This window comes from Centropristis striata, chromosome 13 (assembly GCF_030273125.1).
Source record: "Centropristis striata isolate RG_2023a ecotype Rhode Island chromosome 13, C.striata_1.0, whole genome shotgun sequence".
NCBI lineage: Eukaryota > Metazoa > Chordata > Actinopteri > Perciformes > Serranidae > Centropristis > Centropristis striata.
In genome coordinates, this window is record NC_081529.1 from 26559182 (window position 1) to 27041847 (window position 482666).

Genomic DNA, 482666 nt, shown 5'->3' on the forward strand with positions numbered 1-482666 from the left:
GTCTCTGAAGCAGACTTAGACACAATGTGCTTCCTCTCTGGTTCTTTCCATGCTTTTGTATTGGCTGCGAATATTTCATAAAATGTATGTGAGTGCTGTATCGAGTCGGTGCCAACTATTCAGCTTCCTTGAGAGATTTCCACTTGACTGCCACCTTTTATTCCATGCTTTAATTTGATGTGAGGTGTTGTACAAAGGATGTGAATATGAGTACTTTTTTTTGCGGCGGTTCATTAAATGCCTCCACAGTCAAAGTTCACCGGGTGGGAGGTACAGCTGTATGTAGCACTCTCTGCCTCTCTCCTAGCTAGACCCTCACATGGAGGCTGTGGGAAAGAACAGAAAAAATCCTCCCCAAAGGGAATAATGGTGAGAAACACAAATCTAAAGAGAGCCTCTGTGGTCACGGGGCCTGTGGGTACAGTATGTGATTCTGAGGAACAGTGTATAATGTCTGCCTCGCTCTCATGCCCCAGACCTTCACATAAGTCACATCAGCTCTCCCTGACAAAGCCTCTGTCCGGCCAAAACTCCCCCCCTCCAGCAGTATATCAGCAGTGCTGTGCGCAGTGCACACTGGGGGTCAGTGATGGGGTGTTGGCACTTTCAAGTTGTGTTTTTTCAGGACAGGAGCAGCTGTTAAAATGTTATCTCACCATTCTGTCCAAGCACACAATGTTTCACAACTGGCTCAGCTGTCCCATGTTTTGTTTCACTGTCACCTGTGATCCTGACTTTAACTTTGAGAGCCTATTTACACTTTTAGAAATGAACATGACACATTATTAGAGCAGGTGACGACTGAGTCTCTCCATGCAAACTGGCAACCTATTTAGATGTTGCTGAGAGGCTGATACAGACTATTCTATATGGACCAAACCCACCAACTCTTCTTTCATTTTCCTTTATTTTCCTCTTTTTGCACACACACATAAGACTGCATGAAAAACAGATAATAAAGAGCAAGAATTGTGACAGGCACGGCTCATCAAACGGACCTCCCCACAACTAAGGGAGAAAAACAAAACAATAATAAATAAATAAATAAAATAATTAAAACACCAACAAAAACTAGGATTGCATTTTTTAGAATAAGACAAAAAAATGGAAACAAACCAATCACCTGTAACCAATCTATAACCCCAATTTCCAAACATCCTGTCTAGTTTCATATAAAGAGTTGGGAATTGAATTTGAACAATGATGGTAAAGAAAAAGGCAAGATATCTTCTATATAACAACACATATCTGTTGAATATTAATGTAATGAATTGAAAGAGTTTCCTGAACGGAAACTCATCCGAGTTTGAGAAGTTGCCGTTCTTACAAATTGTTTTTGTATCGAATAAGGTTCATGCATATTGAACGCGGTAGGTATCTTCCAAAACAATATTACCATAAATAATATAATAGATTGAAATAAACAAGAGACGTTTGTAGTTTGCTGATGATTCCCAGTGAATAAAATTAAAGTTTTTTTCTAGATTGACTCAATAATCTAAATGCCAAAGAAAAGAGTGTGACAGACTTTCTAACTTGTTTTGAAATATACTATGATTCCACATTCCAAAGGCAAATTGAGGGCCATCAAAAGCAGTTCTTTAAATAGTCCTGTTGTTACCAGCACATTCTTTCTTCCTAAATTCACATTCTTGACCAAACATATACGACCACTTAGCCACTTGAAATATAGTAGCAACTTATAAATAAAAAAGTAAACTCCCTTCTCAGTATTGTGGATGTCCCTGTAGTGGTGGATCTTGCCTTTTACACTGTTGTGTGTCAGAAGAACAAAGATGCCACTGCAGGGAGTGGCAAACAAATTGAAGGTGACAGTTTACTGCAAGGCAAACCATATGGCCCTCAACATGCAAAAATCCTTTACACGTAGTCAGGATTTAGCCAAAATCCCACATTCAGCCTCTCTAGGCTGCTCAAAGCCTGATGGATGTTGCCGTTGAGTTGCTGGGACCACCATGGCAGCTGCCAACACCCACAGTCTGCTCTCATCAGCTCCCACAAAGCTAGTAAACTCTGTGGCCATTGTGGGTTAGCGCTGCAGTGCGTTTTTGTATCATGTGGACATCATGTGGTGAGCTTTTCAAAAGAACCTGCCATCCTGTATTCCAGCAGAACAGTAGCTCAGCGCGCACCCACCCTCCCTTTGCAAAGGATCCAGGAGCTAATGCTTGGCAATTCGAGGGTACACTCAGTCTGGATGAAAAGGAGAGAATATTGTGAGTGTGTGTGCCAGCTTGCAGCGAGGTGACATCTCACTCTTATGTCGCCTTGTACTTGTTTGTTCTCGCTGGCAAGCTTAATGAAGATGTTTTACTGCAAAGGTTCAATTGAAGTGTTTACACAACACCATCTGTCCCAAATTCCTTTTGTTAGCATGCAAACAAATTGGTTACCTCTGTTCTGAGCTAAAAAGCTCCCCACAATGAAAAGAATTAAAACCTAAATTACATATTCGAACTAAGCACTTGAAGGCTGTCCTTGAAGTTAACAGAAACAGAAAGAAACACATGTTGATCAATCAGCGCTCACTTTTACAGTAAATGAAGCTTTCCCTGCTCCTACCACAAAATAGAGTGGTAGCACTCTTCTCTCTGAGGTACATGCTATTAAAACTGGCTTTCTGACAAGCATGCATGAAAATGAGTGCACATAATTGCAAGAACTGCCCCTCTGGTTCTAATCAGAGTTGTGTTGCTTGTTTGGCGAGCACCATCTGCACCCCCAACAGGGTGAAACTCAATCCAGATGCATGCTATTGGCAACACCAGCCCTGTCTCATCCTATACTCTTCACTGGCTTCTACCAACAACATGTTTGACTCAATCAAAGCAAAGCAATCTATCCAGTATACTGTATGTCTTAACCACGGTGGAAGTTAATTGAAATGATCTGGCAGTTGATCCAAAATTTGAGAAATCTAACAAAAACAGCAGGATGGATTCAGAAAGCAAGAGAGCAGTGAGAAAACTTATTGTCCAAAAGAGAATCTCACTTATGTGTAAATGCTTGTTTCTTAAAACATAAAAGTCTGATACAAAAAGCCTGAATATGCTCTTGTGTGCTGAGAGTAGGCCTTTCCATGTTGAAGATTGTATATTTCAAAGACTCTTAATATGTTATTCCCATGGCTGAGGAAAATTCAATCAATATTTGCGAACATGATCTCCTCTCTAACAGAACCAGAAACCAGAGAAAAAAATCTCATCAAGTATAAAGTCTGGAACTGCTCCGCAGACAATGAATGGAAAACTGATTGTGTGGACTCCAATAATATTTTATTATATTAAATTATAAATCATTAATAATTATTAAATTCTATTTTATTTATTTTTTTCAATATATTCTCATAACCAGGTTTGCATGACTTCTCATGAAAACGTATGCTGTGGTGTGCATATTGTATCCTACAATATAAAGGTTGCTATTTTAAATGTGTTGGTAACATTGTGATAACAAACTACATCGTTGGGTTTGGGCACTAAAACTACTTAGTAAAGGTTAGGAAAAAAGATCAGGCTCAAAGAAATAGTTTAGCATGATTTTATCAAAGGAATAACTAATAACTGTTTATGAAAACAACCTGCTCATTTGTGTGCTCTTAGTGTCATGTATAACATATTTCCCATTTCATTTTCTATGGAGTAGCTCCAAACTTTTTGAATCACAAATTTGAGTTTTAGCACTCCAGTTCTTAGATTTTGGAGCGAACTGTTCATGTTTGCTCTAGTTTTGGGGCTGTGTTAGACCAATGGAATTACAATGCATTTTTTTAAAAGTTGTAGTGTCCCTTTAACAGTAAACTTTCACTTTTTAAACTTAAGACAAAGTTAAGACAAATCCCTTCTGTTGCTCCACAATATGTGTAGCTAGGATAAACAATCACAGTTCACATGCATATCAAACCTTTTATGGAAAATACCACACAGATAATCAGTGCATGAGCAGACAGACTGTACTTTATCAGATCAAGTGCGTTCACTCAGCCCACACACACACACACACACACACACCAGCTCAGACACACACACACACATACAGCCTCCCTTTTGCACAAATCCTAGAAACACCCCTCGGTTGTTACACAACAGCAAAATCCTGCAGTTTGCCCCAGAATGCACTGCTCTCTTTGAAGTGAGGAATGATTGGTTCATCCCGAGAAGAACCCCTGCTGTAAACCCTGCTGTCTGGTTGTCTGCTCATCCATCCATCTGTATCTATCTATCCCAAACCCCTCTCATCCATTATTTATGTGTGTTCTAAGCATCTGCAGACGTCAGCAGGCAGATAACTAATGTATCACTTACTCTTAGTTACACTATAGAAAGATATCCATTTGAAAAGGACACCAGCTTTTTTGCTTCACAGACTATTTATAAAATAATCGGTGCCATAAATCTCTGCCCATGTGGTGCAGTGGCTGAATTACAGCGTAGTGTACACAGTTTAAAGAGCCATACATCAAACTCTGCACCTAGCCAACACCAGTAAACAAGCCATTAGATATAATGAGGTATTATTTATGGTAGGTCTAATTCTGGAAAGGAGAAATGCCAAAATAATGACATCAGATATTAATGGGATGGAAACACTTTTTATGACAATTTAATCCGTCAGCCAAACCTCAGAAGTGCAACTTCATGAACAGAAAAAGTTTTGAGCAATTTGTGATACCAGCAGGTTGACAACGAACTTGTGACTTTCAGTTTTGAGAGCACATCAGAGATTTGCAAATGTGGTTTAAACATATGGAAATCAGCAGCAGAGTCAAATTAAGAAGCTGAGTAAATTTTGTTTCTGCAGGCAGTTTCATGCAGACATCACTTGAGAATAAAGCAATGGATTATTGTAATTATTTTCAGGTCATGTATATAGATTGTTAATTGGTTGGTGAATTCTGAAAGGCAGGAAGAAGATGTTTACTTCCCTGTGTAGAAGGGAGAAAGGAGGATAATTTATTAGTCTCCAAACGTTCAAAGAACAATAACTTTAAGATTGAATCATATTCGACACATTATGGAGAAGGTCGTCTTTATAAATGTGGAAGTTTTAAAACACTTCCACAGAGAAATGCACACAGCCCATATTGAGGACTTCCGTAAGCTTGTGATGTCACAACTATGCTATGTTTAGGTAGAAAGTGCCGGTACTTTCTCCAACTGCAACAAGCTCCCAGGAGGAAATTGGCAGAGTGGACAAACTGTTGAATAACAAGGTCCAGGTCGTAATGTGAGAGCACAGGGCATAAACATACTGACATTGTGAAAGACACGACAATAAATCTTCTATAAGTTTATATTGATCTTTTTTTTAGCATCACCACCTGGATGAAATTAGTCATTTTACTATTAGAAGTTGATCTGTTCTGTCCAACATTTATATGTATTCAGTTTAGCAGACCATTAAACTGGAAGTTAGCCAGCTCAGCCACTGGAAGTCTCTGGAACCACTGTTCAGAAGATCCAGAGAAAACCTACTAATAACTAATAATAACTAATAACTAATAACTTTAAACAAAGTTAAACTTCATTGGCTTTATAAACCACTAAACAACTTTCATAGGAATGGTCACTGACCTGCCCTGAAAGAGTGCAGATGTGGATAACCTAGATACACTGACACACAAAACAGAGCAAACTGGGCTCTTTTGGAGGGGGGGCTTGAAGAGACAGGTTGTAACAGGGAATCAAATACAGTGATGTAACCCAGATCATATTTCTCCCTGTTGTATTTGCTTGAGAGAAATATACTGTGCATGAGCTGAAAGATTCTAATGTGTACCACAGTCATAAATAGTTGTTTGAAGGCAGTAGAGATGAGACTATCGACCACCACAATGTAAATCATCTTTTCTGTCAGTGCTTTTACTTATGCGGCATACTTGCTTTGAATTTAATGTATCAAGGTGTAGGACGTCAGAAAAGCCCCAGAGCATTCCAAATATAATGATACCTTTTTCTTCCTGTTTGTCCCAGTAGAGACTATTAACCTCATATACCTTCAGTTGAATGATACGTTGTGATATATCAGCAGATACGATTTACTGCGACTCAACATACTGACTGATGGATTTTCCCAGTGGTACTGCAAGCACTAGCATGATAAACACTGAAAACTTAATAAATGCAGCGGTGTAAACAAAGCATACATAGTGATAACATAATATGCAGAGGCAGTGATTGACTCGCTCCATGCCATTTAATGCCACATACTACGGCTGGCTGGCCCATTATGTACAGTCCATGTCAGCTCTAATCACATCATCTTTCTGTGTGATCCAGTTAGGTGCAAGTGACTTAAAGCTTCTACGTATAATAAGCAGCATACATCCTGCAATGCTACTGGAATAGCCGCAGATATGGAAGGCAGACAAAAGCTGCCTTGTGTGCAGCAGCAGAGGAATGCTCCATGCCTGCTCCCTGGACTTACTCTTATCTGATTGAAAGCACAGGGAGGCCCATGCATTTATTCAGGCTTTCTTATACAAGCTGGTTAAGCCCGAGGTCTAGCTCTCTTGCACAGCTGCAGCAGAGTGGCTCAAGTTCAAGATGTCACCCGGACAAACCCAGGGGAACTTTTGTGGTGACGGTTTACTTGCAGTCAATCTGTCTTTGTGTTCCTGGACGGAGCAGAGGCACATTCTTTGTTTTCGCTGCAGTCATGTGTTTTTGGGTGCGAAGGAAATGTGGCTGATGTAAGAAAAACTGTGTAATGACACCCTTGTGGTTCACTGATCCTACCCAAGGTCCTCCATGTGTTGGCTATAAACATAAAGTCCCACCTCTACATGACCTCACTATACTCACACAACTCATCCCTCTACCACCTTAAATACATAAATAATGTGCACATGAGGAACATAAGGACAATGGATTATGCTCTAACAATGTCTTGATTCCAGCTCTGTGTGGGAGAGGGAGGTCGTCTGCTTAAGTCTGCATGTCTCTAGAAAATCCTGTGTGGTGAACGTAGACCTCCCATAAAACAAGGCTTCCAGACAAGGGCGGCCACCTCAGCTCTACCTCCACACAAACCTCCCACAATGCATTAAAAAGGCCAATAAACAAGGCTGCTGGCAGGCAAAGAGTAGGGAATGTCCAGGGAGTAGAGAGAGGATGGATATGTGATGGAAGCAGACAGACACAGGTCGTGCATTTGTCAGACGATTAGCTCCGTTTAATGTTCTATTCGATATTGCTTTTTTTTTTTTTTTTTTAAGGAACAGGGCAGAGAAAGTCAGAGGGGGAGATATTTGAGATGTTTATAAATAGGAAAGCTGGAGCCTGTACATCTGATAAGGGAAGGCTTCAAACAAAAGCACCAAACACAAGAACAATGGAGAGTAGGAGGGCTTTGGAAGGGGATGGGGGCCCAGAGAGGGGCGACTGAAAGGCCCACAGTGTGACAGGACAGAGAGAGAGAGGGAGGCAACTAGCGCCGTGCTGACAGTTCCACTCTGAAAACAGCACAGCAAATGTGTTTTGCCATCATCTTTCACCAGTTCACAGATCAACTGCTCCATTTTGTTACATATTTTAACAACATAATCTAGAAAATTTAAACAGGAAAATAGGATAGAAAGTGCTTTTTTTGAGGGGGGCAATACTTCTGGAAGAGTGAATGAAATCAGCTTTAAAAATATGTGCGCTTGTTCAGACATAAAGGAAATACATTTAATACAGTACAATAATACTAGGTTCCTGCATTGGGACCATTTACTGTTAGAAGAAGTGAGCGTAGCCTCCGGGTCTAAAAAGTGAAGCTTCTAATATCTTCTAATGGTAGACGTCAGAAGTCTGAGGAAATTAACCTTTATCTCACTTGTACTGTACTGTCAGTTGGTGGGGCTAGATTGTCTCATCTGTCGAGTGTTCTGGTTCAGCCAGTCCCTCAGGTCCTGTTCTGTACCCACCTTCATTGCCTGCAACCTTATAAGGATCCAGTCCCTGAATTAGGACACAGCTTACGTCTTTAAAATTTCATGTGACCCATTAAAACAAACACACAATTAATCCAGTATTCCCCATGGCTGATCTGTGTAACAAGGTGATGAAGTGCATGATTCCCTTAAGTTGTATCACAAGTCCGCAGCAGGATCTGAAAGCTGCATAGAGGGAGGAACAAACAAAAACTGGTCTCACTCTGTTCCAAATTAACAAGGACACACAACATCAAGACAAAAGGAAGGATTCTGACATTTGCACCAAAAACAACAGTGATGCTGCTGATTGAGCTATTTGTCACCTAGTATTGTTCACACGGCGACACAAGCTTTGTTTGACGCTAACAAACTGTTTGTTACTACACAATAGAGCAATGAGACAGATTCGAATAATGACAAAAGCCGGCAGCGTCAGCGCCCTTTTCTTATGGTGTTTCCTCCGTAATTGTGGCTTAAGGCGTGTTCCTGTGGCCAATATGATGATTTAATAGCACATCTAGATATGCCAGAGAGGCTGATATTGCTTTTTCTTCTTTTTTTGTCCTCATGTGACTCAGAGGAGCATTGTGTACTTTTTAAAGAAGCTAATGATTAATCTTTTTGGAACCATTTAGGCAGAAACCCACCTAGTCTCTAAGGAATACAGTGTGAATGCTATTATTCATATTTTCACATTGGTCTTCCTACTTAAAGTGCTATATTGCTTTCTTTAAAGAGCAATGCCAAAACATAAGTTAGGCTTGAAAGTGAACCCCAGACTTTACACAAGCTGCTTCAGCTGGTACGACTATTGAGACGTCATGCAAACAACAGATGTTTTAATTTGAGGGTGTTTTTTTGTGTACAGTTCTTCAGTTTCCCACTGTACTGAGAGATTTCAGGTGGCCAGTCAAGCATATAATTTGAATCAGAGCGAGATCAATGGACTTCATGCGCGTGTAGTTTCATATTCTCTGAGCTCTGCAGTACTACATAGCATAAGCCCAGAGGGAGAATAGTACTCTTTGAACTTTAGAGGAACATTAGTGTGGGAATGTGGATTATTAGCGTTTGAAGCCGGTTATAAAAAATAAAAAAACAGGCCCACTGTATGTTTTCTGGCTTGGGAAAGCTTGGTATCATTTGGAAGGGAGTTAAAGGAAATTCATTCAGAATTAAAAGCGTCTCTGTCCTTACACGCTAACAGGTGTATTGTGTTATCATGAAGCATTTAATGGCCTGTATTCTCTTCAAACAAAGTGTTTTGATATAGGAACAGAACTCTTATAGTTTTGCTGAAAAAAGGTAATCAATTTTTCTAATTTTATCCATTTCAAACTGTTGCAAAAGTACTTATTGGACACCTTTCAGCAGATTAGAAACAAATGTTTTCCATGGCTTTAGTACAATATAATACATATGAGTGTTTTTTTTATCTGACATGTTTTATGCCTCCCAGTGCTGACAGGGGTTGATGAGGGGAAAGAGGTGACATAAATATGTAATTTCAGGCCACACTGGCATACATCTGCGAACACAGTTGAGGTCTTTTTGATGTATTTTATATTATGCTGTATATTTTGACCATGTAGAAATCACAACTTGAGCTGTTACTGTATAAACACGTTGAAGCCTACATATACCTTATGTAGATAGAAACATGTGGTCCCATTTTGCGGCTTTGTTTTCTACAAATGGCTGTTAGATCCCCCGCTGGCTGCCATTTGGTACACCACAAGGGTGTAGAAAGATAAATCTCTTCGAAATTGTGGTTTTTTGCCTGATCTGGTGGTGAAGCTACAACATGAGACATAACCACAACAAGAAGGTATAGAGCCTTTTGATTAGAATACATATGGAGGTCATGTGTGGTATAACAATGTGAAATTGTTGCAGAAAACGACAATGTGTGATTAAGTGGAAGGAAACCAGAATTCTATTAGAAACTGGAATCAGCAGGTGTCAGAAACATTTCGGTTGCAGCCGTTGAAAAGAACAACAACGCTTGGCTCTCTTAGCTGGAGTTGACATATTATATATTCTCTAAAATCAAAAACACATGTTAGGACAATTTTTTTTCTGGCAAATTTGTGAAACACAACCCTGATTCCAAAAAAGTTGGGACACTGTGGAAAAACATAATTAACAATATTGCAATGATTTTCAAATATTTTGCCACCTACGTTCAGTTGAATAGGTTACAGTTATTTTTTAAAGTTATATACCCTATTTCTGAATTTGATGTATTCTTTTTTTTTAATCTATGTTTTACACAGCATCCCAACTGTTCTGTAAAAGTAAAAATTTTAAAAGAAGAGTCAGATGAAGCTAGCATCAGCAGCAGTTTAGACTGGAAAGTGGGGAAACAGCTCGCCTGGCCCTGACCAGCAAAGTTCACAATTGTACATGTTATATCACTTTGTTTAATCTTTACAAAAAAGGAAATTGTTTCTCTTGTCATCCAGCAAAGTTGCAGCTATCATGTTTATTTCATAATAACTTGTGCATAAAACCCCTGTGCCCCCCATATACAATGCAATTCTAATCAACCACCAGTTGTCTAACCAGAAGTGAATCACGACACATAACCCCTCATGAGACCACAATGCATCACCTTTACACTTTGTGCATTGGCTTAAACAAACAGGTTATAATGCTTTAGCGGTGCTGGAAGGCAGGATTTCATTACCTTTGGACGGAGCCAGGTTATATGTTTCAGCTTTTTCCAGTCTCTGTGCTATTTGCAGCTCTAGCTGCTGGTGGTAGAATCATATTGACTATACAAAGGAAGAAATCAGTCTTCTTATGTAAGTCTCAGCAGGAAAGCCTACAAATGTACTTCTCAAAATGCTCAACTATTTACTCAAGCAAAATCTTTTAAAATATATTTTCTACACTTTTAGCTTTTTTGTATTATTTCTAGATGAATACTTGTTGGTAAGGCCCCTCTCAGAGTAGTCTCGGCAGCAGATGAGCATTATCAGTCCCAGTGTTATCTGATAAAGGGGCCCCAAAGCCATCTCATCAGGTCTGGTAGTGGCAGACGAGGCTCATGGGAGGGGAAGGAGAAAAACGAGAATGGTTAGTCTGTTCTGCTCCATTAAGAGCTGCAGAGGGAGGTATACGTATATTATTCACCTTGAAGGCTGCAGTCAACTGTCCCTAACCTTTAAAACGCCTCAGCTTTGATCACAAAGTGTAACGGCAGCGGCTCTAAATGGTTAAACACACATAAATACACACAGGCCATTGACTGGGAGATACCGGAAAGATCGATAAAGTAACAAATGACACAGAAACCTGGATTATGAAGGGGATTTTTAAGGTTACTGAGAGTCAAAAGGTGGAAGTTAGGACACTCTTTTGTGCCAAGAGCTTTTGGACTGAGGTGAGGCAGAAACATTCTTGTTCCTGGAAGAAAAGAGGAGATAAAGACTAGATAGTTTATTCTTAGCGAGGCCTTCTCAACTTCTGTGTTTTCTCATCTTTGCTTCACTACAAACCTTCCCTAGACACTCACTCAGATTCCTAAGTGTAACTAAATCACCCTAAAGGTCATGTGCATCTATCAGTTTGAAGATATATGTCCTGTTTATTGCCCATAAAGATCATTAGCATTTCCTCCCCTGCTGTCTTCCGTTCCCTTGTACAAACATCCACACCAATTCAATTCTCCACACTCAGAGAGCCTGGCCTGATTCACAGAGAGTCGCTCAAACAGCCATGCAGCAGAGTCATGAACGCAGAGGTCCATGGGCTCTTTGTTCTCGATTCAAAGAGTTCCTGTCACTTCCCTTTTTTCTCTTCCAGTCGCTCTCCGTACAGTTCCTGTCAGTCTCTGATTCAGTTATTCTAAAAATGTTTTCAGAGGCAATAGGCCTGAACTTCCTCCAGGCATCACACATGCACAAGAAAAAGGCACTGTTGTTTGGTTGATTTTTTCAAAATGTGTGCCTCTGTCAAAGCGGATTCCAGACAGGAAAAGAAAACAGAAAAAGTGTGCATTTTCAATAACCACAATGGCCCTCATTTATCAAACGAACGAAGAAGCGAGCGCTGATCTAAGTGTATACTTCCTCTTATGACAGGGTTCACGTGTGATTCATCAAACGTCCATAACCTGCTTATCACAGGATATAGGATCACAATGTCACGCCCTAAAGATTAAGACACAATGTGGCTAAAAGGGGGATTTTTTCCCCTTTTCTTTTTTTAAACTTACCTTTATTAGCAAAGCGCACCGTGACAAATAACAACAGGAGCAAAATAGACATTTTACAGAAATACACAGCGACAGGGATTTATGAAATAAAACTTATATATCCTACTCAAACAAGGTCAGTGATTTTTTTAAATTAGGAGCAGACTTAAATTTTCCACCGCTTTTTCATTGCAGCCAGGAGGTAAACAATGTTTTAAAATAAGTTTCTCAGAGGCAAAAAGTGAAACGCTGATGTCCAACAGCTGCAACACAAGAAAACTGGTTTTGTTTGGCAGCATAAAAAGTGAAAAGGAAGGAAATCAATGCTGCTGTCAGCAGAGTAGCAGTGGACCATTCAACTCCTGGTGAGGTTGGAATATTTCATTTATACATCGTATTATACATTTATACATGTCGCCATTAAAAAAAGATCAATTCCCAGACTCAGACGCGTGGACGTCAAGCTGACTCAGATTTGCGTACACGACCTGAGACTTGACGTGAGATCTGATCGTACCCTCCGCTCACATCCAAATTGATAAATGCCGAGCCTTGCGTAGAAATGATCGTACGCCCACTTTGCGCTCACTTTCTGTCGTACTGAATATTATTTGAGACATGAAATATAGGGCAGATCTGACTAATTTTGAGTGATTTATGTCCATTACTGTGGAAAGAGAGCAAAAAAGAACACAGACGGTGAAAAATGCATTTGAGTAGTATGTGGAGTATAGCTAACCAGTAGGACTCACTTGATTTAACACATGATACTGTAAAAATGGAATTTCCCAGGAAATGTAGTAGCCAGCTAGACAGAGATAACGGTAATGGGTCGCCATCTGCCTTATGTTGGATTAGAACGATTAGATTATTATACGGTTTTGTTGAATACTCGAATTCTTATTGGTCTATTATGGAATTCTACAGTCTGTTATTTCTAAAGAGCAGATGGTTACTAACAGACGTGTAACAGACAACTGTTATGTACAACCCTAATTTTAAAAAAGCTGGGACGTTGTCTAAAATGTAAATAAACAGAATTCAATCATTTGCTTACACCTTGTGGCAGACAGTATATTCTACATTCAATAGACTGTTTTGACTCTGGTAGTCTGGTAACTTAAAGGTCAATGTTAGCTTTCTGTTTCTCCATCAGAAAACACCATGGAATATTTTTTTAATTAATTTAAATTTTATGTCTATAGACATTGAAGATTAGCGTTAAGGGGCAGAAAACATGAATCAGGTCCTGTTGTAATATTTTTTGCATCTATTCAAAATAAGAAGTCTACAGAGTTTACTTTTCTATGGACACAGTTCCAAGAAACTATCTATTTTCTTTTTTAAGCTAAAGCAATAAAATATTTTAAAAATCAATAGTTTGGGTCAAATGTTTGATTTATCTAGTAAATAGCCTATGTAATACTATTACATATATTTATTTTTTTGTATGATACATGGTTTGAACCTTTTTAGTTACCCAAATCTTCAATGCTTCTCTTCTTAAAGCTAATTTTTGAAGGATAAAGACTGGATTTGATGAGGATTTAATAATAATGTAGATTTAGGATCGTCTGTCTCTCTGCTCCAACCTCCAAACAGGGTTCAGATGGTAGATATCATATTATGTACAATAGATGATGCATCAAACAAGTCATATTATAACTTGTCTATGATTAGCTCCACAGCTACCAACACCTACAGGCTGTTCAGAACAACAAGGCCTCTCTAGTCATTATATCTCATACAACAAGGTCTTCCTGTTGCACAATGACCTGGCTTATCTGTTCCTGGAAGGCACTGGAGGAAGTGCAGCAGAAGTTACTTTATCTGACAAAGTGAACAGAGAAGACCTTTAACTAGATAAGCTCTGCACTTATATGAGCAGTCAGCACAGAGTGCCGCTCTGACTGTGATTAAAGATGATGGATTTCATTAAAAAGTAATGAGCATGTTCTATGAATGCTCCTCATCCTTCCATTAATAGGCTTATGAGCTGACAGCAATATACTGTATGCTCCTGCATGATGAGTGGAGCTGAAAAACATCAGCTGACTGGAGGTTGGTTGTGCACTGGCTGACAGCCAGGGGCTCTTCTTTATGTTTCACCTCCATTTCTAGACTAAACAAGCCTATAGATAGATAGACAGAACAACATACAGTACAGTGTATCGCAGACACAGTTTATTGTGGAATGTAGAGCACTTGTGCACAAAAAGAAATACTGTACATACACACACACACACACACACACACACGGACACACACAGACACACACTCACATAGAGGCTGTTGCTGTAGTGGATGGTAGACCACAGGGTGTAGGCAGACAGCCAGTGAGTCAAAATGAGGCCCAAAGTAACCACTCTGAAATGAACGCTTTAGAGGACAGCCAAACCACGACATCAAACACACAGACACACACGGAGAGTGAGAGGAAAAGAGACACTGAATCCAAACAGTTGTTAGCGATGTTGTGTGCGGACTGGGGCCTTCAAGAAAAAAAGTTTGGAAGGACAGCAATTTCTCCTGACCGCTCCACTTTCCGATTCGTTGGGAAAGTCTTTGAGGAAAAGTGTTTTGAGAAAAAGAGCAGAGCAAACAATGCTGCCCGCGCCAAAAACAAAACTCTGGGTCAACAAAGAAATGAGATCAGACAGCTTTGAACCCATGTTGCGGCTGGATCTGTATCTGTGCCCCTGTCTTAGTGGGAGTCTCATGATAAGATGTATTTTAGTGAAATTAAGCACAATAAAAGCAGGAGGGGATCAGTTTAATGTAGTATTCTGATTAGAAGCAGAAGTTCTGACCTGAAAAGATAAATTTGCCACCTCTGATGTCCAACCAGTGTTGATGGTAAATGCAGTTAATTGAAGAAACACACTCCTTAATGCATGCTATGTTATTGATCGGGAAAGCTTGCAGCTGCAAAATTTGTTGTTCTTTCTGCTTCCAGCCTATATAGAGGCAAGGAAGAACAGCTTTGGTAACTCTCGACTAATATGTTTTTTGGCTATATGTTTTGGCTGGGCATCCAACCCTCATACACAATGCATCCTGGTACATGTAGGCAGTGCCTGCATGGCTACGCTAGCAAAAGAACTCCGTTTCCTTTGTCAATATAGTAAGCACAAAGGATTTTATTGCTTGAGTGGACTAAATTTACCAACAAACACTGACTAAAAAGGTGTTACATGTTACCTTTAATTAATACTCACATTTCATGAGGTAACCTTGTTTGGTCTTGTTTAAAAGTCTTTAATAGAACTGGATAGATCAGGTTAAGCTCCATAAAATCCACAGAAATATTTTCATTTCACATACCACTAATGTGAGAACACTGTATAAAAAGGAGAAAAAAAAGTTCCAGTGTAGTGAAGACATGACTTATTCGGATTATGCTTGTTTCCAACACTTACAAAGCCTGTGATAAACGTAGCAGAGTATTTATATATTTTTCCCACTCGCTTTTAAAAAAAATGTTGGTATGTTGAGACATTTCTGTCCATGAGACATTTATCATCTGACATTTTCCACCAACTCTTTGTCCACAGGGATTGTTTTCTGTAAATAGAAACTGTCACCAGCTAACAGTGGCTGCTATGGGGAGTTGAAATATGATCACAGTCACTGAGAGGACATAAACACATCTTGGCAGCTTCACCTGCACAGAAGCGACTGTCTGTGCCAGCAGAGGTACCACGCACATCGAGGAGCAGCTTCTCAGGCCCAAACAAGGATTACTTTCCCTATGAGAGGATTATATATTCACACCCAAGAAGTACACAGACTCATTGTTCAGCAAAAATAGCTTTCACAATACAAAAATGGCTTATATATTTCCCTTCTGAAAATATTCTCTGATGAATGGTTGAAATGTTTGTGAAGCTGTTTAAATCCATTAAAAAAACTGGAGCCATTGAGAACAACACTTTCAGATGATACATTGTGTCTGTCTGAGCACTTCTCTCCCACAATCCTTCAGGGAGAGTCGTGTTTCTCTGAATGCTTTCATGCCGTTCCAGAAAGTTTGGAGTTCCTGCTGTCTGCAGTCCGAGAGCTCCCTGAACTGTGAGGTCAGTGGGAGGGAAAGGTGGTTCAGGGTTGGAGCCAAAGCCAGAGACAGAGACCAGAGGCCAGAGCATTATGAAACACACAAACACACAGCTGTGTGTGGACAGCCTCCCACTGTTCTTGCCGATCCACCACAACAGCCCGCTAATCCCTCTTAGATCTGCTCATCAGGGCCAGACAGTGCCCATCCAGTGGCACTGCCGCATCTGGTGGAACCAAACAGCGGAATAATCTTAGCTTACGGCCACAGCAGAATGGAGCAGGGGGCCCATGAAGTGGGAGTCCTGGGGGCCCTCACCGGATCTCCTGCTGCCCTGCCACTCCTCTCTGTCACACTGGGAGGAAAAAAAGGGAGAGAAAAAGTATGTAAAAAAAATGTATGAGCTTTTCTTTGTATGAGCTTTTCTTTCTTCAAATATATGTAAGGATAATGTTGAAAATATCAGCCAAGGTCAACTGTTACACAGAATGTGTCCAAATATATCTATTGTCCCATTATAAAAAATAAAACAATAATAATAAAGAGCAACAAAAGGCAACCAGACTCTTAAAGTGTTTAAAACCAATAAATTCTTCACTAGATTAGGTGTAAGAGGATTTGCATGGCCTCCCCAGACTCAGCAGCTCTAATAAAAACAAATAGCTAAATAGTTTTATGTGTCTTAACCCACATGTTCTGGCGTTGTTAGTGTGATTAAGTTTACCTGCACACATAAATTCAATCATTTTATTTTCTCACTATATTAAAAATGCTTTCACTTATAAAATCACATGTTTTGGGTAGGTGCATTATTATGATAATAATATAATGTTCTCTGGGCTTGCCAAAGCATTTAAATTTTCAGAATCAGTCAAAACATGCAGCTGAAAAGCGAGTGGGCAGAATGGTCTACTGTATTTTGTAATTGTTTCATTATATTGTAGTCTCTTGTGCCCAAAGACTAAATGTACTATGATCAGAAAGACAGACAAATACAGGAAGACATTTAACAAACATAAATCCCTTTTTTTTTTCTTCAAAAAACTGACTTTTGATTAAAGTATACTTTTTCATGTGACATTTCAAAGTTATACAGTTAGATAGTCTTGATAGGTTGTCTGTAGCAGATTTCAAGACTTTGGACCAATCAGATCACATATTGTGGCATTTCACCAAATATTGTTTTTGGGCACAAATAACTTTTAGCAATACAGTTCCTTAAACGCTATGTTTTGTATCCACTGGCCAATAACTTAAAAGAAACCCAAAAACATGGCTGTGATGTGAACAACACTTCAATAATGATGATGACAAAGCTGGATGAGTGCACCTAGATGATCAAAAAATCACGGTGATGATCAATTTGCCAGTGAGAGACAGAGCACATGATCGGTAGGCTATTTAATCACTCACATTCCTAATGGAGGTCACCCCAATCTTCTGGATTGTATTTAAACTAAAAGCTTCATTCGAGCTGACCTGATTTGGACTTCTATTCTGTGACAAAAGGCAACAAATAAATTTCCCTTGAGAGACAGAGAAAATCCAAGGAGCGTGCCATAAAACTACTGTTTAAGCATACGGCTGAAGTGGATGTTATTGAAAAGGATACATTACGAGGTTGACCTGAGGTCAGTACTCATTCCTTCGCTGGGGACAAGCTAACAGCAGAGCAGTGGGGGAAACAGCTGTCTGCATGTTTTTTGAGCACCACCTCAGTTACCCTGCATCCTCTTCTTAAACACACCCATTACCAAAACATGAAAAGTCCTCTTCACTTACTCCAGGAATGTTACGAAGCTATGCAGGCCTCTCTGCAGCTACGCACTGCAGGAGATCATATCTACATGCTGATGTGTGCTGGCTCAGGGTCGCTCAGGATTTACGCAATGACAAAACTTGGGTTTCAGGGATAGCCTACCATATAATAGGACATTAATTAGGAGGTAACATAGTAAAAGTTAGAAATGACATATTACAGGTTGGAAAAACAATGACATTTGGTTACAGGTGTTAGGGAACAAGGACAACCAACACACCTTCATGACCTAAAGTACAGTACATGTGGCTCAGGAGGGAGAGTGGGTTGTCCACTTATCACTTATCACTTCTGATCAAGGCCTGTGGTCAAAAGTGACACCTACATACATTTTTGCCTTATAAACTTAGCTTCTCCCCTGATTTAACAAGTCATGCAAGTTTGCTGATAGAGAACAGTTAGTATAATACCTTACGTAAAACCTTACGAAATATATGTCTTACGAAATGCTGATTATTCTATTTAACGTTGTGAAATGGGAAATGAGTTGTATAAACTGTGCCTCCTGGCTCACGTTTACATGGGTTGTCTATGTTTTGTAGTGCAGTACTTATAAACCGTGTATAGAAACAGGCTGAAATCTGTTTAAAATGTGCTAATGGATAAACTGAAGGGGGGCCACAGGGAACCCCTGAGGCACACCACTGGGAAGGGCTGTAGTATTAAGTTTCTTCTGCTGTTTGCTTTTTAGTTGACATTGATTTACATGCACACAGAACAGGCATTTAGGAGCGAGTTCTGCAAGTTTCCCATGATAATCCTTTGTTGCAATAATTGTGATTTTAGACGAGAAGAAGTAGCTAACAGATGTGCTATTTGCCGTCATAATGTTAACTTTGGCATAAACAAAAAGGCAGGCTTCTATGGGACAATTCAAAAGACTAAATTAAAGAAATTACTCATTATACTACATTATTTGGCTTACAAGGCCTAAATTTGAATTAACCTTTGTGAAGAAGTGTTAGGAGGGAGACAGATAGGAGGAGAATATCAAACTAGATTATCAAAAATAATAATAATAAATAATAAATAATATTTTTTCCCAGCAGGGAAACAAACACAGACAAAGACTGAGAAGGCTCCACAGCATCATCATTTATATATTCATCTACCAGTCAAACAATTTAATACTTTTATCTATGTCCAAAAAAGTAAAATGGAATGATACACACACATGCACTGCCTCCACAAGCAGTCCTCCTGACACTAACACATCTTGCTACATGGGAAACCTTTTTCCAGGAAGCTGTCTGACAGGATGACAGACCCCAGTGTGGTGCCAAATGAGTCGTGATGGAAAAACAAAAACAAGCTGCAGGCTTCATTCTGATGTTTATGATATGAACTTGTGTTGGATTACCATGGGAGCAAGCTGTATCACAGCTCTGCTCCCATTATGTATACATCAACTTTTTACACTGCATGGATGTGTCCAGTGACTTTATGCATAGTAATTTAGTTGTTTTTCATAATTAAAATGTGTGTTTTAGATTTGTTATTTCGAATAAATGTTAAATGTTGTATGAGTCTATATATAATTGGTGTATGCCGGATCTCGTGCCAGCTATCTGTGTGAACTGTTAATGTTGACTTGATAGTGACTAGGAGGAGCACTTCCCCCCCTCATTTATCCACTTCCTCACCGCCATCTGAAAATGAGGAGGCGTCCCAGCCACTGGACGCTGGTGCCTGGTCTGCAGCACATAATCCACCACAGACCTAATGAGCTTAATGTGCACTCCCAGGCCTCTAAGCTTAAAGGCATGTGCACTGCATGCACTGTGTTGTTTGTGTGCATTCTCCACATCAGACACACATGCATGAGGTGTGATGCTGTGATTGATCATAACTTTCTGAAAACATCATATTTTAGTACAGCAACGGCTATTGTAGCAGATCTCTGTGAGAGAATACATCACTTTAACAGCCACAATCTTGTGCAATATTGCAGAATTTCAGTGTGCCCACAGACACTGTGGTTTAATCATTATCATTAGACTCACATTACGTGTCTGTGACCATCTGGTACCAAAGTGACTGTGCAAACAGCTGACATAGATCCGGGAATGACTGAGGCCGAGCATAGACTTTCATTTGTAAACAAGCCATATGTCGTCATGCAGCCTAAAGTCTTTAGGGGAAAGTAAATGCAGACCAGAGCCTTGCAGTGGTGCTGAGGCTTCCAAGAATAGGAACAGATTTCAAGGCTTGATTGGGGATAAACCATGATTTAGTCCTCAGACCCGCAGTCCACTCTACCCCTGACTCTAAAACACTCACTTTCTCATCTGCAGCAGTAGATGACCAGCTGTAAATGGCAGGCACAGCCACGCAAACCAGCATTAATCAAACATGTGTTTTTTTATTTAAACTTATGATTATTTTAGAATTAAAAAGAACTTATGTCACACAAATATCTACTAAACAGGAATTGTGAAAATATACTAAAGCATGAATGAAAAGTACAACAACTAAAATGAGGGTTTCATTAAGTGAAGCCTCATAATTTAAGATAAATAAGATTAATGGCAATAGTGTAGTATATATTATGTGTGAGCATGAGATATCTGCATGGTCAGAATTTTAAAAAACAAGCATGAAATTGTTTATTTTATTATAGCTCCGTGAGAAAAAAAAAACACCAGATTGCTGTACATGCTATACAAGCTCAAGAAAACCCTAAACTGTGCATTAGCATATACAGTAGAGATAATCTGACTAATGTTGTGGAACTGTGAAGATTGTATGTGAGGGATTATTGCATTAACACCCAACCTTCGCACACAAGTGACTCAGACTGTGATGGAGTAAATTCAGGCACAGTGCTTATTTCATATCATTGGTATACATTTAGGTAAGTCTATGACTCATAAAAGGACAGAACCTTTGAGATGCATCTGATGGGAATTGATTAAAATGTCTTATCTAATAAGCAGGGTTGGGGAGGAACAGAACTACATATTTACGTAAATGCAGAAATATGAGTAGCTGTATTCTGTTACAGTTTTGGTAATACTCTAAATGTTAGTGCCTTTAAAAATAGGTTACTTGAAGGGATTACTTCATTAACTCTGCTGAGGAGGTTAAGTTTTCAGTTTGTCAGCAGGATTGTGGACAAACCATTAGGCTGATTTTAATGAAACTTGGTGGAAGGATGTAGCAATGCTCAAGAAAAAGAGAGATTACATTTTGGGATAGATCCAAATCATGGGGCGGATACACACATTTTATTAATATTGCGAAATAGGGCATGGTCTTGGTGTTGATCTGCTTTCTCCAAGTGCCATTATTTTTTCTTTTGTTTTATTTCCTGTAAATTCCTTCGAGACACACATTTCCCATAAACAGATTTTTTTTTTTTTTGTGGCACACAGAGCACCTGCCACCCAACAATGCCAAAGATGACGCAGAGCTAGGACACCAATATGCTTTGGTGTGGACATATAAGACACAAACAAATGAGCATTACCAGATGATTTTTGAAATATTCCAAAAGTAATCAAAATTGTTAAACATGACATTTTTGGACACATATTCAGTAATATGTTGCTGATTATGTTTTAAAAGAAACCATTCCAACACTGCTGATAAGTGAACCCAGTCAACAGTTTAATTGCTGGAACAAGTCTAATCTCTGTCTCCAGGGTGATGCTTTGGCAGGAATGAGAAACCTGTGTCCTATACTGCTGTGTCTCAGTTAGACGGAAATCAAGGCTAACTGACCAAGAACAAGAAGGAACTCCCTTTTGTGTAGACTTAAAATCATATGTCATTTGTGTGTCAAACAGTTTCATAGTTTGCTGTTTTGTCTGACTTGCCCATACTGTACTGCATTTTGGCTTTTTTCTTGCAGCGGCCATAATGGATGTGTCCTTCTGCACAGTCAAAGACTTGCAGGCTCATAGATCTGATGCAGCCTACATAAGTCGTACTTGACCATTAAACATTTTGTCCAAAGTATTTGTTGGTATGTGTTATTATAATCATCAATGTCACATTATATCTTGCAGAGATTTACTATCATCAACATACTTGAGTGAATTGGTGAATATCTCCCTACTTCTCTGCTGGAAACACTCTTCTTTAACCATGCTTGCTTCTGATTTGGCTCCATCGTCGCTGCAGCTGTGGAAAGTGTAGCTCCTGACATTTAAGACTCACTCCTGAGATGCAGGACTACTTCTTGCAGAAGTGATCACTATAGCACATGCAAAAGGAAAGACTGTATGTTTCCACTGCACTAATCTCCGATTACTGCCATATAGTGACAAATTATTTTTTTTTTCTCCTGGAATGTGAACTTATACTTTTTGAAGATTATGACAAAGTGAATAGTCTTTTCCAATTTTAAATTTGAGTTCTCTGCTCATATGTGGCTGATTAGAATCAGTGATAACTACAACCGGGGAACTCTGAGTTACAGTTTTCTGCAGGGTTAGTTATTAAATTGGATATACGTATACTCAAACTTTACTGTTCACAAACATCTCTGACTGGAGAAGAGACTAACCACTGAATCTATTAAACTGAACAGGACCCTGTAACACCAACTCTTGGATATAAGATCAGTGAAAATATGCTGCTCTTGAATTATTCCATTCCAATATCTCTGCTTCAGTTCTCTCAAAGTGGCACAAGAGACTTATGTTCAGCACTCCTACGCACTCTCTATAAAGCTCGAGAGCACTCACTGAGCCGTGGCAAGGCATTTTGTTTTGAAACTGTACATTCCAAAAATCTTTCACTACTGTTTTTCATTTTTATTGCTGGCCTAGAACTAATCCATTACTTGCAAGAAGTGCGGAAAGGGGCACAGAAACATTTAAAGTTTAATTAAATATCTACTTCCAGGTTCCTTTACACTGAGGTCCTACAGGGTTTAACTTTAGGGCTTTGTTGCTGTATCCCTCCTTCCCCTCAGGTGCTGGGCAGGAAATTGAGGGATGGATCTGTACACAGCAGAGCACTGATTAAGACCTGATGTTAGCATGCTGCATGTGCCATGTTATCTCAGACCCATGGACAGAGCTTATGCAATGATCAAATAAGGTTTTATAGGTGACCAGTGACAATAAAACTGAGCATGACATTTACTTGCCATCTATGACTCATCAGCACCCATTAAAGTTTCAGCAATACTGTACTGTAATGATTATACATTGCTATGGGACCTTGAAATCATTGTGATTTATTTGGGTTATTAAAATACAATATGGTCCCCGGCTTTTCAAAGCAACATGAAGAAATGTGTAACCAGCAAAGCAAGAAACCAGAAAATTAAATTTGGTTGTAAAACACAGCAGCCTTTTGGCATTGTATTAAAACAAATAAGTCATTAATTAATTTAGCTTATTATCTGTATGGACGATCAGAGCTCTTTATAGTGACATTTAGAGCTGTTTATCCAAGATACATTTAATACTTAATTAAATCATACGCACTGCAACATTGTTCTCCATGTCAGGATTATGATATGTGCTGTAAACTGTGGAGAATGTACACGGTAATCCTTAATCTTCTTAGCCAACTTCAGTCACTTAATTAGAGACTGCATTTACCCCACAAAGCCATTTGTATTATTACAGTACTTCCCAAAGTGATAATCAGCTCTTTCTTATTATAAATGTTGCTTCATGTGTATATTAGAAGAAAAAGCTACAATTTTCTTCCTCTGAGCATATTTTTTCATCTAGAGGGACAGGACAGCTGGTAACCTTTTGGACATCAAGAGAGATTTGTTTGAAACGGGGATCTGTTCTAAGAGATGACATTCAGTTTTAATGCAAGACTGATGCAATAATTGTTTTGTTTTTTACTTAAACTGGTCCCTTGTGGACCATATTTCATGTCTTCCAAGAAACTAAAACTACCCAACACAAACGATTCCTGATGTTGTTTAATGCAGGACTGCTTTCAGCCTGAACAGCTCTTTATAGTTAGCCATTAAAGAGATAAGCAGTTAGGTTGGGGTTAAAGGATAGGTTCCCATTTTTTTAAGTCTGTCTGAAGAACATTGCAGCAGTATTTGCCTGCTGTAAGCATCCCTCCTGTTCATATCTCCCCCTAATGTACTTCCAATGCTAGTGACAAAATCCTCATCCTCCTGTGCAAGAATACATTCTACAATTTCTCTGAACTTAATATGAGGCTCCAGCAGGCTTTCCTTACTAAGCTGTGGTGGCAGGATATAACACGGAGGATGCAGCATGCATAGCAATGAGGTAATGTATGCATCTGTGACTATGCAAGAATATAACTGTAACATAATGATGGTGAAAGAAAAACAGCACAACTTGTGATGTATTTTAATAAAAAGTGTTATTTTAAAGTTGCTTGCTATATAGACTGCTTTTTGCATGTCTATATATTGTTGATGTAGAGATAATCATATATCATAATGTTAATTTAAACATAATGTGCAAACTCGTAGACTTAGAATTAGTAGTTGAATTAGATGGTGAAAGAAAAAGAAAGCAATCTTTGTTTTTGCCACCAACAAAAATTCATATATTGATGCAAAACCACAACATGAAATGGAAATATTACCTGTCTGAGAAAAAAAAAAACAACACCAAACAAACTAGATGTCTGCCATGCACCATTCAACTTGTAGGTTTGTGTGTGTGTTAAAATGATGGTAAAATAAATAAATATTTGCTTTTGCCACCAAAGTAAATCCATATGTTTATGTAAAAGAAATGCATTTTACAAATAAAGTAGACATATTATCTCTCTAGGTATAAACCAAACAAAAACTAGATGTCTGCAATGCACCATTCAAATTTGCTGAAAATGACACTTGTATTTACCTCCTATCGTTCTTATAAAATACTACAAAATGATGAACTTGTAGTGTGTTTGGAGGGTAGTGTTTGTGTGTGTGTGTGTGTGTGTGTGTGTGTGTGTGTGTGTGTGTGTGTGTGTGTGTGCGCGTGTGTTCTTGTACTTCCTACATAGTGAGGACCGGAACACCGGAACCGTTTTTAACCAACAGAGTGAGGACATTTTTGCAAAGTGAGGACATTTCGGCCGGTCCTCACTTCTTTAAAGGCTTTTTTGAGATTTCACACTTTATTTTAGGGTTAAAGGTTACAGTTAGGTTCATGTTAGGGTTAACGTATGGGGCTAGGGAACAAGGTATTATAGTTAACGAAAAGGAAAGGTAATAATGAAAACTAGAATTGAAAAAACATTATTGATAACTGAAATAGTTTTTTAAACAAATGATAACTAACTGAAACTGTATTTTATGGTTACAAAACTAACTAAAACTAACTAAAATTATAGTAAAAAATGTCCTTTGTTTTCGTCTTTGTCAACTTTTTTCATACATAATGAAGATGGATCAGACAAAGGAAATAAAGGCAACATTTACTGTGACCTCTTTTAATCTCCCACCCAACAATAACCCCATTACAAAAAATTTAAACTAATAAAAACTAAAACTAGCAAACTCAGTCTAAAAACTAATTAAAACTAACTGAAACTGAAAACAAAAATTCACAACGAAATTAAAACTAAAACTAATGAAAAGTTCACTATTCCAATGAGGGCCCCCACAAAGATAGAAGTAAAAGAATACAAGAATATGTGTGTGCGTGCGTGCGTGTGTGTGTGTGTGTGTGTTTGTGTGTGTTCCACTCGGTCTCCCTCGCGCCCCGCCTCCCTGCCCACTGTCCAATCACAGCAGAGAATGGCCATTCGGGCCTCGCGACCGTCAGAGCAGCAGCAGCAGAGAGCGGAGCGAAGAGACAGTGGGGGAGGGTCACGTGTGTACACACTGTAGGGCTCAGCAGCACTCCAGCAGTAGTAAAGTCTGCAACGGACGGCCCCTTTTCAGAACAAGCCTCGTCCGAAAAGTTGATACATGGAGTGAGTCTCCGCAGTAACAAAACGGTTCTTTTTCGCTCTTTTATAGGCTTTTTTAGAACGCGTGGGGAGCCGAAGCGAGTGTTTTAGGACCTGTGTTTGTGAAATGAAACGACTGAGAAATGCCAGTGGAAATGCTACATCCAAATTCAATGCCTCCGTAGGTTTGTCACCGAGCCAGATATATACGTTACTGGTGAGTTATCCTCTCTTTTTATTATTTCGACCCACTATTAAGATGATGTTGGCTTGTATGTTCACCTTACAGTGACAGAAAAGTGATTTTGCCCCCATTAAAGATGGCTAGATGCGAGTTGAGTAGCTGTGCCAACAATAGCCGCAGAAATGGCAGAATAATAGCCGTGACAGCTATCCACGCTTTGATCTGTGCAGTCAAGTGTGATGGAGACGCACAATGTCCGCAATAATAAATAGACACCACGATAGGCTCTTCCTTCTTCTTTTTTTTCTTCTTTCTTGTTCAGCTGTAGTAGCTCCACTGTATTAACGACGCGTTTATATTTGGATAAGAACACCTGAAGATGTTTCTCACGGGATCAGCTTTCTCAAGTGCTGGGAAAAAGTTATCAGTTTAATCAGAGGTCAAGTTTAAAAGGTATTTCAATAAAAGGTAGTTTAAAAGTTGTAGTAGACTGCTCTTTTCATGAATTATAGCCTATATTTTTCATGTTGCCATGATGACATCTGGCATTGGGACCTATAGATCAGATCAGATCAGATTATAATGTTAATTTACCCACCTGCAAACTGGAAGTTTAATCATTAATAAGATTTGAGATCATAAACTGCTTAAAGAATTATACTAATCCACACAGGCACATGTATATATTCACGAGCAAGTTTTTAAACTTGTTTTTAAATTTTCCATTGGTGTCAATCTTGACTTTGTTTTGATAATAATATCAAGACTTTTGATCAGCTTTTAAAGTCAGAATTTAATAATAGTATGTTAACCGATGTTTCTCTTGGTTACTAATAATGTACCACTAATTATGGCCAGCAACTAGGAGGCTGAGTAAATGCTATTTTGTGACAGAGTAGTTCTGCTCAGACAAGTCTTACCAAATTAAATACTTCTTGAGATTTAGGCTTCACACTTGTTGTCGTCAACTTCATCCATGTGACTGAAGGGGACGTGGGCATGTGTGCCATGGCTTAATGGCAGTAAGCCTGCTTTGTGCTAACCATTGAACTCTGACTTTGTTGATGCCTGTCACAGTTCAATATGTTACCTAAAAGAGGCTGAGGGAGCTGTCTGTCTTGACTGGCCGTGACCCGAGCTTGACCAGAGTCTCTTACACTAGAACTTGATATGAGGCAATACTGTTTCTCCAAAAACAAAGTTGACATTGTTAAACACCATCTGTGCAGAATGGAGTCATTTAAATCAGCATTTGTATTTTCTTCTGTGATTAACCTGTCAAGACTTGTGGATTAACATTGAAGCATGAAGGCCTGTAGGCAGGTAGATAATTGACCTGTTTGTATGTACAGCATACCAAAAATATTTTGTTTCAAAAACAAGTTGTCTTCCTCATAACAAAATTCAAGCGCTGTGACTCAACTCTATGGGGACTGATGATGATGATTTTGGGAAATGAGTTATATAAAACCCTCCACAGCAATGGAGTTGATGTGAAGTATTTAAATCACCCCTGAGAGCTTAGTAGTTTTAATTTGCAAAATGTTATGCAGCATTATTATGCACCTGAAGTCAGATCCCTCATTTGTACTCCCAGTTAATGGGCTGCTTTCCAAGAATAAAAGGCAGCTGAGAAATATACTAGAGTCAGAAAAGTTTCTTTAGTGACCATTTACATCTTAATGACCTCATATTGTAATTAATTTGGTTCTGTGGGCAGATAGCTAGAATTATACACAACTAAATGCAAGAGAATGTTGTGCATCAAATGTCATTGTGTTACACTTAACCTCTGAAATTCTTGCAGTGTTATCAGTTTTTGTGTGCTGAGAACTGTGAGTCACGTTATTTTAGTTCTGTAGTATTTCTGTTGCTGCTCCACCGCACGCTGCTGCAGACGCAAGAAGTCAATCATGTGACATCACTCAGTACTTTCTGAGAAGAGCCTATAAATTCCAGTAAGGATATATGAGGGGTGTGGGCCCACTATGTCACACTACTCCCATCAGCCTGCGAGATCTGGCTTCAAAACGCTGAGACGTCAAGCACGTGGGCGTCACTCTTACTAGATCATGTTTGGTGGGGCTGAAGCATGCTGAAGCACGGCCTCCCCCTCTGGGAATATTTAACTTAACTGCTCTTGACATAGAGTAGGGCAAAAAAGTTCAGACAGGGCTTAACCAAGTCTACGACTGCAGTCAAAGTCGTGCAAGAAGAAGTCTGACAAGAGCTAAGGCTATTCATAATTAACCTTCATTTTACCTATGGCATGTTTATAGTAACAGGAAGCAGAAATTTGCTTCTTGTTTATCCTCGCATACTTCAATAACAAACTTGCATACTTAGATAAATGCTTTGATATTGCCTGAAAAAGAGAGACGACTACCACACCTTTATATACCTCAGGTAGTACACATGCTGTAATAACAACAGAATCTAGTGCCTGTTGTTTTACTTTTATAAACAGCGTGTCTCTGACCTTAATTCAACCCCAACAACTTCCATCTGCAGTTTTGGCACAATCTTCAGATTGAAATGGTCCTCATTACTGTGAATTGAGACAGACATAGCTCATATGGTATGAGTAGGAGTAGACATTTTTCTTTCACCTCGCCTGTTTGTCCCCTCAGCGGAGTGGAAAACTAGAGTTTTCATTATCATGAGCTGCTGGCAAAATGTGCAGCGCTAAAGTGCAATGACAACACCAAAGTAGAAGTTGTCCAGAGTGAATTGATGCAGACAGTGCAAAGCTAGCAGTGGTTGTTCCATAGTTTAATATGAAAACCATGATTTCAAATATTGTTTAGTATGAGCTATAGCAACTGAATGTGTTTTCCATCTTTGAAGTGACTTGGAGGAAATGCAGAGGACACTAACTGCTCCCTAATATTGGAGTAACTTTTCTTCTCTATTCATGAGTCAAAAACTAAATAGTGTGGAAACTATGACCTGACTGATTTTAAAATGAGGGGCCTGATGGTTCAGTGTGAAACAAAATACGTGTTAATACTATCAAATTTCAGTCACTTCCAGTAGGTAAACATAGGGAATTCCAAGGTTTCAGTTTCCACTGTTTACCTTCAGTCTAGTACGTAACATAAATGCCATGGTGTCAGTTTTCATATCTACTTCGTCAGAGTTTTGTCACTCTCAAGGTCTTGTGTCAAATACTATAGGCCAATATTGTCCAAATTGTATCTTGAAACCCAATCCCACTTTCTACCTGAAATGTTCAGACCCATTTCCTGCCTGGGGTCATGTGTGAATGGGAGCAGGGATCAATATTCAGGAAAATCTGCACCAACAATTTCCGTCTAATACTGTAATCCAAACAAATGTAGGGGGAAAAAATCAGCTGTGTTGTGAAGGAAAAGCATATAAAGGGTTATGTCCATCTGATGAAAGATCAGAAATGTCTTTCAGATGGACATGCCAATGCTTTTTCAGGTAATTGAAAACTTATTGAATATTAAATATACCAGACAAAAACACCATGTTCCTCAAAATAGTTGGAGAATTCTTCCTCTGCATACACGTACATCTGTTGTTGCCCCATCCTCTTCTGTTGAGATTTTTTGCAGTTGGACTCCATAAGTCTTGCATTAACGGCATCTGCTGGACTGTCCTTTGCCCTATCTGCGATGTTGTGTGAAACGACGCAAGACAGAAATGTTCACATGATGCTTCTGCAGTGATGACCAACATTTTTATGATGTAAATCTCCTGTTATTCCAGTGCGTAATGTGTTTGTATTCAGAGCTTTCACACACATGCCCAGGATTGCAGCCTCTTATTGGTAGACAAGTCAGAAACCCAGCTTCTGATTGGTGGACAGGTTAAACCCAACAAGTTGCTCAGTTGACATGTCTGCTCGTTCACATTTACAGGCTCTCTTGTCCCAGGCGCTGTGCCCAAGTCTTATAATGGTCTGGAAAGACCTGCTGTTTTTGTGGCATTATGTCGGCTAAAATGTTGGTAACACTGTTATGTAAACAAACCTGCATGTAACCAGAAGAGGCAATATTGTACCACATATGGACATGACCTTGATCATTTTTTGCTGAGCTTGGTAAGTGGATAAAGTTATTATCATGACAGGCCTGGCACCACAAAACCACAAAGGCATTTATGCAGAATTTTAGAAACCCTGCAGCTCTCGGAAGCTATAGTGTGAGCCAACGTGGTAATGAAAGGGTGCCTAAAATGTCAGTACACAGCAGGTGCTAATGAATAGGAACAGGCAGCCACAATGCACCGTGCTCTCTTTAATAATCACCAACTTCTCTTCATTTTCTCCTTAAGCGATCAGAGGTTATTGAAGTAGTGAAGGGTAAACAAACTTCTTCCAGTCTACAACACTTTCAGAGAAAAGTACATAATCTGTGGGAGAGGACCATAGCTAATTATGTACTTGTGTCACAGTCTGTTTTAGTAAATGAGTCACCTAGTTGCTTATGTTAGAGAGCCTTGTTTACAAGAGGTCTGACCATTGCTCCCGTCTAGGTGAAGACAGGTTGTTTTGTCAAGAGTAACTCAACACTTTCTTCCACCTATTCCTGGTCCAGTCCCGCTCTGAGCTCCAGCCTCCACTGTAGTCTCATTACAGCCAATTGGAGTAATCCAGAGGAGGGACTGAGCCCTTGTGTGCGTATATGCGTCTGTGTCTGAGGCTTAAGGCCAAAACAGCCCCTCTGTAGTGGTGTTACGTAAGTAAAACGGAAGAATGTTTCCCCTTTACTGGCATCGTTACTCATCCTCCTCAAAACAAAACTGCCTTCCTGCACTTTGTTCCACTGTACTTTTAAAGAAGAGGTTCCCTGAAAACTCTGTAGAGATTATCGCATTCACTTTTTTTTTTTTTTTTACTTTATTTGCTCTTCAGAGAGCAAGCAGTTTTGGGAATGAGGCCAGACATGAGGAAACATAACTTCCAAATTATCACTGAGAAAATAAAATACAGCCAACTTATCCCAGCAATCCTGCGATAGTTTAATGATTTTCCATTTCCATGACCAAAAACTGTGAATAATTTATTTCAAATAACCTGAGTTAATTATGCAAGGCAGCATTACACAAGCTTTTCAAAACTGGCAGCCCTGTCAAGCTTGATCCCGAACACTCCCGACATGAGCATGGTCATTTTCTTTGACCTTGCCCTGAACTCCAACCCCCGCGACTCGATCCTTGCTGACCCTTCGTCAGAGCCTGCTTCACATTTCACTCTTTATAAATCTACCCATCACCACATGCCCAACCCCCAGTCGACCTGAACAGAAGGTGCATCAGAGCAGTCACACCAAAGCAGTCTGTAAAGTGTCAGGCAAGAAAAGTGCTTTTCTTTTATCTTGCTGCTTGACCATGTGAAAAGCACAAAGGCAGCATTGCACAGCGAGCAATACCCCTGCATGTGACTGTGATAGAGAGAAAAGGCAGGACACAAAAAGCTTGCAGAGGCGTCAAACACTTGCTCTGGCTAGTGTGGCTCTCAAAGAGTGGAAATAGTGGGTTTTGAGGCTGAGCTAGCAAACGAAACATATTGTGAGGCATTTGTATTCAGCCAGTCAGATGCAGTGAAGTGAAATTAACAGTGTTCCCCGGGGCACAATAGCTGTGCCGTGGCTGACGTGTTTTTATGTCAAGGCCTTGTTTGCTCCTCTAGCCAGCACAGAAACCAATAACAGAGAGTGCTGAATTTTGCTCGTGGAGGAAAAAACAACTGACTGTGTTTTTTTGGCTGCTTTGCATTTGTGACTTCCTCCAAAGTTAATACTTTACCTCAGTCCCCTTTCCCAGCAACAAACAGAACTTGTTTGCTCTAGTGTGATCACCTACTTTAATAATATAATTCAACATAATAAGGATTCTCAACTCTCCGCTTAAACTTGTTAAATCTGTATTGCAGCCAGGCAAAACACAGAACACCCACACAGACTTGCTTGTAAAACACACACGATACATAAAACCTAAGTCCAGATAAGCTCACAAAAATACAATGTCGAGACACTCAAGGTACTGGACAATGTTCTGAACTTATTTTGTTGTTCTATGAAATGAGCATTAAAAAGCATTGTGTGATTCTCACATACACATAAAAGATTTCTTCAACTTTAAATTAAATACATGAAAGTACTAGTTGTTATATATGCTCAATTGTTGATAATACATACGTAGCTCTAAATATTACTGGTAATTAATATCAACTATGACATTCATTATTTGTTCTGTTCCTAACTTTTGTCTTCCTGTTTCTCTGCCTGCAGTCGACCTGTTGAGAGACTCGACCTGTCAGAGCCCAGCGATGTGGCTCTGCCTGGTTTACAATGAGACGGACACTAGCGTGGACTTCCGGCTCTGCCAGGACTTCGGCCTCATTCTGTCAGTCTTCTCCCTCATCTACCTCCTCGTGTGCTTCCCATTGGGGCTGTGCTACAATGTGCTGCTGGTCGTGGTCAACCTCTCTAACAAGGTGTCCATGACCATGCCGGATGTTTATTTCGTCAACATGGCCATCGCGGGCCTTGTGCTCAACCTGGTGGCGCCCGTGGAGCTGCTGAGCTCCACCTTCACACGCTGGCATGCGTGGGAGTACAACAACGAGGTCTACATCACTCTGATCATCCTCTTCAACATCTCCTCTCTGGTTATCATGTATTCCACCACGCTGCTCAGTCTGGACTACTATATAGAGCGGGCGCTGCCTCGTACATACATGTCCAGTGTGTATAACACCAAACATGTGTGCGGGTTCATCTGGGGTGGCGCGGTGCTCACTAGCTTCTCTTCGCTGCTCTTCTATGTGTGCAACCACATCTCCACCAAGATGGTTGAGTGCTCCAAAATGCAGAACAAGGAGGCAGCAGACGCCATCATGATGTTCATCGGCTACGTGGTTCCAGCTCTGGCTGTTCTTTATGCCTTTGTGCTCATTTTGCGCATTCGGAAGGAGTCTACACCTCTAGACCAGGACTCTGCTCGCTTGGACCCTTCTATCCACAGACTGTTGCTAGCCTCAGTCTGTGTACAGTTCATATTGTGGACCCCATACTACATGACCCTGTTGGTACACACTGTAGCTGGTGCACCAGGGTACATTAGCAATGCACATTACTTACCTACTTATTATTTCTTGAGATGTGTGTCTAAACTGCTGGCTTTCTCTAGCAGCTTTGCGATGCCTCTCATGTATAGGCAGATGAACAAAAACTTCTCCAACAAGCTTCAGCGGCTGCTCAGGAGGCTGAACTGCAGAGACCAGTCCTGCCCTCATGAACGCTCAACAGTGCAGCAAGTGGTGACGTGAGAGCTCCCTCCTTGGAGATTACCCACGCCCCTCCCACTCCCCCCTTTTCAACCTCTTGGCGTAACCGGCACTTATCTCCCCCCTATGGAGCCAGTGTCTGACTGGGCTCTCTCGCTGCTCTGGACTGTGTTAAGAGCGACGTAGCTAACTGTGGAATTTCCTGTCACCTTCCAGAACTTGATCTGATCTATCCAGTTCTGCAGTGAAAGGACAAACCAAGCAAAAACCACTAAGTGCTGTTATTGTTTTTTTTCACTGAGTGAAGCTCTCCACTAAGACACTTGACCTTCTAGTTTGAGGGTGGTAAATTGGCACAATCAGCTGATAACTCCCCAGTGCAGTGTTTTCTCAGTTTCACAGAAACATTAATGAAATATGCTGAGGGATCTTAAGCACTATACTGTTGCAGTGGGCGCAGCTTCCCTGATATTGGGTCTGTTATGCGTATTCTGCTGACAGTGTTCACGATTGACCTATGCATGGCTGCCTAAATTTCACTGTAGAGTTGCAATATGCTACGTAGTCACAAGAAAAATAAATAATGCATGATGCCATCTCCTAACACACAAGCAGAACCAGTAAGCTTTAAACTGAAATTATAAAATTAAACCAAGGTATTTGGATTCTTAAGGAAAAACGTATGAATTTGCATTAGGGCTGGGTGATATGGGCGTCTATTCTGATAAAGGTAATTTCATCTCTCGTTAATGATAGTGAGTGTTTTCTGGTGATTCAAAAATAGTCTGTGACATACCCAAATGGTGAAGGTTAAAGTTTAGGTTACATACTCCTGTGTTAATTAAATACTTGATGAATGTATTGAGTATTTTCTCATTTCACTGAGAACTTAAGTACAAAAGTAATTAAGTAAAAATAAAAAATATATTAGAAAATTGACTGATTGAAATCAATATACACAATGACTGTGTATCATGATAGCACGATATATGATTTCATCACAATGCAATTCCATTGAAACAATAAACATATTGAATTATCACCTAGCCCTAATTTGCATTGTGTCAACATTGCAAAACAAACATTTTGCCTGCAGTAAACATCAATGTGTACTGCCCTCAAACTAGAGGCCTTGATCACTTGAATGAGAAGAAGAAGCTTTCCAGAGCTGAATTTTCCTTTAATTTTAATGTGTTGAACATAATTCTTCATAATCAGAGTAATTATCTTCACATTTTAAAGGTAGAGTACAATATTAATGGCTCCGAAAGTCCCGCTATTTTTTGTCAACACCAGTACTACCCTATAGCTAGATCTAAGTGCTGGTATGAAGAGATGTTCTCATTTATAAATTCAGTTCTGAGGTTTTGACAGGCTCACAGGCATAAAGAGATTGTTTTTGCATGTGTCAAGCTCCACAACAAATGTCATAGAATATATTAATATACATCCACACCACTCTGAAGTCACACAGAACTACATGACATCCTCATATGAAGCTTGTATTCAGGGTTCAGACATAACCAGTATACCTCTTGTGATCTCTGCTGAAATCACATCACCTGTTAATTAACCAGAAGCAGTTCAAATCAACTCATTAAAAAACTAAATATGAGCAGAGAGCCTCAGCCCAGTATGTGATTAGTTATTGAATTTTGTATGGAGAACCTCGCATAGGGTCTGTAGAGTCCCCACGGGGTCATATAGAGGACCCTGAGTAGGTGGCATGTACATTCCCTGATTGCATTAGTTAGAAGGTTTTGTTTGAGGAAATATAAAGCCTGCCCAGGTCACTAGAGGCACATCAGAACCTTCACAAATTATAAATGACTCGCCTGCCAAGCACCTGCAAACAGTGTGTTTGATGTAGATTTTGAACTGTATTGCTGCTCAGATCCAGTAAGGTAATCTGCACATTATTGGTAAAGTTGCTTTGCTTTCTTGCCTGCCACTGAAAAAAAAAGGAACAGACTATTATAGTGATGAACTCAGTTGTAAAATGAAAATTATATTTTAAAATCTTGTTATTGCATGAGGTCTGTTGCATCACTGCATTAGTTTATTTTTTTATTTACTTTCTGAATAAGAGGGCCAGTTTATCAATAATCATGTGAACAGATACATCATCAGGGTGGGGCATTCACTTGAAGAGAGATGTAAAGTGTGCACACTGTAATCTCCCACACACAGATCATAATCGCTTATAAACAGTTTTAATTTACCTCAAAATAAATGATACAATTTTCGGGCTATTTCCACAAGTGTGCTTGGCTTTTAGCGTAAAAGTTAAAGGATGAGCAGTTGTAGTAACTCAGATTTTATCCTTTTCATACACATATAATTCATATTAAGATTATAATAGTATATCACATATACTGTATTTTTTAAACATCTTGTGACTAGGGGTATTTTTGAATTTCTGAAACAATGTCCAGCATTTTAATTATCACTGCATAGCCCCACCCTTGTTATGTGTATCTACAATCAATCAATGAGACGTACTGTTTACTTTCAACTGAGGCTGTGTGTTTACATTATCTGCTACAGTATGTGCTGTGCGCCCCCATAAAAAACATATAAGTATCGTGACATGGTTAATCATTATTTTAACTCAGTTCAAAGTCAAACAGGAAGGCAAACAGTAGTACATGGTCAGATGATAAGTGGTTTGAATCCAAGCTTGTGACGGTCTGATTGAAGAAATGTAAGCAGCTTTTGTTGAGGTAGTGTTTGTTTTCAGCCCCAAATTGGTGCACTGTGTACTGTTAGAGACAGCAGTTACAAAAACTATTATTTAATCAAAAGGTTCTACAAAGACAATTGGATTGAAGTGAAACTGAATGTTTCCCAGTCTAATGATTGTCAATGAGTTAAACATCCCATTTGTATTTTTATGGAGTTGATCTGGATACGACTGATGTCAAAGCTGGAGTGCGGAACTTTTGTCTCCCCCTGCTGGCAGTGAGAGTAATTACACAAACAGTAGATTTGTCCTTATTACACGGTCGCCAATAAAGTTGGAATCATTTTGCTTTCAGACACAATCCTCTGTTAATTGTGGTTCCATTTTCATTGTGATTTGTTTGGAAGAGATTGATTAATAAAGTTTTTTCAAGATATACAAGATATACACTCTATCTGTCAAGAATAATCCACATTGTCACATTCATTTCATGGAAAGAGGTAATAATATCTTAATCCAACTCTATCAGCGACCGTGTACATACATCTACAGATGAGCATCTCCACTGCCCTCAGGAGCACTTATTTTTACTGTAATCCTTCTGAACGCAGAGTTTCTTTTTTTAACTGGAGCATTCATTGCCGAAACTTAATGCATCTTCTCCAGTGCACAAGCGAGAGAATGGTGCCACAGACACCAGACACCACAACTCCAGTTTACTGAGAAATACAGAGAGCTTTCTCTGGTAGAGATAGGCTTAATCAGCATTGTGTGAGCTTGCTTGGCAAGGGCTTGAATGTAACAGACATTGATTTAAATGTAACAGAAAGTCCCACACTCCAGCTTCGATTTTATTTTCATTTTGTGAAGAGGCATTTACCTAGATGGCTCTCAACTTATTTTAATCATAAATAATGTTTAAAAGATTCAAATATCAGTCTTAATCTGACTTTGCATCATACCACAAAAAAGTGATAATTGTTTAGATTTTTTGAGAATAGTTAAATTACTTTAACATAAGTAATAGATAAATCAAATCACCATGTTACTGCAGAGCCATCTGTAGGAAAAATGCCATCACATTTTGCAAGATTGCTGGTGTTGAAATTTACATTTTCTATTTAAATTTGGTTGCAATCACACAAAGAAGGCCTCATCTTTAATACCAAAATCCATTAAGTTTTCCTCAAAAGTTTCACCAAATTTCTGAAATCCATGTTGTTATTCTCTAAATATCTTGCTAACATACTCCTTGGCAGAGGAAATAATTAGCAGTTGCCACAAATTGACTGACTGCACGATCCACATAACTGGCAAATAAAGATCCAATTGAGCTCAAATCACACCCAACTCGGATAACTGCTCAGGTCTGAGTTTGGTTTATTATTTCAGAGGGGCCATAATCTCCCATCAGTGCGTAGACATTTGAGAAATAATCACTGAGTTCAGTTAAATTGCTGAAACAGACCAAGTGTAAAAACAACCCTCAGTTCTCTCGTGTGTCGAATGTATGCAGATGCATCTTAGCTATTTGAACAGCAAAACCTCAAAAGTCCAGATGAATCCACTTCCAGATGTGATGCTTTTGTGACTGTGTATGCAAGTGTATGTGTATAATACAAAATAATGTGTATATATTGTATGTGAGAGATTTACAGGAAAATACCATGCTCTTTCAAAAACACAGTATTATTTCCTGAGAGATATATTTAGATTCTGTAAGTAATCTACTCTATTGTCAAGTGAGTCAAAGACTGATTAAACAATAAACTAACATGGATATTAGCATTGCTTCTCAACTCATTGAAATGTGACAATACTTAAGATAAAAATATGTTGAAACATCTGCTATGCAGTCTGTTGTTGAAAGACTGTTATGCATGATTAATGTCAAACCTCTTTGTTCTTCGTGCTTTGGTTCCAAAATGTCCCTTTAAATGGAAAAATACTTCTTGCTTCACATTTTTATTTGTAAAAGACTAACTGCACTGCAAAAAAGCCAACTTGTATTTTTTGGCCTATAACAGTGATTTAATTTGGTAAAACTTGGAAATATAAATTACTGACATTTAGGGCAATAATGTAAGTTAGCACAACAAAGGAAGCCAGTTGTCTGCTCAAAGACAAGTTGGTGAGTTGTTGTTACTTATATCTTTAAGTTGGGGTTCACAACAAGGGACAATAGTTCTGCTAGCTCTCATTTCTTTGTTGTGAAATTTGGTCATTAGCGAAAGCTAGCGGCTATCTGATGCTAGCGGCTAACTGATGCTAGCGGCGCTGCTTGTTACAGCTACAAGAGTAGCCATTAGCGTATCAATGCTAACTCAAAATTGTGGTCACAACATTAGCTGACATTCATAGCGGCGTTACAATCGTGCCAGAGAAATTCAGAGTTGAGCAAACTCAAAAACAAAACTTAAAATATTTAGTTTAATTGTCAAATTAAACTAAATTAATTAATTATCAAAGTTTGTTGCCTTGAAATTTTGAGTTCACCCAACTTTTCTTTTTTTGCAGTGTGCTTGACTCAAGTTTTGCTTTTATCGACACTCACAAGTGAACATGAAAACAAAATACTCGCTCTTCGACCCTGTGACCAAGTCCGGATGATGGGCAGGTTGTGGAGGTTCTTCCCTGCCGCTGAGCTGCAGTGACAGTGGGAGTGAGGAAGGATGCCACAGCTTTCCTGCTGCCCGCCGCACCGCTAACAGCAGATTGCTTGTGGAGACCCTCCAACCACGCCAGTCCAACTGGAGAAAAATAGCAGCGTTCCAGACATTCTGGAAATTATTTTGTCTTCCGTGGGTCTGACAGTCCAATACTGCTACCATTCTCAATGAAAACAATGTTGTATAGGCTACATCTGATAACAATGCTGCACATTGAGAGCAGTGTTACTGCCTGCAAGAAGGGGCTGAAAAAACATGCTGCAACAGGAAGCTGGGTTGAGATGATAGCGATAGAGTACTCTAGAAAAATCTATTTTTATAATAATTAGATGGAAGCTGAGATCAAGATAAAGTTCCATATTGCAGGGAGGAGTCATTCTGACAGACTCAGCAACAGTAACATCTGATTGCACAATAATAGTTTATATATTTTCAACATCTTGAAAACCGAACATAAGTGGTCCAGCAGGAGGGGGGATGTCTTGAATTATATGTACTACATCTGGAAATGATATGATAATGGAGTGAATGGTTGTCATGGTTGCCATTTCCCTTTCCTCTGAGGACTGGAGATTCACTTGATTGTGTTGGCCAAACAACACTTAAAAATAAAAACAAAACATTAGTCATTCCGTGTAGTTAGAATGTGTATTTAAGTGCTACTTTTTATTTCTAAAGAGCAGGAAGCTAAAGATGCAACACGGTTTGATTTTTCCCAGAATTTTGTAATACAGCTAAAAAAATATGACATCGTTAGTAAATTAAATACACTGGTCACAAGAGGCAGGTGGTATAAATCTTTTCAAGTAAATAACAGATTAATAGTTTTTTCCAAAGGTTGTGTGAGATTGTGTCTTTCTTTTTTATTAAAAAGTTGGTCGAGGTGCTACATAGAGCTCCGGAAGTCATGTTACTTGCCTTTATTACACCATCATTTTGGCAGGAAACATGTGAGTAGTTTCTTGTGAAAGGACATTGAAAGCCAGCATATATTGCAAAACTTGTTGGATTAAACTAACTGACCCTCATAATGGCTTATTCTTGCAACAGCTGATACAGACAACATTGCAGACCTGCAGTATTTATACATCTACCATTACCTGAACAACTTTCGCGTTACTTCAGTGAACCTTAGCATTAGCAACAGCCAGTGTAATGATAATGTAGCCAGTGTGCTAACTTGTATGTAGTATATAGCTTCAATAGAGTTACATACAGTACAGGCCAAAAGTTTGGACACACCTTCTCATTCAATGCGTTTCCTTTATTTTCATGACTATTTACATTGTAGATTCATCAAAACTATTAATGAACACATGTGGAATTATGTACTTAACAAAAAAGTGTGAAATGACTGAAAACATGTCTTATATTCTACTAAGCAAAGGGTGGTTACTTTGAGGAATCTAAAATACAAGACATGTTTTCAGTTATTTCACACTTTTTTGTTAAGTACATAATTCCATATGTGTTTATTCATAGTTTTGATGCCTTCAGTGAAAATCTACAATGTAAATAGTCATGAAAATAAAGAAAACGCATTGAATGAAAAGGTGTGTGTCCAAACTTTTGGCCTGTACTGTACATCATTACTGTCTGAATACATTTCGAGAGGCACCTCCTCATGCAGGATATTATATCATTGTCCTGAGAATGCCATGAAATTTGTGTTACAGGAGAATTATTCCTAAAATAAAATCATCGACAGTTGAAACCGTGGGTCATCACTACGAGATTGTGTTCATTCGGCCCCAAATAAGATATTAACGTTAGTAAGCTATGTATTCTGTACCTGATCACCACACAATCCAAATCTGGTGCCTGTGAGGTCACGTCGCTCAGTTCTCTTTAATCCATTTTGTCGTATTTCAGGGTACTTGGGAATCAGATAAAATGTTTTCCATTTCACTTGTCCCTGAGCTATATAAATACAGCACAGGGACATCCTTTCAGGAGGGAAGCTAAAAGAGACAGGTTTTAAAATAATAAGGAATTTGAATTGAGAATCATTTGATTCTGAAAAATTGAGAAAAAGTGTGTGTCTGATTTGAAATTGAGAAAATGTGAATTCAGGTATTTCAGACCGACAGAAATAATAATGTGGTTTTTGAACATTAAAGCATATTAACACATCTTGAAGAAAATACAGATAGTATGAACCTTAAAACAAGCATAATAATGTCCCCTTTAAAAATAGACAAGGCTGTTTCAAACTTAAATTTAAACAAAATGTAGCTGTATGCGCTGTAAATTAACACTTGTACTTAAAAAAGTACAGGTTTTATGTTGTTTTCCTCAGGTTGCGCAGAGTCAAAGTGTACCAGGAAAAGCTCTTAACTGTACAAGCATCTGTCTAGAAATGGTGTTACGCTGACAAAGCACAGTTTTTAATGTGCTACATTAGTCTTAATGTTGTTTTTCTCCTTCAGAGGTTCAGCCAGACCAAAAGTATTAGGGTCAACGTAAGTCGAGCACACAGCATCGAACATCAGACCACCTATGAAGCCAGAACATTTGGCTTGTGGCTTCAAATGTTTTATCTGGCTGTCAACCAGATTTCACACACACACTTAGGCCACCATTGTTTTTCTTCATGTGAGTCAAATTGGGCTGCAGAATATAAAGACGAGAACGAGGCGGGACAGGTTACAGTTAGTATTTAAGAAATCTATCTCACACTGTGAGCCAGGGTGTTAAAAACAGGGAAGTAGTGGAATAAAATCCTGAGTTCTTGAAACAGGAAGAGTAAGGGTGCCCCTTGAGACTGAATAATAATATCAATGTAACAAAACTGATACTGTAAAAGAAAGAAATACAAAGGGTCAAAAAATTGGAAAGTAGACACTTGAAAGAGGGGGTGATTCAATGCAAATCAAATGGAAAAGACCACATGATTTGAAGCCAAGTTGGTTTGATTTGAAATTGGATTTAACCAAAAGAAGTAACACAGATAAAACAAGTACAAAGCGCTAAATCTGGGTATTGCTCTGCATTAAAAACATACTCCTATGATGGCTGTGCAGAACAAAACAGCTCTTGTACAGTTCTTGTCAGAATGTTGCCCTTGACATATTTACACACTCCCACCATACGAATCCTACAGGACAGAGCCGAGCCTTCAGGATGGAGACTTCATCTTTGACCCACCACATCACTTCAGCTCTAGGGAGACAAGTGGACCACGGCAGATGCTTTATAAAACAACCCACCCTTCCTGCCATGCCACTCTTCAGAAATGGGAGCAGAGAATTACAAAAAAATGCACTAACAATAAAATTCCAGCATCAGCTAAATATCAAACATGGCCCTTGAAGCAGTGCAGAGGAGCTGGACTGTGCAGGATGTTCCATTCAGAGGTTGTGGTTGTGGCTGTGGGAGATGTTGGATGGAGCCAGAAGCACATCAGACTGGTAAGTGGAGGCAGATGAGGGTGTTGCACCCTCCCTCCTCAAGACCTCCCACTTTCACTCTCCCAACCACAAGCAGTTAAACCCCACAACTTCCCATTAACAGCACTGGTAATGTTGTCTTGCTGATTAGATGTCACTGAGTGGGAAGTATAGTTTTTTTTTTTCATATTTCATGGCTAGCCTATTTTTCATTCAAGAAAAAAATATTATTATAATAATGTGTTTTCAAAGTTATGGTATGATTTTATAGTTATCATGAGAGAAAAAAAATGAAACCAAAGTAAATGTTGAACTCTCCTTGTAATTTACCATATAATTCATTTTTTTTATCTTTCAGCCTCTTCGAAGGCCACTCACCTCATCGTCCTTGTAACCACAGACATCCTTTTTAGGATTCATTCTGAGCTTGTGCAGCAGTGTTCATTCACTCTTTATACCAGTGGGCCACCCAGTGGACATAAACAGGGAGTGCGTCCTCTCTCACAACCCTCAGCAATAATCCAGTAGGAAAGGTCTCATAGGGGAAGCACAATATGTAAATTGAGTCATAGAGATCACAAAGAGGCAAAAACTGAGGTTAGTCTAGAAGATAGATGTGGAAACCCTGAGCAAAACATTTCACAAAACCTTGTGATCCATTTTCAAAGTCTGATCTAAATTGTTTTCTCAACTGTGCTTATGATTTATGAATAGGTCAAAAAAAGTCTTTGCCAGGATAATCTGTCTGTGTCCCTTATTTTCTTTTTCAGATGTGAAACTGGATACTTTTTGTTGTAATACTAATTTCAGCCACAAGAGGCTGAAGTGCTCCACTACTTAACAAGTCTTCCAGTATGACCACAGAGGTTGTTTGTTTGGTCCTACCTACTAATATGACCAACAGGTAGGGCTGGGAGATGGCCAAAATCTTCTATCCTGATATAGATAATTTCTTGCCTCAATAACAATATATCATGTTAATATGAAAAACTACAGCCATATATACATATATATGTATATATATATATATATATATATATATATATATATATATATATATATATATATATATATATATATATATATATATATTAGGAAAACACTCCTTTCAGTAGGGCTGGGCAATAATTCAATACAATAATTTATCATCTTTCATTAACAAATATTTATGTGTGTGTGTATATATATATATATATATATATATATATATATATATACATAAATATATATATATATATATATATACATAAATATATATATATATATATATATATACATAAATATATATATATATATTATATATATATATATATATATATACATAAATATTTGTTAATGAAAGATGATAAATTATTGTATTGAATTATTGCCCAGCCCTACCGAAAGGAGTGTTTTCCTAAATTACCGCTCTTAACTGTAGCAGGACATCAGCACATCCTTATACCTAAATGTAATGGTTGCTGTTTTAAATACATTGTCAATGTTGTGAACATTTTTAAGGTGTAGCAAACAAAACTACATGGTTAGGCTTAGAGAAAGATAGTTTGCATAAAATAACTACTTCCGGATATGAGCTTATTACAGTAGTTACTGTAGTTATGTACGCAATGCTGAATGTGACGTAGCTATGCACAGAAGTTACATTGCAAACATAATTTGAAGTAACAACCTTGACTTTTGGTTTCACTGGGAACCATGGATGTATAAAGAGAACTAGAAAAAAACATAAAACAGAACAACCTGTCACTATGAATAATTTTTGCTGCAACACACCTCGTTATGTCTTCAAGTTGTTTACATCAGCCTTTCCCATCACACATTGTTTGATCCATTGTTAGTATATGCAAGATCTTTTTTCTGGAATTACATTCTCCAGATGAGGTTCACTGTTTAGTTAACCTTACTTTACCTTCAGTTCCTTGGAAATGATTTAGTCTGGAGTAATCTTAGAATCAGTCAATGTCACAGTTCCTCTTTTTAGCCCTTAGGCAGCATTAAGACATATGCACCAAGACTGTTCTCTATTGTGCCTCGAACTGTGATATCGCATATATTTCTTTTGAGTGTAACATGTATGTCTGAAATATATTTCTACAAAAAGTAAATCACTTTTAACTGCACTGCTTGATTGCTGCGTTTGACTAATACTAACTGTATGAACTTGGACTCATTTAACATCATCACTATTTAAGAAAATATGCACATTCTACTTCCTTTCTTTTTCTCCTCTTCTCTCTTCTCTCTTCTCTTTGACAGTCTCCAAAACCTTTCCACTAGACTGACCTCCACATCCCCACTTTCCCCTTATCTGTGTGAAGTCATGCGCACCAAATAACTGAGATTTCAGGTAGCTGAGAGAAAATCACACAAGTCTGGCTTGCTGTATAACCTCTCAGACTTTCTGCTCTCTTCTTTCTACTACATCTAAAACCCTCTTCTCCTAACCCACAGATTCAGTTCTCTACCTTCACCTCCCTGTCAAAAACCCAAACTTGTTTGTGCCATCAGGGCCACCAGCTGCCGTATTGACCTGGTCCAAACCATCACTGCTGCTCTGCTGTGCCATTTCAGTGATTAGCGAAATCAGTTTCTCCAAGACACGAGTCTGTATGCCATCTGCACTCAAATCAGCAAGAGGTACTTTACTTCTCCAAGATGAGGCTAGCACTTGACCCATCTTTCAGATGCTGCCTTTATTCTTTCACCCATGCTAAACATACTGGGCCTCATTCATGAAACGTGAGCAGAACGAATTTGTGTGTAAACCGTTCGCAGACGGAAATTTACGTGCATCTCCGCATTCATCAATATTTTAGTAGCTCCGATCTTTTCGTAGCTACTAACAAAATCTACACATGCTGCTGACCACACGTAGTGCTTGTGTAAATTTAAGAACGCATATAAATAATGCTCGTCACTGTTGGAAATTACAATTTTAATTCATAATGCGTTCTGTTATGTACACAATACGCAGATGCCTTTGAAACATGTGATATAAACATGGCAAACGATTAAAAATATAACATATTTAGTTAAATTAGTTGGCAATTGGCGGGATTAAGATTCAGATTAAACTCATAATTGTGAATTATCTATGTAAATTGACGCATCCTGCCTGCAGTTCTCAGGGGTATCATTAAATTAATGCCAGAGTATATCCAATTTCCATACGGCGCACAACGGCAGACAGAAGTAATGCAGGGGTTCAGTGCAGTTGCAAACATGCCAGGTGTTATCGGTGCCATAGACTGCACACACGTACGCATCAAGGCTCCATCCGGTGATGCATTTGCTTACATTAACCGGAAAAACTTTCATTCCGTGAATGTGCAACTGATCTGTGACGCAAAGTGTGTGTTGTTAAACGTTGTGGCACGGTGGCCCGGTGGGACGCATGACGCATTCATCCTGCGTAATTGCGCAGTTGGCACGCGTTTGGAGGATGGAGCTGTGAGAGACGGCTGGCTCATTGGTAAGAATATAGCCTGCATAATCACATGTGTGTGTTATATATGGACTTACCTTTCTATATCCATAGGGGATAGGGGTTACCCACTGACGCCGTGGCTTATGACCCCACTGGCCAGCCCGCAGACACCACAGGAGCATACAATGAGGCGCACGCGGCTACTCGGGCCGTTGTAGAGCGCACCAACGGGGTATTTGGACTCTGAGCGTCCTCCTCCTGTGGCAGATGTACTTTTTTTGTGTGCGCTAATGCGTTTCTTTGCGTCAAGTTTAATGTCAAACCATTTACGTTTAACCTCGGACGTAGTTCTTTGCACTACAGAAACCACATTTACTGCGTCCGTCACCTCCCTCCACGCTTTCGCTTTGCCTGTCCCTGTCACACCACTACTAACAGATGAAAATATATTTTTTTTTTGGACTCCACTTCTCCCAAAATAACTTCAATCTCCGCTTCGGAAAAATTCTTTTTTCTTTCTCGTTCTTTTTTTCTTTGTGCCATGACTGACAGGTTGACAGGATGCCTCTACACACCTCCTTATATGGTGGTCATTAGCAATTCATGGGCGGGGTTCATGCTAATTGCTGATTACCGGGAGCGCGCTGCCACCTTACGATGGATTGGCATTCATGATCATACACACGTGTTTACGATCAGATCTGAGTTTCCCGCAGCGTTCATGAATCCGGAGTAGGTTTTTAGTAGCGTAGGCTTTTATGTGCAAATCTACGCACAAATCTACTAACGTTTCATGAATGAGGCCCACTGATTCTAATGAGCCCCAGACTATTCTGCTGTCAAGACAAAGACTGTGATCCTTTATGTCACTGAACTCACTACTTCCTCAGTCCTCCTTGCTTTTCTTTTCCCAGTCTTCAGCATGAGTCCCTAGATGTTTCTTGTCCTTGCAAGTACATTTACATTTACATTTAGCAGACACTTTTATCCAAAGCAACTTACAGGAAATAAAGGGAACAATCAAGGTATAGTCCAATAAGAGCCATTAGTGCAGCAATAAGTGCTAGTGGCAATTCTTTAAGGAGTAGAATTGTGGTGTGGTGCTAGGAGAGAAGGTGCTCTCTGAAGAGCTGGGCCGAATTTTTTAAAGGTAGAGAGGGACGCCCCTGCTCTGGTAGGTGTTCTACCAACTGGGAACAAGAAATGCAAAGAGTTTGGATTGCCTTGGACGAACTGGTGGCAGAGCCAGGCGCCGTTCATTGGAAGAGTGCAACGCTTGTGAGGTAGCATATGCCTGTATCAGGGCGTTCTAGCAGCTGGGTGCAGTAGCGGAGACAACTTTGTAGGCCAGCATTAGAGATTTGAATTTGATGTGGGCTGCAACAGGTAGCCAGTCGAGCTCGATGAGCAGCGGTGTGACTTGTGACCTTTTTGGTTGGTTGTAGACCAGACGCGCCACCACGTTCTGGATCATCTGAGGGGGTTTTACTGTGAAGTCTGGCAGGCCTGTCAGGAGGGCATTATAGTAGTCAAGTTTTGAGATGACAACAGCTTGTGTCAAGAGTTGAGTGGCATTTTGAGTTAGGTAAGGTCTGATTTTTCTGATGTTGTTCCTAAGTTTCTCACCACCCTGGAGGGAGCAAGACAAAGGGAGTCAATTTTGATGTTGATGTCGTGGTGTACTGTAGGTTTAGCAGGGAGGAACAGCAGTTCAGTTTTTGAAAGGTTCTGCTGGAGGTGATGTGCATTCATCCAAGTGGCTATGTCTGAGAGGCAGTCAGAGACCCGTGCAAAGACCGATGGTTCATCAGGAGGAAATGACAGATAGAGCTGAGTATCATCTGCATAGCGGCTAAAGTACATACAAGTGGCTCAGTTGGTAGAGCGTGTCGCCTTCTGATCAGAGGGTTGGTAGTTCGATCCCCGACCATGGCAGCTACATGTGAAGTATCCTTGAGAAAATTGCTCCCGATGCTGCGTTCATCGGTGTGTGAATAAATTCCCAATGGTGGCAGGTGGCACCAGTGTGCCCTGGTAGCCTCAGCCACCTGTATGAATGTGTGTGTGAATGGGTGAATGAGCGTATTGTGTAGTGTAAAGTGCTTTGGATAAAAGCGATATATAAGTGCACCCCATTTACCGTTTCTTGTGTTACCTATGGGAGCATTTAGCATGTGGAAGTAAGTCATTGACAGTCGGCATCTCTGTTAGTAATTCTAGTGACTTAAAGTTAGCAATTTCAGACAACAACTTGCACAACTCTGCCATTAAATCATTGAGCACCCCTACTTTATCATGCTTTTTTACAGAAGCAAGCAGTATTTGTCGTGTGTAGTAATGCTTTGCAGTTGTCTGTCTGAAACAAGCAGCAACCTCCAGGGCTGAAATGTGAAGCCAAGGTAAAAGTGCCAAAAAACTGCAGGTCCTGGACTGGCCACTTGAGGCTGGCTCTAAGACTCCCATATTAAAAATGCAATTTTACAGCACAAATAAACATGTTTACAGCCTGGTATAAACAAGACCCGCAACTGTGAGGGGGATGCATTTTTCTTTTGTTTATTTTACATTAAATCTTAATATTATGCATAATTAAAGGCATGGCTGCTTTGGCTGTCAGACTGCTGCCCTCAAAGGTTACTCACCATTGAATTCTGACCTAAAGAAAAAATATCTTTAAGGTGTGGGTGTTGAGAGTGCCCTGTCTTTAGTCTCCTCAGACTCTCTGTTGTTGTTAGTATCACATTCAATGCCCTGAGGCTGGTGCACAGCACTGCCAAAGGAGCTGCAATCCCAAATCTCCAGGCAATGAGCCAACTTTGGCCTTCACTTCTCTCTCCCCTTTGGCTGTCTATGTGACCTTCCCACCATGTAAAGACCCCAGAGTCACATTCTGTCTTTTGGAGTCTAACTGCAAATTCTTGTTGTCATGAATCTGCTCCTCCTCTGCTTTCCTTTAACCCTTATTCAAGAGAGGACTTGTTTCTCAGTGTTTTCATCAATTTTTTTATATCCTACCTTGCTCTACTCTTTTTGCAACTGCACACCAATAATTTTGGAATAAATCTATTTTGCCTTAAGCATAATAGACCGGTGACATCAATGGATTATGTAGGGGTCAATTAACAGTACTACTGAGATATGATTTAGTTTGACAAGCATGCTTTGATATGATGCAGTCTGCTCAATACCAATACAATATAGCTCTGTTGCAGCACATGGTTATTGTATGTCTGCAATTATTGCAGTTATCGGCAGTTAATGCCTCCTGGCTGTCAAATAGGCACCACATTAGCCAACACCACATCAAATAGGTCTCCACAGCCACAGTTAGGACACATAGATTAGTTCAAATTATGTTCATGTTACTTCTTGCCCAGGAGCAAAGGGTCTGTTCTGTGTCCCCTTATTGAGAGCGAAGGCTCACAGTTTTTTAAGCCTCATCTGAATGTAATTGTAGAATTGAGAATGAACAGTAAATAAACAAGGTGTCTATTGTTGTGTGTGGGAATCAATAATCAATACAGAGTCATAGCTAAACTGTTTTCCAACATGTTGATGGAAAACTAAAGAAGGTCATGTGCGGTTTGTTTACCTGGCTCTTCTGACTAAGAGCTGTACAACCCAGGTGAACAAATACTGCAAAAAAATATAAGTGGTTTCCATAACAACACAACCTGGTCGAGGCAATCTCCGCGTTACTTATTTCCTGACCAAACTTTCCCTTGTGTCAAAATCATCTCTCTCCGGATCTTTTTAGATGCTCAGCTGGCACCTGCAATCACAAACTGGGCAAAGAAGAAAATAAAATCTGATGAAGCATGGTGACAAATCATGAGCGACAGATCATCTCTTGCCTTTCTTTCTGTCTCTCCCGCCCTCCACTCCTCTCCAGACAGGGTTGGGCCAAACAGCAGGTGGTGCAGAAGAGAAGCCCGGACATGGGATTTACAAATCTCTGGCTCTCAGACTTCTGCACCAGGCAAGCATGGACGAGCAACAAATCCCACATTTAAAAAAGTAAGTGTGGCTTTTGACATCTTTGCTTCTATTTGTGATTCTGGAATAGTTATTTTTGTCTTTAACACCAGTTTGAAATCTTAAAAACAAGGATAGTTTGCAGTAAATTGACAGTAAAATATAGTGTTTGTATGTTGTCATTTAAAAATAATTTGGTGTGTGTTCATTTTTTAAGGATGGGGCGTACCCCAATGTCTTGGGATTCCTGCTGCACAATGAGTTGTATATATTATGTCATCAACTAGCTCTTTATCTTGCTCCATTACATGTGTGGAGTGGCTGATTGCAGTTTCTTGGAGAGCACTTTTACATAATCCAGCTCTCACTGATTTTGGTAGAAAACATAACGGAGATTATAACAAAAGAACTGTTTAAAAAAAGTATGTCAATCTGTTTTGAAATATTCTATGCTGATAGTACAGGAGGATAATTTAGGATTCAGATACCAGATTGAACTACATTTTGGTAAACAGTTAATTTCTCTGAATAATTTGTTTAATTACAGTACTATTTGGCTTTAAATGTAATAATAGAATTAAACATATGACAGCTTTTTAATGTATTTTGAACTCTATCTGAAAATGAAATGCCAAAGGTTCAGTATTACCTATGCCGTGGTCATGATTGATTATTTATTGGTGGATTTAAAAACTAAAGGAGACATTTCCAGTCTTTACATGAATGTATTCTGTTTTGCTGTCATGTGCATGCATGTACTGAATTACTGCTGTGAAGTCTACTGTTAATAAGAATGCATTAATATTGCAGAACATTTCCTCTGGAGGAAATCAAACCCTAAGGGCTATGAATGTCTGCTAAAGGTCATGTTTGGCCAAACAAAACACAGTCAGAGAAAGTCAGAGATTTGAGGCCTTTTGGTCGACCAAGATAGAAGAGAATAGTTAGTACTGCAAAAGCTTGCAGTGATTATACAACATAGATTTTGAGTTAAATACATTCAAAACGGATGTGTGTGATGTGTGTCAACTGGAGCCATAAAACACAGAGATTGGTTAAATGTTAATGAAAAATATGTTTTCATCTGACCAATTAATAGTCATCATGTCTGGACAAGCCGTTTCGGGTGAGCTGGGATTTCTTAGGAGGATTTCAATGCATCTGTTTAAGTCTGAAGCTTGAATGTTAATGTGCTTACTTACATTGTGTGCCATCCAGTGTAGATCATATTAAACTTTTCTCTGCAATTGAAATTTTTTGTAATTAATCATAAGATTTTGATTTTGTCAAACAGTTGCATTCCTCATTCTGATGCTCATTTAAATGCACAGAAGATTGCTGCTTTGTCAAGTCTGTGCACCTAATTTAATTTTTTTTCTTCACTCCACAGCTCAGGTGTCACAGCAATAGCGTCAGCATGCTGAATAAAGATGCACGAGGGCTGACAAATCAGATGACTCAAAATAGGAGAAAGAAGTCCAGCCTCGGATCTCAGGACCACAGTTTGTGATCATGTGAGTCATCCAAAGAAGATATTAAGACATGGAGGTGCTTCTGTTTTATGTCTGGAATCTATCGATGGATGAACCTTGATGTCAACATGAGGTCAAAGAAACCGTAACCGTTTTGTTCCAGTCACCTGACTTCTGTCAGCATGCCAACACTGCATAGATGATTCACTCTTTAAATAGACAGTGGGAACTAACAGGGTCTAATGATGTAGCAGCTACAGGTGACTTACATGTAGCCTATGATTCAAGACAGTCCAACTACAGTCAGTATGGAAGTGCAGACAACCTCTCTGGTCTGGATATACGTTAACAGTACAGAACAACTGAACACTTCATATGAGTACAACACAACCGATTTGATCGAAGACTCAGACAAATACCAATCTTACATTATTGGTCTCTTCCTGTCCTGCCTGTACACCATCCTCCTCTTTCCTATTGGATTTATTGGTAACATCTTAATCCTGGTGGTGAACCTGAACCACAGAGAGAAGATGACCATTCCCGACCTTTACTTTGTCAACCTGGCTGTAGCTGACCTCATCCTGGTGGCAGATTCCCTCATCGAGGTCTTCAATCTGAACGAGAAGTATTATGACTACGCTGTCCTCTGCACCTTCATGTCCCTGTTCCTGCAGGTCAACATGTACAGCAGCATCTTCTTCCTCACATGGATGAGCTTTGACCGATACATTGCCTTGGCTAGCTCCATTAGCAGCAGCCCGCTGAGGACTATGCAGCACGCCAAGCTCAGCTGTGGCCTCATCTGGATGGCTTCCATCCTGGCCACCCTTCTCCCCTTCACCATTGTGCAGACCCAGCACAGAGGTGAAGTGCACTTCTGCTTTGCCAACGTCTTTGAGATTCAGTGGCTGGAGGTCACCATTGGCTTTTTGGTGCCCTTCTCCATTATTGGTCTATGCTACTCTTTGATTGGACGAATCCTCATGAGGGCCCAGAAGCACCGTGGATTGTGGCCACGGCGGCAGAAGGCGCTGCGCATGATTGTGGTGGTGGTTCTGGTGTTCTTCATCTGCTGGCTGCCAGAGAACGTCTTCATCAGCATCCAGCTGCTGCAGGGCACAGCTGACCCATCGCAGAGGACTGATACCACCCTGTGGCATGACTACCCGCTCACAGGCCACATTGTTAACCTGGCAGCTTTCTCCAACAGCTGCCTCAACCCCATTATCTACAGCTTTCTAGGAGAAACCTTCAGGGACAAGCTGCGTCTCTTCATTAAGCAGAAGGCCAGCTGGTCAGTAGTGAACCGCTTCTGCCACCACGGCCTCGATTTACGCCTCCCTGTCAGGAGCGAAGTGTCCGAGGTGTGACTGTTTAGAAGAGGGACATTTGTTATGAAACACAGAATATGCTAAAAACTCTTCATATCATAGTGATATATCACCCAGAGTGAAATATTACCTCAGCTTTCTTTGTCCGTTGTTTATCTTTGCCTCATAGTAAATGTCTCAGTTAACCTGCTCACTTTCTGAACAAAAACACAAAAGCACCAAGAATGTACACTCAAAGAAGGATGAAAATGACTCAATGAGTGCATCCCTTTATGTAGATAACAATGCACATACAGTACTTAAAGCTATTTTCATGTTTATCTACATGTTGGATTGTCTTTAAGTGCATGTGGTGTGTTTTTTCTTCAAAAAGTTAGCTGGGCAGAAAGGCAGTAAATGAAACGCAGTAAAATATCAGTTGCTACACTTTTTAAGTACAGCTAGGTGGCAAAGACAATGAAAAATTTATTGTGTGATCTATATTGCAAATCTTCCAGAACATTTTCTGAGTATGTGGGGAAACCTGTAGAAATAGAAATGGCTGCATTGCAGAATGGACATAGGACATACTGCATCACATCAAATGTAATCAGGCTGTCTTTTCCAGCTGCAAGAGAAGGTTCATTTTAGTTAAAACCCCACCTGTAATTACACTACATACAGTACCCACCATCCACATCAACATCTTATATGTAAAAAAAAAAAAAAAAACACAACCTAAAACCATGCAGGTAATAATAATCCAGGTCGTCACAATAAGGAATCTCAATCAATCAAGACACAACAAGTAGCAGTGATATGTTTCTCACTGTCTTGTCTAATATATTACTGTACCCCTTACTTTGTGCATTTCAGCTAACTGTGTTTGTCCTTCTGTTGAAAGAAAGGGGCCTGATGGTGATTTATTTTTAGAAATAAAGAAAAAGTCTCACTTTTCCAGGAGTATGAAGTGGAAGTTGTTAAGAAATGTGTTTTCAGATTTCAAAAAGGCCAAACAACCTTCAACTGTGCCTTCACATAGAATAAAGAAAGGGTAATATTGCTACACCCTTTATTTCTTATTTATTATAGAGGACATTTTGGTCACCATTCAGCTAGGAGGTGAATTAAGAACATATAAAATGTTGTTTACGTGGGATTCATCTTAAGCTTATGTCAGAGCTCATATATGTGGTGGTTAATGCAGTAGGCAGTGAGCGTTCATTTCAAAGATGGCTGAGTTATTACCCCACTTGTCAGCTCCTGTTAGCATGATGGTAAAGCAAAGAGGCAGGTGTTGTTTTGCCAGGAGGGGATGAGACTGGGTAAACACATCATTCAATGACGACAACATGAGGCCGCTTCTTTAACATATATTACACTGATAAACAGCAATGGCCCACCGTAGATGTGTGAAATAAAAAATATTCCGGTAACACTTTACAATAACCGTCTAAGTGATGTTTATAGATGGTTTATAAACCAGTTATTATTAACCATTTACAAAATTCTATACATATTTAATCTTTAAATGTTTTCAATTTCTTAAAGGTATATGAATAATTTTGAAATCATTTACATACTTAATATGGTGTTAAAAATGTTATAATGAGTGTAAAGCTATTAATAAACTAATAATTATGTTTGTTTATGGTAAATTAATCTATTTGGCATTTATAAATTATAGTTCAACATTATTACATTTTCTATTCACCATTCTAAATGGCCTATATACGGTTTATAAATGATGATTAAACATTAATAAACTATCTGTTTACCATTTATAAATGGTCTATTTACCATCTATAAATGATGGTTATTGTAAAGAGTTACCAATATTCCATGCAATACCAACTACAACTGCACATTTGTGGCTTTTACATCTGTGCACTGATTTAGCTATATGACATCACACATATTTTAATAAATAAATAGACGAGTGGACTCTATAGTACATCCTGCCTTACAATTATTTTAAATGCTTTTGACAGAACAAAGAAACTCATTGGCACGTCGATCACAGGTTAATGTAGTGCAGATTACCAGGCTACACAGGTGCAGTTTAAACATTTAAAATTGTTTCCCGTGAGAGGCCCGAAAGCAGAGGTTTTAATGGAGCCTGTCATAAAGTTTTACAGCCTCAAATTGTCAGTGCCAACATTATAAATTCTTGTTTTGTAATATTACAATGCTTTCATAAATCCAATAGAGCGCAGTTATCTGATTCAAATTAATCAGAGTTTACAGAATAATCTTAATTACATTAAAGAAAAAACAAAAATAAACAAAGCATGTGCAGCAGGTTCTGTTCATTGAGCTTAAGAAGTGGATATATTATGTAGCAATGACAAAAAGCATGCAGAAAACTCTAACGTCTAGATGAGGAATGTGCAGCAGTATATAAGCTCTGTGTATTGCCAGCCTGCGGTGGGCCTGAGCTGTGTTTGTGCATGAGGCAGCCGGAGATAATGGCGTGACTGGGAAAAACAGGAGTCCAAACCACAAACTGTTATTCCAGCTGTAACAGTCCCAGCAGCCTGGGAAAGAAGCGCTGCCGAGTGTTTGACTGATTGTTTATTAGAGGTCTGCAAAAATGCAAAACTTGTTGTGGTGCATGATACTAAAGATTATTTTGCATCATGTTTCCATCACACAATTATATGTGCTATATCATGCTGTGATAAAGTCTATATTGTTCTGTGAACAGCACAAGGCCTTATCAGAGCCACACAGGGCACAAAGACAGGAAGAAAAGAGAGTAATAATCCAATGAGAGCTGTCAAATTCACTGAGATAAACAAGCAACACCTGGACATCAGAAAAATACCCCCCTCCCAAGTTTAACACGGTGGAAGAGACAAGGTATCATCTTTACATCACACATACACACACATACAAACACACACATTGGAGATGCTGTGAGAAGAGGTTGACAGTGGACTGTGTGTACAGCTGAGACTACTGAGTGAGGTTAAAGGTTCATGGTGACTGACGTCACAGAAAGGAAAAAGGGTGTGACTTTTCCCCTTGCTTACATTCAATACTTCCTCTGGATTAAACAATGAGTTTGCGAGCAACAAATCCATCTGCTAAAGGAACATCATGCAATATCTTAACGTTATTCATGTATAATATTGGGATAACTGAAATGTTCAGGCAGCTTTTAATGGACTAAAATTGGATTTTTAAAAAAAGCCGTTGGTAAAATCCTTAACAACACAATAATTTTACACACTCAGGGTGACCACTTTATTAAGTGCAAAACAATGCAATAGTAGACTTAAGTAAAGTAAAAAATATATATTATCATATTAATATTTCCTAAAGTTCAGCTTCCATTTTTTTTAATCAATTAAATAAATCCAGGTTTTTAACCTGTCATGACTTCACAGATGAAAAGTCAAGAAAAAACAATGTAGCTTATGAAACAGACAATCTTAATTTTCCTAGAGCTGCATGGAAAAACAAAAAAATAAGGAAAATACAACTCTGCATTAAGGTAAGCATCCTTAAAATGTGTCTGACGTAAGAAAGGTAAGGGCCATTGTCCAAGTGTAAGCTGAGTGGGGGTGGAGCAAGTCAAAGTAATTACAACAGGATTGTCCAGGGTTTATGCATAATTACAAGGTGGTGCACTCGGTGGACCTCAGCAGCTGAATGATGGATAAGACATATAATTGCATTTGTAAATTAAAATCCCTTACAGGAAAAAAAGAGCTGAATAGAACAGATTAGCTCCCAAGATACAGAGGGGAAGAAAAGGGTTGGGAGTTTGACATGCTGCAGGTAGACCCCCTCAAATTGCTTATTACCAATATTAAAACAATCAAAAAGTGTTCAGAATAAATCAAACAGAATGCGTCCTGTAGTTAAGATTTGATTATTTAAAAAAAAAAAACAAACGACTCCAATCCATGCTTTCCCAAAACAGACCACTCACTTATTATAGAATAATATGAAATCAAAATAGAACCGATGGAAATAGGCTATAGAACTGATGGAAAATCATCACGTCATATTAAGCCTGTGTACCGGTATAATCCATGCAGTATCTAGTTTATTGGCATAATGGATGTAGATCACAGAGATAGAATCAAAATTAGACAAGCAAAAAGGAGCAGTAGCTTATCACAAAACTTTGAGGTACACAAGCCTCAAATAGAGAAAATGTGATGCTTTTCACATCTCTCCTACCACGCACACCTTCACCTATGTTAGAGCTGTGATTTGAGGCGTGAGGTATTCAAATCTAAATGCAAATGTGAAAACTGTTAATTTTTTGATGGAGAAACATTCTTTTTCATTCAGTCGACACATCTAAGTTGTTTTTTGTAAACCACTATTTAATTGTTTTTAATTGTTAATTGTTTTTAAGATAAGATATTCTTTTATTGATCCCCATGGGAGAAATCTAGGTGTTGCAGCAGCACAAGTACATAATAAAACAGATTAAGATATTAAAAAAAGAATAGAATAATAGAATAAAAAAGATCAGATAAAAACAAATAGTATAAAATAGAAGTATAAAAGTAATAATTTTCTTCTTATTATTATTATTATTATTAATAATAATAATAATAATATTAATATTAATATTAAACACATGAAATAAAAAACAGTATATTCAGGCAAAATATATAATAATACGAGAGATAAATGCATCGGTTATTAAAAATAGAATAGAATAATAGAATAAAAATATCAGACAAAAATAAATAGTATAAAATAGAAGTATATATATATTCTTGTCCTGTAATATTACACTGCTTTCTTAAATCCAATAGTGCACAGTTATCTGCTTCAAATTAATCAGAGTTTACAGAATAATCTTAATTACAATAAAGAAAAAACAAAAATAAACAAAGCATGTACAACAGGTTCTGTTCATTGAGCTTAAGAAGTGGATATATTATGTAGCAATGACAAAAGGCATGCAGAAAACTCTATAACGTCTAGATTGAGGAATGTGCATCAGTATATAAGATATTTGTATTGCCATATTACATAAAATAAAAAACAGTATATTCAGGCAAAATATATAATAATACTAGAGATAAACGCATGGGTTATGACCAGAAGACATAAAACTGTAAAGTGTGTCACTGTCTCGTGTCTGCAGCGCCCCCTGCATCACTGTTTGCACTGTGCGATGGCGTGCAGGCGGACGTGCATGCACGCGAGCAACAGATCTGAGCGCATGCGCAATTCATTGTTTTGACTGAAAATGCCGTCGGTTTCGAAAACGGCGGCCAATGCGTCTCCTCAAACCGAGAAACCTACCCACTATACGTGAGTAAAGCTGATGCAGAAGAAACAACAAAATCGCTCGCTGTAGAAAACGTTACTTGCACGTGCAGCTGTGCGCGCTTGCATTTCTCGCATTCCTCAACTCTTGTGTGTGCGTTCAAAACATGGTGCTTTTCCAGGCTTTGTGACTGCCTAACGTCACATAGCAAACAGCGACTGCAGCCCCAATGCAGGAAACACGGACATCTTAAATAACTAAACTGACGAGCCAGGCGTTAACGGAATCGTTTACAATTGTTTTACCGACTTGGGGAATTGTTTTGAATAATCCGTTGTATGTTAGACCGTCAACTTGGTCTGCTAAATGATTAGCCAGGAACTCGCTAACCAGTCTGCTTGTAAATAGCTCGGCCTTATTTTGAGTTCCCCCTTGCTACGCACATTTATAAACGTACGCTTAGGGACTTTCATCCAGCGTTACGTCGAAATAGTTACGTAGTTTTCTCTGTGAATAGCGAGCTAACGTTAGTGACCCAAAATATATAGTAGGCTACACTAGCAGCAAAACACGACACTTCATTGCCTCTTAACTTTTCCTTGCTTTCCACTTATTTCTTCTCTAATATTCATTTAAAAACGCATTTCCTGGTACTACCTTGTTTGTTTCTTGTTTCAGATACTTGAAGGAGTTTAGGACAGAGCAGTGTCCGTTGTTCCTCCAGCACAAGTGTACGCAGCACAGACCCTTTACGTGCTTTCATTGGCATTTTCTCAACCAACGGCGGAGAAGACCCATCCGAAGAAGAGACGGAACTTTTAACTACAGCCCCGACGTGTACTGCACGAAATACGACGAGACCACAGGCATCTGCCCAGATGGAGATGAGTAAGTCCCTGTTTTTACTCATGCTTAACTTTGACGTACTTGATAAAAATTTTGAACCCAAAAGAAACTAAGAAAAACATAGAATCTGATCTTCAAAATTATGTTTCACGCACAGAAATGTACATGTTACAAAAAAGGACACAGGTTGCAAATATGACATATAACAGGTAAAATAAGGATAATCTCTAGTTGTACTTTTTTATACTTAATATAGTTGGCATTATCTCCGGTTTTACTTGGACGAATATCATCAAAAAAAATCTGATATGGAATCTCAAGCCAGAACTTTAGAGGGCAGCTGATGGCAAGGCTCGAAGTTGCTTCATTTTTATGTCTTCACGTCATGAAGAAGTAATTTGCAGGTGGTTTCATTGTCTCTATAGGGTTAATGAAAGTGTCAGTGTGTCATGATGCAGCTGCAGACTGATGTTATGTTGACATGTTTAGGGTGAGGACTACTAGAGCTTTATGAACCAAATCAAAGCTTGGATGAAACTAGTACTGCAGAAACATTGTCATCAGGAAAAGGTGTTCATGTGTCTCTTAAATAGTTTTGGGCTGTTGTGTCTTATTTCTGAAGAAGTACGTGGATATGCTTCTGGATTCTTTGTTAAAGTAGTACTTTATTGCTTCATATAGTGAGTTTTACATTTACTTTGTGAAACTATAGCATTTTTTATTGTGCTTTGTGTTATGCAAAACCAAGGAGGAACTGATATGTAGCATTATGTTTTTATTATGTTTTCATATTTTGAAATTCTTAAAGCTAAAACTTCTTAATCTTACCAGCTTGCTGTGGCTGTAGTACAAGTGTGTGCACATCAACTCTGCTGGGCCTGAGCAGTCTGGTTATAAAAGTTAATTTGATGCAGGGGCGGTTTCTTTTAAAATGATTGCCAGGAAAGAGCTGGGTGCTTTTGTAATCAAACATTTCTCGCACTGACAAGAGTGGTCTAAAGATTAGATCTGTGTATTCTTTACGCAAGAGAGGAGTGCAATATGAAGAATATGATTGTGTTGATATTAGGCTGCATGATTTGCAATATGATTCATGATACTGAAGGAAATGTATCGTGAATTTCTGTGTCATTATTCGTATTTCCATTGAGACCCATATTAAATGGTCATGGTATAATCTTTTACATTTATTTATTCATTGTCTATGAGGATAAATACCAAACAAAGATTTTTTTCTGAAGCCTGTTCAATGCATGTAGAATGGTCATTTGACACATTTTTCTCATAAGAAATATTTAAAATATTGATTAAATCAATTTAAGGCCTCATTGGTATACAATTCATTGGTATTTGGTAGTTGCTTGGTAAGCAGTATCATTTAGTGTTCCCTTTCTGAAAGTTGTGATGTTGCAAATGTTGGCATCATGTTGCAAGGGCCACTTTTTTGCCCTTTGTGTTGTTGCTGCATGCATGTGGAGTATGTTCCACATTGAACATTCCTGATTGAACTCATCCTGACAGTTCAATGGTGCTTCTTATAATTTGTATAATTTATTACGCCGCATAGTGTCCAGTTACTACTTTATTTGGTGTTTTTCTCATATGTGACCATATTGTATCTGTTGTTTTGCACAGAGCATCATCTCCAAAGATTGTGTCTTTAGAGTTGTCCAGCATCAAGTATTGACTAAACCGTCTAGTAGCGCCATGCAGAAACTAGACACGTGAATTCTTAGAAGGGGAGGCAGCCTCTTTGTGTGACTGAGATTTTAAAATGGCACAGCCCTTTAATTGAGCCATGCATGGGAAAAAAATATATATAAAAGAAATGATTATTGAACTAATGGAAAAAGAACGACTGCGATCCTTACAATTCCTCCTCCTGCCAATGGCAGCTATTTTTGTATGACCTTATGTGTTGCCATAGCAACTGTTGCTACTCAAGAAAGGAAAAATTGGTTTATTCAAGAGGCTTATTGACCATACATTTCTTCAGGCATTGCTGGCATGTCAGACCCGTGCTCACAGCAGAATCATATTCCTCATTAAAATTGTGTGCACAATTCGAATTCCCTTCTTTGTGTTTGTAAATGTATAATCCTTTGTATTATGTTGTATGAAACATGCTGCCTGCAAAGGCCTTTTGAAGTTGTACAACTGATATGGTGGCTAATATAGTAATTATTTGAGCTGGAATGAAAAAATACCTTTTTTATGTGGATATTGCACAGATTTTCACCACTCAGGTACCCAGGGAGCCACTTTCTCAAACAAATCGTTATTAAATAATTTTTAAAATTGTTTTATATTTTTTTACATTATACAAACAATGAATTACATTGTCATCCAATTATATAAATGATAAGTGAGAAAATAAAGAATAAATAGGAATAAAATCAATAGCTAAATAAACATCATTAATGTTCAGTTTCAGTAAATAGCTGACTATTAAAAAAAATAATGAAAATAATTAAGAGCTAACACCATTTCTAAACACTCCAAGCCATATTTTCTACATTACACATGTGTAAAAAATATCAGCCGATATTATCTGTCTAGATATATCTGTCATCTAATGTGTTATGTTTATTTTTGACTGATGTGAGGTTTGGGCCTTTTCTGCATTATTTTATGTCATGCAGATTTATTTCACTTTTATTTACATCTATTGATGAAATTTATTGAAAAGTTGTATCCTTTCCTTCTCAGCTGTCCTTATTTACACCGGACCACTGGTGACACAGAGCGCAAGTACCATCTACGCTATTACAAGACTGGCACTTGTATCCATGAGACAGATGCTCGAGGGCATTGTGTGAAGAATGGCCTTCACTGTGCTTTTGCTCACGGGCCACATGATCTCCGACCTCCAGTCTATGATATCAGGTGACATACAAAGCAAATAGTGGCCTCTCTTTTCCCTGCCAAACTTCACTCAGAAGCCTCACAATGGAACAGACAAATCAGCTAATTTAGATATAATGTAAACAGAATAGCTGCGTTGTAAGGGTTTAATGGTTTGCCAGACTCACTTTTTGGTTTGTAGCAGTTTTCAAGGCTCAGCTCAGTGAAATAAAAGAAAATGATAACACCTGACACTAGGTAAACATTTTTTATTGAGCTCTGTGCTGCTAAAAGTGTTGGAGGTTAGCTGATACTAAGACTGTAAACAAAGTTCCATGAGCAAAATGTGGTTTAATTTTTTTTTTTAATGCTGTCACACCTGCCTATAATGTTCACACCTTAAAGGTCAGATGGTTTAGTATAAGGTGTCAATTGTCTTTGTCTCTACAATATTTTTAGATCCAGCAGATATAATTTCCTAAAACATTGCTGTGTATTGAAACATTTTGATGGTAGTTAGTTATGTGAGAGCGGTCAGTGATGTGGTAATTTAACTTTATGTTTAACTCTTTTAGATTACAAGCGAATTTAAAGGTGTTAGAAAGCTTTTTCAGGAATTTGTATGAAAAATAACTTTGATTTTTTTTATGTGCACAGAGAGATTCAAGCACAAGAGGCCCTTCAGAATGGACAGTTGGGATCTGGAGAAGGTATTCCTGATCTGCAGCCAGGTGTATTAGCCAGCCAAGCTATGATTGAGAAAACTCTGACAGAAGACCCCCGGTGGCAAGGTGAGTAAGCCCCATTTTGATTAAAAATATGGGCTTGTGCAATACCAAGTATCACACTTTAATTTCCTGCAAAATAAAAGGAAAAATTACATGAATACTTTGTTCCTTTTTTGCAGATACCAACTTTGTTTTAGCCAACTATAAAACAGATCAGTGTACAAAGCCCCCAAGACTATGCAGACAGGGCTACGCTTGCCCCCACTACCACAACAGTAGAGATCGAAGAAGAAATCCTAGAAAGTTCAAATATAGGTACGGTATGACATAAGTTAGAATAACAACTGGTGTTAAGTTGTGTAACTGTTTTGGGTTAAGGGTTCTGTTCTATGACTGCAGGTCAACTCCTTGCCCTAATGTGAAACATGGTGATGAATGGGGCGAACCATCAAAGTGTGACAGTGGAGACAGTTGCCAGTATTGTCACTCTCGCACTGAACAGCAGTTCCACCCAGAAGTAAGTGAAGTTTGTTTTCCTGAAAATAAAGTGGTGGATATGTCACAGCTGACTTCATCAACATTACATTTTAGTTATGGTAAAATACCCATGAATCTGAATAGTTAACCAGCACAGCCATAGTGAAAATACTATGTAGTATGAGAAATGTGTGTTTGACTGTGTAACCCTGCTGCAAGTTCAAGATAGTGTATTCATGAAGGTTTTATTTTTTTGTCAATATTGTAGTTTCACTGATTGTGTCTTTCATCTTTCTCAGAGATCTTAATGTTGTATTTTTTTGCCGTGTGATTTGTTTGTCTTTCTCCAAGATCTACAAATCTACCAAATGCAATGATATGCGACAAACTGGATACTGTCCCAGAGGACCGTTTTGTGCTTTTGCACATGTAGAAAGTAAGTGAAAGTTTGTGCAACTACTGTCTCAGTACTTAGGTAGTGAATAAGAAGTCAATGGGATTTGTTCTTTCTATTTTTATTTACTTGTCAGGGACAATGCAACAACATATTAACAGGTTATACATTCCCTTTACCATAATGTCAACGTGCTGACTTGAGGGGGCATTCATTTTAATTTTTCAAGTGGTGAATTCGTTTTTTTTTATATTCTGGCACCACTTGGATGCATCTTGCATTGTTAAAAAATGTGAAAAAATAATTTGTGTACTAATTAGATTACATTCGTTAAGTGTGTGTGTGTGTGTGCATGTGTGTATGTTCCCTAATTCATGACAGTATAATGTACACTACCGGTCAAAAGTTTTAGAACACCCCAATTTTTCCAGTTTTTTATTGAAATTCAAGCAGTTCAAGTCAAATGAACAGGTAAACTGGAAAGGGTACAAAGGTAAGTGGTGAACTGCCGTTCACCACTTACTGCAGTTTAACTGCAGTTTAACAAAAACTGGAAAATAATGTACATTTCAGAATTATACAAGTAGGCCTTTTTCAGAGAACAAGAAATGGGTTAACAACTTAACTCTATGGAGTCTTGGGCTATTTTGTCCACTTTTTATTTATTTTCATGTCTTTGTAAGTCATTTTGTGTCTTTTTTTGGTCATTTTGTGTCTTTTTTTAGTCCTTTAGTCCAACATAAAATGTGATTTTGAATCTTTTTTTTTACTTTCAAAACACTATCATGCTCAATAAAGAATTTTAAATGTTGCAAATGTGCATTCATTTCAGAGTACACTGAGACATTAAACTGCATAATTTTCAATTCAATTCTGGAAAAGTTGGAGTGTTCTAAAACTTTTGACCAGTAGTGTACATGCAGTCTTTATGAGTGTCTGTATGTTTATCTGTTCCACCATCTGTGTGAACATGATCAGAGATCAGCATTTACCTTCTAATTTGATTGAAGTAGATGTTCTTGGATGTTTGTTGCCATCATGGTTGTTTACACATGAATACTAATGGATATTTATTCATTTTCTTTCAGGAATTCCCTCTACAGAGGAGACCATGAGCTCATTGCTTACAGTGATTCAGTCAAGTTCACAGTCCCAGCTGGGCTCGCAGCAGTATTCAGAGTGTCCAGTCAGTGAGTGGAACAGTGGAGGCAACTCCACCAACAGCGCAACCAGTAGCAACGGACAAGTAGGAAGTGTATGTTTTCTAACATGCTTTGTGAGTCGTTCAGTGGGAAATTTATCAGTAACTCAGCTGTTGGATTTCAAGAGTAGACGAATATATAAATCACAATTCAACCATTTACGTATTAACATGTTTTTACCATGCTGTCATTTTTCTGTTGGCATGTTTTTTTAATACATTTATTTGTCATTATTATTTATTTTACTGTTTTACATTTCATTACATTGTCATTGAAAACAAAATAATTTACGAACATAAAGTGGTATCAACTGAAGATATATTCTTATGTGTAGCAGCCATAGCCTTCATAATCCATTCAGAATAATGGTTTTATTTTATTTTATTTATCTTTTGATCATCATTTTATTAAGATCATGTGCACTTCTCTTTCTCAGGTTTCATGTTCTAATAGCTCAACTGTAACTCCAAACTCAGGAAGCGACAGTTTGATATCCCCAGTGGGATCCATCAGCAGGCCCAAATCCTTAACTAATAGTAGCTTATGTTCAGAGTCCACCACATCCAGTGTCTCATCTCTGACGTCTAACTATCCTAAAGCTCCGGGCTTTGAACGTGTGGATCAGGTATACAGACTGCTCTCTACAGTTTTAGGAAGAACATAACACACATAGACACTACGTAGGGCTTTACACCTAATGTATCACTGTCATTCATTTTGAATTACTCCTTTATTTATTTCTCATTCATGTCATTTTTTTATTATCATTTTGAGATATTTTCCATCAGTTGCTTTGTTTTTAGATCATTTCATGTCTTGGGTGTTCTGAACAAAAAACTCAATCGTATCTTGATGAAAGTATTGAGTAGTTTTATAACTGGTTGGTTTGGCAACAGACGTCTCATTGATGAGCCTTTCTGATTGATCTTCATAAGCAATGTTGCATTTTGTATCAGTTTTAAGAAGCTTAATCTTTCAACCAGACTGCCTAAAATGTTTTCTCAGTGCTAACACCGCAATAAGTATTTGTAAGCCTACTCTAAGAATTCCCCTTAGGTTGATTTAACTGCTTTCTGATGTGTAATTATAGAAGAATGTCGCCCACTCACAGTAAAAATGTCTGTCATTTGGGACATACTGTAATCAAATGCAATATGTTTGATTCTCTGCTAGAGCTACAAGTGATTAGTAAAAAGTCAACTTACACGATCAGTTTACACACCTGATGTAATACAGTAAACAGATGCCACATAAATCCTGACAACAACTGAACTATTGCAAATCAGCAGTGTTTAACGCTGATTCAGAGCATGTCATCAAGTGACAGCTAGCTAGCTCTGTTGTAGAGTAAAGTAAATAATAGTTAAGGGTGAAGTCTGTGTTTAACTTTTTTTGAGGCTAATTGCAGTGCAAACATGCCTTTAGCTGTCTGGATGTGAATATAGAACTCTGTTGCTGAAATGCTGTTTCTGTGTTATTTGATCACATTTAGATTAAGAACAAGGGGCAGCTGGATCAGAAATTGATGGACCAAGAAAAACAGGTTTGTGTTTAAATGGGTTACTTTGTGGTGAAAGCGAAGATATTATATCATTTAATTAAGGAAATTAAACAAATACCTTCTGTGCTTTCGTTTTAGACACAAAACACTGTATTCTCTGCGGTGAACCCTTTGGCATCAAGCTTTACCTCCAGTATAACATCCAGCTTGGCCTCCAGTATTGGCTCAGATAGTTCTTCACCCACCACCTTATCAACAATGAATGCAAAAGCCACTCCTTTCTATCCAGGGAGCACCACAGTGGAGTCTGTCATAGGTATGTGAATGTAAAGTCAACTGTAAACCAACTGAGCTGACGACTGCTGCTCTGTATTTTGTTGTCAAATGTCAGCCAGGTGTATTTTGTTTTCCCTCAGGATCCGCTCTGGACCTCAACTTTAGTGACATTAACGTTGCATCTCTTGATAAGGAGTTAGAAGAGCAAGACAACAACGTAGGATTGGCAAGTAAGGGCACCTAGATTGTTAACCCATAAGAACCCAGAGCCAGTAATCCTTAAAAAGGAAAATTATGGGGGATATACCATAGACCAAGTGGACATTATGATATATCTTATTTTTAAATGAATAAACTAGACACCTTTTCTGCTTACAGAAACACAAATTTGCCTTTTTCTTTGCATCTCCACCACATATTCAAAGTTGTGACTTTAATAGTGCTGTTAGACAACAAGTTCCATTTTTTTCTCCGTTTTTAAGTAACAAAATAATAAATCGAGAATAAATAAATATAAATAACACTGCCTTATTGGACGGCTTCTCAACAAGCTACGGTAGCTGTAGAACACTAAAAAACACACTTATGTACTTGAGAAAACATACATGAACATTACTAGAACATTTAAAATGTTTGTGACACCCATGTCACCGTGGGTTCTTATGGGTTAAAGTACTTTCACTTGTTTGGACAGTTAATCACAATTGGCCTCATCATACATTGCTTGTGGATCATTTTAACAGTATTAACCGGGTCTCCACAGGTCAAAGGGTGTTATGTGGATCTGCTCCGGTTAACATTCCTGGCTCCCTGGCTCGATCGTCTTCTTTTAATTCCTCGTCATCGCTCTCCACCTCCCCGCTAAGCTCCCTGTCACAGTCTCTGTCTCAGTCCCTGCTGTCTGGGACGGTATCGCAGCAAAATCAACCTTCAAACATGTTAGCCAAGCAAGAGCACGGCCTCCTGGGAACACCCACCTCCTCTTCCCAGAACTCTCTGGGTAAGCTGATAGCATCAGACATTTTGCTCCAAGTGAGCTGAGAAGCATTCGACTTGAGATTTTAATCTCGGGGTCTTTTATGTCAATGAATGTAGTTTAAGCTTCTTCTAGACTTAATACATCACTTCTCTTTTAGTTGTTTTACTTAAATGTTGAATCTAGTCCAAAGGAAGCCCTTAGAGGCAAGTGGGGAAACAAATCCACCTATAAAACAGTTGAGAAAAAGATGTTTGCCAGGTGATTTACAGGTTAATTTTTTAAAAGTATTTTGTCAGGAACATGTTTCACAGATTATTTTCTGTTTCACTGATGAAATAAAAACCAAAGGACCATTATACTGGCAAGACACTTTTTTTTTCTTTCTTTTTTGCTTACATCTCAAATGCAAAAGTTAAGCTGAATCTAAGCTAAATCACTTTAAAAAAAACATACATTTATAGTTTATATAAATTGTTGTTGTTTTTTATCAAACAGCTCTACGTTAATAATTTGTGACTTTCCAGCCCCCACTAACTTCACTTTTATGCTTGGTCTTGTCATTTTGAAACCTCACTCCGTAGGCTTGAATGGAGGGGCGAGCAGCATTTGGGACTTTGTAAGTGGCAGCTTTTCACCGAGTCCATCTCCAGTTTTCAGCAGCCTAACCTCTGCAGCCAGCAGTGCTGATCTAGCTCGCCTTTTTAGAGATCTGGACGAGGCCAAGAGGAAGATCAAACAATGGGAGGAGGCGTGGCATCAGGTCAAACAAGTATGTTTGAGAAATTAACTCTTGTTTCAATACATGACTGTTGACCTCCGAACAGATTTTCTTTTTAATCACAATAATCCTTGGCTTTCTTTTTTACTTTTTTACCCTTTTATTTGTCTTTTTATCTCTAACACTGTTTTGGATTGAGTTTTTATTACTATTTTATTCTATTTTATTTTATTGTTTTTACTGTTTTTAGTGTTTTATTGTTTTTATTTATACCTATTTGTGTATGATTTATTCTATTTTAATAACTGTACAGCACTTTGGTCAACTGAGGTTGTTTTTAAATGTGCTCTATAAATAAACTTTGAATTGACTTGACTTGACTTGACTTAACTTTGTTTTTAGGCTTGCGAAGCTTGCCAGAAAGACGCTCACGAAGCAAAGGAACAAGCAAAGACGGCTGAGTCAGAGCGGCAGCTGGCGGAACAGAAATGGGAGGAAACTGAGCGCAAGCTGAAAGAGCTCCAAGGGGACTTTGATGTGCTTTGTCGCACCCCTGGAACACCTCTTCTACGTAGCTATGGAGAGCTGGACGAGCTCCCCTTGTCAAAGCTTCACTCCATCCAGAGTCAGCTACGTAATGACCTAGACCTTATAGACGGGGTAAGAAAGACGAGATCACACACAGAATTTCGTTTGTAGCATCTAGTTTTAAAGCGGTTTATCAGACCATCATTCAGATCTGCGTTTTGTCATCAAGCATGCTTATTAAGTCTGCATGAACTGTATTTTTCTAAGTTGCAGCTGATATTCATTCTTTTCTTTCCCAACAGGTAATATATCAGCTTCAGTCAAAGAAATGTATAGTTTGCCAAAAGCATGATCGTTGCATTGTTCTGCAGCCTTGCCAACATTATGTACTATGTGAGAACTGTGCACCTAGTAAAACAGAATGTCCCTACTGTAGAACAAAAATATTGAAGTGGTGATGTAAAAATACTCGAGGTACTATTTAAAGATTTAGCCCTTTGAAAAACTACTAATAGATATTACATTTTCTAAATAGCAATGTCTCTTTCATACAGTGATTGAATTCATTTATAATACGATGATGTTTGACTGAGAAAACAAATTGTATTATGAATCAGATTGTGTACAGGGGATTCAAACATTGACAAAACATAGATTTTGCTCATTTTATGTGCACATTACCTTGCTCAACCTTTCTGTGTGAAAAGTCACACAATCAAATTAGAATATTTAAGTACCTTGTGATTGCCTTTTTCAAATGTTCTGTCATTTGGACACTGTGAAGGACATAAATCTTGTGTCCAGATATCTGCATTTTGTGTACGCTTTATCAAGAATACATTTTGGCTAAACACTAAATGCAGGCGTGCTTTCCCCAAAGATGCAAATATGCATTGACAACCTGTAAAAATAGCTCTTACAGTAAAGACAATGAAAAAATTCAAACCGAACCAATAAACTATAAATAAATAAAGACATTAATGTTTCTTCATCTTTACTCTTATGTTTGCTGTTTTTGGATTGGAAGTACTTCACTGCACTTTGGAATTATTGTGGATAAATCTGATCTCTCTACTTAATGCACTTAAAAGTCCACCCAGAGCAAATCTGAAGACATTTCAACTCCAAATTTTCTGAAAATTCTGTGGAAATGTGTGTTAAGTCAAACGGTTTGAGTAAATCTGTTGCAACACAGATTCTTGTATTTGAAGAAAGCGATAAAGGGAAGAAAACTTACTTACTGTAACTTTAATATTATATCTTAACTAACTAAAATAACTAAAATGTTGTAGTTTTATTACAATTCAATTACATGTACTTCTCATACTTTTTTTTAGTCATTACGATGGTAGAAAAAGTGTGATAATGTCAGAGGGGGAGTTTCCCTGTAGCCCACCAACCTTCATAACAATTGGAAAATTAAAATGTCCTGATTGTGGATCAAAACAATCCCACACATGAGTACAGAAATACAGCTAGTGCCAATGGCATTCCAGGTTCTGAAATGCAAAGAAATCACTGTGTAAATGTTTGAAACATACTGCCAGGAAATGTTGAGTTCACTCTCACACTGTAAATCCAGTGATGTTACACATAAAATGGGCAAAACTCAAAGCTGATTTTTCTTTAATTAAAGAGGAATACGCATAAATAAACAAATTGAATCGGGAGCTTATGGAAGCAGACCTTACATTCAAGAACATGAATGTAACCAATGCTAAATCAGGAAATCATATTTATGTTTTTTACATAATTAGTCTGAAAAACTCATGTGGTCATACCATTTATAGAGCTTAGGGCTGCCAAAACAGACATGTGTGAAATGAGTCGCTGTTCAACTTCATCGTACCAGAAGGTGCTTAATCGTTAAGGAGCTCCATGCTCTTCATTAATCATTAATGCACACTTGAGTTCAACACTATGGGGAATGATTGATGAAATTGATTGATTGGCCCAAGTATTGTCCCACAATAGACTGAATATGCAGCCTTGTAAAGTATTTCACATTCAATGAGGTATTAGTGTTAAACCTATATGTGTAAATCAGACAAACCAAGAGAGCAAGAAAACACATGGATGCTAATGTTGCAGTGTTCCTCTTTAAGTAAAGCCACCTTTTTCTTTTTTAAATGCAACCAGTCAAACATCATTATTTTGACCAACTCTCTGAAGAAGTTTGATTTCTTATTAAAGCACTTTGTTGACCTGGGACTTTATTCAAGGGTATATAGAATTTTGCTTTAAGCTGCTTTGTAGGTATTCTTTTGTGTCTTTTTTTAGAATTATATATTTTTTTTCTATATAAGCTAATGTCTGAAGCTTTTGTGTGTACTGTGAAACATAATTTGGATATTTCATGTTTCCTATTGTTAAATCATGGCATGGTTCAACATATTAAGATTTCATAGAAAAGTACTTAATAGTTTCTACTTTCATAGTTAGATTTATAAAATTTCAATCAAATAAGTGCAGATTTAAAATGCATTTTAGGCATAACCAGCAGCTGTAATATCAGTAAGGCACATGCTACATGTTAAGGCTGTTATTCAATCAGTTAGTTTTGTTTTGTAGAGATTTATATAGCATAGCCTATTAGAGAAGCATGTATTGTATTTGCTAAAAGCCTGAGATGGTGATTTTTGTAGGAATCTAGCCTCTTGACCTTGTCTAGAACATATCGGCCTCTAACTCTAAAGTGCCTTGCCTTAGTTAAAAACGTTAAGTGTAGAATTGTCAGAGCAAACACAAGTAGTTGGAGCTTGTGCACAGGTTTCTGCATAACGTGTCTTGTTTTTAACTTTGCAGAATTATTGACGTGTATGACTATATGTGTTTATATAAATATATGCCAGTGTATTAGGCCCAATCCCATTAAGTATTTCTGCAGAAGATAATTGAAAACAAACATTGTCAGTGCCTGTGTCCTGACTTCAAACATGGAAACGAACCTTCCCTCCAGCTAACCCACCCACTCATTCCTTGGTCATGGTGCTCTTTTGGTGCAGCTTCAGTCTTTAAAATTAGGTTTTATGTTTGGGAGTATGCAAACAGGAAAGACGAATTTGTAAAGCAACATATAAAATATGCTTTTTAAACATTTCAGTAATTTGTTTTGTTGTAATAACTCTGCAGTGAATGAAGAATTCCGTAGTTGACTTGTAAGTTGGATAGGACTTGTGCTTACTGTAGGTTCCTCTAATTGAAATGACCTTCTACTGTGTTTAAAAAAACAACTTTTTATTCTTGCGTTAAATTCAATAGAAAATCATGTATCTCCAGGTACACTTTTTGCTACTTCTAAATATGGGAAAATGCATTGTTTACATTCACATAAATGACAATTAAGCAACTCAGAGGAAAATTATTAAGAAAGGTTATGGTATTTTAGCATTTTCATGATTATATTACATTGCATAAAAGGCAGGCTAAATACTTCTGGTATTGCATGTTATGCGATATATTAACCAGCTACAAAAAAATAAAGAAAAAACATTTAAAAAAAAAAAAGTTTGCACTGTGTCACACTGCCAGAATATTTGTAATGATTTATTTTTAGTGTAGTAAAGGCTAAATAACTTCTGCAAGCTTCGCTGCTACTGGAAAAGGTATTAATGTAGTTTATTGTTATACATTTAGATGTTTGAATGTTGTTGTGCATCCACAGCTCAGATTTCAAGACTGACATAATCTGTTTTATGCATCTCAAAACTAAATCTTATTTGGTTGAATTATTGATTTGTAGATCCATTTGAGTCAACGTTTCAGTACTTTTGTATATTACTAAGAATGATGTCACAGACCTGTACTGCTGTAGATTGTCCCTTTTTTGAATTGATGGAAGGTAAATGTATTTTTTTCCGATTTATTTTCCCCTATACACTGAATAGAAGTGTACGGTGCAGCTAATTTCACAGGGTCCTTTGGTCTATTTGGTTTTGCCTGTGAAGCCGACTAAATTAATGATGTCTAGTGTGAAAATCTAAAAATCAACCAAAGTGGTGTTTTAGTAGCTGTCTAAATGCGGAACCAAGACAAAGAGAGTGAACTATTTGATTGACCTACATTTATGCATAATTCATCCTTAAAATGTGGTCGGATCTTGATCAGAGTCACTATAATACACAAATGCATTCTGTGCAAACTTTCATGTATTTTTTTTTTTGGTTTGTCATGTTAAAATCGTATGTAAATCATTTCACAAATGACTTTTTTTAAAAGCTACTACAAGTCAGACTTTCCGATCAGTGAGTTGAAATTGGAGTTAGTAATTAGCTGTGCCTTGTTGTTGAGTAGTCGTTTTCCTGCCCCTGGGCCTGAACAACTATAACTAACTGAGAAAACAATGCTCTCAAACGTATGGAAAAGTTTCAGGGTAGCACTTAGTTGTCTGATGCCTTTTTATAAAATGCCCCTAAACGCAGTGAAAAATGAACTAAAACGGCTTGGACATTAGAAAAGTAAAATTAAAGTCAGTTTTGCCCTAAAAGCAATTAAGATTCTTTGATATGAACTGAAGAGAGCCATTCATCATAAGACATTCCTGAAATATCAATAAAATTACACATTTCGTTATGGGAAAATGGGGAATAGAATTCCTTCTGGTCAATGTGAAGATTAAATGAACGCACGAGGAAACTTTTAGTTAAGTTCACTGCTGTAAAGTAAGATTTAACAAAGTTAAACTCTCAGAGCTGAGTTTGAATGTTCAAGCAAGTTAAGAATACACCAAAAAATGTAATTGTTTTATATTGTACTATTTCAAGCAGATGTAACTTGTCCATTATTGTGACTTTGAATGCTACCACATTATATGACTAAATTATGCATAAATGCAGGGATATCCAAGGAGTCCATTTACTATTTCTTGGTACTGTATGTGTTCTAAAGGGAAAACTTACCCCTAAACAGAATTCTAATACTGTCTAAGTTATTAGACAGATCAGCCTGTGTTTGTGAACAGGTCTGAAGTTGTAAATGGCAGCATTGTGATTGGCAGAAATTCTGTTTCTTGGTGGATTTTTGCTTTAATATTTAATTCTGTAGGACATACAGTATATCCTCGTAGTGAGTTAACAACAGGACTATGCCAATGGCTTTTGCTTACAACATTAATGGACTTGAGCCCATTTTTTGCAGTTTTACCAAAGACCAGAACTGTTGTTATTTCTTTTGTACTACATTTCATCATTTGTTTTATTTCAGTAAGAAACCTAATTGATTTAAAAGAGTAATCACCTAGTACCTTAAATAGATAATGTTCATTAACAGTAATTAATGGCATCTTTTTCTATCTAAAGTTAGCTATAGTGAGGTGATACAGAAATGATCAAAAATGCATGGGTCAGATCCTTACAAAATGTGTATTTGTATATTTGATTTTGTGTTAAGTATACATTGACGTTTCTGGCAGGTTTGTGCAATACTGGCTCGCACATGCCGACCTTAAGTAAGGATTCAATGTCAGTTTAATTGTTGTCTACAGTGAAGGAATGTCAAAGTTGAATGACATTTGTGCTTCTGAAGTGGCCATATATAAACTTTTGTTTGTTGATTTTGCTTAACTACGTAATCTCAATCACTTTGGAAATTGATGGTTATGCATTATATGCTGTTATGATTGGCCTGCAGTGACTGTAAGGTGCTTTCTTTCTATCTGACTCTTTGTTTTCTATTTCTGAAAGCCGTGGTCCAATTTTTTTTTTTGTTATGTTAAATGACGGGGACAGATGATGATTGTGAGAAACATTAATGGCAGATACAGACATAATTAAAAACTGAGTTGTTGTATCAGTAATTTGTTGTTGGTCTTTCTAGTGGTCTACTTGCCCAAATCAAGTTTTCTAAAAAAAATAAATGACACAAACTTGATAAGCACAGCTAATGTCTCTTTAGATTTGTTAAATCTAATGGACCCATTACACTTTCAAGTACATCTGTGCCTTTTAATAATTACATAATGTTGATTGGTATCAAGACAATATGAGACAGTATTTGCTCTCAGTCAGATTAAAAAATATGACAAGCTTAATTGGAATCTAAATTCCAGTGCCTTACAATATTTTTGTAGACCATAATGTGATTTGCTAAATGATCCAACGGATTCAGGCCACTTGAGCTGAGAGGAAAAAGTTTGAACTAATGTGCTTCACCTGTTTCACAGAAGTGAGCAGGTTAAAATTAACTGGTAATCAGCTATCTCAGTCTGTATTTGCCATACCATTAAAAACAGCAATATTTAATCATTGAATACACAATTTTAGTCTCAATTAGTCATTTGGCACCAAAAAGTCAATTATTTGTAAGGAAAAGCACCAAATAGAAAGAATCTTGTAAATGAACTGTAATAGATGTATCATTATGCTCTGCATTGGAATAGTTTCATCTATTTTGCATTATTGTTAGTTGTTGTGTTGTCTTTTTGTTTTTAATATTATAAAAATGGAGCCTGAAGATTTATGCAATCTTGTACATGTATATGATGTATGGAGCTGTTCAAATTAAGTAAAATACTAGTACAACAAGTGTTGTCAAAAGTAAATCATCTGAATGTGGAACCAGTTGTTCCATATACTTTAGAAACTTTCAGTAGAAATGTTATTTTAACATTGAAGCCCTGAAATATTGAATGTATTGTTCTAAATTAGATATTCAATGAATAGGTCACTGGATATTATGGAGCGCAGTTAATTCATTATGATGTAGCATCTAGTTGTGAACTGCTATTCAATAAAAAAATATTAGAACTAAAACAAATGCAAGTTTTCAAGTTTCTATTTGTCAGCATAATGAGGAAATGTAAGGAAAGAAATGTATTTTTCTCAGGGTAATACAGCGATTTAATATCTGAGGAAACTGCATTTCATGGATTTATTTACTTAATGTCAGTGGGTTTAGACATTATTTATAGATTAAACAATATGTCCCTAATTTTGTGACGAGGTTTGTGGATATGTAGGAAATTCTCTACTGATAATCGTAGAAATTATTCTGTTGGTATATTGATATTTTTTGTGTTGTGAACACAAAAATAGGTGCAAGTCTTAGAAAACTAGAGTTTTCTTTTCTACATTGAGGATTGTGTACAGCATATTTTCTGTAGTGTATTAATAGTTTGTTAACACTTGTTAAATTGTTACACTACAGTTATGCAATGGTTTACAGAGTTCACAAAATTATTTTTATCATCTTGAGAATTAAAATAATTTTTCATCTGAAATGTGTCAATACTTTTTGTCTCAAATACAACTTACATAGAACCTTCTGAAAATAAGGCTTGTGTCTAAAAGTCAAGTGTACACACGTGAAAAGGTTTTTTTTTTTTTTTTTTTAAGGGAAAAACATTTATTACATTACAATGACCTGGAAAATAGTTATATTATCAAAAACAACATTCCTGAATAATCAAAATTATAACATAGAACATATGTATGAAAATGCTAACTGATGTAGCATTGCCTTTGGCATGCTAGCACTTATGCACCTATGTGAACTTTATGGCGCAATGGCTTGATAGCTCTCAGGAGACAAGGCATCAAATAGGTAGCAGATCAGCTGACTGGCCTGGAGGACAGAACACAACAAAAAAAATCATGATAATAACAAACTTGTACACATCATTTCACCTGACAAATCAGCTAAATACACATTTGAAGAAAAAGATAATTATATTCATAATTTACCTCTTTCTGGCTCTCTGGGTAGATGATCATTTTCCCCACTTTTTCTAGGTCTGGCCTCTTCTTGTAAATGCTAGTGTAACGATGAAAGCCACAGGGAAAAGGAGAAATTTACATTTAGTCATTTAGCAGACGCTTTTATCCAAAGCGACTTACAGGAAGAATAAAAACAAACAAGGTATAGTGCAATAAGAGCTATTAGTGCATCAATAAGTGCTAGTGACAATTCTTTGAGGAGTAGAATTATAGCGTGGTGCTTATATATAAATGAATTTATATATAAGCATTCAACATGTATGCACAATAGCTTTGAGTTCTATACCTTTCAAGGATCATGTTAAAGCAGGTCACAATCTCTTTCCCTTGCAGAGCCATGATGAGACAGGATGTTGAGTAAAGATGAGTCATCTTTTAAGGAAATAAGAGACCAGGGGAAAACAACAGCTGATAACTCTGTTTATAATAAAGTAAGCTCAATAGCAATTTACTTCAAATATTCAAAGCTTCTCACCCTTTCATCTCCTCCTTTCAGTGTTGCAGCAATGTCTTTCCTCTGCTCATTATCCAGTATGCTCATCCTCCCTGCCACCAGATGGCACCCTGACCTCAGCAGCTGCTCCAGCATGTCCAGCTGTGATGGCACTTGGCTGAGAGGTGGAGCATTTAAGGGTATCAGCAAACAGGTTGTCTGCCAGAGAGCACTGTGTATCCCTGGTACCAGTAAATGAGCAAAACAGAACATTTGTTTTCTTTACAAAGGTCACCTGGAACAGAGTCATATTTCAACATCCATCCAAAACAAGTACCTGCCAAAGTCACAATAAATGATTAAATAATTAAAGGGACCCATTTTGCTTTAATAAATGATTGAACCAAGCAATGTTAAATGCGTTGACTATGAAGTGAGGAGTACTTTCAAAGTAAAGACAATAATCAGGAAAATGTTACCACTGATGTAACCTAAATATAGGGTATAGCCTAGTTCTGCAGCGTTGCTTAAAAAAGTATCAATACATATCATTTTCTGTTTAGCAAAATAAAACCAGACAAATAGTTCAAACCTCCATTTTGTCCTGATACCGCTGAAGGTGATGGACTTTCCCGGGCCACAGGTGTCAGTGTGCAGCTCTGTTGGCGCTCCGCAGAGGCAAAAGGGTCTGAGTGCATGCTGGGTATCTAAACCAGAAGCCAAACACAGGATGTCTGTCTTTAATCAGTCGAAAAAATGCAACCCAGGTACGGAGTCTTGTGTGTAACATGCATACCTGTTCCTGTCTCATTGTGCTGGTGTCAGTACAGCAGAGACCCTCTGGAAAAAGCCTCTTTACATCCTGAATTGCTTTTTTGTATGATCCTGAGCCTATAGCATTGATAAAAGGCATGATCAACAAACATTAAGGCAAGGCAAGTTTGTGTGTATTGCACATTTCATTCACAAAGGCATTTCAAAGTCCTTTACATAATACATTAGTGTTTCTTGAATGTGTGCCATATTGCAGCACAGGGCACTGACCATAGATGCCTTTGTATAAATGAGCCATGTCATCAAAGGCCCACAGGGATAATTCCTCTTGGCCCAGCACATCCAGCAGCCTCCTCACAGCGTTCTCCCCCTGGAGGCAGAGAGCCAGTGACGAGCCAGAACACAAGTACTCCACATGGGCTTCCAAGTCTGTGCTGTCCTGCAAACAACACTGTATAAATGATCAAAGCTTTCATTTTGCATGATAGGAAAAGTATTTTTAAGACATAATTATTCTGAGTTACACTTTCTGCAGGCAGTAGTGAGATGGCATTGCTTTTGTCCAGGGTCACTACATGCAGGCCCACCAGTGCGAGGCCACTCAGCTGGAGTTTGCGGACGATTTTAACCCAGGCCTGATTGCAGATTTTTGGTTTCAGCAGGCACACAGTGAGCAGCATCTCTGGATCTGAACAGGAAGTTGAATGCTTAATATAATGTTCATGACTTACAGCAACTTAGATCATGGTGACACATTAATGTAATACATTAATGGAGGTTGATCTAGAGGGCGTACCTAAGTCAAATCATATAGAGCTACTGGGTTTGCAGGATATACATTAACAAACATGGCAACGCTCCAGGAAGTTACTACAGTCAAAGATACTAGAGAGAAGCTTCCAATCTGTCTCTGCTACATTGTTAAATCAGATCTAGGATCCTTTTGTACTGCAGTTTTCTGAAGGAAACTTTATAATGGCACACACTGTGGTTTGTAGAGTAAAAAAGCGGGGTGATGAGCCTATTTCCAGCTTACACACACAACACTATATGCTTATTTCTCCTAATATGTAGTGATAGGCTCGAAAAAAGTTAAACTGGAGCATCCCTGAAGAGATTTGATTTTAGACTTTGTATCTGGAGTTTGATTCAATGTCATGTTTTATACAACACTCTTAACTTACCAGATATCATCTCATGCTTAAAGAAGAAGGTGGCTGCTTGTCTGAAGGCCACTTCGGATGTGGGTGACATCAGGACACTGAGGTTACCGGGGTAATGGAGTGGTAGAAGCTTCCTCAGTGAAGCAAAGGCATCCACTCGTCTGAGAGCACACACTAGGGCCGGGGAGGACATCAGATTGTCCAGGCTGTGCTGATGGAGCTGCTCCCCCACCTCGTATGGACTCAATTCGTGAGCCTGCATTCGAGTCAATGCAGGCAACCACTTCAAGCCAAGCAGCTTGAATCCTGCATCACCTTTAGTATAAATTTAAAAAAAAAACCACCACAATCACTAAAAATGAAGGAGTGGGTAGGGTAAAAGAATTCTGATGAAATCATATGAGTCACATACTCACAAACCTGTTCATTTATTAAAAAGTGTAGGCTGCTATGTGTATTTGACTGAATTTTATTTGTTTACTGCCACCTCCAGTCCCAAAACGAAGGTCAGACTGTGCTCTCGTAAATACAGTTGGACTTCACCCACCTTCTGGCCTTTCTGTGAGCACTCTGTGTACGTGGCTCAGGCCTTGGCTCATGTTCTTCCCACACAAGGTCAGAATCACCACCTGCTCAACGTCGGAGTTGGATGAATATTTCTGACGGGATAGGATCACACTGGAAGGATTTGGTACTGCCCACATATGCTTAACTAAAAAGAAAAATATACATAAGAAACATAGCAGAGTAGCATCTACCAGAATCATTACTGACACTGAATACACAGTACTTACCAAAGATATTGAACAGGTTTCTGCTGTAAGGCACAGTGTGGAAACAGAAGTTTGGCACTACTCTGTGAACGCCATCAAGTCTGGATGTAGTGGGGCTGATGTAACCCAGAAGCTTTTGCGCCTTAAATTCTCTCATCAGGGCTGAAACAATATAGCAACTGCAAGGTTTATTTTATTTACTTTATGATCAATTATGCTATAAATGTAGAGTTTGAGATGAAAATCAGACCTGCTGGCAGACTACCACTGTGGTGCACTGCATTTTCTTTCCTCAGTAATAACACCAGACAGTGAGAGGGCCGCTCCAGCTGACCCTGATCCAGGGTCACTGTATGTGGACTGCAGAACACAAGTGCCTAGAGAAAACATACACAGACTTCAGGACTGTAAGTAAAATGAGTAATATGTTTCCTTAAACCCAAACAGCTGGAAAATTGACCCAAAGATAACAGTGCATTTTCTGCAGAGATCACAATTACAGCTAAATTCTCCATTATGATAGAAATGTCTCAGATATCTGGATTTCAATACCAGCTCCAAGGTGTGATAAACCAAAACCCATTCTCCTTTCTACCTCCATAAGTGTCTTCAGTAAATAGTGAAATTCCCCTCAAAGAAAATACTGTAAAATATTAAATATGATCAATTATTGATCTGTGTCATGGGGATCCTTCTACAATGTATTTCTGAAGGTCTGAAATGAGTAGTCTGTGTAGTATAGTGTCTGTGTAGTTCTACCTGCTGGTTGGTGAGTCCAAGGACTGCAACTCTGTTGCTCTGAAGCTGCAGCCTCTGCAGCCCCAGCAGATTGAAGCCCCTGCGTTCACAGACAGCCAGCACTTGGCTGTAGCAACATGGAGGCACGGCAGGCGACACCACAAGGAGTAAGTCAGCTATGTGGGGGAAGAGAAGGATTAGCGGCTCCACTCAAGTAAAAATCTTTGATCCTTGCTGCAAACTAAATTTCCCTCAGGACAGTAAAAATTAAAGTTGAAAATGGAATTTGGACAGAAGCCATTTTACCCCCTTGCTGCAGTTTTGGCTCGTTGTTGAGTTACAGTACCTTTTGTTGTAGCACACAAAAAGGAAGGTGGTCTGCACAGGCTGCCTTTGACTCTGTCATCCAAAGGTTCAACTCTACAAAAAACAGTGAGGGTGACAGATTGCAACTCTATAACAATTGAAATAGAAAAAACGTAAATACTATACTACTAAAACCCTTTTGGCTTGAAGGGATTTCAGTAATACAATGTCTGCTGAAAATATATCTGACTGCAAAGATCTCTTAGCAAGTGAACAATTAAAATTCAAACAAGTCAAAAGTAAATTAGGGCATTCCCCTTTATTGTTTTTACTTGAATAATGAAAAATATCACACTTTGACATTTTGAAAACAAACCTTTTCAGAGGCTGGGTGTGATATTGTGCACTTTCTCTTTGAAGTCTTCCTGAAAACCAAAAGCACAGCTCCCTGTGGACCTGACTGGCCAGTTGAGGACAGTAGAGTGGAGGCTTAAGAGGGTTGAAATCTATATTCCTTGGCATCAGAGGATCTAAGGAGCGAGTTAAATCTTTCAACACTGAGTGGGCATGAAGGCCCCGAACAGCAAGTGCAAGAATGGGCTGGCAAGCGCCATCACTTCTCTGGATAACTGGTACAGCACCTATGAATCAGAAGGAGAGTTTTTAAAGTATTTATATTCACTGAGGACCTGAGGAATGCCCAAGGCAACAGTTGGCTCAAGGACGCACACCAGACCAATGAAGTAGAGTGAGAGTTATTGAGTATTTCATGACCAGACAGCTTAAGTTATTTTCCTACTAGCACTTTCACTGAGGAACCCCTGTGGTGGATAAAGGAGCCGCAGACCACCCACATCGAGTCCTGAGTCGAGAACAAGCTGGAGGGTGTAGTGTGTTATGAGTGGTTGCAGGAAGTAAGCTTTGCACCCCAGAGCCACTGATACCTGCAATAACATATATTCAATTATTACACCTCTATTCCTATGCCTGTGATTCAGTGACACACACTTCTGAAGGACAACTTGGTCACCTCTGTGTGCAGCTCTTGTGTGGTCTCTCTCCCCTTACAAACACGCTCCTGAGTTTCCACAGTCTGCCAGTAAAACCCTGGATTGGGACCAAATGTCCTATCTATAACCTGAAATACAAAGCCGAGGAAACTCAATACAGTCAACAGAATGTAGAATCTTCTGAATGCCTGAAAATATATTAAATCATACTTTCTGAGGAAAAACACCTTTTTGTTGGAGGTTGTGGAGATGAAACAAGATAAACAGGAAGAGGGCAGATGGATGGGTGAGGCATAGGCTTGTTGATCCAGCAAGTTCATGAGCTGAGGTAGCCAGCAGGCAATCAGACTGAGTGGGGTCTCAGAGAGGAACCTGCAGACGTGGTTATAGAAAGGTGCATGGATGTCTATGTCCCTTTTCTGAAAAACAAACAAAAAGAAGAACAGCATCAGGACAGAGATTGTAAAGCCTGAAGAGTGAGTTATTTTTTATGCCATTTACCCTTGGTGTGTAAGAGTGACAGGCCACAGCTAAAACATGCAAAGCCAGTCCATCCTCTGTCCACAGCTGCTGAAGTCCTGCAACCCAGAATGGGACCTTTGCACCAACCTGGTCATGATGGCGTGGCTCCGGGCCAACCTAACACACATAAACAAGTGACCATTATATGGTGAAGTATGCTTTATGGATAACAAATGGAGAGAGACGCCACTGCCCACTAACCAAAGACAAAAACCAAGCCACTAAAGTGTTGTAGATGTCTGATTTGGTTGCAGATGGAGTCAGATGTTTTTTCCTCCCATGAGCTCCGGCTCCAACCACACCCGGACTGGAGAGGTCCACAATCAGTAGCATACACCCCTTACTTTCAATATCTGCTGGTAGTGTACTGATTGACTGTAGATGGGACACTTCCTGAAAACGAAGCCATACATATTTCAGACATAGAATTGTTTAGATACTAAAAATCTTGTTTTTTGGCACTACTTACAAAATCATAAAGAACATCAGTCCTTTCAGCAGCTGCCTGCTTCTGATTGACAGATTCAGTTGGACATTGTATTTCCAGTTGCTTAAGAATCTGCTGGTGTTGTTCGTGCTGTAATGTCTTCTTAACCTGCTGTCTCTGTTGGTCACTAACAAAATAATTGTTATGGTTAAAATATGTCTTTATTCTTTATACTGTGCAAAATGAATAATGAAGAAATACCTTTGCTGCTTTGTTTTTTTGGTTGCACTTTGCTGAGTTGTTGGTGGGCTTTCCATTTTAGGGTTTCTGTACTCTAGCTGTACATGTGAGTAATGTTTGTCTTTTAACAGATGGTCTGACTCATTGCTACATGTAGACTCTACAGGCTGGGCTAGCTTCTCTTTCAGCACGACTGCTTCATTCACTGAAACTGAATATGGAGGATCTGTATGTTTGTTAGGATATTTATTTCCATTTCTATTCATCTCTCTGATTTTCTGAAGCAGCACGCTCTTTCCCGTCACTTCCCTGGAAGCAGATAAATGACACAAAATGAAACAAAATGTCCCAGACTGAAGCATGAAAAATGTTTCTAATGCAGGATATACTTACCTGTCCCCCATCTGTGATCCAGCATGCACTTTAAAATTGTGTTTCTTTGCAGGTGGTGTTTCCTGGTGAGTATTGTGTTTGGCTGGTGACTTGGAATCTGATAAAAAGTTTGTGGGTGTTCTTAGTGGTTTTATTGAAGGATCGGGGCATCGCAGGTCAATATAGACAGTGGGGCATTCCTGGTGGCTCAGCTGCAGCTCTGCTTCCATCCTCTCGGATGATTTGTTGCACACATTATTCTGTCTGCGTAAGAAAGCATTATATTGAGATTATTATAATTATCTGACAAAGTTGTCCATAAAGCCTAAGCAGTGATATGACTTACCTGATTTGGTTTGGACTTTTTACAGGTTCTGATACAGACTTAGATGACTGTCTCTCACAGAACGCAACTATTCTCTCCATTTTACTTCCCTCTGACCTGTCCTTGTCACCATCTAAGAACACAAATAGTGTTTAACCTATGACACAAGATAATAAATTCATAATGTAAATTAAATACCCCCTTCATTGTTTGCTAAATTAATGCAAGATTCTGTGTTATAATTACTAACCTGGAAGTTTTTTCGAGGGTTTAACTGACACAATTTGTTGCAGGGACAGCCCATCCTCTTTAAGATTTATGAGGACATCATCTAAGTCCCACTGGTCAAGCTTCTGAATGTTGGAGTGTAACAAAATTTGTATTATTTTAAAAATGTTTAATAGTATATTCATCTGCAATAACCATAACTAGTCTAGATTATCCCTGACGTGTTTACTTGCCCAAACTCACCGCAAATGAAAGAAAAGGAAAACGCTCATCAGATTTTGTGATGTCCACCTTTGATTTAGCAGAGGCATCCTGCTTAGCGCTATTCAACTGCAAAACACCTCTCTCACTCGCAGTGGCCTAATGGTGAAACAGGAGAGCCGATGGGGTTATATTTAGTATATATCATGACAAAGTGGTGTGAAGAGTGGGTGTACATTAATATAACCCACCTCAACATTAGCACCAGAGTGTTGTGTACCCCACTGAGTTGCAGTAGTGCCTCCTACAGTTTCATCATCATCCAACTTCACACTCTCCTCTGACCAGCATGTCTGAGTTGCAGGTTTTAGCAGTTCCTGATTTTGGAAAAACATGCAAACAAATACAAAAATACACAAATAACAAGGATTACCAGTCATGTTGGTTTAGGGGGTCTTTACATTATGAGGATTAACACTCATGCCATGGTTAAATAAATATTCAGTTCCCTTACTTAAGTAAAACTACTAATACAACAGTGTGAAATTACTCCACTTCAAGTGCTGCATTCAAAACTTACTTAAGTTAAAGTATAAAAGTATCAGCTTCAAAATGTACTTAAAGTATCAAAAGTAAAAGTGCTTATGCAGGAAGGGCTCACTCACTTGTTATTTATATTATGGGATTATTATTTTTGATTATTTATGTAGGCAGCATTTTACTGTTGTCAAGGCAGGGCTCATTTTAACTACTTAATATACTGTTATGTGGTTTGATTATCATAATAATCATTTAAAATTGATCACGTTTTTCATGCTAAATCTTCAACTGAAAAGTAATGGTAGTAACTAAATCTGGCAGCTAAAAGTAGTGGAGTACAAAGTAAAACATTTGCCTCTAAAATGTAGTGTAGTAAAAGTAAAAAGTTACATAAATGGAAATACACAAATACAGTAAAAGCAGTGCAGTACTGGAGTGAATGTACTTAGTTATATTCCACGACTGCACTCATGAAACAAATGTTTAAGTAACTCACCTCTAGTTCATCGTCATCCATTGAAAAAATGTCAAAGTCGTTAGGGATCGTTGGGGAAAGACCTGCTGGCCTTTGATACACGGTAACAATCTCTTCATTCTCGGACTGTAACGTTAAGAGGAACCATTATTTGGGTGTTTCTTTTTACAAAGTCAGTAAAGCTAATGTTATGTCATTGAACTTAGCTAGCAGGCGTTAACACAGTTTAAAGAAGAAACAAACATACTGATGTGGCATCGAAGTCAATAGACGGTATGTGTGATTTCACTCTTTCCAGAATTGAATCCCAACACGACGAATTATTCAGGGCCATTATTAGCGTTAAAATAATAACGTTTCCATTTATGCAAAGCTGTTGCAGAGTTGAGGATCCTCTGTCACCATGGCAACATAAAACTTTATGCGGCACGTGTGCTTCGGCGCTTCGTCAACAATGTGGCCTTCAAGTGCTGTCAGAAATATCGCAACTCTAACCGAGCCGCATAAAAACAGAAAAGTGTTTCCACCTGAACATGCCAATTTACTTACAGACTTCTGCTGTTACTATTCAGGAAATAGAGAGATACCTGTTGACTGTAGGCTAGGATAAGTAGCCTGCATAAATATAGTGTATAGACATCAGTAAATCCACTGTGTGTATGGTTACATGTAGCTATAGTAGGGATGGGCAACTTAAATGCTGGAGGGGGCCCATAGACTGTATAAAATACAATTTTTCATTGACACTACCACGGGGCCACATATAGGACCGTGTACTTAACCAGATATAATGGAACTGCTATTTTAAATATGTTTACAGTGCAGTAACTTAACATATTTCATGCTCAAATGCATGTATAGGCCTAACAGTATAAATAGGAATATAAAAGGTTTGAAGCAAAAATAACCACTTACTGTGATTTTTTTTCCAGTGCAAGAACAGCAGACCAACATTAATTGCAAGAAGTAATTTTGTGCATTTTACACTGCACTTTTAAGATTTCATGCTCAAATGCATGTAGTTGTACTGAGGGCCACTTCAAGTGAGGGTGCGGGCCGTATGCGGCCCTCGGGCCTCGAGTTGCCCATCCCTGAACTATAGCGTTCCTGTTTAAAATGCAAATTGAATTATGTGAACGCACTCAGCAAGCTAGCTGGCTAGCTTGTGATATCTTTTGCAGGTGCTGCTGCATCGATGAACCAACTGTTTGACTAAAAGGTAGTTATACACACAAACTTTGCCGTTTTACTGATAAATGACAGACATTTTGCTGTGTGTAAATCAATGGTGTAACAGCCATGGTAGAGGTCGGTACTGTGGTTCAGCTAATCCATCACCTGATGGGGTAAACTAGCTAATTTCTTGGGAACTTTAACGAGTAGAAAGGCGCACAAGTTTAAAACATTTTAATAGGCTGTCGAGGCATTTCCAGTGTATTTTTTTTGAGCTGCACAGATATTTCCTATTACGTTTTTGTCCCCCTAGTCCAGTCATGTAAATGATAAACTACATTGTGATTTATGCTCTGGTTTAATGGGTTTAACCATGTAGTGAAGATGCCATTTTAGTTGTATTTTTCTCCTTTGTATGTGGCATAGTCTTTCAATAGTTAGTGGCCTGGCATCTTCTTCTCATCATCTTTGTATTGTCCCAAAATGCTCATGACCAAGGCATGTTCAGTGGAACCCCCTATATATATTTTAAACATATTAAAATACTTTAAAAAAAAAACATGCCTCACATTTAAAGCTTTCTATTTTATTATCAAAGCATTTGAAGTGTTTGAGGAAAATTACATACATTTTCTCCCTTTTCTGCAGAAAGGTGATAGTTTACCAAATCTAAAATTAGACATTCACTTTATACTTTTTATTTAATATATAGCACAATAAAGTTGAAGCATTATACATTGTTGGTTCGGCTTTTAATTTAAAGAAATTCATAGCATTTCCTTAAATATTTTTGAACCAGTTTATCTAAAGACTACAGATTACCACCCATTATCTGTAAATGTGATATAAAACCCTGAATCATGCATTACAATACAATACAATACAATTAGGTTCTTGAAATCAGAAACTGAATGAATGTATAGTTTTAAAAATATTACAGATAATTCCAACAGTGTTATCCTAAACAAGTCTGCGATTATTTGTTTAGCAGCTTTGGAAGAGTTCACTGTCAATATCCCGCAGGTCCTGACCAGCTAGGCGTGGTGGATTGGTGCATGTAATGTTGTTGTATATGGTGATGGTTGTGTCAGGCTCTTCACCCTCTGCATGGGTCTCCACTTGCCGAGGTATCACCAATGGATTTCTCAAGCTGTAGTTTCTGAGCGGGAGGGCACTGCAATCACATTTCCACCGGTTCCCTGACAGCAAAAGTTTTTCCATACTCTCTGGAAAATCAGGGACCATGCTTGTCAAGGCATTAGCTCTCAGGTCCAGATAGCGCAGCCTTGGGAGCAGCAGCTTTGTGCCATTCTGCAAAAACTGTCGACATTCATTGCTTGACAACAGCAAGTACTCCAAATTCTTTAGACCGGAGAATGTATGGGTTGTGAGAACCTCCAGCCTGTTGAAACTCAAATCCAGTCCCAGTAGGCCCACCAGGTCCACAAAGCTCTGACGTTCCACCACAGAGATGTTGTTGTGCTGCAAGAAAAGCCGCCGTAAACCAGAGAGTCCAGCGAAAGCTTGAGTAGTGACCCTTGTTAGGCAGCCTCTGTCCAGATGAAGGCTGTGAAGCTTCGACAGACCTTTGAACATTTGGTCTGGCAGGCTGTGAAAGCAGCTTCCAGAGAGGTTGATGACAGCCACATGAGAGAGCCCAGTGAAACTACCCACTTGTGCCTCCTGCACTTGGTTGTGCTCTAGCTCTAGGACCTCCAGATGACCAAGCCCCTCAAAGATCCTCTCCCCCAGGGCTCGGATCTTGTTGTAGCTAAGCCGCAGTTCTTCTAAGTACTGCAGATCACGGAAAGTCCTGGGCCTAATTGCAGTGATAGAGTTGTTGGAAAGACGCAGGACATGAAGACTGTGCAGGGTCACGAAAGTGTCGTCATGAAGAGAAGTCAGTCTGTTGTTTGTGAGATCCAACCATCTTAATGACTTCATGCCTACAAAAGCTCTGGGTACAACTGTAACAATCTGATTCTGGGCCAGGTAAAGCTTTTGCAGTTTAGTGAGTTTAACAAACACATTAGCTTTGATGACTTTGAGGTGATTCCCAGTCAGATCCAACTCTTTAAGCTCCGCAAGATTTTGGAAAAGCTGAGGCTGCAAGTAAGCAAGTCTGTTGCCTGAAAGAACAAGCTCCCTTAGACCCTGCAACTCATGGAAAGCTGTCTCAGGTAGAACCGCTAATGAGTTCCACCCTAGGTTGAGAAGCCACATGTGCGAGAGTCCTGCAAACAGTCTTTCCTCAATACGTGTTAGTTGGTTGTTATGCAGACTAAGTGAAGCAAGGTTTGGTGTATTCTGGAAGACTGTACCTGGTAACACCCGAAGGTTATTTCGCTCGAGGTGAATATGTGCTAGTGACCTAAGTCCTTTCAAGGCCTGGGGGTCAATCGTCACCAGCTCGCCACTCTGCAGATTTAAAAAGTCCAGGTTTGAAAGATCCTTAAAAGACGCTGCTGGGAGGGAGGTGAACAGGTTGCTGTCCAGCCAGAGGGAATGAGTGGAGGGGGGCATGTCAGACGGGAGTAGTGTGAGGTTCCGAGCACTGCAGTACATGTTGAGCTCCAAGCTGTAGTCATCATGTAGACAGGTGCATCCCTTAGAACATGGAATAGGCTCTTCGGCCACTTTCTCCCCAGCTGTGTCGGGGTCTGGCAACACCAGTGATGTTCCCAGTACCCACAACACCAACAGCACAATGGTTTGCATACCAGCTGTGGATCAAAATATAAATACTCAGTAAATTCACAACAGAATACAGAATGTTTTGACACTGTTAGACCTACGGTTTATTGCTTACCTTAAATATGAGAGGGCTTGATAAGGTGGACAGACTGTGAAACACTGAATGAGTGAACCTTGTGCAATTGTTTGTATGCTGAATGGAAAGTCTGCCAAGCCCCCAAAGCTTTTTTTCTAAACTTTGCTTCACTGAATATGTACAGTTAACCCATGAATAGCCATTCGACTTGGGCTGAATGTTGCCAGGAATTTTTCATGTATAGATCTTTTTTCCCCTCGGAGTATCCTATCTTGTTTTCCACCCATCAACTTTGATGATCTCAATTTAATAGCATTATATCCTTCATAATTATACAGTTTTAAGTCTGTAAAATGGAAATATACTTGCCATTGCCTCCATAAGGTGCTTATAATTCTTAATTAAGATTCTAAGAATTATCTGTACCTCAGTTATTCTTAACATATCTCTTTAAATTTAATGTATTGTCAGCCTAATAAGGGATTTAGTGTTAGTGGCCTTTGGTGTTTACTAAAGTCAGGGCCCTGTCACAGGGTGCATTTGCTGTAGATTTTAACTGATACACAGTTATGTCAAAGAGATAAGATGAACCTATTGCACTAGACCTTTGGCTGAATTAATGACTTTTTCATTTTTACGTCTGCCAAGGAGGTTATGTTTTCGGTTTGGTTTGTTGGTATATTTGTTGATTTCTTTGTCAGCAGAGTAACAGAAAAACTGCTGGCTCAACTTTTATCAAAACTTGATTTTCATGCTTTACCAAACAGCTGCATTTGACAAGGGGCAATATGAGGAAAATTTGTCTTTAATTTTTTCCTCAAACTTGGAGGTGTGCATCATATTAAATATTATTGCAGATTTAATCGCCCCTTGCCTTACCATCTAGTTATATGGCACAATGACAATAGCTGTATGGTAAAGGACTTTATAAAAACTTTAATGCCAGTTCCATTTCAACTTCATTCACTTTTTGAAAGTGCAGGATGAGGTCAGTTCCAGAAGTCCATTTCCTAATCACATCTATGATTGTAATGACTAACTTTCTGTTTACTCCTCTTCTTGGTATCTGAGTTCTTTTTGACAACCATGAACTGGTCATGTTCTAAAGGACAACCAAATCCAGATAACACTGTGTGTGTGCATATGAATTTTATTGATTAGCTTGCTTGATTGCACTTGATTTTAACACTTTGAAAAAAAGATTGTTATATCGAAAATATCTTCTAAGTTTGTAATGTCTTTCACTCAAATCGGATCCTCTTCTGCAGTCAGTGAGTAGGCAAAATGTTATCAGGGAGGCAAATGTGATGCAACCTTATATATTCCATAAAATCTTTCCAAATCATACCTAGAAGATTTACTGGCGAATTAATGATCTTTATAATTACTTTGATTTGGTAATTGGAATGAAGAGCATTTTTTATTTAAGCAATCCTACATGTATGGCTAGATGTATGTGAATTTTTTTAATGGTGTTTAAATCTAAAATCAATATTTTATAATGTACAAAGCAGAACTGATTTTATATCGAACTTAAAAAGAGAGCGTAGACCGTCGCCAAGGTCAATGGTGCATTTTCTGAATTGGAAATGTATAACTTCATTATGTTCATGACCTTTAAGTCATAACTTTAAGAGTTGGGGGTCTGACTTGAAGGTCCTTCACATGAAATTTTCCCAGTCCGGGTCAAATCTTTCCGAATATTACGACAACATGATGTAGCACAAATGCTATCTCGCAATGCTAAGGAAAGTGGAAAAATAATTTATGTATCCGCCCAGTGATTTCGATCCACTCCAAAATGTAACTTGTAACTTCTTTCTTGTCCTATGTGACAACCTTCCACCAAGTTTCATAAAAATGAGGCCAGTAGTTTTTCTGTAGTACTGCTGACAGAAAGACAAACCAACAAACCAAAATACAATACCTTCTAGGCTGAGGTAACAATATTGATTTTCAAGTATCCTCTGTATTCCACTAGCATTAATTTGAATATGTTTGTGATAAACTACAAAACATGTATTATTCATTTATTTTTAATGGCACGTAAAATGTGTCATGTGGAGATAACCAATGTGTCCTCACTGAAACCTTTTTAGAAAGCACACGTCCTACCAACCAGCCAACCCCCATTTCACTGATCTTGAAGAAAGTTGTGATGTAGTCTAAGGAAATGGAGACTAATGAATTCCAGTTCCCTTGCCAGTAGAGAGCACTGCTGCTCTGTTGTCACATCTAGACCCAACAGCTTTGTATCCACTTTGTCTGTAAAGATTTCCAAAGGAATCTGTTTTTTTAATGCTAAACAGAGTATGACTAGAAGTGAAGCAGGTGATTTTAAACATAATATGTCATGTCCAATATCATCTCAGTCCAATATTGTTGAGCTGTTGCTCTCTTGACATCTCTTTCTTGATGTCTATGATTCAGGTACAAACTAGGTTGCAATTTATCAAAACATTTAAATGAAGTTTAGCTGTTCTTTGCTTCATTGAATGAATAAAATGTGATTTTACAAGCAGGGAAATAAAACACCGCAGTTTTTAATGCTGTTTCAACAATTCCCATACTGAATCGCTGCCACGGTGAATTTGTCTTGTGATTGTTTCCCTCCTGACAAACACCTCTAATTGGCTCAGTCCCCAGCCCTCAATCAGACACAAAGGACTCCAGGTTTCACAGTTGGTGTGGGCTTCCTGAGTGAAGGAGAAGATTCTTAATAGTGAGAAGCAGAGCCTGCCGCTGTGCCTGTAAGTGTTTGACTCGGCTGCTGCTTGCTTCTGGAAGGATTTCCTCAAATCATTCTGGATAAATTTTATGCTCCCTCAGCAGTGGAGAACAGGCCTGAAAGGCATGATGTCAATCTAAATTGGATGGATGCATGCTGATCAGTGTAGAAACCCATCATGACGTCCACTGCACTCTACTGCTGTGCAAATAAATGTCAGAGAACTCTTGACATGAAATACCAAGAACGTCCAGTGCAAACTTTTAGGAAATAAACAAACAAACAGACTTTCATTTAAACACGAACTGTACACAACAGCTCTCCAGATCAATTAAAGGGCTGCTGTTAGGTCTATTTAAGTCACTAAGTGCATCTCTTGTACATTTAAAGATGTTTAATTATTGTCTGTCAACCCCACTCACAGAAATCAAGGACATGTGGTACTATTTGTGGGTTTTTAGTAGTTGTTTAAAGTACTAAAGTCTTTCTCCACTGGTAGGGAATTATGTATCACTTTACTTTATTGTCCTGGAAATTGTCTCACAGCTAGGTAAAACACACAACATAGACTTGAATATAAAAAATGTAAAATGCTTAAAACATTATACAAATAATAATAATAATAATAATTGAGATATCATGCTAAAAAAACAACAGGTGGAGGTTAAAACATGTCAGTTGACCCATTAAAAATGGGCTTTTTTGTTTGTATTGAGTTGTTGTCTAGGCTGCAATCCAAGTACACGATTTACAGCCAGAGCTGATTTTACCTTGAAACCATACGTCATTTCTAGTTAGCCTTGTCAGACATAAAACACTGTGAGATAAACCAGTACAGAATTAAGTTTTGAAAAATAAATTATTGCCTAATGTATTTCTGTGAAGCACAGGTGGCCAAACACCACAATGAAAAACCAAGAACCTCAGATAAAAGCAAAAAGATAAAGCCAGCAGGTGAATGTATTAAACTGAAGCTTGGGAAAAACTAATCCACGAAACCATAAAGCAACAGATTACTCCTCCTGGGCAGTGGGACTCTATATGCATAATGTTGGACCCTCCTGTTGGTCTCATCTGTTGCACATAACATGCTGCATACATAGTGATGCATGCGGCCACGGGGGACAGCCAAAGGGATTACTTTCTTTTCCCTGCTCTGTTGCTTTAACCATAACCCGTTCTTAGGGACATGTGTGGGCCCTACTAAAGGATGAAGCTCCTTTCTTATTCTCTGCTATTAACTATGTAGGGAGGCTTAATTGAACTAAAGTGTTTTCTTTGTCCCTACACAGGCTAAATGTGAGAACAATCCAGCTTCCCCAGCCACATGGAGTAAGGTAAGCGGAACAGGTTAAATGTGAATATATACTTTACTTTGTAGTGAATGACAGCAGGCTCAGTCAACACTGCCATCCACTGGCAGATCATTGGACTGTTTCACCTACACAGTAATTTAAACCCGAAACAAAAAGAAACATGTCTTGGTTGAGAAAGGCTGCTTTAAAACAGGGCTGTTCAGTGGCCTTTCACCCATCGAGGTGATGGTGGCTCAGTGCTGCTGTGAACCATGCTGGTACCTCAGCCCTTTGACAGCCAAAGACCTTCGACACCCCTGCAGTGGCTATTAATAACACTCGGAGCTCACAGTCAAGTCGCTGCTTTCGAGGAGGAGAGAGAATCCGTTGGCTTTGTCTCGACTGGAAAGTGCCGGAACTCACCCACTGTTTCCTAATTGATTGTGATCATTGTGACCAGAGCAGATCATTGCGGCTGATGACCCAAATACGCCTTTTGAATGTCAGATAGTTGCCAAATCCTGTTTGGTCCTTTACATTAACACATTAAAAATATTTGGTTTACAATTTATGATGCCAACCTGTAAAAAGGCTCAGTATGTGATGATGCTTTGTATTAAATTCCATTTACATCAAGAATTATGTCTCTAAGAAATAAAGGATTTTTACAAATTCACAATTTTAAAAATTACTAAAAAAATGACATCCTAGAGAGATGAAATAGGACATTAGCATTTTTATGGTTATTTCATAAAACAGGATTTTCTAGTTTTTTGCACTTTATATAAAACGTTTTTTTTTTTTTTATCTTTTCTTATATCTAACGCACTGTCCTTATTTCTAAGATTTTATTTTGTGGCTGCTCATTTGTTAGTTTTTATTGTTTATATAACATTTTGGTTGTGTACTTTTACTCTGAAATGTATACAGTATTCATAATATATAATAATAGAGGATGTTTGCAGTTTTGCATCGTTAGAGACTTACCTTTTATGGTCATTTTGTAGGACATATACATAGACTGTTTTCATCCCTCTGATGAAGGCTTTGTGAGACGCAGATACAACATTTTGTTGACTGTCAAAGGAAAATCTTTATTTAACTTTATTCAATCCCCGTTGAATCACTTTCATTCTTTTCTTCTGCACTTCTCTCCTGTGAAGCTGCGCCCAGCGAATTCACTAACATGGATGAAACTTTTGACTTTGCTGAATACCCTTGAGCACAACCAGACAATATTAGCTTCTAAGGCCTGGGAGAGGACAGGTGAGAGCCACTTTATGCACTCAAACAAACACCAAAGTCTGTCTGTATTTGCTGCCAGGTTTTGAATCAAGGAGGAGACCTGGATTCCGTTCAGAGGAAAAAAGAAAAGCAGTTGATGAATCCCAGGAGAAACTGTGAAAATTCATAGCCTCTTTTAGGTTTGTCATTCATTTATTCACGTCACATGGCCTTAGCATGACAAGCAACCATTTCAATTGAAGGACACAATTAGGATTTTATTAATTATGCTCTTGAGCTTAACTTTTCGGTTCCTTTTTTTTTTTTTTTAATCATGATGTGAGAAAATTCCGACCCACATAGGTAGATTGGCCCAAAAAAGAGTTGATGAGTACAAGGCTGCAATCTTATGCTGAGATGCTTTTTTTAATAGTACTGTGGATAGAAGTCACCGTCCCATTCAGATGCCTTGCACTTCATCTGACTGTCATTTTGAAAGGTGAGTATTTAATTTTCCTGCGCAGCTGTGTCCAGCTGAAAGAGTGATCCAATTTAGGAGGAAGTGTCATCCCCATGCTTAATATATCAGTTCCAAACAGGAAATGCATATACATAGCAACAGGCTCAGCTGAGGCAAAGTCAGTAAAACTGTCAAAGACTGACGATACATTATGAATTTGCATTGCGTAGTGTGAGGTGTCAGGATCCTCTGCTTCTTTGCCGTGATGCAGAAGTTTTGAATACATGGTTTAAAAGTAGAACAAATCCTGGTGTTGCAGCTTCGTTGACAGCAGTTGCAGCTTGAGATGCACTTAAAAAGTAGCCACCAACCTGATCTTCTCTATTTTTTTCCCCATATAAGCTATGACTTAGTCTGTAATGGACACTAAATCCTGGATCCACTGCTTGCCTTGTGGCTATGCATATTTTGTATCTTTAGAAATCCTGAGACAGTCTTGATAGCAGGAAATGGCTCCTTAAATCACATCAAAACTTTACCTTTACTTGGCTACAGCTCATAAGCATGGACCAGCATATAGTATGGGCACTCCACATCAGTTCTCCAAATAAGAGCAAAAAAAAGCTGCCTTCCAAGAGTTCTCGTCAGAATTGAGCTTAATCTTTGTGACAACCTTAAAACAAATCCTTCATATGTATCTCTTTCCCTTTTGTGGCTTTTCAATAGAGGAAAAAGCTGCGTCTCTTTTGCACTGATGTCCTCATACATACTGATAAAAACGCATAACCAATGGAAAAACATCACTACACTGACATTACTTTGCATTTCTGTGTCACATATTTTTCTGGATCAATGATTATTCTTGACAGTGGCCATGCTTTCTGTCTATGTTTTTCTTTTTACCCATCTGCTACAAAAATTGACTGCTTCTGCAACTAGCTGAGATCTTTGTTTTTATAGTTCACTCTGGGCTGGAAAATCCCTCTAGTGGGATTTAAGCGTGGTGTTGAAAAGATGTATCAAGTAGCCTCACTTTGGCATTACTTGCTACCACAAAGACTTTGAAAATGAAACCATTCTTTTCCCCATTCCTTTCAGACATTCCTTATGTTTTTTTGTTTTTTTCTGTTAATTAGTTTCTGTCTCACTGCTCATTTTTGCTTTATTATCAAAAGCAAGCAGCAAATGGCTGGGCTATAATAGACATGTTAGCCAATGTATTCTCATTGTTGCAATGTGCACTTTGCCACATGCCATGTCATAAAGTTTTGATTGCAAGATCGCATATGCAAATAGGCAAATGACTTCTGACTTTATGCTTTATGTCTTAAATAATGTTGTTGGGCCATTTTCAAAAGTATTGTTATTACTTGACTCATTACTCCCTGCCAACAGAAATTTGTTAAAGTTTTTTTCAGTTGTTGGAGAGTTAAAACCATGATTCTCAGCCACACAGAGCTCAAGCTGTAATGAAATTTTTGGGGTGTAACTGTAATATTATTACTAAACCGTTAGCAGTAACTATTACACTACTCGATAACAGGGAAAGTGATATTATAACTGTTAATATCACATTTCTTTGGTGAAGTAAGTTCACCACACAATTGCAAACTCTCAAAAATCAGTGTTCACTTTCCCGCCTAACTTTATTCAGGTCAATTCTGCCCCCTAACCATTTCATCCACAATGAACACTGAACTGTTTCTGTGATATAGAAGGACACTGACTATTGAGGGCTAGCACAAAGCCCCTTTCAATAATTGTTCATCCTTTATTACTTTTAAAGGAATCATTTTAGGCAACTACATCCTAAACCTAAAGCAAATATAGTCTCTAGATAAATTTCTTGCAAATTATTTAGCTCTAGTTGCAGGTCATGTCACATATTAAAAGTCAGATTTCTCAAAACGCTTTATTCTAAAATGACCCATTTGTTTCCAGTTCATCATACATAAGCAGGTAAAATGTGTGTCAGTGCAAGGTGATGATAATGGTTATGTGTCATCAACCTGTAGCCCAGGGCTCCTGTTCCACATTAAGATTCGTAGAGTGAACAAATGTGGATAGAACTGTAGGTCAATAATAGAAAATAACTTTATGCCTTTGGGATGAGGGGAATATTTTGATAGTTCCTTTTCTTAGACATGAATTGTAGCACCCAGATATCACTTTGACAAGGTTTTATCCTTGTTTGGTGATGAACTTTTCTCCTAACTCATGAAGAGACTTTACAAACCACAACACAGGCCATTGTATTCAGTTAGAATGGCCTCCCTTCAGCGATGTTTGAATCTTTCATAACTGAGCATCAGCCGTAGATTTTTCTACTACAGCTCCTCAAACAAAGACAGTTTTAGGATTTGTAGTGAGTGAGCAAAAGCTTTAAATGCTTCTGAAAGCTGAAGGAGGATGTTCACATTGTTAGAAGACCTTAACAACACACTCTTTTCTCTTATCGTCAGATTTACTTCTCTTCAGATCAGGTATATCCCCAATCAGAATTCGCTATAGATCGTAATGAATTATTAACTAGTCCAACAGTAGTTTCACTGCAGACGAGCTCATTTTGGCTGACAACATAGCTACTGTTTCTGTCATTTGAATACCGCCAATTGTGATGTTATTCCTCTGGAGAGATATAAAACGATTTCATCCCATCTAATCTTATTTGGGCTGTAATCTTCACAGTTATGTTACCCTCCTGACTGAGAATGTTTTTCTGCGATATTGTTTTATTTTGTACATATTTCAGTAACACGCAGTAACACACTTTTATCATTTTACACTTAGGTGGAAATAGATTTAACATTTCCATTTCGGTTGAGGCCAGAAATGTTGTAGTTTCAGTAAAAAGATTCATGGTTCCTCTTTTTACTAGAATATATGACGCATTATTGACTTAATGATGCAGACTTTTTCTGAATGCATTTACTGAACAGCAATGATTAATTTTTTTTTTTTTAAATCCGACCGTAAGAAAAGGAAGTAGACTTAGCCTCAGGATATGAAAGGTGAAACCAATGTGCAAGTGTCTTTAACCTAGATCTGTCTCATTGCCAGCAGGAGGTGACTTCACTGGTTGCAAAAGGAGGCTAGTGCGCCGTTGTATCAATACTGGACCGCCTCTGGGGCAAAAAAACATGCATTTTTTTCTTGTACAGTACAAAAGTGTAATTTTCTCCTATTCTACAAATACAAAATATTTGGTAATTTTAAACAAACACATCACTTATTTGGCAATTTAAACAAACACATTTCCACTTCAACAACAGTAAGTAGTCATTTTGCCACCGTGTCTGGGACTGGCAAAGCCTCTTTGCCATAAAAAAAGCATACAAGCAGTGTATCTATATAATCAGTGGGCAAAGTATAATCTTCATTTTGAAATAACTTACCAGCCATAGAAGTTAAGGTGTCGGGCCACACGTCAATCAATAGGAGGCTGAATAGATTTGTGAATTTGAATTGTGCAACAAAGCCACGTTGACTTAAAAAAAAAAAAAAAAAGGTTTACATCTTTATACTGGGCAGTGTCTGGTTCACTTTGTGACTAAACCTGGTCTCCAGAGGCCTTTTGAGAGACTGGCAAAGCAAAGGTGAGAGGCCACTTTTATGGAATTCATGTGAAAGAAAGAAATGAGATAAAGAGGTGCAGGCAGTCTGAAAGGACAAAGAGACCAAAAAATTACAAGCCATGTCTGTGACTTGAATGACTGTCATCATCCAGTGAATAGGAAGAAGAGACTGGCAAGAGAATGGAGGTAGAATTAAATTAATCTGTTATATAACCACATTTTTCAGTCCATCCAGGAATCTGTCTCTTTCAGTTTGCTTGTTTCTAATGATAATGATAAAACCAAAAGTATTTAGTAGTAGTTTTGAAGTAAAAGATGAACAATTTGAACAACAAGAAAACAGGCCATGCAGCTCTTTTTCAAATGATTGAGTTTCAGAATAAGTTTGAATCAACTCAAATTTTCTTGTGACCCAAAAGGTACACATATTTAAAAAGCGCTGTGCTTTATTAAAATAAACCTGATTTTACATTTTATCACTCACCCTTTCCATGATATCTCTTGATTAACTGTGTTCAAACTAAGAGCGCTGCTCTGCAGTGTCTGTCACCAGTATCTTTTTCAGTTTCAAGCTCCACCTGCTGAGCATCCTTTACTGATGCTCCCCTTGCAGCATTTTTCTGGAATTATTTCACATTTTCATTTTCATTTACTGCCTTCTTCCATATTTGGAAGATCTACTTGCTGTGTGTTCCAGCAGTTTTCCTCTGAGTAGCTAACTAATGGAGACTTGTGAAACAATGTTAGCAATAAGATGTGCTGACAATTTAATTGAAAACTTAATCCCATCTGCGGACCTCTGATGGAGGGACACAAAGCCGCATTGGAGATGTGGAAACGAAATGGTTGCTGTAGACTCTTGACCAACCAACCAAGCAATTACAACACTTAATAGGATAGTGGCATTACCAGTTCTGCCTGTATATTGCTTTTAGGCCTGACTGACATTACTCTTTGATAAAATATAATTCTCACAAACAGTAAGATTGTTCTGTGACTCTGAAAAAATGTTACCAAGCTTCATACAAATGAATTAAGTCCCTCAAACATAATATCCCATGTGAAAATTTTGCAAATAATTTAGTCCATTGTGCCACATTATCTTTCTTAAACATAAATTAACTTTATTACATTCATTTAAGTCATTAGAACAAACGTTCTAAAGAAGCAACTGCACCGTAGAGCAAGTCAGCAGCCTCTGTTGACCACCCTGAATTTCGTTTTACATGTTTTTCTTTATCAATCTGAGAAATCAACTGTTTAAATTTTATTCAAGCAAAGCAAATGGGAGGGGCAGGAGGACATAGGTGCATAATGTGCTTTGATGTCATACATCATTTGTACATAAAACTTTACAATGATATTTGTGTCTCTTCTTTCCATAACAAAAACATGCACACATACAAACAAGTAGAAACAGAGACGCTCTCTGTGAAGGATTCCTTCCTGCTAGGCAGCGCTTTTTTTATTTTCTAAACCATCCTTGAAGTTGGAGCAGAGAATTCCCTGCGGACCTCTAATATTTCTTTCTGTTTATGTGATCTCTGTTGGAGACGCATCAGTGTTAACTCGCAAATGGAACGGTTGTGTTAAACCAAAACTTGGATTTGAAGGAAAGGAGTGACCAAATATTGATATATATGTGAATATTGCAAACATCTCAGACCAAGTTGTCACAAACTAAAAGTTTGCAGTGATTATTATGTGAAGGTATAGAGTATCATAAACTTTTAACCCAGGAAAACAGCCCCTATCCTAAAATAACCTGACCTTTCTTGGTGCCCAAAGCATGAGGAAAGACTTCCTTGTGTCTTTGTCTGCTGTGGAGGCATCTCTCTGAGGAGCTGCACATTCCTAATCTCTCTGTGCCTCCTTTCAAAAACTCTCAGATTTTGCTCCAAGCTGCCTCGCTTGCTTTTGTAGCAGCACACTGATTAGGGCTATGTGACTCTGCGATGGCTTGGAGAATGGATTAATTTGGAGCATTGACAGCCTACTCTGGCCCTGCTGGTGTCTATTTATGTGGAGGGAATTGCTCCCATATTAACAATACATCTCAGCTGTAGTAGAGTGCAAATTATGACCAGTGATTTCTGCTCTCCTTTCAAAATGAACACGGTTCCCTGTAGATTTTAGAGTTTTTATTAATTATTTTTTCTTTTTTATTAGAAAGATACAACAGCATAGCAATGTGTGTAGATAATTTGTTCATTATAATGCTAGTGAGAAGTGGTAGGGTCAATGAAAAGCAAGACAGGCATTATATCTAGCCTACATTCCTCTCAGACAGCAACAAAGAAATATTCAGTTCCAAATAAATGAACATTGAACTTTAGCTCACACAAACACAGAATTTAAATTGAACATATCTTATCATTTATAGGTACACCCGGTACATGTAACAGAAGAACATGATGGCAACACTCACAGCTGTTCCAGAACAACCTGTTTCATGTAACTACACAACAGCAGATTTCCTGTAAGAGGCTGAAATCCCTCATTAATTCAGATGATAACGCAAATTTAGTGGGGAACTTATGACTTGTGTTTTTTAATAAGCAGCAGTTTATGAGGGAATAAAAGTTTGTCATTGTCCAGTTTGTCATGTCAGACATTTAGACAGCTCGCCATTCGAAGCTTCTCACTGGGCTCAGTGAGAAGCTTCACTGCAGTCATGGAAAACACTTGACATAGTCTTTTGTTTGAGTGTATGCATGACAAAGATGCACAACTGCTTGTAAATTCTGGAGTGAGGACTTCAATTGAAGTAATTAAATTGCGTAATATTACACATTTAATACACCTTTAAAATTGTAGCCTTGTTGGTAGCCATGGTAGCTGAGATGACTTTTCATAGACAATCCATATTTCATGGTTTAATTGTGTATAATTAAGTCTTTTGGTTGCTAATAAATCCCCCTGAGCCTGTTTCAAACCAGCAGAGTCAGCTGTTTTATTAGCCGGTTGTTGGTGAGAGCGATGTTTGCTGTGTTTGTGTGTGGTGTGTTGTGTGTGTGTGTGCGTGTGTGTGTGGTGTAAATGAGTGTTGGTGTGATAATGCTTAAAAATGAGAGTGGTTCTAAGATGGCAGAATTCACTGCTTACCGTAATAGCTGCCTTTCCACTATCTAGGGGCTATCTACCAGCCAGCTGGTGTGAATGGCCTCGGGTCTCAAGTCGCAAGTTCAAATACCATTCTTGTTACTATCACTTCTATAGCGCTGCAGTATTGCTTATAACTTAAAATAGCTGTACTGGAAGCAGTAAGTATTTTAAGATTGTTTAGGTGAATAATTTTACCTGTTGACCTGCAAAATAAATGAATACCAAACTCACTGACCGAATCAGCCTCCAGCGACTTGACCATGGTGTCCCGGGCGGTCTCTTCGACAGTCAATACCCCAATAGTCTGAATAATGTCCCATTGGATCAAAAGCCCATTAGTTCGACATCCATTTTTCTACCCAAAGAAAAAGCCCACTGCTCAAAGATGCACAGTTGGAGTCCAGTGACTGCCAGCCTTACTACCAGCCCCAATGAGGCGGCAACCTCCGGGTCTGAGCAGGGAGGCAAACCAGGAAGTGCCTTAAACCTCTGGAGTCCATCTATTTATTGAAAATACAAATGTTTAATTTACAGTAATGACTTTATTTATATATGATATGTAGACAAGCTGAGAAAGCCAGTTATAAGTGCAATCATAGGAGCTTTCACAGTGCGACATTGATGTTTCTAGACCATTTTTAAAATGTGAATTTTCTTTCTACAATGAAAACTATTACTATTTTTAATTAACATGCAAATAGACTGTTTTGTATTTTTATTAATTATTCTTTTTTTCTGTTGTTTTGTGTGTATAAATGGTAAAAAAAAAAAAATTTTAAATGGTACATTTCCATAGACACCTGTGTCTTTTGTTTGTATTTTGGGTTCCTGGCAGTTTTATACTTTAATTAAAATAAAATGAAAAATCTGACTGATAACCAAGTTTGTGTGGAGTAAAAGGAGCCATGCATGTGATGTAAGGACAGACTGAAAGATGATAAACAGAGACAGAAATGAATGCAGAGGAAGTTGACATATTTGAACCAAAATCTCCTGGACTTCAGAGGTTTAAGCTGCATTCTACCGAAAATTCCAGCAGGGGTTGCGAAGTGTGGCTGCACAAAAATTCTGTCCATTCATTTGAATGCAATATATATATATATATATATATATATAAATGAAATGGAGCTGGGCTTAATGGTAAACATCTATTTCTTCTAAAAGTTCAATTATGATTTCTTACGACTAGTACATTAAAATATACTTATATATTAAGGGCATAAAACTCCATGGTGAGTGTGAATTTTTTTTTAGCAACTAGCAGAGCAGTGGTCTTAGTTTTTTATTTGGCAGATAAATAATTGCTGAAAAGTAGAAATCAAGACCAAAACATTTTAGAAACTTTTATGTCAGGACAATGACAAATGCATGTAGTGGTAATAAACATGAGTTGCCATGAAGTCTTCCACTCCCAGAAGACTTCTGAATGTAGGCCTGTGGCACATTTAATTTTTTACTCTGCTGCATTTGGTTTACCCGCGTGGATTGGCTGTTTTTCATGTGGTGAGTGCAGTCTTGCATTATTTCATGTTTGAAAAATCACACCGATTTGTTTTTGTTTCTTTGCTGCAGGATCAAGATTTTTCACACACTAGGACTATGGCTGTGCCCCTCTGTCTGACTGAATTAGGTTATTGTGCTGATTTAATTTCCAGAGGGAACCACCCTGGTGGTAGGAAACGTCATTTGCTAATTAACAAGAATGTCTCCTGGCATTTTCAAGAAAATGACAGTGCTCCCAGAGGCTTGTTAAAAGTGAAGTTCTGATAGAAAGCACTGCTGTAAACAGGAGGAACTTGCAGTAACAGGTCCATCATGGATTGAATTCTCCAACAAGTGAGTGAAAAGCAAGGTGATCAAAAGCTGGATTGTTCAACTGAGCTGCCTGCCTTTCATGGTCCTGGGGCTTTAGTTCCTTTTGGTCAGTTGATACATTCCTGATTATTGGATTATAATTCAATTGCAAGAGAGGTGTTGTTTTGTAAAACACAATTTCCTGTGCTTGAAGCGAAGGAAAGTTTCCAATTTTCTCCAAAATGAGTATTCTAGTGAATTAAGGTCTGTACTGCCAAACATATAAACAGAGCAAAGCTTTTGTTTGGATAGCAAGAACTTAATCTGCATTGTTCTCTTTTGTTATTGTGCTATTCTCCTGCTATTGTACTTTTATTTAATTACTTATCCACAGCAGAGACAAACCTCAGACTCTCCATGGAGTTTGATTAGCTCCTCGAGGCATTAGCACTTGGCTGAATCAATTTAGCTCCTATATTTATCCAAGCCTTCACAGATAAGAAAGTATTGAACGAGTGGCAGAGACGTCAAGAAAAGTCTCTCAGTGGTGCATCTGTAGTAAGGCTACAATGAAGAAATCAATGTGTTTAACTCCCATTGCTTGGACTGAATGAGTGTGTGAATGTGGGTTGTAGCCTCCTGTTGTTATTGTATTATTGCAGTCAAACAACCTGTACAACATGAGCTGTTGAAGTTTTTTTCTCTTTACTGATCCAGAGCACTGGAATATGTTTTTCCAGCTTGAAGCTTCTTTAATATGAAATATAAATAGATACATGAATTTGAGAAAATCTTCATAATAATATTACACAGTGCAAAAAATATGCAGAATGCATCCTGCAAAAGGTTTTAAACACGTTATAAGAACATTTTCTTATTGTGAAGTTTAAACACAAACATATAGTTACATGTTTCTGTTTAGCTGCATTTTACTGCTAAAAAGTACATCTTAATTATCAGCTACGTTTCATGTTAATAAATTACCACTGAGAGATGATTTCACAGGAATTAAAAGCAACAAAAAAACCAAATCAACCAGGTCAAGTTATATAATTACAAGTATCAAGGACAAAAAAGCGGCTTCAATAAAGTCTGGAGAGGACACAGTTATTAAAAATAATTTTAATGTAGACAGTATAATGACACTTCACTTTTTACAGCTGGGGCACACTAAAACAGAAAGTCCCATAAACAGTAGTATATTATACAGAAGAGGACCTTTGGCTGAACTCAAGTGCTCTTCCATGTTGCTATGATACCATCGGGCGTGGTGTTGAGGGGGCAGCCAATAGAGAAGACGAGACTCAGAATTTAAAAAGCAAGAGAAAAAGTTTTATTAAGCACCAAAATGCTAGAGACAACTTACCTCTGAAGGAATGTGTTTCTCTGTTTTTGTGCTTTCATGCATCAACTTTCATATTTTTTATTTTTTTGCCGCTGGCACACTAGATTCTACCATCAGCCAAATGTTTGTTTTCCTTTTAGTTAAAAAGAAAGAGGTAAGTCAGTTGAATAAACCAATTACAAAATGCTAAAAGCTACAGTAGCTTTACTGATATTGTTTACGTGCAAGCTGCACAGGTAAACGGAGTCTACTGACATTGTGCTACAGTTGTTCATTGCCTATGACTATTTCCTTTGTACAAGGTATGCTACACTTGGGTGGTATCTAATACATAAAAAGAAGTTGACATCGTTGGCGTGCACTGTCTTGTAGAAACCTTGTATCAGTGTAAAATGCAGTCATAGAGGTTTTCCACATTCAGAAAATGTTTCATGAACCTTGGACCTTTCCAAACTGTTTAAAAAAACACCACAACATAATTGAATCACTGGTTTGATGATTCAGTTGTATTGTGGTATTTTTTGAACGGTTTTAAACTTTATGAAATTCAATACAACAAAAGTGACATTTTAGAGATTCAAGGTTTTTGCAGGAAACTTGCAACACAGGGATTATATAATACTGCACAAACAATGTATAGAAAACATTTAAATGCTCAGTAATTTCCTGTAATAAATGCATGGCGGCTGTGAACTGTGAAATACAGAGGTTGTGAATATATTTAAAAGGTCACCTTTAACCAAAACAACTTTGCATTGTACATAATGTCGCATAACATTCATTAGAACAGTCATTTAATCAGATGCCTATTCTGATAATAAGCTAACAGTGATATAAGAAATAGATAGCCATCATAGTGAACTGTAATAGACCTGTAATCATAGGGGCTTTCCTTTAAATTTCAATATAACATTGCTGCTGTGTTGCCACATCTAGATGTTGTAAAGCAAACATATTATACACATTATGTCTTTAACTGGCAGTATTACAGTAGATCTTCATGTGTAAATATGGTGTGGTGCAGCTTAGTAACAGTGATTTCAGTATCTTTGAGGAAAAGGTAAAACAATTTCCACTATACAATATAATTCGCATGAATAAAAATCCAGCTGAACATGAGTTTAAATAGCGTGAAATAACGATGTTCATTAACTGTGTGACAGCACAGTTTGCACTGGATCTACATATTATGCAAAATAGTGCATACAGTGTGGTTGGACATCTGTGAGAATATTAACAACTATGATTTGGGCTTGAGAATACATAAATACACTTCCCACTTGTGTATCAGCTATGAGTGCTGCCTTGTCCTCAGCTGCTTGAAATAGTCGACCGCGTGAGTAAGACTAGCAGGCAGGCGTGAACGTGATCTTTTTACAGTTTATTTTCTTGGCTGGAAAATCAGTGAAACAAATGATCAATTGCACCAGAGAACCTTATTTAAAACTTTTTGCCAAGTGTGGCATGGATGTCCTTTTAAACTTAGTTCTTGATATGGTGATTTAGCTGAGATAGGAAGTGGTGACCAATATTTAAACATACTTTTTAATAGTTGACTCAAATACCACAAAAGCGGGTCCAGTTTATCATGTAGTATGTTGTTGTGAGTCAAACAAAGGACAGTTTAATTTTGAGTAGTAACAGAGAAAAACCCAACATTTTGACATTTATCCTAACAGAAGTTCAGAGGGGACCTATTACGCTCTTCCTAATTTTCTATCACCTCTATAATGTTGCAATTTTTTTTTTTTATCCCGTGCTGTCCAGAAGGTGTCGTCTGTTTGCCGTCTACTGTCTCCCTTATTCCATGTGAATGTAACATAAAGGATGTAAACATATCCAAGTAAAAACATATAATACTAGTATGAACCTGAAAATGAGTATAATGTGTCCTCTTCAACTACAACTGTACCACAAGCTTCAGACTGTCCGCTACAGATACATTTAACAAAAGTGATATTTGGAATTAAATCAAATACATTTCTTAGGAAGCTGAAAGTTTAAACTGTAATGTGAACACTGCGCCTCCATCTTCACACTGAACTTCACACGACTTTTGTTGGGGGCGTAATGGGTGACTAAGACCAATCACTGTTCTAATACTGGGGCTTCACCTACATTATGTTATAGGATCACCACACACATGCTGGTACTGATGAGAGGCACTACAGTATTACACCAACACAACACTGGTTCAACACTGATACTACTTCTCCTACATGTACAGTAGTAATCACGGAAATATATGCATCAGTGGGATGGCTGTGACTTGGAAGGTTTCATTCAAAATTAGACGTTTTGAAAAGTGGCATTACATTCTTATTCACTTTTTTTTTAATGGATTTTGAGTAATTTTGGTCAAAACTAAGACTTTCACATTCTGTTTCTTATATATATATATATATTCTATAACTTAGCTTATGAATCACTCCAAATGAATGCAGCACAGATAACTTTTGGAAACAAACTTAAATTCTTACTGAAGTCACTGATCATGAAGTCATGGCCACTGGAACTGTGTGTGACCAACTGATATCGCTCATGTTTTTAAGTTTGACTTTAGACATTTAAAATGACAATACTAATGTATGTAATATTTTGGAGTGAGATGATTATTGAGATCTTAGGGTCTAATTAGTTTGTAGCTGATAATGAAGTATAACAAAGTATGATTTAAACATCAGTTATCCTCATTTGTCCTGCAAATATGTTCTTCCTGATTAACTTGTGCCATATACTGAGAACTACTTTCATTTCAAATAACTAAATGCACAACCTGGATACTGCACTTGATCCACGAACTAGCAGTACCAGGCATTTTCAGTATCTAAAATGTCTATGTAAGCATTTTATCAGTATCCAATAACCACAGGCAACTTAACCTTGAAAAAAAAAAGATAAAGTATTCTTAAACGTTATGGTCCATTGATATACTGACAACAGCACTGTATGTGTCACATGTCATATATGCGTTATGTAACCTTTGTGTTTTGTTTTAGTTGGATTATATAAATATAGAAGACAACCTCTTCATCACTGTGTCTTCCTGCAGAACAGTGATTGATACCGAGTCCTGTCACCGAGCAATTTCGCCTTAATGTGGCGTCTTAAATGCTGCCCATCACATGCACAACTGCACATATTACAGTCCATGCTGATTTCTTACAGCAGTCAGCAGCTACGGCCTTCCTTTAACTTAGACTACTTGTAAGCCTGATGCTTAGACAGTCCTTCATACTGTCACTTCTGTCTTGCTGTTGGTGACAAAGTATGGTTGTGGAGGCATGTAGCGGGTGGTGTGCAGCTCCTTCTCTATGATGCAGAGCTTCTTTGGCCCGTAGCTCTGCCGGAGTCCCATGTCATTGCTCTCCCAGGGTCTTAGCACCCCCGGGCTCGCAACAGTGCAGGAGCTGTAGTGCAGTGACTGGGAGCTGTGGCTCTTGGGGTTTTTGTACTTGTGTCCATTCTGCTTTGCAGACATCTGTCTGGGTGGGCTGTAAGGATTGCTCGGCTCCGGCTCCATGTCCACAGCTTCCATGGGAAGGCTGCCCTTGGTTGTCATCTCGATCAACTGCCGGCGGTTGCTGTAGAAGCTGTCATTTGCTTTCTCCGCTAACAAATACAGAAACAAACAACATGATAGTTCTTTGTCATTTTTCCCTTCATTAGCCATTGCATTGTGTCCTGAGTGCAGAACCAGACAGGCAGATAAAAACAGAACTAAAATTACAGAGAGAAGAGAGACAAACCCGTACAACCTTAAATCATCAGGCATCACAATATGTTGTGATGTATTCAAATCAACCCAATGCCGGTTTGATTTATATAGCGCATAAAATAAATTAAAAATGATATGTGGGAGTAAATTAAAATAAAAATTAACTCTTTATATATACTTGTACGGCATATGTGTGTGTATACATAAATTCACAGATACATATTAAACCTGTATTAAATATGTTGAAAGTTTTGTTACAGCTACACTGAAATTGCAATAAAAGCAATAAATCAGTTATTGGTTATTGTGTTTTCCATATTAAAATAGTATAGTAGTAGTAATACTATATTGGTATAACATAAACTGGAATTCTATGTTAACATGTTGCATTGTTGACGCAGCAAACCGACTTAAAATGATATTTAACGTAAAATCGTCTTTAAAGTTCCCCTGATAGAAACGTTGTATTTGTATCTTTACAACAAGACACTGTCCACTATTGGCCTTGATTTGTTGTTCAACCATCTTGTTAGGATAATATAAACTGTATATAATGTTTTATTTCTTTTGAAAAATATGGAGGAGAAGTGTAAGTACTTTTTGAGACCTGGGTAATATCTGCAGGTATTAATTTCAGGCTGCATACAGCTCTAACCACCTCCACTAACAAGTTAGGGCAGCCTGAGAGACGACACCCAGGGCATATAAAGTCTACCAAGCACTGGCTGCACTACTTATTACCATGTCATGATGACATGACATGTCCCCTATCCCCAGTGGAAATTACTGTGTTGATCACTGCACAGTATATCTTTGTCTTTTGGCATTTGTCTTGCCATAATCAGCTGCAGTAATTTTCGCATAAAAACACTGCAGTATGATTTTATGTCTCCAATCAGGTGCAGACAATGAATGAAAACAGGAATTCACTTGAGCTCTAATTGAGCCTGAGCACACCAAGCTCCAGCATTAGCCTTTTCTAACATTTCAGACGTTTTTTTTAATGAAATGTCTCCCAGATAACCTTTAACGTGGTCTCTTCATGCTGTGGCTGTGTGTCACTTCATGGTACAGGAAAGAGATGTAGTATTCTTTACAGCAGCTACCTCACTAAGCCCACATAAGTGCTGTTAGATGAAAACATATATTACTGTTGGAGCACAGGGGCTCACATGTACAGTATCGTTGCATCTCATCACCCCTTCCCAACTCATTTGTGTTTTGATTGCTCCTGATTGTCTCCTGTCCCCAGTCTCATTAGCTAAGATTTGCTCTATTTTTATTTTCCCTAATGATCAGTTTGTTTGACGGCACTTCAGTGTATTAGCAGCAGAGAGGCTTCAGCTGCTCCTGTAAATCACAAAGAGAATGAGCTGTTTTATGTGATTGGACCTACTACAGGCATGCTGATAGCTGTCATCCCTTCCATGGCCAGGTCTGTCAAATGCAGCAAATTGATTCATCTATAAAAAGACTCCTGCTTCACTGTGCTAAATAGTATCAAATACAGATCCACAAATACCTTCAGTCCGCACTTTGATTCTGCATTATTTCTTTTGTTTATTTTTGCTCTGTTAAATTGTAAAAGTGGGGCACACAGGCAAAGATGTCTGTTGGCCAAAATAGAGGTCAGTGAGATTTAATTAAGTTATTTTAAATGAGACTGCAATGATTATTTCTGCAATCGAAATAAAAAAAATCAATATTAATTACATTAAATTATTACATTAATTAATTAATTACATATTTTTCACTTTATTAGACAAGTCAAAATGCAAACACTGGTAATAAATTCTTTAAGATTTAATATTACAAATGGACTTCTAAATTTTGGAAGTCTGGTTTGAAGTGTATATATATATATGGGTTGACATATATATAACAAGTTTTTTACACCAAGTGTGCCTGACTATACTGTTAGTGTTCCACTCCATTGTAACAGGTCAACATCACGATCATTATTTTAATCACCTCAAACACAATTTTATGCAAAACAACAACAACAAAAAACACATTTACTAGTATTTTCATAATGTATATAAAAGGGTAACTTTCTTAATTTGCACTTTATGATTGGAAGAAATTTATTTTTACTCACCTACTTTGAAACTTTCTTAAAAAGATTACTTTCACATCATCATCTGAGTGATACTATTTTGGTATTTTCTATTATTTCTTTTTGTCCAGACCCTGCTGCAGACTCTCCAAAATTAGCACATGAGAAAAACAACAAACTTTTATAAATAAACTTTTAGTCCCCATCCTTGTTGGCACTGATGGACCATAGATTAACTGACAAGGATTTCTGTCAGACAGAGATTTGATAGAAATAGAGCCCGACCGATGTATCACTTGGCAGATTTTATCATTCAATATATCCGATACATATACATTTCTTTATCGCAGTATTTGTTGTCCGTTATGCATTGAGACAGAACATATAATGCAGAAACAATACTTGGAGTGATTTAGAAATGGTGTAAGCTATTTATTTTATTTGTATTTTTCTTTATTCGAACTGTCATCAGTTGACCAGTACTGAACTAACAATACTGTAATTTTAGTTTCAAAATAGTCAAATTTTCCGCCTCATGAATTTATAAAACTTTTCCCATGATGACTCAGATAAATCGTGTTAATTCCAGTTCACTCAATTAAAACGTGACACTCCTTATATGATGATGGGAAACCCTGATTAATTATGTTAGTTTCATTTGTAGAGGTTAACCTTACCCACAGCCTTGAGAGTGGCGTACTTGTTGAGATCCTTGACAGGTTTCTGTTGTTCATAGGGGCTGGTGATTGGTCCCATGTCCGGGTAAGGCTGTGTTATCAAAGTTGATGCCTGAGCCGCGTTGTTCATCTGGTTGCTATCTGAAGGAGGGAAAGCACCAGTTGTCAATGCAAAAAAAAAGTGTGTTTTTGTTTTGTGTAGCAACAAAATCCCTTTTAATTGCTAAGGTAATATTTTCAAATATGTATATATAATTTGCATTAGCTAATAAAAGATGTGGTTAAAACATGTTTATAATTGGTATAAATGGTTAAAATACCAATACTAATTTAAACTGGCCTGGTTGAGTGACTGTTATGTAATCCCAGAATATAAATTGGCTTGATGGATGGACGTGAATATAGAGTAATTGTTTCTCGAACTTGATAGTGTCACTTTCCCTTAAGTAGGCTTTTCTGGGGACCCAGCTGGAGAGTCATGACTGCTCTTTGTGAAACTGTACTAATCCTACAGTAGACATCTGGTAAATTAAAGGGTGCACTGCAAAGAGACTGGCCCCCTGCCTACTGGCATGACAGAGCAAACAGATGTTCACAGTGTCTTCTCTGGAGGGGATTAGTGGAACGTACCAATTCACAGGCGGCAGTTTTAACACTGTGCCGTATGTTATATATATATATTTGAGTAGAGATATCAACATGTTTATGGACAATTAGTTGACATGGATAGCTGTGGTCATTCATTAATTGCTCACTCTGTTAAAGTTTGATGATGGTTATTTTACATGTCATGAGGTTGTGAATCAACGCTTATTCTGATGACGTAAAGGGTTTCCTTTAAATGCACAATATGTAATGTTTGATGCTAAGGATCTCTCAATAGAAACAATAACAAAACATGGACATGGTGAAGTTGTGAGGGATCATGGGAGTTGTTGTCTGCAGTGTTAAACAACCACCATTGCTGATAAAAAAAATCTATTTGACATGAGTCTGGCAGAAATATTTACTAACAAGTTAATGTAATGTGCCCTAGCTAGCTTACTTGCTAACATTAGATGAGTTGATTACCCATACAGCTACTGTATCTAACATTATGTGGTGAATTAAATGTTTGGGGCAGTCCAGCACTGATATTCACACTAAAAAATACTTTATAACCATGTTGAAAATTGTTCCAAGGTTAAACATTAACGTATGCATTAGCTTGGTGGTTGGAATGAGTCACTTGGCATATAATATATATTGTAGCACATCATAAACTGGTTTGATTTTGAAACATCATATGAATATACAGTATCAGGTCTTTACTAAATGCTGCATTACCGTCACTGAGTATAATTATGTGACGTATGATTTACAGTTGTTCAAACAGGAAACATCAGATAATACATCTGAGAGTAACGAGAGGGGTAAAATGGTTATGATCTCAAAACCAGGCAAGCACATGTCTCCAGTAAAACTTCAGATTTCTCTGGGTTTGAAGTTTGTTGGAAATATTTGGGATAATATAAGTATGCAACTCAACAAAATATATAACATAGGTCAAGTCTTAGACATTTTAGAAATGTTACATATGATATCTTTAAAGGTAACCTGAGGAGTAGCAGTGTTAATCCACCGTGAATCTGGCACCAATTTTCTGGATATGAACATAAAAAGATGTCCATCAAGTCATCACTGCCATTTGTTCATGGTAAAAGTTTACAAACTTTAAATTGTGGGGAGTCCACTAGTCCTTGATCTAGAATGTGTCTGATAAAAACAGATCATTAATACAGAAAATAGGTTAATTGGGCTCTTATTCCCCACTGGTCAGCAAGAAACTTTATTACTGTGCTAATTAATTAGGAAAGTCTCAAATTATCAATGCTGTCTCATGAAATGATGCAGAGGACAGCTTCAACAATTCTCTCACTCCTCCACATCTCAACGAGGGGGTGGTGCAATGAGTACGATCAGTTTTTGAGGTCGTTTAAGATGCCACTGTGTTCTCCTTATGATAAGGCTGTCTTTATAACAGACTTCTGTATTATTCAGTTTATTAAAAACCTTATTAAAAACTGTTGTCATTGAGAAAGACCGCACTTGACGTGCACAGATAACTTATTAAACCCTGTGATGGATTTCTCTTTAATAACCCTCTTTTAAAAATGCTGTACCAAGTAATGATCTTCTCCAAAAATTAAACCGGAAGTCTGTGCATCAAATCTATCTGTGATTCCTTGTCACATTCCTTTCTGGGCTTGTTGACCTGTTTCAGTTTCATGCATTTCATTGTAAGTGGGCCACTCACACAGGCTCTCTTTCAATGTGATCTTCTTTTAGATAAAAGCCACATTAGGTCTGCTTCCAGAGAAGACATAAAATGCACTTTACTTGTAATTTATTTACCAAGATGAAACATGATTAATACTGCTTTTTAGGAAATCCTATGTTGTTGTTAAAAAATGCACAATTAAAGAAATCAGCATATGCCTGATTCCCAAAAAGTTGGGTTGCTGTGTAAAACCTAGATAAAACCGAATTTGATCATTTTCTATCCTTTTTTACATATATTCACGCAATATATCGACAACATGCAGAAATGCTGTCGACATTTCTGAGATGGACTGATGCAAAGTATGCTGTGGTCTGACAAGGCCACATTTCAAATTGTTTTTGTGAATCACTGACGTCATGTACCCCGGGCTAAAGACTTTGAAAGGCAGCATCCAGATTGTTACCAGCGCAAAGTTCAAAAGCAGCAGCATCTGTGATGGTATGGGGCTGTTTCAGGGCCCATGGCATCATGGGTAACTTGCACATCTGTTCATGCACCATTAAAACTGAAAGGTGCACACAGGTTTTGGAGCAACAGATACTGACGTCCAGGGACGTCCCTGCTTATTTCAGCAAGACAAAAACTGTATGTGTTACAGCAGCATGGCTTCCAAGGAAAGGAGTTATAAAGAAAAATACGACAACAGGGACCCTGGACTGTTGACCAACTGTTGTGATATAGTAATATAAATAAATTCATAATGAGGGTACAATAAACTGTACCAGTTTGACCATTAAAGTCATTGCATTTGTAAAGTTTTCTAATAAATCTAATGTCAAAATCAGTCCCAACTTTTTTGGAATCAGGGTTGTAGAACAAATTTAGTTTTCTTTCAGATGAGCTCATTGAACCATGGAAAACTATTTTTGTATTCTCATTAGAGAGGCCATCTGCTCTGGAACAAGTGTGCAAGCTATAGTGTTTGAGTGGTCACCTGATCACTGCACTTATCTGATACTGCAGTCAAGGTCAAAGTCAGGGTATCCCCTTAACGTTAGAAAGCCATCAAAGGTAAATAGTTTAAATAATTAACGATGTACACTGAATGCTTTGGCCAAACTGTTTTGTATCCCAATATTGTCAAAATCATTAACTTTTTGAGCCTGTCTGATATCTCATATTTTCTATATTTATAGTCCAAGATGAGAATAGATTTCACTGCAGATAATAAATGAGGACAGTGCATTTGTGAACATCTGGTGCAACACTTCTATTTTCAGGATGCCAGACTTAATTTATACTGAAGTGCTGATGTGTGTACTTGTTTATCTCCCTCTTTAATGTTTATCAGACTTTGTGTTGACTGAGTGTCAGTTGTGCGTGTACTGTTGTCAAAGTCACTGCTTTTATGTCTAGCTGCTGGAAGAAAGTAGGCCACTTCTGGAGACTTGTAAGGTTAAAGACTCCATGGTTGTTGCGGGAAATAAGCGAGTTAACACTCCAGACACAGACACCACCCTGGCACTCATAAAAGATTTAAGAGAGTATTTTGGGAGCTGTGTGCCCCGAAATAAATGGTACAAGGAGAAGGGCGCTCTTATTTACAGGCAGCCTACTTTCAAGTTAGAGATAAAAAAAATATTCTTTTATCTACGAGTCAATAACTTATCATGTCTGTCAGGTTTCTGAAATTCAAACACTATTTCTATTGTATGTGTACAATGTTCATAATAATTAGTTGATCTCATTTATGCTTACACTTGTGTGTACATTGATCGATAAAACATTTTTGTTATAATATTTTTTTGTATTTTAGAAGACATTCATAACGAAGAACAGTTCTGAGAAAACTTTGAGTTTAAAAAGCGAAATCAAAAGCTAATTTCAACCTATGATTTGAAGTAGAATTGAAGTCGTGACAGCCCTATTCAGATCTATTTTTTTAATATATTGCATTCTATATAACTCCTGTTTAACATATGTATCTTACAATACATCACAATTCTTTCAGCACAGTGTCTTCAAACCATCACTTGTCCTTTCTTTCAATGCAGTTCAGGTTAGATCAGCTTGACTGATGGAGCTTCCATTATTTAGTTTTGGGTTTTTTTGTTGTTTTTTCCTCCAATTTTCAATCATAATACCTGGCACTGGCAGGTGAAATAGCCTTTGTTGCTCTGGAACAAACTCATTTTGTAGATTATGCATATTGCAGCTGAAGCTTCAGGATATGACAGTCAGGGAGGTGTAGAAAGTTATTTTTTCACACTATTAAAATAAATTCAAGGTGAGACAGCAATTGCATCAGTCAAATTTAAGAGTAAACCCAAGAAGTGCGACACTTTAGAATGTAGACAAAGCCAGAAATTGCAATTTATTCAAGTTGGTAGTGATTTTCTATTCAAACCTTTTTTTTCTCTTTTCTTCAAATTATATTTGCACACTTGGGGAATTATTGAAAAACTATTAAAAGTTAGTTTAATTCAATAATGGTTTCACTATATCAGTGCTGTCAGTGGTCAATATGGTGAAAAATGAAGCTAACTATATTTACACTTTCTCATTTCACAAACTATAAAGAGCGAAACAACCAGTGTGTCTCCATCCAAAGTTTTTCAGGCTCTCTGTATTGTCAGTTTGTAATTATCTCGTTAAAGATTTGAGGCTTCAGTATACAGTTCAGAGTACAGTATATAGCAGGTGGAAAATATAACCATATGTAGGCTCTACATTTGATGGCAATTTTCCAGCTGCTGTCAGAGGTAATGCTGCTGAAATACATTTCTATCTGGCAGTGAGGAAATGGACTGTCATGCACCAGTGGAGTGTTGGCAGTGAGCGGAGACTTTGTTCTCCCTGGCTGCCTGCCTGGAGTAAAAAGAGGCCACATTTCACAATTGCCCCATGTGCGCACATGGCCAGCAGGACATGAACATGATCTACTGGTCGCCAAAGAAGCCCAGCTCACAAAATCTGTATTACTGGTGTCTTGAGAAAATGAGTGCTCATAGTCCAGTCAAACAGATTTTTGCTATCTTTGACAGGCAATAGATGAGGAACAGGGGCTCTCTTCGGAGCATTTCAATCACTGCTCCGCATCACTATCCGTAATATACAACACTATTATAGTCGGGGCATGATCACACCTGCCACCTGAGAGCACAGCTAGTAAGGACAAGTACAGGATGGATCCATGTGGCGAAATGTATCCCCTCACCTTTTGTAACCTTGTAAGGATTGCTGTCAAGAAAACAACAATTATCCTAGTTCTGTTACCAACTCTATTACACTGAATCCCTCCCATACATCCACCACCAAGGTCACTGAACAAAGAGAGAGCTACTCAACTCCAATAATACATGTATTCAGCTTGAATAAAACATATATCTTTTTAACATTTATACAGCAAAATGTGCTTTTTCTAAGGTCTTCCATAGCAACTAATGCAGCCTTCATACAAAAGTAATCTTCTGACTTGTGGCTGACCCCAGTTATATGCATTAAGTAGAATTGGAATGCAATTACTGCCTTAACAGTTATCTCAAAAGAAGTAAAACTGAATATATAATGATTGCCAGGTACAGAGTTATTTTCTGACTTGACAAGGAGGCACGTGGGGTGAGAAAACTGAAAAAAAAGAAAAAAATTCAAAGCAATTCAGTTTTCACCTCTTTACTCAAGTAGCTCAACCTTTCAATAGGTGAAGTGACTGCACTTGTTTTACAGTACAACAGTGTGCTATCTCACATCATTAATCATTTTCTTTTATTTACACCAGGGACTGGCAGGAAAAATTGGGTTTTAAATCAGGACAGTTTCTTGTGCGATTGCCTACAGATTGTATGACGTAAGAGTGCTCTGTGCAACATGTTAGCACATACTGATTTTAAAAAATGTGAATAAAAACAAGAGCTTTTTTATTCTTAATGGCTTGTTTTTTTGTTGGCAAACCAAAGTATTGAACTTAATGCTATACGGGCAAAATATCAGTAAAAAAACAATTTCCTAATGTGCATTTACAGTAGCAAGTGAGCGAATCCAAGCATTGTTGTATTGAATTTTGGTGAATGTTATACTTTAATTGTTGATGAAAAAATATATATATATATGCTGTACATAATATTCTAAAGAAACCATTAATTATCTCATTCAGAAGATTGGTTCTAACATGCTGGCTGGTTTTTAATGAACTGATGATTATTTCGTGGGGAGGCAAGGTGAGAGAGAAACTGCTCTGATTTTAGAATGATTTATTACTGTCATGTCAATGCTGGCACCTCACCTCATCTGATTTTAGTGATTGAAAAAAAAAAGCTTAGTTGAAAAAAAGAAGACTTCACCCTCTTAAAATAGAATGCTGTCTAATGTCTGAGGTTATGTTTCAGGTTAAATTGCATTTCACCCTTCAGTAATAGTTATAATAAATGTGATGGGATGGTAAAATGCAAATACAAAGTTTTAAGGTTACATGAAATACAGTGGCCTTGTAAATAAAATTAAAATAAGATTAAAGATAATTATCAAATTTTGGTTTAAGTTGAACCACCCATTTCAAATGTTATCAGCCCATTAAAGGGCCATTATGAGTTGTTGTTGTTATCAGCATTATATGTATGGGTTAGAACCATAGACTGTATATAAATAATGGACGTAGTCACCGTGTCGTCGCCATCTTGCGTCGCCATCATGTTTCCGATACGCGGAGCAGACCATAATTGGACTGTGGCGGAGCGCGGGGGATCTGACGACACTGACTACAGCCTCTCTACACCTCAACCTGACTGAGAGAAGTCGCTGCTAATTCATGTTAGCATTAACTGGAGCATTAACTGGGATGTTAGTTTTGGCTAGCAAAAAAACAAAAACAAAATGTATCTTTCTTACCTCAGAAAACTGAGCAGGGACTCCTTGGAGTGTCTGTTAGTCCAACCAAACGCTGAACAAGACATTTTTACTGAACAAAATGTTCAAATAAACTGTCATTAAGTGAAAATATAGTGTGAAAGGGTCAAAGTTATGAGACCAAAGTAAACGTCCTCTTTTCTATGTATATAATGTTTTATATATAACTTTATTGACACGTTGCCGTGGATACGCTCTGCTTCTCTCCTGGTGACGGCTCGCCTTGTCAGTGACCTGTCAATCAAAGCTAGAAACGCCCCAAATCATACGATTCTTTATCTTCTATTTTCATCTAAATGGGGCCATTATTAGAACTATTGACATCAAATTGTCTTGATGAAGATTTTTTACTAGCGATTGAGACCATAATGTTGTCCCTGAAAATTTTTTCTGAGGTAATAAATCAAGTGAGAAGTTTTCAAATTTAGCACTGAAATGAATGGGCAGATTTCTTTTGCAGCCAAACTTAGCACTCCCTACTGGAATTTTCGGAGATTTGCAGGCTTTATGCACTTCCTGGTGGCTTCCATGCTCAGGCACAGAGATTGCCGCCTGGTTAGAACAGGGATAGGCAACTTGAGTCTCCGGAGCCACATGTGGCTCTTTAGGCTGCCTCAGTGGCTCCCTGTGGCAGTGAAAAAATAACTATGAGAAATTAATTACTGATTCCTTTACATTTTTATTTGTATTTATCATTGGCGTCAACCGATTGGAATTTGTATTCTTCAATTGTAAAAATGTGCAGCTAATATATGGCATTAAAAAGTCAACTAAAATTTACGGCCCGGTGCCTTACCTCTAAATTTTGTCAACTTCAAGTCTAGTTTTGAGTTTTTCTAGCTAGGTGAGCTTTCGATTCCAAATCTCCTGAGATATTTCTTCGGTATCCAGTCTCTAATTTGAACTTTGGGCCCTCGCTGCATTCTTACCAAATCATATTAATAAATGCTGATTATGGCCTATTAGTAATGTTGATAAGCTGATTTAGACTGAGTGGGCTGTTTTATCTTGATTGTAAGGCTCAAAATAAGGTCTGCGGCTCCATTCTGACATTTTTTCTCTTTTTTGGCCAAAAATGTTAGTAAAGGTTGCAGACCCCTGGATTAGAAGGTGTCTGTTCCACCTACTTGATTGTGCAGAAGGCTGTTTTCAGCCAATAAATATTAAATCACTGTTTTGTCATGTTTCACTTTTAGTTTTGTTAGGTTTGAGTGCAGAATTAATGTGGTTATGTTAAGGGGGAAAAAAAACTGCCTGGGTAAATTTAGGGGGAAGTGTATAATATAATTAGGGCCGGGACTTGATTAAAAAAAAATAATCTTATTAATTAGAGGCTTTGTAATTAATTAATTGAAATTAATCGCATTTTAATCGCATATAAATATTTGACCTGAGAACAGTGAGAAGTAATTTTTTTTCACATGGATTTTTAGTATACCATTGAATAATGACTGAATACATAAGCTTAAACAACAAAAATATTGTTTATTTTTGTTCAAGTCCAACAGACCAGTGGAATTTTTGCCATTAAGTGTAGCAATAGCATATTTAGAAATATAGTACATTTCATAAATCCAGGTAGCCTATAGGTAGGTAGACCTAAAAAAAACTAGAAATACTTAAACTAGAATACTTTGGTTTTTGAAGTAAAACGTAAACTAGAATACTTTGGTTTTTGAAGTAAAACACAATCCATGCTAGCTAGCACATTAGCCGCTAGCTGCTATATGTTTAGCATTGAGGTGATACTTGAGGCTCGATGTGCTGCGGTGATATGTGAATTCCTTGTTGCATAGCAACACAACCATGCTCTTATCGACGCTTCCATCTATTCGTTTTTTGTAACAAAATTTCCCATCCACGGGGCCAACCAAAGGTCTCATCAGCTTCTTCCTTCATGCTCACTGTGGTTTGTTGTTGTCTCAACTCATGAACAACCTGGTCTCACAGAAATCCGTGAAATAGCCACGGATTCCGCTTAACTCAAAATCCGTGGAATTTGAGCCACGGAATCGCTCAAATTTCCGTGAAACTGACACGGATTTCGCTACAATGCAAGTTAATGACAGTCATATCCCGTGGCTATTGGTTTGTTCCAAGTCACGTGACTTTCAAGGTCCCAGCGGTCAGAACAAAAAACATGGCGGACAGTTCTCTCATTTTTAGTGAAAAATCAATATTTTGACTTAGTTTCTGCATAAAAATGGATTTTGATCACATTTGTAGCGAGAAATATATGTTTTATTTTCTAAATATTCACTCAGTGAATGTACATAATCACTTTGTATGTTGGAATAGCCACGGGATATGACTATGTCATTAACTTGCATTGTAGCGAAATCCGTGTCAGTTTCACGGAAATTTGAGCGAATCCGTGGCTATTCCACGGATTTTGAGTTAAGCGAAATCCGTGGCTATTTCACGGATTTCTGTGAGATCATGTTGCTCATGAACGCTAGTTGGTGCTCCAGTATAATCGGTCCGCCTGAAACTCATCCAGTGAGAAACGTTCCGAGGTGCAAAAATAAGTGTGATTAACATGCGTCAATTTTTTTAACGTGTTAATTTTTGTGTAATTAATTAATCTTAATCCCAGCCCTAAATATAATTATAACTTAATAAGTATTTTTTATTTCTTTCAGCCTCTTGGGATGCAAACCCCAGTCTGCTGAGCCAAATGCCTCCTTGTGCAGACACTAATGCTCCTTATAATTTGTAACTTCCTTTTTGGCTCCCATCATAATTACTTTAGCCACTCAAGTTTGGCACCTAACAATAAACGTCAATATAGCAGCCCATTTACTGACCTATAATGGCCTTCTGAATGTATTACAAACTGTAACAGACCCCAAATGACCCATATCTATAAGGCTGATAGCCACTGATAATGCCCATTCAATCACGTAATAACATTCAAACTGGGTGGCAAAACTGCACGTGTGGGAAACTATTAATGCCTGTGTCCTTAAATTAACTGAGTTGACAAAGTAATCTTTCTACAATCAAGTAATGTACATTCATTATATCACTACTTTGTTTGGGATCACTCATCAAGAGTTTTTGTTTTAGGGCAATTTAAGGTTTTTGATCATGCGTTCTTGTAATTTGACAAAATCTGTTAAAATCTCAAGGAATTTTTCTTCTAAACTTTCTAGAGTTTATTTTCTTGTTCTTTAATAGCGTTGTGCATTCAAGTTGGAAGAATTTAAATTAATTACAGGCACAGTCTGCTCATTGAAGATGCTTAAATATTTGTGCAACCAAAGCCTGGCGGTGTATGATGAGGTAATTGAGATAGGCAGTCATCTGCCATGTGTGCAGAGAACAGGAAGGATTTCATTCCAACCACAGATTACACCAGGTGTTTTCACTAATTAGCAAACCTTCAAAACTAATCAGTGGAATCACCTGCTGTACTCCTCAGTTGTAATGAGAACATGCAAACTTCTGGCCTTCTATAGCACATGAATGATCCCTGATATTGATTTCCATCTGCCTCAAATGAAGTGTCTTGAGAAGCATCTAGATCAGAGGAAATCAGTACATCACTTAATGTTATTTATTTATCTTGTCAATATTTTTATACCATAACTGAAGCCCTTAGTCATACTCTGGCTGGATTAATTATTGTATTGATTCCCTAGCTTCCCTGGCACAATAGTGTAATTATTTTTACTTTATACGGCATTGGACCTACTCAGTATCACAAGAGTTTGTCCTCGCTTCAGACAATATTTTCCTTTTTAAAAGTTAGTTATTCAGCCAAACCAGGTATTTATAAATGAAGAATGCAATCATGAAATGCTGCTGTGTCTGTAAAACGTTTTTTCATGTGAGATGCCATTTGCCATAATTATCCAGCTCGCTAAGGGAGAGAGAGGGAGGGAGGCAGAAAGACCTTTTATTGACTGGAGCTGTCAAGGCAGTAAGCAGGTTAGCAATAATAAGAACTTCTTTCTGTCGGTGCAGATCTGTGTGGGTGTGTGTAGGCGTTGGTGCTGATGAACTAAAGAATGGGAGTGTCATATAACGTGTAAGGCAGTTTGGTACAATAAGTACTGGCTAAGAAGCAGAGCTCTAGGTTGTCTCTGGTAATTAGTGTATATGTTAAGTGATTGCTGAGGGCATGACTAATTGCTTCACCAGCCTGCAGGATTGAGGAGGGACCTTTTTTTTCCCCTTCCATCACTTCAGCTAATTCAAGATAGGTGAGCAAATAAACACACCATTTTAGGTTTATATTTGTTTAAAATAAAATCTGTGAGTTTCTGAATATTGAAATTGGTTGTGTGACTCTGTTAAGCAAAACCAGATGGCAGCAGCATTAGTGAACATATGCAACCCAGTGTTTAAACGAACTGCTCTGTCACATGAATGTATAAGTAGGCGTAGAGCGACCAGGTGCTTTGTGGTGCTGATGTCACAGTACTTACGGAGACTGTTAACAGTGACTCTGGTTTGTATGTTCTCATAGTGCTGGCCAAGTCCAATGTCGTCGTTATGTTCTGAGGCTGGATGGCGGATAACATGTGCAAGAGCTCTGGAAAGATAAAGAACAATCTCAGAGAGCACATCTTTCAGTTAATAACAAGTACAGGTTGCTTTCACAAACATGTCCTCCTAAATGACAAAGTAAAATGTTTGTCTGTGTCCTCTTTGATAACACATGTGACAGTTCAACAAACAAATGATAGGAGCATTTAATAACTGCCACTTCTACGTTTACAAAGGTTATGCACTTGGTTAAGGTTGAGGAAAGGTTTCCTTCATGGTAAACAGAAAACAGGAGGTGTCAAAAGCACATGCTTCGTAAAGCGGCCAATAGTTTAAGTCAGTTAAAGTTGAAGCAGGAGAGGTTGAGATGGCCAGACCTTTAGTCCTTAATATTGGTTCAACATCAATGGATCATACATTTTATAGTACTTTAGTACAATTCCAAGATACTTTACTTAAGTATTTCATATGGTACTTATACTCCATTACATTTTGGATGTACAAATTGTACTTTTTACTCCACTACATTTATGTGACAACTGTAGTTACAAGTTACTTTGTAATTATCAATAAAATAATTAGAAATCAACTCAAAAACTAGGACATATTTGGTTAAGCTACACAGCAGTACACTAGTAAAATTAGCCCCATCTTTACCGGCTGCTACATTAAAGAAACACTGACACAAACACTGTGTGATTGTGTGATTTTAAAAGCAGGACTTTTACTTGTAACAGAGTATTTTTACATTGCAACATTGCTACTTTTGCTTAAAGAAGCAGTGTGTAGGGTTTAGGGGGAAGTACATTCTTCGACCTCTCCCCATAATGCAACTTTAGACAGTCTCCTCAATTTCTATTTTCAAGCCCTACACCTCAAGTTTGTTGCGCAGGTTTCTGTTTAAAAAAAACAACACCAATTTGACATGGCGTCACCATGACATCATCAGACCTTTCCCGGGCTTGATGCTGCTCCCTCCAAAACAATATTATACAGCTGTTGTCACAGGGTAGGTGGCACTTCTTGTGAATGACCCCTTAAAGTTTGACTCTATTGACCTGCCTTCACTCTTATGCACTCATACACAAATTTATATTTAAATCAAGTAATTTTCTTTGATAAAAGAGATTAAGGGGAATAGAAAAGTTTTGCATACTGGAGGGGTGTCTAACTAGTGGTTATTGGTACAAAATGTAACAGTGATGGTGGTAGGACAACTGAGTTAACTATGGTGTTCAGACGAGTAGAGGTTGTCATCGAGTCAGTGTGCCAGCCAATGTAGTTTAACCCATTGACGCCTAAAACTTCCTGTAAAACCTCTGGGCGATTTTAAAATAACCCCTAAAACCTGAAGTTTCTCTGGAAATTCAACAGAAGTGTCAACGCTTCTACTAAATAATAGATTTTTCAGCCTCTGTAGCAGATAGAAATGAAATTCAAAAAGTATTTGAGAGCTTATACAAATACCACAAAACGACGTAAACGCTTTCCAGGCTTCAATGGGTTAAACTGGGCAAATACAATGTTGATATAAAGCTGGTTCATGCTGCATCTTCAGCTTCATTCGCCCAACAGTAATGTCAAACCTTGTTTACATTACTAGTGCACTGCAGAAAGACTTTACTGGTATTAAACCTGTAATGCACAACTTTTGTCTCAACCATCTGGCTGTGAGAGTAATTACACATTACCACATCTCTCTCACCCATAATCACACTGTCTTCAAGTCTCCCTGTGCTGTCAATGAATCTGTTTTTGTTTATTTATGTATGTATTTATTTTTTACCTTAAATTTTCCTCTGAATTACGAGTTTCTTCTTCTATCTGGAGCATCTACTCCAGAAACTTTTCTTAGTAATTTCTTAGGATTTTCCAGCATGGCTTACCACCATACACCTAGCTGCTGCTGTGTTGCTATGGTCTCTCCCTGCTTACAGGCCCCTTTTAGCTCCGGTTGGTTGACGTAAAATGCATCAATGCCGGTGCACCAGTGCAGGAATGCCACCACAGACACCATAACTCAGGTATACTGTGAAATATAGAGAGCTTTCCCTCCTAACATTGTGTAAACAGGTTTGGCTTGAATGGCACAGATGTTTATTTATATGTAATAGTCCCGCAAATTTTTCTTTCTAGTCACAGAGAAACAGCTGTGATAAGTCATGTTTTCCTGATATTACTTCCTCAAACTCTAAGTGCTGACGTTGTCTTGGTACAACACAGCAATAGAGTGAGACAAATCATCTGGAGTGTAATTTTGTAAAATAATAAAAAAAAATATGGAAACTCTTTGCAGATAAAAGTAATGTTCATGTCAAGCAGTAATTGAACTGCCAAATCCACAGTGGGTTGTTTTTTTAATTTTAAAGCACAAACAGCTCTGCTCAGATCAAGTAACATCGTCGATATTAAAAACTCTACGCACTCATTATGGTGCAGTGTCTTCAACAACATGCAAAGAAATATCAATAATATAATAATTTTAATTTTCATACTTTTGTGTCATTTAAGCCTGTTTATTTTAATGGATTGAAACTAGCCTGCACTGCTACAGGCTAATAGTCATTCACAGAATGACAATGTCAACACAGAGTCTCCCCAGTGCAGACATTGTTCAGCCCAACGTCATTCTTTTGAAGAGGCAGCGAGAGAGTAATAACCCTCTTTGGGTGCATAATGTGAAGTGTGTTTGAGGAAAGATTGAGTGTTTGTGTACTAACTACCTGCAAATGTTTGATGCTCACAAGCACGTCTGCAATGAATTATTGGGCATAATTTTTTACATTTTTACATAAACTCTAAAACAAAAGCACACGCTGCCTTTTTAATCAACAAACTGTATTGTATATCTTGCAGATAGCCAATGAAACATCACAGAATTTGACTGGCAGAAATTTTTATTTTTTATTTTTTTACCAAAACGGTGCAACATCACAGCTGACCTTGTGCTTTGTTTTATTGTGGCGTGTTAAAAATAACTATATTTATTCCAAATTAGACCCAAAAAACCCAAATTAGAATGCATCCAGTTTTGGTGTTAGTGATCTTCACTTTCTGAACTATACTTGACCAAATAACAGCTTTAACCTGAACAGACACACATGTCACAACATCACAGTGTGACAATCCAGAGTTTTAAAGCTGCAGACCAGGGGCAATGCAATAAACACCAAAACACACTTTGTCTTTAACACTGACAAAAGTGTGCATATGGCTGTTGTGCATACTGGGTATGCAGTGAGGAAATTAATGTTAATTGAGCAGTGTACAACAGCATCCCTTTCCCATTCTAAACATGTTTATATCCCTTTGAGTGCAGCTTAACTTATTTTATAGTTTTACAATTTTATTGTCAAAACAACGTGTTGCCTTTTGACCTGGTTTCCATAAAATTGAAGGGTTTTGCAAGCAGAGATGAGTTTATACTTAAAGGATCCGTCTTGAGATGTTTAAACGGATAACTGACAGGACAAAGGCAACTCTAAATTAAATAAATAAACATCTGGTAACATGATGACCTACCTTGACATATTTTCTCGGTGCGGACGGTGCGTCTTTTCCAAACCTAGCTTGGTGAAAATTCCTATGAGTGCCATTATGGCCACGACCCCGCAGATGACATACACAATGAGGTTGGTTTTATCCTTCGCATTTTCCAGCGCCACGTCCACTTTTGGCGGGGGTCTTCCTGTCATCATCCACGGCGGGGTGTCGTAGTTCTTACAGGTGGTCTGGTCCAGCCGGGAGCTTTTAAACGCGCAGCAGAACCTGAAGCCACAGGTGCCGCAGCAGTACAGGTAGCTGCCAGTCCTGCACACGAACGGTGGATCCCACTGGCCCATCACGTCGTAGTAGCCGCGGCACTTGTCCTCCATGTGCGGGCTCTCCGTGACCCCGATCTCCCCTTCCTTTGAGTCGTTAAACCCGGTCACCATTATGAAGTCGTCGACCGTCTGACCCGGCTCTCCCTCCGCGTCGCACACCATAACTTTCACCAGAAAGTAACCGAGCAGCAGCTCAGTGCCCCGCATCGTTGCTCACTTATTACCCCGCTCTTGACGCCCTGAGAAGCTCCTACAAGTCCGGACACATCTTCCGAAGACACGAGACACAGCCATGCGTAAATGTAATTAGGCTGATTCCAACTTCCATGCGTAAAAGCACAGTGCGCCCCTGTACTTTTATCTCCTTGAAAAACAAGCTTTATTGTGTAAAGGTATAGTTCAAGCTCTTTCCAAAGACCAGTCTACTTAAGTAGATAGTTAGAGTATCACTGAAGCGGTGCACCTGTCTGTGCTGGAGTGTGTCAGACGCCTATGAGGCTGCTTCACTCCACAGAGCTGGTCACAGATACAGAGAGAGAGAGAGAGAGTGTGTATGAGAAAGACAACGCAAAGTAGAAGAGACCCCGTTGAGTGAGTAAATCATGTGGGGAGAGAGAGAGCGCGCCAATGGCAGAGAGAGATGTGTGCAAAAGCTCTGATTACATCCTTTTAAGCCAGTTAGCCTATTATTGCGGTGAGTCTTAAAATTGTCTGTAAAGGTGCAATCAGTGATTTTTGCCACCAAACGTAAACAAGCTGCAGTCACTCTCAAATTGATTGACAGGCCTTGAATACAGACAATACCAATAAAACACTTAAACGTATTAATGACACGTTAATTAATTTACAAAACACAAAATGGACATTTAAAAGTAAAACTTTGGATACATCGGTCATTTTTTGTACCAAAGCGTTACTGAGTTTTAAAAAAACAAGTAGATTTTTTTTGGGTGAATTTTATTTAATGCACAGTGGCACACATGGGTAACAAGAAACTGATGTGTTCTGTTTATCTTTCAGACTATATTTTATGTTTTGATGCCTGTTTTGGCTTGAGAAATCTTTTTACATAGAAGAAACATATGCTATGTCCCCCTGCCCTTTCATGTTGCAACACTTTGGTTTTTGATTTGTTAATGTGTCAGAAATTAGGAAAAGTTAATGATTTCAATATATTGTAATAGCATGATTATGTTTCTGGCAAAATGAGGAACGGATAAAATTCACAAGTTATCACGTTATAAAAGTCAATATAATGAGAATATGTTAAAGTGTAACAGTTTTAATTAGAGCTGTAGCCCTTCTGGCCCCTGTTATTATCACCTCTCCCACACATTTGTAACTGAAGTGATGTCTAAGCAAACTCCCATTAAGGATACAGTTCTGTAGAGGATTCATCTTTGCAATTCTTTAGCGTCAAAGCAAGTATCCAGTAAGAGCAAAATACAAGATTATATAATAATGATGTGTGGACAGTAGGGTAATTCATTATAGCCACTGCATGGAATAATAATAAAAAGTTCACGCTCAAGCTTAATTTGAATGTCCTCTCATCCTGGTTTATATAAATAACATATAATACACCAACTGGTGCAACTACTCACTGGCTTTTAGAAATTAAAGTACCAAGTGCTGCTAGTTAGATTTTTGCAGCCGAAGTCATCAAAAATAATGTACGTGTGCATGTTGGGAAGACAAGTTAGCAAGCTTTTAAAAATTGAATTATGTTACTGTTATCAGCTTATGTGTCACGTTGTCAGAATCAATATTCCAACAGCGGATTCACGTTCTACAGAATTCTGACAGGATGTTTCTGAGCGACCGGTGTTTCACATCGATTCATTTAACACAGAACTGGAGTGAATGTGTCCATGGTTGCTCACAGTAACCGCCACTAATTGTTGGCATAGATAATAACCACCGATGCATATGTATTTAAAATTGATTGAAGTAAAAATGAAGGTTTTTAAGAGGACACCAACATGTTCTGTAAAGCTGTGAATCACCAGTTAACATGGTCACTCTTTAAACCAAAACAGTGGTAGCTTCTAGGGCTGCAAGCAAATGCGTTGACTACCACTGGACTGACTTCCTGTATATAACCACAGACGTAGTTGTAAGCATTTTTTGTTTCTCCTGTCATTACATGTATATCTCTGGCCGCTATATAGTGTGCTACCCACTCACTTCAATTTGTTTAGATAGCATTAGTGTTCTTTAGTGGTTAATTCTCTTGCATAGTTTAACAAACTATTGTACTCCCTCATACCAAAATGCATCTATATCTGTGTCCTCTCTGCACACTGGATAAGACAGTGACTCTGAGTCACTGATATGTGGTATAGGTGGTATTACAGGACAGGACGAGCCAGGGCTAGCTTGTTACTATGCTAATTTCAGTGGATATTTCTGCAACACAAAACATAGCCCTTGGCGTAACCTCAACACTGTCACTCTTTCACATTCTGTTGATCATATGAGTTCATTTTTAGAATATTTTAAAAACAAAATCTGACCAAATCTTACAAATTTCACCTTTAACTTTTCATACTCCCTGTAATTATTTGCAGAGCACTTCATTTGCAGTCTTCATTTCACGCTACATGTGTCAGCCATGCACCCTCAGCTATTAATTACTGATCGTTTACAAACTAACAGATGATGAAGGGGCCTTGACAAGCACGGATCTGCAAAAAAGCTACTTGGCTATGTATTTTTAGAGAAACCTTTTTATCTAAAATTATGATTAGTGGAGGGAGGCTCACCATCTGCCTCTTGAGAAATCTAACTCTTTTTTTGTTTGATGTTGAATTGTCTTAGCCATGGGAGGCTACTTTTATTTACAATCGTCAGGGGAGATTTTGCTTGTCTTGTCTTTGTGCTTCTTTAAAGTTCTCTATAAATAGTTTGCATAGCCCCCAAAGATGAAACTTCAGAGTTCCTTTTAAAGTGAAATCACTACATTTGTATTAGGACTGAATAAGCTGCGGACAATAACTTTTCATTTAAATGCTTGATTAAAAAAAAAAGTGAAAAGTTTGTATCCTCACTGTGGGCTGCTCAGTGTCATTAATACCCTCTAAAATATTGTTGATAAGTCACTATTTTTATGTAAGAATCATACAGTTTTGTTTTCACAGCTTAAGCACGTGGATATTTTTTTAATACCTTACACAAAAACAACAAAACATACTCCATCCGTGAATTAAATATTCTGAGTCTGTATGACTTAAACACTTATTCTGTGTCTATTATATTATTATAATTGTTTTTCACATTGGGCATCAACTTTGACATTTCAGGTTATACAATGTATCTGAGTAAATAATTAATAAATACAAGAATGGCATTGTGAAACAATAAGAATGACTTGGACCAGCTCATTAAAGGACAGTGTCAGCAGGACTCTCTGAGGGACATATACATTTCAATTTCAAGTTTGTGCTCCTGGGCTGCTGCATGACAACTTCATGACTCTTGCAGGTACGTCTTTGCCAAAAATGTTAGTGGTGCAAGTCATTCGATGCCGTGCTTTGGGGTAGAAGCAGGTGGGCAGACGAGAGAGTTGTAATTCCGCTCAGACAGGGAGTGAGCCTGATTAAATGGTCACACAGTGGGGAATTTGAATGTAATCCCTCTCTGTTACATTTGAGCATTGCAACTGTCACATGGACCGGTTCAGGCCTGAGACAGTTTAGTGTGTTGGTGGGGGTCTGCCCTGAAAAAAACATTCTTTAACATTGTAATAAAATTAACATATACCTGTATATTTTATGGTTGTTTTGTCCAAAAATATTGAAATGAAAACTCACATCATTCTCATTTAAATCAACAACAAGGAGCTTTAACTGGTTATGAAATGAGTCTCAAGTGAATACTGATGCATCTATATGACCTACATAAGCAATGAGACCATAAGCGAGACAATTTACTTTCTAAATATTGTTATTTTGAATGCCCGTCTCCTGGTCTGATCGCTGCAAGATCAGAAGAAGCACACAGTCTGGAAGAGCCTATATTTATATTTTCCTAGTTAAAATTTGGTGTGTAGAGATTTTTAGTAGTATTAGTAGTGGTGGGACCCCATTCTTTAGGAGGGGGGTGTGACGTCCTGCCCCTCTGCCTGCTGATTGGCTGTCCTATTTCCTTGTTGGCAGTGGTGGGCAGGTCGTCAGCCTAAATGGCCTCACCTGTGTGCTGGGTATTTAAGAGCAGTCTTATCCAGCACTCACCCTCTTTTTGCTGCTTCCAAGCTGGTAACATGGGTCTCATGTTCCCACCTGCCATGTGGGACTGAGTTTGATTTTCCCTCTTGCATACAACACTTACATACAGCACACTTCATTCACACCCATACACTGCATACATGACTGATTGACATTTATTCACACACATCCATTTTGGTTTGTTTTGACTTAATTTCAAGTTCAATAATTTCATTGATCAGTTACTTAATTTACATTTATCTGATTTATTAATAAATTATTTTGGCTTTGTATGTTACGTGTGGACTCCCTTCTTTTTTGCCACTAACCTGACCAGTTCGTGACAGTAGTAAGAGATTTTTCTTGAGAGAATTTTATTTTTATGTGTATCACGATACCCATTCTGTACAGGGCTCAAAACAGCCATGCAGGCACTGCACTAGTCCACACAAAATTAAAGTTTCTTGCAGTTGCTTTGATATACAATTTCTTAGATAGGAAATAGGCTAGATATACAGTATACACCTTTTAAGAATGGTATAAGGAATTTTCTCTACATAATAGACTTTAAGCAGCTCCTTGATTACACTTTTAGGTATAGAGTCAAGGATCTGGTCAGTTAGAATACAGTACAGTCAAAACTGTTGTGCGATGAATCACATTTACATTTACACCTCATGTCATCAGCAGTGTGACAGTACACTAAAGTGGTTTTGATGCTGCTTTCTAAATGTGGAACAAGCTGTATATCCATATTAAACTTTTCAGTGACAAAGGTTTTGATCAACACTTAAACATCTTCTGTTACATCTGTTCTGTCTGCTTGTGTTCCTTTTTTTAAAGTCCAGTCTAGTCTAATTCTGCTCATTGGGGCTCTATATTTATCTGTTCTTTTTCAAGCAATTTCTTTAACATGTCACTTTAACATCGGTGTTTGAACAGGTTGAAGGGAAACTGATTTCAAAAGTGTACCTTCCAGAATAAGTTTTTCATTGGACAAGTAAAATCCACATTTGCTTTCTTCAGTATTAATACACACTCCAAAATACCATAATGCTGTCCAAGAATTAACTAGTTTTTTTGTTTGTTTTATGCGTACAGCACCATGAGGTTCTCAGCCAAGATCAAAGTGTAAAATAAAATAAACATGTCCATGCATTACCAATCCTTTAATCAGAATAAAAACCTAAAACTCAGCAGCAATATGTGGGTTTTATCTGAAATGGCTAATATTTCTCTGGGGAAATCTAGCTGTTAGCATGCTGACCTTTCCCATTCTGAAATACCAGCATTCATTGCTGGATCATGCTCTATTATACCGGTGTTTGAAAAGGTTTTAGGAGCACCCTTCATGACAAAGTGTTGTTGAGTTATATAAGCTACTTTACCTTCATTTGGCATTATTTTCATCATCAGATGAAATATTGCTATTCTATAAAACTGTGACAAATTCAACGTTTAGGTCGATTCAAGTGACCCATATTTGATGTTTCTGCAAGATGAAAGTCACAATAGTGAATCATTTGCAGCTACATTTCAACAGAGTTTCTGTAAAAAAAAAAAAAAAAAAAGGTTGTGAAATGAGTCTAAAGCAGAAGCTTCATGCAGAGAGTCTTTTGTCATGTGACCCTGTTGTTATGGCCTCTGCTCACAGCTGGAGTAGTTCTTCATGACGGCGAGGCTTGAAGCTCTCTGCTTCAAAGTGAGACACGCATACAAACTGAGATAACCTTCTGATTTGACTTTCTGAACTGTGTTTTTTTTTTATCTCCAGATTCTCTTGATACTTAACTGCTCATTGCTGTAATACAAGACATGTTGAGTTTTTAGTTTTAAGATTAACAAAGAGGCAAAATACTTTATTGTCAAGCCAGAAATAAGGGTACAACTGTCTTGCACAGGACTAACTGAAACTGGTAGGATATTATCTACTCGATCACATTACTGTCTTGTCATCAAAGTGAGGTGGCAACCAACAGAGACTTCTGTTCGCCAAGAAAAGAAAAAGCCCCCAGGAAAACTACAATGTCTTGCAGGGCATAACAAACAAGATGTAACATGTTAATTAGTGATCTGCAGAAGTGCTTGATACAAACAGCTCATCTAACTATTCCTTTAAATATCAACTGTATGGAGCTCTATACTGAGTTGACCAAAATTAATGGTAACTTTGATAACAGGCAGATACAGATTTCAGAGTTAATTCACAGCTATGAAACACACAGTGACTTATCAAATCCCTCAGTGCAACTGCAAACTTTCAGCAGCATGGTGCAAAACATCTGAAGGTTTAGCTCAGTCGTAACAGATTTTTCAGTTTATTGTGGGGAATATTATCAGTATTTATCCCCATGCAACCAGACAAAACACAGAACAGAACCCTAGTTAAAGTTTTAAAAATATTTGAAATTAGTTATGTTTTTATACCTCTGCGACAGTGACAGCCATGGCCAGAAGCAACATTTTCGGTTTGTCTATCTATACCTCCTTCTGTCCCATTCTCATGAGCACAATATCTCAAGAATGCCTCGAAGCATGATCACTGTTACCTCACATTTGTCTGATTCTTGTGAACTCATTTTCTCAGGAATGACTCGGGAGAATTTCTATAAATGTGGCACAGGCTATTGGACTCAAGGATAAAGTGAGTACAGTTTGAAGCACAAAGGTCAAAGTTACTCTGGTCTCACAAAATACATTTTTGGCCCTAACTCAGGAATTAATGTGTTCATCATGACAAGATTAAACACAAATATGTAATATGACAAAATAATGAAGTCAAAGGTTAATATCACTGTGCCATTGTAATCTTCTACAAAAATATTTCTGGTCATTATTTAATGCCATAAGTAGGAAAACATGTTACCATATTTCACATTTGGGCATTTGCTGAATGGTGACACAAATATTGGGTGTCCACTTTAAAAACGTGGTGTTTTGTATAGATCTTCTGTTCCGCCAAGTTGAATATGTGTGGGAAGTATCCATTCTTTAGAATTTGCAACATTAACATCAGTCTATCTACTATCTAAATATGAATCTAGGATGTAAACTGAGACACGGTCCAGGCCTTAATACTAAACTTTCCCTCCTTCCTCTGCAATCCAACAGGTTCTGAGGTCTGTTGATCAAGCCATACTGGGTCAAATGGGCTTTAAGCCCTCCCATTGGGCTTTTGGACTCAGTAAGCCTTGGTGACTGGTCAGTGTTCTTGTGATCTTTTTGTTTGACCTAGTTACAGCAGATACTTGGGGATTGTGGAAAAAAATGACACCCAAACCATTCTGTCCAAACAGCACCAGAATGTGCAGCTGATTTTCCACCACTGTATGAGATATCAGGGTGCTACCTCAAATTCGATGTTTAAAACCAGACCAGAGTTTCACACCATGTGACTGGTTTTATTAATGTAGGATGACAGTGAATGATTGGCCTGTTAGATGGAGCGACATACTTTTCCATGACTATAGATAGCTGAGAACACTGAGACTAAATTTGGTGAGATATGCAACATTTTAAACACATCAAGCTGAGCTTTTAAGTAATTTGTAGTCAAAGTGGGCCATTCAGTGGTGACTGTCCGTCCGTGTTCAGTCGCTGCTTCTCAGCATCTGACATGTTTTTCCTTTGTCTTCATGTTCATTTTCCACACAATCAAGAGGCTGAGGAGTGCAGAGAAATGTTGTCATGGTAACAGAAAAAAATAGCCAGGACGACCATGAGTGAGACAGACCTGATAGCACACTGTACTGTGCAAAGTATTTCATGACCCGATGTTACGGCTGCAGGATATTACTTTGAGATTTCCTACAGATGAAAAAGATGCTGAAGTGAGACAGTAGTATGAGCTTCAAGGTCACTACTCTATTGGAAGCTGGCTTTTTGAAGATTGCCTTTGCCCTGAGATGTTTTGTTAATCAATTTCAGTCTTGTCCAAGCTGTTAAATGTGCATTTGGCAAAGAAGCATAATTTACTTCTTCTTCACTGAAGTCACTGCTGTCAAAGTGGCCTGCTTCCCAAATGGCATATTTCTTTTTGTGTTTCCAATGTGTCTTCTGAAAATTGAGTTCAAGCTGGCTGAGAAAAATGCATAATGTGTTTTTTGTGGACTGGCAGCTCACAATGGTCCAAAGCGTTTTTCAGATTTATCGCTGATAGCTTTCTGTTGTCGAGACAAACTTTTGAAGTTTAGCGTGTAAAATTGAGTGTCTTTTAGAAAAGTCCTCTCAAAGCAGAAAGAAGCTGAACGAAATCTGATTAGTTAAGCGCCCAGCAGCGAGGGTTTAAGATGAAGTGAACTTTTGTGTTTTGATGATACACATTCTTCATGAGAAAGATGAACCTTTGAAAACTTGCTCACATCGCAGTAGTAGCACAGAACTTAGTTTTTCATGTTGTCATAAGCAGATTAGGGTTTAACCGCTCATGATGTTTCAGATGCTGTAATTGGTACATTTTTCTCTGCAGCTCTTTTAAAATGTTATTGTCACTCAAACCGCTTGGTCACTCTCAGTCCCATGGCGAGGCTGCCCTGTCTTGAGAAGAAAGAATATTCAATAGAGAAACATTTGAACTTTGCTGAAGTGTTCGGTCATACACATACCAGCAGGTATTTCTGCTTCTTATTCTGACAACGACGAGTAAGAAAGACTTCACAATATCTGACTCCTCTATAGCTGGAAATAGCCATCGGAAAGACTTCAAACTCTGTCTGAGTTTAAAGCTGTTGTTAAAAAGAATGTGAGGAGAAACTTGTTATTTTTGTAAAAATGGCTATTTTAGAAACACGTCTCTCCACTTCTCTTCATTCATTTATTTATTTATTTATTGTCTCGTCTGCAAGTCAATGTATTTCTGCTGTTGCGGTCCAAGTCTCTCTGAGAGGAGACGTCTCTGATGCCAACAGGACTGAATCGTACTAAAAATGACAGAGGAGCATATTGACAGAGAGCTGGTCAGAAAATATTTGTTGATCACATATCAACCATCATGTCCAAGTTATTTTTATATAGACTATAAAGATATTTGAAGCTTTTTTCTTTAAATATGCATACAGCATACTAACTGTGAATGTCTTATAGTGGCATTCATCCAGAAATAAAAATAAATAAAAAAATGTAATGACTCTAACCTCTATGGTGTTCACTACTTGAATGTATCGTTATATTAAAGTGAAAAGTAAATGTTTTACTTGAAGCATAACTCAGATAGACAGTAAATACAGTGATGTATGAAGCACATAGGGTTGAAGGTATGGTTCAATATTGCCCGAAGGAGGAAAAAAATAGGTACTTGCCCCTATACAAATTGTTTTACTTATGAATGGTTATTGTTGTGACTTGATTTCGATTAAACAAAACCTAAGCCACATGAGGGGCTGGTACCGGGATACGTAATCGACGCGTCGTCATGCGGCGGCTCCTTGTAGTCATTCAAACTGCGATCTTGTGCTTAAGACGTATTTATTTACATGTATCACTACAGCTTTGCTATACACACATTTACATAAGTAACTGGCATAAAACAAACGAAAGGGCTTAAAGGTTAGCCAGTAGTTAAAGGACGGCCAAAAACTGTGTGCTTCTCCCGGTAAGCAACACACCTGAGGAGTAATTACCTTATCCTCTACTTATGCATTCACACATGCCATTGTCCAATACGCCACCCACTGTGACAGTTGGGAAATGACCCCAATACATATAAATGGCTCTAACAGTTATCAAATAAGAACAAAGACTTAAGTTAACTGTCATGTTTAGTCTTTATTTAGGTAAATTAATCAGAGCAAGGACACTGTGTCATAGATTAATTCTCGCACATTGAAAATTGTACAACAATCTTCCCTCCTTGAATAATGGAAGCTAGCTAACCAGCACTAGCGGTACCTGATAACCAAGCGTTCTTCCAGCTCCTGATCCGTTCCTTGGCATGCTGGTTGCAAAAAGATGGCAACCAACATGACGACAACCATAATACAAGTTGGTGACGGTCACTGTTATTTTTTTGTCAATGCTCTCAAACTCACAGCAAAATGCTGTGAGTTAGATAGCTCTCACCTATAGATAGTAGGAGTTTTGCCCATAATGCCCATAATTGTAATGCTCACTTGTGCTTCAGCTCATAAACTTTGTCTTTACCCGCTGACATTTTTCTTGCGAGTGTCTGATCAACACTGCACATGTGCAACTCTCAACAGAGACAAGAAGGAAGCCAGATGGCTCACTCCGTAGCTACTTCCATCATCAGCTTTGGAATGAAACCCAATGTGTATAATTATTTTTTTTATCACTTTGCAGATCTGGCTTTTTACTTGAGCCATCCTTAATGTTGTCCACTTCTAGGAGCAAACAATCAGTAAATTAGTGGTCTGTTGAAAGAGTACAAAAGGAAATTACAAAATAAAAATAGGATGCCTACCTTACTCCAAAATAAAAGGAAAACATGAAAATAATAATATTTTCACAGAAATACATATGAAACTTCTGTTATTGTTGTGGTAAATCTGACCTGTTCTGGTATAAGGCTTCCACTGCACCAAAAAAGAACTGATGAAGTACAAATACCTGTGGGCTAGGATGGATTATAAACTGAACAACAACAAGGTGGCATGTAACAGAGATAGTTTTGTCAGTCTTGAAATTCAACAACTACCCAGCATTTGTGAGATAAAAGGACCAAAAAAGAGAAGTGCGTGTCTGTCGAAAGTCAGATCATCCCGCTCCACAGAGAGCAGTGGGAGCAGTGATGCCTGGCAGTAGATACCTAACCGCCCATTCAGGACCCCATCAGAGGCTCCTTTCATTTCCCTCAGTCAGCTGCGGAGCAACACGGTGGCTGCATCGCTCCAAGTTGGCTAGCTTCATGCCAAAGTCTCTAGTGGAATGCCAGGCTCATTATATGAGGATGAGGGTTCACTTCTCCCCTAACTGTCTGAGCTTCACAGGGGATAATGAGCCTCCTGACCACCGGGAGTAAATGCTTGTCTGGCTGCTTCAGTCTGTCTGCGCCTGGCTGGGGAGATTTACTCCTTGCTGTTTCTCTCATGCTCTCCTGAATTCTATCATTATCTTTTGTTATGCATGTCAACTTGCAAATCTCACTTTAAGGACCAGTGTGTAGAATTAGGGGGATCTGTTGGCGGAACTAGAAAATAGTATTACAAATTATATTTTTATTTGTGTAATCACCTGAAACTAATCATTTTTTGTCAGCTTGGAATGAGCCCTTCATATCCCCATACAGTAGGGAGCAGGTCCTCTTCCAAGGAGCCTGCCATGTTACACCACAATATTTCCACAGTAGGACACATGATAAAGTGCCTCTATAGAGGACTTTGCACATTTTTATGTTACCTAAAGGCCACCATAGTTCGCTTGGAAGGGAAAGGGTCAGGTTGTTTGTTGAATCTGCAACATCACCTTAAGATTATATCCTACACACTGCTCATTTAACTTTCTAGGTTTATAGCTTTTTAAATTAAAATGTGTGTTGAAATACTGTATTTATTTTGTGCCTGTCAGAATTTGTGAAGGATTATGTATAATAATGATTGCATGTTATTTGATTATGGCGTAGTTTGTCTTAAACCAAAATCTGACATTTTGTGAAATATGCTGATTTACTAATAGGCAGGCAGGTAAGATAATCAATGCCACTTTATATCTGTCCATAAAGTATGAGACCAGTACAGCCAACATCCAGTCAGCTTATCTTAGCATACAGATTGAAAACTTCTAACTTGCTTCTGGAGTTCCATTGTCTCACAAGATTGATTTACGAGCACCTCAAAGGCTGACTAAGAGTTAAAACAACATTTTGCTGTTTCACATGTGGTTATTTTCTGGACTATTCTTTGGTTTTTGTAGCTGACAGGCAACCAGCAGAAATGTTGTCCAGTGAAAAATAAAACAGTGAATTACCGTTTTTACACTTAGATTTTTAAATGGATTGAGCAAACAAGTTCCATGTTGTGTTTACTATATTCAATTTTAGCCCTGATTCCTTGATTAACCAACAGTTTTTGAGGCCATCGCTGTGGTCCAATGAAACCTTACACCTCTAAAAATGTTGCTAACTTAAACACATCCCTTGTCTTAGTGATGAAAGAAAATGCCATTTCTGAGACATCTCATAAACCAGTCTCTTCCCCATATCCTTTCATTTCTCTTGTCTAATGTGTAGCAATGACTCTGATGACTTGGAGTCTCATAGTGTGTCATTAAGCTGGTGAGCTTTAGAGATGCTGCTAAGTGATTTTGTTACATTTGGAGAGCCAGGTGAGCTGTATCTAAGCTGGTTGTAGCTTCATATTTAATAGGCAGTTGTGAGAGTAGTATTAATGTTTCCATTATCTTTCTGTCTGACAGTCAATACTTTGCATATTTCTCAGAATGTCAACTATCCATTGAAATGCTTTCAAATTTAGATTCCAGAATTGCATTGCTTGTAGAGATCATCAGAGAGATTATCATTTTATTTGTACATTCCAGTGAGACAGATCACTGGAATGACAGGCTGGATTAAAACCTGTGACATCAAAGTAACAGTACATGCTCCGCGCTTTACAACACTAACCCAGGATACCCCGCTGACACTTATTTGAAAGTTCAGTAGAACAAAAAGATGTGCAATCACAGCTTTACTGTGGAGAATGTTTCTTCCATTTCAAGAATCACCGCTGTAGGTGGTTATTTTCAGATGTCATTGAGTATTCACCTTGCCTTTCAAAAACACTCTTGCTGCAGGCGATGCATTATGTGTGAGAGACCCAGATATGTGGGTCTGTGGGGGGGCTGTAATGCTTTTGGTGCTGGGAACATTAGCTGCTCGGAGGGAGAAAACTGTGGACCTGCCACAGCAGAGATATCCAGAATTGGGCTGCCAGCCTTGGCACAAATCCCAGAGAATTGTGACTCAACTGTAGCAATAATGTTTGAATGTCCGTCCAGTCCGCTCCCAGGTGAGCCAACCCACAAAATGCCCATTACTATGTTTACAGAGCTTGTGGCTTCTTTGATTATTTTTAGCAGCTTTTAAAAGACAAGTGTAAGAGGCAAATTCACACTCGAAACATGTTGATACAAATAAAAAAACAAAGTGACCACAGCAAAACAGGCAAACAGTGTTGCTCAAGGGGTTGAGATGTTAATGACTCACAGTTTCAAGCTAAGTGATTATTAACTCATATATAGGGATAGTTCAGATCATTTAAAGTGGGGTTGTGTATGGTACTTTTCCACAGTCAGTCTATGGCTGTTGGTTGGCCCACCCCCAGTTTGTAGTTGCAGGCAGGAGAATCAGCAGGGAAGCTAAGTAATGTACTGGTGTGGACGGGGGCAGCAGCGAATGTAATTTAGCCACCTTAAGAAACATTCAGTTTAAAGGTGCTTTACACAAATGTTCACAGCATATCTGTGGTTCAGAGCCTGATCAGAGATTGCTTCAACTCAGGTCACATTGTCATTCCCTACTTATCAAAATCGCTTATGGATGTCCCCTAGCAACACGTTTTAAAGCACTGGGAACCGGCTACTACAACAAAGAACAGAGAAACTCAAAGATTACAACACACACATATAGGGAGTATGACATCGTTTTCTGTTCAGGACGCCATTACGCCACTATATCTTTACATAGCAAATATTTCTTTATTGCTATATCTTCTTCTGAGGCTTTTATCAGTTTGTTTTTGTTATCATGTGATTTAATAATTTTCATAGCAACTCCAGTAGTCTTTGATGTAAGATTACAGTTTTTTTCAATGGAGTCCTGTGAAGAGAGCATAGATGGCTATTATGGCTTTAGTTCCCCATTAGAAGAGGTTCACTGAGGACAAGGTAAGGCGGTGAAAATGTTCTAAATATAGCATACACCTAAACTGATACTTACTTTTTAGGTGGCTAAAATACGAGGACGTGCCGACTGCTGTCTACTGTAGGTAATACACTGACTATAGAAATAGAGATCCAAACCATCCTTTAAAAGGCTGAATTATTTAAGAATCTTATCTGCAGAAAACTTAGAAAAAAGTTATAGTTGTATAATAAAATAACAGTTATGATAAATTCATTCTCTACTTTTTAAGGCCAAAAGAAAAACAAAAAAAGTTTAAATAATCTTTAAGTTACCATTCCATTTGACAGAACATTTTATTTGGAAACTTCACAGTCTTTGGCTTGTGCTACTTCACTGTGTTGATAACATGACCTTGACTGGTGTCCTATAAGAGTCTACTGTGTGCTGTTCAGGAGAAGTGGAGACCTCAGTCTAGAAGAGTGAAGAGGACATCAGTAAGAGCTTTAGCTGCACGGGTCTCCTGTGCAATGTAATATGAAACACTATTCTTCGATCAGGCCTATTTTCAGCCCACACATTTTGCTGGAGCAAAGCTGATCTCCCCAACATGCACTCTGGGAGGATTGGCAGGAGTGGCTCACACACACACACACACACACACACACACATATATAGAGCAGACACTTGGCTGGGCCACTCAAATCAAATTGGGGCTAAATTTGACCTTTGAGGGAAAGTCTCAGGTCTGCCCAGCTCATCCTCATCAGACATGAAAAGATTCAGTCACATTCACACACAATGAGCTGAGGTATTCTCTTTCTTTTATTTCTCTTTCAGCTTCATTAGTTTGCATTTTCTGTTTGAGGACAATCACAGAAATTTTCACTAATTTGACAGATTTGTCTTTCAACTCAAGCATGTTAGTGTCATATTGAGTTACAATATGTTAGCTTGTTTTAATGAGCTGGTGATGCTGCCGCCACATTTCAAAGCACTATTTGTGAGTATTTTGACACCAGGATCAAACTGCCCAATTTGTGTGAGAGCCAGAAGACTTTTTCTATTTACGACAAATTGTGCTTTTATTTGCCTGAGCTCCTGTCAGAGCTGTATGTCACCGCAGCTAGGATGGACATTTATTGCTGCTGCTCACTTTCTCTTTGTAAATTTAAGCCATATATCTCTCCATGCTGTTCCGTCTGCCCAATATTTTCAAAGCTTTATTGCTTAAGTAACTTGCCGAGTTGAATTGAAACTGACAACTGTCGGCATCTCAGCTATAAATTTTGTTTTCACAGAACTTGTTGCAGCACATACAAATTTTAACAAGCCACCGTTTATCAAGTCTTTGTGTGTTGTTGTATTTTTGGCATTTGTACCCACAAATTTCACCATAGTGACTCCACAAGAAATATTAGCACATCAATTTTTATTTCCATAAGTATGTATTAGATTTGTAGTGTAAATTTACTACCTCTCTGAGTGAGAAAGTGGACTAAAGATCAAGTTGAAGTTCCTTTTAGTTTTCTTTATTATTAAACATCAGAATACACTGCCTAGGTACAGCGGAGGAGAACTTTGTCAATTTTAAGGCTGCTGAAAAAAGGTGTCCCCAAGTCCAATGAAGCCCTTGTCCTCTCTGCCTTTTCTGTCTGTGTTAGGGCGTTTTTAAGCAATTCTGTAAACCCTAATTGTAACAACCCACATCTTCAATGTATGGGGTACGTTCTCATGAACGCGCACACTGCTAGGTCTACTATTCACCTTAAAAGGATACAACTGTCGTGGCAATTTTGACAACTGCACTAAGTTAGTGGGTGAGCTGGCCAAAGACAAAGCACTCAATACTCAGAGTATTCAATACAATAGTTTTATTAGCACATTCGTATTCCATTCACCGCACAATTCCGAATGGCTCTTTTACAGTACAAGAAAGCCCTGTACACCGCTCGACTGTTGCACTTTTCAGCATTGGCTCTTCAGCAAGACTCAATGCGGCCCTATCTTCCTCCCCTATACATCACATCAGGACAGAGCCCACTGATATATACACTACTGGTCAAAAGTTTTAGAACACACCAACTTTTCCAGAATTTAATTGAAAATGATGCAGTTTAATGTCTCAGTGTACTCTGAAATTAATGCACATTTGCAACATTTAAAATTCTTTATTGAGCATGATAGTGTTTTGAAAGTAAAAAAAAAGATTCAAAATCACATTTTATGTTGGACTAAAGGACTAAAAAAAGACACAAAATGACCAAAAAAAAAACACAAAATGACTAAAAAGACACAAAATGACTTACAAAGACATGAAAAGAATTCAAAAATGGACAAGACTCCATAGAGTTAAGTTGTTAATCCACTTCTTGTTCCCTGAAAAAAGGCCTTTCTGAAATGTACATTTTTTTTCAGTTTTGGTTAACCTTACCTTTTTTTATTTACCTCTGGCAGTTCACCACTTACCTTTGTACCCTTTCAAGCTGTTCATTTGACTTGAACTGCTTGAATTTCAATAAAAAAATGGAAAAATTGGGGTGTTCTAAAACTTTTGACCGGTAGTGTACGTGTTCCCCTCAATCATGGTGTTATCATTGTTAAGTTCACAGAGTCAGTTCCCACAATGCCTTGTGTCTTGAATATCAAGTAGGTTGCCGCCTACTTCATGTCCCACCATGCAGGAAACACCACATTTTCTTCACACAACCTATACTGTTTCTGCTTCCAAATGCCTCTACTGTCTGACAAATCCCAGATCCTACAGTTCATTATTCTGGTTTAAACCAGTTGTTACGGTTCTGTTCTGAACAAAAGGTCAGACTGTGGCCCTTTAGTAAAGCAGAAGACTTCCATTAAAAGTAAGTAGAATATACCACTTGTAACATAAAATATACTACAAAAGTATATTGTGGACAAAGCTAAACAGTATTGATAGTTCTGAAGGTATGAATTATTGAGTTACAGTATGTCCAGAAACATATTTTGTCGGAATAACAGTGAACTTGGCTTTTTGACATCGAAAATTGTATCCATTCATCCATAAACCGACATTTGTCCCAAATTTGACGAAATTCCCTCCAGGTGTTTCTGAGATATCGCCTCATGAGAATGAGACAGAAGTGAAGTCACAGTGACCTTTGACCTTTGACCAGTTCATGCTAGCAGATATTTCTGCCAAATTTGAAGAAATTCCAGGCCGTCCTGAGATACACATTCACAAGAATGGGACAGATGTTTGGACGGACAGACAGATAACCCAAAAACTCATAATGCATTCAGCCGTGGCTGGTGCTGGCACAGAGGTATATAAATAGACAAATGCCATAAAACGCTGCTTTTAAAGGCAGCTCCTAGTGTTATGTGTGATTATTTGAAATCAGTTTGACAAGTCTGAAAGGGAACAAACTGAAGCCTCATCTCAGAATTTGCTACATAATTGGCAGGTTTCAAAATCAAACTGAAATATGAGCATCAATCCACTTTACTGGATAAAACTGCTAAAAATCGTTTTAATAAAGAGCTTAAACGATCAATGTCAATAGTCAACATATGGATTAGTTATAACCAGCAATTATTTTGAACATTGATTTATTGTCTAATGTTTGAAGCAAAAATTCCCAGTGTTCTAGCTTCTCATATACGAGGTGGAACAACTTTGGGGAAACAAGACATTCAGTGGCATCACATTGGTCTCTACAATCACTACAAGATTTTCAGACATTTTATATACAGGTTGATTTATCATGAAAATCATTACTAAAAGCTTAGTTGCAGGCCTACTTTAAATTACGGCTGTTTGTATTGATTTTAATACACGTTTATATCTCCAAAAGCAGTATTAATACTAATGGCTAGTCAACTCAATACCATTGAGTAAAAGCAAATGGCACTGAAAAGGCTCTTTTCACAAACAGTTCTTTGATTACAATGTGAGTGTGTTCTTTAGTGTCAAATGTGCAAACATTAATGGACAACTATAAACTAAATGCTATAGATGGAAAAAAGAAAAAAAGGCTAATGAGCTTTTCAGCTACAGTACCCGGGGGGATTTCATATCAACCCTTCAACTCTTATCTATTTAAAACAAATGTCATGCTTCTCCAGACGATAGCGCTCAAAAGCCTCAGTGGCTGCAGTGAAGTTTTTGCCAAATGACAGTGTCCCACCTCTCAAATTGTTTTGACATTTGCATTCAGTGAGAGTCAAGTCGAGGCTGGTTTATTTGTATAGGTCTTAATCACTGCTGCAGACTCTGAGGACTGAACTGCAGCCACACTGAGAGAGCAGCATACTGTTTGGAAATGAAATTACTCATCACTAATCAAGTTACTCATTTAATTAAGAGTTCAGCACCAAGGACTGCCGCTTGGTTAGTGACTTATATAACTAAATACATAATATGACATGTAATACTAAAGGGGTTTAGCAATATAAAATATTACAGGCAAACTAGACTCTTCATTTTGTCATAATATTACATGTTTATTTACTGTAGGTAAAATGAAGATTTTATTTATTAATTATTAAAATGAGACATAAAAAAGTAAACACTTAGGTGTATAAGAATATTGAGCTGTTGAGAAAACGTAAATTGGCCGAAGCAACAGGAGAATTAGTTCAAAGGTTTACCAGAAGCTGTTTGATGATACTGTTTGTTGTTGCCTGATGTTTGCTTCAAGTAAAGAGTTGATTACAAATGAGCAGTGCATTACTCAGCTCATCGTGGGCGACTGTGGCTTGATCCCTGACCATGGCAGCCTACATGTCGAAGAATCCTTGGGTAAGATACTGAACCCCAAATTGGATGCTGATACCCGATGCTGTGTTTCTTTCAATGGTCTTTTTTATTGATGACAAAGTATGTATAAAACAATCACTGTACAGGGAGAAGATTTTTGATTTTTTTGTACAACATATACCCATGACACAACTTGACCAAACATCCGAACATAGACATACATATACACCCACTGGCAAAAGATCGATGCTGTGTTTAACTGTGTATGAATTAATTCCTGATGTTGGCAGGTGGGACCGTCTAGGGTAGCCTCAGCCAGCAGTGTATGAATGTGTGTGTGAATGGATGAATGAGCGCATTCAAATCGATTTGAGTGGTTGCAAAGACTAGAAAAGCGCAGACAATTTACCATTTCATTTGAATTCCAGATTTCCTGCACCAAGGACTTTATTTTTTTCAGTGCTCTTTATTTATTTCTTCTTTTGTAGGACATCTCATAGACAACTTGATGGATTTCGAAGTTTGATGAAAGTTTAGGCAACTGCCCAAAGAACCTTTTCAAGTTTTCCAGTGTTTCCAAATTTCACCAATTTTGCAAATTCCATTCAGTATTTTGAGCCGTCTAAAAAAGGTGTCCGTTTGTTTGTTTGTTTTTTATTTGCCATATTATTCTTAATTCTCATAACTCTATGACAACATATTAATGACACAACTGTATGCATTCTATTGCAAAGTTTGTGACATTTGCCTGCAGGTTGCATTACAGCAACATGATGAACTGGTTTGGAAGTACAACAGAATACTCAGATAAAATGAGTAATTTCAAGTTTTTTCTGAGTAAACTGTTGTCAAAAATCTTTATTTATGATTAGCTACTATTTTTTAAAGTATGCTTTTCTGGTTATTCTGACCAACAATCCTCGGTGCAGCATAGGCCTATATGAACAAGAGGGTCAAAGTTCATGATGCGATGTTACAAAAGTAGAATGTTGCAACTGTATGCATACTGCATGCAACAGTCCGCACTTTGTAAAGGGCAGCTCCAGTATGTACTAAAATTAAAAAGAAAAGGTGCAATTTAGAAACACAGCAACATATTTTGATGTGCTCATTCATCTCTCATAACATTCCTGACAACATGCACAGTTAATTGTTGAACAAAGCACTGATATACCCTCACTTTCAATTTTAAACTCTGTTGTGCCCTCAGATAATCACGGTGTCCCCAAGCAGCAACTTGATTTGATTTAGCAAGACATTTGAGGATGCAGTAACAGCTTTGTGTATTCCAGTTTCACAAGCTTTGACTTTGTGTTTGATGTGGTGAAGCAGCATTAGGAAAAACTGACTGACTTACATCCAATAATTACTTAAATTAAACTTTTTATCCTTTCCCTTCACATTTCATGAATATAGTATATTTAAATGAGTTAAATAAATGTGAATCCTGAACCAATATTTTAATATAGTTGGACATTTGAGAACAGATAACGTCCTGCAGAATGATGATGGTTTCACTCCCGACGATTCGCCTCCAAGGGAGAGAACCACTGACTAATATTATCACACTCTTGTAGCTTCGTACTTAGCTCTATATTTGGACAGAGCTGATGGAGGGCATATGGACTGAAAAGATTTTAAAATTATCACTGTGTGGTACTGAAGCAACACTTCAGATATAATTTTAACCTCCCAGATTCAAAGGAGCCAACAGACAAGCTGCGTCTCATAAAGACTTCACTGCCCCCTTGTGTATGTGGTTAAATCCAGGCTGGTGTCTGGTCCCTAAAGTCTAAAAGGATAAGGAGGGAAAGTGCAAAGTGTGATCATTTATTCTTTATTTACTAATTTATTCTATGCAAAGAGGCTTTTAGGTATAGGGTTCGCTATTGTGAATATTTGTTTGTGGAAGTTAAGATTCTTAAAAACTTGACTATAGTAAAAGATACCACCAGAACACTTTCAATGTCACACTATCAACCCTCCAGCCTCCCAGTCTCAAAAAATCGTATGTGAGACAGCACAGTATTGTGCATTGTGGTACCTAAAGAGAAGTCTAATATTCTCACCTCTAGTCTATTGTCTTGTATTAATTGGTTCTCTACATGTAAAAAATCTACAAGGTCCACTACTACCAGAGAATTTTATTTGGTGTGCAGACTGTCTAGCAGCCCATCTTGGCTAGTCATGCCAGTCTGAACACTTGATGATACTTGTGCAGAAGTTTAGAGTGCAATTTGGCCAGCGGTAGACAGAAACACCACAGCTGGTAATTTATGCCTCCATCTTTGGGGCAACGGTCCAGAGTTTATCTGATATTCTGAGCCACACAGCAGGTGATAATACATGATTGCTTATCATTCTGATTTAAATACCACAATGAAAAATGTGTTGGCCACTTAATGGCTCTTGTGGTTATAGTTTCTCTAAATGGGTTGAGGAGCTAATAGGCTGCAGCTGCTTTTGGTTTCAGTCTTCACCAAAATTCTGCATGAACAATGTTTTTAGTCTCTGTCATTATGCATCTCTGAGAGGAAGAATTATGTATCTTAGTTAAAACAGGGCAGATATGATCGCTAACTCCTTTCACTGTTGACATTATATGGGAAACAGATGAAGGCATAATTGTCACCCTTCTGTTACACTAGATGGCAGTGTAATCCATCCATCCATTAGCGAGGAGACTGGAGCAAATCCCAGCCATCATTGGGTGAAAGGCGGGGGACAGACAACCATTTATGCTCACATTCAAACCAATCTGCAATTTAGAGTTGCTTGTAAACTTCAACTGCAAGTTTTTTCCTGTGAGAGGAAGCTGAGGCTTCGGAGGAAACTCACACAGGCAAACAAAAATCTATAGAGTTCCCATTTGGCACCAATATTCAAACCTGCCTAGATCTCCAGAGATTGTGTTATCTTGGCATCATAGATTGTTTTGTGCACATCACAAATCTAATTAGAATATGATTCATGGGATAGTTTCAGCCTTTTTGTTCTGTTTAGTTTCATGTTTGGAGCATTTAGGTTGTTTTTTTTTTATTATTGTAGCGAGGTATAATAGAGAGTGGAATATTTATTGTGAGTATGATGAAGTAGAAAAGCTGTGCCAAAAGTGGAGGTCAGGGATCAAGGAGATGTAAAATAAGAAATTGTAGTTAAAAGATTTTCGTTAAAAAGTAAAATGTGTCACTCTATACAATGACCCTGTCAGAGATGTCACTCTTTAATATCTTTAGTAAATTCATCTTTATACTAAATATATCCTCAGTTAATGGCTATAAGAATAAATCCAATGCAGCATGTAAGATCCCCTCACCATGATGGTGAAGGGTATTTATTGGCCTTCCTAATATAACTATATGTAACATAAACTTGATCATTTAAGACTGCTTCACAAATAACAAAGCTGAGCTCCTAGTGCCCCCCTCTGGTAAAACTCCCATGAGGAACGTGGGCCAGCTTGTAGTGCTGGACATAATTAGATAAGCGCTGGGCTGCTCCCTCTCTCAGTGATAGTGTGCGAAACTAAAGTACTGTTTTTATCTAATTATGTCCAGCAATACAAGCTGTTTCATGTTCCTGCAGCACGTGATTTTCACTGATTGTTAGTGACTATTCAGAAATGTACAAGCATGAAAAATATGCAGGTCTTTTATTTTGTCTGGTAAGAGCTGCATAAATTTAAGGAGCATAATAGAATTTTGTTTTGTTTTGTTTGGATTAGTTCAAAATCAAGTGAAATAGTGTTATGACTTCCAGGACTCACAGGGGCCTTTTAAAACACCCGGTTTTTCAAGTTTGAAACCACAAGAAGTAGGTATGAAAAACATAAACATAGTTGTCACTAGTTGTGGAAAATGTTGGCAGAGTTTCAGGGGGGCCAAATCCTGAGGGGGGCACTCAAAGAGCTCTTGTACAGTTTTGTGCAGCAAATCCAGTCCTGGGTTCCCTCAGAGGCACCCATGGATCCAGGCAGTACAGAAGCTTTTGAAATATCAACAAGCTTGATCAAATTATCTAATTGCATTATATCTCATGCTGAAGATTATATTTTCTTCTGCCTGGATTAAGGAGAACTTCTCTCCCAGGAACCCTTGGCCTTTGCAGCCCATGATGCATATGCCATGTGGGTGTGGGATCTGCAGTTTACCGCTTCAGGCCTGAGTAAATACTGCAGCCATTCCAGGCATTGCTGTGAATGGTGGAGGAAGGAAATGTCTGTAATCAGGGTAACTTCACTGTTTCCCATAGTTGAGACAGGAAGTAAATTGGTTGCAGGGAGATGACAGTAGATGAATAGAGGGAGCATATCTTACAGACAGACAAAGGGAGAGGTGAGCTTTTAGTTTCCAATTTTCCATTGAAATACAGTTAAGTGGAATGTATTGTATTTTATTTTGATATGCATCATCATTAGCTCATTATTTCACATTTTGATAACACATTTATGCTGGTATGAAGTGCATTTGTGTGATCTGATTCTACCGTTTCTGTATATGCTGTATTATACATTTTCCATCTGAAAACAACACTGCACACTTTGTATTCCATGGCATTTATAGAGCAGTTAATGCTTCCCTTGTGGTCTGGACTGTGTTCTGGCAGCACGCTGTTCTGACTGTCCATCTCTCCAGAGGCTGAAGCCATGGTTACACTGTTATTGTTACCTGTTATTCCAATGAGCAAATGTTATTCCCGATCTTTTCCTGGGGACACAAATATGGTATGTGTACCACTTGGCTGAGTTGGTGGAGAGTATATTGTTGGAAGAAAATGTTCAAATTTAAGATTTAGGAGAAAGTAGAAGGCATCTGCATACTGGATTATCTCCTGAAATGAATGAAGATCCACTCATGAGTGTTTTAGTTGCACAAAAAATTCAGACCTAATATCCCAAGTGGAATAATGGAAGAGGTTTTCACTTTCCACTCAGGCATGGAAAAGTTACGTGGTGCCAAATGTTGGCACCTCGCTTCTCTGTAAGCCCGGTGCATTAACAGTAATTTGGATTAATGACTTTTTTCACACTTCAGGAACTCCAAAACTCTTTTTCAGATGATATCATCACATCAGTCTGTGACTACGCCAAACACTAAAACCAGGTTTCTGGTAATGTCATTATAGTTTCAAAGCACATACATCTAATGCAATGTGAAGACTATAGCTGACAGAAAGGCAGAAGCTTTCCCCTTGAGTCAGCAGAGATGCCTGTCTGTTATTATATTACATAAGGTATAAACATAGCTTAGCAGTCCACTAAGCAGTCCTGCTCGAATGCAAAACATCTACTCACGCTACTAAAGAGCAGTACTTCACAACTACTACTAACTTTCTAACAACACATTTGCTATAAAGTATTATTCAAGTCAAGTATGATATACATTAAAAGAATAGAAGCTGAACTGCAGATTGCAGAGAAATGCTGATCAGCAAAAGCAAAACAGTAGAACAAACAAACAAAACATACAAAGACATATATTAAAATCACATAGAGAGAGAAAAAATTAACATTCCTGTACCAGAAAAGGTAAATTGCAGTGGTTCCGCACACTTAAGTAAAGGTGTTACCATGTGCCAAAAAAGGACCCCAGGTTTTACTAAAAATTGACAAAGAACCATTTATACTTTCTTTTCCTTTTCCATTTTGACATGGTAAAAAATATAGATTTCCACCTCGGTAGAATCAGACGTCATGCTAATAAAGTAACAAATGCTAGAAAGTCTGCCTTATATTTAATACAGGATGGAGAAGGGAAGCCCAAAAACATGTTGTACATGTTGTAAAAACATGTTCCTTTTAATAATGGATTTATTAATTGGATTTACTTAACTATCTTTTTCCCCTCTGCACAGATAACGACAGTGTAGTTGTGCAGTATAAAACAGTCTCATTCAGAGAGGATGTGGGTTTGTTTTGACTCAGTAAAAGCCTTTTTCAGCCACACTTACAATAATAGAAGTCAATGTTTTCTTTTTTCTTAAAGCTGCCACCCACAGATCATACAGTATCACTGTCACTGGGTTTCAGGATCCACTATAGTCACTATACCAGATAAAAACACAGGGGCCCTGTCTGGCTCCCAAAACAACACCACGAGTTGCAGCATGCCAGTGAGCAAACAAGAGGTTATTTCTGTCTGTGGTCGACCCCTAACCGACCCCCTGCCAAGTACACACTGCTGGCTGGGTCCAACCCGGAGGAGAGAGGGGAGGTCTTTCGTTGTGAGTAACAGCCGCTGGAGGGTTAATTACACTTATGGGAAAGTTATGGTTGTTGAAATTAGGGAATGTTAGAGGGGAAGTGTGAAGGAGTCGCCTGCCCGTCGCTGTAGTTGTAACATTTTGTTTTCTTACATGATGTCCAGATTGTGCGGACACCGTTAGACTCCAGACATACACAGAAACAGAAAAGATTTTTCCCCCCTCCCAGTCCAGCTGCTTGTTCTGGCTATACGATCAGCTATTTTTAGCACCATAGTCTGTGCCTGCTTTATAGTGCTGAGTTAATCGCCGGCTAATGTGGGATGTTTTTTTGTTAGTTTTTTTGGCAAGGTTTTGTACCTCTTTTTAAAAACATTTCTTCATCGTTTCTTTATAGCTGTGTACAAGTCATTCTCTCAACACATGAAAATGTTTTTGTATGATGCCTCATCAAACCTTTTTAAAAATAACTGTCCAGCCAACCAGATTAACTTTATAATGACTGAGTCAGACCACCTCTGTACAGCATCACTGTACAAGAACAGATACACAGTATCATAGAAACACTTTATTTGCCTTCTTGTCTCACAATATAATTTTTTACCTTTTAGAAGAAAGAGTGAAATGATGAAAGTGTTCCTGTCATGGGTAAAAAGATAAAAATGTATGACGTATGCATTAGGGTTGTGAATCAAGTTTTCATCAATATTTTATTGATTTAAATGAACAATACAATAAACAATCTCAAGTCTTACACATAAATGCAGTTTTGTATACATTAACACAAAAAAACAGAATGATTATATTGGTTCTGTAGCTGATATATATATAGAGCTTTATTATGTTTGGTCACGGATATGGCGACTTCAGAAGAAAAGTTGGGAAATAAAATGTTTAACTTTTAATCACTTAAGTCTGTGTGATGTTTCTCAGTAAAATGACACAAATAATTAGATAAATGCATCCATCTGATGCTGCGATGTTCTTAAGTCATAGTTATGGTCAGTGACTCCAGTGAATTTCCATGGTATTGGGATATCTTGTGAAAACAACAAAATATTTGGCAAGCCTCAGCTCTTCCATTTATTGTTGTAAATATTGGCTTATGAATAATCAGTTGGCAGTGTCTATTTAATGTGATGTGAGAAGGAATGTATTCCATAAGAGCAAATACAAATGATATGTGGTTGTGTTAATGCACATGCTGCAATGTAATTACAGTTTGCCTTGAGGGACCTGGGAGCATGTTTACTTTTTGGTAAGTGTGTGCAATTAGTTGTTTTTGGTGATGATGTTAATGTGGCCTAAGCTGCCACAGGCCTGCCTTTTTTTAGCCTCTTGTGGCAGCTGCATGTAGCGCAGCTTCAAAGCAAACTGGAGGCCTTCAGGGATTTCCCTCTGGCTTTCCCACCATCTGCAGAGGCCTTCATGGGATGTGATGGTAGTGGGTGTTGTGGAGACTCCCCTGTGAAAATGAATATCCACTTTTACTGCAAACTCTTTAAAGGCATGCAATCTCTCTCATTTAATATGCTCATTATTATGATTTAAATCATATACTTTTAAAATCCATTTACAGGCTGGCACGAGCCGGCGTACAGAACATTTTGACTTGCATCCCATCATTAAAGCACATTCTTGGTTTATTGTCTTTGACTAAATTTAGGTCCAGGTGTAATATGATCCACCTAATGCCTTTACTGAAGATAATGCCATGGCAGCCGCCCAGACTTTTTCCTGACCATGATAAATAACTTGAAATGTCAGTGTTTTATAACCCTGCAATCAGTCATATACCGCCCAACACCTGATACTTTGAGAACTACTTTGATTAACAGATTCATAGTTTGATTAAACTGAACATCTGTCTTTGGTGTAGCAGCACATGCTCAACAATGTGCTTGCACTCTTATTCATTCTGACGTCTTGGCTCTGAGTGGGCCAGAAATGAGCTGTGTGTTATGGAAGGAGCTGTCTGCTTTGCATACCTGCACCTAAATTACTCCAAATGTGCGTCTTATCCAGACCTTCCCTGGGATTCTTTCTGGAACCACCCCAGTGAAAATCCCCAAAGAATTTGACGCAGTCTGGGTTTTATAGGAAATACCTATGTGAGCTGAAGGGGGCTGTATAGATGACTCCCTCATCACAGTGCACCTGAACTTGATTACTGTGTGCCCATCAGCAGGCACCATCAGAAAAGAACAGGGTTACTCCCAAAGCCTTTAAGTGGTGGTTTGAAATTGGCTTACACTCCTTCAAGGAGTGCTTTTGACCTTTAGTGTAGTTATGTGATGGAGGTTAAACTCAGTGTTTGTCACAAAATTGTGTTTGACCTCGACACTGTGCCGTACCGTGAGTAAAAATAAGCTGAGCATGATTTTGTAAATCTTAGTATGTGCGTTAGTTTGAAGCCCAACACATGGGACTTGATGGTAATGAGTGCTTTGATGTTCAAAGAAACTTTATCTGGGAAAAAGAAAGTGTGGATTTTGGCTCTGAAGAATACTTTGGCAGCACCGTGGGTCAAGAGTCTAATGAGATTGTCGGGATCACAGTGATGAGGTTGGAGTGCACTTTCTCAACAGTATGACAGCACAAACTATTTGACAACACTCGTAAAAAATAACTGCAGGAAACATTGTGGAGTGACAAAAATATAATGGGCTTTTGTTTGTGTTATTCGCTGTCCTTTTTAACCGTTACTGCACAAAGGAAAAACCGTGCAACAATCACTTCTATCATCATGACATAAGTCACAAATATAGGTGGTTGAAAACACAGGGTGTGAAGTTACAACATTGCAATCCTCAATACTGCTGTAAAATAGGGGGTCAAAGAGGCTTTATAGAAGTTGAAATTAAATAAGCTTCAACATAAAAGGAACACACTTTGTGTCATTAAAAACTGAAGGGAAAAAAAGGATTTTGATGGAGTGAAGGTGTTTTACATTTAGTTTTTTAAGGGCCACTCATCAAGCTGTCAGTGCAATCACAGGTGTTAAGTACAGAATCCAGAAATTGAAGCGTTTTAACAGCAAAATACAACACAGTTAAAGAATGTCAGAGAGTTGTATCCTGTTGACTCAACCTTTCCAAAGTCACTAACATTTAGTTTCTGATAGTTTCCACTCCACTAATTCCCTTAGTCTGTCCAGGGGAGATGACAATTGCTAAACCTTCATGATCAATGATCAAACGCTCTTTCAGCCCAGTCACCAGAGAGAAAAAGTCAGAATTTTATGTTTTTCGCAATCTACAGACACATGGTAGATTTCAGCACCATGTAGCATCCTTTATGAGACTCACAGGACTGGTGACTTAGAATATTAATAGCATTACAATCCTGTGAATGAGGATCTGGGGGTGGTCGAATGGGTCAAACAAACACTGAACTTTCACCCAGGAGACCAGCAGACCAGTTTTCAGGTCCCATTCTGGAACCGTGTGAAAGCAAAGTCAACGTTATTTTAAGTTAGCATGTAAATTAACTTCTGAATATAAATATGTCGCATTATACGCCATGCTCAAGGTGACTGCATCCAGTCTGGGTTTTTTGTTTTTTTTCAAATATTTATTTTAACTGCATCCATGAATTCTGTATGAAGATTTTTTTTTATAAACCCTTAACCATAAACAAGTACTTATGCTGCCTAAACATAACCAAGTAGTTTTTGTTTGAATTGTCATTACTAACCAAAGATTTAAACTGGACCCAATGTGCCACAAGTGGGGAATGATACTGTATTTGCTGCGGTTCAGAAATGTTGAATTTCAAAGTTCTTTGCATTGCAGAAATGTAAAATGCCACTATTTATTCTAGCAAAATCACACGAAATCTCATCATTTTGCAGGAATGAGTGAACTGCATGAAAAATACATCAGCTTTAACTATATGGATATAAAGTGTAACCACATCTACAATACATACAATCGCCGGAGCCCACCAGTACTTCTTTACATTTTCTTTTTATGTTCTTTGTTTTTAATACCTTCAGGCTAGAAGTATCTGTATTTTTTTCCACATAAAATGTAAAGTAGAATGAAAAGTATTGTAACTGAGATATATTTGGCTCATTTCGATAATGTGGAACATAACTAATTTAATTTGTCATGACCTAATGTAGAGCAGCAGTTATTTACCTTCAGTTAAATATATAGACACCCATGCAGCAATCAAACAGTCAATATTCCTTTCAGGCCCTGGAATAACAGTTGATGTTGAGAGGCAGTAGGAATGAGACATTGAAGGCTGGCATTATTCTCGGCTGAGATTTAAGGCTCATGTTACAAATTGCCCTACAGTGCCAACAGCACGGCATCGTACACCGACATCACAGCCTCTCTTCCTCAGTTTTAGGTTTTGGCTCCTTAATGCCAAGCCATTCATTCGCTTAATTACTACCAGAGTAAGTTTAACTTCTCATCATTTGAAAAAGTCATCGTGTATGTAATGCAGCTGGTTCTTCATTGAAATATCATGACAGTGCGGTAACGGGATGGTTGAGAATGCCGTTGTCCATCCTTCGGGAATGTGCAGCTCCTAATTACAGAGATTCTCATCTAGAGGGGGAGGCCCAGAGTGAAATTGTGCAATGTTTGGCCCTGTGTCACAAAAATAACTCATCCCACTGTCACTACGCCTAACTTTTTCATATGAGCACAAAACAAACTAGTAACTTTATACAGGACATACAGTGGAGCAATGGGAAAATATTGATAGAAAAAAAGACAATTGTTAAAAGTAAAAAAAACTGAAATCTTTAATGGTTAACCCTTGTGTGATGTTCATATTGTTGTTACTCAGCCAGTGTTTGTGGGTCTGATGGATCCGTTGCATTTTGTGGCTTTTAATGCCTCACAATCAAATACTTTTATGTTAAAATACTGAACAGATGATGCACAACACAAGCTGAACACATGAACACAGAGTAAACATATCAGTCAAGACAGACTGAACATCAATTTCCACACTTCTATTAGCCCCGGGTCCAGTGGACCCGGACATCTTATATGTAATAGAAATGTGTAGGGGGGGTGTATGGTGTGTGGTCATTAAATATGTATTCTGATATATGTTCTTCACAGAAAATGAGCCAAAGTCAGTGAGTCTCAGTTTGAAAAATTAATTAATTGTATCATTTTTCTTTTAATAAAAAATGAAAACGGGTCCCACAGACCCGAACACCACACAAGGGTTAATTCATAGTAACTTGAGAACCTGATGGCTTTGTTTATCAATGCACTACTATATCTGGGCAGTTCATATCTTTGTAGTTATTTTGAATTAACTTCCCATCATACACGCATAGATAGACAAACAATATATGAGCACCATAAATAAATATTGATTTTTCTGCCCCCCCTGCAGAATCACAGCCTCTGGATGATTGGGAGTCGTGTTTCACTGATGTCCAACAGGATCTCACTCCTCCTGCACAACTAGAGGATCTGTCCCTGCAGCCGATGCTGCCTCAAGCAGTGCAAGATCGGTAAGCTGACCTAAACAGGACTAAAACAGCGACCAAAACATCAGAGTTTGGTAACACATACTGTTGACCATTTAAGAGCAAGGCCACTCTGTGAAAACAAACTCTTCTAAGTGATTTGTTTGTGGAATGATGTTAGAAATTGCCCCTGGAAGCCAACACATAATCACAGCTGAAGTTGTTACCAAAATCAAAGTCTTTCCTTGGGAACATGGATTCGCTATGTATTTACAGCAAAGTTATTTTGTATGAATGCGTCACAGAAATATTTTATCTTCGATTCATTTTTACAAATATTTACTAATTACAACGCTGAGTGTTTCTCATGAAACTAGCCAGAACAAATCACTGTTAAAAAGGACGTATAATCATGATTAATCATGAGTAATGTGGCTTATATACTGTATATAGGCATGTAGCAATGCTGACCAGATAACAAAAGTTCTCAAGATGTTGATGTTTTTAAGTCATTGTTTAACTTGTCAGAGTGACTAGTTATTTGAGTTGTGTTCATTATGTAAATTCTAGAGCCACCCCGTCTTAGCTGATTCATTCCCAATCAGATGATTGGGAAGGTCTGGATAAGACGCGCATTTGGAGTAATTTAGATGCAGCTAGGCAAAGCAGACAGCTCCTTCATGCTGAATGACTTATTTCCAAGACATTTATGAGCACATCTCCGGTAAACAAAAGTGGTGCTTCTGCGTAATTCTTTAAGCACTGCTTTATATTACTGCCAGGAAATGACCACGTTGCTTTCCAGATGTCTGCTGGTACAAATACTGAATGTTGGTACACAGGAGAAGTGAGTTATGAAATAAGATTTTGTGATCAATTTTTTGAGTAATAATACATTCAACAGTACAACGTGGGACAAACAGTCCTGACATTCTGAATAACCAGTTGTGTCATTTTAGGGGCATCATTTAAAAAAAGGAAATATTAGTGTGCTGCTTAGCTGTAGTTGGGAGCCTGTGGGTAAAGTGAAATAAGCATGTCTAAAAGTTTCCCAGTTTCAAAATTAGTTGTGCCCTTCATTTCTGCAATTAGGAAATGGGAGTCTTCTGTTCGTCATTGGTGACGAACACAATTACACAATTTAAAGCAATTTGGAGCTTACTGTTTAGCTTTGCTTAGCTTTACAATCTCCCCACCTCAAAACCACATTAATTAGCCTAATACCCCTGTTCTCTGTCTATATTTAACACATATTTTTCTCCTTCTTCCCTCAGTAAGTATTTCATATGTACTTTACCTCTGAAACAACACTGTGTTTTGTGGGCTACGACAAAAAGCTTTACCCTGTTTTTCTTCCACATCTGACCTATTTAGTTGGTTTCAGGGAACTCTGGTGTTTGTCTGTTTAGTTTGGTTTGTTCTGGCTGATGTGAAAGTGTTGTGTGTCATAAGTGGCTCCTTTTACGACAGAATAAAACCAAACCCTCTGCAAAATCAAACTCTGGTGTGGAGTAAACAACCCAGACCGCCTGAAAAGGAGGGCCTCAGCTGTGCGGTTCACTTTTGGGTGTGAAAGCAAAACGGACCAACCACAGAATTTTATGATAGTAGATGTGTGATTTCAGAATAATTTCATAACTACCATAAACTACTATTTATTCCAGTTAAAAATAACAGCAGTGTGCTCAGTGGGTAAATATTGCGATGCACCAAACAAACAAACGCTGGTTCTCTTAAAGAAAAAGGGTTGAATCATTGACTTTATAATAACAGTGGGTGTTCCCATCCTGACGTCACCCATTGGTTTGTAGACTGCTGCTTTGAAGCCTCAAGTTTGGCATTTTGGCCATTGTCATCTTGTTTCATGACCATCGCCATATTAGTTTTTTGCAACCGGTCAAAGAACGGATTGGGAGCCGGAATGATGCTACAGCACCGGCTAACGCTAGTGCTAGCTAACTAACTTGATAAGCTGCTTTTCAATGAGCAGCCACCTTCGTAGTGTCTTTTAGCCCAACTGAACACTGAACAAGACACTATTAGTGGCAAAAACAAGTTAACTTTGATGAAGTGAAAGCACATTGTGGAATGGTATAGAACCTGAAGTGTTACATGCTGCAGTGTAATAATAAAATACACACTGCTTTGTGCTTTGGTCCATGAATCCTTTTTTTTCCTTGGTTCTGACAGGATAAACAGAGATACAGGTGTGAAAGCACCCTTAATCTTCCCATACTTGTTGGGACATTTCTGACAGTGAGGTGATTTGTTCTGAAGCTGTAGTATTTTATATTTCTTAAACACAAACCTGCATCATAAATCAAACACAGCTTAGCGTCTGCAACTGGTAACTCATATGTTTTCACTCTATTCTAAACAAGTAATCATGAAGTTGTAAGAGAATGAATAACAGCTGGCTTCTGCGAAGCAGATGGATGCAATACTGTGAGTGTGATCATCATCAAGCTAAATGACTATTTATAAAAGTCAACGCAGCAACATCGTTGAAGTGCTAATAAGATGTTAAATTCCAATCAATCTTAATATACACTCGAGAGAATTATTTTTTAACTTTGTGTGAATGGAAAACACCTTGAATTAATACAGTGTGCGGTTTAGGACGATAAATTAGACTTTTAAATTGTAACTGAAGATGAGAAACAACATTGTTCTAGACTGGGTTGAGAGTTTTGAGGCCCACAGCTGACTTTGATGCAGGAGAGAGGTTTTGACTTTGGGACAAAACAGGTGTATGAGGCATTCATAAAATCTGTTGTTTTGTTTCTGTGGCCAGCACAATTGCAAAATGGAAATTCAAAAGAATTCTGTGTATTTACTGACAGTGTGACATGCGGAAAGATGTTTTTTCCACACACCAAATGCTCCAGCTACTTTCCCGTATTTTTTATAGTCTTGTTCACCATTATTCAATCCCAGCGGTGAGCTGTCGTAACAAATTGTGCCTGACTGTACCCGTCCCGTTTACTTTATCAACTCCATATTCCCCCTGTCCCATGCTGTTTGGCATGCATATTTCTTGATTAATAATCCAGAACGCAGCATTCCGCTCCTCCCCAGCGTGCATTGTCAGGCTCAGTCTTATCACAGGAACAATCGCAGGACTGAGATCATCCTGTGTCTCTGCAGCTTCACCTTGACATCAGATCTTCAGTGGGATCAGACGCCTGCTCTTTGGTTTTAAATATTTTTTTAACTAGCCTTCCCGGATCCACTGAGACACACGGAACTTACCACAATTAGTGTAATTCCCCCTTTATCTCATTTCCTGTTAGTGTGTTCAGTAGTCATGGAAGGCATCTAACCACCATTGTAAGCCACTACTAAGCATGATTCTGCATGAGCCACTGCATTTGCTCCCCTCTTTGAATCTTTATACAGCTCGCTGCTGCCCCAGCAGAAAATCAAAAGGAAGAACAAAGGAAAATCTTCAAGCTTCACTTAAGTCACTGGTGTGTAAATGATAATGAATGAATGAATGATTAAATTGTGACCTTAAAATAAAAAGTAAATCATATTATGAATTTGAAGAATCGTGAACCCCTCATTTTTATGGGCCAAGTAGTTTGTTAAGTTTCCTGTTTTATGTGCCAAAATGCAAATGTTACTTTTTGTTCGTGTTTGTTATGTGTAACATAACATACAAGATACAACATCCAAAAGAAATTGACAGTGGTTGCTATAATCAATTAAAATGGAATAAAACAACGAAAACAATAATCACCATCCATGTAAAAACACATCTCACTAATGGTCAAAGAATTTCTAAAGATTAGCTTTTCTGTCCCCTGAGGGAACTCAAGGAACTGTGTTTTTTCTTGTCATTGTTATTTAATGCTACAAAAATTTCTAGAGAAAAAAGAAGACTCATGCTGTTTCTCATGGAGATGTGCCCATTATAAATTCCCAACAGCTTGTTTTGATCAGCTATGTACTAGTGACACATAAAAAAAATGCTCCCTTGCTGATTATAAAAGAAAAGAAAGCAATATCAAAAGTTCCCCCGAAGTTTTGTGCTGTAGTATGATGAGCCCTCTGTGAGTAGAGCGAAATGACCCAGTGAGGGTTAACATGAGCAGCGCTGTGTTCCCTCCTCCTGACATTGACTGAGCACTCACACACACTCTCTCTCTCTCACACACACACTTTCTCCGCTGAGGCCAGCACAGAGCCAGAGAGGAGGGACTGTATGCAGCTCTGAGAGCCAGCTGTCGTTCGCTCAGAGCTGGGTCTATTCTCTCCCTGACTCCCTCGTTCTCCACTGGCCTCATCACTCCATGGGACTCCAGACCTGGCCGCCAAGCAAACCACTGTCCTCCATGGCCTGCCTTGATGTGGAGACCCCGTCCATCTGCAGGGGTAAATTCAAATCAGGTGCTTTTTCTTTTCCTCGTCTAACCCGCATGTGTTTCATGATATTATTTTTACGTCTGCATTAAGTAAGCTCAAGTTTTTTACTTGTGTAAATGTTTACTGATGCCGGCAGCCCTGGCAGGGGGGCTGTAGTGACGTAGATACAGCCCCATCAGGAAATGACCGAGCAACAGTAAAGCTCATCACAATGACTCATGCCAAGCATCATTCTTACAGGGGAGACTATTGTCCTCTGATGGATCATAAATCAAAGTTTCTCTGGAAAAACAGTCTTAGTATCTGAGGAAGAGAGTATTCACTTTATCTTGCTTACGTTTATACTGGCACTGAAACACTGTTATGGTTTTGTCTTACATGAAATAAGCATAAATGCACACCTGTAATGTAAGTACACACAATCAGCATCAAATATGCTACTGATCAAGATTCTGATCATTATTGGCATATTTTCAATCTTCCTTGTGTGCATTCATCAGCATCAAAGTGATTTGATGTAATTACACCGAGCCTTTAGCAATGTCCTTTTTTGTTTTTCCAAATAAAGCACAACATAGCTGTCTGTTGAAATAATTTCCCAACTCTGCAGGTTCAGAGGTGCATAGGGTGCATTTTTACAGCAAGATGCATCATAACAATCTGTTTGTATAGCATGCAACACGTAAGCAAAATGTAAATTCCTGTCAGTCAGGGCCATTATGCAACATTTTCAGGTTTAACGTGTATTCCATGTCAATGATAAATATTCATGGCCTGACTAAATATAAGCTTGAAAACACAGCCACGGAGGACACGCCCACTCATGGGGAAGGAAACTAATGTGTTTTCTCATCACTCTGAGTCTGGGAAAAAAAAAATACATCACTGGCATGTGGTTACAATTGAGACCGCCATTGACTATCAGCATTTTATACAGGCATTCATTTTCAAGTGAGAAATAGTTCTAATCCAGCTGTCCAACAGCTGCATTTACCTTTCACACGTTCTGAGTCTTTATATAATAATCACCTAATTCATGCTGATAGAGTTCTTCTTTGTTGAACTGATTTAGGATAAAATATGTACTGCTAAAGGTTAATTTAAGAAATACCAGCTGGTTGTACACAATTCCTTGTGCCTGATTTCTTAGAATACAAGAAAAACTATCAACTTTGTAAGCCCCAGTTGAGTAGAAGTTGTAAAGGTTTCCTTGGAAAATGCATCTGAATCTGCCATTGCATACACAAATGGCTTTTTTTGATAAACATGTGTAATCTGTATATACATGGTTTAGTCTATCTCTGGTTATAGATGTTTCAGTCTTTGCTAAAATGGGATTCTGTTTAGTGTCTTTGGTATTTATAACAGTAAAGTCAACATAACCCAGTGTCAGACCGTTTCTAATCTAAATTCAGCTTTGTCTGGGCAAAGAATATCTGAAGCTGCACTGAATGCATTTTTTTATTTGTACTGTTTCTAAAAGAAAAAAAGAAAAAAGAGAGAGAGCGAGAGAGGAGAAAAGTCAAATAAAATAAAAGTTCTGATGGGAGACCTCCAGGGATGATTTGCTGAGAACAACATGGGTCTGAGATTAGAGATTACATCAGTAGACAGGGATTTCAGTAGAACTCTCTCTCTCTCTCTCTCTCTCTCTCTCTCTCTCTCTCTCTCTCTCTCTCTCTCTCTCTCTCTCTCTCTCTCTCTCTCTGTCTCTGTCTCTGTCTCTCTCTCTCTCTCTCTCGCTCTCTCTTGCTCTCTCTCTCTCTCTCTCTCTCTCTCTCTCTCTCCCTCTGTGTTTCTGTTTATGCTCTGCTGGTGAGCAGGAGAGCGGAGCCAGTTTGCATCATGGAGAGGTTAGCCAGGGTTCAAGTCGAACACAGGATGACACAAAGTGAGGAGGACCCCAGGCATGAGGTGTACCACCACACTGATGCTCAGATTAAACTCTTCATTCTCCTGTGGCGCTGGAAGGCAGCTTTTGATGTTATTGATATGCAGCAATATGCACTCATAAATGTTCCAGCCTGTGGCGTTTATTTCAAGTCACAGTGAATATTGAGACAAACGATGGCAATTTTTAACAATCTCTTGGTATGATCTGTCTCAGGCAGACCCTAACCCCCCTGGCCTGGGTTTGTAATAGGAAACACAGCAGGCGGGGCCGGCACACTGTGTTCTCTGCCCCAGAGTTGATGGGCTGCTGTGAGAGTAGACTCGGCCTCCCACCCTTTGCCTTAGCACTTGTCACTCTGTGTTCCCTTGCCCACCAGTGGAAGAGTCCCCTCAGCTCTGCATACAAGTGGAAGACCCCACCCCCTTAACTACCCCTAAATTTCATGGTTCCCAGGCCTTGTTCTCACAGCTGCCCAGTTTATTTTTGCTAGAGTGAGTCACAGAGGCTTGTTCAGACGCAGCGCCTTTCCCAGGAGAGTTGAGCAGGTCTGTGTGAGTGTGAGTTTGTGTGTGAGTTGGAGTAGCTGTTTCCCCTGAGCCTCTGAGTAGCTCCAGCAAAGCCGACTTTGCAATAGTGGTGACGATAAGGGTCTCATGTACCTCACACTGCCGCCACATTCGTCACCGTCACCCGTTACCTTCCTCTTTTTTCTTTTTTTTCCTGCACGGAGCAATGTTATTCTACTGAAACAACATGTCCACGCTCACTTGTTTATAAATGTTTAAACTGGGATCTTACTACAGTTTATATTGACGGGAAAATAACACCAAGAACCATCCAAGTTCTGTATGTGGGGCCTAAATGCAAGTCTCAACAATTTCTGCTAGAAGATAATCATGTCTTTGATGTACCACAATAACAAAACTGATCACTGCTTATCCACCCACAGTAAGATTACATTTTAAAAACAATTTATTAACGACACATAACTCACTTTGCTGACCATCTCCAGTTCTGTGACTGCAGCCCTGACATGTATCCCTCTTTTATCTTGTTTTTACTGTAGTTACTTTGTTTGACTCCTCTAGGTATTTGCATCCAACACAGAGATATTGGAAAGGCTCTTAGCCAATCACATTGCCCTGTTTGAATCTAACTGTTATAAAACTTGTGGTCCTCTTAACAACCCTAGTAAAAACCATAAAGGAAGTGAATAGGATGTCTGTGGTGGTGAACAAGGTTTACTGTTTGGCCTTTGGGGAAGCGTATTGATTGAGAAATAATAAGTACTTTGTTTTATTTGAAGTCTGGCAGTTTTCACAGTTAAAGCCAGAGATGGTTGTTAGTTGACTCAGCGGACTTGGCTCTGAATTTTAAGAGTTCAACTCTGACCTCTGTGTCTCTGCACTCTCACAGTCCTCCAGCTCTGTCTGCAGCAGAGGAGATCTCGGGAGCAGCTTGTGGAGCAAGGCATCATGCCACGTGAGTATTCACATCGCACACAAACAAGAGTTGTGTATTGAAAAAAATCCTTTTTAATTGATTAGCACCTATAGAATTTAAGTAACCAATATGTCCTGTTCTCTCCTTTAACTTTCCTCAATCAACAACTTTGAAATGCATCAAAATGCATTTCAAAGTTCTTCACAAGTGAAAACTTAGGATGTTAAAAATAGTAAAATGTTAAAAAAAAAAAAAAAAAATAGAACAAAAAAGTATATAAGGATCAACAAGATGATAACGGATGTTAAGTATAAATAATAATATCACACAAGTATAAAATACTTCATAAAACCACACTCAATAGATGGGTTTTTAGTTTATGTTTGAAAATATAAATATTTTCAGCTCCTCTGGAAGGCTGTTGCAGTGGTTTGGAGTCATGGCTGAAAGCAGCTTTGACAAATATTTTTTGTTCTACTTTGTGGAACAACTAAAAGAGAAAAACCAGCGGGTCAGAGAGGCCTTCCTGGTTCATAAACCAAAAGCTTTTTTTAAGAGTTAGTTTGGTGCACAGATGGGTAGTGCCTTATAAACTAATTTAAGAATTCAAAATCAATAAATAAACTAACCGGTGAAAACACTTTAAAATATGCATAATGCATGCTCTCCTTTTGGTTTTTTCGTCAGAACTCATACAGTAAAATTCTCTTCTTTTATTATTATGTTATTTTTGCTCTCACATGCCTAGCATTTTAGATTAAAATATAACTTTTATAACTCAACCACCTTCAACCATCAACCAAACTTCTACTTTTAAGTGTATTCACAGCAACATGCACAGTACTTTTGCTTTACTTGTATTTAAAATAATAAGATAATTGATATCAATTACTCACCATGTTACCTTAAATTCTTGAGGAAATCTTTGTTTTTCTCACATGCCTCAACAGTGACGCAGAATCCAAAAAGGAAGACAATTTCTTGGTGAATATAAGTAAATAGAGGCCACATTCAACAACAGCAAAAGTATATTAAAACATCTGTATAAGAACTTTTACAGTATAATCCAAGTCTCATTTATCCAGTCGTATGCTGAGTACTTCCAAAGCATGAGTATTTGTGCTCTCATGAGTAGCATTATAAAAACAGTCTTCTACAAGAATCCAAGATAACACAGGCAGTAAGTCATATACAAATGATCTCTTCAGGGGTTAAGTATTTCTTTTAGTTGATGATACTGAAGCTCATGCTGGTCCATCAAAAGTTAAAAAGATTACAATCTTTTGGCCATCAAACAGCAATATTAGGGGAAGTTTTATGAAAAGAAGTGTGTAAATGGCTTAATAGCATGGTGTGTTTATTGGCACATAAATCAGTCGCTTTATTCAAGACAGTGTGAAGTGTATTTTCCCACTCAGACAGTTGCTAATAGTCAAGTAATTGTACTCATGTAAACATAGCCGATGTTGAAAATGCCTCAAATATTTAACACAGATACGTCAGCACACTGGTGCCATAAGAGAAAGAACTACTTTATACTGTCCATTCTTTGATGTGACAAAAGTGGAGCGGACTCATTCCCCGTGCTACACCTAAGAAAAGATGAGCTGAATATGTGACAGAATCGTGCTGATAGACAAAAGGACAAAGCTCTTTGTCCTGTTCTCTATTGAGAAGCCTCCTGCAGTCGGGCTTTCAGCCCGTCTCTGGCTCCACGCAGCCACATGAGTCAGCGACTGAGCCTTCAGTGGAGGTCAGTGGCCTGGCCAAGCGTGGCCTGCACACAAACCTCCCAGGCCATTCTCCACTAAAGCACTCTGCTGCTCCCTCACTTATAGGCTTATGGTAGGTATGCAGTGAGGTTTAGGTGACGAGCAGGAATGTTTTGCTTTGCTCCTCTGACACACTCCTCAGAGCGCCCCCCTCGGCCAGCGTGTCCCTAAACCAAACAGCACTCGTCATAGCCGAGGTGACTACTCAGTGAGTTTATGCCGCGAGATCAAAGAGTAACTCTGCAACAATCTCTCTGCTTGAGTCAGTAAAGCTGGTGCTTCCTGTCTGACTCCCTTGAGCTTCTGCTTATTAATATCACACTCATGCAGAACGACAAAGACAAAAACAGGAAAATAATGATATAAAAGATGGATTACACTGCACTTAAGTTAGTGTGGAAAGTGTTTGTTGTCACATGCTGGGGGAAGCACTTACAAAATGCTAAAATTAAGCACACTGCTTATATACAGTTTATATTGATTTGTGTATATTTTGACCTAAATGATGCCAAGAAGACATTTTTTTACAATAACTTTTATTCCTGATGTACTTTGTCCACTACATGCATTATTGGTTCAACTTTTATGTTTATGTGGAACTATTTGCTTCTTTAAACTCTGACACTATAATTAAGTAAATTATACTTCAATCTAGCAGTGTTTATTCTCTATAGGGATGTAGCCTATTAGTCTCAATCAATTACAAAGAGTGTATACAGTGGAACCATTGTAAAACGCCATCTCATGTGGTTTATTCATACTTTCTTTTCTTTTGGAGAGCACTCTTCCCAAAAGGAAATGACCTTAGAAAATAGTAAGAAGGAGACCTTTAATCCATTGACGCCTAAAACTTCCTGTAAAACCTCTGGCCGATTTAAAATCAGCCCCTAAAACCTGAAGTTTTTCTGGAAATTCAACAGAAGAGTCAATGCTTCTACTAAATAATAGATTTTTCAGCCTCTGTAGCAGATAGAAATGAAATTCAAATAGTATTTGAGAGCTTATACAAATACTACAAAACGACGTATCCGCTTTCCAGGCTTCAATGGGTTAAGAGATAGTTCAGGTTTTTTGGAGTGGGGTCAACACACCCCCACTTTGAAGAAGCAGGAATGAGCAAAGAAAGGAGCGCTGAAGCTAAGCAATGAACTGCTGTGGATGGCCACACAGCAAAAAAAACATTTTAGGCCCCTAAAAAAAGGCCCACCTAAAATAACAGTTATATCAGTTTATGTGTACGCTATATTTAGAATGTTTTCACCATTTTATCTTACCGAATGGCAGCCCTGTTTAGGTTTATGTGGGGGGAACTAAAGTTGTTTTATGCTCTCATCCAAACCACCAGACTCCTTTGACAAAAACAGTAATTTTACCTTGCAGTACATGGCTTAGCTTCCCTATCAATACTCCTGTCTGCTTCTCTAAACTTGGAGCATGCCAGCTGTGAACTAATAGGTAAAACACTAAGCATGGATAAGTACCCCAAACAACCCCACTTCAATAACTATTCATTTAGTAAGTGGAATAAATAATTTGCCTCTGTGTGGAAATGTATTATATTCACTGAGAAAAGTAATGGATTCTGTTGATTGACCTTTTCACAGCTCTGAAAACACCTGCTGCTTTTCATGAGCAGATTCGCAGCCTGGAGAGAGCCAGAGTAAGACTAATGTCATCATATTATTCATCTAAATCTAGATCATGCCTCCAAAACACATTTAATTGAATTCATTTTTTTTTTAACAGACTGGGAGCTTCTTAAAGCACAAACTCTGCAGCAGACCTCAGCGCTCCGAGCTGGTCCGTATGCACATCCTGCAAGGTAATCTTCCTCTTGTGTGTTCTTACTGGGTAATGGCGCTGAGATAAAAGAGATGAATAAGGTGCTCATTCATCCTTTAGCACTTATTGCCTGTTTAAATTTGTTTTACAAAGTGAGAAGCAGATAAATGTCTTTGTGAGTGAGTTACCCTAACTGGTGCTGGTTGTATTACAGCTAATACTCATATGTGTATTTATCAGAGACGCAAGCTGAACCCTCCCTGCAGGCCACACAGATGAGACTGAAGAGGGCCAGACTGACTGACGATCTCAACGAGAAGATCGCCCAGAGGCCTGGACCCATGGAGCTGGTGGAGAAGAAAATCCTGCCCGTTGACTCTGGTGTCAAAGAAGACATCAGTGGTACATCCTTATACAATGCTGCTATATCCTCACTGTCAGAAAAGCCACTCAACATTTTTGTTTAACCCCACTTTGGTGCCATGTTCACCACCAACAGTTAAACAGTTACATTGACAGGCAGAGACAACATATTGAGGCCATGTTTTAGACATTATTGATGTTATTACACCATTGTTTGAGACTTCAGTCTGAAGTACAATATCTCAGGAACTGAATTTTGTGCACATATTTATTGAACTCGTCCAATGAAGCCCACTAACTGTTTGATGGATTGACATGATCAGTAATTTTTTAATCTCTTTTTCATTCTGAATCACTGACAACCCCTATTTCAAACAAAGTTGGGACACTGTAAAATGTAATGTTAATTTTCCATTTGTGCACAGATAGTATATTTATGTTTAAATTCAGTTTTGACAAATGTTTCACACAGTTTCTTTTTATTTATCCTTGTAAAATAAGCTATACTTGCTTATGTTTGTTTCGAACCAACAGGTTCTGAGGCAAACTTATCTCAGCCATCAGATGTTTACAACTTTGATGAGGACAGCAATGAAGCCTTATCACCACACCAGCCGGCTAGCCACAAATCTCCCTGTTCCACCTCCGCCTCTCCAAGGGATTCTGGCGGGAATGAGGCCACTTGTACTTCCTCTAACTCTCCTGTACAGGTAGACTGATACCTTTAACAAAGAATTCACCGATATATCGGCCAAATTTTGGTATCAGCCAGTATTCACCTTGTTGACAATTGGTGAAATAAGTGGCTGATGCATTCATTTTGCGCTGGTTAATTGTAGGGGTGGTTATTTGTCCTCAAACTCGGACAAAACAGTTTAAAAAAGTTCACGTTTTTTTAAATAATGCAGATTTCTTTGTTTCCCTGGTACAAACAGGGTTATAAATAACAACAAAAAGAAAACAAAAAACAGGAACATAATTGGAATCGGCTTTGAATATCGCCAACATTTCTTATTTTTAAATGTTTATATCAGTGCATCCCTAACTTGTACCATTACAACTTATCAAACATAACTGTCAATGTCCACAGATGAACTATCTTTCTTGAAGAGTTATCTTATCTAGCAGAGATCAAGAAACTAAATTTAATTATATATTGAAAATGTTTACTTATGAGAATAATTATATTCTTACTGTGTTTATTGTATGCACACACTATCATTCATTCATATAGATATTTTGTGCTCATTCTTTTATGTGTTCATCAACTTGTTTTTGGTTATATTATTCCAGTTCAGGTGCTTATTTTTGTGTTTATTAACTTGTTTTCTGTTATAATATAATAGGCGTAGAGGCTTCACTGTTCTAACTGAGTGGATCATGTTGTTGTTCTCTCTGTCTCTTTTTTTAGCACTCCCCACCACCAAACTCACAGCCCACATCAGATGCAATCAGCCTTGTCTCCACCAGCGAGCAACAAAGCAATCAACAATCATCTTCACCTCAGCCAATCACCACTGTTGTCCCCAGTATCACACCAGGGCCACTTCTGGTGAAGGTGAGCTTCAGCTGGGGTTTTTTGCGGCACCAAGTTTGGCCAAAGTCATATCAAAGTCTCCTTGAACTGAATGTAAGGAGTGTGTGGTTTTATTTCAAAAGATGAGCTCATTTAAGCAGTGTATTCACTTACAGTCTTGTAATGTTTACAACCAGCGAAACTGACCTCTGGTTCTGAGCCGTCTGTCTCTGTGATTTATTGACTGTGTTTTTGTTTTATTTAGTTTTTTGTTTCCTTTGGAAATGTTTCGAGATATGCGATGTCTTTAGACACAGTCTGTGTTTTGTCATACTGAAAGTCGTATCAGTTTAAGGGTGAACTAAAAGTCAGTGTTCAGCCAAGTTAAATGCAGTTCAAAGAACAACAGGGTTTAAAGTCATTTCACAAATCCTTGGGCTGAAATCTGTGCCAGCCACAGTTTGTCTTCAATTAGGGTCAAATGACAGGCTGGCCTTCTTCATTCAGGCCGTGTAAAATGTTAGCCAAAAATCAAAGGATGGGAGTAAAGCAATAACTCTTGCATTTATCATAATCCAGTTATCCTATGAGCATAGGATGAACTCTCCCTCCCTTTAAATACAATAGGAGAAGGAGTTTGACAAATTGGAGGGTGTGTGCTTGCTTAACCCAGCTTGAGTTTCTGGTTTCATAGCTAGAACCTGCTGCTCTTATGCCAAACCGTTTTCATGTGTATCCTGTAACTACAGGTGGTAAAACAATAAAGGTCACATTTCCACAACCCACTTCCTCATCCTGCAGTTCTCATCGGGTGTCAGAACAATGTTCTACCTCAATGCTTCAAGCTATAAAAGTCCAGTATCAGTTCCAAGTCTTGTAGTGTTGGTACTGGCAATGCTAACTGTGCCCTGATAAACTGGACTCAGATGAGTCATAAGGATCAAATATGCTCCAGATGGTCCCCTCAGTTTTTACATACCCCTGTTCTGTGTTGTGTTCTGCAGCAAAGCCTGCCCAAGCTACCCAGCGATAAAAGCCGCAGTAAAAAGAGCAAAGAGCCCAAACCACGGGTGAAAAAGTTAAAGTACCATCAGTACATCCCCCCGGACCAAAAGCAGGAGCTCACTGAAGTTCTGATGGATTCAGCTTACGTCCGTCTCCTGCACCAGCAGCAGCAGTTCCTGCAGCTTCAGATCTTAAACCAGCAGCAGCAGCAGCAGCAGTACAGCTACCAGGCCGTCCTGCCTTCCACACACAAGTATGGCTCCATTTAGCAACACAAACATTCTTTCTACACAACCATAGAAATGATTTGGAGCACCCAAAAAATGTTTGCCTTTACGTGTATAGGCTGATAACTAGGTTGAGTTCATTACTTAATCTACAGCAGCAACTTTTGCATCTTTTCAGCATTATTAAATATTGGGTTTCAACAAAATGGATCAAAAGTTCACATCTAGTTTTAAAGAAAGTAATAACTTTTTAACCACAGCTGCTGTTTGTCTGAAATACTTTACATTTCCTGCCCACTGCTTCCTACACAGAAGCTGTTGATTGTGAAAAATGGATAACAGTTTAGATTGCTTCTCTCATCTGTACTCCCTTTTTTCTTCCCGTCTTATTAAGCAGACCAACAACTGAGGTACAAACCAGCTGTTCCAGTGCTGTTCTGAGTGGAAACGCTGTGTCTACCCCTGTGCAGCAGCGGCACACTCAGAAGAACCGCAAGCCGGATCATTTACCGGCTAATCTGGATGAGATGAAGGTGACACGTTGCTGTCTGCACATAGTCTGACTAATGTACCATAAGGATGTTGCAATTTAAAAAAACCAAACTATATTATGAGAGGTATATTATTTCATAATAATCTCTTGTCTTTGCAGGTTGCTGAGCTGAAATTGGAACTAAAACTCAGATCTTTGCCTGTTTCTGGGACTAAGACAGATCTGATAGAGAGGCTTAAGTTGTATCAGGAGAACTCAAACAACCAGACTGCTGCTGTTGAGACAATAGCAGCTTCACAGTGTGAAAACAGAAAGTTAACCCCGCCTGTGTCGCCTATCGCCTCCAAGGTGTCCAGTCTGGGCATAGAGGACAGTAGTATGGCAGACAGTCCGACCAAGCTTTCAGATACTTTGTCTCCCTCTCACGCTGCTCCCTGTGTCAACTCCCCACCGAGAGCTCCTCAGGAGGAGTGTCCCACAGAGACAAGGTCCTTTGAGAAGGACTCTGACAAGGACAAACGTCTCCACGAAAAGGAGCGTCAGATTAAGGAGCTGATGAGGAAGCTGGAGCAGGAGCAGAGGCTGGTGGAGGAGCTGAAGATGCAGCTGGAGGTGGAGAAAAGGAGTCAGCAAGGAGATTCCCCACCTCAGCTCAGCCCTCTTGCTCCCATCCAAATCAAAGAGGAAAACAGGACCATGTCGAACTGCTCAGCTTCTTGTGGTTCTCCTGGTCTGCCAGTGCTGGTCAAACAAGAGGAGGTGGCAGATCAGAACCACTTAGCTCCTCAAAATCAGTTCGTCATCTGCCACCAGACTACTAAGCAGCCAGAAACCTTGCAGCCAGTCCAGACTGGAGCTCAGATCCTCATGCCTGCATCCCGTCCTGCCTCAGCAGTCACTATCAAGCTCCCAGCCAACAGCATTAAATTACACACTACTGTTAGCGGTGCAGCGCCAGGCCTCATCCAGACCTCTGGACAGGTGCCACAGAAAATAGAGGCCTCAGCAGCATTACAGCAGCAATGCAGCACTCAGACTCTGACAAAGGTAAGAAAACACACTAATGCTTGCACAGCCTGCCTCGGCCCATCTCTTTATTAGTCATCACTGTCAGCTGTGATTTGCTGCTAGTTTTGGATTCCTTTAAAATGTGCAACCTTGAGTTGTGTATGATCATCCATATGTGTGTGTGTGTGCACCTGAAATCATGTATCATATGTTTTCTATGCAGTAAATTCAGGTTAGGTTGCACAACATAGATCTGGTGCTCTGTTTTTTGAAAGCACATCATAGTTTTTTTCTTTTTAGTTCTATCATGCGTAATGTATCTTTTTTGTTGCCACAGTAATAACAGGCCTCAGCTGGATGGTGAAATCCTTCTCAGTTCACATCAAAAGAAGGCTTATGGAAACTTGGGTTACTGGAGCAGGCGCTGAGTGAAGGCTGACAGTAGTGCCCTGACTGCCCTCTGTCGTCTCTCTGCTCTGAGCCAAACGATCAGCCAGAATTAGCAACAGAAACCACAGCTCAATACTAACTGAGGAGAACACTCATGAGCTACGCTGCACAGCACTGCAAACACTGCTGTCAGCAATGGCATGAAAGGTGCCAAAAATGAAAGTAGCATTGCTTAAAAATCAGGGAGAGCAGAGCAGGCTTAATTTAGATTCCATGAAGAGAATTTGTGTTGTGATGCACTACTTTTCATTGATGGCATCAGTGCAATTGTTATTGTATGCCTTCATGCTGACCTGTCTAAATTTCTCTGCAGCCTTGGACGATGGATAGTACAGCACAAAGCTTACTCAACACATTCCCAGCGAGTGGCTGCCCTGTGGGAGCCTCCTCTAGCCAAGCTGGTGCTAAAGATCCTACAAATAAGGTATAAGATGATCCTTTAGTGCTTCCAACTTTCTCTTTGTCTTTCCCTTTTCTCTCTAAAGCACTCTGTGACTTCTTTTGTGAAAAAGTCCTGGTTTAGGACCAAAATGTTCTATCCCCATATAGGTAATTTCATATCTTGATATACTACAATAATACATGTTGTCTGGTAATTAAATAAATAAATAATTCTTTATGAAATAACTACATGGTAAAGCTTATTTTTGTGTACTGTATACTGGTACTGGCAATATATTATCGTATCACCCAGTCCTACTCTGATTTATTTGCTTATTTGAACAGTGCCAACTTCATTTGAATGATGTTTTATATCAGATGCATCCTGTTATTCAGTTAGTGTAAGCCACTGTTTTCCTGTTAAACAGCCTCTTTGTACCAATCAGCCAGCTTTGATCTTGCCAAACCATGTGTCAAAGTGTAAAGACCCGCCCCGCTATGAGGATGCAGTTAAACAGACACGCAGCCTTCTAACAGCTGTTCAGGTGACAAATAAATTCACTGTTTACTGCAATGTATTATTGTAAATTGTTGCTATATCCACTCTAACATTTACTGGTTGTTACTTCTTTCAGGGTCCCACTGCAGCTAGCCAGCAGATGGATGACTTGTTTGATGTGTTAATCGAAAGTGGTGGTGAGAAATATTATTTTTTAGGGCCACTGGTAAAATACGGTGTTAAGGTTATTGGATTCTTACAGTGGACTTTCTTATTTGTTATTTTAGAAATCTCACCCTTCATCAGGCAGGATCCTCCCAGCCTAGACAAGCCTCTCCCTGTGACAGCCAGCGTGACCACCCTTCCCATCAACACAGTTTTATCCCGCCCTCCACCCGTGGTCCAAGTGGCCCAGCTGCCTGCAGCACAGCTCAACCCGTCGGCCAGCTTGGCGGCCCTGACCTCTGACCCCCAGCTGGAAACTCTCCTGGACGGCACGCTGGGCGCTCACACCGAGCCACAAACACTGAAGCTGATGGAGGAGCTGCACTCGCCCGTGGTTAGCATGGATGTGGACTTTAATGAAAACACATCGCCGTCTGCTTTGAACTTGCACAGCTCTAACATGGACAACATGGATTGGCTGGACCTTACCCTGTCTGTGCCAGCAGAGGGGGTCAACCCTTTGGACATGTCAGCGCCAGTGGGCGTCTTCTCCTCTGACTTCCTGGACTCAAATGAACTGCACTTGAACTGGGACTGACTGCTGTCACGGAGAATTTGTACACCCGTCAGACAGTTTCAGATAAACTTACTTTTTTATACAAGGGAGGATGAATTTTGTTTCCTATGTGGAAAAATAAGGGCTTTTAGGCTGGGGCAACTCTATTTTGCTTTCTGGGCGTATAAATCAGCTCAGTAATAATCTAATTGTGCTGCTTTAGTTTAGACGTCCCAGCATTGCTCTCTTTGAGGTCTTTAAACACTCTGATTGTACGGGGAGACTGACATAAAGCAGAACTGGTACTGGCAGACTAAGCTGACAGTGCAAGTAGCTTTTAAGTTATGCCACAGATTTGTTATCAATCTGTTCTCATGTCATTTATTTCTCTTGGTCCTCATAAGCATAATGAATGTACAGTGTTATATTGGCAGTGGAAGGAGCAGGAAAATGGTTCAAGACCTAATAGACAAACACTGCGTGAAGCTGGGGGCTGTTAGTTCACTCCACCCTATCTTGGAATGATTATCACTATCAAAACAGATTGTAAACACACAACTACCAAATGTTTTCTGTGTAAATGTTAATTGTGAAACATAAATCAGATGTTTAACTGAAGTGAGAGTGAAAATATGATAATGATATAATATGAGACCACTGAGTTACCATAGTGTCAAACCAGCCTGACCAACCAAGTATTTACAACCCAGATACCAAAGAAGTTGGGACGCTGCACAAACAAAAACAGAAAGCATCAGATTCACAATTCGCAGTGTATATTTTAAAAAACAACAGTTTGAACATGAGACATATTGTCTTTGCACAGCTTTCAATTGAATATACATCAAGAAGAATTAGCAAATGTTTTAATTTTGTTTTATTTATGTTTTGGACAACGTCCCAATTTTTTTGGAATTGGGGTTGTACTACAAAATTCTTCTGACAAGATTTATAACAGCGTGCAAATCCACCAAATCTCTACTCCTGCATTTCCACTGAGTAAAACATACTGCACATGCTTTTGGAAAACCAATAATCCTATGAGTTTAAAAAGTTGAACAGAGCAGGTAAAAGCCAGTCATCTGCTCCGTCAAGGCTGTTTCCAAAAAAATAATGATGAATTGTTCTTGGAACATCATTCAATTAATCTTAAAGGGTTTAACACTCTTTAATAATGGTCAGCTTGGCGCTGCATGCCATATCAGATTCTGTGTGCAGCATTACAATGTGACATACATGCACATCCTACTGAAAAATATAAATCTGCACCGCTGCTCATTTGTGTTATTCTCTCACTTCACACTGAAAGATAGCATTACAATTTATTTGTTTTGTAGTGACATCTGCTGGCCACAGCCAAATACAACAATCTTGAGCAAGCAAGTCTGTGGTCTGACAAAAGATAAATTATGAAGAAAATAAAATTTAATGTCAAAGAAACCACTGAAAAGAACACAATGCACCACAGCAGGAGAGTTTCTGGGCAGCAGGGTGGGTGTGATTGTGCAAAAAGGTCACTGAAAAGTCCGGAGCATTGCTGTTAAACTCATCTGAATGCTGAGAGAATCGTTGTAAAAGAATTTGTGAGACTGGTAGTTTTCAATGTTTTTCTGTCACCACATTAGCACCCCATTCCACATTCAAAATGTCACCCTTTAAAGGGATTATGTGCTGGAAAGAATATTTAGTTTTTACTGGTATTATGCCACACAAAGAAACATTGTAATGCTTTTATGGTGTTTGCTTCTAAAGCAACTACCTGCCTCCTCAACCTTGACCAGTTAAACTTTTTAAAGATCTCTGGGACATACAATGCTGTGTATTGTTAATTTATGACTGGCACTGGCCCCACCAGCTTTAAGACTGCTGTGGTGAAACTTCTATTGAAGTAACCACAACTTGTGTGCAGCACCAGGACTTTTTCACTGCAGTAGATTAGTAGTTTCTATATGATTGTGCAGAGATGCTTATCAGTTTTCAAAATAAATATTTAAATACAGCCTGGGCTACAATGCAAGAGTATGAGTTGCTGTAGCACAAGCAGCCGTTGCAAAAGGGTGGAATGTAACTTTAGTACATGTACACAATTACTGTACTTAAGTACATAATATGAGGTACTTATATTAACCTCATGTCACTTTCTTCTACTATTTAACTACATTTCAGATGAAACTTTTTTATTTCACTATCACAGCGTTAGTTACTTCACAAATTAAGATTTTTTTTTTTTTAAAACATTTGAAAATATATGTAATATAGGTTCAGCTGGAGGTATTCATCAAGTAACACAAAATGTAATCTTATCATTAAAATTATTTTAATTATATATGTATTTTAACATATATACATTTTTTGGTTTTCATCATAAAATGGTTGTTTTGTAGTTGCTTGGACATATCTTAAGTTACTGCTAGAATTTTAACTAAAAAAAAAAAAGATTTTTACCGGATTACAACTAGTTCCTTTGGTCTTCATTGGCTTACACCCATATCAAATCAAACTTTTATGTGTTTCTGATGGCTTTCTAAATGGACAAGCAGCTGTCAGATTTCTTTGTATTCCAGGGCTCACGGCTCTCCACTGTCAGACCTCAGAGGTGAAACGAGGTAAGCAGTCCACAGGAGCTTTTCCTATCGTGCCCCCCTGCTGACATCAGACGGTCTGACACTGCCGAGGCCTCTGATCCAAACATCATTTTACCTTTGATGACCTGTAACCATTATCCTTCTGTTAGCCTCCATCTCAATTAATATATTAAGCCTAATAATAAAGTTCAGCTGGTCCTGCTGATTAGGATACAAAAACTTTATGAAACTAGGGATGCACTGATACTGGATTAGATACTCAGTCTGGATTGTGTATTGTGAGAATTGGGCCAATATTGTCAGTTCTTTATTGTTATTATTATTATTATTATTATTTATTGTTTTATTATAAATAACAATGTTTATATGTTAATGTTACATTATCTCTCTCTCTCTTTCTCTCTCTCTCTCTCTCTCTATCTCTCTCTCAATTCAATTTCAATTTCAATTCAATTGGCTTTATTGGCATGATGTAACAATGTATATATTGCCAAAGCAAGCATCAGAAAAAAAGATAACAAGATAAGGAAAGCAATATTTACAATAGATTATTATAATTCTCTCTCTCTCTCTCTCTCTGTCTCCTTTCAGTTGTTTTTGGATCTGGATCTTCGTCCTCCAGGTGACTCAGCCTCTCTTATTATCTGTCACTCTCCGCTAGTTATTTTTGTGAAGTTTAACCCTATCCAAATCAAGTGTCTAAGGTTAGAGGATGTCATGCTGTACTGATTGTAAAGCCCATTGAAACAAATCTGTGATTTGTGATTTTGGGCTCTATCAATAAAACTGATTGACTTTGTGTTACATTACATTACATCTCATTTAGCTGACTTACAATAAGTTCCATGTTTTTACACATTGTGTATTTATAAATGTAGCTGATTTTTTTTTAAATGCAGATATTACTTGAGATTTCAAAGTAGACACATGAAAATCCCCAATATGCTCTATAGGTGGTAATTTTGTAACTTCTTTTAAAACCCATTTGTAAGCCATAGAGAATGGAATGTTTTGTTGTTTAAATTATTATTTGGAGTACTGCAGTATATTTAAAAAAACACAACTTTATTTATATTAGCAGCTTTCATATAATCATGCAGCCTGAAGTGCTTCACAGAGCAAGATTAAAGCAGCACTGACCAAAAGAAAGTATCAAAAATAGACAAAAGTTAATTGAATTTTCCAAGACCATTTACATTTACATTTAGTCATTTAGTAGACGCGTTTATCCAAAGTGACTTACAGGAAGAGTAAAAGCAAACGATCAAGGTATACTGCAATAAGAGCTATTAGTGCATCAATAAGTGCTAGTGACAATTCTATCGTGTGGTCTAGGAGAGAAGATGCACAACAAATGCTTTATGTCACTTAAGTCCCAAGAATGAATTAAAATTATGGATGAAAAAATAATGATGTTTGATGCTCTTCCAGTCTGAGCTTCCAGTTCTCACCAGCTGCTTTCCTCTCAGAGCTTTTTTATCTTTTTGATTGACGTTCGACACTTGGGACATCTGTGTGTGGTAGATTTAAACTTTTCCATGCAGAAGGGAATGAGGCAACAACCAGCCACGCACCTGCAAAAGAGGAACAGCAACAAAATGAAATGCAAACAAACCTGTAAGGATATATGCCAATGACTGTAACATCAGCTGCATAAACAGAAACAGACAACAAAGCGTGCTTATAATCTCATGCAAATATTTCACTAGGATCAAGGGAATAGTTTCATACCCAACCAAAGCTGTCATGAAGCACACCAGCCAGGTGATGCTGCTCACAGAGGTAAAGGTCTCCGTCATGACGAACTCCCGACACTGTGGACACTGTGTCCTGCATGGACAAGCTGGAAGGTTATCCACATCCAAAATCACTGTTGGAGCTGTTAAGAAAAAGAAGAATTTATATTAGTATCATTTATGTATGTATTCATGCAGTTAATATTTCTCAAAAACTTTTAAAAAAAGGAAAATTCTGAAAGGCTCTCAGAATAGTAGCTTTTAAAAATCTCTGGTTTGTGTCACAAAGAAAATTTAACATAATTTTGGTTAAATTTCAGTTTCAAGGTTGGAGGTGCATGAGGTAGGGTATGATTGCATAGAAAATAAGAAGGACAGATTTTTTTTTTTAAATATAAAGAGAGATTATCAAAACATATCAAATTTAAAATTGTACAAATGTTTAATAAAAAGGTGAAATTAAATAGGAAAGTAAATAATTTAATGACAAAGACTAAAAAAATACAGATGCAAATTAAAACAGAATTATAAATGTATGTCACATGTATATCAATGAATTAATTAAATATTATTTCTGGTACATTTAATGACATATTAATGTATTTGTCATTTATTCTATTTATTGTTTTATTTTTATTTTGTAAGCTTCCATTCTCTGTTCTTTTATCACTAATTAATTAGATAGCAGTTAACCAATTGGCCCTCAAACTGCATGAATGCATTTGTGTTCTTATCTTGGGTGTTTAGGCACAAAAGTCCATCAAGCATCAAATAGCATGACCTACACTACAGTTAAAGAATGTGATCATTGCAAGAAGTGTTTGCATGATAGATTAAAAAATGCTTAATTGATAAAAGGCAAGTGAAGACTCTGTTCTCACTATTTGTGACAGCAACATGTGTGCTTGGTCTTATTGTGATGACAAAAGCTGAACAATTCACTGACTCACCAGGGACATTAGGTGGAGGCTCAACGTAGAAAACATTATAGTTTGGATTATTGGGCTCAGTCTCCTGAGTGGAGGCGATACTGACCTCTAACAAAAAAGAAAAAAGGTGGTTAAAAAAACAAAAGTATAATGTGGAATGATTGGCTGCAGTAAATGTAGACTCACTTTTCAAACTACTCTTATTACTGGCACCGAGGATGGTCTCGCGGCTTTTTTGGAGCTCCAACTCCCTTTCTGTCAGTTGTTTCAGTTGGTCATCAATGCTTTCAGTCTCGCGGTGATATGAGTCTGCCGCCTCTGGTTGATAAAAAATGTTAACATACTCGTACAGATAACACAGCAGTAGCAGACTCTATGACATGCAAATTACTTGCAAATTTCTGACTCTTTACTAGTTAGGAATTTCCGTCTTTCTTTCTTCCATATGTCACCTGTTTGTTCAAATTTAACTTTTCGATTCCCCAGCTCCAGAATTACGCTCAGCATTTTTTTCCTTTCCAGTAATTGTTGTTTCTTGAGTGAAAGACGATTCAGTTCTGCAGATATGTTCTTCAGCTCGCTGTGTGAAGAAGTCATGGTGGAGGCTGAAAGGAAAGGGGAGTGTTGGATTGTTTTTTGGCCTTCAGGTGATATTTGTTTAACTGTATGTTTATGCTCGTTTGGTTCAGGAAAAATGTTGCATACTGTAAATTAAAGCAGGAACATGTGTGTAGTGTGTCTGCAATGAAAGCAATTGCAGGATAAGAAAATGTAATTGATTACTTCACATTTTGTTCTGTAGAGACTTCTTTTCAAAATAAAGCCCAGTTTTGAAATTATTAATAGATAATTATTATAGACATGATTAACCATGTTACAGTGTATGCAGTCATCTTCTCTTAATATATCGTGAACATACTTGGTAAATTTTCTATCGAAGCAAATCTATTTCCAAGTATTATTTGCATACTTCTCTTCCTTATGTAACATTAAGAGACATTTCTTTTTTCTTAAATGGCATCGAGCAGCTGAAGAAGCCCTCAGGTCCATTACTTAAGTAAAAGTAATAACAAAACAGTGTGAAAGTTCTCTGTTACAAGTTAGTCTTGCATTCAAAATCTTACTCAATTAAAAGTACAAAAGTATAAACATTAAATGAACTTAAAGTATCAAAAGTAAATGTCAATTTCAGAAAAAAACAACATATATGACATCACTGACTTATAACCATTGTTGCATTATGTTGTGTGTCATCATCAGTAAATAATTAGTACCACTAACACTGACGCTGGTAAAGCAGAGCGGATTTTAAATACTTTATTTTTGGCCAGGTAGCTTCGTTCTTAATAAAACATTCTGATTTATGAGCGGATATATATTTTGTATCTAAATATGCCATAACTATTTATTAAAGTTTTCAAATAAATGTAGTAGATTAAAGAGAATTATAGAATTATAAAGTAGCATAATATAGAAAACTCAAGTAAAGAATCTCAAAATTTTACACAACAGATTCTTGCCATGTTATGACTGAACAAGATTTTTGATCAAACAGTGAGTTGTGGGTCAACAGTGTTGTGCACCTCTGAACTGAATGCAATAAAAGGAAAAATTTACATTAGACAAACAGATTATATGTTGTCAAAGGTTGACAAATAGTGCCCACTGAATGTTCCCTCAACCTTTACTAAATTTCATATCAAGTCAGAGGTTAAATTCATGCTTTAAACATGATTGGTGATAAAACAAACTAAATCTTGAATGCTGCTTGTCTTCCAAAAAGAGAAGAAGTCTTAAGTATAGAAAGAAATCTATAAGTAATAGTTGCCAACTAATAATTGAGACTTGCAGATAAAATGCTGTAAATACACTGTAAGAACATTCCTCAGCTGCTGCAATGTCATTTGAATTGTATTAAAAAGCATATTTTCTGAAAGAGAAACAGTGTGTATTACCTTATCTGCTCAGTTGCTGTCAGTGTATCCTGTGCAGCTAACGTTCAAACTACGTCAACAAAGGCTTGTAGTGTTCACTTCTATCAGGGAATATTCAAATCATGGGGTTACAATTGAATTCTGCGGAAAATGTTGCATAATGCTCTTATTAACATGTAAGTAAAACACAAACACACACAAATAATAATCAAAAAACTTTAATATATTTTCATTATTGTAGAAAACTATACAAATTACTGTAAACTGGTAGGAAAAGGTGAGCTTTACGAGTTCATGTATCTCTTTAAGAAGCATGCTCAGTTTGTAATGTGCACAATGATAAGTTAAAACTGCCCCAAAACACTACAACAAGCCATATAATCATCAATACTTGGTGAAGGTCTGGTAGTTTAAGTAAACATTGCAGGGACACGTTTTTTTCCTGATGTGACAAATGTTGGCTGTGACATTTTACTTTTTCCTGAGTCTCTTCATGAACGTCACTTCATCCCTGTTCCTGATCCCGTAGCTAAAGATATTCAAAAAAATCACAGAGTCAAACAGTGCTGATAATAAAAGAATCACAAGTGAAGGTAGAGAGCATTTTGTCCACTTACTCTTTAAGCCTCATCTTGTCATCTTCAAGCTTTTCCCCTTGAAATACTAGTAGATACGTTCTCCAAACATATCGCCTGTAACAGAAAGGAAGCAATCAGTTTGGTCAAATTAAATCCCTTTAATGTTCTGGTGTTTGAGAGTATATTTACCAGCTGATATATTTCACTCCGCCTTCACGTTGTTGTTTGAGCTCCATGAATCTGCGAATGGCCTTCTTCAGATCAAGGACAGTGGCATTTTGCACCACCACTATGGCTTAGGGACAAGTTTTTCAAAGAGGGGTTAATAAAAACTACTAAAAATATATCATCATTGTTGCATTGAGCTGTGTGATCAGAAAACACAAACTCTATATTCAAACAGTTTTGGTTCAAAATGAAACAACAAAACAATCTCAACACTTACGCATTATCTCGCCATCTGCTTTTACAACCCTCACAGTCATCGCCTGGCCGTACTCCAAAGCAATCTGAGAATTTACCTCCTCCAGAGTCACCTGAAGATATAAAGATGGTCAGGTTTCAGGAATATGTAAAGATTCTGACAAACACAATTCAAAACAGTCTTTGGGGACAAAGAACATGACACTCAGCCATGATGTTTTAAATGAAAGGGTTGACCTGTAAAAAAAAAAAAAAAAAAAGGCTTTGATCTGTGGTAAACAATAGCAAATTGCAAAAAGTGCAGAAACAATTATTCAATTAACTGACTGGTCATAGATGGCTTTTTTTGTTTCAAGACCTTTTTCTGCAAGATGCATCTGTTTAACACTACTTAGTATAAATTATTTCAATTAATATAAAAATTAAAGTAGCTCACATTTCTGGAAAAAAATTGAGAAGCTCTATCAGAAAGACAATGGAATGAGAGGGTTAATATAAAATATTGTAGTTTGTTTTTTGCTCTGCCATTCACTATGGCGTTTGGGAACTTAATTTAACCAAGTTTGAGTATTTTTAAACCAGGTAAATGATATTTCAACTGGGGTAATTCCACTTAACTTTAGAAAATTAAAATAAAACAGGCTGTATCAACCAGGAGTGTTGCATGTAAATATTTTATTTCTAACTATTTTACTAAAAAAATTTTCATGACATTTTGCTTTCTTATTATAGGATATAAAGTGTCAGAACAAACCGACCTGAATTGGTAGATCACAGAGTAAAGGGTCCTGCACGAGTCGAGCAAGTCCCTCCTCGAAAATATCCAGAATTTCTGAGTGAGGAAGAGCCTCCTCATCTTCCTCCTCCGCGTCTAAAGCTGCCAGGTTCTCCTTTTCCTCCTCTTCAGCTTTTACAGACATTTCCCTTCCAGCACTCTCCTCCCTCTGCTCCTCCATCATTAGGAGGCACTAAAGTCATTCAACAGCGTTTCGTCCGCTGGGTTGAGGTTGAGTGATGTTAAAACTACTAAAAAAAAATAAAGAGGATTATTAAGTAAAAAGTCCACAAAGTCTGAGAATCCGATTAAACAAATACAATTGAATTTTTATAACTGGAAATATTTTCGCTGCAAATAGCTAGGAAGTAAACAAACAGTATGTGCAGTAAAGGATACATACCGGAAGGCAACCGTAGCTCACTACAAAGGTTCCCTTTTAAAGGACGTTTATTCAGACACTAATTTGGAATATTATTAAACAGACACATGTTTTAATTACTACGTTGTTTATCAGGGATATATTTTTGGTTGGGTTTATTCAATAAATATATAGCTACTTCCATCCGAGCGATAAAGAGAGTAGCACCTCGCTTCATCAGCCACTTCCGCTAATGTTCCCACATGTACCAAACCCAAACAGCAGCTAAGTTTGCCAGCTGGGAAAAATTGAGTTGACAAATCGAGTTGGGTTTTTTTTTTAGCTGTTAGTTACATATATATTCACAGGTAACATGCTTCTTTTTTGTCCGACCTGCGGAAATGTTTTAATTGTCGAGGAAGGACAGAAGTGCATGAGATTCGCCTGCAACACCTGTCCGTATGTACACAACATCACAAGAAAGGTGAGATCAAATATTACATGAGGTCACCTGACTGAATATGTTGTTTTAAAATCAGTGTCACTGTGCACGCGTAGGCATTTTACACTTTAGATGCTCACCTTTGGCTCACATGTATCTGGTGCCTGTGTGTGTTTGACTATATTCTTTCTGCAGGTAAATAACAGGAAATATCCGAAGCTGAAAGAGGTGGATGATGTTCTTGGTGGCGCTGCAGCCTGGGAAAACGTGGACTCAACTCCTGGTAAGTGACATTAAAACAATTCATGGTATGTGTGCTTCAGTGGTGGGATGTACGTACATTTACTCGAGTACTGTACTTAATGTTACAGGTATTTTACCACCTCTTATTCCTACTCTGATGAGTATTTCCGTTTTATGCAACTTAAAGGGCATTCAAATATCATGTTCTTCTGTACTCAGCGTTTTGTTTTTCATACATGTTTGATACTTTGTTTATACAAACCATAAATGTAATAGACAGGTTGTCTGATACATGTTAAACCATCTGATGTACGCAGACGATTTGGTTATTATGTCCCCCAGCACTGTTGGGTTCCAGAAGCTGTTGGATATATGCTCCAGGTATGGGGTTGAGTCTGACGTACAGTACAATGCAAAAAAGAGTATTGTATTGATATGCAGGACCAAGGAAGATCAGAAGTTGCACTTTCCAATGTTTTACCTGTCAGGGCAATCCCTTTGTGTATCTAACTGTACGAAATATCTTGGGCACATCATCACTGACAAGATGGAAGATGATGCTGACATGTACAGGCAGAGAAGAATGTTGTATGTCCAAGCAAACATGTTAGTCAGGAAATTCCACTACTGTTCTGATGATGTCAAAGTAAACTTGTTTCGTGCTTACTGCACCCCTACGTATGCAGCCCCATTATGGGTCCGCTACAAAAAGGAGAGCCTGCGCAAACTTCCGGTAGCATACAATGACTTTCTGAGGATACTACTGAAAAAGCCCAGGAGGAGCAGTGCTAGCAAGCTCTTTTGTGACTCAGGGAATCACTTTACACACTACTCTTTACACTACTCACTTTACAGGCTCTCTTGAGGAACCTGATGTTTAAATTTATGTCTCGGCTTGATGAGTCACAAAACTGTATTATAATGATGCTCACAAGTCCAAAGTGCAGCTCGGTCAGGTATCAATCATATCTGTGGAAACATTGGTATGGGTGCCTTTTAAAACTCTCATGAATAAGAGTATGTCTGAATGTGTTTATGTATCTGTTGTTTTTTGTATGTTGTATGTCTTGCTATTGGGTCTAGAGCCTGTAATAAAGTTTATATAATATGCTGTGCGAGGCTGTCTGTGAACATTGGTCTACTGAGAGCTGGGGATAGTTCAGATTTTTTAAGTGGGGTTGTATGAAATGCAGCCCTGTCTAATTTTACAAATGGGGAATTGAAACTATTATCCATGCTCTTGCCAAAGTCACCAGACTACTTTGAGAACTTTGAGTTTTAACTCACATAACACAGGAGTTGCTGGTCTACCGCTGCTTTGGTCGGTTAGTTTGTGTTATTGTGTGGCGAATTGAAACTAACACTTTGAAACACCAAAGTCAAAGTCTCACAATAACACAAGCAAACTAAACATTCGAGGCAGCAGTTTCTAATTGTTGAAAACTTGAAAGCATGAAGAGTGAAATTCTTATCCAATATTTCTCACCATTGCAACACTAAGGAGTGTGCATTATCCTGCGTTTTTGTTATTGTTACGTTTCTAACTTAAACTGACACCTTTTGTGGCTCTTAAACATCAAATTATTTCTATTTAAGAACAATGTAGAGCACATCAAATTGTACAAAGTGTCCTTTTAATTTTTTTGTTATTACAGCACTGCATGAAGCCTTCTCGTTGACTTTCTAGTAAAATCACAGCACCAAATAATCAGTTTCCTCATTTACTTGGAAAATCCTCACTAGAATAAAGAAAGGCAGCACGCACATTTTGATTTGTTTTTCTTGGAGATGATCATTGTAATAATTTGAATCAGGTGAGCTTTTACAGCTGCATCTTCTCACACACCCAGTCTTCTCTTTTACGCAGTATAAACCAAATTCGGCCAACTACCAGGAATTCTTGTGATTCCAAACTGACACTTTCTACTTGTATCTGTTTACAGAAACCTGTCCCAAGTGTGGGCATCTTCGGGCGTATTTCATGCAGATTCAGACCAGATCAGCTGATGAACCGATGACGACTTTCTACAAATGTTGCAACGCTCCGTGTGGACATCGATGGAGAGACTGAAACCCTTTGCACTTTAAAAACTGCAACGTATTTAATGCTTATATGGCAAAGATCCTCCCCCCTTACCTCCTATTTGAGCCTATATTTATCCAAACAGGCTCTTTTTGATGACTTTGTTTGTGCAGTTTCTCTCCTGTGTGAGGCCCAGCTAAAGAAACATTTTCTTTACTCTTTGCAGATTATATTTACACATTCACCTCATTTTCCAAATAACATTAAAATGAGCGTCAAGGAAAAGTCATGTTCTGATTTTTATTGATAAAATAGTACCTGTATACAACAGTCAAACAAATTTTTGACTTACATAGTTATACATATCACAGACATTTAGAGAGCAATGCAGACCAGCATTATCCACAACAATGGCATACAGTACTTCGTATTAAAAGTTTAATGCAATCCTTCAACTCAAAATTCACTTTCTTGCACAGCTTAGCTAGCCTCACGGAGAAAAATCAAATGCATATAGAGTCAAGGAATTAGCCAGTGAGAATTGTTTGTTTTTGATGTGTGGCTCATGCAGACAAACTGCACTTTGTGAGTGAAGGTGAATGGCAGATTGGGCATGCTGTGGTGGGCATACAATGGTTGTTAAATTGTTAGTAATCTCTATGGAATCACATTTTGCAAGATGTCTGATACAATCATTTATCTGAAGCGTATTCCTAGCAGAGAGGTCACTATTTAGTCAAAAGACATCTGTATTTATTAACTAACATGCATCTGAGCAATGTGGGTAATCTTAAAGGGCAGATGCCACATTGGGAGGGTTACAGGCTAAACAATGCTATGTGATGATGATGGTGCCACCACGGTCATTTGTTTGCCAACATACTTTTGGACACAAGATGTAATTCTTTGTGTCTCCATCAGTTACAGTAAAACTTTGAAGTCTATTTGAATTCAACATGTTTTTACTAATGAGATGACACTAAGTGCTCAAATCTCAAAGACTAATGAAAGCTCAGGTTGATCGTTTTATTATTAGCATCAGAGGAGGAACTTAATTCCAACTTAAAGTGCAAACCTTGGTTTTATTTAAAAATTAATTACATCATGGACAGAGGGCAGAACCATAAATCACGGAGCATTTTGTGACTACTGACTGAAGCCCAGAGGATTAATAAATATAGCAAGGAACATCAATCTTGGGCATTCCCAAACAAGCAAATACATCAGTTTATCAAGCTGAAAATGGTTCGTTAATTTGCTCACATTCAAAATAGGATAGAGGTAAAAGGAAAAACTGGGTCTGTTGAAACATAATGATCAGACGGACAAAAAGAAAAATTCACAGTTCTCAATATTGTTAAAATAGTGGATAAAATATCTAAAATAAATATGAAAAAAAACAAGACAGCTTACCCAGCATGTTTGACTTCAATACGCTTGCTTCCCAGCAAGATTCACAGATGAATTCAAATAAAGTGACCATTTTTAACAGTTTTCTCTAACTGAGACTGTCTATCCAGAGTTTTTTTTTCCATTAACATGCGTAACATCACAAGCCTTTACTCCGAATTTCCATACAGGATCAGACGCACCGGCAATCTATCCATCTCTGTGGATGTTTAAGTGCCCTTCATCTTCTGTAGTTCGGTGATTTTTACATTTCAATGCATTTTTATTCAGGAAAGAATTATCCATAAAGATATATACAGTAAATGTTCTGTGAACTAATGAGAAAACTGCACTTACAATTTAAGAGGGCGACACAGCACTTTGCAAAAATGGGGGGAAAAGCCTGTCACTACCAGCAGGAGGAGCTTTGAGTTTATGTGTGTGCATGTACATGTCTCTAGCATACAGCTGTCGGTGGTTAGCATATACGCTTGTATGTGTAAATGTAGCCCTTACAGTAAGGGCAGGTGTGTGTCACATCCTTGAGGTCATCAATCAGACAGGGAATCAAGCAGCAGCCGAGGTCACACCTGGAAATGAGGAACAGACGCAAAATAGGTTGCAAATTTACACACCTGCACATCAGTTTTATACATGAAATGCCCAGAAAATGAGAAGTAGAAGTCTAATGGGAGAAAAAAACACTTTTGTCAGCATAGCTCCTTTGAAAACTAAAGTAACACTTTTACAGTCCCCGCATTGTTTGCATAACTGTGGATAAACAATGTCTGCTTGTTTAACCTAATTTGAATGAAGTGAAGTCGCATACTTTAAGGCATCATGGTCATATAGAGGTCACAGACAGCTCCGTATGCAAAATATGCAGCTGCATAATACAAAATAGACAAGATAAACTAACTGAATCAAGAACATGTTGATGAAGCTCCAGATGTCTGCATATTTTGTCTTCCACAATACATTTTAATTTGCATGTGTCAAACAAACAGGTGCACTTGCTTTGCATATATATGGGATGCTGAGTACAGATTGAGTGTGAACTAACAACTAACTGACTTTTAAAAGGCATCATCAGGAGTGTGAGCTCTATTATCTGCTGCATAGAGTTTTTGTGCTCTTGTGTGTGTGTGACCCTCTACTCTAATGTGTAAATTGCAACCACTTTAAGATACCCAAATATAACACAATCATGTTATGTTATCAATACAGCCATCTGTTGACTTCAAAGTTTCAACAGTGTGTCACTACTCACCCTACAAAGAAGCAGAAGAGGCAGAAGAGTGTGTTCATGAGTCCGACATCGTGGGAGATGCGGGTGATGATTGCCTGCTGACAGTGCGGACACACCGTCTGCACCGGTGAGGTCTGGAACATTTCCCCCTGCAGTACGGTCACAGTGGTGGCTGCTCCTGGAGGAGCCAGGACGGTCGCTGTGTGACCTCCCATGTGGACAAAGTGACTGGGACCAGGGCCCATCTGTCCTGGCATCGGGTGCGGAAAGTGACCGGGCGGAGGTGGGTAGGGGCCACCTGTGGAGAAGAAAACAATACTTAATATACTGCATTGCATATAGATTTAGGCACAGATTAATCTATACTGAACATCGCATCAAGCAAAGGAAAACTAATGTTCCTCTATCTGCATGCATTCCTCTTCATAACTTTATACACTGTCATATAGTATATCACAAAAGTGAGTGCACCCCTCACATTTCTGCAAGTATTTTATCTTTTCATGGGACAACACTGAAGAAATGAAACTTTGATACAATGTAAAGCAGTCAGTGTACAGCCTGTATAAGAGTGTAAATTCACTCTCCCCTCAAAATAACAACACACAGACATTAATGTCTAAACAGCTGGCAACAAAAGTGAGTACACCCCAGAGAAAATGTCCAAATTGTGTCTTAAGTGTCAATATTTTGTCTGGCTACCAGTATTTTCTATCAATGCCTTAACCCACTTGGGCATGGAGCTCACCAGAGCTTTACAGGTTGCTGCTGGAATCCTCCTCTACGACAACATCCCGGAGCTGGTGGATGTAAGAGACCTTGTGCTCCTCTACCTTCCACTTGAGAATGCCCCACAGATGCTCAATAGGGTTAAGGTCTGGAGAGATGCTTGGCCAGTCCATCACCTTTACCCTCAGCTTCTTTAGCAAGGCAAAGGTTGTCTTGGAGGTATGTTTGGGGTCGTCATCATGTTGGAATACTGCCTTGCGGCCCAGTTTCCAAAGGGAGGGGATAATCCTCTGATTCAAAATGTCACAGTACATGTTGGCATTCATTGTTCCCTCAATGGCAGCACTCATACAGCCCCAGACCATGACACTCCCACCAGCATGCTTGACAGTCAGCAAGACACACTTGTCTTTGTCCTCCTCACCTGGTTGCCACCAAACACCTTTGACACCATCTGAACCAAATAAGTTTATCTTAGTCTCATCAGACCACAGGACATGGTTCCAGTGATCCATGTCCTTAGTCTGCTTGTCTTCAGCAAACTGTTTGTGGGCTTTCTTGTGCATCATCTTTAGAAGAGGCTTCCTTCTGGGACAATCGCCATGCAAACCAATTTGATGCAGTGAGCGGTGTATGGTCTGAGCACTGACAGGCTGGATCCCCACCTCTTCAACCTCTGCAGCAATGCTTGCAGCACTCATACGATTATTCAGACAACCTCTGGATATGACGCTGAGCATGTGAACTGAACTTCTTTGGTCGACCATGGCGAGGCCTGTTCCAAATGGAACCTGTCCTGATAAACCGCTGTATGGTCTTGGCAATCTTCTTATAGCTACGGCCATCTTTATGTAGAGCAGCAATTCTTTTTTTCAGATCTTCAGGGAGTTCTTTGCCATGAGGTGCCATGTTGAACTTCCAGTGACCAGTATGGGGTGTGAGAGAGATTACACCAAATTTAACACACCTGCCATTAACACCAGTCACACGAAACTGGGGAAGGAAAATGGCTAATTGGGCACATTTTGAACATTTTACCTTAGGGGTGTACTCACTTTTGTTGCCAGCTGTTTATACATTAATGGCTGTATGTTGAGTTATTTTGAGGGGACAGTAAATTCAATGTCAGTGTTGTCCCATGAAAAGATAGAATGAAATATTTGAATAAATGTGAGGGGTGAACTTACTTTTGTGATAAACTGTACGTTAAGACAGTGTGTCTGTCTGCTTTATGTGTTTAATGATATTTGCAGGCTGTCGACAGCACCTTGTGGTAGAGGCATTGGCATAGGCATGGGCCCTTCTCCAGGAACATGTGGGGGAAGGAAGCCTGGGTGCGGGCCCTCGTAGGGTGGAGGACCATAGTCTGGAGGCAAGGGCTGTCCCTGTATAGGAGGATGTCTTATAGGAGCCGTTACTGAAAAATAAAGAAAATGGCACTGAGGACAGGTACAGTTTTGAGTCAAGAAATGGAAAGATTTACATTTACAGTTTTGCAGGTCTTTGTATTTCAGCATGTGTTTTGCATTAGGTACAGTCAAACTGATTTAAGATACCAGTAAGTAAGTGTTAAAATGAATGTCATTAGATCTGCTCACTGAGATCAGTGCTGCATTGTGTGATTTCAGTCTCATCAACATGAAACCAAACTCAAATCAACAGACAGCTGGCTGCCTGATTATCTGCGTGTGCAAAACATATTTCTTCTTCATAAGATTTTCTTGGTTCTTGAATCGGAAGTGCACTTTTTGTCTATTTTTAAATACGCACGGTGACATGGTTTACTCAAGCCAAAATGATTAAAATTTGGTCACACGCTGGATCTGTGAGTGCTCATTAACATTCAGCACAACCCTGCATGCTTAGTTTTATTACCTGGTTGTCCATTCTTCTCCTCAATGAGTGGGGCACTGGGGCCTCCAGGGTACGGAGGAGGAGGATCACTGGACATACTGGCCCGATGTCTGTGCAGGGAAAGGGGTTGGACACAGTTGTCCTCACAACTCTCCTGTGGACTTTTACTCTGTAAGAAAAAAAAAAACACAGGATGCACACTTTGAGTCCCATGGCTCACTACATATTACTGAAAGATCAAAATAACAAATATATAGCTTTTCAAAACATGTCTTGAAAAATGGTTTACAAGCTGTAACAAAAAAGGGAAGTTTAATTACAGAATTAAGAAATCTGTACCAAAATCAAAAATGAACAGCTTTAAATAAGTCAATATTATCATGTCCTGAAGGCTAAACTTAACTTTTCAAATAACACACTGCATGTCTTTTTTGTAGCATGATTAATTAATTAATGTACATAGCTATACTTTTCTATAAATGTTGTCACGAGACAGGATGTTGCAAGTAAAAAACAGCTGACAATCCAAAGCAATCCTGATGACTGTCAGCACAGTAAAGAGAAGGCAAAAAAAATCTTCAAGCATAAACTGACTTGCTTTAGAGATCTGAATGAAAAGTACACAGAAACAAAACAACAAGTGAGCGAAAACCAGTCCAGTCTCAGCGCTCAAGTTTCAGCCACAAGTGTCTAAATAATGCATGCTGTGACTTAATGCACTGTTTAACAACTGTCTGAAAGATTTGGATTTGTTTCTATTTTTAGGATTTTTATGCATTTTATGCAAAGCACGCATTATTGTGCAATGATAACATGACAGCAGAGAGCTTCAGGGAAATTTGAACACAGCAAAATAGAGCACTGAGTAACTGAATGACCTGTGGTTCAAAAATGTGTTGGTGAAGGTAACCGCCTTCCACAGGAAATAGGTTGAGGCTTTTTCAGTTTCTATCTGCAAAGTCTGACCACAGATTTGCACTTTAAAACAGGAGAGCAGCATGAAAGTGTAGGTTGTTACAGTTGTGTATGGACCTACATATCCAGAGTATATTTTTATGCTGCATACAGGGGTTTAAATACAAAACAAATGATTATGCAGGCTATGTATAGTATGGATACAACCTTCACCAACATAGCATTACAACAAAATGGATGTAAAACTGTTAACATATTCAGAGACCTGGAAAATTAGGGGAAAAACATTTACCTGTCACTAAGAAAACAAAGATTCCACCTGAGGAATCTGGCAAATCAGTCACAACCTGTAATATAACGAAAATGTATGTAATAGTTATATTACGTCTCACTGATAAAATAATCGCCTAAGTCAAAAATTGTTTTTTTTACCTAAATCATCTCCTCATGACGCCGGCCACCTATGGTAAAATCGCCGACATCCTCAGTTGATCAGATCATGTGATTTTACCCCTTTAAGATAATGGCCTATGTCAAGGGTGTGACTTAAGCGGATTTATTATGCCTAGGTCAAAATTAAATGTGACTTAGGCAATTTTTTGAACATGCCTTTGTGACTTAAGCAAGATATGATAACATTTATTTTGAAGGTGTCTACAGAAGAGTGACAAAAGCGTGTCATAAACCTGACATGGGATGTGTCATGAACATTAATGACACTTTGAAGTAACATTAATGCTCATGATACTTGTCATGTCATGTTTCTGACCGGCTTGTGTGACTTATGTAGACACCTTCGAAATAAAGTGTTACCATATCTTGCTTAAGTCAAAAGGCATGTTTAAAAAATTGCCTAAGTCATTTATTTCTCTTAAGTTACATAATTTACACACAGTGTTGTTACTGTGCCAATAGCCATCCTTTGTTACATCCTTTTTGAGTGAAATGATCAATAAATGTCATATGCTACACTTTTGAAGTTTTTTGTGTTTCCTGCAAAACTTGAAAAAGTGAGTTAGGCGATTATTTTAACAGGGTGACGAAATGTATGTTATAGTTGCATTAATAAGGGACATAGTAATAATAATGACACTTGAGTGGTGGTGGTGCCCAAAATCTAGACTTTTCAGGCTCAACAGAATTGCCCTCTGTGCTCACTTTAATAAAACCAGATTAGTGACACCCAAAAAGAGAGATCTTAAAAACAAGTGAAACAGCATCGCACAAACAGGTTTGTTGGGAGGCATTTTTCTCCTCAATTAACGCCAATCCTTCTCCGATCACTAACTAACGATAGCTAGCTAGCTGGTGTTTTTTTCTAATCCTTCCACAGATAATCCATCTCAAAGCTACTTGCACAACTAACCATGAATAACTTAGTTACGTAATGGAGGCTAGCGGGAACTAGCAGTGATGTTAACTTGAAACAGGAGACGTATCTAATACAAGTATCTGTATCTGACATCATTATTCACTGACACGGTAGCTAACGGAGATAACGCGAGTGTTGTTAGCGCTACTAGGTCACAGAGCATCCGTCCCACCTGGCTCTTGTATGAAAACGCTGTGATCCCTCTGACAGCCAGTGTTTGTTTGTTCTCGGGTGGTTAGGTAACTTGGAAGACAAAGGTTGTGTTTGTTCAGCTAAAGCAAAGCATGTTTGCTAGCTGTCGTTAGCTAGTTAGCTAGCGTCGCCATTCTTGGCACAGAAACAACAGTCTGAATATAATTCCCGAAAGATGCGAATTAAGGACTAAATGTCCATATCATGGTCAGAAATAGTTTCTGTTGGCGGCTGTAATGATGTAGCTGTCATAGTGCTGAGAGATGATTACCTGGTTATGTGAGAAACGCAGTCTGCCCACCGCGGAGTGACTGAAGTTGTTTGACGATGATGAGAGTCAACATCCGACGAGAGGATTTACACTGAGGGCCAGATTAACGCTTTGCGGTCTTCTTCTTCTTCTGTGGTGTTTGTTGGCAGTTGGCATCCTTTTGGTTGCATTTACCGCCATCTGCTGGATTTAACTTATTCCATAGTTTCCTTCTATTACATTCTTTGAATTAGTCCAGTTGTGGCAAGAAATCTCAGAAGGATTTTCCTCCCTTCTCTAGATTTCCCACCTTCTATTATATTTTCGAAATGTTCTCCTCTTACCCCTTTAAGATCATCACTTCTTTGACAATTTGCCACATTCATAGGTATCAGATAAGAACCCAGCAAAGAAGAGCTAGAGGGAGATTGTTTAGTTATCAGTTTAGTTTATAGTTTATAACACTTTACTCTAAGGTGTCTACATAAGAGTGACATGAGCGTGTCATAAACATGACACGGGATGTGTCATGAGCATTAATGACACTTTGAAGTAACATGATACTTGTCATGTCATGTTTCTGACAGGCTTGTGTGACTCTAATGTAGACACCTTCAAAATAAAGTGTTAACATATCTTGCTTAAGTCACATGGGCATGTTCAAAAAAATTGCCAAAGTAATTTATTTCTCTTAAGTACATAACTTACACACAGTGTTATTACTGTGCCAATAGCCATCCCTTGTTACATCAGTTTTGATTGAAACGATCAATAAATGTCATATGTTACTTTTGGTTAAGTTTTTTGTGTTTCCTGCAAAACTTGAAAAAATTAGTTTGGCGATTATTTTAACAGTGTGACGATGTTTATAAATAAAACAACACGTTTTATTTTGAATGTTTCCCGGAAGTTTAGGTGTCTGTGTTCACACTAGCTTGAACGCCTCAAGCCGGTAGACTCATAATGTCAAGGTATAGACTGGCCAGATGAATTACTACTATGCAGTATTTAATCGCTTCAGTAAACCATGTCCTGTGATAAAGTATTTATGGATTTTATTAATAACTATTATAATATATCAACGATTATATATATCAATGCTCTGATATTTTCTGGTAGTTTCTTTACCAGATGATTCTATTTGAAAAATGACGGTTGTTGAGCGTTCACTGCCCTCTGGTGGACACAATTTGGAACTGCAGCATAACTCTACATACATAACCAACATACACTGTTAATAAGTGTACGTTAAAAATGTATGACATTAGTGTTGTTATTATTATAAGTAATACAATAATACATGAATAGTTTTATTTAAATAATCACCAGAACTGTGTAATTTTTAATTTTAGGGGAGGGCGTTGAACGGCTAAATTGAAATAATTGTTCTCCAGTGCTGCACTGTAAAAAACAACAACAATCTGTTCAGTTTACGGAAAAATAACGGCAGCTGTGGTTGCCAGAACTTTATCGTAAAAATTACAGTGAGTGGATTTTCTATTCTAAATTTAAATGTAAATATCAGCAAAAACTGTAATTTAGACTGAATTATTATTTTTAGGGTAATTGTGTCATTCATTCACACATCATGGTATTTCTCGATAAATTTTGTATGAAAATGTTTTTTTTTTTTGTTTTTTTTTACACAGCAAAACTGTGTGTTTCTCCCAGTTTATGACAGAAAAAAGTAAAAGTTTTGTGCTATTCTTTGATTTACTGTAATTAAAAGTGTTGAATACAGTGATATACAATTTTTCTTTTTACGCCCTATTTCTGATGTATTTGACAGTGTTTTACTGTTATTTCTACAAACATTTTTTACAGTGTGGTAAACGCTTAATCAGATCATGACTCTACTCGAAATATTACAAATACAAAAAACAAGGATGAAATAATATAACAAGACCATTCTTGCTTGTTGTGTGGAGGCCGCCGGGGGTGTCAAAAGACACAGAGGAGCACCTTACGTGACAAACGTTTTGCTCTGCAGATGGATGATGGGGTTCTTGACAGTTTTTTATCTACAAAAGTGGGGCCAGAGTGGGGCCCAGCAGAAAAAGTTTGGGAAACCACTGCCTTAGCCCAACAATAGGAGACTTTACTGCTCTCTAGTGGTCGCAGTGAGGAACTGCAATAATACATTAGTCAAGGTAAGGTCAATGCGGGATCAGAACAATGCTAACACTTCCGGTAAACCCTTTCAAATTAAAGCTGTTTTGATTAATTTAATGTGATGCAGTGTTTCAATGTGGCCACAAGTGGGCAGTAAACACGTGATTTTGAGTCAGATCAACTAGCTAACATGTCTGGTAGTCTAACAAGTAATAAGTCTTGTCTCCACAACAACATAAAAATGTTATTAACAGCTATTGTATGTGAATAAAATATTTATTTATATTGACAATACTGCTTTTATTTGTATTTTATAATGAGTTGTAGAAATAATAATACCTCATCCATACAAATAATTTATAGAAATAAAATAGAATTTTACACTTAAATTTGAAGGTGCAGTTCTTTAGTTGACCATCTTAGTGTTACGCTCCAGGATGTCACACATACACGATACTATATCAAAACTTCAGATAAAAACGTACACAAAATAAATGATAAAATCAAAAATAAATTAACAAATTACAAATAATGATGAGAATGGTATTTCTACTATTCCGCCTACCAATAAAAAAATTCACAAAGCAAAAAATATGCATAATTATTTTGGTGCAGGATTCACTGTTTGATAACTGTATATCATTTAAGATAATACTGACTGAGGTATATACGCTTAAAAGGCTCTCAGAAACGCTCAAGCTTGTCAACTAATTTATTAATGTATTATTTTGGGGTCATAAACATGTATTTAATTATTTTTGCATATGTTGTTCACATTCTATTGTTCACTTTTTATTTATTTATTGTGTTATGGGCCCATATATTGTGCTTGTGGGGAAAAAATGATTGATTTAATTTTTCTCTACTGTTAATCTTCATTGCTTTAGCCCTATAAATGTAAATATAAATGTATGAAACCGAACCGACGCCCTTGCCCTGACCCCTTTCCCCTCCTGACCCCTCCCCGCCGCGCGGTCCCAACGCACGGACCGAACGCCCTGGAATTCTGGAACGCTTGGAGACAGCCAATCAGGTTGCCCCCCTGCTTGGAGACAGCCAATCAGGTTGCCTCCCTGCTACGTTAGCACAGCTCTGGCAAAACAACAGCTCGTCTCAGTTTGTTTCCTGTTAGCATTAGCATTTGCTGGACAGCCGCCGATCAGACTGAACGTGTAAAATGTTAAATTAACGAAAGCGTTTGTCTTCGGTTGATGCGATCTGTAGTGTTGGTGCTGGTGTACGCTTGCAGGCAGAGCTAATCGGAGCTGTGACGCGCTGTTAGCGGCCGAGCTGCTAGCTAACTGTAGCTAACATCAGAGGAAGATGGGCTCCATCCTGAGTCGCAGGATCGCTGGTGTTGAGGATATCGATATCCAGGCCAACTCGGCCTATCGATTTCCTCCCAAATCTGGTAAGTGATCGATTTTGTGTCTTTGCTGTTTCACATGAACACAAGAGCAAAAATTGAGTAACCGAGAGCACATTAGCTAACGTTGTTTTCAGGCTCTAATTATTGTTTATTTTCTGCTGATTATCACAAGCTAGTAACAAAAACCCATTAAATGCTGATTTTAAACGTGTACGAACGTATAGAAACGTGACTGTCTGGGTCAGACGTTGTTACCTTTTGATATAAACAGTAGTTTATGTATCGGACGTCGTGCTACTGGTGACAGCCACATTATTGCAAGTTGGTTTATTGCAGCATCGTGATCGAAGCAATGTATGCCAAACATTACAACTGAAAGTACGGACTCCGTCAAAGTGTTTTATCCGCATTGAATTGATGTTACAAAAGCTGATGCTGACATCCAGAGGCATGACAATCATGTCAACAAAGGATTTCCAGCCTGCATAAATAAATTAATAAATAAATTGTACTATTTCAGAGGCATTTTCAGTATCTATCAGTCTCATATGTTACTACACCTTCACTTTGTTATGAAGTAAAAAAAAAACTGTATGGAGAAAGATATGTCAATGTAACACTGAGAAGTTTAAAACCCATATAAACCACATATTTTATTGTCAACTGGCCTTTCAGCCGGTCATGAGAACATGATGATCATGAGGTTACTCTCAATATTATTGAATCTTTTCTGGTTCATGGGTGGTCAAATTATTACACTTAAACAAAAATCATCTTTGTATATAGACATTTGAATAATCATGTGTATGCCACAACACAAGTAGGCAGATAATTAACAGTGGCATGGTGTTGTGTGACTTCAGTCTTATGTATTGATCCCATTTAGACAACCACACAGCCTTAATATTTCTGTTCTGATCTGAACAATACACCTACATTCAATGCAAAAAACAAAAATACCATAGAAGAAAAATGTACCTGAAATAAAGGCATGACTACCAGTCTAAAGTTGTTTTCGTCAGTCTTGTTGATGCTATTGTAAAAAAGACTGCATTATTAAACATGAGCTCCAACATGTTGCTCAAGAGAATCATATTACCATCAAGACATTCTTTTTCACTCTTTTTTTTAAAGAGGACAAAGCATTTTTAGTAACTGTGTGTTAACAACAACTCAGTTTGTGTACAAAGAGGACCTTTATCAAGAAATGTATAAAAAAACATGATTTGTGCCGCTATATTTTTGGCCCACAGTGCCTTTTTTGTTGATGCTTTTCTTTCTCTTGTCCTCAGGGAATTATTTTGCAAGCCACTTCTTCATGGGAGGAGAAAAATTTGACACACCACATCCAGAGGGATACCTTTTTGGAGAAAACATGGACCTGAATTTTCTTGGAAATAGGCCAGTGCAGGTAAAAAAAAAATGTTTTCATCACCTGAGAATCCAGTACATTATATTTTCCACAGTTTTTAAACTGCTGTGATACAGTTCTACTTTTACTGTCAGGAATAGAATTAGCTAGATCATGCTAATAATTTCATATCACACATCATCATAAACATGTTATTATTTTACCAGTTTCCATATGTGACACCTGCACCCCACGAGCCTGTGAAAACCCTGAGGAGTCTGGTCAACATTAGAAAGGACTCTCTGCGTTTGGTCAGGTAAAGATAACAATATAATACAATTTACTGTAGAAGTTAACAGCTGTATAAAGTAAAAGAGTTTTATTCAGCCGACATTTTGATTCTAGGTATAAAGATGACTCTGATACGCCGGTGGAGGAAGGTGGAAAACCAAAGGTCCAGTATGGTGTGGAGTTCACCTTTGATGCTGATGCTCGGGTGGCCATCACCCTCTACTGCCAAGCTTTTGAGGAGTTCTCCAATGGCATGGCAGTGTAAGAATTTAAACTTTAAACCTTTTCTATGAGGCTGAATTATAGATAGATAGATAGATAGATAGATAGATAGATAGATAGATAGATAGATAGATAGATAGATAGATAGATAGATAGATAAAAATAGAGAAGTTAAAAAGAAGATAAGTTGGTAGGTAATGTACAGAGGCCAGATGATGGTAATTGCACTGATGATATGGTGGTAATAATGTTATTGTGACTAGACAGTATATACTAATAGTACAGCATATATATAGTATGTTATATATAATATAATATATAATAAAAATATAATAATAATAATAATAAGGCCAGTATAATAACAGTAGTATATCACCGTATATAGTAATAATAGTAATGGCAGCAACAGTATATGTATATAATAATAGTAGTAGTAGTAGTAGTAGTAGTTATTAACAATAACAATAATAACATAACAATGTGTCATATTTAGCCAGGATCAGATGAAGCTTTAGCTATTAGTAGCACAAAGAGTGAACTGCTGTTTAAAAATTAAACTAAAAGAATCAGAACATTTCCAATCTTTTTATTATTTAAATCTTAATGTCACATCTGAATGAAACAAACATCTGTCTGCCTGTGACAGGATCAGCTGGTCAGACACGAAGCATATAAACAGATTAATGTAAGTCTCACAGCAGCATCCTATTAGTGCAGAACCTTGTGCCTGAGAGGTTTAAAACTCTGTCTTACGGGCAGTGAGATTCAAGTCCGAGAGCACAAAGACAAGAATAGACACGGCGGGTCCTTAGCAACCTCTAGTCGCCATGGATACTGCTGATAAGACTTTGAGGAAGATGAAAGTAATAGTTGGTACTGAAATAATTGCGTTATGATGAGATGAGACGGAAAGATGATGCAATTTTCTGGCATAAAAGAAAATGTTTCTTTGGTTTACTATGGTAATGAGTATTCTTTTCCATTTGAATCTTTATTGATAAATCTCTAAATCATAATTTTTGTTGTTTCCCAGTGAGAAAAAACTAAGTCTACTGTCTTTTCAGGACTTTTCTCTGTCACATTCTGTGTGCAGGTACAGCCCAAAGAATCCATCACTGGTCTCTGAAACTGTGCACTACAAGCGAGGGGTGAGCCAACAGTTCTCCATGCCGTCTTTCAAAATAGATTTCTGCGAGTGGAAAGAGGAAGATGTAAGTATGTCTGTAAATATCCTCTGCTTACACTTTCACAGCATAAAAAAAAACACAAAGTTTGACTTGTTACACACATGGCTATGTGTCCTCTGTTTATAATCTGACTGTTTAATAATAAACTCTATGTATGTTTCCCTTAAAGCTGAACTTTGACCTCGATCGAGGAGTGTTTCCCATGGTGATCCAAGCTGTGGTTGATGAAGGGGACGGTAGGTTACCCACCCCTTATAACAGTCAGGGCTAATGAGACTCGCAACACTAACATTAAAAATAATGACTGATATATAAAAGTTCCCTACTCGTATGGAATTGCACCAATACTGTCAGTGTTCGCAGTAATATTTAAGCTTAAATACACATATGAAGGGGTTGTAGAAAGTTTGGAAAAAATCTAAATTTCAACTGTTTTCATGGATCATTTACAAAATTATACATGTCAATCTATTTTTTTAATCTACATGAAACAATCCTGTGATCACAGTGTGTGAACTGTAACATGTTTTTTTTTGCGATGGTAAAGACTTTTGGATCTGGAAATTTTTGGTTTACATAGATTAAAAGTACTTGAGTTTTACTGCATTCAGCGTTTGTGTTAACCAGAATTTTGTGTGTTCTTTTCAAGATTGCCTTGGACATGCTCATGTACTTCTGGCAGCTTTTGAAAGAGTACGTATGGAAATAAAAAAAAGATAATTTGAATCTAGATAAAACAAGTTTTTGTGTGAGCTAAAACATGTTTGCTTGTTTGTTTCTTCAACTCCAGCACGTTGATGGCAGTTTCTCCGTCAAGCCTCTGAAGCAGAAGCAAATTGTAGGTTTATGAATAATCTTATTCACCTTTTTTGCTATTATTTTGCAATTTATTAAGTGTGATGTAAAGTTAATATGTCCACTTTTCCAATTGGTTGTTTTTTCATCACCATAATGATCCAAGTCTGTAAGTTATAAAGCACATACTGTATGTGCTACAGCATGTTGTTAATGCAATGGAGGATGTTTTACGCAGAGCATCAGTGACCCTCATACTCATCTGCAGCTTTGGAAAAAAAACAAAGCCACAAAAATCTATGCCGAGACCCCTGGGAGTCTGGTAATAACGCAGATCTGTGAAGTACACGTTGAATATAAACTTTCAGGAAGCTCAAAGAGATTTCACTCCGACTCTGTATTTTGTGTCTTTAATCTGACATATGAATCACATTCTCTTTTCTAAAATGAACAAAACAATGAAGACGGTGAAGAGAATATGTTCTACATTTTGCTTTTTAATTCTCTCAGGCCTCATTGTGTGTGCGTGTATGAGTTTCTGAAAGATAATTTTCTGTTACTAAATCTTTTTCAGGTGGACCGTGTGAGCTACCTCTTACAGGAGATCTATGGGATTGAGAACAAAAACAACCAAGAAACCAAGGTTTTGGTTAAAACATTATCTTATACAAGGAATACAATACTGTAAAAGTTTTATTTATGTGACTTTTCATATTTTTTTTCTTTTCCCAGCCATCAGATGATGAGAACAGTGACAACAGTAATGAGTGCGTTGTCTGTCTGTCTGACCTGCGAGACACACTCATCCTGCCCTGCAGACATCTGTGTCTCTGCAACTCCTGCGCAGACACTCTGCGTTACCAGGCCAACAACTGTCCCATCTGCAGGCTGCGTAAGATGTGTTGCATTCATTTAATACAGTTGTATTCTTTATTGAGGCGGTTTAAGAGTAGTCAAAGTTCAACAATGAATTTACATTATTATTGTGTTAAATGTGAGCTTGTGTTGATTTCCCCAGCTTTCAGAGCCCTGCTGCAGATCAGAGCTGTGAGGAAAAAGCCTGGTGCTCTCTCTCCCGTGTCCTTCAGCCCTGTTCTGGCTCAAACTATGGATCATGACGAGCACTCAGTAAGTCACGTGTACATCATTGAATAATCGGATAAAATGGGTAAGATGTGCAGCACATCAAGTGGAAACTGGGCAGGAATTTGAACAGTGTGACATATATTTATGGACAAACATTGCATGGGGGCACACTGTTGGAACAAATTTCACATGTTTCTACAATATTGTGTTCTAAACTAATGACTCAGTTAAAAACCACCCCCAGCTAAATCTCCATGCAGGTGCTCCAGAGTTAAACCTCTGAATCCCACAAACCAGCTGCTGGGTTTGAAAGGCATGGTTTCTTAAAAAAACAACCAAAATGACACTATTTATAATAGCAAGATATTGTAATAACAGAGATAATCGTCGGATTATCACATTTCAGATGGTCCCTGAACAAATCATGTGTAACGTGTACTTCAGTCAGGAAAAATAATCAAATCTTAGCTTTTAATTGTAATTTTTCATCAAAATTCCTTTATTCTTTGTCAACTATTTGGGGTAAATGTATACTTTATGTCAGACTGATGACACCGGCTCTGACACCTAAACCCATCGCCCAACCCTTTTCTTATAGTGCTTATTATGAATATTCCACCATGTGTTTATCGACTGTGTATTGTTACAACCAGTCCTTGCCTATGTCACTTTGCAGAGCACAGACTCGGTTCCTCCCGGCTTTGAACCCATCTCACTGTTGGAGGCTCTGAATGGTCTGCGCTCAGTGTCTCCTGCCATCCCATCTGCCCCCCTCTATGATGACATCAACTTCTCAGGGGGTGTGGGAGGTGAAGGCAGACAGCTGAGCTCCCCAGAGCATTTAAGTGATAGCAGTCTGCAGAAAGGCAAAGTCAGCAAGTCACCTGACAGGTATGTTAACACGTACATGCACACAAACATCACTGTTAGATCAGGTTAGGACCAAGGTTATTATAGTTAACGCAAACTAGAATTGAAAAACGTTTTCGTTAACTGAAATAAAAATAAAAACGAGAGTTTTTCAAAACTAACTAAAATTTTAGTGAAAATGTCCTTTGTTTTCGTCAACTTTTTTCATACATAAACCTTTTTGGTGGGTTTGAAATCTATTTAATCTATCTGGTTTTATGACATAATAAACTATTAAAACCCCATTACAAAAAAACTAAAACCAACACTAAAACTAATAAAAACTAAACTAAAACTAAGCATTTTCCAAAAAAATTAAAAGTAACAAACTCACTCTAAAAATGAATTAAAACTAACAGAATTTGAAAACAAATAATCACAACGAAATTAAAACTAAAAGTAATGAAAAATCCAAAACTATTATAACCTTGGTTAGGACAGGAGTTATTTGTAACATTAATCACAAACACTTTACATTATGCTAGGCCAGTCATCAGATTTACAGCATAACCTCTTTCATACACACATATGGGGTTCAGTTATTGTCTGCATTAGTAAATAAGCATGGCTCCAGACAGTTTAGTCATGACAAAAATGTTAACATTTATTTTAAAGGCTACAGCGTCTGGAGGCCATCTATCATTCTTTTGAATGGAAGAGGTGTAACTAGAGTGAAAATCTGTCTGGGAGCTTTGATTGATTAAATAACCTCTTCTACTTGTATTTTTCTTTCTGTATTCATATTTTTTTTGCTTTGTCCTCCTATCCAGCACCCTTAGGTCCCCATCCTCTCCCATCCAGGAAGAAGATGAAGAGAAGCTGTCTGAGATGTCTGACGCTCAGCCACACACACTCCTGTCCAGCAGCCCCGCCCCCACTGACGTAAGCCGCTACTGCACCACCTGACATTTAAACTGCTGCAAACAAAAGCTGTAACCAGATCTTTCTTCTTCTTCTTCTTCTTCTTCTTCTTCTTTTTCTTCTTCTTTTTCTTTTTCTTTTTCTTTTTCTTCTTCTTCTTCTTCTTCTTCTTCTTCTTCTTCTTCTTCCAGGCCACAGCAACCGAGGACGTGGCAGAATCCCTGTCTCCGGATGATGGTGAGTTTTCTCATTTGTCAGCGAACTGTTTACCCTCTGGGGTCTGAGCCTATTTTGGCTGTTTTTGAATACTTTTGATTTTGCCCTTCATGTACCACATAAACAATGTTTACTATACCCATATTTGGTATCCATTTTTTCTTCATCTATATGATCTGACAATTATTTTCTCACTTTAACCTACCTACAACATATTGAGCCCAAAAATCATGAAATCCGAGTTGAAAAATTATACTATTTACTACAATAGAAACCACAAATATGCTCAATGAACTGTTTTGGAACTTGAAAATGTAAACATAAGATGCAAATTTGAAAATATAAAAGGTAAACATTTAAATATAATAAAACTATATACAAAAAAGTCCCATAAAATCATTAATAGGTGTTTTTTTTCCTTGTTAGCTGCAACTCTTCAAAACAAACTGCAAAATTACACAGAGAGCTATACCAACGCTCAAATATTACTATAAACGATCATATATTTGGTTTTACATTACCTAGGAATGTCAAACACAACAAAAATTGGGAGAAAGTTTCAAGTCTGTACTTTGGAGTGAAGTTGATAGCCGCGCTCCATGTGACCTAGTTTTTTTATTAAACGTCATGTGATCTGATCAGGACGGCACGATCATAGACCTCAGAGGTTTAATATGAATTATGTGACACTGGTAAAGATTTGTTGGCTTTGAGGATTAGATTTATTGCCATTTTCTCTCCTGGGTGTTCCAGAGGACAGGATGCATGCTGGAGCAGACATCCTACAGGACTGCAGCAGTGAACACAGCAGCTTGACCAAAACAGAGAGCGACCCACCAGGCGACTTGTCTCTGCCAGGTGAGAAATTCTCTGCCTGGAACAGAGAAGAAATATCAGACGGAATAATAATATCTAGGCCCCCGCAAACAGGAAAGAAAAGGAAAAAAAGCAGAATATATGCCATGTATATAATAGCTGAGAATGGCTTAGAGCAAGCTCTTAAAATTGCATTGTCATCTACAAATGATCTGGTTCTTGCTTATATTTGACTCTTTTCTTGTTCTGGTTCTCTAATGTTTCTGTTCCTAAATCAAGACTGAAGGCTGTGATTCCCTGTGCTTTGCATCTAACCTGTGTGCTCTTGTGCTTCTCTGTTTCCTAACACTATTCACTCTTTTGTTCCCTGCCTTCCTGCCCCTTCGTACTGCCTCACTTTGGGCAGCTCTAGGTCCTGATTCCTGCTCTATTGGTATGGAGGAATAACTGTGGTATGTAGGCTTTCCTGTCTGCTCTGCTTCTGTATATGAATCTTATGAATTAGGGGTGTCATGGTACAGAAAGTCACGGTTTGGGCCTGGGTATATTTCTAACACCTCTCTATTACAGTGTATAATACACTGAACAAACACTTTCGCAAAAGGCAACAGGTTACAATAGTTTATAAAACTGGAAAACATCTCTTATGCTATTTAATTTATGTAAAAATCTAGAATAAAACAAAATACAACTTGTGCATTTAAAGGAATGTTTCATTAGTTTAATCGTTTCCTTACGGAAACATTCAAAGCACCCAAACATTTCTGATCCTGTAACATCTGGGTGTGACCATTGAATGTGTGTAAGAATGTTGGATGCATTTCCATACTCTACCCTGTCCTTGTCTTACACACTACTCTCCCTTTGTTGCTGATGTAGCTGAGCTGGGCTTTCAGCTTCAGCTTCAGCTTTTCTTTTACTCTCACCGTAGTGGGATCGACTTGCACGCTGAAGGTTTCTGGGTCGAACTCGTGCTTCTGAACTTTGGTTTCACATTACGTGAATTAATCTACATACCGTGTGTTCGGCGTGCAGCTGCTTTCACTGGACAATGACAGTACCAATACATAAACAGTGACAGCCCTACAATAAATGGATCCAACATCATCTATCACAGCTAGAAAAATAACAGGCCTAGCAGCTATTATCAAGTGGATTTTCTGTCTTATACAGTAAACACTTTATGTCTCTTTTTATGTGAAGTCTGACCTGGAAACTTCACTTTAAGCCATGTTGTTTATCTGTTCCTACCTCTCCAGGTTCATCAGAGTCAACAGAAAGCCTGAAAAGTCAGAGCACAAACTGCTCCAGCCAGCCTCTCCTGTGTCCCACGAGCAGCCTTCATATGGAAGATGAGCACCTCGACCCCTGACTCTGATCCCGCCTTTTTCATCAGAACAGATTTGTGCATTTCAAAGATCATGCAGTCCCTGTTTTCCTTTTTACCATCCAAGACCAGTGTTCTGCTTCAGCGAACAGAGCTGACAACAGCCCCAGAAAAGAAGTCCATCAGGACAAGGGAGGACTCTGTTTATTCCATCAATGTCTCTGACATTAGAAAAGAAATCTGACTCCAACAAAGATGTTCTTGGTACCTTACTCTATGACTGATGTTTTTTTCAAAATAGTTATCGTTTCCCCAGCTTTGAAAACATTTCATTAACTGTCAGATGGTGTTCAGTTGTGTGTCTTGACCAGAGTTGCGGTCTAGTAATGTGGATTCCAGAGATATTTCACTACCTGTCATGGTGGTTTTAAGCACACTTACTTTAAATTAACTCTGTATCAATTGCTTAACACAAAATTCAGATGAATTTATAAATGCAGTTTGTGTCTAGATATTGTATTCATCAGTGATATGCATTAATGACTCAAAGTTATGTTTACTGTACGGTTCAATTGGATTATGAGCAGAAATTTTAAAACATATTACATATGTATCTGTGTGTCCATTTAAAGTGATTTTGCACTCCGACAAAATCGTTTATAATCCATTCCTTATACCAAGAGTTTATGATGCAATGAGTTTAAATTGTCTGCAATCTTAAACATTTACATGTCACTTTTTTTTATTGTTTCTAATGATGTGATATCTATGTACCATAACTGTACTAGAATCCTGTGTAGTTACTATCAAAATTGTATACTTGCATATTACATAGAGAAAAGATCCTCATATTGAAATATGGAAATATTCACTTAACATGCACATTATTTAAGACTTTGATAATTGATAATAGCTACAGATTCACATTCTAACAGCTAAACTCAAAGATAGTTAAAGCCTGCAACAAGCATAGATGCTCCAGCGACATGTATGCTGACTCACTATGGCACAGTAAGTGTGCTTGTCGTAGTTGTGGCAGATCTCTGTACAGTCTTTTTGTGGCAATGCCGATGTCTGCTTATGTGATGTAGCTGCCAAAAAAAGGGGGTCCGGTGTTTATGTGGCTGCAACACCTTTACATAACTTGGTCCTGTATGTGTAGCGCCATGCATATAGATCTATGTGCCTTGAATTGTTATGGCTGCCTGCTTGTTGCATTGGACATTAGTGTTCTTATAAATGCTACAATATACAACAGTTTCCAGCCCGTAGACAGGATTTTTGATGCAGATGTACAGAGCCTTTTTTTCTATCGCAAACTTCATGTTACTTCAAAAATGTATCTTGTTATTGCAATATGAAATTGAACTGTTTATTTACTATGTTATGGCCATGTATCAATTATGCATTTAATCTTAGTATTTAGGTTCAAGCGGATTCTCTTTATGTACGTGTGATTGGAAGGATCACATCCAATGTAAGGAATGCAAACATTGCATTTTAAGAATTGGGCTAGGATTTGCATGTGCATTTGTAGAGCTTAAACCTCTCACTGCTTTTAAGAAACATTATTATTTTGTCTCCCCCCTCCTCCTCTTCGGTGCCATTTCAACTTGACACTGTGCCTTCCTGTTCCTGTTCTGACCACTATTGACCTGGTATCCAGGATAACTCCACAGTAGGTGGTTTGTGGCTCTCTGTAAAATCAGTATCTGTCTTTCCTCATGTGTATAGCAGCATGTGCATAACAATAAAGATTCAGAGATTAAAACATTTTATAGTCCTGTTTCAACCTGTCTCATACAGTGTGTAAAGCTGTCAAAGATAAGTCCTCTATCAGGATAAGCAGTACCCTCTGCTGTCAAAGCAGGAAACAAAACTTCTGTGGATTTGGTTACGCACTGCAGTTTAGCTACTACACATGAACCATGGCCTGCTGTAAAGCTCAAGTTAATCTTCCACCTAAAAGCCTCACGGACCTGTGAGTTTCTGATTAACATGATTTTTTTTCAGTTAAAAAAAAAAAGTGTAACGAAGTGCAATTTGTGAAAGTACAAGTTTTATGCTGTAGCCAATTTACTTAAACAGTATTAATCCCCCAGAAAACAGGAAACAAAAGGCTCAAGGATAAAACATTACAACCTGCATTAATTAGTTAGAGCTGCCAAGGCCTGTGTTTCTTTTATCCACTAAGGTGCAAATAATTCTGCAGTTTGAGAACACCTTATTGAATCTGAACTAGACTTTTCTTAAGAACAAATTTTAAAAAAATGATCTGAGCGTATCTGAAGTTTGCGGATGGTTAACTTTTGCTGCCTGCTCAGCTGGGCCAACAGGTGTATGCTAGTGTACAGTTTAATGAGGATTCAGTTACAGTGTGGTCTGGAGCTTGCCTGTAAAAACATAATACACTGAGAAAATATCTAAGTGTATGTGTATACACATGCTGTAAATGAAAACAGGGCCTATGAAACGTTCAGCTATAAGGTCAGTGGGTGGGGTTCTAGGAACAAAATCAGAGTTTAATCTCCTATCAGCTCTCAGCAAAGTCCTGTCTCTGTTTCAGAAATGTATAAGCTTGTCTCAACATTTTTGGACATACTATGTTACGGCATTTGTTTTTGTTTTTAATTCTTTGACATATTATCATGATCAGCATACTATTCTGAAGTGTTTTTCTAAATGTGTGTGTGTGTTTTCTCCAAATTCTTGACATTGTATGATATAGTTTTTTTCTGTGATTTCAAGATAAACTAGGGCTGCAAGCAGTACTGAACGGGCCCTCGCAGTACACGCGTGTCGGGGCATGCTGCCGTCGGGTCGTGTGCGTTACAGGAGCCAGTCTATACCACTCCTATGAATTTCATTGCCTTAAGTGTTATAGTGTGGCCACGGTACCAAATATGAAATTAGACTGCCACCACAGTGCCACCTAGGGGCCGATCAATAAAACCTTAAAGGGTTATCTTCAGGAGGGCATTGACAATAATTGTACCAAGTTTTGTATAATAATGCACAAACTATCCCTTTAATCCTCATACAGTGTCTGAAGGAGGACTCTAAACTGATATGTATAAGTTAGAAGAGGCAGGTAGCAATGGTGGAAAGTAACTATGTACATTTACTCAAGTACTGGACTTGCGTAACTACCTAATAAACTTTTAAGTGGTTTAATTTATAAAAATGGGTAATAATTTTAAATGTATCATGTTTTTCATTTTAAATCTTGACCTGAAAGTAATTAAAGCTGTCAGCTAAATGTAGAGGAGTAAAAAGTACAATATTTGCCTCAAAATGTAGTGGAGTAGAAGTATAAAGTTACATAAAATGTACATAAAAGTACCTCAAAATTTTACTTTAAGTCCAGTACTTGAGTAAATGTACATAGTTACTTTCCACCATTGCTACCTGCCTCTTCTAACTTATACATATCAGTTAAGAGTCCTCCTTCAGACACTGCATGAGGATTAAAGGGATAGTTTGTGCATTATTATACAAAACTTGGTACAATTATTGTCAATGCCCTCCTGAGGATAACTCTTTAAGGTTTTATTGATCGGCCCCTAGGTGGCACTGTGGTGGCAGTCTAATTTCATATTTGGTACCGTGGCCACACTATAACACTTAAGGCAATGAAATTCATAGGGGTGGTATAGACTGGCCCCTGTAACGCACACACCCCGACAGCAGCATGCCCCGACACACGTGTACTGCGAGGGCCCGTTCAGTACTGCTTGCAGTTCTAGTATTATGCTTGTTTTTGTATTTCGGGCATACAGTACATACATACACTATTACTATTCCTGCAAACTTTCATCTACAGAAACCGTTCATATATCAAAATGTTCCTCTCAATAACAACATACATGGCTATGACTTTCTACACACACACACACACACACACACACACTCTACATAGTTTATTCACAATATATACACACTATACATACTATAAATACTGTACACACATAGGCCTATTACACATACATACCACATGTACTGTACACACAATCTACACATGCTATACATACAGTACACACATTATATACTCATACTTGATACACATACTACGCATATTTTACACATACTGTACACACATATTACACATACTGAATTATTGATATTATTAAACTTACTGACATTCTTACTAATTTAGAGCCATTCCCACCTTCCCAACTATTTCACCATCTTAGACATTTAGGCCAGTGCAGTTTAGCGTCACATTTTTAGCTTTCAGCACTCACATTCTTTTTCTTTTAGGAAATGCATCTTCTAGTTGTAGAATGCCCCTCCCCTCACAGAACACACAGATTGACAGAGTTGCAGGTCAGAAAAAGGGATTTAATCTTTGAACAACTGTGTACCTGCTCGCCTCTAACATCTGATGATCTCACAGACAGAGATGTTTTCGTATTTGTGATTGGTCAGCTGTCCAGATGACGTGGGAGATTTCCCATTCATCACTATAGTGAAAGCCAAAAGGAAAACAATAATCCTTAAAACAGTTCTACTTTGGTTTCATCTCTTAAGGTTACATTAAACATTATTAAGGCTAAGCCTCAAGCCAGGGGATTGTGGTGTAAAGCCTGTTTTTCCTGTAGAGCAATAAATTAGTTAAGACCAATTCAAAAACAAGTGGTTTACGTTCTTTATTTGTAGACGTTTGAGAAAGAGCTTTTGGAAAGGTTAAATCAACCAAGATAAAGCACAATAAGTCAAAATAAACTATCAATGAAAGATAAAGAGATTGTATGATTGAGAGCTTTATTATTATTATATTATATTATTAAAAATAAAAATATTTTCTCCTGAATTTAAATGACTTACTGTATTCAGTTGACCGCCAATCAAGTCCGTGTAAATAGGTTTACCTCAGGACATTCAAAGCAAGCCCTCTCTCATTTAATTAGACTGTGCTAAACCTCTTTGAAGCATGAAAACACCACAACAGCAATCCACACAAATCTCCAACCTGTCTCAGTGTGGTTAATTTAGCCCACATGCCCTTGATCTACAAAAAACATGTGTATCACTCCACATCCAGTCACACCATGCCTTTGCATATCCCCACCCTGAAAAACACATACCTGAATGTACAGTAACTATACAAACTAATCCTAATCTGTCATCAGTGATTTTATTTAATCTGCCTGAACTATACAGAAAGACACACATCATACAATGTACTGTATATCTTAAAATACCAGATTATTTAAATTAAGGTGTACCTAAATGATTTCTGTTAACAGCCTGGGCAGAGGCTAATCCAAATTTGTGTTTAATTAAACTGTGGCTTTAGAGACTTTGGAGGCACGTGAACAGACAGCTATCCTACTTTGAGACGACCACTTTGCAGTATGAGATCAGAGAGAAAGAGGAGGAGGAGGGAGCAGTGGAGACACAAAGGTCAGCATCTTGCCTCCTGAGGTGAGTTACATTTCAGACAGAGCTGCAGGACAAGCAGAGAACACAGATAGTTTTGTTGGCAGGGTTTTTACTTACTTTGACTGCATCTTTTACAACAACAGTATAACATTTATATTACAAAAAGGCTGGAAGAGAGGAAGGCAGACAGTCCTTGAGTAGTCAGAATCCTTTCTTGTCTTTTTGAAGCATCATGACACAGCAGATCAGTGGCTCGCCGTTCCTCAAGCCCTTCTTTCTGAAGACGCCCGTCAGAGTAGTCAACCCTCTGCGACAGAGACGACACACACTCCCCGCAAGCGAGTTCAGGAACCTCACGCCGCAGGATGCCATCAGTGTGTTTGAGATTGAGAGAGAGGGTAAGTTTCTGCTCACAGTATATCTAACCCAATTTGTGTTTTAAGTTTGTATCATCAGATAATAACTTGCCTGGCTTTCTATGTGTATTTGATAAAAGGAATATATTGTATTTTTTCTTTCATTGGGGAAGGTTTAAATGTATGATATCTCTTGGGGGTTCCATGTTTACTCCTTGGAAGATAACATGTTTGTTCTTGTTGAATAGCTGAAAATAATTGTTCCATTTCTTTCCATAGCATTTGTCTCTGTGTCTGGAGAGTGTCCTCTTACCCTGGATGAAGTGCTTAACTTCCTGGGTCAGTGTCCTGAGCTGTCGCTGGGTTGGTTTGAGGAGGGACAGCTGGTAGCGTTTATCATTGGCTCTGGCTGGGATAAGGAGAGGCTTTCACAGGTATGAAAACTCAGAAAATCTTTATATGTGATCAACCTTGCTTTTCCATGGAAATTACTGATTTTGACAAACTTGCTCTGGTGTATATACATTGTGGCTCAATATGTGTTTTGACTTCATTAATGCTTCTATGAAATCCTTTTTCTCCAGGAGGCAATGACTCAGCATGTCCCAGATACCCCCACTGTGCACATTCATGTGCTGTCAGTTCACCGTCACTGTCGCCAGCAAGGTAAGGGCTCCATCCTCTTGTGGCGCTACTTGCAGTATCTGCGCTGCATGCCGGGCCTCCGTCGAGCTCTGCTGATTTGCGAGGACTTCCTGGTGCCCTTCTACCTCAAAGCCGGCTTCAAGGACAAAGGACCATCAGCCATCTCTGTAACAAACATGCAATTCCGAGAGATGGAGTACATGCTCTGCGGGCAAGCATACACACGGCGGAACAGCGGCTGCTAGTCCATGAGCCTCTAACCCAGCCTCAACCACTTACTCACCTCTAACATGGACTCAGGGCAGATAAGATTAACAAAATACAGCTAACAGATGGAGACGAAGAGCCAGTATGCACCAGTGGACTGGGTTTAGTATTGGTAACAAAGTCTTACTGGACACCCTGTTAGCACCTAACAGTATCTGAGGACAGAGTGGATTCATGCAAAAAGAAGAACCAGCACCTTTACAGTTCTTTTTACCCATCAGACATAAAACTATACTCCATCTGTCATATACCATTAGCACCTTGGCTTTGTAACATTAAAATTGGTTCTCCATTTATTGTTGTTTGTCGAATCATTCAAAATTCCGTTTGTACTGTAATCGAGGCAATTAATTGTACATTTTGAACATCACATCTGGAATTGTGATGTAAATACTGTTCTATTTTTGTAAATCAAAAAGTGTGATATTCAGAGTGTCATTACTGTAAAGATTAGTTAATTCAAAAAGTTGGATTGTCAATATTTGCTGTTTGTTGCATAATTTGAATAAACTATAAAACCATCAACAGGCATTTTCTGGTAATTGAGAGAAAGTCACAGACCATTTTGACTTGTAAATTTTTTTTACTGTTGTTTCAGTTACATGTGAGTAGACAGGTAGCTAAAACACTACCATGTTCAAAACAATTATCACTTCTTGAAAAGCAATAAACAAATAAAAGAAAACATTCGAGTGCTCAGCATAATGTAACAAAAATATGGCAGTAGTTGGTACATTTATCAACAAGGCACCAACGGTTTCAATATTTGATTTTTGTCCCTGCTTCTGTATGAGGTTGCCTGAATAATAAAACCATCTGGAGTGTGAATGTAAAACAAAAAATCCTTCTCTTTGTACCAGCATAGCTTGTTTAATTCCTGCCTCATGTGTAAAGGGCAGTCAGGAACTTTGATGAGTTTCAGAAGTGCCATACCTTTGCTTCACTGGACAGTGAAGGAGTGACAATGACTGCCGGTGAACAGGGAGGTGATTAAGAAGTGTTTAAGATGAGTGGCATAGGTATTCATACTTACAGAGTAAAAAAACACAAGTATATCATTGTTCACAGAGAAGGGGGCAGTCCCAAAGGTCACAGAGGGGCAGAGTGGAGACACAGACTGGCTGATATCATCTGTTAGTCCACATCTTTTGACCTGATGCCTTCCTGTTGTGCTCACACTGTGCACACTTCAATGGAGGTGAGCGTTGAGGTCGTACTTCTCACAGAATTTGTCCGTGAAGGGGATGCAGGTGAGCAACTCGCACCATTCACACTTGATTGGATAGACATAGAAGAGCACCACAAAGCCCGAAAAGAGCCCGACAAACACTAGCAGGAAGACGATGATCTGACATCGTTTGCGGTAAAGGTCCATGCGGCCGAAGCTGATGTAGGGTAAGAAGGCGAAGGACAGGAAGAAGCCAGAGATGAAGCCACAAATGTGGGCGAAATTGTCAATCCAGGGCAACAGCCCAAAGGCAAAGAGGAAGAGAACCACACACAGCAGCTTGGTAAACGCCCTCCAGGGCTGGGCGAGGATCTGCCAGCTCTGAAACAACTCCACAAACAGGCAGGCCAGGATCCCAAACTGAGAGCCGGCTGGGCCCACCTGACACAAAGACAAAGAGAGAGAGTTGGTGAGGCTAAAAAACATGTTCATGATCATTTATACCATTATTTAAAGAAGGGGTGTCAAACTGATCCATCTAATGGCCGGTGTGACTGCAGGTTATCTTTTCAACCAAGCAGCAGAACACCTGACTCAACTCATTCAATCACCTGAACTGTCTCCACTCGGTTGATTTGTTTAATTGTTTTGGGCTGCCATTTGACGTAGATATAGATATATTTGTATGTAATTTATTTTTTTGCCAGTGGATTATCTTAAGTAACCTGGTCATGATTTCTAAAAAGAGACATTGCTCTTGAAATGTTCAAATCTATTTCAAATTATGAATTATATATTGAATTGTGATATTTCCGCACTGATATTTGTGAATGTTAGACTGGTGATCACCTCTGCTCTGTAGGGCAAGAAAATGGCTGAAGCTAAGTTGCCAGTGATGCCACTGAGAATGTAAATGATTGAGATGCGCAGCCAGCCCGCCAGCTTCTCCAGGTCCCTCAGGATGGTCATCTGGAAAGCCACCGACACAAGGCAGTGAAGGATCCTGGGAGGACAGAAATGGACAACGTGCTCATGTGTTTGCAATGTGACAGATGTGTGTGTGAGGGAGAAAAGCTGCACGTGTTGAGAAGATAATTCCTCGGTGCAGAGGAGGTAAAACCCTCAGCAGACCGATGACTTTGCCCATCAACAAAATCGGCCTCTATCTCATTGAAGCTTAATGAGTTTGAGTAGTGAGGGCACTTTGTTTAATTACCCAGGAGACAGAAAATAGACAGCATGAAGATGAAGCATTACTCCTCTTAACAGTGAGGCCAGCTCTTTGTGCTGACTGACTGACAGGTCTGAACTACTCCAAAGAAGTGCTGTCAGTCTGAAATGCACAGTACATAACTGTGATTATTCATCCACATATAATTAACATACATGTGACATACAGTGTGGAAGTACAGAGCGAGCAGCTCCCAACCTGAAAATTCGAAAATAGAAATCTCCTAAATGTCTTTCTTCAGCCAATTTGATATCACAGAAACACATCATTTTTTCCCCAACATTTTTTGCATTTTTGCCATATTTCATGCACTCTTTGTAGTTATTATACAGTTAACAACCAATAACTTCACATGTGCAACTCTATGTTTTTTCTTCTTTGTTGTTTGTCCTCTCTTGATATTTCTATCTATCTATCTTTCTATGCATTTGTTTTGTTGTGTTGCAAGTATAAATACACCAAGAGCTACTGACAGCTGAAGTCAATATCCTTGTTTGTGCCAAACACATTTGGCCAATAAACCACACTCTGATTCTGATCTTTTAATCATCCTGTTCCTTAGCGCTGGGTGCAAACACAGCCTTTGAAAAAAGTAATCTAGTATATCAGGCCTAGACAAAGTTGTTTTTTTGAATTATGTTTTGACTGAATTGAAAGTTGATGTTATCTGCCAAATTGAGCTACCAAGATTTGCTTTTATTATTGTCATCTTTATCCTACTAATAAAGTTGAATTTGAAAAAGAAAAAAAAAACTACACAAAGCAACAAAACAACAGAAAACTCTCTGAATATAACTTTGAATAGTATAATCACATACATCACCGATCATTTTTGTCTGTTTCTTTTGTCCGGCAAATCTAAGCATAAACTAATTTTTTTGACAACTACTGACTCACCCAGCATGCAGGAAAAGTGAGAGCCAGAGCCTGTAAAACTGATCTGGGATCTCGGGGTTCAGGAAAGGCAACAGCCCACACACATCGTCCATGCAGTGCACCTGAAAAAAGACACAATAGAGCAAATTGAGTAATGCCCCTTAGGCATACAGTCATACATGTACAATAAATGTGACAATCAAAGTTTACAAATAACGTACACATGAAGACAAACTCTACACATTTCCTACACATAAATGTTTGGTGGGCTCTCACTTAATCTGTTATACAGGAAATGCACAAAATAGCATACCATATTAAAAATAGCAACAGGTGTGGCACAAATTAAGTTCAGCACTGAAACAGCTTCTCTCTCTCTCATGCGTGTATAACATCTAGAGGGTTGCTTACTTGAGAGCAGAGAGTAGCCTCTTCATGAAAGTAGCCGTTCATAAAGTCACAATATTCCCGGGATGTGATTTCACACCTTTAAGAAAACAAAAAGCAATTATTTAAATTAGTAAACTAGTCAAACATCATGTTGTTCCTTTTTGCAAGCATTAGTCCAGGATAAATGTTTGTTATGGGTTCATAAGGTCTCACCTCCCCTTGGTTCCAATGCAACAGGGTCGGCCTGTGATGGTACAGTCTATGTGAGGCAGGTTGGTGTGGTTCCCTGTGTTGTACCTGGTACAAATCTGAAAGCCAGAACAGGTTTTTTGTTTTTTTTCCCCTAGCAGCGATTAAAAATTTTAAATTCTCTGATTCCTCAGAAAGAAAAGACATCTCATTTTTAGTTACAAAGTCAACTTGTGAAAGTTTTGTTGTGATATCTTTATCCTATGTTAGTGATCACCTATGATATAACTTTCAGACATCCTTATCTATTTTCTCCCTCTTTATACTGAAATACCAGACAGTGTTTTACTGTACTTACTGGCCACTTGCTGATGTCATCAGGCCATTCATGAGGTGATACTGAGGCAGGCTCTAGACATATCCTGTAATGAGACAAACGCATTAAAGTTACCAGCCAGTATCAGTTAATTTATATTGTGAAATGAAAGAACTTCTAGTGTCTTACCTGGGATCCTGATGGCACACAGAGCCATACTGTCTGTCTTTACCATTTAACTGGGGTGTGCTGGAGTGCCTCGGCCACTTTACCCACACAGCTAGGGTACTCTGGAAATAAAAACCACAAAAGGAGGTTTAAACTTTCCCACAATTTACATCTGTTGTATAATTATAAAGTCATGGAACACAAATAAGAATTGGCTTTGTTTACAGACCGAGCATTCCTCCTCTGAAGTTTGGACGCAGCCGGAGCGATCGTTACGCACACAGCAGGCAGAGTTGCGTTCGACAGCTCTCTTTTCCCTGATAAGATCATGCACCTGTTTGTCCTGCCGCATGCATGGAGAGTATTTGGCCCCCAAGTGGATCAGAGCTTCCTAACAATGCATAGATAAAGGGGAAAAAAATCTAAAATGTAGCATTTATTTGAAGACATTTACACTCAATCAATGCTTGTATTTTTTATCTTTTATCAAGAGAAGAGTGCTCACCGAACCCGGCCCGATCCAAAAGTTCTCCTGCTGTACAAACTTGACATTTTCATACACGCCTTTGTTTCTTAAAACCTAAATCAGAAGACATCCATATCACAAAGTGTACAATCAGTATGAAAGGAGGTGTAATGAAAATATTGCAAAGGTTAATAAATCATTACAACAAATAAGAACCATTACTCACAGAATCAACTGTCTCATGCTGTGAAAAGCCCACTGGTGCGATACCATAGATGCATACAGCCAGGATGGTGATGAGTAAATGGACAAAGGTGATCCAGTATGTAAAAAAAGGCCTAGAGGAGAAAAAAAAGAACAGCATCATCCATCACTGTCATCCCCCGACAGAATCAGAGGGAAATCGCTCATTAGTCAGATGTGTGAAGAGATACAGTACCTGTGGTCATCCATGTCCTCTATCTGCCTCTTGACGTAGCTGTCAATGCGCTTGCGGTAGGTGCGGTTTGTGAGCTTCCCTACCATGCCCAATCCATAAGGCCTCTTTTCTCGGGCAAAAAGCTTCTTGACCGGTACAACAATGCGCTGGCCACGCCGCTGTCCAGTCACACTCACCACCTCCTGCCGCAAGGGCACCTTTGGTGGTCCAGGAGTTCCTTCTTTGGCTTTACGCCACCCTCGCTCCAGAGGTCTGGAAGAGTTAACAGAGGAGACGCTTGATTACTTTTAAGAGTTAAGGGGCATCAGCTGGCTATATTAGCAACATTTGTATCAGATTGGTTGTAAATAGAGTTGAGAAAACATTAATGTTAAACAGTTTTTGTTACGTTTAATCATTATTTTGAAATGCTGGTATCAGCACAGCCTGTAAGACTTATACTCTGGCCACAGATATTCTGGGGAGTCGCTGGAATCTGTGAAAGGTTTTCGAGTTTGTTTGTTTTTTACAAAAGGCCTCAATGCTCAAAGAATACTATTTTCATTTTTAAATCTATAATAGTTCAAGCATTATGTTCTAATCTAACAACTCTATAACTCTTGGAATCTGCAACTATGTTTAATAATGTCTAATATCCATGTAAACATTTCTATTGCCTTATGATTTCATATAATTAATACTATATGAGTATAAAATACTAAGCTACATGAGAGGATCCCCTGTATATTCCTATAAGAGACCCTTGGCTAAAAAAAGATTTAGAATCTCTGACTTACAGCATGAGATGACTTCTCTCCAGCTCTGTCTTATCTAGGGCACTGCCTGTCAGCTCTGTCTCATCCTTCGTGCTGCTGGGCTCTGCCTCTTTCATGGCTGCCTCAGACGGCGACTCAAACACCTCGTCAGCATACGTGGACAACTCCTCATGCATCAGAATATCCTAGACAGAACATTGTGGAAAGAAAACAGTGAGTAGAGACTCAGAAAATCTTAATCCCATGGGTTTTTGAAATGAGAATTTTTATTCAATTATAAGTAAACGTGGTTACACAGTAACAACAACATTGCAGCATTATTTTTCGTGTCTTACTCTGGCAAAGAAAGATGTGTCTAGTTCATCAGGAAAGTCAACCATGTCCTCCTCCATGAAGCTGGCGGGGGTGAAGCTGCGTCTTTGGGCCCGTCTGAGGGTGCTCTCCCGTATTGAGCGCCCCTAAGGAACACGCACATCCATCACAGCCAGTTACATTGTGAAACTAATAAAGTCAAATACAGCACAGAAACTGTCTATTATCAGTTATTTTTGTATGCATTATACGTATGTACATTTAAGCTTTTCAGTGGTGCTTGTTCCTTTCACTCACCTTGACCAGTGCTGCTGCAGCCCTGAAGCTCATCTTTGCCACAGACTCCCTCTTACGTCGTCGAGGCAGTCGGTTGAGACCTGAGCGGGAGCTGGTGAAGGAACAAAGCGAGGCGGCTCCAGGTGTGATGGGGGTCTGAGGCACGCTGTAGCCATCCACCTCCTCCACCATGCGAAAGGCTCGTCCTCGCGCCAGAGGGTCCACAATCTTGGGACCAATGTGTTCAACAAGTGGTTGTTAGAAAAAGCCAAACAACACTAATCATCAAAAGTCAGCTATATTCAACATATGATGTAAATAAGATGAATTTAACACAAGAGGTTTAAAATAAGGGAATTTTTGGTCATAATGCACCATGTGCCAATAAATGTCCCAGTTGAAATATTCAAAAAAACATTGTGAACCCTGTACATGACACATTTTCATACAAAACATTTGGAATTTAAAAAAAAAAGGCATTTAGCAACCCATATATTTCTTTACCTTCTGCATGCCATATTGTGAGGATGGCACATAGAGAGGAGGCGGGGTCTCCGTGCTGGTTAAGGAGATGTTGTCCTGGCTGGGCAGATCCATCTCTCGGATCACCTGTGGTTTCAGCTTTCCATATCGCAGGCTGCAGTGGCGCAGGCTTTTCCTCTGCCATTTCTGGGTTGCATCACCGTCCTTACTGACCCCAAACCAGTCGGCTGTTCCCCTAACACAAAAAACACTGACCTTTCAGCTTTGGGTCACTAAACTTGCACACCTGCTTCATTCCTCACAGAGAGATTAAATGCTATCTGGTATGGCAAAACTTGAGATGCAGAAGCCCTCATTGATGACCCTCTTTAGAGTCCCGTGTAGTGAGGAATGGGTTGGTATGCATGGGACTGATAAGACTGCACTTACCAGGATGTAAAAAAAAAGTGTCCTACATAGTGCAAGTGATAGGCATAGTAGAAGGAACAAGTCTGGGCATGTTTATGTCCAGACACACTAGAAAAGACAGGTAGTCAAGTACACCCACTGAATAAAATATGGAGAGGCACGAACTCTTCCAGTGTTAAAAAAAGAGAGCGAGAGAGCTAGTGAGTGATTCTGATGATATTTAGATTTTCCCTATCTTAATTGCCACAAACAGACAGCAAATCCAATTAACCGAGAAAGAGTTTTTTTCGGAGGTTTTAATTGTGTCCTACTCTGCTCCCACTCCACCAAACACTGATGAATATACATGCAATCACGTTGTTGAAGTTGAAGCCTAATAAAAACCAGAGCAAACAATGTTACTGCACCCTGAGGGCAGGAAGTGGAAGTGGAAACATTCTTCAAAGGAAAGTTCGGGCAAGCTGGCTGTTTCTACACTAATTACCAGCTGCAGAGTGAATGTTCAGTGAAGTTCGGATGAAATCCATTTCTCACTAACTCAGCTTTCTATTTCTGTCAGTACGTAGGTGTTGCTGGTTTTCTGATCTGTGTAACTGACAAGATTGCAGACTTTTTAACCATGATTGTTTCTATTACTATTGTTTTAGGATCTATTGACCACTTAATCTCTTTAAAAATTATGGACTTTTGCATTGTTTTTGGTCTGGGATGTTTTCAGGGGACACATTTATGTATGAAAGTGCATAAGTAATTATTTATTTTTTATAATAGGAAATCTGAATCTGATGATGCAGCTCATATTCTAGCATATGTGTGCCTTTCTTTGAAACAGTGGACCTCGCTGACCTTGGTTATTGTGCAGTCAAACAGAGTCATGGCCCGGACGTATCTAATCAATGCCCACTAAAGAAGCCTTTAGACCCGGCATGTTAGCCTTAAGATGCTGGCTGACTAACAAGTACCACTCAGAAGCAACAACTTCTTGTGATGAATGCTGTTGCGTGGGCTACTGTACAGCTGGGTCATTACTGCAACTTGAGTAAAGAGGAATTTGTAAGAGGAAAATAACAGCTTTTGGTTTCAGGTCCTCTTATGACTCATTTAAAAAGAAATCATTGTGGTGATGACATGACTCACAGCTGCAACAGCTGGTGACTGAGTGAGAAACAATAACTGTGGTGAATCTTGTGATGCATTTCTCATATCTTACTCTGTCAAAAACAACAAAAATCTATCTACATTTTAAAGGAACACTGGCAGAATTATGTCAGATATATCACTGTAAGATAAACGTACAAACAGTATACTCACTTTCAATTTCCTCATAGAAAATAAGTGAATAAACACACCTGACTCCTGACCCTAACACTTCTTATGAGGGACTTCCTGCCGTACCTGAGCAGGGTTCTGGAGAGTGAGTGGTGTTTCCTGATGCTGCGGCGAGCAGCCCGCTGCCCCTTAATGGGAACCGTGTTAATCCGCTCAAAGTGCACCCTTCTGCTGCTGTGACCAGGCAGAGCGGGGCCGGAAGATGGCGAAAAAGAGACAGCAGGAAGGAGAAGGAAGAGAAAAGACAACAACAGTAAGTGAGAAAGAAGAATGCAGCTGGACAGTGCTGTAGCCTTCATGCAAAGGGAGCAAAGCAGATTGTTAAGACTTGGTTTGCATTGAGATTTATAACGTTAGAAAAGTTATTACCAGGCAGATGTAAGAAACAGGCATGCAATTTGGAAAAAAGATAAGAGAAGCAGAGTCGTTAAATGGAAATGTTTTTTTTTTTCAAGCCATGGGACACAGGCTGCGAACATCCCCCATTTAACTAATTTATCTCATATAAGCATGTGCTGCTTATATCACCTACTGTAGCATTTCATTCCATAATCTGCAAACTACAAAATATGCAAGTTATTCATATTCTAATCTTGAAGCATTCGACCCACTGATGGGTCATTTTATTTTCTTATCGTGGATTTGTTTTTTTTTTGTTTTTTTACAGAAATTCACGTGGAAACTTCATTCACGGAACCTTGCAAAATCCCATAGCTCCATTCGTAATACTTTTTTGGACATGATTTTAAATATTTTGTAGATATGTGTATTCTCATCAATTGTTCATTTTTCACTGGATTGGGTTTAAATTTGTACTGAACACCCAAGAAACCCTGAGGATAATTTACAACATGTTTTCATGTAAATAGTTATTGCTGGATGTCTTTACAATAATCAAATCAATGAGGAATATGTTTTTTTACCTGAACTTTTAATTTTCAAAAATGAAAATCTACACTTGTTTTCACTTTCTTGAAACCAAATTTGGAATCTGCGTAGCAGTAATACAGTACTATATATATACAAAATAAAAATGTTAAAATGCTGTTACTCCATCACTTAATAGTTTATTGAAAATAGCTATTTTTTCATACTTTACACTGTCTGCAAAATTACATTCAGTGGTTTAATAGAATTTAATAGAAGTTTTAACGCGAGTATTCTCAAGAAAATCCAGTTCATATGGACTGAACCTTCTATCAAGACATTAATATAGACATCCAGTGTATTGCTAGCTTTGTTTACCTCTTTATGGTCTGGGTGATGGATGATTGGCGTTGTAAGACAGGCCGCCGGTTGTCAAAGAGGTCACGGGGTGGGGACTGGAGGTGAGAGGTCTCCACTGGCATGCTGATACTGCGCAGGAACCCCTGCCTCTTCACCGGCTGCACAGGAAAGGATGCGTCGGAAAAGTGTGAGAACAAGTGTCATGACAAAAATGACAAAAGATAAATTGGAGGGGATTCAGCGAGAAAGTACACCTGAACAAAAGTGGGAGGCTCGTCTAGTGACATCTGAGCCGTGGGAATGTCCAGTCTGAGCCAGGGAGGTTTCTTCCTCTGCAGGCTGCTGGTGCTCTCCCGCCGTGGTTCAGCCATGTTCTCTGTCCCACCCCAGGCCTGCCAGCTACACAGAAAGAGAAAATTAAATAGCATTATTAAGTATTCAACATTTAAGTGGTATTGTTTGCTGGTATAAACATGATGGACACAATGATTTTGTGCTGCAAAATTGTTTCACAAGAGGGTGCTAAGACCCCTTGTTTGACTCCAGCATGTCCGTTCACATATTTCTGTTCATTAGATAGTAAAAGGGAAAACACAGAGAACAGCCTACAACCGTTTACTCCTTCCCCAAAACAGTTCACAGAGCCATTTAAAAAAAGCAACAAATACGTGTGCTGGAGAGTGGGGAAGTTTGCAGTCTTAAAAATAATCCCATAATTCTACAGTTAAAATCAAATTTAATCCCTCTCTGTGTAAAAAAAAATCTGAGACTAATGACTGTGTATGCATTCCCACGACGAGTCCTGTGGACCAAAGGAGGTGCACAGTAAACCTCACCATCAGACAGCCTGCCTGTAGCTGCAGCCTTGTTATCACCAGGCTCTCATTTTATTATCCCACCAACTAACCTCACTTCTCTGGGCCTGGTGGTTCATTTCCTGTCATATACTTAATTCCCATTATTCCCATGGAAAGCTGCTCTTTTACCCCTTAACGACATCATGCGCTTCAAATGATCAAGCATTATTCCATAAATGTATGTATGTATAGTCACACATTCATCATTGATTAAAGCCATCTTTCACTCTGCAACATCAGGAATGTACAAAAATAATGACTGCCTTTCTGCAAAACACAAATGTGTAAACTTGCAAAAGAGGGTGTCTCCTCAGCTACGGAGCTGTTACGAAACCAAATGAATTTGAAGAATCCATTTCCCGTTCTTAAATTATTTGTTTCACAACATAACAACTTAACACAATATTGTTGTCACATCAGGAGCTTTGAGCAGGTCACGTCCTTGCTGGATCTCATCTTACAGATCCAACTCCTTGAAGAAAGTCCACGTCCTCTTATGACCACATCTGCTTCCCATTGCCATTTCAATGCACCACAGGCTTCTGTTTCAGCCCAAGTGATGATGGGAAGTGTTGTCAGCAGAGACGGAAGGAAAACCCCAGACTGAGGGCAGCAGGGGTCATCACCAATGTGTTAATATTTAAACACGGTCTAGCTCTAGCTGACAGTTATTTCTAAATCCACCAGTTCCCAGAAGGACACTGGTATAATCACTATATTATGTGCTGACATTTCAACCACAAAAATATTTTTAATGCTACAAGAGACAGAAAAAATAGATGTTTTTGAAACAGCAGTTTGCATTGTAAGTTGTTTCATCAACTGTCAGTCTAGACGATTTAGACCTTGTGCATCTATTAGGCTTTTGCATAGAATGTTGTATGACCTCCAGTGACATTGTCTGGACTGTGATACCAGATTAGCAAGGGAGGCTGAACCAAAGCCGGTTGGTGCGGAGTCATAAACTGTGTGGGTGCGGGAAACAGATGCGGATGATGACCAGTAAACAGAGTGTTAAGTGACATATTGTGACATATTGTGCTTCAATTTGCTTTTTTGTGTTTCTGAAGAAAGATTGCAAAGTCATCTGCCTCATCGCAGACTTCTCTGTCTCATGGACCGGCTACTAACATTAGGGAAATGCAAATCCTGTATTTCAGCTTGTGTGCAACAGCCCTCTCTCTTGCCCCAGGCCAGAACACCCGACATTTAATTACTTTCACCATTAGTTCAAACAGCGGGACTGCTGATATAGAGCAGATCAGTGAAGGGAGGGGGCATCAGATCAGAACAGACTGAGACTGAACTGAGAGCAGACAGCAAGGGAACCTAATTTTCTTCCATGCTAAACATTGTTTGATTGCTTAAGCCCTGGCTCCTCCTGCTTTAACTCTATTTGTGTTAATACTGCTCTGCCTCCAGAGAATGAAGGAGGGACAGACGGAAGCAAACTAAACAACTCATTGTTCCTGCACAGCACTTTTCCTCCTGCTTTAGGCCTTTTTTCCTGCCTACCATCTCTCACTCCTCTCGTCCTTACTCGCATGTGGTCTCTGTGTGAGTGATTGCCATTTACAGGCAATTACAGCTTCATAGTTTCTTTATGGCTGTGTCTACTTGCCAGCCAGAATAAACCCACACAGACAGAAAAAAACACTCAAACTATGTAAATGAAGTAAGAGGTTGCCTTGTTATATCATAGCTTCAAATGACAGTCAGTACTGTACTCTCACACAGCACCAAATACACTGGAAGATATGTTGAAGTAGCAAGGATATCATACTTAACCGTTTATCAACAAGACAATTTTTGACCAATTAATATAATAATTTTAACAGTTAAAAATAGTATGTTACAAAACAATTTCGAAATATCATTCTAGAGATATTAAACTATTAGTATATTATATCAGATACAACACAGATAACTTCTACAGGGTGCTGGGTGTTAGATATTTGTCATCAGTCCTGTTCAAAGCTTGATGGTGAGACAGATTTGGGCATTGCAGCTCAGCTGGAAAAGCTTTGCTTTAGTGATACAGTACACAGTTTATTTTCAGATAACGTTAACAATATACTAGACATCACATTTATTTTTCCACTTGCCTGATCAGACAATTGCATGAGGCACTCCACTTGCCCAACATGGAGTTACTTACCCCGAGCTAGTAGAAAAAGGTTAATGTTGAGTGTTTTTGCATTCAGCTATATTGCTGCTGGGCACTTTCACCACAACACCCCCGCATGCAAGACACTAATTTCGTCAGTTAATGTTAAGTGATCTGTTAAAGAAGGGTTGGCTAGCGGACACAAAAAAGATAAATTAGCTTCCCTAAAAAGGAGCCTTGGAGAGGATACTAGCAAAACTCCATGCATTAATTCAGTCTTGCAGCTATTGTGATGGTTTTCCATTAGCCCACTGATCAGTGGGTTGTAAGAGCATTTGGTCACAGCCCAAGGTAAACCTCCAACGTTTGACTGACAGCCAAGCCAAGGGCCTTGGAAGTCTGTCTCCCTTTTTCTCTCTTGTCCTCCTCCAAAGTCAACATGGCAGCTGAACTGGCATGGGCCTGCGACTCGTGTCTCAGGAGGAGTTTAGCTGGAACAGTTGGCATAGTAATTGCTCAGACGCAAGCAAGGTTATGACAGCCACCGACTCATTTGTCACAGTGACGGAGCACTCAAAATGACAGTCATCTCTCCCATCGAGTGACAATTAGAAATCACTGCACAGAGAAGGTAGGACTCAAGGCTGGTCTCCGTCTGAGAAAGATGGGTCTTCGTCGGCAGAAAGTCCTTCAGAAGCAGAGATATCCTTGGGCGAAGGAGAGTTGATTGAATTTTGTGTTTGGCAATTATCCAGACTGGAGGATTAGCCTTCCCTTGACAGCACATGTTATCTGTTCATGGTCAAGTTTGACGGTTAAAGAAAATCAGTTCTAAAGGTAATGGCTAACTGAGACAAGACTATACTGCTGAATTTATTCAACCGGACCAACTTCTTAGCTAATGCACCACAATATCTTATCTTTTTCTCAAGGTAATTGGGCTTTTTTCTGGTTGAGATGTTGTATGGCAACAATTCAAAGCATGTAATGTTTCCTACAGTGTTTACATTCCCAGCACTGATTTCAGGTGCACATTCTTTAGACCACCATGATTTAATCTAGTTTCTCAAAAAGATTTGTTTTTACTTCAAGATTCACATCTAAAAGAGGGAAAACACCCACACCCATAACTTTGCACTGTGCCACGGAAGATTGGCTTCCTGCTGTGGTTTGCTCCTTATGAGAAACTAACACTTCCTACTCAATTACAAGACTCATGACAACCCTGCACGGATTGTTTTTAATTCTGGGGCTGACGCTGCTTCTCCAGGCTACTTCTTCTCTTCATTAGGCAGGGGAAAACAGACAAGCGGACAAAACACAGAGGACAAGTTGATGTCTTTCCAGGTGCAAGGACGTCCAGCAGGCCATAATGACTGGGGCTGACAGGCATAACCAGCACCCTCTTTCTCTGTCTGAGGAGCTGCGATTTATTGTAATACCTTCTGCATACAAACACAAGCCCAATGATGTTTTCCATGCCATCATTTAATTTAATCACTTGGTAATGGTCTCAAGTCATGCAGAGAAAGACACTGGTTTATAACAACAGCTGCCACAGGTGGGGCTTAAAGTCATACAGAAGACTGGCTTAGTGGATGGACATTCAAGCCAGGGTTAAAACAAAAAAAAGCTAAGTGAAGGTGGGTGCTGTGCTACTTCTTCATTTTGTGCTTGTTCATTGTGCACAACATAACCAGTTTTATGTGCAGAGGTTGTGAGAGAGCATAGTCCTCCTGTTTCAGATTCATCATAAATAAACTAGTAATCTGGCCATGGCCCCTTTTATGTATTTTTTGCTGATGCCTTTTAAAAAAAAATCCCTATTCACAAGTGTACATGCAGGGAAATGATGGACACAGAGCTTTTTTAAACCAAACACATATTATCTACATACAGCAAGAGCACATAAAAATAATTTATGAATCAAAGATTTCTTACATAGTCTTGTAAATATTACATAGTACATTCTTGAAATCTTCTCCAGGGCCATTTTGAATCTCAATGCATGCCATACCCACATTCCTCAAGGTCTCTGGCTCAAACTGAACCAAGCTGAAATGGCAGAGAAGGAAACCACATGAAGTCTAATCATTATGGACAGGAGCTGGCTGGTTTCCGGGTACTGTGTGTACTCTACTGCTATGGTCTGCTCTACAGGAGGCAGCCATGCTGCAGCCACACTGAGGGTGGCTGACAGAGCTGTGTCATCAAGGCTGACAGAGCCTCAGGTGGCTGACCCAGTAGGGCCCAGCTTGCTCCTACCATGGATTATAAAGTCAGGGTGGACAGTAGAAAGGAGGAATCGCTCCCTAGCATGCATAGACGGGCGCCATGATGGATGACCTCATTAATCTGGATAGTGAGAAGGCCGGATACCTCATTCTTGAGAGCTGCAGCGCTTCCTGGCCTCAGGCCTTCGTTCCTCCTTTCATCCTCTTTCTATTTCTGCATGTTGCTTCTGCTTCTTTGTCCACTACAGGTCAATCTTTTAACTGCTTTGGCTAACCCTAACCCTAACCCTAACCTAAACATTTGTCCTAGCAAGATTTTTAATATTGATTAATTCTGTGTCATGTGAGCAAGTTTCAGATTGATTAGCAGATTACTCCCTGACTTAAAACCTAACGACACAAACAGGTTATGTTTGGTTTTCCCCATGCTCCAGCAGTTAGTCATTCACTATAAATGCTCCTACTATCCATTGTTTCTTATGTTTCACTCCACGCTGGAGGCAAGGCTTGACACTGGAAACAATGGAGGGAAAGCATGCTATTCAGACAGCCACTCTCCCTAGGTTATGCTCTCACTAATATAACTAGAAACATTCTTGGTAAAGCTTCTTCTTAATATAACAAGACACATGCCAATCAGAGTTTTTCTCAAATGAAACACCATCTAGGTCAGACACAATTAATGCTTCAATTGTGAAATCAACCTCAGTATACAGTAGCTGAAGTACTGAAGGGATTTCATAATGAAGAGCACTCAAGCAAATGGGTGGAGGCATGTTGAAAACAATATGAAGAAGCAACAGATCTGGCAACTCGACCTCACAGACAATCTAAACACAAATCATTTGCACTTAATAATACTACAGGCTTGTGTCTGCTGTAGTTCCTACAGGCATCTGAGGCCCATCTGCACATTAATTGCAGAACTATGCTTTTGATCTTTATATAGCACATTGTGCTTCCGACCAGGGTTGAATTAAGAAGCTGAAAAAACCAAAGCTACTTAATCCATTTGGGTAAGGGGAACAGAAACTAAGACAGAAACAGGCACTAAAATAAACATGTCATACTGCAGAACACATATTAAGTAACCACTTGTAACCGTTGATTTGGATTTCTCTGTCTTTCATGTATGGCTGCTCTGGCACAAAAAGGTCCGTTTTTAAACCTGAGGAATTCATTTTTTACCAAACATGTCATGATATCTTGTCGTGAAGGAAGGGGGTGCCTCATCCTTTCACCAAACCATATCTGTGCCCACTTTATGCTATTCCCGTGCAGTTTTGAGCAAAAACCATTTTGATTTTTCTCATGCAGTACTAATATTTGTTATTTTTGTCTATTGGGTTCAAATATTTCTGCATACTGAAGTCCATAAACAGTCTTGAAATGGTAAAATTGGAGGATGAGGGAGTATATTTGGAACCACAAAAAATGCATGTAGCCTTGCGACTATGAAAACCGTGTGACTTTAACACATTGCTTCCACACACATTGCTCCTCAACAAAAATAAAATTGAGCTGTCCACAGTCAAGGCCTAAAGCCTTTCTCAATCTCTCTTTCTGCCATCTTAAAAGAAAGAAAATACTCTGCAAAAGACAGCCGCAGGCCAGAGACTGAAGTGCAACTGAGCTCCAGTAAAGCTGCAGTCATCTGAATTGACCCTAGTGACATGTGACAAGCTGTCACACCAAACCAGCCCTTACGACATTAAAAAACACACACAGAGAGACAGCAGAAATATCCGTCGCAGCTGACCCTGAGATCAAGTGTCACAGCTATCTGAGGGGCAGGCACGGTGGGCGGGTCGGGCTGCTGTGACTTGCCAAGTGGGTGGTGGAGGGTGGTTGACAGACCCAGCCAAGAAGGGTGGAGCCGCTCATGCCTTTTCCCATGTTTTCCACAGATCTTTAGCTCAGGCTGTCAGCACTTGGTAGGATTTTACAATGAAGACTTAACCTTTTAGTCTCAGTGGCTTCAGTCTGGAGTGACAGATTTGTATCGGGTCCTTTGCCAGGCTCCCCCACTGTCATAACAGTGTTTACTAAATGACAGGATCGAGTGCCAGAGCTATGAATAGCTCATGAAAGTATAAATGGCCTCCTAACAGCAGACCGTGTGCATGTGGTGTATTTATAGAGCTCAATCGCAAACGTCTGGATGAGACAGTAGACCAACATGAAAAACATCCTGCTCCAGATCTCTAGGCAGCAGGCTGTTTTCTGTCAAAAAAAAAACAACCTGACTACACCTTTCAAAAGCTGTGCACATCAAACTAGTTTTATGGAACTGGATGCGTCCGTTTATCTCTGTAGAAATAACCACCAGCACAAGCACAATCTGTATTCACTATCATACTGCTGGTACCGCTTCCCGTCTTCCTCTACAAAGCCTTATATATATTGGCAGGCGAATGCAGGTCTCAGAAAATTGCACAGTTATTTTTATCAGCACAAGACCCAGCCTTTCTACATGCAGTAATATCCTGTACAGGAAATCAATATGAAGGAGAGGTGAGATGTGTTAAGAGTACACAAGAACCAAGATATACAATTACTTTAATCTCTGTGTGTTTACAAACAGAATCGGCCAACTGAATATCACCTTTGCTCCCTTCTGCACAAAGTTTTTTTGCTGTACAGGTGAAACCTTATTACATGCATGGCTAATTCAGCCCTTGAATTATTTAGTCATTCTGTGCAGGTGAATTATTTACTACATACTTGCTACTGGAGCTGCAGTGCACATTGCCGAGGCCCCTTTAGCTACAGCATCTCCGTTCTCAGGATTGTTAACGCGCCTGTTTCAGCTCAGAACAGATAGTAAAGGCCTGTCTTCACTTCAGTGGAAAAATAAGGCTCACTTACTAAATCTGTATCATGTCTCGGTCCAGAGCTGCGTTTGTGTTCTTAATCTTGAGGAAGAAGCTGACAGTAAAAACTCCCTCGGTGAGGGCTATACCTCACAGGCCAAGACAACTAAATAGGGTTTTACACAATAACAAGGGAGTTGTATGAATACTCAATGACCACTTGTGATCAGGTAACACCCTGTTGAATCAGATCACGGTAAAACGGCCTTCATCACTTAAAGCAGTTGATAGGCAGTTAGTTTTAGGCTGCTACTCCAGCTGCCAGACCTGAAACCTCTTTGTTTACCCCAGAAGCTTATCTTCAAGTTACTGTATCTCCAGCTGTACCCTGCAAGGAAGCTCGGAGCCTACCACAGAGTGGGAAAACCCAACAGCCTACTGTACAGCTCCATGCTGAGCTAAATAGAGAGTGTGTGCATGGCAAACATGGACCGTTAATGAAATTCAACAAGAGTGTGATACTCCAGAGGACCTGATCTCACCTCAGAGGCTGTGAGGAACTGTGGTAGATGTTTCAAACCAACAACTAGAATGTCAAAATAAAATGTCTGCAGTTGCACATATGGTTCATCAATGAATCATAGCAATTAGATTAAGCTTAAATTCTGTTTTCATATTACAAGCAATACATGATGATAATGCAATTTATATAATTGTATTCATAATGACACAGGGACTCATAAATCTGCCTTTTCCAAAGCATGGAAATACTTTCATTTCCATGTTGAATGTCCAAATTAGACAAGGGCTGTCAAACTAAAAAAAAAGATCCCTTTACTTTGGTCTGACAGCCCTTGTCAAAGATCTCCATTTGCACAACTCACCATAATAATGAGATCAATAACATGAGCATCAGACTTTCTGACATGGTTGTAGTGCATTTCTCAGCCCTTGGGTCTGACGCAACATCCTAGATTTATGGCTAACTAGGGGAAGACGCTTAGGACAACAAAAGGAAGTGAGCCATCTTTCTCGCAGTCCTCCCAAAAGTGTACCAGGAGTACAAACAATCACCTCATTGTCTACAGGAGGTTTGACATTCTCTCTTTAAGTGAGTAAGAGGAGAATCTCAGAAACAGTGCGCCCTAACAACATGTGATCCCCATCTAAATAGTTTCCAGCATGATATCAGCCTGAATCAAGCCCACAAAAGGCTGCATTGTACGGCCTGATGTGGACCAGGATGAACAAGGGTCATTGTGCAGCGTGATCGTAGTCAAAAAAAGCAAGAGCAGGCTGAAGTTTTCATTCCTCCATCAATGAAAATGGCGGACTAAGCAAATTCCGGGCTGAGATAATTACTCAGGGTGAGGCGCAAGACAAGTTAACTCCATTATGATATAGCAGAGACAGCGAATTGGTGTCTTTGGTTAATTTGGTTAAGCTTCAAGTTATAAAAACTAGAAGTCACAGCATAAAGTATGATGCTAGTATCACAACTGTTTTATCTTTGTAATCTAATCAATCACCAGAGTTAAAAATACTTCACAAAGGAGAACCATCAGCTCTGTCATCTTACATCCTCTGGAGGGGACCACCAGCATGGAGAGAGGGTCTGGTTACTGCTTATTTTACAGAGGAGTGCTGGAAGGAAGGAAGTGCAGAGCAGAGGAGGGGGAGACGTGCAGAACGAAGGCAGGAAACACACTGCAGACCGGCGCATTCTCTGTGTCCTGTCCACACAGCCACGGAAACAACATACACTTGCTCACATGCACAGGAACACATCCACACTGCACATGTAAACATACACATCCCATCCCTGTCCATGACGAAGCACACATCACCCTATGCAGAAAATAATAGGCCTTGTTTGAGTCAGGCTGGCTCCCGCTCAGGCCTGGTGCAGAGCGGCCAGATAGTGAGATCTCAGCGTGGTGTGACATTGAAGCTGACACGTCTATTGAAGGGAGTAGATGAAGTGTGGCCTGTAGCACTGGCATAATGGGAATTAGCCATATCAGCATGGATTCAAGCAGGGGAGAGAATGGAGGCTGTCTTGTCTTTCATGGCACAGAGCTTCAGAAAATCAACCCATAAGTTAAAGCGCCTAAAGAGGTTTCTGAAAGCGATATGAAATAATTGGTGAAACAGAATTCCTATTAAGTTATACCATTGCTTTAATGTTTGCTTTAAAGCTTCCCAAAGGATTAAGCAATCCTAAACATGATGACGAAGGACTTTAGAGGCTAAAAAAATGCCTAATTTCATTTTCCAAAACACAGTCCTCTTCAAAAATCAAATCAACATATTAGTTGCCACTACAGTGAATATTAACTCTTCAATTATTCAGGTTTCAATTAAAATGTACTTTCTTATGAGAAAAAAATTAACAGTTAACCAAACATTTTTTCTCAAATTGGGTCAAGTTGGAAAGCTAATCATCAATTCCTTTATTTTTCTAGCGAACAGCAGCTCTGGACTGTTAACGTCCACAATCACTGCTAAAGCTCTTTAAAAAGCACACTTAAATGAATAATTCATAGATGTATACCATGTCTATATGTACATGATTGCCCATAAAGTTGGAATATATTTTTTTTCAGACACAATCCTCTGTTAATTGTGGTTTCATTTTCAATGTGATGTGTTTGGAAGAGATTGATTAATCAAGTTTTGAGACGATATATGCTTTATCTGTCAAGAATAAATCACATTGTCACAATCATTTCATGGAAAGAGGTAAAAAATATTTTATTCCAACTTCATGGGCGACCGTGCATGTACAGTCAATAGCCCTGAACAGGATATCATTCATTCAATCTAACAATGTTTCACTAATTTATTTTTCAGAGCCTAATGTTTTCACAGATCGACTCAGCCCTCATAGCAAGGTCTAATTGAGGTTTTTACCTTTTCAGTCTTTTCAACATTTCATATCATACACTCAAATTACTCAAATCAATCCTGCTTGAAATATTTGCAGACCTGTTACAGCCCAGAGTATTGACTGCATTGATTTGCACCACTGCAGGCTGTGAATATATGTACACATGTGGGCGAGTGAGTGTGAGCATGTGTCTACAAGTGTGCAGTGTGTATATGTAGGAGTGCACAGTCAAGTGAAGGACAGGGAATATCAATTGAGGTTGTTGTGCCAGCAGCCTTCTTCTGCACCAAACACATATAGTGTCACATATCATTGTCACACAGAGCCACATTTTGTGTTAGGGGTGACAACATAAACTTGATTCTATTACAGGTCAGAGGATTTTACTTAATTTGTACAGGGGCAACAGCTGCAGAGACCCATTTAGTCTTCAGGTTCCCCTCTGGATTTGGTGGGAGGGGAAACCGTTTCCACCCATAACAACTAGGTCATTTTAATAAAGCCAGCATGTTTGAATCCCTTTCATCTGATACACAGGCAAATATGTGGATGAAAGAGAAGCCGGAGAGGCAGGGAGCCATCATGAAAATGAATTACAGGCACGCAGTTTATCTGACTTACGGAAGATAAAGAAGTTTGACCAACAGATAAGTGTTTATTCACAGCTACAGTGTGTGCTCCAGTTCCCAGCGCTGCATGTGGTGGGAAGAGCACACAGATCAATCCCACATACATTAACTACAGCAATACCTCTGCATAAACTATCTTGTAGAGGAGAAATAAAATTAACTTTAGAAACAGCGTGTTTCCGATTTAGCCTCTTACATTTCCAACCCACAGGAGAAATCTATGGGTCTGACGGTTACTTAGTCATTGTGGTGGGTCACAATTCATTGTGGCAGAGGCTGTGAACAACTTAGATTGTTGAGCAATGGCTCAGATAAATATGAGGTGAGATTTGGGTCTCTGTGTCAAAGCAAGTGAGAATCACTCATCAAGGTGGCGCCATTTCTATGACTGATATTCAAGAGACAGCTCTCAGAAAAAGAGAAAGAGAAAAGATAAGCAGCAAAAAAGATTGAGTACTCTCAACATGCCCTCTACTGAATATGAACCTCTGCCACAACCTCAGGACTAAAAGTGCAAATCAGACCGATTTAAGCGATTATTGTTTCCCGCCTCCATTAAGCTGCTGAACACTTTGTGCAGTACAGCAAAGTACAATATATACATGCTGCTTTCTTGTCAATCTCAAATAAATATCCACAGTTTCTTCTAGCTGTAGCAATGTGCGAGACTAATTTCCCCTCAGGGACAATAAAATTAACTCTATGAATAAAACACACACACACACACACGTTACTATGTACATAAATAAATATGTAGCTTGAATAGCACTGAATTTCTAGCGTGCAGAGTGGTGCATTGGATGCACTAATCCATATAAGCCGCAAGATTGTTTGCACAATTGTTTTTCCTTAAACAATTTAATATTAGAGATTTCCCTGATGATTCTCTGAGGAAGTGAGGGGGCACACAGGGCAACACCTAGAGGTGAGGTCAGGGTCTCCAAGCTGGGATCAGGGAGATGTGAAAGAGAGGATGATGGGGGGGAGGGGGTTGGAGGAAGAATGAAGCCATGCAGCTGGGCCAAGAGATCAGTGGAAAAATCCTGACAAAGGCACAGGAAAACTGGGAAGGCTGGGGCAGGTCCTCTGGGACAGTCACAGCCCCAGTGAGAGGGAGGCCTCCTCAAACCTGATTTAACTAAAGGGAACACACAGACTATTTTTCAATGGAAATAGGTCAGTTTCCCACAGGTCACACAGCACTAATGTATGGGTGCTTCATTTGGTTTTATAACAAGCAAATATTGTCATGCAGAAGCGACAAATCATCAGGAAATGTAATACTGGCGAGGAGACTGAATGTCTAATTCAAAGACGATGAGAAAAGTGAAAGAAAAAAAACTTGTCTCCCAGAGTGGGAGTACAAACCCTCAGCCTCCAGGAATAAATTACTTTTGATTTGCATTACTGTTCATGTTTGTTTTTGCCGACTTCTGAGTGAATATGCTTCACCACATATTAGGCTTCCAGCGTGATGCCTTCACTATAACTGGGCGTGATTAACTGGGCACCATAAATGAGAGGCTTTACATCATTTTCCCTGGCACGCGGCATAACAAGCTCTGTCAACTTGCAAATGGAAGGAAAGTTGGCACGGGTGTGAAGAGAAACAGAGGCAGTAGAAAAGGAAAGTTGAGAGTTTATGGGATCAGGTACATGTTCAAATATGCCAACAGCACCTGGCTTGATTCCACGTCAATCTGTTTGACAGACAAACACTGAACAAAGCCCAAAAGATTAACCCAGATATATTTGTGTAAAAAAACTGCATAATAAAATAGAACTTTACGCTGCACCATGGGTATACTTATAGACCTCTCAGCCTCAAATCTCAACACTTAAATGGTTCAAATTCAGTCAAAAGAAAAGAGCATTCAAACCGACTAAGATCCACCTCTTCCGAAAAAAGCCAGTAAAAGAAAAGTCACAGAGGATTCCAAAACACACCCTCATTTCTGGGAAAGCTGCTGAGTTTGGCACATGGTATGTGATGTTGGTGGGACTGTTGAAACTGTCCAGATATAACTGTGTGTGTGCAGCTCCATTCAGGGAACAGTCAACTTCAGTCTGGTACACAATGAGGATTCACAGCCTCTGGGTATGACGGCTGACTGTGCCAAAGATAGAGGGGAAGGAGGGGGGACTATACTATTTAAAACTGCACCCTCATCGCTGCTGTAACAGTGTTGGGATACACTATCAGTCAGGGTGTTCCTTTAGTTGGTCCTCTGGCCTGACAATGATCTAAGAGAAAGTAAACAGCTACAACACAGTGCTGTCCTTAAAGCATATGAGGCCTGGGCTGCATGCATTACACTACAGTTGCTAATGTGGACTAGCAATGCCCACAAACAGCTACATTTCCTGGATGTGTTTTGCATATTAAAGCAGCAACGAGAAGTTGAAACTGGTTATGAAGTTTCATTTTAATACTGATGCCTCTATATGACCTACATATGAGACCAGCAGCAAGACGATTTCTATACTGTTATTATTCTTAATGCTTGCCCGGGGGGGTCTTAAAATAAGACAAGATGAGTAACAGTGAATAGGACATTAGTCAGTTAAAAAGGAAGCAGAATGAGAGTTTTCCTTTGAGAAAATGAGTTTTTACATTATCTTTTGTGGTTATGGCCAATACACTGGCAGGATCAGCAAAGAGAAAAAGACAAGAAACTGAGTGAAAGGGAAAAGGGACAGTGACAGAGCATGGGCAAAACCAAAGGTCAACATGGTCCGTAATTCAACAGATGGAGAGAACTGTTTGATTTGAAAATTTGAAAGGCCCTCTTCCACCAAGAAAGATATGTAATATTCATTCACTCATTCATTATCCTTAACTGCTTATCCGCACTCGAGTCGAGGGGGCTGGAGCCAATCCCAGCTGGCATTGGGCGAGAGGCGGGGTACGCCCTGGTCAGGTCCCCAGACTATCACAAGGCTGACACACAGAGACAGACAATCATGCTCTCATTCACACCTGCGGACAATTCAGAACTGGCGACCCTCTTGCTGCAAGGCGAGAGCGATAACCTAATAATAAAGAAAAATAGTATTAAAAATAAATTGCAGCTTTTTTTTTTTTTTTACAAGTGCATGCACTAGTAAAATCAAGATCTTCACAACACGAGGCGGTGATGCTTGTGGAAACACAGTTGCGTTTGTCCACAGGGGGCGCCAAGATCAACATAAAATAAAAGTTAGTTAAAATTGTTGTCAGTTGTAATTGGTCTAATTTTTTGTAACTTTCTGGAAAGTTTTAAAAGGTTCCCACTAGAGGCTTTATCAATTAAATAGTTAATTAATGGCAACACACCAACACAATTGGGGTTGCCGGATTTGGAAAAATCCCTGGTACATATATCTCGCATAACCTGCACTGTCTATTTAAGTAGCTTTTCAATTCATGCAGAACCACCCTTCTGCAACTGCAGTTATAAATATCAAAAAGGTCTGCATAAAACTAAGTGCAGGATACAAGAACAAGACTACACTGATTTCTCACAAGTTGACCATCAAGTTTTACTGCTGTTATTTAAGCTTTTGTGATCTTTGAAACAACACCCGTTTGTCAAGGGATTTTACCCAGGTGAGGTGACGCAATTTCAACATACCTGGCATATATATTTCTGTCTCCAGGCACTGGGTTAAGAAAGATATTTATTGGGTTATCTGCAGACACGCCCTCTGAGAGCTCTTCACGCATAAAGAGGAGGATCAAAGTTCAAGGAACCATTGAGTGCTTGACTTTAAGCGCCTGTCTGCTGGGAAAAATTCCCACAGGCCTGAAAATGAACGTTGTCCTGAGGTTAACCAGCCACAGACACCATGTCAGTGAGAACACAGGCAACAGGAACAAAACACCCTGTAACTACCCACCCCAAATTAGATGTTTTCATCTCTGCTGCAGCCTAATGTTGGCTTGAATCAAATAACTGTGAAAACAAATCATAGTAACCTGTATTTTCAATTTAGTCACGCCTCCGACTTTTCTCCAAACCTGTGCATCAAAGGTTTCTAGTAAATTCTGTGAATGCTGGTTCATGCATGGCTGTCTGGCTCATGACAGATGAGGTGCTGACTGAGAGAAGGGCAGGGTGGCATGCTGGCAGATGGAGGCCTTGGAGGCTCAGAGGTAGACCTGAAATAGCCCTGCTGCTGCATTACAGCATTACATCACAACTGACTTCACTGTCATGGCTGCCGCTGCATCATGTCACCACCACGATGTCACAGGAGGGGAACAATTGGATGCAACGGCTGTGAGTCACACAACCAGGCCGTCAACAAGGGAAGCAGGAAAGCAAACAAGGAGGCATAGGATGATGATTTCTGCAAGTGACAAACATCACACTTCCTGTGTAATTTAAAACAATTCACCACAAACAATCAATATTTTTTCTTTGGAAATAATGCAGAATGTATCTGCTTACATTCTTTATTGCATATGTATGACAGCCACTGCAGACACGACACAGTTTGTGTTTTTTTCTTCACATTATTTGACATGCAAGAAAAATCACTGCTCCTGCTCCTGACATCTTAGTCAAAACCGTAACCCACATCAAAGTGAAAGAGGTACGAGCTGAGCGAGCACCAGCGAGAACTAGATCAAACACTGCCTGTGGGCTTCCTCACCATCAATCCCCTGTAAAAACATACCTGACATGCTTTTTAAGCTAATGTCTGTTTGAGCTCAGTTGTGGGAACAGTTGTAACAAATATATTTTGCAGGAAAGTATGCGTCTCCAAAGTAGCAGAACAAGTTGGTCGACATGTTTGACCTCTGCTGATACTGTCTGCTGCCGTGCCCCACATTCACAAATCAACCCAGGATACTATCTCCACTGTAGCAGTTTTCACACAAAGCTAGTACAGGTCAGAGAAATAACTCAGCTCTATAATACTTAATGTGTGAAGCTTTTACAACCACATTTCAACACTATATACTCACAGGGAGTAGGTCATCATTACAATCAGAATTGGTGGACTAGAATCACTGTTTAAACCAAGACAAATGCATTTTAGATTCAAGTCAAGATGCCAAAGTTCTCTTAAGATACTAAATATTTTGGGCAGATTTTTTTGCAAAGGGAGAATAAAATAAGGCACACGGCTTACATAATGATTCCCTGCTGTATGAAGCTGCAAAGTAAACATAATTTAGGCTCCCTGAAGAGTTGGAATCAGGGCTGTAATCAAGACCAACTTTAACGAGACAAGCTCTAGTCAAGACAAAGTCTAAAAGCAGTCAAGACCAAGTCACAACCAAGCCCAGAGCAAACCAGATCCTGTTCATGACCATAATGAAAGCAACAATGTCTTTTACAGTGCCAATATAGTGACAAAAGAGTTGGAATGGATTGAAATAATATATTTATAAACAAGACTGGTGTGTCTTCTAACATCAAACTAATCTAATACATCATATTGGTAGAAGTCAGGAAATATTTTATACAACAGCCAGGAGCAACTTGACCAATAGCCAAGCCCAAGCCCAAGACAAGGCCACGTCCAACAAGGACAGAGACCAAGACAAGTGCAAAACTTCTAAAAGGTTTTTAAGACCAGACTCAAGTACTACAGGCCTGGTTGGATAATACTAGATTAGGCAGATAGATATTATGGACTAAAAAATGATACTGTAATACAAAGTAGTAAAAGGGTACTTTGTGTGAAAATGAGCTTCCTGTCAAGGTTTAACAGAATGTAAACATGTGAAATACCTTTATGAAAAGCATGCAGGATAATCAGATTATCCTTGAGGATAGAAACTGATGGAGCACTCCTTTAAGAACAAATGTCTATGAAATATTACAGTTAGAGATGGACTTACAGTGTTATACAATATGTTATAACATTTTAGTATTAGTCCTTTAAAGTATACTGTCAAAGCAACTTTCTAAAAATAAATGTAAACTTTGGGTCATCTGGAAAACAGGATTCTCAAGTGCGCAAATGTTTCACTCGTGATACAGATGTGTTTGCTGGAGAAACAGCCTGAGGTTATTTAGAGAAGCATGTGCTCTGCACACATGGGACTGTTCAGCCCAGGGAAGCTTATTTCGCCTGAACTCAGAGCGAGCTCCGTCCAGAAACTAAAGAAAATGACCAACAATCAGAGAGAGTACACCCGTGTTAGGGAACAGGCTGATTTCAGAAGGCCTTTTCCAGGAAATCTATCACTGATTTTCAGCCGAGCATCAGATACAAAGGAAGAACATTCAGGCCTAAATAACTGGGTCCTGCTAGTAGATGTGGCAGTCCATGAGAAATCTTTCACTTTCTGGCCTCACCTCTTTACAAATGTTTTCCTGCATGTTCACCGATGTGAGACAGGGTTAGAATGTGGTTTGATAAATGATAACAACCAACTATTTAGGAGTCAGAGACCTTCAAAGTTGACTCACCTAAAGACAGATATCTTCTTAAAAAATAAACATAACAGTGTGGTTATGAGAAAGCTGACAACCAGGTGGTTTCAATACTTTAGGCCCAAAAAAAACAAATAGAAAAATGAGATGATTTTTAAAAGTCAGTAAGTCCTTTTTTTTTTATTTTTAAACATTGCTCTTTACACAACAAGGGTTTTTTGTGAGATTAATGTGCAGATTTTTTGTTATGCAGAATTATGCGTTGAAAAAGATCAACATAATATTTTTTGGGGAACTAGGTTCTTTGGAACAAATAAAGGCATCAGCCAATGTCCTTGTGCAGAACGGACGTTATGTCACAACAGTGGCAGACCTAAGTTGTTTGTGTTTCTCTTGTATTAGTATGACAAAGGACACAAAAATTATCTAATTTTATGAATAATTAATAAGCCAATCCGAGTAACAAAAGACGTAGTGCTGAGTGACACATGCAATGGGGTGGTGCTTGGTCCAATATTCATGCAGGAAAATATGGCGGCGTGGTCACAAACTTTCTCGAAACATTTGAGGTGAGTGAAAGAATCTTTAGATCCGTCCTGTCTAGCTTGACAATTTGATCTGAGTTTTTCTGAGTTGCGTTGGATGCCAGTTATCTTATCAAACCCGCCCAATATGACATAAATAGTTGGGATGACTTAGCGAGAGTTTTACCAGCAGGAAATATGTCTGATGGGAGACTGACCAGACACATCTGCCAGAGAAAATAAAAGACCAGATTTGCAGATTTTACTGGTTTACAGGCTGGACCGAACTATTTTACTTACAGAAATCTGCTGTTGCTCAAGAGGAGACACAACATGAAAAAAATCAGTATATGAAAAGAAGGGATACATATTAATAGAAACAAATAAATAAAAACACAATCTAACACCCTCATATCTGTGAATATGTATTAGGAAAAAATGTAGGAAAAACCTCAAATCTAAAGGGTCAGAAAGATCTGCCTGAATTCCCCAGATGCATCATCTTGAAGTGATTAGGCCACATATGAGAAACATCACGAGGGTGCTGCTGCGTAGTAATGCATGCTTTGTAATGTACTGAGACAAATGTCTGTTGACGAATGGCAATGAATGAAGGTTGATAACATAACCACTGAGCGTAAAATCACGCTCTGTAGCTCTTTTGAAGGCAACACCATGAAGCAGTTGTACAGGATTGTGTACTTGGCCAGACTGACAGACAGACAGATACCGCGCCATGAGTCATGCAGGCATGACTACAGTGTGGCCCCCTCAGCAGCCCCCTGAAAAACTCACATACCAGCCAGTCAACACAGGCCAGCCTGGATGATCCACCTGCCTCAGCAGAGCTACTCCCGGCTCCCTCCACATATCACGTACCCACATGCACCCACATAAACATCCACACACACATATTGGGAATACTCTCTCTGGAGTCCAGTTGGATCAGATACAGAGGATGAGCATGACTGCCACTATCACACATCAGAGCCCTGCTTTATCGGTGTGATTACATCACCCAGAGCTATGATCCCCCTCCCTCCATGTGATAAGGTTTCAGGAACACTGGGCACACAAACCGGGCCATGTGCTCCTATGTCCTGTCTGCCAAAATAACTCAGCAGTTTCCAATACAGTACATCTACGGTTTCACTTCAGTTTGCCCAGGTATTGTAGGACATTAGAGCGCATAACCTTTCTGATGTCAGTAAGTTGTTAATATGTGAGCAACCTTATTAGAGCTTTTGACCTCTGATGAGTCAAATCTAGACATTTAGGTGGCCCCTGAATGCATATAATTTTGCAGAATTTCTGCCCTTTTGTGACTGTCTGCCGTGAGTCACTTTGAGTCACCAACGCCTCATGAAAGGCACAATTCAAACGAAACAAAGATCTAAGAAAAAATAATGTTTTCAGGTTCAAAGAGTTCAAGTGCAGGGGGATGATGTGAGAAGCCCATGCTGCTCTTTTTATATTCATCATGAATTATGTAACATTTATGCACAGCCATCTAAATTGGGCTGCAGGTGTGGTGCTGCTATGTGTTGATTCACAGAAACATGCACAAACAGCCATGATTGCCTCTTAGGATAAGGGTGGTGATGCTGATAATGACCAGGAGAAGGTGGAAGAAGAGGGAGGAGTAGGAGGAAGAGGAGTGGGAGGAGGACGAGTGAGGTCATGGTGTGACTTTATGCATGATGCGTTGCATGATTAGTCAACAACCCAGTCATTTAGGTTCATTCCTGTGTACAAAATTACAATTAGGCCGAGCATATTTTCCATCAGCCTCTGGCCACATGAGATAATGTTGTCTGATGTTAAGAATTGAGCCATCAAGTATTTGGCAGTGTGCTTCTAATGAAAGTAATCTCTCCTGAGTTTAAGTTTAAGTTCAAATAAAAGAGGTAATCTAGATCTTCAGCCTGTGGCTCATTTTGGACATGAGGCTCATTTCACACCTCATTAATTCCACTTGAATGTGTATGGTATTTCACACTTTTTAAAAAAGGGTGATTGGGCCCCAATTATAGAACATGAGCACTTTAAATAGCCGACTTTCACTATAAAAACTCCCTTTCATGCGCCGCAAATGGAAAAGCACCTTGAAACCTAAATGATGCTCTGCTTACTATGTCCAGCCTGTAAGTGAAGGGTTCCCATGTCGACTAATTGACTAGCAATTCAATCGACGAGTAGTCTAAGCTCGATCACGACGCGTGAGCGCTTCCTCCGGCTGCTGCCTTCCGTATGGGCGACCACAGGAGAAATAATGACACAACTTACCCTTAGAACAAGCAGCTCAGATGATCTCCAGCAGTGAAAAAAAAATCCCGTTTCACAGATTTCTTCCCCAGGCAGCAGATAAGATGATTTGTCACATCATCCTGATTATGAGGCGCAGGAATAAACGCGCTTCTTTTTTCACCTCGCAGATGTTTTTCAGCCAAGCCCGGTGCCGTGGTGTTAAATCTGGCCACTCTTGATCACACCAGCAGCAGAGGCAGTCCGGGGTGGTGTGGTGGAAACGTAGCTGCCTGTCCGGTTCTCTGCTTCCCACCTACGGACAGAGCATTCCCACACTGCTCCATGAATCGACCCGGGGTAAGTTTTCTGCTGCCGGTTGTAGCTTAATTCAGTTTGGCGGAGAGTCAGCCCCGCCCTGGACTGGGAGACAGTCTGTGGAGAAGGCGAGCCCGTCAAGATCACCAACCAATCGTTGTGTGGACACAGGGAGGCGCTGCTTCTCCCGGTGCACGGCGGTGACTAAGCGATATCATCAGTCAGAGTGGTCCGGGGACCTAAACCAGGGGTTACCTCACTACATCTACTGTGATTCCACCTAACAAATGTAAAATCATCCATGGAGCTCCTTAAAATAAAAGTGTAATACGTAGTCTACATTTAAATTGTAATTAATTGAACACTATTTTATTATAGTGATAACAATGTAATAATAATAAGGATAAAGCAGATTCAGTTTACAGCTTAACTTGTTGTGAATTACTTCTAAAAAGTGACGTTTGTGGCTCAAAATAATGTAAAAAAAAAAAAAAAAATGGTATAGGCCTACATGAAAAAGGGTATTAATAATGCGTCTAAAATGCATCTGATTGTTTCCTTGGTGTAGATAGTTACAAGCTACTTCTTGACCAATTACATGTCAATAGGCCTTCTACTTATTGCTTGTTATAAATTGTTATAATTCTAAATTTGTACTCCCGGTTTAAAATTATTTTTGATTGATTTTATTTTTTTAATGCATTCTCTTAAAGAAAGGTTTGTTTATTATACATCACTATAACCAATTATTTGGTTCATCTATCTATAAATTGTATTAAATGCTGTTTTTTTCCCATTTGTATTCCTCGTTTAGCCTACTTAATGGCCATTATTTGTCTGTTTTTTTCATGATGTCTAGGATGGTACTCACCTTTTTTTTATATAAAGATGGTATTTTAATTTATTTTGTCCGTGTTATCCTCAGCCTGGGTCATCAATGCTACCTGTTAACTACAAAGACTTAAACATTAAAATGGGCCAAAAAACGTGTTTTATGGCTTACATGAAAGAGCAATCCCTATCTGACAACATCACATATTTCAAAATCCTCCAAAAGTCTCTGACATTCCATGATGATGCAACATTACAATAAAGCCAGTGAAAGAAAAAGAAAACATGAAAGGTGTATAAAGTGTGTTTTCCAAATTTTGTATCAGCGTCATATAGGAAGATTTCAAAATAAATGTCTCATTGACATTCCATGCAATATTACAAAAACGAAGGTGCATTCCAAAGTCGTGATTTTAGAAGCAACAGTAATGTCATTAATATATTGGAATTTCTCTTAATATTTGTTTCCATTTCATTTTTTTCCCTCTTGTTCTAATTATTGGTTATTCTTAAACAGTAGCACAGCTTTAGGAATATGTCACTCTGCATTCACTGCACATATTGCATGAGCAATAAAGCCTGCAACAAAGCTGCAAAACCTTGAGATTGTACTTTTTTAGTCACCAGTAGGAACACTTCATTTAATAGAAAGATAAATTAAATGTAATTCATGTGTTTGTACAGAAAAAAGGAGCTTCTCTCGGCTCATTTGGGGTAAGACAACATGGATTGTGTCATACTAAAAAATGGATTTTTAGAATCTAAAAACCCTTAAAACTTAAATAAAATAAATAAAGTTGAAATTAATAAAGATCAATAAATAAATAAATGTTAATGAAGAAGTCAAGTAATCGTTAAAAGTAAATATTATGTAAACCTCTATGTTTTTTTCCTATTTTTAGACAAACCATGCACTGTTGCCACATGACACGATGACGATCATGACATCACATGGCATCAGTGAATCGTATGCTGCTCACAGTGCATTTCAGTGAATTATACAGCCCTGTTTTTATTACTGAGCCAATGAAGAAGCTGATTGTCTAATAACTATTATATATATCTCACAAATTCTTTCCACGTCAGTGAGCATATCACCGGTGTCATATAAGCCTGGGGTGTAGATCTGGTGATGTTGAACATGGCTGACTGAGGCATATTAAACTCTGTACACTTTTGGTTTGTCTTGTTTAGTTTGTCAAGAACTATGGACACAACAACTGAAAAATGACTCAGAAGCAAGGGTGAAGAACAGGATGACAGACAGACAGACAGACAGACAAACAGTCAGTCAAATAGACAGATAGATAGACGGATAGATAGACCACAAGCACATACAAAACTGAGATTCCCATGTGTGTCATGCCATTATTTTCTCATTGCTGCTGGGATTCCTCCCATTCTTTGCTTGTGGGATTCTGCAGCCATGTCTTATTCATTAATTCACACCCAAACCTCATGGGCATTCTCAAGTGTGAGCCCAGAGATGGCAAAGGCATTTTCACAGCAATTATGTGTATACTATACATTTTGCATTTATTTTTTTAAAGGGTGTTAGCCTTGTAATGCATTTTTATATCCTACATTAAATCTGTTAAAATATATAAGAAAAGTGCAGTCCTTCACATTCAAAGGCACTTTCCTTTGTGCTGTAAAAGAGGAGATTAGCATTAGAGGAAATGGAGCCCTTCTGCTGCATCAGGTAATACAGACTGCTGCTCCATCTAATGAAAAGACCATTACAGTGCATTCCATCATGGTTTCAGTGAAAGCTCAGATCCACCTGGGAATATTCTCCAGGAGAGAGACGAATGTTAGGAAGCAGAAGGTTTCTGAGGTGCTGACAAGGGGCACCAAGTACATCGTTTTCCTCACATGAGGTTTTGGGGCACAAGAGGCTCAGGTTCCTGGAAACGTCTCCTTTATGGTTACTTTGATGTACTACTCGATTAAGACACTCACCGCTGAACTTTCTGCTATTTAAATTAAGAAAGACATAACATGATCCTGTTTCTATGCTGACAGCGCAGATGATTTGTTTGCCTTACTAGAATAAGGGGTCACATGAGTGCCTTACTTTTATTGAATACTATTCTCCACAAATCTACTAAAAAAGCACATTAATACAGTTTTCCAGTGTTGGAGAAAGTATACTAGTCTTTATTCAGGTAAAAAAAACAATACCAAACTTCAAAAATACTCCATTACAAGTCATGCATTCCAGATTTTACACAAGTAAAAGTACAATAGTATTAATAGTGTGTTATATTATTGTTTATGGTATTGTATAGCAGGTTTATTAATCCTAGCACATCAATGTTGAGCCAATTTGAATTATTGTTTTAGACTGTTAAACTGTACTGGCTTAACTGTCTCAATTAATCTAAATTTTATGATTTGATCCCGTCTTTGTTATTTAAAATCTGAAAATAACTAATAAGATAAAATAACAGAAATAAGCGAAGTTAATGTATGAAGTGCAATAAAATAGAATTACTCTCAACTACGTCAAAAACTGTACTTATCCACTGTAGAATAATGTAAATGTACCTATACCATTATAATACATAATTAATCAATCAGTATTATTATTATTATTGTTATTATTATTATTATTGTTATTAATCATCTATGCAGTTCATTTGCAAGAAACCAATGTTGCATTTAGTTCTATACATTATTTATTATGATTTATGGTCATTATTAGTGTTATACTGTACTGTTATCATTTTTATAATAATGTCTTTATAATCTATAATAATGTCACTCAATATGTTTTTTGCACAAAAAATATTGTACATATTGTATCTTACTTCATTACTAGTGTTTTCAGTAAATGATGGATAATCCAATGTATTTCCAGCATTGTTGTTCAGCAACTTTACATTTATTTGCCACCTGTTCAATTTGTTTATATATATATATATTTTTTCATAACACCTAACAACATTCTCTCTACAGAAAAAAGGTGTTTTAAAGTGTGTTTTCAAATTGTGTAACGCCTCCTCTGCAGCTGTTAAACTACATCAGCTGTTTCTTTTGTAATATCTGTAGCAAGAAACAGCCTCTTTTTTCATCAAGAATGTTCAAATTTAAGGGCTAGACCAAAATATACAGCCAGCTCACAACAGGCCGGTCTCACATCTTGTTTGTAGTTCACAGTATGAAAGGCTAGAGCTTCCTCTCAGCTCATGTCTGCTCTCTGTCTTTCACCCATGGGTCTCGTCCCTGCCAGCATGACTGATAGACACGCTGAAAATCGAGCTGACTGAGAGACATGCTCTTAAACTAGGCAAAAGACAGTACTTCCACTATTGGAGTTTATTGGACTTCACAGCTCTTTTACATGTACTTGGCTATGTGAGGAGCGTCCAGTGGCCTATAGGGAGTCTCTGATTGATATACTATGAAGTTGTAGTAATTAATGGTGAAGTTTCCCCTGGGATGGAGGAGGGTTAAAGCTGAGGCAAAGGCAGCAATTAGGCAGCGACAGAGGACCTGTAGGAGCACTCAAAACCCCCCAAAGTCCCATCAATCAGAGGCAGATAAAAGGGTTGAGTGCAAGGGTAATGTTTAAGCAAAAGGACACCATGAGACGGTCCATAAACGGCTTCCTCTTTCTTCAACCAAGCAAAGAAGTGAGTAGGAGACCATCATTTCTGGGCTAAGACCACAGAGAGGCTTTAGCTTATACATTGGTGAGACCAAAGAATTGAAGAGTTAATTTGCAGAAACAGAAAAAAGCCATTCTTAAAATGAATAAACCAAATTGATATTGTTTTGAGTACACATTTAAAAAACATATCTTATCAAAACAACCCAACACCACCTGATACTCCTGCTCCGTCAGGTGTTAACAATCTCCTTCATAGCATATCTCTGACTGATTCAAACTCTGTTCAGAAAACAAGGGTTTTATTAGTTGTTTTCTTCTTGCGTTGCAGACAGACCCAACAAAGCATTTTAGACTTTTTACACAACTGCGTCATGCTGTAGTTATTTCAGAATACTTTAAATTAATTTATTGCAGTTAAATCCCAGCTAAATCAGTTTATTTTTAGGAGCAACATGTGGCAGCCACAAGCTGTGAGCTGTGTGCATTTCCTTATGTTTCTGCAATTAAACTCTTCAACTATTGAAAAGAAGTAAAATACAGTTTACAAGCATACGCCTTTTTTAGGGTTGTTGTTTGTCTATTGGAACTGTTGCCACTTTGGAGCTGAAAGACATGTTAATCCACAATGAAGTGAACTTAGAGTTTTGTTTTTAACTCGCACTGATCACACAATCAATGGCCGGGTAGAGCTGCAGTGCATGCTGGTTTTCATTTCAATGGTAGACCACATACTGTGAATTACTGGCAAAAGGCAACCAACTGTACTACTGCTAAATACCACAGCAGAAGGAGGCTGTTAAAGAAATCAAAGGGGGAAGAAAAGCTTTTGCCGCATGGTCATGTTGAGCAGATTTGTACTTTCCTAGTTTTGTGATAAGACCAGTGAGATTTTGCAGACAGCCCTCCCTGCCTGCCTGACTCAACGTTTGTTCCCTTGGAGAGCCACAGGTGTGAGCTGAGACAAGGAAGCTGTTATCAGCGCAGGCGGAGAAAGGTCAGGGGGGCTGGAGATTTTAGTACCAGCTCAATCAATAAACCAAACAGATGGAAGGCCAACTTTTTTTCTTTAAATGATCTACTAAAACAGCTCTCCAGCTGTTATTGACTCCCTCTCTTCTACTTTGAAAATGTTATATGGTTTAAAGAGCTATAATAGGTTTACTCACTGTACTTGGTAGTTTTAGAAAGTAGCTGTTTAAAGCTGTTTAAAGTCTCTAAACCTAACTGTCAAGTCAACTGATGCATCGATAATTTTCTATTATGTGGAACAAACAGAACAAAAATATGCATGTGGTCTAGACAAATGGAAGGAAAACACACACATACAATAGACACACTCATGGTGTCCCCTAACCTGTGTTTATATACCAGTGGCTGTGTTAAAACCTGTGGGCATGCATCCCAGATGTGTTTCTGCATAAGCATGACTGTCATGCAAGTGTGAGGAACGGGTCTCACATGGAATAATCTTCACAGTGAGAGCCCAGCCACCTGTGCAGCCCACACAGCACCTCGGCAGCTTGTGAATCATTAATTGTCATCAATTAATAATTAATCCCCTCAAACACTGAGGTTGCAGATGACTACCAGGCTCTGCCACTCATCTGCTTGAGGAAGAAAAAGCCTCACTGTTACTTGTCATAAAATGATTGCAGTTAAAGCTGCTCCTGGAAAGGTTTCTTGGAAGCTATTTTAGAGGCTGATATGCAGTATTTGTATTTAAAGTAGTCTACTGAGAGCTGAGTGCTTTATTTTTATACTTGTATCCATCAGTAATCTGTTTTTTTATTTGGTCCATGGAAGAAAAAAATGATAAAAGAGAGAGAAGATAACAGAAGAAAAAGATAGAAATAAATCCATTAAGAATGCAGCAATTCACGATGAAAAGACTCCTGAAAGACCATTTATCATTTAATAATAAAACAATTTACCACTGCACCTCATAATCATGGACGGATTAATGAATGGGCCTACTGAAAAGAGGCCCAGGGTCCCAGACTGTCAGGGCCCCCCTGACCTTCAATGTCACTCAAATTAACATGTACCAACCAGAAAGAGACACAAAATGAACACAGAGATGCAAAGGAAGTTCCAAAGAGACACAATATAACTACAAAAGGAGGCAAACATCCACAATTAGGGGATAAGGGGTAGAGGAATGATTACAAAAAGACATTAAACAACAAAAAAAGAGGCAAAACCTCCTGCGTAGGAGAGGTGCAGAGGCCTTTTGCATATCTGTGTCTAGGACACAGTGTCTAATTCACCCATTCTTTTAACAGATCTAGGATGGCTAACACTAACGTCTGTTATAAATATGATAAAGCCATGTAAGCAATACAAATTTAAACACAGTGTAAAACAAGAGGTTATCTCAGCAGCTCAAAAGCTATGACACATTGCCACTAATAGTTTATAGTTTTTATTTACAACAAAGAACATCAGAGAGGATCTTTTTAAATCATGACGGTCATATAAAAGAAATGCAATAGCAAAGATAGACCGCAGTGCTGCTGAAACACTACCACTGTACTACTTGATTTGTTTACATGACAGTTTATCTGTTTGAGGACAGTAATGCCACACAGAGGCAAGTAAAGGTTTATCATTCTTGTAATTCCTGTTTAAGACAATAAATAAAATGTTGACATTTTCATTGCCAATTTATTCAGATAAAGTCTTTTGACTATTGCACTGATGGTACTGCCATTCAGATCAAACATATCGTAGACATGGCAAGACAAAATAGTGACATTATTTTGGTCGGCCCTTTTTGGTCATGTGTTTGGTGTAATATTTTCATACAGACAGATATAAACCAAAGATAGCAATGCCAGTCTGTCGCAGCTATTAAACTATAAACAGTACATGAATATGTATTTACAGATTAATGGAAAGCAAGAACAAACTGAGACAGTCCACTGTGTTAATTATAATTTGCAGAAACGTTATCAAAGCTTTTATCAGAAACAAATACTTTTACTTTCAAAACACTGCGTGATGCCAGGATATTATACCCAGCAGATCAACTCCTAGTCTTCATAGGATTCTCTGACTCATGATGTAGTAATATTTTCTGTCTGGATTCTGCTCGTCCATCTGTACACATAAACAAGTCTCTGGCGTCCCTGCTCAGCGTCACTATCACCGTGGTGACTGCTGCAGTTGAAAGTGATCCAGAATGCAACGCTACGGCCAAGCTTGTGGCTTCCTAGATTATCAGTGGCAGCGACAATGGAAGCTGCCCGGCCCAGACCTCAGCATCACTGCTGACTGGCAGTGGAAACACAGTCAAAGCAAACAATGGCCTTCACCGGTCCACCAGCCGTGACAAAGTCAACAACTCATGCCAGGACTCTTCTAATGAACATACTCAGCAGATTTCTGTCTGGATCGTATCCTGCACAACCGCTCTAATACTACAGTTGAATTATGTTACCTGCTATTTGTGAACAAGCAACAACTATAGATACAAAATGGGTGCAAAGACATCCAATAACTGGCCATAAAAAATATTTGAACAAAGAATTCTTATGGCACATTTTTATGTTGCAGCAGTAACTCACAGTCAGTCCAATCTTGTGTGCCCTTCACCTACCTCACTAGCAAGCTGCGCTTTCTGGCACCTCTCCAAAGATCTGACTAACCAAAGAGGAAAGGCCTCTGTGGGTGATTTTTTTGTAATATTGCTATTTGCTTTCTTTTCTTCTTTCAAATTAATAATGAATAAAAAAATAATGATGGATAAAGACTGAGGTAAATACAGAATTATACTAAATGTAATACTTTATCTGCAGCAAAACAGCATACAAAAAAACACAATATTTTGAGTATTAAAAGTGGAAATGAGAAAGATATATTCTTTGATGACATACACACAACACAATCATACATACTGCATATAGTTACATCTACTCAACTGTTTTTAATTGTTTTGTTTATAGGTTTTAAAACTCTTTAGAACTTTGGGGAGATTTAACCTATTTCAAAGGTTATAAAAAACAATTTGACTAAAATACTACTTACAGGCTATTTCTTACAAATAAGATTAATGTAGATAAGGTGGACTGCAGCACCAATTCAGCTGTAGGAGGACAAGAGAAAGCTCACTGTCAAAACATTAACTACATTACTCTGGCGAATCTGCAGAAGAAAAAGGCTACCAAAGTTGAGTCCAGCAGGCAGAAAAACAAGGTTGATGAACATCAGAGCTGAGAAAATACCATGGCTATAAAACAGTGCATTGTGAATCTACCCTATGTGAAAAGATGCAGCAGAAACTGACATCAAGTCTGATCCTTCAATGTCTCCCCAGCAGACCAAGCGGAAGAGATTGAGAAGGTCATTCTTACGCTGAAAAGCCTAAAATGCAGTTCCAAGGAAAGGAGAAAATGGCCTCTTAAAAATACTAGTGGGATAAAACACATTGAAAAAAAACTGCAGAGTGATAAAGTTAAAGTATTATTAACTTTAAGTTTAGTATTTGCAGGGAAACATGCAAATGAACACAAAGCAAAAAAAGGAGTAAAACATAACCATCCACCTAAGATTTGAACCCTAACCAAGTTTTGTTATCTGTCACCTGTTATCCAACAATTGCAATGGCACAAGAAGGCTATCTATTTCATAAAGAACATTACTTATCTATTTATTCACCCACACTGCATTTACCCATCTATCTTTCGGACCTTCCATCCACTCTTATATCAGTCAATGCATGCAGTCATGAGCTTTAGAGTTCGCACAGTGCTCCAAAACAACAGTACAGTGAACTTTACTTTCCTGATAAAGTTGTAGTTTGTGGCATGGCAACATGTCACACACTATTAGTCTTCTAGAAAGCCACATGGACCCACAGTGCCTGGAGCCAAACTGGCGCCATCCACTTCCTGGGCACAGGCAGGCAAGAGCACACCAATGCTATTTATAACCTCTTATTAGAGCGGAGTGTTTTTCAAATGAGGCTGAAAAGATAAGACAGCAGCAGGAAAAGGCCAGCGCTCGGAGGGGGGTTTACCTATCAGCAAATTGGGCTGTTATTTTTGTAGCAGGAAGAAAATGTTGAGCTGCAAAGTCACACAAATACACCATAAACAGGAAACACTAAACCTCAACATAAATTATGTTTAAACATCTACAAGGAGCTTTCATTTTATGGTGATTTAAGTGTGCATTTTTAACACTTTTAAACACAACTGTTTGTATGATGCATAGTGATGAGGTAATGTATCTATTTGTGGCTATTTAAGATTAATAAGAGTAATATGATAATGGTGAAACAGAGTCAACTTTGTTTTAGCCACCAATGTAAATTAATAAAGTGATGAAAAAACATATCTCAATATGTAAGGACAATTCATTCAGGATCCATTTAAAATAGATCTATTGCATGACTGACCAATGTTGACTCGTAAATGCAATTTTTACAACATATAATGTCAAATTATTTTTCCCCCTAAATTATAACTATGCCAAACTATGCCTGGGAAAATGCAAAAGCTTGCTGTAAATTGTTCTGATTTTGCATTGAATCTGACCAGGGACATGCTTTGAATAACTAATGTTTAACTGCATTAATAACTACACTCAAAGAAATTATTCAAGGAGCCTGTAAATGTCACAGTAATATATAGGTATGCATACGAAATAAAAATGCTGAATATCATCATGATAAGTATTTGAGTTGACTACATCAAAATGTATTAGTAGAAATCCAACAGGAATCTTTGTGTAAAATATCCATATATAAATTAAGTTTACTTAAGTAAATTAATATTTGACTCACAGATTGGTTTAAATATTTGTAATAATAAGTGTACAATAAGTGTAAAATCCGTCTGTACAACACATTTGTTTTAAGTAAATCATAAGCAAATTTGCAGTTATATCCTACAAATGTTTTCAATTATATTTACTCAGTTTGTTTAGTGATTCTATTCAGGTTTACATATGGTTAACATAATATTTCAGTTACATTTACTCAATTTATGCCAAGTCAATTCATTCAGACATACTTGAAAATATTACTTACTCATTACTCATGTTTTGTTTAACCGATTTGAGAGCTTTCAAATCAACTTAATATTTTGAGTGTAAAAATGTTGCACTGATTGAATTAAGTAATATGCAGTATTATTTTTCTGAGTGTATACTTCTGCTTCAAATTAGATGGTTTTGATAGTTAAATTATCCTGCCTGAAAAGGTGCATGGTCCCTTTAAGAGATACACTCGTTTACTTCCTGTATGTTAGCACTACTAACACATTACTACAAGACTCATATAAACTGAAGTAAATGGATACAATTGTATATGGAAGTGACGCTGATATTAGAAAAGATAGCGCGAGGTTGTCGTAAAAGTGTTTTAAGGGATTTGCGGTAACGTTATGATGGCAGGGAGAAAAAGGAAGATGCTAGCATTGACAGTAGCAGGAGCAGCACCCGAACAAGCAGTAAACAAACGTAAAAACCAGACGGAATCGACACTGATAGTTCCACCTGCCAAGCTGGAAAACAAATGTGAAATAGCTCCAAGTACTGAGACAGAGCGAAGTCATTACTTCACCGATAATGACCTGCAGCACAAATTTGGAGAGGGTTTCTTCAACCAACCCTGTATCCGTTTGGCTAAAGCACTCCTTGGCAAGGTAACTCCGCCATTCACCATGGTTTTTAAATAAATTTAAAGCTGTGTGTGCAGCTTTTGTCCAATCTGTCAACACTTTGTATTTCATGCAGGGGCTTCATGAAGTAACCTGCCAGTTCAGTCCCTTCATTGTAACACTGTAACATTATATTTCACCTAATATACTCAGCTCCATTCTGACAAAAACCAAAGTGCAGCTATTAGTTCTTAACCGGTTAAACGTTTGTTCAGTAAAGTGTGTGAAAACAATGTAATGTATCCCTTACAAGTAGGGGTGGGAATAAGAGAGAAAGTGTATACTGTATACATTGTAAGAAACTAATCTACTATACATCACGATATCTATAAAACCAAGGAGGCAATAATTTACTGAATTATGATGTCAGTCTCATCTAATTCATAGAGCTGAAACAATGTTTAACAAAGCACATAAAGTTTAGCTTCTTTTACATACACACACACAGACTGCAACTTACCTATATCCATAGCCATTAACTGGATCAAAGGCCAAGCTGCCAGGAAGCAGAACAGTTCAGGGGTTAAAATGATTAAAGGAAGGTTAAAACACAGTTGATAAGCGCCACTACAAGGAGTCATGAAGTAGTGACTCTGTTAGGTCAAATTGGCATGTGAATCTGTTTACAGTGCCTTTATGTTTTAATAAAAATATCGATGTTTAACATCAGTGCATCAATAATATATGCCAAGAAAATAAATAAGGTATATTCCTGTACTTTCATTTTATCATAGCACTATCAACAGGCTGGGAACAAGGATTTTTTTTTTTAAGTATAATTTTGGCTTCATCTATCAAAATTGTTGCAGATATATGTTATGATTGGCAAAGCAATTCATTTACTAACCATAATGCATAATATGTCTCTGCAGGTGTTGGTTCGCAGGTGTGCAGATGGTACTGAACTGCGAGGGAGAATAGTGGAAACTGAAGCTTACCTTGGAGGGGATGACAAAGCTTCCCACTCAGCAGGTGGCAAACGCACTGAGAGGAACACTGCCATGTTCATGAAACCTGGCACAATATATGTGTATCCAATCTATGGCATCTACCTCTGCATGAATGTGTCTAGTGAAGGTAAAATAAAAAAATACACTTTTTTTTAGTTATTTGTGCTCTGCTCCAACTGTTTATCATTAATACTACATTAAATCAATACAGCAGTGTTTTTTTGTATCATCAGTGGCTAAAGGGCAAGAGGAAGGAGACAGAGTGGAGCCTTGCTGACTGATGCATATTGTGTGCTGTCTTCCTAGGGGAGGGTGCTGCTGTGCTGCTGCGCTCCCTGGAGCCCCTGCAGGGTCAGCCCGTCATGAGGCAGCTGAGAGCAGCCAGACGCAAAGAGGGAGCCCGACAACTGAAGGACAAAGAGCTCTGCAACGGGCCGTCCAAGCTGTGCCAGGCTCTAAATATACCCCGCTATTTTGACCGTCGAGATCTCGCCTCGGACCCAGAGGTGTGGCTGGAAAAGGACCTCAACACAAATCTAGCAGAACCCTACAATATAGTATCAGCACCACGCATTGGAATTGAGTCGCATGGTGAATGGGCAAAGAAGCCCTGGCGGTTTTATCTTCGTGGACACCCGTGTGTTAGTGTGGTGAATAAAGAGGCAGAAAGACAGTCTCTGTCTGGGAATGTAATGAACAATTTAGGTCCCTCAGATGTGCAGTCTGATGCACGACAGCACAAAGTCAAAAGGACGTAGCAGGAATATTCCTGAAACTACTCTGCCATCTGTTCCCTTTGTGGACTTCAACATCATTTTAGCATAAAAACTTAAGAAAGTAAAAATGGTAGAATAACCTCCATGACTGGTTGAATATCTAAATTTAAATCTGCCTAAATTATACTTTACATTTTGTAAGCTGCAACCTTTTTTCCACATGGCTCTTCATTATTTAAATTCTAAATGGAAAATTATTCGAATGAGCTTTCAATTTCAACAACTGAAATCAAAAGCAGGATTGGTACTAAATTCATTCATATATTGTTTAAATGTTTACATTGCAAATAAATATGGCAGTTGTATTACACTTTATACCACATAGCCTATCTTTTTTCAGAAGATTTCAAAAAGGTAAATGACAGTTTTAAGGGCATAAAACCAATGATCTGTTGATCTTCACAAATCGGACCGGCAAAAAAAAGTTTAAATCAAAGAATGAATCGAATTGTGACGTTAAAATCTGAAGTCTAATCTAATTGTGGATATGGGGAATCGTGACACCCTAAGTTTTTTGGTACTCATGCAAAGTTTTACTGGAAACTAATAGATAAGAACTTAAGTCATCTAAAGTAACAATCAATTTATCAGTACTTGTAAAAAATAAAATAAAAAATCAATTCTGAAACGTACCTCTAGCCTTTTGTGAGTCCTTTCTGTTTTAAGTTTTCCAAACTTGTTTTTTTTAATAAACATTCATACTGGGGAAATTCTCTTCTCAGTGACCCAGTGATTTCACAGATGTCTGGAACACTCTGCTTCTCTCAGAGCAAAAACAGTCTGTCTGATGTTTGGAGTCTTCCCTTTCTTGCCATCTTTTTCTCTCCACCTCTGGGATTCCTGAGGAGAGGTAGCTGGATGTCTGGTATGACCATTACTCAGTGTGCCCCTCTGTGGCCAGTACAGATGATTTCACACATCTGGGACAAGGGATGATGAAGTCAAACACCCACTAGACCAATATTTCCAATATTCAGAGAAAACACTTAAGGCATTCTGGTATGTACAAAATAATTTAATATTGTAAACAAACATTTGGCTCATAAAGGAAAAAACACTTTTGTAGATCTGCACTCGATAGCGCAATCATTGTGTCAGTTCATTTTAAAACACTGTTGAGTAATAGCACTTAGCTGTGCACACAGCAGGCTATTAACTGCTCTCAAACTGACATGTTTTCCAGTTGGTGAGAGCCAATACCACCTCTGCTACTACTCCATGGGTGACTGAAAGATTGAAATAATGGGATCCTCATGGTTGGTCACCACAAGGACACTGCGGAACTTGTCAAACAGCGTCTTGAGCTGCGAGCGCCTCATGTTCTCATTGTACATAATCTCTTCAAGATGGTGATGTCCCCGGAAATAGTGCAGCAGCCTGGAAGCAGTCAACATAACAGGTGGAAAAAATGTGTTAGTGTGATAGTGTGATAGTGTTTCATTGAATCATTAGCTGTGTAAATCAACCATGTGACAGGACTTTTGCAGCTCTGATTGTTTTGTTCTTACTGTGCAGTAGGTAGCACACAACACTGAACACTAGATTCTAAAGCTTTTCTGGACATTTTCTATTTTAAACATGCACACAACCAACAGCTGGCAAATGATCTCAACTCTCCAGCCAATATATTCCAATTAAATTTCCCAAATTTCTGTTGATGCAATTAAAAGAATCTCATCTTTCAAACCAATGCACAAATATCTTCTTATTTCCTAAGAGACAAAGCATTAACAGTGATTTATAAAATTATGAGTCATTATATCCTCACCAAAACACATCCCATCTGTTGAGGCAAATTAAGACTGTGCGACAACAGCCACCATGTAAGTTTATTGCAAGTCACACTGTGCAAGATGGGTCTAATGAAATGTTGGTCACAATCTGTCAGACTGTTCAACATCAATGGATTGACGACTGAAGATTTCTCAATTTTTGTCAGACAGCCCAACATCTTACAGAGTAAAGTTTTTTTCTGATCTTGCTGTCTAAAAGCAGAGAGTGATGGATAGCTGAGAAACATTTAAATCACCAATTAAAAAAAGCACAGAATATGCATCAGTCTTCTGACTTAATTACCTGGCAAACATCCGCAGATCCTCTGGATTCTGTGCAGCAGGGATGTTAAGAATAACCTGCCTTTCATGCTCTGACAGGCTGGCAAGCAGCGTCTCTGTCATCCTCTTGTTGAGTGGAGAGTCCCCACTAGGCAGGAGCTCTGCACTGGAGTTGTCCATACTGGGACTGGTGAGGGTCATGTCATCACTGCTGGCTATATGGAGGGAGGAGCAGAAGTTCATTGATTCAGAGTTCACACCCTTTCAATACAATCTATACCAATCAGTCTGGAAACTTTGGGATTATTGAGCCTACATGTGAAATAACACTTCCACAACATTATTTTTGTTAGCCCAGAGTTGTTCAAACATATGCTATTAAAACTCTATTCAAACACGTCAGCTAGCTGGAATGCATTGAGGGACAGACATCATGGGGTGAAAATGAAGATATGTGACAGTAGGCCGAAACAAAATGTTGTCACAATTCAACAGATATTAGAGCTTCGTTCAATTTGCTGCTATGTTAAATTACAGGTTAATGGGAAGATTATACACAGAATATTACTGTAAGAACTAACTGCACTACACACAACAAAATGCCTTGTCTTTAAAAAAGATTTTACAAATACCATGACTTCTGTGACTTTTCCAGGTTTTTCCGTGACCTTGGGAACCTTGTTGATTATCTTTTACCTGGTTAAAAAAACCCAGCAGTGGACTGTTCCTCTCTCTACGGAGAGACTCAAAAGTTCCTATGCTCCTACAGCCATCAGGCTGTCTCATTCTTCCAGAGATAAACTAACTGAATTTCTCCTCGGGGATAAATACTGATTGATTTGATTCTGATTTGGTTAAAACTTTCAAGATTTGGGCAGAGGAGAGACTGAATGAGGACCTACTTGGGGAACCGAAGCTGAGAGCACTAGGGGTGCTGAGACTGCGTCCTCCTACTCGGGCAGCCAGTGGAGGGTCTTCATCCCTTAACCCTGGCTCATCCTCGCTGGGCGGTACCAACAGGCAGACATATGTGTGCAGCTGGATCAGCAGGCGGCGCTGGAGCATCCACACCACCATCTGGATGAGCTGGGCCTAGTCAGGAGCAGAGCAGCAGGCTGCATCACAGCTGTGCAAATGATCTGCACTGAACAAGTGAAGCTGAACACGTTCATGTCCTGAACCAGGTTAAATGTTTTAAATCAGCCATGGGTACCACATAAGCTCAAAATAAAGCTAAAAGAAAGAACCATGCCTCTTGTCTTGTTCTCATGAAAAATGGAGACTGCAGACACTGGACTTGATGTCCCTTTGCCATTTATAATTCAGCGCCGACGCTCAAGCAGATATGCCAAAACACGACGGGTTAGAGGAGAACACCAGATGGTTCTGCTCTTACAATACAGTATCTAAATTTAGAGAAATACTCCTACATGCACTAGGGATATTGTTTGTTTCATTTGAACAGAAATGTCTGTTTTTGTTCACAATGTCACACAGTTGATTATTCCTCAATCTACTCCTCAAAAAAAAAAAAAAAATATATATATATATGTATATGCTATATATATATTTGCAATAATGTTTTTACTTCTAAAGTTCATAGAATAGGATTTGTAAGCAGGGACATCTCTGCAACACCAAAGTCGTTAATTCAGAATGGTATTTTGATAGTAGAAAAGTCTATTGCGAACACTTTTTTCCATCATTCATTATTATTTTTGTTCTCTATTTTTCTTGTGCAAAAAACTTAAAACATATTTGTACTATTTATACAATAGTCTTACCTCCTGTGCCGGTGCTTCCAGGGGGTTTCTGAACTCGGCCAGAGAGACAGGCAGTGAAAACTTGGCCAACATGGAAGGCAGATCATGACCAGGAAACTGCTGGGCAAACTGCTCAGCCAGTGGGGAATATCTATCCAGGGAGAAATGGCAGACATTATTCTACAGTAGCTAGCTTTTACATTAACAAAGCTTTTTGAAATTAATTTTCCACATGTTTGAAAGGAATGGCTATTAAGAGTTTTATTTATACAGAAAAAAAATGCAGGTCTTTCCTAACAAACTTGGGTGGTCATTTAACAAGTGCAAAGTTTATTAACAATAAAGAGGTGTTTTTTTTAAGGCCTATGTATATGAGGTAACAGCATGGATGCTCAGGAATATAATGGTCCAGTAACTCTATAGTAATCCATACATCATATCATGAACACTCACAGGCAGATGTTGGCATGAGGAGACAGCATGTAGACATTGTTCTCACACAGTGGATAAATGATAATCGCTTTGCCCCAATAAACCAAGTGAGCAGCAATTTGAAAGATCTGAAAGGGAAAATTATTTGTGAATAATAACAAATGATCTGTTATGAGACAATCTTAAAAGCAAAGTGCTTCATAATAAATAAGCAATTATATAAAGAAGATATAAGAACTTTTTAAGATAGTCTGTTTTTAAAAAATATATTTATACATATATTGTCCACTAGATGGCAGTAAGTCACCATAAACAACCTTTACTTATTTTTCTGTTTCTACAGGTTTTGTTCAAGTGCTACATACAACTAGAGGAATTGTGATCTTTGATTCTCCCTTCGTTATAAATGTACTGCATGTATAACTTTGGAGTAGTCAGTATTGTATTTAAATGGAAATGGTTCACAATACTATACAATCACCAAACTCTTTATTCTGACTGAGCACAATGATTGTATGCGGTCATAACTATTTTCAATGAGAAAAAAGTTCTTAAAATTTTTAAATAAATGCCTTTTGAGATCAGAGAATGCAAGCAATCAGGTGTTGTAAAGTGCAGTGGTGATGTAGACAGTATGACTGTTCTCCACCTGAAGTAAGGCCAGGTCAGCATCCTGTGCAAGCTGCTGCAGGTTTTTCACTGCTGAGCAGGTTTTGATGAGGCGCACCATCGCAGGCGAGCAGTCCAGAGGAAGCTGGCTCAGCAGTGCCTTCTCACTTTCCAGCAGCAGCAGGGCGTGATAGGGTCTGAAGGATGAGACAACATACGATGAATCAACAGACCTCCTCTTTAGAGGTCAAGACTGCTTCCTCGATAGAAGCAAGAGGGAACATGCTTTAGTGCCAGTCTGAACAACAGAACAGTCTGTACTTGTATCTATATAAAGAACAACTGAGTATCTGAAAGCACAAACTGACTATTCTGATTAATTTAAAATCAAATAATCTTCCTGCAGAGCTGTTATGATGTCATGGCTTGAATGCACTTGTTAACACTGCTTAGTGGTGGCGCACGTCCAAATAAGATTGAAGGCAGGTCCTGGACAAATAGAGGACAGCAATGAAAACATAAACAAATGTCCGCACAGTGTAGCTCCCTTAAGTGCAATTTATTGGCACACCCACAAGTGACGTTTCGAGCTGAATGCAGATTTAATTACACATACAGAGACATCATCTTTAAATATAGATGTTCTGTTCTTATGACAAACACATGATACTCCCAGTGAAACATGAAATCCACAGATAAGCAAGTTACAACTGTAACACATAAATACATGTAATATACAAAATATATAGGAACCAGAATCTAGGTTCATGGAGCTTGAAACACCATTGGATGTGCTAATAAATTTCACTTGATGAAGTTACAGTTTATGTTTTAATTGAACACACTTATTTTAACATTGCACCTTCAAAATACAGAGAGAGGTAGAAGTTCACAAAACTAATGTCAATATGCTGAAGTAACAATAGGTGGCAGTATGGTCCACAGAAAACGTTCATGTTTTGTGTGCGGCAATACTGAAGCTCTTAAAATACACAGCCCTTTAATAGCTGTTTAAAGCATATTACTCCTTTGACATAACAAACTGATGAGGGATTAGACTTTCAAGGATCTGAAACTTCTTAAGCAAGTTGACACATGGCTCAACAATCTAATAATCTGTGCTACATGTTCATCATGTATAGGTCCAAGCAGGCTGGCTGACTAAACGGAACAGTCTTCTTCGAGTGTCAACCAGGTCAACTTAGGGTGTTTTACCTTTGATGTTCTGAGCTGAAAAATACAGACTAATTTAGGGCTGCAATGATAAGTTGATTGACTGAAAAATAATTGCTAACAACTTCTTTAGTTGCAGCCCTTGACTCATTTTGCAGTTTTGTATGACTTGCAGCCAGGTCTGAAGAACAAATTAGCACTATAGTCCTTTTAGGTTCATTCAGAATAAATAGATATTATGAAAGTAATAAATGAAAGTAAATAGGAGAATTTATCTACACCCAAATAGCTGCATTTCTGGGCAGATGAAAAAAATATATATATTAGCAACGAAAATCTAATGTTACACATTTCTTAAATAGTAAATTGTGGCACTTTCTATGTATTATCTAAATATAATGCAAAATAAAAGGCTGTATCTATAAAAACACTTTCTTCATGTGTGAAGTATCTGTTGTCAGTTATTTAGGTTCACACTCCATAACTGCTGATTTAGGTGGTGCCAAGTTTCAGAGTTTCCACCCATATAGAACAGTGTAAAAACGTATTTTTCTTTTACCAACCTGATAGCCTTAAGGCTGCGCTCTAATGCCTCAGGGGGGATATAGTTGCCACCAATCCTGTGGATCTTGTGTGGTAAACAAAAGCTCACTTCGAGCCAGTTGTTAATATGGAGTCGCACCACACCAGATGTGCACAGGCTGCAAAAACACAAATATTATAGTAAATTTTGCATGCAAAGAAAATGGGAGAAATAACAAAACTATAATAACAATGTGCTACGTGTTTAATCACTCACTTGTCATAAGCCCCCTTTAGGTCCCTGGCTAGTTTACACTTGGGAAGAATTTGTCTAAATGGGGACTGGGGGCTTCCATCCGCTTAGATCAGGAAAAACAAAGAACATTGTCAATATACCCTTTCAAATCTCAACCATAATACATCATGAGACTGTTAGTATACTGACAAGCTACATTGTTCTATAATAAAACACACCATTATAAACATTCTATAAAAGATATACTGATTGGTTAAGGCCAAAGAATGAGAGCAGTATATTCCTGTCAATTGTGAGGTCTGACAAGTGTGTATCTCACTCTCAGTGATGGTGGTGATCTCATCCTGGACGGCCAACATCAGTTTGGCCTCTCTGGTCAGGTACTGGCAGCGCCGCTCCTCATGCTGCAGGGCTATGGCGATGCGGCGTGACAAGTTGTGCATGCAGCTGATGACAGACGGGTCAGCATTCGCCTATATAACCAAGGATTAAAGGGAGACACATTTTAATAAACAGTGAAATTTTGGGGGGCAAAAGTGTTTACAAATAAACACAAATGAAAAAATGATCCCTCTATTATCATTAATCTGCAGCTCAGTTAACATTCATGTGAAATGGTTAACAGTTGTCAAAAGTGTATGAGTCTATAATATTTACTTTATGTGAAGTACACTTCTTAGCATGTAACATGCATAGTGATGTATGAAAATATATAAATGTAACACATTTTAAATTGTGCTTACACTAAATGATGATACAGAATAGTTTTAGAATATTGAGCAATCTCAACAGTTCATTCATCACTTTTAATGCAATCCAATGTAATAACTCCTATTATTGTAAAGCTTATTGTTCATTTTTTTAGACTGTATCAGAAATGTTTTGCCTGATATCTGGGGTATTTCTGTTTAGTGCTGGGTCTGTAGTGAACTATACTGAGAGAAAATTGTGATATTCTGCTCTCTTGGGTATATAAGGGTGGACAAAATATATAAAATGAGTGCTCACAAGTGGCTCTTGAAATTGTTAAATAGATCAGCTACCATACCTTTTTTTTGCAGATTAGATATTAAAAAAATAAATAAAAACAAAGCTTTATGAATGAACATGTATAATCAATCATTTAATTGTCATAAAAATGAATACTGTGAATCCACTGAATTTGAATGGTTAAATCTTGTGTATTTAATTATCAAATACACCAAAAATTACCCATATTATAAATATATAAATATATACACACTAATATGTTAAGATAACCAAACTGGACTGTTAATCTGGTGGAAATTTTCAGGCTACAAATTCAAAAACACACTTTCTGGGCAGATATCTTTGACAAAACATGACTCTGCACTTTTCGCCCCATGTCAGCTGTACTGGGGCTTACTGGGAACCATGACTCAGCATGGGCAGGAACAGACTGTGCCTCTTTGGGCAGCTTGATTAAGCACAGTGCATTGGCCCCAACTCCCTCTGTGTTCCCATGCTCACACAGATAGCGTATACTGGAATATTATCACTCACACCCACCCCTCCAATTCACAGAAAACAAAATTTAAGTGTCACACCCACAGCCAGCTGACTTAATTGTGCCATCATTAAAAATTAAAATATCAAGTTAATTTGTGATAATTAAATTAGCATTCACACACAACTTATTCCATCTGGTAGATCAAAAGAGCAGACCAATTAAAATATATATTTTTTAAATTAAAATTAGTAATATCCTACCCTTAGTGCAAACACCACATTAAACAAGATCATTGTAGGCATTTCTCTCTTGGGTGAAGGATCTGTCTTGGAAACCTGCGCAGACAGAAAACATTTTTTGTCATAAGACACATCAAAGCGTGGTCACAAAAACGATACAAAATGTAGAGCATGAACTGTCGAGATAAACTGTAGATTTATATATTAATTTATTAATACTTCATTTTAAAATTAGTAACATTTACAAATACAACACAATTAAAAGCTTTTTATTTTAGTCAATTTGAAATTTCACTGTAACTCTTCTAAAATGATGTTGTTTTTGTTTTTTATTTAAAGTTTTTTAAATTAAATTAATTACCTAACTAATTGTGTTTCAAGTTTGAGTTAACATTTTGCTAATTGTTGGTTCTTACAGTAGTTTATTTGTGTGGTCCAAGTCGGTAGTCATTTATGTTTAAAATGTTGGTAGGATGAGGGTTAAACCTGAAATGTTTATTTTTTGTTGAGACTGTGTCAAATACGTGTTAATTGAGCTCTATGGAAATTCTGTATTGAGTTACAGTAGAATGTCAGTTGTTCCTGATATTTCCATAGAAGTACCCTTTAATAGAATATGTTATTGAACTGCATTGTTATTTACTGTCTATATCCTTTTTAAATACCTACATATTGACAACACGGGCAGTGACTCAGTCAGTAGGGGGCACTGCTGATTTTTGACTTAACTGCCAAAGCTTACAGCTTACAGAAATCAGGTGAAATGGTCTCATCTAAGCTAGCTGGCAAGACACATCAATATGATAATAACAATGTTAACAGAATTCAAGGTGGCACCTTTTAATTGATATTGTCAGTCGCAGGTATTGAATACAGTTTATAATAACAGTTACTGCAACATACACATCACAAAGGGCTGTATCTACTAATCATAATGTTTTAACCTGGTGATACACAAGACAACATATCACACTTGTTTTGTTGTCCATATATTTTTAATGAAAAATATATTAAATTATCAAGGATCTGTACAAAACAAAGATGTACCCATAATCTGTAGAATATAATGTGTAGGCCAGCATCGCAATGCTTAATTCAGATTAGTATTTTGACATATATTTCGCCTTAAACAAATATTGTGCCTCCTTTGATTTGGATATTGCACTAGTCCAAAGTATTAATTCCATAAAAACAAATTGTGCAGCCCTGTTCCTTACCTGAATGATGGGAGGATGCTGAAGGAGAGTAGGGTGACCCACAAATCGAACATTGTCTATCTTCAGTTCAAACTTCTTTCCACACATATCAGATTTGGTGGCCAGGATGGTAGCAAGGATGATGTCCGAGAACCTTAAGGAAGAAAGAGCGGCCTCAATAAGTAAAGTATGCAGGGTGTGACGACAGGTTACAGCACAGAAACAGCTGGGAGAAGTAAGAAAGATTATATTAGCTCTGTTTGTTTACTTTTATTTTTTTTACATTCCTGTCTATGAGAGGGGTATTGATTAGATGCATCTGCCTGTAATGTACTTTAACAATGACAGTACAAATAAAAAAGCTTGTGTGGCTACTGGAGAGGAGAAAAGAGGAAGAGGCCTCCTTGCAGAAACAGTGAAGTCGCTGTATGAATGAAGAATGTGAAAGACACATGCTGGTTTGACTTAAGTAACTCATGCTGCAATCAAAGGGATAAAAATCAAGGCGTTAACTTGCAGAAAAAAATTAAACACACTATAGACTTACCTCACCAACACAATTTGAAAATAATGTGTAATAGTTGCTTAATTGTAGTTTGCATTTGATTTATAATTTGTTTTTAATGATGAGTCTACAAGCTAGAGGTGATGTAATCACTTTGAATTGAAACTTTGATTATAGGTTTAAACTATTGGATTTTTTGTTATTTTGTTTTTTCCCAAAAGGCATACAGTACAGAGGAAAGGAAAACTGAAATCCTGAATTAACCAAAGCACTGATTCACTGGATCTGCTACTGATACTGTACAAGGATTTTACTGAGATTAGGGTTGGGGATCCATATAGGACACAAAATAGGAAAGAAGGGGATAAAAAAAGACAGGGGTGATCTAAGCGAAGGAAAGGTGGTTTAGAATGATTTGGTCTTACCCTGCTACCAACTGTTCGTCAGTTAGTGGAGATTGTTCTCTGAAATGGGAATTGGGCCATAAAAAAGAAGAAAAAAAAGCAAACAAAGGGGAAAATGCAACACACAGTTGGGCTGAATGCATAAAATGGACATCAAAACAACCCGAACAAACATGTGATATTGTGATGTGAAAATGCTGGTCTGCATGTTGATTCAAGCAAATTACCAGTTCACCCTGACTGAGCCTGTCATTATGTTGAAAAAAAAGTTAGTTTATATAGATATGTGAGCGTAAAAGCCAGCCTAAAAATGTCAACATTACTCAAAAAGATACAGTGAAACTAGTTTATGCAGTCATAACTAGCCTCTTAAATACTGCAAACTTATATCTATAACTGGGCAAAGTGCCGCTGAAAATGCCAAATGACACCAAAAAAGAAAACATGCCTAGCCCAGCTTTAACTCTGGCTCAGAGTGTGAGCTAAAATTGATTTTAAAGTTGAACTTTTTATAAGGCTTGGCTGTGCTGTTTTCAGTTTCAGTATAATCTCTCTAAAATGTCTTTGGGTTGGTATACTGTGTCAGTATTTGATGACACGGGAATAAAACCCAACCATCATATAGCTTTCTCCAGAATCACATACTGCACCTTTAACGTCATACGATTTTTAAAAACTTGAGTACACATAAAGCCTGTTTACAGTGATGGTCTGTAAGAAAAAACTGAGCAAAAAGAAAAAGAGCTGTGCCAGCTTTATCTCATCCCACCTTGTGAGCTGAACTCATAAAAAGACTTTAAATTATCTGCTTCTTAAAGCCTTGTGACCAAAGTAATTTCAGCCAACCAACAACTGACCAGCATTACCATCCATAGAGCGGAAGCATGATGAAAACTAAATGAGATTGGAAACAATATTGATATTTCCATATTTTTTCGAAAACAGACACCAGACTTTAAGTGAAAATAGGGAGGAGTTTAGACTGTTCAATGGCGCATCATGAATAGCTCAGGAGTCCCACTTTATGGGAATTTGTTTTGTATTTGTAACACTTGAAATGGACATCTCAGTGTTTACTTGATTATTTCTGTTTTCAAACATGTTGGTATTTGTGTTTATTTGTGGCTATATGATGGAGTTTTACACATGCTGCATGTTTGTACTAATTTCATTTATTAATGTCGCTCTCAAGTAGCTCACCACCAGCAAAGTTGATATAATAAACAACGTATTAATCTTGGTTTTACATACTTTAAGGACAAACACATTTTCTCACTTTATTGATCATTATAACAGAGCATTATTCAACTTATTGTCATATCTGCTGTACCCGTGTACAGCAGTTTCCAGGTAAAACCATTAAATGAAGAAACACTGGTATCATCCTATTTTTGTATCTATAATCAATTGCTGTTTGTAATCTAACTATTTTCGATTGAAAGTTTCTTTTCCCAAGATTCGTGTTTAGCTTACTAAAACCTGATGTGGTTTACGAACTTGACGTTTTGAAAGAAGAAGAGGTTTATAGGTTTGTTTATGTGATCAGTTCATATAAGCAAGTATATTCAAACAGCAAACATATCAAGGGGTATTTAGACACTATGTGTGATGATAGTTTTTTAAATTAAATTAGACACATCTGCAGTAAATTTTTCTATAATGATAATGTATAAACTCTGTTATATAAATGATGACCAAAAACAAAATACCTTGAATCACCATCCTGATCTTCAAGACCATCCCCGGTTGTGTTCAAAGCATATGGACTCCGTTGTTTTGCTTGTGGAAAGAAATAATAAATAACTATTAGTTCAGATAAATGTTGATGCCAATTGCCCTTAACAAGATGTTCAAATAATAATCATCTCAAAAGTGTCAGAGATATAAATCCATGCTGTTGTACTGTATGGAACTATATTTTTTTTTGTCAAGGGTCTTTGCACCTTATTTGTTTCACAGCACCTGTTCATTGCACCTTATTTGTTTCCCAGCACCAAATATTTTTTTTCTATATATTCATATGTATTCTGCACTGGAATTCTACTCCTTAATATATACTCCTTCTTTAGACACTTTATTTTTATTGTATTTTTATATTTTATTGCTTGAAGTATGCCTAGGTTGTTCTTATTTAATTGTGTTGTTATTGTCTCTGTGTAATGCTGCTGCTACACTGTAATTTCCCAGCTTGGGATAAATAAAGTCTATCTATCTATCTATCTATCTATCTATCTAGCTATCTCAATTGGTGTCTATCTGTCTGTCAAGAGTCTACTTGTAACTATTGCTACTCTTTGCCAAAGCAGTTTTCATGTCTTTGCAAGTCTTTTTTGTTACCTATTATTGTCACATTAGACATACTAACTTGCCCAATAACATTAACCTCAGACATACTGCCAGCTTGTATTCAGCATTTACAGAAGACACAACAGTCACAGTGGCAGTGATCACAGTTCAGTAATCACAAAAAATAATAACGACATATGCAAAGCAACAGGGCAACTGTTTTTCAGAAAGGGGGAATACTGGACACGTGAGCCTTACGAATACATACGAAGAAAGAAACGCCGGTGTTGGAATTCAGTATAGCCACAACCTAATATACTGCAAATACCATAGAGCTACAATGTACTGCTGGGCTGTTGTATCATGTTGAGTGGTGTTTGTAGTTTGCCCCTCCCCCCCCAGCCTATGTAAATATTGTATATAATTATGTGAAAATTTAATGTGCAGTCTTACGCTTTTCCCGTACACACCACTGTGGGTATCTACAGTATACTGATTGTTATCACATTAAATGTTGTTGGGCTATAAACAACCAATATTATGTTTAGTGGCAGCATTCAGAAGGGTTCCAAAATGTGCCATCGGTTTGTCAGTAAACTTGGCATCCTATAATACCTACATTTCAAGCAGTTTTAAGCAATTTATTAAAACTACCCAAGCACTACTCAAAACTCAATGACATCCCATTAAAATTCAAGTATTTTCATTTACTTCCAGCACCCGTAGTAACCCTAGACCTTGAGGACACGGACTTTATTCCCCGAGTAAAGAGCAACACAAGTTAGCATTTATCAGATGAGCTATGATTCTGTGGCTAATGCTAACTTAGCTAATGCTACGCCTACCTGTCAGAGATGACGGACACTCAGCCACTCTTTGGAAGGGGTATCGAAAAAGCAGTTTGTTCCCTCGGCTGCCAGAGCTAACCAGTATGACGCTTATAGGGCTAGTTTTATCGCCAGTTTTGTACACGCTGTTTTGGGACTGAGTGTACATGGATTTTCGGTCATCTGGTGACCCGGCTAATGGGTTGAACATCATGATAGCATGCTAGCTAACTTTCTGTTAGCTGAGACACAACAACGACCGCCGCGAGCTGAAACTGTGGCCAAACAGTGACCGATAGCTTGTTACGGGTGTATTAATGTATTAATTATATTATACACAAACACCGACCCTGAACCAAGTACAGTTTAACTGGAATCAACTTGGAGGCCTGGCTTTGAGTGCTTCCCTATAGCACATCTATGGACTGCTGCGTTTGTTTTGTGTTACCTTTAAAAAGTGTCCGACTGGAACAGAATAGATTGCTATGGATCCCCCTGCTTGGCATAGTAATAACACTGTGTGTAAATTATGTAACTTAAGAGAAATAAACGTCAGAAACATGACATGACAGGTATCATGAGCATTAATGTTACTTCAAAGTGTCATGAATGTTCATGACACATCCCATGTCATGTTTATGACAAGCTCATGTCACTCTTATGTAGATACCTTCAAAATAAAGAGTTACCATATCTTGCTTAAGTCACAAAGGCATGTTCAAAAAATTGCCTAAGTCACATTTTATTTTGACTTATGCATAATAAATCCGCTTAAGACACACTTGACATAGGCCATTATCTTAAAGGGGTAAAATCACATGATCTGATCAACTGAGGATGTAGGCGATTTTACCATAGGTGGCCGGCGTCATGAGGAAATTTTGACAAAAAATGTTTATATTATAATAATATTTTATAATTATTTTATATTTCATAATTATTTTTATAATAATATATTAGGCTACTCATTGTAACAATCCCAGTTCTCAACAGGCAAAACCTAAATAATTAACTTGATTTTTTTATCTGGATGTATGTATGTGTATAAAATTATCCAATTTAAAGGACTACCCTCCTTTTTTATTTTAAAGATGCCGATTTGAATATTTTTAGTACATGACTACAAACTCAAAGATTATTATTTGGCAACAGTGATTAGGTTACTGAGACTATTGTGTTATTCAAAATTATCTTCAATTGTTTATCTGAATGATTTTGCTTTTTTTATTTCCTTGTCTTACATAGCCTATTTGTTGTAAAATTTAATTAGTTTTTACATATTTTTTTATGGCCTATGTTTTCTGTATTGCATGTTGTATTGTATCCACCAGATGGCGCATTTGGCTGACTGTGCGGGAGACTTTGTGCTGTGGGTAAGATTATCAGGTGACTATTGAACACAACCGGGTTCAATAATGCACTTGTATGCATTGAGATCTGCTCCTCATGAACTGTCAAACAGATTCTCAGTCTTGCAATGCAGAATTATGCTGTAATAAAGTAAAATAAAACAATACAATTCAAAATATAATTGCTTCGTGTTAGATTATTTGCATGATTGTGGACTTGTTTTACGCACATAACCTATTAAATTAATCAAATTCTTAAATATAAATTCACCCTTTCTTGGAGCCCTATAATAAGTAGGCTAGTTTGGCTTTTGGGCTTTGGCATAATAATGAAAAAATATATTTTTTTAAATCAGTACTTTCAACTGTTTCATTTTGTAAGATGATTTGGTTTTGTTTCGTTTAAAGAAACATTAAAATCTCCGACTGAGGTTCCGATGGTGTGGCTGACCGTGAGGGAGCTGTCCGAGGTGCTAACCGGGCCTAATCTCTGCTGGTAGCTGCTGTATAGAAACAACAGAGCGCCACGCGTCATACTCTGAAGACCACGCCCACCGGGGGGTTATCGGTGACAACAATGGGCTGAGACGGTAACAAAAATGTCTGTTTCTAGCTAAAACTATTCGATTTAAACACGTTTATTACTGCAAGCTTTCTGAATCATCCGAGTTGCATAGTGTCAAATGCTTTATTTTGACTTACTTACATGTTACCTTAAAACTAACTCTGAATTTCAGAGTTTCAGATCCTGAAACTACATTTCTGTAAGTTATTCCCGAAAGTTTTGCATTAGCTTGCTTAAAGCTAACATTAACTTTCTTAGAGCCAGCTTGCCCTTCTTGGTAGACAGAGAGTGCTAAATTAAGCATATGATATCTCCTTTAACCCTTGTGTGGTGTTCGGGTCTCTGGGACCCGTTTTCATTTTTTATTAAAAGAAAAATGATACAATTAATTAATTTTTCAAACTGAGACTCACTGACTTTGGCTCATTTTCTGTGAAGAACATATATCAGAATACATATTTAATGACCACACACCATACACCCCCCCTACACATTTCTATTACATATAAGATGTCCGGGTCCACTGGACCCGGGGCTAATAGAAGTGTGGAAATTGATGTTCTGTGTACCACACACACACACGCACACGCACCCACACACGCACACGCACGCACGCACACACACACACACACACACACACACACACACAGCAGGCCTACACAGGAGGAGGACAGAGTGTAGATACACAGAACATCAGAGGGTCAAATGTGCGAGAAAATGAGAGCAGACAGTGTTGACAAACAATGTTGCAACCTTGTGTGGGAACCGCAGGTGCAGAAACACAAAAGAAGCAGTTCCCACACAAGGCGGACCCAAGATGGACAGGAAAACACAATATACATGCATCAAGTGCAAAAAGTATATCTGCAACACACACACAGTAAAGCTCTGCCCCTCATGTGTTGTATAGGCTAGTGGCTAAAGGCCATGTGTTCAATGGGGCTGATGTGTTGTCTTGACTGATATGTTTACTCTGTGTTCATGTGTTCAGCTTGTGTTGTGCACCTGAATGGGTTAAATTTCAAGTTCAAAGAAATAAAAGTCAGTAGTTTTGAAAAACCTTGCTTCACTTGTAAATTTGTTTCCACTCATATCTTGATTCTAATTGATTTTCTTTATTATGTTTTAAATAATAAGTTATAAATGTGACCTAACAAAGGTAAAGGGCAAATATTAACCATATATATTGTTTATACTGCTTGTAATTGGGATGAGGTAAACATCTGTTCAGTATTTTAACATAAAAGTGTTTGATTGTGAGGCATTAAAAGCCACAAAATGCAACAGGTCCATCAGACCCACAAACGCTGGCTGAGTAACAACAATATGAACATTACACAAGGGTTAAACTACTAGTTTTAGCTAAACAGACATGTTGTGAGCGATTCAGCCCATTGCTGTGTATTATGCATAGACAATATAAATAACCGATGGTTTTCTGGTGGGCATGGTCTTCTTCTAGAAATCAAAAGAGGGAGCTGTACAACCAGTGAAAACCTGTTTCTGTTAAATATTTTTGCCCAGGTTTAAATCCATCGCCATGTGCCTATATGATGTTCTTGTTTTCTTTTCTTTTCTTTTCTTTTCTTTTGTGTCTAGATCTGACCATATTTACAGTAAAATTAACCACCATTCAGTTACAATAGTCACCTAAATATAGGCCTACTGAGTTGTATCACCATTTTTTATCATTAATGTGAAAATCATCTTATGATGCATCTGGTAAATAGAGCTAGATTTCAGTCTTTTAGGCCTCTACACTGCCATGTTGTTAATGTCTCCCCTTATCTTGATAATACAAGTTATTTGTATTTTTTGATTACATTTTATATCATTCATATGAAGCTACAAAGTAACTTATGGTATTGGATAAATGTTGTGTAGTAAAAAGGACATTATTTACCTCTGAACATGCAGTGGAAGCAGCCCATAGTACAATATGTTATTTTCCACCACTATAATCAGGGTACAAAATGTGGATCACTGCAATATAATCTAAGGTAAAGGGTGATGGAAAATATTGTCATAGAAAGATGATCAGATGCCATTTAAGATAAATCAGAATACTGTAGAGAATGTTTAAGAAATGTGTTACACAGTTGAGAATAAAAGAGTTGTATACTAAAAGTATTTCAAACCTAAAATAAATTTTTCATAAAATGATAATGGAATCAAATCGGACCCCGCAATATATAGCATCTATAATTTATAACTGAACATTGCAGACTCAATATAATTTACAGAAGATGACCAGTAGGCTAATATCTATTTCCCCCACTTCGGACATAATCTATGCTTTGCAGATTTGTCCCTTACTTATCAATTTGGCAAGTGCGAAATATTGAGCCAGCCCACCTCCCCTCTCCATCCAATCGCATATTTTTGGGAGGAGTGAAACATGTCCTTTAAAAGCTGCACTTGATTCTGACCACCAACACAGGGCTATTGGAACAAATCTAGAGCCGGCAAAATGGTTGAATGGACAGACTTCGAGCGCGCCACCATCGCGGACATCTTCTCCAAGATGGATTATGAGGTCGTGGGCCCTGCAGCTCTTTCCAGGTGAGACGTCGTCCGTTTTTCTTTAACATGAATGCGCAAAAAAGAGTTATGCATGATTTGAATTTGTCTCTTCAGGTGTCTGATCGTCTACCCCTGGACTCAGAGGTATTTCGGAAGCTTTGGAAACCTCTACAACGCCGCTGCAATCCAGGCAAACCCTTTGGTTGCAAAACACGGAACCACTATCCTCCACGGTCTGGACCGGGCTTTGAAGAACATGGACAACATCAAGCAAACCTACGCTGAGCTGAGCGTGCTGCACTCTGAGAAACTGCACGTGGACCCTGACAATTTCAAGGTAAACTTTTGTAACGAATGCAACCATTCATATTCAGTAACTGCTCAAAAGAAACACCAACCTCTTCGTGTTTCTGATGTTCTCTGGTGCTTGTTGTGTTGCAGCTGTTGTCTGACTGTCTCACCGTCGTGGTCGCTGCTCGGATGCGTAAAGAGTTCACTGCTGAAGTGCAGGCAGCTTTCCAGAAGTTCCTGGCTGTGGTGGTGTCCTCCCTGGGAAGACAGTACCATTAGAGAGCTGCAACAGAAGACCAATACATGCAGATCATGAATATCTCTTTCTTTTTTGTCATGTCTCAAAGGCATAAATAAAGAAAACAATAAGCATATTAAGCAAGGTGTATGTCTTTTCCCTGCCTGTGTTTATGGTCAAATTAAGACGATGTAAAATTGATGTTGTGAAATTCTTGTTCACAATGTATATTAACGTATGTCCAAAGTTTCAATACCAAGATGACAAAAAACTATTTAAATACTATCTCTCTCTCTCTCTCTCTCTCTCTCTCTCTCTCTCTCTCTATACATATATATATATAAGCTATAATATGACATCATAAATTGAAAGGGAAAGTGGCATAATGAGTTGTCCTACTTAAGAGTATAATGCTGACATTAGAAACTCTAAATGCAGGACCATGACTTTTTTATTTTTACAAGGTGATATTGCAACCTTGACTAAAGGCTCTAAATACCTATATTTTATTATATAATATATTAATAGTATATTTCTTTGTTGTTCAATTTGAAAAGCAGACTCGGTTTTATGTGACGATTCTTGCAAGTGCTATTTCATAATTTCCGGAGAGAGATTCAGATAAGCATGTTTCATAAACAGCTATAATGCTTCTTTTGACTCTTTGAAATGTTTTACAGCATACATGGGTATATACATGGGTAAATGTCGTTGCTGTTGACCTGATCTCGAGAGAAATTAACTTCACCACACAAACAACTTGATTGCATTTGATCTTTTATCCATGTTGACAGTGACAGAGAGTACACAGAGAGCACACAGGATCATTCTGCTGTCCGTCACTTGCTCCTATTTGCACTTTATCTGTATTTCTCAGCCAGGGCACGAGACAGGGCAGCCAGGAACTTGTCCAGAGACACATGGACCTCAGGGGTGAATTCCTCGGGGAACATGATGGCCAGGACCACAAGGATGTTGTGGGACAGAATCTGTGAAAAGAGAATAAAGGAGTTTATGAAATGATCGTGCATCACTGATTTCCATCTTCTTCCTCTGCTATTAACCCCACCAATGACACCTACTTTGAAGTTGGCAGGGTCCACGCGCAGAGTGAAGGCGTGCAGCTCGCTGAGGTCCAGCAGACCTGCATTCAGGTCGTCGATTTTGGACACAGCCAGTCCAACTCCGTTCATCACGACTTGTCCGTGCTTCTTCACCGGGGCAGAGCCGGCGCTCAGGTCCTTCCAGTGGGCGAAGTAGGTCTTGGTCTGCGGATACACCTTTAGCATCCTGCAGGACAAACACAATGTGAGTGAGTTAATAAGCGAGCAAAGTGATTTTAAAAATCGAGTTTGGGGCTATATTTACCTGTTCAGGGCATCAGCGCCGACATCCCCGGACTTCCCAGCCACTTTAGACCAGAAGCCTTTGACTACGTCCTTGTCCTTCCCGCTGAGACTCATGTTGCCTGAGGATTAGTTGAATGCCGATCTGCGTAAATGTTGGTTTTTATACACGGAAGGGAGCTTGGGCACACCCGGGGCCCCTCCAAGATAGGCTGCACAGGATTTGGACAGGTTCCAAAAGATAGGTTGCAGCTTGCGTCGGGCAAACTCCCAACAGCAACTTAATAATGAGCGAGTTTATTTTAACTTGCCTTCTCACGGCTGCTATTTGTAAAAAAAAAAATAAAAAAAAGTTTGTAAATCGATATAATAACAATTACACAAGTTTTTTTGTTTTTTTAAATTATTAAAAGAAAAGTTTGTTTCCCCACTGCTAAAACACATGCCCGAGCACACGTGCACAAATGTGTATCTATCCAACAGAAATATACTTGTAGGGTTTTCTCAGTGCATTTGCTTTGATAAACAAAATCCCCGCTATATGACGTTAGTACTCGTGGCATATACCCAGTCAAATCTAACACAGTGATTTGGCTATTGGCACCATTAATATAAATCCACAACATGGGGTTTGGCATCACGTCAGAGGCTAATTGATAAGCAGGTCCTACGCTGTAAAGAAAAAAAGTTTTTTCCCCCAGATAATTAGCCTACTTTAAAATACGGATAAAATGCAATAAATACAGTATAATTTAAAACATAGAATAACTAAAGGCTTAAAAAATTTTAATATGACGACAAGAGTTTGGCAACTTTTGGTGCCAGACATTTAACGTTTTTTACCGTTTCTTTTTACATTTTTTTTTTTTACATCAAATTTAGCTGTTCACTGCAAAAACAAACAAACAGACAAACAAACAAACAAACAAACAAACAAACAAAAAAACCCCAAAACAAAACAGAAATTTGTCTTAATTTTACATTCAGCAATATGCGTATTTTCTTGTCATTTAACATTCAAGACCATTAAGCAATTGAATAAAGCTGTATAATGTCCCATTATTTTAATTTCAACTTCCATTTTGTGGATACTATTTGTAATAAAAGTAATTTACTTTTTATGGCATTTTGCACAAAAACAAGAAAACCCTCTAAAGTAATAAATGAAACTTCTGTAAAATGTTTTTTTTTTGCAGTGTATAAAATAATTACCATGGAAATAAAATTAAAATACTAAAAAAACACATTATGCAGAATAGTCCATTTCAGAAAAAAATTATTTCCTTGTTATAGTTATACATGCACTAATGTATTCATAACTTTAATATTGTCGGTAAAAGTGTAGCTCATTACTTTATATCCTACTGTGTAGCCTATACAACAGTATGTCATATTATGATTTTGATCATATTTAGCATTTATTACATGCATATGAAACTACAGAGTAACTTATGGTATTGGATAAATGTTTTGGAGTAAAAAGGGCATTATTTACCTCTGAACATGCAGTGGAAGCAGTCCATAGCACAATATGTTACTTTCTACCACGATAATCAGGGTACAAAATGTGGATCACTGCAATAAACTCTAATGTCCGGATATTTTCAACTGCAGCTATACGTGTGCTGCACACAGTGGCACACCCATCATAGGGCATTTCATTTTTAAATTGAGCTGGGAGGAGAAATTTGGATTTTGGGGAGGATGCTAGGCTAAAAATAGAACCATAAATAATTACATATCTTTTGATTTTTTCTGTGATTTTCTTTTCTGTGGTTATGTGTCAACACTTCATAAATACACACAAAAAAACGAAGGCCTAATGATTACAATTAGGCACTAGTCAAAGAGCAATCACTTGCATTTTATTAAGCAGCATGTATTATGTCAACTGATCTGCAAGTGTACAGCACTGACAAATCCATACAGGCCAACCTGAGCTGGAAGAAGGTAATTAATCAGTTGTGATTTTGGAAAAAGGATTTTACATTTGGTGATAATGATTCAGTGTAGTAAGTCTACATTTATCCTCATCATGAGCAGACTGTTGCATCAACTCCTGTCGTGCAGTGGTCAGAGCTTCCTGGTGTGTAGGAGCGCCCTCTACAGGATTTATTACTGTCTATTCTGGAAGTAATAAATCGGTTTGGATATAGGTCTAGGTAAACCACATTATTCAAAATGTGTTCACATTGTCTCGCACTTTGTTATTTATTATTTATTATAAGCATGAATTAAGCACACTCACCATGAACGCCTCACAGTAGACTGAAGGCTACCAGTGGTGGAGAAAGTATTCAGAAACCTGAATTAAGTAAAACTACTAATACCACACTGTGAAATTACTCCACTACAAGTAAAAGTCCTGTATTCAACACTTACTTAAGTAGGGTACAAAAGTATCAGCATCAAAATATACTTAGTATCAAAAGTAAAAGTAGCTACTTGTTATTCAGAACCCACCTACTAGATACTAAATATATTATTAGAATATTTGTTTTGATGCATTCGTAAGCAGCGTTTACATTTTGTAAATGCAGGGCGTATTTTAATATACTGCTATGTGATTTATTTTATGAAAAATATCTAATCTCTTCAAATTGATCACGTTATAAAATATTCAAATAAAGTGCAAGTAGCCTACCTCAGAATTGTACAGAATTGTAAGTACAGTACTTAAGTAATGAAGGCTAGTCTTTAGTCAGGTAAAGGGTGATGGAAAATGTTGTCATAGAAAGATGATCAGATGCCATTTAAGATAAATCAGAATACTGTAGAGAATGTTTAAGAAATGTGTTACACAGTTGAGAATAAAAGAGTTGTATACTAAAAGTATTTCAAATCTAAAAGACATATTTTTCATAAAATCATTTCATTTTTTTATTTCACCTTTATTTATTCAGGGAGGGCCAATTTAGAGCAAGCTCCCATTTCCAATGGCGCCCTGATTACAGTACAAATACAATTTAACACATTACACTACATATCCATAATAATATATAATCAACAGAAGCACAATAAATTCAATGAGCACATACACATTCAGAAATCATAAGATTAATAAGAATGTCTTTAAAATGATTCAAAGGAATCAGTGTATCCAACTGAAGCTGTGACAGTAAATTATTCCATTTAAAAGGAGCAGAAATAAACAAAAGCGAATTTCCCAACCTCCGTTTTAATAGCAGGGATATTACGAGCCAGTGGGTTATATGAACGAGTTGGAAAGTTAAAAGATCTGAAGCTCAATAGGCTCGATAAGTAGAATGGTAGTTTTTTCAGTAGTGCCTTATAAATAAACAATATACAGTGTTGCTCCCTTCTTAGAGCCAGGGAAGTCCAACCAACATTGTGATAGAGGTGGCAGTGGTGGGTCATGAACCCATCGCCAGTAATACATCTAATAACAGAATGATAAATTGTATCAAGTGGTTTTAGGACCGAGGGACAAGCATGCATATAAATAATGTCACCCTAATCTAAAACGGATAGAAATGTGGCATGCACTATCTGCCTTCTACAGTGCTGAGGTAGACAGGTAATGATAATGGAATCAAATCGGACCCCATACTTAACAACGATTCGTTTTACTGTTTGCAGGCTTCTCTTAGTGCACATAAGCAATATATAGCATAATTTATAACTGAACATTGCAGACTTAACGTTATTTACAGAACATGACCAGTAGGCTAATATATATTTCCCCCACTTCGGACATAATCTATGCTTTGCAGATTTGTCCTTTACTTATCAATTTGGCAAGTGCGAAATATTGAGCCAGCCCACCTCCCCTCTCCATCCAATGATTGGAGTGGATTTCAATCGCATATTTTTGGGAGGAGTGAAACATTTGTTTTAAAAGTTGCACTTGATTCTGACCACCAACACAGGGCTATTGGAACAAATCTAGAGCCGGCAAAATGGTCGAATGGACAGACTTCGAGCGCGCCACCATCGCGGACATCTTCTCCAAGATGGATTATGAGGTCGTGGGCCCTGCAACCCTTGCCAGGTGAGACGTCGTCCGTTTTTCTTTAACATGAATGCGCAAAAAAGAGTTATGCATGATTTGAATTTGTCTCTTCAGGTGTCTGATCGTCTACCCCTGGACTCAGAGGTATTTCGGAAGCTTTGGAAACCTCTACAACGCGGCTACAATCCAGGCAAACCCTTTGGTTGCAAAACACGGAACCACTATCCTCCACGGTCTGGACCGGGCTTTGAAGAACATGGACAACATCAAGCAAACCTACGCTGAGCTGAGCGTGCTGCACTCTGAGAAACTGCACGTGGACCCTGACAATTTCAAGGTAAAGTTGTGAAACTAATGTGACCATTAATAACCAACAATTGTTTAGTTTTAAAAAATAAATAAATACATAATAAAACACCAACCTCTTCGTGTTTCTGATGTTCTCTGGTGCTTGTTGTGTTGCAGCTGTTGTCTGACTGTCTCACCGTCGTGGTCGCTTCTCGGATGCGTAAAGAGTTCACTGCTGAAGTGCAGGCAGCTTTCCAGAAGTTCCTGGCTGTGGTGGTGTCCTCCCTGGGAAGACAGTACCATTAGAGAGCTGCAGCAGAAGACCAATACATGCAGATTATGAATATCTCTTTCTTTTTTGTCATGTCTCAAAGGCATAAATAAAGAAAACAATAAGCATATTAAACAAGGTGCATGTCTTTTCCCTGCCTGTGTTTATGGTCAAATTAAGACGATGTAAAATTGATGTTGTGAAATTCTTGTTCACAATGTATATTAACGTATGTCCAAAGTTTCAATACCACAATGTAAAAATATAGGCTAATTAGTAAAAGTCATTTAAATTTTGACTTCAGTAAAAGTATTTTTTTATGATTATAACATTTCTCTCTGACATGTAGTGGGATAGAAGACAGACTAAATTGAAAATATTCATGTATAGAGCACAAATCCGTAAGGACTGTTGTGTTAATAAATAAAATGAAAAAATACAGGTACGTACTTCTACATGTCGAAGTATCCTTGAGCAAGAAATTGCTCCCGATGCTGCGTTCATCGGTGTGAGAATGAATTCCCAATAGTGGCACCGTTTAGGGTAACCTATGCCACCAGTATGAATGTGTGTGTGTGAAAGGGTGAATGAGCGCTTTGAGTGGTAGAAAACCGCTATATAAGGGCAGGTCCATTTAGACTGCAAATTCAAAGATGACACAAAAAAAAAATAAAAATAAAATAAAATAAATAAAATATATATATATATATATATATATATATATAATATATATATATATATATATATATATATATATATATATATATATATATATTTTTTTTTTTTTTTTGTGTATATATATATATATATATATATATATATATATATAGCCTATATATATATATAAAATTATATATATATTTATTTATTTATTGTCATCTTTGAATAAGCTATAATAAAACATATGACATCATAATGCTGTATATATGCAGTATAATGCTGACATTAGAAACTCTAAACGCAGGACCATGACTTTTTTATTTTTACAAGGTGATATTGCAACCTTGACTAAAGGCTCTAAATACCTATATTTTATTATATAATATATTAATAGTAGGCTATATTTCTTTGTTGTTCAATTTGAAAAGCAGACTCGGTTTTATGTGACGATTCTTGCAAGTGCTATTTCATAATTTCTGGAGAGCGATTCAGATAAGTATGTTTCATAAACAGCTATAATGCTTCTTTTGACTCTTTGAAATGTTTTACAGCATACATGGGTATATACATGGCTAAATGTCGTTGCTGTTGACCTGATCTCGAGAGAAATTCTCTTCACCACACAAACAATTTGATTGCATTTGATCTTTTATTCATGTTGACAGTGACAGAGAGTACACAGAGAGCACACAGGATCATTCTGCTGTCCGTCACTTGCTCCTATTTGCACTTTATCTGTATTTCTCAGCCAGGGCACGAGCCAGGGCAGCCAGGAACTTGTCCAGAGACACATGGACCTCAGGGGTGAATTCCTCGGGGAACATGATGGCCATGACCACAAGGATGTTGTGGGACAGAATCTGTGAAAAGAGAATAAAGGAGTTTATGAAATGATCGTGCATCACTGATTTCCATCTTCTTCCTCTGCTATTAACCCCACCAATGACACCTACTTTGAAGTTGGCAGGGTCCACGCGCAGAGTGAAGGCGTGCAGCTCGCTGAGGTCCAGCAGACCTGCATTCAGGTCGTCGATTTTGGACACAGCCAGTCCAACTCCGTTCATCACGACTTGTCCGTGCTTCTTCACCTCGGCAGAGCCGGCGCTCAGGTCCTTCCAGTGGGCGAAGTAGGTCTTGGTCTGCGGATACACCTTTAGCATCCTGCAGGACAAACACAATGTGAGTGAGTTAATAAGCGAGCAAAGTGATTTTAAAAATCGAGTTTGGGGCTATATTTACCTGTTCAGGGCATCAGCGCCGACATCCCCGGACTTCCCAGCCACTTTAGACCAGAAGCCTTTGACTACGTCCTTGTCCTTCCCGCTGAGACTCATGTTGCCTGAGGATTAGTTGAATGCCGATCTGCGTAAATGTTGGTTTTTATACACTGAAGGCAGCTTGGGCACACCCGGGGCCCCTCCAAGATAGGCTGCACAGGATTTGGACAGGTTCCAAATGATATGTTGCCGCTTGCGTCGGGCAAACATCCAACAGCAACGTAACAATGAACGAGTTTTGTTTTTTTAAACTTGCCTTCAAACAAAGTTAATTCCTTTTGTACTGTTTTTAAAAAATCCAAAACGTCCATCCAAATCCAATTTTCCAACAACAGCCACTTGTGACGACAAACTGAAACTCTCATATAAATGTTGTGGCAGTGAAACAGGCAGGAAAAGTTAAAAAAAAAAAAAAAAATTAAAAACCTAAAATGAATTGCACCACATGAAAGGCTCCTTTATTCGAGTTTAATGCCTGTTACAGATTTGTGCCAAATTGGAAATGTCTTAATCACAACATTTAGAGAATAAACAATGTCATGAATGTTTATGAATGCCTCTGCTAATAATAACTTAATTTGTTACAAAACCTATTTAGTCTCTACCTTTAGATGAATTAATTCTAATGTTTTTGATCCTGAAATTTAAGCTGTTCACCATGACAGACTTCCTATTTGGCCGAAATTAATCTTTTGATAGAGCTTATCGATACAGAGTATACACATACAGAAGTTATTTGAAATCCAGGCCCTGCAATTAATTAATATCAAATGATTTGGTTATCAGGTCTAAAGGTCATTTGCGGGGAATTTCGCTGCCAGTCACACGTGCTTATCTAAAGCAGAAGGACCCTCTTTAGAGGGCGGAACCGCTCTGAAGGCAAACAGGCAGCAGACTGCAGCTACACTAACATTCAGGTTTTAGTCTATTTAATTTAATCACACATTATGGCTGTCTAAAGTGCAATGCGTAGCTGTAGTAATTTCATTATGGCTGAAGCTTCAGTGGGCTGCAGAGAACCACTGCTGTGTGATTAGCTTACACATTAAGTCGTGGTGAGTTAAGGAAAACTGTAAATAAGGAATTTTCCAGGAATTCACTGAATTATTTTACAGGGTTTTCTTGGTTGTTGTTTTATTCTACATTAAGTGCAAATGCCATGAAAAAAGTAAATTACTCTTATTACAAATGTTGAAATCTGTAAATGAATGTATGGAACAGTATAGAGGTTTTTTTAACAGTCCACATATAGACTTATAATTGCAGTGAGAGCATTTCTTTAAATTTGACCTATACCTATTACACCAGGTGTATAAAATCACCTGCTGGGACCTCGAGGATTACCAAAGCCTCATGAAACCACAAACCAGAGACCTAGAGCATTCGGAAGATGCTGATCATTCCAAGGTATATTAGGGGGTTCTCAGCAGTTTACACAACATAAGGTGAGAAGAAGAAAATAAAGAAATCTTCAAGTTTTTGAAATCAAATCAGAGGCCGGATTTTTTAAATGTTGCTCCAAAGGTCTTGGGTTATTTATGTCAACCCAAAAACTGCTGCAACAGTTTATGGGACATAGTTGAGTATGGAAATGGACTTCAGAAAGCCATTAATGTTCTGAACCCTTACCTTAATGGGTTTACTGAATGAATGAATTGATACATTCTATCATTTTTATTAGAGATTTATGACCACAACAACTTGACACAGAGTGCTGAGCTGCATCTCAAATAAATCCTTCAGATCCCCAGCAGTCAGATAATCCTAACCTGCTATCTCCCCTAAAATGCACTGCCCATAACCCCCAATTTTCAATAAAGGGGTTAAGTAAATGATTTGGCTCCAATTTCTAATACTGACCCAACATATTTTAGCTTTAGTTTCACTGTTTAGGCCTTTGGGATATCTGTGACTGCTTATCAAACCCGGGTTGAAGTCCTGGTCGCAGTCTTACGCTCACATTGATCACCCCCACCGCTCAGTAAACTGGGGCGGTGTGTTAAGGACAAGGGCGTGAAACAATATATCAGTTCACATCTGGAGAAACACTGTCACATTGCCAGAAAACAGCACGATGAGCGTCACTGCAGACGTCTAATGGACGTCGCCCCTTCGCAGGTAAAAAACAACATCTGTCATCTGAGTACTCATGTTCAACAGAAATGTTCTCACGGCTGTTATTTGTAAGAATGGTTTGTAAGTTGATATAGGCCTAATAACAAACATTACACAAGATCGTTTTTTATTATTAAAAAAAGTTTGTTTCCCCACTGCTAAAACACATGCCCGAGCACACGTGCACACATGTCTATCCAATAGAAATATGCTTGTAGGCTTTTTCTCAATGCATTTGCTTTGATAAACAAAATCCCCGCTAGTATGACTATGATGTTAGTACTCCTGGCAGATACCCAGTCAAATCTAACACAGTGATTTGGCTATTGGCACCATTAATATAAATCCACAACATGGGGTTTGGCGTCACATCAGAGGCTAATAAGCAGGTCCTACGCTGTAAAGAAAAAAAAACGTTTTTCCCCAGATAATTAGCCTACTTTAAAATACGGATAAAATGCAATAAATATAGTTGGCTATATATTTAAAACATAGAATAACTAAAGGCTTTAAACATGTTAACATGACGGCAAGGGTTTGGAAACTTTTGATGCCAGACATTTAACGTTTTTTACCGTTTCTTTTTAAAAAAAATTTTTACATCAAATTTAGCGGTTTACTGTAAAAAAAAACAAAAACAAAAACAAAACAAAAACATAAAACAATAAAAAACAAAAATTGTCTTCATTTTACATTCAGCAATGTGCGTATTTTCTTGTCATTTAAAATATAATTCATTTTGTTGTTTTGTTTGTTTGTCAAATTGACAGTTTATGATAAAAAATAAAACAGAGGTTTATTATGGTGTTTTATATGACGCAATGTCCCACATTCCCTTTATTTCGCCTCTTTAAAGAACGTCATGAGTATCTGTTGGTTAAAGCTTTTTTGCCTTAGAGCAGCAATCTGTAGGCACAAAAATAATAAAATAGGACAAGAAATAGGCCTATATATTTAAAAAAATGTTCTCCTCGTACAGTACATTAACACATTTCGGAGGCAGAGTGGTGAGTAAATGTATCATTAGCTGGCTTATGCTGCCCTCTACTGGAATAATTAACTCATCCCAGTAGTATGGAATTACTAAAACATGAATGTCCTCATGTTGACCTCATAACATCCATCATTTTTACAGTACTGTGGAGAGAGGGACCCTGATAGGTACACAACTTAGTGTCGGTTTTGTTGACATTGTGCCTCAACGGCATCCCCTGCCAATCTGCGGAACTCTTGGGTGTGAATCACTCCATTGGATATCATTTTTTAATTTAGTTTTGAAATTCCACATAACAAAAATGACTGAAATGTTTGAAACCCACCTATGTAGGCTACATTCTACAAATGTAGGCCTATACACATGAAAATATAGTGAATTAATCATTAGATTATTATTATCATTATTATTATTATTATTATTATTATTATTATTATATCGAATTAATTAGCAAAAACAGATAAAAGGCATTTTTTAAAACAATAAACAAACACTCTTTATTTCCCTTGACTGAACAATAAAACACATGCTATAACTAAATGTTAAATATGTTTATTGGCAAAATGAGAGATACATTTACATATATATATATTCATATATAAATATATTTGAGTATTTCTAAATTGTGGGCCACTATAAGACTTATTGTATACTGTTGCAAGTAAAAAAACAACGAAAACATTCCCCATCTGTATTTCCGGTCTTATTTTTCGAAAAAAAAAAAAGAATTTTGTATTGACCATTAATAAACAGAAATAACTATCCAAAACCACAAGTACTAAACCCCTTCTAAACACCCCCTCCATTTCATTTTAGAACATTCTAGGCGGTGCAGACGTTCTTATCGTTGTCGCAAATCAATAACACCGCCCAACCAATCAAACGCTTAAGGGAGGGGACCAGGGTTGCTATAAAAGCTGTGCCCGTGAGCTCAATAGCTATTGACCATCAGAGGGAAATCCAGAGCCGTCAAAATGGTTGAATGGACAGACTTCGAGCGCGCCACCATCAATGACATCTTCTCCAAGATGGAGTATGAGGTCGTGGGCCCTGCAACTCTTTCCAGGTGAGTCTTTGTAACTTTGCATCATTCGACACATCATTTAGACTTTTTTTTTTTAAGGATCAGGAGTTCGTTTCTTCATGTGCACAATGTGTTTCAGACAGTCACAAACGCTCATTTTCTTGGCACACTGATTCCCTCTTCTAATATAACTTTGTAACATTTATGTTTTAACTTGTCTCTTCAGGTGTCTGGTCGTCTACCCCTGGACTCAGAGGTATTTCGGAAACTTTGGAAACCTCTACAACGCCGCTGCAATCCAGGCAAACCCTTTGGTTGCAAAACACGGAACCACTATCCTCCACGGTCTGGACCGGGCTTTGAAGAACATGGACAACATCAAGCAAACCTACGCTGAGCTGAGCGTGCTGCACTCTGAGAAACTGCACGTGGACCCTGACAATTTCAAGGTAAACTTTTGTAACGAATGCAACCATTCATATTCAGTAACTGCTCAAAAGAAACACCAACCTCTTCGTGTTGCTGATGTTCTCTGGTGCTTGTTGTGTTGCAGCTGTTGTCTGACTGTCTCACCGTCGTGGTCGCTGCTCGGTTGGGTAAAGAGTTCACTGCTGAAGTGCAGGCAGCTTTCCAGAAGTTCCTGGCTGTGGTGGTGTCCTCCCTGGGAAGACAGTACCATTAGAGAGCTGCAACAGAAGACACAGAGATGCAAATGAATGGCTCTTTGTTATTGTCTCAAAAGCAAATAAAACAAAAAGCAAATCTAACATGTTCTTTACTTGTGTGTGTGATGAAGTCTGCAAAAAATGCAATTTGACAATACACAAAGGAAAACAGTAGCTTTTAGTCACAGCCTTTTAGTTTAGTGAAGAATAAAAGGGAAATAATGATATTACATTAACTTAACATGACAGTAACCTGAGGCTACTTCTAATATTTAATAACTATAAGCATTAATTATAGGCTAAACATTAATTAATAATGATTAATATGAAATACCATGTTATAACAGGTAACATTTCATACAAAGTTTGAGTATGTGTTTTTGGATATATATATATATAAATATATATATATCTCCACAGAAAATACTGCTGCCATTAAATGTTCATGAACTCGCTTTTGGGTCATCAATTAAATAGATTATTTTTTTGGGAAAAGGTGCCCTATCTACAGTCATGTTTTTACTATACTATGACGATGATTATTATTCATATTCATGATTTTCATAAATAAATATTTGTAAATATACATTATTTAGATAGATAGATAGATAGATAGATAGATAGATAGATAGATAGATAGATAGATATACTTTATTTATCCCAAGCTGGGAAATTACAGTGTAGCAGCAGCATTACACACATAGACAATGACAATTAAATAAAAAGAACAACCTAGGCATACTTCAAGCAATAAAATATAAAAATACAATAAAAATACAATAAAATATAAAGTGTCTAAAGAAGGAGTATGTATTAAGGAGTAGAATAGAATTCCAGTGCAGAATAAATATGAGTATACAGTATAAAAAAGTTGGTGCTATGAAACAAATAAGGTGCAATGAACAGTGTGCATAAAGAACACATAAAGTGCATAGACAGTATGTAATGAACCATGCTATTATTTGTTATTGTACAGTGTGATGGCATGTGGCAGGTGTTAGAAAAATTGCATGAGGAAACCTTGAAAATTGATAATCTGTCACCAACAGAAAAAACCTCACCATTTTTCTGCGCAGTTCGTTGATGGGGAAATGAAGAGCTGGAGACGTCCAAGTTCTCAGTTTAACAAAAGTTTTATTACAATACGTCAAAAAATGTGCACTTTATAGAGATTCTCCGGGTTCAAAAAACTCATGTCCCTGAATACAAACAGACGTGTTTCAGTTCGTGAAGTCTGAACCACGACTCTCTCCCTAGAACCCATTAAAATAACCTTACAATTGTTTACAAAACATGCTGGTCGATTTCCTCCAGGAAGTCCAGCCCTCTTGATCGCTGATTCGCCAGTTTTAATTAATACAACGGCACGTCAATGCCAGCTGGGCATACGATCTTGCTGCCCCGGACAAGGCCATCCTGGCCTCTTCTCCAGGACATTCAACAAAAAACATTCTGTCTTGTTATTGTCTCACAAAGATATTATGTCTACAGAGTCAAAGGTTTTTAACTGTCTCACATAGATTCTAAAAGTCTAAAAAATATTAAACAGACAATGAAATATATGTAGTCAAAGTTTCTAAACCAAAATTAACACACAAACATAATCATTGTATCAAAATCATATTGTCTGACTTAATATAAATGCATAGAGATATTTATTACAGTCAAGGTTTGACCTTTGATAGTGACCTGCGTCACTCACAGAGAACAGAGACAGACCACAGAGAAACAGAAATAAAGCATAAAATAATTTACCAATATAGAGAAAAATCAATTATTTTAACAATTCCCTCTTTTGGCCTAACATTCATTAGGCCAACTCAAACAAAATTATGAATAGTAGCAATATCAGTGAGCAGCAAAGCATTTCAGAGTGGATAATGTCATTTGATATGGGGAAAGGGTTTTGTTTTACCTTCGATGACCATGGAGATGAGGCAGACACAGACAGAACAGATACGAGAAATACACATAACACACAACACCACTATGCTTGTGTCATCAATATGTCAATTTCTGTACATAATATAATAATATTACCACCGTCCACTCTCCCCCTCGGCTCCAGGTGACACAGAACAGAGAGCACTATAAGGAGAGACAGCAGAGCAAAACAGAACAACACAGCCGTATCCAAAACAATCTTTCTGTACCCATTTATCAAAACATTTTTGCAGTATATAATGTCAAACACAATTGATTATATGAATATGATTTTTTCATGAATGTATGATTCTCACAGCTGTTTTCAACCTGATATGGACTTGCCCAACGTGGTTCGGTCCACTTCCTGTTGATGACCTTCAGCCACACACACACTCTCGGAGGGTCTTGCACCCTGCCAGAGCTTTTTTCTGTCTGGAGCTGTCATGTCTCCTGGACCTGTGTGGACAGCTTCCAGTGCAGTTAATGGACTGCACTGGAAGCTCATGGCCTAGACAGTAAAAAAATGTGCCCCTCTAGCTGACTACCTGACCATTACTAGCTCTAGCTAATCTCAACCCTAGTCTTCATGTAGTGACCAGTAGTGGGTATTTAAGCACTGAAACTCATGGCGAGGTGAAGCAACCAGAACTGGCCACCCCCCTTGACCATGATGTGCCCCCGAGACAAATGCTCTAACCAGAGCCACCACAACACTAGTAAAACAAAAAATAAGACGAAACCCAAAGGGGTAACGCCACTTGGCCTAACAGGGGAACATTTGTTTACATTACAGTAACATTCTGCACACCAGTAAATTACAATTATACTACGCTTCCACACAGAGCAGGAAAAAAACAAAAAAAACTCCTCCACCCAAAACACAACTCATAAAGGAAAACAAAAAAACCATAAACCAAAGATAAAAGTCAGAATAGGTAAGTGAGTGTAACTGTTAATTTGAAAAGAAAAATGTTATGTCTCCATAAACAAAACAATCAGGCCTGAAGGAGAGAACAACACCAGGCAACCTTGGAGCCTCTGCCTCTCTGCCTGCCTCTCTTTTTCTTTCCACACTGAAAATAACTCAAAAGATTTACTTAAAAAATATATTGTCAGTATTTGCACACAAATGATTTCAGTAAAATTTAATGCTGCAATATCAAGTAACACTCACTTGCAAGTATCATGTCAATTTTACATTCCATAAAACATAACAGTTCTGAAGATATTAAGTAACATTTACTTAATTCCATCCAAGTTTTAAGTTATATTTATTTAACCAAATTAAGTAAAGTCTATTTGTTTTTTCATAAACAAGAACATCATTTCACTCAAAAATTTAAGAACACTTTAAATATCTGTACACTGTAAAAAAAAAACAAAAAAAACAATAGCTACTCAATAAAAATGAGGCAACAGATTGCACGCAATATTATGAATTAAATCTAACTATGTTATAAGTTGAGTTAATAACAACTTAAAAGGAAGTGCCTGTCAATTAGAAACAGACAAAATTCTCTTGATTTAGAATTACATACACATAAAGATTATATTTAATATGATCAAAATAAGTAGAATACTTCTCAAACATTTTTATATTTAAAGTTACTTAAACAACTGCCTCAAAATCAAGGACACATTTATATTGAATACATTTTATCAAATATATTAAGTAAAACAAAGTGACTACAGAACAAGTCAATTAATCACCTTTGACTTTGTAAAAATAAAATACAATAAAAACTGAGCAGGTAAAATTTTTACCAAAATAGAAACTGGCAAAGCTGTTTTACTGGACATAAATATTTCATTAGACTGTGCAGGTGTCCCAATTACTTTGTACTTATTACAGATCTGGAATAGTACTTTTTAAATATGTAGTGAAAACTTATCACCCTCTTTCAACATTCATTACAGAAATCACACACTCAGACATGCTCAAAACAACTTCTGGGGGAAGGTCAAGACAGAAACAGTCTTTTAAACTTTGAGCAGTGGTGTAAGGATTATTCATACCCTTATTTAAATGGAAAAACAAACAAACAAAAACAAAACACTTTTACAAGTACTGGATTAAAATTTGTACAGTAAATTAAAGATGTATCTCCAGCAAAAGGAATTTAAAGTAAGACTTAGTATATTTTTTAAAGAAAAATATCCAAATTTTGAGTACAAGCAGGGTAGTGACTGGCCTTGACCAGTGTGTGGATACTTCCACCTATATTTTTGTATGTATAACACATAGTAATGTAGTATTTAAACTTATTATCACCATTATTAACCTACACCACCTGTTACCATCCCCCACACACACACAAGCACACACACACCCACGCAACACCCACTTTTCATCTCACACACCTGTTTTCATCCCTATATTGAGTGAAGACATGCTCTATAAATTTGACTTTGAACATTGTTTTAATTCTTCACACATCCCATTCCAAATTTTTACTCCACTGAATGAAATGCAGAACCTTTTTCTATGATATATATGTTCAGATAAATTACTTTGCCACACATGCTGAGTCACAGATTGTATTGGACGCATTGCCCCATGTTATGAACCAGACTGAGAAGCTTCTACAACATTTATAAGAAATGTTGCGCTCAGACACTTGGAGTTAACTCAGTTCAGCACACAGTTTTAAATACAATCTTGACAGAGTCATCAATAGTTTAAAACAAACCTCCCACAATACCCACAGACAATTCTCAGAGTAGACACACCAGACGTGATCTTTAAATTCACTCTATGAGAACAGACCCAGCCCATACATTTCAACCCTTCATTAATCACTCTGATTGATTATTATATAAACACACGTTATGAAAACTTCTTGATTAGAACAGTCTTAATTAAAACATCTTGATTAGAACAATATTGATTGGAGAAATACAGCGAGACACTTTGCCTCCTGATTTTTGGCCGGATTTTCTAAAAAGAAAATCCCCCTTTAATCAACACAGAGAACCGTGTTCTCTGTCTTCAGGCTGGATTAAAATCACATAATCCACCTTTTCTGCAATTTATACAGCGGACTCCAAACGCGGATCCCTGTTTTAGGCAAGACATCGCCGGTCTTCCTTTACAACAAAAGGCCTTACAGCGGGACCGTTATCCCCTGTCTTCGAGCTGGACAGTCTTATGTCCCCTCTTTCTTCTATTTTTATTTTATTTTATTAAAAATTATTTGTTTTATTTATTTATTTATTTTTTATTTTTTTTTTATAAGTCAATAAATCTTCTTGACGACATCTGTTTTCTATTGACAACAACTCAATTTTGCAATTAAGCCAATTTGCATAAATTTTATTAAAAAGGTTTGTGCTCACCTTCCTTTTGATTAGGGTACCCGGCTGTTGTCAACAAAGTCTGGATGTCAGTTGTATCAGCAAGAATTCAGGCTGTTATCTATTTCCAAAGAGAAATACAGGTTAAATTTCAGATCAAGCACATATGAAAAATTAATTTTAATACTCACGTCCTCCAGCTTCCACTCCCCATCACGTCGGGGTCACCATTTGTTAGAAAAATTGCATGAGGAAACCTTGAAAATTGATAATCTGTCACCAACAGAAAAAACCTCACCATTTTTCTGCGCAGTTCATTGATGGGGAAATGAAGAGCTGGAGACGTCCAAGTTCTCAGTTTAACAAAAGTTTTATTACAATACGTCAAAAAATGTGCACTTTACAGAGATTCTCCGGGTTCAAAAAACTCATGTCCCTGAATACAAACAGACGTGTTTCAGTTCGTGAAGTCTGAACCACGACTCTCTCCCTGGAACCCATTAAAATAACCTTACAATTGTTTACAAAACATGCTGGTCGATTTCCTCCAGGAAGTCCAGCCCTCTTGATCGCTGATTCGCCAGTTTTAATTAATACAACGGCACGTCAATGCCAGCTGGGCATACGATCTTGCTGCCCCGGACAAGGCCATCCTGGCCTCTTCTCCAGGACATTCAACAAAAAACATTCTGTCTTGTTATTGTCTCACAAAGATATTATGTCTACAGAGTCAAAGGTTTTTAACTGTCTCACATAGATTCTAAAAGTCTAAAAAATATTAAACAGACAATGAAATATATGTAGTCAAAGTTTCTAAACCAAAATTAACACACAAACATAATCATTGTATCAAAATCATATTGTCTGACTTAATATAAATGCATAGCGATATTTATTACAGTCAAGGTTTGACCTTTGATAGTGACCTGCGTCACTCACAGAGAACAGAGACAGACCACAGAGAAACAGAAATAAAGCATAAAATAATTTACCAATATAGAAAATAATCAATTATTTTAACACAGGAAAGATTTTTTGTATCTGTCCCTATGACAGCGGAGCTGGAGCAGCCTGTGAGAGAAGGTGCTCTGCTGTCTTTCTACTGTGTGATGGAGAGGGTGCTGATCATTGTCCATGATGGCCAGCAGTTTGTTCAGTGTTCTCCTCTCCACCACAGTCCCAAAAGTCTCCAGCCTGAGACCGAGTACAGAGCCAGCCTTCTTGATAATTTTATCAAGTCTGTTGGTGTTGCTGGCTCTGATGCTGCTGCCCCAACACACAGCAGCAAAGAAAATGGCGCTGGCAACAACAGACTGGTAGAAGATCTCCAACATCTTGCTGCACACATTGAAGGATCTCAGTTTCCTCAGGAAATAGAGTCTGCTCAGCCCCTTCTTGTACACAGCCTCTGTGTTAGATTTCCAGTCCAGTCTGTTGCCGATCACCACTCCAAGGTATTTGTAGTCCTCCACCTCCTCCACCACCTCCCCCCTGATCTGTAGTGGCTGTGGAAGCATCTTCTTCCTCCTGAAGTCAACCACCATCTCTCTGGTCTTGTTGACGTTCAGCTTCAGGTGATTCTGTTCGGACCACTCTACAAATCTGTCCACCAGTGTCCTGTACTCACCCTCCTCTCCCTCTCTTATACACCTGACAACAGCTGAGTCATCAGAAAACTTCTGCAGGTGACATAACTCAGAGTTGTACTGAAAGTCAGTGGTGTATAAGGTGAAGAGGAAGGGAGAAAGCACAGTTCCCTGCGGAGCTCCTGTATCACTGACCACCACATCAGACAGGACACTGCCCAGACGGACAAACTGTTGCCTGCCTGTCAAGTAGTAGAGAAATCAAAGAATGTGATCCTCACAGTGCTTCCTCCACCATCCAGATGCAAATGGGCTCGTTGCAGCAGGTAGATGACAGCATCGTCAAGTCCTAAATGGGGCTGGTAGGCAAATTGCAAGGGGTCCAGAAACGTCCTCACCTGTGGCCTCAGCTGGGCCAAGACCAGTCTCTCCAGGACCACATGATTTATGCTTATGATGGAAAGGCAACTGAGACGTTCTTGCATCATAGTAGATCCAGTTTGAGCTTAGAGAAGCTTCTTTCAGCTGCAGCCGTGGCACAGATTCTCAGTGCAACCCACATGTTGGGGTAGATTTCTGCCAGCATGTAGCAGAAATTGGCACTGGTAGTATAGTAACCCACGGTAGTACCATTGTGTAGAATTTCTGGTATAGTAGGAACTGTGACGATTTGGCACCGCGGGGTACCGTGGGTATCGTGCAACTCTAATATTGATACATATCCAAGGTAACATCACATATCATTTGGGGGTGGGGGCTGAACCCTGTACAGAATGTCTAAAGTATGCTAATTTATACCTCTGTCATTATTTTGTCTTCCAGGAGGTGTCAGCAACGCAACTGCAGGCGTAGACGAGTGAAGAAGTCTATTTGACACAAGTCGATTTTCACAAGATCAAAGGTGTCTCTGTTTAACTGGATGCAATTTGTGTACAGGTTTGACTAATAATACATTTATGTTGTTTGATTTTTGAATGTGTGTAGCCCACTTAGCTTGTGTTATCACAATACTGAGATTTCTAACTTTGATATAATACTGTGAAAAATATGGTTACTTTTCAGTACCATGCAGTGACATAGCTATTCCCGCTACCCTCTGCTGGTGAAACAGATTTACTTCATTTCGTTATAATTAATTAATGACTACTATTCCTCATCTTCTACACCACTGGTGTACATGTATTCAGCCTCAGTAACCTCAGCCTGTCCATTCTCGACCACTTCAGCTGACGGTGCAGGCTCTTTTACTGCGTCCAACAGCAGCCTGTAGCCCACGTTGTCCCAGTTGTTACCTGCAAAGGAAATTTAATATTAGCTTAGTAACCTAGCCATTGTAGAGAAGGTTGATGTTCCTAAAAGTAGAGGTTAACAAAACTCTCTTTGTCGCTGCCTTTAAGGTTCACCACAAGCGTTTGAGCACCTTGGCGTTATGGCCTTAGGCCTACACCTCACCCATGACTTAACCAGGGAGACACGCCAGGGGTGGCTTGGCTAGCTCATTCAGTGAGAGTGAGATACACCACCAAAGAGACAACTCCCGTGAACATGTAAATCCAACGTGCCTATGCCGATTATTAATAATAATTTATTAACTAACTTTGAGTAGTAAGCATTAACTATCCGCTTACTAATACATTAACTAATGTGTTACCTAATGCTAACTAATACATAATGATTGTTCATGCATTATTAAACAGTTAATTAATGCTGAATAATGCACTAACTAACGTAAATTAAGGGACCCTTATTGTAAAGTGTTACCATTTTTGGTATTAATAAATAATAGTAAAGTCAAGTCAGTTTTATTTATATAGACCAAAATCACAAATCACAGATTTGCCTCAAAGGGCTTTACAAACTGTGCATGGTACGACACCCTCTGTCCTTAGACCCTTACAGCGGTCAGTGAAAAACTCCTCAAAAAACCCTTTTAACAGGGGAAAAAAAAGAACAAGTACGTCCCTCTCCCCAGCCACAACGTCCACACTGCAAAAAAAGCCAACTTGTATTTTTTGGCCTAAAACAGTGATTTAAGTTGGTAAAACATGGAAATATAAATTATTGACATTTAGGGCAATAATGTAAGTTAGCACAACAAAGGAAGCCAGTTGTATGCTCAAAAACAAGTTTGTGAGTTGTTGTTACTTATATCTTTAAGTTGGGGTTCACAACAAGGGACAATAGTTCTGCTAACTCTTATTTCTTTGTTGTGAAATTCGGTCATTAGCGAAAGCTAGCGGCTAACTGATGCTAGCGGCGCTGCTTGTTACAGCTACAAGAGTAGCCATTAGCGTATCAATGCTAACTCAAAATTGTGGTCACAACATTAGCTGACATTTCATAGCAGCGTTACAATTGTGCCAATTCAGCACATTGCAGAACTTAGCAGAAGTAAGGATTAAAAGTTATTATAACTTATAATGTAAAATTATAAATTAGTACAACTTACAGTTGAGTTGACAAAAATCTGAATTCAGAGTTGAGCAAACTCAAAAACAAAACTTAAAATATTTAGTTTACAGTTTTTCTCAATTGCTAAAACACTAAACCCTATTGTCTGGACCAAATGCTCAGTTGCCTGAACCCACTGATTGAATCAATCACTCTTTTGGCAAAACCATAAGCACTTTTCATCTGTTTAGACACAACTTGCCAACACATTTTCATTGTGATGCACCGTGCTGCATAATGGTGAGCACAGGTGACAAAAGTCAAACACAATTAAAGCACAAGTGTCACCACTTGAACACAACAACTCAAAATTGATCACACTTGTGGCTAATGATGTGAGGGAACATATAAGCCAGCACTGGTTTGTGAGGCCCTACAATGGATAGAAATCTGAGAGGAAGAGTTTGTGTGAGAGGTGGTCGAGGAGGTCAGCAAAGACAAAGAACAGTAATATCTGATGAAATCAGAGCTTCTGTGATTGACCATGTTCTTGTTCATGGTATGAGCATGAGGGAGGCCGGACAAAGGGTACAACCAAACATCAGTAGATTCACTGTGTCCACCATAATCCAAAGATTTAGAGAAGAGAACAGGTAATTACCTTTTTTTGACATTATAGTACAGTATGTAAATGTTGACAGCAATTACTGTATGACATACTATATACTGTACCACAGTATACTTTACTACTAGTAAATATATGTTTCAGTACACCACTGTACCAATGTACTGTAGTATTGTAATGGAGGGTTGATCTGTTTGTAGGCCGAGTATTTCATGTATATTTTTTGCAACATGTATTTAGCCTACAGTGTACAATGAACATGTATTTCTCCAGCTTCATGTCCTGAGCGTTGTGTTTTCTATTTTTCTATGTAGTGTTTAGTGACTGCTCAGTAGTGTTTTAAGTAATTTTGATTGACTCGGGGCACGATTTGACAACATAGTTCAGTTTTGAGCACAGATTGAACTGTTTTTAGGTGAAAGTTTGGTTTTGCAAGAAGAGTTTGAGGTTTTGTGAAAGTAGCTTGAAAATTGGGTTTTGTGTTCACAGTTTAGAGAAAAGGAGAGCAGCTTTCAAGAAATGTGTCTTAGCAATCGAGATGTCTGAGCTCCTCACCCTATCTCTAAGGCTGAGCCCAGCCACCCTACGGAGGAAGCTCATTTCTGCCGTTTGTATCCGCGATCTTGTTCATTCGGTCACAACCCAAAGCTCATGACCATAGGTGAGGGGTTGGAACATACATACGAGAGCTTTGCTTTCAGGCTCAGCTCCTTCTTCACCACGACGGTCCGGTACAACGCCTATAATTTACATATTAATCAAACCAATCAATCAATCAAAATTACTTTATTTATCCATTTCAGTTCAATTCAGTTAGTCTGGTAGAATCTATGGAAGAATGAGACAGCCTGATGGCTGTGGGAGCAAAGGATCTCTTGAATCTCTCCATCCTGCAATGGAAAGAAAGGAGCCGTCCACTGCTGTTTTTTTGATCCACAAATGTGTAGCGGATGATCCGGGTATTTCAGGATGGCCTCGAACATCTTGACAGTGCATCTCTCCACCACCTCTTCCAGTGTGTGGCTCCAACCACAGAACCAGCTTTTTTGACCAGTCTGTCCAACTGCCTTGCATCTTTGTGTGTGATGCTGCCTCCCCAGCAGAGTGCAGCATAAAACAACACACTACCACCACAGACTGATAAAACATCTGCAGCAACTTACTACAGATGTCAAGAGACCTGAGCTTCCTTAAGAAAAAGAGGCAGCTCTGCCCCTTTTTTTAGAGAGCGTCTGTGTTTAGGGACCAGTCCAACTTATTATCCAAGTGTACACCTAGATACTTATAACTTGGCACCACCTCAATGTCCACCCCACAGGTATTCACTGGCTGAAGGTGGGGCTTGAACCTGCGGAAATCTATAATAATTTCCTTCGTCTTTGAGGTGCTCAGTAGGAGATAGTTCTTGTGACTCCAGTCACTGAAGGCTTTTATCAGATCCCTATATTCAGATTCCTGTCCATTCCTGATACACACCACAATAGCAGTGTCGTTCGAGCACTTCTGGATGTGGCAGGACTCAGAGTTGTATTTAAAGTCTGCTGTGTACAGTGTGAACAGGAATGGAGCCAGAACAGTGCCTTGTGGAGTCCCTGTGCTGCTCATTAATGTCCCTGAAACACAGTTCCCCAACCTGACATACTGTGGTCTTCCTGTCAGGTAATCTGTGATCCAGGAGATGAAAGAAAGAACCACTCCCATCTCTGTGAGCTTGTTTTTGAGTATGTTGGGTTGGATGGTGTTGAATGCGCTTGAAAAATCAAAGAACATGATTTTCACTTAAGAGCCAGTTTCCTCCAGATGAGCAAGGGCACGGTGAAGCATGTAGAGGACAGCATCGTTCACTCCAATGTGTTGTTTGTATGCAAACTGCAGGGGGTTGAGTTTGTCTTAGACTTCAGCTCTCAGTAGGCATAGAATCAGCCGCTCCAAGGTCTTCATGATGTGAGAAGTGGTCTCTAGTCGTTAAGTTCAGCTGGACATTTTATTTTTGGTACAGACACAACACAGGAAATCTTCCACAGTGTCGGCACACGCCCCAACTGTTGACTGAGGTTTAAGATGTTGTGGAGAGGTTGGGCGAGCAGCCTTCCTAGAGCAAAGTCTTCCCAGTTCCAACCTCACTCCCATCTCTGTGACAGACAAGGGTGGAGGTTAAGGTGTAAGGGGGGGTGGATACTGGAGGAGGAGGAGGAGGAGGAGGAGGAGCAGCAGCAGCATTGGCATTGGTTGAGGCCGCTGTAATGAACCTGTTGAAGAACTCGTTGAGTTCATCACCTGCCATTGGCTGTCTTTTCTTGTTTTTGTAACCAGAGATGGTGTTGATTCCTCTCCACATTTAACGGATGTTGCTGTTCTGTAGATTTCTCTCCAGTTTCTTCTTGTATTCCACCTTTACCATCTTTAGTCTCTTCGTCAACGTGTATTGTACTTGTTTGAGCCGTGCTTTGTCACCATCTCAAAAACTGCCTTCTTCTCATTGATGATTGCCTTTAAATCAATAATCCAAGGTTTGTTATTGTGGAAACTGTGTGATGTATGACTGTGGTATATGTTGACATAATTTCTATGAAATTTCATGAAAATTCACATATCTATTTATAAATGCTGATCATTTAACACAATGCCTATTGTGGAACAGACTTAAGCAACAGCTGCCTTTTGATGTAGAAACATCAACATCAAATAAAACTTCATCACAAAGAGCCCAAAACCTTTTTCTTTTCTTTTTTTGGTATTTATTTTTCTTTATTGTATGCAGAGTGAGCTCATGCTGCAGTCTCCATCGTATTCTTCCTCTCTTTATCTGTATTTCTCAGCCAGGGCCAGAGCCAGAGCAGCCAGGAACTTGTCCAGAGACACATGGACCTCAGGGGTGAATTCCTCGGGGTACATGATGGCCATGACCACAAGGATGCAGTGGGACAGAATCTGTGAAAAGAAAGCAAACACACAGATGTTAGGCTACATGAGTGGAGTTTTCACCATTAAACATCTGTCACTGAGCTTCTCATTCAGTGCTCACTCTATATTTCTTTTGTGCATGGTTACTAACAGATGAAGCTGTTGCAGGTCACACTTCATTTACATTACAGACTATTCTCTCTGCCTCACCTTGAAGTTGGCAGGATCCACACGCAGGGTGAAGGCGTGCAGCTCACTGAGGTCCAGCAGACCTCCTTTCAGGTCGTCGATTTTGGACACAGCCAATCCAACTCCGTTCATCACAGTGATTCCGTGCTTCCTGGCAGAGGCAGAGGTGGGGCTCTGGTCCTTCCAGTGGGCGAAGTAGGTCTTGGTCTGCGGGTACACCGCCAGCAACCTGCAGGACAAACACAATGTGAGGGAGTGCATAGATACATTAATGAATACATGAATGTTGGAGCAGGTTATGTTAGTAAGTTTTGTTCATATTTACCTGGACAAAGCATTGGCGCCGATGTCTTCCCTATAATCACCCACTTTAGCCCAGAAGGCTCGGACTGTCTCCTTGTCTCTAGCAGTAAGACTGGTCATATTGCTGGTTGATTGCTGAATGCACTCAACAACCCAAACTGCAGGGGTTTTTATGCTGAAAACAGAGCACTGACACGCCCAGGAACCTCCTCCAAGATAGGCTGCACAAGAAGTGTGTGAGATTGCAGCCTCGCAAGATAACCAGACAAACAAACGAACAAACAAACAAAAATCTTCCCATCATGTCTCTTTGAATGTCACCACTCAACCTCAAACACCATTCTTTCAAACTATCTGCATTCGTGGTGGACGAGACTCTATATTACCATCATGAATCAATAGTGAAATTTAGCTCATTAAAATTTACTTTGAGTTATTTTCCAGCAAGCAAACTGTTTTAAAATTTGAGATGCTGCACTTTATTACACTGTACATATTACACAGGTAAGATTAAAATAAAATAAAGGTATAATTAATTGCAAATACGTATAGTGGTTATTTAGTGCACTTAAGCAACTTTGTAAGTTGAAATAATTGTTTTCAGCCACAGAGAAAAATTAATCATTTTTAAAGAGCGATTTAAGCTCTTAAAGAGAGCTGCGTGTGTATCAGTAAGAGCGGCACTTCTGACTATTGTCCCCTTTTTTCCTGCAGGATCAGGGATATTTGACTTGTTCTGTGTTTTTGTTCAGTTGAGACAACATTTGAAGACTTTCAATGAGACAGCCTGCAGTTTGCACCGTCTTGACCTCATGTTCAGCTCGAATTCAACGATTTGCACTTACATTTCAAGATCGCTGTCCATGGTGCTGATAAAAAACTATTTTCGAACTATTTCCTCTGACTCAGAGATAATCCAGGCGGAACAGATGCGCCTATCTCTCATCATAGTTCCATATCTATAACACAGTACTTGTCCAGCCCAACGCCCAGCCAATCACAGGCTTAAGGGAGGGGACCAGGGTTGCTTTAAAAGCTGACCCTAGTGCCGGAGAACACAAGATCTACTGACTCACACAGGAAAATCCAGAGCCGGCAAAATGGTTGAATGGACAGACTTCGAGCGCGCCACCATCGCGGACATCTTCTCCAAGATGGAGTATGAGGTCGTGGGCCCTGCAGCTCTTTCCAGGTGAGTCTTTGTAAGTTTGCATCATTCGACACATCATTTTGACTTCTTTTAAAGGTCAGGAGTAATGCAGTTCGTTTCTTCATGTGCACAATGCGTTTCAGACCGTCACTAATGTTCATTTTCTTGACCACTGATTCCATCCTCTAAACACACTTTGTAACATTTATGTTTTAACTTGTCTCTTCAGGTGTCTGGTCGTCTACCCCTGGACTCAGAGGTATTTCGGAAACTTTGGAAACCTCTACAACGCCGCTGCAATCCAGGCAAACCCTTTGGTTGCAAAACACGGAACCACTATCCTCCACGGTCTGGACCGGGCTTTGAAGAACATGGACAACATCAAGGAAACCTACGCTGAGCTGAGCGTGCTGCACTCTGAGAAACTGCACGTGGACCCTGACAATTTCAAGGTAAACTTTTGTAACGAATGCAATCATTCATATTCAGTAACTGCTCAAAAGAAACACCAACCTCTTCGTGTTGCTGATGTTCTCTGGTGCTTGTTGTGTTGCAGCTGTTGTCTGACTGTCTCACCGTCGTGGTCGCTTCTCGGATGCGTAAAGAGTTCACTGCTGAAGTGCAGGCAGCTTTCCAGAAGTTCCTGGCTGTGGTGGTGACCTCCCTGGGAAGACAGTACCATTAGAGAGCTGCAACAGAAGACACAGACATGCAGATGAATGGCTCTTTGTTATTGTCTCAAAAGCAAATAAAACAAGAAGCAAATCTAACATGTTCTTTACTTGTGTTTGTGATGAAGTCTGTAATAAATTGCAATTTGAAAAAAAAACACAAATGAAAACAGTAACTTTTAGTCACATACCTTTAGTTTAGTGAGGAATAAAAGGGAAATAATGACACTACATTAACTTAACATGACAGTAACATGTGTTTAATGCAACGCAATACTTAATAACTATAAGCATTAATTATAAACATAAACTTAAATCTCTCTTAAAATATGAAATACCATGTTATAACAGGTAACATTTCATGCAAAGATTGAGTATATGTTTTTGGAAATATAATTATAATAGTGCAGATTTTCCATGTATGAATATATAGCTCCACAGAAAATAATGTTGCTCTTAAATGTTCATGCATTCGTTTCAGGGTCGTCAATAAAATAGATTTTGATTTGTTTTTAAAGTAATTTTGGGGATAAAGTTGACAAAATGTAAGGTCTATCGTATCTAAAATCACTGTGTTATTACTATATTATGATTATTCTTATTAATTATTGTCATTGATCATATATATATATATATATACATATACATATACCTGTTTTTAAATTAAGACTTCTGCAATAATCTATGTATATATACATATATAGCATTATGTTTTTATAGTTTTTTTATTGTGTTTACAAATAAATATGGAAATTGTTGACACAATTTTGTCAGGCCGGGCTCGAAGCAGGACTCAGACGCAGAGATATTTCAGAGTATGTCAAAAGCACTTTATTTAGGTACTTGGTCAGCAAGAGGAACTCCCCGAACAGAGGAAACAAAAAGGCTATAAACATTAACGGTCTAAAGGACCTAACAATAATAATCCCTACAAGGAGGGAAAAACACAAAACTCCTGACTATCCTGATCTCAGGGCAAACAATCCTATGGGGAAAAGAACAGTTAACTAGACAAGGGAAAGGGAGAAAAAGGGACAAACAAAAATCCTAATAAACTAAGGGCGCTCCAAAAGGGAGGAAAACCTAAAAAGGGAAAAAGGACTAAACTCAAAATCACTCCGTAAAATGGAGGAACAATCTAAGGGCAAAAACTAAATAACACAAAATCACTCTTAAGGAGGAAATACAACAAGGTAATCTAAACAACCAACAAACTAAGGGAGCAGCTAAGCTGTGAAAATTTACAAAAGAAAATCACTCTTACGAGGAGAACCAAACTTGAAAACGAAGCAAGGCAGATGACTGTGGCGATGACAAGAACTGTGGAAATGCTGGCGAGACGAAAAACGACACACTGGCACAGGACAAGGGAGACACAGACTATTTAACACATGAGGGAGGGAGCACCAGGTGAACACAATTGGTAATTAGGGGAGACGCTCAGGCAGGTGACACACACAGGGAGGGGCAGGTGATCTGAAACGAGAGGAGAGTTACTTTTCAAAATAAAAGCAGTGACGAGACAAAACATAAAAAACCCAAGACCTCACCACGGTGTGACAAATTTTTATGAATTTTCACATGAAAATGCACATATCTATTTAAAAATGCTGATCATTTAACACCATGCCTATTGTGGAACAGACTTAAGCAAAAGCTGCCTTTTGATATGGAAACATCAACATTAAATAAAACTTCATCACAAAGAGCCCAAAACCTTTTTCTTTTTTTTAGGATTTATTTTTATTTATTGTATGCAGAGTGAGCTCATGCTGCAGTCTCCATCATATTCTTCTGCTGTTTATCTGTATTTCTCAGCCAGGGCCAGAGCCAGAGCAGCCAGGAACTTGTCCAGAGACACATGGACCTCAGGGGTGAATTCCTCGGGGTACATGATGGCCATGACCACAAGGATGCAGTGGGACAGAATCTGTGGAAAGAAAACAAACACACAGATGTTACATGAGTGGAGTTTTCACCAGCACACGTCTGTCACTGAGCTTCTCATTCAGTGCTCACTCTATATTTCTTTTGTGCATGGTTACTAACAGATGAAGCTGTTGCAGGTCACACTTCATATACATTACAGACTATTCTCTCTGCCTCACCTTGAAGTTGGCAGGATCCACACGCAGGGTGAAGGCGTGCAGCTCACTGAGGTCCAGCAGACCTCCTTTCAGGTCGTCGATTTTGGACACAGCCAATCCAACTCCGTTCATCACAGTGATTCCGTGCTTCTTGGCAGAGGCAGAGGTGGGGCTCTGGTCCTTCCAGTGGGCGAAGTAGGTCTTGGTCTGCGGGTACACCGTCAGCAACCTGCAGGACAAACACAATGTGAGAGAGTGCAGAGATAAATTAAGGAGTAAATGAATGTTGGAGCAGGTTATGTTAGTAAGTTTTGTTCATATTTACCTGGACAAAGCATTGGCGCCGATGACTTCCGCGTGTCCACCCACTTTAGCCCAGAAGGCTCGGACTGTCTCCTTGTCTCTAGCAGTAAGACTGGTCATATTGCTGGTTGATTGCTGAATGCACTGAACAACCCAAACTACAGGGGTTTTTATGCTGAAAACAGAGCACTGACACGCCCAGGAGCCTCCTCCAAGATAGGCTGCACAAGAAGTGTGTGAGATTGCAGCCTTACAAGATAACCAGACAAACAAACAAACAAACAAAAATCTTCCCATCATGTCTCTTTGGATGTCACCACTCAACCTCAAACACCATTCTTTCAAACTATCTGCATTCGTGGTGGATGAGACTTTATATTACCATCATGAATCAATAGTGAAATGTTAGTTAATTAAAATGTACTTTGAGTTATTTTCCAGTAAGCAAACATTTTTAACATTTGAGATGCTGCATTTTATCACACTGTATTACACAGGTAAAATTAAAATAAAACAAAGGTATAATTAATTGCAAATACTTATAGTGCATATTTAGTGCACTTAAGATAACACTTTGGAAGTAGGAATAAATATTTGCAGCCACAAAGAAAAAATAACCATTTTCAATGGCGATTTAAGCTCTTAAAGAGAGCTGTGTATGTATCAGTAAGAGCGGCACTTCGGAATTTTGTCACCTTTTTTCCTGCAGGATCAGGGATATTTGACTTGTTCTGTGTTTTTGTTCAGCTGAGACAACATTTGAAGACTTTCAATGGGACAGCCTGCAGTTTGCACCGTCTTGTTCAGCTCAGGTTCAACGATTTGCACTTACATTTCAAGACCGCTGTCCATGGTGCTGATAAAAACCTATTTTCGAACTATTTCCTCTGGCTCAGAGATAATCCAGGCGGAACAGATGCGCCTATCTCTCATCATAGTTCCATATCTATAACACAGTACTTGTCCAGCCCAACGCCCAGCCAATCACAGGCTTAAGGGAGGGGACCAGGGTTGCTTTAAAAGCTGACCCTAGTGCCGGAGAACACAAGATCTACTGACTCACACAGGAAAATCCAGAGCCGGCAAAATGGTTGAATGGACAGACTTCGAGCGCGCCACCATCGCGGACATCTTCTCCAAGATGGAGTATGAGGTCGTGGGCCCTGCAGCTCTTTCCAGGTGAGTCTTTGTAAGTTTGCATCATTCGACACATCATTTTGACTTCTTTTAAAGGTCAGGAGTAATGCAGTTCGTTTCTTCATGTGCACAATGCGTTTCAGACTGTCACTAATGTTCATTTTCTTGACCACTGATTCCATCCTCTAAACACACTTTGTAACATTTATGTTTTAACTTGTCTCTTCAGGTGTCTGGTCGTCTACCCCTGGACTCAGAGGTATTTCGGAAACTTTGGAAACCTCTACAACGCCGCTGCAATCCAGGCAAACCCTTTGGTTGCAAAACACGGAACCACTATCCTCCACGGTCTGGACCGGGCTTTGAAGAACATGGACAACATCAAGGAAACCTACGCTGAGCTGAGCGTGCTGCACTCTGAGAAACTGCACGTGGACCCTGACAATTTCAAGGTAAACTTTTGTAACGAATGCAACCATTCATATTCAATAACTGCTCAAAAGAAACGCCAACCTCTTCGTGTTTCTGATGTTCTCTGGTGCTTGTTGTGTTGCAGCTGTTGTCTGACTGTCTCACAGTCGTGGTCGCTTCTCGGATGCGTAAAGAGTTCACTGCTGAAGTGCAGGCAGCTTTCCAGAAGTTCCTGGCTGTGGTGGTGACCTCCCTGGGAAGACAGTACCATTAGAGAGCTGCAACAGAAGACACAGACATGCAAATGAATTGCTCTTTGTTTTTGTCTCAAAAGCAAATAAAACAAGATGCAAATCTAACATGTTCTTTACTTGTGTTTGTGATGAAGTCTGAAATAAATTGCAATTTGACAATACACAAAGGAAAACAGTAACTTTTAGTCACAGACCTTTAGTGAAGAATAAAAGGGAAATTATGACACTACATTAACTTAACATGACAGTAACCTGTGTTTAATGCAACACAGCTGACTACTTCTACTATTTGATAACTATAAGCATTAATTATAAAGATAACCTTTAATCTCTCTTAAAAATATGAAATACCATGTTATAATAGGTAAAGTTTCATGCAAAGATTGAGTATATGTTTTTGGAAATATAATTATAATAATGCAGGTTTTCTATACATAAATATATAGCTCCACAAAAAATAATGTTGCTATTAAATGTTCATGCATTCGCTTCTGGGTCGTCAATTAAATAGATTTTTTTTTTTTTTTTTAAAGTATTTTTGGGGATAAAGTTGACAAAATGTCAGGCCTATCGTATCGTATCTAAAATCACTGTGTTATTACTATATTATGATTATTCTTATAAATTATTTTCATTGTATATATATATATATATATATATATATATATATATATATATATATATATATATATATATATATATATATATATATATATATATATATATATATATATTCATTATATATCATTTTTCATGTATTTACAAATAAATATGTAAATGGAATTTTTGACGTAATTTTTATGAAATTTCATGAAAATACACATATCTATTTATAAATAATGCTCATTTATCACCATGCCTATTGTGGAACAGACGAAAGCAAAAGCTGCCTTTTGATGTAGAAACACCTACATTAATAAAATATCATCACAAAGAGTCCCAAAACCTTTTTTTTTTTTGCATTTATTTTTATTTATTGTATGCAGAGTAAGCTCATGCTGCAGTCTCCATCATATTCTTCTGCTGTTTATCTGTATTTCTCAGCCAGGGCCAGAGCCAGAGCAGCCAGGAACTTGTCCAGAGACACATGGACCTCAGGGGTGAATTCCTCGGGGTACATGATGGCCATGACCACAAGGATGCAGTGGGACAGAATCTGTGAAAAGAAAACAAACACACAGATGTTAGGCTACATGTGTGGAGTTTTCACCATTAAACATCTGTCACTGAGCTTCTCATTCAGTGCTCACTCTATATTTCTTTTGTGCATGGTTACTAACAGATGAAGCTGTTGCAGGTCACACTTCATATACATTACAGACTATTCTCTCTGCCTCACCTTGAAGTTGGCAGGATCCACACGCAGGGTGAAGGCGTGCAGCTCACTGAGGTCCAGCAGACCTGCTTTCAGGTCGTCGATTTTGGACACAGCCAATCCAACTCCGTTCATCACAGTGATTCCGTGCTTCCTGGCAGAGGCAGAGGTGGGGCTCTGGTCCTTCCAGTGGGCGAAGTAGGTCTTGGTCTGCGGGTACACCGCCAGCATCCTGCAGGAAAAACACAATAGGGGAGTGCATAGATACATTAATGAATACATGAATGTTGGAGCAGGTTATGTTAGTAAGTTTTGTTCATATTTACCTGGACAAAGCATTGGCGCCGATGTCTTCCCTATAATCACCCACTTTAGCCCAGAAGGCTCGGACTGTCTCCTTGTCTCTAGCAGTAAGACTGGTCATATTGCTGGTTGATTGCTGAATGCACTGAACAACCCAAACTACAGGGGTTTTTATGCTGAAAACAGAGCACTGACACGCCCAGGAGCCTCCTCCAAGATAGGCTGCACAAGAAGTGTGTGAGATTGCAGACTCACAAGATAACCACACAAACAAACAAACAAACAAAAATCTTCCCATCATGTCTCTTTGAATGTCACCACTCAACCTCAAACACCATTCTTTCAAACTATCTGCATTCGTGGTGGATGAGACTTTATATTACCATCATAAATTAATGGCGAAATTATAGCTAATTAAAATGTACTTTGAGTTATTTTCCAGCAAGCAAACTGTTTTAACATTTGAGATGCTGCACTTTATTACACTGTACATATTACACAGGTAAGATTAAAATAAAATAAAGGTATAATTAATTGCAAATACGTATAGTGGTTATTTAGTGCACTTAAGCAACTTTGTAAGTTGAAATAATTGTTTTCAGCCACAGAGAAAAATTAATCATTTTTAAAGAGCGATTTAAGCTCTTAAAGAGAGCTGCGTGTGTATCAGTAAGAGCGGCACTTCTGACTATTGTCCCCTTTTTTCCTGCAGGATCAGGGATATTTGACTTGTTCTGTGTTTTTGTTCAGTTGAGACAACATTTGAAGACTTTCAATGAGACAACCTGCAGTTTGCACCGTCTTGACCTCATGTTCAGCTCGGATTCAACGATTTGCACTTACATTTCAAGACCGCTGTCCATGGTGCTAATAAAAACCTATTTTCGAACTATTTCCTCTGACTCAGAGATAATCAAGGCGGACCAGATGCGCCTATCTCTTATCATAGTTCCATATCCATAACACAGTACTTGTCCAGCCCAACGCCCAGCCAATCACAGGCTTAAGGGAGGGGACCAGGGTTGCTTTAAAAGCTGACCCTAGTGCCGGAGAACACAAGATCTACTGACTCACACAGGAAAATCCAGAGCCGGCAAAATGGTTGAATGGACAGACTTCGAGCGCGCCACCATCGCGGACATCTTCTCCAAGATGGAGTATGAGGTCGTGGGCCCTGCAGCTCTTTCCAGGTGAGTCTTTGTAAGTTTGCATCATTCGACACATCATTTTGACTTTTTTTAAGGATCAGCAGTAATGCAGTTCGTTTCTTCATGTGCACAATGCGTTTCAGACCGTCACTAATGTTCATTTTCTTGACCACTGATTCCATCCTCTAAACACACTTTGTAACATTTATGTTTTAACTTGTCTCTTCAGGTGTCTGGTCGTCTACCCCTGGACTCAGAGGTATTTCGGAAACTTTGGAAACCTCTACAACGCCGCTGCAATCCAGGCAAACCCTTTGGTTGCAAAACACGGAACCACTATCCTCCACGGTCTGGACCGGGCTTTGAAGAACATGGACAACATCAAGGAAACCTACGCTGAGCTGAGCGTGCTGCACTCTGAGAAACTGCACGTGGACCCTGACAATTTCAAGGTAAACTTTTGTAACGAATGCAATCATTCATATTCAGTAACTGCTCAAAAGAAACACCAACCTCTTCGTGTTTCTGATGTTCTCTGGTGCTTGTTGTGTTGCAGCTGTTGTCTGACTGTCTCACAGTCGTGGTCGCTTCTCGGATGCGTAAAGAGTTCACTGCTGAAGTGCAGGCAGCTTTCCAGAAGTTCCTGGCTGTGGTGGTGTCCTCCCTGGGAAGACAGTACCATTAGAGAGCTGCAACAGAAGACACAGACATGTAGATGAATGGCTCTTTGTTATTGTCTCAAAAGCAAATAAAACAAGAAGCAAATCGAACATGTTATTTACTTGTGTGTGTGATGAAGTCTGCAATAAATTGCAATTTGACAATACACAAAGGAAAACAGTAACTTTTAGTCACAGACCTTTACTTTAGTGACGGATAAAAGGGAAATTATGACCCTACATTAACTTAACATGACAGTAACCTGTGTTCAATGCAACACAACTGGCTACTTCTACTATTTGATAACTATAAGCATTAATTATAAACATAACCTTAAATCTCTCTTAAAAATATGAAATACCATGTTATAACAGGTAACGTTTCATACAAATGTTGAGTACATGTTTTTGGAAATATTATTATAATAGTGCAGGTTTTCTATCTATAAATATATAGCTCCACAAAAATTAATGTTGCTATTAAATGTTCATGAATTCGCTTCAGGGTCGTCAAGTAAATAGATTTTGTTTTGTATTTAAAGTATTTTTGGGGAAAAGGTTGACAAAATGTCAGGCCTATCGTATCGTATCTAAAATCACTGTGTTATTACTATATTATGATTATTGTTATTAATTATTTTAATTTATCATATATATATATATATATATATATATATATATATATATATATATAATGTAATACATGAAAACTATATATATATATATATATATATATATATATATATAAAATTTTTCATGTATTTACAAATAAATATGTAAATTGAATTTTTGACGTAATTTTTTATGAAATTTCATGAATATACACATATCTATTTATAAATGTTGCTCATTTAACACCATGCCTATTGTGGAACAGACTTAAGCAAAAGCTGCCTTTTGATGTAGAAACACCAACATTAAATAAAATATCATCACAAAGAGTCCCAAAACCTTTTTTTTTTTTGCATTTATTTTTATTTATTGTATGCAGAGTAAGCTCATGCTGCAGTCTCCATCATATTCTTCTGCTGTTTATCTGTATTTCTCAGCCAGGGCCAGAGCCAGAGCAGCCAGGAACTTGTCCAGAGACACATGGACCTCAGGGGTGAATTCCTCGGGGTACATGATGGCCATGACCACAAGGATGCAGTGGGACAGAATCTGTGAAAAGAAAACAAACACACAGATGTTAGGCTACATGAGTGGAGTTTTCACCATTAAACATCTGTCACTGAGCTTCTCATTCAGTGCTCACTCTATATTCCTTTTGTGCATGGTTACTAACAGATGAAGCTGTTGCAGGTCACACTTCATATACATTACAGACTATTCTCTCTGCCTCACCTTGAAGTTGGCAGGATCCACACGCAGGGTGAAGGCGTGCAGCTCACTGAGGTCCAGCAGACCTGCTTTCAGGTCGTCGATTTTGGACACAGCCAATCCAACTCCGTTCATCACAGTGATTCCGTGCTTCTTGGCAGAGGCAGAGGTGGGGCTCTGGTCCTTCCAGTGGGCGAAGTAGGTCTTGGTCTGCGGGTACACCGTCAGCAACCTGCAGGACAAACACAATGTGAGAGAGTGCAGAGATAAATTAAGGAGTAAATGAATGTTGGAGCAGGTTATGTTAGTAAGTTTTGTTCATATTTACCTGGACAAAGCATTGGCGCCGATGACTTCCGCGTGTCCACCCACTTTAGCCCAGAAGGCTCGGACTGTCTCCTTGTCTCTAGCAGTAAGACTGGTCATATTGCTGGTTGATTGCTGAATGCACTGAACAACCCAAACTACAGGGGTTTTTATGCTGAAAACAGAGCACTGACACGCCCAGGAGCCTCCTCCAAGATAGGCTGCACAAGAAGTGTGTGAGATTGCAGCCTTACAAGATAACCAGACAAACAAACAAACAAACAAAAATCTTCCCATCATGTCTCTTTGAATGTCACCACTCAACCTCAGACACCATTCTTTCAAACTATCTGCATTCGTGGTGGATGAGACTTTATATTACCATCATGAATCAATAGTGAAATGTTAGTTAATTAAAATTTACTTTGAGTTATTTTCCAGTAAGCAAACATTTTTAACATTTGAGATGCTGCATTTTATCACACTGTATTACACAGGTAAAATTAAAATAAAACAAAGGTATAATTAATTGCAAATACTTATAGTGCATATTTAGTGCACTTAAGATAACACTTTGGAAGTAGGAATAAATATTTGCAGCCACAAAGAAAAAATAACCATTTTCAATGGCGATTTAAGCTCTTAAAGAGAGCTGTGTATGTATCAGTAAGAGCGGCACTTCGGAATTTTGTCCCCTTTTTTCCTGCAGGATCAGGGATATTTGACTTGTTCTGTGTTTTTGTTCAGCTGAGACAACATTTGAAGACTTTCAATGGGACAGCCTGCAGTTTGCACCGTCTTGTTCAGCTCAGGTTCAACGATTTGCACTTACATTTCAAGACCGCTGTCCATGGTGCTGATACAAACCTATTCTCGAACTATTTCCTCTGGCTCAGAGATAATCCAGGCGGAACAGATGCGCCTATCTCTTATCATAGTTCCATATCCATAACACAGTACTTGTCCAGCCCAACGCCCAGCCAATCACAGGCTTAAGGGAGGGGACCAGGGTTGCTTTAAAAGCTGACCCTAGTGCCGGAGAACACAAGATCTACTGACTCACACAGGAAAATCCAGAGCCGGCAAAATGGTTGAATGGACAGACTTCGAGCGCGCCACCATCGCGGACATCTTCTCCAAGATGGAGTATGAGGTCGTGGGCCCTGCAGCTCTTTCCAGGTGAGTCTTTGTAAGTTTGCATCATTCGACACATCATTTTGACTTTTTTTAAGGATCAGCAGTAATGCAATTCGTTTCTTCACGTGCACAATGCGTTCAGAGCGTCACGAATGTTCATTTTCTTGACCACTGATTCCATCCTCTAAACACACTTTGTAACATTTATGTTTTAACTTGTCTCTTCAGGTGTCTGGTCGTCTACCCCTGGACTCAGAGGTATTTCGGAAACTTTGGAAACCTCTACAACGCCGCTGCAATCCAGGCAAACCCTTTGGTTGCAAAACACGGAACCACTATCCTCCACGGTCTGGACCGGGCTTTGAAGAACATGGACAACATCAAGGAAACCTACGCTGAGCTGAGCGTGCTGCACTCTGAGAAACTGCACGTGGACCCTGACAATTTCAAGGTAAACTTTTGTAACGAATGCAATCATTCATATTCAGTAACTGCTCAAAAGAAACACCAACCTCTTCGTGTTGCTGATGTTCTCTGGTGCTTGTTGTGTTGCAGCTGTTGTCTGACTGTCTCACCGTCGTGGTCGCTTCTCGGATGCGTAAAGAGTTCACTGCTGAAGTGCAGGCAGCTTTCCAGAAGTTCCTGGCTGTGGTGGTGTCCTCCCTGGGAAGACAGTACCATTAGAGAGCTACAACAGAAGACACAGACATGCAGACGAATGGCTCTTTGTTATTGTCTCAAAAGCAAATAAAACAAGAAGCAAATCGAACATGTTCTTTACTTGTGTTTGTGATGAAGTCTGAAATAAATTGCAATTTGAAAAAAACACAAAGGAAAACAGTAACTTTTAGTCACAGGCCTTTAGTTTAGTGAAGAATAAAAGGAAAATAATGACACTACATTAACTTAACATGACAGTAGCCTGTGTTTAATGCAACACAACTAGGTCGTCAATTAAATAGATTTTGCTTTGTTCTTAAAGTATTTTTTGGGGAAAAGTTGACAAAATGTCAGGCCTAACGTATCTACAATCACTGTGTTACTACTATATTGTGATTAGTCTTATTACTGATTTTCATTACATATATGAAGATATATATATTTATATATATATACATATATATATATATATATATATATATATATATATATACATACATACATACATACATATCTCTGTACCTCTGTATGTCTACATATAGATATAGATATATATGATTATATCTTAATATGTGTAAATTGTCTTTTAAGTATTTATATATCAATATATAAATGGTATTTGTTGACATAGTTTTTATGAAATTTCATTAAAATACACATATATCTTTCTAAATGTTGATCATTTAACACCATGCCTATTGTGGAACAGACTTAAGCAACAGCTGCCTTTTGATGTAGAAACACCAACATTAAATAAACATCATCACAAAGAGCCCAAAAACTTTCTTTCTTTTTTTTTTGCATTTATTTTTCTTTATTGTATGCAGAGTGAGCTAATGCTGCAGTCTCCATCATATTCTTCTGCTGTTTATCTGTATTTCTCAGCCAGGGCCAGAGCCAGAGCAGCCAGGAACTTGTCCAGAGACACATGGACCTCAGGGGTGAATTCCTCGGGGTACATGGTGGCCATGACCACAAGGATGCAGTGGGACAGAATCTGTGAAAAGAAAACAAACACACAGATGTTACATGAGTGGAGTTTTCACCATTAAACATCTGTCACTGAGCTTCTCATTCAGTGCTCACTCTATATTCCTTTTGTGCATGGTTACTAACAGATGAAGCTGTTGCAGGTCACACTTCATATACATTACAGACTATTCTCTCTGCCTCACCTTGAAGTTGGCAGGATCCACACGCAGGGTGAAGGCGTGCAGCTCACTGAGGTCCAGCAGACCTGCTTTCAGGTCGTCGATTTTGGACACAGCCAATCCAACTCCGTTCATCACAGTGATTCCGTGCTTCCTGGCAGAGGCAGAGGTGGGGCTCTGGTCCTTCCAGTGGGCGAAGTAGGTCTTGGTCTGCGGGTACACCGTCAGCAACCTGCAGGACAAACACAATGTGAGGGAGTGCATAGATAAATTAATGAATACATGAATGTTGGAGCAGGTTATGTTAGTGAGTTTTTTTTTCATATTTAGCCTACCTGGTCAAAGCATTGGCGCCGATGTCTTCCTTATAATTACCCACTTTAGCCCAGAAGGCTCGGACTGTCTCCTTGTCCCTCGCAGTAAGACTGGTCATATTGCTGGTTGATTGACTTTAGCTGAATACACTACCCAGCGCAAACCCAGCGGGTTTTATCGAGACGGAGGACTGACACGCCCGGTACCTCCTAAAGATAGACTGTCCACGTGATGGATCGGTTTGAGATAATGAAAACAAAAAAAACGTCACACTGTTGCCCCAACTTCGAATTGTCATCATAACGATTATCGCAAAAATATTAAATTAACAGCACATTTAAAATATATGCCAGATGTCATTTTATATAAGCAGGTCAACGCTTGGGTAAAGCTTCATTATCCCACCAGGTGAAGCAAATTAATCATAAAAAGCATAATCACAGAATTACATTGAATAGAACAGCTGCAAAAAACAACTGAATATAAATATTAAACGTTTCACATCTTTTTCTAATGAGAAAATAATTCTTGAAATGTGACAAAAGCTTGGTTTTCGGGAATACATAATTCAGAAATTATTAAGATCATTATTTCAGAAAAAAGAGCAAAACTATTTTTCTATTAAGACTTCACATACTTTTCACAATATTTCTACAAAAATAAAATAAAATCAGGGCATTTTGTTCGTCGGGTTAATGCATCATTGTACCAGCTATTATAATACAAACAAACGAGACATTGAATCTTTTCATAAACTAAAGTCTGAAGGTAAGAGCTCAAACTCTCTCTGCAGTGGGCGAGCCAGGTGATAATACATAATTTATAGCATAAATACAGATCCAAGTTGTATTTTCATAAACATTTCACATCACACAATTTCAGCAAACACCCCAATGCAATAATTGTTAACTCACTACCAGAAAATTAAAGAAATATAATGTTTAATTTGAGTGTTATTGTCATTCTCCCCTGTTCAAACATGCAGAGCCGATTCAGATTTCAAATCCAGGCTATACAATCATGAAATTTTTATTTATCAGTTGAACATTTTTGGCTATGATGACTAAAATCATTTTCTGGGTTTTCTGCCAAACATGCAGCTTATCTTACACACACCCCTAACACTGTCAGGGTGGATCCGCTGAATAGAAGGAATAGATAGCATGGTTTCTAGTGTGTATTCAGCTGATATATCATGTTGTTAGTCAGCTTTAACCAAATGAGCAGAGAAATTGTTTTGGATGTAGACAGAGTAAAGAACTTAATAAGGCCACATGTTTCAATTTGTTATCTTCCAGACAGTTTATATGCTTGTGCTACAGAATAAAGATAATGTAAGAGAAGTGATCCATCATTTCACTGTTGGAAACACACTGTCAAACAACAGGTTGAGCCACTAAGGTGTTTCTGCTTGAAACTCAAAGTATAAGCAGAGTTGACTTTTATTTTAAAATCATCGAGAAAAAAAACAAAAAAAACAATAGCCATCTCATTTGTGATTGGCTCATATTGTCTCAAATATAGTGACGGTGCAGGCTGAAGGCATCAGCATGTTATCTGATTGACTCCTCCCAAAGACAAGCAGCTGTCTGAGCGAAACAGCTGCTGCTAAGATGTGAGTTTGTCTTTGAGATTGGGACCCAGTGCACACTTTCAAAATACTGCACATTATTCTAGTAATTTAGAGATATGTACATGTCTGTCCATTGCCTTATAAAAGTTGGCCCATTTTGTGTATGTAAGATAAGAAGACAATTCACTTCATAATTGTGGAGCCCAAATCTGATGCGAAAAGTTGTTCATTCTCCACTATGCGATTTAGGAATCACCACACTGTTAAAAATGTTTGTAGAAATTACAGTAAACCCCTTCAAATTATCTCAGAAATGGGTCGTAAAAATTAAAAAATTGTATATCACTGTAGTAGACACTTTTAATTACCGTAAATCAAAGAATAGCACAAAACTGTAACTTTTACTGTCATTAACTGTAGGAAACACAAAGTTTTGCTGTAAAAATATAACATTTTTATGTAAAATGAATGGAGAAATACCATGATGACACAATTACCCTAAAAATAACGGGAATATTCAGTCTAAATAACAGTTTTTGCTGATATTTGCATCTAAATGTACAGTAGAAAACCCACTCACTGTAATTTTTACGATGAAGTTCTGGCAACCACAGCTGCCGGTATTTTACCGTAAATGAAACAGATTATTTTTTACAGTGCAGGCTACTCTTCTTTCTCCTCCTCCTCTCGACTAACCTGTGTTTTGGTCCTACTCCACTAAGATTTCTTTAGTCGATTAGTCATGTTTTGCTGTCCTTTCATGCTAAATGACATATTTCAAAGAATGTTATGAGCATGTAACCTTACTTAATGGAAAATATGTTTTGGGTTATTTAATCATTTAAGTTATTATTATATACAATAATTATTTCATTATTGTTTATGGAACTTTCACTATAATTTATGTATTCATTTTCATGTGTTATATTTAAGTTGATATTACTTGTCCCCTTGCCAAAGTTAATTAGTTCCTACCTGCCCTTGTTTTGGGGGACAAGTATACACTCAAAAAAATGATTAAGCCAAAAATGTGGACTTGTAATTTACATGTAATTGAATTACATGTAAATTTTCCATGTAATTTTGTTACATACGTTGAATGTAAAAGGTCAAATTAAATGCAATGTTTTTCTTTCATTAAAAAGTAATATAGATAAATTAAATAGCGTTAATGCAAATTTCTACATAAACTTTACTTAAAATTTACATATACTTTTACATAAACCATGAACCATACATGAGTTCATTCAATATTACATATAAAGTTAAAGAGACTTATAAAGTCCATACGAAGCAAAGCTTATTAAGATCATAACTCATATAAAAAACCTTCCTTACTTACTACTAATAAGCAATAATTCTGATGTAATAGAGGGAAAACTCTTAGTTAATGTCTTACTGGTTGTATAATAAGGCCATGCAGAATAAGGCATTAATAACTACTTAATAATGACTAATTAAGAGCCAATATGTTACTCATTTGCATGCTAATAAGCAACTTATTAATGTTGAATATGTGTTCCCTAAACAGTAATCTGTTGCCCCAATTTGGTGCTTAATGTTAATAAAGAAACTTTTTCATAACTGCTTGCGTATGAGATGCTTGAATAAACTCATAAGGTTTATGTAAAAGTATACATAAACTTTAAGTAAATTTACACATTAAGTTTATGTAATTTGCATTAACGTTATTTAATTTATTTATTTTACTTTTAAATGGAAAAAATAATAATAATATATAATATATTAATAAAGGAAAACATTGCATTTTACATGTAATTAAATTACATAAAGTCCACATTTTTGGCTTAATTATTTTTTTGAGTGTAGGTGAGAGGTGATCAAGCGGATGTGGTAGTTTCGCGGGGTTTCTCTTGTGTTGTGACCCGTGAAGTGGAATGTTGTATGCTGTCTTGCCGATATTGGTTATTAAAGAAGATTAAGGATTAAGTGTGGAGTAATCTTGTAGCCCGCTCATCACCCATCAGCCCGAGAGACTGGAGAACGCTACCCCGACAAGAATTAAGGCTTACAAGCACAACAAATGTTTTGAAGTGGTGCTTATGCATGGCTCTTTGTGGAGCAACTCAGTTTTTACAGATGTGTCAATTAAATCACCTTTTCGTTAAGTTGTGTTAGTCGAATAAGAACTTCTTTTTGTGCTTAAACCTCAATTCCAAGATGACACCAAGATGTGCACAATGCAGGACATAGGCTTCTTACCTTCTTTCAGGAGCTGCCTGAAAACGGTCAAAGAGACTCCTAGGTCAGCTTATTTGCATCTGTGATCCCAACTGGCCACAGTTGGTGAGGACTGCAGGGGGAGATAGGGATTTCTCAACTTCATTAAATTTCAAGCTGCAGGTGGAAGGGATAAAGTCAGAAGAGGAAAACTGCAGCAACACTTAATTGTTAAACATGTTTTGACTTGTGGCCTTCATTGGAGTCATCGGCCACAAGCTGAGACTCATTGATTTAGCAATAAAGTTGTTTTATATAAGTGTTGCTGGAGTTTTAAGAACAACGCGTTGTATACCAGTGATGTGATGTAGACTGAGGAAAAATTTACTCAACCGTTTGTGTTTTATCTCCCTCTAGTGGACATTTCCTCACATGCACTTACACTAATATAAAATAAAAACATATATAAAACTAAAATATGCGCGCACACAAAAAGAATAGTGCCCCACCCCCAAAAGACCCATTGTTATCATGTCTTAATTACAACTTAAGATATAGCACATTGATTAGTGCAAACTGTTTTCACCTTGTTTTACAACACTGATGGCAACTTTCATGCAATAACAAAGGTAATACTGAATAAATACAATAGAAACAGTGTGGTCCACATTTATTAAATCATTGGTTTTCCAAAATGCACAAATTAGAAGAGGAACAACAGTCTAGAATTTTACATAAACCTTCATAAAACATAAACTAAGGAGCTGTGCGGTTACATAAAGTAGGTGTGAGCTTTAAAATTCTAAATGTATAAAAAGATATACTTAAATTAAAAAAATTGAAAGTTTATAAAAATTAAATTGCTTAACAGTGAATATGAAAATTGTGAAAAAGTCTTTAAAATGTAACTGACATCAATAACCTCTGCACTTTTGTTCAAGGAATTTGATTTTAGGCACAACAACTACCAGTTTATATTGACATATATTATTTTGATATTCACATCTTACACGGCACGTCCTTAAAAGACTCCAATCAGTCACTTTCTGGTTCCCTGACAAATCTTACCAGTATGACCACAGCGGAGGTGCTTTCAGTCACTTCTCAACTAAGTCTCGTTAAATCTTACAAGCAGAGAATATTACAAACACAGATACACTCTAATCTTTCCTTACTATCATCCAAAATACCTTCACGTATAAAAATACAAAGACCATAGTACCGTAGCCTTCGGAGAATAATGTTGACCTTTTTCTTCCTTCCCACTGATGTCAATATTTTAATAATGGGGCTAATCAAACAGAACTGGTTTGAGAACAAAACACTGCAATCACAACATGTTAATTGCAGGTAAAATAAATTTGTGATTAAAATGCGTATAGAAAACTTGTGTGCTGTTGAGCTGGTACTTGTAGGCAGGACCGATGTTAACAGCTGCAAGACAAGTCTCTATTGGCCCCTGCTTTATTAAAAGGGACATATCAGGAAACACCAGTGTAGTACCTCCCCAAGAGATCCGGTAAAACTTTGGAAATTGAAAACAGAACTTTTAGTTTTAAAAGCAAAACTTCTGGATTTTTGATCTGCACTAATACATTCTGAATCACACATTTATTTTGCCTGCAATAAAACTTTTTTTCTGATGCAGTGTGAATAGTTTTCTTCTGAAAACTTTTCTGTTTGATTACATAATAAAGACACAAAATTACCCCCATATTATATAATCACCACGATATACAGTGTCACAGAGCTGATCGGAGAAATTCATCTTTGGGTTCGTTTTGGGAAATGTGGTCGACACATTAAATGATTTTTGTCCTCTAGTTATTAAAAATGTGTAATAAGTTAAAAATTGTTTGGGAAATAAAAAATCATTGTAGGTCCTGAATTAAGTCAAAATTTTAAAAAAAAATCAATATCAAAAATACTCTACAGTAAATAAATCTTGTGTATAAATATTGGTTTTCTGTTGAAGTGGTGTTTTCTGTATTAGATTTTCGTAGCACCAATGAGCTACTTGATGCAAGGACACTTATCCATGAGAGGGGTGGCTTTTGTTATTCCAAATGACTGTGATGGTCACACACATAATAATGATGCTACTGTTTAAGAGCTATTGTACACATTACAATAAAACACATCGCTCTATGAACTAATAAGAGATTCATATGGAATAAAACAAGTGTATACTAATAAACTGTATAATGAATTTTAGTGAATAGATTTGACTTGTAAGTGCCACTAAAAACAGTGCTGACAACTGGATCGCTGCAAGTCTGGACAGCCGCTAGATGTTCATTTTTTCAGATGACAGCACACACAAGAATCCATGTTTTTAAACCCCCACTGTGATTGAAAAAGACCACAGTGTACAAAAAGCAATGGATTACAATGGTGCTAGCTTTCATGTAATTATCTGCACATTATAATGTACTTAAATTATGGAGGGTGAAAACAAACGCACACACAAACTCATTGTTTCTTGTAATTACACAGATGGAAAAAGAAAATCACACTGTAATATGAGTAGTTACTGTGGAGTGGATATAGCAGGCTTTTATTTTGTTTCACCAGCAGGAGGAGAGGAACCCAAGAGAGGAGACTTCGGTGAAACCTAGACAAGTTGTCAAAAAAAAGTATCATAGTTTAAAACAGTTATGTTATTTGTGAGTGTTTTTATGAATGCAGCATGTCCTGTACCAAGATCTTATAATGCTGGTGATTGGCTGTCCAATGTAAGTCATGGAGTTATGCATGAAAAACTTTACGTTACATCGAGATATAACTCACATGTGGGGGTGTTTTTGTATTTCGAGAGGTTTAACTACAGTCTGCGTTGCCTAGGTGTAAATGAGCTGAACAATAAAGCTTAATATTTGTACCAAAACTAAATAATACTCCCCTATGACAACAGTGAGAGTGTGTTTGCAGTTGTATCAAGTACTCACAGGGGAAGGAGGCTTTGCAAAGTTGAGGTGAGCATAAAGAAGCACAGCAATGTCGTTCTGGCTGGCCTCCAGGGCAATGGACAGAGCAGTGCTGCCATCCTGTAAAAACCACAGCATGATAGTGAGAAGTTGGAGTTGGGGCAGAATTTGTCCCAAAAAATACATAAAGGGAGAAAGAGTAAGAATAGGTAATGCTTTATATTAAGGTCCTTGTAATAACCATTAATTAACAAGTAATAAGGCCCTTGTAAGTCCTTACAAGTGTTAATAATGGCATTACAAACACCCATGACCCACCCATTATGTCTTTGCCATGCCTTTATTAATCTTATTTTGTTTGCTTATTGATATTAAAATATACTTCATTGCTCATCTATTATAAGTTAACTATAAGTTAACTATGCTTTTTGCAACTACCGGATCTAAAGCGAGAACAATGCCTTATTACTTGTTAATTAATGGTTATTAAGGACCTTATTATAAAGCGTTACCTAAGAATATATGCTTACATTGTCAGTGAGAGTGGCATCACAGCCTGGCACAGACAGTAGCTGACGCACAATGTCCACGTGACCGTGTTCGCAGGCACACATGAGCGCTGTGGAGCCGTCGTCATCACGGATGTTGACCTGTGCCCCGCACGACAGCAGCGCCCGCACCATGTCCCCTCGACCATGGCTGACCGCTAGCATCAGCGCCGTCTGACCGGCCTACAAACACGCATTTAAAATGTAAGAACCCACTCAGAACTAAACTGCTGTCATTGAGACTGCGTGCACATGGTGACCAAAGGTCTGCATTGTAATCAGACACATTGGGGTCATTCCACACAAACTCACCTGGACATCTCAGTTCATGTCATGGATTTTCCAACAAAGTTCATGCAAAAAAACTCTACTTCTAATACTTTTATATTTATTTTAGTATAAAGTTTTGCCCTCAGAGTCAAATGTAATATTTTTGGGGATTTTTTGTATATGTATTCTGAGCCTTACCATTTGATCATTTTTCACTGGACTGGGTTGAAATTTGTAGTGAACATCTAAGAAACCCTGAAGATAATTTGCAACATGTATTTATGTAAATAGTTGTTGTTGAATGTTTTGCAGCAATCAAATTAATTAAAAATCTTTAATAAAAAAAAATAAAATAAACTCCACTACTTTTTACTTTCATGCAACCAATTTTGATTCTGTGCCGCATTCTGTTGGTTCTATTACATCTAGAAGTTATTTGGTCCTGCATACAAATTAATGAGTTCAACAGATCTTGATAAATATATCTTTAGAGCCCAAAAACCCACACAGATATTTTGACTGTGCATTTTTCCAAGGATTTTTTAAATTTCCTTGAAACTTTTTTACAGTGTGTGTTAATAGTCTTATTTCATGTACAAAATTCAAAGATACTTTATTGCCCCTTGCCCACATGGGTTTTGTTGTGTGTAGGAGCAGTAACACCTAATGAGCAGTAGAGGGCGCACCTGGCTGGCCTTGGCGTTGACGTCCCCTGTGCGCAGCAGCTGCAGGACGGTTTGAAGGTCACTGTCTGAGTGGAAGGCAGCCAGAGCTGTCAACATGATGGCCGTGTAGCCCGCCTTGTTCTGCTTGTCAGCATTACACAGACCTGTCAGGTAAAAAGGGAAATCAGTGTGACAGATGACACAACAGCAGCATAAACAATGACGGGGGCTTATGACATGTTGGAGACTGGACTGTTTAAAAGATGTGTGACACTCAAACCTAACACTGAAAAACATGTAAACTGACTCTGACTCAAAAAGTAGTTTAACTTTATCTCTAAACTTAAATCACCCAGACAAAAGGTCAAAATGTAATCTTGTCTCTCTCTTCACCATTTCTCATACACATACACACACCAGTGTCCAGAAGCAGTTTCACCACAGGGAAGTTGGAGTGTGAGACGGTGTAGTGAAGCGCTGTATTCCCGTTGCCATCTGCCATGTTGATCACAAACTCCAGCAGCTGAGGGGAGACTGAGGCGAAGGTGTTCATATAGGCCTTGACAACAGCCGTGTCGGCTGCTTTGTGACAGGACACGCGCAGCCACTCCTGCAGCACGGTGGTGTAGGCTGCCCTCTGAGATCAGACACAATGAGGACGATTAGAGACGCATAGTAACTTGACAGACTGTTGGAGAAATGCAAGAGAACAGCTCACAGGCATGCAGACTGAGCATAATAAGCATATCAAAATCAAAAAAATGAGAAAAGGGGTTTGTAGGAAGCCAAACCTCCAGAGAGACACACAAAGTATGCTGTTGCTCTTACAGTACTTTCGAAAAAGCTGAAAAAAAGGTTCTAGAGCGAGGGCAACAAACCCTTTTCTCACTCACAATAGTAAGAAGCAAGGCCCTTTAATAAGAGTCAGGAGAGAGTTCATGGTGTTTAAAAAATGGTTAAATTTGCACTCAAGATAAATCTGTTTTTAAGGAACTTGATTGTGCTTCTGCTTGTTGTTGTTGTCAGTGTGATTTGTTTTTCAAAAAGGCCCTCCTGGATATCCTGGAAAAGAGTATCGCTACTCAGTGGATTATCCTGTTTTAAATAAATTAAATGAACACCTACTGCTCCTTGTTGGCTGAAGGCATTGGGTTCCCCCAGGGCTTTCTGCAGGGCTTCAAGAGCTGACATCAGGCTGTCACTCAGATCCAGTCTGAGACGGACAGGGAGACCAAATCAGTCATTGATGCCAATGCACAGGCTTGACAGTACCATTATATCTGTCTGTTAGTCAATCGTGTGTATATTTACCTGACTTGCTTGGCAGATGCTGAGGCAGACGCCATGGCGGTGTCATTTGTGATGCTTTCAGCTGCTGGCTTTGGCTCTGATTGGCTGGAGAGGACGGTTGTTTCTGACTGGACGGTGTATTGCTGGTCAGTGGTTGTAGTGAGACATGGCGATGAGGAACAGGTAACTGAGGAAGTTATGGAGCTTTGTTCAGGAGTGGATTCAGTGCTTGATGATGTGGAGGTGATCTCCTGTGTGACTAGAAGTTTTTCTGATGACTGGTTGACAGTCTCTTTAGAGGCAGCATCGTTTGTTGGACAAGGAGGAGTTATGGTGGCAGTGTCTGTCGCTGGTGACTGGGAGGCTTTGTCTGGCAGACTTGTGTCTACAGTCTCAGACGGGCTGGCACTCTGCTGTGAGTCTGGAATGACGGCTGGTAGTTTGACAGCAGTTTGTTGAGGTACGCTGTTGCTTTCTGGAGGCTGGGAAGCCTTGCTGTGGGTTATTTGCTGGTGCTGGATTGCTGACTCGGGTAGTTTTTCTCTGGCTTCGTGATATTCGCTGGAGTCACTTGCCTCATCTGAGCTCTCGCTGCTGCTATCCTCTGAGGATGTGGACTCATAGCTGCAAGATAAGAACAAGTTTCACTGTCAAACAGCTCCACGTCTTGCAACCCACACCTGTTTTATCACTGTGTATCAGCTGGAAATAACTGACAGTATAAACTTGGTTGGAATAGACTGTGTGTGAACATTACCTACTCTCTGTTTACATCTTTGTATATGTTTTTTTTATTACTTCTCTTTACGCATATGAATTTACTTCATTCCTGTTAATTACTGTCCACTAGTTTACCACAAATAGATATTATTTGTCTCACCCCATTTTTTTTTAACTTGGGTTTCTCTTTAGTCATATTTAATGAGTATTGCTAGAGGAAGCCTGAGATGATTTTCCGAGCCAACATGTGAAAAGAACAAGAAAGAACTTGAAGCTTTTAAATCTGTGATGAGACAGTGACATGAAAATGCCTGATTGGAGGTCTACAGGAAGACTTACCCTCCATTAACTCCAATGAACTGTAGGTTCTTCTTTGTCGAAGGAGATCCTGGTTCACCTTCTGCTTTCCGCTTCATAATGGACCTCAGAGAAGACTGGGGAGATGAGGCTGGAAAAGATTAAGTACAACACAATGTGGTCAGAACAAGTTAGAGCAATGTCATGTTTTTGTTTTTTTTAACAGAGTTGAGTCCAGTTACCTGTCTTAGGACCTTCTTGTGACTGGACAGCCTCTGTGGATGTTTGCAGGTGTGTCTCTTCTTCTTTTGAGTGCAACAAACCAATCTGATTTTCAGACTTGCTTACAGCAATGGCAGGACTGGCTACAGGTACTGAAGTGGACAACTCGCACTTTAGGACATCTCGCACCTGCTTGGAGCTGACTGCAATCGGCAACTCAACTGGAGCATCTGTGAGACGGAAAGAGAACTTTTCAGCCTGAACTAATCAAATAACTCATGGAGGAATACAATAAAAAAAGTTAAGAATTTATTCCAAGACATTGTTAACACAAGCTCATATATTCTGAGTTATTTGTTTATTGGTTATACTTGTGCAGTCTAATAAATTCCATAGCAATGGTTTATAATCTTGTATTTTAGAGTCAGAGACCTTCAGTTTGCCCTTTGTGCTGGCCCTCCTCTACTCCACCAGCTGGTTTAAGGGAGGGTAAGCTGCAGGTTTCTGCTCGGAGCAGCTTGCCAACCTCCACCACAGTAGGCTGCTCCAGTGTGTACACCTGGATTCCCACAGTTCTCTGTTCTCTCTGCTGGGGAAGCTGTGTGAAGCTGACCAGAGTGTGCAGGTTGCAGCCTTGTGGTTCCTGCCAGCCCACGTTGGTAGCCATGACTGGATGCTCTGCCTGAGGGGCCTTCTGGGCTGCCACAACCTGCTGCTGCGCATCCTGCAGCTCCTGCACCGTCCTCTTTAGCTGGCCCTCAAGCTGACCCACTTGATTCTTAAGAGCCTCCGTCTCTGGCAGCAGCCCCAGATCCTCTTCCCGAACACCAACTCCCACCTGACGACTGCCCCTCAAGTCCTCTGGTCCCACTGCGATGGTGCGCACCTCCCGCTTTGCCTCTGGTCGTGCTCCAGCCACAATCACTGTGTCCTCAATCTCACACCCTGAGTCTTGAAGCTTGGAGCCCTCGGGTGTGGTGGGAGACATTGGCCCGGCTGGCTTGTTGCTGCTCTTAGCTGCAGTGTTCACCTCTTCTTCAGGGATGTCGATGTAGAGCTCTCCTCGGGAACGACCTCGGCTGAAGCCCAGACTGTGACCCAGAAACTTCTGGCTCTTCAGCTGAACGCTGAGCTGCCTTTTCTCCTCCTGCAGCACAGAGATTTTGACCTGCAGCACAGGGATGGTCTTCACCTGCTCTTCAAGCTCCCTTATTTTCCTGAGGGCCGCAGCCATCTGCTCCCTGACGTGCTGCAGGTGTGCTGGTGTTGGGGTCACTGGGGTGGACAGGCCAGAACTCATTGGGGTGAAGGATCCGCCTCCACCGTGGGCTCGGTTGAAGCTGTGTGCACTGCTGAGAGAGGTGTTAGAGCCTGCTACGCTGCTGTGCATGCTACCCAGGTTGGAGAATCTCCTCCCCTCTTTCTCCTCCTCCAGCTTCCTGCGAGCATCCAGCAGTGTCTTCTCCACCCGGGCAGTGCTGAAGCTGGGCCTCTGCGACGTGTGGAAGCCTGGGGCACAGTAGGAGAAGGAGGAGTGGCGGCTGTCCATGCTGGTGTTGGAGCACAAAGACTCTGTGGAGGTCCACCAGGAGCCGGTGTAGCCATAGCCACGGGGCAGGGAGCCATAGCGTGGCCGGCGTTGGATAGGTACCTTCTTGATAGTGTTCCCCTTCTCTATGTCGTTAACATATTTGAGGAAGTCTAGGTCCAGACGGTAGCCATAGGGGGTCTCCACTGAGTAGGGTGCCTCCTGTTCTTTGCCGTGCAGGGAAGGGGGAGCAGGCGGGTTGAGTTTCCCTGTGGGGGAAGGAAATCAACATTAAACAAACGGAAATCTGTGTCTAATCTTGGGCTCAGACTTTAGAAAATAACATTAACTTTGGATTACTGTGTATTTATGCAGGTACTCTGAAACAATCTGCCAATTAGGTACAAAGCGAAATGACACACTTTACTTTAACCTGACCTGACAAGTGTGTTTCTATGAAATGACTTGAAAGGAAGAAAAATAAAACGAAGCTGCACCTGGGAAGCCGGGGTCCATATGCAGCACCTGAGCCATAATGAGCCAGTGGCTGCTCTTCAGTCACCCACCAACTCTCACCTGTGAAGACACAGACAGTATTAGTACAGCAAATATCTTTAAAGGAATACTTCACGCTTAAAATTACCATTCGTATATAAATAATTTACCCAGTATTATCTTCAATTCTTGAAGAAAACTTTGCTTTTCTAACATGCCTCCAGGGTAAACAGAGAATCTGAAATAGTAAGTCCTTGATGAACTGAAGTACATAGAGCCTGCATTTAACAGCATCAAAACTACATCAAAACTAGGAGTGGGAACCTTCCCTGGGAGGCCCCACGATTAGATCAGTCTTGAGTCACGGTAGCTTAATACTATTTATTATGATATACTGTGATTGATTACATTTTTTTCAACTACATATTATGTCCCTGAAGGAAAACTTTGCCAACATTTGTTTTATCTAATAAGGTAAAGTTTGTTCATCTCACTTGAATCATTTTTATTGCAGAAAAATATGATTATCAAGCAGACAGAATGACCAATACTTTCATAAATGTTGCATAACCTGACAAATAGAACTGTTTACACAAAATGAAATAAAACTTCTCAGCTCAGCACCAATTAGTGGACTGAAAAAGCAATTGATATTAATATCCTTGTACCAAAACATTTCATTTGTATTTACATTATGAATAATTTTATAATTTATTAAAACAAAATTGACATGCAAAATATCGAAATACTATGCAGATTTTTTCCCAACCCATAATCAAAAATAAATTAACAAACTCTGACATAACTCCTGCAGTATTCAATTTTGCTCAACTGAGTTTTGCAGTTGTTAAAATCTGCTCCCAATAACTTGAATTATCATTATTTACTACATTTGCGATTTTTCTTTCATGGTGGAGGCATATGAGGAAAACAAAATTTTCTTCAAGAATTTGTCATTTTCAGGGTGAAGCATTCCTATAATAAGAACCAAAGCTGCTTTTCTTGCAGAAATAAAAAGACAGGGTTAAAACAACAATACATGATTGAGCATCGCCAACAGAAACCTGACAGGATCAGTGTTCACATGGACATAATAGAAATAGGACTTTCTCACAGCAGATATTTAGACGTGTCATAGTAGGAAAAGCACAGGTGTTACTAATAACACCAACAATGGTTTTGTTTTATTCAGGTTTTCCAGTCAGGCAGCGTGCATGGAACTAGGACCCTGAAATCAAAGCAGCTAAATGGAGTCCAACCATAATTTGTTTTATTATTTACACTTGTGCTTTTCCCACTGTGACAAGTCAAAGTGACCTCTATGAAAAATACATATGGACGTTTGCATTCCGGCAACAAATATTTCCTCTTTTTGACCACATTGTTTCTTTAGTGTGACGGTCAGAAATAGTTTCACAGCGTCACCCTGCTGACTCCCCGTCTAATTTTAATCGGTTCATTTTTGGGAGCATAGTGGGTCACAGTCGATTGTTTGTTTCTGTTCTTAGCGTTCAGAAGAGAGGAGTTACAGAGGAAAGTTTCCTGGCAGCTAATTCCAGGACAGAGGTTTGGGCCTGCCAGTTACAACCTTATTAGGAATCATCTGTGCACGCTAACTTCGCCTCTCAATTTAGGGTTTACAGACACTCTCTCGTCTTTCTCTCCCTCACTTTCTCCACATCTTCCCCCTTTCCAGTATCTTCTCTTATTTGTCTATTTTTTCTGGTGCTTTCTCTCCCTCTCAACATCAGCTGATGATCAGGAGGTTTCACTCTCTCATTCCCTCCACATTCACTTGCTTCAGTCAGAAAGCATAGTGAACTACTGAGAACTTCAATACATTTTACACACCAGAGGTAATGCATTGTGACTCTTTTTAAACAAAAGATCATGCTTTTTCCTCCCACAGAGAACAACACAGGACCAGCAACGGCATAGAACACTCAACGCTGATGCCTCTGAGTTTGTGTCTGCTTGGAAAAGATTAACTTTCTAGGTCATCACTTTGTGGGAACTGAGGATGTAATGTTTAAGCCATCCACAGCATTACCCAGTCAAACATCATTACTTTAGACTTTATGGGGCTAAGATCAGAAGTTTGGACTGGAAACCTCCACTTTGTTTTTTAGGGCATACTCAGTTTGCTTCACTTTAACACGTTCTTTTTTGTGTTTGTTTCTTCAGCAAAAAACTGAGTCTCCCTTCACTAAGTTGAGCTCTCTCTCACGCGTGCACGCTATCTTGTGACCCTAGTCTGTGCTAGCTCATTTGTGAAAAGTAGGGCACTGGAAACACTGACTAAACGGACTTGGTATTTTTGAAGTCCTGTAGTCAGTTTAATGTCCTGGTGCTATCCCCCTTATCTGTGCCCCTTCATCACCCTCTCATACCAAGATTGGAACACACTTTGAGACATGGAAATACTGTCTGCACGCACATACAAATTAATTTTAACTGTCAGAAGTAAAAGTAGTTCTCACTCAGGGTTCCCACAGCTCAAGGCGTGTTAAATTTGAGACTTTTTCATCTTTTTTTAATGTCACTCAGAATGGAATTCAGTCAAAATTGAAGAAGAAAAAAACCCCAAAACAAAACAAAACATGAAGTGAAATCATGACTATAAACAGTTTTGCCCAAAAGCTTAAGGCCTTATTTTTAGATTAATGAATTTAATGCCTTTTAAGACTTTTAAAGGGTCCACATGAACCCTGTCCTCACTCTACTATGACTGGAAAAGATTACACTCTTAACTTTATTGGGTACTGATGCCAAGCAGACTATTTTCCCCAGACATCTTTCACATCATTTTGAACACTTTCTTACATGATATTTGAAGATTAAAAAAGGAGATAGGGAGCTCTGCATAGAAAAAAAAAACATTGCCACAAGTTAAAGGCATACTATGCAGGAATTGCCACTTACTGGTTGTAAATACTATGTTTAAGCTTGGCCCCTCCTCTTCTGCACTAAAAAAATAGTGCTTTTTTGGGTCGTGTCTGCTATTTTTGTAGCCTTGTGCCCAAAAGTTGACCCCCAAAATGCCCCAAGCACAGAAAACAAAATAGAAAAAACAGGTATAGCACAGGGTCTCACCACACACTTCTAGCGGGTCATGAGTGGTGATTGATCGAGACAATTTTTGTATAAGTCTATACATTGTTTTAAGAATAAATCCTGCATAGTATATCTTTAAGTCATAAACAGTAAAGGCATCTGAGGCGGGGCAGTGTGAGTCAGTGTCTGTTTATCTCCAGGATGGAATGGAAGCGTTAGATTGATTATGTGCTGTATGTCGCACGGTGCGGTCTGCCTACATGTGTGAGAAAGTGAGAAGAGGACAGAGGGAAGGGGAGTGGTTGGGAGTGAGCAGGCTTGTCTACAGTATGTGTGTGTGAGAAAATGAGTGTGAGAGAGAGTATGTGTACAGGAGGGTGGAGGACAGCGCTGACAGGGGACAGTTGATGAGATATAATTAGAATGTGCAGTTTAGCAACCAAACATCCCAGCCCAGCAGACGAGACGGCTGACACTGTCCGATTCTCCTTCAAATGCAGTTTTCTAACCATTCAAATCATATCTACACCTTAATCTCTGCTTCAAAATGCCTCTTTTCTTATTATTATTCTCCGGGTGCCATTCGTCCCACATAACCCCCTCAAAACGCCCACCCCACCAGGCCTCCACATCTGCTTCTCCAACAGTGGCTCATTGGGTGTTTCAGATGTGTAAGCATGTGTGTACCCTCGAGTGTGTGTGAGTGTGTGTGTGTGTCTGGGGTGGAGTGGTTGACCTTCCTCCCTCTCTCTCGGCTCACAAACAGAGTTCCTTTGAGATGACATCTGAACAGAAAGCAGTGTGCGCCCTTCCACAGCGTCACACCGCCATTCTTCAGGCGACTTTCCCTGGCCAGCGTTATCCAGGACAAATGCCTTGCCCCCATTACACCCCCCTACCTCCCCATACAGCTGCATACCATACTACCGGAAGTTAAGATCGCCTGGTCTACTCCCTCTATTAAGATTAAGACAACCCTCAGGGGCTAAGATGCAGGTCATCCAGCACAAATTACCCATCTGTGGTATGTCCTGGAAGATGTCACGGGAGTAACTGCATTATACTGTAGCATTTTTGACCTCTCACAGCAACTAATGCTAAACCTTTGCTTCAGATTTCTTCATTTAGAACCAAACTCTTACATCTGGAGGATTAAATGCTGGATTTGATTTACAGCATGTGTGTAGATTATTGTGCCTTTGGTGTATCAGAGGATTGGGACCACCCTGAAAAGTAATCTAAGATGCCAGGCTTCATTTTGAGGTCAGCTCTCTCAAATTTATCATACTCATTGCTTCCATTCATTGAGTCACCTTATTATTATTGCCATTACAAAGGATTAGACCTCAGTATTGCTAAGTCAGAAATACCACTCTTCCCACCACCCAGAGAAGATCTTTATGGATTTTTCCACTGCCTTACTGACTCTCACAGCCTTTTTCTGATTACTATTCTCCTCAAACTTGGGAATGGTTTGTGAATTAGGAAAAGAGGGATTTATTTTCCGCTTCATACCAGCTGCTTGCGCTGCAAGGACAGGATCTCTCCTCCCAGGCTCCTTGCTCTCCCTTCCTTTTCTTGCACTCGCAACAGTCAGCACCTGTGGGAAAAAAGAATAAAAGAAACGTGAACTTTGGCAGTCCTGGCTTTTGATTGTAGCAGTTTTTAGCACAGACCACATGAAAATAAAAGGAGGTATTGAGACAAGTAGTCATCAGAGGACAGTAACGCTCCATTAGAAGGTGTGTAGCTCTGTTGACACAGGCATAAAAACAGACAGGTTACAAAAGAAGGGCCTCCGCAAGACTATAAACACAGGTTGCACAGCCAGAAAAAACATTCCAAAACATTCCAGTGGTTTTGACTGACACGCCGGATGTGAACAATAAACCCCCATGAAATGCCAATCACTCTCTGACCTCTTTGAAAAGCAGCCTGGGTGAAGCCTGATCCACGCATAGCTGCTTCCCTACGCTGCCAGCTTTCTAGAAACAATTTCCCCCACCCCATTCCTCCCTCCAATTCAAGGCTCTCTAATCAATTCAAGCCTGGGAGCCTCCCTGTATGGGATTGGGCAATGTTTTCTGTTTTCTTGCCTCTGCGAGTAACACTCGCAGATATGCGGACACACACACACACACACACACACACACACACACACACACACACACACACACACACACACACACAACCTCCAGTTTTTGCAGGAACAGCAATCATCTGCACAGATCACCTTAAAGCCAGACTGATTTCATGAGCTTTATAATGCGTTCCTTTCATGGACAACACAGACTTGAAGCTTGCGCTGGAACTTCTGTGTGCGTGTCCACCAGATAAGCTGCATGACTGTGTCTGCTGATTCTCATACATTCTGCTCCGGCTGCGCAGAGTCAAGCTGCTGTGGTCGACATTTTGTCGGGGGGTCTCGCAGCCTTAAAAAACACTGATGGGTGACCTTTGCATAATATCATAACACGACTTGTTGTTGCTCAGGCCATTGTTTCATATTGTTGTCATGCCAATACCAGAGAGGGTGGAGGGGAAAGGGGAGAAACAGACCTTTTAGACTGGAACGACAGCCAAATCACAAAGAGCCATTCATTCAGCCCCTAGTTCCACAGCTGGTTCTAATAGAAAGCAAGGAGGGGCATCTCAGAGAGAGAGAGAGAGAGAGAGAGAGAGGGAGAGAGAGAGAAACGGTGTGTGTGTGAGTGTGTGGTAAGGAAATTTGCCTCAAAACAAACAAACAGTCGATGAAGTGCTGTTATGGACCCACACACTGACAGAACCGGGAAATGCTGATTGAGTGATTGATATCTAGATCTAAAAGCTCCAGAGGCTCCTAAATGACCGTCTATCTGTGCTGCTAATTGTGTATGATATCACAATATTGTTAATGCATCCCTACTCGTTTGTAGAAACGTTTATATCAATGCCAAAAGTGCTCTCAAAGGATCATGGGATTAAAGACAATATGGCGGGCAAATACTTATTTAAGACAAATACCAAACGTTTCAGGAGACAACTTGAACTCCCACCGACTCCCACACAGCTCAGATGAAAACACACAGTTCTCCCAACACTGTCCCATGCCTGAAGACTCCCACAGATTCACAAACACAGCTGTAGCTTTTAAGTTGATTTATTCAGGTAAGGGCAACGATGATTTGAAAGCCAAGTGATTTAGCAGTTTTTAATTTGTCTGGCTTTGTGATGGTAAATCTGACAGTGTTTATTCTCCCTCTAATAAGTAGCAACAGTTTGATAGTGGATGATAAAATGCACATTTTTTAAATATCAGTTTGGTGTAGAAAGGCACTGCATGTGACACTCTCCTTATATCATGTGACACTCTCCTTATATCAAGCTTTTTGATGCAGAAAAAACATAGGCAATATGGCAATAGTCTGAAGTCTGATGAAGAAAGGGTTACAGGAAAAGGGAGCTCCATCTTTCTATTCCCGAAGGATCCAGAAACAACCCAGTCACTTCCTCCCAGCCCAGAAGAAACAGTAACAAGGGGAGAGCGTAAACCAGAGAGAAAAAGGGGTAAGAAAGAGCGAAAGCAATACAGTATGTGAGGGAGGGTGGGAGAGAAAGAGTGTGAGGAAAGAAAGGCAAAACTGTAGGAGGAGGGGGATAAGAAAAAAAGAAATGCTGCTGAGAGTTTTTAGATGGAAACTTCTCGAATGAGAAGACCATGACTGTTCTCAGATTTGGACTCTACCAGTATGATTCACTGCAAATCCTGCTGTTGACACCAGAATGTAGTCTGCTGCTGTTAACGCAGGAAAAACATCAGAAAGATAACACAGGCTGCTTTAACAATGACTATATACAGTTTCAAAGAACCTCTCCTCATAATCTTAAACGGCTCCTCCTAGAAGATTACCATCATTTGTGCATTCCACCCCTAAAAATAGGTCGACAATAGAGAATCCCTATGAGAAGCTGCACTTTGTCTAACTAAATAAAGCTGAATGTTGTTCAGAGGTTTTCGTCTCAGAGTAACAGACCGCAAAGGCCTTAATATAGACATCGAGAAGAGTCTGAAATGTTACATAAAGATCACAACAGGAGACACGGTTGTTGATCTATCTACTAAGACTTCTTTGTCCTCCTCCTCACTCTGCAGCACAGATGGCTTCATTCAGCCAAATGGTCCTGCATGAATAATACATCAGAAAAAATTACAACAAATCTCTCCCCTGAACAGATAAAGAATGTAAAGTGTAGAAGCAACAACAGCCATTTGTCACCAAGCATGATGTGGCTGAACAGGGTACGTCACTGCTTTACAGACCGGCCTTCGCCATGTGTAACGAAGCCAGATGATCTCATATCAACATGGCAACACAGTGTGTTCTTGTGCTGCTGCTGGTGGACATGTGGTTTTTGACTAATTCAGGCTTAAAACTCAGGACAGTGAAATCATAACCCAGAGGGACGTCCCTTCCAGGATTATCAGCCCTTCAACAAAAAGCCCTGTCTTTTACATTAAGGAGTGGTGGTATGGACGAGCAGACGGCGCTGGACTGAGCAGTCTGGCCAAGAGGAGGGGCTGGCTGGCTCCCATTACTCCTGGAACAGGAGCAGAGTAAACACCCGCCAGTATGCTATTGGTCATTGTGCTGACCTCCAACAGGAAACTGAGCAAGGGTGGGGCTGAGCAGCAAGGAGCGGCACCGGAAAAAAAGACCAAAAAAAGGGGGCATTTGGGAGAAAATTCCTGTGCAGTTGTGGAGGTGGGGATTAAGAATGATGCCGAGCAGAGAGGCCAGAGCGCTGCACTGTTTTCAGGAGACTGTGGGGTCTGGAGGGGAGGAAGACGAAGTCCAGATGGCAGTAAGCCGGGTGGTGGGGAGCTGGTCAGAGCAGTGTTGGGGTTAAAAGCTCAAGTCAGCTTGTGTTTTGGTACCAAGCTTACAGCACACTGGAGCAGAGGAAGTAACCTGACTGCAGCCTCAGTGTAGTTAAGTGGTTCCCTCTCGGGGATCCAATCAATTATTTCCTGATGCAGTGACAACTGCTTATCAAAAGAAACGAACATAAAGACACCAAAACAGGGCAGGAAAACATCCACAACGTGTGTGTGTGTGTGTGTGTGTGTGCTTTACTGGAAAGAAAAGTCCATCTTGCTTTTCTGAGTCATTAATGTATTAAAAAGAGATCAAGTGAGATTATTTGGGCAGATAATCACTGTCCATAGTACTTCAAAAGCCAGATTAGACCATATGTTCACTGAAAACATTACTGTACTGACCACCTGAATCATTAAAGTTAAGTAGGAGCATTAACCCTTATTGTCTTAGCATCAGACTGATGCTACTTCTGCAATAGGCTGATTGTTTATCCCTACTTTATAAACTCATCAACCACTAATACAACTAAGACCTTTTAGTTCAGTCATCAAAATAAATGCTGTTGTGATGGTGCATACAGGTATAGGCTGCTTTGGAGGTTGGAGGTTTCTGCTCCAATTGTTTTCTGATTTGAATGGGGTGCATGCAGAGACAATAACAATTTGTCTGCATATTTACTTTGCTGTTATTGGCCTATTGGCTTATCACAGAAGTTGCAGTATCTATCAGTAATGGCACAGTTGTTGTCCAATATGCGCCCATATGAAAACTTTTTAACAATGCTTGGGTGATTTCAAATGTTTTATTTATTCTTTATTTGAAATGGTCAGTGATACTGATACTGCGCATACAGTCGTAAATTTCATAAAGTTTATTTATTTTGTTTTTATTGATTCAGTTTTTCATTTCTGGAATTGGTTGACATACATTGTATGTATGTTTAAAATTCTTCAGTAATGTTGATCATACGCCAACGAAAGTAGATTTCTGAGTACCTATGTAAAGTCATATATTTGCAACATTGTTGCACAATGTATATAAGGAGTTCCGAAAATTCAATTTATCAGCCGCACTATCAGAAATCAGAGATTTGTTATGTCATTTTATAAAATCCTGTATCAGTCAGGCTCTACCTTAAATCGCTAACTTTCCCCATTTCAGTGAAGCAAATGATCATTACTGCTTTGTGCTGTTTGAACAGAGTAGTTCATTCAATATGCAGTAAAACTGTTTGTAATTGCTTATCGGTGGTAAACCCTAGACACTGACAGACAATCTCATGCAGGTTCAGGGTGTAATTTCATTAGACTGACTAAACCATTTAAATGCCCGGCGTGTGGCCCAGTGTGCAAATGGGGTTTATAACCCTGCATTCCTCAACAGCACCCCTGGGCCCAAAAGCTGTAATGAGACAATCACATTCCTGCTCTGTAAAAAAAAAAAAAAATGTTGAAGGAAACTCCAGCTGCACACTAACCTGACCACAGATTCCTTAACTGCAGTCTGGGGGACTCCCAGGGGTCTCCGATGGGATTCCAGGGGGGGTCCCCAGACAAACAAGGAAGAGTGAGTTTTCACTATTATTACACTTACATGATCTCAAAACAATTAGGAAATATTCAGTTGCCTGTTTATTAGGTACACCTGGCTAAAAGTAATTCAAGATCCCTGCAGTTAACTAAATATTAGGTTAAGTATTGGAGCCGCAGACCACCAACTGGACAATTTAACGACATGAATGACAGCACAGAGCCCGTCCGAATGCCATGCAGCTGCTCCAATCTTTGGCTATTCGCTGGTAGGTGATTTAATACAGCCAGCAGCTCATTGCACAACAGCAGCATGGACAGTGGTGTATTGTATGTATGATGCAGTGTAACGGGCTGATGACTACACCCCCACATCCTGCCAACTTCTGCATGTCCCTCTTCATAACAACATCAGATGTGTTTACTGATGAACCAGGACAGTTTGCCACACATATCATGAGACATCCTGTCACATTGCGTTCATTAACAAACAAACAATTTTCCATATTAAGATAAGCAGAGCCAGACCGATATATTGATTGGCTGACAAAAGACTATTACAGACATGTCTGTATCTTATCAGTATCTCTTGGTATCTTTTTTCCCCTCTAAAAATGGCTGAAATGGTCAGTAGTTCTCAAAACTCCCGACGAATTTGTATTACTGCTTCCATGTTTGATTACTGTGCTTTCAAAAACTCATGTACTGTCCAGCACACAAACTGTATAGAGGAGTTAGCGGTTTTATTATCCTAAAGTTACTGTGCTTCTGCCATCTTTAATGTCATTTGATGTGGTTTTCATATGTTTACATGAGGTATTTCCTGTTTTATGATTATAATGTTTATTCAAAGAAGTGTATAGTGCCACACATTTTATTAATGGCTTTATATTAGTATTGTTTATTTGCACATTCACATGTATATAAAAGACAAAAGAATTACAGGCAGAGGTTAAATATGGTGCAGGACAGATTAGAAGCCAAAAGTGGCTTTTGAAGACACCTCCCCTAATCAACATTGATAGACATACAGTGCCACAATAATATTGATAACCGTGATAATTTTGTTCATTATAATCATAATATAACATTTTCATACCATTTTGTCTAGTGTATTTAAGATAAATCAATAAAGGTTTATCACTTTAAAGCATGGGTCTCAAACTCGCAGCCTGCGGGCCAATTGTGGCCCTCGTGACGATATTTTGTGGCCCCCACCTTGATATGAAAGTTTAATGTGAGTTTTATATGAATGGCACTTTATGTGTTGTGTGTGGAAGGTCCCTTTAATTACTTTTTTTGTCATTTTGTGTCTTTTTGGGTCATTTTGTGTCTTTTTAAAAAATAATTTTATGTCTTTTTTGTAATTATGTGTCTTTCTTAAGTGATTTAGTGTATTTTCAGTCATTTTGTGTCTTTTTTGGTCATTTTGTGTCTTTTTTAAGTAATTTAGTTTTTTTCTGTCATTTTGTGTCTTTTTTTTTGTAATTTTGTGTCTCTTTTGGTCATTTTGATACTGCCTCTAGCGGCCCTCAGGTAATTTGAGTTTGAGACCCCTGCTCTAGAGTGCCTCTACTACGTTATCTTAAAAACCACAAATGTGTTCGGGAGTTTTAAGTCGGTTCACCCTCCTCCTGCCCGGCTGACACACAGCTCCATCAGCCCTCATCCATCTTCTGAGGATATAAACTCCCCTCAGTGACCAGTGACCGGCTACAGGCGGTGAGACGAGCAAATTTGAGGGCAAGAAGCGGCAACGAAAAGCTGACGGAACATCTGGAAGTAATGAAAACTTGCAGAATGCACGGACCCACCCTCTCCCTTGAGTCTTCACTGAGCTTTCCTTTTCTTTTTTCTTCTTCTTTAAATGACATTAGAAAATGGTTAGATTGTCGCAACAGATCATGTGTGAGGCGTGGGGGGAAAGTTTCATCATGAAGGGCAAACAGAAAACAAACACCCAAATGTGCTGCTCGTTCAGAAATGACGTGGGGGGGAAATATTTGGCAATGCAAAATACAGTATACTGTAAGCTCGCTGCAACACTGTGACTCCTGCTTTCATCAATGTGGACAAAAGTTGAGGTCGCGTGGCTTAATCCCCTCTCTATGACATAGGCTAGGCTACTATACATTTTGCATTCTCCATACAGTAGGCTATCCCTTTTAAATGCACCGCTTTTTCCAGACATTATATAGCCTATCATAATAATCAAACCAAATTAAAAATAGGCGGACTGCAAATTTGCATTTCAGTTTGATAGATTAACTTTAATCTGTTGCAGAAATATTATTATAATGATGATATTACAGAGATTTTTCGTTAACGGCGCTCCTCGCCGCCGTGCAGCTTGAGTTAGCCCCCAATGATGCTCTGAACAAAAAGGCACGCACCGGAGGAGGAGCGACCATGAGACTCAGTTTAACATTCCTCTAAAGGGTAACAAATACTCACGTCAAATTATGAAACCTAATTACCCTGGGCAGCAGGTAGTAATATGAGTATAAGTGAAGCGGTGGTAGTTTTTGAGGATAAAGGACCCGTTACTTCGGAGAGAGAGGACCGGGGGAATGGGCAGGACCGACGCTTCACAAAAGAAGTCACACTCACAAGAAGGCGCCTTGTCTGGAGCGCTTTGAAATAACAGTTTGACAAAGAGACGCCAAGACAGTTTTCAAACAGAGGAATGGTAACTTATGAGCTGTTCTTACCTTCCCTCTCTGGAAATCCTTTCAGCCGCCTCGGCCCAGGAGCGCTCACTGACAGAGACAAAAACACCGCAGCCAAGATGCTCCGCGCCCCCTCCCTCTCTCCCTCTCCTCTTAAAGGGCCAGCGGCCACGAGGCTGAGCAGGCAGCTCACACTGTACCTCCATCACGTCACAGGCGGTTCCAGTCATGCGAAAGAGCTTTATTTACCTCCAAGGATACATGCTTCTTCATGGACCTGCAAGAAAGTGGCCTTCAAGGAAATACAAACACCTCCAGCAACATTTTAATGTCTTTGAAGGCCGTCCTAAGACCTCCATGGCCCTTCATAGACATGCGGAACCTTCTGCTCCAAGCAGCGATAACGGGTTTTAAATGGTTGTTAGACAGTCTCAATTTAAAACTAATGCATCTATGTGGCCTACAGAACCAAACAAGAATAATTGCTATTTCTATATAGTTATTCTTAATACCTGTCACCTGTCACAATAGTTGTTTTCCTAAAATGGCAAAGTCCAGCCCCACCCATCCTCACCAAACCAATTAAAACCAACTAATTAAACAAAACTAGACACATTAAGGCGGGTCACGTCAGATCCAATTGCATGGATGTATTATAAGAACAAGATACTGGACCCAATGATGACACCTAATCAATCAAGTTTTCTAGCTTCTGCCATATGCAGCCCATTGACTTTACATTCTGATGACATCACAGATTATTGAATTGATTTTACAAATATTAAACCTCCATGGTTTAAAAACAGTAAAAAAGAAAGTTATAGCCTAATTGACTTTAGCCAATAAAAAGGAATCAAGAGGAGATTTTTTTTCTTTTAACATTTTTAGATTTGGTGTTCTGTGGAAAAAAAGAAAATAACTGACTGAAGAACATACAAAAAAGCTAAAAGGGACAGTGATAGAGCAACTTGAAAACATGAGTCAACCTTAGTTGTTGGAAGGAGAGAACTGTGAGATTAAAAATTGAATCGTGAATTTGCACTCTTCCTCCTAGATAGGCTGGAAATATGTCTATTTTATTTATGAAATACATTTGCCAAATGTGGTTTTATATCAATGTATTATTTTATATTAGTGGCTAAAATGAAGTTTACTTTACTTCACCATGGTGTTATAGCAGTTATTGATTCTACAGCCAAAAATAGATACATTATCATTGCTTTTAATTCTGCAAACAGCTGTTCAAAAGAGAAGAACAGTATATCTTCCTTTCACTCACATCCAAAACAAATGCACCCACCAGCCAACCAACCAGAGATCTTTTCATCATAAGGTGGTTGTGCTCACGGGATCACTCCTGCTTTTGTCCACAGGGGTCGCCAAAAAAGAGTTCCTTCTATTTGCTTTAAGGTAAAAGTAGCAATACCTTAAGCTTAGATTACTCTTCACTAAAATACCTGGTTTCATCTTACTCAAGCACATAAGTGGCATACAAATATTCTCATTATGCAGAATAATCAAGGCTGTAGCTGGATTATAATTGGGCATGCATTACTGTGTATGCAGCATTGTATGTTGTAGCTGGTTAAAGTAAAGCCAGTCTTATAAACGGACCATGTGGTTGGCATGTGGAATGAACAATATTAACTTCTTAACTGTAATGATGTAGACGTACAATGAAGCATAAAACATAAAACTCTACACCTATGTAACAACCACCTCAAAATGAAATACAGTATTTGAATTACCCTTTAGGCTCTTGGTATATCGCAGGCTTACCAAGCGAAGTCCAAGGTCCTCAAAGGTGCTCCATGCACATCAAGGACCTCAGTGGAAGGAAGAACCTGCCAGATTCCCTTCATAATTAAGGATGTCTGCAAGCTCAGCAGGGAAGTAACTGAAAATACAACGAACTTCCTAGGATGTTCGGGAACTTTCAAGAACATTCAAGATTCCTTGAGTACTACAAAAGAACTCCAAGGACATTTAAGGACCTGCACAGTGAGGGGGGTAGAACAAAACAGAGCAGAGTACAGACAGACAGAAACAAATAGAATTTAAAAAATAATAAAAAAAATCAACAAGTGAATGTTTGTGATATGTGCAGGAAACAAAAAGTAAAAACTGAGCTCCCCAAAAATATTTCACTAAGACCCGTTAAGAGCTACAGAACAAATACTTTGATATTACAGTTTGACAGGAAGAAGCTTCCTGTCTTCATTTGATTGACTGAGCCATCACAAGTCTTTGTAAAGTACCTGTATAAACGTGGGGCCGCCCATTCCGGTAAATTAGACAAACATAGCAGGCTATAACATGGATCACCCTCCTGCCACCGGAAATTAACACAAATGGTATGGCAAAGCACGGCAAGGAAGACATCTGGATCAAATACATCCATTGCCTTGTTTTTATAACCATGTAACCAAAAACTGTACAGAGGCCTGTGTGAATGTAGAGAGCAGTGTGATTTAGCACAGGGCCCTAAATGCTGAAGTGTTCAGGTTGCATGTTTTAATGTCTTCAAAAAAGAAAAACAGTAGGTGAACTAATCAGCGAATTACAAATCACTTCCAGCCCTTTCATCAGATGGTAATTCACCACAGAGGTATAGCAGATGTTTCTGGTTAAAGTTCTTGATTAGAAAGCCAGAAATAAGAAAAAAACACAAGGTAGTTTCATGCACAAAAATGAACATACCAGAGGTAGTCCTGTATCTGCAGTGAAAACCTAAAATATATTTTAAAAACATCAGAATTTAGGTCCTGGGGGTGGGGGGTGTAGGTGGGGTCTCCAGACTATCACAGGGATGACACATAAGAGACAGACAACCAATCTCACAGGCAATTTCAGTCACTAGTTAAACCTTAGCTGCATGTCTTTGGACTGTGGAAGGAAGCTGGACGACCCAGAGAGAACCCACACTTACCCAGGAAGAAAATCCAAACACTTAAAATGGATTTGAACCGGTTCACCTCAGTGCCAACCACTACACCAGGGTGGCTTCAAAATAGTCCACTGCAACAGAATTAAACAGTACGATAGTCCTGTACCAGGCGTGGAAAAACAAATTAAAATAATGATAATTAGAGATATACCCATGCATGTTTATGCCTCAGACACGAAATATTTAACATAAGAACAAGAATGAAATAACTATACAAATTCAGGGAAATCTCTTCTGTTGTATTACTGTGGTCTTGCATTCAAAATACTTATTAGGCCTACTACACTACAATGTAATATGAATAGTAGATTATATTATAATATAGTTGAATATAACAGTCATTTTGATGACTAAAGGAAATATTACATATTGAAATTTAGTGTATGTGTACATCATTATGTTATTGTTGCTACACAACAGCTCTCAACACAAATAAAAGCTGACCAGAGGCATAGGAAGGAATATTTAATAGAAAGCAGTAAAAAAGTGTAAATAAATAAAAAAAAATGTTTTTCTAATTGGTAAAAAAAAAAAAAAAAAAAAACAGCCTTTCAAAATAACAAAAGCATGGACATTTTAGTAGTTACAGTGTTAATGTGCTGCAGTTTGTTTACAATAGTGCAATATAATAGATACAGTAGTTGGAAATAGCTACAGTGGATATAAATCTGCCCCAGCCAGGGTGTTGGACACGCACAGGACATCTGGAGTGCTTTTTGACAGCAGTTCAAACCCAGTCAGAAGAAGACTTGCCTTATACCACACAGACAAAATGTATTCAGTTATCGGACTACTGCAGGGTGATACAAAATGTCAGTTTGAACATATTTGTGTGGATGAAGGAGACGGCCTGGCCGACGGCAGTGTTTCTATGATAAACATCTGATGTGACTGCAGTGCATTACAAGAGAATTTCACAGTTTTAAAAAACAGATTTAAACATCCCATCCCATTTCCCCCACTACAACAACCTTCCTTTTAAAAAAAACAAACTGATACCACAGTTCATTCCTGACTGAGGCCTGAGCTTGGACAGGATGATCCCACCTCCGCTCTTTAATTAATTCTTATAACAAGAGATAGGCAGATAAATGTGACAACTTGAGGAAGAAGGAATGTCAGTTATTTGGTCTGTTGATAACAAAAGAAAACTCCCTGGGACTATTTAATAACCAAGTCTGGCATTGACTACTACCAGGCATAGTTTAGAAAAAAATATCTTACAAATTAAATAAGGCCACGACACAAAACAGACAAACTACAGGCTCTTTAAAAGCAAACACTCAAAGCAAAATGAAAACAGATATGCTTATAGATGAATACCCAAACAATGTGGAAGCAAAATATGTTTGGCAGCTCTAGTTCTGTGAAAACTTAAAGTTAGATCAAGTTCTGAGAGGTTACTGTGAGGAGACCGTCTTTGAAAGCTTGGTTTTAAAGCACTGACATGTCAGAGCCTTTCTCCCAATGTCGATGTTTACAGTGCAGATAACCTTCCAGTATAAACAGCCGAGGTTTTTTCCTACAGAGGTGTGACGGGGGAGATGCTTCAGCAGGAAAAGAGGTGACAAGAGTGTGTGTGTGTGTTGCGGGGTAGGGGGATTATATCGTGTCTGGGTGGCCGGGGGGTGGGGGGGAAGTAACAAGGAAGAGGACGGTGCGTGTGTGCTTGTGACAGTTGGTGTGCAACACAGTGGGGGGAGGGAGAACAGACAAGGGATGAGATGTGGCTAATTTCTAAAGCTTGTTTTTCTGTGGTGTTTTCCAGTTTTTCTGTTGTGCCTCAACAGTCGACTCTGCGGAGACTGGACCTGCTGTAGGAGTTCCTGCGAGACGAAAGCAAGACCAGACAGAATGTTTTACTTGCAGTGTTTTGGGTTATTTTGCTAAACAGTTCAATAAATCTGCAAAAATCGAGTGTGAACCTAAATTCTGGAAGAGATTAACCATTTGTTCTTTATTCATTTAAGACCTTTACAGACCAGGGGCAATTTTTCCACACAATTAATTTGCATGTCAATATTTTTTTTTTTTCAAAATGTTTTTGTCATGAGTAAATGATTCTTCATTGCTTTTGCACTGCGATTAAGGCATCAATCCAAGACTTTGTTTGAAACGGACATATTCAAAATGTTCCCTTTAGTATCGAGTAGAGTTGGACCCAAAACAACACGGAGGCTCCACAATCCAAACCAAATAATAAACTTTTTCACTCTTTCAACTTGCTTTCTGCCACGATAATCATGTAGTGAAACTGATATTGTGACAGCCATATTTCACAATAAAAGCCCTAGACATACACTGCATGACTGCTAAAAGGAAATTCAATAAATGGCTTACAGTAACAACTTACCTCAGACTGCTCTCCCAGTAGTCAGTCCTCTGCCTGTGCAAATCTATTCACATCTTTAATTGAACAAGATGTGCTGTCGTTAATTCATATCACTGCCAGTATATATAGTTTTGAAGCAAAACATTTGCAGGTGAGTATTTTGCATTTGTGTGTCATTTATTTGTCAAGCCCCCGGTGTGTAAAGGACTTTAGAAATAGAATCTGACCTATAGAGTGAAGGCGTTAGCTGAAACCTGTTATACTGTATTTTTGTGCTGCCCCACCATAATCCTGCATGACTTTAAAGGAGTATTTGCTTTTAAAGAGAAAGAGTGAGGAAACCCCACCTCATCATTTTAATCAGTGTTTCGTCTGTTTACAGGACATGATGTGACATTTACCTCAACATAATGTTTTATTGTCTATTTACACTTTCATTTGATTGTATTTGAAGAAACGTCTTAAATATACATTTGTCCTTAGTATGAACGCATCGTTCTGGCAGGTGCTGTTGACTGTAGCTCTGTTTTTGATTATGAAGCAGCAGTCCTTAGACTCTCGCATATGCACACACAGAGTTGATGCCAAAAACAGATGAAACCAAAAACATATGGTGATACTTTCCAAACAGGCAACAATACTTGAATAACTGCATGACTTTCTTCCATAAATGAATGCAAAATTTGAAAAATGTTGCTGAATTGTGTGTGCAAACACACACAATGTATGAGTCTATGACCTGGAGTATGATAAAGTTTGGTTTTACGTTCCTCTTGTGTTTCTCTGAAGCAGCATGAGCTCATTCTGTGTGTTTCTGTGCGTAGGCGTGTGTGTCTCAAGTTACCGTTGTGTTTGCGTAGTCTGAGCTGGCAGGGTTCTGTATAGCTGGGGGATCTTGCGGTTGATGAGAGGACCCAGAGCTTCTTTCAGTTTATTGTAGTTCCTCTCCAGCTCTCTGTGGTACTCCTTCTGATCTGGTCCAATCAGGGCTTTATTCTTCCTCAGGGCATCCTCACACCTGCATGAAAAAGAGCAGAGAAGACACAGGGAGTTGGGGTTTGTTTTTATTAGTTACACAGCGGTCTGTGTCTGGATCTTGGAGTGTGTCATCACCTCTTAGTGAAGTCTTTAAAGCAGAGACGCAGTTTGTTGTGATGGCGAAACAGCTTCGGGTCATCAGGAATGTCGGAGAGAAAGACCTGCGCCACCTCAAGGGGGCCCTGTGAGGGGGAGAAACTGTTACACATCTGCTAAGGAATGTCCATCACTACTTTAAACACCGACTCAGATTTTCAACCTCATTTGACTGGGATTAATATTCCAGAAGGATGTGGGATTTGGACATTTTAAACGCATTAGGGTTATACATCATCAGTTTTAAGTATCTAAACAGGCACCTGGTTGACTGTGGTGCCCACACAGCCCTGCAGCACCATCTGCAGCATCTTGGCGTCTGCAGGGTCTTGGGTTGTTGCGAAGGCGAGCTCCTGAGTCTTCTTCTGCATGTCCTCAATAGCGACCTCCATGGGGACAAGAATGATCTGGAGAACCAAAGACAACAAGGATATTCTATTTACTTTTCTTCCCCGTATTCATAAAACTACTGACCTAAAATGCCTGCAGATCAGACCCACCTCCTCCTTGTGGATAACGTTGATGCGTGTCTTGATGTAAGGGAAGGCGTGAGATGTTGTAAGGATGCTTTTGCGTTTATACTGCTCATTCAGGTCGCCGTGGGCTCGGCCGTCCAGAGTGAAGGGAGTACAGTACATGAAGGTACGCAGGTTGTAGTTCTTATCAAAGTAGGTGACTCTTTCCTTTAGCTCGTATGTGTCGAAGAACGGCTCAACATAAGTGATTTGGAGGTAGGCCTGAAAGAAGCAAACAGTCATGAGAACACTTATAACTTTGTAGAATATGTATTGATATCATTGGTCACATTCTGAATATACATGTAATGCTACCTTGTTTGGATCCAGTTTGTTTTTGTCCACTGGGTTGGAGTCCTTAATAATTTCAACCATCTCGTCCCCAAACCTCTCTGAGTAGAACTCCTGTGCACCAAAGAGATTCATCTTTAGAATAGCACGTCTCATAAATCATTAACAACACCTTTATTAGTATCCTGAGTAGTTAACATGCCTCAAGTCGGTGGGAGATCTCAGCTAATTTGGTGATTGATGGCTCCTTGTAGACAAATTCCTGTTCATCCAGGTCTCCAAACCGGCAGCCATAGAAACCAACCCGGAAGTATGTCCCAAACATTCTCTAAACACTAAATACAGGATGAAAAAATTAGACTATTTGATGGTGCAGAGATTGAGTGAATTCAAATCAGCTTGGCAGTTATGCGACCTATATTTAACACAATACATGTTTGCTTCTCGAAGCAGCCTAGGCTTGACTCAGGGTACTTTAGATAGGTAAGAAACATTTTTGTTGCAGTGAGGCCAGAAGTCTATGAATTAAAAGAGGTCAGCGCATAACACAGATGAAAGACTAAACTTTGGTGTCTTATTAATGTATAAATATAAAATATTAACAGAGGAGGAACTGGCATGGGACGAGAAAATATACATTTAGGCTGTAATGTAGTTTCAACCATATATTGTATAAAAGTACAGGCTTCGATGGTTTGACTACAGTAGAATGGCAGCAAATATGGTTGGAAACTGTTTTGTAACAGTGGCTCAACTCTGTCAAAGTGTGAAAGCAAATTGTGTATCACTCACCAGTAAAATGTCATTCACACCGGAGGGGAGGATAGAATGAGCAATGGGGAAAAGCAACAACATTGTCAACACAAAATAAAGGAATTGCTGATTTAGTTTCACCTTACATATAAAATACTCAGTAAAACAAATTAATGAGTTACCTCCCATCCTGAACTCTGGATTAGTGGGAGAAAGAGAAAAAACACATATTGAGGAATCTAGGATAGAACTAATCTTCTCATCAACAGTTCATTCATTTGCTGATGATTTCAGGGTCAAACTGTCAACTCACTTGGTTGTAGACCTTGTTGAATGCATCCTGTAGCTTCCCGTGGACAGTTGCCAGCTTTTTGAAGTCTCTGTTGGCTTCATGGATGGGCAGCAGAATCTTGTACACTTCATTTATGGCCTCGTACATGGCGGCCTGGGGTTACAGCACAACGGAAAGCCAGTTATACAAATACCGGCCGATCACATAACACTCCTTCAGCCATGTTAACGCTGTGTACTCGTGCTGTGCTAACATACAGTCTGTCACCATGTGGTCGGAGAATATGAGTCGTACCATGTTAAAAGAAGCAGCTGCTTGCTCCAGGAGGCCCACCAGGCCAGACTCGCTGAAGTACTTGCCAGCACAAATCCCCTCCTCCTCTGGAGACAGGACGTCATCAGATACGGCTGATTCTTCCAATACGTTGGATGAAATATTCTGAGGGTAAAACAGGGAAGTTTTAACAATCGTGGGCTATCTCTTTCTGCCCTACTGCTGTTGTAGTGAGTCACCAAGTTAAACAGCATGCACTAACCTGAAACGTGACGCAACCAATTGGCAAATAGCGGCAATCTTCCAGCATGTTGAGGTACTCTGCCACGAGTGCTGCGCTGTGGACCAGACAGTGGGCAGCCTCAGCGTGGTTCCCTCTCTCAGAGTGTTTTCCTGCCATGTTCTGCAGCCACGTCAGACGCAGGTCAGGGGAGTTCTGGTAGCCCTTTGCAATCCTGAATAATATATTTTATAAAAATATCAGATTTTATTTGTGAAACCTTCCTGTTGTGTGCAGACCTTACAAATGTGCATCACATTACCTGTACATGAGGTCAATGAGCATCTCTGGATCCTGCTGATGCTCTTTCATCTTTACAGTGTCAGTAAGAATCATGTGCAAGTTGAACACCAGATCTTGGACCTGCAGTTTCAAAAGTACCACACAACACATTAGTATACACGTTTCAGCCATTCTTGCAGCTCCAGATGAGACTTTATACAGATGCTCTTACATACCTGCTCTGGGAAGGGCGTGTCGCGCAGCTCCAGGTCCTCTTCAGCATATGTCAGGATCGTCTTGAGCGAGCGACGCAGATGCTCCTCATTGAAGTTTTGTGATGTTCCCACCAGTGATGACAGGGACATTGTGACTTGCATCTTTACTCGAGCAAAGTTCTGACCCAGGGGAAAAATAGATTGTGACTCACAACATTATTAAAGTGTCTATACATCAAACATCCTGCTTGTGTCCTTTAGATACATTTTGCATTATGAAAGTCTACGATGCAAAAACAGCTTCCAGACTTACATTTCCAATCTCAAAGTTCTGCCTCATGAGCAGGTAAAGAGAGGCAGAGGCGTGACTTCTGACAGAGCCGACACTACTGCTGCAGTGACGCAGCAGACGCAGGCACAGGTCCGCACAAAGCTCTGTGTCCTCTTCAAACAGCATCTCTGGGAACTACACACACAAACACTCTTTCACTATATGAACAGTGACTATATGTATATACCTGACACCAATATGTTAAGTATGAATTACTGTTTGTTTCTTTAAAATTCAAGATCTTTAGACCTTTGATCTTTTGAACCGTTCTGAGCATTTCGACCACAAAAATAAATTTGGTTGGTTCGAAATTAATATTATATTGTAATAAAACTAAGTGACTGTGCCAATATTTTTTTTGCCCCGTTAATGTAAGATAACTAAAAACAACTGATAAATCAACATAAAAAATAACAGCTATTTCACTTATGTACCTTGAAAACCAGAGCCCTTTGTGTAGTGAAGCAGTGCTGCAGGAAGAGGGCGCTCTGGTTGCCTGCCATGCTGTGGAGAAGCACTCTCAGCACTCCTCCCAGAACACTTTCCTTCAGCTCTGATGCAACAACAGTCTGACAGAGGGACACAACTGATTACAGATTAAAGTAATTTAAGATAATGATGTGTGATGATGTTGATGCTTGCTTTACCTTGACTATAATCTCCAGTGTGTCCAGAACTATCAGAGAGCCCTCAGTAGCTAAGTTTCCATCAACCACAGACTCCTGCTCCATCTCAGTTTTAGTCCTATAAGAGGTGTTATAATAATACCACCATAAGTCTCACATTTAAGCACAAATTAGATGAAGAGACAGCCACATTCATATCTATCTATTAGTATTTTCATTAAGGTAAACATACTTGTCGACTCTGTCAGTATTTTGTTTCCAGTGAGTGACATTCTTCCTCCACCTCACATTCTCCTGGCTGCCATAGGGACTCCTTTCTGAAAGAATAAACAAATTCCATAAAACACAAAGTGAAACACGTCCTGCCTCACACACCTTACTGACTGCTCTGCTGACTTCTTACCTCTGCAACGACGGACCATCTCTTGACGAGCCCCGATGGTGCCTAGTATGGCCTCCTCCAGTCGGGCTTTCATGTCCTGAGACTTTTTAAATGTCAGGCTGTTGATCCTCTCCAGAGTCTTCTTCCCCTACAACAGGACAGGGACAAACAACAAGGACAGGGAAAAACAAGATTATTTCTACCTGTGTATCCATGTATGTATGACAGCAGAGCATGTGAGTACTCAACGCTTACAAATATTTGGCTCGTGCTGCAGCATCTTCAAGCTTTTTTTTGAGCTAAATCTAAAATAAATCATCTGTAAATTGGTTTGAACTCCTATTGGGTGAATGAAAGACACTCATAATAGAAACCCTGCTTGGTTATTGTACCTTGTATTCAAAGCAGGAGACACAGAGATGCAACAGATCCAACAGGCGGTTGATTTGCAGTACAGACAAATCAGACACCCAGCGCTCCAGGAGAGCCGCATCTGCATTCTTAAGCACCCACAGGAAGCTCACCAGCAGAGTCCTGCTGCACTCGGCAGACAGAGAGCTGGTCTGGCGCCCAGCCTGGTGAAGACAAACACACAAACTCAGTGCCAGTCTTTTAATCTGCTTCATTACAAAATGGCTGTTTACAGAGAATTATAAAGAAAAAGGACAGAGAGCCACCTAGAGGCTAAGAGGAGCATTTGTACTTTATAACAGAACAATAACTAGGGAAGAATACTGTTTGAATGAGCGTCTGTGTGGAGTTAGAGAGAGGCCAGAGTGATCGTCTGTTAAGCAGAGGCAGCTGCCTCCCACACAGACGCTGATCTGTGACCTGTCAGTCTGTAGGGCCCGGGGGAACAGCCTGACCCATGCCGCTATCACTCACCACTGTGGGCAGTGCAAACGGGTTTGCTTTGACATGCGGCAAAGGGGAGCCGGCAATCGCCATGGCAACAGACTGACTGATAGTGTTGCCGCTGTCTGGGTCAGAATCGTCGGCGTGGGCTGAGGCATGGCGGACCCGAGCAGGCGAGGAGTCTAGAAAGAAATAAGAAAGGCACTCTCAGGTGCAATAATACTGGAGATAAAACCAGATGATATAAATGTGCAGAGGAGGTGGATTAACCATAACAATATCAGCGGGCTGCATATTTGTTGTGCTCACCAGAGAAGTCGTGTAGCTGATGCAACGTCTCCATGACAATGGGGATGAGGGGCAGGTAGAGCTGAGCGACGTGGGCTTTGACCTGAGGGTCAGCGTAACGAGGGTCTGCATCATGGCTGCACAGCAGGGAGTGAACAGCACTAATGGCCTTTTTATGAAGGAAGAAAACCCTAAGGGTAAAAAATAAGTACGTCAGCAAAATGTGTCTATTTTTAACTGTGAACACTACTTTATTCTGTACTTTGTCTCAATTTTTAGTTCAAATTAGAGCCGACTGATATGGAACTTTTGAGACCAACATGGTGGCTGATAGTCATTTACACCATGCTGCAAAGGCATGCAGAGAGCTTTTCAAACATAAAACTTGTATTAAACTGTCAGCCAATTCTATAAATGATTACTGAGAAAATAAAGAGGAATAGAATAGTGAAATAAACATCAATGCTGTTCAGTGTCAGTCAATTGCTGACTATTAAAAAAAAGAGAAAAGAATGAAAACAAATCACACCAAGCAACATTATTTGTATTATATGTTGTGTCAAAAACGTTTTCATAATGGCACATATTAGACAGCATATACACTGAGAGCAATATGCCTTTAATGATATCAGAAATATCTGTCGGGCTCTAGTTCAAACTCTGATAATCCCTATGGGGAAACTGAACCAAACTCTTGACTCCTGTATATTCAGCTAGTTAGAATCTACCCTTCTCCATCAGGATCCAGGATGAGAGAGAGCTCAGTGAGCAGCAGGCCAGACAGGAAGTGCTGCTGCCGGAAAGGGACGGAGAGCTCGAACATGGTGGCCACACCCTGGTCCTGTACCATGCTGGAGAACGCTGAACTCTGTGGATACAACAACCGACAGCAGGGTGATATAGAATAAAACAAAACTGTAATATGAGCAGTTCACATCAGTTATATTGTATTTTCCAGCCTGCTCCCGTACCTGTGAGGTGGTGGAGGAGGTGGAGGGGGAGGGGGAGGCTGGAGGGCTGAGAGTGGAGCACGGCAGGTTGAGGATGACGTAGTGCTCGTGGCTGCAGATAATACGAGTGAAGTCCACCCTCAGGGCGATCAGAGAGCTGGGGTTCTGCGCCGTGTGAAGCTTGTTTGCAATCTGTTGAAAACACAAGTTTGTTTGAGACAGTATAAAACATGTGTGAGATTTAAAGTGTTTGGTAATAAAGGAGAATGGGGAGAGCAGCAACAGACACCTGTTTGTAGTAGGAGCGGATGAGGTTGAACACAAAGCCCCGGTCCATTAGAGACAGCAGGTCATTCAGGAAGAAGGCCAGACTGCTATTCAACCTCTCCACAAGCTCCACATCCTGACAGAGAGACAGAGACAGGGATGAGCAATTTTACATGCGATTACATAATAGGGAGGACATGTTATCAAAAGTAAAAACAGTCATTGCGACATTTTCTGAACTCTGTTCGTCAGGTTCTTTAACTCAAATCAACTTTCTATTGGACTTGCTTGTAGTGTGGTTTGTGGCTTTTGTACCTTATGGTATCGACCAGCGATGTCGGCACTGATGGCACACACAAGTGCAGCGATGTCGTCCACAAATCGGTCTGGGAAACGTTGACGCCTGGCAATGTCCAATTTCGAGGTCAGGAATAAGTGATGGGTCATGCTCTTTGTCTAGAGGAGAAGGCAAATAAGAAATGTTGTTGCTTTATGAAGATATTACCTATGCTGCTTTAACAGTGTTTCCTACAGTACTGTGTGTTTTAAGAGTTGTTTCTGTAGTGCTCGCTTTAGACTAGGTCTATCTGTGGGTACACAGCACAGCATGACACGCCATGGAAAACGGTCATAGCTTCATAGACTTCATTAGTTCTATGGACAAAAACTACGTGGTTAGCTTAAGGAAAAGATCATGGTCTTGGTGAAAATAAGCACTGTACTCCTTATCTCAGTGGGGTGTGCCTTGTAGTAAACTGATTATAAATGTACAAAGACATACTTACCATGAGCTGGAAGAAAAACCAGGCCTGCTGCAGCGCCGCTTCCCTCACTGTACTGGTGCTGACCACCCACTGCAATGCCAGCTCCTCATGGAGCAGCTACATGTGAACCAACACAGAGCTTATTTTAGCTTAACGAGCAAACCACTTTAGAAGTTAGATGAGCGGTCAAGATTAAAGTGGCGTGTGTTTTTTTTCACAAGATTGGAGTTATGAGCTGTAACTGTGGTTTGAAAAAGATAACCGTGCAATTGTTGGATAGTTATAACATTTCCTAATTTAGATTAAACAAACTGAAATGGCAAGCTTTAAAAATTATTTATTAGGTGATGATTTATTAAAGGAATAGTTTGGATATTTGTTAGTTGGGTTGTTAAAGGTACTTATCCATAGTCTACTGTAGGTTATACACCGACAATGGATAAGTACCTCATACAGCACCACTTCAAACAATCCACACTATCCCTTAAACTCTTTAATCAGTAAATCTGCCACTGATTGGCTCCTGAAATTTTCAGACAAAAGACAATTAAAATGTAAGTGTATCAACAAACGAAAATTCACACCGACTTACAGAAAGGAACTTGTTAAATCTGTTAAAATTTCATGAATGATGATTAATGTCATGGAAAGTTGATGAATGTTAGGACATCAAATTGTGTTAGTTAGTTATGAAGAATGTCACTTTTACAGTCCAGTTTTACCTTCTTGGCAATCTGCCTTGTGGGAACTGAAAACAAGGCCACGCTGTCCAGAAATGCAGACATGCGATTGCAGCTGCGGTCGTGTGCCTGACATGGAGTGACGGTGAGGTGAACACACAGAGATGAGGACAAAGTGATGTGAAAATGGATGAACGGAAATGGATGGGTGGCAAGAGAACTATACATGAACTCTGATGAGTGCAAGGCTAGTAAGACGTGCCCCAGGTAGACGTTACGTCTTTCAAACACAACAGATACGATCTGTTAGTCTGCAGTGAGAGGAAGAGTTGTAAAAGACAGACAAGATGCAGAGGGAGTGACGGGGAGGACATGGCTGGCAGAGTGAGACACAACCTCCAGAGAACTGAGGTAGGAAATGACCCAGGAGAGTTGATCAGGATGGTTCAGGATGGAGGTGAGAATGAGGATGAGGAGGAGGAGGAGGAGGGATTTGGCACCTGCTTGAGCTCACAGCTGGAGTTGGGGTTTCGGCGTAGCACAGATCTGGAGCCCCCAGGGGCGTAAGCAGAGTTTACCCAGGAGTGGGAGCGGTCAATACCCTGCCGTAAGCCACCGGAGACACACACAAAACACACACACACAAACACACGGTGTGGCAAGAGGCAAGGCACAGTGAGTAAAAGGAAGGTATTTACCACACAAGATTATCTGAAGGATAAAACTGGGAAGAAGTGGAGCTTGAATCAGCAAAGAAAGCAGGAGAGGGGAGAACAAAGGAAGGGCTGGAGGTACGGAATGAAACACAAGAGACAGAGGCACAAAGCATAATTGCATCTTTGACATAAGCGGCATCATAAATTGTTGGCACAGAGTTATCAGTCAACCTGAGCTTATTGAATCTGCTGTGAAGAGCCAACACACTGTCATTATAACAAAATTACAGACTGATATTGGATAAATGGGAGTGGGAATATGTCACAGGGGGTAAAAACACAGACAAATAAAATATGAGATCATTTGCAAATGAAATGAATGTGCACATTAAACAAAAAAACACAAGTGAGAGCCAATATATTGCATATTTCTCATGAGACACCTGAAGAAGACAAAGAAATGCAACACTTAAAGCACTCTAAAACGAAATACTAAATATTAAATTGCTCTCATGCCCTTTAAGATGACTTTAAGAGTTTTTAGGACTAGAACTACAACAATTATATAGCTCTAATAGGAATAATAAAAGACAGGTGTGTCTCACCTTGCTCCCTATGATCCTCTGCACCTCTTCATCAGGAGAAACTGGAGTGCTGGCCAGGTCCGGGTTGGAGTTGCTGATACTCTTGGAGCGAGCCAGGTGGAGGCTGCTTGGCCGGGCTGTTGCTTTTGATAAGGTGGCGTACTGTATAGGCATCTCGTAGGAATGCGTGCCAGCTCCTTGTGGAGATGGACGAATAGAAATATCATATGGGAGGTTTAAGCAAATCAACTTGTCCTTTGCAAATGTCTGTAAAAGTGGTGCAGCAAAAGGCTCTTTTTCTGCTTCTCAGATATACAACCCCAATTCCAAAAAACTGTGAATTCATGGTATATTTAGAAACACAAAAATTTATCAGTTTAAACATTTACCTCTACCTTGAAAGGTAACATCTGCTTGAATCTGCAGTTGTGCGTGAAACTCCATCAGTTAAAAGAAACAAGGTCTAACCCTACACCTTCCCACTGGGGAAGAGACAGGTGCGTCTCATGAGATTAAATATATTATCTTTGTACAGTTTTAATTGAATATACAGTACAGGCCAAAAGTTTGGACACACCTTCTCATTCAATGCATTTCCTTTATTTTCATGACTATTGACATTGTAAATTCATCAAAACTATTAATGAACACATGTGGAATTATGTACTTAACAAAAAAGTGTGAAATAACTGAAAACATGTCTTATATTCTAGTAAGCAAAGGGTGGTTACTTTGAGGAATCTAAAATACAAGACATGTTTTCAGTTATTTCACACTTTTTTTGTTAAGTACACAATTCCATGTGTTCATTCATAGTTTTGATGCCTTCAGTGAGAATCTATGTAAATGTAAATAGTCATGAAAATAAAGAAAAACGCATTGAATGAGAAGGGTGTGTCCAAACTTTTGGCCTGTACTGTATGTCACAAAGGATTAGCAAATTATCACATGCTGTCTTATTTGTGTTATAGGTTATGTCCCAGCTTGGTTGGAAACAGGGTTGTAGACTCAAAGTGGCGACTCACCTGTTGGGGGAACTGTAGGTTCGGCGGTTGGCAAGCGGAAGCAGTAATGAACGTAGGACGCCAGCAGGTTGTTGCGCCCGTGCTGGTCCTGGTTGCCCTCCAGGTTTTTGTGGATCTGGTTGACCAATAAAGCCATGGCTTCAAAAGCAGCCCGGCCCAGGTTCACTGTGGATAAATTTAGAGTGAGGATAGCTAGAAGAAGAACTTTAAACTATGGCTGGTAAAAAAAATGGTGCACAAACTGTTATTCTAAATTGGCATGATTTACCTACTGGTACTCCACAATTGGACAATTTAAAAATGTAAATGATTAACCAATCCTATGAATCATAATGCTTGTCTATGGAAAAACATTAACACGACTTGATGTTTTTTTTTTCAATAAACAGGTATGACATTGACATCTTGTATATCATGTCTTGTTTGTCACTTGTTTGAGTTAAAAAATAATAAAGATTTGGATTTTACAGTAAGATGCATAAAGTAAACCACACAGTTGTTGCATAAAATCACCAAGAACAGTTATTATTAATCATCATCACATTATCCACTCAAATGATCAGAATTAGCATTTTAGCCTTGTTGCAAGAAGTGCTCTTCAAATCTCAAATAGGCGTCCTTCAGAGAAATTCACTCACCAATTTGGCCTGAAATGACCGGTGGATAGACGATGAGTTGAATGAGCTTGTTGAGCAGCTGGTGCAGGAACCTGACGCAGGTATCCAGCAGAGCCCCTCTCAGTGCAGCCATGCTGGCCTTCAGCTCGCCCTCCATGTTTGCCTCGGTAATGATGACGTTCTTCAGGCGGAAGGGGAAGGAGTACTCCTCCAGAACATACACTAGAGTGAAGAACTTATCCAGGTGGGGGTCCTACAGTTAACAACAGAATAAATATGAAGTACCACTTGAACTGGGTGAATTTTAACTTGGCAGCAATTATGTAATAAATGATTTTGACTCGGTAGACAAGAGTCTCTGTGATTTTCTGAAAGTGCTCAGACATGACATGCATACACTGCTGTGTGGAATGCCATTAACGTCAATTTAAAAAATGAAAAAATAAAAAATAAATATATATATATATATATATATATATATATATATACACATATAAACACAACATAAATATGCTAAGTCTATACAATAAATCTGAATTTTGTTTTAAGAAAAAAAAGATTTAAATAATTGTTGCATAAAAAAGCAATAAATGAAAGGCCCCTGAAATAATAAAAGTATGCCTTTAAAAAACATATTTTTTCCAAAAATTACCAATTTATTTAACCATGTTGACACATTTATATTTTTATAGTTACATTTAATTATATATTTATTGCCTCATTTATTTCAATATGTACTTTATAGCCATATTTATTAATTCTGCAGGCATATTTATTTACTTACTATTTAATATTGATTTAAATGGTATTCCACATATGTAAGCCTACAGACAATTAATGGACTAGTACACAATAATGATGATAATGAACTTTGAGATTTCCAATGTCTGTAATATGCTGCAGTTTGTGTTATTTTCTCTCCAAACAAAAACCATCCATTTAAAATAGTAAAAATGAATTACAATTTCAGTAACACTAACCTTATTAAAAGGGTCTCTTAAAGGTGGGAAGAAAAAAAAGCTCATTTGTGTACCTGAGTATGAACTGAGGATGCTGCTGTCACCTCGACATTGAACACTCCTTTGTGATTATCCACCCACTTCATGCCTGGGAGCTGAACCTGTCGCAGAGTGACATCCAACTCATTTAACACTCAGTGCCATCACAAAGGAGGCGGTAATGACAAACTGATTATTAACACAATCTCTTTGAACACACTCACGTCAGGGGTGAGTACAGAGTAGCTAGGTGGAGGCTTTTCCACTGAAACGGGCAAACTGAAGGAGCCGGTGCGTAGTCGGCCATGCTGCATCAGAGGGATCCACTGCAGGCAGAAAGAGAGACACGCGATCGCTCACCGGTGGCAAGACAACAGAAGGAGCTTTCAAACAATGAATGTGTGGGTGGAAGTTTTAAATGTGTGCCAGCTGAAGGAGTATACTCACAGTGTAGCCCACAGGGGTCTCCAGAGGAGTGTTCTGTTTTGGCTGGCAGCTGATGTGGTAGAAGGTGAACAGCAGATGGTGGTTGTCTGTCAGGTTGGCAGGAATCTTCATCTTTATCTCCTCATAGAACTCAGGAGACCTTTCGAGCAAGAGTTAAACACAATGTTTAAAGGAAGACACAAGCTGGACCAACACCAGTAAAAGGTAAACAATGAGGGTGAACAGGTGACTGAGCCTTACTTGTTATGGTAGATGATGGGACTGTAAGCATCTTGCATGAACTCAGCACAACTCGACTTCCCAAAGATGACCTGGTTGAACAGAAGAGTATAAAAAAGTTGTAACATGTCAAATAGGAAGTTTTTTTTGACATTATCATCCTTCCAGTGGTCTTGTCAATCATTTAAAAAGGTATAATAGGTAACATGTCCACATTAAAATCATACAATTTCTATCCAGCCTACTACGATATGCTACTATGACAAGTGGCACATGCTTGCCACCAGGCTAACATAGAGTGTAATGTTTTAAAATTTAATTCAAAGTTTTAAATGGGATTGTTTGACCACGGACATCAGCCCATGATTGAATTTGCCACATAACATTGACCTCAGTAGCTGTATGGGTAGTTGACTCATCTAATGTAAATTAGGATTAATGTTTCGTTAGCTAACGTTACTTTATGTAACGCGTGTATGTTATGTCTTTAGAATGTAATGTGGTCAATCCAAGTGTCCAGGGTTTGATACTGAAAATGTAGATGTTAAGTGCAGTATTACTTAAAGTGAGTGTGAATCAATAGCTTGTTTTTTAGCAAACAAAAATAAATCAGTGTTGTAACGCAAAAGATTTGCTGTAGCGCAGTAAATATAACTAGATATTTCTTTCTTCTGTGCTCAAAAATGTGCCCTTTGGAAGAAGTTCACTCTCTCAGGAAGACAACATATTCTGTTTCACTGCCTCAAGCCGTTCTTAGTGACTGGAGTTTCATTTTTGTCATAACATCACAGTCACTAATGATCCTTGACGGTGACTCACCGGCAGAGCTTGACTGGGGTCCTCTGCTGCCATGAACTGAACCTTCACAGCAATGTTCCTCACTGAGCCCTGACGGCTGCTAAAGTTCAGACTTTGTGGGTAAACATAGAGCAAGTTCCTGAAAGGCAAAATGATGCAAAGCAAAGAATGAGAAAGAGAGAAAGATGAAAGGACAGAATAAAAAAAACCCTCGAGGAATTAAAAGGAACACTGTTGTTCAATTTTACTTAATTAACAATTATAATCATAGTAGTTGTATGAAGGCAGTGTCACACCCACATTTGAGCCTGTTATGTTGTCAGCTTTTGTAAACAATAATCACACGTCACTTCTGTATCAATCATTCCTGAAAACCTAGAAAAACAGTTAATAGTCTTGTTTTTGGGATGGGAGTGTCATGTGGGCACGTGGGGAAAGTGTGACCCAGTATTAGATTGGTGAAAGTCACCATACTCCGATCCAAGTCAAACATTTGAGTTAACATTAGTTCATACTCTGAAACAGCTGATTTTAACCACTTGACAAACCCACACATCTTTAAAATTACATAAAATTGCATTGACTGCAAAGTTATGACACTGCTCACACAGTTTGTGTGTTATAATATATATTTTCCACCCATGGCAAATTTATAAATTGGCACTGTTTAGTTTACCAGCTGTTCATATAACTGATTGTTTTGATCTTTGTATGTTCGCAGGCAGTCTCATTGGTTAGTTTTTATCTATAAATGTATTCTTGGGCTGCTTCCCTCTTACCAGTGTGCATACATGTGTCGAAACCAAACTAAACATGGTCTACGCTCACAAAATATTGTACGCATGCTGGTGCCAAGAGTGAGAACTGAGTTAGGTAAGAAAGTTTTTAGTTACGCCGCCCCTTTATCATGGAACAATCTGCACAAAGATTAGAAATTGTCTGAGTTGATCACAATTGGTGAATTTAAATCGATTCTAAAGGATAAAGAATTAATTTCCCTTAGTCAGTGTGTCTGCTCCTTATAAGTCTCTACTTGAGGCTCTTTCATTGATGTTGTGATGGCTGTATTTGTATTTAATTCATTCATTACCATTAACCGCTTATTGTTTATGTTAATTGTGTTTTAAATGTTGTAACTTGTCACTTTTATGCTACCTTCTTGGCCAGATCTCTCTTGTAAAAGAGATTTTTTAAATCTCAACAAGACTTTTTTTACCTGGTTAAATAAAGGATATGTATATATATATATATATAAGAGTATATTCCTAACCTTGAAAACATAACGGTTATATTAACCCTTTTCCAAACTTTCAAGACTTTGTGCGAATCCTGTGTTATGCATGTCACATGTGTTTGTGACCTGATTGAAAAAAAATTAGTCTCTCAGGGGTTAAACTTCAAGGCTCAGCTGCGATCGAACCGCTGCTGAGCTAATGTTTTACCATGGTATTGCATGTACACATCCAATATAAGGCGCACTGACAACCCGTCAATTCCATCATTGGTGTTGTGTCGATGCTAATGTCTTCACAGCTGCAATAGACAAAACTTATTCAATAGCTTTCCTTTCTTATTCATGGTATTTTACATCACGCAAGTTGTCTCCTGAACTGGCTGAATCGCTGAAGACGAAATTGCAAACTTTCAAACAACTGAGTGCAACAGACAACTGGTATTATGAAGATGATCTGGGGCCTGTGCCTGCTTTGTTTGGCCGGGGGCTTAAGAGCAGTTCACGCAGCTCCAGTCAGGAAGACTGGGAAGATGAAAGAAAAGGCTGCACCACAGGAGGAAGTCAACACGCTCATGTTTGGAGTCATACAGTTCAGCCAATCCCTTAACTATGTTTATGAAACAACGGAGGCAAAGATAGCTCAAATCAGCCGGACTTTGAGGAGCCACGGGGAGACTCTCCAAAATCTGGGGAAGCAGACTGAGCAGGCTGCAGAGGTGGAGAAAGAGATCAAAGTAGTGATCCAGTTGCTACAGGTAAGAAAACGCAGAAATATGTAAACAGCTGATTCCCCATGTACTTCACGATCAAACTGCTGATCTAAGAAGCAAAACATGCAGGAGCAGAGGGAGATAGAGGCAGTGTGTACAATCCCCATCAGATTAAACTTCCTGTGCTTCTCAACTCTCAGGAGAAAAAACTGTTGCAAAGACATAACAAAGCAGCTCTTTGCTCCATTGCAAAAGTATAAAAACAACTCCTATATGATGTCTACATACAGCCCTATGTCACTGTTCATGCCCAAGACCAATAATCATCAATTTATTCTTTAATTAATTTCCCTGATGTATATGGATAAATGTAACTCTTTCATCTGGGATAGGAGAGTGAGAGTGTCATTAGAAAACTGCATGTCAAACTGTGGTGCCGGCAGCTGCCAGCTGCACTGGAATCGTTGTTGGGGGAAGAGGATTTTATGGGCAGATGCTCTTTTGACAGGCCCAGATGGTCAAGCAACAAGCTCAGACCAAGATGACTAAAGACTGGCTGGCCAGCATGGATCAGGAAGAGGTGGAGCTCAAAACAAAAGTGAAGAAGTTGGAGGTGCATCTCAACACAAAAATCAGCATCAAAGAACTGCAGGTAACAGACAGCTGAGACCCTCTATAACTTACAGGAAGAACAGACACCCGCACTGTAAAAGCACAAGGTAACTTATGCTGTATTCACTTGCAGTAAACAGGTTGCTTTAACTATAGTTTTCCTGTTTTTAGAAGAGAGCAGAGGAGCAAGCCAACATCTTGAAAAATTTACAGCACTTGACCCAGTTCCAGAAAGAGAATATTGAGGCTCAGAATGAGCAGCTCTCCAAACTGCAGAACATGGTAAGTCACTCGTTCAAAACATGTCCTGTTGTGAACTGCTTATGTTTTCATTTAATTAAATTCACTATTTTATTTCCTTCTTCCAGAGTGCATCAATGACATAGTTGTTTTTGAGAATCACCACTGAGCTCTCCCAGTCCACGCAGCTCTCATCCCTTACGTCTCTGCACTCCCTGCACTCTGCAAGATGTGCTATAGCTCTATTGCATGGCTAGAAAATATTTTTGTTAGTACTTTATGATCATATCCTTGTTATTGAAGCTCTGATGTATTTGTGTCTTTTGATTGTCTTGATTTTGATATACTTAGTAAGCCCTTTTTTAAGAGACATTCAAATAAGGTTGTTAAATTATTTAAGATTTAGTTTCACCGAACAAAATCTTTTGTTATTTGTAGGTACATGTATAGATAAAGATAAAATGTTTTGTATTTATATATTACGTAAAACACTATCAATAAAAATGTTTTAATTTCAACTTCATAACCTGGCGTCTTCTTTATTGAGAACAATTCAGTCGATATCTAAACAAACACAGTAAGCCATGCATGCAATGAACGGGTTGAATGTATATTTGTCCTACGGGTCAACTTACAGTGTGTGTGTGTACACGTGTGTCTGTGATTGTTGAACACTCACCTGTAGGTCGTGTGGGGTGTGTATACATAGCGAGCAGGAAACTCCAGCACGTCTTTGGTTGGGCGAACGCGCAGGTCAGGATACGGCTTCACGTGAAGCAGCTCTGGTGACAGACAGTAATGAGGAGAGTCCGGAGCTGGAGAGATGTCAATCTTCAACTGGGCTGAAGGACAAAATAAATCATGAACACACAACATATGAATCACATTATTAATCACAAACCACAAATCTCTCACGAGTCCAGTCAAATTCATATAAATAATTTGACTATACGAGCGTATTGTGTTTACCTGTGACAGGCCTCAGTCGTCGCAGAACAGAGGACGGTCTGCGCATATCTGCCAGATACTTATAGAGGTCCTCATCACTCAGTCGGTCCCCCTCCTTCATGTACACAAAAACAGAAGAACAGAGTGGATATTGAGATTGCACAAAAATCTCTCTCTAATATAGCTTAGGGCTACAAGTATTTATTATTTTTTCATCATTTATTCATTGTTTTGTCAGTCCAAAACCTAAAAAATATAAAACAGAGAATATATATATATAAAAAGCCTTTTCTTTCCTTATTTTTAAGCATGAAATCGAATAATCAAAATAGCTTTCGCTCAACAAATTGTTAGAAAAGCCATTACTTCCAAAATACGTACTGTACTGAAATGTTAACTACTTACAATACTTAAAATAATTGTCACACTCTGACTCAGAGTGAGGGTAGGTTGCCGTTTGGCATACTGGAAAAATTCCCCCAAAAACCAATTTGTAAGGGAAAACTGCCTTACAAAAATAATGACAAGCCGCAGTCAAAAAAATGAAGGTGCAAAAAATCCCATTTATTATGGTCAACCACAAGAACTATTTACATCAATAGAAAACTTCCAAAACATCAAAAATTTAATATATTTTCTACACGGGAGGGTCAGTAAAATATCTGTCGTTCAATCGTTTGCACACATTTTTGGTGTATAGTGCAGGTTGTCATCTGCACTTGATGTAATCACAATAATAGAACATCTGAAAAAAATATTTAACGTTCAATGATGGATTTTACATTTGACTTACTTGGCCACATTACATCATACGTGACTGTCAGGATAACATGTAATAACATGAGCTACTAAATGAGTCATAAGACATATTCTGACCTGTTTAAAGAAGTTGGTGACGGTCAGTGTTGCGGGACGGAAAGTGGCAAAATTACACATGTCATCGCCAACACTCATACGCTCAAAGCCCTTCTTCTTTCTCTCATTCCATGTCCCATGTCCTTTTCGCTCTGGTAGGCAGAAAAATCACATTATATTAGAGTCATGCACATGAATGTTACTTAAACAATATTTGTGTGTGTGTATTGCGTGCATGTGAGACACTGTAAAAATGGGGGATGTGTTTTAAGTTAGCAGTACCAGAGTCAGAGTCAGGGTCTGACCGATCCAGACCTCCCACACTGCTCACGATGTTGACAAGGTGAATAGCTGTCCAGGCAAAAGGCATGCGAAATCGTCCAAGACGACTACATGACTGCTCTGCCTGGAGACGCAGCTTCTCCAACTTCTCTTTGTGCTAAAGTGGGACAAAGAGCAGATAAGCTATGACAAAATGTATCAAAAGATAAGAAAGGCTTAATTTATCGACAGTGGGCAACTGAGTTGGCCTGTTAAAGAGGATGGCAAATATTGCAGCTACCCAGACAGAATTGAGTAATGCTTATGACTAGACAGTCAGACAGTAAAAGGGTCTTTCATGCATGCTGGCTGCCAGCCCTGAGCATTGCAACAGTTTAAAACACATTTTTGGCTCCATTACCTTGGAGGAATCTGACTCTTTCATAACCATGTAGGGTTCACAGCATTCTCCAATGTCCCCTTGCTGAAGGACTTTCTCGAGCTGAAATACATGCACAGTATTAGTTAAGTGAAATAGGGCTTGAAATGCCAAAATGCAAGTGAACTATGAGCAAAGAAGGACCAATTATTTTGTGTCATTAACAGTAAATCACATTTTTCTTTGTTCTCTCAGTACCTTAATGACCAAGAAGATGTCGGCAGATGGGTATGTGATGGAGAAAATGGCAGAACGGGCCAGTGTGGAAATGGCTACGTGAGGTGTGTGGGGTTTAAGCAGCCCTTTCATCTGATCCGAGTTCAGGTCAAAGTAGAAATTCTCAGAGATCTGTTGGAGGGAAGATTGAGATAAGCGGGAAACAGCAGAGGGAGGGGAAGGAAAGATGATAATGGAAATGTACCTCAAGGGATTTTAATTCAGTTTTGACTTAGTGATTTAAACCGCAAGACCACTTAGACCTTTTTGAGACAAGGGAAATTCGATTAGTTGAGAATGAGCTCAGCATTACGTAGGCGGAGTGAAAGTCACTGGAAGAGTACTCATTGTATCACATAAAAAATGTTCTGCTGGAACAAAACAATACCTTTTTCTTTTCTTTGACGTCATAAAGGGCAAGTGTTCCAAATATTGGCTCAATTTCTATTTCAAACCTGAAAAAAAGGATAAAAAATATAGTTGTTAAATATGGAGAGCATCGCGGGTATTTCTAATAATAATGAATCAGAGCGTGAAGACCTAAATGTCAGCTGTTACATTCTAAATGTTACTCACTTCAGAGACAGACACTTGACCATAATCCTCTGGCCACAGTGTTCCTTGGGCACTTCAGGAACTGTGCATCTCTCTACTGCTTCATCCTGCCACACACAATAAAAAGACATGTACAATACACACACACACACACACCAGCATAACATTTACACAGATGTCATGGCAACGTAGTAGCAAAGGAGGCGGACAGTGTGTACACGGATATTAAGGAAGACGGATAGAGCGAGAACATAGGGAAAAAAAGCAAACAGCTCCCTGAGCTGAACAAATGACAACTACATCTACCAGCATGTCCAACCAAGTGTTCTACTGGTTGAAGTTTTAAGTAGTGATCTCTGAGATTACATTAAAATCAGGCAGTGCTGCATTCATTACAGTGAGTAGCAGTTAGTTACAATAAAGGTATGACGGTCAGTTTAAATGAGAAAAGCCACAAGGTTTTTTACTTTAAAAGCACAGCTTATTCCACAACAGGCAGGTAGAGGATGGTTAAATACGAACCTCATCGGGGGGAGGGTACAGGCCCAGCAGGTCACTGTGGCGCCCCTGCAGGCGTGCCTCAGCATTGCGGCGGTCCATGTCCTCTGCAGCTGCACGTTCCAGCACAGACTGCAGGAGAGCGTCTGGGGAGGAATTCTTCAGGTCAAAGATGCTGGAGGCCCAGCTGCCCCGAGGAGTCTCATCGAGGCTGACTGACCGCCGCTTTGCGTCATCCTGAGTGAAACGAAGAGGTGAGATCATGTGTTTTTTTTCCTTCCAGGCAAAGATGTCACCTAAGTGCTCACTGCAGATGTTTTAGAAACACAGGGAATATATACTACAGGTCCTATTACCTTATGAGCCATTTAATATGACTCATATGGAGACAGTGGAATGGATAATGGACAAGGTATATCCATTTATCCATTACTCAGTCTCCATATGATAAACTCACTGAGCCGAATACAAAGCACGCCGTCTTCCTCATCATAATGAGACACAAGCTTCGTTGGCTGGCTATTCTCAATGTGTCCTTGCCCAGGTATTAATGATAAAGCTTTTATTCCGGGCAACAATATAAGTACAATCAATAACATTAGTTTAATGAACCTTAAATGACTGAATGGTCACTCAGTAGTAAGACAACAAGTCCTTTGAACATCACCATTAGCTACCTGATCGTCATGCCGATCTGCAGCAGCAACCTCGTCCAGCTCAAAGGTCTGTTTGACCAGCCCCCGCTGCCTCTCCCTCTGTCGCTCAGAGCTGTGAGGGGTGTAAATGGTGCTGGAGCGCTGATATCTAAAGGAAATGAGAAAAAAAAGTTGTCCCAGTAATAAAGTTACTGTCAATCATGTGAACAGTGAAGAGGGAAAAGTGGTGCACATTAATAACCACTAGATGAAACATCTACTGTAGGTTAATTCAGCTGGTGCCACAACTGACACCACTTACTTTCTTTGAATGACGAGCCAGTCATCTGTGTAGACTGCCAAAGCATCTCTCACTCTGGGATCCACAGAGCTACATAGAAAAACACATGAATAATTGAGCAAAGCATGCTTTTAATATTTATGTTCATTCAGTGTGACAAAGAGAAATGCTTTGTTCCCATCTGTGGTGATTTTTGTCCTCCATTACAGTATTATTAATCCTCTGTGTGCTTGGTAGTGTAAAAATCAAAGAGGGATGTGTGTTAGAGTATGAGGGTTGTGTCTGCCATTAGCAGTTGGACTCACTCCTCCTCCTCAGGCAGTGGGGGCTCCAGTGTAATGCACTCTTTGTCCAGCTGGAGGAGCTCCAAGTCATCCTGGGGGAACTCCATTAGCTGTCTGAGCGGTCCGGGCTCCACCCCGGGAGCATGACTGCTCACATACTCCTCAAAGTCCACTGGCTCAACCACCTCCGTCAATGGCAACTGTCAATCAACATTAGACTATTATGTACCAATGACTATGACATAAAAACAGATGTTAATCTGATCAGCAGGATCAGAGGGACTTACAAGGCGTAGCAAAACAAGGCAGGATGCTACAAGGGTAGACTGATACAGGATATTTGACATGTATATACCATTTAAAACTGAAAATGGATAAAAATGAAAGAGATGTGATCTTTTTCTTTAGTATCCTTGTGAATGTGAACATAAAAATAATAGAAAACTAGAAGAGAGGACAGACCTCAGTCATGGTATGCCCCATCATAATGTTTATATTCTAACTTGAAGAGGTGTTCATGTGAATTTTTAAAGCCAGGATTTTTTTTCTCTCCAATTATTCTGACAGTACATGAACCCAGCACAAATGCCCTATCTTGTAATGTTAACAAAAGTGAAAAATAATTTGTTTATCCACCCCGGAATTTGGAATTGTTTGAAAATGTAACGGGTTCTTCCTCGGCCCATGCTACGCCCTTCCACCAAGTTTCATTAAAATGTCCACTAGTTAAAAAAAAGAAAAGAGAAAAAGAAACAATGCAGAATGTTGACAAGATAGAGAAAAGACCGGTTTGATGCAGTGTTTGAATGGTGATTCAGTTTTCAGGTTGATTGCAATTAAGTCTTTGTTCATGTTACAGCATACAAATCTGCCACCGACCTGACTGCTAGCACTCAGTGGTCATATAAATTACAGTTAACCCTTTGATGCACAACATATGGACAACCCTTCTAATGCACAACATTGGTCAAAAATGACTCATTCATCCAAATTTGATTTAAAATTAAATGACCTAATACTATAATAATAGTAATTTGTTTCAAATAGTTACTTTCCACACTCATATATTTAATATATTTAACATGTTTGTGTATCATTTTGTCACACATACAGTGTATCTGTTAGGTATTCACAGTGCTTCACTTTTTCCACATTTTTTTTATGTTTCAGCCTTATTCCAAAATTGATTAAATTAATTTTTCCTTAATATTATACACACAATACCCCATAATGAAATTTTTGACCCATGCTGTGCATTAGAAGAGTAGTGATACAAAAAGGGGTTTTATTCAAAAAGTAAGAAATGAAAACAAAAAATTAGGACGTATGATGATCAAAAACAAGTTGATTGAGGAAACCTAGAATACTGAATGATGAAATTAATTTATTGTAAAGATATAGAAAATGAAAAACTCAGTCGGGTCACTTTAGACCATGTTGTGCATCAAAGGGTTAAATACACTGTCTCAGAAAAATTACCCTAATACCTATTTGGCTTATCTCCTATGCTGTTGCGAAGCACGGTTAGACTGCACTGAGTAAACAGTCTTCTCTGATAAACCAATAAATAAACTAATGTCTAGTTTCTGCTTCACAGCGGCATTCATGGAGTCCATTTCTGCTTGAATTGATTCAAAACTCCACTGTCATCGCTGTAACATGACAACAGATCTTTTCACTGTTTCTTACATAACTTACCCTTACTCTATTTTGGGTGAAACAGCAGAAATCTTACCTGCCTGTTAAACAACACAGGTGAGTTGAGAGAGAGAGAGAGAGAGAGAGAGAGAGAGAGAGAGAGAGAGAGAGAGAGAGAGAGAGAGAGAGAGAGAGAGAGAGAGAGAGAGAGAGGGATATCATGTTTCAAAACCACCTCCCTACACACCTGCTGTCATAACCAATTAAACTTAACTCCTCTGCACTCCTTGTATCTAAACATTTATTCTAATTCACAATGTTACACCCATCAAATTCTGCCCTTGCTAACAGGAGCTTTACTTTCTGGATTTAAATACTGAGGTTAATCACAGGGTGACTCACAGGGTGGTGTGCGCCTCCTCGTTTCTTGGTCAGCTGAGGAGAGCCATAGTCTCTGGAAACTTGTTTTCTGACCTCTGCAGCTACCGTCCTGAGCAAAAGAAAGACATCAAAGATTTGTCAGCTAGTAAAACAGAGAGTACAAGGCACTAATTTATAGACATGAAAACTAGCTATAATAGTAAAAAATAAATGAAGTATCAAGTGACTGATTTGAGTGGATGCATGAATCATAAAGTTGTGCCAATGTTTGAACGGTCCACTTAAGGATCCCCGACATTAAAATGCTGTAATAAACTTGGCCTAACTTACAAATGTGGAAAAACATGCATAAGGAAAACATGTTTTAGATTGATCATGCTTATTTGAATTTTTCTAGATTCTGTGTCAAAAAAGTTTTCAGCTTCTGGTACTGGTAGTGATGGTAAAGGCCAGCAGCTGTTCTAACCAGGGACTCAAGCGGATCTCAGAGGTGGCAAGCTGGCTCCTGGGAGCAGGCACAGAGCCAGAGCTCTGTCCATGGCCTTTATGGACTAACGGCAAATGGGAGGCTTAAAGAGAGACAAAGCAGGAAAAAAAAACAATCTGTTCACAGAGACAGCAAGCAGCTGCTCCTCTAGAACCACAAAATGTCTGTTTCTCTCATATACACAGCTGCAAACACTTCAGCATTTCTCAAACCATGATCCTCATGATTACATAGCAACAGTTCATGCCTTCATTCCATCAATACACATGAATTGTAAGACAGAACCTTTGGCCTCTACTTCCATCTCCAAGATGAAGCAATGATGATGACATAACATTCCCTGGAATCACCATTTTTGCATTTTTAAGTTTTATGAGTAATTCATCCTCAAAAGATGTGGAAACTGTGACTGCAGCCTTCAATTTAAAACAGGAAAAAGGAAAGCTATCGACTGCAAGGGCAAAAGCCAGAACACCCCTTCCCACCCTTTCCTGCATCCGGCACTAAACAATGGACTGGGTCCCACTAAGGAGAGGACAGACAGACAGACTTGGGAATGCAGTAGGGAGATTATTCAATGATGCTGATAACTTTACAGAATATGTTATTTACGATTAACAATATATATAAATAAAGAGAAAGGCTACCAACTGAGAAATGTACTGCGCAATATATGATCCAAAGCAAATGATAACCAAACATTGTTCTGATGTGATTTCAGCAAGACTTTCTCTAGGGTAAGAAAACATTCACTTGCAGGCCAATGATAAGAATCGGTCATCAAGTTTGTTTTCTCACAGGTTTCTGGAGAAATGAAATTAACTGTTGCAACAAAGACAGATTTGGTGCTAAAATGTAAAGCATTGACAAGCACAACTCCGGGCAAAAACAGGGATGGAGGAGCAGCATTTATTTTAAGAATGTATGATACATGCTAAATTGTATAGGTTTGTTAAATGATTTAATTAAATGAATAAATTATTATATAGATGGATAAATAAATAAAGGGATAGATAGATAGATAGATAGATAGATAGATAGATAGATAGATCTATTGCAGCAAACAGGGGCTGCAAATACTTCTACACAACACTGTTGTTGAGGCATGCTATTCAAAGAGCCAGTTGACAGATGTGACCTTTACGATCTCTCCTGGAATCTGATCAATATTTATTTTGTATAATAAGACATAGTAGATTCCAATCCTTGCAGTAAGCTTTTACACCTTTTCATGATGAGGGAAAACCAGTTTACAACATGTGGGAACAGGTTGCTACAATAATGCTGCGAGGCGTTCACACGATACAAGAAACAAAACATCACAATTAATGTCACCAAACAACATTTTGTTTTGTGCAAATAATTTATCTCGCTGTTACAGTGTTTCTATACTACCAAATGGCAAATCTGAGTCGTTAGATTAGCCCTCAGCTTGACTGTTATCCTTAAGTAGCTCAATCATTGTTAATGGCAGTGCTCCTGCGATGCTACGTACTCAAAACATGCTTTTAAACTCGCTTAAAAGTAACAGAGAACATTTAAGACGGCGCAAAACGGTTTAATTAAACATTAGTTTATTCACAAGAATGTGGAGTTGTGTCTATACTGACTGGTTTATGGTCTGTGGTACCTTTTTAATCCTAGCATACTGGCTATAAGCGCCGTGTGTCCAGTAGGTCACTCTCACGCACTGCGAAGCGGCACAACTGTAGCTGTTAAACATTAACTTCTGTTACTGTCTCACCGGTTGATTTTATGAGCAAACGCCCTCCTTTCGCTTGCTGTAGATGTCATTTTTTGTCCCCATGTAAAGAAGCTCTTCGAAGTCAAACTGAAAGTACTCTCCTCCCGCTGTGCTTTGGCTAAAAGTCCCGTCTTGTTGTGTGTGTGTGGGGATGCGGACTCCCTCAGACCGCTTCCTTCTCCACGCTGGGACTGGGCACGGTTCCCTCCTTGTTCCTCCTAGCGGCTGGGAGCTGCGCCGTGGCCGTGAGCGTCAAGTCCGCCATGATTCACGCACAACATCCGGTAATACTTCAAAATAAAATAAAAAAATAAATCAGATTTGCTCTTATTACACACGTTATATTCCAGCATACTCAACGCTTTAACACTAGCTTTGTAGCATATATTCCAGAGTCTCATCCTACTAATCTCAAATGAGCGCATTAGCGTATTTGAATGACAGCGCAGTGGAAGTTATTACTTTACTTCCGGTCTTAATATTCTTCCCAACTGATTTGACCAGCTTGTACAAGGTGGCTTTATCCACCATCTGTTCATGCAGAAATCTCACCTGACCGGTTTGCAGCAACCTGCTACAGGCCCGGCCATATCCACCCCCAGTTTAGGTAGTCACTAGTTTCATTTCTGTGTCAAATTTAGGGAAGCAAGACAGAAAGGTTTCAAGCTCGACGTTTCTCTTTCAATGTCATTCTTCAGAAGTGATTTCTGTACTTTGGCAACATGACTTTTACACTCAGAAGAACAACTAACATAAACATGTCCTGTTTGAGCTCAGTTTACTTTAGTTTATTTGCATGTATACACGTACAACCCCGATTCCAAAAAGTCGGGACACTGTAAAAAACGTTGATTATAACAGTATGCATTAAATTCAGAAGACCTATATGTCTTTACAAAGTCAAATGTCAGGTTGAACATTTAAAATATTGTATTTGTGCTGTATTCAATTAATTATAGTTTGAAAATTACTTTGTAATTATTTTATGTTTTTATTACCGCAGCATACCAACTTCTTTTCAATCAAGTTGTCTATAAAAAAGAGAGTAGGACTTTTTTTTTTAAAGTTCACATTGCGCAGGAAATGTGAAATGCAAAAAAAAAGACTTATAAAGATACCAGCATACTACAATTTCAATAGTCCAAAAAAAAAAAATGTTGAATTCAAAAATAAAGGTTTTAAGACGAAATTGTAATACAAAATTGATAGCAAAGTACAATTGCTTAGAGGTTTTTGTTTACAAGCTGACTGGTGGAACAGGATTTGATATTTTCAGTTTCTTCCGTTAGGTTCTGCCCACAAGGATGGTTCCATTGTTGCTGCCAAGTTTATTCTCATAAGAAAACAAATGCACAATAGCAACATCTAGAGGACTGCTTGCACTGCATCATCACCATCTTCTCTTGAAGACACAGAGGGTGCTGTGTCAAGACAGCACCTGCAGGTGGGGCTGTTCACCATGATGGAAGAAGAAAGAAAGCCTTGCCTCATCAGTGATTGTTTAAGATTCAGTCCTCAAATTTGACCTCTACAATGAGATGGAAAATAGTTACAGTTTTGTTTACAGACCTACTGCCTAGCAGTGACTGAAAGTCAGATTCACAAGGCAATTGAACAAAAAAAATGGCTATAACATGATGCAATGGTTTATTTAAGGTGGGTAAAACAAATATGTCAGAAGCTGTATATTTGATAGGCCCTTTCTCTGTTTGAGCAGATGAGGAATGACATTGTCAGTGAGTCTTCCCACTAATGGAGGACTTCTCAGTTTATTGTAATGGCAGGTCTACATCACCCTCCTCCCTGCCTGCAATCACTCCATACCCCCATGCCTACTATGAGGAATTAATATAGCATTGCTTGCTGCAGCAGCCCTCCCCCCCACTGCTCACTCCTTCTACCCCACAGTCGTCCTATTCAGCACCCTGGAGAGCTACTGCAGGTACTCGGGCCGTCCTCTGTGAGATGGCTGATGAATGGCATGGATTGTATAGAAGGCATGTGAAAAATGGAAAGAGGGGAGACGGAGGTAAAATTAACCTTGCGTGACAGAGGCTTGGCTGTCGCCGAGCAAGGACAGACGTCTCGGGGATATATGTTTATGCATGGAGCAGCAGTCAGAGCAGCATCAGAGCTTGCAGCAGGCATGAGTTTGAGCCATAGATGCTGCTAATGAAAATAAATGAAACTCATGTTCCTAATCTCCCCCGTATACAGGCATGCTTCCATTACAATGCCAAAATTAATCTTTTTTTTCTCTGCTGCTCCAAGGTTCAGCAAATTCTAATTTATTGTGCAATGGTGCTCTCCATAATTCATTTGTTTATTTAAAGAATATAATATCGTTCTTCTCCAGGCCATCATAAATGTACATACATCTCAGACACATCCAATAAAACTAACCTGAAGAAATCTATTTCTAAATATAGAATATAATATGAATTAACTGAGTAGATGTACAGTATTGTATGTTTGTATGACTTTGCAACGTCCTTGTACAGCAGGAAAACCCACCTACTACAAGTGCTGCTACTTTATCCTTCTGCCTGCACCTTCCTTGCCTTTCTGTTCATCGAAGGCTTTCAATTCCTAGATCGGCACTATTGTTTGAGCGCCCAGCCCCCACGGCAGCGAGAGCCCCCACCACCACCACCACCATCACTGCTGTGTTACCAAAGAACAAAAGAGAGAGTGTCAGACACCACCCACTAGATCTCTTTCACACCAGAGCCCCCACCTCAGTTCCAGATGGGGTTGCCTTTTTTCAGGGTTTCTCTCAACCCCAAGAGTCCTCCAAAATGGAGGCCCCCTCCCCCCGGAGCCCACTACTCAGCTGCCCGTCATCCACCTGCTCCGTCGCCACGCGCCCGTGGCCAGGGCACGTCCCCTTTCTATCCCACCCCACCAGGGAGTCCTATTAAAATCATTAACCACTTTTTTTACTGGGGTCTGCTTCCAGGACATTACTCTGCCGGCATAAAACTTTAACAACATTAGTTCCTAATAAAGAAGGACAAACCCACAATCTGTCTTATTTTGATAAAAAGAAAAAACAACTACCATCAGTAGAAAAGAATAAACATGCAATAGCTATCTATATCAAAATAAAAATAAAAACAGAACGTAATAATAGCACAGGTTGTTCTTGCTCTTTAGTTCAGCTGGATGGAGGAATTACATCAGACTGAATTTTGTAATCAATAATGCTAATTCTAATCTCTGTCCTGTGGTGGTGTCCTATACAAGGGGCAGGCAGATGCTCATTTGTTGGTTTTGCTCAAAGCATCAACACGTAGCATCTTCCGAAGAATCTCTGCTTCGACCTCCACCCCTGTCTTGACCTTTCCCCTCCAGGGACAGAGAGTGAGGTGTAGCAACAGGGCACATCTGCTACAAGGCAGCTGCTGAGTCTCCTAATGTTGATCCTACAGTCAGGGTTGGGGGGCTGTGGGGGTAAAGGTAATCATTGCTGACTCACTTAAAATCTGCTACAAAACCCACAAACCTACATATCCTAATATTCAGCCCCTCTTCCAACCACAAAACAGAATACTGAGCTAGTCACACTTAAGATAAACAATGTTGCTGTCTATGCTTATAAACTAACACATTGTAAAGAATCAATTGAATGTATTTTGGAAAGAAACACATAAAGCTAAGCCACCAGTATTCACAGCCACACTTTCTCCTCTGCCTACATTACATGCTTGGATGCATGCTAAGCTGTCACTCACTAACCAAGATTTATGGAAATGTTCCCTTCCAGCTCCACTCAGTGCAGTGCACAGAACACACTGCTATTAGTGTGCTCCATGTTTGAATATATATGCAGATATATGCATATAATATGTTTATGAGTTATTTACAGCACTTGCTTTAGACTTTTTACAGGTTCTGTGCTGCAGGAAACGACTAAACCCCCATCACCATTACCACCACCCCCATCTCACCACCATCCTCCAGTCCCTAAGGGTTCAAGCACCCAAATCAATTGAAAGAAAGAGAAGTGCACTGTGGTCCTCCCCCTACATCTGTCAGGGAGGGAAAGCAGGAGGGGCTGCACTCACAGGCCGTACAGGGGAACAATATCACTCCATCTGTCACAAACCGTTTCATCTCTGATGGGATGAAATATAGCTCACAAATTCATCTACCTCTATATCATCTATGTGTATTAGCTTACTGGTGCCCAAGCCTCTACCAATTCCCAGAAGCATATGCAGTGGCTTTTTGTCTCATATTACTTTTCCTCCCACCAGCCAGCACTCTCTGACCACCTTGCAAATTATGCTTTTAAGCCAAACAGCATGTTAAAAGAAATTATTCCACTTTACATAGTGAACCAGTTAATGAAAATGGAAGACTACCAAGTAACGAAATTTGCATGTAAAAAGTTCCAGAATTAATGTGCAGAGCAGCGAACCTGAAAGCTTAATGAAAGAGACAGCACATATTGTATTTGGAGGAAATACTGTGAAAAAAGTAAGATGCAATCTGCTAATAACCAGAGAGCTCTTTCATATTTAAATGGTGCTGCTGCTGCGTTCAGAGGATGGGTGTGGCCCGTTGATTCTTCTTGCCTCCTGAGCTGTCGCGGCTTTGTGACGTCCACGATCCCATTTGCTCTATCAAATTATGCTATCGGACTGGTCACTGTTCAGTGCCGAGGACGAAATGACAACCCCGACAATACCTATCAAAGTCCACAGTGCCGCACAGTGATCGCCGACAAAACAAGATATAGCTCAGTGATCCGGTAAGTTGCAAGTACAGCACAAAATGGCTTGGCTGTTTTCTGGAGGGAGGAACGAAAAACTAAAACCCATATCCCCAAGAGCCATCATGCATCTCTCTCAGCAGCAGGTAGCTGCAATCTCAGTCATTCATATTTAATTCCACAAGAGTTTCCGGCCAGACTAATGTGCTATTGATTTCAAGTCTCCTATTACTGAAACGGGGAGGGCCATGATGGGGAGAGAGCTGGACTACAGGGAGTGAGAGCAAGAGATTGAAAGAGGAGAGGGGGAAGGACAAAGATAGAGGAGGAGGAAATGGAGTGCAATGGCAAAACCAGTGTATTTCTCTAGGAAACATTATCATATTATTTTTGAACAGCCCACGTTATCTATCTAATAATCTACTCTTTCTCCATCAAGTAAATACGAGACAAATTCTACATGAAAGCACAATGAGTACATTTCAGTTTGAAGCAGGAAATGCTTTTATATTATTTATTGTTCATCTTAAGTAGGGCCAATTACACAGATCATGAAGCTAAAAAAAACAGCGCAGCTTAACAGGAGGAGACATACTTGTACCTCTTCTTTCCGTTTTGTGTCTGTCACTTGTGTGTTTTGTTCACGTCAGATAGAAAGAAAGAAAGCAGCCGGAAAAGGAGCCAGAGAAAAAAAAACAAAGAGAATGTCTAAGAGCTTTGTGTATTTAAGGTCTCTCCCTAGATACCAACTCAGACAGGACAAAATGAAAGATTAATAACCATGGCTTTATATTTAAAAAGGTTTTCAGTAAAACATGTTCTCAGTAAAGGAGGTTAGTCCTGCTTCGCCCAACCTCTAAACCACATGAACATTTATACACACACAACATACAGAGATGCCAAAGATAATGCTATGATTAACATGTACAATATATACCAACACCTCTATTTTTTTCTTCAGTCAAACAAAAATGTGGCACATAAACAGTGCCTGAATCTCATATTGCGCTGAACACATACAAATAAAAGACAGATAACTGTTCACCGAGAATTAAACAGGCACATGGAAAGCAGAATATAATCCATAAATAAAAAGATGACAAGAGCGTCTACTTCAGAGACTTCCTCCCACCAGCCTGTCTACTCTAATAATAGCCCAGAGACAACACATCCAGACACACAGAGGGAGAGAAAGATATCGAGAGAAAGAGAGGAGAGAGACAGAGAGAAAGTGCAAGAGTGAACCCATGAGGGAGACCACAAGAAAATTGCCAAATAATACATAAAAGGTTGAATTAGGCCAGTTGCCATTATCAACAAATGTCCTTTTAAAAAGAGGCTAATTTAATTTTGGATCCTTTCCTCAAAGCAATAACTGCTTCACTGCTGCTGCCACAAAACCCTGAATTGCCAAGAGCCAGGCCTAGTGGAGAGACCACTGAATTAACCAGACCTGAGGCTGAATCATCCCGCCCATCCCCCAGATACACTGTCATAGTGTCACTCTCTCTCCCTCCCTCTCCCCCCCTTTTCCTTCTCACTCACACACACACTCACAAGGCCACTAACTTACCGCAGGGCAATGGCAACAGGCATTCATTTTGACGTAATACTACCAGAATAATAGAGATGAGAAACCAAAAAGGCGAGGCTAAGGAATTCAGACCTAAAGGGGTTTCGCGATTTACAAAGTCAAGTATCATTATGTATTTACTATCCAGAGTTCAAACACATAATGAATTTGTAATTCGCTTATTGTACTACTGGCATATTGTTGCTGCTCTCATAGTTCTGCATTGATAAAACTGTGGAAATACAATTGAAGATGCGTTGTGTGGAGAAAATCAAATATCATATATTGCAACAATATTGTAGGGTTGACTACTGGTGCTTTAACAGAATATTTTTGATAAATAATTATCCGCAATGTGGATATAATGTCAGTTAAGAAAATAAAAAGGGTGTCAAGATTCTCCAAATTCACCATTCGATTAGACTTTAGATTTTAAGGCTTTATTCCCTTAATATATTTCCAAAATCTTCTTTGAAAGTTAGACTACACACCATCAACTGCAATATAACCACCAGATGTACCACACTAAGACCATATGGTGAAATTCAAGTAATTCAATCAAACACAATAGTCCTGTTTGTGATTTTGATGATCAAAATTACAAGCTCATTTTGATTGACTTTGACATCTCTAGAAAATTACATAATTTTACTGCAATGCAGCCTTTAAAACCAGGCAAAAAGACAACACTTATATTATATATGATATTATGTTATCCAAAGACTAGGATTACATCTAGTTTCATATTACAATAACAACAATATTGATACATTGCTCAGCCCTAGCACCTTCTGCTGTTTCTCTATGATATCTCTATAGTTAGCAGTGCTTCCTATGTTTCGACTCTGGGCTGATGAACTTCAAAATCAGTGAACTAATTTTGTAAATGCTTCGAGTTCATCCTTCTGGCACCAAGAAGCATTCCATGATATGTCAAAAGAAAAGGACTGAGGCAACAAGACTCCTAATCCCCACTAGTGGAGGAACCCTTAACAATAAGAAAATAATCAGTAGAATAACAAAAAGGCTTTTAAGCAAAACCAATGCTTGATCCTTTGATTCAGTAATGCACAATGGTCGCTTCAAATGCCCTCTTACCCACAGGGAGGATTCAGCTGCCGTGCTACTAACCAGGGCTCTAATGAGGGGCCACAATTAAGCCCATTTATTCACATTAAGTGTGAACTGTAAGTGGGGCTGCAGTCAGTTGACGGACGTGGGTGCCTTTGTGTTACAAGAGCCGCTTTTATTCTGCAAACAAAGATGGAAAAAACACAAGCACCTAATGACCGAATCTCGCAATCTCTTCTCAGACATCCACACACATCGGCAGAAACACACACATACACACACACACACACACATACATACACACACACACATGTGAGCATGCACACACACTCTTCGTCCCTCTCTAACAAACTGACTCAAAGGCTCCAACGCATCCAGGCTGAGTTGAGTCACTGCTTGACAGAACGGTGGGGGCGGGGTTAAGATAGACTGACAGTGGGGCTCCATCTCTATCCTCTTATTAACGCTTAACGAGTGCTTTCCTCATGCAATATTCATCTCCACTAATATCATCCAAGCTCTGAGCCGAGCTTGCTACTTATGTAAGGCAATTATGTAAAATATCAGACAGAGCCCATGTTCAGAATCTGACTGGAAGAGAGCTGCAGGACAATGACAGAAAGAAAGAGGAGGTATACCAGAGTGACTGAAAAGATGGGAGAAACAATAACAGATATACAGTACGAGAAAATGAGGTACTTGCGTGTCCTGAACTATATCCTCATCTGAGTATAGCCACCATGCACATTTCCATCAAAGGCAAGTGGTCAGTGTCAATAATGCAAACAATTTTCTCCCTTGCACCAGCACTCCTTACAGCCAGAGACATCTAAGGACTCCTCAAGGTCAGGTAGGGAGAGCAAAGGAGAGAAACTGATTATTGCAGCAGGAGGACTCACTTGTCACCAGTTGTCCGTTCATTGACAGATAAAAACACACAGGAGACATTATTTCGATACAAAGCCCAACCTCACTCCACCATTTCATCCCCCATACGAACAACAAGCATAGACTCATACACAAATAAACAAACATACACTGATTTACGCACACTTGCACGCACACCCACCCCCCCAGGTCAAGGCCCTATGGGGGTCTGCACAGAAATAGGTCATTTGTCACACATGATGTCCCGGGGCAGAGGCTGCATTATAGATGAGCCCAAACAGCATGTCTCAGTGAGCACTCACCACACAGCTAAGGACACAGGAGGAAGCAGCAGGAGGTGGGCACAGAGGGGTGAGAACTCCTCGGGAAGGGGATACAGGGATGTTGTAAAGTAAGACAAAAATCACTGCTGGCCACGTTTCTGTTGAAAAAGCAAAGACAAGAGAACATTCAGCATAGCCTGATCAGAGCTGCAACTGCACCTTTTTCAACATTTCACTGAAAAGACATGAATAAATTCAGTGGGTATCTAATTTGTTATTCTCATGTCTGCACCTGACCCTATAGCTGGCCATCTGCCTTGCATATGAAAGATCCAGAAATCCTCCACTCATTAGTCGTATTATGGATTTAATGCTTTGTTTGCAGCCACAATTCACACCCAATTATTGCATATTTTGTGTCTTTTTCTCCATTGCTTCAATTCTGTGATTATCAGCTGAGAATGTGTACTCAGAAAGTCTGCCGATCCTCACTCAAAATCGCTTTTATTTGCAAAGACAAAGGCCCAAGGAGTGAAGTTGTTTGCTATGGTTTCAAACAGACCTAAATGGAGAATAAGAGAGAAAGGAAGGGGCTATGCTGAGGGAGAAGTGAGTGCAAAGTGCGGGGAATGAGAGAGACAAGTCTGCTGTCTTGTGCTGCACCCATCTGTTCTGAAAGTGCAGGTGGAGCCCTATTCACTCCACTCTGCATGTGTGTGTGTGTGTGTGTGTGAAGAGGGGGGGCAGGAAGAAAGGAAGGGCAGTGAGAAAAAGGGAGTGGAGAGATGGAAGGGCAGGGATGGAAGAGGGAAAGGGAGGGGGGACTCTTGGTGATCTCTCCTGAAGGGGATAATGGGAGAGGAGCGCATTGCAATGGCTGCCATGTAGTACCCTCCCTGCACAATTAGCCAATCAGCAGCGCGCTCTGCCAGCCAGGAGGACGCATAAAAGAAGAACATTGCAGCAGAGGCACAGAAGGAGACTGTGAGAGGAGCAGGGAATTACACATAAAAACAGCAGAACCAGAACACCCTCCCCTGGACACACCCTGCTGAGGATCACTGCTTCTCTTTTTTTCTGAACCATCGCCCACGCCACTCGGAGAGAACGCTCTCCCTCATCATCATCCAGTAGAAAACCCCTTTCTCCTCATTTTCATCCTATAGAGGACACCTACAATCTCAGAGGGCTGAGATTCCCTGGCGAAGATTGTATTTTTTTTCATTTTTTTCTTTTTTTTTCTTTTCATTTGGACTCCTGAGGGCCATATAATATAAAGGCCGAAGAGCATATAGAGACTCAGCCTCCAGCTTCAAGACCAGAGGAAAGAAGGACCTAGATTTCTTTCATTGTACGTCAAGAATGGTTACTGTACGTATGACTCTATTTCTCTGATATTTGTGAAGGGGATGTTGTAGCAGCATCCTTGCATTGTATCTCACTCCCTTTTTGTTTGACTTGTTATGCACTTCAATGTATGTATATTATATGATGCAGCCATGCACATATTTCATACTGATATATTTTTTATTCCAGCGGAGGCAAATGTAATTAAAAACGGAGCTCCGTGACTGTGCCCACATACCAAAACACAGAGGATCTCTGGGATTAGTTCGCTCTGTTTCTGTCCGACATGCAATGCCGTATTATTATGATAAGATTAACGATCGATAGCGGCAATTAGCAATCTCATACTGAGTGATGCGCCATGCCGGCTGCGCTCCAGCCTGCAGTCATCATGAGCGATGGATAAAGTCTTTATCCTGCCATTTTAGATAGCACAGTCTTTACGTTTTTTGTATCGCAGCCACTTCGACTGCATAAATGTTGAAGCTTTGATTTTATTTCCCCGAACGGTGCAGGAGTCAAGATTTAGGAATTCCGCAGGATAACAGTGATGGAGAGAGGCGATAAGACGCTGGGTTCAGTGGGGGGAGGTCTCGCTTTCTTTGCCTGGTGCAGCACAGGGATGCTGGAGACGGCTTTCTGAGACAAAACATGATGCCTTGGAGGCTGAGGGCCCATCCAGCAAGGCAAAGGAAAAAAAGGGTCGAGTCACTCCGGGAGGGGGAGGGGGAGGAGGGAGATTACGCATCCATTGGTTTGCATTGAATCAGACAATGTCCAAATTCCTCAGGGTTCTCGTTGCGATGCAACCAGTAATGGGGCTGGAAATCTCAGAGGCCGCGGCAGTATAAGGACGCGCACGGACATCTCCATTTTAAGCGCATTTCCACCAAGTCTCACAACGCATACGTAGGCTACAAGATGGCCATGCTTGCGTTGCGCGTGTCGGATAAAAGGAGATGTGAGCGGTGATAAATTAGCTTTGCTGTAAGCCGACGGCCGGATTGGGCGTGTCTCTGCTGGACTTAAGCACCAAACGAGGGCCTTGAAGCCTCAAAAGGCCTACTTCGCTTTGCCTCTTGACATGCTCTACGGTTGACAACAGATAGTTCATTTAAGCAGAGCAATTAAGCAACATTTGCATTAAATTATAGAAACCAGGAAATAAACGTGGATGCTGCTTGACCCAACCTTAAAATGGCACGCAGGTGTAACAAAAAAAAAACCTGCTTATTAAAGTCACATAAGAATCATTAAATTGTTTTATTAGTTTAGTTTTGTGGAAATGTGAAATTATTCATTTGAATTATATCTCCACATTGTGAAATGACAGGCAGTTCTGTGTATGACTAATAGTTGGAAGATTAATTATTTAACACATAGAGGGAACAGGATGTGAGAGATGGGGCTAGGCCCATGAACAACTTTAACATCTCATTGAATTTGAAACGGTCTGAACATTGCTTCAGAAAAATATATAAAATGGAGGTGGACAGGACGTTGTTACATCATCTGTGAGGCTAAAACCGTCCACATGAAACATATCCAGTGGCAAATTTATTTTCTCTTTGTTGTACATTAGCCTACCCATTGTCCCTTGCAGGCCTAGACAGGATCACACCGACAGAGGCTGTAGCTCCCCTCCACATGGTCCGCAGTCCTCCATGCCTGTACCGCAGTGCCAAGCAAATAAAAGCGTTGAGTCAGATAACCTATCCACGGCACTTACACAATTCAAGGACAAGGGCAGCCGAGGCCATCACTGTAAACCACCTCAAACGGTTATTTGATGTTAAGCTAAAAATACAGAATTAAATGAACATTTTGGGCTGATTGTTTTAAAAGATTAGAGGACGTTTTTTAAATTTTCGAAATAAAAAGGCTTCATTATATTTTTACAGTTAAGACAAGGTCTGTCTAATTTATGAGACGTTAAATGTAATTACGTTATGTAAGCGGTGATTTGCCTCCTGTTGCCAACGACTTCATGTAATTATCAGCAACAAATATGAAGCCTGTAGGGAAGAAAGAGGTGAATGTACTTCCCATCTGTAAAACTGAAATATTAATCTCTTGGGTTCATATTTTCAGTCACAAATCATATGGATCATATACTTTCATTCGTTATGCAAATACTTTATTTCTCTAACACTATTTCTAATAATGGCAATTCGCCTGATCTCTACGCCAGAGCTCGCCGAGTTGATGCCAGATTCCCCAGCTTATTAATTACAACTATCACTGAATACAAGACGTATTCATTCTGTTAGGAGAAACGATCCAAATCAGCAAATAAATATCTCAGATTAGTGTTTTTTATTTGAACTATCATGGCGTTTTTGACTTGTGGCTGGCAACTGTAACAGTCATTGTTCCCGGAGAGTCCTGCAGCCCCTGGCCACGACACAAAGCGCCACTGTTTACATTAATATTCATAGTGCTGCCATAGCCTCTGCGAGGGAGAAGAGGAGGAACGGGTGGCTCTTTTGTTTGGTCGTTTCAATACGTTTATTCAGCAAAAAGGCGCTCCGGTTCATGAATGCCTGCAGAGCTCACAAGTCTTGGCTTTTTTTTTTTCTAAAAAAAAAAGGAGGCTAAATAAGAGAACCGGAGAAATCGAGGGATTATGTTTTGCATCTGCCGCATTTAAATAACCGCATATCTGATTTATTTCTTAATTACTCGAATTAAAACGTTTCAAAGTCAAGAAAATATAAAATAAAAACGACTCGGTGCTAGATCTACAGGCCTCTGGCCTCAAACGAGACCGTCCGAAAGCCACTCCCTTTTTCAGCACGCTGGATAGCGCCCCGCATGCTACAAGGACTTGCAGGACAAATTTGTCTCCCTGAGCCTTTGACGTTGTCTGCTCCCATCTTATCAAAGCAGCACATATTCAGATAGCTGAAATCTTTTAGAAATCTTTTATCTTTAGTCTGCGGAGCGGAGAATGGGATGGAGCCTCAGTGCATGGGCTGACATGGGCTGTGACTCCTGTCGTCCTGTTGTTTTACAGCTGCCACCATGATCCTTTAAGCTGCAGAGAGTGTGGCTAATGCCCTTTGTTTGGGATAATCCTGTAATCTGTGTTATTTAGAGGGCTCATTTACACTTCAGCCTAGCATTCAGTTTTAATTCATGCCTTCCAGAAAAAAAAATCTTTATATAATGCAATATATTGTGGACTACAGACAAGGTTATATGCTAAAAGGAGAAATCCTGATCATGACTATAACCAGGTGGATTTCTCAAATGTTAATTTTGACTGATGATTAGTTATGTGAAAACAAAAACAACTTTAATATATATATTACACACATACAGCAAGTGAATTTAAACCTATAAGATTAAATTTCCCAAAGACTTAATCTTAATTTGCAAGGACTGCATGCCAAAACAAAATACTGTTATTTTCTCTCTTTATATCTCACATCCAAATTGAGATTCTCAGTAAATTGCAACGTGCAACATGGCAAATCTTAGATATGACTTAATCTGAGAGACATTTTTTTCTTCTGTGCATTATAGCCTCCAGTGCTGTGCTGCATTTGGAGCAGAAATGAATTGGGGGGAAAGCGGTTTAAAGGCATCAGAAGACAGCGAACACTGACTGCATTTACATTTAGTCATGTAATGCTTCTGTGTTTTGTAATTTAATAGTGTACAGTGTAGGTGGTATGTGTGCTTGTTGGCAGTGGAGGCAGGGCTCTTGTTTGCGTGCAAGTCTGGGTTCATGTGTTTGGCAGAGGAGGCAGGGCTCTTGTTTGCGTGCAAGTCTGGGACCATGTGTGGGCGATGCTGATGCAGTACATTAAATATTAAGGGAGATCTCACAGAACCCCAAAATAGAAAAAAAAAACAGTGTGGGACACATAGTGCTAACCTAACAAGTGGAATCTTTTAGGAATTTTAAAGAGGATTTTTATGGCATGTTTTCATCCTTAATAGTTAGTTAACATGAAGTAGGTTGAGAGAAAAGCAGCAATGATATGCAATAAAGGACCAAGGCCATATTTGAACACAGGACGTCATAGGTACTCTTGAGGTGGACATTTTTATCGTCTCCAGTAGTCGAAAGCTGAAGTAGGTCTATTCATGCTATTGTAGGCTACAGCATAGCAATGGTTTATTGCCTTGTGGTATACAATACAAAATATGATGGTTTAAAAGATAAAACAATTTTTTTTTTAGTCTTTAATATTTGTTTCAAAGCATGCTCTTCCTTTCTTCTATATGAAAATTTTATTCTTAGTTGCTGCTTGTGTCAGCCACTCTTGGTGTGCCCAGCCCATACTCAGTGGGTCTGTGAATTATATAACTTCACACTGTTCACTGGGGATGTGTGTTCTGCCATGTTGAGGGTTATTTCAGTTGGCGAGTCAAATGTGCCCTAATATGTTTTTTTTCCCTTCAAAATGCTTTTTGTCATATTTGGGACACATTCAGTTGCTCATATTCCTGTTAGTCAGATGCATCACATCAAACGCTGGTGTACAAGGTTAATATTACAATAAATAGAACACAACAGCTTGATTCCACCTTTTTTTTTCAACATTTGTTGATCGTATCTTAATTCAAAAAGATAGTCAGCAGGCATTTTAACCGTGCATCAAAATCGTTTTGACAGATTGCTATCTATGTTGCACCGCCTTTGTGCATAGATGTGTGTCTGAAGTATTTTATTTTTAGGCTGTCTTAGCTCTGTCACTGTGCTCCTTCTCCCCTTGTCATTATCAATTTGATTTACTGATATTCCCTGCTTCTGCAAAGCCATATAATATTAATACACGGGAGGAAAAATGTCTGACCTGCATATCAGCTCCAAATAAGCACAGACACAAACACACACTCAAAGAAAGAAAGCCATTCAGCCATTAGGAACAATTCAGTCTTTGAGGGGCTGTTACCTGGGCAACCTGAGTCGAGGTGAGGCTCAAAGCAAGACGGCAGGTTACAGAGACGAGGAGGAAAGGCAGGTTAGACAAACTCATCTGCAGGCGCTGGAAAATGAGAGAGAGAACACATGAAATGGCACATAGATCTGAAAGCAAAAATGAAAAAATATATTTTATTTATGAAATGATAACAAAGAAACACAATTTTTGTGAGATGGTAAGGTTTGGTAATATCTTTCTAGAAGACATAATCCGAAAAAACATAGGGATTAACAGCCAGGTAAATATTTCAGCTATGATTTAGTGACATCTTTGATATTTCTTCATTACGTCCAGAAATTCCCTGAATATCATTTTGAAATCATTCTTAAGATTCATTAATTAAGTTCCTTTGTTGCTGTGGACTACATTGTAAGACCCCAAGAGCTTTCTAGGAGACTCATTTAGCCTTATTGACATACATAACACCCACCAGTTACATATCTCCAACAGCTCCAACCCACAATCTGACATAACAATTTACATTACGGCAATACACACACACACACACTATATATGCATTAAAGACGTTTATTCAAACACCTTACATGGCTGTTTGTGAGAGGGATTGCAGCCATTGAACTGCATCAAAATTCAAATGCTTTGCTGCAAAATGTAAAGCAAATGCACACACATGGTAATTTTATAGAGGCTAATTTTAGTTGCATGAGTCACCAATGATAGCCCAACCCTATACATGCACACTTATTTACTTTGACATGTGCAGTGACTCGTATATGTAATCTAATGATGCTTTAACATGCAAATAACATAGATGCAAATGAAAATACTATTTTATGTAATAAAATAGGCGGTAAAATAAAATAAAGAAGTTAATAATACGCCTAAAACTGTTGCAGGTTTTCACCTCTATATGATATTTAATTCTACTTAAAACAACTGAACAGCTGAAATCAGTGCAGCTATATATTCTCAGCATGACATTAAGCAACAACATCACAACCAATTTAATTAAAAATCTTTCTTTTTTTTTTTTTTTTTACACAAAGCATAAATATTGTAGTAATGACCAAGAGACAGAAAATTAGGTGTTGAGTTTGAGGAAATGGAAAGTGGAGCAAGAAGTTTTGTTTCTGGCCACATAGATGTTCCTTGAGGAGCCCCTGTGGATCAAATTAAGCAACACTGTGTACTCCAGAGCAACACAAACACGATACAGTGCACTAACCCTACCTAACCTTGACTCCACTTATAAAAATAAGTCAGTTGACAACAAAGAAACCTGAACAAAGTCTGTAGAACAAACGTGTAATCCAAACTTAGTTTTATACCAAACCATGATATTCCTCATTTCACATAGCACAAAATCCATCTAACAACGTCACTCTCCTTTTTATCCATCATCTCGACCCCAAACTCCCCCAGCCTCTCGCCAGCCTCAAACACCACCATCACTATTATCCATCCCTGTGTAATGATGTAATGGTGTTTGACCCTGGAAGAGAGTAGGGGGAGGGGAGGAGTAAAGGAAAAAGGGACTGTGACATCTGCAGGACCAGAGGCAGGGAGTGAGAGGGGGGGAGACGGGGTGAAAGTGGGGGAGGGGAGATAATAAATCAGACCTTATATCCATCTCCATTTTTGCAATGCTGATTCCTGACCTTTCCCTCTGACAGTGACAGAGTGGACAGTCTGCGCGCGTGTGTATACTCTGTGCACGTATTATATGTTAGTACAGGCTACAGCCATATCTCCACTGTGTTCTATTGCGTTTCTTTGTGAACTATGAATCTAACTCCACCCTCTTCCTCAGCAGATAATCAGCACCATGGAAACCCAGGTGTCCAACGGTCCAAGCGGAACCAGTCTGCCTAACGGTCCAGTCATTAGCACTAATGGCTCCACAGATGACAGCAAAACCAACCTGATCGTCAACTATCTGCCTCAGAACATGACCCAGGAAGAGTTCAAAAGTTTGTTTGGTAGCATTGGAGAGATTGAGTCCTGCAAGCTCGTCAGAGACAAGATAACAGGTACACTTTGGCCATGTTGAAAAAAAAAAACATCATTACAACTGGTTTTGAGAAACACTGACACCACTGTGGCTCTTTCTTTGTTTCCAGGTCAGAGTTTGGGCTATGGCTTTGTAAATTATGTGGATCCAAATGATGCAGATAAGGCCATCAACACACTCAATGGTCTAAAACTGCAGACTAAAACAATCAAGGTGAGCAACCCTCTAATTTCTACAATATCCACTCTTCATTTTTTTTATACGTGCAAGACAAAAAGAAAGGAAGTGGAGATTTTGTCAAGGGGGGTTGTTGAGAGAGGTGGCGACAGACGTGACAGAGGGAGGGGAGGAAAATGGGGAGGAGGAGGCAGAAGGGAGCGGTGGCCAGAACAAAGGAAGTGAGAGAAAGGGTGAAAAGAGCAGAAGCGAGTGGAGGTCAGAAAGCAAGGGGCGGACAGCATGCAGAGGTTATTGTGATGGAAATGTAATTAGGAAGCCTGACTGCGGTGCACTAGGGTCAGTCTTGGTTACCCCATCTGCCTCCAATCTAGGCTAATTAGGGGGCTTCTTTGTCCCAAAATCAGATGAGGGAAAAGTGGGGGCATATTATTAAAGACGACTTCCTTCCATCACCCCCGACCTGATCAAAGTAGATCAAAGATTGAGGAAAAACCGCAGAATAGAGCAATCGAATATCTCAAAGGGCAGAGCAGGTGATATTCCAACAGCTGTTCATGAAATAGGGATGTTAATACTGACTGATGAATGATCAAACAACAAGCTAGAAGAAGGAAATGTCAAGTCCTAGATTAGGTTCTTTTATGGGAGAAAAAGTTGTATTATTTGTATAATATATAATATAAACATCTTGCAAAAAGAAACAAATTTTTACTCTGAAACAACCAACAAGAAAAAGTGATGATTGTCATGACAATTAGCATCTTTAACTCTTTATCTCATGTTATGACATACAATAAGTATTTGCTGTATCAACACATCACTGTGTAATTAACTTCCTAATAGTTTGTTGTCAAATGTAAAAAAAATAACTTATCTCGCCAATAGCAGAGTTTTATCTTTCTGATTTGCAGGGGGCTTCAATAGAGAGGGGTGAGGCGGTGAGGGAGGGGGCAGCGATAGAAGGGTAGGGGGTAGCTCAGAGAGCAGAATGCCAATGACGGGATTAGAGGCCATATGGGCTTCAGGCACCATCTGTACTGTGGGAGCGACAGGGAGAGGGTTAATTATAGGGCAGCCTCTGCTCCCCGAACACAGCAACTCCCCCCTGACTCATCCAGAACACCCTAATCACTGCACCACACAACCCTCCTGCTCATACAGTCTGTCTGTGTACACAATAGACACTGGTGCTCAGTGCTGCTGGATGAAATCAGAACACCTGTATTCATCTGAAAGATAATATCTAAGTCCTTTCCATTCCCATTCAAGCTTTCTTTGTGCCTGTGCAATAGGGAAATAAACTTTAAAGCTACAGATATTTCTAAAATTTAGTAAAATTCACAAACATTTATATTTATCACATCACTTCATATGCATATAAACAGTGTGCGTATGTATGTGTGTGTGTGTGTGTGTGTGTGTGTGTGTGTGTGTGAACAATGTGTTTATAAGTCATCAAGGATTCTGCAAGTCTTGTGATGCACTTACATTGTTTGCTGTTTGCCAGTGGAGCTGTTCTCCCCCAGAGGATAGAGACAAAGGAAGGAGGCAGGACAGGGAGGGCAGCTCAGCCTATCTCAGACAACACTCACTCTGTCTCTCCATCACACACATACACAGCACGGCCAACAATGCTCTGAACTGGATTATCTATGACACATGTGTTCACACGCTCCCATAAACACAAAAACAAAAATGTGTTTATGCCCCCCCCCCCCCCACAAATCAATCAGATATTCCTATCCAGCAGTAGATGTAAAATGTTCTGAAAAGTAGACCAACAGAATACCATGAGGGATATAAACACAGACGCACCAAAAATGGCCGTGCACTAATTAAGTCACCAGTGGATTCGGGAAAATACATCAACTAAGGCTGATGTTTTTCAGTGCAAAACAAAGCTGACACTTGGGCTTGTAAGCTGATGATTGGTATCAGTTTGGGTAATGGTTACAATGATCAGTGTGTCTGTGAGCTTACAGGCACTGATTAAGTCCACAGATAGCAAAGAGGCAGTTGGGTCTGTGGAGAGGGCGAATGAGGAGAAATCAGAAGGAATCTAAATGAAGACCATTTGTTGGGAACTATTACATCAGATTTTTCTGACACGTTACTTAAATTGACGTTCCGTTATGTTGTTTGTTATAGGTATCATATGCCCGGCCAAGCTCGGCCTCCATTCGTGATGCCAACCTTTATGTGAGTGGACTCCCCAAAACCATGAGTCAGAAGGACATGGAGCAGTTGTTCTCCCAATATGGTCGCATCATCACATCCCGTATCCTAGTGGACCAAGTCACAGGTATAGCCTTATTTAACTTTTCAAGCTGTCACCAAGCGCCATTCCATCTCTGAATAAAAGACTGGTAGGCAGGAACAGTCCTTGATGCCAAGGTAGTAACATTGTTTTGTATTCCTAATCGGAGCAGGCATATCACGAGGAGTGGGCTTCATCCGGTTTGACAAGCGAAATGAAGCAGAGGAGGCCATCAAAGGTCTGAACGGACAGAAGCCTTTGGGTGCTGCTGAGCCCATCACTGTCAAGTTCGCCAACAACCCCAGCCAGAAGACAGGCCAGGCCTTACTGACTCAGCTGTACCAGACTGCTGCCCGCCGCTACACAGGGCCCTTGCACCACCAGACTCAGCGGTTCAGGTACTGAGCCTTTGGCAACCTCACACCACCTAAGAGTTAATAAAAAATTCAATTAGATGAAATGGCACACCACAAAACAGTAAATGTGGTTTAATTTTATGATAAAGAAAATTGTGTGATCGAAAACATTCAACATTTTAAAATCTGTCAATATTAACACAACTTTAGTGAACTGTTCCGTTAAGCAATATTATTGCTTTACAGTACAGAAGGAATTGGCAATTTTCCACTATCCCTCCTTCTCACTCTTTGTCTCTGATTTTCTTTTAAACTGCAGCATGATCCCTTCACTTGGAAAGGGACCAGATCCAAATAACAGCTCAAAACCAATGTAAGAGACCAGACTTTTCCAAATATAATAATAAAAAAGACACCAAAGCTAAATAAATCTCCATTTAAGAATACTACTACTAAACCTTTATAGTTTGCCTATACTACATAGGCATTAAAGGCATCATGAGGACTGAATTTGCCAGATGTTGGCCACATCTACATGGGTAATTTTAAATCAAGGTTGAAAATCAAAGGTTTCCCGTATCAAATATTTTCATGAAAACTCACATGCAACAGTGGATACCTTCTCAGTATGGATAATTATTTTTATCAGTAGATGAGAAATACCCTAAGATACAGCATTTGATGCATTTAAATTATTAAAGGTGAATCTATTTTGGTGCTTAACCAACTGAAGTCAATGAACGATAAATACCAGATGAGATACATACTCACAGGAGTATTTTACACGCCATCAGTTTGTGGTTGAATGGTTTGGGACTGCATTGCAGTGAAGGATGCCCTCTGGAGGCCAGCTGGTGAAGGAGCAACATGTTAACTGAAAGCCCCCCTTCCTTGTAGATCTCATTAACTAACTTCTGCATCCCCTTCATTCTCCCTCTTGCGTTGCAGACTCGACAATTTACTAAACGCCAGCTACGGAGTCAAGAGGTAAATGCCAAAGGTGTATTTTCAAAAGCATCCATGCCAAAATAAAACCTCAAACAAAGTGCCTGGAATACCACCTGCTGACTTCATCTCGAAATCAAATATAATGGCCATAATTTTTAATACCCACTGCCCATTTAAACCATGTTACAGAAGCAGCCCAGACAACAATATACTATCTGCAATTGCAATAAGCAATGAAGCAAGCTTCTAACAGCAGGGTATTCTGGCATGGCTTTGTTTAACCTTTTCGTTCTTTTATTTCAGTTAATAGAAATAATTTATATGTATTTATTTATGAACTAACATTGTCAGTTTCAGTTGCTTTAATGTCCCCTTTTTTTCACCAGCATGGACATACCAGATTCCGTTTGCGTCTCCTCTGTTTGCTCCAGTTTGTGTATGATTTGATTCCAATTTGCTTTTCATCCCTCTCTAGGTTTCTGTGTTTTGTTCAATACTGTGGTTTCTGTTGAACATTGTGATTCATGCGTTTAATTCTTCCAGAGGCTTTGGTCAGCAGAGAAAATGAGAAATTATGCACACTGTGTGGGTGCCTGTGTCTCAGGGCACGTAGTGTCATTTTGTACGAAAGCAGGTAGTTTGGAGCCACTGTGGTGCCCACAAATATTTATCTACTTACTGAACAGCAGAGGGGATGGAGATGGTGTCCCCTGACTCCATGCCCGACTACAATCTTTATCATTTCTCACAGATACATGCCTATAAGAGACAGTATAGACAACTGAATTCTGTGTGGAACTTCAGAATGACACCCATGGTAGCTCTCCTACTCTTTTCCCCAGATTCTCCCCCATCACCATTGACAGCATGACCAGCCTGGCCGGGGTCAACCTGACTGGTCCAACTGGAGCCGGCTGGTGCATCTTTGTGTACAACCTGTCCCCGGAGGCCGACGAGAGCGTCCTGTGGCAGCTTTTCGGGCCTTTCGGCGCCGTCACCAATGTCAAGGTCATCCGTGACTTCACCACCAACAAATGTAAGGGCTTTGGCTTTGTCACCATGACCAACTACGATGAAGCTGCCATGGCTATCGCTAGCCTTAATGGCTACCGCCTGGGTGACCGCGTGCTGCAGGTGTCCTTCAAGACCAGCAAGCAGCACAAGGCCTGAGAGAGAGGCTCCTTCGACCTGCAAGGAGAGCAACCCGAGCTCCCTGTGCCATCACTCTACATGGGCCTGGACTTAGTCTCTCTCTGACACATTCTCACACAAATCCATAATATATTATCACAAACAGACATGCAGACACGCATACATGCACAGACATAACCAAACATATCCATACGCAAGCATACACAAGTCAGAGTATCAAACAAACACACTAGTGGAGTTTTTCTTTTCTCTTTACACAACATGCTAGTCCTTCCCTATATTTGCCTGGATTGAATTAGAAGGGGTACGTAGCTGGTTTGTTGGGTAGGGGCAAGATTCTATTTAGGAGACAGTCTAACGAATGTGACAGAGAATGTGTGCGGAGTGCTTTGATTGAATTCAGGCAAATAATGACAACTGATGAACAAAACGATCAAAAATTTAAATGAATATGTGCAATTTACCCAAACTCTTACCCCACCATCTCTCCTATTATCTTGCTGGAGAGGATGTAGTCACTTTTTTACACTTGGGCATTTTGAATCAGCGATTTTTTTAGATCAAAGAAAATGAAATTAAAAAACAGTGTTCTCTTATATACGTCTATTAAAATATAACTATATATTCAATATTTAAGGTGGTTATAATAGCCGAGTATGTAAGCATTTTCTAGAAACTTTGACTACTGTTTCCTGACCTGCATTAGGTGGTGCCTAGCGTGAAGGCAGTTTCTCTACCCTATGTGAGCTTGATAGCTCAGACCCAATAAGATTTAGGCTAACCAATGAATACTGGTCATAGAAAAGAGTAGTCCGAAAGCTATCAGAGTCACTCTTTCCCTCACAGTCTCGCACCAAACAACATTAAGAGTACACTTCTGTATCACAGAAACACACTTTAATAACTAGAAGACATATTTAGTCCACAAAAACATTAAAAAGTTCCTGTATTTCTTCTAAACTATCCTCAAGATGGATTCAACACAAGCAGACTGTCTGTGAACTTAGAGCAGAGTGGCAGTGCTCCCATGGTGACGGTGTTCATTAGTAATTCTCTAGTGGGAGAGAGAGTGATGAGTACGAGGGGAAAACCATAACACAGCCACGTCAAAGGAAAATACCGGTGTTTTTTCACTTTTTGCATCATTTTTTTTATTGCACCTGTATTTTACATTATCCACAGGCCATTTTACTTTGCATGGCTTTGTCAGCCATGATGTGGTGTTATATCCCTTTAACGGAAAAGCCATCTGGTGTCAAGAGGTCAAGAGGTAAAAAGCAAACAAGACATGCAAATGATATTGTTCTCGCTTACATGTTTTGATTATGAATGTTACTGTACTCAAGACAGGTTAAGTCTTCAGTTTCATTTAGATTTATGGACGCAGGGTACTTGTTAGTTTGAATATGAATTATGACCCACGTAGCTGCTAAAAGTAACTCTGAAGAAAAACAACACACCTAATGGACTGAACAATGTTCTAGGCTGCAGAGAAATAACCCAGATGAGCAAAAATTCAAGAGCACCGGTATTATTCTTCAGTCTAGTGCACAGATAGAAGCTCCCCGAATAAATGAGGTCATATTTTTCACCATTCAGCGGAACACATCTACAGTAACAACATGCATAGAGCAGATTAAGAGGACCGCAGTTACAAATGACTGAACTTTTAAAACTGACTTAGAGTCACGTGTGTGAGCTATAAAATCTGGCAATGTTAAAATTATCACTGATCCTTTGAGGTTAGAGATTACCAGTTCCTCCAGCTTTGCCAAATGCTCCTCAGTTTTATTTAAAACCCCTCAATTCTCTTAAAAGCTTCCCAGAAACTTTGAACTCCTGCCCTCTAAAAAGATGACTGTACAACATCAAGCCTGCAAATAAGTGTCATAATTATACTTCTGTTTACAACAGAAAGGGATTTATTTATTTGCTTCTGATCTGTTTGGCACTACCACAAAAATAGCATTTCTCAAAATATCCCCAACCCAATTGCATGAAAATTATTTATGGCATCCTTGATGAAACATTAAGGCCAACCTGTCTAGTTGAAATGTCTGTTACAGACCAGACTAACAATTTACCATGGGGAGAGCTAATGTCTTTTAATATCAAGACATCTGCACATGATAATAGATTAAATAAGGTCAATATATTCAAGACATTTTTGCTTTTGCTTTTCTAAATGACGCTGTGTTAGCCAAAGAGGACGATCTCTTTGAAAGGATTACATTAGAGATAAATCTATTTTTATACATACAAAGGAACAAGACCTTGTGCTGAATTTTTACAGATTCTTAAGCTTGGAAAAATTGGGACATCGCATGGCTTTATTTTAAACCCTCTGATCTTTGCAGAGCAAGGGGGAATAAGCATGCGGTGTATGGGTGGGGATTTAGGGAGGGGGCGAAGGAACATTATATCTCGTACAAACTTAACCGTTTGACCATATCACAACAATTGAAACAAACTAACAAAAACAAATTTGATGTACAAAAAAAAAAAGAAAGAGAGAAAGAAATTCAACAGTTCAGGGTCTAACCTGACAGACACATCTATTCTTTTGAGTGCTTAGACACTCTCATCTCTTGTCCTGAAGTTGTGTACAGTGTTGCTTCAATGATGGTGCAGTGAAGTGAAGTTCTTTGACTTGAGAATCCCAGACAAAGCTGCAGTGAGACCAGCTCATTGCCCAGCTGAAAAACTGAATAGCTGCTTGCAAATAAAAAGGTAAAACGCAGATTCAAACAGTGATGCAGATTCATAATGAACACTAAGCATGATTCTTTATGATTAGATAGATTTGATTTTTGCCAAAGAAATGCTTTGCAAGTCAGTACCAAGAAGGATAAATTAAGACTAACTATATTATTCCCTGAGTAATTGCTGTACAAATCTATGTTATTTATTGAATAAGGACCCTCTACAATTTCAGTTATCATTACTTTTAAATACCTAAGTTGCGCATATCAGTTTGCATTTGTAAATCCTATAACAACTAAACCAAATGCTAAAATGAAACAGTTACAAGCAATCCCATTTGCACAAATTTCATGCACACACACCGAATGATAAAAAAGGCATATCAAAAATAAATGACAATGAATCAGTTCACCTCTTGACAAAGGAAAAAATTGGATGCAACCATATGCATTTCCCCCAACATTTATATCGGCTTTGTCTTGTGACCAATTTAATCCTTCTAAAACGTTAACATTGCACCACTTACTCTGGCATCTTTGGATTTGACTCATACTGTTTCATCCCCCGAAATACTCCGAATGATTGTTGCTGGCGTTTCCAGAGCTGACCACAAAAAAAGGACTAATTAACTATTGGGGTCGAGCAAATTGCAAGAGATAGCACCGTAGGACTGAGCACTTGGTGAGACCAGTGATAGACGTTACGAACAACCAAGATAACAGGCAACGTTGAACTGCAGCTGGAGTTGTTTGCCCAGCCATGTCCGATGTAGTACAGTCAACCCACAAACCAAACCCACAGCCTGAAATGACCTTTCATACACAGTCTATACAAAGACCTACACCTGATGTACAGTAGAGAGCCAAGGACCATGGCAGGAAACAGTACTACACTGCTTGAGCAACAACAAATCATTTAAAAAGACAAAAAAACTTTCCTATGGAACAGTAAGTGCAATGTGCTTTGTTTTTATATTGACTGAGAACAAATGATATATATTTTTTAAAAAATAAATTAAACGTCACACTGAAAAGGTTTGCGGAATAGTGAAAGGAGAAAAAGTTCAGACAAAAACGATTCAAATGAGCAGACTCATTAAGAAAATCAAACAAGCAACGAGAGGTCTGATCTGTAGATTTCCATAATCACTTCCTCAGCCCCTAATTTGTGCTCTGTCCATGCAAGCTCAAACAAACTGCATATTTGGCTGACTTAATAGAGCAATTCTCAATGACCTTGAAAGGAATACTGTCTAATATATCATCAGTTTTAGCCCATGTCAATTTCAAATATCATTTTTTTCCTGTAATTTATTGATTTCATTTACATATCAAGACTCACTTGTTAAATTAGCGTATTTGTGTTGTTGATGTTGCCATAGAGAACACACATGGGTCAAAGATTATGTTTGGTTGCATTGATTGGGTACAGTTTATTATTTTTCTTCCATTATTTAATTAGTTGCAGTTTTTACAGTGTATGCAGATTTTAGACTTAGTTAGATTTTTTATTTCAATCAAACTGTGTTCAATTGTGTTTGTAAAAGTCTGTGGTAGCTTTTGTTGCAACATAAAATAATTTAAACAGAAAAAATTCAAAATAGCGCCAACAAACTTGTATTATTTGGGCGACTTTAAGCTTGTAGTTTTAACTTATTGTTAACTTAAAAACTATTTATTATGATTATTATTATTGCCTCGTATAAAGTATGTTTTGTGTATATTTATGGTTTATTTCATTATATTTGCAAGTTTAAAAGATTTTAAGTTTGCCAAAATTGTGGTTACACCATTTCGTTTCTTAAAAGGGGGACAAATAGAAAAACAGCTTTAGAAGTACGATTTGGAAACGTTCTCCATAGTCAAAGAATGCACTGCTATATTTAACTAATTGAAGTGTATAAACATACATGCTGTGTGCTAGATGTTATGCCTTTACTGCCTGTGTTCTGTTTGTCTTGTTAAATGAAAATCTTTTAATTATTTAATCTAATCACAGTCTTGTTTTTTCAACCACTCTGTGAACCCCTGAGGCACGGGGCAGCCCCTGTAGAGAGGCTTTGGCCCATTTGAGGGTCCAGCAATTAGCCAGGAACAGAGGGGATGTCCTTGGTTTGATGTGCTCACAAGATGCTTTCCTGTTTACGCTGATGGGTTGACTTACAAAAAAAGATATCAAGGGTTCTGTTTCTGTAAAAGCATTGTAACGTTGAGATCATCTGTATCAATTTCTATATCAAATTGTGCTACTGAAACCAAGATGTTCTTTAGCGCCGAGATGCATTTGGAAACCCAGCCAAGAGTTCCGGCAAAATATTAAAGAGCTCAGAAAAGCTGCAGGAAGGTTTTCTTGGGAGTCTCTAGGGTAGTTAAGGGGTGAGTGGTCCTTCTGTTTCTCAACCAACTGTATTTTGTGTCTATTTATTTAGAAGAGGGGACGCAGTAACTTAGTGATGTTTTTCTTACATTTTCCTGGAATGGTAGAACAAATCAAAAGGTGAAAATGATCAAAACAGCTCTGCTGACACCAATGTCAGTGGAAGAAATACAAAATCTCATACTTCCAAACATGACCAAATGAACAATGTCAAAATTTAACAAAGAAAAAAAAAACCTTTCAGTTTAGTCTAGGATATTTATTACTGGGATTTCAGCTGAAGACGCTTGAAGACTTTTTCATGGAATTGTTTAATTATTTGTACTTTACATGCCAGAAAAAAAATAAAATAAAAGTTACAAATATTGAGTGACCCAATTTTTATTGACTGTCAAAACAATATTATTGAATGTTATGACCCAAACGTTTCTGTCAGTACCAAGATGTTTCCTTAGAATAATCAGTCTTGCTATAAGTAGGTATATATTTTATATATATTTGACATATATGTTAAGCTAATGCAGACTAAGCACTATGTTTAATGGTTTGAGAGTGTGAAGAACTGAATATATCAATGCTTTAAATATTGTATTTTTAAGTTTTCTACACAATCCTTCCTGATTTATACTTTTTTTTAAGGCTGTTTTAGAAGAATTTAGTCAATTAAAAAGATGTTAACATGGCATTCAGAACATGAATATATCAACTATTTGCTATGTAAAGAAGTATAGTAATTGTATCCTGATCAGAGAATGAAGCAACGCTTCCTTAAGTTTTTCATGTAATCCGAGCCTCCGTTTTTTGGTGTCGTGGTCGAACAAGCCGTGCATACAATTAGTGCATCAGAGTACCAAATGCATTAAAAAGTGACGTCCCAACCAAGCATCCGTATGACGAGTTCTAAATGACACTCTGAACCGTGGATATGCGCTGAAAGCTATGCAGAGAATTTTTGGCTGTGTAAAAATTGCATGCATTTGTTAATTTGGAAACCATCAGCATTGATTGAGAGCCTAGATTTAAGAAGTGTTCATCCCCGTTTTTAGGAATAAAACTCAAGCACTTAAATCCAAATATTTTCAGACTCTCAAAGCCTTTATCATCACTTTTAAATTATTACTTACGAATGCAAATGCAAAAAAAATGTTTGAATTCATGTAGACATGAAGACACCAGTAGGTCTGACTTTTATTGTATGTTTTGATCATAATGGTCATAGCTTACCTGGGGTGAGACAAACAAATTAAGCATTAAAAGGATTTTAAAATTTGAAATACTAAAATATTTTTGGCTTACATGAGTGATTTTGTAGATGGAACACAAATGCAGGCTTTTATTCTAAGGAGGATGTTCAAGTTCAAGCATATTCCTAAGCTTAAAAACATAAACATTCAAGACTTTTTAAGGACCCTGTATAAGAAATTGGGAGTTTTATAAAATGTTCAAAACAGACACAAGTTTGGAATATGTTAAAATGTACTTTATTTGATAAGAATGGAATGACTACATTTGACACAAATCAGAAACAATACAATAGGTAGCAGTGAAAGTTTGATGTGTAGATGAGATAACTACTCATTGGAATTTCCATCACTTATTCTCATTATTTATCGACGCCAAGGTGGTGCCGCTCACAGCATGGCAACTTCCTGTTGCTGCAGTGACTGTGGTCCCTCAAGAACAACCTGCAAGGGAAGCACAAGCACATTAATTTCAAGGGCTTTTTATGCTTAAGTCATGACTTTCTCCTTGTTAAAGGGGAGGGACAATTAAGTTGCAGTTAATCCCCGGAGGTTTCTTTGACAAGGACTATGTGTAAACACCAGTGATGTAGTCAGCACTTACAATTGGGTTGTGAAGCATTTATTTAGGTTCACAATAACATTAACATTTTTTTTTAATTCTGTTGTGCCGGACCCTTCTCCCCTCCATGCTCGCTTGAATGGCCCTTAAGTCATCTACACTATCATTACAGTTCTAGACTAGTTCAATACCCTATCTACACTATCACCATCAATAATAAACCATAATATTTTTATGATTTGTAATACACTGCTGGCTATCACATTACCTGTAACCACAAAAACATCCTGAAAATGTTTCAAAATAAAGAATGAATACAATATTCTATTGGCTTAATGAATTATGAAATGTTTTGCATTTAACTAGATTTAAGAGACCACAATAATAAAGAAAATGTCAAAAAGCTAAGAAGTGCAAAATGCTCTAAACAAGGTTAGAGTTACGAGGTCTGCAGTAAAGCAAAGTAAGACAAAGAATATAATGCTGTAGGCATTTGTCTCACCCATATACTTCATCACTGAATACTTCTTCTTCATTCATTAATCTTCTATTATCTTAGCAACTAAAGTGAATTTAAATTAAGTGGCCATTACCTTGCTCTTGTTCCTGCCTTGCTCTTCTTCTAAAAAGGGAAGCAGGAACTGCACAAACTCCACAACACATTTTTGAAATGCTAAACCTTCACATGATGCAGCTTTGACTGCAACTGATTTTTATTAGTCCATTAAGAAATGGTGATCAGCTGGTCAGTGTTGTAAAGTATAATTCCTTTGCTCCAAACCATGACTCTTCTACTCAATTACTATATAAAATGTCGGAAAACAGTTAAAATGTCCATCCTAGTTTCTCCAAGTCCAGGGGGCTGCCTTTAAATGAAATCTCAATACCTGAGACACAGCTTTTTCTACATAAAAAAAATACTTGACAGCATTTTACCATTCTAACTCACAGGTTTTTTTTTCTTTTGCTTCCATACAATACAGTTTATTTTTAAACTGTTTTGTTTTGCCAGCAAACAGAAAGGTTAAAAGTCACTCACAAATCAATTGGATCTAGAGCTCTTCGTGCCCATGAAGCCCTGAATCCAAGCTTGGAGGCTCGTGGCAGACAGCAGGGGTAATAAACTCCATCAGGTACTCGCAGCGACTGGGCTCTGAGGTAGATGTCACAACTGTCTCCTTTCCACACGTTAACTTGATCTGAATGACAAATAATACTTAATGTATTTTTTCCCCAACGTTTGAAACATTTACGGGGTTAAAATTAAAGAACAAAGAATCTGTGCTGAGTGGCGTTGACTCACTGTGGTGGATCTGTTCGGGCCTTGCCAGCACCCTGTTCCATGCTCATACTTCATCACAGCGTAGATGTTATCCTCAGGACCTGCCCATTGTCCCCATGTTCTACAGAAAGCAAATGAAAAAAATTGTGTGGATAAAAAATAAAATAAAAAAAAACATGATAAAATAACAGAAAGCAACACAGACATTGTCTTACCCCAGGTTAGTTTCTGATCCACCATACTTGGGTTTCTGGGATACTCTGTTGAACGGACAGAGCCTGTAGATGTACCTAAAAAGCAAAGATTAACTTAGTCCTTCAGTAGTAGGAATTTATAACAAATAGTTAAAAAAATAACTTTTTGTGTCGTGTTTTTTGAGTGTGCACATACTCGCTAGTCGTCAACTCATAACACTTGCTATAGAGGTAAGCAAACTCAGCACTGGGTCCAAAGTCAAAGGAGATTTCCTTCTCAAGGTTCCTGCAGACAAAAAGAAAATCCAAAATGTAATCTTCTTCCGCTCCAACTAACAACACACTGATTGTGCAACAAAAGAATCAATTGTAGCTGTTGAAACTTAATTTGCAGCTGTGGTAACAAGCACTTACTGCATTATTGGCAAAGAAGCTCCTTCATAATTCCCCAGTACTTACTTGATCTGATCATCAACTTCCCGGAGAGCTCTCTCCGATTCATCAAATGCATCTCTGGCTAACTGAGCAGCTGGGGATCAAATTCACAGAATTAAAATATATCCTTAAAGTAATTTCAGTCCAAACCCAAACATACTACAGGTGTAATGGTACACAAAAGTCAAGGTTCAGTTTATACCCAAGTTTTCAAGACACAGTTTGGCACAGCGGGAGAACATTTTTTCTATAAGACTGAAAATAAAAAGGCAAAACTTAAGCATGTTTTCATTCATGTACTGTACAACGTAGCAATGCTGTCACACCTCATCTTATAACGTCTGTGTTTTTAGATTGACTGACTTGCATGCCAAGTTGCTAATTTTCAAATTTTGTCCCTGGGCATGTATATAATGATATGAACAATATAAAAACAGATAATTTTAAGTGAAATATTAACAAATGCACCTGTAAGACCGACCAGTATGTATACATTCATAGAGACTGTGTTTTCTTTCAATCGTGTTTAAACATTTGTTTTAAGCCATCTGCTTGTTCTGCTAACCTCAGCATATACTGTACACTCACACACATACATATATTTAAAAAAGTTTGAACAAATCATGCCCTCCAGATAATGCTTTTGAGAAAAAACGAGCAACAGACCTTTTATTATTAGAAGGAGTGATGAGATTCAAGTTAGCACATTAAAATTCAAACTAATAGGTTTGCAGCCACATCTGTGATTTTTTCTTTTAGTATTTCACAGCCTGACTCACTCACTCATTGCTAAGGACTGGCTGAGTCACTCACTTTTATACACACACTTACCATCAATGAGGTTCTGTGTTTCTTGGTCGTAGGGTGGCATAGTCCCCTCGTCCTCGTCATTTTTCTTTTCTTGGGTCTGTGTCGTAGGAGGGATCTGCATATCAAACAGAAAAGAGTGACTCACTGTAATAAATTTGAGTGTCATACGGCATAAGTTTGATGGAGATACTCAGTGGGCTTACCTTATAGTCAGCATCATCTGGGTCATCGTCTTCATCCTCTTCATCATCTTCCTCTTCATCATCTGGGATGTCATCTTCAGGGTACTGCTCAGAGTCATTGTCAGGGACTGGCTCCCTAATGTCCTCTGGTGGAGTCTCCACAGGTGCTGGAGTGTCTGCAGTGGCCTGACGCAAAGAAAGTCATAAATTTAGAGAAGCCTTGGATTTCACACATGGAGTTTACTAGAATAATCACCAGGTTCTCACCTCTGATATGTATTTTTCTTTAATGCTATTCCAAACAGACTCAAATGCAACAGTATTAACTTGGTCCACTCCTCCAAGCAGACCCTATAGAAAACAAAGACAACATTCATGTTAAAAAAAATTTTCAGCTCTTTAAGTTGTAAAGTAGTAGCAGTAGTTAGTAGTTTTGAAATCCTTATGTAAATATATATACACGCACTTTAACATATGTGCTATATAGGAACAATACAAAAAGAAAACAATTACCTGTGCCTCTGCTTCTGTGAATGAACCGTCTGAATCTGGGTCAAGCTCAGAGTGGGACAGAAGCTCAGCCACTGAGACACTGACACAAACAAAAATACATTATTCACTAAGTTATAGTAAAAACAAAACAATTAATTCCCATCACCCTGCATATTAAAGGCATGAACAGACAATTTATTCTGAAATTTTTTTTGTTCAGGAACAAAATGTGGTCTCTATACGTGGCATTACATTTTAAGTCTGCTGCATAGCAACATTTTCAAATCCTGATAAATGAGTACAGTATAAATAAATATTGCTTCAGTTTTGACAAAGCTTGTTTTCAAAGTTGTCCTTGGTAAGCAACTCCTTTATGGGTGCTAATCATTCTGGATGGTGCTGATACTCACAAGTTATCTGCATCCTCATCCAGTTCAAGAAACACCTCAGCCATTCTAGCCTTGTCCTTCTCCATTTGAATAATTGCCTTCTGGTCTGAAACAACAACTTTATTGAGTTATCAGGGATTCTGATCACAGACACACACGATGTTACCACATTTTTTGACAGAATTTAAATTTTTGGTTAGTAGTCTTGCAATTGTGAAGTTTTTTTAAGTACTACTAGTATATGTGGCATCCAGACATCTTCGTAGTCTAGCTCAAAATGTTTTAAAATATACTATAGCATCTGTAATGTAATGCTCTGTACCAACAGATGATGTGCCTTCACATCCTAATTTACCTTCCCAGGCCTTCAGATGGCGCTCTTTGGCTTCTTTCTCAGGCTGCTCTGCAGTCTCCTTAACAGTTCTTAGATCCTCCACTTTCTTTTCCAAGTCGGTCTTAGTGACCTGAACATCTGCAAGTTTGGTCTGTTGAGACAAAATAATACCTTCAAGCAATTATATATTTACAAAACTTCTGAAACTCAATTTAATTCATCAATCAATTAACATTGGTGAAAACAACTGTAAGATGCAACAATGACATAAAGAAGTAGTGTAATTTATATAAGCAGGAAAGAATATCAGAATCCCTTTACTCTAAAATTTGCTTTGCTTTTGATTAATTCACACCTTCTTATCCTCGATGCCCCTTTTGGCCTCCTGGATAAGTTGCTGTTTAAGCAGAAAGCCCTCCTTTGCAATCTCTGCCATCTTCTGTAGGCTCTCCCTCTCTTTGCGCCCCATCTCCCTGCAAATCACACAGAATATAAATAAAACACTCAAAAACTTAATATGTACGTAAGCACACGTATAGGCTCTATTGAGAAAATCGGCCTTAGATTGTTGTGTGCACATTTGCATAATGACGTTATTAGAGTTATAAAGTAAAAACATTCCCACCTGCAGGTGTTCTGACAGGTAGCACCACTGTTGTATTCATCTGTTGTGTCACAGCAGTCTGTACAGGAAACAGAAGTGTTAAACCAAATCCTGCCCACACAACACACCTGAGAAGAAATAGTCAGCGTAGTTTAAAATACATACCACAGATTCCGTCATTGATGCGGGAAGAAGGGATGAAGCTTGGTCGGAAACCTGCATTGGTGCAGTGGAAGCTGCCGTTGGGACAAGCAGCAGTGCCTGCAAATAAATGTGTTATATAATAAATAAAATAGAACATAAAAACTGTTTAATCAGGGAACTATAGAAGCCCAATTTTCGCCAATATTATGTTTCAGAAAGTTTGTCATTCTTTTGAGGTACTAGCATTATTTTGACCAGGTTTATAATTATTTTGAGACAAACCCATTATTTTGAGAATAAGTGTATTTTGACAAAAATCCTGATTATTTTGAGATAAATAGTCATATTGAGAAACCTTAACTGTTGGAAATGGGCTATAGAAAATTTTAAAAAATAAAAAAATAAAAAAAATTTAAAAGTACTAGGACAGGAGTCTTCGGTATGCAGGTCTGGATATACCCACCTGGCTCATCAGAGCCGTCCTGGCAGTCACAGTAGTCATCATTCACTCTGTCAAAGGGAATAGTGCGCGAGCCATCCAGGCAAGTGAAAGGTTTGTCCTCTTCATAGAATTGCCGTTCTGTCGAGGTTGAACAGAGGAAAGGGGTCAGTGCCATGGCAGCTCCAAACTACAGGGAATTTATTGTGAACTTCCACCCCCAAGCAAATTATGTAACATATATCATCACACTGTTAAAATAATCGCCCAAGTCATTTTTTGTCAAAATTGGGTTTTTTTTGCCTAAATCATCTCCTCATGGCGCCGGCCACCTATGGTAAAATCGCCTACATCCTCATTTGATCAGATCATGTGATTTTACCCCTTTAAGATAATGGCCTATGTCAAGTGTGTGACTTAAGCGGATTTATAATGCCTATGTAAAAATAAAATGTGACATAGGCAATTTTTTCAACACGCTTTTGTGACTTAAGCAAGATATGGTAACACTTTATTTTGAAGGTGTCTACATAAGAGTGACATGAGCGTGTCATAAACATGACATGGGATGTGTCATGAACATTAATGACACTTTGAAGTAACATTAATGCTCATGATACTTGTCATGTCATGTTTCCGACAGGCTTGTGAGACTCTTATGTAGACAAAAAATTGCCTAAGTCATTTATTTCTCTTAAATTACATAATTTACACATGGTGTTATTACTATACAAATAGCCATCTTTTGTTACATCCTTTTTGAGTGAAATAATCAATAAATGTCATATGTTCCACTTTTAGTGAGGTTTTTTGTGTTTTCTGCAAAACTTGAAAAAATTAGTTAGGCGATTATTTTAACAGGATCTGTCTAATTATTTGCATTTACAGTTTTTATTACAAATTCTTACTTGACAAAGGGACACCCCGAGGGCGTTGGACTTCCACCGCTGAGACTGCCGCACTCAGCAGGAGGAGGAGACACTGACAGGAGGACATCATGGTGGTGCGGCTCGGTCAATATTTAGCAAGAATCAGCTGCACCGGAACCGCCTGTATTACACAAAATTCGCAGATTAACGGAGAAGTTACTCTGTAACAACTATAAACATACTGTGACGAGGACGATTGGCTTTATAAAACACAAAAAGCGAGAAAACTAGGCTTGTTCTTTAAGTTTCTCTATAGAATGCAAAGACTTCTTGTTAGTTAGCCGAGCTAACAAATGAATGCTAACTAGCGGATTTAGCTAAACCTTTAGCTTGAGCAACCCATAAAATAACACGTAAATAAAAAAATATACCAAGGGCAGGTTACAGTAAGATCATAATACCTCTAGCGTACACGGTTAATAAGGAAGATAAGGACAAATAAACATTTTAATTTTCTTTCTTAAAACAAGCTAATTGCTGGTCATTACCCGGTCAATACAGCGTCTACTAGTTCCTGAATGTCAATGCGCATGCGTATATAACCACACTCTGTCTTGTTTCACTCTGATTGGACGACACTTTCTTTCGCCCCTGTGATTGGTGGAGAGCAGTGGCACCTGTCTGGAGTGGAGGATTGTGGGGAGGATGCAGCCATCTCATGCCAGAGTCAGACACATGAAGGTAGTCATCACCATAGACCAGGGATGGGCAATTTAAATGCTGGAGGGGCCCACAATTTTTCATCGACACTTCCACAGGGCCTTATATAGGACTGTGCACTTAACCAGATATGATGAAACTGCAATTTTAAATATGTGAATAGTGTAGTAACTTAACATATTTCATGCTCAAATGCATGTATAACAGTATAAATAGGAATACAAAAAGTTTGAAGCAAACAAAAAATAACCACTTACTGTGATTTCTTTTTTTTTTTCAGTGCAAGAACAGCAGAGCAACATTAATTGTAAGAAGTAACATTGTGCATTTTTACACTGCACTTTAAAGATTTAATGCTCAAATGCATGTAGTTGTACTGAGGGCCACTTCAAGTGAGGGTGTGGGCCGTATGCGGCCCCCAGGCCTGCAGTTGCCCATCCCTGCCATAGATCATCACTCTTTACGCTGATATCCTAACACAATGTTTGATATCAGAGTGAAAATCAATCAATAGAAGAGAGATATAACACAAAGTGCTTCACAAAAAAAGGAGAAAGTAATAAAATAAATTATTATTATTATTATATATATATATAGACTAATAAATAGGAGCAAATAAATAAAATACAATATGTTATAACACTAAGATGCATGAGCAGAAAAACATCTAAAAATGGTTAAAGTAAATGCCAAATAAAAAGATAAGTCTTAAGTTTGCCCTTAAAAATAAGAACCGTCTCTGATGCCTTCAGGTCTTCAGGGAGGCTGTTCCACAAACGTGGACCACAGTGAGAAAACAACGCGAAAAGAAACAAGTGCATCATATGTAAGTGGACAGATGTTATTTCAAAACTGCCAATATAATTACAATATATCTAATAATAGTCTAAATGTCTTTAATACTAACGTGGTCTTGATGTTGCTACAGTTAGAATAAACAATAGGCTATAATATAAACAAGTTAAATGCTGGTGCATAATTGGCTTGGTACATTTTCTCAAGTTAGCTATTCTATTGTACCTTTTTCTTAACTTAATTTTTTCAGTTTTATCCTACAATATTTCTACTCCATAATACTCCACTATACTGCCCTACAAAGGCTAACTGCAGTAACTAAATTTTTGGTCGAAATTGAGTTATGGCTTAAATAAACTCCTTGATGTCTGATTTATCTTGTGACAAAGTTTTAGATTTCAATTTTGCTTGATTTCTGAGAAATAGTCATATAAAAATTACAGTAACTACACTTACCACGGTTTGCTTTAGATATAGATACGCATTTAAACATAAAACAAAAGCAGTGTAGCCTTGTATTTCTTCATTGTGTTGAATCGTGAAAACAAGAATATTAGAAATTATACGTATTTAATAGGGAAATTATTATCTAGATAGTGATTAAGTAAAAAAGTGAGATAAAATTATAATAAGACTGAAATAAACCATTACTTCTAAATGGTCTAAAATACACAAATCTTTGAATGGAGTTGTTAAACACTTTTAAATACACTTAAAATCTATTTGAAAATGTTAATTTACTGAAAACAAAATATAAAAGCCGAAAGAAGACAACAACATTGTAGTTACTGCACTCTGGTTTAGCATTGCTGTAAAAGGTTCCAACAGTAATGCAAAACCAGAGTGCAGTAACATTTTTGGGGTTAACGGTCAAATAAAAATCGTCATGATTTTTTAGCATAAAAATTACATCATCAATACATGTAGAAATAAGTGTCATATCACTTACCTACCTAAAACCCATTTGGCTGGCCCGTTAGAAAACTTTAAAGCAGCTTTTATCAGTTTTACCCCCTGCATAGTTACTGCAGGTAGCCTTTGTATAGGGCAGTATACCCCAGATGTAAATATAACGTTTTACTTTACTGACAGCTTTCGTTACTTTACTGTCGTCATACCCAGTGAAAACCATGTATCTCCAGGTGTGCTGATTTTTAATGATAAATTCAAGGATAAATGGTTCGTTTATGGGTTGAGAAAATTATCCTACTTTCTAAGCAAAATATAATATTTGAAGACCCTCTTGATCAGCTGGAAAATTCCGTCAAGCTTAAACAGGGCTAGGTTCTGGCACCATGAATGTTCCTTTTTGGAAATACATGGTTCTCACAGGACATCAATATAGATGTGATGCATTGCTGCAGATTAAACTATCCAACAGATACAAATGAGTTAAAATGACCAGATCTGTGAATATGTACTGCAACACATTAATGCAGTCGTACATATTATACAAGAGTAAAACAAAACACTACTGCACACTGTACTTTTCATACTATAAGTACACTTTGCTGATAATACTTAAATACTTTTACTAAAGAAGGTTTTGAATGCAGGGCAGTGGAGTATTTTCACAGTGTGGTATTTGTACTTTTACTTAAGAATCTGAATACTTTTCCACCACTGCTAGTATACAAGGACACATTTATAACAGCAAACATGACAATGGTATTGCATTTAATATAAAAATCTTACTTTATTTGTATTTTTAACACACTTTACAGTACCGAACAGTGAAATAAAAGAAAAATATACTGATATACTATAATATTGTTTTATATATAGCTGTTTGCTTATTAAATGCATTTATTCACAAAATGACACCTCAGCTCTGTTAAGAGGAAAAACTTTCATAAAAATAATATAATAAAAAATAACTTGGACACATTTTACACATTACAGCAAGATCATTTACAAATATTACAATCATTTCATGTTGTTTTTTCCCTTGAATAATCTTTCTTACTTGTGAACAAACACATGAATTAAAGCCCAGAGAATTATTCACAGAGGGAGTCAGTCTGCGACAAAGTAACCTGACAGCAACCCAGATGGGAACCAGCTAGTTAGGCCACCACTGGATGGACATTTAGGCTATCAGGCTAGTGATTAAAGTTACTAAGAAATAGAGGTGGTGATAGTACAAGATGGCCAAGTTAGATAAGGACACATTTATTTCCTTTGAACATGTCACATCTTATGTGACTACTCAGCTTACATTTGACTATCAGTCAAATTAGTTCAATCTCACATGGACTAATGACTATTAATTTGTTTGATTATGTCTCTAGAAAAGGGGTTAACATTAACTACTGCACAATGACGGTTTGTGATTTGGCCCAATGGAATATAATCAACAGGTGACTGCCAATGACCAAACCACCAGCACAGACTGTTCACTACCTGAAACACACTGTCTGCCTCAAAACCTGACGAAATAAAGTGCTGGTACAAATATATTTGATTTTAACAATAAATATGGACAATTAAAAAAATATTAGCACAAGTGAGCAAAAACATAACCAGAGAATGAAAAGGTGAAAATGTGGCCTGCAGTGTTTTTAGTGGTTCACTTAACCTTAAGTGGTTATTTGTCATCATCATCATGACTTGGATAAATTTATAATTTACAATCCCATATTACATTATTTACAAAGAGTGGTAATGCTTATAGCTATATTTTCAACACATGATTCATTTTCCAGACCATCCACCAGAATGATATAAAAATAAACTGTACACAAACTGTTCAAAGAAAACACTTCCCATGGTTTTCTTTTCATCATTTAAAAAGAATGGCAGCAATCAATCAATTGAATAATTTTCTTAATAAGAAACAATTGCTACAGTATCGTGTTTGTATGGCAAGTAAATATTAATGTTTTTATAGCTTATGACATAACAAGAAGCCACAAAAACAAAGCAACATCTTGAAAGTAAAAGGCCAATGCATATGGGAATCTTTTATTTAAGTAACTGCAATAGTAATCCTGGATTCCCATTCCACTAGATGAAAGCCTGTGTGGTGGCCCGGCAGCTCTGCTCCATCCTGCGACAGAGCAGGTCAAACACACAGGCTTCTGTTGCACCGAGCTGTGGTGTCTTCAGATAAGCTCAGGTTACTGACCTGCAGGAACTTGCTCTTACCCTTCAAAAGAACCACACTCATGTTCTTTTACTATTATTTTTTTTACCCTGTGAAAAACAAACACCTAAACAAACTGTGACCTATTTAAGCTGTGCTGATCAAATCCTAAACACCATTCAACAACACGTTGCGATGCCAGCAAGGAACTAATGACACGTATGACATCTTTAGCATCCTGCGCTCTATTTCTGTTACTCACTTGCTTGCTCACGACCACACAATAACAAACAGACACATGCACACATCATGTCAACAAATCAATATCTGGTGAGATTCCAACAAAAGGATGTCCTTATTCATTCCCACCGCCCGCATGTCTTTTTCTCTTTGCATGCCTCCCGGTAGCTATAAGATAGTCATTTTACCATCCTGATTAAAAAAAACAACACATTCTTTAGGTTGGTCCGAGCACAGCAACAACATAACAACTAATTGGCAGCAATGTTTCCCTTTCCCCTCCAAATGCAATGCTGGATACATTGTGTAGACACACTGATACTCACAGAAATAAGCATACAGACGTGATATAAATATACTAGGATATCTATTATATATATCTTATAAATCTACATACTGGCAGGTATGTATCCTGCATCTGACATTAAGGCAAAAAAGCATCAAACATAACAAGGATGATTAGGGACTGCCAGACCACCTATTGGCCAAGTCACGCTTCTTTCTCCTGACATTCTGCCTCCCTGATTTTCTTATTCATCTGTTTTCCTTCAAAACTCACTCACTGAAGTTTCTCATCCTTTACTTTGGTGAGAATCATTGTGTATGAGGAGACATAACCACACAGTGCAAGTGGGTGTGAGATAGCGAGTGAAAATTTGTTCTGCTGATGAAATAAATCTGTATCCCTTAAACATATTTAGCAACTGTTAAATAGAAAATAGGCAAAACTTATGCTTCAAAGCATCACATGGCTTATTCTCAGAAAGTTAAAAAAAAAATCATTCTAATAAGAAAAAACCATAAGCTGGAAAGAGTCCACTGGTGGTTGTGGTGGCGGTTAGTGATTGCTCTGCATCTAGAGTTCTGAGTTATTATATTACCAGAAGAGCAAAAAAGGAAGACTTACAGCTTAAAAACATATCACCACAGAAACTGTACGTGTGAGATACACACCACAATACCATGAACAGTAAAGAGAGATCTTCAACAAGAGACAATCAAAAATGATAACAAAATCAGACACTCCTGTCCCACAATGCATTGCTTCACGACAGCTCCATTCAGGAAGCTGGTGTTTCAGAAAGGCACAGAGCCATCTTGCACCAGTAGCACTCTCCTCGTAAAGGGAAAAGGGGTATGGGACCCGACGGCCCCTTCGTCGCAGCATCTTCTTTTCCTTCAGTATCTTCCTCCTCTTTCTCCTCCAACTCTGTAGATTTTCTTATTTTTCTTTCCGACAGAAATGGAAAAAAAGTCACTCGGATGTGTAGCTTTTCTGAGGAGAACAGTTTCTGTTGAGGTTCTAATGAACATGAATTACTAATACTGACTGAACACTAGTTAATACTCCATTAAGAGATGGCTTTTTCCAAAGAGATTCATTACTGATCAGTGTCCCTCGTGCAAATGCACACACGCAAACATACGGTCAAGTGTGTGTGTGTGTGTGTGTGTGTGTGAGTCAAATTTAATTGCATGACTGATACATGCACATACACACATTAAGTAGGTGTATCCTGCATGAATTACTCCAATTTTGTTTGTGTCTCATTTTATGTGTGTTTGTGTGTGTGCATTCCAGCTCCAGAGTGCTACGCTTGCTGTCTTCAGTTGCCCGCCGTTAATGCTCTCCTAAATTCCTCTTAGTCTAAAGTTTGTTGTGAAGTCAGTCGGAGGACTCGTCACCGCTCCAAATCTACAGTTGCTGTGTAATTACCTTCTCTTTAAGCGATTTTGATTTATTCCCTTTTTGAAAAATATATTTAAAGGTCTGTATTGTCATTGCAGTCTTATTTGTTCTTGGTTTGGCCATTGAAAGGATGAACAAGAGAATGTGTGCAAGTGAGGAGGGAGATACGGGAGCAAAACTCATGTATCTTCAGCTTGTGAAGAAGAATCTTCCTCTTCCTCTACAGGACTTGTGTCAGAAAGTCTCTCCTTTTCAGATCTCACCTCCAAATGAGCTTTCAGCTCCTCCTCCTGCTCCTCCACCTCCTCTTCCTCCATCGCCACCTCGTCTTCCTCCTCTATTATGTCCTCGTTTTCCTCCTCTGCCATTGTGTCTTCCTCTTCCTCTTTTTTACCCTCCTCCTCCCCTTGACTGCAGTCCTGTGCCACATGGTTCGGTGTAGGCTTGTCCTCCTCGTCTCCCTGTTCTCTCTGAGAGCTGTCTTCCAGGGTGAGCTCAAACTGAAACTTGTCCATGCAGGCATTTAGTTCCTTATCCTGGCACACAGGAGGTGGCGAGGGGCTTTGTGGGATAGTGCTCTGATACCAGTCCCTGTTGTCTTCCAGAGTGTCCAAGATGTCCTGGGCATCAGGGTGCACAAGGTCCCCCCATGTCTCCCACAGTGGGTGGACAATGTAGTCAATAAAGCCCACCTGCATACAGAAAAAAAAAGTGTGACTGATCATATAAATCACAGTGGTGTCACTTCACTCACACAAATCAGCATTAAAAATGTATGAGGATGACTGCTGTGATCAGAGATGACAGATCACTCTGCACTGTGGTTATCACACCGCCTACAGCACCAACACTTATCCAGTTGTGCAAAGAATGATATTCATACATGTGTTTATAATTCAGGGCTGATGATTTACCTGGCTCTTTTCCACAGATGCTGTGTGTTTGTCGCACATGGGACTGATCTCCATCCCCCGCTCTCTCTCCTTATCTCCCTGCCTAAAGAACTCCTCCATGATTCTCTCCGTCCATTGTCGATACACACCAAGGGGTTTCGTAGGATTGCTCAGGTCAGCACAGTGCACCATGTTCCTCAACACCTGCACCAACACACAGGCACGTCACACACTACATTACATGCATGCAAAGTTAAACAATTTAGACATGCATTGAGCACAGCGGAAAGTTGGTGGTGCACAACCAACTCTCTGATTGCTACTTTCATTTTTACTTCCTGTCTCTTCAATTGACTGCTGCATCTCTAAAATCCAGTCCTCCTGCATCTAAAACTAAAAAGCTTTCTCAAGCTATTCTCTTCTCTCAACACCTCCTCCTCCCTTCTCCTTTTTTTGGCAAAGATTTCTATCTTTTATTGAAAGATGCTTAATTTATAATGCATTTGCAAGATTCCAAACACATAAACATTTACACTTATGCCTGCCCATTTCCATTTCTGTTCACAATTTTTTCACCTACATTGGCAAATACATACATCATAATTAAAAAGCTCCTCAGCCACTAGTTACTGTAGAGTCAGTCTTAATGGCATTCTCTCCTCTCTACACCAAAAGGTGCAGAAGCTTTATGTTTCTGCACTAACCCAATCCCCTTCAATCATTTCAATTATTTTGCGACATTTGTCTGGGTTTTCAAGTCAATCATTTTATCCTAAGCTAATGGAGAACTCCTCACCCACTAGTGTTGTTTCCTTAATTCCTTTTCAAACTCTTGAATCAAAGAATTTCCATAGAAACACTTGTTGGAGCCCAGTCAGTCAGGATTCACACTGGCAGACCCATCTTTATACAGTCTATTGGCATACTGAACCAACAGAACAGTGAGTCTCTGGTACCCCAAGGGGTAGTTCTGCAGTTGACAGGGTGTAAATAGAAAGACTGTGGAGTACTCAACCAATCTGCAAACAGTTTCAAGAAAACTTATTATTTGAATTTGTTATCTGCATTTTGAGTCATGAGAGAGTGCATGAAAACTAGTCAGCGAACTAGCAGATGCATCTAAAAGCAGTAGAATAATGGTTGAAATAGTTTGATAAAAGTAATTAAAAAGTTAGTCAAACATAATGCATTGATTGTTGAAAAGATCGCTATTGGATAAATGGTAAAATAGCTAAAAAGGGTAGATAAATCGTTGAAATCGAAAGCCAAATCAAGCAGTACAAAGTGAGCTAAAGGTGACAGGAAACAGTTGAATATGTTAAATATAACATATATATACCTGAAAAAGATAGCTATCGGATAAATAGAGAAATAGCTAAAAGTAATTGGTAAATGGTTAAAATGATTGACAAAAATCAATTTGGTATAAATAGATGAGACAGACAAACAGTAGAAATAGTTAGCTTAAGATGTATAAATGGTATAAACGCTTCAGCCACAAGTAGCACAAATGCAATCTTGACCAAACCAAACGTTGATAGTTCAGATATATTAAGAAAAAAGGCAACAATATCAAGTATTAGTGTTAAGTAATATCCAATTTAAAATCATAAAATCATCAAACAAAGTTGAATAAATCTAATAGGGGGTGTGGGGCAACGTCTGAAAATGAAAGTTGGAAACCAGCGGACGTTTGGACGACAACAACAACCTCCTCCTTGGCGCTTGTACAGACACCAATATCTCATGTTCCTATTTCCTCCTTTCCATGGTCCTCTTAATCAAAACTGTACCTCTATTTCAAATCTTTCAAACAAATTAGGTCAAATGACATTTCTACATGCCTGGCTGACATCAAACTCAATGTAGATGATACCTCCTCCTCTCTGAAAAATCAAGTTCCCGTCAAGATCTCCCTGTCTTCATTGACAAGATGAAATAACACCTTCTTCATCCATCAATCAAGCATACGCCTTGATAACCAGATCCTACACATGTGTGTGAATGGTGCATCTTATGGTTCTACCTCCTATAATCCCCTATGTTTCTTTAGCCAGCTCTAAAAACACTACCAGCACTGGGAACACATTGGGGAAAAAATGCAAAAAGCCACAGTACCAGTGGTGTCCATGTAAACACTGTAACCACTATGTCATTTTTGACTCAGAACATCTGCAAAACGGCTAAATCGTCATTTAAAATGACTTGTAAATGGAAGGAAGATGACGTCTCACCTGTATCCGATCAGTGTAATGGTCAAGCAGCAGTACTCCAGAACTTGTCACTTTCTTGGTTTCCACCATAGTCTTGAGGTCTGCCAGCAAACTCATGTGTTTAGACATATCTGTTGCCAAAACCTGGGAAGAAAGTTGATAGGAATACATTTAATTAAAAACAATAGAGTAGAAAAGTGGTAAGAGATGAAGGAGAACTGTGCTGACAACACTCACCATATCAATAACAAGTTTCCTTAGGCTCTGTCTCTGCCTCTTGCTGAGGTTCTGGAAGATGTCACAGTTGTCCTCGTGAAGCAGCTTGAAGCCCACAGCTAGGTGATGGTTCTCCAACACAGACTCATCATTGTACATCAGGGCTAGCTCTGAGTCTGAGAGAAGCACCATACACATATGACACATTATGAGTCAAAAACACACAGTAACTGCATCACGTTCACACCATCCCAGTGTTGGAAACAGACTGTGATCACACTGTTTCAAAATGTACAACTACCCAGTTGGTTTGACCCTTAGAGACCCACTAAGACCCATTTCTGTCTTTTTTCTTGGGGGCAGAGGATCTTTAGAAGGAGATAGCAGGTCCACAGTATATGCCCATAGAAGTGGTGTGTATAATCTGAAAGCTGGGATCCTGAAGATTAGTTGAGATGCAGCACTGTGCTTCAAGTTTTTCAAGTCATAAATCTCTAATAAACATTATGTTTTGGTTAAGAAATTTTGAAAATTACAATGTATAAGGGCTTATAACATTATGATGGGATTAATTATGAGCATTTGTTACACATATTTGGTGCACATTTTAACCATTTCTGACCATGCAGGAATCTGTCAAAACTCCCTCTAAAATACTACATTAAGACACCATGAAATGAATACCATGGGAAATTCCATGCTGTGGTATTTGGTATCAAAAAGCTTTCAACATTTTGAGATATTTTGTTGGTGATTGTATGGCAAGCACTTATGTTCTGGAAACTGCTGAGAAACCTCCCTTATTGTGAATATACCTATGACAGCCATACATCCTCTGACTGCTCTTTGTCTCTAGTTTGTGGTTGAAAAGGTTCCTGACGCTGTGATTATCCTAGAGGTCACAGCAGGTCATTTTATACAGAGAGGTCAAGTTTCAAAAAAATGTCTCACTATAATGAAATTGTACACATGAATAGGATTGGGCTCATTGAATCCACAGGAGTCTCAGACTCTCAGCTTTTATGCAATTCCAGAACTGTAAAGGGACACCAGTATGCAGAAATATTCAAATTAACCATTTTCATAATAGGCCAAAATAACATGCATAATTTCTGCCCCAAACTGCACGGAATTGGCAAAAAGTGGGCACGTCTGTAATTTTCATTTGGATTTCATGAATTGAGAGGTCAGGGACCCCTTTGAAAATGCCTTCTTTGGATGCCGTATGAAGCCTAGCTTCATATATCCTCTCCATACCAGCCTCTTAAAGACACTAATGTCAATCCCGTCTCAGAGGGTTAATGGAGAAGCACACAATCTATAGACCAATGTATTAAAAACATACGACAACGGGAAAAAAACTAAGGTTTTTCAGTCAAACAGAGGATGACTGCAGTACCAAAGGCAAAGACCTAGGACAATTTTAACCAAAGCAAGTGTATTATACACATTAGAAACTATAAGAAAAAAGAAAGTTATGTATGTAACTACAGTTCTATGAAACCTGGATGACTGCCAGAGCTTCACGAGAAGATTCTGCAGGAACAGATTCTCTGATGACACCGAAAGATATAACCTATCCGGGGGTCATCAGGGGGTCACAGGTGACTTTGTTGGTATAACTACTCTACCTGTACATGCGCAAGACGAAGTCATTCAGTGCTTATGCACTGTCTCTGGTAGGAAGGATGAAATAGAAACACTTATACTTGTTGTAACCACATAGGTTAAATGTAGTGACTCTCAGTGTGGTTACATTCTTTCATTATAAATGTATAAGTCACAACACATATCTCAATTCCTTTCGGTCCGTGCTGTATTGTCACCTAAAATGTTTTTCAAATGCTTTGCAACATAATGATTAGTTATTGTTTGATTTAGATGATTAATACATTTTATTAAAAAGGAAACTGAAACATAAAACTGGCATAAAACAATATTTTAAACAAGCCCTTTGTAGAAGGAAATCAAATTAGCAGTTTTATCAGAATAGCTGTCCTAGAAAAGTGGCCTCATCTATTATTACGTATTTGGTACGTGCCACATGGTCTTTCTAAATTCAGAGACTTTCACAGAGTCGGCAAAAGACGAGACCTGTTATTATCATACAGATTCTTTTTTAACTTTCCCCTCTTTGTGGAGACTAGCATTCAAACCAAGCAAAAGTAGCTTTTTGTTTGACCTTGCCATCATGATACCCTTTGTTTTTCCAATTCTTCTCTTTTTATAATTCACATGTTTGTGTGTCGTGTCTTAATCTCATTTTGACTCACTTGTGTTTATGAGGAATTGGTTGGACACTCCTGGATGGTCCACATCGTGGATGGCAGCGGCAAATAACGCAGCTAGTATCTCTAGATCAGTGAACACCGCCTGTCAGAGAGAAAAATAATCAGTTATTTCTTTGTGATCGTCTGTACACGAGATTTTAAATATGTATTGGCAGAGCGGTAGAGGTATTTACATCTAGAGCTGGTGTGGATAGCAGTACATGAGTAGACTGAGTGACATCTGCAGCGTGGAGGCTGTTGTGGTAGGCCACATTGGCATGGTAGTGGTCCTCCAGGGTCATCACATAAGTGACAAACGTATCCACAGGGATCCGAAAGGTCTTCAGTAGATCTCTTTCCTGCAGCCACAGGGGTCATGGTCACAGATAAGTCATGTCACATGATATAATACATTGCAGTTAACGCTCAGCAGCCCTGTCTCTCACCTGGAAGATGGCAAACATTATGCAGCTGAGGGGTCGGTTATTAGAGAACTCCGCCACACGAAAGATATTAAGGCCCCACATGTTCAAGTCAGTCAGCTCCTGAAGGCACAACAGACAACACACATTAGTACAGCAAAATATCAGTTTTCTATTTGAAATCCACCTATACATCTGTAGGACACTAAAGTTGTGTGTTCCTCAGATTAGATTATTTAGTTAAATTTGAATCGGGTTGCATGGCACTTGCAGAATGCAACATGACTTTGTGTCATATTGTGTTTTTTGTCAGTGGAAAATTGTTTCTCCTCTGCTGCAAAACATTTTACAAAAAAAATAAAAAGCACTTGCTCTGACTCGGCTGAACCAATGCCAAAATGTTTGCAGTAGGGCTGCTCAGTTTGGCAAAAATCATAACGATTATTTGGTCATGTTGAGATCACGATTATTTAACACAACTGACTTTGGAAACATCACGCATTTACTGAACCTTTTTTTTGTGTCTTTTTAATACTGTTTTTTTTTTTAAATCTTTAAATATGATTCAACTGAAAAACAGAAAACAAATGTTTTTAAAAAAAAAAGAATTTAAAATACCATCTGCATTTATTCATCCTTAATCGCTTATCCAGACTGAGGTCGCGGGGGGCTGGAGTCGATCCCAGCTGAAATTGGGCAAGAGGCGCGGTACACCCTGAACAGGTCACTAGACTATCGCAAGGCTGACATATAGAGACAGACAATCACACTCTCATTCACTAGAGTCACCGATTAAAACCTAACTGCATGTTTTTGGACTGTAGGAGGAAGCCGGGGAACCCGGAGAGAACCCACGCTGACACGGGGAGAACATGCAGACTCCACACAGGGGAGCCGCAGGCCGGAGTCGAACAGGCGAACCTCTTGCTGTGAGGCGAGATTGCTAACCACTACACCTACAATTTTAATACTTATACATTTTTGGATATATAAAATAGTTTTTGCAAAATAAATCAAATCAAATGTGTCGTGAAATGTCACAACCTACTGAGAACTCCTAAATATATATATTTCCACAACATTCTGGTAAACTCTATTTAACATATTTCAGTCAAGGCAAAAACGCACTGCTGTAAAGGAAAGCGGTGCACTGGATTTATAACACAAGACAATCGAGAGCATCGTGAAACAGAATGTGGCACAATAATCATTTTATCTTGATTATCCTGTTTATATAATCATTGCAAGTCAAAAATTTAATTGGAAAATTGAAACTGAATTTGAATAAATGCCCAGCCCTTGTTTACAGCCGATGTTTTAAGTTGTGAAAATATTTTCTGCTTTTAAATTCCTTTTCAGTTGTGATATCACATCCTGTGCTGTATGACAACAGTGACAGCATGACAACCTTTGACTTTCCACAATCCGGGTACAGATGGTCAAAAAATATTACAGAAATGTGTACTGAATAATATGTGCATGAAAAAAATAAATTAGGAGGTAGAATATGTAGAGAAGAGGGACAGGAAAACATCTGTTTTTTGGTGATTTTCTGTGTTATTTGTTATCTTCTGTTTGAGTTTATGTCTGTGTTTCTATGCAATAACTTCTCAGCTGTTTTTCCATGCATTTAATTTAGATCAGATTTTTTATTTTCCTACAAAAGGATATTCTGTTGCAGCAAGGCAGCTTCAAAACATGAACATGAACTCAATAAAACATGAACACAATAAAACACAGTAGTATAAGGTGCATTTACCCTGTCTAACGCATCCTCGTGTTCAGTCTTCACACCGAATCGAGGCATGGTGGAGTTTGAAAGGCTGGAACTGTGCGTGAGCTTTTTCACACCGCTGATGTGACACATGGGCTTCTCCCTTTCCCTCAAAGTCGGGGATGGGATCTCCACCTCGTTCTGCTTATCTGGAGGGGGCAAAAGTGAGAGGTCAGCTTGGAGGGAGACTTGACGTAGGGTCAAATCTATAAGGGACGTGTAATAGAAGTTGTTCACAAATGAATAGTAGGTTTACTTTACCTAGAAAGGTAGTGGAGATGTATTCTGACACCTGGTTCCCTGAGCGGCTCATCTCTGACAAATGGGACAGCTCCCTGTTCAACATCCTCTTGAACTGATGGAAGGACAGACAGACACAGGAAGTGAGTGCCCTACAAAGTAGCATAAAGGGTTACTGACATATTTAACAACGTAGAGACATGCACATTAAGGTAAACCCCCAGACTTATTAACATTGTTCTTAAGATTTGCACTGATACATAAAAACAAAACATTCCTGTGAGTCAAACATGAGAAAATAAATTATCACCCTCATTCTGGCTTTATTCACTAAAGGGTGAGAAAATCAATGATGAATCATGCCTCCTCTTTTCCAGAACATACTGTTCAATACCCCAATTCAGTGAGCTTGCATATTGAATGTCATGTATTCATATACTGCAGTAATGTGGCATGTTTATATGTATTTTTCTCAGTACATCTACAGCGAAAAATCAGGAACAACTAGTCTGCAGGTCCTTGTAGTACAGGCACAAATGTGATTAAGCGAATACATTATCCCTGCAGACAGAAAAACATGTTCTCTCATGTGCTCTCATGAATGTTCTTTCAGCTTTCATGTCATTATTTTTTATTTTTCTGTAGATGGAGGTGGCTTGACAGACACCTGTTGAACAAGTCATGTCAAAGGCACAATACCGTTTGGACAAGACCCCTCCAGTCTGTGTCCTACCGACTGATCTTTCACACATAACAATCTCCATGGCAACCAGAGCGGTTGCCGTGGCAACTGCCTCCTCACAGTCAGTCCTTCAGCTTGATGTGAGAGCGGTGGCTGCTTGGGTGACAATCTGAGGGAGTAGGCAGGTGTCTCTGACCTTTACCAAGGTCAACCCTCCCCTCCTCTGCCGCCTCCCTCTCTACATCTCTCCGTTACTTATATCTGCTCCTCCCTCCCTCTCTACATCTCTCCGTTACTTATATCCGCTCCTCCCTCCCTCTCGAGGTAAACAACATTCTCCTCTACTGCCCTCAAGCCCCAAAATCCTCCTCTGTCACAGGCTTCATTTTGCCTTCCTGCCATTTCACACACTCCCTGCATCCCCTCCATCTTTCCCTCTCTGCTATCTCTCTTCTTTTTTTGTCACCCATTCTATCCAGCCTGGCGCTCGTTACATGATAGGCCAAGCAAATAGGTACTCTGACAGCAAATCGTAGAAGCAGTCAGGCAGAATCAGTCACCAGGAGCCAGGAAAGCAAGTCAAGCCCTGTGGCACACTTAGGCAGCAGGCTCAGCCTAAACCTCTCTTTCTCGCTCTCTCTCTCTCGTTCTTTGCTTCCCTAATGCTGTAACGCTGAGTCATAGCTGCCAACCAACACTTCCACGGTGCCAGTCCGAGTGCCAGGACAAACAACACTCTTCCTCTGACACTGACTAATGAAGCAAACATGCGAACGCTGCACAGACATGACCACGAACACACACACACAGACACTTATTCACCTGCATATGTGGGGGACCCAGGAGGGCTTTATCTCTCTAACTGCCTCTGATAATGAATAACAATAACTGAACAGCACACGTGCTAATATAACGCTCCTCTGAACTACAACCTGTGCAACTGATTGATCATTATCAGCTCAGAAGTAGCTCATATGTCCCAACGTCATTCAAGAAAACAGTAAACACAAAAGCAATCCTTTGTTTTGGTGCCAGTGTTCCTCATCTAATGTAAACCTGACATATCAAAGAACACATTTGGTAAACCTGAGGACAATATAAACAAAAAGAAACGTCCACTCAGTCCTGAGACAATAAGCATTGTCCTTCACTGACAATACGCTTGGCTTCCTCGAGTCTGTATTGAGGCCAGCCTCAGGCTAGCAGGAGAGAGACACAGAGGGATGTGGGACGCAGGTGTGGAGGATGGAAATGGCCATGCATTATGTGACACTGCAATGTACCTGCAGTAAAGGCGGCTAGACTACTTATCACAAAGTCCCAAAGCTATTTCTTAGATTTTGAGAAGCTCGGTGTATCCTCAAAGGACAGAAATGTAGACGAGATATAGAAGAATGGAGAATGAGAGTGATATTGTCTTTTTGTTTGCACTGCTGCTACAATGTAGGAAGGTGAGTTAATAAACTCTGTGCCTTTATCCCTGTTCCCCTTCAGTGGATTCATGTATAAATTATGTAGGTGAACACAATGCCTCACAGTTTCTCTGTTTCTCACAAAGCCCCTGTCAGATGCACAAAAACTTCCTTCACCACATAAATTCAGTATATAATCAACATGTAGCAACTGTGTTATATTCTCTTTAGGAACACATAACATTCACAAACTGACACCATAACTTCTGGATCTTAAAAATACACATGACACATGGAGTAAGCAATAGATGTTAATGCATGCTTAGATGTAACACTTGAGGAGTCCATAGAATCTATCCAAGATGGCCACTGCCAGGCCTTGTTTGCACTCTGCAAGCTCTCCGAGCCCTACCTGGTCCCACCATCCGATGAGCCAGGGCCTGGAGCAGGTCTCACAGAACAGGTCCACTAAAGGCGTCCTGCGCTCTGCCGTCGTCCCACTCCCCTCCAGAACCCCTCCAGCAGCCGCACCAAGGTCCAGCTCTGCCCCTGCCCTCCCCTGCAGGGGACTGTAGCTGGAGGAGCGGGGCAGCCTGTAGCCCCCTGGTACAGGCGAGGGGCAGGGGGATGGCGCCGGGTCAATGGCCTCCACCACACCCATGTTGAGGGTGACGGGGGGTTTGGGCCGATGGCACAGGCAGGAGGTGCGGTAGTGGAGTGGAGTAGGGGCGCTGCGGGTGCCCCAGTGGCATGAGGGCGTCGTCAGGGTGTGTGAGGAGAGGCCACAGCCAGTCAAGCCGGGACACTCCAGAGTGACGGCTGCCCCGAGAGGGGGCGAAGGAACGGGGGGAAGGGGGCGAGGGTAGGGGCTGCTGGTGCAGACTGTCCTTGCCTACATGCAGCACCCCAAAGCAGGCCACCCAGTCAGTCCAGAGTCAGGCTCCAGCCTCAGTATGGTCCGAAGATGAGGGTCCCCCTGTTGGGCAGACCAGGAGCCCCCTGGATCCGGCTTGCTGTGGAGACTACATCTCATCCCATTTGCTGAGCAGACTGACCCAAATCTACAGTCACTGCAGGGTAGAGGTGGATGGGAGCCGAAAGAGGGAAGATGGAGAGAAACAGAAAAGGAGAGGGAGCGAGGGACCGTCTGAAGGGCACAGAGAGGAGCCGATGGAGGAGATGAGTGGGAATGTGAGAGAGATGTAAACGAAAAAATTATGATGCGAGACCTGGGCTGTTTGACAAACAGTAATAAAAAATTTAGATGATGGAGGTGAGAGGGATGGAGTGATGGTGACGGCAGGACAGAAAGATGACCACAGTATCGAGTGATGGAGTTAAAGGGACCTTGGATGACAGCAGGAACATCGGGGAAGGAAGAAGGGAGAAGCAGATGATAATAGCAAGAGAAAAACAAGGAAGGAGAGGATGAGAGAGGGAGAGAGAGAAAGAGACAGAGAGGGATGCAGGCAGGCCTGTAGCAGACGGTCAGGCTGAAGAATCACACCAGAGATGTGGTCTGGAAAAACAGGCTCCCTCTCCCTGCGTCGGCTGCCCCTCCCCCACGGTACGGATCCAGAGGCCCGGCCCAGTCCTACCGGTGCATCAGCCCGCCTCACACCGATCCCAGCAACACAGTCAGTCCACAGTCAGTCAGGCTGCCTCCTGATAGCTCTGTAGCCCAGTCCCCTGCTCCGAGTCAATCCATGCCTCAGCTGGCCAAAATGCCAGAGGTCTAATCCTGCTGCTTTAGGCTGCCGTTCCTCCTCCAATGCTCTGCCTCTTGCGCCATTTCCCTGGATGCTGTAGACAGCTCTCGCAAGCTAATCAGGCAGTGTGGCTGCAGGCGCATGCATGTGTGTGTGTGTGTGTGTGTGTCAGTGTGTGTGTGTGTCAGTGTGTGTGTGCTTGCTGCTGCTCTCAGCCTGAGTACGCATGTGCGACAAGACAGCATGTACGTCTGTTAAAAATATGTGTGTGTGCAAGGGTGTGAGTAAGAGTGAGAGACTGAGTGGGAATATTCATGTGTACCTCCATGTTGGCACAGTGCGGAGGATTTCTGTAGCTTAGCTGCGGCTGCGAAAAGGCAGCAACATGTTCACAGAGACTCTGTTTACCCCAGGAGACTTCTCCCTGCACATTGTATGCGCACACACATAAATGATGTCCTCTAATTAAGCATTCTCCTGTTATCTCTCTCTCTTTTCATCATGAGCCTGACTGATTAGAAACATGAGGCAACTTGCCATTCATTAATAATGATGTGCAACATGGGAAGAATTTCTCGAATAAAACAAACAAGGTACATGATGCTGTCTCTTTAAGACAGAACACTATTGAAGGAGCATCACCTCTATTTCATTGGTTGCTGCCCAAACCACATGGCTTGTGGTCAGAGTGGCAAGCCAATGACTAAAAGGGAAGGGCAGACCCTGCTGCTGTTCGATAGCAACCAAGGTTACAGCAGAGACATCAGCATTAGGGCCCGTTCCCCCTCTCTCATGTCCTCCATACCCACAGACATCCACCCTCCCTCTCTTCCCTCTCCCGCTCTCTCCTCCTCTCTTCTCCTCTCTCCTCCTCTCTCCTCCTCTGTCCCCTTGCCCCCACAAATACAAATGCATACACACTTAAGAAGCCTGCCCATGTGCACACACACAAGCCTTTCAGTGTAGTAATGCAAACTGCAAATCAAAATTCAATCATCCTGGCTGCACCTCTTGCAGCGGTTAACACAACTGCTTTACTAGAAATTATCAAAAAAGCCCAGAGATGGCTGACTACATATAATATCCATCAATACAACTACAACCGCAGGATTGCAAATAAACCCAGGAGACAAATATTACTACTTCTACAGAAGTACAACAGTAGGAAAAGCACCACCTAATTACTTCAACCACTGATGAGTCATTTTATGAACAATATTAAGGGAAAATGTGTGACTGTTCAATGTGGCAGAGGAGATCGGACAAGCCAGACTTTACAACCAAACACATTCTTTAATACAGAAGCATAATGCATTGAAAAATAATTGCCCTGTTTTTCTAATTTAATGGTAAAATGACAAATGGGCTGCACCTTTCTAGTCATAGCGACAACTCAAAGCGTTTTTTCACTACAAGTCAGCATTCACCCATTTACACATACATTCATACAGTGCTGACTACAATGCAGGTTGCCACCTGCTCATCAGTCAGGTAAACCGTTCACTCTCATTCATACACCGATGGGACAGCCATTAGGAGCAGTTCTAGGTTCAGTATCTTGCCCAAGGATACTTCAACATGTAGACTACCATGGCCAGGGACTAAACTACCAGTAGTCGACCACTCCAACATCTGAACCACGGCTGCCCCAGAATGAGATCATTATCATCATTATCAGATCATCATTATCATATCAGAATTTAGAGAAATTATTTTTTTGGAAGACAATCATTTTTTTTATAATATAGTAATTAGGTAAATTAAGAAAATAAACTTTTTCCCCCCCCAAGAAACATTTTTTCCCATTACGTGTTTTAAAATTTCTTTTTGAGATAATCTTTTTCATTTAAAAAAAAATGGGGCAAATATTTTTTTTATTTTAATTATTACTAATGAATTATTACTTCTAATGAATAATAGATGCAAACGCACATTATCACTTCAACAGCTGATGAGTAATTTTCTAAACATTACAGGAACAAATGGAAGCTTGACAAACCAGATGAAGGTTTTTACAACCAAATGCAATGTTATTAACAGTATTTTAATGAGTAAGTTTGAAAAACTACTCCTTCAGCTTTTTCTTTATAAGTGACCTTGGTGGAGCTGCATTGTTTGTATTTTGTGAAACAGCTACAACTAAGTTAATACTCAGTTCTCATGAAGTGATGTGATGTTCTTGTGAAGCATGTGATATACAGTTGTTTATCATTAGCTAGCAGTGGCGGTTCTAGACCAGTTTTACTGTGGGGGCCAAGCAGGGGCCAGTGTTTAATCAGAGGGGCACATTAAAAAACGGCAATGATTATATTAAGGCATTCAAAACCTTTATTTTTGGGATTTTATCTCATTTAAGTATATTTGGAAGATACAAATACACTGATTGAAACAATGAGACTCACCAACAATAATTATTTTTGCAAGACAATAACATTTCTCATTTTTGTGCACAATTACTTCTATTTTTATTTTGAAAGTGCAGTATAGTGAGAATGATCTTTTTTTTACATACACAAGCTTTTATTGCACAATTAAACTATTATACAATGGACACATTCTGGGTTCCTTTTGTGCCCAATGAGATATTGTTCTCATTGTTCACAACAAAAAATAGGTAAGAATTGTTCCGTCGTTCATCGTTATGAATAGATAATTTTATTATTAATTTGACACAGGGGCCACAACAGGGGCCAAGGGCTTCTTCATAGGGGCAGTGGTCCCTGTGGGCCCCTGTGTAGAACCGCCACTGCTAGCTAGTCACCGTACTGAGGCAGCGTTGAGACAGGACAGTGAGAGTGAACATGTTTGTGTGAGGACAGGTGTTCACCTTGTTGGAGGCCATCTCGCTGACTGAGCGATGGGTCTGAATGGTCTCCAGCTGGTCCAGACACCAGTCCAGTTCCTCCAGAGTCTCCCGAGCCATCTGCTGGTACGTCTCCTCTGGGAAGGACAGACACATAAACAGACCGGCAATATAAAACCGGCAACAGAGGAAGGGCACGGAAAGTGATATAAAAGCAGAGATGGCCTGAGAGAATATCGTTTATTTAAAAATCGTCCTGCAGCTCAGTAAGTTAGTCTACAGCTCAAGAGTTAAAACATTTCCACCTTATCCACCTTATATGGAGAGTGTAAGCATTTATAATACTCATCAGTGTCAGTATAATGTTTGTAAACAGAATAAGACAGGTCAAAATGTTTAATTTAAAACTGATTTTTATTTAGAATATAAAGCTATAGATCTAAAATTGATTGATTAAAATAAATGTATTATTCACATAAAAAACACTAAATTATTTGTGTTTTCTGATCATGTAAAAAGGTTTTCATATCAGTCATATTTATAAACACAAACAATGATTATCTGAATGACACAAAAGGTATAATATTCATATATTGAAAACGTGGTAGCTATCAGATGTAAAAATTAATGAACGCCGCTTTTAGATATACATAAATAAATAAATAGACAACTAGATTTTTCAATCTAGATGTTTTTCATGAATTCTGATATAAAAATATCACAAATCCTTATAATTGCATTTATTTCTGCTTGCTAAAGACTTACAACATTGTAGTATAATTTCCTTTATTTTGTAATTTATCATATTTAAAAACAGAAATCACTATTCAGTTTGTGGAATAAGCATTTAGCAGTGCACGCTGATAGAATAAACACAGTAAAACAGGACTAAAGGGGAGACATTACAAATATTGAAACTAATAGATACAATTATTAAACTTCACCGGTTGAAATATTTTTTGGACAAATTTTCTGTTTAAAAATGCAAATAATGCATTACTATGCATTAACATTGGATAAAATCAGGTTCAAAATTCTTGTCAGAGTCAAAGGATTTTTCAGAGGGAATTTAAATCTATTTTTATCACTCAATAAATCTAAAAATGTTGGCAAGAGCCATGTTTTTAGGAATAAAGTGTTATATAAATCCAGTTATGAATGATATATGAACGAATCCCTCCATAAAAACATTCAGAATAAAGCTAGGGATGAAATTGGAAAGTGGTCTAAAATTGCAGTAGGGATTTCTGGCTTAGTGTATGAGAAAAAAAAAATTTTGTTGAGAAAACAGCCTTGTTTATGTTCAAGATATGTGTTGTAAAATCTCATATATTTTGCACTGCAGATGAATAGGGTAACTTTGTTAACAAATAGATATCACCATGAAACTTGCCCAGTTGATTATTTACATTAAAAAAACAACATGTTTATACATGAAGTTGTATGTTTAAAAAGTTAAATGAGGCATTGTCTAATGCAAAGTCATGGTGTCATTAGGAGAAATCTACAGATGCATATAGACAAAGTGTAGTAAAATAAACACCTTAATGTGTATTTTAGATGCTTTTCTGTGTGTTACTGAAGCAAATAGCCCCAAAAATTGACAACTGCAAATATATATATATATATATATATATATATATATGTATATATATATTGCACAAGTTCTTCGATTGTGCCTCCAAATGCCATTGATCATGTCAGGCACGAGGCTGCAGCTTTTTCTCTCAGTTGCAGTGCAGTGAAAGTAAAAGCTTCTGTAGAGTGAAAATGTCTTTTATGAGTGAAAAGGGATTAAACTCTCTGAGCATGAGCTTTGCTATTTCTCAACACACATATCCTTTTTTATTTTTGTCATTATATGTTGAGTAATTTAATATCTATCATGTCTCTTAATATCAAGGCAGTACAGTTAATTAAAAAACTTCAATAATAGCCACATGATGTTTCTGCAGTCATTTTCATTACTGCTGATGCATTCGGGGAACGTGGGAGTCTTAGTGTGTCCTTACAGCCGTGTGAGGGGACTGTGGAACTCTTTGCACTAAGAGTTTTAATTAGCTGACAACATACCAGAGAGTGTAGCTTGGGGAACAGTGGGTTGGCTTGTCACTGGTGACCTCCTGTGGACAAAAACAGCACTACATCAGAGGAAGAAGCACACGCTGCTGCCCCCTGCTGGGGTTCAACACACATTCAGCATTACAGGATGAGGCAACAAAAGGCTTGGCTCACAGGGGGGGTATGAATATTTTTATGTATGTTATTCATTTATATGCCCCTGAAAAAAGAGACAAATGAAAGGGCTGAGGAGAGTCAGATTAAAATGTCTTTGAATATTAGATAAAACTGCAATGTGTGAATTTTTTAAAGTGCATAAAAACGCCCTTGTTTCACTTCAAATATTCAAGGATCCAAAAATAGTCAAAGACAAAGCCTGCTCTCCCTTCAGGTAGCCTTCATAATTATTTAGTGAAGGAGGCATTTCCAGGGCACAACACTGAATAATTATAGATGCTGATAATTCTGTTATGCACTGCTTTATATATCATATTGATGTGTAGCTAAAAGCCTGCCAACCCAAGCTGCTTCTATCTGCTGCATAACAAAGGAGAATAATTTTAGCGTTATTGACCGTCTCTATCGTCTGGGTACAGAGTCAGGGACATTCATCTGAGGCATGATGTTCTCTGCACTCAGTCCTGAGCCAGCGAGTTGGAGAGATGCCAAATAATGCAGATCATATTTTCCTTGAGCACAGCTTGGTGATCGTAAACTGGTTAATCATGATGGCAAAAGTGTTTCCCCACGGGAGCAGAGAGAAGGAGACATTAGCAAACACACACTGCAAACTAAGCAGGCAGTCGTGACGAGTGTAAGTGGGGGGGAAGGGGTGTCTGACAGCATGATACTGACTTGTTAGTGGGTGTTGTGACATTGGCGAGGATGGTGAAGTTGCTTCTTACAGTTCGTAGGCTGGCCAACACCTGGGGGATGGATGGACAGCGTAGGAGGGAAAGAAGGAGGAGGGATGGAGGGAACAGAAAGGAGGGGGGGGGGGGGGGGGGGGGGACAAGTTCACTGCACTAATTAGCCACCTTTTCTAGTCATTTACAGCAATTAAACATGTCAGACGAGTTACACAAGGAAAACATACCTGAGCGAAAGGGGTGACGATCATGTCTTCGGCGTGCCTGCAGGACAAAACATGAAAACAAAAAGCGCAGAGATTAATGTGAAGGGTCTGTGCAGCTGAGGCGCTCTGTGTTAGTGTTTATATGAGAGGCTGTATCTGTGAGCTGCATGTTGACAAAGACCTATGTGGATCTAAACAGAGAAATAGTCCTGCAATGCACTAATGGAAGGTTCTGGGTGAGTTAAACTTACTGAAAGACAAGCCAGGAAACAGAGAACAACAGTTGATGTTAAGAGGATTCATCATGATTTCATTAGCATAATGAATGCATAATTGCAATCATAACCACTGCTGTGTTGATTGGGATAATGTGCAGTTACTGTGCTGTGCTGGAGTGGACACTACACGTTTAAGAAACACGTTTAAAGGGACAGTTCATCCCTAAATCAAAGATTTAAAAAAATGTTCTCTTACCTGTAGTGCTATTTATCAATCCAGGTGTGTTGGAGCTCTAGAGATGTCTGCCTTTTCTCAAATAATGGGACTAGATGCAACTTGGCTTTTGATTTGAAAAAACCAATGTCTCTTTTCAGAAAGCATGACACAAGATAATCCACTGACGTTGTTGTGAGCAGTTTCATGTAGGAACTATTTTCTTTCTAACAAACTACACTCACCCACCAACCAACCGTATCACCACACACAAGAAAGTGTGCAACTACTCATGGATGACAGGATATAACAATAATATCCTAACTAATAGTTCACCTCATCTGAGCTAACTAACATTACAGCTTAGCCAAGGAGGGCGGCATTAATGTTTACATCTTGCACTGTCACAAGATCAAGCCTCTTGTGTTGGAGAAGATACATGCTTTCTTCTGTGCCATGTGGCTGCAGGTCCTCGCTCCAACCAAGCAGGAGCACACTTCAAGAAATCAACTGAATGAAGACAGTTCAGGTGATTGAATAGGTTCAGTCAGGTGTCCTCCTGCTTAATTGGAATGAAAACCTGCAGCCAGCCCTTTGATGGATCTCTTTAAGGGCGAAATCCTAACACTATTGTTAATACATTTACAGTATTACCTCGTGCCCTATGGTAGAAGTGTTCCCTGGGCTTGCCTAAGTATAAATCTGAAAAAACGTTTTAAGTCGGGATGTTACGATACACTCAACTCACAAACTACTCAATATATTTTCTCTTAACTTTAACAAATTAAAGAGAATCCCTTTTAATTTCTCTGAGGCAGGGTAAACTGTGCAAAACAACGCATATGTCCTCTTATGAATAGCAACAGAAATTATATTTTATGTAAAATAACCAAAAATGTATTTTGATTTTTTTTTAATCCCATATAAAAATAACTAAATGAATAATACAAATAAATAAAATCTCTTCGAATAAACAAACTAAGGCTTGCATGTTTTCCTAGTTTGGATGCACCCCTGTGTGCAGCGATAAGGTTGGCGGGATAGATCCAGGATGAAGGCTTCATGCTTACCCCTCACTGTTGATGGAGGAGTTGCGTGACATGGTTTTGGGGGATGTGTCGTAGTCGGAGTCTGAGCGGTACAGGAAGGACTCCCTGCGCTGACTCTGGGGGAAAGAAGGGTGGAGCACCAACCCAGGACTCGCCTGCGAATCCATGGGACTGCGGCCTGGCGAGGGACCATTCTCTGAATCAAAGCTGAAGGGTTAGAAAGGACAAGACAGAAACTGGTTACACATCATTTAATTTGGTACTGGTTTCCTCGCTGCTTCTCTTATCTCACAGCAGAAACAAAATAAGCCTCAAACACAAGCCTCAGCGTCCATCCTCTTGTAGTGTTTCTAGTTTCTTGCAAGGAAGTTGAAGAAAGGGAGATGTGACAGACGCTACAGCATGAACCCATGCAGCTTTGACTCTGAGGTGCCGTTGGATTGGCAGACTGCCACCGGGCTGCCCTGAGAATTACACTCTACTGACAAGTCATATTTTAGAGTGAGCCGTGTTTAAGTGAGTAAAATGAGCCACATCAACGGCAGCGTCTCTCTGGGCCAAAGCTGTCTGTCAGATGACGTGAGTGATTGAGATGTTTGATTTGGATTCAGATCTCTTTAAGGGCGAAATCCTAACACTCTTATTAATACATTTACAGTATTACCTCATGCCCTATGGTAGAAGTGTTCCCTGGGCTTGCCTAAGTACAAATCTGAAAAAACGTTTTAAGTCGGGATGTTATGATACACTCAACTCACAAACTACTCAATATATTTTCTCTTAACTTTAACAAATTAAAGAGAATCCCTTTTAATTTAGGTAGGGTAAACTGTGCAAAACAACGCATATCTCCTCTTATAAATAGCAACAGAAATTATATTTTATGTAAAATAACAAAAATTTATAAAAAAAAAAAAAAATCCCATATCAAAATAACTAAATGAATAATACAAATACATAAAATCTCTTTGAATAAACAAACTAAGGCTTGTATGTTTTCCTAGTTTGGAATTTATTTGTTTCAGGAAGATCAGCATATCTTCATTCTCAGGCAGAAGCTGAAATCTCAACAACAACAACTCAACAACAGCAAGCAGAGTTTCCTGTCTATAGGAACTCATTTGGGACAAACTAGATTTAAATGCTGTTCTGTTCTGGTCTCAGCCTTACGGAGGGCTGACTTCAAATCCTGACATGACACATGGATTTTGATCTCAACAGTTTGATTTTTGAAAAACCCTTGTATGTACCTCATTTTTACTTAATTTGGTTGTTTTACTTTTTTATTATTTTTTCCTCAAGTCTGTAATGGCACAAACTGATTCTAGCTTGCTTTTTCATTATCCTAAATTATGATTTTCATCTCTTGTTTTTGCAATCCCTTGTATTTTAAGTTTTGAGGGGTTTTTTGTGGTAATGCTCCATCCAAGAAAATAATTGATCACATTTTAAATGGTGTCCAAACACTAAAGTTAATCAGTTGAATTATATTCTGATGATCAAGTGTAACATTGTTTAGCTTTTGTATAAAAAAACATGAATTGGAAAACATGGTCCAAATATCAAGCTATCACATTCAAGCTATCTCACATTCACAATGTGCCCTGTTGGCTGTTAGCAAGCAAATGTTGGCTATTTGTTTGCAAGCTAATGTTAGCTATATGTTAGCAAGCTAATGTTAGCTTACCTCTATTTCCTTATTGTTTTCATAGATCAGTCATTAATAATAGTAGTTTCCCTCTGAGTTTCTGACGACTTAAATAACATTTACATACACAGTAGCAGTAGCAGTATCCCTGTCCGTAGCCAAGGCCAGATTAACCATATGGGCAACTTGGCAATTGCCCAGGGGCCCACGCCCTCCTAAGGGCCCAGGGCAGTGTGGGCACGAGCAAAATATCTGGTTATCTCTTGCTTATATGTTAAACTGTCCATCAGAGCCATTGCTTGAAAATGAATTATGAGGTGACAGGGTGATTTCTGTTTAAAATGAGCTGAGGACCAAAATGATACTTCATTCTAGATTCTTGATTTTTGTTTGTGTCTTGTCTTCCTCTGTGATGGCTATATCAATTCAATATGTTTGTGCTGCTGGGAATAGGTGTTGGTAAATAACTACTGGATGCTTTGAAAGTGGTTACTTATTTTTTTGTGAAAATTGAGGACACTTCCTTCCCTCTCTATTTCTATCTTTTTGTATGGTATCCTTGAGTGCCAAGAAAGGTGCCTTTCAAATAAAATGCATTATTATTATTATTATTATTATTATTATTATTATTATTATTATTATCATCATCTATGTAGTGGGTCAATTTTGCCAGATTATACTGATGCTGATGTGTTTTGTTTACATAACATGTGAGTGAGTGGCCTCATGAGCTTTTGCACATCTGTATATGAAAATGCACTTGATGACAGTTAGTTATTGATGTATTGAGTATATTAACTGTATATTACTGTAATTTATTCTATATTTTGTCAGATTATGGTGATTGATGGCCTTGGGTTGTGATGATGGGGCCCTTGAATATTGTTGCCCAGGGTACAGCAAAGTGTTAATCTGGCCCTGTCCGTAGCACACAGAGATCCTCAGACAAATCTTCAGGAAATCTCACAGCACTGTTAAGGGTTAGTTTACTCCTGTAAAATAATCTGTTTTTTGCTAACAAACCATGAAAATAATCAGGAAAAACATTTGGACAGTTCATATTCTTTTGACAACTGTACCACTTGCAGCACTGTCTGGGACCACTAGTGAACTGTCATTCTCTGCAACCAGTTAGGCTCCGCCCAATCGGTCTTTATGTCAGCAAGCAAATGGTATCTATTTTTTAGCAAAAAAAATAGTCTTACCATACTGTATCTAACCTTTGGGCATATGGGACTGCTGTTTTGGCAGTAAATTTTCTTATATTTTAAGAAAAAACAAGACCTTCCTCCCACAAATAACAACACCATGTCTCGTTAGTACAGCGGCTGCACCATGGACGTAGCTACCTAACTTCTGCACGTTCATTTATTTTACTTTATCACCTATCTTTTGCGATGCCTAACCATGTCTTTTTCCCCCCCTAACCTTAAACAAGAAAGTTTTGTTCCTTAACCTAATGGAACAGCGACCTTTTCATGTTAACAGCATGTTTAGAATAGAAACTGGTACGTTTAGGTATGAGGGCGTGTTGATCTCCTGCCACCTGTAGGGGCATTCAATTTGGTATCACTCCTGCAGGTAGTATTTGAGAGTAGGAACGACATAAAACAGAAGACTGGATATATGAAAACAGCTGTATTGTGCTGAACACAATCAAGTATTCTGTATCTGTAAACTCATAACAAGTTGAAGATGAAAAAAAAAAACATTTCATAAGGAAAATAAACACGATTTGAGCAGTTTCCCTTATTTCTTCCCTAAAAGTCAGTACCAGATCCATGACTTCAGACACATCACAACAAATGTTGAAGCTTTTTCCTTATCATGCTTAATAGTCTTGTGCCACAATTACACTACTTATGTGCATGTGCTACTTATACTTATCATCAGGAAACATCTGCAACAAAAAAGCAAGACACAAAGCGGAAACTAGATAAACTGTATAACATCCAACCCCAAAATATTCTGCCACCCAATCGCTGATTAACATTAAACCCAAAACACAAGGCTGAAATTAATCTGCTGGATCCATCCAAAGACGAGCGGAGCCAATGGGGACACGGCAACACGCTTCTCAGGTTACGCTCGTCTCTGTTTCACCAACACCTGCAGTCATGAAGCATTTATTCTCCAGCAGCTCTCTGCAAAACTCCTCACAGATGAAACACGATTCGATCTTGCAGCTAAGAAATGAAGTCAGTATTGATCAAATGAGGTTTAGAGTTCGGCTTCCTATAACACGAAAATGGTGTAAAATTTTACAACAAAATCAGACACATACCAACTTATCTGACAATGTTTATGAAAGGAAATCTGCTTGAATTGTTAGTCATTTCAACTGCTACAAGACTTCAGATATACTTCATGTGAAATATATAAAAATATACTTCTATAATTACACTTGCTGGTGCTGCAGAGTGTAATAAACGGCCTCTTTCTATTAGGGAGGTGCAGAACACAAAACTTAAAGAAAAGGGTCAAACAGATTGCTAGATAACATCTCTAAATCAGGACACTTTACAACATTTAATCAGTCTTTTAAATATATACACATGTATTTATATATATTTTTTAAATTAGTATATTGAACTGTAAATGGATTGTCGTGTTTGTTTGGGATGTTTTGGACACTTTGCATGTTGTTTAGCTGCCTCCAACTTGTTGTGGTGTGAGAATGGACAGAATATCAGGGACCATGATGGAACTACATCTAATATATATGCTTTTTTTTCTTGCTATTGTGATTGAACTCGTCAAATAAACTAAACTTTTGCGCTGCAGTCAAATTTTTGGACGACAAGGACAGATAGGGAAGCAGGTTGCAGTGCAGCTGCAGCATCTATTTTTAATGTAGGATCACTTTTATCTCCACAACACCTCCCTGCTTTTCCTAAACTTCTTAAAACTTCTGTTGTCAACACAGTTGTGAGCTGTTTTCAGTTTGACTACTAAAATTAAGCGTGAAGCATGATATTTTTAGAATTTACTTCTAAATTGGCCAATTAGGAGCCACTCCTCTCCCCCAGAAGGCTTTGAGAATAGATCAAATTATCATTAAAGAAGTTTCCCCGGTAATGAAAAGCACATCAAAAATGTCTGCCAGGGGGACACTCTGCAAGCTGCACGCGCTAATCCCTGATTTTATTTTTTGCAAACTTTGTGAGTAATTATGAGACTTCAGCATTCCGAATTCAGCACTTCCCAAAATCTAATCCATCTGAATATGCTTATTAGAGTGTGTGCATGGAATATTTTACTCAGAAATCTTCCGGAGAGAACAGAATTACAAGCAGATTGCACAAATGTTTGTAATGTTTACACCATGAGTGGCTTGGATGCAGAGTTGTACCTGCAAGTACAGTGAGATGAGCGTCTGCGTTCCTGAATACTGCGGTTCAGTTTCATACGTCGAAACAAAGCAGAGCCCCCGTGTCCTCGAGGCTGATCGGCCGGTGACACAGGTGAGGTGAGAGAGGGCGCAGGAGGTGGACCCTCAGGACTCTCCCACAACGTCAGCTGTCGTGTCAGCTTCCTCTGACTCATCGCTGCCAGCTTTGGCCCTGGTGGAGCCGACCAGTTAAAGAAAACTCCCCCAGCCTCCACTTAAAACTGTCTGTCTCGCTCTGTTTGGCTGTCTCCCTCCCACGCAGTCCCCCTCGTCTACTTTTTAGTGCGTCGACTCACGTCTCAAGCAGACAGCACCTGCCGTATGTGGTGCACACTGTCCTCAATCCAGAGCAGGATCTAATAACAAGGCCCGATCCTCCCTTTAGTCTTGCTCTTGTGCCGGAGGAGTCAAAGTGCATCAACATGCATATCCTGCGCTGCGATCCTCAGGCCCTGGATGCTTAAACTCCAGTTCCCCTCTTCTCACATCCTTCCCTGGATTTATGCAGGTCTCCTTAATCCTCGCCTGTGCAGGTTTGTTTGAGGTCGCTCTGTTTCTCAGCGCCACAGAAGAGAGTGCTTCTGATATTTCACCACCTCAGCTCTGTTTGCTGCTGCTGTTGCTGCTGGGACCGGCCCAAACTGGACCTCTGTCCCCCATCTGGTTGCAGTGGCTGCTGTCTCACATTCACAAGAGACAACCAGGGCTGCAAAAACAACTGTAATGATCTCTGTTAATGTCCTAATTAGGAAGCTTCTCGCCCTTCACGTTGTTTCAGTTACTTTTTATCTCCTCCCCTGTGCCTCTCTGGTGCAAGCATGTGCTCTCACTGTCCTTATCTCGCAGCTCGCAGTTCCTCTGCAGCAACAGGAAGGCTGATCAGCAAGAGTAACAGGCAACAGACGCAAGAGTACAGAGGCTGTGTAACGAAGATTTGAAGAGAAGATAGAAAACAACCCAGGAAGAGGAGGAGAGAAGAGAGAGGAAAAAATGTCAGGGGGAAAGGGGTTGACTCATACCCCTGTGTAAATGTTTACATGTTCTACTAAAGAGCGTGCAAGGTTTGCGCCCAAAACATATTTTGACATCAACAGCCTTGCTCACCAACAACACTTTCCTTGGCCTTTAGATGTGAGCAGACGCAGTGTTAGCTTAATATTCCTCATGAGTGACAATTAGACCATGAAAAAGCTTTCAAACGAGGTGCATTAGGTCAACCAAGGCTAATTCAGTGATGACATCGGAGACAGGAATGTAAGGCAGCCTGAAACAGGTTTTTTTTTTTTTTTTTTACATTGTTTCACAACACCCTGCAACCCAAAATGAGGAAATACTTGACTGCAGTGTTGATAAAAAAATAAAAAAAAACACATTACAGCAGGTATCAGGTTACCAGCAGATCCTGCATATCTCGCTGACCGTTAGTCAGACTGACCTAAGATTTCGTATGTGGCTTGCGCATGGCATGAAGGTATGCATCCTCGATTTTGAAGATTTTTGAATTTTTCTAAATATTATTTACGTAGGACGTGATGCGGCATTGCACTGTTTCCAATCGTACGTCTTTTAGGGGAGCTCCGCCCCATTGTGTGATAGGCCTTCACCTGGTCAGTAACACAATTCACTCTGGAGTCCATTTAGCCAACCTATTTTTCTGAGTTTTAAAGTGCGCTACAAGGTTCGATTTTCCAATAGTATTCGAAAAGTTTCCAGCACATATCAATGTTCAATGTGTATGAGCTGGATGTTGTGCATTCCTTATGAAAAGTAAGTGTTTTATGGAGTTGCAGACGTTGTAGTGTGGCAAGTAATGTTCTATTACAAACTTCCTATGGGCACTGCACTAGTTAACTAAATGGCAGTTGGAAACAACTCTGTTGCAATCTGGCAACTTTCCAAGTTGTTCTCAGTCATGATGGAGCACATTACATTCTTGAGGCACTGTCATGTTACTCACTCACTTATTAGCAGCAGTGGAAGGAGTATTCAGTCAAAGTGCATATACCTCATTAAAAATACGCCACCACAAGGCAAATGTTACTAAAGTAAAAGTATGTTAGTGTTATCAGGGAAATGTGCTTTAATTATTATGGCTCGTACATAATGTAAAAGCAGAATTTTACTGTTATAGTTGGTTAAGTGAATCTTATTTTGAGCTATCAACTAATGATTTTTTTTCATTACAGATTAATCTGCTGATTATTTTCCCCATTAATTGATTGATTGTTTGGTTGGATTGTATAAATTGTTGAGAAATGCCATCACAGTTAACCCTTATGACTTCATGGTGTCAAGAAAAACAATTTTCAGATTTATGATGATGTGTTTTCCAGATGATTCAAGAGGGTTTTTAAAGTTTATTTAGCTTAAGAAGTCAGGGAATTTTCTTAACCCAAGGACCACTCCATCCTTCAGTTCCTTAGAATGAAAAAAATTAGAAAAAAGTGTGATTTGAAAAGTATAGCTGCCAGACAAATGTAGTGGAGCAAAACATACACTGGCTTCATCTCAATAGTCCTCCTTGACTCCCTCTCTCTTCTATCACTTAACCCGAAAAATTATCAAGTCCTGCTGTTTTAAAGGACGTCCCAATCCCTCAAATGTGGAGAGAGGAGGCAAGGATACACAAGTGCAGCCTATGCAAAAGAGTTATCACTACACGGCTTATAAATGCTCCACCTCCAGATCTATAGCTTGCAGAATGTAAACAAAGCCATGGCGGGACAGTGATCATATCACAAATGTATGTGGAATTTATTTCAGAAGGGCATACCATAAGGGCATTCTCCAGTAGAAAATGTACATTTCAGACATGGAAACAAAAAAATACAGAAAAACGGAAATAATACACTGAATACCATAATTGAAAAGAAAAAGATATTTGTTTCAATAAACACATAAATCCAAAATTCTATGTAGGATGTATGAAGTGCAGTGACAGGTGATACAGCGGTGCACATGTTTGTCCCACATCATCTTTACTTTTGACAGGGGGCGGAGCTAAGACATGAGGAAGAGAGGGAAATGAGGATGTGAAATAACCTAATGGAATGAATCCAGTATTTACCTGTGAGATGTAAGATGTAAGATTTTAAATGGCAGCAATCATTTGTGTGTCAGATATGTATGCCCAAGTAATAAACATAAACATCTATTCTACTTTCTTTACAAAAATCAATGAGATCAGATCACACTTTCCAGCCTAATATGCTGCTGATTCTTGACAAAATCTAATTCGTAATTTCTGCTTGTCTGAGTGGAAAACTCACTCCAAACACTTTTTTGTTTTTGGTAGCGGAGCTAACCTTTAGTCCGTGTTTGGAATACAGATTAGACAATTTAAATCGTGAGTGTATCTGTGCGTGTTTGTGTGTGTGAGAGAGAAATTGTGTGTGCCGGCACATCTGCATTTGTGTTTATTTGAGACTTTCGTGAAACACAAAGGCGAAAGATAGTCAAACTTTGCAAGTCACAATTTGAATATACACTGCACATACCAAATGAGAGCACAAATGAGATGACTTGTGAATACTATCTGTTTTTCCCCTCAGCCTCTCTGCAAGAGCAGCGAACAAAAAAAAACACAAGAAAAACCTGCTGCATGAATTCGGTGTTCCACCTTTCAGCATGCAGCTTAAAGCTGGAGCACAGTGGAGAACACAGTAAAGATAAGATGCCTTGTCAAGCTGTTTCCTCCTCTCCTCCTGCCTTCCACATTCTGTAGCTTACCCTTTCTTCTCACTCTCACTTTTCCCTCCCATCTTTTCCTGCTAGAGAGAGTAACTATCGTTTGTTTATGACGCACAGGGGGGATAGATGGTGGAGCTTGTCTTGGAAAGTCACTTATGAAAAGGCCTCACATACAGCCTGTTTGAACAGTGCCTTTGAAAGACAGACTTTGGAAAAATGTCAAGAATTCTAATTCACATGACAGTTACTATTGTAATCCCTGGAGAGCTGATGAGGAGACAATTATTCTATCTACTATTAAATACACGAGTCCCAGCTCAATAATAGCTGGTGAAACCTCTCAAAGTGACTCATGTAGATGCACACACACATACACACTCTCACACACGCACACACACACACACACGCAGACACACACGTGGATACACACACTGGCAAAAACACACCCCCATGTTGCACTTAAGCGCACACACACACGGATGAGTCTTAACGCTGGAGCTCTTTTGTTTTCAGTCAAACACTGTAAAAAGGGCAACTAGATGCATGTGCACACCCTTGTGTACACAGGGTGATTATAGGCCGAGCTGTGGGCAGCTCTCTGCGTTTCATTATGTGAAAGCAGAGTCCCTGGAGTGTATCGCTGCGGACAATGACATGATGATCAGAGGTTTCAGAGGGAAGGGGATTTGTGCCAGCTGAGTGACTCCTTCTTATGGGAGATAACAAACCGTCTCTGTCAGGATGGAGAGGAGCACATTAAAGCTGCTGTCTCTCATGTAGCCCAGCTACCTGAACTGCCGCACTCTGTTAACTCACCGGGGCTTGGTGACGCACGCCGGAGACAGACCCATGGTAATAGATATGTTAACAGCGCAACTCTGATTCATTTTGCGTGACTGAGAGATGTGGTCAGTGACTTGGAAAATGTAAAGCTCATTTATCGCATGTGCAGTAGCTGTGTAACATCAGGCTGAATTGGATTTTTGTAGAGAGATCTTACGCACAGGTGTTACTGTAGTGTGGTTATTCAATTAGGACTATGCATCGTCTTACAGCAAGTCCTTGTGTGCAGAATAAGCCGGGAAAATTGAACTGTTCTGCAGCACTACTTCATTTTCTCTCATCTCTGCACACATTTCTGCAACAAAAGGGGGAGCCCGATTTCATGTCATTAATACGGAAAGCTTCAAAGGGCTTTGGAGCTCCGAGTCAATGCAGCGATTAGTTTAATTAAACCTATAAGTCTATATGAGAGTGTAGAGCAGATTCACATACATCCTCTCCACTGACCCTCTCTTGCAATCGATTATTCATTAATAATCATCATGGGGAAGCCCCCGGCTGGTGCTAGCTGCTGCCACATCAGCATTTTCCAAACAGGTCTGGTTGGTGTCAGCTCTCCTTTTCCCTCCATCACCCTGTATGGTGCTGTTAATCAGGCCTCTCTGAGGGGATGAGCCAACAGTCGCTCATTTAAGCTACTTTAAAAAAAAGAGAGAGAGAGGGAAAACACAGTCAATCTCTTACCCCTACCCCCTTTTCTTCATTCTCTTCAGCTCACTAAGTTAATGATTAACCTGCCTGAGTCCATCACCCTCTCTCTCCCCCCGCGACACACGCACAGTCCGTACTCTCAGCTCAGTGGAGAATGACAGTTATTTCCTGCCCCCGCTTCCTCCTCTGCCAAGCAAGCACAGATGCTTATTTCCACGTGCAATTTCAACCCCCCCTCCCCTCTCTCTAGTACACCCCCCACCCACCCATGAGCTGTGCCTCACCCAGGCATTTAGCACCTGGCTGATTGCTACCAGCGAGGGGGTGTCAGTGAGGGGAGCTGAAGGGAAGAGAAGCGGGGGACTTGCAAATTGGGAAAGGGTGCTACTTTTATAGGCTGACCATATAATCACAGCTGTACTCTATTGCTGCGGTTGAATCATCTGCGGATCTATCGAGCACATTAGGGTTTTTATTATGAAGCACTCTCAGGCTGGGGCATGCTTTTAGGGCAACATGCCCATAACTGACACATCTCAAATGACATGTCCAGAGCGGGCTTGGCTTCCCCGCTTGCCTCAGCTTGCCCTTTGTGCCTCTCAGGCAATCACAAGAGAGATAGAAAGACAGAGGCACGCTCAAGCCTGCTTCCATTTTAATGTCGACATTTACAGTAGAATGCACAAGAAGCAGAAGCTCTGAAGGGAAAGTGCTGGCGCCACGCCACATGGGCAAAGAGAGGGCATCTGGCCACTGGAGCTTCACAGAGCCAGGATGAGAATAATGCGATGACATACGTGGAGGAGGGGAAAATACAAGACAGGGCACTGGAGCAGAAACAAACAGTGTGACAGTGACAGGTTGGTCAGTAGTCACACTGTAAAATCTGATCTGTAGTGAAAGTTACTCATCTTTTGTCAGTAATTTAACTTAATTGAATTAAATTTGTAGTCATCAACAACCATTTCAGAGCTTATAATCATAAGCTATAGCTTCGTGACTCCTTGTAACCTAGCTGCTGAACGCTCATTAAACTCATCAATTATGTTGGCCAAGAAACATCATTATCTTATTAGCATACTTTCCAGCAAACATTGCATTTAAAATAAAGCTCTGCAGAAGCCCAGTTTGCATCATAGACTGTATGGTTTGAATACAGTTGCATGACGGAGGCTTGTTATGAGTCTTTTCATGCATGCATCTCAGATGAGTCACAGATATTTTCTCAGATAAAAAATGAAAACAATACTAACCCCGATGAAAATTCAAATCCACTTCAGCCCCTACCCCCACACACTCAGCTTATAAGTCAGCAGTGCTGCAGTGAGATCTACATTTCATTACTAATGCTGGACTGACTGTGGCTGTGTGTGGCAAAGAATAACACAAACTGTACTCACAACTGTGCATCGAGTTTTACAGCATTAAGTCCATCAATAATGAAAGGATTGATCTTTTTTTATTATGCTTTCTTCCAAAAGTTATGCAACAAGTTCTTAGGATATCCTACAAAATATGACCAGTCGCCATTCTTAATGGCACTACTTAGTTAGGTTTGAGCACCAAAACTACTTGGTAAGTTTAAGGGGGGAAAACATTGTTAGGGTTTAAACTACTACTTCAGTTATTAACTTCCAGCTGGACATGAAGACTGGTCTCATGGGTGAAAGCCACACCATCACTCCCTTTCACCCTGAAGGGGACCTATATGGCTTTCATATTAAGTTGCTACATCACCAGACAAAATTTCATCAGATAGCTTCAAATTTCAGTGCTAGGCTTGTCACAAGCACCACTACTTTGGTGCCAAGTGACTAAACTCTGAAAACATGATGGTACTTGTTTTTCTATAATCCCACAGGCCCTGGAGGGAACCAGGGATGCCCAGTGCCCCTCTATGCCCTGGCACACAGAGCTCCCACCGGATGATCAGGCTTTGTGCGCTGCAGCATGGAGAGAGACCGGGCTGAGTTTCCCTTTAATCCAGACAGAACACCACGGTTAAATTTCAGCCTGCATAAAAGTTTTTTCAGCCTCACATTGTTGAAACAGAGCAGATCATTTTGGTAGTGAGAGCAACAAGTTAGCAGACTGCCAAGTCTCGTTGCCCCAAAAAGGGCAAAAAAGGAGAGAAACTGGCAATAAAATGAGAGTTTCAGATGTAACTGAGGTTTGTAGATTCATTGTCATCCAAATATGTTGACAGTGCAGGAAGATTAAAATTCTTTTTTTTATGGTATTGGATTGGGTATGAAGAATAGGGGAATTTCACTGGTATTGGTAATGAATACTACATTTCTGGTATCGTGACATTCTTATTCAGTGCATTACTTTTCTTTGGAATACCTACAAACTATCACTGTATGATAATAGCCTGAACTGGAAAGCAAATTGGAAAAACAAGACTTGAAACTCTTAGCTTAGCTTTATCTTACATTAAAAAGCATAATGCTCAAACAGTACTTATACACTTACTTACTTATTCAACACAAAATGTAAATGTCTGTTTGATTTTTAAATCGGACAGGCAGATATTTTTACAGTACAACCCTGACCTCCACTGCCCCTCCCCTGTGTGCCCCCCCCCCGCAACTGTCTCCTCCAGGCGTAGCCTCTCCCACCCATCCCGGTCTCCGCTGCGCTGTGGTCAGATCACAGAGCCGGGGATTACAGCAGATTATCCTGCCCACAGGATCACCGACCCAACTCCGGGCGGCCGAACACAGAGAGCCGACCTCAGCCTCTAAAAACGCAGAACACATGTCTTTCAGGAAGGAACCCGGAGGGATTGTCCGCAATCACACACCTGGCAAATGCCACAGGGAAGGGATTTATTTTATGGGCTACACTAGACAGGATAATCAGCCTTTATTCCTCACAGCAACAGGCCCTCCACATTGTGAAAGGACAGCCACCGCCAGCCCTCTTAATCTATTAATGCACTGTACAAAACAAATTCCAACCAGTTCACATTAGACACACAAAGCTCTTAGTGCAGTGTTTTCTTTCACCTGAGGAATGTGGGCTCTCTCTCTGTGGATTGTCTTACACTGTGTAATCTTTGAAAACCAACCAGAGGTGTCCTTCACTTTACATCTTCATCAGCAGATCTATGAACTCCTGCAAACTCACAGGAGTCTCTCCTCAGGTGGAGACCGACTCGTTCTGTCACTTTCTGCTTCACGGGGTTGCTCGACTTTCAGATCTATTTAGATGCAACTTTGTGACATGGCCTACTGCACTGCACTCAGCTGACGTATGTCACCCTTCATGCAACAATATAAGTATTATTGGGCATCTACACATATTTGTTGTTTACAAATATGTCAGATGAACAGTGTAGAAAAATGAGTTGTGAGGACAGAAAGTAAGTCAGTAATATTTTACATTTTCATGCAAACCCTTGCAGTCAAAGTGTAGCCAGGCCTGTACATCAGCCATCTTCACTTACAGCCTTTTTGCCTTCAATCTGGTCCTCAGGAAGTCAAACACATGCTCAGTTGGACTGAGTTCAGAGGACTGACCTGGCCAGTCAACATTATGTCACTATTTGGACATACAAATTCATTGGTTGCCTTGTCTGCATGTTTAGGATAATTTCCTGCTTTGGTGTCCTAAAATCGTGAGACGTATGAAAAGAGCAAAAAATCTTTACAGACATGGTCTTGGAGTAAAGCCAAAAGAATAAGAATCTCCTTCCAAGTACTCTGTGTCTCTGCGCACTATTTTGCAGTTGTCGGCTGCACTTTTGCAGCATGTCTTAAAAATAGGGCAACAAGGTCAGAACAATTTTGTATTATTTTCTGTTTCGTTCTTTTTGTGGCTTTTATCTGTCAGTCCTTCTGCCTGTAGGAGTGTCTTTCTCACTGTCTTTTTTTACTCTGGCTACATGCAAAAGGATTAATTACCTCCACTGGAGGTGATGTTTCTGGTTTGTTTGTTTGTTTGTTTGTCAGCGGAATTACTGAAAAACTACTGGCTTGTACACTATGTTATTACATACTAACCAGTTGATTTTTTACATATGCATATGACAGTGTATTGTGATTCTCACAAATATTCTGTATGTTAGGTATGTGAAATGTTTCCAATGTGTCACTCAGCATATGTCACACGTTTCGTTAGTGGGCATTTTGTTGTGCAATCATCCCTTGGAAATCAAAAATGAATGAGATATTCCAAACTTAAATGCATTTGCGAATTAGTCTGGCAATAATTTTTAAACATCTGGTGCAATGGTTTAACATTTCCCCGTAAGGCTTCAGCTTGGCACAACCATATTTTGACATTTTTCTAATAAATTTGGAAATATATATAGACATATAGTGGGTGTGCTTGCAGATTTGTAAGATATGTACTCTCTGAGTGTCCTTCTAGTCACAACTCTGATTGGGAACATTCAGCACCAGCAGAGACTCATCTTTCTCCTGCTTCTCCCTCTCCACTCTTCATCCTTACCCCTACAGGAGCTCTTTACTCTTTTATATGTAAATCCATCTAGCGACCCCGGGGGCCATTTAGTGTGAAAGGTAGGTATTTAAGAGTCGTGACTCTCAACAAACCACTTTTTATAACCAGCTTTCTCATTCCCAAATATGACATGGGGAAACTGTTTGTTTAATGAGCAGTGTTCCTCTCAAAAAGTACCTTGTAGGTTTGTGTAACAGGAGCTCCCCTGTATTCCTCCTCCCCTCTGCTGTTGTGGTGACTGAGGCTTGGCTAAACAGATGGATCAGCTGACACAGAAAACCATCCTGAGAGATGACAGATGGAGAGATGTGTTCAATTGGTACTCTGTTTAGCTTTCTGCCACTCGCATGCAGATAAATTAGGAGTTGAGAGACAAAGTCCTTGATGCGGAGAGTAACTGTTCCGCAGCAGCGGGAGCAATACAAGGATATTGATTTGCTTTTGATGTTTAATAGAGTTTCTCAGAGAGCAGACGCCAGCGGAGGGGGTGTGACGGAAAGAAGGAATGGAGGTCAACCAGATAAAAGCAGTATCCTGCTGAATTATGCTTAATGAACTAGATTTTAATTGCACTGACCAGCATTCCTAGAAAGTGGAAGAGTGCTTAGAAAACCCAATTAGTGCACATTGTAAAGCAGAGATGATGAGAAAAGGAACGGCTGAAAGAAGCTGTAAATGCATTGAAGCTGGACTGTAGGAACTAGTGATAGCACTGGCGTCTCTACTATACCACCAAATCCATAAACCTCCCTCCTCATGCTGCCCCCCCCCTCCCAACAAGCCCACACAAGGAGTGGTATTTTTAGCGCATCACCCTATCTCTGAGATGGAGCGCGTAACTCCCTCTCTGCAGGCTGGGGCTGCTTAGCTGGGCCTCTTTTATTTTAATCCAGACTAAAGAGAGAGAGAGAGAGAGAAGTGTGAGTCATCGAGAGCTACCTCTGTGTCACTATCTATCTATCTATCTATCTATCTATCTATCTATCTATCTATCTATCTATCTATCTATCTATCTATCTATCTATCTATCTATCATTGTGTGTTTCATTGCCTGAAAATCTACATATTTCTTCTGTAATTTCCAATTCTGTCATATTTAATCCAGTCTAGAAGTGAAATGCAGACTAATAAGCAGTCTTGGCAACCAATTCGTCATACATATTCCGCCGCACAAAGATGGTTGGCTGCATATTACCCTGGAATGATAGATAATTACTGATATAATGTGGTGCAAAAACAAACGCTGGGCAGGGTGCAGCCGAGTGAGAAAGTGTACTAGGTTGATTTGAACACACTGTGATATGGTCCATTTAGCTTGATGTTTTGAATTGTCCTGTAATGCATTCATGGCGTGGCTGACAAAAGTGAATGCACCAGTGAATGGCTTCCCCCTTGTTCCCTCTGCTGTATTGTCCTTTGTATTCAGCCCAGTGACAGTGCTCTACAGTAAGAAACTAATTTAAAAACCAAGGCACTCTTCAGTAAACTCAAGTTGATAGATACAATTAAGAAAAACAGCCAGCAATATAAAGAAAAAAATGTACGCTCACGTATAGTCACAAGCTTCGGGTAAGGACAGAAAGACTTAGATTGCAACAAGCAGCTGAAATTAGTTTCCCCTGTAGGGTGGCTGGGTTCAGCCTGTGACAGCTCAGACGTCCGGAGGGAGGTTAAAAAGAGCACACTCAGGTGGTTCGAGCATCTGATCAGGATGTCTCTCCGTCACCTCCCTTTGGAGGTATTCCAGACACGTCCAACTGGTAGGAGACCCTTGAGTAGCTTCAGTACTCACTGTAGAGACTATTTATCTATGAAGCATCTATATCAGCATCTATCTATCTATCTTGTAAACCCAATCCTAACTTGTTTTGACCAAGCGGCAACCTCCGGGTCTGAGCAGTGAGGCAAATATATATATATATATATATATATATATATATATATATATATATATATATATAATTTTTTTTTTTTTAATTTGAACGTTTTGTTCATTAAAAATGTCTTGTTCAGCGTTTGCTTGGACTTATAGACACTTCAAGGAGTCGTTGTTCAGTTTTCTTAGGTGAGTAAAATACATTTTGTTTTTCTTTTTTGCTAGCCAAAATGAACATCTCAGTTAATGCTAACATGAATTAGCAGCGACTTTGCTGACTCAGGTTGGCTCCTCCACAGTCCAAATATGGTCTGGTAGGGTGGAGTCTGTCATGGGATTGGGTGAACCAAATTTTAGGGTAACGAGGAGCCGTTTTGGCTAAGGCTTTAATCAGTTTAATTCTGGTTTCCTTTGACATGTTGCATCGTATTCATGCTGAAGAGATGGAGTCAGAGACAAACGGACCTGTTTCTACCGCCTGCCTACATGATGACAGAGACATTTCACACTATATGAGTGTGAAGGGCTTTAAAAACATGGCAAGTGGACAATCCAGGAAAAAGGTAATGGAACATTTAGCAGCATCACAATGAAGGAACTCGGACTGAGCAGAGGACATCGAGGGACGCCTGAAGGAACGTAAGTGCACCACACAAACTGTTTTGTTTTTTGTTTTGTTCACAGGATACTACCGTATATTAACTTTAAATATATTGTAACACAGTTACACTCCCAGTTTCCGAAAAAAAGATGGCGACACAAGATGGCGACGAGTGTAATGCTGAACTCGATCCCTCAAACGGGCCACAAACCAACGGGTGACGTCACGGTGACTACGTCCATTATTTATACAGTCTATGGTTCTAACAGGGACCTTGACCTTTGACCCCCAAAATCTAATCAATTCATCTGTGAGTCCAAATGGATGGTGGTGCCAAATGTGAAGAGAGAAAAAATAGACAGACAGATGGGTGAATAGTTTTCTGTTCTTACAACACTAGGGTTATAGTTTGATTTGATTTAGGCATCTAAACGACTTGTTAAGGGAAGGATTCTATCATTTTTGTCAAAGTCACAACAGTAACTACGTGGGTAACATTAGGGAATAAACCCCGTCGCCCCACTGGCTGGATTGAAAGTATGTTTTCTTTATAGATCGTTTATCATAGAACAAAAAAAGGCATTATGACCCAGAGGTTAGGAATTGGGCTTGTAACCATAGGGTCCCCAGTTAGAATCCCAGGACGGACAGGTCAGGGACTGACCTTGAGCAAGGCACCTAACCCCCCAAAACAGCTCCCTGGGCACGCAGAATGTGCTACCCACTGCTCTTAAGCAGTGTGTTTACTAGTGTGTCAAAAAGGATGGGTTAAATGCAGAGGTTGAATTTCCCCGTTGTGGGACTTATAAGGGAATCTTCATCTTAATCTTAATTATCATTTCACTTTGAACTTTCCAAATATATGATAATATGTAACAACAGTTTCTATTAAATGTAACCTAAACGAAGCCTAAAATTGTGATATAGCTGTCAAAATCACTTTATTCTCTCATTTAAAACGTTGCCAAAAATAAACCATTTGGAATAACGGAATACTGTTGAAAACATTACATTCTGCGCTCCTCAATGCAATTTGAAAGCCTGATCGATTTTGCTGAGATGAACGGTCACGTGACAAATATTCACTGCAGGCTGTTTTCACAGAGCTGAGAGGAAACGATAGGTGAGTCTGCAAGTAGAGGTTATAAATATGCAAATAGTTCAATATGTATAGCATGTGGAGACCCAATTTCTTTTTCCAATATTCATGACACTTGTGGGCACTTGTTCAAAAAGTGCTGAAGACAGTCTCCTGAAAAATGTCCTCATGCCTAAAGATAAGACAGGCCTCCTCACTGTCTCATTTTAAATCTCTTCTTAAAAACCACCTCCTCTCGTTGGCTTTTAACACCATGTAGAGTGTTGATTTTATGTTGATTTTATGTTTCTTTGTTTTTATTTGTATACATGCGTATTTTATTTTGTGCGGGCAGTACATTTTACATTTTATTTTATTTATTTTTATTACATATTTTTGTATTTTTGTTACATAGTCAGTGTTGTGGTTACATATTAATTTAAGTTAATATCATTCAGTCACATCCTGTACAGCCAATTTTGGGATGAGGACAGTCTGGTGTCCCGTGTTAACCAGCTACTCATTAATGTAGTCTGTCTGTGACTTGGCCCTATGTGGTTGCAAAATAAAGACCTGAAAGGTGCAATAAGTGTTCTCAGACCCTAATGAATTATTGCTGCTTTAAATTACCCAGTTTTTGAGCACACCTACTATGATGTATGAATTTACAGTATATAATTAAGGATTGCACCTTCAAAAGATTAAAAATATAATCAGTTTTGCAAAATCAAACGCTGAGTATTTTATGTTTAGGTAAATTACCTACCTGGAGATTAAATATACCATAAATTTAATAAGGATAATTAGAAAAAACTGTACTCCAATTATAGTGCAGTTATAATAGGCATTAACCGGGAGACTCATGTGAGCAAAGAACAAAAAGGAAATAAGTGTGATCATCCTAGATAGCAGTTACCATCAGTGAGGAAGAGGCGAGCTTATCTGTGTGGATTTGTTTGTCCTGAAAGTGCCTCAGGGCCATTGCCTTGCAGTGGGGCAGTGAATGTGACATGCTTGTCTGATGAGTCATATGTCTGTCATTTTTATTTTTGTCATGTCATTCCCTCATATTCTCCCTTTTATCAGTACTATAATTCTAGACCTTCAAAATGTTCCCTAATTTCAAATGCACTCTTTCTGTCTCCACTTTTTGTCCTCACATCACATCACATCACACCAGTAGTCACGCTTTAGTGGCCAGACCTGACCAAAACTCCTACATCTGGAGAGGTTGTTGTTTTGACTATGCTAAATAAAAGCTTAGAGATGTGTCAACACAACTGTAAAAGATGGATGCAGTTTGCTTTTAGTTGCATTACTGTGTTTATCTTTGCTCCTGCTGTTTTTTTTATCTCCTTCTCAATTTGTCTTTTTCTTCCATTGACCTCTAGTGAATGTTTTCTAATGATGAGTGAATATTGTTTACACCTCACACCTCTTCCAAGAAACGTGTATTTCTGTTTCACATTACTGACTCCAGACTTTCCATAATTTTGTCTTTTTTTTGCCCATTCCATTACATCAGGACACCAGCTCTGTGATTTTTTCATCACATTCTCCAGAAACTGCGTCTGGATGACTGGCACTATGGTGCAACAAAAACTGTATGAACCAGAAATAAAAACAGATTTTCCTGTGTTTTAATTGCAATACATGGATCAAAACTATGCTGAAATAACCACATAATGATGCAGATTTATTAAAGGTCTGACTTTATGCCTAGTCTAGTCTGTCCACAAGACAAATAAGCAAACAATTTTTAAAATGCTTGTTTTCTGAATATCTAATCCAAATTCTGATAGGCTTTTGTGACACAAGGTTACACAAATGTCTTACTTAAGCAAAAATTAAGTAAAAATATTTAAACATTTATTTTGGCAATGTGAAAAGCAAAAATAATTCTACGTCTGTTTGCATCTTTGCATTGACTCATTTTGGCTTCAAAATAGGTGCAAGCACATGGTTAGAGGTGCAGATGTTGTGGATAATGTTATGTTCTCCTACTAATTGGAACAGAAGCAGGAGATGAATAACAGATAGATTTATCAGCAGGGAATTCAGATCCTGAAGAGCCAAGTGCTTCCCGACTGATGGCGAAATGATGGAGGAAGAAGCTGTGATTGGGTAATGGGGCCTGAGCAGCGCGGTTAAAAAAGGCAATGAGAGTCTAGCAGACCATTTCCAAAACGTCAGAGTCTGGGAATATGGGCTGTGAGAATCAGCAGTATGTCCAAACAGAATGGATGTCTCCCACTCTGCATGTCCCCAGACACTTTCCGACTCACAAAAGCATTCGCACAAGCACATGCTCACACGCAGACGTTCAGCCACAATAGCTGTGCCAGTGCGCCTCTCTGTCTGCCTTTTAACAGATCACGATTCAGCAAAAGCACAATTGCACGAGCCTTGTGCACTGCGGTTAACTATCACTTTTCCACTGGCAGCAACGCAAGGGCCCTCACGTGCATAATATGGAAACTGCTGGAGAAGTCAGGAAGCTAAGCGGGGGAATTCATGACGATCCCAAGCCAGCGGTTGCTGGAGCTTCGTGACGGCACAACATTATGGTGACAAACGCTTTACCATCATGATGAACACATCTTTAGGAGAAGTGCCATGCCCTGCGGGTTGCAAAATGAGGACATTACACACACATACTCACACAAGTCTCTCACATTATCACTCACTCTTGCTGGCTTCACACACACAACCATGTATACACACTGACATACTGATGCACATCCAAGTGTTCATATGGACTCACGCAGAAGGAGCCACACTCAATATCTTCCCTATACATATTGAAACACAGAATGGATTCTGAAATAAAGCTCAATAAAACACTGGGAGCTGAGGCTGGTTGGGTTTAATCTCATTACACTGAGAGCCCGAGGCCTCTCTCCCCCTATTTATAGCACCCTCAGAGAGAGAAGAGGGCTGGCCTTCATGTACACAACATCACTGGCTTGTGCAACCACGGCCGCGAGTGGCAAGGGACACGACCAATCGCAGATAGGTCTTGCGTCAAATTTGATGTGACAAAATACACAATTGCCAATGATCTGTGGAGACAACCACTCTCATTCTCTATTCTCCAGACACACGCGCTCTTTCTCCTTCCTCGCCACATTTACCTTCTGTTTCTCTCCGCTCTCCTTATCTTCACACCTTCTCCCTGGTGACGACGTCCCACCTGTTTGATGCAAAGGAAAGGGCTCTGGGGTCGTCTTCTATTAAAGCACCCTATATAATCAGGGGAGCACCCAATTCTTCTTCTCTTCTGCATCTTTGATTAAACCTACTGGTGCAGTGCCCGTAGGAAGTATGAATTCGTACATTACATGCCACACTACAGCGTCTGCAACTCCATAAATCACTTACTTTTCATAAGGTACGCACACCATCCAGCACATACACATTGAACATTGATATTTGGTGGGAACTATTTGAATATTATTGGAAAATCGAACCTTGTAGCGCACTTTAAAACTACGAAAGATAGGTAGGCTAAATAGACTTACAGATGAGATGAGTCAGGTGTGGAAATTGAGAGCAAATTGTGTTACTGACCAGGTGTAGGCCTATCACACAATGGGGGCGGAGCTCCCCTAAAAGGCGTCCGATGGGAAACAGTGCGATGCTGCAACACGTCCTACGTAAATAATGATATTTTGAAAAATGAATTCAAAAATCTTTGAAATCGAGGATGTACTCCTTCGTGCCATGAGCAAGCCGCATATGAAATCTTAGGTCAGTCTGACTAACGGTCAGAGTGCCCTAGACACACACACACACACACACACACACACACAGACGCTTCTTGCTGTATAGATAGATATGTTTCTCTGGAGCACAGGCTGAGGATGAGGATGAAAATGATTGGATTGATTCAGCAGGTTTTAACCAGTCTTCAGGATGTGTCTTGAGAATATGCTGATGCAAGAGAGAGAAGAGAAGATGAGGTACTCTTGCTTGGGGACACTTTGAAACTTTTGCTGGGCACTGTCAGTACTTTGGATTGCACCAGCAACCTTTCAAGTTCTTAAAAAATGCCAACAACAAAAATGAAAAAAGCTCAGGAGAAAAGCCGCATGGAGTGAGAGAAGACTCAATTCTTATCTTCTTTAAGGAAGCCTCTCACAACAAAACCCCCCAAACCACACAAGTAATCACACTATAAGCCTCTTGATACACGCACAACAAAAATGAGAGAGAGAGAGAACTCGGACTAGGGCCTCACTGGTGTTAATTACTTTGCCTTTGTTGGAGGTAAAATACACCTCCCAGTCTGTGTCAGCATCATTAGGAACCCTGTATAGTGCAGGATATTACTTACACCCTGCTGTGGAGCTGGCCCAAGAAAAAGAAATGCAATCTTCAAAAAACATCCAGATCTCAAACTGAAAAGTAGCGCGTCAAATCAAAATACCATCCTGAACCCTAAGGCCATGCTTCCTTTTTCCCCCTCTCTGCCCTCCAACAGCCTGGATGTTGAGTGTTAATGTGTGAACATGAACATGACCTACAAGAAACGGGCTCACTGCTCTGACAAGACAGGTTACGCTCACGCATTGATCTAGGAGAGGTCAGGAGCCGGAACAGCAGCTCGTTTTCTAACACAAGTGCGCATCAGCTTTTATATACCACACCTTCAGTCGGCTATAAATCATAAGCTGCTTCGTGCATTATGTAAAGTTCTCAAGTGTGCCCACAAACCTTGTTGCAGCTGCACAGATTGCCGGTGTTATTTATACATATATATAAATATATATATATTTCTCACACAAACCTATTGCATCTGTTTTGTTTTCATGGGTTTCTGAATCATTCTGTTTTGGTGGCAATAAAAAATGATTTTGTCCTTACTTAGACAGGAAGCAGCATGCATTATGCATTCCTAAGCAGAAGCCTCTGCTGGCATTAACACATCAACATACTTTAGAAACACACTGTAGTGTGCACACGTGTACCAAGCCCTGCACATCCTTACATATTAATATGCCATAACACAGGGATCTTTAAGCCCTCATAGTGTCAGATATTTTTGAAATTGAGTTATGGAAAAACATTTAAACAATTTGGAGTAGTTTAAGAATAACATGCTATCAAAAATCTCCTGAATGTATGTTTTGTTTTAAGACTGCCTTGTTGTTAAGTAATAAAAAAACACACTTTTGTTGATTAAGTACATCTATGCAATTGCTATACTATACGTGTTACACTGCTAATTTATTCTTCTTCTCATGGATGGATTACTGGATGGGCCTAACGGGTTCAGGCCCAGGGGCCCCACTGGCCTTCACCTGCTAAATGTCATCAGACACACACGTAGAAAAGATAGAAAATGACCACAAAGAAACATGAAATGACTACAAAGAGACAAATACAACTACAAAGAGATGCAAATCAGCTGCAAGAGAGATACAAAGTGACTCACAGTAACTATAAAAGGGGCAAAATAACTCCAGAGAGATACAAGATGGCTGCAAAGAGATACAAAACAATTACAAAGAGACACAAAGAGACCCACAATGACTACTTAAAGGGCAAAATAACTACAAAGAGATGCAAAATTTTGACAAAGAGACACAAAACAACTGCAAAGATACACGAAATAACAACAAAGAGATGCAAAACAGCTGCAAGAGACACACAAATTGACTGACAATGACTATAAAAGGGGGCAAAATAACCACAGAGCGATATAAGATGTCTACAAAGAGACAAAACAACTACAAAGTGACGCAAAATTATGATAAGTAGTTACAAAACAAATACAAAGAGTCTCACAACGGCTATAATAGGGCTATAAAGAGATCCAAAATAACTACAAAGAGATACAAAATGACTACAGAGAGATACAAAATGACTACAAAGAGATACAAAATAACTACAAAGAGATACAAAATGACTACAGAGAGATACAAAATGACTACAAAGAGACACAAAGTGACTCACAACGACTATGAAAAGGGCAAAATGACCACAAAGAGATAAAGGTTGACTACAAAGAGATACAAAACAACTACAAGGAGACAATGACTATGAAAAGGCGCGAAATGACTTCAAAATGACCAAAAGAGACACAAAACAACTACAAAGATCCAAAACAGCGACAAGAGAGGCACAAAGAGACTCACAAAGAGACTCACAACTATAAAAGGGTCAAAATAACTACAAAGAGACACAAAACAAATACGAAGAGATGCAAAATGACAACAAAATGACAACAAAATGTGTCAAATGAATGATAAATAACTAAACCAAAACAATGACAACAGAAATGATCACAAAGAGGCCTAAAACCAGCACATGCAGATGAACTGTGGCGCCACCAGATGATGTTGGACTTTGACCGGTGGGTGAGCGGGGGGCTGGGCGTCATTCATCTTTTTGTACCCATGCTATAATGGTTGAAGATTGGTGTTGTGTCCCTTTCATCTCTTCCTCTTTCTTCTCCTGATCTCACACTTGAGAGAGGTGTGTGTGGAGCTTATAGTCGCCTGTAGCTCTGTATCAAGCTAAACTCGAGTGGTCCAATCAAATGCATAGGATGTGATTAAAATCCCTCTTTTAACTGTAAACTGCTCATACAAGATCCTCCAACATCAGTTTCAATAGGCTTTAAGCAAAGGAATAGACAGCTTACGAGTGCAAGATATAAGGTTTTCCTATAACAAAAGCTCAAATGACAATAAATATTTTCTTCTTGATTTGGTTTTCTGCTTTCCAAATTAGCACACTATGAAATATTAAGCGTCTCATTTAGCAAGCCCCTGTGCTGTCATTGTTTTGATAGCAGTTGAATATGATTTACAGTTTTTTGCAGCATTTTTTTTCCAATCAAGCTCACACAACAGCAGCGGAGCTGAGTCAGACCGAGGACGGACAAAACAAACCATTTCCTGCTATATTTCTATCTCAAGAATAATCTATATCTGTCAACGCTGCCCCATCTCAGAATGATATATTATGTATAGACAAGTATCATTAGTATAGTGAGCAGAATAATGATGAACTTGTGAACAAAAGCCTTGGTCATGTTCTCTGAGACTGAGCCACAGTGTACACTAAGAAGTCTGTGACATTGCACACCACTATTAATGCCATCTGTCCCTCTTCTCTAAGCAGGACTGACACTCTTTCATAATCATCCAGTGAAGCTGATAATCTGCCAGCAATTTTGGGCAACAACAATGTCCCGGGGCAGGAGGTCTGGAAGTGATACCTCACATGAGACGTTGGCATTCAGCAGGCAGTTGAACGAGCATGCGGACTTTATCCGTGTGTGTCCGTGCCAAGCATGGTCTCCAGGTGCACTCCTTCATCCCTTCCAGCTCTGATTTGCTGTGAGTTCTTGTTCTGAACTAGCCTCTCTTCGCGCTCCCCTGACGTACCTCACATTAGTCTGACACGGTGCTCTGCTCGACAGGTGTATGCTATTTGTTCTTTCTGCTCCACTGTGTGTGCATGTGTGTGTGCTGACACACAGCTGACGGAGGGTTTGTCAGTCTCTGTCACTCAGACAGTTCTGCGCTAAGACAGCAGCCTGAAGCACATTTCAGCGAGGTGGTCCTCTCACTGGCTTCACCAAGCAGAGGCTGCAGAATGTATGTCAATTGTGGCGGTTTGGACTCAATACCCTTGTTTGCACATGTGACTTGTGAGGAAATCTCCCAAAGAGCATCATATTAGAGTTTTCTCAGAAGCGGAGCTGTTTGCTGAGAGGTGAAAGACTACCACTTATTTTGAAATTGAATACACCGCACATTTTGACATTTAAATTCTCCTGAGTCTCAGCAATGAGACCTTTTTCTTGGTTTGAAGTGGGTGACTTGATTACACTAAAAAGGTTTTTCCTTTTAGTTCCTCTTAGCGCCTATGGGCTTGAAGAATAAATTACTATTACTACTACTAAAAAGTTTTATGATTTTTTTTTTTAAACATAAGAAAAAAAAATCCAAGGAAAGTTTATTCTGAACTCACACACAAGATGATTGTTAGTGTATTTTCATCATGCACATATAATTATTAACTGTTTTCCTTTTGCATTCTTCCTATGTTTTTCCTATAGGTTGCACTTTGGTGCACAGGTCTGTTTAAACACCCCCTTGGATGGCAGCTGACTGCAAGCCACATGATGAAAATGTTTATGTCGGCTCTGCCCTTGAAGATCTTTTAAGTAGCGGCTGGAGCATGAAGAATGAAAAATTACATCATGGCGTAAAATAGCTTTAAAGAGAACAATATAGGAAGAGATGAGGCACTGTACACTGTCAGTGGTGGGCAGTTCATTCCACCACTGGGGATATGAAGGTTTGAGATTCAGATATGGCTTCGAGGGGGGAAAGGCTCTGCAAGCAGCTGATGATCTCAGTGGACAAGAGGGAGAGAGAGAGAGAGAGAGAGAGAGAGAGAGAAAGATAGATAGAGAGAGAGGGGGGGGGGGGGGGGATGAAATGATAGATAGAGTTGTGATAGAGAAATTGTGTGCTTAAAGCTGCTGTAAGCAAGAATATGGCTATCATAGAGAATCTCAGAAGCTACAGGGAGCCAGTGAGATGGGCCACACAATAGAGAGACAAAGCGGAGAACAGAAATAGAGATGAAATCAATGCTCCCCATTTACACTGGGGTGAAATGAAGCACTGAGAGGATAGAGGATCAAAAAGAGAGAAATGCAGCAATCAAAGGCTGTAATTTTTATGGACAAAAGAGTGATTTAAACAATATTATTAGATCAGAAGTGCCAGCATGAGGCTTACTGTAATCACACTGCACATCTTGAGAGAGGAAACTGACAAAGGAAGGAAGAAATTAAAGGGACAGCTCACAACAAAATTTTAAAAAATACATGTTTCCCACTACCTGTAGTGCTTTAAAAAAAAAATCAATCTAGACTGCTTTAGTGAGCTGCTGAGTGTTGGAGATATTGGCAATAGAGATGTCTGCCTTCTCTTCTTCTTCTCTTGAGTATAATGAAACAAGATGGCGCTTCGCTTGTGGTGCTCAAAGCTCAACAAAAATACTTCGGAAAAACAGCAGTCTCTTTCCAGAATTCAAGATAATCCACAGACCGTTTTGTGAGCAGATTAATGTTGGAACTAGAATATCAAGAAAAACCATTTAGATGATTAAATTGCACTATAGGTAAGAGAAAAGAATGTATGGGGATGATTTGTCTCTTTAACTTTCAAGTTGTCTTCCAGTCAATCGTGCATTTTTGTGTGTGTTTTTTTTTTTTTAATAAAGCATAAAGTATACATTATCTTGTAATTCTGTATTCCTTTTAGGCCAACTTCAACTCAACTATTTACCACAAGTTTGGCACTTATTTTTAAAATGGGTGTATGTTATTTTGTGGCAATTAGACAAAAGAAACCAAGGGCTGAAGAGAGAAGCTAATGCAAAGTACCAAAAGCTGCTGTTCCTTGACTGGCCACACGAGACTGGCTCCAAAAGGGAGTCAATCCTTATTGACAGCTTGTTACAGTCTCTTCAGCTACTTTCCTGGTTCATGACAACTGTGAGGAGGGTGCACTGCCAAGATGGCCGGAGCCACAGGAGCCACCCACTCTGATCTCCATGTCTGCTTTTCAGAGACCTGTGTATATTTTATACAATCTATGAAATAAAGCCATATTCCTCAACAACAAAAAATCCCAATACCAGTCAAAACTGACCCTGAGGACAACAGGAGGGTGAAGGACTGGGTGCTGCTTTGTAAGCGGACTAGTTGCACAAAAGCTGAGCGATGTGTGTTGGTAACAGGTGGACTTGTTGTGCAACTTAGATTTCTGATGCCATGGCTCATTTTGTTTCTTTTTCCTGGGATCCTTGCCCATCCACACTTGTCAAAAACAAAAACAAATGACTAGTTTATCAGCAGTTCAAGAGGATTCAGTGTGAAAGTAATTAAAATGCAAAGATGCCAAGGTTTCCAGCCCTAGAACACGAAGCAAACTGCCTGCTAAATGTGGTTACCAGTGGCCTGAGTATCTGATGAGCCTGTGAGAGCCTCTTCCAATGAGACAAAGTGATGAGCAGAGAACACACACAAAGAAGGACCTTGGATAAGAGCTGCACACATCCCCTCTGAGCAGACAGCCTGCTTGGTGTCGTTGCTAAAAGATCTCGGAGGGATTTTACCTGAGGTCTCTGGGATCTGACTGAGTGAGCGCCGTTCCAGTACATGAACCGTCTCCAGATACTAATTAGCGCCGAGAGTAGAGAGAAAAGCACAATGTTTTCACAGCAGAGTGCAATCTGTAGCTTAAACAGATGGTTCCACTACACAAATGAGATAAAAGGGTCTATTACTTAAAACACATTTGTTGGGATAATTCCTGAATACTCTCTGCATGAGACTTTTTTACTTTCTAGAGTGTAGAAATGTAAATGTATGATCAACAACAAAATACAGCTGTTGTTGTAATTAACTGGAGCTGTACCTCATTATGAGCTAAATTATTATGGCAGCCGGCCAGTCAGGCAGGCAAAAGAGCAGCTCCGGCTTACAAATCAGCCCTGGATCGCAGCTTGGGGGGGGAGAAAAGGTGTAAAGAATGCATGAAGTGGTTGGTGAGGGAGGGAAGGAGGGAGGGAAGGAGATTGAGAGGCTTTGGTTAGAAATTGTTGCAGAGGGGCTGAACAGGAAACTGTCTCGCTGCTGTGATTAAACTATCTGCAGAGGTGTATTAATATTCACTTTTTCATCTTATATACATACAAGTCATGATGCATATCCGGTGGGATCTGCTACATACTGACACATTATACAGTCAAGCCCATCAAGTGCCTGTAGGCTTTGCCTTTTTTGGGTAAATGAAATCTATTCTACAAATGCACAAAACAAGTAACCATAGCAACAGAATTGCGGGAAGAGCTGTTAGTCGTTCAGTGTCAGTCAGTCATTTTCGTGTTGGAACTTCCCAGAGCGTATTGGGCATGGGACCTGATGACTGATACGCTCATATTAGCATCCCCTGACAAAAGGACTGACAAGACGGTCGAACAAAAGACACCGGGGGTGGGAAGAGGAGGCAGACTGACACTCTTTGGGGGGAAGCTGATTGCCACTAAGACTGCCATTTTGTGGGATACATACAACACAGAGACAAAAATAGACAAGTGAAAACAGTCCGCAGACAATGATTCTTTAAACAATTATGCTAAACAACACCCAGAATCCCTCTTGTATGCTATCCATGCCTCAGCTGGTGGCTGCTGGGAGTGCTTCATTTTCAGAAAGCAAGTGTATCAATTACAGCAACACGGTGCAATCTGGGTTTTCTTATGAACCTTGTCCTGAACAATTTCTCCAGCATCTCTCAGGTGGATTGATCTTTTGAACCTCCAGATGAGGTCTTGACCATCTGACTCTTCAGTGATTGAATGGTCTGTTTCCTTGAGACAGTAAGGTCATCACTGGGTCGATCAGTCCTCGACCAGTCAAGAACCAATTACTTTTTCCCCTCTCCAACAACACAGTCACTTCGTGTTCCTCAGTGACTACATTTGACCATACAAGCTTTGTCATTATAATGTTAAAAAACATGATTGTTCTCAGAAATTAAGTACATTTTTTATCTGATTTATGTATATTTTTCGAATGTCGGATCACCAGGAGATTATACTGCTTCTATTTTGACTCAAAACTGTTGGTGACCAATGCCTGTTTAGTCAAGTCAAGTCAAAGTTTATTTATAGAGCACATTTAAAAACAACCTCAGTTGACCAAAGTGCTGTACAATTATTAAAATAGAATACAATCATACACAAATAGTTATAAATAAAAACAATGAAAACAATAAAATACTAAAAACAATAAAACAATAAAATAGTAATAAAACTCAATCCAAAAATAGAGTTAGAGACAGAAAAGAAAAATAAAAGGGTAAAAAAGTAAAAGAAAGCCAAGGATTCTTGCCTAGCTGGGACATTTGCCAAGGAGAATAAATAGGTTTTTAAATAATGTTTTAAAGTGCTCAACAGACTGTGCAGCTCTGACCTGGAGAGGAAGACTGTTCCACAGCTTTGGGGCCGCCACAGAGAAGGCTCTGTCCCCACGACAGATTTAGCCATTTGAACCCTTACAAATCTAAGTAAGATTTAGAGGGCAACTTTAAGAATTTCCTTTTTTCAGCAAATACATGTGACTGTACGAGATCTGTCATTATAATGGCAAAAACATGCTTAGGGCTGGACAGAAATTAAGTAAATTTTTACCATACTTACGTAGATTTTCAAGTGTCAACTTTACTTGACTACTAGGGCTATAAAAGTCAACACAACAAAAAACGATTTATATATATTTATATATACACACAAATGTATCCTGAAATTTATTCTAAATTAATTTCTTTACATTAAAACATCTCATCAGGAGATGATACAGCCTCTATGTTCACTCAAAACTATTATTATCATTATTATTATTATTATTATCAATCTAAGTAAGATATAGGGTGCAACTTCTAGTTCTTCCTTGTATTTTTGTCCCATATCTTAGGGTTTACTGAACTGATATTCTCAGACATTGACAGCTTTAGTAAGAGCATATGTGCATGGTGCTGCCTTCCATATAGGCCAAACTCAACACAAGTTTGCCTTGAGCTAAAAACACACAGCGGCTAGATGCTCATAATGCTTGATAACTCCAGCGAGGAGATGAGGCATCCAGCTCGAAGCATCCTTTATTCGGACATAAGTAAGTAAGAATGCAGAATAAAGTACAGTCGCTGTAATATTTGAAAAGAATGAAAATAATATCAACGCAACGGAAATCCCTCTGGCCTCCTACTGATATGAAAACTGATGAAATGTGGCCGATTGCAATATATACGGGCTACAGGTCAGACACTAACCTGTGCACAGCCCACTCATGAATACCTCCACACCCATCACACACACACACACACACACACACACACACACACACACACACACACACTACACACACTATATTTGCTACATTTCACCACTACTCATGACACACAACATTTATCTACCAGCCTCCATTCCTCCGTGCACCCTCCTTCCTGACCATCGGTAGTACAAACACCCACAGACCGTACACATCACCTCATGGATGTGTTAAGACACACACACGCACACACACACACACACACACACACGAACACACACACACAGCCAGTGTGTTAGAGCCAGCTTGGTGTGCTCCGAGAACTGAGCTTGCCGGAATCGAATTACCTCTCTCTCTTTCTCTCTCTCTGCCCTCTCATGGTTTGCCGCCTACAGAAGGAGAAGGCCATGCAGAGTCAGACCCAATGCACTAAAGATTGGACTGCCTCAAAGCGTGTCCTGCGAACTAAAATACAAATCAGCCCTTCCTCCAGTCAGCTGGAGTTGGCCCTTCTCCCAGGGGCCTGCCGGGAAGGCCGTCTGTGGCATTTTTTTAAAAATGAAAGAAAGAAAACAAATAATAACAGGGAGTAAAAAAAAAGCAGGACCCCAACAGTCCCCTGGAGACCCAGTACATTCTCAGGGACGTGTTATTAGTCTAATAATCACTCTGTTAATGTGTTGCTCTTGTGGAAAGAGCACATTTTGGACTGGGAGAGTTTGAGAAGGATAATAACGGAGTCGGAAACAGTCCAACATGTAAACTAACTCTTTCACTCGAAGGAACATCTGGGGATAACAGGTCACAAAAAGGACAGAGTGGAAGAGGGAGTGACCTGGAAAACCATATGACTTACTTTCTCTGACATTCTCTCCTAGTAACAGGGAGATCCCTGTTTGTGAACACTATTGCAGAGCCTCTTCAAAACAGGCCTGTTCAGAATGGGTGGATTGCTTGGCGTCAAGTATTACTGCTCACAACTTTCTTGAGAGCCACTTATCCAAACAACTTTGCGCTTGACACTGTGCGTCCTTGGACCCTGAGCAACACAGCTGCCACAACCAGTCCAGTCACCAGAAAAAAACAATGACATTGTATATTTCTGCAAACCACATATTGTTGATATGAAGTGTTTTAGGCAAACTTTAGCTTCAGGCTGGTGATATAGTTTAACAGGCCAACTCATAAGATACCAACACTTTGTCACGGTCCTCGGCGTGCGGTAGCGAGACACAGGGCTTTACACTGACTCTAATATAAACCTATCCATGCTAATATTATACTCGTTCAGTAAATGCCTTTATATTTACAGCATGAAGGTCCTTTCAGGGCAGATGTGTCAAACAAACCCTGGACCAACCCAGATGTTTCCGTATGAAACCAAAAGTCAATGTTATTTGAAGTCAACCTGTGAAACTGAGTCTATTAGTTAAGTGTGGACATCCCTGTATATGAGCCCAACCCTGTTCTTTTACCCTCACTTTAGTGAAGTGATCATATTGAGTTATATTACTGACAATACAAGATATATGCATTTACTTATAATAAATGCAGTGCTATCATTATAAGACATGTCAAATTGTCATCTAATACCTCATCAAAAACGAGGTGTTGGGCTAAAAAAAATAAATAAATAAAAAAGCCAGGATACAGACAACCAGAAAATAAAGGAGCAGAGAGAGAATGGCCAGATTTCTGGTCAAAAAGAATGTGAAGAATGTGCACCAGCTGTGACAGGCGAGGTGAACATGGCTAAGGTGATGAGCTGGGCAGACTCATACATAAAACATGCTGTAGCTGCCTCAGTTTTAAGGCTAGAGTGAAGATATGGTATTACAACTACACAACCAAAGGTTATGTTTTCTTTTTGGGATAAATATTGTGTAAATTAGGCTAAATTCTGGTGATGAAAAAAGCATCATTGCTGTTTTTCAAAATGGTGTATTTTGATATTCCTACATACTAGGGTTCTTTGATTTGTATAAATTGGGTGATGTTAGGATAAGAGCAAAAGATGGGTGGTGGTGGTGGGGGGGGGGGGGGGGGGGCGGGGGGGGGGGGGGGGGGGGGTGACCTGCCTGTTACCATAACTTTATGAAAACATACAAACAATTAGTGAGCAGGCACCATGAGGCTGAACATCTGCCAATGGAAGTCATTAAAGAGCAGCTGGATTAAGATATTATCATAGGGGTAAACATGATATGAATATGTCACTTTTTTTAAATATCACAGTTATCAGCTAATGAATATGAGTCGTTCATCTCAGAGCTCGCACTTGACACTACACTTCCTTTGGTCGTCAGCGATACACCCGCCGAGTGTGATCGGAGGAATGGGTGTTGAGGAAATCAAAGGACTGTACATATAGATAGATAGAGACTCCTTCAATTTTAGTTAAATGTGAAACACATACACAAGTGAGTCACAACAATAGCCAGCCTAACCTCTGTCCTTCACTTCTATGATGCTGTTTCTTCTGTACAGGTTAGCAAACAATAAAAAACAAGCTGGTGTTGCATTTGCAAGAGGATAACTGGGACCACTGGTGTTGTGTAAGGACAAAGTAATCAGAATTGTATCGTTCCATGACTCACTTAATGAAATGCCTTTAATCAAATCTGCTTGATTAACATGCATGGTGTAATTTGATTTAAGTGCTGGAAGAGTTGTTAGCTGGTGGAGTTTAAGTATCATATAAATCTGCTGTTTCATGTCCTCTCCCTAATGCAGTGAATTTGATACTGTCATATCTGATCAGAGAGCAGCTGTGCTGTTCCAATTAGAAGCTGTCTAAAATCATCTGTGTGACACTTTATAACTTTGTCACATCTCATTTAGACCATTGAGTGTCTTTTTTTAACACAACCTCCACCTCATCCACCACACCTGAAGGGGTCAGATGTCAGGAGAGAGGCTCTGGCTTGGTAAAGGGCACTTGAGCACCATGGTAAACAAGGGGCTTTCACTTTGGGTCCTCCGCCCACTGGGCCCCAAACCTCCCTCTGCAAACAAGCTGATAAAAGCCTGGACTGGGTGGTGATATCAGTGGTGCACGCTCGAACGCACCCACTAGACCTTTGGTGCCATTAAACCGACTCTTTCTTATCATGTGCGTGTAACATGTGGCCGCTTTTAAAAATTGTTACTGGTTTTTACAGATGCTGCTCCTGCATTTCGAGTGGGCGGACTGGTTTGCGCTCCATACCCATCTGACAGTCTATCCAAAGACGCATAACGCATCAGCACCGAAAACCCACGCGTCCCGCCTCCCGGTAGAAAGCGCTTCATATCAGTTAACCCTTAAGGCACACTGCGTTATTACGCACTCATTAAAATGCACCCCCCTCCTCCCCTCTCGTTTACGCATATGCCTTGTGGGCTGTCATGGGCTATTATTGGGATATTTGGAATGCACTCCCCTCTCTCGCCTACCGTTTATTCCCGACACAATTTCCGATGGATGTGTTTGTGGTCCCGTGGAAGGAGGATGGCCAAGACATCCGAGACTTTTTCAGTCCTGGTCGGTCGCTCGTATCCACGGCGTCTGAGCGCTCCATGTGCCGGTGGTGATGCCGGTCGGTGTCGGAGTACCCCCGGTGTTTGATTTTGATCGGGGTCCGGGGTTGCCTCCAAAGATGCTGCGGAGGCTTCAGAGTCGCCTGTCCTTCCCGGGGAACCGGGAGCGACAGCGACAGGCTCTTCTTCGAGCATGGTGGTGGTTCCATCATAGTGCAAAAAAATCAAAATAAAATAATAAATAAAATCCCCTTTAAACTTGTTGACTAAATGATATGGCTGTATTCGTTTATTTCAAGCACAAAACGTTTCATATCCCTCTCTGCCACTTGAGCGAACAAATCAAAGTGACCAAGTCCAGCACAGCACAGCCCAGATCTGAATCTCTGAATAACATGAAAAACTGTCACAGTGGTGATTTGACAAGTCATCCAAAAATCATTAATCTCATTGTGATCAGTTTTAATTTAGTAGAATCTCCGCTCTGCCGTGATCCGCACCAGTCCTGGCTTTTGGTGATGAGACACCGGTCCTGCTGCTTCCCCTGAAGTTTGACGCCTCGTCGCCCATGGCGCACAACCGGATGACTGTATTTATTTTAGAGAATTTATTGCTTTTTATCAGCCACTTATTGCAGAGACACACAGATCGCCGGCGCTGGCTTCTATGTGTGCTATTATTGCTGCCCGTATGTCTTTCAGCTGAGCTGAAATTTCCAAGCAATTTCCATAAAAGTACTCAATCTATCACGGCTCATGTAGAGAGCTACGGCATCTCTGTGCGCGTACACACCGCAGAAAAAGTCTCCAGTAATTCCTCCATGGAGATGTTGGGATCCAGTGATTTTCAAAAAGATGTTGCACTGGACTCAGTAACCATCCTTCCTCAATACATCAGGATGGTGTGAGGAATGGTTGGACATGTCCAAAAACCACATGCGATCCTTTGTTCCTGTGCTGTCCAGACTCTTCTCCAGGTTTTGATTTGTCAGAATGCATCATAAAAGGGCACAAATTGATAATTGCGAAGGTTCAGTCCTTCCTGTTCAGTGTGGGCCATTATCTTCCCATTCTCATATTTGCTGGAGTTCGACGACAAACATTGGCTTCACCACAAATCTCTCTCTCTCTCTCTCTCTCTCTCTCTCTTTCTCTCTCTCTCCCTTGCTCTCCCTCCCTCTCCCTTTCTCTCTCCCTCCCTCCAGTCCTCCAGTCTATCTATGTGGTGGTTGGGTGGTTGTTCTCCTCAGTGATTTGTCAGCACTGGAGGGTTTTGAACCTTTTTATGTGCTCATCCATTATGTTTTGCCCCTTGCCTGCATTCACTGCGCATTTCCTTGACAGAAAACAAACACTGCAAATTGCTCAAATGATGGCAGCTACAAGATCAAACATGACATCTTAAAATGCCACTGTTTATCAGGTTGCCTATTTGTAGCTTTAAAAAAAATTGTCACTTTGAGTCACTCGGTCCAAGCATGAGGAGTTCAAATGTCCAACCTGCCTGAAGTGACAGCGCTGACACCTTCCAGTCCATCCCACAGTGTTCCTGGCTGCACCCAGTATTTTTAGATATTTAGACAAAAGTGAGCACTATCCTGTTGTTGTGGGAGCCGTGCAGGGCACACTCTGGGTAAAAGGTCTTATTCCTGCAGCTAATGGTACTGTAAAACACTTTGTATGTAAGTGTCTGACTATTGTGACATTTGTGATAATGAGCCGACCTCTGTCAGTCTGAGATCAATGTTTACTTTAGTGTTTTTGTTTGCAGTGAATTTCCATTGAATTCAGATTTCACTCTTGATCAGACGGCGCCGGCTATTTGTGTGTTGTAGGCGCTGGTTCGGTTGAGTGGGAGTAGAGGGAACATGCTATTATTATCTGCAAATGTTAAAGGCTCACACTGGTTATCTTGAGTGCTTCATGTGCTTTACACCGAGTACATTAAATTACTGTTATCACATCTGAAGGACAGCCACTGCTTTGTGTTAATGTATAGAAATCTTGCATTCACTTGAATAAAGGCATACATGGTGTTCATTTTAATTTATATGTCAGTTTGTGATGAAGCAAGTCTAAAGATCAAGTCGACTTCTATTAGGGTCACGACGATTGATGATCACTGCCGCTGCTGCTGGCAAATAATCATCGACCACTGAGCCCAACATTGTGATCTAATGGCACAGATTTAGTTTGACATCACAGCTGTCACTTTTCCCTCAAATCAAGCTCAAACAAATCTAACATAAAAGAGGATTTGTCCAAACTAAGAGAGGAGAGATGCACAAGCATATGCAGATGTGAGGGGAGAGTGTTCATGCCTGGATATTGATTTATTTAAAATGCATCATCAAAGTTTGATCAGTTAACATCACCTTCCATCATGATGTCTCACTGTGGACACCGTCATATGCCAATTCAGTAGATGTTGTCCAACTCCTAATTTCTAAAACAGATACACACGCTGGAAAACAAGTATTTATCCAACACTGAACTGGAATCGAACACACAGAGATATTGAATCCAGTCTGGTATTGATTACAGATGTCAAACTGTAATCTAGGTGCAGCTGGAGTCGAGACATTCTTCAGTTCAGCGACATGAAAGAGCATCTCTGCTGCTACAGTGTGTCAATCATTGCTGCTGAATTGCATAACTATTTTTTAACCTTTAGTACATCCTGCAGCCTCCCTTACACGGTATGTACTGTTTCATGCTACATACAAGTGGGACATCTTACTTCATCATAACACCGCAACTTCAACTTTGACCCTTTCACTCATTTATCTGTCACAACTTCTGTCAATGAGCTGTCATCAGTCTGTCATCAGTCTGTCATATGTCTGTGCTCCCTCAGTGGCTCAGTTGATGTGACGGCTGGGCAGAGGATTGTGGGACAGAATAACTAGAAGACATGCTTACTGCAAAATGTAACCGGATGCAGCAGCGGATCCAGGTATTTGGCTCATACTGTATTAACCATACTATGCTAAATCTTGTTCTGGCATACTAGTAAGTAGTGTAGTTGTATGGGTGTTGGAACACACACCGTTTGCCCTCGTTACACAGCGGGGGGTTTGTGATGAGCTCCTCAAATTAAGTAGTTCATTGCTCTGTCTCCATTTGATTTGAGACATGCATATTAAGTTTGAGTGCATAAGTGAGTTCACACTGACAATTATGGCAAAATGCAGTGCATCAGTTGAGTATGGTATGCAAGACAATTCTCACCCTCAATGGTTACCATGTTGGACACCAGAATAAAGAGAAAGGACGACCAGACTTGATTGTGAAAATATCGGCCATAGATTCTGCAGTGGTTGTGGTTGCTCGAGCAAACACCACCCTATACAAAATCATGTTAATTTCTTTTTAGTTTAATTACAATTGTCAAGTCAGCAAACAAGCTGGCAGATATTTTAGTGGGCTACAATTGCACTGAAAAAAAAAAGCAGCAGTCAAATGTTTCAAACGTCAATTTCAGTAACATGTAACAATGCACATGTTAGTACATAGTTTTAACAGTGTACTAACAGAAGTGTACTAACAGAAGTAATTGGGGCTCAGCACAGGTTTCCCTGTGTCTCACATGTTGACAATGGCTGACTCAGGTAAAAAGAAAAAGGGCGCCAGCTGCATGTGGTAGAGCACCAGCACACAGAAAGTTTTCTGGCATGTAGGGAAGCTCATGTGGCATTGCATTGTGTCTTCTTAATTTTAAGGCCAACCTTATCATGTATTATCTACCGCGGAGGCATCCAAGAAGACACCAAGGGGGCCATCACCTCCGCCCCCAAGTCCACCAGAAAGACCACCAGCAAAGAAGTCATGTATTCCTAGTTGGGATGTAGAGCACTTTTGCCTCATACTCTGTAAAGGGGTGAAGCCACTGGCTAAAAAAAGTTAATGTAGGACTTCACAGTCAAGACCCAGCTGCTGTTGAAACACTGAGGATTTATGGTTACATTTCTTCCGGGTGATCAGCCCACCGTGAAGCTGGATTCATTACAGCCTCGGCTGACCTGAATGCTCCTTCAGATATCCTGAGAAGAGCTGGAGCCGGCTGCTGGGAAACAGGACATCTCTGTTGCTCATCTTGTTGTCACTGGTCACCCTGACACAGATAAGGAGCTAAAAAAAATAGAGAAACAGATGTTTGGATGTTCTGTAAACTTTTTAAAGTTGCTGCTGCTCTTCTTCCCCGGCCAGCACAGTGTGAATGCTCTCAGGAGTGATGCTCTGAAAAATATGAATGGTGACACTTGACAGCTTGTTTACTGGAACAGTTCTGATGCTAGGCACATGCTTTACACTGTAAGTTCTCACTCAGGACCATGCTCAAAAACAATTATGACAAAGTACATAAACTGAATAAAGAAAGATGGCACCCCAGACTGTACAACTTTGATAAGGCCATAGTGAAAGGGCTCATGGATGTCTGCAAAAATCCCTCCCCCTGGCTTTATCCATTGCTGGCTGGCTGAACTACAGCAGCACAGGCAGGTCCAACCTCAGGCCTCACACCTCAGGCGAGTCGAGCTCATTAGCTGGAGGCTGCCAGAGACAAACGGCTGCTGCCCTCCGTGAGTAGCACGCTGCAGCAGCAGAGAACTGTACTGGGAAAGCAGTGGTGCCACTAAGAATTAACTAAAAGTCCACTTTTTCCTTTGGGTCCCCTGAAAGCTTTCCCTCATTTCTCCCCAGTGGTGGTGCCTTGGCTCTGATATATTGAAACAGAAGGAAAGAACGTGACCAGAATGAATTACAGGGCATATCAGGAGACTCCCTATGCACAGTAAAAAACACATTTTTGAAATATCACAATGTCAAATGCCAAAATATGACCTATATTCTGACAATAAATCAACATCCTTACCTTGCCAAACCTAACAAATCTTATGGTTTTATGGAGAAACAATTGCATAACCATAAACAGCCACTGAAACAACAATTTTGTTTGCTGGTGAGCATCAGAGCCTCACGGAGCAGTGACCGTGGCTATGGATTTTTTTTGTCTGGTTTCTATCTATACTGTAATTACTGGCTTTAGAAATAGCCTGACACTCTAAAAAGTTGTTTCACTCTTGAGCACATGTTGTTTTTTTTCTTTTCTGCCTCAACCTAAATTCAATCACTGTTTTATTCCGTGCACATGTCCAGCTGTCTGTGTTTCTCAGCAAGCAGGACAGAAACAAAAATACACTGCTGCTGCATTCTGTTTGATGTGTTTGATGTGAAGAAATATTGCTTTGAGCTATGATTTTATGGCGGAGTGTGTTTAGTATATGAAATTAAACATAAACAACAGAATAATTTAAAGGGAATGATTTAAGACATTTGGCTGCTTCAGATACAGTGGGTGAAAGCGTGCACAGGTTCAAGTGATATTTATAGATATTCTGCACGTATGTGTGTATTCAACCAAATGTGTTTAGATCCAAGCTTATATAGCATGTAGGGCTGCATTAGGTAGATACGTGACAATGTGAGCATGTAGTTTTTGCACCTGATTAAAGGTGCAATGTGTAAAATATCTACTGGAAAGAGCATGCTAACCAGCTAGCCCCATCCTGTCTTGTATTACCACATGTGCGAAAAAACTGCATAAATGTTCTTTCGTCAGAAGACGGCAGTGTTATGTATTGCTGTAGGCTAATCCATCAGCAAACAGTAGAAGAAGAAGAGATTATGCAAGAGAGAAGAAAAAAACAATAAAAATGAGGTTGCTTATCAGACAACACAAGAGAAAGTAGTGTCTTGACCATTCACAAAACACCTCCCCTGGACGCTCCTCGTCCAATCATACCTTAGCAACCGTTACTAAGAGAAGAGGGTCCGTCAAGCTTTGAGCTCTGAACAACATGTTAAAAGGGTGTGCATACGGGATTTGTAAATCTGACACCAGCTACCCTTAGCAGTTTAGCAGGGGGCGTCGTTTTTTCCCTTTTTCCAAATCTCAAAAAGAGGAGCATTGCTGACTGTGGATTAAACAGTGTGGGAAAGCCCACTCCCAACGTAATATCTCGAAGATCAAAAGACACACGTCTGCTCCAAGGTTAGCCGCTAGCTAGCAAACACGAGCTAACTCACGATTGTCTGGCTATGTTAGATGAGATAACCGGATTTAATAGTTATGGTTCCTGTCAACTAGTACGCTTAACACTACTAGAACTAGTAGAACAAACATTAATGATGTGTCATGATGTTTGACACAGTCTGTAAAAAAAAAAAAATAGCATCCCAAACGAGCTAGCTAGAAATGTTGCTAGGAGCTTAACATACAGAGCTGTACAATGCTAATAGCTAGCGTCACTGAATCCCACATCGGCCGGCTTTTGGCTAACATTCCATCAAAATTTCACATTAACTACTAATATAAATGGTAATGTTAGGTTTTAAATTAATTGAGTGGTGTGAAACGAGAGTCTAACTTCTTATCTTTCAAACTGTATAGCGTTTTGACCGTGTACATTAGCCCCTGGCTTACCAGAGTGGGAAAAAGGACACCAATGACATGAATTAGCCTAGCGATTCATGGATCAGTCACTTTCATCTCCTCGCTGTTAAACAATGGCTGCTGATTTTTTTCGGGGGAAATTGGATGTTTCTGGGTAAGCCAAATAAATATCACCGTTATCAACACACCCAGTCTGGTTCTGTATTCATTCAGTCCTTCACAATAAGTCACAGTACAGTAAAAAATCAATCAGTCTGCACTATAAATGATCATCTTGGCACCAGTGACATCTTATTTTACATGTTTTCTAGAGTGTAGCCTAGAGATGAGGTGTTTGTAACTATAGTTACATACCAATGATAGAGATTTTGTGGATTGTGCTACAAAACTATCAACCTCTGTAGCACCAGTGCTATATGACGTCCCAACAGGCCATTATGAACCTATTTTACTTTAATCTTTGTAGCATTTTGTGAACAGGCAGCCTACTTCTCAGAGGTATCATTCCAAAAACACTCGCTAACCGTCTATGTCGCTAACCATTTTACAGTCTATGTCGCTTACACATCACCAGTCCGCTCCATGGTCCTGGGAGCTTGAGAGGCATAGCAACAGTAACTGAGGGGGCAAAGCTTTTGCAAATGGTCAAATGGATTCAATTGGGGAACTTCTAATTGTTCTTTCACGTCAGAGTGGAGCAGCTGATCAGTCATGTGAGTTAAGAAAATCACTTTCAGCTCCCATTTAGCGGATTTACTATTTTTCGATAAAGACGAAAACTACCTCAAGCAGTAGTTTAAACACATTTTTGAAAGTTTCATCGAATGCTGTTGTTTCCGTCAAGCTTTTCCCATGCAAATCTTCAAAATGCGCATAGAAATTATGTGATGGAAACACAGCAATTGTAGTGTTCAGTAGACGCAGCAAGACCGTTAGCTGTACAAAAGTTAGCAGGTTTAGTTTACAACTGAAACAAAGCTAGCACCATATTAGCGGAGGTTACTCACTTAGCACAGCACATGGAGAAAGAGAGTATCTAGAAAGACTGCCCTGTGCGGGATTTATTGACAAGTATCACAAAACTGATACAATATTCAAGATACATAAACCATTTTGTTGTCTCTTAAGATTTTCCAATACAGCAGCTGCATAAATCTGCTGAACAGTGTGATTCTCACACACACCAACTCTACGGATTACAAACTACCTCACTGATAGCTGTGTTGTGGTGATATAAGAGCAGGCTGCATGAGAGTGTACACAATCTTGAGTGTCAACGCTGTATTTAAATAATCATGCATAATTTGTACAAGGTGAAATACTGCTTCAAGAACAAGATACAAGAAACCTTTTCTTGAATTAATGGACCTGAAGGCATTCACCTCTTTACCTTGGTACTTGATCATGAACTGCTTTCCACAGAACTCAAAGCGATTTAAAGTAATTTGGAAATTTTTTGGTAACCTTCAGAGAAAAACAGCAGCAGCATTATAACTGGAGCTGGGCTGCAGAAACTCGGCGGAGGCACTTACAAAAGCATTGCAGTAGTTCAGCCACAACACAAAAGCATTAATCATTTTGTCTTTGTCTTTAAAAGCCAGAGCAGGCCTAATTTTAGAAGTGTTTTCTCAGCTGAATAAAAAAGTGCACCACTGAACATGTTTTGTTGCTTGTTGCATTAAAAATAAAAGGGTTAAATATGGCAAGCTTAAAATGTCAGGTCGATAAGAGGTCTTGTATCTGCTTTGTGCTCAGTCAGTTTGATGTTGATATGTACGTCAGATGTGATGGCAAAATACACACTACCACCAGGAATATCAGAGGATTCAGACAACATGCAGGTTAAAAACACCAGAAAACTCAACTGTGGGTTTCTTTATAACAAAAAAATATCAAAGGCCCCACCAACTCTCACATCTTTTCCCAGTTTTGTGTCTATTTGAGGTAATTTGGTCTGTCTGGTCTTTGTAGTTGTTTAGCACCTCTTTGTAGTTGTTTCGTGTCACTTTGTAGTTGTTAGTGTCTCTTTCCATCTCTCCATGGTCAGTATGTGTCCCTTGGAGTGAGGTGAAAACCTGACATTTGGGGGCTAATCCAGTAATCCAATCTAATCTAAGTAAGTCTCAAATCTTTGCAAAAGGCAAAGTCAAGACTGACACGTCAAATTTTGAGTCCTAAACATATCATAATGTGTTTTTCACTAAATGTTAAATCATTTAACAACAGAGTGATGATATATAGGAGTTACCGATATCATGAACCATTTGTACTTGTTTTTATTTGTTAAGACAAGTGTAAATTAACTTTATGATGAAAAAAATAGCGATAACATTGCACATTCATAGCACGTAGCATGGTTTGGTGAAAGAATCAAGTATTTTTATGTTTGTGTGGGAAGAAGTTATTTGTAGCATAGTTTAAGATGTCACAGAAATGTTAACTGATTGCCTGTGGGTATTCTCTGGCAGCAGTTTGCCACTTAAAGGAAAACTATCCCCAGTTTTTAGTTTGGCTGCATTTCTCAGTAGAATTTCAGCCCTCCATAGAGATTGTACGGCAACTTGCTGCCTATTGGTGAGTTTTCAGCATTTATGTCCATGTGAGAGATTTATTGATTTTGTCACACACAACACCCCTCCTCCGCTCCCTCCACTGGCTACCAGTGACTGCGCGGATACGCTTCAAGACTCTAGCTCTGGCGTACTCTGCTGCTAACGGTTCAGGTCCTACTTACATCCAGGACCTTGTCAAACCCTACACCCCTAGCCGTCCTCTACCCTCTGCATCAGCCAAACAGCTGGCGACTCCCACCCTGCGTGGGTCAACTTCCCTCAGAACCACCTCCAGACTTTTCTCTGTCTTGGCTCCCAAATGGTGGAACGAGCTCCCCACCGACATCAGGACCTCAGACAGCCTGGACATCTTTCGCCGCAGGCTGAAGACCTACCTCTTCCAACAATACCTCGGTTAAGCCATGGTCACCTAACACATATATATATTTAAAAATAAAAAATAAAAAAATAAAAAATTGCTCTTCTTCTTTTCTTCTTTAACATATAGCACTCCTGTAGTGATGACAGTTAGCTCTTAAAGTTATGTACTTACTTGATTCCTGTGGTCTATGTCTAGTACCTTCAGGTTGAATGCACTTATTGTATTGCTTTGGACAAAAGCGTCTGCTAAATGACATGTAATGTAATGTAATGTAATGTCAAGTTGAGCCTTTTCAATTTGTGTTTTGAGTCCCTCCCTAGCTCAAAAGTGTTCACACAAATGTCGCATTTGATTTCAAAATGGACTGATTCATTAAAAATGGAAAGAATATATACTGACTATTGACCTTGACACATGGGATGACTGATTTTGTTCTGTCCTTACTTTCCCTCATGCTGCAGCACAGAATAAATCAAATTGAATTTCAACTTTAAATATTTTATTTTTTTCCTCTCGGGGCAGCTGTTACATTCAATACTGTCACCTTGAGAGAAAATTGTCAGTTGTAGTACATGTCCTTGAATAGCAAAAAAATGTAAAAGCTATCTGTAACTTAATGCAGAGGGAATATGTGAAACTAACAGCATTTTCCTATTAGAAGCAGATGAAACAATACAACAATAGTGTTTTATTAAAATGCTGCTTTGGGTTCAGAAAAGGTTCAGAAAAGCCCTAAATGAGCACCTCCAGGCTGTTTATCAGAATCACAGATTAGAGTATTGTTTTTCTGGGAAACACTTGAGCCTTTAAAAATAGAAGTATAAATTTTCAATTGAGTTGAATCGCCCTGTAAGGAATTCCTCTCTGAAGAACAATTTCAGCACAATTAAACATATGATTTAGCTGCTTCATCAGAATGCAAAACAAGCACACAGCCACTCGAGGAGTCTTAATTCATACATGCACACAAAAGAAACTTGGTTGCTTTTATTTAATCTCGAAAACCTTGACCAAATAGACAGCAAAAAAATGCCCACGCACAGTGCTATATTTTTATTAAATACCCAGGCTATTGGTCATACAGCCTTCATCTGCACAAATTCTTGACCAAATAAAAAAGATCACTGGAATGAAACATGGGAAATATTTTCTGTGGAATGCAAGATAATTGTATCCCACCACTTGTGCTGGGATAAAATGCCAGAAATTTCCACTATTTCAGTATCATCAGCTGCAGGATGTAACTGTTCTAAAATGCTCTGAACATAGAAAGACATGAGGGGAAATTGAATGTCAACATGTTCTTTTTCTGGATAGTTTTTGGAGCAATAGTTCTTTCAAGGACAGCAAGGCATTCACATGCTTCTTGGATAGTCCTTTTTCCCTTTTATTCACAAGCTTTACGTTGGCATGTGGAAACTAAATGGACACTACAAAGAAGATATGTTTTATTTTATCACTCAGAGAGTTTTAAAACTCTTGCATGATGAAGAACAAAAGAGAAAGGATCATTTGAGCCATGAAGAAAAGCTATAAATGCAGCATGCCTTGTCTCACAATGTAAACAAAAGTGAAATTTCATTTGTGTGTCCACGCTGTGATTCAGAATTGCTCTAAAATTTAATGGGTTCCTCCTTGGACTGTGCTTCACCCTTGTTCCAAATTTTTAGGGAAATTGGGCCAGTAGATTTTCTGTAATCCTGCCGACAATCGGCAAGACTAACCACAACGAACCTCATTGCTGGAGGTAAATATATAATTATAAACTATTCAATAAAATCTCTATTTTTCTATTTTCTTTGGTATGTCATATAAAGTAATGCAGTCACATTTGCTGGGTAACATGTATGTTTTGTCCATTGTGAAGTCTCTTGTGAAAAGATGATATAATGTACAGTAGCTGAGTTAGGCACAAAATCTGACAAGCTGAGAACATCTGCAAACTGAGCTGATGGGGACTGTCATAACTATCTTACACCACTGTTGGTGACAGAGAAAATCTTATGTCAAATAATCATGGCTTTATTGTTTAAATATTCCCCAGATAAAGAGAGTAAAGACGGGGGGATAGAGTGGATTGGGAGATGACTGAAGTGCTCGGCTGTGGTGTGGGGGAAAAAATCTTTCCTCTTGCTTGAGTCAGCTGCACACTTCATTTAGTGAGCATCAGATTTATTATGACCGAGCTCGCCAAATGGCTCTCCACGTTATACATTCATATTGTGAGGAATAATTGAAATGCCACGCAGTCTTACTAACTCAGTATATATGGATGAGAGGGTTGTGCAGGCTATGGAAAAGCACTACGAGTAATGCATTCTTGCCATTTTGATTATAATGTTGGTGGGTTAAAAATTTAGCTTAAACTCAACATGTGAATAATTTCTCCGGAGGGCAGCGGAGTCTGCATGTCCTGCAGAAAGACCATCAGCAGCCTGTCTGGCCTCTGGCCCACACTGTCTACACATGGGACATCAGGGAATGCTGGGAAATGGATCCACTTTCTGCCAGTGGAGGGCCATGAAATATTAATCCACACCTCTTTCCTGACAGTGAGCAATAGTCTGGCAGCTAATGGGCATGTGTGTGTTTACACGTATGTAGGACAATGAAAAGCAAGTGGAAAGTGCCAGAATGTGAGTGTGTGAGAAAGAGAGGGTGAAATTTATAGACATGGTTGCAGGAATACGTAACAGTGTTATAGCAAGATACTGGGTCATTTATATTAAGTGATAAAAACGATTCCTGAAATAACTTTTTTCTTTTTCTGTGGAGGTGCAGTGGTGGGGGCGGAATGTCCTCCTGTCCACGCTGTGTGCATGTGTGTGTAAACACTCACATGCTGATTCAGAGCTGCAAAAAATCCTCCACACGTCGAGCAACACGATCATTCAGAAGTGAATCTGGGATGTGCTCACTAGCTACAAGAGAGCGAGCCACCGCTTTTCACCTCATTTTCACTAAAGTATGTAACTCTGTTTTTCTCCAAACCAAATCAGATGTCGCTGTAATGTGTGTTCAGCAGAAGGCAGAGGAGGAGTTAGATGGGAAATGCTGCAACAGGGAGGCGAGTTTTCACTTTAGGGACAAGCTGAGGACCAGTGAGACCTAAAACGACTTGATAACTAGATTTGTGAGCTTCTAAAAACTTCTACTAATGATGTTGTGGAGCTGTAATTGCAACTGGAGATGAGAATCAAGTGTCAGAATGACCACAAGGTTATTATTTTGCCCCATATGTGCTTCTGCAGTCGGCTCTCATGGTCACTGGTGTGTTATTGCTGGAACAAAGGGCAGAGTGAAACTTTACAGACTACAAGGAAAAACAAATTAAAGCCCTTAAAGGCCCCATCAGTCACGTCTATAACCACATTAATAATGCATGATCAGATACTTAATTGAAGCATTTGAATTATAAATGAAAGGTGTAGTTTGTTTTTTTATAACTGGCCACAGCAAATCTTTAACAGCATTAGAACACATTATCAAAAGGTCATTATCTTGAGTAACTCGTTGCATTAATAGACCTGTCTGTCTATTAGGATCACAGATTGAAATAATGTGATTGAAAAGTGATTAAAAGCGGTAAAAGCACAGAATAGAGTAGTTTTGTTCAAAATAAGTGTTTCTTCTGATGCTGCTCGACGGTTACAGCATGCCCTAAAGGGTCTGCAATCTAATTCTCATTAACAGGTCGGTATGATATCTTACAAAATATGACTGTTGTATTTAACATTGTGAAACTGTTGCACAATGACTGTTTTAAACAAATGATGGTTGTTTAAAACACATGGTTCACATTGAGAAACAGATCTATTTGGTTAGGTTAAAGCAACAAAACTACTTTGTTAAGGTTAGGGGGAAAAAGAACCAGATTTGGGTTGAAATCATAGACTGTATATAAGTAATGGAAATAGTCATCGTGACGTCACCTGTCGCCGTCTTTGATTTTTGAAACCGGGAGAGACGATATTTACAGGTACATTTAAAAAAAATAAGAATATCATGAAAAAGTTAAATATTTTTTGTCAATCATTTCAGAAAGTGAAACTCATACATTATATAGACTCATTACACATAGAGTGAAATATTTCAAACCTGTTTGTTTTTCTTGTAATTTTGATGATTCTGGCTTAGAGATAATGAAAACACAAAACTCAGTGTCTCAGAAAATTAGAATATTGTGAAGAAGTCCAATATTGGAGTCCACAGTCAGTGGTGGTTTGGGACCATGTCCTTTGCTGCTGTGTTTTCTGAAGTCCACAGTCAACATAGCAGCCATCTAGCAGGACATTTTAGAGCACTTCATGCTTCCACAAGCTTTTTGGAGATGCTGATTTCATTTTCTAGCAGGACTTGGCACCTGCCCACACTGGCAAAGGTACCAAAAGCTGGTTCAATGACCATGGTGTTACTGGGCTGGACTGGCCAGCAAACTCTGCTAACCTGAACCCCATAGGAGTCTATGGGGCCTCCGCGCCACGCCGTATTAATGCAGTAATTCATGCAAAAGGAGGCCCAACCAAGTATTGAGTGTATAGAAATGAACATACTTTTCAGAAGCATGACATTTATGTTTAAGGTATCCTTTTTTTTTAAATTGATCTTATATAATATTCTAATTTTCTGAGACACTGAGTTTTGTGTTTTCATTATCTGGAAGCCATAATCATCAAAATTACAAGAAATACAGGCTTGAAATATTTCACTCTATGTGTAATGAATCTATATAATATACAAGTTTTGACAAGAAATATAGAACTTTTTCACAATATTCTATTTTTTTAGATGTACCTGTACTGGGGAGTCGTGAGGACATGTGTATCTTAAAATAAACTGTTAACACTAAAACGTACGTTACTTACCAGAAAAAATTAACAGCCGACACCTTGGAGTACAACCAAATAACAAACAAGACAAATTTTTACATGAACAAAATGTTCAAATAGACGTTCATGAACTGAAAAAAAAACACAAAGTTCAGAGACAAAAACAGGACAAACAAGTTCACGGCTATTTAGATGCAGACAGTGCGGTGGTCTAAGCAAGCTGTCAATCAAAGGTAGCCACGCCCCAAATCACAAGCTTCTTTGTCATCAAAATGGGACCATTATTTATTTATTTGAAACTAGCAATTGAGGTCATAATGTTGCCATGAGAATTTTTTTTCTGAGTAAATAAATCAAGTGAGAAGGGATCTCATGTTGTATATTGATAGATAGGATTGGAGTTCTTTTGCAACCACTGTTGGCGACCCCTGTTGGAGATTTGAAAGAATGCAGGCTTAAGGCACTTCCGGGTTTGCTTCACTGCTCAGATATATGAATGTAAAGAAATTACTTTACAGGTTACCTTAAAATAATAACATCAGTCTTATGGTTTGTTTAACACCTTCCCTAAAAGGATTATCTCAGTCTACATAGCCTCAGTTCCTCCTTCCCTTCCATCCCATCATAATTAACACAGTCTCTGGAGGTAGCTGTCTAATGACAATTGCCGATATGGGTTGTTAATAAGCTGCACATCCTGGCTCACAGTTACGCGACTTATCTACCAATAAGTTTTACGTTTTCACAGGTATAGTGAATTAGAACAGTCTGATGATGCACTAATGCATAAGCAAACAACATATGACACCATTTACAAGGGATGGGACGAGAGTGTGTTACGTTGGAAGCATTTGGAGAAATGCAAGTACAAAACTTCAATATACAACATAGGTCTG

At 39.1% G+C, this 482666-nt stretch overlaps 35 protein-coding genes across 59 annotated transcripts; 16 read left to right on the forward strand and 19 right to left on the reverse strand.

Annotated features, from left to right (window-relative positions):
• Positions 1-25822: 25822 nt before the first annotated feature.
• On the forward strand, positions 25823-36651 carry gpr146 (G protein-coupled receptor 146). The gene is made up of 2 exons (XM_059348347.1): positions 25823-26078; positions 32306-36651. Exon 2 carries the CDS (start codon positions 32344-32346, stop codon positions 33343-33345), a length of 1002 nt encoding a protein of 333 aa, XP_059204330.1. The 5' UTR covers positions 25823-26078; positions 32306-32343; the 3' UTR covers positions 33346-36651.
• A 14224-nt stretch (positions 36652-50875) lies between these two features.
• gper1 (G protein-coupled estrogen receptor 1) lies at positions 50876-52966 on the forward strand. The gene has a single exon (XM_059348644.1). It carries the CDS (start codon positions 51197-51199, stop codon positions 52289-52291), a length of 1095 nt encoding a protein of 364 aa, XP_059204627.1. The 5' UTR covers positions 50876-51196; the 3' UTR covers positions 52292-52966.
• Positions 52967-57439: 4473 nt separating this feature from the next.
• On the forward strand, positions 57440-74685 carry unkl (unk like zinc finger). Of its 3 annotated transcripts, none has more exons than XM_059347425.1 (16): positions 57440-57520; positions 58155-58364; positions 61032-61208; positions 61824-61957; positions 62074-62209; positions 62294-62411; positions 62723-62807; positions 63854-64020; positions 64404-64592; positions 65460-65510; positions 65607-65784; positions 65864-65974; positions 66508-66744; positions 67305-67492; positions 67844-68101; positions 68272-74685. In XM_059347425.1, exons 1-16 carry the CDS (start codon positions 57456-57458, stop codon positions 68425-68427), a joined length of 2460 nt encoding a protein of 819 aa, XP_059203408.1. In that variant the 5' UTR covers positions 57440-57455; the 3' UTR covers positions 68428-74685. The 3 variants fall into 3 exon arrangements, with proteins under 3 accessions (XP_059203408.1, XP_059203409.1, XP_059203411.1); XM_059347426.1 differs by having other exon boundaries at positions 65885-65974; XM_059347428.1 differs by lacking the exon at positions 64404-64592.
• Positions 74686-75294: 609 nt separating this feature from the next.
• LOC131982698 (dynein axonemal assembly factor 8) lies at positions 75295-84682 on the reverse strand. Its single transcript, XM_059347258.1, has 29 exons — positions 84456-84682; positions 84230-84334; positions 83445-83570; positions 83236-83352; positions 83015-83117; positions 82786-82897; positions 82461-82703; positions 82089-82376; positions 81870-82014; positions 81602-81793; positions 81380-81517; positions 81106-81297; positions 80899-81006; positions 80668-80812; positions 80245-80509; positions 79909-79982; positions 79584-79738; positions 79075-79201; positions 78846-78986; positions 78599-78763; positions 78073-78366; positions 77413-77576; positions 77159-77327; positions 76911-77005; positions 76707-76821; positions 76157-76356; positions 75968-76053; positions 75649-75718; positions 75295-75529 (listed from the first exon to the last, which is right to left on the reverse strand). The coding sequence occupies exons 1-29, from the start codon at positions 84540-84542 to the stop codon at positions 75461-75463; spliced, it is 4290 nt and encodes a 1429-aa protein (XP_059203241.1). The 5' UTR covers positions 84543-84682; the 3' UTR covers positions 75295-75460.
• A 1264-nt stretch (positions 84683-85946) lies between these two features.
• On the reverse strand, positions 85947-88263 carry igfals (insulin-like growth factor binding protein, acid labile subunit). Its single transcript, XM_059347260.1, has 2 exons — positions 88191-88263; positions 85947-88104 (listed from the first exon to the last, which is right to left on the reverse strand). Exon 2 carries the CDS (start codon positions 88097-88099, stop codon positions 86366-86368), a length of 1734 nt encoding a protein of 577 aa, XP_059203243.1. The 5' UTR covers positions 88100-88104; positions 88191-88263; the 3' UTR covers positions 85947-86365.
• Positions 88264-93390: 5127 nt separating this feature from the next.
• mrtfbb (myocardin related transcription factor Bb) lies at positions 93391-176812 on the forward strand. The gene is made up of 16 exons (XM_059347259.1): positions 93391-93440; positions 155922-156042; positions 160175-160389; positions 163676-163741; positions 167079-167134; positions 167221-167296; positions 167497-167658; positions 168154-168329; positions 169031-169177; positions 170140-170393; positions 170762-170900; positions 171020-171907; positions 172632-172742; positions 173128-173244; positions 173335-173395; positions 173486-176812. Exons 2-16 carry the CDS (start codon positions 156017-156019, stop codon positions 173959-173961), a joined length of 2970 nt encoding a protein of 989 aa, XP_059203242.1. The 5' UTR covers positions 93391-93440; positions 155922-156016; the 3' UTR covers positions 173962-176812.
• On the reverse strand, positions 103637-126135 carry shisa9b (shisa family member 9b). Its single transcript, XM_059347261.1, has 4 exons — positions 125310-126135; positions 121727-121833; positions 110129-110269; positions 103637-107289 (listed from the first exon to the last, which is right to left on the reverse strand). The coding sequence occupies exons 1-4, from the start codon at positions 125816-125818 to the stop codon at positions 106910-106912; spliced, it is 1137 nt and encodes a 378-aa protein (XP_059203244.1). The 5' UTR covers positions 125819-126135; the 3' UTR covers positions 103637-106909.
• Positions 176813-177558: 746 nt separating the features above from the next.
• Positions 177559-180159, reverse strand: LOC131983342 (uncharacterized). Of its 2 annotated transcripts, XM_059348061.1 has the most exons (5): positions 179622-180159; positions 179356-179487; positions 179191-179277; positions 178236-178383; positions 177559-178078 (listed from the first exon to the last, which is right to left on the reverse strand). In XM_059348061.1, the coding sequence occupies exons 1-5, from the start codon at positions 179764-179766 to the stop codon at positions 177970-177972; spliced, it is 621 nt and encodes a 206-aa protein (XP_059204044.1). In that variant the 5' UTR covers positions 179767-180159; the 3' UTR covers positions 177559-177969. The 2 variants fall into 2 exon arrangements, with proteins under 2 accessions (XP_059204044.1, XP_059204043.1); XM_059348060.1 differs by having other exon boundaries at positions 177559-178383.
• A 1146-nt stretch (positions 180160-181305) lies between these two features.
• On the reverse strand, positions 181306-183283 carry snrnp25 (small nuclear ribonucleoprotein 25). The gene is made up of 5 exons (XM_059348063.1): positions 182863-183283; positions 182127-182217; positions 181871-181976; positions 181721-181795; positions 181306-181632 (listed from the first exon to the last, which is right to left on the reverse strand). Exons 1-5 carry the CDS (start codon positions 183061-183063, stop codon positions 181575-181577), a joined length of 531 nt encoding a protein of 176 aa, XP_059204046.1. The 5' UTR covers positions 183064-183283; the 3' UTR covers positions 181306-181574.
• A 158-nt stretch (positions 183284-183441) lies between these two features.
• polr3k (polymerase (RNA) III (DNA directed) polypeptide K) lies at positions 183442-186404 on the forward strand. The gene is made up of 3 exons (XM_059348064.1): positions 183442-183724; positions 183878-183965; positions 185869-186404. Exons 1-3 carry the CDS (start codon positions 183614-183616, stop codon positions 185994-185996), a joined length of 327 nt encoding a protein of 108 aa, XP_059204047.1. The 5' UTR covers positions 183442-183613; the 3' UTR covers positions 185997-186404.
• Positions 186235-194048, reverse strand: cdip1 (cell death-inducing p53 target 1). Its single transcript, XM_059348062.1, has 5 exons — positions 193920-194048; positions 191191-191338; positions 190583-190732; positions 188608-188884; positions 186235-187927 (listed from the first exon to the last, which is right to left on the reverse strand). The coding sequence occupies exons 2-5, from the start codon at positions 191264-191266 to the stop codon at positions 187816-187818; spliced, it is 615 nt and encodes a 204-aa protein (XP_059204045.1). The 5' UTR covers positions 191267-191338; positions 193920-194048; the 3' UTR covers positions 186235-187815.
• Positions 194049-197087: 3039 nt separating this feature from the next.
• mgrn1b (mahogunin, ring finger 1b) lies at positions 197088-207527 on the forward strand. Of its 2 annotated transcripts, XM_059348389.1 has the most exons (17): positions 197088-197421; positions 198672-198790; positions 198958-199046; positions 199136-199282; positions 200337-200454; positions 200600-200666; positions 201080-201123; positions 201221-201268; positions 201800-201868; positions 201958-202117; positions 202244-202353; positions 202988-203202; positions 203991-204102; positions 204273-204318; positions 205051-205155; positions 205520-205565; positions 206373-207527. In XM_059348389.1, exons 1-16 carry the CDS (start codon positions 197334-197336, stop codon positions 205558-205560), a joined length of 1578 nt encoding a protein of 525 aa, XP_059204372.1. In that variant the 5' UTR covers positions 197088-197333; the 3' UTR covers positions 205561-205565; positions 206373-207527. The 2 variants fall into 2 exon arrangements, with proteins under 2 accessions (XP_059204372.1, XP_059204371.1); XM_059348388.1 differs by lacking the exon at positions 205520-205565.
• Positions 207528-212057: 4530 nt separating this feature from the next.
• Positions 212058-213475, forward strand: aanat2 (arylalkylamine N-acetyltransferase 2). The gene is made up of 3 exons (XM_059348429.1): positions 212058-212223; positions 212461-212615; positions 212766-213475. The coding sequence occupies exons 1-3, from the start codon at positions 212058-212060 to the stop codon at positions 213069-213071; spliced, it is 627 nt and encodes a 208-aa protein (XP_059204412.1). The 3' UTR covers positions 213072-213475.
• A 162-nt stretch (positions 213476-213637) lies between these two features.
• Positions 213638-244971, reverse strand: rhbdf1a (rhomboid 5 homolog 1a (Drosophila)). 2 transcript variants are annotated; one of them, XM_059348787.1, is made up of 19 exons: positions 243841-244971; positions 223381-223525; positions 223145-223284; positions 221966-222073; positions 220184-220397; positions 219701-219907; positions 219427-219549; positions 219113-219276; positions 218337-218588; positions 218124-218235; positions 217937-218011; positions 217661-217822; positions 217453-217553; positions 217306-217369; positions 216972-217066; positions 216780-216855; positions 216390-216490; positions 215111-215264; positions 213638-214702 (listed from the first exon to the last, which is right to left on the reverse strand). In XM_059348787.1, the coding sequence occupies exons 2-19, from the start codon at positions 223495-223497 to the stop codon at positions 214283-214285; spliced, it is 2685 nt and encodes an 894-aa protein (XP_059204770.1). In that variant the 5' UTR covers positions 223498-223525; positions 243841-244971; the 3' UTR covers positions 213638-214282. The 2 variants fall into 2 exon arrangements, with proteins under 2 accessions (XP_059204770.1, XP_059204771.1); XM_059348788.1 differs by lacking the exon at positions 221966-222073 and having other exon boundaries at positions 243841-244970.
• Positions 244972-254793: 9822 nt separating this feature from the next.
• Positions 254794-257583, forward strand: mpg (N-methylpurine DNA glycosylase). Its single transcript, XM_059347573.1, has 3 exons — positions 254794-255210; positions 256098-256302; positions 256482-257583. Exons 1-3 carry the CDS (start codon positions 254950-254952, stop codon positions 256931-256933), a joined length of 918 nt encoding a protein of 305 aa, XP_059203556.1. The 5' UTR covers positions 254794-254949; the 3' UTR covers positions 256934-257583.
• Positions 257584-257855: 272 nt separating this feature from the next.
• On the reverse strand, positions 257856-271104 carry nprl3 (NPR3-like, GATOR1 complex subunit). 2 transcript variants are annotated; one of them, XM_059347571.1, is made up of 14 exons: positions 270707-271104; positions 269285-269354; positions 267597-267635; positions 266688-266820; positions 265492-265566; positions 264080-264233; positions 263782-263863; positions 263546-263683; positions 261850-262006; positions 261222-261328; positions 260790-260919; positions 259908-260097; positions 259028-259220; positions 257856-258328 (listed from the first exon to the last, which is right to left on the reverse strand). In XM_059347571.1, exons 1-14 carry the CDS (start codon positions 270900-270902, stop codon positions 258163-258165), a joined length of 1830 nt encoding a protein of 609 aa, XP_059203554.1. In that variant the 5' UTR covers positions 270903-271104; the 3' UTR covers positions 257856-258162. The 2 variants fall into 2 exon arrangements, with proteins under 2 accessions (XP_059203554.1, XP_059203555.1); XM_059347572.1 differs by lacking the exon at positions 267597-267635.
• Positions 271105-275008: 3904 nt separating this feature from the next.
• LOC131982986 (hemoglobin subunit beta-2) lies at positions 275009-275794 on the forward strand. The gene is made up of 3 exons (XM_059347574.1): positions 275009-275164; positions 275240-275462; positions 275567-275794. Exons 1-3 carry the CDS (start codon positions 275073-275075, stop codon positions 275693-275695), a joined length of 444 nt encoding a protein of 147 aa, XP_059203557.1. The 5' UTR covers positions 275009-275072; the 3' UTR covers positions 275696-275794.
• Positions 275795-276414: 620 nt separating this feature from the next.
• On the reverse strand, positions 276415-277178 carry LOC131982987 (hemoglobin embryonic subunit alpha-like). The gene is made up of 3 exons (XM_059347575.1): positions 277023-277178; positions 276737-276944; positions 276415-276643 (listed from the first exon to the last, which is right to left on the reverse strand). The coding sequence occupies exons 1-3, from the start codon at positions 277115-277117 to the stop codon at positions 276515-276517; spliced, it is 432 nt and encodes a 143-aa protein (XP_059203558.1). The 5' UTR covers positions 277118-277178; the 3' UTR covers positions 276415-276514.
• Positions 277179-280864: 3686 nt separating this feature from the next.
• On the forward strand, positions 280865-281681 carry LOC131983239 (hemoglobin subunit beta-2-like). Its single transcript, XM_059347927.1, has 3 exons — positions 280865-281012; positions 281088-281310; positions 281439-281681. The coding sequence occupies exons 1-3, from the start codon at positions 280921-280923 to the stop codon at positions 281565-281567; spliced, it is 444 nt and encodes a 147-aa protein (XP_059203910.1). The 5' UTR covers positions 280865-280920; the 3' UTR covers positions 281568-281681.
• A 1141-nt stretch (positions 281682-282822) lies between these two features.
• Positions 282823-283588, reverse strand: LOC131983483 (hemoglobin embryonic subunit alpha-like). Its single transcript, XM_059348201.1, has 3 exons — positions 283432-283588; positions 283146-283353; positions 282823-283052 (listed from the first exon to the last, which is right to left on the reverse strand). Exons 1-3 carry the CDS (start codon positions 283524-283526, stop codon positions 282924-282926), a joined length of 432 nt encoding a protein of 143 aa, XP_059204184.1. The 5' UTR covers positions 283527-283588; the 3' UTR covers positions 282823-282923.
• A 3900-nt stretch (positions 283589-287488) lies between these two features.
• Positions 287489-288364, forward strand: LOC131983481 (hemoglobin subunit beta-2). Its single transcript, XM_059348200.1, has 3 exons — positions 287489-287644; positions 287829-288051; positions 288156-288364. Exons 1-3 carry the CDS (start codon positions 287553-287555, stop codon positions 288282-288284), a joined length of 444 nt encoding a protein of 147 aa, XP_059204183.1. The 5' UTR covers positions 287489-287552; the 3' UTR covers positions 288285-288364.
• Positions 288365-300891: 12527 nt separating this feature from the next.
• Positions 300892-303929, reverse strand: LOC131983577 (hemoglobin embryonic subunit alpha-like). 2 transcript variants are annotated; one of them, XM_059348310.1, is made up of 4 exons: positions 303149-303929; positions 301508-301706; positions 301204-301411; positions 300892-301020 (listed from the first exon to the last, which is right to left on the reverse strand). In XM_059348310.1, the coding sequence occupies exons 1-4, from the start codon at positions 303315-303317 to the stop codon at positions 300892-300894; spliced, it is 705 nt and encodes a 234-aa protein (XP_059204293.1). In that variant the 5' UTR covers positions 303318-303929. The 2 variants fall into 2 exon arrangements, with proteins under 2 accessions (XP_059204293.1, XP_059204294.1); XM_059348311.1 differs by having other exon boundaries at positions 301508-301734; positions 303149-303242.
• A 1153-nt stretch (positions 303930-305082) lies between these two features.
• On the reverse strand, positions 305083-307043 carry LOC131983656 (hemoglobin embryonic subunit alpha-like). The gene is made up of 4 exons (XM_059348420.1): positions 306392-307043; positions 305719-305945; positions 305415-305622; positions 305083-305236 (listed from the first exon to the last, which is right to left on the reverse strand). The coding sequence occupies exons 2-4, from the start codon at positions 305814-305816 to the stop codon at positions 305108-305110; spliced, it is 435 nt and encodes a 144-aa protein (XP_059204403.1). The 5' UTR covers positions 305817-305945; positions 306392-307043; the 3' UTR covers positions 305083-305107.
• LOC131983655 (hemoglobin subunit beta-like) lies at positions 306724-307587 on the forward strand. The gene is made up of 3 exons (XM_059348419.1): positions 306724-306875; positions 307063-307285; positions 307390-307587. Exons 1-3 carry the CDS (start codon positions 306784-306786, stop codon positions 307516-307518), a joined length of 444 nt encoding a protein of 147 aa, XP_059204402.1. The 5' UTR covers positions 306724-306783; the 3' UTR covers positions 307519-307587.
• Positions 307588-308501: 914 nt separating this feature from the next.
• Positions 308502-309323, reverse strand: LOC131983337 (hemoglobin embryonic subunit alpha-like). The gene is made up of 3 exons (XM_059348055.1): positions 309140-309323; positions 308838-309045; positions 308502-308654 (listed from the first exon to the last, which is right to left on the reverse strand). Exons 1-3 carry the CDS (start codon positions 309235-309237, stop codon positions 308526-308528), a joined length of 435 nt encoding a protein of 144 aa, XP_059204038.1. The 5' UTR covers positions 309238-309323; the 3' UTR covers positions 308502-308525.
• A 448-nt stretch (positions 309324-309771) lies between these two features.
• Positions 309772-311015, forward strand: LOC131983259 (hemoglobin subunit beta-like). Its single transcript, XM_059347955.1, has 3 exons — positions 309772-310306; positions 310494-310716; positions 310821-311015. Exons 1-3 carry the CDS (start codon positions 310215-310217, stop codon positions 310947-310949), a joined length of 444 nt encoding a protein of 147 aa, XP_059203938.1. The 5' UTR covers positions 309772-310214; the 3' UTR covers positions 310950-311015.
• A 687-nt stretch (positions 311016-311702) lies between these two features.
• Positions 311703-312758, reverse strand: LOC131983331 (hemoglobin embryonic subunit alpha-like). Its single transcript, XM_059348047.1, has 3 exons — positions 312572-312758; positions 312268-312475; positions 311703-312084 (listed from the first exon to the last, which is right to left on the reverse strand). Exons 1-3 carry the CDS (start codon positions 312667-312669, stop codon positions 311956-311958), a joined length of 435 nt encoding a protein of 144 aa, XP_059204030.1. The 5' UTR covers positions 312670-312758; the 3' UTR covers positions 311703-311955.
• Positions 312759-313589: 831 nt separating this feature from the next.
• LOC131983593 (hemoglobin subunit beta-like) lies at positions 313590-314411 on the forward strand. The gene is made up of 3 exons (XM_059348348.1): positions 313590-313728; positions 313915-314137; positions 314242-314411. Exons 1-3 carry the CDS (start codon positions 313637-313639, stop codon positions 314368-314370), a joined length of 444 nt encoding a protein of 147 aa, XP_059204331.1. The 5' UTR covers positions 313590-313636; the 3' UTR covers positions 314371-314411.
• A 571-nt stretch (positions 314412-314982) lies between these two features.
• LOC131983594 (hemoglobin embryonic subunit alpha-like) lies at positions 314983-315997 on the reverse strand. Its single transcript, XM_059348349.1, has 3 exons — positions 315833-315997; positions 315522-315729; positions 314983-315343 (listed from the first exon to the last, which is right to left on the reverse strand). Exons 1-3 carry the CDS (start codon positions 315928-315930, stop codon positions 315215-315217), a joined length of 435 nt encoding a protein of 144 aa, XP_059204332.1. The 5' UTR covers positions 315931-315997; the 3' UTR covers positions 314983-315214.
• Positions 315998-320221: 4224 nt separating this feature from the next.
• kank2 (KN motif and ankyrin repeat domains 2) lies at positions 320222-341410 on the reverse strand. The gene is made up of 13 exons (XM_059348421.1): positions 340685-341410; positions 333098-333182; positions 328531-328609; positions 326938-328302; positions 326526-326735; positions 326326-326434; positions 325288-325890; positions 325102-325189; positions 324394-324613; positions 323998-324140; positions 323024-323224; positions 322515-322613; positions 320222-322180 (listed from the first exon to the last, which is right to left on the reverse strand). Exons 3-13 carry the CDS (start codon positions 328565-328567, stop codon positions 322124-322126), a joined length of 3132 nt encoding a protein of 1043 aa, XP_059204404.1. The 5' UTR covers positions 328568-328609; positions 333098-333182; positions 340685-341410; the 3' UTR covers positions 320222-322123.
• A 2467-nt stretch (positions 341411-343877) lies between these two features.
• On the reverse strand, positions 343878-372585 carry LOC131983016 (dedicator of cytokinesis protein 7-like). Of its 3 annotated transcripts, XM_059347592.1 has the most exons (50): positions 372422-372585; positions 370212-370299; positions 368193-368371; positions 367909-367977; positions 367629-367755; positions 366976-367188; positions 366475-366560; positions 366287-366353; positions 365881-366030; positions 365665-365745; positions 365265-365421; positions 365004-365134; positions 364149-364242; positions 363859-364021; positions 360405-360522; positions 359607-359677; positions 359367-359505; positions 359144-359245; positions 358955-359041; positions 357943-358174; positions 357305-357469; positions 356301-356476; positions 355540-355641; positions 355082-355168; positions 354381-354476; positions 353911-354051; positions 353618-353731; positions 353350-353520; positions 353107-353246; positions 352400-352569; positions 352121-352272; positions 351628-351810; positions 351257-351383; positions 351086-351170; positions 350875-350971; positions 350662-350796; positions 350210-350362; positions 349918-350076; positions 349722-349822; positions 349442-349634; positions 349201-349344; positions 348928-349059; positions 348797-348811; positions 348064-348189; positions 347886-347975; positions 347556-347792; positions 347319-347462; positions 347035-347141; positions 346766-346939; positions 343878-345415 (listed from the first exon to the last, which is right to left on the reverse strand). In XM_059347592.1, the coding sequence occupies exons 1-50, from the start codon at positions 372469-372471 to the stop codon at positions 345373-345375; spliced, it is 6363 nt and encodes a 2120-aa protein (XP_059203575.1). In that variant the 5' UTR covers positions 372472-372585; the 3' UTR covers positions 343878-345372. The 3 variants fall into 3 exon arrangements, with proteins under 3 accessions (XP_059203575.1, XP_059203576.1, XP_059203577.1); XM_059347593.1 differs by lacking the exon at positions 355082-355168; XM_059347594.1 differs by lacking the exon at positions 355540-355641 and having other exon boundaries at positions 343879-345415.
• angptl8 (angiopoietin like 8) lies at positions 361875-363670 on the forward strand. The gene is made up of 4 exons (XM_059347595.1): positions 361875-362372; positions 362836-362979; positions 363111-363221; positions 363308-363670. The coding sequence occupies exons 1-4, from the start codon at positions 362061-362063 to the stop codon at positions 363323-363325; spliced, it is 585 nt and encodes a 194-aa protein (XP_059203578.1). The 5' UTR covers positions 361875-362060; the 3' UTR covers positions 363326-363670.
• A 9231-nt stretch (positions 372586-381816) lies between the features above and the next one.
• On the forward strand, positions 381817-399435 carry elavl3 (ELAV like neuron-specific RNA binding protein 3). 14 transcript variants are annotated; one of them, XM_059347396.1, is made up of 8 exons: positions 381817-382304; positions 388989-389208; positions 389299-389402; positions 391518-391671; positions 391799-392024; positions 392302-392355; positions 392931-392969; positions 393752-399435. In XM_059347396.1, exons 1-8 carry the CDS (start codon positions 382296-382298, stop codon positions 394098-394100), a joined length of 1155 nt encoding a protein of 384 aa, XP_059203379.1. In that variant the 5' UTR covers positions 381817-382295; the 3' UTR covers positions 394101-399435. The 14 variants fall into 14 exon arrangements, with proteins under 14 accessions (XP_059203379.1, XP_059203377.1, XP_059203380.1 ...); XM_059347394.1 differs by having other exon boundaries at positions 381818-382304; positions 391796-392024; XM_059347397.1 differs by having other exon boundaries at positions 381818-382304; positions 391796-392024; positions 393773-399435.
• Positions 395865-407735, reverse strand: prkcsh (protein kinase C substrate 80K-H). The gene is made up of 18 exons (XM_059347393.1): positions 407687-407735; positions 407178-407319; positions 406294-406410; positions 405852-405947; positions 405708-405765; positions 405438-405555; positions 405104-405233; positions 404770-404854; positions 404381-404459; positions 404135-404218; positions 403889-404053; positions 403707-403800; positions 402900-402969; positions 402637-402726; positions 402462-402536; positions 402268-402367; positions 402004-402163; positions 395865-400846 (listed from the first exon to the last, which is right to left on the reverse strand). Exons 2-17 carry the CDS (start codon positions 407266-407268, stop codon positions 402017-402019), a joined length of 1599 nt encoding a protein of 532 aa, XP_059203376.1. The 5' UTR covers positions 407269-407319; positions 407687-407735; the 3' UTR covers positions 395865-400846; positions 402004-402016.
• A 4613-nt stretch (positions 407736-412348) lies between these two features.
• On the reverse strand, positions 412349-468675 carry pde4a (phosphodiesterase 4A, cAMP-specific). 3 transcript variants are annotated; one of them, XM_059347684.1, is made up of 15 exons: positions 467468-468675; positions 432941-433126; positions 431460-431496; positions 431219-431289; positions 430376-430425; positions 428327-428439; positions 421718-421811; positions 421442-421605; positions 419707-419805; positions 419455-419619; positions 419264-419363; positions 417012-417166; positions 416796-416918; positions 414583-414765; positions 412349-414360 (listed from the first exon to the last, which is right to left on the reverse strand). In XM_059347684.1, the coding sequence occupies exons 1-15, from the start codon at positions 467761-467763 to the stop codon at positions 413848-413850; spliced, it is 2349 nt and encodes a 782-aa protein (XP_059203667.1). In that variant the 5' UTR covers positions 467764-468675; the 3' UTR covers positions 412349-413847. The 3 variants fall into 3 exon arrangements, with proteins under 3 accessions (XP_059203667.1, XP_059203668.1, XP_059203670.1); XM_059347685.1 differs by lacking the exon at positions 467468-468675 and adding an exon at positions 437920-438128; XM_059347687.1 differs by lacking the exons at positions 428327-428439; positions 430376-430425; positions 431219-431289; ... (1 more) ...; positions 432941-433126; positions 467468-468675 and adding an exon at positions 424203-425386.
• Between the last annotated feature and the right edge of the window lie 13991 nt (positions 468676-482666).

What these genes read in the sequence shown, in the direction of transcription:
- shisa9b (XM_059347261.1), bottom strand. Translation starts at nt 125,818, where the DNA reads ATGCGGGGCACTGAGCTGCTGCTCGGTTACTTTCTGGTGAAAGTTATG. An exon ending in AGTCACTGTTAACAGTCTCC is followed by an intron (nt 110,270 to 121,726) that starts GTAAGTACTGTG and finishes TCCCTCCTTCAG; the next exon opens with ATAGCAACCAGATGAACAAC. An exon ending in CGCCACTCTCAAGGCTGTGG is followed by an intron (nt 107,290 to 110,128) that starts GTAAGGTTAACC and finishes TGTATTTGTTAG; the next exon opens with CGGAGAAAGCAAATGACAGC.
- polr3k (XM_059348064.1), top strand. Translation starts at nt 183,614, where the DNA reads ATGCTTCTTTTTTGTCCGACCTGCGGAAATGTTTTAATTGTCGAGGAA. An exon ending in TACACAACATCACAAGAAAG is followed by an intron (nt 183,725 to 183,877) that starts GTGAGATCAAAT and finishes TTCTTTCTGCAG; the next exon opens with GTAAATAACAGGAAATATCC. An exon ending in AAACGTGGACTCAACTCCTG is followed by an intron (nt 183,966 to 185,868) that starts GTAAGTGACATT and finishes ATCTGTTTACAG; the next exon opens with AAACCTGTCCCAAGTGTGGG.
- aanat2 (XM_059348429.1), top strand. Translation starts at nt 212,058, where the DNA reads ATGACACAGCAGATCAGTGGCTCGCCGTTCCTCAAGCCCTTCTTTCTG. An exon ending in GTTTGAGATTGAGAGAGAGG is followed by an intron (nt 212,224 to 212,460) that starts GTAAGTTTCTGC and finishes TTCTTTCCATAG; the next exon opens with CATTTGTCTCTGTGTCTGGA. An exon ending in ATAAGGAGAGGCTTTCACAG is followed by an intron (nt 212,616 to 212,765) that starts GTATGAAAACTC and finishes CTTTTTCTCCAG; the next exon opens with GAGGCAATGACTCAGCATGT.
- elavl3 (XM_059347394.1), top strand. An exon ending in CACCAGACTCAGCGGTTCAG is followed by an intron (nt 392,025 to 392,301) that starts GTACTGAGCCTT and finishes TTTAAACTGCAG; the next exon opens with CATGATCCCTTCACTTGGAA. An exon ending in AATAACAGCTCAAAACCAAT is followed by an intron (nt 392,356 to 392,930) that starts GTAAGAGACCAG and finishes CTTGCGTTGCAG; the next exon opens with ACTCGACAATTTACTAAACG.
- prkcsh (XM_059347393.1), bottom strand. Translation starts at nt 407,268, where the DNA reads ATGATGTCCTCCTGTCAGTGTCTCCTCCTCCTGCTGAGTGCGGCAGTC. An exon ending in TATGAGTTGACGACTAGCGA is followed by an intron (nt 402,537 to 402,636) that starts GTATGTGCACAC and finishes TTTGCTTTTTAG; the next exon opens with GTACATCTACAGGCTCTGTC. An exon ending in GCCCGAACAGATCCACCACA is followed by an intron (nt 402,164 to 402,267) that starts GTGAGTCAACGC and finishes TTTGTCATTCAG; the next exon opens with ATCAAGTTAACGTGTGGAAA.
- LOC131983481 (XM_059348200.1), top strand. Translation starts at nt 287,553, where the DNA reads ATGGTTGAATGGACAGACTTCGAGCGCGCCACCATCAATGACATCTTC. An exon ending in GGCCCTGCAACTCTTTCCAG is followed by an intron (nt 287,645 to 287,828) that starts GTGAGTCTTTGT and finishes TTGTCTCTTCAG; the next exon opens with GTGTCTGGTCGTCTACCCCT. An exon ending in TGGACCCTGACAATTTCAAG is followed by an intron (nt 288,052 to 288,155) that starts GTAAACTTTTGT and finishes GTTGTGTTGCAG; the next exon opens with CTGTTGTCTGACTGTCTCAC.
- LOC131983593 (XM_059348348.1), top strand. Translation starts at nt 313,637, where the DNA reads ATGGTTGAATGGACAGACTTCGAGCGCGCCACCATCGCGGACATCTTC. An exon ending in GGCCCTGCAGCTCTTTCCAG is followed by an intron (nt 313,729 to 313,914) that starts GTGAGTCTTTGT and finishes TTGTCTCTTCAG; the next exon opens with GTGTCTGGTCGTCTACCCCT. An exon ending in TGGACCCTGACAATTTCAAG is followed by an intron (nt 314,138 to 314,241) that starts GTAAACTTTTGT and finishes GTTGTGTTGCAG; the next exon opens with CTGTTGTCTGACTGTCTCAC.
- LOC131983016 (XM_059347592.1), bottom strand. Translation starts at nt 372,471, where the DNA reads ATGACATCTACAGCAAGCGAAAGGAGGGCGTTTGCTCATAAAATCAAC. An exon ending in AAAGGGCTCTGGTTTTCAAG is followed by an intron (nt 350,363 to 350,661) that starts GTACATAAGTGA and finishes TTGTGTGTGTAG; the next exon opens with TTCCCAGAGATGCTGTTTGA. An exon ending in AGATCTCCCACCGACTTGAG is followed by an intron (nt 347,976 to 348,063) that starts GCATGTTAACTA and finishes TTTGGTGCACAG; the next exon opens with GAGTTCTACTCAGAGAGGTT.
- LOC131982986 (XM_059347574.1), top strand. Translation starts at nt 275,073, where the DNA reads ATGGTTGAATGGACAGACTTCGAGCGCGCCACCATCGCGGACATCTTC. An exon ending in GGCCCTGCAGCTCTTTCCAG is followed by an intron (nt 275,165 to 275,239) that starts GTGAGACGTCGT and finishes TTGTCTCTTCAG; the next exon opens with GTGTCTGATCGTCTACCCCT. An exon ending in TGGACCCTGACAATTTCAAG is followed by an intron (nt 275,463 to 275,566) that starts GTAAACTTTTGT and finishes GTTGTGTTGCAG; the next exon opens with CTGTTGTCTGACTGTCTCAC.
- igfals (XM_059347260.1), bottom strand. Translation starts at nt 88,099, where the DNA reads ATGCAAACCATTGTGCTGTTGGTGTTGTGGGTACTGGGAACATCACTG.
- LOC131983259 (XM_059347955.1), top strand. Translation starts at nt 310,215, where the DNA reads ATGGTTGAATGGACAGACTTCGAGCGCGCCACCATCGCGGACATCTTC. An exon ending in GGCCCTGCAGCTCTTTCCAG is followed by an intron (nt 310,307 to 310,493) that starts GTGAGTCTTTGT and finishes TTGTCTCTTCAG; the next exon opens with GTGTCTGGTCGTCTACCCCT. An exon ending in TGGACCCTGACAATTTCAAG is followed by an intron (nt 310,717 to 310,820) that starts GTAAACTTTTGT and finishes GTTGTGTTGCAG; the next exon opens with CTGTTGTCTGACTGTCTCAC.
- snrnp25 (XM_059348063.1), bottom strand. Translation starts at nt 183,063, where the DNA reads ATGATGGAGGAGCAGAGGGAGGAGAGTGCTGGAAGGGAAATGTCTGTA. An exon ending in AGCAGATGGCGAGATAATGC is followed by an intron (nt 181,977 to 182,126) that starts GTAAGTGTTGAG and finishes CTTGTCCCTAAG; the next exon opens with CCATAGTGGTGGTGCAAAAT. An exon ending in GACAAGATGAGGCTTAAAGA is followed by an intron (nt 181,633 to 181,720) that starts GTAAGTGGACAA and finishes GAATATCTTTAG; the next exon opens with CTACGGGATCAGGAACAGGG.
- LOC131983239 (XM_059347927.1), top strand. Translation starts at nt 280,921, where the DNA reads ATGGTCGAATGGACAGACTTCGAGCGCGCCACCATCGCGGACATCTTC. An exon ending in GGCCCTGCAACCCTTGCCAG is followed by an intron (nt 281,013 to 281,087) that starts GTGAGACGTCGT and finishes TTGTCTCTTCAG; the next exon opens with GTGTCTGATCGTCTACCCCT. An exon ending in TGGACCCTGACAATTTCAAG is followed by an intron (nt 281,311 to 281,438) that starts GTAAAGTTGTGA and finishes GTTGTGTTGCAG; the next exon opens with CTGTTGTCTGACTGTCTCAC.
- LOC131983331 (XM_059348047.1), bottom strand. Translation starts at nt 312,669, where the DNA reads ATGACCAGTCTTACTGCTAGAGACAAGGAGACAGTCCGAGCCTTCTGG. An exon ending in GGCGCCAATGCTTTGTCCAG is followed by an intron (nt 312,476 to 312,571) that starts GTAAATATGAAC and finishes TTTGTCCTGCAG; the next exon opens with GTTGCTGACGGTGTACCCGC. An exon ending in TGGATCCTGCCAACTTCAAG is followed by an intron (nt 312,085 to 312,267) that starts GTGAGGCAGAGA and finishes TTCTTTTCACAG; the next exon opens with ATTCTGTCCCACTGCATCCT.
- LOC131983577 (XM_059348310.1), bottom strand. Translation starts at nt 303,317, where the DNA reads ATGGTACTGTCTTCCCAGGGAGGTCACCACCACAGCCAGGAACTTCTG. An exon ending in AACATCAGCAACACGAAGAG is followed by an intron (nt 301,707 to 303,148) that starts GTTGGTGTTTCT and finishes CTTCTTGTGCAG; the next exon opens with CCTATCTTGGAGGAGGTTCC. An exon ending in GGCGCCAATGCTTTGTCCAG is followed by an intron (nt 301,412 to 301,507) that starts GTAAATATGAAC and finishes TTTGTCCTGCAG; the next exon opens with GTTGCTGGCGGTGTACCCGC.
- cdip1 (XM_059348062.1), bottom strand. Translation starts at nt 191,266, where the DNA reads ATGTCCAGTGATCCTCCTCCTCCGTACCCTGGAGGCCCCAGTGCCCCA. An exon ending in GGAGAAGAATGGACAACCAG is followed by an intron (nt 190,733 to 191,190) that starts GTAATAAAACTA and finishes TTTATTTTTCAG; the next exon opens with TAACGGCTCCTATAAGACAT. An exon ending in GCCAATGCCTCTACCACAAG is followed by an intron (nt 188,885 to 190,582) that starts GTGCTGTCGACA and finishes TCTTCTCCACAG; the next exon opens with GTGGCCCCTACCCACCTCCG.
- LOC131982987 (XM_059347575.1), bottom strand. Translation starts at nt 277,117, where the DNA reads ATGAGTCTCAGCGGGAAGGACAAGGACGTAGTCAAAGGCTTCTGGTCT. An exon ending in GGCGCTGATGCCCTGAACAG is followed by an intron (nt 276,945 to 277,022) that starts GTAAATATAGCC and finishes TTTGTCCTGCAG; the next exon opens with GATGCTAAAGGTGTATCCGC. An exon ending in TGGACCCTGCCAACTTCAAA is followed by an intron (nt 276,644 to 276,736) that starts GTAGGTGTCATT and finishes CTCTTTTCACAG; the next exon opens with ATTCTGTCCCACAACATCCT.
- nprl3 (XM_059347571.1), bottom strand. Translation starts at nt 270,902, where the DNA reads ATGATGTTCAACCCATTAGCCGGGTCACCAGATGACCGAAAATCCATG. An exon ending in CTAAAGGGGGCTTATGACAA is followed by an intron (nt 263,684 to 263,781) that starts GTGAGTGATTAA and finishes GTGTTTTTGCAG; the next exon opens with CCTGTGCACATCTGGTGTGG. An exon ending in CCTCATGCCAACATCTGCCT is followed by an intron (nt 260,920 to 261,221) that starts GTGAGTGTTCAT and finishes CTCCCTGGATAG; the next exon opens with ATATTCCCCACTGGCTGAGC.
- LOC131983483 (XM_059348201.1), bottom strand. Translation starts at nt 283,526, where the DNA reads ATGAGTCTCAGCGGGAAGGACAAGGACGTAGTCAAAGGCTTCTGGTCT. An exon ending in GGCGCTGATGCCCTGAACAG is followed by an intron (nt 283,354 to 283,431) that starts GTAAATATAGCC and finishes TTTGTCCTGCAG; the next exon opens with GATGCTAAAGGTGTATCCGC. An exon ending in TGGACCCTGCCAACTTCAAA is followed by an intron (nt 283,053 to 283,145) that starts GTAGGTGTCATT and finishes CTCTTTTCACAG; the next exon opens with ATTCTGTCCCACAACATCCT.
- angptl8 (XM_059347595.1), top strand. Translation starts at nt 362,061, where the DNA reads ATGAAGATGATCTGGGGCCTGTGCCTGCTTTGTTTGGCCGGGGGCTTA. An exon ending in TAGTGATCCAGTTGCTACAG is followed by an intron (nt 362,373 to 362,835) that starts GTAAGAAAACGC and finishes CTCTTTTGACAG; the next exon opens with GCCCAGATGGTCAAGCAACA. An exon ending in TCAGCATCAAAGAACTGCAG is followed by an intron (nt 362,980 to 363,110) that starts GTAACAGACAGC and finishes TCCTGTTTTTAG; the next exon opens with AAGAGAGCAGAGGAGCAAGC.
- LOC131983337 (XM_059348055.1), bottom strand. Translation starts at nt 309,237, where the DNA reads ATGACCAGTCTTACTGCTAGAGACAAGGAGACAGTCCGAGCCTTCTGG. An exon ending in GGCGCCAATGCTTTGTCCAG is followed by an intron (nt 309,046 to 309,139) that starts GTAAATATGAAC and finishes TTTTTCCTGCAG; the next exon opens with GATGCTGGCGGTGTACCCGC. An exon ending in TGGATCCTGCCAACTTCAAG is followed by an intron (nt 308,655 to 308,837) that starts GTGAGGCAGAGA and finishes TTCTTTTCACAG; the next exon opens with ATTCTGTCCCACTGCATCCT.
- LOC131983342 (XM_059348060.1), bottom strand. Translation starts at nt 179,766, where the DNA reads ATGACTTCTTCACACAGCGAGCTGAAGAACATATCTGCAGAACTGAAT. An exon ending in AGTTAAATTTGAACAAACAG is followed by an intron (nt 179,488 to 179,621) that starts GTGACATATGGA and finishes TTTATCAACCAG; the next exon opens with AGGCGGCAGACTCATATCAC. An exon ending in GCCTCCACCTAATGTCCCTG is followed by an intron (nt 178,384 to 179,190) that starts GTGAGTCAGTGA and finishes TTTTCTTAACAG; the next exon opens with CTCCAACAGTGATTTTGGAT.
- mgrn1b (XM_059348388.1), top strand. Translation starts at nt 197,334, where the DNA reads ATGGGCTCCATCCTGAGTCGCAGGATCGCTGGTGTTGAGGATATCGAT. An exon ending in GACTCTCTGCGTTTGGTCAG is followed by an intron (nt 199,047 to 199,135) that starts GTAAAGATAACA and finishes TTTTGATTCTAG; the next exon opens with GTATAAAGATGACTCTGATA. An exon ending in TTCTGGCAGCTTTTGAAAGA is followed by an intron (nt 201,124 to 201,220) that starts GTACGTATGGAA and finishes CTTCAACTCCAG; the next exon opens with CACGTTGATGGCAGTTTCTC.
- unkl (XM_059347425.1), top strand. Translation starts at nt 57,456, where the DNA reads ATGCCGTCGGTTTCGAAAACGGCGGCCAATGCGTCTCCTCAAACCGAG. An exon ending in GAGAAACCTACCCACTATAC is followed by an intron (nt 57,521 to 58,154) that starts GTGAGTAAAGCT and finishes TTCTTGTTTCAG; the next exon opens with ATACTTGAAGGAGTTTAGGA. An exon ending in CTCTTCCCAGAACTCTCTGG is followed by an intron (nt 66,745 to 67,304) that starts GTAAGCTGATAG and finishes CTCACTCCGTAG; the next exon opens with GCTTGAATGGAGGGGCGAGC.
- mrtfbb (XM_059347259.1), top strand. Translation starts at nt 156,017, where the DNA reads ATGCTGCCTCAAGCAGTGCAAGATCG. An exon ending in CCGTATGCACATCCTGCAAG is followed by an intron (nt 167,297 to 167,496) that starts GTAATCTTCCTC and finishes TGTATTTATCAG; the next exon opens with AGACGCAAGCTGAACCCTCC. An exon ending in GCACTCAGACTCTGACAAAG is followed by an intron (nt 171,908 to 172,631) that starts GTAAGAAAACAC and finishes ATTTCTCTGCAG; the next exon opens with CCTTGGACGATGGATAGTAC.
- gper1 (XM_059348644.1), top strand. Translation starts at nt 51,197, where the DNA reads ATGATTCAAGACAGTCCAACTACAGTCAGTATGGAAGTGCAGACAACC.
- LOC131982698 (XM_059347258.1), bottom strand. Translation starts at nt 84,542, where the DNA reads ATGGCCCTGAATAATTCGTCGTGTTGGGATTCAATTCTGGAAAGAGTG. An exon ending in AAAAAAACAAAGCAGCAAAG is followed by an intron (nt 82,015 to 82,088) that starts GTATTTCTTCAT and finishes TTATTTTGTTAG; the next exon opens with TGACCAACAGAGACAGCAGG. An exon ending in TGAAAGGAGGAGATGAAAGG is followed by an intron (nt 76,054 to 76,156) that starts GTGAGAAGCTTT and finishes TTTCCTTAAAAG; the next exon opens with ATGACTCATCTTTACTCAAC.
- rhbdf1a (XM_059348787.1), bottom strand. Translation starts at nt 223,497, where the DNA reads ATGGCTGAACCACGGCGGGAGAGCACCAGCAGCCTGCAGAGGAAGAAA. An exon ending in GAGAGAAGTCATCTCATGCT is followed by an intron (nt 218,589 to 219,112) that starts GTAAGTCAGAGA and finishes TAACTCTTCCAG; the next exon opens with ACCTCTGGAGCGAGGGTGGC. An exon ending in GAGGACATGGATGACCACAG is followed by an intron (nt 218,236 to 218,336) that starts GTACTGTATCTC and finishes TTTCTCCTCTAG; the next exon opens with GCCTTTTTTTACATACTGGA.
- kank2 (XM_059348421.1), bottom strand. Translation starts at nt 328,567, where the DNA reads ATGGCTCAGGTGCTGCATATGGACCCCGGCTTCCCAG. An exon ending in GAAACTGCTTCTGGACACTG is followed by an intron (nt 324,141 to 324,393) that starts GTGTGTGTATGT and finishes TTTACCTGACAG; the next exon opens with GTCTGTGTAATGCTGACAAG. An exon ending in TTGCAAAGCCTCCTTCCCCT is followed by an intron (nt 322,181 to 322,514) that starts GTGAGTACTTGA and finishes CAACTTGTCTAG; the next exon opens with GTTTCACCGAAGTCTCCTCT.
- LOC131983655 (XM_059348419.1), top strand. Translation starts at nt 306,784, where the DNA reads ATGGTTGAATGGACAGACTTCGAGCGCGCCACCATCGCGGACATCTTC. An exon ending in GGCCCTGCAGCTCTTTCCAG is followed by an intron (nt 306,876 to 307,062) that starts GTGAGTCTTTGT and finishes TTGTCTCTTCAG; the next exon opens with GTGTCTGGTCGTCTACCCCT. An exon ending in TGGACCCTGACAATTTCAAG is followed by an intron (nt 307,286 to 307,389) that starts GTAAACTTTTGT and finishes GTTGTGTTGCAG; the next exon opens with CTGTTGTCTGACTGTCTCAC.
- LOC131983656 (XM_059348420.1), bottom strand. Translation starts at nt 305,816, where the DNA reads ATGACCAGTCTTACTGCTAGAGACAAGGAGACAGTCCGAGCCTTCTGG. An exon ending in GGCGCCAATGCTTTGTCCAG is followed by an intron (nt 305,623 to 305,718) that starts GTAAATATGAAC and finishes TTTGTCCTGCAG; the next exon opens with GTTGCTGACGGTGTACCCGC. An exon ending in TGGATCCTGCCAACTTCAAG is followed by an intron (nt 305,237 to 305,414) that starts GTGAGGCAGAGA and finishes TTCTTTCCACAG; the next exon opens with ATTCTGTCCCACTGCATCCT.
- pde4a (XM_059347684.1), bottom strand. Translation starts at nt 467,763, where the DNA reads ATGATGGAACCACCACCATGCTCGAAGAAGAGCCTGTCGCTGTCGCTC. An exon ending in TAATGTTTGCCATCTTCCAG is followed by an intron (nt 419,620 to 419,706) that starts GTGAGAGACAGG and finishes CTGTGGCTGCAG; the next exon opens with GAAAGAGATCTACTGAAGAC. An exon ending in GGAAACTTGTTATTGATATG is followed by an intron (nt 416,919 to 417,011) that starts GTGAGTGTTGTC and finishes CTTTCTTCCCAG; the next exon opens with GTTTTGGCAACAGATATGTC.
- LOC131983594 (XM_059348349.1), bottom strand. Translation starts at nt 315,930, where the DNA reads ATGACCAGTCTTACTGCGAGGGACAAGGAGACAGTCCGAGCCTTCTGG. An exon ending in GGCGCCAATGCTTTGACCAG is followed by an intron (nt 315,730 to 315,832) that starts GTAGGCTAAATA and finishes TTTGTCCTGCAG; the next exon opens with GTTGCTGACGGTGTACCCGC. An exon ending in TGGATCCTGCCAACTTCAAG is followed by an intron (nt 315,344 to 315,521) that starts GTGAGGCAGAGA and finishes TTCTTTTCACAG; the next exon opens with ATTCTGTCCCACTGCATCCT.
- mpg (XM_059347573.1), top strand. Translation starts at nt 254,950, where the DNA reads ATGATGGCAGGGAGAAAAAGGAAGATGCTAGCATTGACAGTAGCAGGA. An exon ending in CTAAAGCACTCCTTGGCAAG is followed by an intron (nt 255,211 to 256,097) that starts GTAACTCCGCCA and finishes ATGTCTCTGCAG; the next exon opens with GTGTTGGTTCGCAGGTGTGC. An exon ending in CATGAATGTGTCTAGTGAAG is followed by an intron (nt 256,303 to 256,481) that starts GTAAAATAAAAA and finishes CTGTCTTCCTAG; the next exon opens with GGGAGGGTGCTGCTGTGCTG.
- gpr146 (XM_059348347.1), top strand. Translation starts at nt 32,344, where the DNA reads ATGTGGCTCTGCCTGGTTTACAATGAGACGGACACTAGCGTGGACTTC.